The sequence below is a fragment of the Bactrocera neohumeralis genome, chromosome 5 (assembly GCF_024586455.1).
Source record: "Bactrocera neohumeralis isolate Rockhampton chromosome 5, APGP_CSIRO_Bneo_wtdbg2-racon-allhic-juicebox.fasta_v2, whole genome shotgun sequence".
NCBI lineage: Eukaryota > Metazoa > Arthropoda > Insecta > Diptera > Tephritidae > Bactrocera > Bactrocera neohumeralis.
Genome location: NC_065922.1, coordinates 17540769 through 18111138, shown reverse-complemented (window position 1 = coordinate 18111138; position 570370 = coordinate 17540769). Strand labels below are relative to the sequence as shown.

General features: G+C 37.0%; 17 protein-coding genes and 1 long non-coding RNA gene across 52 annotated transcripts; 11 read left to right on the top strand and 7 right to left on the bottom strand.

Moving 5' to 3' along the window:
• The first annotated feature begins 24801 nt into the window (after positions 1-24801).
• LOC126758284 (uncharacterized) lies at positions 24802-27205 on the top strand. Its single transcript, XM_050472502.1, has 2 exons — positions 24802-24822; positions 26703-27205. The coding sequence occupies exons 1-2, from the start codon at positions 24802-24804 to the stop codon at positions 27126-27128; spliced, it is 447 nt and encodes a 148-aa protein (XP_050328459.1). The 3' UTR covers positions 27129-27205.
• A 31744-nt stretch (positions 27206-58949) lies between these two features.
• On the bottom strand, positions 58950-61615 carry LOC126758146 (uncharacterized). Of its 19 annotated transcripts, none has more exons than XM_050472228.1 (5): positions 61510-61615; positions 60988-61446; positions 60499-60921; positions 60184-60372; positions 58950-60054 (listed from the first exon to the last, which is right to left on the bottom strand). In XM_050472228.1, the coding sequence occupies exons 1-5, from the start codon at positions 61562-61564 to the stop codon at positions 59129-59131; spliced, it is 2052 nt and encodes a 683-aa protein (XP_050328185.1). In that variant the 5' UTR covers positions 61565-61615; the 3' UTR covers positions 58950-59128. The 19 variants fall into 19 exon arrangements, with proteins under 19 accessions (XP_050328185.1, XP_050328181.1, XP_050328180.1 ...); XM_050472224.1 differs by having other exon boundaries at positions 58950-60312; positions 60439-60574; positions 60635-60921; XM_050472223.1 differs by having other exon boundaries at positions 58950-60372; positions 60499-60574; positions 60635-60921.
• A 12683-nt stretch (positions 61616-74298) lies between these two features.
• Positions 74299-77564, top strand: LOC126759219 (uncharacterized). The gene is made up of 3 exons (XM_050473924.1): positions 74299-74640; positions 76892-77102; positions 77168-77564. Exons 2-3 carry the CDS (start codon positions 76976-76978, stop codon positions 77491-77493), a joined length of 453 nt encoding a protein of 150 aa, XP_050329881.1. The 5' UTR covers positions 74299-74640; positions 76892-76975; the 3' UTR covers positions 77494-77564.
• A 58454-nt stretch (positions 77565-136018) lies between these two features.
• LOC126760408 (galactokinase-like) lies at positions 136019-208399 on the bottom strand. 5 transcript variants are annotated; one of them, XM_050476009.1, is made up of 9 exons: positions 208083-208219; positions 207655-207809; positions 199600-199990; positions 199052-199188; positions 193461-193649; positions 193164-193289; positions 177948-178135; positions 151011-151117; positions 136019-136457 (listed from the first exon to the last, which is right to left on the bottom strand). In XM_050476009.1, exons 3-9 carry the CDS (start codon positions 199765-199767, stop codon positions 136161-136163), a joined length of 1212 nt encoding a protein of 403 aa, XP_050331966.1. In that variant the 5' UTR covers positions 199768-199990; positions 207655-207809; positions 208083-208219; the 3' UTR covers positions 136019-136160. The 5 variants fall into 5 exon arrangements, with proteins under 5 accessions (XP_050331966.1, XP_050331967.1, XP_050331963.1 ...); XM_050476010.1 differs by lacking the exons at positions 207655-207809; positions 208083-208219 and adding an exon at positions 208243-208399; XM_050476006.1 differs by lacking the exon at positions 207655-207809.
• A 10186-nt stretch (positions 208400-218585) lies between these two features.
• On the bottom strand, positions 218586-460011 carry LOC126760409 (protein obstructor-E-like). Of its 3 annotated transcripts, XM_050476012.1 has the most exons (7): positions 459913-460011; positions 459690-459854; positions 442376-442879; positions 249221-249454; positions 243555-243743; positions 240372-240634; positions 218586-219885 (listed from the first exon to the last, which is right to left on the bottom strand). In XM_050476012.1, the coding sequence occupies exons 3-7, from the start codon at positions 442428-442430 to the stop codon at positions 219820-219822; spliced, it is 807 nt and encodes a 268-aa protein (XP_050331969.1). In that variant the 5' UTR covers positions 442431-442879; positions 459690-459854; positions 459913-460011; the 3' UTR covers positions 218586-219819. The 3 variants fall into 3 exon arrangements, with proteins under 3 accessions (XP_050331969.1, XP_050331970.1, XP_050331971.1); XM_050476013.1 differs by lacking the exons at positions 459690-459854; positions 459913-460011 and adding an exon at positions 445807-445848; XM_050476014.1 differs by lacking the exons at positions 459690-459854; positions 459913-460011 and adding an exon at positions 445807-445847 and having other exon boundaries at positions 442376-442802.
• On the bottom strand, positions 387199-388262 carry LOC126760410 (uncharacterized). Its single transcript, XM_050476015.1, has 3 exons — positions 388088-388262; positions 387847-388027; positions 387199-387791 (listed from the first exon to the last, which is right to left on the bottom strand). Coding segments are annotated over exons 1-3 (768 nt in total). The 5' UTR covers positions 388090-388262; the 3' UTR covers positions 387199-387206.
• Positions 459908-463118, bottom strand: LOC126760407 (splicing factor U2AF 50 kDa subunit). The gene is made up of 5 exons (XM_050476005.1): positions 462939-463118; positions 462243-462842; positions 462013-462098; positions 460782-460904; positions 459908-460714 (listed from the first exon to the last, which is right to left on the bottom strand). The coding sequence occupies exons 1-5, from the start codon at positions 462949-462951 to the stop codon at positions 460253-460255; spliced, it is 1284 nt and encodes a 427-aa protein (XP_050331962.1). The 5' UTR covers positions 462952-463118; the 3' UTR covers positions 459908-460252.
• Positions 463119-463624: 506 nt separating this feature from the next.
• On the top strand, positions 463625-466024 carry LOC126758510 (uncharacterized). The gene is made up of 8 exons (XM_050472797.1): positions 463625-464388; positions 464448-464556; positions 464623-464758; positions 464822-464966; positions 465023-465099; positions 465157-465272; positions 465325-465439; positions 465513-466024. The coding sequence occupies exons 1-8, from the start codon at positions 463751-463753 to the stop codon at positions 465725-465727; spliced, it is 1551 nt and encodes a 516-aa protein (XP_050328754.1). The 5' UTR covers positions 463625-463750; the 3' UTR covers positions 465728-466024.
• LOC126758511 (vesicle transport protein GOT1B) lies at positions 464820-467936 on the bottom strand. Of its 2 annotated transcripts, none has more exons than XR_007666857.1 (6): positions 467769-467934; positions 467560-467651; positions 467328-467506; positions 467185-467266; positions 466030-466177; positions 464820-465652 (listed from the first exon to the last, which is right to left on the bottom strand). XR_007666857.1 is itself a non-coding variant. In XM_050472798.1 (6 exons), exons 1-6 carry the CDS (start codon positions 467791-467793, stop codon positions 465635-465637), a joined length of 435 nt encoding a protein of 144 aa, XP_050328755.1. In that variant the 5' UTR covers positions 467794-467936; the 3' UTR covers positions 464820-465634. The 2 variants fall into 2 exon arrangements, 1 of the variants encoding a protein (XP_050328755.1); XM_050472798.1 differs by having other exon boundaries at positions 466139-466177; positions 467769-467936.
• On the top strand, positions 466315-467071 carry LOC126758512 (cytochrome b-c1 complex subunit 7). The gene is made up of 3 exons (XM_050472799.1): positions 466315-466450; positions 466613-466660; positions 466739-467071. The coding sequence occupies exons 1-3, from the start codon at positions 466411-466413 to the stop codon at positions 466984-466986; spliced, it is 336 nt and encodes a 111-aa protein (XP_050328756.1). The 5' UTR covers positions 466315-466410; the 3' UTR covers positions 466987-467071.
• A 291-nt stretch (positions 467937-468227) lies between the features above and the next one.
• Positions 468228-472034, top strand: LOC126758432 (RNA-binding protein cabeza). 2 transcript variants are annotated; one of them, XM_050472691.1, is made up of 7 exons: positions 468228-468383; positions 468448-468576; positions 468635-468719; positions 469706-469740; positions 470690-470832; positions 470908-471386; positions 471454-472034. In XM_050472691.1, the coding sequence occupies exons 1-7, from the start codon at positions 468377-468379 to the stop codon at positions 471812-471814; spliced, it is 1239 nt and encodes a 412-aa protein (XP_050328648.1). In that variant the 5' UTR covers positions 468228-468376; the 3' UTR covers positions 471815-472034. The 2 variants fall into 2 exon arrangements, with proteins under 2 accessions (XP_050328648.1, XP_050328649.1); XM_050472692.1 differs by lacking the exon at positions 469706-469740.
• A 9575-nt stretch (positions 472035-481609) lies between these two features.
• Positions 481610-482676, top strand: LOC126758763 (loricrin-like). The gene is made up of 2 exons (XM_050473142.1): positions 481610-481653; positions 481758-482676. The coding sequence occupies exons 1-2, from the start codon at positions 481648-481650 to the stop codon at positions 482277-482279; spliced, it is 528 nt and encodes a 175-aa protein (XP_050329099.1). The 5' UTR covers positions 481610-481647; the 3' UTR covers positions 482280-482676.
• A 2144-nt stretch (positions 482677-484820) lies between these two features.
• LOC126758039 (WW domain-containing adapter protein with coiled-coil homolog) lies at positions 484821-495814 on the top strand. 9 transcript variants are annotated; one of them, XR_007666812.1, is made up of 17 exons: positions 485311-485374; positions 486867-486900; positions 487528-488226; positions 488803-488902; positions 488968-489177; positions 490271-490693; positions 490753-490828; positions 490894-490979; positions 491060-491155; positions 491227-491714; positions 491797-492044; positions 492115-492539; positions 492628-492809; positions 492884-493011; positions 493097-493389; positions 493450-493585; positions 494298-494419. XR_007666812.1 is itself a non-coding variant. In XM_050472022.1 (15 exons), the coding sequence occupies exons 3-15, from the start codon at positions 488137-488139 to the stop codon at positions 494374-494376; spliced, it is 2631 nt and encodes an 876-aa protein (XP_050327979.1). In that variant the 5' UTR covers positions 485727-486086; positions 486867-486900; positions 487528-488136; the 3' UTR covers positions 494377-495814. The 9 variants fall into 9 exon arrangements, 4 of the variants coding, with proteins under 4 accessions (XP_050327981.1, XP_050327982.1, XP_050327979.1 ...); XR_007666811.1 differs by lacking the exon at positions 485311-485374 and adding an exon at positions 485725-486086; XR_007666813.1 differs by lacking the exon at positions 485311-485374 and adding an exon at positions 485726-486086 and having other exon boundaries at positions 492628-492797.
• Positions 495815-496754: 940 nt separating this feature from the next.
• Positions 496755-497519, top strand: LOC126758464 (uncharacterized). Its single transcript, XR_007666854.1, has 3 exons — positions 496755-496920; positions 497045-497205; positions 497405-497519. It is a non-coding gene; the product is annotated as an uncharacterized LOC126758464 (long non-coding RNA).
• Positions 497520-499196: 1677 nt separating this feature from the next.
• On the top strand, positions 499197-501583 carry LOC126758461 (uncharacterized). The gene is given in 4 exon segments (XM_050472729.1): positions 499197-499584; positions 499587-499635; positions 499689-499775; positions 499841-501583. Coding segments are annotated over 4 exon segments (2112 nt in total). The 5' UTR covers positions 499197-499280; the 3' UTR covers positions 501513-501583.
• Positions 501584-503374: 1791 nt separating this feature from the next.
• Positions 503375-515231, bottom strand: LOC126758460 (uncharacterized). The gene is made up of 6 exons (XM_050472728.1): positions 512567-515231; positions 509146-509524; positions 508533-509065; positions 503960-504318; positions 503699-503888; positions 503375-503539 (listed from the first exon to the last, which is right to left on the bottom strand). The coding sequence occupies exons 1-6, from the start codon at positions 515229-515231 to the stop codon at positions 503376-503378; spliced, it is 4290 nt and encodes a 1429-aa protein (XP_050328685.1). The 3' UTR covers position 503375.
• On the top strand, positions 506028-507311 carry LOC126758463 (uncharacterized). Its single transcript, XM_050472731.1, has 3 exons — positions 506028-506478; positions 506540-506626; positions 506922-507311. The coding sequence occupies exons 1-3, from the start codon at positions 506084-506086 to the stop codon at positions 507193-507195; spliced, it is 756 nt and encodes a 251-aa protein (XP_050328688.1). The 5' UTR covers positions 506028-506083; the 3' UTR covers positions 507196-507311.
• A 15942-nt stretch (positions 515232-531173) lies between the features above and the next one.
• On the top strand, positions 531174-557068 carry LOC126758462 (proton-coupled amino acid transporter 1). Its single transcript, XM_050472730.1, has 6 exons — positions 531174-531709; positions 550656-550816; positions 550885-551245; positions 551303-551754; positions 551822-551994; positions 556345-557068. The coding sequence occupies exons 1-6, from the start codon at positions 531692-531694 to the stop codon at positions 556593-556595; spliced, it is 1416 nt and encodes a 471-aa protein (XP_050328687.1). The 5' UTR covers positions 531174-531691; the 3' UTR covers positions 556596-557068.
• The last annotated feature ends 13302 nt before the right edge of the window (positions 557069-570370 follow it).

The window sequence follows — 570370 nt, the reverse complement described above, 5'->3', positions numbered from 1 at the left end:
TGATAAAAATTTAATATTATATAAATTGGCTTTATTTTTGAGGAATTTAAGTTATTGGGGGATATATTGATTGAAATATTTCTAAATTGTGGATTATTACTTTGACGGAGTAAACCATAGTTTACGTGAGAAATTAATCAAACGTAAAAGCTATTTGTGATTCATCCGTAATACTCTTCACAAAATACTGAAAAAGACATAGCTCGAATTTCAAAGTGAAGAATTATGCATTTGAAACTATTCCTAAAGCTTGAAGGACGTAGTCATGTGTAGTAGTTCACGCAAGTGAGGAAAGTTCTCTGAGCGGCATTCACTTGGAAGTAGCCAGAAACTATTCTTTTGCATATAGGTCAAGTAGCTTATGACTTTCGGTCTTAAACCAAGTATCCTCTTAGTAGCCAAAGAACATCCGTTTGAAGGCGAGCTAAAGTGAAAAAGCGAACCAACCCTCCCCAGCGTTATGCGTTAGGTTTGGAACTCGCCACGTAAAAAACATCCCCTTGAAAAGGAAACAGTATCTCGGATGAGAGACCCCTTTTGATGACGACCACAGCAAACGAATTAAGGATTACGATATAAGGGCATACGCTTAGAATAACCGGTCCCTTAATTGGGAAGGTGCCGTTGTCCAACTGATTGATGTCCTTGTTAGAGTAAAAGCTGACATCACCGCAGTTCAAGAAATGCGATGGAGGGGACATGGACTGAAGCGCCCATATAAAATAGAGACTCCGTAGCCGAGTCCGGGCATTCACCCCGGTGAATAAACGTCTAGCCACAATCCGTATCAAAGCGAAATTGCGCAACATACCGCTGAGGACGAGAAGGCCGATATGACAAATGATGTCTTCTATGGAGCAGACCTATGAAAGATACCCCCGCCCCGATGTCAAAATCGTACTTGTCGACTTTAACGCCAGAAGAATAAGGTATATGCCACAATAGACGGTGAATTCAGCCTCCATGATGAAACATCCTCAAATGAATTGAGGCTGATCGACTACGCCGGGCCCGAAATATGGTTATCTGTAGTACTAGACTCCAACATATGAAAATTCATCAAGCTGCCTGACTGTCTCCGGATTGAGAATCCACCAACCATTTCGAAAGTTCTAATTTCATTGCCACTGTTTATTTGGTTGAACCCTGGGCTGGCAGTGGAGATATTCGTCACCTAAGCGTCCGGAGATGACACGTTCCAGATGTGTCTGGGGCGATAATGCCGAACATGCCTCTGATTGATATTGTGTGTGTACACTGGAAACACTCCGTCTTTGCTACATACAACAGAACATATTACCCCACAATAGCGTTCATCTATCCTCGCCTTATCTTCTTAACAGTAATAACTATGGGATTAAAAACGACCACGTAAATGAAAGTTAATAGGAAACTACCTCGAAATTGAACAGTGTTTCTCATGGTTCATGGATCGACGGAATTTTCTTCCATAAAAAGTATTGAAAATACTTGTACCGCTCTGAAAACACTTTTATACCCAGCAACGGATGGTAAAAGAGTCGGCAGAAGCCAGTCGATTGGAAATATAGGTAGACCTGAGGTGCGAAGTGGAATAGCCAGCAACTGTGGAGGAATTTCTGCCAGAATCTTAGAGGTTCAATTATTTCAGAAAATAGTAATAGCCTAGGTAAAATTTAGTCCAGACAACAACGAAACTGAAGTCAGTCGTAGCTGTGCAACAAAGCTTATAGTATGCATCCGTGGCAGACACACTGAACAGGAATCTAATCAGCATGCCAACATGAGCAAAAAGAGTACAGAGTGGCAGTATGGACAGCTCCTGCCACTTGAGAAGGTTGAGAATTATCCGGCAAAACTGCCCATCCATTCTGCCACTCAGTACTCTTTTTCCGGATACGGATAAGTCTCAACCTTCTCAAGCGGCAGAAGCCACACGAGGGGCAATGCGGAAGATGGAGCTTACGAAGAATGAAAGAAGGATGTCTAAATCCAAGTCCAAGTCCAAAATTGTCTCCTTAATGACAAGCGTTTGCTTCTTATTATAGATGCTGAAATCGAAGCCACAAAAGATTTGACTTTGAAATATTCTTAAACATCCCCATATTTGAAAATCGTTTATTCGTCTACTAAATGACTAACTTTTCCATGTATGTATCTTCATCCAGGTCTTAATAAAAGAATTTCTTGTGTGTCTTGGTTTTGAGCCATTTACAATGGGCAATGGGGTACATATCTCATAACTCTCTTGTATCGAATCCAACATCCTCACTATGTTGCTGCCTCCATATGTAAAATTTTTGAGAGATAACAAAGTTACCGAGCAGAGGAATGGCGAAAGGGCGAAGAAGAAGGCCACAAAACTGAAACTGAATTTCCAACGAGTGATGATTTTTGAGATCGCATCTGTCGCAAAGTGTCTGCCAATAATACAGAAAAGAGCAATAAATAGACGATAAATAGTACACTTTGTACCGTATATAAACCGGATAATTTGAAGATGAAAAGATTCACTGTAATTGAGTGAATCCGTTACATTTTACAATAATAGCATGCGTTCATAATTTCGCTACAGTTTCCTTAAAGGAAATACAATATAATAGACCTATGTTGTGTAAGCAAACATTTATACAAAAGCAAAGTGGGCTACGCTCCGAAAATGTTGAACGCACATATGAGCAAGCGATTTGTAGCACGAGAGGGAAGGGCGGCTGTAGTGAGCACCCTCCATCGCAAGACAGCACGAGCAAATAATTTTTGGGGTCGCCTGCCTCGAGTAGTAAATATTTGCAATGCAACAAGAACAACAACTACAATAGCAGCAACGACAAACAGAGCAATGGCAATATAATGCCGCAATGACTTGATGCATTCTCGACACACGCATGAGTGAGCGGCTGAATGAGTGAGCCAGTGCCTGCGCATGGCTGAGTGAGTTTCGGAGTGCAGCGACATGGCAGTGCCCGCCGCCAGGCAATAGTAGGCGACCTTGTCCTTATGCCAAACTGCCATACAACTCCAGCTACATTTAGCATGTTGCACAACAGAGGGCATGGCAGAGTGGAGCACAGTGTGGCAGGGCACTGCATTGGTTGGTTCGTTGGCTGGCTGATGATGTTGCAGCTATGGAATTGAAAGCATCCAGAAGTGGTTTTACGCAAAGCTGAGGCACTGCAAATAAAAAATGCAACAGAGGAATGTTTAAAATTGTAGCAAATAAAGCAAAAAAAAAATTAAAACGAAAAAATAATAAAAAATAGAAACAAGAAAAATTGCATATGTGTGCAACAAATAGTGGTGTGCAACAACTCTTAAAAATTCAACGAATTTTGCGGTGCTTATCACGCATGCGATTGTGTGTGAGAGTGTGTGTGATTATGTGTGCCGTTATACCCTTTCTAGTGAGGCCTGCATGAGCGTCAGGGCCGTAGAGTCAAGTAACCCCCGCCACTTTTGGCAAGCACACAAATACCAAGGCTTTTATGAATATAAGAGTATGTGTGTGGACCAACTAAATATGTAAGTATGTGTGGCTTGCATAACCACACTTGTAGTTGGTAATGCCAGCGCGCGTTAGTGCAGCAGCGTTTGAGTATTTCATGCTCAAAGTAAGTTGAAGTGTTTGTTTCAGTTTTGCTCTCTGTGTTCCATTTTCTTTTTGTTTTTCCATTTTTCTGAATGAATTTGCAACTTGTATGCCAAAAAGGAAAATGCTTGCGAATGTAGGTAAATAACAATTTCATTGTTAGCGCGCATTTGCCTCTCCCTCTGCAGCTGCCTCAGCCTTCAAATGTGTCTGTGTATGTGTTTATGTAGCAGCTTTACTAGATTTGGCAAAATATTTGCTCAAAAGTCTGTATAGAAAATGGAATTGGAAGGAAATCAAAATATTTTCGGTATTTTTGCATAAAACATTAAGACGCGCCAGCAACCAGCGGTAACACATACACATGCAAAAATATTGGAGATCTTTCACTAGTAATCCTTTTGGATCCTTTTTTTTATAAATCCAACTTCATCATCAGTAGCTTCTAAGCTTTTGCCCCTTGCTGAGACCGTTGAAGATAAGCAATATTCATCTATTTTTACTAATTCGAAAATTTTTTTAATTTTACAGAAAAAAACAAGAAAAACCGTTAACTTCCTGATAGATAAAATAAATATCCATTCAATAACCTCATTCTGATCCTTCAGTTTGTATGTCAGATATATGCCATGGGGTCCGCTATGAAAAATTTTCTCGGATATTGTATCGGTGCTTTACATAATAATCTGTGCCAAATTTCGTGAAGATACTTTGTCAAAATTAAAAGTTTTTGTTATAAGGACTTCATTCTGATCATTCAGTTTGTATGGCAGCTATATGCTATAGTTATCCGATCGGAATAATTTCTTCGGAGATTTCACCGTTGTCTTAAATAATAACTCATACCTAATTTGGTAGAGATATCTCGTCGAAAGAAAAAGTTTTTCTTACAAGAAGTTGATTTCGATCGGTCAGTTTATATTGCAGCTATATGTTATAGTTGTGCGATATCAGCAGTTTTAGCAAATAAGCAGCTTCTTGGAAAAAAAATAACTTGTGCAAAATTTCAGATCGATATCTTGAAAACAGAGGGACTGGTTGGCGTATATAAAGAGAAAGACGGAGCCGGCTAATTTGACTGAGATGCCCACGCTAATCATTTATGTGCATACTTTGTAGGGTCCCTGACATTTCTTTCTGTTAGCATGTATGTTACAAACTGCATGCCAAACCTTGTTCAAAAGTATAACAAACAAAATTTTAATTCCGGTATATTAGATTATTATACGGATGTCCTTGAAAGTGGTTACTCACCATCAGTTAAAGCCAGGCCTTTGAAATACAAAAAACAAAACATACAATTTTTTTGCAAATCGCCTCGAATCAATCCTCACCTTACAATTTTAGCCAATTCTCCTGAAAGCCTTAAGATATGAGGTCATAACTTGGAACTCTATTTCTAAGTGTCATTGAATGGATGTCCCTTGGTTACTATTTTCGGTTAGGGCTCCTACAACTAGGCAAAAGCAAATATAGTTGAAGATTTGCAGCCCACTGGATTTCTTGCAGTCTATTAGGGTTCAATGCATGTCCTAAACTCACGCAAAATTCAGCCGCCCACTAGTATATCGAAGAAAATTTCAATCCAAGTTCCAAGTGTTATGATAATCCGCTTTAGCTAGGCAAGCATATCAAGTGCTGTCACGAAACATGTAGATATATGGTGACGACGTTCAAGGCTAGTATCACTCCTCTAGTAAAAGAACCTTCTGAAGGAGATTGCACTCCGAAGCAATAAGGTCTACTGTTACCATAACGCTGCTTGAAAAGCACTGCAGCGATCTGAAAGTTTCAAAGTTGAGTTTAAGTTAGTCTTAAACACTAATGGGTACTTCTCCAGCTGATATCCGGCCGCTCATGTTCCTACAGTCTCATCTATCGAGTGCCAATAGTAATTTTGTATACTTCCAATTTACACTTTCGCACATGCAGTTTTGCGCCCAGGTAGCTCGTTTCATCGAGTTTTAATGTTCTTTACCATGCTTCTGTCCAGTTCGCCGTATAAACAATGCATGGATTCTCCAATGCCTTTATAACCTGGCACAGAGTAGAAGTAAAGTTTCTTGCTTCTGGCAACACTTTCCACTGCTGCCCTGTTTTCAAAGACACTTCTGGCCGATATGCGATACGAGGTTACTGTCTTGATTACTGCTTGGCTGCTGTGTCCCATTTTCTCCGGGTTCAACCCTAGATCCGCTTTCGATGCTCAATGCTGGATTATATTGTCATGGTCATGATACTGCTAATACTGTTGAAACCTCCCCTTTATTAAGTTTGCCATGCCGTTCTCATATGCTACCACCTTAGGGGCTTTGCCGTCCAAGTTCCTTATCAGTTTGTTCAATGTTAATGTTCTTAGAAGCGAATATAGGATTCCACCTCACTCTCTATGCCTCTATATACTTCCTTGGTCATTCTAGCGTCGTTCCATTCTGCTCTTATTCGTCTAGAGGTCAAAGAGGCTTTTGATCCAGCGTTTTATAACATGCTTATAACCTGTTGGCTAGATAGTATTCAGAATAGATTCCGTAGAAATATTTTGAACACTCCAGAAATGCTCCAAGAGCATATTCCTTATATTCAAGAGTCCTGCTGTAACACAAGGAACCAAAAAACTAATTTTTATTATTAGATCAAATATTATTTAAAAAGATGCCTACTTGATTTCATTAACATATCTTGCCGATTCGTCGATGTTTTCAATATGAAGTCAAAGGAATGAGTTGTGATACACATTTGCTTTTCTGTGGACTTGAAAACATACATATGGTTCGACTTTGATTATTTTTAGTTGAGAAGTGGCAAACATTCTTTACAATATTTATGCTAAGTTTTATGCCAATATCATCGGAAATTTATTATTGTGTAATATGGAAAGTAGGCCTGGTCTTAGTACGATTTTGCCAATTTTTAAACTGGAAGATAGTTATTTCAAGATACGGTTTTTTGGTAGAGTATTTCGGAAGATATGAGATTTTACCGAAACGAGAGGTAAGTGGTGCCATGACTTACTCCAGTTTTGGTACTGAGTCACATGAACCCTAAACTATAACCTCTGTAAAATAAAATTTAGTGCTTCTGTCGTTTTTTCTATCGAAAATTATAGCAATTGCTTGAAACCAACGGCAGAGTACTGTTTGTGAATATATTAAAACGTCGAGAAGCTTCTAAGTTCTGTCATATGCATATATGTAGTATATTTAAAAACAGTTGCATAACCCGTTCATATGTAGTAGTGGAACTTCTTTCGCTTCCGGCAATGTTAAATGACATGACAGCCACCGGTTCCGCTTCAACGTCAGCGATTTCATTGTGGTACAACCCCTTTGCGGAAAAACAAAACTCTTCTCCCTTCCGTTCCTCCTTTCGTTGCTCAAAACACATGTGTACCGACTTCTATGCCATTATGTATCGTCACTGAAATCATTTCGTCGTTTTCGCCTAAGTATGACTTAAGTGCATTTGCACTCTATTCTACGCTATTCATGGCAATGAGAAGGAAATTGAGCACCTCGCACGCAGCCACTCATTCTTTGCAAGTTAATAACAAGTGCTAATGTATATTTGTGCACTTCCAATGCTCTATTGTGTGCGGTTTGGAATTCTTCGCAGAAATCTCATTTTCAAGCACAATAACGGTAATAATAATAATGCACTTTTATTGTTGTGTTACTCCACTTTTCCGTGGCATTGTCGGCAACGTCTTGCCGGCAAAGGGTTTCTCTGAAAGTTTGCTTAGCAATTATGTTCCATTTCTCATGAGAACGAAGTAGTTTCTCTCTTCAATTGAAAGTGTAAGATGCACGTTTTTCTGATTGGGTACATTATCGCATCCCTAAAACTTGCGTGGTCTCATGACCACCGTTATATGCTTTCATTATCATATTCTTCCGGCTGGGAATTCAGGCGATAGTAGTTCCAGTTGATTTCGTTGTTAAAAAATGGTTTGAGTATTGGCTAAGTCGTCATTGAAGGCTCGGTCTCTCCTTAGCGAAGACAAGTATTATTATCGTTACTTTAAAGTTCTTGTCTTGAAAGAAAAATATTCAGATCGAAACAAAACTCGTCCTTGCTTGCATAGAATCCTATTGGTTAAGGCCTCACCAGACAAAAAGTCGAAGTAGTTGACACTTTAGACTCTTAAAAACTTGTGAAATTTAATTTGAAGTCTTGTGCTGAAATACAGTAAGATTAGGTTCGGCCAGCCTGAATTGTGACACCCTTTATTATCTAGCTTTCCTGTGTAATACTGGTACACACTTCCTCTTAGGGTAATTGCAAGTAACAATTGAAATAGTTTTAGCCTGTCAGTGGTTGTCGTTTGTAAACAAAGTCATTACTCTGATTTTTATATGGAATTTCAATGCTTCGTTGGATTTCCATATTTGTGAAATTGTTTGCTTTTTATGCGCAGAGTGGATGTTCGAAAGCATGTGAAAACTGTCTTACTTAATACACATATAGTATACTATTCTGTATTTCAATATTTCAAGAGAGTAATATATATAGTACATTGAGAATGGAGTCATGTGTAGAAGTTCACGTTTGTGAGGAAAGCTCTCTGATCACCATTCATTTTGGAGTAGACAGAAACGATTATTTTACAAATGGCTCAAGCAGTGTCCCGTTCAAACTTCTAAAATTGCGGCGAAATTGACTTTATCTAAGAGCAAGTAGCTCGGAGGACCACTTACGGTTCACCCCAGGCCAGAAGGATCTCGTAGTCGCACAAGTTCTGGTTGTAGATCTCACTGGTGGTCCAAAGGTCGAATCCAATTACTCAATAGGACATCGGAAAACCGTCTCGTTTCCAATCGAATAAAGTTGAGACAACAAGCTCATCGAATTTGCAGTTTTTGGCGATTTCTTCGTAGTCTGATAACCATACAAATCTAATATGGAAAAAGCTTGATTTTATTGCTAACGAGCACACGCTCTCTTAGGCTAGTTATGAGTGCAGAGCTCTAGAGATCCAGCTGTGGAAAAGCTCACTATATATCTCTAAAGGCTTCAACCCGTTCACAAACCCCTCGCAGTTGTGTGAGCTGTAAAGAAACCGAGTCTAAGTATTGTAGAATTTCAGTGTGTTTCTGACCGGGGATCCTCAAATATCCAGCTGGCATTTACAAATCTTTGTTCTTGTGTCCCTTTACAAGGATCGTCTACTACCATTCTACGAGATCAATTTTTTTAAGCTCGAAAGTAAAATTCGAGTCGTTTCAGAACAATTATGCAAGTAATGAAAAAATCTCCAAAAATTCGAACTACGACTTGAGAAACACTACCAGCTTAAATAAGATCCACATAACTTGCTAATCAAATCAAAATAACAAAAATAAATAAGAAATAAACCCAACAAGAGGAACCCTTGCCCAAATAAATCCGCTGTAGATAGACAATACTCCCAACAATACATTTCCAAGGCAAATATTATAAATGCTTCATCAAAAGTAACATATTTATTCCTGGCTTACCAATCCCCAGTCTGCGCATATGTACCTTTATACGACAATATAATGTATGTACATGTCCCTCAACTGGAACACACATCTGCGCTCCATCACATACTATTGTATACGTACCGTTATGATAGACATTTGTCATAAATGATAATTTATCAAATCGCACACAGAACGCATCACTCAAAATACACACACCGAAAAATGCCAAAACTACAACAATAAAAGTGACACGCGAAATAAGTTGGTAGGGAAACTTCGACGTCGCGAAGAGTTTGACTGACACCAGATGTAGCCATCGTATTAGAAACTGTAGAAGAGTTAGAGGCAGACGGGATAGCAGACAACCGGAGAAGTAGCATGAAGGAAAAGTAAGAAAAAACAATTTTTCGTCAATCTGCTATTTGCGATAAGTTGCGCCAGCTACCCTAAAGAGGTGTCCCAGTAAGAAAGACAGCAATGGTTTTATTAAAAATGCGTGAAAAATGTTTTGACATTTTTATGATGGTGAATAATCTAAGAATGGATAACGACAGATCTTGCCCAAAGGGTTGCAGAGCCGCAGTTTACACCGAAGAAAACAGAAAAAATTTAAAAACTGTTGCCCAAAAAATCACACTTCTCTTTGAAACCCAAATACCACATTGTAACCCCAATCGACCTTCACAATTTTCACAAAAACCTTTAATTCTTTACTCTCCAACTTTCCTATTGGACCCATATTGCCTTTCACAATTTACGCGTCGCGTCCGCGTGCGCTCACAAAACATGATAAGCACTAAACTGTGGAGCGTGCAAATGTCAAAAATGTTGCCAATGGTGTTGACAATTTGATTGCAACGTGGTAACCCTGAACGCACGCAACACTGTGCTTTTGATGTCATCTATTAGTTATAGTGGTGTGCGTGCGTGTGTCTGTCTGCGCGGCGATGAGTTGATGATGTGCTCGTGTCAGTGAAATGTCATTTGCTTAGTCGCGTCACAAGGCGCGGTGAAAAACGTAGTGCTGCGGGCGAAATCAATTTTTCAGCATTAACTGACAGACGAAAGCTGCAGAAAAGCTCGCTGCTGCTGCCGCCTTTGCGCTGTATGCAGAATTTTTTGTATTGAGAATGAAATGTGGGAGATTATTTATTTACATAGAAAACGGGTTCTGTTCTGAGAGGAGGATTACAAGTAGGTATGGAAAATCGCTTCGGTCATCGTCCAGTATCAGCTTATTCTTTGAATAGAATAGAATGTAAATAAATTGAGGCTTGCAGCGCGATCTCAGGTCTATTGTGCTTTACCGTCTTTCACAGACTCATAAAAGGATAATCTAACTTTCAGGACTCTGCTGGACGCGCGGTCCAAGTTCTACATGCTTAATTAAATCATGAATATCATATGTCTAATCATATTTTTTGCCTAGTACCACTTTTGATGTCCCGAAGTTCTAATTTAGTTAAGAATATCCTTGTTTTATCGAGGCTAAGAAATTTTCTTATATAAAAGTTTCGCTTATAAAAAGATGCATATCAACGAAGAGCTCATTCTCTCACTCAGGCTTTGTTGATGATTTTTCATGACAAAAAATCGTTGGAATTTCTCTACTTCAGAAATCATTTGCCATAGCCAAAAACAGATAGTGATTCCACGTCTGGAATACAAGGTGGACGCATAAGAACTTATCATCAAGCTCCCGTAGTTTCCTTCCAATCCAATCCAATATGGCTGTATATGGCATGGCATTCTCCTGAAGAACAACAATTCTCGCCAATTGCTTCCTTCAGACGGTTCAATTTTTAAAGGTAAGGGTCCAAATATCTATCTTCTACAAGAGAGTACTACTACTGGCGTACTCCAATAACATCGATATCATTGGCATCAATAACCGCGCCGTTAGTTCTTCTTTCTCCAGAAAGGATACGGAAGCGAAGTGAACGAGGGCAAGACGAAATATCTGTCATCAAACAAACAGTCGTCGCACTCGGTACTAGGCTCCCACGTCACTGTTGCCAGTCATAACTTCGAAGTCGTGGATAATTTCGTCTACCTTGGGAAGAGCATTAACACCAACAACAACGTCAGCATCGAAATCCAACGCAGAATATCTCTTGCCAACAGGTGCTACTTCGGACAAAGTAGCCGATTGAGAAGTAAAGTCCTCTCCCGACGAAAAAAAAACCAAACTCTTGAAGTCACTCATTATTCCCGTCCTGTTATATAGTGCAGAGGCATGGACGATGACAACATCTGATGAGTCGACGTTGCGAGTTTTCGAGAGAAAAGTTCTGCGTACGACGACATAGATCAGCGAATTAAAAGACAGCGGTTTCGCTGACAAGGTCATGTCGTCCGAATGGATAAAAATACTCCAGGTCTAAGAGTATTCGATTCAGTACCCGCCGGGGGAAGCAGACGAAGACCCACACTTCAGCACTTCTCAGTTGCAATCCGTCATTCTGAAGAGAACCGGCTAAGCTTCTTATCCTTAAGACTTTTTGAAGTCAAGCCTTTTTAGAAACTAAGAGCGTTAAGAATCACATGACCCTTGTTTCGACTAATGATTCTTCATATGGTAAACAGCAGTGGCTATTTTCGTTTGAAGTGCTTTTGAGCGTACCATGCTGCTGATGGTAAATACTGATAGTGAGACACCACTTGTGATAAAATATTCCGAGATATTTCCTCTCGTGTAATTATGTACATGCAAATACTGATGCAACAGAATTTAAGCCATAATCCCTTATTCCCTAAATAACACAGTCCTCCCCATGCCACACATTTCCGATGAAAATTACGGCTATTTGTTGTTGTCATAACCAACAACAGCAACATGCAACCAACACACGGATGCGAATGGCTTCACTCGAACATAGCGTCACACATACCGACACAAATGTGAAATCATTTTTTTGCCAACACATTTCCATATTTTATTTGCGCACGTCAAAATTTTTATGTTCAATCCCACACCGCGCGCTTGTATCGGGAATATTTCCCATTCGCTTCGTTATTATTCGCAATTTCGTGCTGTTTCGTGACATTTCATGCCATTTACCGTTACGCCATGTTTGCCCATTTGCCCATCGCATTTGCCAATGGATTATTGTGCAATCTTTTGCGTTTTCATCAAACCTCGCGGGTGTCCTAACTGTTTTTTGGTTTCTCGTCGTTTTGTTTTTTTATCTTTGCATTTTGCTCGGCTGCCGATTTATACAATACAATCGGCGCTCATCAAACGCGGCGTAACAAAGCAACAGCAGCGCAAAGGAAAATGAAGTAAAAAGAGTAGCGAAATTTGTAGAAGCTTGTAAAAAATGTGGAAAATTTATTTCCAAATACCGGAGAATTATGATGGCCGCCGCCGCGTGAGCGTTCAATGGCAGCGACACGCACTTGACTGCGCCTGGCAGTACCCTGTGGAGCGCCATGTTCCGCTATGCTGTGCGGTGCGGTGCTAAGTGTATCTGTCCTCACTGGCTCTGGCACGTAATGACAATGCCAACAGTTGAACTGATTGAAGTGTCGTTTGTCATACACAGCGGGGGTGTGGTGGATGGCAGATAACTCAAACAATGATTGCAATGGAATTGGAATGACTTTACAACACAAAGGATGGAGTTTTATGTATTTCTATAGGCGGCTTAGAGTTGTAAACAAGTCTTACTTAGCTTAGAAACGGAACGATGAGGTTTACTCACAATTGTTGTGTGGCATATTTGTTACTCTTTCTCTCTCTCTCACTTTCTATTCCCTGCTACTATAAAGAAAATTTTAGCCTCGACTCATTTTCGCGGCCGTTATTGTTCTTCATGAGCAGCTTCTATACAAACAATACCATACACTAAGTTAAACCAAGTCTTACCATAAATCATAGTTTTTTTTTAGTGCTTCGATTGATTTAAGGAAGGTTAGTATTTAAATGATGATTGAACTTCTGTGAGCAAATCAAATCCTTCCTTTATTAAAACAGCCATAAAAAAGAAGTCTAAAAGTACTCCACAATCTACCGCTAAGTCGCACGATATGCACGAGGTCCAGAGAGGAATCCATCTTCATTATATGTACGAGATTTAATTTTACTATAATTTCCTTATTCTGTTTAACTAACACGTATAATAGTTTGAAAAGAATCTCCCGACTGATCCACGACTACCAATGACGAAAGCTGCTTAAGTGTTTTTGTTCGATCCCTTTTAGATATTGAAGAGATTTAACACATCAAGGTAGAGAAGATCTTCCACATATTCTTCGAGCAACAGTTGATAGGGGAATAGTTACTCTCAGAGCTAGAGAACTCATAGCTATTTGACCGATGTGTCTTAGAAATAGTATGCTGCTGTTTAGAAGCTTATTTTTTGGTCTTTCGAAGTCTTCCGGAAACAAGGATTTATGACCACTAGTGTCTCGGTCAATTTCCGAAATAGCTGAATAGCCGGAAGTCACACGGAGCTAAATCAGGCAAATATGGTGGTTACTTCACGACATTGGCTGAAAATTTGTCCAAAACCTCACACAGAATTAATTCAGTATGGGTTGGGTTAGGTTAGATGGCTGTTCAAAGAGCCCACGTGGATTGCAATATGTAGACCTTTGTGCAGCCACAGAAAAGAAGAACTACTGCGTTCGAACTTATAAATTAAACGCTTAGTAGCCAATCCAAATTTGCACAGGCGTTTAATTACCATTCCCGCCACAACCGTAAGATGTCTGAAGGTATGCGCTCCTCAAGTGTTTAAGGCTTGACCTCCCAAACGCGAGACAGTCAAGAATAACTTCTCTTCAGTCACGAAGGAAGTGTTTTCTGTAAATGCCGTCTTGTAAGATTTCCAGCCTTACACCATGGACGTCAATAGGGCAATGTCGTGTTAAAAGCCCCACAATTAGGGAGAGGCTAGCCTTACTGAGGGCTAAGATATCACTAGGAGCGATGTTCTTCAAACTTCACGAAGCCGAGCTATCTAGCAATAGAATACAAGACGTTACTGATACACCGACCCGCACCGGTTCTCTAGTATCATTTCTTGCTTGCTCATCAGCTTTACAATTACCTGCGATTGAGTGGATGATCACTTGTCTGAAGAAAGCTACACTCCGAAACAGTAAGTTTTCTGTTACTTTAAGGGATGCAACCTCGCTCTGGAAAACGATGCAATAGTTAGGTATTCTGAAGCTGTAGTTAAAAGCGAGCTCCTGATTGTAAATCCCTCCTTCAACCTTTCCATCAAGTTTTGACCCATCCGTAAAGAAGCTCACTGCCTCTTTCCTCCAACGGCTTCTTGCTACCGACAATTCCTTCGCGGGCAGAGAAGGAACCGCCACAGCTCGGTTTGGTGACTCCATGATCCAAGTGAACTGGTATGATGTCAAAGTGAACGAGGATTTCCGAGTGTTCAGACACGTGTTCTTTTAGAAACTCAGATTCTCAGTCTAATAGTAACTTTCGCAGCCATACACCTTCCGACGATATCTACGGGCAATATGTGCAAGCTATGCTATGGTTAGAGTGGTCCTTCCACAGACGTTAGTGCGATGCTGTTTTTCGCAAAAAATTTAGTGGTTATGGAACCAATTGTGCTTTCACTTTTCTTAGGCTCAAATAATCTTTCATTATGGTTTTTATCGATTTTTGCGATATTCCAACGACGCCAGTAAAATGACTGTTAGTCGTCGATCAATCCAATTCCTTTATTTTATTCACAGGTTGATGACCCTCTCGACTTTGAATCATATGCTCGCGACAAACAAATATCAACGAAGGCTTTTTCCAACATTCGTAACGGTCGGTACCAGAAATATGAATCCGCATACAAAATTTAATGGAACTTCTTTGTTCAATAATTCTCTCATCGTAAAAATCGCCGAGTGCTAAGTGATCAGAGTAACAAGCTGAATTGCTTTAGCCAGCCGCCTCTCCGTCTGTCTGCATATTCTTGCACTAATTCATCAGTTCTTGAGATATCGCTCCGAGATTTTGCACACATCTTTTTCGTACTAGAAAGCTGCTAATTTGTCAGAACCGCCGATTTCGGAACACTACACCAAATAGCTGTCATACAAACTGAATGATCAGAATCAAGTTGTTGTATGAGAAGCTTGTTTATTTTACTAAATAACGCTAGAAGTATTATCTTGAGCATTACTACAATATCTGAAGAAATTTTTCCTATCGGACCATTAGCTGTCACACAAACTGAATTTACACAAAACGTGATCCTGTGAAGGGTATTCTAGCTTTCTGAGGAGCAGAGGAAGACGAAGACATCCACTCTGTTGGAAAGACCAGGTGGAAAAGGACCTGACTATACTTGGAAACTCCTATTGACGCCTAACTGTGAATGTGTAGCGATGTCTATACCAATAAAGAAGAAGAAGAAGACACACAGTTCCTTACTACATAAGCCCACTATATAAAATCAACAAATCTCCCTCCCAAATATTTGCAATAATAATAATATTCCATCTATGTCACCCTGTATTTGATGTTCAATAATTTTACGATCAACTGACTCGACGGCCTGAAAGTATGCTATGAAAAGTCTACAAATATTTAATTGCCTACAGTCGCCGGTTGCGAAGTACGCACTTCACTTTAATGTCCGAATATAATTATTTTGCTCGACCGCTTTACAAATTTTCGCCCAGCGTAACCCGTACGCTTAACCTAAACCCCAGCGGTATTGATGCTGGATTTCGAATCGGGCAATAGAGTGCCGGCGAGTCACGTCTGTTACACTTTTGACTCTGCCAAAAGCCAAAAGTCCACACATTTTTATCTCTGCTCATCTAAGCAGTAATCAACGCACCGCAATAATAACTGTGCTGCAACAACAACAGCAACTTTAACAACGGTAATAATAAGCGTAATAATACGAGGGTAGCGCTACAGTTACGGATGGGGTGACGCGTGGGTAGTGGGCGACAGCGACACATTAACGAACGGAAATCTGTTTATTGCCAATGTAATGGCGCGTATTCTAATTCAATAATTACATTCCAGAGCAAACTTTATGCCAAACGAGCAACGTTCAAGCTGGGGAGGAGGCGCTTAGCAGCAGGGCGTGTAAATTAGTTGTCAGGCAGCGAGCCAGCAGCAGGACTAGCTGCTAACTTTCTTGTCTATCAAAGAGCATGAAAAAAGTTGCAGCAAACTTTGGTACTGAAAAATATTTACTATCAGCAGAAAATCATAGCGTAAAAGTTCGCCGGAAGTATTTACATAGCACAACACAACAGCAAAAATAGCAACAACAACAACAAGAAGTTGTAGCGAATAGCCAACATAGTAAACGTCATTTTGAGCGAGCGATAAACAGGAAGCCAGTCAGTCGGTGACTATGGCAAATAGGCTGAGGACGCGTGTGTGACGTAAGTGTGTGTGTGTATGAATCTATGTGGGTTTGTAGTGCGAGTGTAGTGGGAGGCAAAGCCAACAATTACCATAATAAAAGTTTTAAGCTTGAGAAATTTCACGGAAACGGAAGTAAATATCATAAATAAGATTGCTGTGACTCCCACAACGCCGTTGATGGCGGAAGCCAAAGTCCGCGTTAAAACCGAAGTGTGCTGGTCTTTTTGTGCTCAGGTGAAACTTCTGTCGTCGACATGGCAGCTAGCAAGCATGATATTCACACATACATTCTCAAAAGGTATATGTGTGTTTGACTTTCTTTGAACGAAACATTAAAAGGGCAACTTGTCGCCTATTAACGGAAGCCAATACAGGCAGGCGCGCGTGTATTAAGGCAGCAGCAAAAGTTTTATTGTTGATATGAAAGGCAGTGCTGAATTACTAACTGTAATTGTAATAACTCAGATGTGAAGATGACTGATTTTGGCTTGGTGTTGTTAACAAGGTTTATTTTTAGGAATATAAAAGCAAATGTCCAATTATGCTCTGAGCCCCCACTTTTCCACTAACATTTTCATGCCCTTCCATCCTAAGAGATTTATAGTATTTTATGTTATATTTTATATACTATAAAGATGAATTATGTGATTTCAGTTAGTTGCGATCTGTTATTAGACCCATAAACGTTCGGCAGTCCTTTGGAGACCGTGTTCTATTCTTTTATGCTCTTGCACATGATCTTGGCGAGCCAGCATATTCTTAAAGCATTTCATCTCACACGGATCCATTTCTCAGCCTTTCGGATATTTCATTATGTATTGTTAGCGACTTACGTATTCCTTGTACTGGTTCGGTAGCCTGACGAATGGCACTTTTGGCAATCTCATCAGCTATTTCGTTTTCAGGAACGTCTTTGTGGCCTTTTTTTATAGTAGGAGGAAGCCGGAGTGCGGAACATTAATCTACTATACCTAACATACTCCCATCTCATGTCTCTCCCACGCGACCACTAGACAAAGTATTACTTCATGGTAGAAGAAGACATTTAACAAATGTGGCTCCACAGACCTTTGCATGAAGTTTGCCACCCTTGCTGTCTCTGTGGCCTGTAATCCAATATATGTATATGCAGCCACATTCCGACTCCATATTGTGTTATTTGAATTCATTGAATTTCATCCCAAAAAAACAGAGCCACTTTGCGGCAAAGAATGAATCCAGCAAACTTTTTTACCTTTAATATGAACCGTATACCAGTGACAGTGTTCTGTATCGTCCAGAACGGAATGTTGTAAGGTCTTGGCGGCGGCAAAATCCAAGTTTTTAATCAGTCCTGAAATATGAGGCCGATGGTTGTCATCATGGAAAATTATTGGGTCTTGTCAAGTCGCAAATTCCGTGGTTTTTTCGGCAATCGTTCCCCATTCGTGGTTTCACCTACTTTAAAGAGTTCATAATTTGAACATAATTTTGCAGCAACAGTAAAAACTCATTGCAAAAATTGTTTTTTTTTTTCTTTGTATCGTTCAAGCATTTCTGACATGCAAAATCGTATTGCAATGACTCGTAACTTCAATTCATAAGACGTCCAAAAACAAAGAGGGGAAAAGAAAAAATATAAATACTATAAACACCCTTAAACTATAAAAACTGCTTCAATTCAATAATTTAATTTCACCCCAACCCCACTTCTCTAGCTTGCAATTTTAGTCAAATCAGGTCAGGTTACTAAAGGCTGTTCACCCTGTTTTGCCATCCATTGTATTAACCCTTTCGCTTGATTTCACTTCTGCATTTATCAGCCTTCGTGACTTGTTATTTGCCATTCATTTATCATGATTTTCATTTCTATTACTTTTTGTCATAAATAATTATTGTTTCTTCTAAGCATCCGAGTTCATTAACTCAATTGTTCAAAAGTAATGGCAACTTCACGTTTGCTCATTAAGAAATATTTTTCAGATGAAATTGAAAATCAATTGTTTAAACGGCGCACCGATTTAGAATGTCATTTTCATTCCTTATTGTGTTTCAAAGGAAATCATAAATTATATTTTCGAAAGTGCCGGTAATATTGACTTTAATACATTTTCTTAAACGCTCTCATGCTTTTTATATGTATCTCTCAATTGTTTTCCAGTATATTAATAAGCTGATACAGTAAATCAAGCTGGAAGTCTGAAAATACTTTAAGCGGTACCACTTAATTGTAACAAAGGAAGTAGGGAGAGCCAATCAAGAAGAAGAAGACGAACAGTAACACAGAATATATTAAAAACAAAACTGGCAGAGCTTTAGACAATAAACTAACCTTCCCGTTCGTTTGATTAACTCAATTTATTTAGCTGAAGTTTGAAAAACACTTTACCGAGAAAGTATTGTTCTACAAGATTACGGATTGATGCCTCGCTGTTCATAAGATGATAAAGACATATTTGCGTTGATATGAGTTTAAACTCGCAGACAGAAAACAATAGCTTTGTAAACTGTGGCCTTTATACTTCTTCTTCATTAATGGCGTAGACACTGTTTACGCGGTTATAGCCGAGTTAACAACAGAGCGCCGGTCGCTTTCGTCTTTTTGCAATGTGGCGCCAATTGGATATTCCAAACGAAGCCAGGTCCTTCTCCATCTAGTCTTTCCAAGGGAGGTCTCCCACTTCCTCTGCTTCCCCAGGAGAATACTGCGTCGAATACCCTCAGAGCTAGAGTGATTTCATCCATTCGGACGACATGACCTAGCTAGCGAAGCCGCTCTCTCTTAATTCGCTGAACTATGTCAATGCCGTCTCGTACAGATCATCGTTGCATCGACTGCGGTATTCGCCGTTGTCAATGCGCAAAGGACCATAAATCTTCCGCATAACCTTTCTCTGGAAAACTCATAACGCTGACTCCTCCGGCTCCGCACCATATAGCACTCCGGAAATGGAGTGGCTTATAGAATTTGTTCTATGTTCGTCGAGAGAGGATTTTACTTCACAATTGTCTACTCAGTCCGAAGTAGTATCTGTTGGCAAGTGTTGTTCTGCGTTGTATTTCGAGGCTGACGTTGTTGTGATGTTAATGCTGGTTCCAAGATGGACAAAATTATCTACGACTTCGTAGTTTTCACTGTCAATAGAGACATGGGTGCCTAGTCGCGAGTGCGACGACCGTTTGTTTGATGACAGGAGATATTTAGTCTTGCTCTCGGTCACTACCAGATCCATCAGCTTCGTTTCCTTATCCAGTCTGGAGAAACCAGAACTAACGACGCGGATATTGAGGCCAATGATGTCAGTATCATCGAAGTACGCCAGCAGCTGTACACTCTTATAGAATAATGTACCGTCTCTATTCAGTTCCAAAGCTCAAATAATTTTCTCCAGCAGTAGATTGAAGAAGTCGCACCATAAGGAGTCGCCTTATCTGAAACCTCGTTTGGTATCGAACGGTTCGGAGTGGTCCTTTTCGATCCTGATAAAGATTTTGGTATAGCTCAACGTCAGTTTACACAGCCGTATTAGTTTTGCAGGGATAGCAAATTCAAAAGATTGGACACATGGTGAATATCAGGTCAGTTGTTGATTTTTCAGACCTGAGGCTACACTGATAAAGTTCAATCAGTTCGTTGACGATTGGCTTTAATCTTTCACACAATACGCTCAATAGAACCTAATATGCCATGTTAAGGTCACAGTGGTTGACGCAGATTGTGCGGTTTCCCCTTCTGTGGATTGGACAAAGCACACTTAAATTCCAATCGTTGGGCATGCTTTCGTCCGACAATAGATGAAATTGTCTACGATATTCTACAAAGAAGCTGATGCATGCTCCTTATCAGTTCTTTGCCGCCGTATTGGAATAGCTCGGCCGGCAATCCATCGACCCCTGGCGCTTAGTTGTGTTTCAGGTGAATAATTGCTACTCGATTTTCTTCATGGTCGGGCAATGGAACATTCGCTTCATTGTCATAGATTGGGGAATCGGGTTCACCATCTCCTGCTGTTAAGCTTTCACTGCCATTCAGCAGGTTGGAGAAGTGTTTATGCTTTAAACTAAATAAAAAACAATAGAAATTCCTTAATAGTTACGGTTTTTTGAAAAGAAATCGTATCACTTTTATTGTAAATAACGACGGACAGATACCATATCAAAAATTTATCGTCTTGATATAGCAGCTACCAGTAAACGGCAAGCAGACTATTGCTAATTAAATACAAATGGCACTGAAAAGAAACTAAAGCATACATATATTTGCATAATTTAAGCGAAATAACTTTCGAGATTAGCCACATATGTATACACATATACTAATTGTATATTCAAAGAAAATGAGGATGAACGGTTAATTATTAAAGAGTTAGTGACCACTCATCATCATAAATTAGTAAAAGCGCGCGAATATCGATATAAAATAAAAATATGCAATTCAAACTCTATTCAACATTATTGTTTATATGTTTTGTTTCTTGTCACATAAAATCGACATCGGTCGTTAAATAAATCAATATAAAACAAATCTACTTTTGAAAGACATTAATGCAAAGCATTTATGCCATCTTTTTCACATAAAGCAATTATGTGAATAACATAAAAATCACACCATAGTTAAAAATTTATTCAAAACAACATACAAGTCTACCTATACATACACACATTCATACATACTTATGCGCTTAATTCAAAGCTTCGTATGATTAAGGTGTTATACACGTGCCCAGGGCTTTAAATGCCGCTGAGGCAGTAAACTTTGATTAATATGGTGTTTTTGTTTAATTATTTTAAATTTAATATAATCATAATTTTACTTGATTTGTTTTTGTTTGCTTTGAATTGTGTTTTTTCTTGATTGGTGTTGATGTTTTCGAAGGCAAATAAAATGTGCGCTTGATTTATAGTTAAGCTAATTAAGCATATGTATAGCATTTGCACGCCACTGTAGCTAAAGTCGTTTTTAGGTCAGTGACGTTATGCTATTATTTTCATTCATTATTATTATATTATCTGTTATGTTTTCATATAGCTATACTAAGTTCATAACAACTTTGGTTTCATGCTTCTCTACTTAATTGTCTCTAACCAAAATTTCCTAATTAATATAGCCTTATTGAGAATTATGGCGTGCCATTATGATGAAGATAAGCTAATTTGCTATTTTTTTTTCATAAAGAACTTAAATTAACGTTTTGGATTAGTATTATGTAGTACATTAGGGTTACTTAAAAAGCTGAATATCTCGAGAAGTATTAATGATAGCGATTTTGACCTCGGATCTTTTTTATATCAAATAAAATTTCCTACAAATTTGTCATGAACATTTTTTCTGTAGCTCTTGTCATTTGCGAGTTAAACACAAAAAAATGCGAATTTCATGGAAAAATCAGGTTTAGAGCCCCGTACTACCTCGCCGGTGTGAGTTACGACTTTGTTGCACTTGGCATTTTTTTAGAGTGAACAATTCTGAGAAATATGCGCGATGCCATAAAACACCTCTGATCTGTAGTAATTTAAAGGTAAAAAATCACGATTGTAGTGTATTTTCTATGGAAAATTTTTACATGCCTTGGTCCAGTTCTTAATGTTAATATTAAGGCTAAAATTTTCAGGGAATTTTTTTAGGGTATTTCCAAGGAAATTTCGTGATGGGATTGAAAAAAATTAATAGTTAAATAAAGCACCCTTATGTACATGTAATAGCATTAACAGACGGCAGCGTTAACTGCATTAATCCGGATTAATTCAGGAACATTGTACAAAATGGCCAATTTTAATCTATTGTGAATGAAAAACAAGCAACACTGACAGCTATTTTTCAAATTTTCAATAATAAAACAAGATGTTTTATGTTGTGATGCAGTTTTAACGTGTTGATATGTTTTTAAAATAAATAATGGTTTTGTAAAAATTGGTTGGCTTACAATCGCAATGTTTATCTTCGATCCATTTACATAAAAATGACAATCAGCTGTTTACGAGAGTTTCAAACTCGCATAGCTGCCGTCTGTCACCTACAAATTTGGATCTGATTAAGTGCGCAGTTCAAGCGGATTAACGCTGCCCTCTCTGTCAAGGCTATAAAGTAGTTTGTTGAGCATAATCTTTTCCCAAATCATCAATTATTTGACAATTTTTATGATTATTTAGATAATTTTCAAAATGTATTAAAAAGCAGTGTGACAACTTAATGGAGACGTAATAAGCAATTACAGCACAAAAATACCGGACAAAATATAATTAAATGTATCTCATTTTCTCTAATAATTCTACAACTGTCATATCGCAGATACCTAACTAAGCAATTAATAACATTTAATGCACTCAATTTACCATGCAATGAATCTAATTTGTTGACACCAATTAAGTAATTGCACAATTAGTGTGTAATTGAAAGTAAATTTTATACAACTTTATGAGAAGTGTGTTAAATAAGATTTGCGAGTTAAGCAACGAATTGTTATTCCACGATTTACATCGACCAACGACTTTATTTTATCCACATCGGCTTCAGGAAGCCTTTCACGACGTGGTGCAACGTTAAGATCGAATAGCCTGAATGACATTATACAAACCAGTTTTGATATTGGCGTTCGTTCAACACAACTTCTCCGCACACATTATATAAGTTGTGTCTTGCTTGAACTCTTATTTTTACTCTTGTTATTGTAAATATGTCAAAATTACTGTTCCTTCTTGCATCTTCAGTAGGTTACCAAACAAGAACTATACAAAAAAACTTAAGAAAATTTTCTTAAGTCCTACTATATCGGCTTATGTTCAAATATATAACGGTAAAGCATTTAAATGTAAAGTTGGCTGCAAAAAAAATTAATAAGGTGATCTGTTGTCTGTAAACGATCTCATAATAATTGTTTAAGTTAAAGGGAGTTTGTTTGATCACTGAACTCCGCTAACAACAGAAATTCAGTTACATTCCTGATATCTTCTTACGTAGTATCTATGCATTAGCTGACATTCTTCAGTAGTTTCATGTTCGATATGGCAGCTAAATACGAACTATACAACTTACCATTCACAATTTTCAAGAGTTATGCATATTGGTAATGTTTTCGACGGATGTTCTAACGAAAACGCTTCAATACAGCCAAATAGAACTCCCTTATTCACCATCTGACCCTCCGAAATAAATACATGATGCACCTAACCAGACGAGCAAGAACGCGTTTCATACCAAAATATCCACCAAAATCATTCGAACGGACCCGCGAGAGAAGTCAAGATCTCTAACCATCCCTCTAGCACTTGCCTGATGATTTTCAAACAACATATTCTTCACTTTTTTAATATATTCATCAGCTGAGGATGCCGAAGGCCGTCCAGAACGAGGCATGTCGTCAACAATCTCTCAGCCGTCTTTGGAGGCTTTATACCACTCGTAGACTTATGCTTTTGATAATACTAAATCACTATGAGCTTTTTCCAACATTCGAAACGATGTCACACACGAAATTCGGCTAGAAATACAAAATTTTAGACAAATTCTATTTTTTTTTTAATTTATCCATTGTAAAATTCGCAACGTACAAGCGTACTGAAGCGTAACGACTTAAACAACTCCTGTAAACAATTTGGTTGACAGATCTCACTCAAATTTGGCGTAGTAATTAAGGACAGTCCAAGCAACATACACTTTTTTTTTTAAATATCATTTACACAAGGAATTTAATTGCAAGAGAGAGCTATTAAGGAAGACCCGGTGCTCTGGAACAATTTTTGCATATTTTTTTCCAACAATTTCCTACGAATTTTGGCATTATGTATTACCATCATTTCACAAGAATAATTGAATGTAATGTTATAATTTGAAATTATGTTCCTGCAAACTTCTCAACGCTCATCATCCATTAAAAAATAACATAATATCAGATTAGCATCAATTTTTCTCCCATAATTATTGCTCGATTATTAACAAGTATGTACTCGAGCAGATGTGTTTAATATGAAAAAAAATCTACACACACCTTTTCCGGGATCTGGTTTTCTCTCTAAGGACTTGTGTAATAGCAAGGTGACAAATGGGCAGCCCAATATCTTCCTCTTGAGCTGCTATCTTATAGATTTAGTCCACCAAAACATCTGTGAAATCAAGTACAGTAAAAGCCCATATTTGGCATACTGACTCCTAAAAGCGTGACAAATTCAAAGATAAATTTTTATATATAAAAAATTCGGTGATAAAAAATTATATGATTTGCACAATATCTGAATTCCTAAAGTGCTTTACTGTACTTGTCTCCATCACACTTTGCAAGAAAATGTGAGTAATCAGCTTTTGAGTTCCATCAGCCCTAAATCGCTATTTAATCTTGATTTCCATTTACATAAGTGTTTAAACTCCAATGAAATGTGAAAAGGTTAGTAAAAACAACGTAAGAAAACAAAAACAATTAATCACCACCACACCGAGGAGAATGCAATTATACTAATAACAAACGAATATGAAAATTGCCTACGGCGAGGTGATGATTTGTCCATTGCTGGCGACGGCTGAGTCACTGCGTGCTCCACATACCTGTATTTGCAGACAAAACTTATTATTAGTACTAAATTCATTAACTATTTGTTAGTGTTTCATTCTCTTTGCTTGATTTTGTTGTTGTTTTTACGTTTGTTGTTAGACTAACCATTAATAGCTGAAGGCGACGGCACAGTCTCCACGCATAGTTCAAATGCCATAATATTATAATAGGCCTGACCTAACTCAACCAGACGAAATCTGCAAATACCAAGTGACTATCTGTGCAACAACAACAAGTGTGCGTTTTTCATATAAATTTACGTATTTTGAGGTGTAAGAGAGTGTATAATTTATTTTTTTTTTTAATTATTGTGTTGAATTAGCCTAAGGAAGGTCAGTGGCACGTGATTCAAGTCTAATTTGTAGACACCTCTCGAAGATTATTTGTTGATGTTTTGTTTTTTTTTTTTTAAATTCTGACTTTAATGCTTGTTTTGGATTCGCTTTCGGTGCATCACTATTTCTTTCATCCGCTGCAAAGATTTCAATGTCATTGTTAATTTGTTTAGTTTTAATATTTTTGGTTGTATAAAAGCTGAACGAATTCCATCTTAAGACATCAAATTCAATTCGATAATCACAGCAAACAGTTAAACAGAAAATAAGAAACATGGTTTGTGGCATAAATTTCTCTGAAGTGTGTTAATATTAAAAAAAAATAAATATTTCGGTTAAGCGACTTTAGAAAATTAATAAATTTATAGAAAAGTAAAAGAAAAAATCTTTTAAAAATATATAAATAAATTATTATTAGTAAAAGATATTCTCTTTTATTCATTGTGTAAAATTTTTAAAAACTAATTACAAAAGTGCTTCCAAAACTTACAGAAATTTAATAAAATTTATAAAATTTCGTGCTCAGTACAAATGCAAGAAATAATAATATATTAATTTTTTTTTTAATTAAAAAAAATATTACATATTTTCATTAATTTTTATTAAAATAAAAAAATTAACTCTGTCATAAAAAAAAAATTCTTAAATTTTTAAACAAATATTTTAAAAAGTAAAGAAATATACATAAATTAAAAGTAAATTAAATAAATTTAAATTTGTTTTCTTCTCGAAATAAAAAAAAAATCGTTAAAATTACAAAATAAGAAAAATACTTTAAAAAATATACAATTTTTTTTTTCTTGCATAAAAAAATAATTTGAAAAATATATTAAAAATTGCTTGTTATTTTTTTCTAATATAAAAAAAAAAATTTTTTGAAATCGTGAAAATATTTACATTTTTTTTTTGAAATTGTAAAACTATTTTTAAAAATATACAAAATTTTTTTTTTTAATTGTGAAATTATAAATACGAAAATATAATAATTTTTCCCATATTTAAAATTTTGTTTTTGTAATTTTTTTTTTTGATTTAACCCATTTTGTGGTTTTGAGAAAAACAGTTATATGAATATTTAATAATTTTATTTTTTAATTTATTTATTTTAAATTTACATTTATTCAGTTTTTTTTAATTTATATTTTTTTCTTGGTGCTTAAGAAATGGACATTAGATTATTCTTTTACTACAATTTTGAAATTTATTTTAAAAAATATACAAAACAGCTATTTATTTATTTTTGAGATTTTTTTTAAATAATTCTTTTTTGTAATTTTAAAATAAATAATAATGAACAATTTGGTTCATTGGAAAAAATTTTTTTTCCAAAAAATAATAATTAACACTAATTATAAATAATTTCTCTGAAAATAATAATAATTTTAGCATTCATCCGTTACTTACATAAACGTATATATTTAAATAATTTTTAGCTTTATTAAATCAATTTTTTTATTTTTTTTAAACACTTCTTTCATCTTCTAGAAACTCACCATCACCGTGTTGGCACTCATTGGTTGCGTCGCCGCTGACGTCTCACACTTATCCGGCTCGTACTTGCCGCCCGTACAGCCCCAACCTCAGTATCTACCACCTGCTCAAGAGTACTTGCCACCTTCTCAACCGCAACCACAATACTTGCCACCCGCAGCACCGGAGCCACAATATCTGCCTCCTCAACCACAATACTTGCCACCTGTGGCGCCTCAACCCCAGTACCTGCCGCCTGTTGCGCCACAACCTCAATACTTGCCGCCTGCTGAACCTCAACCACAATATCTGCCGCCTGCACCTCAGTACCTGCCTCCTGCCGCTCCAGCACCTGAGTACTTGCCGCCTGTTGATACACCTGTCGCAGAGGATGGTTACCGCTATAGAACCGTGAAGAAGTACCGTTTGAGAAGCCACTAAATTTGAGTGTTGTTGCATAGCAAGTGAAGGAGGCGTTGTTAAGGATTTTGTTACAGGGATTCATTATCGTTTCTAATTCTCTCATGGCATATAAACATATTGTTTTTGTTAATTATTTTCTAAACTCTGACGAATTTATACATTAAAGAAATTTGAGAAAATGAAAAGATATTTTAATTCAAAGATTCTTATTACCACACATTCATATATAAAGGACTTAAGAACGCTAAAGGAATTACGAATTTCTCTGAATTAATTATAGTATTTCGCATATTCACTTCACATTTCCTTTTGCATACTTTTAAGCTGAAATGTTAAGCCGTCTTACTAACGTAAGTATATAAGCCTCAGCATTAACTCCCACCTATGTGCTCACTTACATTACATATATAGCTAAGGTATACCCACTCTATTTTATAACCACTGCATTTCGACTAACAACCCAATAACCAGTCGTCTTGAGTGGATTTTGCTTATCTTAACTCTGCAGCGAAGTATACATTTATGCGCAAAGAAAAGCTTCGTCTAACCAGCGCCCTTAAAAGGCTAAGACCAGCTGGTAGCATAAATAACGCATGTCACAAAATATTAGCCATTATCCGGAAGCAACTATTCAAATGCTCGTAAGAAGCAAGCACAGAACAAAGCAAGACAGCCAAATGCAGCGAACAGAGAGAGGATAAGCGGCAGAAAACGAAAAAGTAGAAGAAGAAAAATGTCCGTTATTCAAACAAAAAAGAACAACGCCTTATAAATAAAGAAATCTTATAAATCGAACATATGTCCATATACTAAACATATGTAAGTAGATGTGTCGGAGGAATATCTGAATATGCAAAATAAGGAATACTTTTTTGGAAATGTCTCTATTGGCAACTGAAGAAGCATAGATAATCCTAGCAATGCGATTGCTAAGAAACGCTTTTACAAATATGTAAATACGTCTATGAATTAATATTCCTGTTGGTTTATTGATTACAAGCACTCGTCCCACAAGTAGAGCGAACATATTTGCGAGTAAGGTAGCGAAGTATTCGGTCGAGCTGTTCTTGCCTTTAATTCAGTTTCTTTGCTGATAAATTTTTACTCAAAAATAACAAATGCGATGGTTTTATTTTTAAGCACCCTTTTTCGGAAATGATTTTTATTTATTGAAAAAGATTTTTTTGAGAAAAGCTATTGTTTAAGCACTAAATATAAGGCTTGTCCCACAAATCAATTTGAAATCATCAGGTATTTCAAACGATACGAAGCGGACTCAAAAGTATCAAACATGTGTTGTCCTATGAGAATTGGACCTAAAATAATCTCTGTCCAATCGAGACTTCAGTTAATAATTATTTCAAAAATATATCGGAGATCCAAAACCATTGGCTGCTTGACTTTAAACACATTAGGTAGAATGGTGTCTGCATCTCGCACAAGGCTTACTCATTTTATCTAGGTTAGCTCAAGTTGAGATCAACCTTTTTTGCTAAAAACAATTCTAAAACAATCTTTATTTTTAAAATGACTCAACCTTAGACAAGGGTATTAATATTGTTAGGCCAAGTTTCGATAAATGTTTCCTGATAAAAACCATTCTAAAACCGATAGTATTCACCTTTTTTTAAATAACTCCACCTTAGACATGGGTATAAAAATGGAAAAGGATTTATTGTTACGTACTTGGTCTGGGTGTCATACGATGGTCAGTGGTTTTGTATAATTTGGTATATTGAACAAGAATGCAGTAACAATAACATGCATGAAACGCAAGAAGAGAAAGTAAAGAAACAGAATATTAACCCAGTATCTAATTATACTTTATCAAATATATTTTAGTAATTAATGGTCATAATTCAATGGGAGATATCTCTGATGGTTTCGAACATAAAATATTTGGGTGCGGCTATTAAGGCTTGCATCCACATTAAAATTAAATTTTCGACTAAGAGTGAACGAAGCAACATTTTTCCCGTTGTTTTGACATTTCTCTTCAGTAAGGTTTGCCATTTCATAATGGAAAAATAAGCGATCCAACAACGAGTCAAAATTATTAAAATATACTACCGGAGTTTTATACGGAGTCTGTGGCCTCAACTTTAAGAGCGCTACGTCCAATTTATTGTCGTCGTAATCGTCCTGTCAGATAACAATTGAGCGTCTTATTTAAAGGTCTCACTGATTCTCCAAAGAACAAAATATGTGCGGAACGAAAGGAATTAGTTGATTGAGGCAAGAAATCATCTATCTTTTGATATATAAAAGATTTATTTTTCATAGTTCAGCAGTTTGGCATTCCGATCCACTGTAGATTATATAGATAAAAATAAGATACTCCAATGACCATATGAGAGTAGGGTGACTGTTATTCTCCAAGTTGTATTTTTGTTTTTTCAAAATGAACCCAAAAATTCCATTTTACATGGGAAATAATATGATATATATATATATAGAAAATAAAGGGCTTGTTTTCGTTTGATCCTTACTTAAGAAACAAGTGAAGCTTCTATACTTCAGGCAGCCTCATGTAACAAGGAGACAGTTGCTCAGGGAGTCCACTGAGGGGAGTTCTACAACTATTGCAGTTCTTGGCGATGGGCATGTGGGCATGCTACTTGCAGAAAGTACACAGCGGTGGACTTGAGAGATATTCCTTTGTCCAGCATTATCTAGAATGCGGCTTAGATATCTAGGAGCTTTACAGTTCCAGGGACTAGGTGAAGAACCAAAACCAGATACCAAGTTGCTTTTAAGGTTCGATAAAGCGTTGACATCGGTACCTCCATCACTAAGAACCAGTAGGTATATTTATGGCGGAACAGCCGGCCAGTATAACTTAATATAATCTACTTTATGACGGAACTTGTGCAAATACTGTCCATTTAAAAAAATTCTACTGTCTCAATATTTGGCTGGAACAAGTCAGGGTTCAGCTGTCTATTTGAAGTTTACTATTGAACGACTCGTGTTTACGAGAACTTTTCGCGTGTTGATTAACCGTTAAAACTTTGGTAAAGCATACAACGTAAATCCCAAGAGATCCAGTGAGCACCCGCTACACTACGCTCGCTACAAAGAGTTTCTCTAATCGTAGGAGTACTAACCGGTCTTTATCAAGTTGATATCGGGCAGTTGAGGCTAAAAACTTTCTGCATATCAATTGTCGAAGTTGTTTAGAAGAACTCGAGGTAAAACAGTTTCTATACCTTCTTTTTGGCTGACCCGTTTTTCATGAATTTTTGGTCTTATAGATTAAGATAAACTAAAAATTGGTATATGTAGGTAACTAGTTACACAACTCCATACTTTTAACTGGTCTGAAACTGGTGTAAAACTGGTATATTACTAACCAAACCTCGCGATTTTAACCTCGAAGAGCTTCGAAAAGTAAAAATTTACCAGTATAGAGGAGAGTCACTTAACTAGTTCTTACTAGTTACAACTTAGTTAATAGCCAGTTCATTTCACAGCAAGATTCTGCTACAAATATACAAGAACAAAGTTGGGGCTAAGAGCATTTCGAGCAAATGAGCAACGAATATGCGAGTCAACTCAAGCATATTTCATTATTTATGTGCATTGAATGGAGCTGCTTGTAGCATTGACAATGAGTAACTATCGCCAACGAAATGTTAACGAGAGCGCCGCCACACGAGCGAATGCACGGGTGCGAGGCGGCAATATAGTGACCAATGATTAAGAGAGCGGAGGAGGGGAAATGGCTATCATTTGGACACAAAAGACGTATGACCACACAATGGATAGAAGAAAAAGGCAAAAACAAAAAAAAAAAAAACAACGCCAAGCTTAACTGTAGAATATACACAGGCGCATGCAAAACAACAAAAAGCCATGCGACAGCGGCAAAGGGTGAGCGCTTGCATTTGTGGTGGAGCCAGGGGAGATACATGTGAACATGTAATTTGTGCAAAGCATGGAAACCTCTCAAGAAATTATATATGCCTACGAGTGTGTATGTTTGTTATCCCCTAAAAAAAAAGTGAAAATGCAGGACTTAAAAGGATTATGCCCTTGCTGCCTGACAATACAAAAGCGCCCATATTTCACTTGGCGTATTTGAATAGCGGTAAGGCAAGTGGGGCCGAAGCACATACATAGACAGCATGTAGGTAATGATGTGAAAATCAATTTGCATAGCCACAAATGGCTTGACAGCCAGAATAGGCGTTAAGGAAATTCTATTTATTGCCGGCAGGTTTATTTACAGTATTTATTAAGGAGGGTTTTCTAAGGGGCGACGCTTCTAATGTATGGTATATAACCAAGCAAAATGATTAATATGCTTGCTCAAGGATAATTGCCTGTTATTATGTAAATCAAAATGCAGTAAAATTGTCGCTGCCGCTAGGAAACCTTGAGTCATTGTAATAAGTGGCTTTTGCTATCGCGCCCAAGGATATTAGAATGAATTCGGTGTAAAAATTAAAGAAAAAAGGTTGCATGTATGGAAGCAAGTGCATTTTATGTTATGCAATAATTTCAATTGGTAACTGCTAAAGCTCTTAGTCAGCGGTAAGTAGAAGTGGGCGTCTGTAATGACGGCGTTCTGTCACTGCTTTTGTTTAATATCGTATTTAATATAGTAATGGAGAAAGATACGCGTGAAAAGAAAGAAATAAGCTGATGATTAAATAGGCATCGACAAAGCCAAAGAAATTATTATCAAGATCTATACGCAGAACTTACAAGTCGACGGCATAAAACTCGAAAATGTTAAATCTTTTTTGTTACTTGCGTATTATTATGTCCGCAAACCAAGAGTTAAAGAAAGACGTTACCCAACGTGGTCTGCAGCTCCCCGATCATTACGCGGCGTACTAAAATAAAAATATTTAACTCCAATATTAGATGTATACTTCTCTGCTGTTACGAAGCCTGGAATCTTCGACATCCAAAAGCAGCAAGTAATCGCAAATCGATACTTTCGCAATATTTTTCGCAATTTCAGACGCGTCGTCTCTAACACTGGTTTATGGTCGCACACAAATAAGTGGTACTTGAGTGGTGCTTGATTGGCTAAAATTCCCAAAAAAAAATTTGGGCAAGCTCAGGTATGTTCTGAGACGAGATTCAGACAAAATAACCCGAAATGTTATCGATTGGAATTCACAAGGTAGCCGATAAAAGGTCCATGCGCTCTAACCTGTGGAAGGAATTTGTCAACAAAATATCTAAAGTTCAATAAAATTGGAGCCGAATCTGGAGGCGAACACAAGGTCGTAATTTCGTCTATCTTGTAACCAGCATTAACACCAACAACAACGTCAGCCTCTACATCCAACGCAGTATAACTCTGTTGCCAGATGTTACTTCAGACTGAGTAGCAATTGAAAAGTAAAGTCCTCTCTCGACGAACAAAGACCAAACTCTACAAGTCATTCATTATCCCCGTCCTGCTATATAGTGCAGATGTATGGACATTGACAACATCTGATGAGTCGGCGTTACAAGTAATAAATGGAGGAATGCAATTTTAGCCAAAAGGAAACAATATTTCTATAAAGCTCATAGTACTTGTATAAGAAGGCAAAACGATAGTGAAGAATGTTTTGTAAGAAGACATGCTATAGTGCTGTTTCTGTGGCTGATGACTTCTGTCTGGATAAAAACCCACGTCCGTTTCGGTTACGTAGATTAAGATGTCGGAATAGCTGGGATCTTATCGGCGCTATTTTAGCTCAAATATATCAACTAAACATAAGAATAATGCAATTCGATCCACATCTACAAACCCCTGCCCTGAAGAGTTAACCTTGAAGTAGTTCTCTGCTTTACTTTACATCTGTTTCTATTAGACTTTCAAAAGCTTTCAAATCAGGTCGCGGAAACCCTAAGCTTTCACCTAATTAATAAAACGAGGGCATTACCTAGGAGAGTAGTGCCTAGGCTTCCAATGGTACCGCCAACGTATTGGTGAAGCGAGTTTCCAGGTGATCCAGTCATTGAACTTGTTCGATTTCGCTGATACAGAAGAAGCTCAGAAAACGCCTCAGGTTTAATCCTGCATTGATCCATTGTGCCACACCAGATACCTAAAAGCTATCGAGTAAATTCCATTGACATTCTGCCGACATACTTGCTCATAGGAAGCCGACCAGAACTGATGGCCGCCATTTTCTGTGAGTCCAAAGATGCGATTGACTACTTAGAGAAGTAACCACGGGACTTTAACCTTTAGCCGATTTGACGTTGAGTTGCAAAAAATGAAGGCATTTCACTGAAAGTACGATTTCATGAAGTATTTTCTCCAGGTTTGTCCTCGTGTGACTCCTCTACAAATACAAACTTGAAAAAGTCACTCTATGGATAAATTTTGAGTCGATATAGGAAGGTCAAAGAGGTCAGCTATGAAGATCTCCAGAAAACGTATTTTTCAAACTACTTAAAGGAGTCGTAGCGTTGCTTGATCAGAAATCTTGATCTAAGAGAAGTTCTTGTTGAGAAAAAAGTCTAATTTTTTTAAGATTTCCTATTATGGTTTTATTAGCCACATATATTAAACCTCCATACCTCTAAGTTAACGAGTTACATGGGTCAATAGGTTTCAAAAAAAAAATTTTATAAGCTTATCAAATTCTGCAAAACCTCTAGAATATTGTCCTAAATTATCAAGTTGATCCGAGTAATAGTTTCGGAGATACAGTCTTGCAAACTTGTGCGCTTGAGGCTAGCTAGGCTAAGTGCGCCGTCATTGAACGTGTTTTTCTAGAAACTGTGCTTATAAAGTCAGTTGGCAAGATTTCTCGAGAACTACTCAATCTTCATGAAATTTTACACAAGCCTTTGAGATACAATTCTTAAAGACTTGGACGAAGCATTTTTTTCGATTGCGAGTACTTGAAAAAAATGTTGCGAAATTTTCATTTCTTGTAAAAATGTCTGCCAAAAATTCAATTTTCAGTTTTTTCAAAAATTTTTAATTAATAGTGTACGTTTGTAACAAAAAAAAATTCTAATAATATTTTATTGTGTATATGAGAAAATTTTGTTGAAAGAAGACTGTTTTTTACCCGATGAAACCCATGTAACCCTTAAGCAAAATAACGATAATGTCATATTGCTGATAATATAGCTCGGTGTAAGGAATGGCTAAGAATATTATGTTTCTATTATTCTACTATTTACCATATGGCACCATAAAACTACACCAAAAAAGCAATCAACAAATTTAGGGCCTAATCGTGACAATTATTTATAAACAAAAAAATATAATCTAAATAATAAATATAATTAACAACAAAAATCTATGCAAGCGCAGCACAAAAATCAGGAAGAAGAAAGAAACAACATTTCGAGAAAGCAATTACAATACCCGCACGCTTCCATTTCTGCTGATAAAAAAGCACTGCACGCGCCTTAAGCTATGCTACATGCGAGCACAAAGCAACTGCATATATAAGAGTATGTGTAAACAACTGCGCTAACTGCTTGCTGCGCTGGCTGCTGCTTTGAGCAGACAACGTGTACAATGTGTTCTGTGATATGACATGAATGATTTGCCTGCCAAGATGCATCATTTGTCAACGTGTCAAGCGGACTAAGGCACGCGGCGCCCAACCGCCCACCAAAGCACACACGAAGCAAATAACCGTTGCATACAAATATACAATACAATGCTCGTGAAAACTTGATGGCAAGAGTACAAGAAGTTTAGTGGCAGAGAAGACGCAACGTATCTTGTGTCTGTATTAATAATACGCCTGGTGTTGCAAATTTATTTTCATGCCCCATGCGCTGTGATATTTTATTTCGCTATTTTATTATTTATTATTACTTATTTTGTGTCTTGCACGCGCTCATATGTAACTATTAACATATTTCATATATATTTTCATTTATTTGTAGGTATTTGTGTGCCTTTTCCGCTTCCGTTTCGGTGTCTACTTCTCGGCGTTTATTCCAGCTTTTTGAGTCTAACTACTTTAGCTGCTTTTCAACTTTGCCAGTCACAAAGGACCCCAACTATCCCTGAAGTAATTCAATGTTAAAGTTTTCTACTTCGTTTTGTTGTTTCTTTTTTCTTTATTGTTGTTGTGTTTTGCATGCATGCCACTTATACACGCATGTGGCACGCGCATAATAGTATTAGTAGAAGCACAGACATGTGGCAGCAACGAACAATTGCATTGTCATATAAGTGTAGCAATGGAAAAATAACAACAACAAAAGAAAAAGAGGAAGAAAAAATAACAACAACAATAGCAAAAAGAGGAAGAAAAAACTACAACAAAGTACGACAACAAAAACATTGATAAGTAGCAGCACTGAATGCCTCACCAGCGCTTGGTCGGTGTAATGACAAGGCGAAGAAAAATATCAACAGTAAATTTTCTTCCTTTTTTCTTCATTTTCCTTTTTTTAATTTGTCGCCTGTGACACAAAACTATGACGGCACTTCAATTTCGCACACGCTCCGCAGCTGCGTTGCCTTATTTAGTTAGTTAATTTCGCTCGACATTTAGCTGGCTCATTCACTTCAACTGTTGCCAAAGTCAATGTGGCCAAACTTTTTCACACCAACTGTGCTGTGCGTGAGTGTGAGTGTAGGCATACATGTGCTGTGTGTGAGTAACTTTTCAACTGCTTCATTGTCAATATCAAGACACAAACACACATGCATACATACATGTGAGGAAGCACACATATACACACACAACTGGTTCACGTATAATATCGTACACACATCTACACTATTTTACCGCTATGTATGAACTAGTTTTGCAGACAGAAATGCCGCTTTGCTTCGTAAATCCTCATTTTATCAGCGCTCACTGTATTTTATATGAGAAATCTCTTTTTGGTGATACTTTATTTCAATATTTCGCTTCTTTTTTTGGTTTCTTAATTTTTTCTTTTAAAATTCTAGTTTCTTGCTCCTCTTTTCTGGTGTTTTTTCCTTTAAGTTTTTAATTTTTTCCTTTATTTTTCCTTAGTTTCGTTTTTTGTCTTCTGGTTTTCTGTTTTTTTTTCCTATTTAGTTCTCTGTTTTCTTGTTTAGCTTCTTTGTTTCCTTTTCTAGAGTCTTTCATTCTTTTTTTTAATTTCTTTCCTTTGTTTTTTATTTAATTTTACATTTTTTTTGCGTGTTTTTCTTCATTTTGGCTTGTTTATGGCCAGTCACTTTGGCTTGCGCTCAGTTCTTTGGGATTTCCCGTGGCGCTGTCATTTCCATTTTATGTTTACTTTCGTGGAAAACTATGCGGAAATGCGCAGATGATGGCATTAGTATACGCATATGCACTTTCGTTACATTTTTTTCCCGGAAAGTGTCCGCAAATAAAACCCTTTTGTAAAGCAAATTGTGCCAAGTTATTGAAAAATGTAGTTGTGGAGAATGATGAACTTGGGTTTACAGTAAAAAACAAATATGACAAAGACCTCAAAAAAAAGACCCCATCCAGTTTTCCCTTTCTTTTCACTGACTGCTTCTGGAGCTAAATTGTCAACAAAATATCAGAAGATAACTTCTAGCCAGTATAGCTCAGTATTGACATTCAAGAAATGATGTCACTGGTTTTTGATTAGCTAATAAACCTAACCAAGCCCATTCCAACGAAATGCGGGCTTATCTAACCTAAACAGACTCAAACTTTATTCCTTATCTTAATATGAGCAGTCCCAAGTTTTCTTTTTCATATTTATCTCGATTTCATGACTCCTGAAGAGGTGATGACTCGAAAGGACGATCTCTTCTGAAGATTTCCATCCGAATTTAATATTGGCGAAGTTTTTCGTTAAAGAGTCATGGACTTTTATTGAGTCGGGTTTTATATAAATAAATAGAGATATGACCACCATCTTACGTCTGTGGAGTTCTTACCCTCTTGTTATAGAGCGAACTGCTCGTTTTGCTAACTAACAATGGAATCCGCTGTCAAGGATATGCGGAGGACATTGTTATCCCGGCTAGAGGAAAATTTGAGGACACTCTCTGAGATATCGTACAAAGGGGATTAGGTCTATATAAGGAATGGTACAAAGGGGTCGGACTGAACATCAGCCCCTCGAAGACCACCATCGTACCGTTTACGAGAAGCAGGTCTCTGCCTGGCCTCAGGAACCTAACACTTGGGGTAGAGAACCTTAGTCTTACGCTGGATTCCACTCTATGGTGGAAGCAGCATGTTGATCTGACCATGGTCAAAAGTACTAAAGTAATCGGCTAGCAAGTAAATCCAGGGTCTGCAAGTCAAGGATTGTCAGGTGATTGTAAACCATGATCGTGCAACCGATTATCACATATGGGGCAGTGGCCTGGGCCTTGAAAGCACCGCAGAATTCGGGAGGACTTCAACTATCGAATCTACAACGACACGTCTGCATCTGCGTGTCGGGTGCCATCTGTATATGTCTAACGGTGGCACTTGAAGTCATGCTGGATCTCACATCGCTGCACTTAGTAATCGGTCAGGTTGCCAAATGACAGTAGAAGGGTTTGGCAGAGGTAGGGTAATCGCTTTCCAGCTTATGAAGGACTTAAGTAGTGAAATACCACTGCCTCTTTTACCATGGGACTGTATTACCGAAAATGTAAACATCATAAAGAAATTCAAGGTCATCCTCAGCAGTAAGGCTGAGTCGGAGGGAATTGGCGCAGGAATCACAGGAATCACAGGAGTCGCAGGAAACGTACCAAACTTCCCATACCTATGTGCAGTTTTCCAGGCATTTCCAAAGTAGAGGTATTTGCAATAAGTCGGTGCATAGAGAAAAACCTCCAACGCAATAATCGCAATGTCAGTAAAGCGGCACTTAAAGCAATCTCTGCCTAAGAGATCAAATCGCTACTGGTGTTGGGGTGTAGAGAACTGATGAATAGTCTAGCAAAACGTAACCAAGCGCAACTCAACTGGGTGCCTGGTCACAAAGATATAGTCGGGAATAAACTGGCTGATGAGCTCGCCCACTACGCAGCATCCACCAACATTGTAGGACCTAAACTATTTATTGCCGTTGGTCCTCATACTATAAAGGAGCCGGTCCGCAAGGACGAATGAGTGAGTAGGGAGGAGTATTGACAATAACAACAAAACATGCATCATACCAAGTTGCTTTTGGATGGTTACAACCTTAAAAGGTTTAAATATCAACCTCCCAAGGAACAAACTCAGGCTACTTGTAGCCTTCTCACAGTTAACTGTAAGCTCAAAGAGAACTTAATATAACATGCGCCAAGCTTCTTGTCTGAATTCCTGGTTCTGCGATATGAAGCCTGAAACTCTAGAACACTTAGGAGAGAACACAATAGGTCTTAGGTCGCGATGCAATCCTCATTTATTTATCTACTCTAATCTTACTGCTGACTACTACTATAAAAGTTGAAACTTTTGGAGCAATATGCCGACTGCACTGCTTCTATATCGAATATCAGTTACCAAGTAATCAAGTTTGTTTCCAAATCGTATGTGCCCAGTAACCTCCATCCGCTGTCGGCTCCTTAAGGAAACAAGCGCATTAAACCACTTCCTCTGCTGCAGAGCGCAACGTCAGAAGATTCTATCAACGTTTTGACTGCGCGTCGCTATTGTCTATTTTATGCTACTGTTTCGCTGTAGCATACTTTTCGGCTTTAAGCAGTCGTTTACATTGTTTGCATACAACAAAGGCAAAGCACACACGCACACATAAACACACTTACACAACCGAAAAATATAAATAAAGCAGAAGACAGGAAGAGAAGTTACATGTGAATGCGATTTGCTTTGAAGCGTGCAACATCAAAAATGCAAGCGAGTGCCAGCACTTTGAAGAATACGCAACCACTCCCCGCTGCGTGTGTGTGAGGGAACTAAGAAGCATGTGTGAATTTTATTTGAGTGGATTTTCAAGTAAAGAAATCACCTAATGCTTGAAAAGCAGTCAGTGGGTTTTGAAAATATGTTTGACTCGACATGAAGATGGATGGAATTATGGGATTCCAAAGGAGTAATATTATAGATTATATATTCGGGATGCTTAAGAAGTGTTTTGCAAGCACAATTGTGGCAATCTTTATGGCAGAGAAAAATTTTTAAAAAGTTTTAGTATTTAAACTTCTTATTATATTTTATTTTATTTTAATTTCAAACCCATTTCTACTCATTAATATAAATCAGCTCATATATATTAAATAAATATTACATTCCTATACTTTATTGCTATTTTTTCAATTTTTTTTCTTAACTGCTATCATAACATTTTTCATAAATATTTTATTTGCTGTGTGATAGTTATGCAACTTTTTTCCTTTCATTTAACTAACAACCCGCTAAATGAATTTATTTGTATTTCATAAATTAATGATATGGGCGCGCTTTAACTATTTATTTTATTGTGTGAATAAATTTCAAATATTTGCAATAAAATTAGTAAGAATTTATTCGACAAAAAATCGCTTAAAAAAATTGAAAATTTAAATTACTTTGTAGTTGCCACTATTTAGCAAAAAAAATAATAAACTTCGTTTAATTATCTTTCAAACCGAAAAAAACGAACTGAAATGCTCATAAAATAGTTTTATGTTCACTCATGTGCAATTAGAGAATGTGTGTGTATTTTATTTATGGCATTTAATTTTAGTATGCAAATGAGTTTATTTTGCAACATACTTTTGTACATATATTTTCGCACTTCTGTTGCTATTTGTGAGTGGATTGGAAGTATTTGTGTCATATAAGTGAGTTATGATTTATTTACATATATATACTCATAAGTATATCAATATATTTATATATGTATAAGTGTTTATATTGTTTTATGAACTTCTGTTTTTTCATTTTAATTAATTTCTTTAATAGCTTGTTAATGTTTTTTTGGATTAAAACATTGTTAATCCCTTTCCTGCTTAGTAAATTTCATTAGGTGATCTGATTTATTTGATTTTTATGATTTATTTCAACAATCAAAAGTAAACAATGCAAAAAAGAAAAAAAATGTTCTTTTATTGGACAAATTAGAGTAAATTCATAAGCCGACTAAGCAGAATGAGCTCGTTCATGAAACTCTAAATGCCGCAATTAACTGAGTAAAATTGTTTGCGAACCTTTATACCTACATATTTATACATATATAATATTAGACTACTACTACCAAAAATTAGTAAGAATTTGTTCATAACTTTAAAATTCAAAATTTATTCTTTAAAATTCATATCTTCTCCCTCAAAGTAATGCCATTTGACTACGATACACATGTGCCAACGTTTTTTCCGATCCTCAAAACAGTTGTTAAAGTCAACTTCCGGAATAGCCTTCAATGCGCATAGCGATTCACAGTTAATGCCTTCAATTGACTCAAAACAATTTCTCGCTGTCGTCTGAGTTTGCTGTATAGCCAGAAGTCACACGTAGCAAAATCAGGAGAACATGCTGGTTGTGGCACCATATTTGTTGAAAATTTGTCGAAAAACTCACGAAGAAGCAATGCAGTATCGTGGTACAAAAACAAGAGTTTTTCGCCGCCTGGATTTCGAACTCATTTAACAAATAGCTTCGACGTATGTCACTCAAATAGTATTCCTTGTTGACAGTTTATCGAGTTGGAAAGAATTTGGAGTGCACCACATCTCGATAATCGGAGAAAACTGTCAACACATACTTGATTTTGACCTCCCTTGACGTGATTTTTCAGCTTCGGCTCACCTTTGTCACGATATTCGGCTGATTGATCGTCTCTTTCCTGGTCATAAGCATAGATCCAAGACTCATCACCTCATAGTAATACGTTTTATGATATCCTGATAGTCGGAAAGCATTGTTTCACAGACGTTAATGCGACGCTCTTTTTCGAAAAAATTGAGTGATTTTGGAATCGATCGTGCTTTCACTGTTCTGAGGCCCAAATGATCTTTCAAAATGGATTTCACTGATCCTTCAGATATTTCAACGACTCGACGTGTTGATTATCAGTTGCTGTCGATGACCTTTCTGGACGAGGTTCGTGATCAACGCGTTCTCGGCCCTTTTAGAAAAATTTTATAAATCAAAAAACCTTGCTCGCGACAAACAATTATCACCGAAGGCCTTTTCCAATATTCTGAACATTTCGTTATCAGAATTAATTCCGCCCACAAAATTTAATGGAACTTCTTTCTTGAATAATTGCATTCATTAATTTCAAAAAATCCATTTTTTTGTCTTATTAAATAGTACAATATTGTTTATTCTTCCAAAATTGTTAATCGATCCCAGTAAAATTTTAAGATTTCGACCCTTCACCTTTCACATGTCAAGCTACGCCAGTGCAGCGCTTCGCACTTACTTAAACACATTTATCTTAAAACTCCGTTTTTTGAAATTAGTGGATATGATTTCTCGAGAAGTTATTTACCGATTTAGTTCGATAAGTGTACACAGCTTTAAAATAACATTAACTAGTTATTGAACGAAGGATTTTTTTCATTACAACTTATTTTTTTTAACCCAATAAATGGCAAGAATTTAACCAAAAAATGCGATTTTTCGTTCGAAGTCTTAGAGAAAATTAAAAACTATTTTTTTTCTTCGTTCAAACCTGAGGTTTATATATATACTAACAGAATATTTTTTATTTTAATATTTGGCCCATCTTCGAATCATTCCAGATTAAGGAAGACAAGATCCGCAATCTTAGTTAAGACCCTGGATGAAAAGAATATTAGAAGAAAATTATGGAATAGCGATATAGTAACATATATTTTATGAAGTGTGTTCAGAAAATAACGAGAATTTTTATACTCTTGGAACATGTTGCTGCAGAATATAATAGTTTTGTCCTCCTAACGGTTGTAAGTATTACTTAAAAGTACTCGAGATATATATAAAGTTATATACTCGTATATATAAATAATCAGGATGACGAGATAAGTGAAAATCCGAGGGACTGTCTGTCCGTCACTCGATGTTAAAAATGCGGTCATCTTCGCAACCTGACATAGCATAGTGAACAACCGGCGGAGAAGCGTCACATGCGTCTGTACTCGCACCGCTAATTTGGAACATAATATACGACAGGGTAGTGCGACTCAAAATACCCCAAAATGTTCACATCATTTGATTTAAACACATACATGTAAGATACCGTACGATACCTACTTCAACAATAAAGCACAAGACCGAAGCCTACCACCTGTTTGGTGTGTTGAAGTCCGCCACTTTATATGGCATTGGAGTATGAAAGAAATAAAATCCTATGGACGTGGCTTTCTTTTCATCTAAGCCATTTGGCATCTGAAGATGCTGGCCGTGTAATAGTGAGCTTACATCCACCAGATAATTCAACCAAAGATGTTACAAACACTGTAATGTATAATTTACCATCAAAGACCTCAGAATGAAATGCCCGAGCAAAGGCCTTAAAGAGTTGGCAACAACCATGAAAGCCAGTCGATCTTTAACACCAATCTATGGAATATGATAATAGATCAGATCAGACGAGGAGGTATTCGCCAAAAGTATGGAATTACACAGAGCCAGAGAACAATAGCTACTAAATGAAACAGATTACTAGGGCATGGACAAAACAGACCCATAGCAAAATGACTAAAAATATAGGACAAATATTGAACGAAGCTGGATCTTAAAACAACAGAAGTAGAGTTAACTAAATGGAACTTGTTGCTGAATGAATTTGAGCCAATACAATCATATGACCGTCGTTCAATGTGGCACGTAATACTTCAATGTGATAACGGTGGGTTGGTGCATGACGGTAGGAGGTGAAGTTTGGATGAAAATATTTTAAGACGGCTACGGGGTTCAGGCTTTCGATGCCTCCCCCTCGTAAAAAACAACTTACTATATACATATATATAGTTATAAAATTACATACTCAATATATATTTACACAAATACTTATATACTTACAGTTATATACTTGCATGCTTACAATCATACCTACATATCCACGCAAATCCAACTCACTAACATAATCAAATGCGCTACATGCAACATCTCACATCATGCATCATTCATCATTTGAATTTGTGGTCCAAAATGTCACACGATAAAATCACAAGCGCACACGCACATACACACACATGCCAACATGGTGCCGCATATATGCTTAAGTGCATGCTTGCATTAGTGCGAAATGTCACCGCTGCGTAAACGCACACGCATAAGTCTGGCGCCTCAAATGCTCGCCGCGCTCCACTGCTAAGCTGGTGCGGCTACCCGAAGTATCGACCCGGCGTGCGCCCGCAAAAGCTCATTTCCGCGCTCGTGCACTTTGAGGCCTTAATGCGTCGACGTGGCGCATCACCGCTGCCTTGGGCGACCGGGGTCTGACGTAAATCCAACTTAAGATATGCAAAGTACTTGATGTAATGCAAACAAACTTATGAGCATAAAGACAGATTTGTGATTGCAAGCGCATATTGATGTGTGTGAGTATGTGTGTGTATGTATACATGCAAATTTACGCAATTGCCGAGCAGTGGCATTCAATCTGTCTCGCACACAGTCATATATTCTATCTATATATACGGGTTTGCACGTATATCGATGTATGCGCTCAATAGTTTGGAGTAGATTCATTACGAATGCAGTTATTTGAATTGCTATTAGCGAAAGCTTTCGGGTAGTGGTTTATAAAGCACAATGAAGTCATACGAGCTTCGAAAATCGCAAATGACAGAAATTCATAAAGCTTGTTTTCTCTAAAATGTTTACTTGACCTCACAGTGTCCCTCCATTTTGGAGTATGTTCTTGAAGAAAGAGCTAGTGCATGAACTCCGCGCGTTATTGGCCCTTATTTACTTAGACTTGCGTCCAAAGTTGGATTTTTTCCAAGGTCAGCGGTTCCCATAACCCCCATATTTCGACTCCTATGAGTACCAGGAGTGACTGCACAAATTTATTATTTTCTATTTTAGCCCAACCTTCGGCAATAAAGTTAGAATTCTGTTTGGCAGTCTGCAACAAATATTCATGGGTACTGCGAGGTAACCTCTATTCCAGTTCATACCGTCTAATCAATCCAACGGGCTTGCTGATGCTTGGTATATAATTGAGCTCTGTTATCCATATTAACTCAATATTAAGTTTATCAATACTTCTCACTTTCCTATAAAGCTTGGATCATCTCTTTGTGCACAATATTAGGGTGGAGTTCTGTCCTGAATATGGATATGATGGTTCTTAAAGTTTGACGAGAAATTTGTCGTTATTCTAATAGCCTCTCAGAGTTCATCCATTATATCAGCAATATCCACACTAATTCCCATTAAGTCTCTATTTCTTACACCATTAATTTACCCTCATATTAAAATTTTTTGGATTACACACTTTTCTATATCGTTCGAGGAACTTCTCCTCCCATGTTTGCTATTCGCCGGTCAGCAGAGAGTTCTAAAATTTCTCTATCGTCTTCAAATGCTAGACATACTTTAGGAAAGGTTTTTCAACATAGAAATATTCTCAGTATACCTGCAGCACCCGGATGCCTAGCATTGCATATTACTGGTTGGGAACTCGGATCGAACGCAGACCTTACGAACTCACAATAACGGCTGATCAATTTCGGGGTACTTTACTTAAAAAAAAAAAACACAAGCACTTCAAACTTAATAGGGAGTGTTTACTATCATTCGAAAGAACATTTTTTGGCATTTATTTTTTGAAGATTAGCTCTTTCAAATGTTGGCCGCTGCTACGTCACAGATGGTCCACCCTTACGTCAAATATGTTTTGCTTTTGTCCGCATTGACAGTAGATTCCACATATCCCCACAGGGAAAGGTCTAACGGTGTGAAGTGTGAAAGTCGAGCGGCTCCGTTTCGTGCACAAGCTGTATTTTGTACGTTTTCAATTTAAGATCTCGACTTAAAATGCGCTAAGTCGTTCCATACGTTAGTCCGAGTTGATTTGAACTGCACCGAATCAGCTCTTCACGGTCTTCTTGTACACTTTCAGGTATGGCTGCTATATTTGCTTCACTGTGTGCTGAACCTGGTCTATTCGGTCCAATATTATCCAAAAATGAATGGATGGGTCTCAAGATGGATGGTAATGTTGCGAATAGTACGCTCAGTAGACCGATTATGTTGACCATAAGTTAATGTCCATGTTGACGTAGGTCTTTTCATGATGAAATGCCAAACAATGTCGACTACGTGCGATATGCAGTCGAACATTGCAACTGTCGTATCATCTTGTGCACCAAAAGTAGTCTGATTAACTGGAATGTACTAGAAATTCCGTCAGATCATAATTGGCTGAATCATGGACATTCCAACCGCAAAATTGAATGCAAGTCTCTCTAATGCTTTTTAAGACCGCTAAGCCGTAAAATACTCAATTCGAATGTAGATAAAGACCACGAGTAGGCTCATGCAACGAAATCAAGCTCCAATGAGCCGCAATTAGCGGCATGTCAGTGACGAGCAATATTTGTGTGTAATCGGTGTGATATGTTGATCGAGTGGCAGGTTATTATGTTTGTTGTTGCAGGCCGTTAAGATGATATTATTAGACAGATAACATCACTTGCGGTAGTTAGGCACTACAGCTACTAAAGCGCAATGCTGTCGACAGCGAGATAACAAGCTTGCGAGCTCTTACCTAACTGTTATCTTGCAGTTTAGTGCTACACAATTGCACATATGCATCGATTTGTATGTGTGTATGCTTGAATTTTGATTGAAAACGTTCTAATTTAAGTCATAGCATGATTAGCAATTTTCATTTAAAGTCTATTGCAAGATTTGCATGTAAACGGCCATTGATTATACGAGTAGTAATTAGCTGTCTGGTAAAGACCAAATCCGTAAGTGTGTGGACATGAGACAAGTCTTGGGTTTAAGGCTAAGGTAGCTAAAAGCAACAGTTTTAAAAATTTAAGCTTAAAAGTTTTCAAACAAAAGGCTTAAGATGGTTGTCACAAAAAATTTAAAGAAATTTGGAATGAATTCAATTATATAATTAGACATTGGCAAGAGTTTATTTAAAAAAAAGTTTGAAGCATTTTTAATAACAGTACACAATATCCGCCGGTGATTGGATTCTTGTTCTCGGAAGAGAAAAAGACGAGATAGACTCGTTCTTCGATTGGATGCTGTATAATTTTCTCTTTCAATGGCAACCCAAAAATGTCTACGGCAATTCTAAACGTGGTCGCAAGTTCGCGACTGAACTTGAAGACCAGGTATCTGGCCGTATAAAGTACTGGGCATGATGAAATTGCCTGACTTCAGACAGTGTTTGACGCTTTTTAAATGTAATACAAAGAAGTATCCGCTTCGTTCGGTGGACTTCTTTGTAACTTGGATCGCCGATAAATCTGTTTCGAAAAAGCGAAGGTCATTGCCCAGAAAGATGATTTACAACGCATTATGCGATTCACAAGATAGAAACTGCATTGACTACGTAGCGAGAAAGTTGGGTCCATTATGCCAAATAATTACAGAAAATTTACACATACTCGTATGCATAAAAAAAAGAGCACTTTCAATATGATAACGTGAAAGTCTCTGACGTCGACAGGGCGAAGTTAGTCTAAGTTGATAATGAACTATTTCTCCCTCCAGAGTATTCTACCGATTTTGGCCGTGGGAAAAAAGCACTCGTTGAACAGAAATTTGGGTAAAACCAGGAGATTACTGCCACGAAGACCACACTCTTAGATAGCTTTCGATTATTAAGAACACTGGACATCCTATCTGCTAATATGACCTGTTCTTCAAACCAAATAAAAAAATATTTTGCAAAAATAATGACAGATTAATAAAAACTACTTTCTGACTAAACATTATTAGCTTTAGGGTGATATTTTGGGAATATATGGTAGTATGATGCACAGAAGAGACGAGAATTTCGGACGCATAACTAAAATTCCAAAGTGAAGCCTTCAAAATGGGAATATAGCTTAGAATTATGAGCATGTGTTTTGCTAGGATAGACAATGAAGCTACTTTGGATAAGATTACTACTGTGAGCATAAAATAGTAAGACTTTTTAATTCAAATTTTGCGCGAAAACCCATTCGTCGAAATATTTTTTTTCTACGTTGGTTTGTGTTTCAGAATGTTGGACAAGGTCTTCGGTGATAATTGCTTGACGCGAGCAGGTGCTTTCGATTTGTAAAAATTTTTCAATAAGGGTCCAAAACGCGTTGACAACGAACCACGTCCAGGATGGCCATCAACATCTACTGATGATGAATACATCAATAGCATAAAGGAATTGATGCTTGAGAATCGATGATTAACAGTCAGAGATCTTACTGAAATCTTTAGAATATCGGAAGGATCAGTGAAAACCATCATTTGGACATAAGAAAAGTAAAAGCACGAGTGGTTAAAAATCATTAAATTTTTTCGAAAAGCAGGCTGTCATGAAATGTATTATTACTGACGAAGAGGCCTAAATCGGGTCGTAAGTACCCGGAAACAGATGATCAGTCGGCCATATAGTGGCAAAGGTGATGCGAAGCTGAAAAAATCACGCCATAGCAGGTCCAAAATCAAGGTTATGTTGACATTTTTCATCGATTACCGAAGTGTTGTACACTGCGAATACCTTTCGATTGAGCAAACTGTCAACAAGGAATACCATTTGAGTATTATGCGTCGCTTGCCTGAAGCTTTCGTAAAAAGAGGCCGACAACTCAGGTTTGTTTCGTCGAAAAAATACCTTTTTTCGTGAATTTTTTTAGAAAAAATTATTGCTGAAGATTTATTTTACTTATTATTATATGAAAGCACAACATTTGAAGAATACTTAAAATACTTTTTTATCTTTTATCGAAAAATAGCGAGGAATAACGGATTTATAGTCGATCTCTGCAGGCATTCTCGAAAAAAAAAGTTTTTGTGCGGTGGCTAGCCTAAATCATTTTGATCATCCGAAACCAAAAAATCAAAATGCTGTCTTTAGTTTAATAGTTTATCTTTCAATTGACGTCGAGAAATTTTTCAATTCTTCAGTTTTTGGTACCATTTTCAAGCCAAAATGACGATTTTAAACGAAAAAATAGAAATAGAATAGAAATAAATAGAAATTAAAATTTTTGGAAAAACTCGACGTCATTCGAGAAGATATATGTAATGTAGAATATTTGTAAAAATTTCAAAACGATCGATACAGTAGTTTTTTCTGTAGGCATAGTCACCGACTTTAAAAATGACATATTTGGGAAAATCGATTCAAAGTTTTGTACATAGCGCAGGTAGATTGGAGGTACACGTTATTCAATTTTAAGAGTTAGGTTTTTCTCCGAATTACCTAAAACTTTAACACAATATTCTCGAGATGTTGATGGTCTGATAAATAAAAAATTTTAAAAAATGGAAAAAAAAGTTGTCAATCCAGTACCCCCCCCCCCCCCCCTTAAAGGGGTACTCTCATGTGAACGCATACATTTTACCACTTTTTAGGAAAATTTTTTTATGCGACAACAAAATTCAATCATTTTAATTTTTTAATATATTTTTATTTGTATTTTGAAATGTACAAAAAAAAATTTTTTTTTTCGTTTTTTACATTTTTAATATATTTTTTTTTTAATCAAAGTAGTCCCCAACAAAAAAAAGTAGTTCACTGGTCATGGTGATAGCGGCTGTTCATGTTGTCTGAAATAAAAAAATCGAATGGATTATTATTCAGTAGTTCTACGGCTATCGTCCCTACCAAATATAATCAATTTCATTAAAAAAAAATGTCGAACTTCAAAAAAAAGTCACGAAAATCTTGTTTTTTTCGTTAAAAATCGTTTAAAAAAATATGAAAATATTTTCGAAAACAAACAATTCTGGTAGGGACGATAACTATAAATGAGTAGAAGAACACATGTAAATTTTAAAGCAATCGGTTGAACAATTTCTTAAGATCCTGACCGTTTCAGAAAATGATGATTCGAGAAAAATGCGTTTACATTTTCACTTGTCATGGCGCCTGGTAGACGGTCGCTTACGACACGTCGGCGACTATGAGCTGTAACTTATCAAATACTATGAATTTCGGTCTGAATTTTTCACAGCATGTTTTCAATAGGTTTTACAGTCAAACTATAAAAGAAAACAAATCGATTTTTCGAAGTGATTACATGAGAATACCCCTTTAAAATATATTTTCCAATGTGTCTGTAAAATTTTCTTTGCATTTGCATACGAGTACTACATACGTGCACACATATATGTATATTATAATTTGTCTCAAATTTTCATATCAATACAATTTATTTATTACATAACGACAAAATACTGTCCGCTCCACCTGAAGTTGAATCTCTGATATGCTACGTTTTTATGTATATATGTATGCACGTGTGTATGTATGTATTTGTACATATGTATATTTGGCATTGCTGTTAAGCCGCAACCGCATTACAATTCGCTATTCACATCACATTGCCAACAATGATTAATTTGCCGTTGAGCGTAATTGAAATTACGTACCACAAGCACACGGCCACAGGCAGTTAACACAGCTCGCATAAATACCACACTCGCTTATGAAAGTAATTGAATATTTTTGATTATATGCCCTATATGTATATGAATTACTAAATAAGAGGTTTTTCCATTCATCAAGCGTTAAGTTGAAAATCGCACCTTAGAAATCTGAGTATCAAACTTACACTGAAGTGAGATATATTCTCTTTTGAGATCAACTCCACAATTTTCGCTACGTAAAAATTCTAGTAGCGTCCGCTCATAAAATAAAAGTAACTTCTTGAGTATACAAAAATACATACCTGGCAGACTGACAGACCTTAACGAAATATGTAAGGCGGATACCGAGATCTATACCATTGACGCAGGTCAAGAATAGAAGAATATTGGCAACTGCGGGTAATTTCCGATAAATATTAGAATTTTTGCAAAAAGTGCTTGAAAAGTCGAAAACCAATTTATTATAGTTGAAGCAAGAAAGTGAGGGAGATGAGAAAAAGTTCTAAAAAGATCTACCTTTACCGACGTCAATAGTTGAAACCAACCCTAGCATTGAGAGAACTTACGCACATGGCAAGTAAAATCAATATATTTCAATATATATGTATTTTTATTTGTACATTTGTTTAACGGTAAATGATAGGCCAGCAAATCACTTGATTTATTAGTTGGCCTCTTTAGTTCAGTTTGATATGACTATCACAATATTTTGTTAATCAAATTTCTGAGTTGCTATTGTTGTTGCTATGCATTTTGCGGTTTTCATCGAAATGTGGTGAACTCTCCACTAAATTGCTATGAATTTAATTACTTGCTCACCTTTGGCATAATTGTTTGAATTACATTTCCAAATGCTTAGCAGAGCTTAAGTGTTTGTGTTTAAATTAATTAGTATGTAGGGATGTGTTATTATATAAAGCTCAATACATAAGTATAAATAAAAATGAAATAAATAACACTGGTCATCAATAAACTTCCACTGAAGTCCAACACCAGAGGGAAACATTAAATACTGTAATATCAACTGTTTGAATAAAATATAATAATATAATTGGGTAGTCGAAAAAAAACTTTTCGTATTTCTAATTAAACTTCAACTTATTTTTTTATATACTATATATGCTAATAAATAAATGAATAAATATGTACCATTTTGGTCGACCACTTTTTGCTATTTTTGCGCTAGAGACATTATCCATCAGTGTAAAACTTTTCTGGTTTCTCGGCGACAAGTAATTTTCACAGGCTTCTCTTGAAGCCAACTTTACTCCATTAAGAGAGTTCTGCATTGTCCGAAACAAATAGTAGTCCGGTGGTGCAAGGTCAGGGCTATATGCTGATGCTACAAAACTTTCGAACCAAGCTCTCCCAGTGTTTGCCGAGTCATCACAGATGTGTGTGGTCTTGCGTTCTCCTGATGAAAGACGAAGCCCTTTCTACTGCCCTTTCGATTGCTTGCTTCACCCTCATCAGTTGTTGACAGTAAAATTAATAATCAATCGTTCGACCCGGCTGGAGCAGCTCATAGTAGATGATTCCTTTCCAATCACACCAAACACTCAGCATAACCTTTCGAGGCGTCAATCCTGTCTTTGCGACCATTTGTTGAGCTTTACCACCCTTGGACCATGATTTTTTCACACATTATTGTCGTATTTGATCCACTTTTCGTCTCCTGTTACCATTTGCTTCAGAAATGGTTGGATTTCATTTCGTTTCAGCAAAGAATCGCAGATGTTAATTCGGTCCATTAAATTTTTCACAGTTCATGTGGTACCCAAACAACGAGTTCCTTTTTTTAGCCAGCATTTTTTAAATGAATCAAAACCGTTTGATGATGAATGTTAAGTTCCTTACCGATGTCATGGCTGCTTATGTGCCGGTCCACTTCAATCTTTTCCATAGTTTCATCGACTTTTTGAACGAGAGGTCGATCAGCGCAAGATGCATATTTCACATCGAAATTTCTAGAACGAATGCGAGCGAACCATTGTTGTGCTACACGAACTGATACAGCATCCTCTCCGTAAACTTCAGACATTTCATTGGTGGCTTTCGTGTTATTCTTCCTTTCTTTACACAAAATCTCAAAACATAGCGAATTTCTTCATTATTTTCACTCATTTTTGAATAGCTGTAACTTTTTTTCAACTTCCCCAAATTTAAGTTTTTTGGTTAAATGAAGCTTAAAATTCACCTTTTCAACATTATATGATATGATACAAAGTGATTGGTACCACTATATATCTCCATATACGACTGCAACGACATTTATTGACAAAAGACGAAAAGGCTTTTTCGACTATATATTAATATTTGAATCTAACATACTATATGTTCTTAATCAAAAACAAAAATGCATTTACGAATCTTGATATACTACTTTTTCCGCGTTATGTTTTGTGTTATTTTTCTGGCATTTTTTCATAGTCGTTTGTACTCAACAATTTCTTTCTCATCTCTTTCGGATCGAAGTAATCTCGAATAGACCTACCTTTAAGAAAATGACACAAATAAATTAATTGCTATTTTTATTATAATTCCAAAATCCTTATTTGTAATTCTCAAGAAGATTATGATCTTTACGTCCATTATATAGTCCTGGTAAAGCAAACAGCTTCGGCCTATATCGTCAACCAAATCAAATAAAGTTATTTCTTAGTAATTTCCGACGCGTTTGCTTTATATTCTGTTGACGTCTCTTAAACAAGCTTCAGAAGCTTGAAAGAGTAGAATAGTATGGACTTGCTTAAATGTATCTGTATCTACTACAATGTTAATTTTGAACACCGACCTGTTCGCGGACAACAAATTAGCCTGTTTTCATGTCAGTCGGGTTTACGTAACCGGAACGGACCCGGATTTTTCCTCGGCCAGAGACTGTTAGCTCGTCAGAATTCACTCAAATTACTTCAGGGAAGTTTTCTGCCGCTACAAGAGCAACTACAGAACGACGACAGGATTAGGTCCACTGAACCTTCCCGTCAAGTAAGGTCGATAGTTCCGTCAACATACTTCATCCTGGTCTATCAATGTGATTATGGCGTTTTTTTAAGGACAAGTCGATTCTGAGTAAGACTTTCTGGTCGCGTTTCATGGGCGTTTCTTTCACCTCGTGTGTTCGGAGTCATTTACCTGACTCGAAAAGTTTTTTATTTTCTAGAAGGCCCCACTATTTTGAGAACTTGATTTTCTTTCTCTAATTGCTGTTGATGCATTTTTTTCGATATCTGTGAGCGGGGTTGCGGCCTTCAGAATCCGTACAGCTTTCGCACCTAAGCTGTGGATGACTTACCCCTTACGTTGGTGCCATCCGAAGAATTCATCTTTAGGCTGTCGCCTTCGATTATATTGATTCTGTTAACTTTTATCTTTATCTTTCTTCCACTTCCTTAGGCTCTAATAAAAAGCTAATCAGGATTTTGCATTTTCCACCTTTCAAAGTTCGAGCGTGGATAAATATGGTGACATTTTATGTTAGGGTATCAAATTTAAAAATTTCAAACGGCCTGTTTGTTATAATCCACGTCTTTTAAAGCACTAGAGCTCAAATTATCTATAGATATGTATCGCCTTCTATATCAGTCGTATAATATTTAATTCTTGAACCAAAAATATAGCTCTTCATAATCTATATATGAAGAGCTTAGCTATAAATTTAGATTATTCACAAGGCTAACGTCTCAAACTCATAAAATCTGTTTTGATGATAAGTGACTTGGGATATTAACTCAGTATTGGTGATGCAGTTTTAAACCATATAATGCTTTCAGTTCTAAAACAGTCTCTTCATACTGTCATTTTTCGAGTGTCACAAAGCTCATGAACCGTTATTTCCGAGACAATTTTTCATTTCAACAATAAATTCAAAGAACTGCAATATTTCGAGTAATTCCAATTATTTATGTGCACTCCGTTGCAGTTCAATTCTTCATTGCTTTGACATTTTTAGGTAATAAAATAAAAAGTCCATATAAAAATCTAAATAAAAACCTAAATAAAATTCAAAATAAAACACAGAAAAGCCTAACACAACACCGCGATCTGGAACGGAGCAAAGCGGCCGAGCCGGTCACGATCCGCCACCGCAGGACATTTATTAGACAATGGAAACCGCATAGCAGTGGGCATAATAAAATACTGCTGAAAAGCGTTAGAAACTAAACAAAAATAAAAAAACAACAACAAAATATATACGGAAAACATGCAACATGCCGAAGTTCCCAAAAAAATTGCATTAAAATGCAAAACTTAGTGAAAAGTTTGGCTAAATAAACCAAAATGCGATACTTTGTGTTGCAACAAATGTTATACATGTGCCTATGTGTTGGTATGAGTGCACGTAACAATCGGAAATCGTTTTGACTCTATAACTTTTGTTTATAAACATTCGTTTTCCAAATTTTTACAGTTAGAAAAATAAAGCTCATATATGTGTGTATGGGGGTGTATATGTATGTGTAAGCGGAAGTGAGCTTGAGCTGTAAGTCGAAATGGAATTTTACAAGGCTGCGTTAGATATATAAAGCAACAGCAGAAGGCGATTCATTCATATATTGATATATGTACACATATATATGGTATATAAATGCCGTATATAAATGACCCTCATACGCCACGGAAGTTGTTTATTTTATAATGGTATTCCTCATATCAGCTATTTGGAAATACAGTTGATGGCGTTTTATATATAGTGAGAAAAATTCTCTGAGCGCCATTCACTTGGGAGTGGCCAGAAACGATTATTTTACATATGGCTCAAGCAGCTCACGATTTCCGGTCTTAGCCCAAGTATCCTCTGGTTAGCCAAAGAAAATTCGTTTGAAGGCGAGCTGAAGTGAGAACGCGAAACAACCCTCCACAGGGCTGTGCGCTGGGTTTGGGCCCCGCCACAACGAACAGACTCGGATGGGAGACCCCCCATTTGATGGCGACCACTGCAAAAGTATTAAGGATTACGATTTAAGGACATGCACATGGATTGTCCCTTCCCTTAATTGGGAAGGTGCCAATGCCCAGTGCGGAAGGTGCCAGTGCCTCTGTGCAGCAAAAAACGCACGTCAACAAACACAAGGACGATTCGACGTCGAGTAGCTACAATCACAACAGACAGGCGAACAGTTTTCTACTCGACTTGCACCTCTGCACTCCGAGAGCACTCGTCAGCAGCTGGGTATAAGGGAACTGTGGGACAACATTTCAAGCTCCTTGTGAACAGCTGCTACCGAAACCATTGGTTTTCGAAAAATGCAACAGAACAGCTGGTACGGTGAGAAGTGCCGCTTCGCAGCGGAAAGAAAACAGACTGCCTACCTCGCAACGTTCCGATCGACCGCAATACGTGCGGGATGGGATAGATTCCGAGAGTTGAGTTGAAGAAGGAAGCGAGAGAGAGGCCAAAATGCGTGAGTATGAAGAGCTTGACAAGATGGCCGACAGGGTAATGCTCGAAAATTCTACAAAAAGATGCAGGCTTCAACACCGGAACATACTCTTGTAGAACCCCGGAGGTGGTCAAGTGACGGATGCCCAGAGCATACTGCAATTATGGAGGCAATACTTTTCAGCTTGCGCAATGGTAGTGAACGACTAACAATAGGAGATGGGGAATCCGATTCCTCAATCGATGACGATGTTCCATTGCGCGACTATGAAGAAGTTCGTACAGCAATTACCCGTCTGCAGAACAACAAAGCGACGGGGGCCGATGGAAAGCCAGCCGAGCTATTCAAATATCAGCTTCTTTGTAGAATATAGTCGGACGAAAGCATGCCCAACGATTGGAACCCAAGTGTGTTCTGCTCAATCCACAAAAAGCGAGACCCTACAATCTGCGCCAACTGCAGTGAGATAGACCTCCCTTACATCGCATACGAGTATAAGGTTCTATCAATACTAAAAGCTCCGTCAGGATCGGGAATGACCTCTCCGAGTCGTTCGATAGCAAACGAGGTTTCAGACAAGGCTCGTGTGACTTTTTCGATTAAATACTGGAGAAAAAAATCGAGCTGCAAATCAGAATAGAGAAGGTACTACTTCTGACTAAGTAGGCAATTGAAAAGTAAAGTCCTCTCTTTCTACGAACGAAAACAAATCTATATAAGTCACTCATTATTCCCGTCCTGCTATACGATGATGAGGCGTGGACGAAGAAGAAGCTTTGAAACCTTAGATATTTACTTTCATATAACAGGGATGTTGGAATACAACAGTATTATATACAGTCAACGAGACAGGGTGGGGGATCAGACACAATTTCTTCCGAGCCTGGAGTTCTCAGGGCGGTCCTGTGTCTTGCAACAAATTTTTTCAAATTTTTTCTCCAAAAATTCAGTATATTCATTCCCGAGTCTTGGTCTTAACTCTACGGCCCTGACTTTATACACTACGAGCTTTTGGGTTGGATGAAAAAAAAAGAAAATTAAGAAGAAAGCATATAAGTTCAAGCGAAGTGTAGCTTGTTTCATTACCTTTTACTTAAAAATATAATTTTGTCTTCGGCACGTGCGTCTACTAACAAATTCCGCTCCTTTCAAATACTAGACTTTTATTTGCTCAGGTCAGCTCTACCCGCCGACCAATAGAGAAGAGCGATTTGGAAAACGACAGTTTTATGTAGCAAGCAGTGGAGGTTCCTTAAGCTTGCAACGACAGCAAATTTTATAAAAGCCAAACAACCGTTAAGCAAAGAACAATGAAAAGGGTATATTTAAAAAAGAGCAACAAAACCACACCTGAAAATAAAACAAAAATCCGTTGCACCGAGTGCAAATCAACAACGACAATAGCGGGGCATGTGTCGCTTGTGGCTCGTGTCCTTTGAAATATTGCTTTGGATTCCATTGAGGTTCCCCGTGCTTTCCCCGACTTTTTGTGGTGTTCCTTGTTGCACTTTGTTGTTGCTGTCTTTTAAGTGCTCTGCTTCTGGCTTTCTTGCGACTTTCGCTCCGCAACCGGCGTTCATGAGCGACGTGTTGACTGCATTTGCGTGCACTAATATATTTCCTTGCTACTAAATATTTCCTCGGACATGCGCTGACCACCCAACCATTACCAAACATGTGTGTGTGCGTGGTTTCCTAGCGTTTCAGCGTTTCAACAGCACATAGCGAAAGGCAGCGCAAGGCACACAGCAAATTGATGGCAGCACCACACCGCCATTTCGCTGCTCATGGCTTCCTCAAGTATTGGTGACATTTGATTTTATGCAATGCGATTTGGCGCATGCGACCTGTATGCATGTATGTGTGTGTGTGTTTGTTGCACATGTGACTTTTCACCTGCAATAATTCGCCGCTTGAGTAGTCACGATTGCGCTGTGTGTGCGCTGGACGACATTTCTGCGTTGCCACCGAATTTCTTGGCTCTCTTCTCTTGTTTATTTATTAAATTCATTGTTTCCTTTTTATCGTAAATTTTACTGTCAACGTTCGGTCAACAAATGCTGGTGGACTGCAGTCTTTTCAATTTGATTTATTATTGCAGTTATTGGTTAATTTGATATTCAGTTTGCCATGTCTCGACTTGTCTCAAAGAATTGTTGAGCAGGAAAAAAAAGACCTTGGATTTCCTTTGCTTGAGTCATCATGTTCCTTCTCTCTCCTTTTCTAAGGCTTCTTCACATATTCCTACAAAATTTTGTTCTATCACCTGGTAATAACGTAGAAAATATTTTCAGAACCGGAAAATCGCATTCCAATCTGCATAATCTAGAGAGTATAGCCGTTAGTTAATAATTTGTATAACTACTTTCCTTGCAATATTCGTCAAGGGATTCTGCGGAGTTGACGGTCCTTGGTATAGTTGTGCTCCTGTTATCTCTATTCGTCCATCTTGTGAACGATATTTCGATGAATATTTCAAAGTATTTGACTTTTGACTTGATAACTGACATTTCTTCCCATCTTCAACCCGAATTCATAATTTAGATCAGTTTCTATCAAAGCTATAGTATATTTTATAGTGATCCGATCCACTGGGAAAGTACATTAGATGCTATTATGTATGCGCCTCGATTACTTTTACATGGGCAACAGTGCATGCTAGCAAAAGTTCAAACGCTGAACCTAATTTTCGACGGTTTTCAAGCATAAATCGCCCGTTACTTCTACAATTTCCCGTTCAATATTCGTACGAAGCCCATTAATCGTCGCTGGTTTGTTGGCATAGACCATAGACTTGACGTAGCCCCACAGGAAATAGTCTAACGGCGTCAAATCGTTCGATCGAAGCGGCCAATTGATTGGACCATTTCGTGAGATAACACTCCAAACTGTGTGGCTTGTGCCGCCGTCTTTTTGGAACCACATATTGTCCAAGTCCATATCATCCAATTCGAGCCAAAAATATTCGGTTAACATTGAGCGATAGCGGTTCCCATGCACATTAACGTGCTGGTCTTGATCATCACGAAAGAAGTACGGCCCTGCATCAAGCCGTAATTTTTTTCGGATGCAATGGTGACTTATGTAGTACGCGTATCATCGCTGAAGATAATTTATCGATGAAAATCCGGTTCATTTTCAAGTTGTTGTTCAGCCCAATTCACGAACATACGAGGATTCTGGTCGTCAAGCTGCTTCAGTTCTTGCCTCAGTTTGATCCTGTAAGGATGTATGCCAAGATCTTTTCGAAAAATTAGTCACAACGACGTCACAGAGATGCCCAACGCTTTGTAATTTTTCAGTCTTTGTCTAATTTTTTTGTAATAATTTTTCGATGCTCGAGAGATTGACCATTGGACCTTAAATCTTTTTGTAAGTTTTCAGTAATTTTTAATAATTTCGACTCGTTGTTGGACCTTAAATCTTTTCATGATGAAATGACAAACCCTGCTGAAGAGAAATATTAAAAGAGCGGTAAAGAATATGGCGTCGATTGCTGTTCCTATTGGTCTACTTTTGTAGCGTTCCTATTGAAAAACCCGTTAAATAAGTTTTACAAACAAGGACTTGATATTGATCGGTCAGTTTATACACCAACTATATTCTGAACAGATTCTTGGGGAGAACTAACGGAGTAGTTTTCTTATACACAGATATAAGGACGTGTACAAACGGCTGATCATTTATCGATATACCAACGATTCCTTCTGGCTGTCAAACTTCGTCACAAACCGAATACATATAACCTATTCAGGAGAAAGAGGTAATTTGATATAAATATTATCAGAGAGATTTCCAATGCTTTCCTCCATGTAACACCTTAAATTACTACTGAAGCTATCTTCATGGATCGCAGTTTATACTTATATTTTATGGTTTTGATAAAAAAAAATCATTTATAATATTCGGTCATGTTTAAGTTAATTAATTTTCACTTGTGTAATGGTATTACAAAAAAAAAAATGTTTTCCTCTCATTGAAAACATCTTAATCACCTCACAAAATTACTATACACTGCAATAATTGCCATAACTCAATATTTCGTAATCAGCAATTTTGATATTTGCATACAGACAAACCGGTTTTAAAAGTCGTTAAAAATTACTTTATTGAAAATTATTTCATTTGTTTCGTTTACTTCTCAATCACAATACGAATTTATAATGCTATTTCTACTTATAATAGAACACAAAAAATCTCTGCTTTTCTAAAAAACTTATGTAGTACTTATATGCGAGTAAATGGGAAAGCTAAGTGTTGCTTATCGGCCATATCCTGTTTTGAAGGAACCTGACGATGCTGATGCCGACGCTGAAGCTGATGCTGACGACGATGCTGACGAATGAGCAGAACTACTTGCACCACCATAGCCTCCACTGCCGCCATAACCACCTGCACCACCACGACCACCAGCGCCATAGCCACCGGCACCTCCAGCACCACTGCCGCCAAAACCTCCGGCACCACTGCCGCCGGCGCCACCAGCACTACCGCCACCAAAACCGCCGGAGCCACCGAAACTGCCAGGTCCGGCAAAACCTCCACCTAGGCCAAGACCAAGACCGAGACCTAAACCAGGACCGCCGGCGCCATGACCATGTTGTCCGTGTTTTCTATGGCCGTGACCGCCACCTTGGCCGCCAGCACTACCACCAAAGCCGCCATCGAAACCGGCACCTCCGCCGGAGCCTGCAGATCCAAATCCACCAGCACCGCCTTTACCGCCGCCATAACCACCGGCTCCACCGGCACCAAATCCACTTCCAGCAGAGCCACCTGCTGATGCTGAACCTTGTCCTCCAGCTCCACCTTTTCCACCACCGAAACCTCCAGCACCACCAGCTCCTCCACCTAATCCACCTCCAAAGCCTCCGTCAAATCCGCCTCCAGCGCCGGCACCGGCAGGACCACCAGCTGAACCCTGTCCTCCGGCACCACCTTTACCGCCGCCATAACCACCACCGGTTCCTGCACCGCCAGAGCCACCACTAAGTCCGCCTCCGAAAGCTCCGGCGCCAGAGTTAGCCGAGCTACCGGCAGATGCTGATCCATGTCCGCCGGCGCTACCTTGACCGCCGCCAAAACCTCCAGATCCACCTCCGAAACCTCCATCAAAACCACCACCTGCGCCGGAACCGGCTGAGCCACCAGCGGATCCGCCAGCTGAACCATATCCACCGGCATTGCCTTTGCCGCCACCATAACCGCCAGCACTGCCTGAACCGCCAGCACCACCACCTAGTCCACTTCCAAAGCCTCCAGCACCGGCTGAACCACCAGCGGACCCACCAGCTGAACCATATCCTCCGGCACCACCTTTACCGCCGCCAAAACCACCAGCGCCGCCTGAACCGACACCGAGTCCACCGCCAAGGCCTCCATCAAATCCACCTCCGGCGCCAGCATTGGCAGAACCACCAGCTGAACCATGTCCTCCGGAACCACCTTTACCGCCGCCAAAACCACCAGCGCCTCCTTCATTGCCAGAGCCACCACCAAGTCCACCTCCAAATCCTCCGTCAAATCCGCCTCCAGCGCCGGAACCGGCTGAACCTTGTCCACCGGCACCACCTTTACCGCCGCCATAACCACCACCGGTTCCTGCACCGCCAGAGCCACCACCAAGTCCACCTCCAAAACCTCCAGCACCAGAGTTAGCCGAACCACCGGCCGATGCTGATCCATGTCCGCCGGCGCTACCTTGACCGCCGCCAAAACCTCCAGGTCGACCTCCGAAACCTCCATCAAAACCACCACCGGCGCCTGAACCGGCTGAGCCACCAGCGGATCCGCCAGCTGAACCATATCCACCGGCATTGCCTTTGCCGCCACCATAACCGCCAGCACTGCCTGAACCGCCAGCACCACCACCTAGTCCACTTCCAAAGCCTCCAGCACCGGCTGAACCACCAGCGGACCCACCAGCTGAACCATATCCTCCGGCACCACCTTTACCGCCGCCAAAACCACCAGCGCCGCCTGAACCGACACCGAGTCCACCGCCAAGGCCTCCATCAAATCCACCTCCGGCGCCAGCATTTGCTGAACCACCAGCTGAACCTTGTCCTCCAGCACCACCTTTACCGCCGCCAAAACCACCAGCGCCGCCTGAACCGCCACCGAGTCCACCGCCAAGGCCTCCATCAAATCCACCACCTGCGCCGCCGCCTGCGCCAGCACTGGCTGAACTACCAGCAGAGGCACCAGATGAACCGTATCCACCAGATGCGCCTTTACCGCCGCCATAACCACCAGCGCCGCCTGAACCGCCAGCACCTCCATCAAAGCCACCTCCAGCACCACCACTGCCACCCAGACCAGCGCCAAGGCCTAGACCCAGTCCAAGCCCGCTCGACGCAGAACCACCAGCACTTGCGCCACCGGCTCCACTTCCACCATAACCGCTGCCACCATAACCTGAACCGGAACCGGAACTGCTTGCCGCATTAGCGGATGCCGAACTCAAACTCGCGCCACCTCCTAAGCCAAGACCCAAAAGGCCACCTTTACCACCAATATCAAGACCAAGACCTAAACCTAGTCCACCGGACCCTCCACCGCTATGTGATACTCCATAGCCTGCAAAAGAAATGACAAACTTCGTGAACATACTCTAAACTAAACTCACTCCGTCATCCTTACCGTTGCTCAAGGCCAGTGAAACTGCTAACAAACTAAACACTGTAAACGCTCGCATGATCAGAACTCAAATGTTGCGCTCAATACCCGCAGATGCGCTTATATAGAACCCATTCTAGGCGCCAATTAAAATACCGCTGCTACAAAAGACAACGTTCAGCGAGCAGTGCAAAAACTTTAGTTTCATCACTGTCTACCCCCTTGCCCCGCTAAAGCGCAATGCGAATAAAAAGTCTTGATCGTGGATTAACCGATAATACACTCATAATAGCATTCAACTTACTTGTGCATGTACAAACCTATATTTATGTATATCAGTGTAAACAGCACGTTTGGGGGAAACCTCAATCCCCGTCAACCAGTCGATGTGCTCACTTTACATATTATTGAGGCATGAAATTCAGCTGTGCGAAATTGTTCTTCTCCCAATCAACGATTGCGCTTTCTTACTTTTTGTTTTCTTTCTTGATGCACTCTACATTCGGTTTTAATAGATAAGTTGTGAGATTTTTGATTTGTAGTTTTTGAGATGTGATAATTCTTTGAAAAATTTGGAGTTAATGTTATTGTTATATAATTTTAAAGCAATCCACAGAAGTTTCTTTTGCAGTATATTACAGGAAGTCATCATATTATGAATTTTCTCTATGGTTGATAATGTTGGATTATTAGAAACCGAGATGAGTGTAATTATTGACTACATAGATTTTTTCCGTCATGTCGTGAGAACTCTAGCTCTAGTCTATCTTTTACTTTGAAGACAAAGTCTTTGTTTCTGTTAGTTGATAGTTCAAGTCGAAATTGGTCCCTCGGTTCATAATTCTGTAAGACACTGCCTCAATCAGTATATTTCTAGTATTTCATTGGCTGTCGATCTCATTCGTGCTCAAGTTTCTTTTCTCATTGCGATCCTTTCAACGGACTTAATTAAATATTGGAAGAATATACGACTTTCCGTAGATATCACCTGATTGAAACCCAATCCTAAGTAATAAAAACAGTTCAAACAGATCTCCCAACTCCGCAGAAAAAGCTTATCAGTGATAAAAGAACAATTTTCTTCATAAAACAGAAACCTTCTTATATATTTATATGTATATAGTTGATATTCGTCTCAATCCAGCAGACGCAGAGCAAATGCTCAAATGTTTCTATAACCTTGTACATACTATGGTTTCCTCTTATTCTAAATGACCTCAGAGATAAATGTTCTGTGATGAGCCTTACAATGTAACTTAGTTACTATACATCTTTCCTAAAGGCCTAAAAGAGGGCTTTTGGTATATTAAGTTTGCTATGAATTTTGTAACACCCAGAAGGAAACGCCGGACACCCTTTAAAATGTAAATCATACATACTATATATAAATGACTATCAGCTTAATCGATGTAGTCACATCTTATTTATATACGCAAACTATTCCATCAGTTTTTGAAATATCATTCTGAAATGATCTGAAATAATCGCCATTTGCAAAAATCGCCGAGATCAGATCACTATAGCATCCAGCTGTCATACAAACTGAACAATCGCAATGAAGTGCTTGTATGGCCAACTTTTTCGTTTGGCAAGATATCTTCAAGATGTTTGACTGGGAATATTGTACAAAAAGCGGTGCAATCTCCGCTCAAATTGTTCAGATTGAGCCACTATATCATATAGCTGTCATACAAACTGAACGATAAAAGTACTTCCACGGAAATTCTGGAATGTCTGAAGCGTGAAGTCAACGTTTTTTTCTTTCTTTCGAATTTTTGTTTTGTTCCAAACCTTGTGTTATTCCAGGTTTTGAAATTTTTGTGTTAGCCGTGTTCCAAACCTTGTGTTATACCAGGTTTTGAAGGAACTAAGGTAAGCAGAAAAAAATTATCTTAACTCCTTAACAATCATCTCCTCAGTAATAAAAGTATAAATTTTATATAAAAAAAGCCGTCGTTCCTCTCTCTACACTTTGTAGAATCGAAGTAGTCATCCACTTTTTTGTAGCGCATGCGTCCCATAACCTATTCGTAATGACAGCGAGCGCTCGTAATTTGTATGCGAAACAGGTTTTCTCGATTTTTTATTCCATATGAAATTTAACGACACCGAACCAGATGCCACTTTCAACATCAACAAATTACGCTACGAAATTAACAAAATAAAAACAATTAAGAAGAAGTGGAAACAAAAATAGAAATTTTATAACCGGCAAAATGCACACATACATACAGATAACAATACTTCTACATATGATATTGAATTACAAGTCATAAAAAATACAAACAAATTCATTTATCTACAGAAACATAGCCAGAAATCTACAAATGTAGAATCGCGGGTGAAAATAATAATATCTCAAAAGGTTTGGTTCCTCCGACAGAAGCTGTTGGAAACCTGAGACCAAATTTTTTTATCAAAATTTCAAACTTATTTGTTTTAGTAATGAATATATATTTACTGCTGACATTGGACCTCGCCGATCAATCACGGTTTTTTTACTTTTGTGGGCCTGTGCTCTGTCAGTATTACTCTCTGAAGCATATACCTACATATATGTAGATTTATATGCTTTATTAGCGATCATATGTGAATGCAAAACATTCTCACCGCTTTATTGCGTGCCTAGAAAATATTGTTCAGCCGGTTTTACCAGCTCACCCTCTGCTATTGTTGCTGCTATCAGTGACGTAGTGACTTTTGATTAATCATCGTCATTGGTTTAGGTATACATAACTACTTATATGTAGGTATATCGTTTCACATACGTTTGTGACAATGAACGTGTTCGCCAAAAAAGAACTAAGATTTTGACAAATCACTTTATTATAAAAGCTTATTGAGACATCGATATGATTTGAATGCTTATTTGTAATTTCTAAATTAATGGATTTCCCAGGTATTCAACTTGTTTAATTTAAATCAAAATGAAGGCATTAAATTTTTGATTATTTTCACTGTTTTTTCTATGAATATTAAATATTTTTTATGGTAGACAGTCACGTTCTTAAAGCTATGTTTCGTGGTTTCAAGAGAATATTGTGAGTAAAATTTTTTTGAAATCATGGCTAATTTAAATAGAACTTGTGTTAGGATTTAATAAATTAATGGACATGAATTCCGAAATTTCTATAAAAAATCTATTGTTTGAAAAATTTAAGCAGGCTCATTTCATTTCCATAAATTTTGGTTAACTTTTTCATAATTTTTGTCTAGTAACTTAGAGCAAAGTTCCTATAATGTGGACTTCGTCGAGCCGCTGTCACGCCTAAATAACGATTTTATTCATACTTAGTATTATGTTAGGATAGGCCAATGAGGCACGCATATATGTATATTGAGTTCAGTTGCTAGGTCTATGAGGAATAGTCATCTTTATAGTGGCCTCACTATCGATACCTCCTCCAGTGTACCATACCATGGTAACCCCAGATGCTTACAGCGTAGTCGTGCCAATGCGGGACAAGTGCACAAGAGATGTTCCATTGTTTCTCTGGTGCATTGCTCTAAACGTTTCCTGCACTCTTCACGATCTGTCAACCCCATTATGCGGGCATGTGTGGCCACCAGACAGTGACCGGTTAGTATTCCGAACATGTTCCTACAGTCTATTCTATCAAGTGCCAATAGGAATTTTGTGTAATTTTATTCAAATTAATCTCAACTGTTTTGCTTATCTGACTTCAAGTTTGTGCTGGAAGTTATCAGAGTAAGCAACGGAGACGACTTGCAAATTTTCGAAAAGTGGGAGTGGTCGTGCTCTGTGTTTAAAGCACAAAACCTACGAACCAGTCAAACCACATCAACTAAATTCAGTGCGGATATTTAATTTAACTACAGAGCAAAATCGATCATCGATCTATAATTATGACTTTTATACTTATGGTTTTGGTACCGAGAGCTTTAAGCCAAACCATAGATCTCTCACACCGTTCCGTTGAATCAAAAAATATTTAAAGTAAAGCATTCCAAAGTTGGTTTCAATTAAGCTAAACCTTCCTTAGACTTTAAATGTACAACATACTATATATTAGCATATAAGTCGATAACAGGTCATTTCGAAAGTTCCCGGCCTACCACTGTAAATGACATTTTTTTTTGCAAAATTCTTTTTTTTTATTTAACGTGGTTTCCTTTGGAGTTGCTGCACTTATTAAGCGACATTCCAACTTTTCGATATAATTTGTGTACTGGGATTTTTCTTTTTCTTCGAAATAGACCGCAGTTTCGTCGATCACCTCTTCATTGGACGAAGCGGGCATTCTTTTGAAATCTGAGAACAGAAAATTGTCACGGGGCCAGATCTCAAGAATACGGTAGATGCAAAGGCAATTCGAGGTCCATTTGCCATGGATTTTTGCCATCGCTTTCACTTATTTATGACACGGTGCGGCTTGCTTTGTCATCAGCATATTGGTTTCATTAGGGAAATGGATTTGGACGATTTGGACGACTTGTTGATGACAAATCCTTGACAGTAGTCCAAATCTTACTCACACCGGTGGGGAGGTCACAGGATTTCAAGTATTCTTTTTATCCGCTTGTATTGGTTTACTTTTTTCCGGATCTCCAAATTGAGATCCATTATTCGAGCACCACAGGGATCGGCATGGCGTAAGGTGTCGCGCTACTTAGCTAAAAGCAGCTTTAGCTGGGAAATTAGGACGGAGTATCGCGATTCTTTCAGCAGAGATGGATTACAGAAATAAAGTCTATTTAAGCTATCGATAAGACGATATTGTATGGTGTTTTAAGCCAAAGCAGGTCTTAAAATGACTCCATGCGTTGCATGTATTACACCTGACCGAGGTGGAGTTTATGTGGAGCCTTTTGGCGACAAATTTAAAGTAAGACTTACCGATCTAAACGGGGTTAGATCTCCAAAATAACAGTCCTTGGTCGGATAAAATCTGGGTAAATTCTGGCGCGTAGAAGCGGCTGTTGTGGGAGTTCTCATTGTGATCCTTTCAGCTAATTTATAATAGTTATTGTCTATCTCTAGACATCCGGATGAAATTCAACTCAAAGCTTACCCTCTTGAGAACAGAACTGAATAACATACTTTTCTATTTAAAAGACTTTTCTCTGAAATCATACACAAAGATCTCTCGTACATACCTTACAGTTTATATATTTATATTTCGCTCTCTCTCTCTTTGGCTTTGATTATGACAAAAACATCGTATTAAACAGAGAAAGGTGGTTAAAATTCTCAACATAAAAAGTGACCGACCACCTATGAGTTTTTAAACCACAAATAATAGTAGGAAAACCAAAACCAAGTAAACAAATAAAATAAACGAATTTCAAATGATTAATTATTAAATTGGTTATCTATTTGATTTTCATAACCAGAAGAGAAAACATGAACGATGAATGATGACTTCCATTAAATAGCGTTCTTAATTCTTGGAACAGTTTTTGATTTTTTTTTATTTATTATAATTTTTTTATTGAAACAAGATTCTTTTGTTTTATCTCTTCATTAACCGAATCGCCATAAAATTGCAGACATAATTCACGCTTAAATGGACATTAGTAAACAAGCCGCACAAAATACAATATACGACATAGTAAATTTTTTATAGCTTATTGCTTGTTTTCTCCAATATACTTTTTATACGCTTTTAACAGCATCTATTCTTTGCTCTGCGCTACCGACTAGTGCTTCGATTGTTCGCACTAACTGGATGTGACGCTCGCACGCCAGCGAAACAATTTAGGCGAAACAACGGGCATAACTTTGGTAGAATTTTACTAAATTACTTTTCGTGTTTCATTGTTTATGACTTTTATTTTTATCTACTGGGGATTTTATTAAGTGAAAAAATATTTTTTTACCAAGATTATTGGGAATCCAACAGAAACGGATTTTAGGTTAGGATTGGTAGTAAAAAGTATTGAAAAGAAAGGGAACTTGATAATATACAGACTACCACAATGTATCATTAGAATCATCCCGAAAAATACTATTAAAGCTAGAGATATTAATAGACCCCATATAAAATACATATATTTGCGAATAGCTATTAACCAAAAAAAATATATTTAGATGTGATTATACTGCATTATGAACATCACTTAAATGTTAAATTTTTTTAAATTAAAACAAATCAAAATGAAGTACCATAGTGTCCTAACAAAGTAGACAACTCCAAAAATTTTTGAATGCATGCTTATTTCTTGCTGGGTATACTCTTGTGCAGACATCATATTTAATATTTCCATTTCTTGGAAGAAAAGTAGTAATAAAACAAGATAAACGTCAGAAGACTTTATGGTGATCCCCAAATGTAATTCAGGTTCTACTATTTAAAAACGTATTAATATCTATAGGTTTCATAATTACTTTTGCTACAAGCACTTTTTCACCTTATTCGTCAAAAATATATAACTTTTGCACTAATAAAAAATGACTTTTACTTTTCTTTTTTTTAGACATGTTGTTTTCAAGAAGAAAAAACGCTTTGATATATTGTTATGGCCAAGAATTTAACTTTATTACAAAGAAAAGGTTTTGCAATTACGATTTAAAAATGGTTTCGAACAAGTGACCGGCAGGGCTGGCTCCAACAATTTCAAGACGGATGGTACAACTTTCGTCTAGTTTTTGCAGCAAAATTTTCTTCCAAGGCGTCAATCGTCTCAAATTTATCTGCGTAGTCAAAAGACTTCACATAACTCCACAAAAAATAGTCCAAGATGTTAAATCGCACAGTCTTGGAGGCCACACCACAGACCCATCGCTCGAGATACTGAGCTCACCAAAATTGTTCTTCAATAAATTTATTGTTTCGTGGGCTGTATGGCATGTAATGGCATTTTATTGGAACCAAATGTCATCCACATCAGTATCTTCTAATTGAAAAAAACTATTAATCATGGCTTTATAGCATTCTTCATTGTCTGTAATATTATTGCCGGAATCATTTTTGAAGAACTATCGATCAATGATTCTTTCTACCCATAGAGCCCGCCAAACAATGACGCTTTGATGGCGTTTCAACAATGTTTGTGGATTATCAACACTCAGAGTGTGCCCGCCAAACAATGACGCTTTGATGGCGTTTCAACAATGTTTTGTGGATTATCAACACTCAAAATGTGACAGTTCACCCAAATGTGTGCACCATCCTATATCGCTGAGCACGAGCTGATTAAACTCTTTGTGATCCTTTCCTCTCTCGAAGCTCTGATATCTACGGAGGAGATATGAAATGATTAATTAATTTGGATCTACGTAACTGGACCGAATCTGGTTTTTTATTTCGTTACGAATTTTCAATTTAAAATATTACTTAAAAATAATGGATTATGTTTTATGTCACTAAACAATAGCAACAGATGAAGAGAAACATAATGAAGTCTACAAAAAGTCTATCAAATCCATCTATCTCATAGATGAATATGAGCATTGATCGGCAAGAAATCCACTTTGAAAAAAATAGCAAAGATTGGGGTTAAAGTGGGCAAAGAAAGCATAAAATCAAACGCAAAATTGTATTTCTTTGAAATGGGGAAAAAAATAAAAACAAAAAGAACTGTTTCAATATTAAGAAGTTCAGTCGGTCATTGGCATAGTTTTCTTCCAATTGGTAGTCTATTTTGAATTAATTATCATAAATTTTATTTGGAACAAGAGTTTTTAGCACTCAACAGATTAATAGCAAACAACAAATAAGCTACGGTAGGCGCTAAAATATTATTTCTTTTAATAAATTACCTTCGTTTAATTTTATTGCCTTTAAATTGTAATATTTTTCAATACGAGAAGATTACATAAACAAATTGATAGGTAATTAAAGAATATGGCGATACAAAAAATTATACAATATCTAGCCACACAAATAAAGTAGCAAAAATCGTGTTTGTGCAAATCGTTTTGAGTACGAAAACCAGTTTTCGTGTTCTCGGCGATAAATAATTGTTTTCGATCAAAAAAACAAAGAAGATTAAATTGCAAAAGTGTGAAAAAAAGAAAAGGTATTATAATGGAAACATCAGAATGCTTAAGGAGTAATAAGAGATATATTAAATTTCAAAATATTAAACATAAGTCTTTGTAGTCTTAACTTAAATAAATGAAAAAAGTTACATTAGTAGTTATAACTGAAGAACAACTGGATCGATTTTGATGAAACTTGCTTCACTAAATTCGTCCGCTCTTCAAAAAACAGAATAGCGTGATTAAAATATCCACAAAATGCCAACCGTTATCTTTATTCAATTTGTTACTTATGACGCTTCGAACCAATTTTGAACCGCACTTTTTTTGGAGTTAATAAAAAACACCATTAATTTCAAAAAATCATCAACGAAAGGTTGAACACGCATAACATTTATTAAAAAATAGTTATTATGTGAATTATAATTAATTGAAAATAAAAATCCTAACCAACCTTGTTTAATGTTTGTCAACACTTTCCCCCCTTAGTGATCCCTCCAATATTGTTTCAACCTTCTACAAGTACATGTTCATGACAAACCAAACCTTCTAAATAAGCACATATAATTTAAAATTCTGTTATGTAATCCCATCTGATGGTGGGTGTAATTGAAAAATTGACTAGTCATAAAACTGTATAATTTCAGTACGATACGCGAAATTATGAAACAATTGTATAATATAAGTGTTTAATTGCTTTTCTCATATGAAACAGTGGTGGATAAAGTAATATGACCGCTTACAAAAATCTTTATTATTAATATAAAAAAAGTTTGAGAGCTCTTATTTAATTTTTCCAATACAAGGTTGATATAACTTTTTAAAATCTCTTTTTTTCGCTATAGATTCAGGTTTTAGAAGCGAGTCTAGCATTCAGTATATTCTTTATACCAAAAGCTTAACTCTATCATGTTGAGTGGATCAATAAGGGATATTACGATGCTCTGATCCTGTGCGATGTAAACACGACTGTTTACTTTAACTTTTTCGATGTCATCGTCTTTAAGAGAGGTGTTTTTCGATGACTTCGCGACCCTCACTCAATATATTTTCAATGATTAGGATTTCTTTGGCAACACAAAATTTCTAGGAAACTCGTTCAATCAAACTTCATACGAAGATAAAAAAGGGTTGTTCCAATCTTGAAAATTTTTTATCGACTCGATTCGCATTCTTAGTTTTAACGCATGAAGTCGATGTTCTCGCAGTAAGTCAGCGAACTCAGAAACTATTTTCAATCCAAAGAAGGTTTATTTGGACTGCTTAGAATATCCGGAAGGAGTTTTGGAGTAAATTTTAAATTTACTTAGAGCTTTGTGATCCGCCTTTTCGTATCAAGTCCACTATGTGGTTTGTGTCTCAAATATATTCTGACAAAAAAGAACCCGGAAATTTACAATTTCCCGTATTGGGCGTAGTTTGCTCCATATTTTATATTTTGCTAAATTGTCAGGGCTTTCTTAATTTCTATGCCAAATATGATCGCGATCTGTCAAGTCGATATACCAAATATCGTGTGCGGAGTCGTTACGAATGTTGGAAAGAGCTTACTGTGATTCAGTTGAAGAAGCGATTGCTATGGTGTTCGAAACTCTTCAGACAATTGTTAGAGTGATGGCAAAAGAGCGAGTACGTTCGAATGATTTTGGTGAATACGTTGGATATGAAACGCGTTTTTGCTCAACTCGCCCCGATAAAGCTACTTTTTTTCAAAACGAATACTGTAAACAAGTCTCTTGGGATATGCTTGATCGAGGGAATTCCGATCCCACAAAAACGAGCCGAAACCATAAAAACACGAAAAGAAATCGGCATTTTAAAAACATGTCAAACGGAGCTAAATATTTCTACTGAATTTTTTTTCCAACTAATCTACTCCAAAATAAACTTATTTTTAACAACTTTGAAACTCATTTAGAAGTCGAATGTACATATGTATAGAATAGCTAGAATTAAACAAAAATTTGCTTTTACATTTTTGGTCTTTCATTTTTGATTAATTCTAGCTATTCTATTCTTCATTTATCGAGTTCTAATTTCCCAAAAATTGGCAATATTACCTTTAAAAGAAAAAAAAATTAAGTATTTCAAAATATCACGACTTTTTCTGCCACATAACTATAATATTAGGTTATTTTTCATACCTTAAATGACAAAAGCTTCATAATTCGTTGTTAGTGGCAATAATACCATACTTTCAGTTTTACCGCATATTAAATTACAAAACTTAACCCCAAAGGCGCAATTAAAAAATAATAAATATTTTTTGCATATAATTAAATTATGGAAACCAACGATTATCGCCGTAATTATTGTACTTAAGGTATGCATTGGAATTAAATTAGTATTGAATCGGAAATATTATTCAATTTCAAACGGGAATACCTGTGGCGAATTGCAAAGGCAAGTGAATTCACAGAATTCGGAGACAATATGGATAGGGAAGCTGACTTTTGATTAAGCAAGTAATTAATGTGAGATTTAAATTAGAATTAGTATTTGTTGAATATATTCGGCTAGACGGTTAAGTGAGCTGTAAATTGTTAAGTGACGCCATCGATCGAAAAATTATTATTTTCTATTTTCAAATAACAAAACTTGTGCTTCCCCAGTGATTTACAATGAAAATGGAAAATCCAAAAATTTCAAAAACAAAAATCAAAATATTTATATTCTAATGCAAAATACGCTAATTCGCCATAACAAGTATTCACAGATCAATTAGCATCCGGCAATAAGCCTCATAATCGTACTTAGTATAAGCACTATTTCCACTCATAAGAACATGAGCAGGCAAACAAATAATTGTACAAGTATAATATCAATATCCATATACATATATAAACATGTGTAGTTGCTGTATGTATAGCAAGCAATTCGTACAAATTGATAACCTCTTATAACACCAACAAATATAGTGTTATACTCGACTCGCATGTGCATTTACCTGGTTGGTAGCTTGCTTGGCAACGTGTGGGGTAATTAGCGTTGTGACGTCTCTGCGCTCTTCGAAGATTACCACACAGCGATACTTCAAAAAGCGTGCTTTGCATTTGCATTGCACTCGCCTCAATTAGCTAAATCAGATAAGACATCACTCTGATCACATAAACATAAACAAATGAATACAGTTCGCTGTTAGATTTGAATATTGAATATTCTACAGAAACTTTCGCGGAAATTTCACATGTTTAGTTGGAAAGGAAACGGAACTAAATAACTGAAAGTGGAAAAAATAATATTCCAAAGTCTTTATAGAACTGTTAGATCGCTTCGCGTGTTTCAAGGCAGGCTTTTTAATTTAGTAGCTCTGGTGCTCATTTTGGTAGCTTTAAGAAGATAAAATATTCAGAATACAGAATCAGATTTTTCTATTCGAAAATAATATATACGAGTTAGACGTCTTAAGGGAGTTATCCTCCCTTGTGGCAAACTCGACTTTTTGTTTGCATAAATCCAATCTAGAGCACTTATATAACATGCTGGTAAGGCAAATTTTTTAAATTGAGTGTAAATAACTTACAGAAGTGAGAAAGTAAGGCCTTCAGAGCGCGTGACCTACACATCACAGTTTTTAAACACATTATTCTCGAAACAAAATTTTTTAAACTGGCGTTTCTCAAAAATGGTTCTATAGATTGCTTTAAATATTTAATGGTAGATTTAAATATAAATGTGGCTATCGCCCAAACTACGATATTCAAATATTGAACCATAAAAAAGTGATCGAAAAAAACATGAAATGTTGAGTTTTAAGTTTTAAAACATACAAAAATATTTACTTCTCAGTTTCATGAAAGTAAAGTGATAAAATAAAGGGGTTTTAGTTAAAACCTTAACTTAGAACTTGGATGAAGAAAAAAAAACTAAAACTTGTATTTTTCGCAGACATTTTTACATAAAAATGAACATATCAGTGACATTTCGCGACATTTTTTTCTCAAATAGTTGTAATAGAAAAAAATCGTTCCTTCAAGTTTTTAAGAATTGTATCTCAAACTTCATGAAGATCGGCGCACAAGTTCTCAAGGCTGTAACCGAAACTATTGGCACAATATTCTAGAGGTGTGGTCAAATTTAATAAACCAATAAAAAAAATTAAATTTGTTGAAACCTGTTAACCCGTTAAACCATGCAACCCCTCAACGAAATATTTTTACTTGAAAAAAATTCGAAATTACAGCTAAAGACCTAATAGATGTAGAGTAAAAATTTTAAAGCCCCGTGTTTTTTTTCATTTCACTATAAAAAATGATTTACAAATTTTACTTAGTAGTAGCAAGACTATCGAAATAATCCGACAATTGAGAACCTTTTTGTGGAGAAAATGCTGTGTGATCGATATCTCAAAAGCTGAGGAACTAGTTCACGTACGCATAAAAACCAACGGATCGACAGACAGACGGAGATAGCTGAATCAGTCCAGTTGGTCACACTGATCATTTATACATAAATACACCTTATAGGGTATTCGATGTTTCCTTCTGGGTGTTACAAACTTAGTGGCAACCTTGAAATATCTTGTTCAAACTATAATTAAAAGTTTTTTTGCTCATTCAGACACATATCTTTATTTTGATCCTATGGAAAAGTAGATTCTATTTGGAACTAGTTCAGAGCTATTTTTATGCTACCAAAGGTTAGTTTTTATTTAGCATAGGCTGTCAGAACAAGTTTGAAACATTACGAGACCAGTTCTTAAGTAGACAGTGACAAGTTTAGGACTAATTTAGAATTATTTTGAGAGTGCAGAAAAATGAGCTGAAGTAATAATTATCCTCTCATACTCGAAACAGAAACTTTCGGTATTTTTGAAATTTGTATTTAAGGTATTAGAAAATCATTTAGGAACAACTGTTCTGGTAGATAAAAGATATGGATATTAATATAAAAAACCGTAAATATACCTTTAACTTTTCCTTCTCAACTTCAAATCGAAGCTCAGTGTAGTAAAGTACATAAAAAGTGGTTGAGGAAATAAATCATTCCATCGACAGGCGATCAAAAAAAACTTGAATATCTAGAAACAATTACTTTAAATTGCATATTAATTAAATGAAGTGTTAGTTTTCGCACATTTATGATCGACAAGACAATTGCGCTCATCACTGAGGGTCTTACTAAAGTGACGAATGTACTTGCTGTAGTCTTTGGCACTTGAGATGACAGCACTGCATTATTTATAGCTTTTAAATAACTTATAATTTATAGTAAGTACAAAAAGAGGCTTGGAAGTGGAATTACTATTATTACTACTTTTGTGGAAAAACCATAAAAGTAATGAACAAAACAAAAGTAAAATTTATTTGTTTGATATTCGGAGCACCCAATAGGAAAAACTCGGAATTGTTAGAAAAACTTCGAGTTCACAGTTTAGCCCCTCTCATAGTTAATAGTAGGATTAGTTAGCTTATACGTAAAGAAGCTTACTAGTCCTTTGTAGTCCTACATGAAGGTTAAGTTGAATTCGAACTGAATAATTCATCATATGAGACGTCAAGTTGTTTAAAAGAGACTTGAAAACTAATTTTGATACATCGTCTGGTCTTTTGAACTGCGAAGCTCCTAGATATCTAAGACAACTAGGCCCAACAAAAGTAGTGAAGAAGCGTTTCACTCATGTCTTTCTCTCTGCCCTTCATGCCTAAGCCATCGTTACTAACGCCTATCCGCCTCTAGTTATTAGTAACAAAAAGGAGAAAACTTAGAGAAGATGTATGTAGAGGGTTATTAATATTATATACTACTATGAGAAATAAATAGTTAGACTTTGTTCATGATTTTAAAATTCTTAATTTAACCTTCAAAATTATGTCGTCCTCCTCACAATAATCCCCTTGGTCCCAATATATTTATATGCCAACGTTTTTTACAGATCTCGAAACAGTTGTTGAAATCAATTTCCGGAATATAACGGCGTTGAATGACCGTAGCGATTCACGGTGATTCACGGTTAATGTCTTCAATTGACTCAAAGCGGTTTCCCTGAAGCACTCGTTTGAGTTTGCTGAAAGCCAAAAGTCAGACGGAGCTAAATCAGGCGAATACAGTGATAGCGGGAGGGTATTGGTTAAAAATTTGGCGAAAAACTCACGAAGAATCAAGCAGTATACGACGGGCATTATCGTGGTGCAAAAACAAGGAGTTGTCAGCCCATAATTCCCGTCTCTTTTTTCGAATAGCTTCGCGCAAACAACGCAATACACTCAAATAGTATTCATTGTTGACAGTTTGGCCGGTCGAAAGGACATCTGAGTGCCCTACACCTCGATAATCGAAGAAAATTCTCAACATAACATTGATTTTGGACCTGCTATAACGTGGTTTTACGGCTACATATGCCACAATATTCGGCCGACTGATCGTCTGTTTCTGGGTCGTAAGCATAGATCCAAGACTTTCAGTTCTTTACATCCTGGAAGGCGGAAAGCATTGTCTTTGAAGCTAATGCGACGCTGTTTATCAATAAACTTTAATGATTTTGGAACCAATCGTGTTTTCACTTTTCTTATGTCCAAATTAGCTTTCAAAATGGATTTGAAATATTTCAAAACTCTTCCTTCCCATACTCCAACGATTCCAGTAAGATCTTTGATTGTTAATTGTCGATTCTCAAGCAACCACTCCTATATTTTATTGACGTGCTGAACATTAGTTAATGTTGATGATCGTCCCGGACTTGGTTCGTCATCAACGCATTCTCAACCCTCTTTGAATAATTTTTAACAATCAAAAACACTTGCTCATGACAAAAAATTACCACCGAAGACCTTTTCCAACATTCTGAATGTTTCGGCAACAAAAATTTAATTCCGCACACAGAATTTAATGGCCCTACTTTGTTGAATAATTTCACTTATACCAAAAATGTCCGAATTCATTTTATGTACTTCAGAAAGACTAATGTATACTAAATACTAACTAGTATTTTGATGTGACATTTGGCACACATATCACCAACAGTCGTACTAATCTAGAAAAAATATATTTCGACGAATAGGTTTTTGCTCGAAGTTTATATTAATAGTGCTTTACTATTTTTTGCCCACAGTAGTAAAAAGCGTAAATTTTCTTCAGTGACCTAACAAGCTCCCAACGTAACTATTGATATATTTTCATCACACTATATATCGATACAAATAATCAAAAAACCAATCGATATATTTTGAAAGATTTGTTACTGATGGACTTCTACATTTTCGATATTATATCGATAGCGTTAGTTTCTGACCTGATATAGTTATTTAGAAATCGTTCACGAACCCAAGTGTTATACTCAGATACACTAACATTATTTCCATAAATGAAGTTACAATGATTATTCATCATTATGTTCGACTCATACCTACGCGAGAACCCTGTATAATATTAAAAGTAGATTTGTAATTATTTTTATTATTATTTGTATTTGCTCGCATTCCATCCGCTTTACCTCGTCTATGTCATTTTATGACACCGCAGCAAAATATCCATATTCGATTCGTTGCAAAATAATGGGGTATTAGTCACAGTGGTAGCAATAAATGGAATTCAAAATGATGCTGAATGACAGTTGCAGCACAGCGGTTGCATACAGACCGAGTCTTTGAAATGCTGCGTCAATCCGAACATTTGCAATGTCGCCGAAGGCAAGCGTTTGCCATTTTCAGCTTTATTGTCATCTTCTACATTGGTGAGTATCACTATCATTTAGCTCAAATGTTTAATTTACATAAACCGATTAAAATTACCTTTAAGATTTTTCTTGTGCCGACAACCCAAACAACAATGCTGAAGATACTGCAAATCCAGTCACTGCTGCCCTCCACAGGCTGATTATGGCTCCTTTGAAGCTTGTCACCATGATTCTTAAAGAACATGGACAAACGGATTTAGATAATTTAGAGAACTTGATTAACGCCGCAAATCAGAAAAGCCCTGAAATACCTGTAGTTTCCGACAATAATGGTGGCGCTGTGCAATCTGATGATGTCCAATCGGATAGTGTGCCATATCAATATATGCAAAGTCATCTTGCTACTAGAAGGATAGGTAATTTTTATCGATTTGGTGGCAGTGGTTGAGGTATTTCGAAGGAGATCTGAAATCATAGCACTATTCAAATAAATTTAACGCTTTAAATAAATTAATAATTATGCAATAAAGGAATTATGAAAATATAGGGTGTCCTTTTTGGAGGCATACAAATTCTTAGAAAAGTACCCAGCTGTCAAACAAACTGTCAAAGTTTACACATGTGTTTGACAATTATGTGGAGCAAAACTAATTATCCTGCGAAGGCTTACACTTACTTGTATTAGTCATGAGTAGGATGTCGGTACGATGGGAGCAACGCTTCACTACTTCAAAGAATGAGCGGAAGCGTGAATCCATTACATAGCTGCCGGCGATTCTCTTTAGGCGCAATTTGAAAGCGTTTCTTCCGTCGTCGATACATGAATCCTTGGAACACACCAGAGATCAAGAAACAGTTGAAATGGGGGACTTCACTTGAAGAACCTATCTTGATATAGGCAGAATTTTGAAGAATTTTGAAGAAAACGACGATTTCCTATTAGCTGGAAATGTAAAAATAACAGATCTTTGGAAATAATTTTGAGTGCGATCTCCATCGACTAACTGGAGGAAAAAAACTAATCACCGTGATCTATAATGTCAAGTTAGAGGGCCTACTAGGTGCCGAACTGCTGAAAAATTGGTCCCAATTGGTGAAAAGACTATTGTATACTTATAGTCTTCCAGTGTCTACTTGCAGGCCTGCGAAAATCGAATTCCTTAATCGGGTTAATGAAGTGGCAGCATTAGTGGATCAAGTGCTTCGTGTTAAGATGAGACTATGTTGAGCAAAAATCGCCTTATTTATCGGACCGCCCTAATTAGTAGTTAAGTGCGCGTATACAAGGTGGGCGAGGTTACATTGACGAGAGACTGCAGGTTCTACCCAAGCATCTGTGATGTGGGTGCGTCCTCTTGCCTTGTATGTGTCAATGGCAATGACAAAGCTATTATAAATCGCTTAAGTGCCTTGACTTGTCATCCTAATTTCCAGTTATTCACACTTACATAGACAAAAATGGATATATAACATAAATCCTTCAAGTTACAACAAAAGCAAGTAAACACTACGTTTGCATTACACAGCAGCATCTGCAGTGCCCACGAGCTGAAGGTCACTTTCTGCGTAAGACAACAACAAACTGTGCAGTAACTTAGAAGTGTGTGGGAAGAGATTTGACGCAGCATTCTTGTGACAACAGTCTTTGGATTGCATTGAATAATATATCAATTCATTTCAATAATATTCAACACAGTTTAACACACGCACAGTGTGTCGCCTACAAGCTATTCGCATTTCATGTCAACTTTACATATAAACAAATCTATATTTAAACACAGCTGCTGGAATACTGTCTTTGTGAATGTCTGTTATATTTGCGGTGTTTCTCCTCACACCACTGCCGCTCTCATGCTCACCCACTTACCACATCTGTCCCAAATATCATTGAATGCAAATTTTTCTAATGGAAATTTAATTTCCTAATGCGTATTTAAAGCGCCTGCTATTTTGATAATTGCTTGCTTGCGTCGAGGATGTCCTTAGTAGCAGATACAAGCTGCAAGATTATTTAAGCATTTGTACACTGTGTGCTAATATTTAATTCCAATATAATATGGCACACTCTAAAGTTCGGTTTGCGGCTGCTGGTTGAGAATATCTTAAATTGTTATTTAAAATTGAGCAACATCTGTTGCTGACTATCAGTGAAATTAGCTGTTGAAGTCTGGCTTTTTTTCGAGATTGCTTGTTGTCTTCCTCATTTTCTTTATCTTCTTCTAAGGCGTAATATATACATGACGCGGTTGTTGAAGCCACCAGTCACTAGAAAACTTTTTTAAGTTGTAGGGCACCCAATTCATTCGGATTTTACCAACATATTGCTAGTGGCGAAGCTCGATTACATCCTACATATAAATATCTTATACGGGGGTAAGGCCATGTGTAATTCATAAAAACAGCAAAAATGCGTCAATTTTTCTCGAAGAAAGTACCTTTATATTCCCACTCAATAAACTGTACAATTTTTTGGAATGATTGATGCAGAGATGGGTATGAAGATAGTCAGCATTTTTAATAGCCAATGATTTTTGATAATTCGAACCAACGCATTGTTAAACGTTTTGCAGCGATCCGAGCTCTGAGAAAAAATCATAGCGCTAATAACGGGTGATTAAAGTAGATGTAATATACTCAATTATTTTTTTCAGTATTGTTTACAAGTATTACATCATGGAAAAACCTCTGAACAGTGTTTACAAATCATTCAACGTTATTACGAAAATTCACGTTCTGTAAAGAATGGGTTTCGCACGCTTCGCTCAATTTGTGGTCAACATAATCGGTCTACTAAGCGCACTATTCGCACCACCATCACCCATCTTGAGATCCAACACTCTTTACCGGATTTTATTCGACGGAATAGATAACGTCCTGCACGCAGTGAAGATAATATAGCAACCTTAGCTAAGAGTGTACCATCGAAGACTGTGGAGAGTCGATTCGGCGCCGTTCGCAGCAGCTCGGACTGACTTATGGAACGACTTGGCGCATTTTACATCGAGATCTTAAATTAAAAGCATACAAAATGCAGTTTGTGCAAGAATTGAAGCCGCTTGACCTTCCCAAGCGACATCGCTTCGCTATATGGGCTCTTGAAAAGTTCCAAGAAAACCGACGTTTTCGAGCCAAATTTTGTTCAGCGATCTTTTCTGGGTCAATGAGTATGTAAACGAGCGAAATTGCCGCATTTGGGACGAAGAACAAGCTGAAGAGATCCAACAGCTGCCATTTCATCTAGAACAAACAACGGTTTTGGTGTAGTTTGTGAACCGGAGGAATTATCGACCCATATTACTTCAAAAATGATGCCGATGAAAACGTAACAGTCAATGGCGCCCGTTATCGCGACCAATCATTTAATGCTTGAAATTGAAGTTCGTGATCTCGGCGACATTTAGTTTCTATAAGACGGCGCCACTTCCTACTTATCGCATCAATCAATAGAATTATTGAGAGAACGCTTCGTTGAGAAGATTGTATCTCGTTTTTGGGCGTTCGACTATTTTCTTTAAGGATATGTGAAGTCTAAAATCTATCCGAACAGTCCCGCTTCGATTCGACACTTGTGCCAATGTTTTTTTCAATTTTCGGAATAGTCTTCAATGGGCGTAGCGATTCACGTTTAATGACTTCCACTGTCAGTATTATATACTGCGGTCTAGGGATCTAACATGAGTGCTAATAAATTTCAAACAAAGGCAATCTATAGAAAATTTTTGGTGATGAATATGTTGTACACCGCGCCTTTTCCTTGAACTTATTAATACGGAGATTACTTATCCTATAAAATAATATCGAAACGAGGAAGAGCTCGGTTGTAATACCTTAAAATTTCAAAACTTAATTTAAAGGCGTATTCTAGTCTCCAAAAAAAAACGATATTTTTATATTTTCAAAATTTAACTATTCATAAAAATGTCTAAAATATAATTTTTCAAAATTCAAATTATTTTCGAATATTTGGTATTTTGCTGACCTGGTATTCAAACTGGTTCGGTTTCACGCTGTTTTTTTCTAAACGATAGGCAGGATTTCTCAGGTTCTACCTTATTGATTTTCCTGAACTTTTCTTTTATAGACTCGGTTTTAGATTGCTTTCCAAATTGGAGGGTTGAAATCGTGTGTATGGTGAAGTGCATATTCTTTGAGATGCCCCATTTAATCAACTCATAATTTTTAAAATATTTAACTTTTTTTTTTCCTACATTATTGTAATGTTAATAAACTAATAAAAAAATAATATAAAATTCAATTTTTACCACACTTCAAAAATTACCTAAAATTCAAAATTAAAAAAATAAGAAAAGTTTTGAGGAGGCAACAAAAGTATAAACTCAAAGAATATAACTCATCACAGAGGTAAAAACTATTTTTTTCACTTTTATTCGATTAAGTTTATCAACCGAAAATTGGATTAAAAAATCTAAAATAAAAAAAAAAAATTAGTCAACGCTTTCGACGATCAAAAATTTCATTCTCACTTCATCGCAAGTAATTTCATTTGCTTGGCATTGCAACACTCTCTCTGTTGCCTGCAATCAAAAATATTATACCAACACAACAACCGTAAGTGTTTCTGTTTGTGCTTAAGTAAGTACGTGTGCATGTGAATATTGGATTTTGGTGGCAAAAGACAATAACGAGCATCGCTTTATTGGGAGCTCCCAAAAGCAGGTTGTTCCCTAAGTTTCGAGACATGACTGCAGCAAGAGATTTATTTGTGTAAGGATGTGCACTCAATTCAAAAGGAAGCAACTATACGGGTGCAAAAGGTAATAGTTATTTTATTTACAGGGTTGTTGGCACGTTCCACTATCTCTTCATATCTTACCATGAGCGGTCAAAAACTGATACAGTAATAATAGCAAGGTCGACTAATTTTGATTATTTAGGCGGGTTTTTAGTTCTTTTCTAAACTAATTTTTCACTGGGATTGTTGGCACGTTCCAGTACCTCTTCATCTTATAATTTATCTGCTTATTCGACAGTGCTCAGTTAAACAGTCTACAATTGCTGCGAAATAGAACTTGCTAATATTAAGTTATTCAATGAATCTCTTCTACTTCACTCTGAGCCAGAGGGATCTTGCGCAATGTTGTTTGTTCACCAGCGCTTACGAAAGGTCCATAGAACCAGTACTAAAATACACTCCAAGTGAGCTCCAACATATTTCCAGTTTAGTAGGCACTGTTTAGCAAGTTCATAGGCTTGTAAGTTCTAGTGAGGCCGAGCACCCAAACAAGTGTAATCACGAAGTAGCTTGAGAGATTCAATATTAAATAGGTAAGCATTGCGAATAATTATTCTCTCAGACATATCAAGAAAATTTAATCTGTCTACTCGGAAAGATTGAATGCGAAACTTGTTAAGTGAGCTGCCATGTCTCGTTTGAGCAATTTGACTGGTAACTGAAAAATGGCATACATGATGTTTAGCTTTAAGACCTGAATCGAAACAGGGTTTCCGCAAAGACTTTACATATCTCTAGAGGAGGAAGTCTGACGGTGTGATATCATATGATCTTGGTGCTCAATCGACCGGCTCAAAACGTAAATTATCTGCTCACAGAAGTGTTCTCTTAATAATTTCATTGTCAGAAAAGTAGCGGAGATCACGAGCTTCAATTTTAGTCATCAAATCGTCTTTTATCATGATACGATTACGGTCGCCATTGACCGTTACGTTTTCACCTGCATCATTTTTGAAGAAATATGGACCGATGGCTCCACCGGCTCACAAAAACCACACACCAACTCGTTTTTGAAACATGAAATGACATTTCTATAATTTTTTTGGGTTGCTCTTCATCCCAAATGCGGCAATTTTGCTAAAGCTACAAATAAGAGTCCTATTACGCTGAACCAAATTTTACTCGAAAATGTCGGATCTTCTTGGAATTTTTCAAGAGTCCATAGAGCGAGCCGATGTCTCTTGGGAACATCGAGCAACTCCAGTTCTTGAACAAGCTGAATTTTGTAATCCACTTGAATTTAGGATCTGTACGTAAAATGCTCCAAGTCGTTCTATAGGCCAGTTCGAGTTGCTGCGAACGGTGCCGAAACCACTCTCGACGGGTCTCAAGATGGGTGATTGAAAAAGGTACATCCACTTGAATTGAGCTTAGGTTAGGTTAAGTGGTCGATCCTAATAGGTATCTGACTTGGACAGCTTATAACGCAGGTTCGTTGTGGTACCTAGAACTGATATAAAATGTATCATAAAAGCCCTTATAAGTCAACAAAGCGGTTTCAGTCAATCACGAATTTTTGGAGGCGGCTATGCTTGTTTACGCTGAACACTAGAGTAGAAAGTGCTTAATGTCTCTACCTCAACTTGTTTCATACAACATATTGACAATTTGCCTCCTACTGGATTTTCAGCCTTACAGCAGAAATGATTATTGGACAATGTTCAATAAGAACTTTTACGATTGTCCCAAGATGAAATTTGTTAAGAGCAAGCCGATCTCCTACGATCTACTCTAGATTCGCAATCACACAGGAGCTGCACGCGAGGTCCATAGGTTCAGTGCGAACAAGCAAGATGACAACGAAGATCCAAATCGGATGTGAGTGGGGTACGGGAGCTTCTATTGATATATTTGATTGAAGAATTCATTGCAAACCCGACTGCGGAAGATACCTAGTAGAGTTCACAGTCCAAGAAATCCGCTAAAAATTCTCGCTTAGTTCTACATTGGACATATGGCTCATCTTCCAAAGTCAAAGTTTGAATAGAAGTGATGATAACATGTATATTTTTTATAAAAACTCTAAAATACACAAAGCATCACCCTGTTCCCAGGCGTGCGCCAACAGCAACTACAGCGTTTCAAATTCCTTGATTTTTTCTCTATTTGCCCCGATGCGACGTCACAGCAGCCGAAATGTTGTTTCGTTTTCGTCGTTATTTTTTCCCGTTTTGCGCCGGCTTTCATGTTTCCTTCATCGCAGAAAGATATATAATTTTCCTGTTGTAAGTTTCAGCATCCTCTTGCACTATTCGCCCTCTGGCCAAGTCGTTTCCCCAACAATACAGGCACACGAGCACGCACACCGACACGCCGTCGTGCTGCCACGCTTATCTTCCGTTGGACTTTGTTTTTATGGCGTGCTTGTTTTCGCTTCTCACCACTCCGATGTTGATGATGAGCGCTTTGTGTTGTTGTTGTTGTTGCTGCTGTTGTAGTTTATAGTTGATTTTTCCTGTGTCGAGCGAGTCGCCGGCATTTTTGCTCATTGACTGCTAGTGTCATTGCTGTGTACTGTTACGCATGCTTTTCAGCTGATTTGTGTTCAGTGAAAGGCGCGTGTGTGTCTTTGTGTGTATACACTTATGTACTTGTGTGTGTATGCATGCGTATGATGGAAGCCAGTAAGTCAACTGAACTGCCAGGCTGTCAATATGTGTATAGGTGTACGCGCCTCGTTGTTCTTGCAACTGCCTCATCAACAATGTGCTACCAGTTGTTCCTATTGTTGCTGCTGTTGTTGTTGGCTGTGCGAACTCTGAACAATATATTTATGTTTTATGTTTTTCACTTCCTTCTCATCCGGCAATGCATTCAATCTTACGTCAAGCGTTCCTGCTGCCTTCTGGCTACTCAAATTCGATGCTTCTTCTTCTCCCTCCCTCCTTCCTCGCTTCACAAGCTTCGCGCTGTTCATCACTGCTGCTGTCTTCCGTTTCAATTGCTTCAATATATGCTTCCTGAGGGAAGGTGTGTTGTGTTGCCGCTGTTGTGGTTGTTGTTTATGTGTTTGTTGTTGCTGCTGCTGCTGCAGCGAAAACAAAAGCACTCGCTCCATCTTTTCCATTGAACGTGTTGTTGATTCCTTGATAAGCGCGTTGCTTGCAATGCGAGTATTTCGCCACAAATTGGGGAGCGCGTAATTGTTTCAGCTCAGCATTGACATGCAGATTTTCCGCGTGATTGGTAGTCGGTGCCAAGGCCTTGAGGGTGCGCAAAACTTCTGTTATTGTTTGATTTTTCCGATATGCTTAGTAAAATGATGTGAGCATGAATTGTTTGCTTGCGCCACTAAAGGTTTAAGAGGAATTCATATGCAGAGCTTAAAATTGCATACGCACTAGTAAGAGGTTATTCAAGTCGAGCGTAATACAGACAAAAGCATGAGTGTATGTTATATCGAAATATGATTCTTATTGTGACTGACTTAATTTAGTTGCAAATTATGAGAAGACTGCAAAGAAAAAACTCCGGATATAGTATTAAGGGCCAAGCTACACTACCGTATGCTCTGTGTTGTCTTAAGTTTGAAGTTATCATTGAGAAGCCTTATTAGGAGACTACATTCACTTGCAAGCCGGAGAACTTATTTTTAAAAAATGTGCATTTGCAGAACGGAAAGTATTCTAATAATAACCAATTGATTTCGTAAGGGTTTAACTTCCATTGAACCCGTAGCGATTCCAACCAAACCTCCGAAAAAAGGTGTCTGGTATTAAGAAAACTGTTTCTACTTAAAATTATACAAAATTCAAATGATAAAAAAATATTACAACTATTAATGGATACCGGTAATGATTAAATACTAGTCTCAATTTTGATTTCCGACAAAATGGCCTTTTACCAAAAAAGTCGTTTTCGTAAAAGTTTACGTTTCAGAATGGTTTAAAATATCGAAATTATTCTCAAAAATCTTATTCTTCGATCACAGCATTAGCAATGAAGAAAAAATCTTACTCTTTAGATTACTATTTGACAAATACCTGTAGTTAAGAAAGTCGTGCGAAGATTTTAATCATCTTGGTATGACTCTATGGAAAATTATAGAATACGCTTCAGAAGACATTTTTTCGTTAATCCCTTATTCGAAGAGTTAACGAAAGCCACTTAAAATATCTTTTTTTTCAATAATATGCAAAATTTCTAAAATGCAAGTTGGACATGGCGTATGAGCAACTCATTTGAATATGTTTACCTACTCTAAATAATAACCATAAAAGCGACAGGAGACAAAATATGTATTTAAAAATGTACAATTTTTTAACTGCCTGATTGCCACCAAAAATTATATGTCGAATTTACTATCACAGCAAATAAATCCATTTATTAATAATGGGTTGTCAAAAAAGTCTTGCGGTATTTTTATTGAATTTTTTTTTTTTTTATTGAAATTGAAATGAATTTTTGATGACTGATGCCCAGCTCTTGACCGATGCTACGGCTGCTACTATGCCGGTCTCTTTTGACCAATTCAGCGATTTTATCGCAATTTTCGACGACAGGCCTTCCGGAGCGTGGCGCATCTTCGACCACCTCTGCCCCAGAACGAAAACTTTGAAACCATCGTTGTGCGGTGGAAATGGAAACTGTATCGGGTCTATAAACTGCACAAATTTTATTGGCGGCTTGAGAAGCATTTTTGCCTTTATCGTAGTAGTACTGTAAAACATGCCGTATTTTCTCTTTATTTTGCTCCATGTTTGCGACGTTATAACTCACGAACGACTTAAAAGAAACGACAATCAATCAAATACGTGTTAGCACGTGAAATGAGCTTTCCAAAAAGGTATAGCATGACCCGATGCGACGAATAAAACTAGAACTACGCGCTTTCAGCGCCAACCAGCGAAAATACCGCAAGACTTTTTCTGTTAGAAAAAGTCAAATTTTAGTAGAAATACACCTGATAATTTTATAGATCGCAAATGCCGTTATATCTACGACCGCATTAGCAATGGAAAAATACATTTCAAAATAATGTACTTAACTTTTTAAAAAGCAAACATCCAATCTTACTCTATATTGTAACGTATGCCAGATGCTCGTACGTAGATTGCCCTTTATATTTCGGGATTTGGCAACACTAGTGATAACATTTTTGAATGTATGAATACTCAGCACTTCTTGACATACGAGCACTATTTATGTTGTTTACAGTAACTTAAAATATTCTTCTAAACCAAAAAATGGACATAAATCGCGGGAATTTTCGCCAGATTAGTTTTTACAACTTTCGACGTAGATTAATTCATCAAGATTGATGTGTAGGTGAACTTAATTAAATTTCTGCTAAGAGAGGACCAATGTAAATCGATGGTAATATGAATTCAATAAAGATCATAGATCACTCCAAGACGAATTTCGGGAAGACTCAAAAATTAGTTGTTGTGCCGGAAAGTTATGCTGCTGTGCGCAAACTGATATTGCAAGAACGTCATGTGTCCTACAAGTATAGCGTGATTGAAATAACTATAGGCATTACTGGGACTGTGACTGGAAAGAAAATTTGTTCACTTTATATCCCACACAATTTGTCAATCGTTCAAACAAAGGATCGTTTCGCTTGTTTCAGAAAAATGAGGTGCTTCGACGTCTTTTACTTCTTGACATGTGGTGAAAGTGGATTTACGCGTATGTGCCCGAAAGTAAACAGCAGTCAACTATATGGGTGTATTAAGATAGATATGTGCGCACGAAATACTTCCAAGCAAATGGCTGCCTGTTCTTTTTCTGGCAATACTGGACATATCCCAACCACATACCACTGGAAGGAAGCAGAACAGTAAATTATGAGTGGTATACAACCATTTTTTTGCGAGTTTTCTTTCAAGAAATCAGGAAAAATAATCGCCGAAAACGCAACACTCATTACCGAGACAAGCTGGCTTCTCACACATCGACTGAAACAACTGCATTTTTACGCACTCAAAACATCGAGTTGATGAGTCATCATCCATATAGTGCTGACTAACACGGAATGACTTCTTTTTAAAAAATAATAAACTAAGAGTTCAACATTTTTCGACACCTGAATAGGCGGTTTATTTCTTCAAAATGCTTGTTATGAAGATACCTCAATCAGAGTGCCAAAAGTGCTTCGACAATTGATTCAAAAGCATACAAAAGTGTACAGATCTTAATGGAGAAGACTTTGAAAAACAATAAAGCGATTTTCGATTATTAAAATTTCTTTTTGTTCTCGAATCCTGAAACATAAAAACAACCTACATATAATTTAATATGAGTGTGAATAAATATAACACCATACAACTCACATAGAACCCACATAATTTCTGAAAACTATTTTTGTTATATATTTTGGCATTCTCAATACTATTTTTGTTGATTCATTTGTGCGAGTTTAATTTTTCATTGCTTATTTGCCTTTGCATAAGCATAGATGTGTAAGATGCCATATAAAAGCTCTAATTAGCGGAAGCTATAGACATGTGCGTTCGCAATTACTCATATTTTGGTGTAATTAAAAGCCGGAAATGGTGTGTGGCCATAAAAATTGAGTGCGAAATATTGCAAACAATAGTTGTTGTGCGTTGCAATGCATGTACAATGATTTGCGTTCATACAGGTATGCATATGTATATTTAGATAAATGTATACATATATATATAAAATGTATTCATGAAAATAATTTGGGTTTCATGACTTTATTCTACATCCATGTTTTGAGTAAAACAGAAAAGGAGTTAAGTTTAAATTAAGCGGCTTGTTAGTTATATGTGGTATAAGCACAGAGAAACACGCTCACTCAATTTTATTAAGTTAACTCACATATTGGCGGATATATGCGATATAAAGTCACCCGGAATGGGGGATAAGGGAAGTGATTCACCCTATTTGTAGCACACAGGCATACAACCATCAAGAAAGTATTCTCTCTGTATTATATTTGTATAACTATAGGCTCTGGATTCCACATATTCGGTACCTAGAGAACAGAACAGCTTTGATACCATTTATACAATTTTTGACCATCATATTTGATACTTTATTTGTACAAAGGAAAGGGAAAGAATGAAGTAGTAGACCGACAATATATCTATCTCGATTATGAGCCCTACGGCGACATGGATTAGCCCGTAAGTTAGCCCGTAAAAATCCAGCGAATGCGCTGATAAGACCATGTTGTTCGCATGGAAAATGGTACCCCAGCGAAAAGATCCTTCGCTTGTTCTCGAGAACCATTGATGGACAGCAAACTGCCTGCACTAGAGATGTACAGCTGACGAGACCTCGTAAAACTGGTGAAGTTTTGTGTTCTCGGCCCAGGCCAAATCTCGGCTGTAATGCCAAAAAAGAAGAAGAAGAAGTATACTGGACATTAACTTCAAAACTGTACATTTAATAAGAAAAACATTAGGACATTTCATCCTCTTACATTTCCTGCTGCAAGGAAGCAACATATGCATAACCACATATGTCTGTAATTATTTATTGAACTCTTTATCATGAGCAAAAAAAGTTCTGGAATACTTCTGACTATATTTTGGGGGATTTCGCTCTCTTTTCCATATCTCAAGCGCAAAATATCGATACATTTACTAAATAATGAAAGAGTAACATGGCGTATGAGTAACATTTTTAGGTATCATTACACTGCCCTTCACTCATTTTAGTGCCTAAGATTTTATACCTGATTTTGGATGTATTTTGTGAGTTGATACGAGAAAACAAATCACATTTTCCATATCAGCTCTTGTTCATAAGAAAGAATAAAAAAACATCTAGTAGCGGGAATGTGGTTCATCCTACCTACTGATACCGACTACTGATGCGCACAGAGCTGCACCAAACCAAAAAAAAATTTTTTGTAGGCCAGTGCTCTTACAGCGTACAGAAGAGCGCATGGGAATTACAAAAAAAAAAGCATAAAATACAATATATTTTTGTGTTCATAAATGAGAGTATTCAAAAGTGTTTTTAAAGATTAAAGGTTTTTGACAGGTTTCATAATGCGACTGTGGTCGATTTTCGTGCACTCAAGCAGACGAGTACGCATTGGACATCAATTTAATCAAAAAATTATTAACTTGTTGTACTCTAATATACGTAGAAAAGTATATACTTAGATGTACATAAATATATTGTTTTGCTTTTTAAAATACTAAACGTCCCAAAGTGAACTATATCGAATATCAAAAGAAAATAGTCATATCCTTTTGTAATAATCCCACAATACAAGAAATTTCACTAAATATTTTTCCTCAATTTCTGCAATTTAATGCCAGCAAAAGTTTTCAACTCAATACCTAATATAAAATATCACATGACGTACGAAGATTCATACATTTCTGCACATGATAGTTTATGACCTTAACTACATATAAATTTCTGTGTCAACGCAAGTTTTATTTCACATAATTTCATAACGCTATTGCTCCCTCCTGCCTCCACACACATCCTGCCATAGATGTGTGTATTTATGTCGACTATCTTCCGTCATGTCTGCAAACTTGTTTTACGCTCATCTTTCGCTTGCTGAAGATAAAATAAATTTAGCACAAGTCTTATCTGCCAGCTGAGCATTGTTGTTGTTGTTATTATGTTAAGTTTTTATTGTTGCTGTCTTTGTTGTTTTCGTTGCTGTTGGTGTTGGCATATTTGTGTGTCATAAGAAGTTCATCATTAAATGCTGGCATTGACATTTAATACACCACAGCCACCCACACCAGCTGCACCACCATTAACACCAACAACACAAGCAACACGAACAACATCACGAACACCACCACCATCCCCACCCACCAATAGCATCATTGCCTTGCCACCCGGCAATTTAGCCAGCCAGCACGCACAGTCGAGCATATTTCATCACCACTATCACCCGCTTCATCATTATTATTTCAGCCAGCGCATGTTGCGGCTATTCACCGACACAGGCAGCGGTGCAGTGGCTATCGTCAGCAGAAGTTAGCGTCAGTGCGGAAGACAGCGAGCAACTTGAATGCCAACAGTAACATTTGTTTTAGTTTCCGCCACAATGTTTTTGTTGTCCGCAGCTTTATTATTATCAATCTTTGTGGTGATAGCAGCAATCGAGGTTGACTTGGCTTCGAGGGATCGAGGCAGGGTTGGTGCGTCAACTTTTAGCTGTTTGCTTTAATAATGTTATGTCACAGTAACAGCGGTTATTTGCAGCGATTTTGCAAAAACATTTCATGGCAAGAGCTTAAATAGCAAATTTAGAATGGACTATACATACAAATTATAGAACCTTTGCGGGACTGCGGAGATCAAAAAGTTAAAATGATATTTATTCAACAAAAAAACTATGTTTTTGGAACTTTTGCGGTAAACGTTGGAATATAATTGAAATTAAAGAATATATTACTATTGAGAAATATGAGGAATATAAAGTAACGATTTCGGGAATTTCAGGGAGGCAGGGAGAAAAATCTCTGAACTATAAGACTCTCGAAAATCAGAGCTTCTTGCAGACGTTTTTTCAACAAGGCTCGTAGGAATGTGTCAACTAACGACTAGGCGTTGAATAAAACGGCACTTACAATATACAAGTTCGAGTTAAAGAAGGCAAAGAGGACCTCATGGAAAATTCTCGCAAAGAACCCCGTCTCCCCGGGTTTTCTTAAGGATGCAAATGGGAAGTGGGCCCTGAGCAGTGAGGATACACTTTGGATGCTCCTTGATCTTCACTTCCCTAGCAAGACGTGCTTTCCATAGATTTTTCTCAGAGTTCTGTAAGACGATTGTTTACAACTTTTGTCGACATTCTAGTTTAACGGCACTTGACCTGGGTGATCAATTCGTTCAAGCCTTTCAAATCCGGGACCGGATCGCATCATACCATCGCAGCTGCAACAGCCTGTTAAGGCGTCATGCAACAGATTGGCATCTATCTATGCGAACTGCAAAAAACTGAGTTACATTCCGAGGGCTTGGAGACAATTCAGAGTCACATTTATGCCGAAGGCTGGCCAAAGACTTCAGGCCTAACAGCCTCTCTTCCTTCTTACTAAAAACTGTGGACAGACTAATGGAATGGTACACAAGGGGGCGCACCGTGTGGGACCATTTATTAAGAGCGCAATATTTTTATTGTAAGGGCAAGTTATTAGATACTGCCCTGCATACTATCGTGACATGGCTTAAGGAATTTGCTTTTGGAGCCTGCCTTGTTATAAAAAGAGCTTTCAATAACGTCCTGCCGGAAGCAGTCGTAACTCACCTCATTTCAGTCTTCTCTACGACCTTACAAGGTGGAGTTCTCTTTCCTCTTCTATGAATCCTGCTTATAAATCTTTAGGAGCGTGGCTGCCGGATGATTGCCCATGCAGACGATGTAGCACTTATGGTCACAGGAAACTTCCTGAGTACAGTTTGTGACAGGGTATATCAGCTTCGTAACAAATTGGGTAGTCACAAACGGTTACGTCATGTATCCAAATAAAACCGAGATAGTTTTATTCACTAGAAGATATAAGATCTCAAATGAGGAGCATCCGTTTACAACTATCAGATACAGTAAAATATTATGGCTCATCCTCAAACTCGAGAACGTTCTACGGGGGGCGTTCAACAGTATTTATGTTCACCAGCATTTGTGGTGCACTAAGATCCACTCGAACCATGGCACTTAACGATATCTTGAACATCGCCGGAAAGTGTATAGCTGACAAATTTGCCATGCATCCGACACATCGAAGCATGTCCCTTTTGATTTTACTTATATCGTATGAGCATATATGAAAACGGTTACATAACCTAAATTTTAAGCACGAGCCCTCGTACAACAGTATCATCTAACTCACAATATACCTTTAGCACACGTCCAATGCCGGGAATTAATCAAGCAAATCGGATTTTCACAATTGAACGCTTTGCGAACGCTCCTATTAGGCTCAACAAACAGAACACCAAAAGCTAGCAGTTAGCCAAACGAGTATATTCTATGCCAAGAGTTATTTTCATTTCCCTCACTATTATACGAGCGATGTGTGTGCGTGTGTGTGTGTTGGAGCGCTTAATTATTAGCAGGCAATGTCAAGCCGAACTTTGCCAATGCAAACAGAAAGCGAAGCGCCAGTGTTCGATAACACGCTGCCATGGAGTGGGAGCCAGGCCGCAGAGTAGTTATTAGCCAAAGAGGCTTTGCGAACACTCGCCAGTGTGCTCGTCAAGCTAATCAATTGCCCTGGCGCTTCTGTCAATTCATGCCTTCATTTGTGTCACATCATTTCATCAATTGCGCGAGCAAATGCACACTTCTATGAACTAAGTGTATGTCTGCATACGCTGGTTTATGTGAGATATGCGTCTGATGTGCTGTCCGTCAAGCAGCCAAATGAGGATGTGCAATTAGAGATATGGTTATATATATATATATGTATGTTTATATGAGTGCATATACGATTATGTATGTAGCTAATAATATACAAGTTTTATACATACTATATGTATACATATATGTGATGATGGCTTCAACAAATTGATACTATGCCTCCACTATGAAGGACCAGATATTAAATTTACAAAAAAATTCGGAAATGGGCTTTTCAGTTATTTCAGTATGATACAAAAAAAAAAAATTTTTTTTTATATTAATTTTTTTTATTCTTACCGGCAACGCCTATCTTATCTATTCAATATTGAACCACTGACTCGCTACGAGCTCAAATCTCATAAACCTGTACAGTGTCCATTGCACCGTCTTATGGGAACCATTTAGCAATTAGATGATTGACATTGAAGTGGAGATTAAAAAATTGGAAATCGTTTATCAGTAATGTTCATTACTCGACAGTAAACTTTTTTGGATCACAATGGGCCTTCACGTCGGTTAACCAAACGCTGCTGTGAAGAATACGAGTTCTCAAAAAAATATAAAATTTTTTTCATTATTTTCTGTTACTAGTTGACTAATGCTTGACCAATATACCGAACAATAATGCCGAACATTTTCCGATTTCAGTCCTATAGAATGAGCAATCTACATTTTTTCTTCTTACTAAAAGCTTACAAGATGACTTTGAATTATGCATAAAAAATCACAAGCAGTGTGGAAATCTCGATTTCATAGCCCAGCAATTTATAGCCTTGCAAAGTAAACTTAACATAAAAGTGGCTAATTTCTGAAATAAACCCTTATCCGATTGTGATTTTTAAATTAATTAGAAGATCTATGAATGAGTTAGATAGAAGAAGAAATCCGGCTACAACATAAAATTGTAATCAAGGCCTTTTCAATGCTACCAAGTCTTGTTCTACAGACTTAGAAAGGTTTTACTATTTTGAATAGCGCAAATGACAAACTTCAGTCCAAATGAACGTACAATTTGTTTTTATGGGTTTTGGAAACTTAAGACTTGAAATAAACTAAGATTGTCTATACAAAAAAAAGCATGTTGGCTGCTCGATAGGATGGGTTCTTAAACTGATGTTTGATGCTATGTTTGGAATTCTTTATTCAGCAAAAAATATAATGCGTACAATCTTAATTGCTGTCAGTTTGTTGTCGCCCCTCTTCAGCAGTTTTCAAATAGAAGACAGTTAGTACTACCTTCAGTTATGAGCAAAGAAGAAAAGTAAAGTGTTTCTTCTAGAGAAACAGTTAGTAAAGATAAATTCATGTTGGAGAAAGTCCCTTCCAAATTTATTTTTTAGTAAACACTTAATTACAATTTCAATGGCCGCTAATTCTTCTAAGCTTATAATGTTATTATGCAGTATATTATTAGACAGTATAATATTCTTATATTACATTGTTGCCATAGAAAATAATCTATATCAAATTTCGTGAATATATCTTGGCAAATGTGAAAGTTTTCCATACAAGAACTTGATTCCGATCGTTCAGCTTGTATGGCAGCTATATGTTATAGTGGCCCGATATCGGCAGTTCCGACAAATGAGCAGCTTCTTGAAGAGAAAATGATGTTTACAAATTTTCAAAACGACATCTTTACGGCAACCTTAGTATTGTAGTCTTTATCATGAAATTTGACGTTTTTGATGGTATGAATACTCAGAACGTTTTGACAAACGATCACTATTTGTGTTGCTTACAGTAACTTAAAATATTCACTTCGGCCAAAAAAATGGAATAAAATCGCAAACATATCTGCGCGTTTATTTTTTTACATCTTTTGACGTGGACTAACTCAGCAACAGGGCATCGATAAACTTAATTAAATGTTTGGTGGTTATCAATGGTTTGTTCCGAAAACTATTGACACTGTGCACAAACTGACATTGCAAGTCCGTGACCTATCGTGAGAAGTGCGACAACTAAAGGCATTAAATGAACATTTTGTGATAAAAAAAATTATTCACGTTGTATCCTACACAATTTATTAATCGCTCAATAAAGGCTCGTGTCGATTGGTAGAGAGAAATGTTAATAAAATACGATAGCGGTGCTGCGAGACATGTCTATGCCATCGTGACAAGTGATGAATCGGGTTTACGCGTAGAAGCCCAAAGGTAAACAACAGTCGAAAGTATAGGTGCTTCAAGATGAGCCGAATCAAACAAAAGTTGTGCTCTGACGAAGCATTGCCTTACCAAACTAATGGTAGCCTGTTGGGTTTTCCAAAAAATTGCAAACCCAACAGCCGAAGACGGATCACTTCTCACCACGACAATGCGACTGAAACGACTGCATAAAAGTTGGCTTGAGAATACTTGGTTTTATGTAGTAATTAGTTAGATTTATTTAAAAAAGTCAATTTTTCGTAGCCTATCAGCCATGAAGTGAAAGCTAAACGTGCGGAAAATTTTACTTTGGATAAAATAGTTATAAAAATAAAATTTATGGAGTTCATTTTCTTATTTGTCGAGTTATATTCATATGTTATTTATGGATTTTAAAACTAAATCAATACTAAAAGTTTTAAATAAATGTGCCTTTAATAAGATCTTCACAATAACCAACAGTTTAGAAACCAAGCAGTTGTATCTGAGAACAAAGATATGCAAGAATGTGAGGGATGTTTTGGTTAAAATAGTTAAAACTCATTAGCGAAAGGAATGACAACTTACTTCCTATTACAATTCTGGAAACGGAACAAGTAGATTAGTTCCGTACTAGTGCCAATATCATAAGAATGTAGTTATCATTAGCAAACTGCTTACATATTCTGGAAGCATGATATAACGCTAGTGAACTCAAACCTAGTACTAACAGAGGCAAAAACATACACTAGCTGTTGAAGTCATCGAAGGACCCTGAACGCTGCGATGTTGCAACACTTGACTATCACGCTCTTCTACAGCGGCCAGATTTCATTTCCGTACGCACACCAGCTCAACACATAAACTCACATATATAAGTGATTATAATACACACACATAAACGCATATACGATATACATAAATATATATAAATGCTCCGTAGAAACATCAACACATGTTACTGCTCCTCCATCGCATTCTCCTCCAACATATACCCACACATAAAAGCATATAGAAGCAGCAATTGCAGCGATTGCTGCAGCACATAACGTATTGCGACCGCAGATAAGCGTATTAATGCTTTACAACAACGCCAACACCAATAACAGCAAGCAACCACACCCGCCCACACTCGCATTACGTAAAGCTTTGTCATTAACAACAGTGACGGCATTGTCAATAGAGATTGTCGATATTATTGCATAACAAATACATTGCAAGGGCGAAGTGATGTGACAGCGCGCAGCTAAACTCTGCATATTTGGTGGATGATCGGGCCAAAGGATATTTGAGTGGCGTTTGCGTGTTGCTGTGTCATAACTAATTGAACGTTTGTCGGCGGCAGTCGGTGGCCTCTGGCGATAAATCAAACGGAATGTGGGCAAATAAAGCGGCAGAGACATCGCTCAATCACATTATGCTATGTGGAGTGTGGAGCGGATATGGGATAAGATGTTGTGACAGGCAAGTTGAAGGTTGAAGTGCTGATGTGTATGTATATGTATATGCATGTGTTTGGAATTAGTGATGATCGTGGAATTTTTTGCGCTTTAAAATAGTCGGAGGACATAGGGAATGAGAATTGATAGGTAGTTCCGTTAAATAGCTAAACAAAATGTCTTAAAATTATAAAATGATTTTTTTTCATTTTTTACAACTATATTCGCTCTTTTTTTCAAAATTTTAAAGTTTCTTTAAGCATCAACAGTATTTTCTGTAGTATTGCCCTTCTGAAGCTTTAACATTTTCATAACGATCTGGCAATTTGTGGATTCCATGCCAAAAGAACTTTGAATGCTTTGCGGCCAAGAATATAGCAAGCCAATATTTTATAGCCTGTTTATGAATTGTATTCTAGTGTAAGCAATCTGCATTGCACGGAAAATTTTTTTTCAAATTTGGCCAGGTTTGCGCTATAGGGCGGGTTAAGCAAAACTTGGTTTTGTAGCTGTCCTGCAACATGAGACCAAGCGTTGTTATGGAAAAACTGCTGCTAGTCGCAAATTCCGGAAATTCCTCGATTCGGTTTGATAGCCTGTTGTCAGTAGCATTCTCTATTAATAGTTTCACCTGGTTTTAGAAGCCTTCTGATCTCACCAAATACAAAGCACTTCCTTGGTGTCATGCATATTAGGCTTTACCGTTTATTTACATACACCTAAGATTTTGTTGGGTTAAAGATTGTTGTAATGGATCCGTGTTTCACCAGCAATCATGACCCGTTGCAACAATTACTTCCTTTCGAAACAAATATTGAGATTCAACATATTTTAGCCTCCTTTCAACTATAAGTCTTTACAATAAGCATCACAAACGCCATAACTGTTCCTCTTTGTTCATATTCAGAATAAACCATATTGAAATAAGACATCAGTTAGATATTTCATACTCTTTATGTGAAATCCTGGTCAACTATTGCTCAGTCCTAACCTCTCAAATTGGATGTCTTTAGACAAATCAAGATATTCACCATGCAAATTTTGGAAAAGACCCGTAAAAGTCGTTTAAAATTTTCGACAGCACGAAAAGGAGCTGCCTTTATGCCGCGATGTCTGAATTTGGTATCCCCACAAAACTAATATGGGCTGTGTACACTGACGTTGAGCGACACCAAAAGCTCCGTCAGGATCGGGAAGGACCTCTCCGAGCCGTTTGATACCAAACGAGGTTTCAGACAAGGCGACTTCCTATCGTGCGACTTCTTCAATCTACTGCTGGAGAAAATTATTCGAGCTTTAGAACTGAATAGAGAAGGTACAGTATTCTATAAGAGTGTACAGCTTGCTGGCTTATGCCGATGATATTGATATCGTCGGACTCAACACCCGCGCCGTTAGTTCTGCTTTCTCCAGGCTGGACAAGGAAACACAGAAAATGGGTCTGGCAGTGAACGAGGGCAAAACGAAATATCTACTGTAAAAACAACCAGTCGTCGCACTCGCGACTTGGCTCTCACATCACTGTTGACAGTCATAACTTTGAAGTTGTTTCGTATATTTAGGAACCAGCATAAACACCACCAACAACGTCACCTTCGAGATCCAACGCAGAATAACTCTTGCCAACAGGTGCTACTTCGTACCGAGTAGGCGAATGAGAAGTAAAGTCTTCTCTTGACGAACATAGAACAAATGCTATAAGTCACTCATCATCCCCGTCCTGCTATATGGTGCAGAGGCATGTACGATGACAACATCTCATGAGACCATGTTAGAAGTATTCGGAAGAAGGATATGTGGCAGATTTATGGTCCTCTGCGCATTGGCAACGGCGAATACCACAGTCGATAGAACGATGAGCTATACGAGATATATGGCGACATTCACATAGTTCAGTTCTGGCGATTCTGTAATTAGTGCCAAACAGAGAAAAGGAAGAACGACTGACGCTCGGATATAACTGCGTAATCGATGTCTATACGAACAAAGAAGACGAAGATTCATAAAAGGATCCATATATTGACCGAGTGCCAAAATGTGGGCGCAGCGATTGAGTGTCTCCTTGAAATCTTGGAAAGCGTCTAAGAATTCGATTAACCATCTTTCCGTGGACTTGAGCGGATGTGGCAGTCAAAACGTTGAGATTGTTCGGATTTTCTAAAGTTTACTTTTATGGTTCAAATACATACCTTTCAAAAATGTTCATTTGTCTATCTATCAAAGCTAAGTAGTAAATATCAGGACCACTAGCAATTGATCACTCAAATCCACTAAATAAATGCATCGTTGGCATCAGCATTGTTGAGATTATTTAAGGCGAAAAGCTCTTTCTGAGTTAGAACCACTTGTCTTCACTTGTGATTTCAACAATATTGCAAATTAATCGTATTAAGTCTGGAAATTCCGAATCCATTTAATACCCAAACAAATAAAGTAAATATTAAACCTGATTCCTACAAATTAACCCACACTTGTTTTAAAAACATAGAGTCTTCATTTTTAAACCACAAGTACGCACTTAACTCCATGTGACTAATAACGGTTGATTGCAATAATGCTGATTATAATTATTTCTCCAAGCGATAGCTTTCATTTGAAGCTATGGGTATGTACATACATAACGGTATATTGCAACATAATCCGGCCGATGGGTATTAACACTAAGCAAGGGCTGTTGGCTTCAAGTGCGTTGAGTTAAGGTCGTACCTTGGTATTGGTAAATACTTACATAAGCATATACGCAAGAGTGCTTCATCAATAAACCTCATGCCGCATATACAAAATCAAAGTAGCGATAATTTAGTGGTTAACTAAGTAGGGAGTGGAGACTACGTGCCTGAAGGTCGTTTTATTGGCGTGTGTTCTAATGCTTAGTATCATACCTGCATGTGTGCTAAGGAAGCTACCAGCAAGACTACATGAACACTTCGTTTTTGAATAAAAATCCTTCAGTCATTGTTGAGGTATTATAATTTGCGCTGATTAGGGGTAGATAGCGTTGTATGCATATATAGACATGTGTTGTTATTACGTTAATAGACACTTTTAGACGGGGTGGTCCAAAAACAGAACAAGGAAATAGTAAATAACCTTCAAAACATAATTAAGTACTTTACTCAAGTGGTCCTCCAAGTCAATATATGAGAGATCATAATTTATATATATTGTAATCTATCCATAAGCAAAAACTTCTAAGAAAAGTCTAAAAATAATTTTACTTTTATTATTTTTTCATACTTTTCCTTTAATAATCAATTTTAGTCCCACCCATTACATACTCATATGCCAGTATGTACGCATATCGCACATAAATCTCCCACTGATAGACTCATTACCAAGTCGTGAGTAGACACTTGAAAGTGGCTTGGCTTGTAACAATATGGTTCATTACGCTGATGGATTACCATACACAAACACACTTGCAGATATACTTACCACACACAGACACATATGACACTGAAGTATCCACTTGCGTTGATTAAAACTCTGACTGCTGGAAATTCTTTGATTCGATCCACCATGCATTGCTTTCGAGGTCTTACATATGCGTGCGTGTGGATTATAATCAATGTTGCTGATGAGCTTGATAAATATTCATCATTAAAATTGTTAACCAAGGGCAACCAGCCAATCAGCCGCAGACAATAATGTGACTGAGTAGGCGTACGGCTTATTTTTGGAAGGTTACGTATACGCACCGGTACATGCACGTGTGTAGGCATTAAAGACACAGGCAGACAGTTTTAAATCAACTGTCATTGTGCGGGATTTGAAAATTAATTTCAAATGTCAAATTAAAACTGAACTTTATATATATATGTATATATATACATACTATATATAATTTTTTAATTTCATAATTATTTATTTTCATACCCTGAACAGGGTAAATTAAGTTGCCACGAAGTTTGTAACACCCAGAAGGAAGCGTCGGAGACCCTATAAAGTATATGTATATATAAATGATCAGTATGTTGAGCTGAGTCGATTTAGCCATGTCCGTTTGTCTGTCTTTCCGTCAGTCCGTCTGTCCGTATATATACGAACTAGTCCCTCAATTTTTAAGATATCGTTTTCAAATTTTGCAAACGTCATTTTCTCTTCAAGAAGCTGCTAATTTGTCGGAACTGCCGATATCGGACCACTATAACATATAGCTGCCATACAAGCCGAACGATCGGAATCAATGGCTTGTATAGAAAACTTTCGCATACGACGTGATATCTTCACGAAATTTGACATGGATTATTGTTGAAGGTAATAATATAATTTCCGAAAAAATTGTTCAGATCGGTTAACTATAGCATATAACTGCCATACAAACTGAACGATCGGAATCAAATGATTGCATGAGAAACTTCCTCATTTAACGATATATCTTTACGAAATTTGGTATGAGTTACTATTCATAGAAATAATGTAATCTCCGAGGAAATTGTTCAGATCGGCTCACTATAGCATATAACTGCCATACAAATCGAACTATCTGAATCAAGGGCTTGTATGGAAAACTTTCGCATTTGACGTGATATCTTCACGAAATTTGACATGGATTATTGCTGAAGGTAATAATTTAATCTCCGAAAAAATTGTTCAGATCAGATTACTTCTACACAAACTGGACACATAGTTACTAAAAGAAATGCACCTGTGAAGGGTATATTAGCTTCGGTGCAGTCGAAGTTAACGTTTTTTCCTGTTTTTATTAAAAATTGGTTTTCAACTCAACTACTTTCAAACAACTATGTAAACAAGCTGTTCTATGCAACTCAGATGACTGTACCTTGAATAATCTCAGAAATTAAATTGCCATGACTTCAAAGAATGGAGCGTATAGAGCTCAGGTTGTTCAGAATCCCACTAGTGGGATAAGAATGTGAACTGAAAAACTAAAACTAAAAATTGTCTTATGCAAGTGCAACTGTCTTCTCAATGCATGAAATTCTCTCTGTTGACAATCCCTACGCACACCTCATATCTGAATAAAAAACCTTGCATAAAAAGAATACGCCGAAAATACTCTGAGCTGCCTGAGATATTTAATTAAAATCTTATGTAAGCACAAGTTTTTCTCAAAGGAACTAATTCATTAATATCCCGAACACAAGCACCTTCCTATACTCGTTCGTTGTGCCACACTTCAATGAGTTTTTAATTACTTCGGCTAATAATGAGTTGCAAAGCTTAATTTTGTTTACTCTTACGCTACAAATATTTAAAAAAAAGTAATGAGAAAACATTTTTATATATCTTGCTATTATCAACAAGGCTGGCTTTAAAGCACCTCATACCTGAAACTTTCGTATAATTTAATATGTAAGTTTAAAAAAAATATTCTCCCTCACTTTTACTAAAATAATATAAATAGTTTTTTAATTATGTGCCACCGCACATTTTTTCTTCCATTTATATTGACTTTTATAAGCGCTGCTGAAAGCTGACGGCCCATACCGAAAACTTTCTTCACTTGCATCCATCATCCATTGGTCACCCACACCGCTTACGCTCTTCCTCTCCGCTGTGCACTCATTTGGCCATTTGCCGCCTCATACTTTGTAATTGCATTGCTTTCGTTTCGTTGGCCACACGACCTTAACTATGACTTGCCTTTGTAGGCTACCAAATTACTTTTTAATACACATCAAATTATGTTGCTGCTACTTTGTTAGTTTCATACTTAGTTCTTTTTGTTCTCCGCTTCTTCTCGAAGTTTTGCTTTGTTGCAGCGTTAGTCTTTGCCAGCCTGCATTTGACAGTTCATCTCAAAGTGTGTCGTTTTGATGTTTCAATAAAACAGGGGACCATGCCTTCACATTTGTGTGTGTTTTGGCGCCCGTGTTGATGACTGTGTGAGTAAAGGTGTCGATAAAAGTTCAAGTTTGTTGCTTTGAGATTTCTGCAACTTTTATTGACTGAAATTGCGAAAATGACCTGCCATTAGGACCAGTACCAGTAGTATAGTGAGTTGGCTGGAGCGGGCAGTTATTAGTTGTCAGGGCAGTTAAGTATTTAGCAACATAGTAAATTATGATTTGAAGAGAAAAGTATTTTTGAGGTTGTGTGCTTTTTGTAATTGACTTCAAATAGTGAAGGAGTGTTTCAGAATAAAAAATATTAGAGAAAGATTGAATGCATTTATTAAACAATTCATTAAATGCTAAGTTTATGTTTTAAGAAGCCACGTTCCATTCGTCAAGCATTAGAGTGGAATGTATCGAACATATCTTAATAGTTTTCCAACCAAAGAAGACGGTGATGGCAAGAAGATATAACAAGTTCGTAGCGTTAAAAGTTAGAAAGTGTTTGACAGAAAATAAGGTAATGAGGCTTCGCTTGCTATGGAAATTTTACAGTTCGTTTCACATATTTAACTAATTATAATGTTAGTGATGTTTGAAGTTTGAAGGAAACCTCAGCTGATAAAAAGTTCAACTGAAAAATAATCGGCTTTATGTAAGTTTTTAATTCATTAATAAACCTTACTGCTGGAATTTTACTTTAGTTGAAAATACTTAAATACTTTATACTTTTTGTATGCAAAAAATGTTGTATTTAATATAATATATTGAATACCTCTTACATTTCGAACTATCCAAAGCAAAAAAATAAAAAATAAATAAAAGTAAAAATAACAAAAAACTTCGCAACCCAAAATAATTTAAACGCCAACTTTTATCTACAATTCCTTTTATGCAACCAACAACTAATCATTGGTCCCCATCAAACTCCGCTGCCGCCGGCGGTCACATGTGCTGGCGCTCCAAGCCACTCACACTGATTTCATGATTGGCTTTTCAGTTGCTCTGCCAAACATTATACTTTTCATGAAATGTTCTCCAGTTTTAATTAGAGTCTAACAGCAGCTTGAGAATCCTTTTTACAATTACTTTCCGCTTACTCCTTCACCCAGCTCATCTGGTTTATCTGCCAATGTATTGATGCACTGGCTACTGATTAAATTCGTTGGCATTTTCGGTTTTTGTTCTATTCCATTGCTTTTCAAGCATTCGTTGTTGCTTTTGGTTTTGTTTCTTCTACTGGCTTGTGCCATTTTATTTATTCAGTAGCCAGTATTTTAAATAAATTTCTGTAATTACTATTTTAGAGTTATTTTCTGCTTCGTTTTTAGCTTAATGAATTGCTTTGCAATTTCTTTGATTAACATATTGGTTGGCTTTTCTTTTCCTCTCATTTCGGTCAACGTGGTGCAATTCCACTGTAAACGATTTTTTATACTCTCGCAACAAAGTTGCTAAGGAGAGTATTATAGTTTTGTTCACATAACGGTTGTTTGTAAGTCCTAAAACTAAAAGACTCAGATATAGGGTTATATATACCAAAGTGATCAGGGCGACGAGTAGAGTCGACATCCGGATGTCTGTCTGTCCGTGCAAGCTGTAACTTGAGTAAAAATTGAGATATCATGATGAAACTTGGTAAACGTATTCCTTGGCTCCATAAGAAGGTTAAGTTCGAAGATGGGCAAAATCGGCACACTGCCACGCCCACAAAATGGCGGAAACTGAAAACCTATAAAGTGTCATAACTAAGCCATAAATAAAGATATTAAAGTGAAATTTGGCACAAAGGATCGCATTAGGAAGGGGCATATTTGGACGCCATTTTTTGGAAAAGTGGGCGTGGCCCCGCCCCCTACTAAGTTTTTTGTACATATCTCAGAAACTGCTATAGCTATGTCAACCAAACTCTATAGAGTCGTTTCCTTCCGGCATTTCCATATACAGTTCAAAACTGGAAGAAATCGGATAATAACCACACCCACCTCCCATACAAAGGTTCTGTTGAAAATCACTAAAAGTGCGTTAACCAACTAACAAAAAACGTCAGAAACACTAAATTTTACGGAAGAAATTGCAGAAAGAAGCTGCACCCAGGCTTTTTTAAATATTGAAAATGGGCGTGGCCTCGCCCACTTATGGACCAAAAACCATATCTCAGGAACTACTAGACCGATTTCAATGAAATTCGGTATATAATATTTTCTTAACACCCTGATGACATGACGCTATTTTGAATTCCATCTGATGCCTTCTCTGTATAATAAATAGTACATTAGGAACCAATGATGATAGCGGAATAAAACTTTACAAAAATACGGTATTTGAAAAATATGTAAATGACGTATAATGAAATCTCGATTATCACTTTATCATGCGAGAGTATAAAATGTTCGGTGACACCCGAACTTAGCCCTTCCTTACTTGTTTTTGTTTTGTTTTGTAAATCACGTAGTATAATTAGTGATATATTGGATCTGTATAGTCTCTAGATTAGCTTACGAATTGCCGGCTCTATATTTAAGTTTGGTATTAATGCTACTGTGAACAATAAATAGTAAGACTTTTTAATATAAATTTCGCATGAAAACCCATTCGTCGAAATATTTATTTTCCATGTTGGTATGACTGTCAAAGATGGCTGTGTCAAATGTCACATCAAAAAATCATTCGTGTTTTGTATACGCTAGTTGTTCTCAAGTACATAAAGTGCGTTCGATGATTTTTATGATGACTGGAATTGTTCAACAAAGAAGTTCCATTAAATTTTGTGTGTGGAATCAAGTTCCTGGTGCCGTAACGCTCAGATTATTGGAAAAGACTTTTTGAAGGTAATTTTTTGTCCCGAGCAAGTATTTTTGATTGGTACAAATTATTCAAAGAGGGTCGAGAACGCATTGACGACGAACCACGTCCAGGACGGCCATCAACATCAACTGATGATCAACATTTCAATAAAATAAAAGACTTGGTGCTTTAGAATCGACGATTAACAGTCAGGCATCGTTAGAATATCAGAAGAATAAGTGAAAACCACGGTTTTGAGTCAATTGAGGACAATTCGCTGGTATGGGTGGTATTTTCAAGCCACGATGCATGTAACTTAACAATGCTGAATGACAATAAAACATTATATAGGAAACCGTATACCCTTGGTTTTACATGCCCACGTCTGTTGACGGAATTTTAATTCTTGGAGCAGACATAATCAATCATTTTTCGGTTCCAATTGGTATGATGTCCGAGGAAGCGCTTGAAGCCAGAAATAAAGATTATCGGAACATCCCTGAAAATAATACCAGAAAAAATTGCAGAAAAAATACAATGGAAGATATAATTAACGCTCTTTTTGTTTCTTCCGATCCCTTAATATCTTCATTGTCCAACGGCTCATCAATTTCTTATTCCAGAAATATTAGTTTCGATAAGGAAGTTAAAAGCTTGCTTATAATGCATCATTTTGGAGATGATATCTCTGAATCTGATACTGAAGAATCTGATTAATATTTCTTTTATAATATGGTTTCTCTTTGAGTTGACAATTTTTTTCTTATTTTATTTATGCATATATGGTGGAAAATTTTTATTGAATTAAAAACAAAATAAAATATTAAAAAAAAAAAATTAATAAAACAGAAATTAATTATTTTTCCAAAAATTGTTTGATTTTTTTCTGAATTGAGAAAAAAAAATTTTGAAGTTATCTTCTTTACTTTGGAAGCTATGAGTAAAATGCCGCTAGCGAGGCCAAATTGGCCACTGTGCGTTGGAGCGAATACAGCAGCTCGCTGTTCTCTTCATAATAAGATCATTAAGAATAACTAGCACGGCTTAACTAAAAGGGTTATCCAACCTATCGCCAATTGACATTGTAGTTGAAAGCTCTATAGCGAAATTAACTTCAAGATAAGCGGTTTTAAGTTTGATAAGCAGTGGTCGACTGAAAAATGATTGATAGAGTGGGCACTTGGATCTAAAGCGCGGAGCTAGATCTCAGTCTACCGGAGTAGTACACTATTTCCCTGGCTGAAGTCTTTGTGGTAAGAAAAGCTGCAAGGATAGCTAATAAACATAAAATACATTCATAGTCGATAGGCGAATGAAGAGGATATCCTTAGAAGGAGACAGGTAGAAGCTAAGGTGGCTGCGATTTCATAATTACTGACAGGCGGAACAGGGAGAGATAAAATTCATTAAGGCCATAAAGCATCTCCAAAGTCATGTGCAAGGGCACATAAGAACGTCTTTTATTCACACTGTCTCGGAAACACTGTGGGACGCTTGACAGGTTATTGGCCTAGTAACAGATCACAACTTACTGATATCACATGCGAGGCAGATGGACATGAGAAACGATGTGACATACAGAAAGTGCAGGAAAGTGAAGCAAATAGTAAAGTAGCCGTAGCTGAGAGTGTACACGAAGACCATGGAGAGTCAGTTCGGCGCCGTTCGCAGCAATTCAGACCGATGTATGGAACGACTTGGCGGATTTTACTTCGAGATATTAAATTGAAAGCGTACAAAATACAGCTTATATACAAGAACTGAAGACGATCGACCTTCCCAAGCGACATCGCTCTGCTGTATGAGCTCTTAAAATGTTCCAAGAAGATTCGCCGTTTTCGATTCAAATTTTGTTCAGCGGTGAGGTCCATTTCTGGCTGAATAGGTAGCAATGAGGAGATTCAAGAAATGCCATTTTATTTAGTGTGGTTTGGGGGCCGGTGAAATAATCGGTTCATATTTCTTCAAAAATGATGCGGGTGAGAGGGTAACCGTGCAGAGCGATCGTTATCGCGCCATGATAACCGACTAATTGATACCTGAAATTGAAGCTCTTGATCTCGGCGACATTTTGTTTAAAGTCTATGATAATCCCGCTTCGATTCAGGCCAGGAAGGAAAACAACATGCGTGTCATTCGCCAATTATCAGTCGAAATGCTCGAACGAGTCTTCGAAAATTGGGCTCAAAAGAAACGTAGCCGCGGCCAACATTTGAAAGAGATAATCTTCAAAAATTAAAAGGGAAAGAATGTTCTTTCGAAGCTTAATAAACATTCCTTATTAAATTTGAAGTTTCTATGTTTTTTTTTCTTTAAAGTAGGTAGCCTCGATATATTTCACCCTTTTGTGGTAAATATTCAATCTTGTATAGACCAGAAATTTTTATTAAATTGAAGAGCTTCATTAAGGAGTTAAGGGTAGTCAGAGGTACGAAAAAATGAGACTTTTCCGAATTTTTTTTTTTGCTATTAAATCGTATTGTTTTACAAAAATAGTAATATGGCATTATTATAGAATTTGCTGACTTGAAGTAACGAAAATTTTAAAACAAAAAAGATTTAATTTCCAAAGTTATAGTTGTTTGTGTTGACCCTGTTCCAAATAAAGGTACTTGCGGTGACAACTACAAGTCCTTGGACTACCCCTAACCCCTTAATAGTAGTTTCCCTTTAGTCTTTAATTATATAATTCTATATTTCTGATACCTAAAACACAGTGCCTTCCCAACTGTCGACCAGGATAAAAGAGCAAAGCGGTTGCTAATTGTAAGTTAAATTTTATTCTGCAACTTTTTACTTTATTCTTATAACTTCTTCTTGGCTTGTAATTAAAATCAGTTTCTGGATTGCAAATGCCACACAAATGAAAATAAAATTTCGAAATGGCAAAAAGTTCAAAAATAACAATTGTAAAAAAATATTTCGTTCAAAGCAAACAAATTTATGCGCTCTGCATACTTTTTCTTTCTTTTTTTGGTAAACTTTTTTGTTTTCTCTCAATTCCATATAAAATGCATACGTATAGTATATGCAGACTCACATCCGCTCCATTCTTACCAATGGCATTCTTAACGTTGTTATCTTAATTTTGTTTCACCGCTTTGAAAACACCACGTTCTGCTCATTATATTCATCACTGACCTTAATAACGGACGCCAGCTCGTAAAACTCAAATTCTAGCGTTCACTTCGACGACCGTCCAGCTCAGCGTGCCTCTTCGTGGCTGCAGTGCTTGATTGTGTGTGCCACTTGCCACCGCTGTTGGTGTTGATGCTGACGCTGATGTTGATTTTGGTCTTCAGCGCTGCTCAGCAACGCCGTCATCACAAATGCACAAGCGTTGCCATCGTGTGCGCCGTTATCTACGATATATCCGTTTCCTTTTCCGCTCGCTGTTTGCTCGTCTAGTCGCCCGTTTGCATGCGGTTAATGCTTGGCTTAGCTCCAAACCCGTCATAATGACATGCAATAAATTCCAAAAAATCTTGGACAACATTGTTAACAACAACAAAAATGACATAGACAGCGACTGCGATAGCAATTGCAACAACAACAGTGATATCAACTAAAAGACTAAAGTGGAATTTTGCTGCAATTATGGTGAGTTGGTTTTTTTCTCTCAGAAATTACGTTTTTGCTGAACTCACCTTAAAGTCTACGGTTGTATCGGCAGCTCATTCTGAGTCTGCTTGTTGTTTGGCCAGACAAATAACCAATCACCTCTGTATATCCTTAGCAGTACACTTTGTTGTCCTTGCAATCCTGGCAACAACCGACAGCCATTGACCCAGCGCTTGTCAACAGTTGTGCGACGACTCTTCACTTGGAGGCCAAACAACTGTGGTACTCCTTCACTCCACTCACGCCCTCACTGCGCAAATAAGTGAGTCCAAGTGCCTCTTCCTTGTCATTGTGGCAGCGAGACTGTGGCAAATTTCCTCAACCGCATTATTTACATATTTTCAGCATTGCAATGCATCTCCGTAATGGGTCGAACTTAGTCAGCCGCACTTACTCAGTTCCGCCTTTGTCCACTTGCAGCAACTAGAAATACCAAACATTGCATTATTCGCTGCTCTTCAACTGCCTTGGACTGTGTTAGCGATTTGCATTCTGCCTCTACACTGCTTCACCTGAGCACTTTGTGGAGAAGTTGTTGTTGTAGCTTCAGGTAGTTCGGTTTATCTTTTAAGGCTCACGAGTTGCTCGCTTTTAGCTTATTTATTTACATAATTATGCAACAACTTTTATTTGCAATCTTCGTCGGCGCAGCAGCGTAATGTTCGTAAGTGCTTCTTATCTCTCATTTCTATGAATACTCGCACTTAGAATACATTAGCTCGTTACGCGAAGGTTACTAAAGCGAAAAAGTTAATGTAAATTAGTAAATGGTTGCTCTTCTCTGAATTGTGGAATACTGTATATACTATAATATCTGATATCAATGATCATTTTAAAAGTGTCCCTAAAGCTTCGTCTAATGTCAACGAGCTTAGCTTTGAACGCTTTTACTGTTACTTTGCTTTACGCGCTTTCTCCTTCGAAGAAAGTTTCCCGATCACAACTGATACCATGTTCACCATGGTACATGCGTAACGAAAATATCCATAAAGACCTTGGTATCCCTATGGTAAAGAAAGAAGTAGAAGACAGCAGAATTAAATATATATCTAAACACCGAGATCACCCAAACCCTCTGGCTAATGCTTTGGTACATTCCTGCGATCAAACACGACTTAAAAAAAGAGATATGCCTGCGTACTAAGGAGCAACGTATCATCAAAACAGCTCAATCACTTGCTTGAGCCTGTCTAGTTTTTAATTAGATTTAAGATTTTATAACTTGTTGTTAAGCTTTAAGAAAAAGCAGATCCAATAAATAAAATAATTTTGAAACAACAAAAAAAACAACTGATACCATTTTACCTAATCAATTTTAAATTACTTATACTTGTAAGATTTCTGAGATGCTTAAAAGTTGTATCTTCGTTAACAGTTTCTTAACTACGTACAATATAAAGTATTCGAGGATCAAAGCTAGTCGGGGAATGCCATTCCGCACTATCAATAGCACCAAGCTACTTTACTCACATACTAGTTTTAGTTTCTGGTCAAAGCGGAATCACTGAGATCAGCAAACCCGATGAACTAACAAGACTATTGTACCTAATGATCTGAATCAAAATGAGTTGGATCTCCCTTCTACTCTTACTTTCTAGCGCTGAATCTACTGACCGAGCTTGACATTTATAGGCTTTGGTGAATGACCAGCTCTTGTTCGGGCTTGATAAGGATGCAAATTGTCAAAGTAATATTTAGGAAGCTGAGATATAAATATAAGGTATTTTGTTATCCATTCTCTTGTTCTTGCAAGACTTAGTGAAATATCTAGGCAGCTATACTTTCTGCGAGCCAAAGCCAAAACTAATGGTAGCCACCCCAAAAAATCTGCTCAAAGAGCTTTCTTTTTGATTAATATATCGGAGTTTTAGGTATCAAAACGGACCCGCGTTCTAAGATCTCAAAGGGAAATTCGATCTTTAAATCTATTGTAAAGTCTTCGAGATGTAGCCCTAGTAGAAATGGCCCAACGAGCTTTGGAGGTAACCTACCACAGGCTAAAACACATATTTTGGCAAAATTGTTTTTTTTTTCTTACTGATATACTGATCATAGCGATCCTCCAAATTTGCTTCAAAATAGGCTTCAGTTTCTGCGATCACCTCTTCATTTGACGAAAGTTTCTTCCCAGCGAGCATTCTTTGAGATCAGAGAACCGGAAATAGTCACTGGTAGCCAGACATGGAGAATATGGCTCGAAAATTCTACGAAAAGATGCGGCGACTAACAGAAGGTTTCAAGACCGGAGCATACTCTTATACAGCCCCCCGAGGTGATGTAGTGACTGATGACCAGATCATACTAAATTATGGAGGGAACACTTCTCCAGCCTGCTGAATGGCAGTGAAAGCATAACGCCAATGAAAGATTAAAGCCCAATGTCAACAATCTGATTGGATTTTATCAGTATGGCTTCAAGTTTGGTAAAACAATAAATTACCAGATATCCAGTAGGTACAATATTGCATAAGAGTGTACAGCTGCTGGCGTACGCCAACGACATCGATATCATTGAACTCAACAACCGTGCCGTATGTTCTGCTTTCTTCAGGTTGGCCAAAAAAACGAAGTAAATGGGTCTGTTAGTGAAAGAGGGAAGACGAAATATCTCCTGTCATCAAACAAACAGACCTCACACTGGCAACTTGGTTCCCACGTCACTGTTGACAGTCATAATTTCGAAGTCGCAGATAATTTCGTCTATTTTGGAACCAGTAGTAACAGAAACAACAATGGAATCCTACGCAGATTAACTCTTGACAACAGATGCTTTTTCGGACTGAGAAGTAAAGTCCTCTCTCGTTGAACAAAGACCAAATTATACAAGTCACTCATCATAAAAGTCCGGCTATATGGTGCAGAGGCATGGACGATGACAAAATCTGATTAGTCGAAGTTACGAGTTTTCAAGAGAAAAGTTCTGCTGAAGATTTGTAGTCCATTGCGCATTGGCCACGGCGAATATCGAAATCGATGGAACGGATTACTTTCTTTGCATCATCCTCCCATGAATGACAAGTGAAACATAGACTAAATTTGTAAACAAAAAAGATCTGTCTAATCACATTGTCCTCTTTAATCTTCTCCTCATGCACAGTTCTCTTAAGTGAAAAATCAACCCAGAAAAAAATACCAGTATCTATGAAACTAAGATTCTTAGCATGAGGTACGGGCGCTGGAAGCATAAGTCGAATAGGTATATAATAGGTCTTCCATATCGAGGCTTTCGAGATCTGACAGCTCTTCTGCCTACAGATCCTATTGAAGGTTTTATTAAAGTTCATGGTTATTTCTAGTAATCCTCTCTTCAAGCGGAACTGAATGAGACAGAGTAAAACTATTGAATAACGAATAAAAGAATCATTTACAGGGCCCTCAAAAAAGCTTTGTTTTGCTCTCAGAAAAACGGCATAGCTCTTTACACCAAGCCTCTAACTATAAGTATATAAAATGCAAGGAATCTGCAACTTAACTCAATAACGGTGATGCATTGTAAACTGATTCTGATGGCAGAGAGAATGCAGTGTCGGGTAATAATAAAAAAAATATGTAAAATATAAATAGGTCAAAGAAAACTGTGATATTATTGATTGATATATTGTGATTGACTGTAACAAGGGAGTCGAAGAGAAGGTAAAAAAAAAGATTGTTTGTGAGTGTTCAGCAACAGATATAGAGTTCTAGGATACCGTTCTATTATGAAGGCTGCAAAGGAAATGTTACAAAAATGAGAAGTTTCGCAGGATTTGGATTATCAAATAGGGATTTCTTACCCAATTGATTAAGTAAAATCATAGTATTGCCCACAAATTCCATTTCACACAATACTAAGGTTTGCAGCTGCCTAAACCAGACCACAGAGCTCTTTAACAACCATTTCGCCAACAAAAGCTTCCTTAATTAGTACTGCTCTTAAACCAGAATTATTAGCTTTATTTAGGATTATAACAAGCAATCATATTCCTAATTTTTATCATACTCATAATTCATATCATGATATTTTAAGCTTTCATTAACTCAACTCTCTCATCTCTCCAGCATGAATATCTACTGCAAGCCGTCTAGACCACAACTTATCCAAACACTTGTTCGTTGGACACCATAAACTCCATTCAATTGGAAAACAAATCACTTAACCAGCTGAGCCGACAACCGCCATTCAATTATCTTCAATTGCACTCGACCGAATTCAAAAGACATCCGGCTCCGAGCTAGTCGCCGCTCGGCTCATACACTAATAACTGTACACGGCCATTCAACGAGATATGCACAAAAGCTAAATGCTTGTCAAAAGCTCGGCACAAGAAAACACACTACAGCATGCAATAAAACCAAAAACAACAAACATAAATATGAGCAAAAAACAGAACAACAAAAACAAGAAGACCAACAACAACGAATTCATGAAGAAAAAAACACGAAACACGGAACATTTTCAGTGCATTGCACATACTTGGCCCAAAAGTGAGTGGTCACTTCAGAGTCATAAAACATTTTTCGCTAAACTGCAATTTAACAAGCCCGGACTGGCAGTACCAATAACAACAAACAATAATAGACAACAAAAGCAGAAGAGCCTTGCATTCCCAAAAAATATAATTTGTAGAATATGTTTAGAATGCCTACTCTGACAACTCATGGACATGGAGGGCACACAAATTCTCCAAGTTGGCACACAGCAACAAGCCAGCGCCCGGCATTGCATGCACTACAACAACAACAACTGCAGTGAAAACAAGACAACCAGAAAGGCAGAAATATTTGAAATTTTTATACAACTCTTTTAGTGCATTAGTTGGCCTTGTTGTTTTTGTTGTATGCACCTTTTTGCACATCACGGTCATGCAATAACAAACTTGCTGCTCCTGACCACTACAATTTACTGGGCAACAACAACAAAGTGGCCAATGACACAAGTGTTGCCGGAACGTTTACAACATTTGCTCCGCCGTAAAATAATTGCCAACTGCGGTGAGCGGACGACAACAATCGCTTAAACCGGCTAGCAAGCAGAGGAAGGCGCTTGAAAAAAACCAATGAAAAATTGTTTAAAAGAATTACGACATGGAAAATAGAATTTATAAAAATGCAAAAAGCTTGGCAAGAAGTGTTAAGGGATGGGCTCCAATCTGAAAGCGGCTGTTGAAAAAGATCTACATTACAACAACAACGCAAAGTTTTTGTATTTAGTGGTGGCAGCAGCCTATTTATGCTCTTAATGGAGTTTCCAACGAGCAAATTGCCCTCAATGCCAATGACCGCAATACCAACAACAACAATATGCAAATATAAATAACCACACACACCAGAATGACATTTACACTAATATTTCACCATTCACGTGGTTAAGTTGGTATGTAATGACAAAATTGGCTCGGAATACCTAATTTGAATTTAGAGTCTACATGTGCTATAATTACTAGTATTTTATTATTAAGGAAATATTGCGCTCCCTGTGAACTGTAGCAAGTTATTACGTCTGTTACCACCACGCAATGAAAAAATATTAGGTTGTCAAAAAAGTCTTGCGGTATTTTTATTGAATTTTCAATTGTTCATAAAATTGGTTACAATAATGCGATTCAAGTCAAATATGCGCCGTTTTGTGATGCCCCTCTCATAGAAGCTCGCTTCCCGATTGGCAAAAAACTCGGAGAGCCCATTTTCACTGGACTCTCTTGTGGCCAACTTCAGACTACCAAGCGCGTTCGCCATGGACAGAAACAGGTGGTAATCACTTGGTGCGAGATCCGGACTATACGGTGGTTGCGAAAGAACCTCCCATCCGAGCTCCCGGAGCTTCTGGCGCTTCACTAAAGATGTGTGTGGTCTGGCGTTGTCCTGATGGAAGACAATTCGGCCTCTGTTGATCAAAGATGGCCTCTTCTGCATGAGTGCTGCCTTCAAGCGGTCCAGTTGTTGGCAGTACAGGTCCGAATTGAGCGTTTGGCCATAGGGGAGCAGCTCATAGTGGATTATTCCCTGCCAATCCCACCAAACACACAGAAGAACCTTCCTGGCCGTCAATCCAGACTTGGCCACCGTCTGGGCCGCTTCACCGCTTTTCGACCACGACCGTTTGCTCCTTACGTTATCGTAAGTGACCCATTTTTCATCGCCAGTCACCATACGCTTCAAAAACGAGTCGATTTTGTTGCGATTCAGAAGCGATTCGCATGCGTCGATACGGCCAAAGATGTTTTTTTGCGTCAATTCGTGTGGCACCCATACATCGAGCTTCTTAGTGACTCCAAGCTTCTTCAAATGGTTTATAACGGTTTGATGACTCATGCAGCTCTTGACCGATGCTACGGCTGCTACTATGCCGATCTCTTTCGACCAATTCTGCGATTTTATCGCAATTTTCGACGACAGGCCTTCCGGAGCGTGGCGCATCTACGTGGACCACCTCTACACCAGAACGAAAACGTTGAAACCATCGTTGTGCGGTGGAAAAGGAAACTGTATCGGGTCCATAAAATGCACAAATTTTATTGGCGGCTTGAGATGCATTTTTGCCTTTATCGTAGTAGTACTGTAAAACATGCCGTATTTTCTCTTTATTTTGCTCCATGTTTGCGACGCTATAACTCACGAACGACTTAAAAGAAACGACAATCAATCAAACACGTGTTAGCGCGTGAAATGAGCTTTCAAAAAAGGTATAGCATGACCCGATGCGACGAATAAAACTAGAACTACGCGCCTTCAGCGCCAACTAGCGAAAATACCGCAAGACTTTTTTGACAAACCATTATATACGTTTGAATTAGAACGGTTTTTTTGAGACCGTTACAATCGTTATAATTCTTTATAAACTTTCAAAATAGGCTCCTTCTGCGTCGATGCAGCGCTGCTAGCTCAATTTCCAAGCATTAAAGGCGTCACGAAGGCATTCTACGGAATAGCCTTCAGAGCCGAGGTACATGCTGCTTGGATCCCCTCTGTCGTCTCAAACTGCTTGCTTTTCAGGACGGCTGCGGAAGCGTTGGGATGCCGGCTTTGGTTAGGTAGGCGCTCACAAGAAAGGCGGTGTGAGCCGGGGCATTATGGAGGTGCAACTTCCAATCGGCTACGATATCTTGTCGGACCCAATTGACCCTACGTTTGAGTCTCTTGAGGACTTCCACGTAAAAATTTGCCTTTGACAGTGTGTCCAGGAGGAACAAATTCATGGTGGACGATGCACTTGATATCAAAAACAACAATGAGCATGCACCATTGACAGAAATACGTCGCACGAAAATGTTTGTCCAGACTCTCCAGGTGCTCGGAGACAACTGACCAGCCGCTCGTTCATTAGCTAGGAACGCCTTCTACAGTCGCGGTGGAAGAAAATCAGTCTTATTACTTTTCGGACAAACCCTGTAGATCATAGACTTGACGTAGTCTAATGACGTCAAATCGCACAACCAATTGACTGAGCCATTTCGTGAGATAACATATTCTCCAAAGTAAATCGATTGTGACATTCGCTGCGTAACTTGTGGTGCCGTCCTGTTGGAACCACATATTATCCAAATCCATTTCATCCGATTCGGGCTAAAAATGTTTGGTTAACATTGAGCGGTAGCCATTCCCATGCACAGTCACGTGCCGGTCTTCATCATCACGGAAGAAGTACGACCCAATGACGCCGCCGGCCCATAAGCCGCTCCAAATCGTAATTTTTTACGTGCGGATTTCTGCCTGAGCAATAATGTATATTTTGCTTATCGACGAAGCCATTCAGCCAGAAAGAGCCTCATCGCTGAAGTTGATTTTCGATGAAAATCCGGATCATTTTCAGATTGTTGCTCTGCCTGATTCACGTACATACGACGATTCGGGGTCAGGCGACTTCAGCTCTCACGTCACAGAGATGTACAATGCTTGAGTACGACGTATGAGAGTCTGATTTGAGTCTTCCTCAAATTCTCGACACTACGGGCACTTCTTTGTCTCACAGTCAAGGAAAGATTTTGTAGTGTGCCTGTGGATTACAATTTTTCCACTAGATGCTGACAGGACGATTATGACCACCATAAATTGAACGTAGCGCTCTTAAAGTTCAGGCCACTGGCTCCGAATTTCGGAAGAAAATTAAAAATAGTTACTATTAATACACTACATGACGTACAACACCATTTTCGTTCTTTATGAAAAGAGTGATTTCATCTTACAAAACCTCGTTAAATTTCTGACACTGTTTGTGGTAGCTCTCATTGAAAAAATTTTCACCTAAGCGAACCGAGCAACCAAAGTCTCCGCAAATAAATTCCGATGCATAATTCCATAAGTATTCACAAGCAATTGTTTATCAAAAAAATATTTAAGTACTAAATGTCCCAACTGAGGGCTAAAAACAAGCACAAGTGCATACAAATTATATATGAAAGCTCGCACTGGCAAATACTTGCCTGTGGAAGTGTGTATGTGTGTACACGTCACTTGAGCAACACATTTGCTGGCTTAAACTCCCATTCAATAGCCAAAGTTGTGCAGCAGTTTAGTGTAATTGAAAGAGTTTATAGAAAAAATCGTCAACAACGACAACGACGAAGCGCTGCAAGTCGTGTACGGACGGACATTAAACATTTGGAAAATCTCTACAACTGATGCCACAATTCACTTTACGACTAAAAGGATTTACTGCCAACAGCACAAGCACCACAGCTAGAGAGGGGGGTGAAAGGGAAGCAGAAGAAAGCTTCTTACAGTTCAGTTTGCATTGACCACTGTCACCGCTGCATTTATGCAACAATCACACACACATTCGCTTTATTATATGTTTTATGTGCAACAAGCAGACACATGTATTTATGTATGTATTGTATAATGGTACAAATCCCGTTTTTCATGCTTGAAACAAACAAATTCCACTCACAATTTGTTGTGGCCAAAACACATAAAACAAAAGTTGCAACCTCTTTCATGTTGCAATGGTCAGTCAGCTGGTTGCTTGTGTGTGTGTGTGTGAGTGTGTGTGGGTATGGCAAAGCAACCGGTATTTGTTGACCAGCTTTGTAAGCCGCAGTCCACAGTCGGAGAACGCAACAAATTACAAGGAATCGTTATCGAAGACAAACCACAACGACCGACAAGTAGGCCGGCCGGCCAACACAGCCAAAGAAAGCGCATTTGACGTGGCGGAAAAAGGGAAAAATTACGAAATATTCACACACACACACACACATTCACTCCTAAACAAATATATTTCGAATTTGTGTGACGGCTGGGGCGGACGTTTTGACAACTGGCGAGAATGCTAAGTGCTTATGCAGAAGAAAGGCTGGACAAGCAGCTGGGCAGCAACAAACAGACGATTGGGCGGACAAACACATTGAATTGCAGTTAGATTGAATTTTAGAAAAATCAACGGAACATATAGAACAGAAATCCGGTACATTTGTATGCTCGTAGTTTGTTGTTATTGCTTTCACTTGTTTTTATTCAAGTCAATTCTGAATTCATTTTTTTTTTGCTATGCATAAAATATGGTTATTTCTTTGTATGTGAGGAGTGGTAATTGCATGCACAGTGGAATTTTCGGTTTCTAGAGACGACACCACGAATTGACAGCAGTTATAGGAGTTTCATGGAGTCTTAGCTTTCAAATTTCACTAAAAACACTTATTATTTGTATGAAAGCTTTTAAACTTCATAAATGTATCTTTACTTTGGAAATAACAGCTGCTGAAGATGAGGTCATTGTATTTTTTTACTTTCGTCGTATTTCATTAGAATTCGTATTGTTGTGTGACTAACAGAATGATAAATTTCATGGGACTTAAAGCATCTAAGAAGTATGATACTTACGCTTTTCACACTTTGAAAAAAAAGTAATCTAATATAGGATGGAGCCATGTGTAGAATTTTACGCAAATGAGAAAAGTCCTCTTAGCGCTATTCACTTGGCAGTGGCCAGAAACGATTCTTCTACATATGGCCCAAGCAGAGTTGAGCGATGGGCTTAAGGCCCTCCAAGTAAAAAACCTCCCTAAAGACAAGAACACAGCAGCCTATGGAGTACTTTGTGAAATATTAAAGCCCACTGTCAAAAAATTAATTATCAGTGTGACTACACGCCAGGAAAATCAATAACTTACCAGATATTCATCACACTCCACCTCTTCGTCGTTTTCAAAGCTGCTTTTGACATCAGGAAGAAAGTCTTTACACCGCTTTGTATGAATTTTGTATCTTCGCAAAACTAATACGTCTGGATAAACTGACCTTGAACAAAACCAAAAGATCCGTGAGGATCGGAAAGCAACACTCCGAGTCAATCGATATCAAACGAGGTTTCAGAAGAGGCGACTACTTATCGTGCGACTACTTCAATCTATTTCTGGAGATAATAATACGAGCTTCAAAGCTGAATAGAGAAGAAACAATCTTCATATCATTGCCCAAGTGGGACAAAGAAGTGAAATAATTGGACCTGCTAGTGAACGAGGGCAAGACTAAATATCTCCTGTCATCAAACAAAAAGTCGTCGCACTCGCGACTAGGCTCCCACGTCTCTGTTGACAGTCAAAACTTCGAAGTTGTAGATAATTTCGTCAATCTTGCATTAACACCAACAACAAAAAAAATCGAAAATCCAACGAAGAATATCTCTTGCCAACAGGTGCTACTTCGGATCAAGGAGGCAATTGAGAAGTAAAGCCCTCTCTCGACGAAGAAAGACCAAACTCTACAAGTCACTCATCATCCTTGTCCTGCTATACGATGCAGAGGCATTGACGATGAGTCGGCGTTACGAGTTTTCGAGAGAAAGGTTCTGCGAAAGATTTATGGTCCTTTGCGCATTGGCCACGGCGAATATCGCATTTGATGGAACGATGAGTTATATGGAATATACCACGACATTCACATAGTTCAGCGTATCAAAAGACTAACTAGGTCATGACGTCCGATTGGACGAAAACACTCCAATGAAGCAGAGGAAGATGAAGACCTCCACTCCATTGGAACGACCAGGTGAAGAAGAACCTGGCTTCGCTTGGAATCTCCAATTGGCGCCACATTGCAAAAAGAAGAATCGACTGGCGCGCTGTTGGTTACTCGGCTATAAAGAAGAAGAACGTTTGAAAGAGATAACATTCAAAATGTAAACGCCAAAGAATATTCTTTCGAGAGATAATAAACGTTCCCCATTTAATTTGAAGTTTCTGAGATTTTTCTTCAAAATGTCGGGTGTCTTTTACATTTTCCAGTCTTCATTAAAAATAAAGACAATGCTGATTTGTTTTTACGATTCCGAGGGTATTGTACACCGAGAGTTCGTTCCACCTGGCCAAACGATTAATGCTGTGTTTTACCTTGGTGTTACGAAGCGTCGTTTGTCACGCATTCGTCGTGCTCGACAACAATACCGAGAGGCAGGGTCCTGGCGCCTGTTGCACGATAATGCGCCGTGTCATCGGTCGACGTTCCACTGATGGCCTTAAACATGGTTTCGAAATTTTGCCGAACTAAACGCTTGAGAACTACTTTGAATATAACTTTTGAAAAATAATAATTTTTTGTTGTTTTTTTTACAGTCCTGTTCCTTTTACGACAGACCTTGTATAATAACCATATATCATCTAGTCAAATTTGACACGGACTTAAACAAAGAGTTTGCTTGCTTTTCCAATGGAATCACGGCTATGAAATCATTGAAAATCTACTTGAACACAAACACAAGTATTTGAGTGGCACAAAGCAATCAGTGAAAGTCGTCATCGGAAGTCTGGCTCATGTAAGTCCTTCTCTCATCTCTGACCATGGCGATAACGTCGCAAAAGTAAGAGAAACAGTGCTTGTAAATCATCATGTTGGCATTAGAAAGATATCAGAGGATCTCCACGTCTCTTGTAGAGCGGCTCAACAAATTTTGGTTAGAGTTTTAGGTATGAGTGGTGTCAGTGATAGACTTCTACCAAAAGACCTGAATGCTCTGTCACGTCCTAGTATGATTGTAACTACCTTTTCGGCCTACCACGATCTGTCAGATTTGGCACGCTGTGACTTTTTTCTGTTTATGACATTCCTCTTAAGTAAGTGAAGTAAATATTCAAGTAAAATGAAAAAGAAAGTTTCTTAATATATTCAAATACTAGATAATTACTTGCGATGATTTGTTAAAACTGTGATCGATCTACAACAATGAATAAATCAGCTCATTGCCAGGGTGTAGGACAAAACCCCTGAATAATTTCAGATCCTAACTGAAAGAAGATGAAAGCATTTTCACTTCATGATACAGTTCCTGAATTGATGTACCAATAATGGCTACAATCCCAGAGTGTCCCGCAAATATGAAATCACCCCTTCGAAACACTGCCTCTTTACCATACAAAATAATTTCAAATGTAAACCGAACATATAACCAAATATTCCTAATAAAATTGCATTTTATCGAAAAGTATGTAAGATAAGAATTGAAAACAACTAGTCAAATCACAGTAACAAAGCCAGCGGAAATACCAACAATAATAATAATACAAGCAAGTGCCAACAACATATCCAGATGTAAACCGAATTGTTGAACGAATGTTCGAACGAACTCAACGAGCTGACAATATCCTGAACAAGACAAACTAGAATTTATTGCAGACAAACAAAAAATGGTTGAGTAAAAATAAAATTCTCAATAGAAATACTACATATGAAACAGGCAGTGTTGAAGAGACTACACTTGTTGTTGTTCTATGTTATTGTACTAAACATTAATTACTCCGGGTTGCGCTTCAGCTGCTCACAGGCGATCGGCCACATTCGGCTGCATATGAATATATGAAATCGAGTGCTTCAAGTGCTGGTGTTGGAGTAGAAATGCAAAGCTGCAAATATGTGCAAGTATGTGCGTGTGTGTGTGTACCACTCACTTTGTTTGTGCAGCACTTGTTTACACACTTGTAATCCCATTGGTATTTATTTGCTCGACTTGGTTGCCCGGTTGGCTGGCAGCCTCAGCTCTTAAGTCATTTGATTGCTGAAATTTTTTGGAAAATTTATTTAATTAAAAGTTCAACTGCTCTTGGTAATATTGAGCAATAAAATGATACAAATAAATAAGTGCCGAGTGTATTTCGTAATGCTTGCATATATGAATTCCCTTGTGCAACACAAAATGCTTTCGTGGTTAGAAGTTAGAGTTCAAGTCTTTTTTGTACTGAAAACAATCTCTCTTTTTCCGCAGAACACAGAAAATAAAAGCACTTAATATATATATATATTACATGTATGTACAATTGAGTGGGTTTGGGAGGAAACTGAGTAACAAGAATTTAAGAATTAACAACTCAAAATCCTTAAGTTAGTTATATGGGGGCTAGATCAAGTTTTCTTCAAATTTTATCCATTTTGGGCACAAAGATACATTGTTATGAGCAAAAACCAGCACTTTCATTTTCATTAGGTTAACTCACATATCGGCCGAGATATGCGCTATGAAGTCAGCCGGAAGTTTGAAAATTTGTATTTTAGGTATATGGAGAGCTAAGTGCTAAATTGACCCGATTCAACCAATTTTTGATATTCAGACAGGGAAGGATGCCCTCCGAATTCCAAATTATCTGGCTTTGATTCATCCGAACTTAGCCCTTCCCTAAGTTAGGTTAGGTGAGAGGGCTGATCGAAGATCGCTTGTTGACTGGAATATGTAGTCCTTTGTGAAGTCATAGAAAAGAAGAATTCCTGTGTTCAGACTTATAGGTGAGCAAAGCGCTTAGTAGCCAACACAAATTTGCATAGGAGTTTAATTTCAACGTTGTCAGTTCGATGGGATGTCTGAAGGTAAGAGCTCCCAAGTGTTTCCAAACGGCGTCTGGTAAGATTATCAACCTTACAGCATCGACGCCAATAAGGCATTGGCCTGTTAAAACCCCCACAACTAGGGAGAGGCTAATCTTACGGAGGGAAAGAGATCTCTTGCGATCAAGCCAAAAGGCTTTTGCGACAGTGAATACACCAATGGTGGCACCATTCCACACTCAAAACAGCCTTATGACAAAGACACTCTATCTATTGGTGCGTCCTCGACCAACCCTGAACGCACTGTAAATGAGTTCAAGGATAGTATCGTCGCTCTGCTATCTGTATGAATGTTCACTTCTCGGAAAGAGGCTGAACTGTGGAGCAGCAGATCTACTGCTACCTTAATGACTGCAACCTTGGCTTAGAAGACAATGCAATAGTCAGGAAGTTTGAAACTGGAGTTGATAGAGAGCTCCTGACAGTAAGCCCCTCCACCAACCTTACTCCTTAGCTTTGACACATCTGTCCTTCCCACCCATAGCTCCCTCGTCAGTATATGGGCAGAGAATGTGCCGCCAGAGTTCGGTTTGGCGACTCCATGATCTAAGTGATCCGGTATGAAGTCAAAGTGTGTAAGTATTCAGAAACGCGTTCTTTTAAGAACCCAAATTCTTTGAGTCTAATAGCCACTTTCGCAGCCATACATCTTCCGACGGGCACTATGCTCAAAATGGCCATAGTTGGAGTGGACCTTAGTGCAGTAGTGGTCGTTAACGACCAGGATCCATAGAATAGGAGTGAGTACTTCACCGTAACGCGGAAGCTCCTACCCACGTAACTCTGACTTGTCTCCAGACCTCCGGGAGCCTTTTCACTAATTTCTTATAAAATTTTACTAATCTAATTTACTCATAATTGGATCCAACTTGTTACGAAACCTCATCAAACTGGAGTTGTGTATGATATACTAGTATCTGTGCTTCTTCACAAAATTTTGGGAGTAAATCACTGTATAACCAAATATTTATTATTTTTCGTTAATATTTAAAAAATTCTATTATTTTTTTATCAATACTAGTACATCCATATACTACCTTCATTTATGAGCGCCGCAGCATGTTCTTGCACTCTCGACAACCTCCACAAATTATGACCGTGTTTTAAAATTCAACAATTTGGCATTACATTTATTAATCCATATTTGTTTGTGCGCGGATGTTATACTCGTACGACAACCCAAACAAACATAAATAGCAACACCCACTCTTACATCAACGTTTCACCCATGCATTGACATAAACAACTTCCACCCAAAAAAGCATATTGTCCGTGTCTCTGCATCCTTTTCCTTTTTGGCCACCGTTTTATATTCGTTTCTTTTAGATTTTCCCCTTTCTGGTAACCTAGTACTGCAAATTGTTGACTATATTGTTATTAACATTGTTGTTTGTTGCTGTTGTTGTAGCTACTGCATTGTCAGTTCTAGGTTAATAACTCATCATAATCACTAAATTTATCATCGGAGTCAAGCAATGTTGTTTCAGCTGTTAACTTCGCAGAGCATTATTTGCAGCGGTAGCTTAAGAGGGTGGGTCGGAAAGTGCGGAGTTTCACTTAAAAGAAAAAATAACTTTGCAAAGACATCTTAAGTTTTTGATTGCACATTTACTCATTATTTTCGCAACGATATATAATATTTAAAATAAAAAAAAAATGTTTTGCAAGTTTATAATATTTTTTTCATTTTAAAAAATATAGAAAAAAAAAATTGATAAATACTGGAAATTTATTTAAAAAAAAATAACTTCAGTACATAAAGAATTTTATAAATTTTTTTGTAATATCTTTTCATTTTTCTTTTAAATACTGCAAATTTTTTAGTATAAATATGTAATATTTGAAAATACTTTTTCATTATTTTAACAATTTATTTATTTATTTTTTTTTTGTTTAAATGGAAACGAATTATTTTTTCGTTATTTAAAAAATTAAAAAATTATTTAAGAATTAATTTTTTTTTAATATAATAAATATTGGAAAAGCTTAGACTTTTTAATTTTATAAATGCTGGATATATATTTAAAAATTTAATAAATTTTTTGTTTGAATTCTGATAAAAACTCGAACATTTTTTTTATTTTTTCATTTATGTAAATATTGGAAAACTATTATTTTGTAATATACATAAAGATTGGAAATTTTTTTTCTATTAATAACTATTATTAATTTTTTAACAACTTTTTTTCTAAATTATTTTTTTTTTATATAAAAAACAAATTATAATTTTTTTTAATTCTAACAATTTAATTTTTTTAATTTTAATTATTTAGTTTTTTTATTTGGAAAAGAATTAAAAAAAATCTTTTATCATTTTTTTAAACACTGAAAAATTATTATTTTTTTATTTAATTCAATAAATATTTGAAAAGTTTCTTTTTTTAATTTAATAAATACTGGAAAAAAATTAAAAAATTGATTTTTTAAAAATTGATTTAATTTTTTTAAATTTTTTTTATTTAAGAACATTTGAAAAACTATTGGTTTTAATATACAAAATTATTGAAATTTCTTTAAATTAATTTTTCAATATAAAAAGAAAATTAAATATATTTGAATTTTTTTTTTAATTTTTAACATTTTTTTTTTAAATTGGAAACGAATTTGAAAAACTATATTTTTTGGTTTTCGATTACTGAAATTTTTTTTTAAAGTTACATTTTATTTAAATTCAAAAATATTGGAAGAGTTATGATTTTTTTAGTTTTGATAAATACTGGACAATAATTTTTTTTTTATTTTTTTTGAAAACTCGAATTTTTTTCATAATTTTTTAATAAGTAAATATTGAAAATTGGAAAAACTTTTAGTTTTTAACATACATACAGATTGAATTTTTTTAATTGAAAATTTGGAATTTAATTAATTTTTAAAATTTTTTTGAAAAGCTAAGGACTTTGAAACAAATTTTATTTTTAAGTTTTATAAAAATCAAATTTTTTAACAGGATATTTATATGTATATTACTAAATAGCTTAAAAAAAAAATTCCATAATTTTCATAAAAATTATATTTTTTAATTGTGTGAAATAACGGAAAAATATTGAGATACTATTTTTTAGTTTTAATAAATATTTTAATTTGATAAATATTGAAAAAGTTTCAAAAACAAAAAAATATTTTTCAGAAAAATAAACTTACATACAGTTAATCCACACTTTCCTCTTTCAAAACTAAGCACGGTTACATTTCATGTCTTCCCTACTAAATGTGATTTTTTTTGATTTTTTGCTTCGGTGTCTATGTAGCCTCCAATCGCCACTTCTGCCATTACCGCTCCTACATTGTTTGCCTTTGTTGTTATGTTAGTCTTTTCAACATTTCGTCGCATTTTCGTTAGTTCTAAGCTTATTGTCGTTGTTCTCTTTGCACTAATCCTCCAACTTTACTTTTTTGTGTCTCACACTGTTTGTTAAGTATTTTTTCTACTTTCACACATTTTTCATTGATTTGACGTTCCTTTTACTTGGCCACTCTAATGCGCTTTGGTGAAGTTTATTGTTGCTTTGGTCATGCGATATTTGGTATTTCTTTGTTTGCTTATTTTGCTTATTTCTTTTTTGTGATTTTTGCTGGCTTTTTGGTGTTTTTGTTTTCTTTTCACGTTTTTGCGTATTCCCTTGGGTTCTTCAAGTTCTCCGCAACATTTGGAAATACCATACATATATGCTCACATCGCCTGCATGTTGCTCATTGTTCCAGCTGTTCGCATTGTATTGTGGCTCTCGCTCTGCGTAATCTCCAGTGTAATCTAATGCGATTTTTCATCACATGCTCTACTCATAAATCAGCTTTCCTTTCATCACTTGCATTATTTGCACTTTATGTCACGTGAGTTGCTCACAGAAGCATGCTATAGAGGGTACAACTTTTTTGTTGTTATTATTATTTTTTTTTTTTTTTGCTGTAATAGAAATAGTGGTTTGTCATTGTATTAAGTTAGCATATGGTTTCAAGGGAGTTCACCAAATTTGCATAACATATATGTATTTGACAAATTATTTTGAAATCTATAGATAATGAAAGGGGAATTATTAGGAAACCTAGCTCTTCAAGGTGGTCTACAAATGATCAGTATTATCAATTTTGAACTTCTAAGCATTAAGGAGATTGTTTCTATATAAGAAGCGTATCTTTGCACCAATTTAGAGATATCTGCATCGTCTATATGTCTGAGTTGCAATAAGCTTCTGATTACATAACCCATGTTCAAAACTCTTCCAGTGTCGAATACAGAGTAAACTGAACCAGATGTTGTATGTTATATTGGTTGATTTCGCAAGTGAACATACTCTAAGCGTAGCTGGTTCCTTGAAGGATGAAAGGTCATCAGTTTGCTTCACCAAGACCAGGATCGAATTTGAATAGGTGATATCCTTGTGACTTGCTGTAAGATTCGTTCTTCATCAGCCTCAGTTTGGAACGAAGATGTCGGGTCGGGGTTTGGCCACACTTTATGTAAGGTTTTTCCAACGCCCAAATGTGTTTCACATTACATCTGGTGGGAGCGGTTGAAGGTATTTATAAAATGCGTCGATATATTTTGCTAGAAGGTCCATAAAACTCAACGTCAGTGGATTATACAAGACGTGGCAATGTGTACAGGCTCGCTTTGATGGATGCTTTTACCACTTAATTTTTTATCTTTCCATCATAGACGAGTCATCATTCCACACCTTTTAAGCAACGCTGATAAACTTTGAGTACTTAAATCGTACTGTGTATCACAGATTTTCAATTCGTTGGTATATATTGTTGACGCTCCATACCTTAACTGTAACCAATATTGCCAAAGAGAAAAGATCCCCATTTTAGATTGCAACGAGCTTAATGAATTCTTCGCCGATACTTTAAGCTTCTCTGGATAAAGAAGTGCGAATGATCTTATTACTAAACAGTAGAACTCCTATAAGAAAAATAGTATTTAGTCTATTGGTAGTCTGTCTTCTTTTTCTTCTTCTTTGGTACTACAACCGTGACACGGTCTGGACCGAGAATACAAAACTTTATCAGTTTCCTCCATCCCTTGCCAGGTCTCGCCAGTTACACATCCCAAGTTCAGATAGGTCCGTATACAATTGGTCCGTGACATCCAAGAGGTCAACGTTTGAAGAGGTAAAAATCCGAGGCTCTTGTGTTCCTTTCATTGGAATTACACTTTTACGTGGCGTGTTTGAAAGTCAGCGCTGGATATAGTCTTCCCACTAATAATTAATATAAGTTTCTGCTTATTTCCTACTTCTCTTACCTTATTATTTGTGAGAAATATAGTGGAAAACAGAGCTGGTACAAGTTGAACTGTTTACCCATCTCTAGCACCTGTTATTGCCCAAGGAGGGCCATTCATCGATTTAGCTATTTTTTCACTACATCTAGCTGTAATTTCCTCAATTCTCAACCACAGCTGGGAAGCTCACATTTATTTAGCGAGCCCCTTGATCCAAGCCAGACATACCTCCTAGTGGGCAGACGCTGAAACCTTGTTCGGACTTAAACCGATAAGCTCGGTGTAGCTCCATCAAGGCTTTCCTACTCTTAACCGTGATCCTGAGTTCCACACGGGTTGATTACCGAATTCCAAACAAAGTTACTCACGTTGCACGAGGTGCTCTCGTTGCCCGGGCTGCTCAACGCGGATGCAGGACTAGAAATTGAGTATGGTAGTAAACTAAAGCTTGATACCCAACGTAACTATTGCACTTCATTTAAAACCCAGTGCCAATATAACAATTTCCAGTTAAACACACTCTTCAGCCCAAATTTTCCTGAACTCCAGCCTGTTTTACCATTCAATATAACTGTAATTCCACTACTGCCTTGAACAAGTTTTCAATTCCGGCATTGAATTGTAATACCTTTTCACATAGTAGCATATAAATATATTTTCATATAGTTATATATATTTGTATTTTGCATCCATTGAAAAATATAAAATTTCGTCCGTTCGTCAACAATCAACAATGGAAATCACTGTCTGTTGCCACAAATGTACGCTTCAATTATCTGCATTATGCGAGTGTATGCGTGTAAGTGCATAAACGAACAAACGAATGAGAGATACAAACATACATGCAAGTACGAGCAACTCGCTAAGTTAGTCGTAGATACTGTTGGACCTCCATCACTTCATCACTGGTGGTGAGTTAGATGGCCCTGCTGGCCAATAGCTAAAACGCTGCAGGTTACACACTAGCTCCATGCAGACGTCTAGTACCAACATACTATGTATCTGCTAATGTATATACAATCAGCAAGTACATATTTATATCTGTATGCCGAGCATGTCAACATATTGCTCACATCGATATCGACAGCAAAACTCGTCCGCCCTGTTGATTTGTGGAGTTCCTAGCGATTGTTGCATGCCAGCGCTGTTGGCCTGCATATGTATGTAGGTATATATGGTCGCATGTATGTATGTTTGTACGTGTGTATGTGCATCTCCGAGTCGCAGCCATCATCTGAGCGTATTTGTATAGGAACAAAATAAATATTGACTATTTTATTTGTTATTTCAACAATTTTGTTGACACAACGACGCGCTGGACCGTAGAACAAATACATAACGTGCCACATTGTGAGTTAAAAACGAAGAAAAACCAAAGCTCACCGCTGACCAGTGTTGCCAGTGAATAGCAAATTGTATTAAAAGGTTTTCAGCTAATTTTTAAAACTTATTACTTAGGTAATTGAAAAGTGTATTTTTTAAGGGAGCGACAAAAGCACGCTCAACTCAGAAAAAAATTCTTTAAAAACACATTCGTAATATATCAGCTGTCAGAAACTCACTACTTGGTTTGTTGTGCGAGTATCCGCAGACTTTATTTGCAGTTGTTTGAAAGTAATTCTATCATTTAGCAACACCTACCGGAATTATACCTGTATTAGAAGTTATCAATCGGTTAGTATTTAAACAATCTAACGGTTAGTGCTACCCAAATTTCAGCCCATTGAAAGCTGGTCGGCTTACCGATGTGCACTTACGTTCTAGCACTGAACCTATGGAATCCAGTGAGCTTGGTAAGCGCTGGTCAACAACCAGAACTTGTGGGACTGCGACATCTTTTCAGCGCAGAGTGAACCAAAAGAGGTGATTTGGAGTATTGCTCTTAGCAAAATAAATCTCACCACAGAATTCCTATCAATATGGTCAATATGGCAACACTGCTCACCGCCGCCACATTCACCGCCATCGCCACTGTAAAAGCAATTCCCTTAGCAAGGACGCTATGGAAATGACAGCTGCCATATTTCTTTTTCAAATATTAAATTTACTACAGAGTATTTGAAATAATTTTTTGCGCCTCTACACACATAGCAGACATACAGATAAACGCAGTTATTTTTATGGTAAAAATAAAGAAATTCAATTTTGATATTTGCAATCAATTGTTTTGGTGCTCGGCTGCTTTATTTATTTAATACTTTCCGCGAAATTCCATAAACACTCCCTTGTGTGCGCGAAATGACGAACACAGGAATTTGATGCCACACATTTTTACACCGTTGATTACTTTTACACGAGTACAACAAATACTTACATACTTTGTGTATAGGTACGCCGGGTTATTGTGCATATTTTCGCACTCGCATGTCTCACTAATTACAGGAGTTAGGGTCACCGCTTATTTTTTGACGATTTTCATGTAGTTTGAGCGCTTTCCCATGATGATAAAGCATTCGGTGTGAAATTTAAGTTATTTGTCACTTTGAGAATGTGTACATAGAGAGGCAGAGAGAGGGAGACATATCATTGGAATGATAAGAATGCGACGATTAAAATCGGTGGGCTGTAGAAACAATTGCTGAGAGATATATATTTTGGAAATAGTAGTACTATGTGTGTAAGAAAAAAATTATTATAAGAAATATCAATATTTTAGAGAGAGAACAGTAGAATCACAAGAAAATTGGCACACTAGACGATATATGGAAGATTGCTTTTAACTGTCGAGAAAATTTTAGAAAATCGGAATATAAAATGAATATTGTAAGCTGTTACCGTCAACTCCTTACGCTAACCACGCCCACTTAATTTCGGTAATTACTTCATTTATTATATATTATTCCGGAAATAGGGCATAAGTTCACATTTGTCTCATTTTTTCAAATAGTCCAGAAGTTGTTGAACTTTTTATGCGAAGTTGAGACGTTGAACTTTTGAATGCCACTTAGTTGAGAGCCTTGATCAAGGTTGAGTTAAATTGGGTCAAAAATTAATAAAAATTATTAAAAAATTGCATGGGTCGTACACAATAGTTGTTTAATAAAAATTATTAAAAAATTGCAAAAGTTGGTTGATCCAAAAATGTGCTGTCCACCAGTTCTTGATCTTCTTACCAAGGCTCGTCAATTCCAGACACATATTCTTCAAGAACAATAAACAGTGGATCGACGAAACGTTTCGTTCACACTACAAATTTACTAAGGCAGTCAATATCAATCCCAGCTACTTCGCTCCAAAGGTGTGTCTACCGCAATATTTCAATTCCAATGTCACAAAAGCCGTAGAATGGAAGAGAAATTAACAAGACGATTCCAAATCGCCTTCCTTCATGCAGATTTAACAAAGAACGCCTATCAATATACGTGTGAGCTCAAACGCAGTAGAGCCGCTAAGCTACCGAAGTGAATGAACAATTATCGAAAGAGACTGCACTTAGAAGCAGTATATCTACCAGACGATATGATGGAAGACTAAACTCTAGAAGACAAATTCTTAACTTCAATTCATCCATGGAAAACCTCTCTACAGCTCTCCTCCAACGCCCCGTCCACAAATCTCTCGCAGGTGAGTGAGCTGAGAAGGAACAGCCAAGTGAAGATTCCACTAAGCAGTGATGTGATTTAAAGCATGCAATCAAAATATTGGAAAACTTCAGAATTTCAAAAGAACTGCATCGTCTACGCAAGCAACCAATGGACAGCCTGGTTCCTCAAGTTCCTTCGGAAGGGCATTCACCACTACGATCCAGAGCTAAGGAGAAACAAGTCTCCAGTTTACTTTTCGAAGCGATCAACTGTTCGTAAATGATAAATTGCACACGTTCAGTTGATATATCTAGAGTACCTGCGTTGTCGAACAACTTCACTTTAAGGTCATCCAAAATATTTTGTGTATTTTTTTTTTTGATGTTTTCGTGGGTAACAACCTCTTTTGGGCGTCCACCGTATGGAAACTCGTCATCAAGCCAAGTTTTCGCTTCAACTGTATTTTTTCACTTCAAAATGCTATATTTCATCAACATCCGAAATACTTTTTTAACCATTTTCTTCTCAACAACAAAAGTTCCTTCACTCAAAATGATATAAGTCTCAAAGTAATGATCTGACATCTGTCAAATTTATACACGCGTCTTTTGAAGGGCTAACGAAAAATCATGGACTTAGTTCTGCAAATAGTGACGTCATCTATGTGTCAGGCCGGGGATTTTTAATTCGACCAGTTATCCAACGTATGCTTTCTTGCCATTGAAGATATTTTTCTTATCAGTAAGGACCGATCAATTTGCTTTACTTAACTTCCTTTTTGGAAAATAAGTATCGCGACCGTTTTTATTCTGAAAAACCCCCAAAAATTTGTAGAGCAAGCGATTTATTGCTCAACGGTTATAGTCCAATACAGTAAACTTTTTTTTTTGTTACAAAAAATAAATAAACATAATGTATACATATATTTAGTTCAAGAAGTTTATAGTAATCGCATCGCCTTTTTCAGATTTTATAGTTTACCTTGCTTTATTTGACTTTAGTTTTAACAGCTCCGTTTCAAATTTCCTTCACAGTTTTCACTTACTATTTTATTTCACAGCATGGAAATTTGAACGCGCATCTTTTCTAGTTCATCCAGCTTTACTATTTGCAACTTTGTTACTCATTATTGTTTTAGCAAGTACTTTGCTCGCTGCCTTACTTTGATTTTCAGCAGCTTCTGCGTTACACTTTATAAAAAAAATTAACTTTTATTGCGCCGTAAATGAGATGCTTATGCTTTCTATTGTTTATAGAGATTATTCAGCTGTTTACAGTTATTGAGTTTTACTAAAGTGCATTCAAAGTTAACAGCAAAGAGATTTATTACGAGCAAATTACATCTCAAATTAATTTAAATGATGCGGATACAAGCTTCTAAACTAAAAGTTAAAATAAATAAATCAGGGGAAGTTGCTCAAGGAAATAGTACTTATTTACAAACCAAAAAAGAATAAAATAAAAAAATATATTAAAATATAAATTAATATTGAAATATATTCACTTCATTTTGTTAGTAAGACGTAAATAATATGGTCTAAAAATATAGACTTTAAGGCGTCAGTGGAGTAATAATTTGACCTGTTTTTTGACATTTTTTTTTAATAGAAATTTTTATTCAACAATAGAATTCTTTTCACCTATCTAAGGTATATCGTGGAGTGTATAAACAAATTTTTTCGGAATTTTTTGATGACATCTGTCAGAGAAATGGCTGGGTGAATGAGATGTGATTATTCACTGGCGGACACAATTTCTCATGTTTGTATCATCTGAAACACAAAAACCCAATTTATTTTTAAAAAGTATAATACGCGAATAGTTATCGTCCCTACTAGAATCATGAGAAAATATTGATAAAAAAAATTAATTAACGTTTTATTTTTTTTTTTAATTTTTCCCCATGTTTTTTTACATAAATTTTGTCATAACATTGTCAATAAATTATAAAAAATTATGAATCTAGTAGGTACGATAGCTAGGCGTTTTGTGAAAATTTTAAAATTAAGCAAATCGGTTGAGTAGTTCGACCGGAATCATGTCCGCCAGTTGAAAAAATTGTGTTTTGAGAAAAACGCGTTTAATGTTTGAGGTACTGAAAAAGCGTACACCCGGTCTGCACTCTGAGCGCTCCGAACGTCGAGCGGTATTATTATTTTTGGGTCTTTTTCGAAACCTTCCAATGGTAAAGTGCACAATGCAAAACAAACGACAAAAAATTTGAGAAAAGATTACTCTACTGACCCCTCAAATTGACTTTATCTGCTTTAAATTTGGTAAAAAGCACAGCATACTTTTAGGCGATGCTTTTTAGCTTTTGTCTAGTATTTATTGAATATTTGTTTTATGGTACTACTCATTGAAGTGGAATTTCAAATAATTGTTAGTTGAGCTACGATAATAACGATCAAAGCATTTAACTAGATATAGAAAGAAACTAATTATAATATACAAAAGTTCTAAGTATGTATAGGGGGTATTCCACACCACTTTTGAACCCGACTCCTTTAGATTTTGCTGAAAATTATCCATCCTTTTCTTCCCTTTGAAAAATATTTTTGAGAATTTTTTTTGTCCAACTTCAAAAAAAGTTATGAATTTTTCAAAAAACGGCTTTTTTTTTTTCAAATAGCCATAACTTTTGTAGAAACTGACTTTTGGGGACCTTTTTTTAAATTTTTGTTTTTGAATGAACTTTTCTAAAAAATACACGAAAAAAATTGAATTCAATTATATAAAATAATCGGTTTTTTTAAGTAAAATCATCATTTTTAGGAAGTTCGCCATTTATTGAAAGTTCACCATTTTTGTTTTTTTTTTTCCTCAAAAAAACTTCAATTAATTTGACAACTATCCCTGCAAATCCCGGAGTGGGCCGATTTTTTTTTTATATTTTTTTTATTTTTTTCATATTCGAAAATGTGACAATTTTTTTTTTTTTTTTCGAATACTAATGTTTTATATAGAGCCAAATATTTTACGTGTTTTTTTGTCATTTGATCGTTCATTACGGATTTTTTAGCTGATTTTTTATTTAACTATGATTAAGAATAATCAGGTTTATGACTTTAATTAATATAACAAATAATATTTGCCCACTATATAAACCAGATTTGCTGGACGCAAGCGAGGAAGAAAAATTTTTGGAAGACTGCTCCGGGCTGCTCATTACCTCATAGTTACTGCTCGTGAGACATCAAGTTACCATCTCCTTTATATTTATCGAAATACTTTAATGACATAACCTTAATTGTCTCTTATATTTTGGAATAAAACTCTATATTAATCGAAATCGCTTTATTGTTTTTCAAACTTTGAATTAATTGACGAGGCATTTTTGTCACTCTGTGAACGTTTTAAAGTGTTAAACGCTTGTGGAAATAAAGAGAAGTCATCGGTGTCAAGTCAGGACTTTGCGGTAGTTGAATCATCAATATCATTGTTTTGAGTACTCAAAAATGCAATTCTTTCAGTCGATGTGTGAGAGCACGATGTATAAGAAGTCGATACATCACCCCCAACGTGAAAATTTTTTTACGATCAATTGTTCATGTAATATTGAATACATATATGCTGGTCGCATTAATGCCTATAGTTGTCTGAAACTCACGATAGGTCACATGACAATAACAGTTAGCGCACGAAACCACTGGTTTTGGTCGACCTTCACAAAATACATCTTATATGATCCATGTCCTATATTAAAATCATTATACCATAGAGAAACCTTGATGTTGCTCATCCTTGATGGAAACACCACGCCAAAATTTTAATTAAGCTGATCGATGCATGTTGCTGAGATAATACGCGTTGAAAGTTGTAAAAAATGGTCAATTAAATTCCATTTTTTGGCCGAGATGCATATTTTAAGTTACTGTAAACCACACGAATAGCATGCTTAATCGTTCTGAGTATATATAACATTAAAAATCCCAATATTTATGATAAATTCGTGAGTTGGTAGATTGCAAGACTGGGGTTGCTAAGTTCCTAAATATAGAATGTAGCCAATGTAGCCTTCCTACAATTTTTTCATACTGTCAGTGCGTGGAAATTACTCCAATCGTCAAAATTTCGTACGCGCTCTTTGTTGATTAAAAAAAATCAGCTATTTTTAAACATGAAATGATTATGGTACTTACGGCTTATACTTGATGGATCCTGCTTTATACAAACATTTTTTTTATGCACCTACAAGCCAATTTCTTTTTACTGAAAGCATAAATATTTCACAGCCGTGAAAATAAATTAACCGAAATAGACTTAAATAAAAGATTAATGGATCATAGCGACAGCTAGCGGTCATCCAAGTTATTTGAAAAACGAAGCACTCTTTAGGAGCCAGTCTATTTCGAACTTTTTGCTGAAAAAACTTTTTGCTAATTGGACATTGGGCAATTAGTTCGAAAGTTATGTCTAATATTTTTACAAAGAAATTTATCAAATATTTTTAACAAACATTTACACTTTAAAAACTTTCAAGACAAGATCAGCCTTCAATGAACTTGTTTTTTAATCACGCACAAATGAAATACCTGCAAGACGACAACCCCACCCAACTTACAATTAAATACGATGTCCCCACACCAAACACTAAAGTAAAATCATTGCTATCTTTTTACAAGTATTTCATTTTATTAATCTTTTCATTTTTGCTGTTTACTTTTCTACTTTACGTATACGTTTCCTTTGCTTTGCGCATTTATTTACAGAGTTTTCTTGCAGTATTATTTCATCATCATAGCACGCCGCCTCATAGATCGACACGTCTCGCTCCACTGCTGGGCACACACATGTAGAATTCCAAGCGGTCAGCGGCGTCTTTATTGAATTCTTTAGTGAAATTTGTACGCATCGTCGCAATCACATTGTCGACCGCAGCGCGTTGCAGCAGCGTAACGGTGCAGCCGCCAAAGCCACCGCCAGTCATACGTGATCCCAAAACACCGGAACAATTAATGGCCGCATCGACCAGGGCGTCCAATTCACGGCAGGATACTTCGAAGTCGTCACGTAGTGATGTATGTGACGCTTTCATTAGTGCGCCCATCTGGTGGCCAACCGGGGGGGAAGGCAGCAGCCGAGTAATGGCGATCGAAATGAAACACAACAGCGGTATTTAATGGCATTGCGTTGGCAGCACGTAGCAGGCGTCCATGGCGTATACGTTACCGGCGTATATGAAAGAAAATAAAACATTGCGGAAATCCATAAGTAAATAGCAATTGGCACATGATTGTAAGAGTGTATGTGTGTGTGTGAGAGAGAGAGATAAAATGCATGTGAGTGCGCGTGAGTAAAAATTAAATTATTTGCTGTTGTACAGGGTGACTCAAGCGGTTTTATTGAAGGTGTCATAAAAAGAATTTTGAGATTGTTTGGAGTTCAAGCGTACAAACTGTATATATTATACAGTATATTAATTTTACTTGCTTTTTATTAATAATAGTATGATATGAAGAAATCTATTAACTAGTTTTTGTTTATACCTTACAAATATTATATTGTATAAGAGCACATTTTTCTCTACAAAAAAATTAAATCAAAAAATATTTCGAAGCATATTAATAACAAGAAATAGAGTTCGACTGCACCAAAGCTCTTATACCATTCACATATATATTTGTTTAGCATAAGTAAGTATAAATAGATGTTTATCTTGATTTTGTTCGGTCAGTTTGTGCCGCAGCCATATGTTATGGTGGTCCAATCTGAACAATTTCATCAGAGATCGCATCATTGCCTTAGATAATAATCCATGCCAAATTTCTTGAAGATATCTCGTTAACAGAAAAAGTTTGCCATACAAGCACTTAATGCCGATTGGTAAGTTTGTATGACAATAACAAGCTATAGTTGTCCGATCTGAATAATTTCTTCGCAGAATGTAGTGAAGATTTGGATAACGATCTTTGCTTGACGGACAGAAATATAAGCATAGCTATAACTACTCAACTCATATAGCTGACTAAATGTGAGATAGGTTATTACATTTTTAACACACAATTCATAAAACCACCCGAAGCTATAAAAAGCTACTAAGTAAGTGGCAATAACATAACCCTGAAGCAAGAGATTAAATGTGCAATTTACCGGTAAGTGCAGATACCAGTAGTAAATACTATATCAAGCAGTAAAAAAATGTATCAGAACAAAAAATAATATACAAGAAAAGAGGTAGGCCCTAACTTCGGTTGCAGCCAAATATTATAAACCTCCGCAATTTGAAAGAGCTAAAACTGTTTCATGTGCTTCCAAATTTCTACTTTAATTCAAATAAATATTCTTGTGAAAACTTCTTTCTCCAATTGGACGATATATATGTCAATTCAGTTCAAGTTTTAAGTATTTAAATATAATTAATATTTCGTCCAAGGACCTTTATTTGAAATGACTTCCTGTACGCGGTCGGGCATGCTCTCTACCAAATTTTCAATTATGTCCTTAGGAATACGACTCCATTCTGCTTCAACACGCTCCCAAAGGTTGCCCATGTTTGATGGAGCTGCTTCGTACTGCCCGAGCCGTCTTTTCACGACTGACCAAAGATTTTCAAACGGATTGAGGTCGGGACTTTGTGCAGGCCACTCCATCAATTTAAAATTTTGCTTTCCAATCAGTTCTTTAACAATTTTAGCAGTGTGCTTCGGATCCTCATCTCGTTGAAAAACAATTTCTGTTTCAGGATAAGCACATTTTTCAATAAAATTGGGAAGATTGGTTTGCAAAATTTGTAAGTATAGTAGTCCTCTTTCCGCATAATACCGTCTATTAAGTGCAAAGGGCCAACATGCCACCATGAGAAGCATCCTCAAACCATAATATTTTCACCACCATGTTTTACAGTTTGTTTTACATGGTGTCTCTGAATTCGTTCTCCGGGTCTACGCCAGCAGTATTGTTTTCCGTCAGACTGAAAACGATTAAATTTTGACTCGTCAAAATTTTTATAGGATGTTTGTTTTTTTTTTACACTTGAAATATATCCGATGTCTCGCAGCGCTCTTCTGGCAGTCCATTCGCTAACATTCTTGTTAATAGCCAAAGAAGCACCTTTTGGTGTTCGAAGCTTGTTCCTTCTCATCTCTCTCATATAATCATTATGAACTATTTGGAATAGTTTTAGGGATTGAAAATTACTCGTAGGTATCCAAAAGCGTTATAACCTGTAAAACATATTCCGGGAGTTTAAAAACTAACACCCAGGACATCAACCCGCATAGTTAAACACAGTTACAAGAACCTGGAGATAATTTTTAAAAAGTGTGGTTAGCTTTAAGATCAACACATACGAACGCGACTGGCAATACGTACCCTGTAGGAAAGTTAAGTGTTAACAAGCTAGCTGATAAGCACACACCTTAATAATTACATAGGTATTTGCCTTTTATGAGCAAAAAATAGTAAGACTTTGCTAATAATTATAAAATTCTTTATTTATTCTTCAAAATCTTTGTCGTCGCTCTCAAAGTTTTCCCCCTTGGCCTCAATACACCTGTGCCAACGTTTTTTCTAATCCTCGAAACAGTTGTTGAAGTCAATTTCCGGAATAGCCTTCAATCCTCGTAACTATTCACGTTTAATGTCTTTAATTGATTCAAAATTGTTTCCCACGAGCGGTTGGTAGAACTTGCTGAACAGCCAGAAGTCACACGGAGCTCAATCAGGTGAACCCGGTGCTTGCGGCACGATATTGGTTGAAAATTTGGTGAAAAATTCACGAAGAATTAATTCAGTATGCGACAATGCATTATCGCGGTGAATAGCTTCGCGCAAACGACGCATAGCACTTAAATACTATTCCTTGATGAGAGCGTGGATGGTCGGAAGGAATTCACAGTGCTTCACACTTTGATAATGGTAGAAAACTGTCAACATTACTTTGATTTTTGACTTGCTTCGACGTGTTTTTCGCTTCGGCTCACTTTTGCAAATATTCGGCCGATTGATTGATTATCCAAGACTCATCACCATTAATAATACATTTTATGACATTCTGGTAGTTAAAAAGCATTGTTATACAGACGTTAATGCGAAGCTGTTTTTTGAAAAAATTTAGTGACCAATTGTGCTTTCACTGATCCCTTACCATATTCCAACGATGCCAGTAAGATCTCTGACTGTTGATCGTCGATTCTGAAGCACACAATATTTTGGTTTTTCTGAAGTGTTGATCTTCAGTTGGTGGATGACCGTCCTGGGCGTGGTTCATCATCAACGCGTTCCCGACCCTCTTTTAATAATTTATACCACTCAAAATCAATTGCTAGCGACGAACAATTGTCACCGAAGGCCTTTTCCAACCCTTTATTTGAAGAAAAATATTTCGATGAATGGGTTTTCGCGCCATATTAAATTAAAAAGTCTCACTTTTGCCGACAGGTGCATTTCTTTTATTAACAATGTGTTCAGTTTATATGGAAGCTATATGCTATAGTAATCCGATCTGAACAATTTTTTCGGAGATTATATTATTACCTTAAGCAATAATCCATGTCAAATGAATGAAGATAACAATTCCGATCGTCGGTTTGTATAGCAGCTATATGCTACAGTAATCCGATGTGAACATTTTCCTAGGAGGTTACATTATTTCTATGAACAATAACTCATACCAAATTTCGTGAAGATATATCGTCAAATGAGAAAGTTTCCCATGCAAGCATTTGATTTTGAGCTTGCAATTTGTATGGCAGCTATATGCTATAGTTAACCGATCTGAAAAATTTTTTCGGAGATTACATTGCTGTCTCAGAAAATAATTTGTACCAAATTTCGTGAATATATCTTGTCAAATACAAAAGTTTTCCATACAAGAACTTGATTCCGATCGTTCAGTTTGTATGGCAGCTATTTGTTATAGTCGTCCGATATCGCCCGTTGCGACAAATGAGTAGCTTCTTGAAGAGAAATTGACGTTTGCAAAATTTCAAAACGATATCTTAAAAACTGAGGGACTAGTTCGTATATATACAGACAGACAGACGGACATGGCTAAACCGACTCAGCTCAACATACTGATCATTTATATATATACTTTATAGGATCTCCGACGCTTTCGTGACAAACTTAATATACCCTGTTCAGGGTATAAAAATAAATACAAAAAATTTTGAATGAAAATCCAACATTAAAAGGATAAGTTCGATATTTTTATAAATGAATATATAACCCAGTACTTTTTCTACAGGTTTATGTGTGCTGAAGATAATGTACATATGTATATAACGTGGTTAAACTCACACGTACTCCAACGGAAACGGAAATTAGCTTTTACTTATTATTACCAAGGCAACTACTGACAACTGTTGCAAAGAATGGCTGATGCACGCACACATATGCAGAAATATATAATATTTAGCCGAAGAATGTTGAATCAAGTATATTGTTTTGAGCTATGAAATTGCTTGAGAGTATATTTTATGTGGCTTCAATTGCTTAACTGAACACTGGCTAAAATGGTTTCAACTATCTTCTTCATCTATCTATTAAATATGAATTTAATAAAATTAGTCTTATTGGTAAGTAACAATATTTTTTATGTGGTTTATAAAAACTATTAAATATATAATTAAAAAGTCCAATTTTTCGAGATTAATTCCATAGGTAGATATGCGCACACCCACAAACACATATTAAAATAGTTTGCCAACTTTCATATGCGCTTTCGCATTCACTTTGAGCTGCCGCTTATTACACATGCCCTTTCCACGCATTCATGCCAATTTGGTGCACGCACTCAGCGTGACCCTTGGGGCATGCGACAGGCCAAACGGGTAATTAATCTTTCTTTTGTTCGCAGCAATTCCGTCGGCTCCGTTGCTCGGTCTATTTGCAGCACCTAGCGGCCTTCAGCTCCCCCTCCTTTACTCTCACACTCACTCACACTCTGCCCTTGGCGCACATACAGACATCACTCACTTTTTTTCTTGTGATCTTTCGTGTTTTCGCATTCCATTCGCTGGTTAACGGTACACGCACTTGTGTTAAGTGTTTTTCGCTCGTTGCCCAAAAGGCATTTAGCAGTGAGCGTGGCCAATGGCTGTCATTAATTACACCAGATTGGTAGATTAAAGTCAAAAACTAGATGGTTGCCTCTGATATTAGTGTTTAATTGTGTGCATTTATGTGTGTGTGTAGGTATTTTCTTTTTCTGTAGAGATATTTTAACTGCTCGATATGTTCTTTGTTTGCGCTTTACTTGGTTCGATACGTCGGTAAACGGATTCGCCTGAGTTCCAGAAATATGTCTGTTGTTTTCTTTTAAATCTTATCTGAAATTTTGGCTCAATTCACCCGAAAGTAAAGACTAAAAATTTGTTTTTGAAAATTAAATACTAATTTTGATTGAGAATATAAAAAAAAAACAAATATTCAAATCATTGACGACTGCTTTTTACACATTTTAACCACCTTTCTGGTGCCATGTCAATAGAAATGAATATGAAACAAACCAATAAGACACCCAATTTTCTATTCCTACAAAGTGCTACTCAGGCAATGCTCATTAAAACAAATGGTAATTACGTAGAAAGGGCCGAGTCTGGTAAGAAAACGGCGGGAGGCGTAGCAGCTTCCAGTCAAGTTTTTTGATTGTGTTTTGAAGCGATTTTGCTTTGCGTGCATTGCCGTGTAAGAAAATTACTTTGCCGTGTCCTCAGGCCGATTCTAGTCAATTTTCGATCAATGCATGATTCAAATTGATCATTTGTTGTCTTGCTGATTAGTATTAACAGTTTCATCAGGTTTTAGAAGCACAAGATATACAACACCCTTCTGATCCCACCAAATAATAAGCTCATTTTTCATCGCCAGTGTTAACTCGATACAAAACTGCTTTTCTTATGTGACTTTGAAGCAAACTTTCACAAATGTTTTTTCGGTTTATCATTTGTTCTACATTCAATATCCCATTTGACACCCATTTTCCACACTTTTTGATTTTTTTCCATAGCTTTCAAGCAATCTGAAATTTTGGTTTGTTGTGTAAAATTTAACATGACTGTCATTAGCTTTTAACTCAAAGTGTCATCTTCAACTAGTATTGCTTGCGGTTCGGCGTCTTTCAAACTTGTTTGGTGGTCTTCAACGTTCTTCATTTCTCACATCATTATCTCTGCATCATTGAAAACATATTTTGCATATTGTTTCTGATGGAGCCTGATCACCAAATGCCACGGCAAGCATTCGAGGCGACTCTGCAGGACTTTTCTCCACATGGAAACAAAATATTAATGCTTTTCGCAAATCATCATTTTTCGGTAAGAAATTTGACATTTTTAACAAAATGAAAAAATATCATGTTAATTGTTCAACGACTGCAATGATTTTGAATATTTTTGACAGATGCCATGCCAACCATACAATAAAATATTAAATCTCGTTCACTCGTTCACACGTCCACACGTTCAATTAATGCCGTGCTGAGTTTGGTCGGTTTAACCATGTCCGTCTGATTGTCTGTTCATAGTAAAAACCGTCTTTTTGATTCCTAGAAAATGGTAATCTGTCGGAGCCGCCGATAACGGACAATCACATCATATAGTCTGATTAATAAAAATCAAGTCCTTTTGTGGAAAACTTTTTCGCGAAATTTGGCACATAAAATAATTCAAAGCAGCGCTAACAATTGACGAAGAAATTGTTCAGATCAAGACCTTATAGCATATAGCATCAAAATACAGAATTTCTTTTTCATTGAGAATATATCTTCAAGTAATTTGGCATGGATTATTATTCACCAATACAATACAATGGATAGCATTTATATGCCATGCAAACTGCCCATTCAAAATCAATATATATTTTTTTTAACATTTTTATGCTATGAAAATGCCTCTGTGAAGGGTATTATAGCCTCGATGCAGCCGAGTTTCTTGTAATAAATTTCAATAAAAACTTTCCTTTCACCATTTTTAGAAGCTCGCAAATCATGAAGAAATTTATTTCAAAACAAACCTTGAAAAATAATGCCCAATCTTCGAGCTTTTCTGCATCGAAGGGAACAATAAAAGGGAAAATTCGGAAAGTCCACTGACGAAACAGCCAAACAACAAATTATGAAGTTTTCTCTGGTTAAAATAGCCACAGCACTTCCATAATACCATCCAAATTTTATTATGTGACCTTAAAATTAGTATGACTGCAATTTCGGCAGTGAATGAAAGCCCAAAAATCTCTTTAGCCACTTTGAAATGAAATAACTGGAATATACGCTTATTGGCCCCGCGTCTCACTTGCGTTACCACCCTACTTGACACCGTTTCCTTTCACAGGATATAACCATGGAAACAAAAGATTCGCACAAACCTTCCCTAACGAAGGCGCAAGCGAGTTATACGGACTAATTTAAGCTTATCAGGTTGCCATATGCTAATTTTTTTTCGTATTTATTTGGAAGCCTGCACATACATTTGTGCGGGCGCAAGTTTCCAACGACAAGTTGTTGAACCGTGAAATTGCAAAAATGCTGGAGTGCGATGGAATAAGAATTCTGCAGAACAGGGTGACAGAAATGAGCAAAATTTTTTGAAAATCAAATATTTATAAATTATATTATTTTGCATAAATTATAACATCAAATGAGGAAATTTGTTTGGAAGTAAAAAATTAGAATTGATCACCTCTTCCCTTCTGTAGGCGCTGAAGATCTCATATTAACAATGAAACATTACTAAAAGCTAGATTTTCCTTTAGCACCCCCTGTATTTTCTCCGTCTATACATTCACACGAAATAGGTAGCCTTGTATGAAGGTGTGGAGTAAATCAAATTCGCTGATTGCAGACTTGAATAGGCACTCAAATACACACGAATATAGTGTACCTAGCGCGCCATATGCTTTATCATATGTCTGAAAGACACCCCCCCTCTCCCCCCTTACTTCCTTGGAAAAATAGTTTACCATATTTGCATATCAAATTTTGTAAAACTCCAGCGCTGCAGCTCACGGCCGCCACTGCAGCGCATACCGTTGCCTTTGATAGAGCCTATTAGCGCCATATTAAATGCGAAAATTACAAAAGCGCATGGCTGCAATGCAATGCAAAAATACAAAAAAATAGTTGGAGGGCGTGAAAAAACAAGTTTTAAAGAAACTCAAGTGAGGCAGAGCGCCAAGCAGCTCATACCCCGTGCTGCAGTGCATTGCAGCATATTCGCACATGAGTGGGTATTCAGTGTGCCAGTCGGCATGTGGGCGCAACGTTTGCCCCAAAAAATTAAATGAAGCTCGCAGTGATGATGTGAGAGCAGCGCTGAAAGGGCTCTCCGGTTGCAGGTCTACCAATTAGTAATACAAGAATTAGCTGACGGAACAAAGGCGCTGGTTTGGATGTTGTAATTGAAGATGCGCCAATGCAAGTACTAAAGCATGGCATGCAGGTCATTAGAGTACTACAAGGGATTGGTATATGCGGAATTTCCGATGGAAACCAAATTCAAGGAGTTTCGTTAACTTTACTTATCCATGTTTTAAAATAATTAAGAATTAATTCAATTCAATTGTTGTCATTGGCTAATTAAGGGGTTAAAAATGGCCGGTATTACATTGCCCAATAAAGTTTAAAAATACTGGAGAGCTTTAAAAAATTAATATTTTGTGCAAAGTGGCAAAAAAAATTCCTTTTGAAAAAAATAAATAAAATGTTCCACTTAATCTTTATATATTTTATATATTATATAAAAATTACGAACCGATTTTATCAAAATTTAGCACACTGTGTCCAGTTTGAGGCAACTTAGAAGATAGAATAGACAAAACAATTCATAAATAAGAAATTTAGTGAAAGCCGTATTAAATGAACGCTCTATTAAGGGGACATCCCCATTAACATGTTGACCGGTCCCACAATTTGTTGATATTTATTAAGTACAATCTATTAAGCGGACAACTCTATTAACTGGGCATAAAGGCTGGTAACCAGACATTGAGAAAGCAGCCTTAAATTCGTTATTTTTCCAATGAAATTTTATTGTATGAACATATTCAAAAGTAAACCTCAAGTACAATCCCCTGAATTCTTATACCGACAAAAATGTTTTCGCTTTTATTCGTAAATGTTCACTGTAACAGTTTATTATAAGAACAATAGTATAAAATGTATACCACAGCAACGCGTGGCCGGATCCACTTGTTCTTGTATGTATATGTTTGAGCTTTTAGGTGTATCGTCTAATTTTCTTTACAAAATGGTGATTCAGCAGGAACAGGCAGCTACCTTGACGGTTTGACGACATTCATAACCCAATAGACCGGTTTTCCTTCGAAGCTAAATTTTCAAATTTTTATTTAAAAATAGAACTTTTTAAACCGAACTTTATATAATCTACCATTTTCACTAAAATGCTTTATATTTCAAAATCCAGTTCATAAAATAAAAAGTATTGAACACCTAGTCCATCTATGTAGTAGATATCAAAATATTTTTGAAAATCGTTATGAGAAATATAACTCTTAATTGATTTAAATTTATTTCATCAAACTTAAAGGCACAATATGAATAGGAATAGTTCACTGAACAAATTCTAGCCTGAACAAGTAAGGAAGAACTAAGATCGGGTACAACCGAACACTATATACTCTCGCAACTTGCAAGAATCAAAGCCAGGGGAATACCTTAAGGTGGAAATCGTCAACCAAAATATCAGAATCTAAGCGATTATATATACAGTCAAGCTTCTAACTTGAATCACCATAAATCACAAACAAACCTCAAGTTAGAGAGGTTTGAGTTATGAAAGAATATATGTATGAAATTTCACTTCTATTGGAAATTCAAGGCTTCGAGTTATGGAAGTTTAACTGTATATTCACAAATAATGGTTACACTATAAATTACTAATTTAAAAAGCTTTTTATGGGCATAATTTTCTTAAAAATACTTTCGAGCGAAAACCTAGAAGGAAAACTTTTGGAAGGCCACAAAAAACGAATACAGTCCTTGATCGTCGCTTTGTTACTATTTGAAAGAGACCCCATTCAAGTCGTCAGAGGTGATAGCAGCAGAAATTGGAAATGTAGTAAGTGCTCAAACAGTTCGCGGGCGTTTGCAAAAGGCCAAGCTACCAGGACGAATAGCCAGGAAAGTTCCATTAATGCGATCAAAAAATTTAGATATGAGGTTAAATTTTGCAAGAAGTCATTTCGATTGGTCAGGACCTAAGGAAGCAAAAACGTGGAGAAAGATCTTATGGAGCGACGAAATGAAAGTAAATTTTTTTGAAAACGATTTTGAGAGAAATGTGCGTCATCCAAAAGGAAAGGAATTTCATATTCGATTCACAAAAAAAAAAACTGTGAAGCATGAAAGTTGAAATTTCATGGTTTGGGAATGTTTTTCTTGGTTTGAAGTAGGTCCTATATACCGGACAATTAACAAAACGACAGCATTGGAGTACAAGAAAATAATTGAAAAAGTCATGATGCCCTACGCTGAAGAAAATTTACCATTACGTTGGATAAATCAGCAAGATAATGACCCAAAACATAACTACACTCTCGTTAAGAAATATTTTGAAGGCAATAATGTTTACGTGTTGAAATGGCAAAGCCAATCCCGGATTTAAATCCAATAGGGAACCTGTGGGGAGAACTAAAACAAAATTGGCGAATCAATCTTTCTCTAAAAAAGACCAGTTAGGGGAGTGCGTACAAAAACTTGGTATGAGATGCCTAAAGAAACATGTCAGTCCTTTATCAGTATTATGTTAAACGAATTAGTAAATTAAAGTTTGCGTTTGTGGTTTTGATGTGCTTTACCTGTAAACCTATTGTGTAACTATTATTTTTTGAGCAGGTGTTTATATATATGTAATAACAGTTATTACCGAAACCCATATATATTATATATTATACTCTGTAGCAAAATGTTGCAAAAGTATAAAAAAATTTAGGAGTAACCTAGTGCGATCCGCTAAAACAATAGATTTTTGCTAAAACTTTTTAAGAAAACTACTTTATGAAATGTAGGAATATTTTTAGTTATTTTAAGGATAGGAAGAGAGATTTTCAATGTGGCACAAAACAAGAAAAAAAATTAGTAATGCGTGATATTTGATCTATTGATTTTTATATTTCCAATTTTTTTTAAGCTTAAATTTAGAAGCTAGCAGACTTTGTAAAATGCCAGAAAATTTTAACTGCACCAAAGCTATAAAAATCTTCATAAAAAGTTCTTTTTTCTGATTTTGATCTGCCAGCTTGGATGTCATTTATAAGCTATAGCGGTGCAAGCCGAAAACTAAGTTCGGAAATTATGACAATGCCTAGGATAATAGTCTAAGCCAAATTTCTTGAAAATACCTTTTCAAATGAAACAATTTTCTGTACAAAGGTTTGAATTTTGTCGATCAGTTTGAACGGCAGCTATTTGTAACTTTGGTATGAAAAGGTATATACAAAATAAGCAAAAAAAAAATCGAAGTGATTGAATGATTTGCTTTCAAGTTACAATTTCAGTCAATTTTGAATTCAGTTTCTTTATATGGAAAACAAAACTCGTTTATATCGGGTGATTTTTTAAGAGCTTGATAACTTTTTAAAATTAATTAAAAAAAAACGCATAAAATTTGCAAAATCTCATCGGTTCTTTATTTGAAACGTTAGATTGGTTCATGACATTTACTTTTTGAAGATAATTTCATTTAAATGTTGACCGCGGCTGCGTCTTAGGTGGTCCATTCGGAAAGTCCAATTTTGGGCAACTTTTTCGAGCATTTCGGCCGGAATAGCCCGAATTTCTTCGGAAATGTTGTCTTCCAAAGCTGGAATAGTTGCTGGCTTATTTCTGTAGACTTTAGACTTGACGTAGCCCCACAAAAAATAGTCTAAAGGCGTTAAATCGCATGATCTTGGTGGCCAACTTACGGGTCCATTTCTTGAGATGAATTGTTCTCCGAAGTTTTCCCTCAAAATGGCCATAGAATCGCGAGCTGTGTGGCATGTAGCGCCATCTTGTTGAAACCACATGTCAACCAAGTTCATTTCTTCCATTTTTGGCAACAAAAAGTTTGTTAGCATCGAACGATAGCGATCGCCATTCACCGTAACGTTGCGTCCAACAGCATCTTTGAAAAAATACGGTCCAATGATTCCACCAGCGTACAAACCACACCAAACAGTGCATTTTGCGGGATGCATGGGCAGTTCTTGAACGGCTTCTGGTTGCTCTTCACCCCAAATGCGGCAATTTTGCTTATTTACGTAGCCATTCAACCAGAAATGAGCCTCATCGCTGAACAAAATTTGTCGATAAAAAAGCGGATTTTCTGCCAACTTTTCTAGGGCCCATTCACTGAAAATTCGACGTTGTGGCAGATCGGTCGGCTTCAGTTCTGGCACGAGCTGTATTTTATACGGTTTTACACCAAGATCTTTGCGTAAAATCTTCCATGTGGTCGAATAACACGACGAATCGACATTTCACGGTCTTCAGCCACACTCTCAGAAACAGACGCAATATTCTCTTCTGTACGCACTGTACGCATTCGTGTGGTTGGTTTAATGTCCAATAAAGTAAACTGAGTGCGAAACTTGGTCACAATCGCATTAATTGTTTGCTCACTTGGTCGATTATGTAGACCATAAATCGGACGTAAAGCGCGAAACACATTTCGAACCGAACACTGATTTTGGTAATAAAATTCAATGATTTGCAAGCGTTGCTCGTTAGTAAGTTTATTCATGATGAAATGTCAAAGCATACTGAGCATCTTTCTCTTTGACACCATGTCTGAAATCCCACGTTATCTGTCAAATACTAATGCATGAAAATCCTTCAAAAAAATCACCCGATAAATTATAGCCTACATTTTGGAGCCGCAAGAAATTATTTGATAAGTATAAATATGAAGCATCAATTCTCGTAGCAATTAATACATTTCTTCAGTGCAAATTTATTTACTTTTCATAACTGTCTTATATAAATAGCTGCCTCCAAAAATGGAATTTAACTTGTGAATCAAAAAAAGTGAACTTGCTCTACTCCTGTACGTGCAGATTTTTGAAATAATACAATGCCACTTTTATCAAAAGGCGCAATAACAAGGTGAAGACCTCTTAGCGAAAAGGTAAATGCCACTTTCTATGCACACACTGCTCATATTAGACCCAGATTTTTACTTACGGTATTTTGAGTTTCTGAAAATAAGTAAATTTCTTTTTTTTTCTACACCCAAAGTCTTTCTCTAACACTACTTTCGTTAGACTTTCGTTGCTTTGCCATTATACTTCATTTCAATTAATGGCCGTGTAGACCAAAAAATCAAGTTCCCGCACAAAGCACAGCACACACATACATAAAATCTGTGTATGTAGATTCTATGTAAGCATAAATTTTCACGCTGCTTCTGAAAAGAGCTTCGCCCTCAGCAGCTTGCAGTTCATGCGAGGTCAAACGTGTGTAATTTGAAGCTAATGAGCATTGCTCTTTTGTAAAACCACTTCTACTTAAACACACACACACTCACAGACATTATTTGCATGCGCCGCTCACACTGAATGTGCTGCAATTATTGCAGAACTTCAATCACATGCAAAGACACACACACACATAGCCACAGAAGATTAGTCTAAGCCGATAGTTACAGGCGTTGGGGTCACGAAATGCTGAAAATGCCAAATGCGCTGTCGGTTTGCTGTGGCTTTAATTGAAGTCAGAGACTCGGATTTTGTCGACTGTTTTTGCAAAGTGAAAATGAGTTGTGCTTTGTAAATTGGAGTGAAGGTGTGTGTTTGAACTACTTTGCCCATACATCTATCATTGTTGGAAAGTGCTAAGGTTTCTTTTATTAGAAATTTAAAACGAGAAATGAGCAAATGCTTCTTTTCATGCAGTTTCTAATTTTCGAAAGTAATTTGCTCAGAAAATAATTAGGCAGTAGCGTACTATTTAAGGTGTTTAGTGTGAACTTTTGCTGCAGATAAGGAATGAACTTTGATAGTGTGACCGCTACTGCGTATACGTAATTTCTATTATAACCAGCCAACTATAAAGACTTAGATTACGTATACGCAGCGAGGGTCACAACCGAATACATGAAGAAAAGTTTTTAAAATTTTATTATTTTTTTATATCGTGAGAAACTTTTTACCTATTTTTCTTCAACTCTTTTCATCAGGTTTTCAAATTCTATCGAAGTGACTAGTTTTTAGATCCGAACCTTCCAAAGAACTTTCACAATTATGGGAAAATTGAGACGAATCAACTGTAATGTAAATATTTCTTATGGTAAACAAAATCTTGGTGCCCATTTTTCCGCAAAAACCAAATATTGTTTATCTCTTGGAACAATTTTATGTTAAACAAAATCTTGGTGCCCATTTTTCCGCAAAAATCAAATATTGTTTATCTCTTGGAACAATTTTCTTATTTTTTAGCAATTTAATTATTGAAAATTTTCACAAAAATTAATAATTTCAAAAAAAATCCCAGAACATTTTAAATTACTAAATAAATTTTTGCATTAAAGCCACGCTTGCCGTAATGACAATTTTTCTTCGAGTATTTACATACATATCTTTGCACGTTTGTATATTTATTTATTTATTTATATGTGCACTCACACGCAAGCATTAATTAAAATGTATAATCGCATGCACTCACCTTTGTGAAGTCACGTGCATTTAAGGCTTCAGCCGCGTCTTGTGTTCGTTGCGTTTCCGTTATGACATGTCGGGCGCGACGCAATAAAAGCGGATCTGACTCTAACACTGTAATTAAATGAACGCAAGAAAAACACATCGTTAGTAAGAAATGTAAAGCGCAGCGCAAATGCATGTGAGGAATAAAATATGTGACTGTTGTTTGAGTATTAGGTTGGTGGTTATTAAATAAGCTTAAAATTAAGAAGAAAGTCTAAAATGTTGTGATTTTGTTTTGCAAATTAATCTAATATCAGATAAAAATTTATATTTCTTGTTTTAAAATATTTATTACGATCATCATCATCTGTACTTGAAAATAAATTGTCTTAATACTAAAATTTTCATTATTCATATTTCATTTTGGCATTAAGCCAAGGAAAAAATTAAATTTCTTATATGACTCATTTACTAGTTTTGAGATCCTAGTATTAATTTATGCTTTTCGATCCTTGAACTGAATCCACTCATTTAAGTCATAAAGTGAAGATTTGCGCAACACTAAAAACTTCCTCTCTAATTTGTTTGAGTTTTGGTAGAGAGTGTATGGGGAGTATCGGATTTCTTAATAAAATAATTAAAATAGTACATCTAAAAATATTTTATGTTACAACGAACTATAATCTAACATAAGGGGTTAAGATAAAATATATGAAAAATGCCCTTGTTTCGTTTACTTTTCGAACAAATTGTTGTCGTTGATATACATCGTGTGATATTTATTTTAGAAAATTATTAAAATGCAAAACGAAATTTTTATTTTTTTTTTATACGCTGCAACATGATGACAATGTCTGATGCGCCAAAGTTACGAGTTTTCGAGAGAAAGGTTCTGCGTGAGATTTATGGTTCTTTGCGCATTTGAGCTGTCCAAGTTATACGACGACATTGACATAGCTCAGCGAATTAAAAAGAAGCGGCTACGTTGGCTAGGTCATGTCGTCCGTATGGATGAAAACACTCCAGCTCTGAGAGTATTCGACGCAGTACTCGCCGGGGAAAGCAGAGGAAGACCTCCACTCCATTGGAGAGATCAAGTGAAGAAAGAACTAACTGGCTTGTCATGTGTTGTCGGAATCTAGAATTGGCGCAACGCCATTAAGGAACTAATTTGATGGTACAGAAACGACAATAGTTGTTTATCACTTAAAACTAATCGAGATTGATAAATGGTTATATATATATAAGTGATCGGTATCCCTAGAAAACATGAAATCCGGGTGACTGTCTGCCTGCCAGTTCGTCCGTCTGTGCAAGTTGTAATTAGAGTAATAATTGAGATATCTTGATGAAACCTAGTTCACATGCCAAAAAGCCTAAGGCGAAGTTCGTAAATTGGCGTAATCGGACCACTAGAAAATGTCATAACTAGGCACCAAATTATGTAAGACAGAAAACTGTAATTTGTCTCAGGTGATGGTAGTAGCAAGTGGCAGCTGTGGGGAAACAATTTTTAAAAAGTGGTTGTGGCCCCGCCCTCTAATAAGTTTAATGTACATATCTCCTGGACCACCAAGGCTACAGACAGACAGACAAACAAATTCGCTTAGAAAAATTCCTACAAAAAGTCTTACCGACAGCGCGGTGGGTGAAATCGGTGCTAAACGCTCGATATATCAATGGCTAAATACGCCACAGAGGTAAAATTTTACCTGCGATAGGGTATGAGAAGGATGTTAAAAAGTGATGATGGGCGTGGCACCGCCCACTTTCAAATAAGATCGCACTAATCAGTAACGATTTCAACCAAATTCGGTATGTAACATTCTCCTGACATTTTTATGTTACAGTGCCAAAATGGAAGAAATCAGACTACAACCACGCCTTCTTCCCATAGAACAAAATTTTAAAATCCATTTGTTTCCATCTTTTTCTTGTATATAAATCAAGAGGCTGTTAATATAACGAGATAAAACTTTTCACGAATAGTGACTTTAAAGTATGCCAGCCACCCTATTACAAGAAATCATCTAAATCGGGCCAAAACTAGTATTCAATCCCCTAGGTGCCGAATAATTTGATGCCAGTACTTATAGTTGACTTTTGACTGAAAATAACGGTGAATATGTAAAATGTATAATTGAAATGCGAAGAGAATTCTTTCCTGTTAGTTGCCTGTCTATTGGTTAAAATGAGTTGTATCGGGTCAATACTTTACTTAGCCCCCAAATACATTCCGGCCGACTATATATCGCATACATCAGTATATATTATGTGAGCTAACGTAATGAAAATGACGGAGCGTGTTGTACTCATAACAGTGTATCTTTGTGCGTATAATTGATAAAATTGGGCAAAAACTTGACCTACAAACATAAGACATCCGGATGACTGTACTCCATATGACTGATGATTGTATGGGAAGTGCCTAAAGGGATATTTAATTAGTATGTGAAATCAAGAAAAAGCGCCTTTAGTAACGAAGTTATCGTTTTTTCTTGTTCTTTAATCGATAAATCTCAATCCAGAATTTTCAGCTTCAAATATGGATTTAGGATAAAGTAATTCTAAAGTCATTAGAATTTTTTATCATCTCAACTGCACCTTAATGTACTAATATATTTATGCCTATCTTACAATTATTTACACATTTTATAAGCCCCTCCAACCCCAGTATAGAATTATAGAAACTATGAATGAGTAACAATTTTTAATGAGTTGCAACATTCGCGCAACACGCTCAATACCGCATATATGTGGCATTAAATTGAGAAGAAGAAAAGAAATACCAAAGAAACAAAAACTTGCAAAGAAATGCAAAAGTAATGTAAAAGTAATGAATGTAGTTATGAACGACTAGCCGCCGGCCGCCTGTCGCCTTCCGTTGGCGCAGAACTTTTTCTGCTTGCTACACATTGAATAGTTGCAGGTCGCATGTGTCAATGCAAAATTGAGTGCATATGGAATGTATGTTTAAAGAAGAGCACATACATATGCATATTAACACACGCATACACAACTGTATTTAGTATAGGTGTGCTACACACCAACACCAATGCCACAGCTGGCAATTGCGTGGCTTTGAAAGAGTCTGAAGTGGCTCCTAATCTGCCAGTAATTGCTACTTTTGGCTGTAGGCACAACAAAAACTACAACAACAACAGCACAAGCATGCCTACTTTCGTCCTTGTGGCGCTTGCAATGCGCTTAACGCCCCACCAGCTTGCAGCCTGTGTGTTGTGAGGCCCCAAAGCAGCAGGCAGGTGAAATGCAAAACTGATGTGGCGGCATAATTGCGTATTCACACCTAATGATTTCCGTGTGAAGGCGATGCTTTGTCACTCTTTCTTTGATTTTTCTTTACCTTGCTGGGCTTTGGAAAAGTTTTTCTCGCTCAAGTGCAACCGCAGCGCAGCAAAACTGCAGCTGAAGGCAAATTCATTGCACAAAGCAACGTAATGCAACTAATTAAAAGGGAGAATGAGCGCAGGCAGCCAAGAAGTCAGAGCTTAATTGTAAGCAAAAATTTTGCTAAAAAGCTTAAAAGCGGGCGATTGTGGCTTAATTTTCTTTATGAGTGAATCAGCTTTTGTTGCGCTTCGAAAAAAGAAGCGAAATTCGTGCACCGTTAAGCGTAATAAATCCGTAAACGAATTATCAGCGCTCATCGCAGAAATAACGGTACATAATGCTGCAATTCAAAAGGCGGAAAAGCAAAAAAAATATTTGCCGGGAAATAATAAAATTTTCAATTACAGCAGAGAAATACCAAAATGCGGCGATAATATCGCAATTACCAGCCGAGCGAGCCAACAGGCACAGGCGGGAATACTACTGAAGGCAAGTGATAACTAAAAAAAATGAGAAAAAATTCTGCAATAATAACCACAACTGAACACATTACACATACATACGCCAACATTGACATCCAACTCATAATCTGCTTGCAAAAATCTTCGAGACTCGAAAAGGCGATTATCAGCCGGCGGAAGTCATAAGCAAGCGTAACGAAATTCTTTCAAATTTTGTAACAAAAACACAAACAAACACAAGCTCACATGCAAACACTGAGCTATACAAATGCATCCTGCCCAGTGCCAGCCAAAATATAATTTTCCATGCGCAAACCTTAGTAAATGCAGGAAAAATGGCCTGATTGCATTCTGCTTCGAATTCAATTGAGTTTTCAATGTTTGCTTTTCGCAGATAATCTTTCGATTTAGTGCAACAGCAGCCTATCAGAGATAAGCGGAAATATGCCACTGGCAACTACATGGACGACAGCATTGTTATTGCCCAGACATTTGGCATTACATTGCCTGAAAGGCCCAGAGGCCAGCAAAGAGGCAAAGGGTGACACAGCGTTCGCTTGTATGTGTGGTTGTTATGAAATCGACAAGAAATATTTATGATGATACGTCTTTGAGCAGATATTGAGGGATTATCGCCAACAGCAAAGAAAAGAATTTTGGAAGAAATTGTACAAAAGCGAGTAAAATGACTTTGCGATATTTTTTGTGCATAAGAAAAATAAAATTTTTCGGTGCTGTAATTATAAAATTTAATTTTTGTACAGAAATTTCTAGCAAAACTTGTTTGTATATAAGACTGAATTTTTTTATATTCAAATTTTTGCAATGAAATCTGGCTTATAGTGCAATAATTGCTATATTTGAACGCAAGGAAACTCAGGTTGGATTTTTAAGAAGAGAATTTCAAAAACTTGCTTAAATAACCTTCATCTGAATTGAATTAATTGAAAAAGGATTACATTTTTCGACTCCGCAAAACTTCACGCCGAGCGTACTCATACAAACTCGGAAATATATTTTTTTTTGTTCTCAGAGCTCGGTCTGTTCATCAGGTTTGTTTACGAGCTTTTCAAAATTTTCTCTTGTCCACTCAAGCCAGCTCTTCGAAGCAGTTTTTTGTTAAGAAAATAATCGCAAAGACCATATTAGTTAATTTCCGTGTCTTTCGGATGGTTTTTGTATTATTTTGACTTAAAGCAATCTCAAATAAAGAAACCATATCCTTAAAGACTAATCTTTTCCGCTTATTCAATTGAATTAAGTATCCCGAACGGAATCTAATGGAATGTTATTATCTGTGTCACCCCGATTGCTGAACAAATTTTCAATGTTTCTAGACCAGTTTGTCGTCAATACTTGCCAGTGACATTTGGTGAGAAACCCACAAATAATCAAGGTAACTTATTCGTGAGTCAACACTGAACGCATGTTCCAAGTATTTCGCTGTAAGGTGGTAGTGGAATAAAAAATTAATAACACTATTTTTTCTAACTGCCTTGATGACATAAAAAATAACATACACAGCTCTAAAAACGTTAAGCTAATCGCATACACAGACGACCTTATGGTGGTAGCAGTAGCTAAACAACTTGATGATCTCCAAAATAAATGTAATAAATGCAAAAGTAGTCTGCGACAATGTTCTTCTTCCATGAGTCTGGAACTCGCGGAGCACAAAAAAAGAAGTATTGCTCATAAGCACCAGAAAAATTAAAGAAAAAGTTACTATCAATATAGGAGAGTGTGCGATAACCTTACAGCCACAGTTGAAGTATGTAGGGATAATATTGGACCCCAAACTGAAAATCAAGGAGCACTTGACCTGCAAATCAAATAAAACAAATAAGATTTACAATGCCTTATAAGGATTGATGGCAATTAGTGGCTGCGTACCGCTCCAGCCGTCGACTTCTAATCGCAAAAGCGGTGAGCTCAGTAATACTATATGCAGCTCTTAATAGATCTAGAATACTTAATAGAGGCACTAGAAATAAAAACGTATGCCAGACCAATAAATGCGGTGCATAGACTCACTACAAAAAGAGTAACAAGTGTTTTCCGAACTATATCCAGCGAAGCAGCTGAAGTCTTAGCTAGCAAGCCGCCCACAGACATCCAGGGGACGAATTCGTGAGATTATATGAGCTACCAGCACCAATTACAGAAATCAAAAAAAGAGCGGAGAGAAAGAAGAGCATAATTATATGGCAGCAATGCTGGCAAACTTCAACCACAGATGGTGAACCCACAGGCCTTATACGTGACATCCATAAGTGAGCAACTAGACAACATGGGAACCCGTATTTTCACCTGACCCAAATACTAGGCGGAAATGGGTGCTTCAGAAGCTATTTAAAATAATTTCAAAATGACGTCAGCCCGTATTTTTCGACGTGTACGGATTCCGTAGAAGATTTTGTTTTTCCATAGCCCGCAGTTTCTAAAAATAAAACTGGGTCGCAATGCACTACGTAGCCGTTTAACGCTGGAAAATTTGACTGCTGATAAGTGGAAAGCTGTTCGAAAACAATTTCCCTCATGACTACATTAAGCCAGTTACAGCAGAATAGGCGTTTCTTCCGCCGTGCTATAGAGGAGATGTAAAATGTATTTTCACTCTGACGAAGTAATACCTTATTTGGGCCACTCCTCTTTCGATGCTTCCCCTACTATAAAAAAAAGACTTAGAGCGTAATCCACAGAGATTTAAAGTGGTACAAAATACGGCTTCTTAGGGTTATTTCATTTATTTATAAGCCATAAATAAAATTAGCCATTCTTCACATGAACTGAAAATGAATATTTTTTTGAAATTATCGAAGAATATTAAGAGTATTTAATTACAATTAGTTCAAAGTTTTTCTTTCTTACAGCAAAGAGGAGTATTAGGCGAGAAAAGCTCCCTATCTCTTCACTTATAAATTTTAAGAATCTACTGATAATTCAGGAACAGTGAAGAAATACATCAAATCTCAAAGTATTTAATAGCCGCTATAAACATATCACGAACTGGAGACCACGAATTAATCTGCTCTATTGAAAGCTCGATAACTTCAATAGATTTTAAGCAGACTCTACTGCAATTTGGTTGAATACAACTTTCAAAATTAATAATTGCCATCTTAGTATAATATATTTACAAGACTTTCTTTGTTTGAAATTGTGCCATAACCACCTCTACCCTATTAGAAAGTTCTTCTGAACAACTGCCTACGGATTTCCGTCTCGATTCTTTCAGTAATCTTTAGCGCTGCCAAGTGAGGAATAATCTGTAGAATCAGAACTCACCTGTCGAAATTAATATAGAAAATTATGTAATCTATATTTATATTATAATCAATATCTTGTACTAAAATCAAGAATTTAAAAATTTACTTGAAAGGAAAGCAATTTGTAAAGTTACTCATACGTCATGGTGTCTACAATTAACAATATTATCATATTTTCTTATACAAAAAATATCAAAATTAAATTATTGAGTTAATACAAATTAAACTAATAATTGCATATACATATGTAGAAAATATGTAACATATATTCCTAATATGATATAATTAATGCAAGCCGCCATAAGCGAGTATATGTTACTCATACGCCCCATCTAACAAAGAAAATATATACTAGCAACATCTCATATATTAGAATACCCATGCAGGATATTGAAACATTTATTAAATCAGTTACACTATCATAGCAAATAAGAAAATCATTACATTTACAATGGAACAAAAGCAACCACTATTAACCGAATGATATGTTACTCATACGCCCCGCATGCAGCATAATAAGTTAAATTATTTCATTAATTTCGGATAAATACATTTTCACTTATATTAAGTGACTTCATTATATTTTAATTTTCCGCTGTGGTGACAAGAACAAACAACCACTTCCTTTGACCGGCATACACAGCAGAAAGGAACCCGACTCGCTTGACAACAGTAACATTATATCGCAGATCGCACTAAAAGTGCAGTAAAAAACAAACGCCGACGCGATTATGGGAGATTTTACTGCACGAAAATGGGTCGCAATGCAGTGTCAATAAAACTTTATTTTACTCACTCAAACTAACTTTTATTGTCAATTTCTGCTGCGCCTTTGTTTCAGCCATTAGAGAGCATGTACGAAGAAGCCCAGCTTTGGCAAGCGGCCAAAGTAATCAAAAACCAATGGCAGCGGATGAAAATAACTACAGACTGAGATATTATGCTGCCGGCGAATTACCGAAGATTAAGTATGGAACCAAATGAAAGCGTTACTGCCAGAATGCCACGCTTAACGATAGCGCAAAAATAATGAAGAAGACATAAAATGTGACACAGAATTTTGCTTGCGAGTTAGTTAAGTGCAAACTTATGAAATCTAGCGATTTTCGTTATTTTTAATTTTTTTTTATGAATTTATTATAGTTTTCATAAATTTGTATATACTTTCATATAACTCAAGCTCAGGTAACTGCAATGGCAGCGTGCATATCTCGTCAGGCACTTAATGAAAGAAATGTTGCCATTTTATGCTTCTCCATCGGTTATTGTGGCTTTATGCTTCAGCTCTCAAACACCGTGAACAAGCAGAAAAAATGGTTGAGCATCAATCAACGATGAATAAATTTTGCTCTCATCAAAGCCTCGCAAAAACAGCGAAGAAAATGCGGGAGAGGAGGGAAAATTGCAACGAAAAATGGAAGAAAATAGTAACTCAGGCAAAGAGGATCGAATTCTTTGACGTAGGAGTATATTGATACATAAATATGTATATGCAACTCAAAAGGTATAGTGGGAACCTTCTGCTGCATAGTGTCAGAACAAAGAAGTAGTTTGTCATACAAACTAGCATATTCTCCAAAATTTTAAAAATAATTGTTAAATGGAAAATCGGGATTGCGAAAAAAATTATTTATGTGAACTCGAGTAAAACATTTTTTAAAATTTGTTAAAAATATATAAATCTATTCCACAAAAAAAGAAAACTTAAGTGTAAGAGTTGCTGGTATTTCGGGATCCCGAAAAAAGTACCGAAAATGACAAAGCGTTAATTTTTATTATTTGGTTTATATATATACAAGGTGCATTCCAAAGTAAACAGGACTTAAAAAAAAAAGCAGAACAAATGGATTTTTCGGTAAAATCAATTTATTTCATTCAAAATAGTCGCCTGCTGCTTCAATACAGCATTTTGCACGGTCCAAAAGCATGTCGAACGAGTGTTTTAGCTCGTTGGCCGGTATTGCCGCCAACCTTGCTTGCCAGTGCAAGCCGTTTGAATGCTCTCTACGCCTGCATAACGCTTTCCTTTCATGGGGAAATGCATTTTTCCGAAAAGGAAGAAGTCGCACGGTGCCATATCAGGTGAATACGGTGAGTGGTTAATGGTTAAAATGTGATTTTTGGTCAAATAATCGCCCTTCGAATGTTGGATTCTGAGCAATTTTTGGTCGTCAATCAATTTGTTTGGAACAAACCGTGCACACACCTTTCGTAAGCCAAAATTATCCATCAAATCAAATCGATGTTTTGGAGATGTTCAATTCCATTTTCATGAATTTCAATGCTGATTTCGGCTAATTTTTGATGAATTCACGCACAGTTTCGATGGAATTTCCGTTTATCAAATATTTTGATTTTGAAAATGTTGAAACCACACGTGCACGCTGCTAAGGGTTAGGCAATCATCGCCATAAGCTTGTTTCATCAATTTAAACGCTTCGGTAAAAGTTTTAGCAATTTCAAAACAAAATTTAATGTTGGCTCTTTGTTCGAAGCTCATTTTCGCACCGATAATACGAACATACTGACACTTAAAACGCAATAACTTCACTTTCAATCAATGAAATGTTATGAAATTCTCACTGGACAATCGATAAAGATGGCAGATTCTAACGCACCAGTCGACATATAGAAGGCGCCACCAGGGAGCGCGAGATCCTGTTTACTTTGGAACGCAACTTGTATGTAATGTAGAATAAAAATTCGGTATTCCGAAAAAAATACCGAAAATGATAAAGCGTTAATTTTTATTATTATTTTTTTAATGTTTAATGAATTAAAAACTTTCGGGATCCCGAAAAAAATACCGAAAATGATATAGGGTTAATTTTTTTTAATTTTTACATACATAGTAATAATTTAAAAAAATTCGGGATTCCGAAGAAACACCCTAAATAGCAAAGAGTTATTTTTTATAATTTTGTTTAAATGTATAAAAAATTAAAAATAATTTCAATATCCCGAAAAAGTAAGTAAGTAAAAAAGTAAGTCAGTAAAAATCAAGATACCATAAAAGTACCACTAAGTAAAACGTTTCATTAAATTAATTTTTTATTTTATTTAAATGTACGATGACTGAAAAAATTCGGGATCCCGAAAAGTACCGAAAAAAGTTGAAAGTTTCATTTAATATAACTTTTTATTTTATTTTATGTTTGATTACTGAAAAAATTCGGGATCCCGAAAAATTTTAAAAGTTTAATTTAATTTAATTTTTTATTTTATTTAAAAGTTCGATGAATTAAAAAAAAATCATGATCAAGAAAAAGTGCCGAAAACGCTAAAGCATTGAATTTTATTATTTTATTTAAAGGTGTAATGAGTGAAACATAATTTCGGGATCCCGAAAAAATACCAAAAATTTTAAAACATTACTTTAACTATTTTACTTAAATTTTTAATAATTTTTATAATAAATTTATATTTTATTTTTTTACAAAATCTTGGTATCTAAAAAAAATACTTAAAATCAGTATACTTGCTAAAATCTTAATATTAGCAAAAAATAAAATATAATGGTTCGTACGTGAAAAGCTATGGGAGCGTATAAATTGCAACACGAAGTGCTCTAAAATTCGGTAATGTAAACTGAGGAAGCTCTAAAATGACACGCAAAAATTTGTCATGGCTTTAGTTTGAATTGTAGACTCGAGAATTTGCATTTCAGCTATTACCAGCAAAAGCTGGAAGTCAACGTTTGAATGTCATCATAACTCGCTTCATCAAATGTTACCTATATCTTCACCTATGCACAGCCTAAGTATCAGCGCCTGTGACACCTTTCTGATGAGTTAGAGCCAACGCTCGACATTTTCCAGGACATTGTCGTGCATCGCGTGTTACTCAGAGCCTTTGCTTCCCTACAACACCCAAACACCTTAGCACGCCTTTTCTCCCTCAAAATAAAAGCAACGCCTACGTCCCGAGCAGCGCCGCTGTCACTGACGCTCTATTTGCGATGAAGCCAATTTGTACGCTGAATTGACTGTTTGCCGCGCATTCATTCTCACCTCTCCCACAACCAACAGGAGGCGCTGGCACGCCTGGCCTGGATATGGTGTCTTCAACCAGCCTTGGCCAGCATTGCCAAATTACCTTGATGCCACGAGCCACAGGCAAATGACTCTTCACTTCCTGCGAAGGCAACGAAACTTCAAAAGCACAAAGACCCGCACTTATGCCTTCCTGTGCATGTGTGTGTGAGCGCAATTTCTGCAGGTATTTGCGGTTAACTGACAACGGCGCTGGCAGGCGACGTGAGAGGGGAAGCAAAAATTTATCGCCTCAATGAAGCGCCACGGCTGCCGGCCAGTTTTTCTCCATTTCCAGCACACTCGAATTACCTGAGCCGAGAGGCATGCCCGACAGGCATATTACCTTTGACAAGTTTGGCAATACTTTTTTCCGAGGAATGTTCAGTGTGCTTTACTTTCGCCCCTTTACTTCGTTTGTGTAAGCATTAATTTTTGCTTGTAAGTCGCCAGGTAGATATGAAGGAATCAGCGGCCTGTTTTTGTTGTTCTCCTTCATTCAATTCTTTGTATTTCACAAGCGAGATGCTGCAATGCGACGAATATTTAGCGGAAACATATTTTACTTTGCAAAAATAAACGAAATAAAATCTTCTAATCGCACCTTAAATTCCAAACATTGAGGCATTTGAAAACAAAGCTCGACAAAATTCTCATCAAATTTCGCTGACGTGTCATCAGCAATGACAATATTGCAGCTTGGAGGAAATCTTGTGAGAACTAGACGAAAGCACAGTGCACAGTGGCGCATTTCAGTTAATTTTCGAAAAAAAGTAAAAATAGCAGCTGTCGTGATCGAGTTAGAGCATTCAGACTATTCAGACTATTTTGGTAGAGAATGTATAAAAATATTCCAAGGAAACCCAACCTGCATAGTGGTTTGCTCATTATCCTTTTTTGTTGGAGAAGCAATCACATAAGTCATGTTAAGCTGCGCCAATTTTGGCAGAGCTCGCATTAATGCCCAAGTAGCTGCTACGCTCCTAAAAAAATTACTTCGATAAACCAAATACACAAAGGAAGACTCGTCTTATTTGGACACCATCAACTGATTTTATACTAAATACTCTCTCAGCTGTAGGATCCTCATCCATTCGGAAGCAGTCTCCTTTCAAGTTTTTTATGCGTATGCGTTAAGCGTAGACACGGCTTATGCGGTTACAGCAGCTCTTTGGCTGCAATTGGAGACTGCAACTGTAAGCAGGTCCTACCTCACTTGGTCTTTTCAACGAAGTGGAGGTCTTTTTCTTCCTCTGCTTCCCCCGTGGGGCACTGCGTCGAACACTGTTAAATTTTCTTGTCATTCATTCGAACGACATGACTTAGTCAGCTTAGCTGGTGTATCTTATTTCATGAACTATGTAATATCGTCGCATATCTCGGAATCATGAGCTGGCTGCGGTATTGGCCGTTGGCAAAATGACCATAAATCTTCCGCAGAATATTTCCCACGAAAACTCTTAAAGTCGATTCATCAGTTGTTGGCATCGTCCATGCCTCTGCACCATATAGCAGGACGGGCATGATGAGTGGCTTGTACAGTTTGGTATTTGTTCATCGAGAGAGGACTTTACTTCTCAATCGCCTACTCAGTCCGAAGTAGCACCATTTGGCAAGAGTTATTCTGCGTTATATTTCGAGACTGACAATTTTGTTAGTGACGACTTCGAAGTTGTGATTATCAACAATGACATGGGAGGCAAGTCGCGAGTACGACGACCTAACGAGCCTTGTCGGCCCCGGCGGCGACGAAGTCTCTCTCCCATCACGAATCCCACACCGCATTTGCGCTGCTATATATGACCACTGTAGTTTATGCCGCAAAGGACCTACTCGCCCCAGTCCTTTTTCCATTCATCGCCCTTCTTGGACGGCGGTGATGGCAGCTTTTACTCTTACGAGGACATCAACCAGCTGAGCAGCGACACCTTCCCAATTAAGCGACCGGAGATTCCAGGTGCATGCCCTTCAAGCGTAATTCTTAATGTGTCTTCCGCGGTCGTCATCAAAGTGGAGGTCTTTCGTCCGAGACTGTTGTTTACTTTTCATTGAGGACAGAATTTGATGGGTCCAAAACTCAGCGCACAACTCAGGGAAGGGATGGTGCTTCTTCTGACTTTAGCTCTCCTTCAAATGGTTGTTTTTTGGCTACCTAGAAGAGATTTCTTCTAAGACCGAAAGTCGTGACCTGCTTGAGTCATATGTAAAATATTTTGGCCACTCCCAAGTGAGTGGCGCTCAAAGAACTTTCCTCACTTGCATGAATACTTGACTCCATACCCATTATAAAGCTAATATCAACACACTTCCTAATCTCCGGCAATTCGGTTAACTAGGTACACTGAAATTATGTGTTACGTCCAAGTAACTCTATAAAATAATGAGGCTAAACACTTTTTACTATGTTCACTTTTATATTCTTACATCTGATAGCATAGATTTGGGGAAAGGTACTAAAGTCTTCCCAACCACAGCTTGTGGGTACCCAACGTTTAGAATAATTTAAAAAATAAAAATTTCATTTGAAATAAGTACACCTCCTCTCTTTTTGCTACCATAAACAATTCCAAAAGCCAAACAGGACCACTGATTCAATCTTTAAGGAATCAATGATTAAAATCGTCCTCTTACCATTATAAAAATAGCAGAGGCTCGTCTCATTTATGAACCCGATAACTATTTTCCACTATTAATTTGCCGTAAGAGCAGCACTCACTTGAATATTTCCTGCTCGATCTATTTCAAAACACTGTGTCCAGCATGCAGAGCCTACAAGAAGCACCGCAGCTTAACATCTATGTCAACATAAACCATGTAACACACGAACACACAGCAGCGACGACGGCATTCCTTCGATACGATGACATCGTCACATGTTTGGCATACTTGAACGAACTCGTAAAGATTTCGCTGTTTCTTGCCGAACCGAAGCCTTCGCTGATATTTCACACTTCAAGCCGGCTGAAATGCCTTGACGCTATTTTATTTGTCACCACAAACAGATGAATTTGCCGCACACAAACAGATACCTACATGGAAGCACATACACACAAAGAAGGTATTAAAGGAAAGCACAAAAGAACAGCACTTAAAAAATTCGATGTGGAGGATATCTAACAAATTTTTTTCGCATTACGTATACCTCCATGCAAGCTGACACTCCGAAAGCTGCTGGCGTTCTTCGCTCTGATTCCTTTGCCAGCTCTCCGCTAACCGCACAGCCATATCAGTTTACATGTAAAAACGTGTAATGGAAGAGCGAAAGAGGTGTGTAGGGGAAGATAGGCTAGGCTAGGTTAGGTGAGGCGCGCGTATCTTCTGCGCTAGCGACGAGTGCCCGATGACGGATGCTTGCTCCTTGATTGTTGATGGCTGATGGCATGCCATGTCATCATCATTTTAATTTCTGGCACTCGTAAAGCTGTTGGCCGTAATTGCCAAAGTGACAATGAGGGCATAACGGCAGCAAAATCATGGCACACAAACGCAAACATACACACATACATATATATGCATGTATAAATATATATTTATATACTAAAGGAAGCTAACAAACAAACGCACACATGCGCAAATATATGTGCCTTTATGTATGCATATATATGTATGTGTGTTAACGGACCTCCGTCCACTTCACCACAACCTCATGCCCTGCAAAAAGCTTGCTGAGCGTTTATTATTATTATTGTTGTTGTGGTCGTTGTCAGCGCTGAAGTGATGAAGTCAACAACGAAAAAATGTCATTTAGAAAAATTGCACTCGATGGTGGCTGTGGCATAGCCAGCGGCAAAAGTTATGATACCGATGCTGGCTGCTAAGAGAGAGAGCGAGAAGAGAAGCGGAGAATGTGGAATACTGGCAATCTGTGGCATAAGTGGCTAGCGATGAGTATGAGCACGGTGAATCTTGGGAATACAAAAATATGCGCAATCAAGCGTTGTGAGGTTGCACTTTTTACACTCGACTGCACTGCCAAAGGTGGCATGTGGCATGTTGTATGTGGCAAGCACAGAAGTATGGTGTATGTGTGCTCGTGCAACGCCGCCAGCCGCCGAGAGCGTTGTTAATATGGTTTGGGAGTGGCGCTTTAGCGATTTCCGCCTGGAGTGATGACGTCTGGCACATGTATGTATATGTGTATGTATACTACACTCACACAGCTATTTTTATATGCAAAAAAAGAGCTAAAATATTTTTTTATTTTTTTTTATTTTTGTTTTTTATTTCTCCCTCCCTCTCTCCTCTCTTATGCATATCACTTTCCGTTATTCCTGCATTTTTACCATTACTACGGGCATGCTGCCACCAATTTCTGGTTTCATGCATCATTTTGGCAATTCTGTATAACTGTAAATGCCCACAATTTTGATTGAGCGCTTCATTACTGCTATTTGCACGTCTCCCATTTCCTAAATTTTTTCCACAATTTTGCATTGAACTTTTCACATTTTCAAATTATTTTTTCACATTCTTTTGTTCTTGTTTTTGTAGCGCATATTGGCAGCAATCAATTGCGCGTTGTAAAAGTGTAATTTGGTAATTTGTAATAACCGATGATGCACACACCGGCTTTTCCAATATTTTTTATATTATCAGCGATTTGTTCGACACACAAATTTACAAATTGGCTTTTGCGCATTTTTCGTGGCAATATTGAAAAAAATCCCTCGTATTATTTTTAAGTAATTGCCAGCTTTCAAGTGGAGACTGTAATAAAAATTGATTGCCTCACAAATGAATGGACTTGTGCGAATTATAGTGTGGGTAATATTTAATAGAAAAAGGAGTAAGAAAAATGGAATAATAGTGAAATAATAATAAAAATGCAAAAAAATTAATTCCGTCATGAAAAACTGGGATCCAGTTGTCCCGAGCGCAACGTCGCGGGGGCGGCAAAACGATCTTCGCTGTTTTTTAATATTCAGAAAAATACTTCAACAAATTTTTTTACAAAATTTATTATAAAAGATAAAGAGTTGTACACTCACAACGTAATAATCTGAATAACAATGAAAAATATTAATTTTTACTCGAATACTCTTCAGTCTTTGAATTTGTCTTATATCTTTTAGCTTATATCTTTCTTAAAAATAGTAATAGAACTTAAAAATGCACTTTTCTTGCTTTGTCTAGCGACGTGTCACTCTCACAGTTACCCTATGCTTTGAATGTAACAAATACTTTTATTTCTCCAAATTTTCAAAAATGGTATTTAAAAACTCCAATTCGGGCAAAAATTACTGTAAATTGTGTCAAAAGTGTACAAGATATTGAGCGAAAATGGGTTTTTTCTACGGCTTTTAATAAGAGTCTTCTAAATTTGCTATCAATTTCCTCAAAAACCGTATTGTGAGAATTTTGTAACTTCAGAATTTGCGTGGCTTCTAGTTCCTAAATTTTATATACTTAATATCGAAGATATTTTGTAAAAATTCACTTTTGTTCGAACCACCTCATGAAACTTGTAGGTAGGTAGATAAAGGGGGGCGGGGACATCCTTGGCCCCGGGCGCCCGAAGTTGTAGCTACGCCACTGGCCTGCTTGATCATATCAAACGTCTCTGTCGCAGATTTACGCTTGACACAGAATTCAATCGCATACCTCTGCTCTAACGATCACCGCATTTTCGGCTTGCACCGCTCACAGAAACACGTCGCGCGAAAATGTTTGGTCTGACACCAAGTGCTCGGAGATAACTGACCGCTCCTTCGTTAGCTAGAAACGCCCTCTAACGAATACAATCGGTGAAGGCACGCTCCGAAGTAAAGTCGCGGCGAAAGAAAATCAGTCAGACAAACCCTGTATGATAGCTGTTTGATGAAGTAACTTTCGTTATTGTGAATAAATTGATGCAAATGAATTTCACGTATTGATAAAATATTGCTTTTTGAAAGGAAACCACTTTTAGCTGAAGTCTTAGTCTTTGCTTTATTACTAGATTCCAGACACTGCCCTAGGAAAATCAACCATCTAGGCTTAGTATGCTAAGCTTAGATATCCTGAAATGAGCACCGAAGACGATGAACGCAGTGGACACCTAACAGATGTTGTTAGCGACGAAAACATCAAAACAGTCCACAAAAGCGTTTTGGATGGCGGAAAAGTGAAGTTGTTCGAGATAGCAGATACTGAAATGTGTGCATCATATCATTAACAAATATTTATGTATGAGTAAGCTCCGTGCAAAGTGAGTACCACGCGAGTTTACTTTTGGCCAAAAACAAAGAGGAATTGTTGATTCGGAAAAGTGTTTGGATATGTTTTGCGTCGATATGTTACAATGGATAAAACATGGCTAAGCCATGTCACTTCGGCTTCTAATCGGCAATCTTCCGAGTGCACTGCTCCAATGCGGCGAAAAACACAACAGTCGGCTGTCAAGGTTATGGCGTCTATATTTGAGTATGCGCATGGAATAATTTTTAATGACTACATTCAAAATGGTAATAGCATTAGTGAACCGTTTAATGGACGAAATTGCTGAAAAATGGCCACATTGAATTAAAAAAAGGAGGTACTGAATCACCAAGAGAATGGAGCGTGTCAAAAGTTAGTGGAAACGTTTTCTCCAAACTTGGTCTCCAACAACTATTTGCTGTTCTCAGAATTCAAAACAATGCTCAGTAATTTTCGTCGAATGAAGAGATGATCGCCGAAACTGAGGTCTTTGAAGCATAAATCAAATCGCACTATAAGAACGGTTTTGAAAAATTTAAAGGTCGCTATAAACAATATTATGACCTTGAAGGGAGGTATGTTGAATAAAAGAAACGAACTTTGCCAAACAAAAGGTCTTTAACTTTGATAGGCTGGAGACTTTTCAATTGATCTGTTAAAAATAAATGATTGCGAATGGGGTAAATTAAAGTAGAAATCAAAGGTGTACTAAAATTTCGGTTTTCTAGGCCTCAAATTTTAATTTAGATCATAAATTTGACTCAAAATTATGAAAATCTTGAAATTCTGGCATTAAAACTTCACCTTTAACTGAAATATCATATCAAATTCATCATATAATTTCGTTTAATAATTGCCGAAGAAATTCCATTAAAACCAGCGAGGACTGGTACAGCAAGTCCCCATTTTACTTTTCATAAAATAACCTAAACTCTAAAGGCCTGAGTATTTCTGCAAGTTTTCTAACTATTTCCAATTCTCTCTATTTACGATATTCTTATACGAGGTCTGTTCAAAAAATAAGTAGTATTTAAATTTTTTTCAAAAAATACAAAAAACTATTATTTATTCATATTTCTATTTTGTTCACTTCAAAGTTGTTCCCCTCAGATATAATGCGCTTCTGCCAGCGATTTTTTCTAATCCTCGAAGATGTTCTGATATGCGTTTTTTAGTATGCCCTTAAGCGCTCTCAGTAATTTGTTTGGCTCTTTCATTGGCACGATTGGGCTTTGGTTTCGATGTCTTAACCATACACCCATGATTCTTCACCAGTTATGACCCTTTTTAGCAAATCTGGATTGCTATTGACGTCATTCAACGTTTGTTGAGCGATGTTCATGCGACGATTTCTTTGGTCGAAGTTCCACAATTTTGAAAATAATTTCGCTGCAACGTGCTTCATGCCGAAAACTTTCGAAAAATTGCATGACGTGCGCTAACCAATATGCCGACTTCTTCAGCAACTTCGACACTAGTGATCCTCCGTAACAATTTTTTTTTTCAAATTTTCATCGGTTTTTGATATGCTGGGATATCCAATGCGAGCGTCGTGAAATCTGACACTGTTAACACTTTAATTGTTCTTGAGCATTTAATTCCATCCCGCATAATCTCGGACCCGCAGCACAGAAAGACGTGAAAAATGAGAGGAGTTCTCTTAGTCTTAGTCTTGTAGAAGGTCCTAACGGAGGCCTTTTTTGCAAAATCGATTTTGCATAAACTTTTTTTTGTGACTATCGTTTTTCGAAGTGGTTTAAGCTGGTTCATACTGCTTAGACTCTCATCTCTTGCTAGAACAAGAATATCAGTTAACAACCCACTCTTCGCCACCAGCAACAATAAGCTTCAAAATTAAAAAATCACTTTTTTAATGTTGGATAAACAAATCACAGTCATTAATGAGACAAAAAATATTTCGTTCTGTAAGATCATGCAAAACACAAATGTCAAGCTTCGCAATTAATCCTGAACGTTTCATGTGCTTGTGGAGAAAAATTCCTTGGACAAATTTTTTCTTTCAGCAATATCTCAAGTTTGTTATTTGATGATTTGCATCAACCAACGACTTTATTTTATTCACATCAAGTTTCAAAATGCCTTCCAGAACGTGGTGCATCCTCAAGACTAAATTATTATTTCTCGAAAAAAAACGCGCTAAACTTTGTATGCCGCAAACAAGATGCCAAATTTTTTTTAGTATTGTCATAGCTGATATCTACTCTTCTAAGCATAAGTCGCGTCTAATGCACCATAAGAATTCGACGTAAATGACACTGAAATTAAAAGAAATCAAGCGGCAGTGATTTGTAAAATTTTGCATAAAACGCACTGACAACTTAGCACACACACACGCCCCACAAATGCGTGTATTTACATAATTATCTGTGTATATTGTCGCCGCAGTAAAAGTCAAGTACTCCACCATTGAAATGCCAGGCATTGAGGCATGCAAACGATGCAGCGCGAAAAAAACGAAGATTTACAAGCAATAATACACGAACACATAGATATATTTAAATTACTTGAATGTCTAATAATTTCATTACGAGCGCGCGGGATGAGACACGCCAACTTCAAGCGTCGCTATTGCCATCATCGGTGGTGATGGTGAGAAAGGAGGGTGCGCATTGTCACAGTTGGAATTACAAATTAAAAGAAACCGAGCAGAGTGAGCGAAGCAGAAGCGTCGGTGGCGGCTGCAAGGCCGGGTGCGGCTGAAAAGATGCCATCAACGCAGCCCTTCAGAAGGCCGCCCGCAGCCAATAGCAAGCAATATTAACCAGCTAAGTGCCTGTGTGTGCCTATGTGTGTGGCTGTGTGTGCTGAAGGGTGCTGAGGGGAGCCGCTACAATGGCTCAAGCGCGCGTGCAAAGCATTGTGTGCTTTCAGGCGCACTAACGTCAAAAGCAACAACAGCCACAGCAGCATCGGTAGCGGCAACGGGGGCCGGCAAATGTTGAGCAAGTATTTTGCGTAATTTTTACATTAAGTGCAATTCAAGCGAATGTTGCAATTGAATCGCTGTTGAATATGCAAATGAATTGAATGGAAATCCTCGCAGCGAGCCAACGAAGCAAGCAAGCATTTCTGATGTATTATGAGCATGCCACTGCTTGCTGGCGCACCGGAGGAGGCGGTGTGGTGGAAGAAAGCAAAAAAATGCTTGTTGAATAAAATCAAGCAACAACGCAAACAACCGTCTGAGTGACTTCCAGCAATGTGCGTAGAAAAAATGTCTATGAACGACAAGCAAACACAAGCGCACAAACGCACGCATATATGTATGTGTGTGTGTTTTCATATACATGTATGTACGTTGAGGCTTGTGCTCGTACCTTTGCATTTTAATGTCACACTTTAATTTAAATTAATAGCCAAACACAGTCTAGTTTAATGATGTTGAAGCAGCTGCAGCGACAACAACAACAACAACATCAGCAATAAAAATTATCATAGTCGCTCTTCATTTCGTAACATTTGCCTGCCGCTGGGCGCTGTGCGTTGTCGCGCTGAGGCGGTCATTCGCCCGAAGCAACATCCGAACAAAGTGAATAAATGGACTACTGTCAAACGGAATGCAAAGCGAAGAGTGAAGCAAAAAATTATGTGGAGAGTTTGTAGAAGGTTGCCAGCAATTTTAGAATATCTCTGATATTAATTCATATGTTTCGATATTTTTATACTCTCAAAAAGGTATTTTATATTTTCCACGAAGTTTGTAATGCCCAGAAACGACGATGACCTTTAAATATACATACATACATATATATAAATGATCAGCATGGCGAGGTGTCTATCTATCCGTCTGTACATACATGAACTAGACCCTCAGTTTTTGAGATGTCAATCTAGAATTTTGTTCATGTCCTTTTCTCTCCAAGAAGCTGCTCATTTGTTGGAAACGTCGACATCAAACCACTACAGCGTATAGCAACCTGAACGCAAACTGAACGATCAGAATTCATTTGACGAGATATCTTGATGAAATTTAGCATGGGTTATTTCCGAAGGCATTGGCGCAATGTCTGTAGAAATTGGATAGATTTTACTACCTTGAAAAACAAATTAATGATCGTTTGTATTTGTTAAAGGTATTATAGCTTCAGTGCAATCCAATCGAAGGTAAGCTCTTTTTCTTGTTATGTCGTAAAGCAAACCACCGGCACTTAGGACTTTTATTCAGTATTCAGAGCCTTGAAAAATTATGCTTCGATTTCTCACAATATTGAGGAGTTACATGGGTATACGGGTTACACTTCTAAAATATTGTCCTAAATTTTCAAGTTGATCCGAAGTATAGTTACGGAGATACAGTTTGGAGAACTTTAAAAGCATCGTCTTTAAACGCGTTTTTCTCGAAACTGTGTTTTTGAAGTCGGTCGGCAAGTTTTCTCGAGAATTTCTCAACCAAACTTCATGAAATTTTACACAGGTCTTTAAGATATACTTCTTTAAAACTTGGACGAAGAATTTTTTCGATTACAACTATTTGAAAACAAAAAAAAATGCGAAATTTTCACTGAAATTTTAATTTTTTTTGTAGAAATGTCTGCAAAAATCCAATTTTCAGTTTTTTTCCTTCGTCCAAGTTCTAAGTTAAGGTTTTAACTAAAACACGTATTGTTTTTACCTTAGATGATTCTGTAAGGAGTTATTCAGCCAACGTGGGCGCATCTTTTTTCCGAAGAGTCACCGGAAATGGCGTCGCAATGGCCGAGTTTAAAGTATTATTTTCCAAAAATTTCAGAATTTCTTTGTTAATAGTGTATGTTTGTAACAATAAAAAAAACTAATAAAATATTGAATTTTATATAAGAAAAAAATTATTCCTTGATAATTCTGATATTTTACTTACATATAATCATATATTTATCTCTCATAGGTTTAGATATTACAAACAACTGTTAGGTGAACAAAATAAATACCTATAATCTGCAGCAACACGTTGCAAGAGTATTAAGTTGACTATCTCTCAAAACTTAAAACATTTCTACATAACTAAATTGATGTAAGTGAAGGCTTCCCTGGATGCTTTCACTTTGTATGCTTAGAATAGTCCCTATTTCTCTTATTACGATGTTGCTCAGCCATATATTGGACATACTACATTTTTCAAACCGCCCAAATACTTATGATAGATTTTAAAAGAAGCGAATATTGACAATTTAAGCAATCCGTTCTCTTTTCAAATTCAGTTTTTGTCTTACGGATGATTAACACTCAAATCGGTTTAATAATAATGGACTCTACCAGAGGACTAGAGCAACAGTCTAATAATCCTACATTCTGGAGATCATAATAAAAAAAAGGATAAATTTAATGCCTATTTTCTATCAATATAACCATAGATTATTCATAATATATAATTGTAGGAATATAATGAAAAATTAGGTCTGAAAGGCCTCTGCAATCTTAGGTAAGATAGATCAGCATAAAGGAATATTCATGATAATGGAATGTCAGCCTATTAAGTATTAAAATCACATTGATGTGTTTAAATCTTAACGGTTCTATTATACCCAGCTTAAAATATCTGAATTCAGAAATCATAGAAATGAAAGCCACTGACATGTAATAATGACAGTGCAACACAATGTGCCAAACACGATTCTTTTTCTAAGTATTAGACTAAAGCAATTGTTTTCATAGTTTTTTTGAGTCAGAAGAAAAAAAGGCATTCACAGTTTTTCGAAATTAGCGCCCAACATCGAAATATTTGCCTTGGAAGTTCGATACTTTGGTTATTAAAATAAAATAGTCTGAGGTCTCTTATTTGGTAACTCCTCAATGTTATCTGGTGGATATAAAAAAAATCGAGTTGAGAAAGAGGAGGAAAGATATTTCCCAAATAAGAAACGAGAGGTATTCAATGTTTTTTGTTAACGTTACCGGTAAAAATTTATTGATTTATACTATGTGTTTTGTGTTTTCAATGTGGAGAAGATAAGCACTCCTCTTTCTTCTCAATACCATTTTTATGTACCAGTATATAGTATGGTTAGAACGATCGTGCTGTTCTCTCAGCTGCTTGACCCCTCCTATGACCCATTTAAAATATGAAACTAGTTCGAGTCTCCTACTAATGTTTCCCTCCTTCAAATATTTCTCAAAATAACTATCAAAAAATAATTAGAAGATTATACTACCATTATATCATTATTATATGAAACAAGTAAGGAAGGGCTAAGTTCGGGTGTCACCGAACATTTTATACTCTCGCACGATAAAGTGATAATCGAGATTTCATTATCAGTCATTTACATATTTTTCAAATACCGTATTTGTGTAAAGTTTTATTCCGCTATCATCATTGGTTCCTAATGCATGTATATATTATACAGAGAAGGCATCAGATGGAATTCAAAATAGCGTTATATTGGAAGAAGGCGGGGTTGTGAACCGATTTCACCCATATTTCGTACATGTCATCAAGGTGTTAAGACAATATTACATACCGAATTTCATTGAAATCGGTGGAGTAGTTCCTGAGATATGGTTTTTGGTGGGCGACGGCACGCCCATTTTAAATTTTTGAAAAAAGCCTGGATGCAGCTTCCTTCTGCCATTTCTTCCGTAAAATTTAGTGTTTCTGACGTTTTTTGTTGGTCGATTAACGCACTTTTAGTGATTTTCAACATAACCTTTGTATGGGAGGTGGGCGCGGTTATTATCCGATTTTTTCCATTTTTTAACTGTATATGGAAATGCCTGAAGAAAACGACTCTGTAGAGTTTGGGTGACATAGCTATAGTAGTTTTTGAGATATGTGCAAAAAACTTAGTAGGGGGCGGGGCCAAGCCCACTTTTCCAAAAAAATTACGTTCAAATATGCCCCTCCCTAATGCGATCCTTTGTGCCAAATTTCACTTTAATATCTTTATTTATGGATTAGTTATGACACTTTATAGGTTTTCGGTTCCGCCATTTTGTGGGCGTGGCAGTGGGCCGATTTTGCCCATCTTCGAACTTAACCTTCTTTTGGAGCCAAGAAAATGTACCAAGTTTCATCATGATATCTGAATTTTTACTCAAGTTACATCTTGCACGGACGGACGGACGGACAGACGGACGGACGGACAGACAGACATCCGGATTTCAACTCTACTCGTCACCCGGATCACTTTGGTATATACTATAACCCTATATCTGACTCTTTTAGTTTTAGGACTTACAAACAACCGTTATGTGTGTGAACTGTCATCCATACACTTGCATATGTATTGAGGCACACAACTGACCTGTCACAGCATGCACGCCTTCTATTTATATTATTTGTTGCATACACAAAGGCGCACACAAAACCAATTGCTATGCAAAGCCCGCGCCAGCTTCGTGTTGCATTAAGCGACAAATGAATGCAACAAATGGCCAGGCGACAAAGTGTTAAAACAAACGCTGCGGGATATGATCAAGCACACATACATAACTATAAACAAATATATTTATACACTATACATGTGTACGTATTTATGGTAGCACAAATATTTAAAATTGTTGAGCATGCCCAGCGCAAAATAGCTAAGAAGAGTAAAGAATAATATGTATAATCTATATATTATTTATTTTTCGTCCCCGATCAATATTTTTAAGTTATTACAGAAAATAATAATTTTGCTCTAAACACAAGCGAAGCACTCTAGAATCGCTTAACACTATTTCTTACGTTTATAACCTCAAAAGATAAGGGACTGAGTATTGTCTGGGCTGCCAGAAAATAAACATACAATTAAGATGATTTTGGGTTCATTAGAAGTTATAAATAACCGGTTCTATAATATATTATATAAATTCGACACATTCCAACTCAGTGGAAACCCATTAAGCCCACCTTAGTGGAGTTTGAATTTTCCTTCAGGGCACCTTCAATTAATGGAAATAAAAACTCACACATCTAAACACAAACAGCGTTAGTAATTTAATTGGACGTGTCTGCTGGGGAATGGGAATAGGCGAATGCATACAATATTTGTTGCATACTTTTGGCGGCTAAGCAAATATGTGGAAACAAACGACATGAATACGGGATAGAAGTAATTTTTGTATCTTATTTGCTGTTTCTATTTATTAAAAATATGTCAGCTTTAGAAATAGTTGAAAAGAACATGCTGGTGTCTGTTAGCAAATTAATTTTTGAATTGAATCCACACATATTGATCACATGGAGACTGCAAATATAATTTAAGTTTAGTTTGAGGAAATAATTTACTTTTTTTTTAATTTAAAAGAAAAATTATTTATATTAACATTACTCAAAAAAATTTTAATTTATATTTGTTTCAATATGAAAGATTTGATGGCGAAAATTCCGCAATTACGACGTAAGTACCAAATCCGATACGAAAAGTGGCTTGATTAGGCAACTCATTTATGATAACTGAAGTGTAATGCAATGCGATGCAAATTTCTAATTAAAATATGATATGTAGTCGTAAGCAATAGAAAACTCGATTTCGATTTTTATGAAAATACGTTGTTTTGCCTTTTAGGTGAAAATATACATACATATATATATATATATATTTTTTTTCGAAGATAACCTTTACGAAACCAGCCTGGTTCGATCTCTTTACTGTACGAAATATTTCTTAATCAGGTGGCAACTCTTTTCAACACATATTTTTGCATTGGTTCATAAATATCTTTGACGTGTGCTCACATCTTTATTCTAGTCTTCTACGTCATCTAATTTTATGAACTTTAATTTGCATACTGATGGCTTCTTTCTCAAAACAGGGTTTGTGGTTTTTCATTCTCATACAATTTTTTTAAATTTTCATAAATATAAAACAGAGACAAATATTTCTTAAATATCTTCCTCTCCCTCTTATGATATAATCTATTTAAATATTCGAAAAGATGGCAATACATACCTTTTTTCAAGAGAGCAATTTGAAATTTAGTTTGTTCAAAGAAAGTTTAAGCTCAGAATAGTTTAGAAGTCAAATTATGTTAGGTTAGGTTAGGTTAAAAAATCAATCCTGTGATGAAAGCCATTAAAGACAGCTTGGATAGCTTAAAACCTCAATCTTTTGTTCTACTTAAAACTCCGAATATCGATCGTCAACAGGTTGACAATGGAGATAAAAGTTCCCGAATGCTTTCACTGGCTTACAAATTTAATAAGTCTTATCTTATAAGACAAAATGAAGCTTTTTCAGAACAAGTGGATCTCCAGCGTAAAGTGGAACTATGCTAAGTTCAAGGCAGGCAAGAGGAAAACAGAAACCCAACTCGTTTCAGAGCGATTTCATTGGAACAAGCATGCACACTCGAAAAGTCAAAATACATATTTTTTTAGAAAGTTTTTTTGAGTTCCATATACTTTATCGGCTCTTCTTCTACAGAAAAGATGTGGGAATAATCTGTTTTTTTTTCTTATACGATATAAGTTATCATATTTTTTATTATACAATGATTTGTTATAAATATGATAAATTTGTATAAAAGCATTATAGCAAGTCTTTCCTTAATTTCTATTACATTCCCTATAACTCACCCCATTTACACTCCTTCACATCTGCCACCACCTCATAGCTTACCAAACCCAGTGCTCATCATTTAAATACCCTGCTTCACAATGCGAATTAAGCGTCTGCTTTACTTGCACCAACAATAATAACAACAACAGCAAAAGCAGTAGAAGTGCAATTGTAATAGCATTAATTACCTGACAAATTCTCCACTGTGGCATCTCTGTAGCTTGTCTTTTCCATTAGCTTGAGTGCCTGGCCGCATTGTTTGCGTCTTGTCGGATATTCACTCTTCGATAATTCGTGGCGCACACCTGAATTGCAAATTAAAACCACCAAGTCCTCAGAGCCGCCAAGAAATGGTATTTGGAATGTTTCCAGTGAGCTGCAAAGACAAGCAGAGTTTATAATAGAAGCAACGACAACAATTAGTGCCAAACTCATGCATATTCTTTTCAGCAAAGAGACACTAATGCAGAAGAGCAACCTAGGATACTAGCGAGCAAACAAAAAAATTATATCTGAAGAAAATAAATATTTAAGGTAGGAGGTGTATGAAAAACTTTTAAGTAAAGAGAGTTATTGCAAAGATTTTGTTGGTAGCATCATACTATATAAATTTGGAAAAACACATCCATAGTCTACTCTACAATCCCACATCTATCATCATATTATGGGAGACAACTTATAGATGCTCTCTCGAACAAAAAAATCCTTAAAAATAGCGAGAAATATTTTTTTTTGTAATTTCTTGCCCGGTAAGTCTAAAAATTTTCTTCTGAGAATAAAATTAGCAGTTGGTTTTACTAAAGAGATTGTATCCACTTGCGAATTTTAAAAAATATTTGTATATCCTGATCAGGGTATATTAAGTTGGACCACTATAACATATATAGCTGCCATATAAACTGAACGATCGGAATCAAATTCTTGTATGGAAAACTTTCACATTTGACAAGATATATTCACGAAATTTGGTATAGATTATTTTCTAAAGCAACAATGTAATCTCCAAAAAATTGTTGAAATTGTTAAACTCGTTTTTCTCGAAGCGGACTGATCGACTTGAAATTTCCTCACTAAGCTTTTAAATATATTTTTCAGGTAATGATCGAAGAAATTTGATTTGACTTAAGATAATCATTTCAATTTTTAAGCCCTCTCAAATGTAAATTTTTTCACGAAAAACGATTTTTAGCAAACCTCAAATTTTTGACTACTTGAAAGCGATAACAATTTTTTTTTAGCAAATCATTTTCTCCGATGAGACTCACTTTCATCTGAGTGGTGCGGTAAATAAAAAAAAAATGTAGATTCTGATGCAAAGCATATCCAAAGAGTATTCTGACAGTTGTGATTTTTGGTCTGGTGTAATCATCGCTCCGTACTTCTTTCGAACTGATGCTGGCGACCTCGTTACGGTCAATGGAGAGCTGTATAGATCGCTGATAACCAACTTTTTATGACAACAATTGGAAGATTTTGATCTCGACAACATTTGGTTCCAACCTGACAAGGCTATGTGCCACACAGCACGTGCAAAAACCAAAGTATTGCGAGAAAAGTTTGGGGATTCGCTTATTTTAAGAAATTGTGACATTGAATGGCCTCCAAGCAAATATGATTTAACAACATTTGACTACCCTTTATGTGGTTATTTGAAGTCAATTGTCTACGCCAAACTCTCTTCAAGCTTCAGAAGTCAATATTGAATGTGCTATCATAACATACGACGTGATTTCGTGGAAAAAGTAGTCGTGAATTTTGATCATCGAATACGTTCCTGCGAAAGCCCTCAAGACCATTTGAAACATTCATGTACAGTTCTACAGAATTTTCAAATAAAAAGAAAACGTATCTTTGAGACGAATTAAAAAAATTACGGCAGTTGGGGCATACTGAGGAAAGTGTGTTAAGAAAATAAGTCCCCATTTTTCTAAAATTCTTTTTGTTTTTCTTCAACAGGCTAAGTGTCGTACTGGTCTTGTTTGCAGTAGATCATTTATTAAATTGTAATGGGATGATCAATATTCAAAGAAGCATTTATCAGACTAGCCGGTATCCAAGTCCGGTAAATACCCTAGTATTCATAAAACCGTGTTCTTCGGTAACGTTGTTGAAATCAACAATACCATAGCATCAACCCCACATTTCACCCCCTAGGAACATCAAGAGATCATTCCTCAACTACGTCGACGACATCAGACAATACGTCACAACACCTTCACCGACTCCCTTCCAGTGAATGGCGTACTCGGAGTAAAACCAACACCCATTGCAAACGAAGAGCTCGAGTTGCCGCAAGAAATTAGAGTGACCCTTTCGCAGCTTCGTTCTGGAGAGGTAGCAGGTGAAACTCCTACTTCCTCCGCATGACACTAGTCACCTCTTTGCATGCCCCACCAACCCCACTCAGCTGACTCCCCTCTCTCTTTGGTCTTACCCCGTCAAAACGGCACTCTTCTTGGGCCTTCCGTTGGATGACGTAGACGACAACTTAGCTAATCTTTACCATCTTAACGGGGACTAGGTACCCGCTATAACAACAACAACATCGACCCCACATTTGTTTTAGGTCCGTTTTTTTACCTGAGATGAATGCTGTCGGCTCGGTTCCAGTTACATTCAACCGACTGTTGTGTGAAGTAGACTTTAGTGAAATCTATTTCGATCAAAAAGGTGCCTTCCTGTTAAGTGGCGCTTTTTCCAAGATTCCGATCGCTGTCAATATAGTTTCTTATTGGGTGAAAAATATCTGACAGAATCGATAGCAAATAACAAAGAAATGGTTTTACTTTTTTACTTCAGAAGAATTCTAAGAGAGGTGGGGACTTAAGATTCTAAAGAAGTAAAAGCTAAGCAACCAACCAGAGTTCACTTTCACATTTAAGTTTTATTGGCACTTACTTCATTACATGTTTTTAAATTTATTCCTAAATTTTCTTCTATAAATTCTTTTTTTTTTTAATTAAGTAATTTAATCAAAGCATTTTTTCTAAAGATGTGGTCATTGAAAAGAGTACTGTGCTTAGGCGGTTATTTATCAAACCAGCCAAGATTCTAAATAACAAATACATATATACTAACATATCTATCCATATACTTAGTTAGCACCTAGTAATTTCAGTCACTAACAGTTAATTAGTTAATATATACTTTCGCATATTCAGCACTACCAGCAACCCAATCCTGCTACCTACACATACATATACAAGTATATGTACGTCTTCATGCATGAATTCGCTCATGTGGTCGCTTGAGGCCACCACCTTTGCATAAATTAGCCAGTCATTGTGGCTACTTTTGTTCGGTTGAAGAAAGAAATCCGAGACCTAAAAACGACAACAAAAAAGCAAAAGCAATTAGGTTCGAGCAAAAAGCAAAAACAAAGTTCGGTAGGTGATGCAGATTGTTTTTGCCAGCATTTCAGCAAATAGTTTTGCAAAGCAATGACATATTCCCCCACTTAACACACACCAACACACACATCCTCACACGCTGCACCTGCATATGGTTGGCAAACACAGGCGAGTAAAAAGCTTATAACTGCACCGTTATAAATGGTTCCGCATATGTATATACACTATTTCCTTGTGACTACCTATGTTGGGTGCACGTTTGTAGGGTTTTCAATTACGACAACAAAATCTCTATTTTCAGCCAGATGTCGATGGCCATACATATATACAAGTATAACTGTACAATATATATCTACACAATTCCAGCTAAACTCGTACTTGGCCATTGTCCATGCAATGTGGCTTCCGTCTGCCGGATTTTAAGCATTGAAGCGCACAAAAACGACGACCACAAAAACCACTTGGGCCACTGTCAGCTTCAGGTAGTCGCCATAGAAGCAAAAAACAATGCATGTGAAATAAATAGGTGACAAAAAATTAGATAGCGGAAGTAGTGCTTTGCAATGGCAGTCAGCAGTTGCACAGAGGAAGGAGCCGGAAGTGTTGCAAGAGCTGCCCGTAAGGAATGAATTACATTGAAAAAGCTGTAAATGAAGTTAGTTAAGCGCATATGTTGGCTGAAATTCGAACGAAAATGGAAATGAAGGAGTGGAAATTAAGGTAGACGCTCTAAATGGTGAGCGGGTGTAGGAGAAAAGGAGTTGTGGAGGAGCTGTAATCACTTGTGCAGCTCACAAGTGTGGTGCGCTGAGACCGGCATCAGCTGTTGCGGCAACAAGCTGCGTATATTTTATTGAGAATGCGAAGCGTTTTGAGTGGAAAACTGTGTTACGCATATAATTCATGCACTGATATACTCGTACAAGTATATTTGGGAACGTGGAATGGAATGCTAAAAGGTATGAAATTGTTTGAAAAAAATGAGACTGACTGCCCAAGTCCTTATGTTAGTTTTCAAACGAAGCCTATCTCAACTTGAAAAAAAAGAATTGAAAGAAACTAAAAGAGAAAAGGCCTACAGAAATTAATAATCGCAGCTAGATAGGGAACATGTGCACACCTATTTTTATTTCCAGGGCTCGGGAAATATCTGGTTCATTATTATTACGCTTAGGCGAAATGATATTGTGATCTGAAAAACAAAGCCTCTTAATTTTATTAAGATATCACACATACTGACAAATATATAATATATATTTTTCACAGAATAGAACCCACTGTAAAGATAGAATCCACATATTCGGCATATGGTATGAAAGAAAGTAAAATAAAAGGTTTAAAGCAGATATTTCCTAAACTTCCCCATCTAAATATTCTTTCTGATCATATTTTAGCTTTCGGACAATTAGTTTAGTCGTGTTTAACTCGCATAATATAAAATGTCATAAAGGTACATGCAAATTTCGTACATTCATAAAAATTTACATACATATTCAATTTCATTTCCATTGTTGTTGGCAAATTTTAGTGAGAACTGTTTCAAGTACTTTAGTTGAATGAATGGAGTCGAGTGATTTTTGTTAAGCAAATATGAATTAAAATAACTCGAAAATTGTTTGGAATATGCAAATGTACAATGAACAGTTGCGAGAACTAAGTTGAGCTAACTGTAGTGAAGGTTTGGTAACTTTGCAGAGAGATAGTATGGTATATTTTATAGAGGAACATTTTACTGAGCTTCTGAACCTCTTTAGTACAGATTTAGTACAAAATAAAACTTTAAAAAATGTTACTTTCTTAACTTGGTAAAGTTGCTAAATATTCTCAACATATATCGAACATTTAATAAGGTCAACGAGATTTAAAAATAGCAAACAAGGTCTTAAATGATTTGGTGGGGACCAATTTAATTAATTTTGGCGTTCAACTAAATTTTATTTGGCAAAAGGTTTACAAGAATAAGGAAAATCACTTTAAGTATGTGCACCGATGTCAGCACCAAAACTAATAGTGTATCCAAAATTGTACATTCATTTAATTTTGCTACGATATCTTGTTTAGAAATATATTAAAAGCATAAGAACATACATTTTTGAAAATTCCTATATTACACTGGTAAACACTGTTTTTGTCACATGAACTTTGTTATGATTTTTATTAATGTTGGTGTACCCTCATTTAAAATATATAACAGTTTTATTTCTATCACATCCAGTTTTCTTGTGACAGCTACATATTCATTTCTGACCTCATTTACGTTTCTTTGTTTACATAACTGCATTTAGTCGACTGTGTAACTATTGTGTTTGCTAAATTACATTTTATTTACATTAGTTAGATCGTAAATATGCCACGAAAGTGTTTGAACAACCCGGACAATTTTTGTTATGTGTGTGGAGAATTAACTTTTACATCTCAGCGTCGAAATTTCACATCACTAATTGAACATTGCTATTTAGACTTCTTTGGTTTTTCTGTGAGGAATCAAGACAAATCCTGGAGTTCCTCATAAATGTTGTGTAACGTGTGTGAGGCTCATTTTAGGTCGGGCTAAACAAGAACCTAGACATTTGTCATTTGCTATACCAATGATTTGGACGGAATCAAAGGATCATGTAAGTGATTTTTATTTTTGTTTGCCTCAAACAAAAGGTATTACTAACAAATCCAAACACACTATCCAGTATCCAAACTTGTCTTCGGCCAAGAAACCCATCCTACACAGTGCCGAACTGCCTGTGCCGATGCCTCCAAATCGATCAAAAAGTGAGAATTCTAGTCCGAAAGATGGAGATGGATTTTTATTTCTAAAGGAGAGATTCCCTAAACTTAGCGAGGCGAAAATCAAAGAGGAAATATTTGTAGGCCCACAAATACGGCAATTGATGAAGGATAAGAGCTTTGAAGAAAAACTGAATGATCAGGGAAAACTCGCCTGGAAATGTTTTGTGAATGTTGTTTAAAGTTTTCTAGGTAACCATAAAGCGGAAAATTACAAAGATTTAATAAATGAACTTATGAAATCATTTAAAGCTTTGGGGTGTAACATGTCCTTGAAAATACATATGCTGAACTCTCATCTGGATTTCTTTCCGGCAAATTTGGATGCTCTGAGTGACGAACAAGGTGAGAGGTTCAATCAAGGCATTTCCTTAATGGAGAAGCGTTATCAAGGGAAATGGAGTCCAGGAATGCTAGCAGTCTATTGTTGGAGACTTAAAAGGGACCTACCGGAAGCCAAATGTTCAAGAAAATCATAAGTATCTATGTATTAGATATTAGGAAATAATTCTGTAAGTGTGGCTGAATTTTGTACTTTTTTACGAAAATATATGTTTTCATGTCACAAGAAAACATGATGTATACATTTTTTTTCATTGATATATTATTATTTGGTGGCCCTAGTATATTGAAAATTTGATATAAATTTTCATGTGACAAAAAAAATTACAAATTAGTTGACCAGTGTTATGTATTTAGAGAATTCTTCAACTGATTTGACGTATTTTATTATTATTTACTTTGACCTTCATACAGATATCTCACAGATTGAGCAATATTTTCGGTAAAATGTCATACTGTGGCGGAAATTGAAACCTGGACAAGTTGCCAGGTAGCAGTTATAGCGAAAATGCATCATGTTGGTGTAAGATTTGGTCGAAAAGATTTTTTTGTATAAATAAAAGAAATATATGCTGTTTCGTTAACTACTGATTTGTTGTTTGGGACTTACAGTTTAGAAAGTGAAAAAAATATAAAACATGGCAAACCTAAAAAAATTACTATCGTGGAAAAGAGCAATATTTTAACTTTGCGAAAGAAAACCTTAGCGTTTGGAGGATCAATGAAAGAGTTAGATTCAAGAAGTCTGCCGTCGGAGATTTTTTGAAAAATTTCTAAGCAGTGGGTCTCTGAGTAGACAACCAGGCTCAGAACCGGCGAATAGAATGCGTTAGTCTAAAGGATCGATTCAAAACTGCTAAAGACATCAGGGTAGTGACCATAAAAGCCCTTGGAACTGAAATCACTGCAAGAACTATACGAATCAAGCTCCGGGATGCTGGTTTGAACGCTCGACGACTTGCAAAAAGCCAATTTTGACTAAAAAAATGCGTCAAGAACGCCTCCGGTGACTCTGTTGAACGCTATAGCGAAAGTCCGTCCGAAGAACGATTAAGCAGGGAGGCAGCCGAATAGTTTGGTAATGCTTTTCTTACCTTAGACTTAGAAGACTGGCTCTAATAGATCGAACAGTAAACGCAATTACGTACCAGCAAATACTGGAGGAATATTTAACACCTTCAGCTGAAGAGCACTTTTCGTAAGAAAACGATATTTTCTTCCAGAATGATTCTGCGATATATCATTGTGTCAAAATGGTAAGTATCAATTTTTTCATGCCTCTAATTTACAAAAATTATTTCATTAACAATATTAATTGTACCTTTTTTATTTTTTTATGTAAAAGACATCCTCTCACAAAATGGAATTTTGACGTTAGAATGGCCAGGCAACAACCCTGAATTAAACCCCATCGAGAACCTTTGCTATATTGGAAAGACCAGGATGGTAAAGAAGAGACCCAGTACCTTAGCTGAGTTGGATAAAATTTTGGAAGATGAAATCGCAGCACTGCGCGTAAGGCCGCTATAGAAAGCAAAGGAGACTCAACAATATATTAGTTTTTAAATTTTTGGAGTATGTAATATACACTCTACCTGACGATTAAAAATTATTTTTGTAAAAAACTTAGCACTAAAATTATGTAAACATTTATTATTTTTTACTATACAAAAACAATTTTTTTTCTCTCTTTGTTTTAGACCGAAATTGCGGCCGCAATTGGATTTCAACAATTTATTTAACCATTATACACCCAATAAATACACATAAAAGAAATCATTTTGTATTTGTCATAAAAGTATTTATATAATATATAAAAAATCAGACTGGGATAATCAATTTTGGGATGGTTACACTGAGACGATCCTTTAACTTTATATAGGAATATAATAAGCACACACAATATTAAACTTCATAAGCTAAGACACTTGGCCGAAAACAATAAGAAAAACCATGACTTTTTAATTGTCCGTATTTCAATTTCCGCCACTGTATTTTGGCTCGGAGGTACACGTTTCTGGTACAATAAAGTTTGGAAAATTATGGGCCGGTATTCACCATTTTTGGGTAATAGTTGATATACCTTGAACGAACTAATTGTGCTAAGATTTATTCCGATGTCTTCATTGGTACTTGCTTTATACACTCTAAGATGTATAAGTTCAAATAACGACAGATTTGGTACAAAAAGTTACGTAGTCGGTGAGTTATGAGCTTTCATCTAATAATAATCGAAGGCACATCTATTGTTCAATTACATACCGATTCACGTTTACGCAAGTTAGTTTTAATGTTTCTTATATTTTTAAGGAAGTTTTCAGCAAGGGATTAACTAATATGTATAACCTCAGAAAATGCTTTAAACATTGGCATGCTTCTTTTTTTTCTATAATTCCATGAAAACATATTTAAAGGGGAAAAATTCTATAAGTACCATAACACTGTATAGATTCATATTTCTACCAGTAGGATTCAAACTTAATTGTTATTAGAAATCATTTTCACGAAGAAAAGAACGAAGTATGATAAAAATGGTTAGGCCTTATATATTAGATTGGTCTGGTAGGCTTATTTGTCTCTCATAGGCAATTTTTGCTCCATAGCGATGTAGTGCCGTTTTTCAGTTCATGAGAAAAAGTAAACCTTTATCCGCTGCGAAATTCAATAGGTTCTCCGGCCTACCTATCATCACCTCGTTTAGTGTCTCATATCGTAGGGCATTTAAATACTTAACGGGTTGCCTTGCTAAATGCACAAGATCTACTATACTTCATTGTTTCCCTGGTGTCTTGCTCTTGAAATTTTTGCAGTATTCACGTTCAGTCAGCCCCATTCTGCAGGCGTCTGCCACGACTAGACTGTGACCAGAGAATATTCTAATCTATAAAGGCTGAAAAGGAGGTTTCTATATTTCTGATGTATTGCTTGGTACATGACTTTTGCTGTTTTTCATCCCGGAAGATTATTTTAGTCACCTGTCCAGAACGTTGTGAAGTAATCTAGTTCCCTATCACGAGTTTTTTGTGACCTGGCACAGAGTAGAAGTGAATACGCTTGCTCCTGTTTACATTCGCGACTACTGTTCGGCTTCTCAAGGCACTTCTGATTGATATGTGAAACGGGGGTGTTGACTTGAGGTATTTAGATGCTAACTCTGGAGTTTTCTGCTGATGCAATAGAGGTAATCCCCTTGGCTTTCCCAATAGCAAATACCACTACTTGGAGTATATTGAAACATAGTGGAGTGGTCTGTCAACTTAGAAAACCGCTTGATACCTAATTCTGTACGGCATTTTATAGTTTATGGTTGAAAGAAATACAAATGAAACTAGTTTCTAGAAATCGAAATTTTTTAAACAATTATCACTATTGACTCAAAATATTTCCTTTAAAATGTTATCAACAAAATTAGAAACTCTTTAAATCCACTTCAAGCCCTGTCTTGCTAAAAAAAAAAAACAATTCACGGTGCTATCTCCAACAAATTCTACAAATAGTAGCTAAATATTCACATTATTATTGCCATAAAAATGGCCGCGTTTGGCAGCATAGAAATTTTTGTGCAGCTATGCAACATTTTTTATGCCACACTGTCTGCCAAGACAATGTTTGCGCTTTTTTATTGTCCTGCGCAAACAAATTTATTTACATAAATAAAATGCAAAAGTGAAACACACACACGTGCTGTACTAATAAACAAGCGCACACTAGTGCAGTGCAATGGCACGAATGTGCTGCGGCGGCCGGCATGGCGTATACGCGATATTATTATTACAACGTTATTTTTCTCGCGCAAACCGCCACATAAGCGCGCAACTTTTTCAATTTCACAGCCGCAGCAGCAGCTTGGCATTAGTAATGTGCAGAGTTGCATATGTGCCTGTGTGTATGTGTAGAAAGTGGGTGTGAGTGTGTGTTAAAGCGCTGCGGTTGCCAGCCAGCTGACGCTATTCCTCGTAAATTTGTTGCTGTCTGTCGCAAAAATTCCACAAAAAAATATTACTTTTATTACAATTATTATTTTTTGTTTTTTATCATAATTCGCTACACAAAGCAAATGTGTTGTTTCTATTGTTTTTGTGGGGTTGCTGCAGCGCGATCATTGCAAGAACGCCAAAGTAGTCAGTATGTTGCATTTTTTATGATTTTATTACTTGATTTGTATAATTTTGCATTTATTTTTTTATTTATTTACTTTTTTTGGTGCTACTCATTTTGCTTTGTGATGCATTATCAGCGCATTTTGGCCTTTATTAAGACCACAGATATGTTGTAATGTCCATATGAGCATGTTTGAGTGAGTCTTCGATGTGATTTTATGGCTGCCCTGTGTGAGCATCTCTATGACTACTCGACTGTGCTGAGCTGTGCCGCATTCGAAATTTATTAAATTATATAGAGCATATAGTATAATAAAAAGTTACTTGGCTGTAAAAGGTCACGTGTGGTGTGTTGAACTGGCAGTCGAGCAGTAAAGGTTCAGTTAATTTGAAAATTAAATACAAAAGCTGATTCAGTAGAAATTAATTAAATATGCAAAAAGCCTGAAATGAAAATAACAGCCAGCAATTGTTCGTGAGCTCAAACACCTTAATGTGAATAACGTTTTTGTTTATCTCACCATCACTCGTTACAATGATACTGATAGCATCGCAAAACGCCATGGAGGTGGTCATCAAAAGACTGCAACGTCTCGTGAGATGGTTCGGAAAGTGAAGAAGCGACTTAGGCGAAATCTACGACGAAGTGTCAATCAAATGGCTAAAGAACTGAAAATATCCGACCGCAGCATCCGACGCATATTGAAAAATGAGCTCAAGCTCAAGCCTTACAAGTTCCAAAAGGCCCATGATCTCACACCGAAGCAGCAACAAGTAAGGCTTGAGAGAGCGAAGCAGTTGCTTCGCTTGGCCGAAAGCGGTCAAATTCCGAACATTGTGTTTTCTGACGAAAAAACCACTTTAGCAATTCGTAAACTCTCAAAACGATAGAGTTTACTTGACAGACCGCTCATATGAGAATCTAAGTCACCACCATCTTCGCCATCAGGAGGCATCACCCGCCACAAATAATGGTTTGGGCCGCTGTCACCGCAGATGGGCGCTCTCCAATTATTTTCATCGAGCCTGACGTCAAAGTAAATGCGACATATTATCGGTAAAGTGTTCTGGAGGCTGCTTTGAAGCCGTGGGCAAACAAACATTTCGGTCGCAAACCATGGACGTTTCAACAAGACTCAGCACCGTCTCACAAAGCGCGAGTGAACCAAGTATGGCTGAAAAACAACGTTCCGAACTTCATTACGACCACACAATGGCTCTCGAATTCACCAAATGGATTATTCTCTCTGGGCCATTTTGGAGAGCAAAGTCCGAACAAAAAACTACACCAGTCTCGTGATGCTGAAGAGGGCCATTGTCCGTGAGTGGGCCAAAATAACGGCAAGTCACATTCGGGCAGCTTGCGATTCGTTTTTTGACCGTCTCAAGGCCATAGTTAAGGCAAAAGGTGATCATAACGAGCAAAAGTGAATTGGTCCTGAATTTATGAATATTTTCACACATTTTGTACTTTAAAATAAATAAAAATAATTTTCCAAACCGAATTTATAGCTTTTTTAATTGGTTACACCGAGTTCCGGACCCTGCAAAGGAATGAATTCACTCAAGTTTACCAAAGACTTGACGTTTCAGCTATCAACAAACCCTTATTATACTCTTATTAGCACGGTCACTTACTACAATCTTCACTTATTTTTGAATTTTCTTTAAAAGATCTTGAGCTAGTTCCCAACTGGTACGAAAATGTTAACCTTACAGCTAAAACCTAACCTCAAAATAAATTTCTAAAAGAGCATGCATAAGGTATTCTACTTCAAAACTGTATATTTTGCAATTTTCTTAGAATATGAGAGAACTAATTCCCAACTAGTTTCAAATGATACTCATAAAATCCAGAACTTGTCTCCAAATGTTACTGCAAGTGTCTGTACTTGTCTGACTATTTGAAGCTAAAAACAATTCTCTTACTATCCTATAAAAAACTTGTATGAGAAAGATCGAAAACAATATCCCACTATAATTACTAAAACGACATATAATCACATAAAACACTCAACATTAAAAATTTGTGTAATATATCTCAAGAACTGTGACATTTATTTCTTTATTCCGTTTTGTGTGCAGAGCGCGCCATCTATTAACTCGATATGTAAACATCCAATATATTTGAGAAAGCCCCAAAATAATATCGTTTTGCATTCAGTCATACAGTTTAGCAAACTTTTTATCCATTTCATAGAATTATTCGAACTTTGCTGTCGAACATTGTTAAGCATGGGATGGAGATAAATCGTCAGTGAGCATGATCCTTTCCGAAAACAAAATTATTTGGCTTCCACAAAGAAAGAAATTATTATTACCATATTGGCCATCCCGACCTTCTGATATGACTATCTCTCACTAGTACCGAAATTTCTTCTTTACCGTTCGGGAAGCTCATATAAGTATGTTATTGAAAGATGCGGACTTTGATTGTCGTTATATTCATGAATTAAAAACCTGTTAAAGGGAAGTACATATCTTAAATAGTTTCTGAGTGACGGAATTCTAAAGTGTAGCCGCTCAGTTCAATCAACATTTGTCAGCGGAATAAGTTACCTAACCAAGGTCCTCTACCTATCGCTAACCACTCTTCAAATATGCAAATACACAACGCTACTAGAGGTCATCAAATAATCTACGTTCCCTCCAGGGCTGAAGAAGTGAACCATGAACCATCAACGTTCATGGCCGACAATCAACCGTACTGTTTCGAGGACAAAATTCTACGATAAGAAAAATTAAACTGGGGTTTTACTGGGAGGTATCTTCTACCTCTAAAATTTAACTCCTATAATTTGAAACTCAACAGCCAGAGGAAATTTTCATCACCTCATACGCAAACGATTGCAGGATATTGAAGTGAAGCAATGAAATCGATGGCATGAGTTCGAAAATAAACAGCTTTTTACCGAACTTTCTGTTTTTTCTCCACAAGGAACATGAAACTCTCCCTCGTCAAATACACAGTAACCATATTTACTAACTGAACGTAGGAATACAGACTGGATCTTAATATCACAGTGCATGATGTTTAAATTCTGAATATCAACACTGCGCAAGCAAGTTGCAACAAAATCTTCAAGTACCTAACCCGCTGCTCGTGTGGAAAGGACAAAGAAATGTGTTTCATCAACTAAGCTGCAACGATGTGGTCGCATCTATATGTTGCGGAACTCAGACGAAGGCTCTTCAGACGTGGCCGAAAATTCGTACAATTACAGGATGCCTCTTGATGTCCCCGTCGAACACCTACATAGTGAGCCAACATACTTCCCTTATGCACTTCCCTCGAGGCAGTTTTTGCTGGGATGTTTTCACAGAAACCAAACGGAAAGCTCGAGTAACCCCGAGAATTTAGAGTGGCCATTCCGCTACTTCGTTCTGGATGCTGTAGCAAATTAAACTGTTACTTATCCCGAATCGACCAAATGCTTATATGTTCAGCGTGACTCTAACCACCTCTTTGCATTCCAACCGAACCCCATTCATCTAAAAACCTCTCCCTATGGTCCAACCTCGTCTTGCTTCCTGGGCGTACCATTAGATGATTCCGATGACAACCAACCTGAATCTTACCATTCAAGCGAGGATTAGGTAACCGCTACAAAATAAAAACAACAGCAAGACCTATTTTTCGACGCCGGATATCGAAATTAACTCAAAAAATATTAATTTGTTTCTTAATAAGTAGCAATTTATGCATAGAGTAGTTTTTATACGAGATGCAATATGGGAACCTTTTATTAAAACTTTCTCCAAGGGCTACCGCGAGATGACGGACCCTCTGCAGTCTATACAAATAGTGGTACTTTTTTCAATATCTTTTTAAGACGAACCAACGTTTTCGAGCCAAATTTTGTTCAGGGATAACTCCATTTTTGGCCCTATAAGTATGTAAACAAGCGAAATTGCAGCATTTGGGACGAAGAACAACTTGAATAGATTCAAGAGCTGCCATTTTATTCAGAAAAACAACGGTTTGGTGTAGTTTGTGGGCCTGTGGAATCATCGTTCCATATTTTTTTTTTCAAAGATGATGCCGGTGAGAACATAACCATCAATGGCTGCCGTTATCGTGTCATGATAATGGACTATTTCATGCCTGAAATTGGAGGTCGTGAATTAGGCGACACTTGGTTTTAACAAGACGGTGTCACTTCCCACATATCGCATCAATCAATTGATTTATTGAGAGAACACTTCAGTGAGCAGATAATTTCACTTTTTGGGTCGGTCGGTTGCCCACCAAGATCGTGTGATATCCCACCGTTAGACTTTTTCCTGGGGGATATGTAAAGTCCAAAGACTATGCGGACAATCCCGCTTCGATTCAAGCCTTGCAGCAAAACATCACGCATATCATTCCGTCATTGAAAATTGGACTCAATCGACCGACCATCTAAAACGTAACGCCGGCCAACATTTGAAAGAGATGATCTTCCAAAAATAAATACCAAAGAATGATCTCGCGAATGATAATAAGCATTTACCATTATGTTTGAAGTTTCTTTGTTTTAAAAAAAGTAGGGATCCTCGAAATGGATCACCTTATATATGTTATACTATATATATACAGAGCTGAAAAAAGCAGCTGAAGAGTTTGATAACAAAACATCACTTATAATATTTTCAACCTTTAGTCGATTTACTGGCAAAAAATTGACGAAATTTTAAAAGTTCGCCACCAGAATTTTGTCAGTACAAACATTATATGCAAGCTCCAATGAAACCAAAACATACAGAAATCCAGTCGGAATTTCAATTTAAGCAGCTCATAAACACTTTCTGCGCTTTTTTGTATTTTTCTACAAAAAATTATTCAACTCACCGACAATCAAGCAGCAGTGCATTATTCCTTTGGCCGGCGACGGAAATCATTTGGTCCATAATACCACAGGGCATACCAGCGAATTTGTGTTCAGCGGCTTGGCAAACTAAAGCGCGTTTCTGGTTGCTGTAATTTTTAAACGAAAAATTAAAATCAAAAGGAAATAAAAATTAAAATAAAGCAAAATAAAAAGAGCCAAGTTGTTGACTTGCCAACCAAGCCAAAAAAATAAAAAATATGTATTATATAATACATGCAAAAGTTGCACAAAGAATGCTTGATTGCTAATTTACTCACCTTGCAAGTTGCTTGTTGGCCAACTGCTCCATTAACGTCACAGTGGCCACCTCAACTGCTGCACTGGAAGACAAGCCGCCGCCCACCGGTACATTGGAGGCAAACACAGCATTGAAGCCGGGCAGCTGACCTTCCAGTTTCGATTCGATGGCAAAATGGTGAATCACACCTTTCACGTAGTTCGCCCATCTGCAAGGAGAAAGAGAGAGAGAAGGAGGTAATACAATTGTCGAAATTCTCAAAAGTGCATGCTGAAGCTAAAGTTCTCTGCTGCATGGATGGACAGGTGGACCACTGGTCGGCTATGTCAAAGCATATTTAAATTTCCGAGGTGAAATTTGCTTTTTGCCACTGACGAATTTACCGTTTTTAGATGGCTTGGCGAAATCTCAGCATTGATTACAAATACATATACAAACACAAACAAGCCACAAAGCGCATATTTACAAACACACACACACAATCATTCTCCCACACACACACACATTGCTGCATGTAAACCACTTTCAACTCGTTTTTGCATTTCCTTTGTGGCTTTACAGTTGAGTAGTTGAACTTTACAATTTGACCACATGTATTTGCACGCACGCACACACACACAAACCGGATTGCACTTGCTTAACTATGTTTGGTATATGCATGCATGTATGTGTGTGCGTGTGCATATGAATTTCTAACACCGCATTTCTCTGCCTTTTACTTTGGCTTGTTTATTTGTTTATTTGGTCGGCAAACGCTCTCCTTTCACTCACTTGACAGCACATATCAGGAGAACGGGCCAACCATCCGGCAAACGAGTTGACAGCCTGTCAGAAAGCACCATTCACCAACTTTTTGTGACGCACAAATTGTTGTTATGCGCTCTTTGCAATGTATGGCTGCATGCATGTGTGTGTGTTTGAGTTCATGCAAAGAAAACCGAACTATGTTAAATACTGGAGTGGAGTGGCCATTGGTGGCTTGGAGTTGTTATGCAAGCAACTGGCTGTAATCTCATTGCGATTTTGAGGATTCCTAAAGGACTTCTAATAAGTGCATATATGGCAGGGAAAACAATAACTATAGTGATTGTGACCAAAAGTGTATGCTTGTATGTAAACATCTTGGATATATTTTCTCCCTAAAGGCCTTGTAGTTTTTGCATAAAATATTTGCCGAAATAAACTCCTCAAATAAAGTTCTCTCCCGACGAACAAAGAAAAAACTTTACAATTCTGTCACCCTCATCATTTTCATACTTGTTGTTGTTGTTATTGTTGTAGCAGTTATATGGTGCGAAGGAGGTGCCGAGTACCACAATCGATGGAACGATGAGCTGTACGAGATAAACGGCCATACATGGCTGAGTCAGGTTGTCCGGATGGAAGCGAAAACTCCAGCCTTGCAGGTTTTCAATTCAGTACCCGCCGATGGAAGCAGAGGAAGACATCCGCACCGTTGGAGATATTTGGTGTAGAAGATCTGGCTGCACTTGGTATCTCGTATTGGCGCCAAATAGCGAAAATAAGGTACGAATGGCGAACTGTTAATAAATCGTCTAGAACCGCCTAAGAGGGGTCTACGCCAGTCACAAAAGAAGAAGAAATAAACTCCTGGAATAAACTACAAGCAATTCATCAAAGCCTTCAATCGGGCCTTTGACATACAACGCCTACAGAAAGTGCTTCTATACAACACTACTTAACATAACTATATACTGAAGATAATATATTATCAGACAATAAGTAGGTTAAATAAGCCTATCTCACAGCCCACTATATTTACTTAAACAAAGACTTGTTGAAAGAACATATTACGAACAACTATTCGTTGAATATGAAAATGGGTTAAATCAAATGATAACCACATCGACCCCATATAATAATGTTGAAAACTAGAAAATGGGCGACAACTTACAAAGCCAAGACGCCAGAAGCATCAACACCTTATATGGAAAAGGAGAGCATCATAGGTATCTGCCACAAAATTCGACGTTTGTCGTGGCAGCGCCCACCTTTAAGAGAGATCCCATACGTCAAGAACTATTCTACCAATTTCAACCAAATTCGGAACATAGCGTAGCATAGCATTATAGTGCCGTTGTTAGCTTAGAGTATGAAAATGGGCGAAATTAAAATACAACCACGCCCTTTTCTAATATAACAAATTTTTTAATTCTATCTAACCACTTCAGTTTCAGTACACTTGTACAATCCAAATACCTATGAACTTATCAGAAGACACCTTTGTGCGTATAGTCCCCTTAAGATATTATATCTAATATCCAAATCGGGCTTGACTATAACAAGCCCCCAGATACCGTTTAAGTGGACTTGACTACGTGTTGCTGATTTTTTACAAAAAATTATGATTAATCTGAAAGTATGAGAACTTCTTTTCGTGACAATAATGTGTCTTGGTGCCAAAAATTTATGAACTTGGGCCATAATAATTTTAGGCATTCAAGGTGCGTTCTAAAGTGAATCTAGCGAATCTTGCTATCTTTATCGATTATCCAGTGAGAATTTCATGACATTTCGTAGATTGAAAGTGAAGTTATTGCGTTTTAAGTGTTAGTATGTTTGTGTTACCGGTGCGAAAATGAGCTTCGAACTAAGAGCATTGAATTTTGTTTTAAAATTGGTAAAACTTTTACCGAAACGTTTCAATTGATGAAACAAGACATGAAATCATCATTGAAATTCATGAAAATGGAATTGAGCATCTCCAAAACATCGATTTATAGCATTTTGACCAAACGAAAGGCGTGTGCTCGGTTTATTCCAAACAAATTGACTGACGACCAAAAATTGCTCAGAATCCAAAACTCGAAGGACAGATTGTGACCGCTTATTTGACCAAATATCACATTTTAACCATTAACCACTCCTCGTATTCACTTGATATGGCACCGTGCCACTGCATTTGCCCATGAAAGAAAAGCGTTATGCAGACGTAGAGGCCATTCATACCACCGGCATTCGGCCATACCGGCCAACGAGCTAAAAACTCGTATGACATGCTTTTGCACCGTGCAAAATGCTGTATTGAAGCGGAAGAAGACTATTTTGAATAAAATAAGTTGATTTTGCCGAAAAAACCATTTGTTTTTGTTTTGTTTTTTAGGTCATGTTAACTTTGGAACTTACCTAGTATATCCAATATTTCCGCTCATCTTCCATCGCAATAAAATCATGTGGAATTGAGCGAAGCACGTGAACAATGCAGAACTATAAGATATTTTTCGTTCGTGAAAGAAAAGTTTATAAATATGTAGTAAGTGAAAACTCTTCGAAATATTTTTTTCTTATCTCTCTAATATCGGATATTAACATGATTCCTTAATGAATACATATATTTGAAAGGAGTAAAAATTTTTACTCGTATAATCTCATCTACTGAGATATGTTTGCCATAGGTTCCGAAAGTCTAAGCGACTGAAAAATGAAATCGTTAGTAGCTATTTAATAATAGCTCGATGGTAATACTTCGTAATATTCCCCTTAAATGCCTTGTAGCGTCCATTTAGTCCCAGTACCATCGCGGATTGGTCATGAGATGAATACATGATTCAGTCGAAATAAAATGTTATTCATTTTGAGGTTCCCTACTCTTTTAAGGAAAAACAAATATAATTGGGAATGTTTTTTATTATGCGAAAGAACATCCCTTGACATTTCTTTTTTGAAGATTATCTTATTCAAATGTTAGCCGCGGCTACGTCTCAGATGACCAATTCCTTGAGTCCAATTTTCAATGACTCGTTAGCGCATTTCGACTGGCATCTGGTTTCATTGCGTGATGTTTTGCTCCGAAACCTGAATCGAAGCGCGACTGTCTGCATAGACTCTAGACTTTACATATTCCACAGAAAAAAGTGTAATCTTGTGATATCACACGGTCTTGGTGCCTAATCGTCCGGCCTATATAGAACGTGAAATTATCTACTCGCGGAAGTGTTCTCTCAATAATTCTATTAACTTATGCGATGTGTGGGAAGTGGCGCCGTTTTGATAAAACCAAATGTTTACAAGCTTCAATTTCAGGCATCAAGTAGTCGGTTATAATGGCGCATTGACGGTTACGTTCTCACTGGCATCATTTTGAAGAAATATGTACTGATGATTCCTCCGGCCCACAAGGCATTCCAAAACGTTATTTTTTCTGGATAAAATGGCAGCTCTTGAACCTCTTCAGGTTCCGGTGAGCTAGAAATGGGCTTCATCGCTGGAAAACATTGGCTCGAAAACGTTAGATATTCTTGAAACTTTTCTGGAGCTCTTAGAGCGAAGTGATATCACATGGAAAGGTCGAGCGGCTGCAGTTATTGCACAAGCTGTATCTTGAACGAGTATGCTTTCAATTTAAGATCTCGATGTTAAACGCGCCAAGTCGCTCCATACGACAGTCCGAGTTGCCGGGTCTTAGCTCCGACTGCTATATTTTCTTCACAACGTGGTGAACGTGATCTATTCGTTCGAATATTATCCAATAATGAATGTTGTGTTTCGAAGTGAGTCATGGTGTGGCGAATAGTATGCTCAATAAGCCGATTAGGTTGATCATAAGTTAAGCGAAGCGCACGAAACATATACTTTACAGAACGTGAATTTCCGTAATAAAGTTGTAAGTCTTTACGTGATGTATAAGTTATGGTATGGATATATGATTATATCGAAATAACATTTATGTAATAATTTTCAAGAACACTGTGGCAATTATATACTTAGATATTTTACATTTTTGTGTATTACATACATATGCATATTTGATACTATATTTCGATTGTCTTGAGGTCTTGAAAAAGCGGTGGCAAAGTGGATTTAATCGGACGCGTATGAAACTGATTTGGAAAAATAAATAAAGAATTTGTGTCTTATTAAGCTAGCCTAAAGCCTTTCCCTCTAGTTCTCTCTGTATATGGTAATAATTTTTTTGCTTGATTTCAAGCTGAGTAGTATAGAAGTATAACTAACTGTCACCCTAATTTCCAATTTCAATATGTAGTAAAGTATCACATTTTCACATGACAGCAAGGAGAACACACAAAGAGCCACGGTGTCCGTATTCCCTTGTTGAAGCAAACACACACATTCTCACATGCCAAGGCTGCGGCTGTGGTGCATTTTCATTTCCATTTTCATTTTATCCTTATTGTTTTCTGCTTTCATTTGAGAAACACGCACACAGTGTGATATTGCTGTTGTTGTCGCAAAAGGTACACACACACGCGAACAACCACAATGACGATGACAGGTGACGGACGCCAACGGCAATTTGCAAAATTTCGGAAAGAAAAGTAACCCGATGCGTGGCTAAAGAGCGGCCTGTTGACAAACATACATACAAACATGTACATATGTATGCATATAAGTGTGGGAGCAATGCAATTGGGCAGAAGGGGTCCACCTAACAAGGAAGTACACAACAACAACGGACAGTAACTACGATAAGAGAGTTCAGGAAATGTTTGATGCCCGAGAGGGTACGCACATACACAAACAATTTACGTTACACTGTTATTCCACACTTAAATTAGAAGCCGATATTTGCGGAGTTTCCTCCAAAATTTGAAGCTTATCTACACTTCGGCTTACTAAGAAACTACTTACTTTGGCAATTCGGGTTTCAAATCCAATAATGAGAACTCCACTTGCTTTGGATCATCGCAGCCAGCACAGTGTGTAAAGACTGAGGCCTTATTGTCCGCACGGCGACCGCCAACGACCAGTGTCACCATGGGCAGCGCCTAGAGAAAGGCATAAAGAAAGAGTGGTATGAGTAAGGAGAGAAGTATATGCAAGCTTGTAAAGAAAAGCTCACAAAAAAACTATGCTAAGTAAGGTAGGAAAATGAGTAGCTTGCTAAAGCATAGACGAATTTGGGCAGCGACATGGCGAAAAACAAAGCAAAGATTTAATACGGTGATTAAAAAAGTTGCCTCTTTTGCTCCTTATTTCGTACAATGCTTTCTAATTAGTGATTTTTGTCGACGTTTCCACTACAATATCGGGTAGACTTTATGCTATATTTGTAGGTATATCATCTCACTTGCTTGCCTTTGTCTGTTGCGACCCAATTTCTCGCAGCGGTTTAATTAAGCGCTCAAAAATTCTATCAAAAACGAGTGTGTATATACATACATATGTGAGCAACTCACCATCGGCAGCACGAAGCCGTCATTGTAGTCAATATGTTCGCCAATCAAATTAACACGTCCGGGAGCACAGCAGGCCACTTCTGGATCGCCGCCAAAGAGATCATGATACGTCGATTTGGCCAATGCCAAAATTTCTTCGTACGTGGCTAACTTGGTGACTGCGGGCATTTTTATATTGTCTCAAGTTACACGAGCACTTGCTGTTGCTGTTGCTGGCTGCTACTCTGCGCGCTCGGGTCAATTGGCAACGAATGACGCCTGCTGATTGTGGGTAATTAGTGGCACGTGGTTGAATCTTTTTCTGTCTTCTTTTTTTATATTTTTGTTGAGTCTTAATATTCCGGGAAATGTTTTGCTATAAAATTACAGTGATTCTCGTGTTTTCTAATGACTGAAATGAAAATGTGAAATAACTATAGGGAAACTATTGTGAAATTAAATATTATTTAGTATTTCAATACATGTTTAATATAAGAAAGAATTAAATAAAAATAATTTTGAAACGTCAAATACGTAGTTTTTCAAAACTAAACTCAAATAGATTATAAGAATTATCCACAATATCATATGAGCACAATAATAATTTCAAGAGAAAATACAACTCTGGTTCTGCAATAATAACGCGTCCGCCATGAGCGGTGCTGCATGGCATCACTTCTGAGGATTGTCAGAAACTACATGTGTGCGCCGACCAAGAGCTACCACCACTTAATCCCGTGTCTTATACGACACCCTTGCCCATTGGGTGATTGTAGCTGGGAGATTAATTCGGCTGTATTCGACACCAACACCGCCCTGCAGGCGAAGTCATTTACGGCCGCTGAAAATTTGGCAAGCACCACCAAGGCTCCCCCCTACAAGCTCAGCTGCTCGGATTCAGGAAAGTCACATCGTGCAAACACCAAAGGTGCTCAAAGAAGGAGGAGGAAGAGGAGAAGGGAGGAAGAAGTAAACCCGGCGGGCACGACGATCCTCATAGGAAAGGCATGAGGGGTGCCAGCTTGAAGTGGTACGTGAGGCATCTCCGGGAGAAGAAAACTTCTGAGATAGTGGAGGTATTTGCGAGAAACAGGATCAGAGACAGGAAGGATCGCAAAGGCAAATCCGGGTCCACTCGGGCGGGAGGCAGCGCGGCTACCAGACGAGGAAGCGAAAAGGCAGCGATTTCGACAACCCAAACCCAAACCGCGAAGCGGAAGACGGGAAAATCGACTGAAACAATTTCATTTTTGAGCACTCAAATCATCACTTTGATAAGTCATCCTCCGTATAGTCCTGACTTGGCACCGAACGATTTCTTTTTATTATAAAACGGAAAAAATAAGAAGAGGTGATCGTTTCTCCACACCTGAAGAGGCAGTTGATGCATTCAAAAGGCATATTTTGGAGATACCACATTCTAAGTGCCAAAAGCAATTGGACAATTAGTTCAAACCTGGTTAGTTTTCCTGATTTCTTGAAAGAAAACTGTCATACAAATGGTTGCGTACCACCGAGATTTTATTGTTCTGCGTTGTTACAGTGGTATGGTCGCGATATGTCCAGTTTTTCCAAAAGAACAGGCAACCAATTAATATGAAGGGAAGTGCTTCGTCCGCGAACAACTTTTGTTGCATTCTGCTCATATTTCCACACTCATACAGTTTAATGATGTTTATTTTCAGGCTCATACGAGTAAATCCACAATTCAGCACCTGTCAAGACGTCATAGACGTGTTTCGAGGCATCTTTTTCATATTCTGTTAACATTTCTCTAGAGTCTAGACTAACGACACAAGCCTTTTTGAACGATTGACAAATTGTGTGGAATCCAATGGGAACAATTTTTTTACAGTCAAATGTTCACGCAATATTGAATGTGTTCTAGTCCCACTAATGCCCAAAGTTGTCTCAATCTCACGATAGGTCACATGACGTTCTTGCAATATCTTTTTGCGCACAAGAACTGATTTTAGACGACCTTCATGCAATTCGATTGGAGTGATCTACGACCTCGATTGAGTTCACCATACCATCGATAAATACTGGTACTTGATGAAACTTCACCGCCAAAACTTTATTTAAGTTCATCTATGCACTCTCGCTGAGTTAATCCATTTCGAAAGTTGTAAAAAATATTCGAAAGAAATGGTCATGATTTAATTCCATTTTTGGTCGAAGTGAATATTTAAGTTACTGTAAATCCAACAAGTAGCCCTCGTATGTCAAAACCTTCTGAGTATTTATGACCTAAAAATGCCAAATTTTACGATAAAATTGCTAGTTTTCGGATTGGAGCACTAATGTTGCCAAATTCAGAAATATAAAAGGCCGCCTACGTAAGGAGCAGCAAAAATCTCCGCGAGTAAACTCACGCAAAGTAATATCATGCGAATGTCCTCTCAGTAAGTTAAGCGGTCCACAAAATTAAATAAAGACAAAGTTATTTAAAAATGAGAGAGAAGTCGGAATGGCTTCGGATCAAAGATATTTAAAATTCTAAGTCTCAAATATTCTAACTGGAAACAGTAGCGAAGAAAATGGTCAATATAAAAACAATAACCGATTCCTTAAGACATTGGAGTATTGGAAGGAACCATTTCTCTTAAGATTTGGGAGAATAATATTACGTTAACTTGTAAGTGTTTAGTTCATACATTAGTTAAAGAATTTTTAGAATGAACTCACGAACCTCAAAATCTGTCGAATGAGATCAGCGTCACTGTAACTAAACTTAAACAATACTTCATATGTTTTATATTTTTTTTAATTACCATGCAAGACAAGCTACAAAAACTCATTTTCATTAATATTCAACTTCGCATGACGGATTGTTTTTTAAATAAACAAACAAAGTGCAAAAAGTAAAAACTGGAGAAAAAACTTGCGGAAGCAAATAAATCTTCTTTTATGGTAGTTTTTAACTTTACCGCATATTAAATTGAAAACCCAGCCACAAGCAATTGGATGAGCACAGAAAGCGGGCTCCTCCCGCCAGTGAACTCAACAAAGAGTGAATAAGCAACTTAGTGCATAAGCACTTGGGGTCATAAATTCACACACACATGCGCCCGATTGTACGTGTGTGTGTGTAAGTTGCTGTTTTCGATGCTCAAAGCGTACGTAAGACCCTTGCCCTGCAATCTTTGCCGCTTTTTTCCACATTCGATTTCACTTTATTTACACATGAGCGGAGATCAACGCACGCCGGGCCCAGCCAGCCGCCCGACCAGCAGCCGAAACTTTGCGCATAAAAATCTTAAAAGTGTTTCTGAAAACGCCATAAAAATTAAAATAAAAGTAACTAAACTTACTTAGTGCAAGGCGGACGTGTCGGAGCATAAAGAAGAGTGCCGCTCAAAACAATGAAGATGAAATCGCGAAGACAAAGGAAATTTTTATTTAATTACGCTCATATGAAGGAATTTTATGACTTTCTGCGGGGCTTCCTTTACGTGGGCGATCCCTAAGTGGTGTATGTAGTTCCGCTTTTATTTCGATGATTAAATTTATGGCAAATAAATGGTGAAAGGATATGGTGAATATGAAAGAAGAAGTTGTAAGCAGTAAAAATATTTTTTATGTTTCTAGTAAAAAAAATATGATGACTTAAAAATATTTGGATTTGTAGTATTTTAAAATATACGAATTTTTTTTTAATTTTTCGTATATAAACTATATCTATATTATATTGTATTATATATATCGCCAGCTAAAATGCAAAAATATATATCATCAAAAAAATTGAGTTTTTATTGCTCACGTTTCACATGATGTAACAAATATGCAGCATAAAATTTTCAGCCTCCGCTGTCAAATATAACCACTATATAACCATTTTTTTAACCGAAACTCAAATATTGTTTCAATGCGAGTGATTTATATTACATCGTTTTTCCTACGCTGTAAACTTGCTAAAAGTGATGTTAGCATAGTATACTTAGTAAAGAGCGAGATTATTGGTTGCGACATCTAGTACGATTTAGATAAAAATTTGCAGGCCAGTGAATTTTTATACCATTCGCAAGAAAATTTTGGTTTGAAGTGCTCCAATTCGCTCAGTTAAGACAAGTTAAGACTGTTCAATCTAGCCTTAACTTCAATTTGAATCTTTATATCGGGTGATTTTTTAAGAGCTTGATAACTTTTTTTTAAAAAAAAACGCATAAAATTTGCAAAATCTCATCGGTTCTTTGAAACGTTAGATTGGTTCATGACATTTACTTTTTGAAGATAATTTCATTTAAATGTTGACCGCGGCTGCGTCTTAGGTGGTCCATTCGGGCAACTTTTTCGAGCATTTCGGCCGGAATAGCCCGAATTTCTTCGGAAATGTTGTCTTCCAAAGCTGGAATAGTTTTGGCTTATTTCTGTAGACTTTAGACTTGACGTAGCCCCACAAAAAATAGTCTAAAGGCGTTAAATCGCATGATCTTGGTGGCCAACTGCCCATGCATAAAAATGCACTGTTTGGTGTGGTTTGTACGCTGGTGGAATCATTGGACCGTATTTTTCAAAGATGCTGTTGGACGCAACGTTACGGTGAATGGCGATCGCTATCGTTCGATGCTAACAAACTTTTTGTTGCCAAAAATGGAAGAACTGAACTTGGTTGACATGTGGTTTCAATAAGATGGCGCTACATGCCACACAGCTCGCGATTCTATGGCCATTTTGAGGGAAAACTTCGGAGAACAATTCATCTCAAGAAATGGACCCGTAAGTTGGCCACCAAGATCATGCGATTTAACGCCTTTAGACTATTTTTTGTGGGGCTACGTCAAGTCTAAAGTCTACAGAAATAAGCCAGCAACTATTCCAGCTTTGGAAGACAACATTTCCGAAGAAATTCGGGCTATTCCTGCCGAAATGCTCGAAAAAGTTGCCCAAAATTGGACTTTCCGAATGGACCACCTAAGACGCAGCCGCGGTCAACATTTAAATGAAATTATCTTCAAAAAGTAAATGTCATGAACCAATCTAACGTTTCAAATAAAGAACCGATGAGATTTTGCAAATTTTATGCGTTTTTTTTTAAAAAAGTTATCAAGCTCTTAAAAAATCACCCGATAGAACTAACTTTAATCTGCAATGACCTTTTGTGGACCTCTTTTTTCGCATTCCATCTACAGGTTCATACAGATATAACATCTATTTGCCACTACTATTTTCTGACATTCCTCTACAATAACTTATTTTGAAACAGATTATTCTAAATTGTAGACTAAATTCTTTAGAAAGTATTTTTTATCGCAGTAAGGTTCAAAGAGCTAGTAGCGTTCATTTTAAACTAAAACTATTAGTGGAGGGCTTCCCTTTCAGTGTACTGAGACGTTTTCTCCGTGGATAACGCCTGCCGACATTCGACTGGTCGTTAAACAAAACAAAAATAAGAACAGCATATTTTATTTATGAAACAATGATAAGATATTTAACGCGAAAAATCTACTGTAGGGACTACCTTAGTCAACAAACAGTGAGAGAGAGAGAGATAGAAATAAGAAAGAGAGATTAAACTAACAGAGAGAAGCGAGAAAATTGCATTGTGTAAAGTAAGTAAAGCGTAAGTGTCATAATTTCACCTCCAAATCTGACCGATATGGGACGAATGACTGCTTATCACAAAAACTTATCAATTTTTAAATTAAATTATCTTTTAACAACATAATTTTGTTGAGAATGAGTTGAAAATCATTTTACAGCGAGATATTTGTATAAGCTTTTCATGCTTTAAGATTTCCGTTGCGAGTTGTTTAAGTTTTAAAGGTTCAACGACAATTATTTACAATCACAATTTATACTATGTTGCGTTTAAAATACCTACATATATTTATATATAAATACATACATACATTCATATTGTAAAATCTTAAATTTTTACACTTGTTTCAAAAAATTGTTTTTGGAATACATACCAAAATGAGTTTACGCAATTACAATTCTCAACGCTATTTTTTCGGTTCTTTATAACTTTATAAGACCATATGAAACCCCCAAGCATACACCTTTATTATATAGTTAAAGCAACTAACTTAAACTAAAACGACCTGCTGACATAGGAAAGGTTCAATTTCAGTAGTGGAAAATGTAATACCTTTCGAAAACTTGGATAACGAATAAAATCGTAGAAGTACGACAAATTTGGCATACTAATCCAGTAATAGGTATATTGCCTGACACATAGATGGCGCTACTGGAATTATATTTGGCTGCTTAGTTAGCCCTAATCTTCAAAAGACAGGTGTATAAATCTGACTGCTACCGAATCAATAGTTTGTGAGCCACTTTTATAATTGTAAAAAAATGGGTAAAAAGGAATTTCGAGTGTTGAAAAAATATTGCTTTTTAAAGGGAAAAAGTACAGCTGAAGCAAAAAATTTGTCTTGATGGCGAGTTTCCGGACACTATCCCAGTAAAATCAACCATCAAGATTTGGTATACTGAGAATAGACGTGGTGAAATGAGCATCCAAAACGGTGAACGGAGAGGATGCCCAAAAGAGTTACCGACGAAGGCGTCAAAAGAGTACTCAAATAATTTTGGATGACCGTAAACGTGAAATTGATCGAAATAGCAGATATTCTACGGGTATCAACTAAACGTCTACATCATATCATTCACGAATATTTGGGTATTAGAAAGCTCTGCGCTCACTTTTGACCAAAAACAACGACGAGTTGATGATTCGGAACAGTGTTTGGAGATATTAAGGCGTAATAAACCCGATTTTTTGCATCGATATGTGACAATGGATAAAACATGGCTCTCTTTCACTCCGACGTTCAATCAATATTCAACCGAGTGGACTGCACAGGATCAACCCGCTCCAAAGCATGTAAAATGCAACAGTCGCCTGTCAAGGTTATGGCGTCGGTCTTTTGGGAGGCGCATGTAATAATTTATGGACTCTATCATGGAAAAGAAAGGACTAACAAGGGCGGTTATAACATAGCATTATTGTACCCTTTAAAGGATAAAACTTCTTCACCACAGTGCACCGTATCACAAGTCACTAAAAACGACGGCAAAAATCCATAAGTTGGGCTTCGAATTGCTTCAGCAATTAAAGTATTTTCCAGATCTGGTCCTCAGCAACTGTTTTCTGTTCTCAAGGCTCAAAAGAATGCTCGTTGGGAAGAAATTTGTATCAAATAAGGAGGTGATCGCCGAAACATGGGCCTATTTTGAAGCAAAGTTCTACTGTGACATTGGGACATTTCAGTGGCGAAATGAAAGTTATACAAAAATTAGTTTTACAACAGATTGCGCAGCCGCTGAGTATTTTCCACAACTAAGAAAATACTAAGTCTATTCTATAATTCCATGATTATCAGAAACTCCATTTATGGAATAACATTAATGGCTACGACATTAATAAGCTGAGAAGTTTGTCTTACCATAATAAGTGCATACACGAAGTTTTCTTTATTTGTGGAAATAGAAAAGGGTCACAGAAAGCCATGTCTAGCGTATATGAAAGCTGTAGCAGCGATACAGTATTGTTTTTGACCAAGACTTCACATACAAGCAACGAAATGTGAAGATAGGTGCATTAATTAAACTCGCCAAGCTCATAGAAACAAATCTAGCCTTAGCTACAGATAAGGTTAGCAATGAAAAGAACTGATAATTTTAACGTACTTCATGGGCTCAACATAACAAAAAATATTGTAAGAATTGGACTTTGCAAAAGCCCGACATTTTAGATTTCAAAATTCTCATTGTTTTCTAAACCATCCTCCTATTGTGAAGAAATTTTACAAATAGGGACTCCACCCAAGTTATAAAAACAAAGTTTTACAACAGATGTCGCTGAGTACTCTGTACTACCAACACTTCATTTGTGGAATAGCATTATTAGCTACGACACTAAATAACGGAGCAAACGGGCCTACAGCCGTTCATCGCAAAGCAACGAACACTAAGTTGAATAAGTTGAGTTTGTGACTAACAGCATGTGAATTGCGCGTTCATATCCCAGTTAAGGTTACCAAAAATACTAGTATTTTAAAACTTTGTCAGAGTAATCGGTTTTCGGAAGGCAATGCCAAAATATCAATATCAAACTGCCATTACCGAAAAGCTTGCCGAAAATATATCCGAACTTCGAAGCTACTTCGAAACTTGTTGGCGCCAGTAAGAGTTTGCCAAATATTAAACGATTCGGCAGCACCACATATAGATATGTAGATGTAAGCGTCAGTTTAGAATTGTTACCACAACGAATATTTCTAGCACAATAAAATAAAAAATAATATTATTATTTTTTTAATATTGAACGCAAATCGCTTATATCAATTGGCACAAAGCAATTAACTTCTCGTTGTTCTCATTATATTTTTGGCAACTAATTGCCGCATATACTATATACTAATGACACTATAATATTTAGCACATCACTTATAAAAGCAAGTTTAAATATTAAATTTTGCCTAAAATGTTTGCTTATCGCCACTCAAGTCGATTAAATAAATATTATATATTCATATTTTGCCAAAGCTCACTTCTTACGCCACAAATCGACGAAATTTTCACCGAAAGCCACACGAAAGCACACTTTTTATTGAAAAATTCGGACTTCGCTCACGCAGAGAATGGCGTCAACTGATTGAGGGACAGCACCTGCCCAGTGCCGGGTCCAAATTATTTACGAAATTCACTTACACATTTTACTTTACTTTCATACTCGCTTTGCGCACACTTTTAACACGCTCCCTGCTCGATTACACTCGTTCAACCTTTTCGAGGAATTATCTTGATTAGAACACTTGTTGCTCGCACTTTTTATTATTTGCTTTCTGCAATTATATTTAATTTAATATTTACACAAACATTCGTTGCCTCAGCTGTTTATCAGCGCTTGCAGCGATAAGCGACTAAATGGGCGCGAATATTCAACACAAAAGCAAAGAAAGCGAGAAAGCAGCGAGAAATGTCAATTCACTACAAAACAACGGTGGGAAAGTTGAGGTATGAAATGGTTTAAGTACTCACTGGGTAGTGCAATGAACTGATTGCACATTATTATCGCTATACACAACACATCTCTCAGTCATCAAACAACGTCTCTTACTCATGCTCAGCCGCGGCCCCCTTATGTGTATCGCTCAATGTGTACTCACTTGTCATTGCTAATTTTGCTTTCGTCCGCTTCGTTGTTTCGATTGTCTTCCTCCCATTCGTCATAAATATGCATTGCATTGATAATGCCAAATTCTCTCATACATATATAAATATATTTCATTACTTTCTCATTCATCAGTGCAATACAATGTGCTCACTGTACTCATTGCGAGCGTGAGTTGTCCGCTCTAAATGTCTAAATGCGTTTGTCGGTTCTCGAATGACACGCGAATGTCATTTTTTTTTTTTGCCAACAATTACTGATAAGAGTGTCTACAACAAAACACTAATTCTTTGTACTTGACAATCACTTATAAAGTTTAGTCAGAAATACCCACAATATTAGAGCTTCTGTTTGCTGTTGGTAAATACCCACTTTAATGTATAAATCAATATGGGAGCTGACACAATACTTTTATATTAAGCCTTTTTTGTCAATTTGATATTTTCGCACAGAATTTTTCCAACAAGAAGGAGTTCCTTCAAAAGGATTTTTTCGGCAATCCCCGAATCCTACTCTCTCTCTCTTACTCTGGTAAAATTAACCATCAAAAAATCATCTCTGAAAGAAAAAATCTGACTTTTTAAGTAAGGTTTATAGAAACCCAGAGGTTTAGCGCATTCCAGAGGTCTTTAGCGAATGTTTGGGGTCATTGAAATGTAGGTTTGTAGAGTCTTCAATATATACTCGAAGATGATAAATGTATAAACCAACATAAAAATATTTTTCGGTTCTGGGGCAGGTAGGTACGTTCGGTTTAGGTTAGGTTAAGTAAAATGGCTGATCAAAGATTCCACGTCGACTGTTATATGTAGTCCTTTGTGAAGCCTTAGAAAAGAAGAACTACTCTGTTCGAACTTATAAACGCAAACTTTCGCGAAGCCCAGCTGTCTAATAGTAAATGAGAAGAGAATACGGTAGCACCAACCCGCTCCCATTCTACCGATAGCGATTCTAGGGAGCCTTTTCTTGCTAGCTCATCAACTTTACAATTTCGTGCGATTCCACTATGGCCCGGCACCCATACCAGTGTTATCACAAAGACACTCGATGCTATTGATGGCGTGGTTAGGCACTCCTCGACCATCCCTGAACGCAGTGTAAATGAGTTCAAGGCTAGTATCGCCGCTCTGCGATCTGTGTGAATGATCACTTCTCTGAAGGAGGCTGCACTCCGGAGTAGTAGATCTACTATTACCTTAATAGCTGCAACCTCGGCTTGGAAGACACTGCAATAGCCAGGAAGACTGAGGCTGGAGTTGATGGACAGCTCCTGACAGTAAAGCCCTCCACCAAACTTCCCCCTCAAGCTTTGACCCATCCGTTAAGAAGCTTACTGCCCCTCTCCTCCAACGGCTTCTTCCCACCTATTGCTCCCTCGACGGTATATGGCCACAGAAGGAGCCGCCAGAGTTCGATTTGGCGACTCCATGATCTAAGTGAACCGGTATGAAGTCAAAGTGTGTGAGGATATCGGATTCAGATACGTATTCTTTTAAGAACCCATATTCTCTGAGTCTGATAGCCACTTTTGCAGCCATACACCTTCCAGCAATGTCTACTGGCAGTAATGGCGTTAAGTGCAATGATTGGAGTGCACCACACATGCTGATGAACGCGGCCCGTAGAACGCCCTCAACTTTCTTTGCAATTGTGGTCTTTCTATCTCTTTTTTATAATAATTGATTTGAAGGTGGGATGGTGGATGCACCTTTTTCATATTTTAATCAGACTTCATATCGACTGCAATGACCCGACTATCTCATAATCAGTCTACCATTTTCTATCGTGCTTTTGCAAGATTCAAAGCCACCGTCAGTATGTGGTCAGTCACGGGTTAAAACTATTTATATGTACACAACATGTATAAATATTATTATCACAAAACCCAACATTTATTGGCACTCGAGTACTTAGTTAAACATATGCATGTTCGACACTTCTGTACTCAATTTGTTCACATAAAATAAAATTTACAAGTACCGCAAATGGGTTTATCTCTTCTCAGCGCTCTCCCAGTTGTACGTAAGCAACGGCAACCATCGCATAGGTGTTTAGTGATAACCCCTAGTGGTCTGCTAATCATCTGACTTTGTTTACCGTCATGCCTTCTCATATACAGCGAAGTAATGCGGTAGGTAATATGAGAAATGCAATTGTGTGATAGAGGAGAAATAGGTCATATGTTTTAGTTGTTGGTTGATACTATATTTTAACTTTTAAAATTTGTGAACGGAAACTTTGGAAGTTATAAAAAAATTATGGTTTTCGACTAATCTAAGTTAAAAAACATTGAAGTATTTCTTCTGTATTTTTACTATTCTTAGAATATGTAACTACTCTGCCATACCTAACATAATTCTATTTATCTGTTACCTATTAATACTTCCTACCACCGACATATTTATCTCGAAGAGCAGAGTCATTTCTCAGCTTGTACAAAATCTGAAAATATTTAATAAACCTTCACAGCCCTGCTTACGCCTTTATTTGTATAGTGGAGCTTTCTTACAAATTTGGGGTGTTACTATTATCATTCCTTTCATGCTGGTGAGAACGTAACCGTCAATGGCGACCGTTATCGCGCCATAATAACCGACTATTTGATGCCTGAAATTTAGCTCGTGATCTCGGCGACATTTGGTTTCAACAAGACGGCGCCACTTCCCGCACATCGCATCAACCAATGGATTTATAAAGAAAACACTTCGATGAGACGATATTTTGACGTTTTGGTCCGGTCGATTAGCCACCAAGATCATCTGATACCACAAAATTAGACTTTTTCCTGTTGGAACTATATAAAGCCTAAAGTCTATCCTGCTTCGATTCAGGTCTTGGAGCAAAACATCACGCTTATCATTCACCAATTACCAATCGAAATGCTCGAAGCGAGTCAACGAAGACGAAACCACGTAGCCGCGGCAAACATTTGAAAAAGATAATCTTCAACAAATAAATGCTAAAGAATGCATTAAATTTAAAGTTTCTGTGTTTTTTCTTTGAAAAAGTATGGAACTTCGAAATGGATCACCCTTTAATAGAGACGAAACGAACTCTCAAATCATCGACGTAATCATAATCAAAGGCTTTCGATCATGACGTCACGCACCAAAGCATTTTTCTGTCAAACGGACTCCGAAAATGTAATGCCAAAGCTGTCGGAACTTCTATATTTTTAATTACTGCTTAATACTTAGTAAACCAGAAATGAAAACAGATGCCTACCATCAACTTTGCAGCACTAAAATTTATCGAACTTTTATAGTGGTAATTTGTACATAAACTTAAGTTCAAATTTCGCCATGGAATATCACTCTTAATCACAATTTACAAGACAGTTGCTACAATTAGAAGTAAAAGAAAATATTTATAAGTCTAATTCAATTAAAAAATTAAATGTGTTCCACCAAGAAATCGTCAATCGCGCTTAGTGACATTCCCTTTTGTAGAACATACAGTCGATGAGGCCGATTTTTTTACTTGTACAGTGTAGCAAACTGTGCTAAAAGTGTGGAAAAAACTCACAATTTTATATTAACTTAAGAGCCTACTTAATACTTGAAATAATTTTACTTAATCTTCTTTTGCAGTAGAGAAACGAGCTCTCCTTGCTTTGTGTAAGTTTTTTAAGTATTTCGACCGATCATCACTATGATTTTTGTCATGCATTTCTCAACTGTACGAGTATTGTTGGTATATACTTTGCTTTTTAGACAAAAAGTTAGCAGCAATAAAATTCGAGGACTTCGAAAGTGAGTGAATATAAACTCTTTTTGATATCCGATGCCCAAGAACGGCTTACCTTCAACCAAACCGATTCGATATGACAATTGAGGTTTCCTATACATATCCCACCGCGAAACGATCAGTTAGTAAATCTCAAAATTGTGCGATATTTTCATAGCAAAAAAGGTGGTATATTGCAAAAACTCTTATCAAAGACTCTTACCCAAACATGTTCAAACTAAATATTTAAGCAGTACATACATACATTTCTGTATTTATCAACGCACTCAAGACACTTAACTTTAGATTTAGGCAACATAAACATTGACTTGACACATAGATAACGTTAGTAGAATTAAATCAATAAGAGTTTTAGCCAGCCCTAACCTACAAATGGTGCGTGTATAAATTTGCCAGCTGTCGAATCGTTAGCTTGTGAATTATATCATTTTTATTGAAACAACTTTTGTTATTTTGACAAAAAAATCAACCATCACGGATTGGTATACTAAGTCTAGACGTGGTGAAATAAGCACCGAAGACGCCAAAAGAGACTGCCGATGCAAAAATCAAAAAAATTCGCAAAGTTGTTCGAGATAACTGGTTATATCTAAGAATATAAACTGAACGTGTTTATTATAAAAGTGTTATTCACGAATATTTAAATATGAGAAAGCTCTGTGCGAAGTGTTTGCCGCTCGAGCTCACTTTTGACCAAAAACAACGACGAATTGATGATACGAAGCAGTGTTTCGAAATATTGAAGCGAAATAAACGCGACGTTTTGCTTTTACATGTGACAAGGAATGAAACATGGCTGCACTACTTCACTTCGAAGTCCGATCGACAGTCATCCGAGTGGACTGCACACGTTGACCCCACTTCTAAGCATGGAAAAAACCAACAGTCGGTTTGTAAGGTTTCGGCGTCTGTATTTTTGGAATACGCATGGAATAATTTTCATTGACTACCTTGAAAAAAGAAGGACCATCAACAGCCAAAATCGAAGTCGTCAAAAATCAGCAGAATTTGAAGTAAAAAAGAGTGCTATCATCCCAAGACAATGCACCGTCTCTCGCAAAAACTCATGAATTCGAATTGTTTCCGCAATCGCCGGATCTGACCCCCAGCGACTATTTTCTGTTTTTAGATATCATGTTCTGTGTTAGAAACTTTCAGCGAAAGAAGTAGTGAGCGTAGAAGCCTATTTTGAAGCAAAGTGTAAATCGTACTTTAAAAATTGTATCAAAAAATTTGATGTTCGCTATAATAAGTGTATCACCCTTGTTTTGCTAAGGTGCCGGGAACTTTTCAATTGACCTGTTAAAACATATAATATTGTCTACAATGAAGATACCCAAAGCGATAATCGAATACGTTTATGACAATAAAATATTACCTTAAACATGTTTCGAGAATATGGTTATATTAGTTTTTACTTCACCAAAGTATCATCTCTACTCACCACACTGTGCAGCCTCGATCCATCCTCATTTCTCACAAACATTCACAGAGTGTATCAACTGATTGTAAAAGCTGCCTGATTGCAACAAGCATTCTGTTTTCTGTCCGAATCAATGACTCTGGCTCTAGTTGTAACTGCGCTGACAATAATGTTGTTAAAAGGAAAAAACAATTAGTTGTCAATTAATACAAATTATCAAGACTTGCCACATTGTTACACTTCATTGTGCAACAAAAATGCCAAAGCGCAATGAGGGCTGAGACAAAAAAATGCAGAAACAGCAAAATCAGTAGTCGCATTAAGCACATAATAAATACCAGTAGAAGGGCAGGAGTCGCTGAAAAGGGAACTGGCAGCGCTGACAGCAAATACTGACGACTCATGCATAGACACACCCACACACATACATACTTATATAAAAATGCGAGTTTATAAACACTCATGTTTCCTTGCACATCCTGGCGAGTTCCGGCAGACCACCGACATTTGCGGCCATTGTCATTCCCCTCGGCGGACTGTGCTATCCCGGTTCGTTCCTCGGCGCATTACTTCGCTTTGTTTATTTGAATTCTGTTATTTCTCTTAATTATTTTTTATTTAATTTTCTCGCCAACACGCAAAACGCAGAGAAGCGGAAAATCCACAGCAGCTTCCAAATGCAATAACAACAAAATACAACAACCCCGAACAATCGCATTCATCTGCTGGTGTGCGGTGGGCGCGGCATTGAAATACCAACGGAAATGGGCGCATATAAAGCGGTTCGAGCGTAAAAATAGAAATTAAATGACTTGCAGGACAACATGCACTCGCACTGATTTGTTTTTGTTTGCTTCTTTTTTCATGCCTCTGTTTGTTTTGGCTGTCTGCGTTTGCCTAGTATATTTATATGTGTATTGTTGTGTGAGTGTGCGTGGGCAGGAGCGCGTCTCGTCGGGCTGACCTTTGATAATTATTCTATGCGGTTGTGTTTAAGACAGCCAATACGAGGGTTGCTGTTTACACTTTATGATTACTTAAAGAAATATGGTAGACAAAAAATAGTCTAAAGGCGTCCAAATCGATAATCGATCTTGGTGTCTTTTCAACAAAATTAGTCCATTTCTTGAGATGAATTGTTCTCCGAAGTTTTCCCTCAAAATGGCCATAGAATCGCGAGCTGTGTGGCATGTAGCGCCATCTTGTTGAAACCACATGTCAACAAAGCTCAGTTCTTCCATTTTTGGCAACAAAAAGTTTGTTAGCATCGAACGATAGCGATCGCCATTCACCGTAACGTTGCGTCCAACAGCATCTTTGAAAAAATACGGTCCAATGATTCCACCAGCGTACAAACCACACCAAACAGTGCATTTTTCGGGATGCATGGGCAGTTGGCCACCAAGATCATGCGATTTAACGCCTTTAGACTATTTTTTGTGGGGCTACGTCAAGTCTAAAGTCTACAGAAATAAGCCAGCAACTATTCCAGCTTTGGAAGACAACATTTCCGAAGAAATTCGGGCTATTCCGGCCGATATGCTCGAAAAAGTTGCCCAAAATTGGACTTTCCGAATGGACCACCTAAGATTCAGCCGCGGTCAACATTTAAATGAAATTATCTTCAAAAAGTAAATGTCATGAACCAATCTAACGTTTCAAATAAAGAACTGATGAGATTTTGCAAATCTTATGCGTTTTTTTTTAAAAAAATTTATCAAGCTCTTAAAAAATCGCCCGATACGACCGACGACTAGTGATTATTTGTAGCTTTCTGCTCTGACAGTTTTGTGATTACTTCCAGTATTGTTCAAGATTCAGCTCAAGTTGGATATCAGCAACGGAAAGAAAATACGCATTTTTACTGTCACTCTTCGATAAAGCGAAAATGATAAGACGTTATAGCGGTTGAAACTGTTCAAATTTACTAATGTTTATGGTCCTGATACACCAAGCTTTAGAAGGCCAATTGTCGAGAAGATCGATATGCAATGGAAATCGTCGAGTTTCACAATGTAAACACTACATCTACCAGGCGCTAAAACCTCGAATGTGTCAACTTCACAACATATCGTTCGAGGTTAGAAAGATCTTTCATACAACAAGAGGCCTCCAAAGAGTTTTTTTTTTGTGGTTGGCCCACTTCTACCAGTATCATCAACTACCAGTCAATCTACCAGTCTATCAACTTTCTCACCTTTTTTGAACAATATCACTCCGTCAATGCCATATCATCATCATATACTCCCCCTCTCTACCATTTCAAAGTATTCCAATATTTCTTCAATGAGTCTATCTGTGTTCGATCAGACAGCATAGTTTCGGTGCGCTGAATTTTGCAGAACGATTTGACCTGAGGGCTTCTACACTTAGTCATACCAAGGATAATGCGTTAACTTTTGGAAAAAAACGCCGTTGAAAGTCCCTTTAATATTTAGGAAAATGTTTTGGTTCAGGTTTATAGAACCACTTAACCAAAACGGCAGCCCTCGTAAGAATTATTTACATATTTTGCGTGTTACTGTTTTGCTTGTTGATCCCTTGCCTTCCATCGCTGACACACATAAATTGCTTGTTGCTGTTGATGCTGTAGAACACGCTGGCATTATATTTGCATGTGAAGGGTCGGAAACTAATTTAATTTGTGAATGCAACGTTATTTGAGTAGTCGCATTTCATTCGGGATTTTAATTTGTGCTCGCATTCTTCTACGAATATTTTCAGCTCGCCACTTTTAAGTGCATGCACTCATACATATGTACATATGTATATATTAGCCTGGATTTGCTTTAAGAAAATTAGATTGCAATAGTAGTATTTTCTTCATGGAACTTAAAAGATTAACAACGATTGATTAAAGTAAGGACTTGAAGCTTACAAATCAATGCAACTATAATAACTTAGGGGCACACAGTGATTGATTTTTTTTAAGTAAAATAAGGGAAAGCTTTGAATGCTGTCATAGGTATACGGAGGGAATCCGAAATAGTTTGTGCATCGTTTCATGAGCAATGATGCAATATGGATCTATTGTTAGAGACCACAGGTCTAGCAATAGCCTAAACAGTGAGGTTCAACCGCTGAACTTTTTCCAAGGAAAACGCAGAGCTTCGTATTCGCCGGAAAGGGAACCGTTTTCTCGGTTTCCCAAAGTGTGATTTAAATTAAGAAAATTAAATTACTTAAGAAAAGCAGAACAGTCATAAAGCTCTGTTATACCGCATTATCAGGCTAATGGAATACACCGTATTGTAAAAAAAACCCGCAATATTTAATGAAGAGAAAAAATGCCCTTCCAATTTTACAGCGCATCTGCTCACAATTTCACGACCACGCCACGACCAAATTGACCAAATTATGATACGAACCACTGCAGCATCCACCGTATACTCCATATTTGGTCTTGAGTGATTAATTTTGTTTCAAGAGATCAAATATAAATTAAAGTCAATGGAAAGTTAATCTTCGCAATAGCAATAGCAAGGCAGACACTGGTAGAGGGATCGTTAGTCGGCCACAGACTCTGTTTGAAATTCGCGTCAAAGGCAAGCATCCTAAAGTATAACTGCTTCTCATGGCTCCAAGTAGAGGTACTTTTTTCAATAGCCTCTTTTTCAGATCACGTTAGAGTCATTTGAAGCTGTCATCTTATTTTTGTTCAGTATTGTTTGGCATTTTATCATGGAAAGAGTTACGTCTGAACAACTTTTACAACGTTCTGTAAAGAATGTGTTTCGTCCGCTTCCCTCAACTTATGGTAAATATAATCGGCCTCCTGAGCGTAATATTCGCTACATCATCATCCATCTTTAGACCCTGCATTCATTATTGGATAATATTCGACCGAATAGCCTACGTCCAGAACGAAGTGAAGAAAATATAGCAGCGTTACCTGAGAGTGTTCACGAAGAGCGTGGAGAGTTTATTCGGCACCATTCGCAGCAACTTGGACTGACGTATGGAACGACTTTCCGCATTTTAGGTCGATATCTTAAATTAAGAGAGTATGAGCTCCGGAAAAGTACCAAGAAGATCTGGCGTTTTCAGCAATTTGACCCATTTCAGCCTCAATGGGCATGCAAGCAAGCAAAATTTCCGCATTTGGGACGATGAGTAACCTAAAGAGTTTCTAGAGCTGCCATTTTATCATCACTCCAATTAATTAATGGATTTATTGAAAGAACACTTCGGTAAGCAAATAATTTTACGTTTTGAGCCGGCCGATTGACCACCAAGGTCGTGAGATACCACACCGTTAGACTTTTTCTTGTTTACATATTAAAATCCAAAGTCTATGCGGACAATCCCGCTTCGATTCAGGCCGATTACCAATGCAAATGGTCGAATGAGTCATCGAAAATTGGACTCAACGGATGGACCATCTGAGACGTAGCTTCGGCCAAGATTTGAAAGAGATAATCTATAAAAAATAAATGACAAAGAATGTTTTTTCTAATGATTATAAACATTCCCCATTAATTTTGAAGTTTCTGTGTTTTTTGTTTTAAAAAATAGGGAACCTCGAACTGGATCACTTTTACATCTGGTATCATTAAAGACTAAAACTGGTATTTTCGTGACACATATGACTATAATAGTCTTATCGAACCTAATATCCACAGGCATCCAGAAAATGTATTCTTCTGATGGGTTAAAGATACTGGATGTTTTTAATAGTTTTAAATTTCTTTTTCTATATTTTGAAACGAATTTTGACTTTTTTATAATATATTTATTGAAAACGCTTTATCATTTCATTAATTTACAAAAGCATACATTTTTAAAATTATTTATATAAGCTTATAATACAAAAACATTAGTTTCTTAAATTTCCATATATTTTTCAAACCATCCAATCCAATTTCATTAAAAACCATAAAAGTGAATACATAAATTTTATTTGTGACTTGCAGAATTCCACCATAAACGAGTAAGTAGGAGGCGGAGTAGCAAAACGGACTGCTTAAGTGTGTAGTTTGCCAAAGAGCGACATGAATTAAGCCAATTAGTATAAATACATTACCGTTAGGTTGAATTTTAACTTGGCAATTTTATTTGTGATACATATTTGTCAAACATTTTTATAATAACTAGCTTCGTTGTTGCTAAAAATGTGCACGGAACATCGCTTGAGACTAATGATGTTGCTCTCACCGCAGTTAATGTGGCTAAAAATCGGTTGGGAGCGGATAAGCTGAATTCAAATTGCCACAGGCTGCTGAGCAAGCTTTCAGCTTGGATGATAGCATTGTTGTTGCAGCGCTTGTATGACAAATATGACACTAATACCGTTAGCTTATAAGCTTATCCTTGCTGGCAACTTCGCAATTATTGTTATTTTAGCAGCCACTCGAATTTACACGCTCTGCTGAATATGTCTCGAGCACGCTGAGGTGTTCCAAACTAATTGTAGCGTCACTCGAGCATGCCATTTTGACTTTGCCGCACGACACCGTTAACCCAATATGACTGAACCGTGTCACAAAATTTAGTTAGCTGGAATTTTCACACCACTCGCATTACCAATGATAGCTAGCTTGGTAAGATGTTCACTTAAGCGCCGCTGCGTTACTGCGCCTCACACTTCCACTCTCTCTCTCTACTTATTCCTCTCTCCATCACGCTCTCTCTTTCCTTCCCTATCTATTACCGTCATTATGATTCCTGCATTTTTATATTTTCGTTTTATTATTTATTTCCTCTTCATTGTTATTGTTATTGTTGCACCAACGTCTTGTTACTGCATATTTGCTTTCGTTGCATTTTAATTTGAAACCACCGTTATGTTGTTCCTTATCTTCCACCACGTTGTCATAGCACCTCTCAACTCGGTGATCTCTTAACTCCTCATATTACCGCCGCTTATACACACTTCTCACCTCTCTCTCACCTCCAGCTCTCGAGCTCTTCGGCGCCACTCTCCTCTGCATTTTGATTGGAATTTCTAATTTCTAGCACGTTGAAAGTTCTTGCCTTGCAACGGCAATGGCGGCACACCTTCGTTGGCCAGCTGCTGGCGTCAAGTGTCCGTGCGGAAGCAGGTGTCCCAGAGCGTCAAATGAAAGCAAACATGTAAGAGACAACAAAAAAGAGCAGAAGAAAAATACAAATGAGCAAAAAGTGTTATAAATTGAGACAAGCATGTAATGTAATAAAGGTGCCACACAAAAGGTGGCGTCCGCGCAACAGCAACAACGCCAACAATGCTGTAATGAATGCGGGTAAAAGGATACAAATTAAAAAATATTTCGTTAGCCAAGCTGACCGAACACACAAAAAGTCGAACGCATGCGGAACAAAGTAATAAGGCTACAATAGCAAGAAAGTGTTTACAACAATTAAGGTTTAACAATGTTAGCGGAGATGACGGAGATGCCACAAAAAATAATAGGGACGCACAGAAATTAAACACACAAAATGAGAAATACCACACAATGGTACACTACAAGAGCGGTAAATGGAAAATAAACAAAAAAATTTAAAATGTTCGACAGACACATACACTACAGTAGATCCGTTTAGTTGAGGTCTAAATAGAACACATTGCTTTTTAATAGATATTTCAATTTCAGAGCCTAAGAAAAATTGGAAAACATTCTGTTCCAAAAAACTTCACATAAAAAATGTCACCAGAGGGGATTCCCTCAATCAAATATCGCGAAAAATAAATGAGACAATTCAGTCCAGTATATGTTCAGAAAAAAGACTCTGTTTTCATATGAAGAGATTACTTGAAGACTTATAAGAGTTAAGCAGCTATAAAATGGAAGGACTTAATCCAGAAAAAATCCACAAAAGGTCAATTTAAAAGTTCCCAGTCTGACTCATAGATGGCGCTACTAGAACTAAATCAATTTAATTTTTAATTAACCAAAACCTTCAAAGGCGCATATATGAATTGGACGGCTGTCGGATTATTATTTTGTAAATTATATAATTTTAAATCTAGCAACTTTTATTACTACATATGAAAAAAAAAAATAAAAAGGAATTTCGTGTGAAATATTGCTTTTTGAAGGGAAAGAACTTGGCTTGATGACGAGTCTCCGTGCACTGCCGCAGGAAAATCAATCAACAAAAGGCCGATCGTCAATCATCCGAGCACACGAAGACCTCACTTCTAAGCATGGAAAAACCCAACAAACGGCTACCAACCTTATGGCGTCTCTATTTTAGGATGCGCATGAATTTTTTTTTTTTTTGAAAGCCTTGAAAAAAGAAGAAATTAATCGCTGAAAAATGGCTTAGATCTGGCACTTCAGGGGCTATTTACTGTTCTCAGCCCTGAAAATAGCAGAAAGAAAATTAAGGCTTTGCACTGAGACCTATGGTCTATTGCGCCCTCTCCTATATCTCCTATGGTCACACAGATCCAGCATTCTGAACAATCCCAGGAGCCAACTGCTGAGCGCGACTGTCCAGATGATGGAACCTAGAGCCTTAAGTCTGCTTCTGCAAATTGTTGGGCAGCCCAGAATAAGGTGTTCTGGGGTTTCCTTTTCCATGTCGAAGGCCCGGAAAGAGGCTATGTCCATTTTGGACAAGTGCTTGCTGAGCCTGCAATGCTTGTATAGAGCGCGACAAGGAGGAGGAATTTATCTCGGGGAAGCTTGATCATCTGCTTAAACCTTGCAATATTGTAATATCCCTAAAGTGGCATATTTATGCTACCTGCTACACAGGCTGTACCGCAGAGCGGGCTAGTTCGTCGGTCAGCTTATTGTACCCCTTTATGCCGCGGCTCCCAGATTAAGTGAAGTGTACCCGGTTGCACTCTGATAGGCAGTTCAGCCTTCCTATACACTCGCTAAGTATAGCGATACGCTAGTTGCGATAGTGCGGCGGAGATTGAGTTCGGCGCACTGACTTAGAGCAAATACTTATAATTGAAAGATGCTCGGAAAACGTCCCATTGAAATGGGTAGTTTGGTATGCGGTCCTGCAATGCCAACTCCAGTGCGTTCCGGTGTTTTTGAGCCGTCAGTGTACCACTGGATATGTGCTGCTCAGTAGTATGTCGAGCGTGGAATCGTTCCACTTCGCTTTACTTCAAAGAGTAACCCGGAATTTCTCTGTAAAGTTAACTCTTTTCGTCATGCCGTCCCTTGGAGGAAAAGCCAGTGGTGTGTCTTCCTCTAGGGCCTTCAATTGTTCTTCCCTTTGCCGAAACCCTCTGCTGCCATTAGCATATGTTTCGCTATCTGTTTGATCACTAGATACAGCGGTGTGAGCCACAGTATGACTACAATATCTCAAATATCAAATCGTAATACAAAATTATATCAGAAAGTTGGAGGGTCGCTATAATCAGTGTATCACACTAAATAAAAAAAATGAGTTTTGCCAGAAAAAGTGTTTTTATTATGGTAAGCCGGGGACTTTTCAATTGACATGTTTACTTCTTGGCCGAAAATATATCTCTACAACGTTTTCTCGACTATTTTGGGAACCCTTAGACACTTGTTTCTTAATATTTTAAAACAGATATCGTTTACTTACGTTAGATGTCGCTACTATAATCTTAAGTTATATTGTATTTAGTTTACGGGAAGTTCTAGAGTTCTACAAGGAAAGCGTGGGTTCGCGTCTCGGCTAACTGCCATGATAGCAGTCTATCAAAGAATGAGGCGATTCAAATGAACTAGAATATTTTTTATTATGTACTCGGTCACAGCAGCAGATAGTTTATTTGAGAACGGTCTCGAAGAGCTAGCCCATTTTCCGAAAAATATATTTCTTAATAATACCGTATGACGTTCTGAGCACACTCGTACATCGGCGTCTTTATCAGTCGCGTCTCAAATATAAACTGTTCAAGAATTTTTTGGTTCACGAAGACTGATTTAATTTTTAAAATATTAGAACAGAACGAAAAACGAATTATCCGGAGAAAAACGAACAAGTTGGTGAACTATAGAAACCTTGCCAACAATATGGTGAAAAGATATCAGAATCACACTAAAATTTTCCTAAGAACTTACTATAATATTATGTGCGCTCGCAACACATATGTACATATTTTTTTAGAAGAAATTGGATTATCTCAAATATATAATATATACATACACATATGTGTAAGTACATAACTGTAAGCTCGAGCATTACTGAGAGAGCTAGTTTTAAGCAACCAATATGTCAGCGCTCATACTATAAAACTAGCAACACTTCCAAAGACGCCATAAAAAAGCAACCAAAGCACAGCAATTTTTAATCAACCGTTTCTTGCAGTGTACTAAAAAGCGTCATAAAAAACATCGCAGCTTCACGGAAAAGAATGCTTTGTGGTCGGACAAAAAAGGAAAGCAGAATCTAATAAACACAACCTCTGCCACAGTCAAATCAAGCCGCATTCACTCATTTTTTCCGCTTATTCTCTTCCTGCTGTCCTTCCTGCCTTTGTTTTGGTCTTAAAGTGCCGAAAATGGTGACCATCATTCGTTTTAATTGTTTAATTAAAACATGTTCGTTCGGGTTTTTTCCACTTCCTTGCTCATATTCTTTCGTTCACTTGTTTTCTGCTTTTTCTTCATTACCGTTATTTCCTGCGCAGCTCTTTATTACCGTTATTTTGTTGTAAGTTGCATATTATGCTGTTTTCGTTAATTAATTGGTGTTAATTAATGTAATTTGTATGTTAATTAGTATTCATGGCGTAAGCAAAGACATCGAGGCAGCTGCTAAAAATGCTAATTGTGGACCTTTTGGATAGCAATCATTGTGGAAGTTAGCTAAACCGGTTTATAAAATTAACTGAATGTGGTTTTATGCGTTCGACGCTGTCAAAATGTTTACAAGTCAAAGACCCTTAAAGGTTCAACAATGCTAAGCATGAATTATTTTGTAAAAACAGAAATTGTTTAAGTAAATCCCGTCATTCCTTACTCCTGCAGGATATATTTTTCTGAAAGGCACGCGGAACCGTTCGTATTATCAGCTTTTAAGATTTGTGATCCAATATCCTTAAACTGCTATACTGAAGACAACAGCGACTAGATCTCGAGGCAATCCCTTGGTAAGTTGGCTTTTAGGCACGGAGCTATGTAAGGCTTTTGAGCATATACCAAGTATGGTGTGAATTGTCCAAGTAATAGCTTGGTTAATTAGTACAAGAGAGGCGCAAGAGCGCCAGATCCCTGGCGGCAGCACTCAAGCCATCATTAGACCCATTTTGCTAACTAGTGTTAGCCAACTAAGTCTTATCCAGCAACTGGTTGGATTTGAGAAAATTTGCCTGATTACTCCAACTAACCAATTTCTTTTATGTTGAAACATTGGGAACCATAGACGGTAGCCGGTTTCTATACCCTGAACACTACGCATTCACGTATTCATGCTCTGAATTCTACAAAATCCACTTTACCAACTTTCTGAAGTTGGGATTTTAAAGGTAGGTTAGAGTAGAGTTAGATGTAGGCAATGTTACTTAGTTTCCTCTTGCCTAAAGTTCTACCTTTTCAAGTTGAAGTGAAGTGAAGTTCTAGTTATTACTTTTAGTCTTTATCAATAAAATGTTGTTTGAAAAAGTCATCGAAAATGAATTCCAGTCGAAAGTTTCAGATCTCTCTCGATAATTTAAACACTGAAAAATATCATAAAATATTCCTTTTCGAAATCATGATTCCTACCTCCGACATAATGATAGATAGTATTTAAATTTTTTACACTGACCATCTTTTAAAAACAATAAAACACTACTTTAAATTTAATTTTATATTTTGTTCAGTGCTCATGCAGTCGCAAGGTAATTTTGACCCGACACATATATAGCAAGATGTCCAGCTTGCATCTTAACTTCAGCAAAGTTAATTTTTCCTTAATTATCGCTAATGTGGTTAGGTTAAAAATCTTAATTTTAAAAGAGGTTTGGAAGAAGGAGAGGTAGAATCTTTTCAGCACATCTTTCTAAACGACCCTACTTTTATGAGGTTAAAGCCGAAATACCATGATTTTCATATCATTAGCTTTTCAGGCAAACCAACCGAAATCAAAATAAATTAACATGTGAATTCATAGAAGGTTTTGGGTAATTTGTAGGGGAGTTTAGTGTCACAAAAGGACTTGGCTACAATATTCCAAACCTTCAAGCCGTACTATAATATCTAACCAATAAATATCGTTACTCCAGGAACCTGAAAATATTTGTAACGAGCGTTTCTTAAGACTTTTGGTTTTCAATTAAAAAAATATTTTTTTTGTATATTTTGTAGAGCTGATACTTGATTTAGACTTAGTTTGGTTTGCCATTTCATAATAAAGAGACTTATTTGGGAAATCATGCAAATGAAACGGATCACATGATTCATTGCGCGCTGAGTCCAATATTCGGTCGATATAATCGCACATCACAGTTGATAAATCGAGCATCATGGAGTTCAATTCTGATTGAATTGGTACGTTAATAATATGTGATAATAATCCACAAGTCATTGTGCGAAAGCCGTTACTAACTAAAAAAGTCTCTGCTGGATGCGCTATATGAGCAGATGACATTATTAGTCCATTCTTCTTCAAAAATGAAGTCGAACATAATGCCACAGTCAACGGGAACGCTAAATGGCCATGATTAAAATCTTTTTCGTGCCTAAATTTGAGATTAATTGATTTTATTATGTTGTTGATGCGGACGACATTCGGTTCCAACAAAACGGCGCTGCATCTCATACAGCCAATGAAACAATCAATTTAAGAAGAAGAAACTTTTGGTGAGCACATAATCTCCCAGACTTCAAGATCGTGCACGGCACAGGGCTGGACAATTTTTGTAAAGTCGCTTGTCTACGCAGATAAATTCAAAACGATTAACTCCTTGGAAGAGAATATTGGTAAAATTTTTGCTGACATACGCGGCAATTTCTGGAAAAAGTGATTGAAAATTGGACTTCTAGCATGGAATTTATTCGAGACAGTCGCAACTGGGTGGTCAATTATCCAAAATTATTTTTAAAACAAAATGACAAATCCTTGACTTATAATAAAGCTAAATTTTTGGCTATAAAATTTAATAACATACTTTCAGTATAATTTCTTCTTGAAACCACATGTCTGAAAGAACACCCATTATATTTCTTTTAAATTTTATAAAGCTAAATTTAGGTTAGGTTAGGTTAGTTTGACAATTGATAGGCCACGCATAGAGCAGCCTTCGTACTTTGCGATACCAGATAGAGTTCAGTCGCTAGGTTAAAGAGGAGTAGTCATCCTTTAAGATGCTTGTACTTGACGCGTAATTTAACAGGCTCTGCCGCCTCACCATCGATACCTCCGTGGCGACCCCAGATGCTACTAGCGTAGTCTTACCAATACAGGACAAGTGCACAAAGATGCTCCATTGTTTCCTTGGCCAGTCCTATTCTGCGGCCGTGTGTTGCCTCCAAACAGTGATCAGTTAAATTCCGATCAAATTTCTACAGTATCTTCTATCGAGCGTCAATAGGAAAGCTAGCTTTAAAGTACAGACGATTTTTTTGAAATATTTGATACATTTTGCGAGGAACCTTATACTAAGTTTGCTATCTGATAATGCTAAGCTAAGAACTCCTTCCTTATTACTTCCGAGTCCACGACAACATTGACGACTATTGTTGAGGAAACACCGTTGTTATCAATGAGAAGCAAGCTAAATCAATAATCGTCCTTCAACTGTTTCATACTTAAAAACCAAAAATCCACCAACAAAAAATGTGCTTCCCATCAGCTGATTACTTGCTCGTTAACCACAAAAACGCATTTGTTATACAAATTTCACTTTGAAATATGCAAATTGACGTTCACACTCAAACATGAGTCCGCAATAAAATTTTCGTTGGTTGCATGAATTTGAAGAAATATTTGTATTAAAAATGCAGCACAGCATGAATTGTGTCAAAATGTCAATAAAATATTAGACAAGTACTCAACATTTTCGCCAAATTCTGCCAACAGTCAACACTAAGCGAATTTACACTAAGCAACACACTTGCAACATAGCATAGCATGGCATAGCAGAGCAATGCACAGCACAGCTGATGCCAAATTGCGCTCGAATGCCGTTGCAAATATTGAATGTGGCAGAATGAGAATGGAAACGTGTTGCATGGCATCCAGTGCACAATGCAAAACAAATTACAATAAAATCCCAAGCACACACACATACACACAAATGCAGTTGCACATACACGCATGCAAAAAAATAATACGGAAAGTGTTGAAATGCAAAGTGATATGTTCGAGCAGCGCCGGCATGACAGGTCGGTGGTTTTAGGGAGATACTCAGTGTCCCTGGCGGCGTGCTTAGATACTTGTAGTAGATGAATAAATAGATGAATAAAATAAATAAGTAAAATGCACGTAAGCACTTATGTGAGTGTATGACGTGCGTATGTGTGTGTGGCACCCACCTTTGTTGCATTGCCGAGTGTAACAGGTGACTTAATGCAGGCAAATAACTCGATAACAACTGACACTGAGTGCTGGCAGTGCTGAGCACTATTCTATTTTATTTCCAAATATTTGCTTTTGCCAAAATCGGTGTCGACAAATGTACACACTTACACATGCGCACAAGAAAATGTCAACAAAAAGTACTTTTTTCTCAAAAAAAACTGTCAAAAAAATTTCACTTTTTTCCTTACAACTTGTCAACACCACAAACTGATTTCCAACACAATGCAAGTGCTATAAAATAACGTTTTATTTGTGGAATTTCGTAGCTTTTTCAAATATTAATTTCCGTTAGCAATAACAATAAATAAATTTCATTTTTCACTTCATCCTTTACTCTCGCTCTTGTATCCATGTGAAAATTCCCTGGCCAAAACAAATTGCATTTCACTTACAAAATTCCACACGATTTTGATTTCAATTTCCCTCAATTTATTTTTTATTGAACTTACATATGTAATTTAAATACCCAGCAGCAGGAGGTTTTTGGTTTCTTTTCAAAATATTTACAGTACAAGGTGTCACGGAGTGATTTTTTTAGTTTCGTGAAGTGATTATATGGACTGGCAATGCGGAAGCCTTTTCTGCTTAAACTTTTCTGAAAACTTGGAGACGATCACGTTCATCTCGGAGGCTGGCAGGGATAGGCCCAAAAATTTTAAGCCCAGCAGCCTCTCCCCCTTCTTACTAAAAAGTTATTGTAAAGGCAAGTCATACTATAGTGTTGGAAAGATTGATAGACTAGTACATAAGGAGGCGTATTTCGAGGGACCATTTATCAGGACAAGTCAGTTAAGTCAGTCGATACTGCCCTGCATATTATCGTGTCATGACTTGCGGAAACCATTACGGTTAAGGAATTGGCTGCTGAAACCTCCCTTGATATAGAGGAAGCTTCCAATAACGTCCAATCGGAAGCAGTCGTAACTGCTTTAGACAATCTTGGGGTTGAATCAAATCTCAAACATCTTATTTTCAGTCTTCTGTGCGACAGAGTGATTGAAACGGAATGGGGAAACTTACGTGCTTCACGAAATATAAGTAGGAGAAAGCCACAAGGTGGAGTACTCTCTTCTCTTCTATGGATCATGGCCGTTAACTGAACTGCTTAAGCAAATTGAAGATCGTGGCTGCCGAGTGATTGGCTATGCAGGCGATGTAGCGTTTATGGTCAAAAGAAGGGGCCTGAGTACCGTTTACGAATTGACAATTGGGTAGTCGTAAAAGGTCTCGCTATCAACACAAATAAAACTGAGATGATTTTATTTACTAGAAGATATAAGATCCCGGTGATACCGCTGCCGCAAATGGGAGACATCCGTCTGCAACCGGCGGATACAGTAAAATATCTAGGGCTCATCCTGGATAGGAAGCTTTCATGGAAGCCGAATATCGAAGAGAGAGCAAAAAAAGCATCGAATGCATTGTACTGCTATAGAGGAGCCATGGACAAAAGGAGGGGTATCTCACCGGAAATGGTTCTCTGGCTCTACGAGACCACAAGCAAGCCCATTCTGTTTTATGGAATCTTTATGTGGTGGAGGGATCTCGAAAAGACCACACTTACAAAGACACTTGAGAGCGTTCAACGGGCGGCATTCATCAGCATGTGCGATGCACTAAGGACCACTCCAACCATGGCACTTAACGCCATCTTGAGTAGACATCATCGGATGGAGTATGGCTGCGAAAGTTGCTATCAGACTTTCAGAGTCTAGGTTCCTAAAAAACCGCGTGTATGAACACTCGAAAATCCTCACACACTTTGACTTCAGACTGGCTCACTTGGATCATGGAATCGCAAAAAACCATACACTGCCGACTTTCCCTACCCAAACCAGCGAAAGCGTGGGAAGAAGTATGAACACTTCTTTACGAAAAGCTTGGGAGGAAGGTTGTTGGAGGGGTTTTCTGTCACACACTTTGACTTCCGACTACACCCAGATAGCTCACTTGGATATGCATGGAATCGCGAAACCATAATCTGCTCTTTGCTCTCACTCCTCTCCCTACCCATATACCGGCTGAGGAAGCTAAACAACTCAGGTGGGAAGAAGTTTAATTAAAATTCCCTCACTTCCTTTCCATTCTGCCGTTTTCCAAACATCTTCTCTCTCTTCAAGTTGGAGGAAAGACATTTCAGTTGGACCCGGCAAACACAACTATTGAAAATTCTTCAGTCTCCGGATGTGAAGCCTAAAGCAAAGCACTCGTCTGCCTCTACCTGCTATGCAACCACATAATAGACTGTATAGAGGTTTCATTGTCAATCCCACATTTAGTTAAAACATCCCATTGATATCAAAAATTTTCTTTAATAGGGTAAGTCAACAATATGTAAAACACCCTAAAATCACAAAACTGTCACTTTTTCATTTCTTTACGTTCAACTATTTTAAGCCAAGTACCCAAAGACGGCACTAAAATGTTTCAATTTTTTTCGGCACTTCCGCTATCTAAAATGACTATTTCGCACTTGCTTTTCTCCAGCGACATTCATTTCACTCGCTTCCGTCTACGGCGAGCAGCTTCTTTCTAGTCTTGCATTGTAGAAGATTGAACTAGAATCGGCGATAAGCGTTGCTTTGAGGCGGAAATTGAAAATTTTCTCTTTTGAGAAATTTTTCCGCTTTCTGTCGCCGCTCGCTGTCAACGAACAAAGAGAATGCCGGCTATTTAGTTGTTGTTATTATTTGTACTGCATTTCTATGGAGTTCTTTGCAACATTCAAATGCTGGCAGATCAGCGTGCCGAATAACTGTGAGCCAGGATGGCAGAGAAATGCGGCCGCAACAAGAAAAAGTGTTCTATTGAGAGGTGTTAGGCAGAGTTCACACTCAGCAAATGTTTGAGCTCCAATTTTTAAGCCTAATAGTATAATAAGGAATATTGCTAATCACCTGGATAGATATTTTGCGACTGGAATGTCTTCTCTAATTACCGCTATCGGAGGAACAATGTCATATGAGAAATTAAATGTCCATTAAGGGTTGTCTTCCATTATTTAGTGGGTAAAAACTCAATTTTTTTCCACCACAAGATGATTTACTTCTTAATAGAAATATCAGTCGGTTGTTTAATACTTGTAGTAACATCTAGAAATTGGCCTTAATAACTCTAGAAACAACAACTAAAACCGTCACAAAGCTTATCACTAATTTCTTATTTACAGAAATCTTTTTTTTTTGACCCACATTCACTTTTAATGGCGTATTAATAGCTTTCTCGAATCATTATAAAAATGGTTGGAAGCTTTATATAAGCTCGAAGCTTGAAGCTTTTAAAGAGCTTTCCTTCAATTCTCTTTTTGATTCACTTTCAATTGACGTATTTAAAGCTTTTCCGAACAAATTTCTTAGAAACTGCCTATAAGCTCGAATCTTTGAGCTTTTAAAGAACTTTTCATTGCAGAAAGATTCAAAGTGTACCACTAATATTTAAAATGCCTGTTGAGAGCCGAACACGATATGAAAATAAGAATATTTTCTAAAACGTAAGATATTGTTTTCCAGAACCGTTATAAAACCGTTTTCGAAGCTTTCTGTGTCGTATTAATAACTTCCCCAAGCCATAAAAAAAAAGTTTTCTAAAAACATTTACTTCAACGTTAGATATGACTATCCCGAAGCGTTATAAAAACCGTCCCCGAAGCTTTCGAAGTAGCACTAGAATCTACAAAACAAAAAAACTCTAAGCTTTTTGTAAACTTCTCATTCCTTAAAAAAGTTCTTGCCTTATGTTAGATATTACTTTCCCGAACAATTTTAATAACCGTCCCCGAAGCTTTCTATAGCAGACTAAAATTTGGTAGTCACAGAACAAACTATTACAATTTTTCCCAACAAGTGCGCATCAGCAATTTACTCTGTTCACTTTCTTAGGAGCCATATTAGCTAAAGAAGTCTCAACACAAGACTCTTCTAACTGAAAAACTAGCAAAAAAGTTGGCACACAAAGCGTTCGGTAGGCATTTTGGCCCCGCCTATGGCATACAAGAATTGCCACATCCTGCCGCTGTCAAACTGATAAGCTGCATGGCCCACTACAGGCATACATATTCACCCCTTTTTATACCCACCACACACACGAACATGCACAACGATTATTGCAGTGAAAACGGATGCTGCTGCCAGCACCCAAAGGCATTCAATTTTATTGAATATAAAATATTTGTAAATATCATTGCATTTCTGGAAATCAGTGCAGCAATGCAATGCTCGATACAATTATGCGCACACACACACTCACACACATCTATAATATATATGTAAGCGTTTTTATTTTGCAATATTTTCTGCAACAAATTCCACATCTCTGGCGTATTGAAGTGCTCATCTCATTCATTCCGGCATTGATTCGTTCAATGCGCGCCAAATCAGCGGCAAATGTGAAGAAATTCCATGCTGACATATTTTCCCCGACATTTCAATTGAGGGCATTGAGGGGGAGGTGAGCGCAATCTCGATCGCTATGTTGTAAGTTCAGTAAGTACCTCTGGCATATCCCAAACCACTTAGCAAAATAAAAGATGAATAAGTACATGCTTCTCCACAAGCACATACACACATAAACATTTAGAAGTAAGTATGGGCGTGTGTGTGTACTTGCAATGTCGCTTTAGCTTCGTATTTCTTTGAAAAGTAATCGCTACAAGTTTTTACGCTTGTCTGCTTTGACAGCAGGAAAATTCATTACATTGAGTATATGCGATTTTAGTTCGATGTTGGCAAACCCAGGTGGATCGCCTGCCATGACTTTTTTGTTTTTTTTCTGTGTATTGGAGATTTTTCTACTTTTAATTACTTTTTACTATCGCATGAAGCTATAGTTCAAGGTTATCTGCAAGTTTTCGCACAGAAATGATTTTCTTTTATGCCACATATACTCTTAAGAAGCTGGAATGGAGTACCACACTTATTAAATGGAGCTTTAACTATGAAAGCTCTTCAGCAAAGAAAATACAGCAAATGAAATAGAGCTTTAGTGAAGAAAGGATGAAAGCTCCAGAGGAATGAAAATAACTAGAGTAAAGTAAGTAAAGTTTTAATAATGAAAGCTTTACAGCAACGAAAATAAAGTGAAGGAAATACGTCTTTTATATTGAAAGCTCTTCAGCAATAAAAATAAAACAAATGAAATAAAATTTTAATAATGAAAGCTCTTTAGCAATAAAAAAAGATAAAATGAAATGGAGTTTTAAATATGAAAGCTCTACAGCAATGTAATTAGAATAAAGGAAATAAAGTTGTAATAATGAAAGCTTTTCAGCAAAGAAAATAGAGTGAAGAAAATATAGCTATAGCCTTTCAGCAATAAAAATTGAGCAAATGAAATAGAACTTTAATAATGAAAGCTCTTCAGCAAAGAAAATAGAGCTTTAGTAATGAAAGCTCGTCAGAAATGAAAATAGAGCAATAGAAGTAAAGTTTTAATAATGAAAGCTCTACAGCAATAAAAAATAAAGTAAAGGAAATGGAACTAAAATAATGAAAGCTCTTTCTAAATGTAAATAGAGTAGAGGAAATAAAGTTTTAACAATATAAGCTCTTCAACGAAAGAAATAAAGTTGTAATAATAAAAGCTTTTCAGCAAAGAAAATAGAATGAAGCAAATATAGTTTCAATATTGAAAGCTCTTTAGCAATAAAAAACAAACAAATCAAATAAATTTTTAATAATGAAAGCTCGTCAGCAATAAAAATAGAGCAAATCAAATAGAGCTTTAATAATGATAGCTCTTCTTCGAGCAAGATGGTCGGATACCTAAATACTAAGAAGATTCTAGGAAAAGAGTAGAGTTTTAGTAATGAAAGCTCTTTAGAAAAGCGTTTAGATATATTGAAATATAAATCTAAAAAATTATCCTATGTTAAAATTACTTGGTAAACATTTTCAATCAAAACGAATTTAAATTCTCCTGACTGAAATTTCAAGTAAATATTCCAATGTTTGCCGCTTTGGTTGAAATGTAGAGAGACATTTTTACCTACCATACAAACAAATGCCAGGAAGGTAGACTTGAACTCTGTTAGAAAAGTTAAAAAAATTAAGCTGAGACAATATCGTAAGATTTTGATATTTTTAAGCCCAACCAATAAGTTATCAGTTTCTCAACAACTTTCCTCTATCACTTAGCGGAACAAAGTCACAGAGAGCCAAATGTGTGAAATAAAATGGTCGAAAGATGTATCTGGCTGAGATAAATATTTTTTAAGACCTCTATCCAAAATACGGACGGATTTGTTATTTTCTTAGTGAAATCGGTAGAGAATGTCTAACGAGAGCAAGAGCCGAACTCATAATACGAGCTTGTGCTGCCAAAAATTGGAGCGTCTAAAGGAAGCACTAGACCTTGGTGTTCCATGAGAACAGCGTCAGACCACACACATTGCTAGGGACTTGTCAAAAGCTCCAGAAACTTGGTCGTTAGGTCGTTATGGCACCATTTTATAGTCCGGGCCTAGCATCAAGTGATTACTAACAGATTCTATCTCTTTCGAATGATTTTGCTGGAAAAAAGTTCGCCTCAAGAGAAGCTTATAAATATCGACAGTGGCTGTAAGACTCGTGTGAGGCGAATTCTAGCTTTCAAATGCAAAATAATTGACTTCACTCATTCTATCCACATAAGTGGAAAGAGAATTAAAAATCTCGCTTGTTTTTCTTAATAAGTCTCCTTTTTTCTAAACAAATAATGAAGACGTCTAGATTGATCGAGTAACGGAAACAAGACCAAATACCTGGAGATATTTATATTTTATATTCCTCCATGGATGTACCTACACTTCAAACATTTCTGAAAAACCCACTTAACTATTCGGCTCCACAACAGCCTATAGAAACAGTGCAAAGCCGGAGCAAGAAAAAAAGTGGAAACGCAAGAAATCAAACAAGAGCTCAATAGCAACAATATTTGACATTGCGTAGCAGTAAAGCCGCAAGGATACAAATATGAATGACAACGCAACATGAGAAGGTATACATACCCTTTATACACCCAAAAGTATACGTGGGTGTAAGCTATCTAAGCTAGAGTACGCAGACTGCTAACGACTTAACAGAGCACTAATGATGAACGCATGTGGAGATAATCTTCGATATGGCAGATAAATGATGAAAGCGCAAAATAAACGAGAGATATTCAAGAAGAAGCATTGAAAGGAGTTGCAAATAATTTCAGCTGCAAATAGAGCATTAGCAGATTTGTACGTCTATATTTCTCAAATGCTGTTTTTTTCTCCGCTCTACAACATCAAAGGTTGAAATGAATGGTTCGGAAGGACCCCAGTTGCGTACAACAAGTAATGGCTTGATATCCAATTCAGACGACAACAGTGCTGCTTTGCGGTTATTATTTGCCACCAGAGCAACGCAAGAACGCCTCAGATAACGTCATGCAACGCCAACTGTGTGATGCCAACGAGACGCAATGCTGAAGGAAGTGCGAGTTAGAGGGAGATTAAGCAGGCGTCTCACTGTGAAATTATGGCTTTTCTAGCCCGCTGCGATAATATCGCGGAGTTGCTGCTGCTAGAGTCATCAACATCAGCATTATACAATCAGTGGTACATATACACATATAAACATAAACACATATACACACACATACATTCATACAGTCACATGTTGTCTTCTAAGCCATGCTGCACCTATACTTCCGCTTGCCATTTGTACAATTGGAATCGTATTACCCGAGCAGCCAACTCAAACTCCAGCATGCTGCGTCTCTAAGACGCTTTGTCGCGCAACTGCTTCTTTGAAATTTCCGAAGCGTGCAGTCGCTTCTACGTTTCAACTAAATTGAATTTTTCTTCATCTTCATATTGAACGCAACGGCTGACGGCAACGCAAGAGCGACAGCTGCTGGCAATAAAAAGGCAACTGCACGCCAGCCACAACAGTCAGCCAGCCAGCTCCGGCGATGTCTTGATCGTCATGCTCAAAGCAGCCGTCGCCGCCAACATCTTCATCACAGCAATGTCTTTATCTGCGCCAAAGTCATGTGAGACGCCGCAATCAATGGCAACCGTAACCCGTAACGATGCGAGCTGCAAGGATGATGTGCAACGCGCAATGAGTGGAAAATTTCACTGACGCGTGGCACAACTTTATTTATAAGCTAGCACGCCGCTTAAACGCTTTGTGCTGTAGGCGTGTCGGAGTTTGAAGCTTAGCTCATGTTTATGCATTAATATTCCAAACAGAATGGGTTTAACGTGGACTGGGAAAGGTTAGTAGATATATTTATGTCTGAGGTAAGTAGTAGAGATTTTGTCCGTGGGTGGATCCGGGAGGTAACAGATGCATTGTCTAAGAGTTTTATTGATACGCTGCGCTCAGTTATTCTCCATAATTATTGCAAAGAGACAAAACGATTTCAAAAACTTTTGTACTCATATTTTCCTAACCAGAAAATCAACTTTTCAGTTTGGCCTTTGATTTTTAATCATTCCCTTTATTCAAACATGGAAATTCTCTCAATTAGAAATCCCTTCTAAATGGACGAACTCTTCAATACAAGTTGTGAGTCAGTGGTAGTGTACTTCATTCAGCAATGGCTGCTATTAAGGCTGCAGTAGACGTACTGCTTCGAAGTGCAGCCTCTTTCAAGGAAGTGAGCATGCGCTCAAACTTACTCAAGAAGTGTCTATTCTCACTATAAATAGTCCCTACTTCATTATCAGTGGCATTTGGGTGCTAGTTACATATAGTGAAACACCAGAAACTGCAAAGCTGATAAGCTCGCAAGAGGCAGCTTCTCGTCTTACTTACATCGAAATGCGAACAAGCTGGATCCCTGTTGTCCCCCTGCGGTTTAGCACGGCTCATAATGATCTCGCAAGATCTTAAAAGGCGTTGGTCTATGATCACTTCCTGTGCGACGGCGAGAGCCTCCCGGTCTAGAGTAAAGCGCAAGAGATGCACAACACAACAAGGTTCATCTTGAGTTCGAAACATCTCGGCAATGCCACTGTTTATCGGTATTTTGTCTAGCCACTGTTCTATTGGGGTTCATCTCATACCCTCAGAGCTGGACTATTTTCATTCATTCGGACGATACAACCTAGCCAGGGTAACCGCTGTTATTCGTCATTCGTAGAACTATGTCAATGTCGTCGACATATCGTATAGCTCATCGTTCAATTGCCTGTGGGGTTCGCCGTTACCAATGCACAAAGGACTACAAATGTTCCGCAAAACCTTTCTCTCGAAAACTCGTAACGCCGACTCATCGGATGTTGTCATCGTCCATGCCTCTGTACCATCTCGCAGGTCAAAGCTGATAAATGACTTGCAGAATTTGGTCCAAATTGTCTAGCAGCACCGATTGGCAGGAAATATTTTGTCTTACCCTCATTCACTACCAGACCCATTTGCTTCGCTTCATTGTCCACGCTAGGAAAAACAGAACTAACGGCGCGGTTGTTGAGGCCAACAACAAGAACAATTCTAGCTTTACAAAGTAGTGTCTTAAAATGTCCAAGTATGATATCACTTCCTGAAGTCCGCCATAACAGCTAACCTAACCGCATTCCCTACAAGCGCCTATATCCAGATCCAGGTATTACTTGAGAACTAAAGTTTCTTTGAACGATCCGAACGAAATAGTAAGAAAAATAAATAATAAATATAGAAATTCTCCTAAAACTATGCCTCGAAACTGTCTGAACCACTTCATTAGCGCTTAAATAGCTACCAGTTATGAAGACAGACTTAACTAACCTACACTGCCTACAGGGATCAATGCTGCAGATACTTCCTAATGCACACTTCATTCACGTTCACTCCTTCATCACACTCATTTCTCCGAACACCTTGAACTCCACCTCATCCTTGGAGCTGTCGTCGTCAGCATTTGACATGATTAAACGTCGATTAAAACGACAGCGCACGAAAGCGTAGGCACAAATGCAGTAACATACCACACACACACATCCACACACATTTGGAAGGAAGCCTTCACACACCCACACACACACCCTTAGCCATATTAACACCACGGCAATACCAATTGTTGCACCGCATGTAAGCCAGAGCGTCTAAACATTTCAACCTTTCAGCGTTCACTTATGCCGCCGTCGTCGCTGCCAGGAAATATGCTGTGCGCCACAATGCAGGCTGCTCGCATGCATGAATCACGTTGCATGTTGCACGCTGAATGCCCCCAGTCATTCTTAAGTCGCTTGTCATCAATAACAAATGTTGCAATGTCGATATTAGCAGTAATCGCTGTCGCAACCAGTGAAGCGTTGAAGTGCAGCAGCTGTTGCTCCTGCTCCTGCTGCAGTTACTATTGTTGTTGTTGTTATCGTCAAGCGACTGGCAACCTGCTGCGCCGGCATTGGCAAGCGCTCGACTGACTTCGCTAGTGAACAACGTGCTTTTATGCTCGAGTTCAGGTGAGTGTGTGGTAGTCCTCTTACGTGTTGTTGGCGCATTTCATGGTCGGGTATTTGAGTTGTGAAAGTAATTTTGAGTTTGTTTTTAGAGTATTTAATTGAAATGACTGTAATTGCGGGCAAACATGCGACACAAGTGTATATATATTATATTAGAGGTGCGGTCGGAAGATTTATATAATATCGGTCTGCTGCTTTTCATCAAATTTTACGTAACAGGAAGAGTAAATTTGATTAGCAACTCGGCATCAGGGAACTGTGGGACGGCACTTCTAGCTTTTTACCATTGGATTTCGTAAAGGTCGAGAGAACACCTAGTACAATGAGGACTGTCGGGTTGCAGTGAAGAGAAAGCAGACAGCCTACCCCGCGATTGACCATAATACGAGCGGAATGGGATACATAGATACCGAAAGTTGCAGAGGGAAGCGAGACGCATATGAAGGCTAAAAAAGAAAAAGGCCGAAATGCGTGAGTGTGAAGAGTTTGAGAAGCTGGCCGACAGGAGTAATGCTCGAAAATTCTACGAAAATAGTATATGAGGCGACTAACAGAAGGTTTCAATGACGGTACATACTCCACTAGAGCTCCCAGAGTTAAACTGGTGACTGTTACCAGAGCATGCAGAAATTATGGAGAGAACACTTCTCAAACCTGCTAAGTGGCAATGAATGCTTAACATCAGGAGATGGTGAACCCGATTCCCCAATCAATGACGATATAGCGGACGTTTCATTTCCCGACCATGAAGAAGTTCGAATAGCAATTAACCGCCTGAAGAACAACAAAGCGGCGGGGCCGATGGATTACCGGCAGAGCTATTCGAACACGGCAGCGAAGAACTGACAAAATGCATGCATCAGCTTATTTACAGGATATGGTCGGACGAAAGCATGCCTGACGATTGGAATTTAAGTGGGTTCTGCGAGATCCACAATAAGGGGGATCCCACAATCTGCGCCAATTACCGTGAGATAAGCCTCCTTAATATCGCATATAAGATCTTACCGAGCATAGTGTCACTGAAGCCCACTGTCAACAAACTGATTTGGCCTTATCAGTATGGTTTTAGACCTAGAAAATCAACAACCGACCAGATATTCACCATGCGCCAAATTTTGGAAAAGACCCGTGAAAGGAGAATCGACACACACCACCTCTTCGTCGATTTCAAAGCTGCTTTTGACAGCATGAAAAGGAGCCTTTATACCGCAACATCTGAGCTTGGTATCCCCCATAGCTAATACGGCTGTGTAAACTGATGTTAAGTAACACCAAAAGCCCTGTTAGGATCGGGAATGACATCTTTGAGCCGTTCGATATCAAACGAGGTTTCAAGCAAGGAGACTCTGATATCGTATGACTTCTTCAATCCATTTGCGAGAGAAAATAATACGAGCTGTGGGGCTGAATAGAGAAAAGATTATAAGAGTGTACAGCTGCTGGCGTACGCTCGACCTCGGTATTACCGAAAATGAATTAGAATATATGCCCAAGTCCTATACCGGACTTCATTTTTGATTTTCAATGATTACCTTTTTAAACATAGCCTTGGTGGTTAAAGAGGGGGGAGAATATCTGAAGACGCACTTAGGACTTTAGGAGACCATTGAGACACCACCTGGATTGAAATCCTCTCACTCGATTATGTCCTCTCTCGACCACTCTGTGCCTCTAATGTTGTTCAACAATACAAAAAACACTTCTAAGACATCGCCAAAAAACCGGCCATAGCCATAGAGCTTTTCATTCTCATAGAAAATGTTCTATACTCTCTTTTTTCTTCTACCTCTTGGCGGCTTCTAACATATAATACAATAATCGTTGTATGGTATCCCTAGCTAGTTGGCAATTGGATCTACATAACCGAAACGTACCCGAAACTTTAACCGACCGAAGGCTGTGACATCGCAGGAGTAGTCCTAATTATTCTTGATAAGTTTTCTGACATCACAACAACAACTAGATTTCCTATAAACACAGTAACCCCCAAAATACTCAAAATAGGATATTTTTGGGTCAAACTATTGCCATTCATACTTATATGATGTTCCCCTATGTTCCGTCAGTGCTACCACCACTTAAAACGGATCCATTAAAACTTCAGACACACACCCACTAATATATGCATGAATAGATTGACAAACACGGTCATTAATTTGTCCATCAGCGAAAATCACGCGTGTGCAACCACAACTAGCATAACTCGGCAAATGTTTGCACGTACACACACAGGCACATGCACACGTGCATGGAGGTAAACACTTGATTTTGCTTTCAAATAAGCCATGACCAATATTGAACTGTCAGCTGGCGATGACAATGATGTCAGACTCTTCTCTGAACTGGCCGAAGTCAACCAGCCGGTGCAATTAATCATCGGTTGCACCCAAAATATGCTAATGCATTGCCATGAAATTTGCTGTAAACAGCAGCAGTACACACCAAACGGCAAACACACGTACAACAACAACAAACACTGTTTACCCTTTCATATACGGCCGACCGCTGCGGGGGGAGCGAGGGCAAAAAGTAGTGCAACAGTGTGGTCAAACTTTTACCGGTGAACTAACATCTACTTTAAGCATATATTTACACACATACGTGTAATGTGTGTGTCTGTGTGTGTGTGTGTGTGGTTAGTATGTTAGCAAACATAAATCACAGCTAAAGCTTACCTTTCGCTCCTGTTCGTCCTTGGACAGCTGACCGCCGCCGACATTGTTGTTCTCTCCCTCGCCGTCGAGTGGCGTTGGCGTTGTTGGTATATCGCACTCCTCCGTCGGGGGTACGACGCAGCGCAGCGAATGCCGATCGAATACCAACATAGCGGGACAGCGTTGCAAGCGTGGATAACCGCCCTGGCATTGCCAATAACGGTTGCACGATTTACCCAGTGGGACATTACCGACATTACCGTTGGCATCGTCATTGCAGAGAGCTATAAGAGAGGGTACAAACAAATAGAGGTAAACAAAAACAAATATTAGACAACAAGTACAACATGTTAGTGGTAATAAATAGAAATTGTGGTAAAGACGCGGCTTAGGGCGGCAATCGAACATTAATTACTCTGTCAAAAATTAAGAGGTCGGAAATTAATATATCAAGTTTAATGGGGGACATAGATCAAATTCTTAATATTAAAATCAAATTATTGCGAGTGGCCAGAAACGATTACTTTACATATGGCTAAAGTATCTTACGACTTCCTGTCTTAAATCAAATATCCTCTGGGTAGCCAAAAAACATCCGTTTGAAGTCGTGCTAAAGTGAGAAGGCGAATCATCCCTACCGAGTTTTTGCGCTGGGTTTGGGACTAGCCGGGGTCTTCGGCCTCGGAAAAAAGGACATTTTGGTCACGATCACAACAAACGTATTAAGGATAATTATTTAAAGACATGCACCTGGAATGTCCGGTCCCTTAATTGATTGATTTCCTCGTAAGAGTAAAATAATTTGAGCTGTAGAGCTGAATAGAGAAGGCACAATCTTCTACAAGAGTGTACAGCTTCTGGCGTACGCCGATGACATCGATATCATTGCCCATAATAACCGCGCCGGTAGTTACAAGCGAAACGAATGAGTCTGGTAGTGAATGAGGGATATGCGAAATATATCCTTTCATCAAACAAATAGTCATAAGATTCGCGACCTGGCTCCTACGTAACTGCAAAGACGTAGATAATTTCGTCTATCTCGGAACCAGCACCAACAATAACGACAGCCTCGAAATCCAACGCAAAATAACTCGTGCCACTTCCTACTTCGGACTGAGTAGGCTAGTCCTCTCTTGACAAACAAAGACCAAATTCTCAATGTCACTCATAATCCCCGTCCTGCTATACGGTGCAGAGGCATGGCCGATGACAACATCTGATGAGTCAGCGTTACAAATTTTCAAGAGAAATGTTTTGCGGAAGATTTATGGTCCTTTGCGAATTCGCAACGGCGAATATCGCAGTCGATAGAATGGTGAGCAGTACGAGATAAATTACGACATTGACATAGTTCTGCGAATTAAGAGACAGCGGCTACGCTGGCTAGGTCATGTCGTCCGAATGGATGAAAACACTCTAGCTCTGAGAATATTCAACGGTGTACCCATCAAGCCAACTAAGAAGAAGAGAAAGGATCCACATCTATTTGAAAGACCATATAAATGATACTTAATATTCAATCCAAACCAATTTTAAGTGGTAGTTAGGTTAGATTAGGTTAAGTTGTCGGTTCTGTGACACATGCCTATAAAGATGAGATGTCTCACTTGACAGCTTAGTACGCCGGTCAATTGTGATACCTAAAACTAACTACTTGTAAACTTATTAAGGCCAAGTAGTTCAGTAGATCTCCTGAGTTCTACTCTAGATAAGGAGGATTTCGCAGTCGCAAAGAATATGGTCATTCCATAACAGCTGCCTTAATGGGGTTCATATATGCAGCGCTAGAAAGCAAGAGAACATTTGAAACTCAACTTGTTCCCAGTCTGAGGTAATTGGTACAAAGTTGTTCCTTGTTGCTTCATATTCAGTATATCAAGTTGTAGAGTATATATCGAGCGATTTTTCAATGAACATTTGTGTTCTATATTAGGATAGATCCTGCAGTTTCAAGAGCTGGTCGCTGACAAACGCTTGTTATGCTCGCGCTAAGGTCGATAGGTCCAGCTAGAACGCAAGAGGAAACGAAAGCCTCAAATCGTTTTAAATCCGACATGTTTTCCTCCTGTATAGATCTTCATTTTCAGTAAATGGGGTTGTAGAGTATGTATCGAACTGTCAACATCGTTTTTGCAAGAATATAACCTGAAACCAGTGGAACCTATTGTGCTAAGTTTTGTTTCCATACCTTCACTTAAGTTTGGGGTGTTTGTAGGTCAGTGGGTGGGTGGGTGTATGTAGTTAGTAGGTGTGGTTCTGATCCAGATTTTCTCATTCCCAAGCTCTACTAAGAGGACTTGTGGAGCTTTGTACATAGTTTTTTTTTTTTGAAATTGGTGTGAAATTAAAATTCGTCCAAGAGTAGTTATATCGGGTCCTTAGTTCCATTTTACGTTGCTGATATTTTTCCAAATCAATACCAGAACTGAGAATAGTTCTCAAAATATCTTTATATGGAAAGTAGGCGTGGTTTTAACGTACTACTCATAAATAGTTTTAAAATGACGGCAGAATTAAAAAAAAAATCTTTGTAAGATAAGGGGTTTCCAAGGACTTTAAGCCTCTGATAGTGGGATGACGTTAATTTTTTCAGTATTTTAAATTTAAAAACGTTCTTTTTTGTTTTTGGCTTAGTCTGATCTGATCAAGAGTTTGCCCAGAAAAACGCAGAGACCACGGTTATTATAGGCTTGCATATAACCTATATCTTCTATTAATATCTTCTTCCTTACATAAGCTACGAGGCATCTTTTGCTCCTATCCAATTAAATAGGGTTTTGGCCATGGAGTATTACATAAATCGTCCTACAAAAATCCACATCAAGGCACACAAATGAAACACCAAAAATACCAAGCTCAATGGTTGCTACTCTGCGAACCATTAAGTTATCGACTTCTTGTTGTTATAGTTGCCTAACTTTAACAAGAAACGTACGAAGCGTTGAAAGTGCATTTCAACTCAATTCAACGCGCCTATTGCATCACAACAACAACAACAATAGCAACAACACAAACTTCAGCTAATTGCAGAAACTTAACAAGCTTTTGAAGGCACGAGCCATAAAGCCCACCGGAACGCCAGCAAATCTCACCTAGCAAACACATGTAAGTGCTAGTCTACTGCCATACTACCAGTGGGTCTTCACTTCACATCAATACGCATAGGTACATACAAATATATAGATATATGGGCGCACTTACGATGCTTCTGACAACCATCTACATTTTCCGGCCAATCGCAGCTGTGGGCATTCTCATTGTACAGCAGACCGCCGATGCAAAGCTGCTCCGTGGCAGTGCCATTCCAGCAGGTCCAATAACGTGTGCAGGAGGTCTCATGCCCGAAGATGCCGTACAACCAGTCGCAATGTTCCGTCGATAGGGGACCATCTGAAAGCACAAAGCAAAAGAGTTGAATTAAAAAAATTGAAAGTTATCAATGTAAATGTGGATGTGTGTGTGTGTTCGCTTGTAAGCAATAAAGTGCGAGTAGGTCGTGACGTTTATGAAACCAGGACACAAGCCGAGCATAAAGCCAAACAAGACGTGCTGTATTGAATGTTACGGCGCAAAGCAGCGCCAACACTTTCCTGCTCACCAGCTCACCAGCTTGCTAGACTGACAGCGTGTCACCGAATAGGCTTGTTTCGGCTCTCGTTAATGAATTGGCAGCCGGTAATGCGAGGCTCTAAGCCGCTGCCAGCACAGTCGGAGACGCAGCCATACAATCCGTTTAAATTGTTGCTTGCTACACTCCAAACCCACTCCGCTTCCCTTCCTTACGAATTTTCACATAGCAAAGTTAGATTTAATACTCGGTGTCTTGGTGAGGTGTTCGACACTCATAAATTGGCTTCTGTTGTTCTACTCGGTATTTTCAGTATTTTCGGCCTGCTTACGCTGGTTGCTGTTTTTGTTGCACACACATGCTTTGCCACACGCTTTGTGGCATAAACTCTTTGTGTTGCCATGAGAAAAAGTCTGCCCGTAAGTGTTTCTGTGCGCTTGGCCGGATTAGCCGAAAAGTGCTGGCGTATTTGCATGCTTATATGCAGATCTTGGCGCAAAAGTACGCTTGAACTCGGTAAACAAATTGAAAGTTGAGCACGCAAATCGGTGTGGTAAGCTGATTGTTTTTAGCTGCTAAGGCGATGCTCCACTCTACTTTGTAATATATGGTTTTGAGGTAAGGAAGGGGTATAAGGTTCTTAGGTTAGAACGTTGCTTGATTTCCTGAAGTTAAATTTAATGAATTGTGAATAGAATGACAACATAAATTTTGTCTGACAGAACTTTCAATATTTTTTAACTATCTGGTTTATAAAGGAAAAGGATAAATAATTTCTTGGTAAATTTCCTAAGCGATATGCAAGTGAGAACCTGTCACACTGGTAATGCGATAAAATGATCAAACCACGTTTGTTTTCTGCAAAAATAACTGACTATAAACAATTAGTCCAACAAATTTTAATAAGTCTTCATTGAACCGTAATAGTCCTAACTATTTTTGAGATGAATTGTTCTCCGAAGTTTTCCCTCAAAATGGCCATAGAGAGGTTTCTTATTCTTTTCTTCAAAAATTTTTAATAAATTTCAAGTACATCAAACTTCAACCCAGACTGGAACATGCTGCAAAAGGTAATGAGATCCAGTAGCCGATCCCGGAGGGGTGTCAAACCTTCCAAAATCGGAGATCTCAATTCAAATTCAGAACAATTTACGAAGTAACATCAATATTAAAAATATAGTAGTAAAAACTCCCCAAAAAGAAGTTCTGGCGCCACCTATGGTGAGATCGCAGAAAACTACTCTCACATCAAACACTGACGCATTACAGTTCACTATCATGAAATGGAAAAATGAGGTTTGGGCATCGTTTTTTTTCCAACAAATTTGGTTAGATTTTCGGGTCTACAGTATACAGTCTTCATACATGTTCTAAAGACCTGATTTTTCACTAAAAGAACGGTAATTTCAGAGCAAAGAAAAGTTATTTCCAGAGAAATGTATAACTGTAACTCCTGTAACTCATTTTCCTTTCTCTGAAACTTAAATATTGTTTTCCAAAAATCGGCAAATGAACTACCGATTCATCTCATGTGATCACTCCCTCAAGGTATTTGACTGTAATTGAGTCGGGTTAGATCTAGTAATATTGAACAATATAAAAGATTACTTCTTAAAGGCCTGACTGGAGTTCCACAAAACAACGCTTGCTAGCGAGCCACGTGCTTGAGGATTCGTATCATCGTTTTGAAGAGTGGTATCATAGAATTGTCGATAATATTTTGATAAACTTCAAAAGCAACGAAAATGGGGTGAAAACCTTCTGTAAATTCCTACTCACCACCCTTTCAAAAACATTTTTTTATGAATTGTAGTCACTGAATTGGTTTGACGATGCCTTTCTACGCTATAGATATCATAAATTCTTAAGAAGAGCTCTGAAATGAACGAAAACGGATCGTCACTAGCTACAAATAAGTGAATTTCAACAAACAAAGCTCCTTCTGGGAAGATGAAAAAAATCAGGCAATTACAGGCATTGCTTGTTCTAACCAGAAACTAACTAAGGCAGCTTGTAGTATTGAATACTTGCTATCATAGCTGATAGTGTATGCTTCAAAAGGCAGGAATCTGATCGACAGAATACTATCGGTTCTGCGAACCAGCAACCATGACACTGCAGCATGCAAAAGAAGGGAATTTGGTCAACGGAATATTACCAATTCGGTGACACTGCAGCCGAGACACCGGTACATCTAAAATATGTGAATATGGTCGAAGGAATAGGAAGGTCGGTTCTGAGACCACATAACCGAAACTCCAGAAAATTCGGAAGGGATAGCCAAGACATCGGCGAAATGTATTTGCAAAGAAATTATCCATAATCCATACTTTATTAGCGTTGTCCGGTTGCGCTTGGATAAAATGATTTAAGAGTGGGGAGAGCACAATGGACCAAAGATTGCTGTACATACTTCAACTTTAGTATATCTTCTAACTAAATGAAGTGGATGATTTTCAAATTCTTCTTTTTCTTTCCTTTAGAGTATTTTCCCATTGTATACTGAAAAGGTTCAGCTCCACTTCGTATGAAACTATTAACGCCACATCGATTAATTTAGTTATTATAGGGTGACCCAAGTAGATACACTTTTTTCAATAGTCCGTTTTTGATAGATCGGCATGTGTTGTGTCAAACTGTCATATTATTTTTGTTCAGTATTGTTTGGCATTTCATCATGGAAAGACTCAGCCTGAACAACGATTACAAATTGATCAACTTTACTACGAAAATTCACGTCAACATGGTCAGTAGGCCGACTATGCGTACTATTCGCAACACCATCACCCATCTTGACAGCCAGCATTCATTATTGGATAATATTCGACAGCCGTAGCTAAGAGTATACACGAAAAACGGTGAGAGTCGATTCAGCGCCGTTCGCAGCAACTCGGACTGACGTATGGAACGACTTGGCGAATTTTACGTCGAGATCTTAAAATGAAAGCGTACAAACTACAGCTTACGCAAGAACTGAAGCCGCTTGACCTTCCCAAGCGACATAGCTTCGCTCTATGGGCTCTTGAAAAATTCCAAGAAAATTCGACGTTTTCGATCCAAATTTTGTTGAGCATTGACTCCCATTTCTGCATCAATTGGTATGCATACAAGCAAAATTGCTACATTTAAGACGAAAAGCAACATGATGAGATTCAATAGCTGCTATTTAATCCAGCAGAAATAACGGTTTGATGTAGCTTGTGGTCCGGTGGAATCAACGGCCGATATTTTTTCAAAATGAAGCCAGCGAGAACGTAACCGTCAATGGCGATCGTTACCGACTATTTAATGGCTGAAGTTGAAGCTCATGATCTCGGCGCCATTTGGTTTCAACAAAACGGCACCACTTCCCATACATCGCATCAGTCAATGAATTTATTAAGAGAACAGTCTTAAGTTTATTCGGACAATCCCGCTTCCATTTAGGCCTTGAAGCAAAACATCACACGTGTCATTCGCTAGTTACCAGTCGAAATGCTCAAATGAGTCATCGGAAATTGGACTCAACGAATGAACCATCTGAGACATAGCCGCGGCGAACATGTGAAAGAAATAATCATCGAACAATAAATGCCAAAGCATGTTCTTTCGATTGATAATAAACATTACCCATTAAAATTGAAATTTATTATTTTTTCTTAAAAAAAAAAGTAGGGAACCTTGAATTCAATCAACCTTTATGAAGCTTTTCCAAATTTACCTACTAATAAGGCAAGAAGATCGATCTGCTTATGTCAAATTTTGTTTGACTTGTATTCGAACCTACACTAGATATTGGATTCTTTTCACAAATTTTCGCTATTTGATAGGAATATAGACTTTTAAGATAGCGGGACAAAAGTTAGTTGAGTTCTCCCTAATTTTGGTTTTATCTGAAGAGCAAACCTTTTTTATGTGTCTTGAAAGATCCTGGTTGAATAAAAGGCTGCGCTCCATAGATAGAGGAAAGTTCACTGAGGCACCTATCTCTTTCAGCTCCAAATAAAATAAATTTGTTTTTAGAATACAGTTGTTACTCTTACCCCGATCTAATTCATTCACAACTATCAACTATAACGACCATAACCCAACCACAAATCTTCACTAAATTCGCACCAAAAACTAACCAGAAACTGAACTCCAGCGCGAACACCTTCTATGCCACATTTCAATTATCCGATGTATCCGTGTGTGCATTACCAGTGTTCGGTTGTACAAATAATAACTGTAATAGCGGTTCGTGTTTGCATAAATGTACCGTTGGCATAGACAACAAAAAGAAACAAAGGACCAGCCGGCGGCACAGTAACAGGAGAGCTTAACTTGCGTGTTTGCCGAAGCTTTGTTGTCACACACACACACACGAACACGGCCATGCACACGCGCCGCCGCAATTAGTCCAACTACACCACAATAAAATTCTAATATGCAAACTAAAACTGTACGAAATTGTCGCTGCGGTTTGGCGAGTAAAAACTTTTCGTGCCACATACAACATTGTGGCAATGTGAGCGCGTGGACGCCACAAAGCGTGCCACAACGGTGCACAAATACGCACACGTCTCTCAGCGCCACTCAGCGTAAGTCGCCACTAAATGGCGCGCACAAGCGCACATACACATGTTGCAACCGACGCGCGTATGTGCAACAACAGTGAAGCCATTAAAGTGGAATCCACACCGGAAAAACGCACACAGCCGCACGGCGACCGCAAGCGATAGCTGCCACATAACAAACACACACACACACATAAACGCACGTGCGCTTGTTTGCATGTATGTGTGTGTATGTGTGTGTACATCGATATTGGCACGCATCGATTGCATTGCCTTGTCACATTTGGCCAATTGTGGTAAGTTGCATGTTGCAACACAGCACATAACGTGCAACGACAATGCAGCAAAAACTTTTAATAAGCAGCATAGTCGCCGGTGCAACGCTACACAGCCCGTGTGTGTTTGCATGTGTGTGTTTGTGGCATAAAGGCAAACAGCATGCCACACAATGGCACTCAAATGACGCGTGTTGCAAGTGAATGCAATGGCTCCATATGTTGCACGACTTTTTCCAGCTCAACTTGTTTGCATCGACGCCAGCGCTTGTGTGCGTGTGTGTGTGGCAACCGCAACAGCGTCAACAGTAAACATAAAATTTCAACGAACCACACCGAACGTCGCACGCCCAGGCACGAAGCCCCCATTTAGGCGGCATAAAGCTGCATGCACCTTAAATTCAATTTACCCCGAACACCTGACCCACACCCCAACCCCTTCCCTGCCCTTCCCTTCCCTTCCCGGCACACAGTGCACACTGTACTCACTCGCTAATTGCTTGCCCTCGCAATAGTTGGCGCGCCACGGATAATCACAGCCTTCTGTAACGCCACGGTGCTTCCCGGCAAAGACCAGTCCATTGGGGCAATCGTAAAGCTCGGGCTGATTGCTGACACACTCCCAATAACGGTCACAATAGACTTCATCGCCAACCACACGTCCTTTCACCTTGCACGGATCCTCTTGGTTGCCCTTCAGCTGTTGCCCGGCCGCGCCGCTCGCTGCAAAATAGAGAACAAAACAAAGAAGATGAGAGCTGTTAAGATAATTGTTACTGTTGCGAGTGTGTGAGAGAGAGATATATGTATATATAGAGAGTGAGAGAAAATATAGAGAGTTGCTGGTATTGTGTGCATCCAAATTGTTGGTCACATTGTTTGGTGTGCAGCAAGTTGCCACTGATTTTTATTTACTTTTTTTTTTGTATATATATTTATGCTAGTATGTGTGAGTATGTGTACGAATGTGAGCATATTGTCAAATATTCACAGTTAGCTGGCTATGTACATATGTATGTGTGCACCTCAGGTGCTGTTTTAGTTTCGTGGTCTCAGTCAATATTCTGCTTGCATATTTGTGGACATTTGTGGACATTTCTCTTGTTTGCATTTTTCGCTGGCCGCCAATTTCACGAAATTTGTTGTCTTTGCATTGCGCAAATGGCAACACGGAAATGTATTGTTGACTACAGGTAGCTGGTTAGCTAATTGGGTCACAAATTTCGCGAATATTTTATTTGAAGTATTTACGCTTTTCTGCTGTGCTAGAAGGGAATATGCATTAGAGCGGTTTGATTTTTTTTTGTATAAAAACGCGTAAGCAGGAAATGTCCTGCGGATCATTCTGAGCAACTTTGCTCAAAACAATATGGATTTAAAACCGGTTTCGAGTCTGTGATTTTTCGGAATAATAAGAATTTCTTCATCAGTTTTTGAAATATCCCAATGAAATTTAATACATAGGGGTATTTTGACATTCTATTGATCATTTGTCAAAATCGCTCAAAACGGATATCACAATCTCACATAAAACCGAATACTCAATTATTTTTCCTTCTAGTTGCCTGTCTTTAATTAAAACGCTAAGAGCGCGTAAATTTGCGAAATTGTCGTTCAGTAACTATGAGAGTTACACGTCGCTAGACAAAGTTAGAAAAGTGCATTTCTAAGTTCTGTCACTATTTTTAAGAAAGATATAAACCAAAAGATATAAGATCAATTCAAAGACTGAGGAGTATTCGAGTAAAAATTAATATTTTCATTGTTATTCGGATTATTACATTGTGAGCGTATATAATAAATTTTGTAAAAAAATTTGTGGAAGTATTTTTCTTAAAAAACAGTGAAGATCGTTTTGCCGCCCCCAAGACGTTGCGCCCGGGGCGAAGATAGTTGTTCAGTAGAGCAAATAATGCAGAAATTGCTCATTATCAAACCGAATGAACCGCAAAATTTCCTCGAACCGAGATTTCGGGATCGAGATGACAAACTGCTTCTTTACTCCACAATACATCAATGTCTTCATCATTAGACTTATAAACACCAGCCAAAAATAAGAGCCCAATGAATGCTCTCAATTCAACAATTGTCACTTTAATCCACATTCTCTTCTTTCCGTTATGGTTTTGTTCATTACACTTTTGAATCGATTTTTCAGCTTTCGCGTTAGTAACAATTAGAACTTTTTCGAACATCGATGGCGTGAAAATCAAATCAAATACACTTGACTCGATGAGTCCTTTGGTAACACGAGATGCGCCAACAGCAGTGCCACGAAACATATTATGAGAACTCAATCGAATTGCTTGATTAGACAGATTGGAAAGCCAGGTAATGTTTCTTGGACGCTGTTCATCTGCCTCCTCCTCCTCGAAATCCATCACTTCCTCGTAATCTGCTTCAAACAATACGCTTCTATCTGCTCCTCGCATCGAATATCGTCTTTTTCAAGTATCATTTCGTTTTCAGCATTTGATTCTTCGAGATTTATACCAGGTGGTACGTAATCATCAGTAGAATCATCAAAGTCTAGGCCCTCTTCTGCTTCTTCATCAACCTCACTCAATAGATTCTCAATATGGTTTTGAAGCTCTTCGTACTCTAGCCTGTGTTTACAATTTTCTTTTATATCATCCATATCATGAGAAAATTAGGTCAAAGAAATAGATATGTCGACCACATCAATCTCAATACTTATTCAAGATGATCTTCAAATGAAAACCTACCCTCATTCAATTGGACATATTAGGTTCAACAGATGCAAGGGGCATCTTCAGTGGCAGGCGGTCAACAGCTATGAAATTTTCACCGTTGAAAAAGTTTTTAATAAGCAAAATCACAAAATCTAAGTAAAAAATTCGAGAGCTACTGTAATGGTTTCGTGGATAGCCTCCTGTAAATGCGTTGCACCTCTTCAGCTGTAAAAGTGTACCAGCTGAATATTTTAGAAATCATGGTAAACCAGTAAACTAAGTGTACTCGCTTCGGTGAAAAACATTGAATCTTCCAGCAAAATTCTGCTCCAGCATCCAAGACTGAAACCACCCCGCAGTGACTAAAAATAAATTTTCCTGATTTCATAGCTGCAGATGATTGGCCGTATGGAAATCCAGATTTGAATCCATTGGACTACCTACTTAACATTAATGAATAATATTATAAGAGTATCATACAGCCAAAAGGTTCGACCATCGTCATCATGTATGCAACTACTTCTTCTTAATCAAGCGCTCAAATCGCGAACGATTCGAAAAAAAAAAATAAAAATGCTTCTCAAGAAAAATATCGATAATACCTAAACGGATAAACAGTTGTCGAATATTATTGCGATATAGAATTACGAGTATCATCGTATACCGAAAAGCTCGTTCCAATAATCGAGTTCTAAAAAGAATTGCTTTCTCATGCCTCTACTAGCAATATTAAGAATCTTAATTATTCAACTCTGGAATTTCATCTATGAAGCTATCTAGGAAGCTATGACTAGGTTAGGAATTTCGAAAAAAGTTCTTGGAGACCAGAGGCCTTCACTAATTGTAATTAATTATGTTGTTTTGGAATAAAATTCCTTAATTATGGTTGATCCTCACTATGTCAAATTCAAAGACAAGCGGAGGGCTACCTATACAATTTATTATCACGAGACCCAATAAAATACATATATATAAATGATCAGCATGATGAATTGCATCGTCAATTTAACGACGTAGTCCCTCAGTTTTTGAGTTATCAATCTGGAATTTTGCGCACGTTCTTTTTTTCTAAGAAGCTGCTCACTTGTCGGAAACGCCAACATAAAACCAGTACAGCATATAGCTGCAATACAAACTGAACGATCAAAACCAAGTCCACATACGGGAGACTTTTCATTTGAGACATCTACATGGAATTTGATATGTTTTACTGTCCTAAATAACAGTTGAACCTCCGAATAAATAGTTCAGATCGAACCATATTAGCACATATCTGACATAAAAACTGAACGATCGAATCAAGTCCTTCTAAGGAACCCTTTGTATTTGCAAAGGGTATTAAAACTTGGGTGAAACCAAACGGTTAACGATTTTTTTTCATTGAAATTGTTGTCATTTTAATAATTTGTTTTGCTATCAAAGTTATTGTTAAAGAAATTTTACTATTGTCAATTTCGTGTCATTGAATTTGACACCATGAAAATCGCGTATTATTTAGTTTGCAAGTAGCAAATTTGAAAGAAATATTTCTAACAATCAAGAATGTATAAATATCATTTCAGAGATATTTCGACTTTAGCGTCATCTCTATGACATATTTTTAGTTCGTAATCAAACTCATATATTAACTAAATCTTGTGACAAATATGAGATTTAGAAACGTGTTTAACTTCTAGGTTAATATTTGGTCTAAAGAATCGGAAAGCGAAGAAGCGACTTGAGCGAAATCCACGACGAAGTGCCAATCAAATGGCTAAAGAACTGAAAATATCCGACCACAGCATCCAACGCATATTGAAAAATGAGCTCAAGGTCAAGCCTTACAAGTTCCAAACGGCCAATGATCTCACACCGAAGCAGCAACAAGTAAGACTTGAGAGAGCGAAGCAGTTGCTACGCTTGGCCGAAAGTGTTCAAATTCCGAACATTGTGTTTTCTGATGAAAAAAATTTTCCAGTTGAGCAATTCCTAAACTATCAAAACGATAGGGTTTACTTGACCGACCATTCATACGAGAATCTAAGTCATCGATTGGCCGCCAGGAGGCAGCACCCCCCACAAATAATGGTTTGGGCCGCTGTCACCGCAGATGGGCGCTCTCCAATTGTTTTCATCGAGCCTGGCGTCAAAGTAAATGCGACATATTATAGGGAAAGTGTTTTTGAGGCTGCTTTGAAGCCGTGGGCAAACAAACATTTTGGTCGCAAACTATGGACGTTTCAACAAGACTCAGCAACGACTCACAAAGCGCGAGTAAACCAAAAGTGGTTGAAAAACAACGTTCCGAACTTCATTACGACCACACAATGGCTCCCGAATTCACCAGATGCGAATCCAATGGATTATTCTCTCTGAGCCATTTTGGAGAGCAAGGTCCGAAGTAAAAAATACACCAGTCTCGAGATGCTGAAGAAAGCCATTGTCCGTGAGTGGGCCACAATACCGGCAAGTCACATTCGGGCAGCTTGCGTTTCGTTTTTTGACCTTTTTTGACTCAAGGCCATAGTTAGGGCAAAACGTGGTCATATCGCGCAAAAGTGAATTGGTCCTGAATTTATGATTATTTTTACACATTTTGTACTTCACAATAAATAAAAATAATTTTCCAAACTGAATTTATGCCTTTTTTAATCGGTTACACTTCGTGTGCCGGACCCTGTAATATTCTGTGTATATTCATACAGCGAACCTTTAATTATGCGAAGTATTTAATTGTTTCACCACTTAATAATACTATGACCGTTAATTTGTAACCTATAAATTATTTTTAGTTTCTAATGTGTATATAATTTTTATTACTCACATATCATAAAAAGCTCTTCAACGTAAAAAAAAACTCGCTAATAAATGTCGCATGTGTCTGGCGTTATTAACAAGCGTGTAGGTTCTAATCACAAAATGCTAAATTACACAGTAGAACATAAATTTTCACACGCCCACATTGTTGGCTAACAATTTCCACATTAAAGTAATTACCTTTGCCTCACCTGAAATGTGTGAGAGACAACGAGGCCGCATTAATATAGCAAAGTGGGCACTGGCGAGCCAATATAATGCCTCAAATTTATATCCATATAAATATATATGTTTATAAATATATATGTGTAACACAGATACATATATGCTTCTAAGTGTGTGTGTATGTGGACGCGTTCGTGCCACACGCAAACCGCCGTAGCGTAATCGAGCTGGTCACTCTTTACAGCCAGACAGTTGATTGGAATGGTGGCGAAATGACATTGAATAAAGGTAGTAAACCAGCCGTAGTAGTAGTTGTTGTTGTTTTTGCTGCTTTGGTGAAGTAAAACTTAAATGTCAGCAATAAAAGTTTTATCACCAGAGTTCTTTAAATATTTACGGCCCTGGCAGGAACACTAAACAAAGCGGAGAAAAATTCATTGCTGACCATGTGTGAGTGTCTGTACTATATGTGTTTGTAGTTGTTTGTAGTTTGTGTGCATGTAGTAAGTGATCATATATGTTTCTATATATGATTATAAGTAAGTCGTATTCGCCACTGTGGGTGCAATAAAAGCAAAACGATGTCAAAGGCGGCTTTTGATAAACTTTTATTAGCTTAAGATTGGCTTGTGAGCCAAACAACTAACTACCAGTGTTTATGCTTTGATAGTGTTGTGATCTAGACGTGGTCATAATCATGATTATCCCGGGACACACGGGTGATTCACGTGATTTATAATATTTATTGTTGTTGGTACATTTTGTTTGGTTGCTGGCAATAAAACTTTAGTAAAGAGCAGCAAGTGTCCTAATGCGCAAGGAAAGTCTCCAAAGCGGCTTAGAGGAGTCGGAATAATACGGTAAATAAATAAATTAAAAAACTGTTGGTGGTAAGCGGGTGGTTATAGGTGTAGTGGAAGGGAGTAAGTGGAAGTGAGTAAGTGTAAGGTAAAGAAACTTTCAAGCAATAGGTGGCAGTTTCGGTTACACAATAGATTATATTATAAACTTGTTCCTTTGGAAATGTAAATTTTTTGAAATAAGTGGTTTGAAAGAATATGATAAAACATATTATTTATATAAGAAATGATATCTTTCTCCAAGACACGTTATTTTCTAAAATGTAATATTAAAAACTTTTCTCTACACTGCGTATACGTAACTTTTGAAAACGTTTGCTCCTGGTATTTGATAGTTACGTATACGCAGTGTAGAGACTTTCAAGTAGAGTATTTATATAAATTCAAATACCCATAGAGAAAATAGTCTATAAACACAGGAAACTAGAACATTTTTGTACTCATATTCGTATCAGGACACCTCAAACACTCCAAGGACCTCTTAGGACAATTGCAAATTTTTCCTTCAGAACTGTTGAGTGGTGCTATTTTGTAAGTTTTGATAAGGATTACCTTTATTATCATGAACTAAGTCTTATTTTCAGAACATTAACCGACCTTTACCTCAAAGCATGTAGCAGCTAATTGGTTATATAAACCCAAAACATTAACTAGAAATTAACTACTTTCTTATTATTCACAATTCCTCCATCTAACGATACCAAACTATTTTCGTGCAAGATTCCTAATGTAATTTTTTTGATTGTGAAGCAGATAACTGGTTACTCATACCCGAAACATTAACCAAAAAGTACCCAATTTATTCAAAATTCCTCCATCTAACGATAGCAGACTTTTTTCAGCAAATATCAATAAATTTTGTACCCATGAATTGGTTACACATACCCAAAACATTAACCAGAAATTAACCACCTTCTTATTAGTCACTTCCTTCATCTAACCATAGCAAACAATTTTCGAGCAAGATGTCATACAATTTTTTTAAGCATGAGGCAAATAATTGGTTACACATACCCAAAACATTAACCAGAAATTAACTACTTTCTTATTATTCACAAGCCTTCCATCTAATGGTGGCAAGCAATTTTGGAGCAAGATTTCATTCAATTTTTTCAAGCATGAAACAAATAACTGGTTACACATACCTAAAACAATAACCAGAAAGTACCTAATTTATTAAAAATACCATTTTCATTCAATTTTTTCTTGAATACATATACTTGTGATTAAGACCTGTGCTGCAAATTGCGAGAGGAGTATACGACTCCCAAAAAGTTTTCCGAAAATTCGTTATTTTTTAGCTTTTTACAGGTTAGTGATAATTTTAATAAACATTTCTTATCTTTAACTTAAAAAAAAAAAACAATTTCCTAAGACAGCAGCATTTGCATTATCGAACAACCCTCTCTAAAAGTTTAACCAAAACTTTCATGTTCTCCAGTAGCAATGCATTCCTACAGGGTCATTTTACCTCCTCTATAAACCTTTATTCGCATTGCGAGACCTCAAACGAATACGCATGGGCACGCACACACACATACGAAAAATTAGTTTGTTCAATTTAGCGGAAGTGCGTAAATTCATTTCCGCTTAACGCTTAAATGGCGCAACTAGCCGCCACAAGCGGTCAATGGCAACCGCTATTACAAATCACACACACACACACGTGTTTACAAAGGTCAAACGAAAGGTAAACATATGTGAGTGTGTTTGTATAGTTAGGCATATGGGCTTATAATAGTAAATCGCTAAATCCAGCGGCGTAAAACTTTTGTGGACCAAACAGTGATTAGGAAAGGTGGATTTCAAGTCTTAGTGTGGGCTCTATATATGTAAGGTAGTGTGTGTGTAATGCACACAAACTTGTTTAATTCAGGGTACTGTTTCCGGGTGTGAGCGCTCAAGTGGGTCACTTAAAGTAAAAGGAAATATTATAGCTTGTAGCTCAATTGGGGTTGTGACAATATTTGGACCAAATGCTTATGTATGTGTGAGCGTAATTATAATAAGGGTGCAGCACGCTCTCAATAAAGTGAGCTTAAACTCTGCCAACAACAATATGACTATAAACACAACTAAGCTAACCACACTTTTCAAAAGTCTTTCTTTGCATTCAGCAACTCATCAGCGGACAAATACTTCTATTCAAGCACTTGTTGGGAAAAAAGGAAACAAATCATGACAAAGTTGATAAAAAATGCGTAAGTATATAAAAACTTGTTCATAAAAACAACAATACAACAAAGAATGTGAGAGCGCATGAGATGCAAAAATGAAGTTAAAACGAAGAAAGCGAATACAAAAGTCTGTGGTAGCAAAAAAATGAGGCATTTCCGCCTGACACGTCTTGTCATCAATCAAGATCAGTCGCTGAATTTCCGTTATGTCATCGCGGCACTCAACACGCATAGGCTGGGCACTCTTAAATGCTGAGTTATGCAGCTGTCAGCCAGAGAAATAATGCAAACGTGCAACTTGCCGTGCTCTTTTCACCTTCAGGCAGCAATTGGATTAATATTGATGCCGAAATGTGGACACAATTAATTGCGACTTCATGGCATTTGAGCTTATGGTCATTTAGCTTGAATAAGTGGAGAAAATTTTCAGGAGTGGAGATAGATTCTTTTATTTTTTAAAACAAACATTTCTTTATTGCATAAATATTACATTAAAAGACGAATTTCTAATTTAAAGATTTTAAAATTTAGTAATGAAGATAAAAGCAAATAGATACCTATGATACATATGTACTTCTTGTATTCCTTTTTAGTTCTAAAATGGCTTTCAATTTTCTTCTTTATTAAAAATATTTCAACGAAAGGAAGATTTGCGTTTTAAAGTACCTTTTAAGACAACATTATCATAAGTAATGGAAAAATATGTATTTCTCCAAATAGGTAGGAAACTTTGGTATAATGCGCCTAAATGTAGGCAACAAATTCTTATATTTTTTAATATCGCCTACTGTTAAGAGTATTTAATCAAAGTTGCACACCCATTTGGGCAAAAAAAATCAACTTTCACCTAGTAAGACAATTGAGCAATTCACAACCTGTCGTAAAGCATCGTAAAATCGTAAAATTATAAAAAACAAGTGTAAAAATTTATAATTTTACGATTTTACGATGCTTTACGACAGGTTGTGAATTGAACAAATCAAAACCGAGGTATAAACTTACAAATTTTTTCAAAGTGATCAAGAATATAATCCAAATATATAATAAGAGGTAAATTGCATTGAAAATGTATAATCTTTTTTTTTATTTACTCTATTTTTTTAATATTTCGAAAGCAAAACTTAAATTGATTTGGAAAATACCAAAAAAAGATTAATAAATTTGATTATTTTTCTAAGAACTTCAACTTCATAAATAAATGCAAAAAATGTTTCAGAAGGAAGAAATGTTTATATTTTTGGTATAGTCATTGTCTCTTGATTCAAAATGAATAAAATCGGATAAGTTTTAATAAAATGCGTTAAAAAATATATAAAAGTGAACATTTTTTTAAGATAAAAATTAAAAAACAAAGTTTAAGAGTCACAGAATTTGGTTACTGCAATAAGGGGTGTTTTTTAAGACGTTTGGTTCTCAATGAGGCAATACTGTTGGGTTAAGCGAGGAGTTATGAGTATAATAGAAATGAAACTATAAGACAAAGACACTTTCAAGCAATGGTTGGATTTTTCGGTTAACAAATAGGGTATGTTATGAACGCTCCCTATTGGATCCTAATTTTCACAAGAAAATTTTGGTTGAATGAAAAAGCTACCTTTTAGTTGAATGGGCATGTTAATAAACAAAATTGTCGCATTTCGAATGATGATAATCCAAAAGCCATTAAATCCTCAAAAAGTCACTGTTTGATGGGCTTTATGGGCAGTGGGAGTCACTGGTGCATACTTTCTTTTTTCAAAATTACTATCATATTACAAACAATCGGCAACGCTATAGGGCTATGATTAATGACTGTTTTATGCCTGACTTGGATAATGGTGATGTGGATGACAACTGGTTGCAACCAAAGAAACAATCAATTTATTGAAGGAAACTTTTGGCGAGCACATATTCTCTCGTCGTGGCGTGCCGTTCAAATCCGTCTGATTTAACATTGAAAAAATATTTAGAGGTTATGTAAAGTAGCTTGTTTACGCCGATAAACTCGAGATGAATTAGAATGGAGAATATTAGCGCAAACGATGCAAAAGAGTATTTCTTGTAGCCAGTTGGCCGATAGGAAGGAATCGGGAGTACACCACAACTCAATAATCAAAGATAACTCAAAATAACCTTGATTTTTGACCTGCTTTGAAGTGGTTTTTTCGCTTCGGCTCATCTTTGCCATGATATGCAGCCGAATGATCGTTTTTTTCCAGGTCGTAAGCATAGATCCAAGACTCATCGCCAGTAATAATATGTTTCATAAGATCCTTGAAAAATTTAGTGATTTTAAAACCAATCCTGCATTCACTTTTCTAAGACCCAAATGATTTCTCAAAATGCCTTTCACTGATCCTTTCTAAATACCAATGAAGCCATTAAGATCTCTGACTGTTAATTTTCAATTCACAAGCACCAATTCTTATATTTTATTGACAAGTTGATCATCAACTGATGTTGATGGCTGTCCTGGACGTGGTCTGTGATCAATACGTTCTCGACCTTCTTTGAGTAATGAGTTGTACCAATCCGAAACACTTGCTCGCGACAAAAAAATATCAACTAAGACCTTTTCCAATATTCTGAACGTTGCGGCACCAGAATGGAACTTCTTTGTTGAATTATTTCACTCATCGCAAAAATCGCCGAATCCAATTTATGCACTTCAGAAAGACAAGCGTATACTAAGGACTAATGATTATTTTGATGTGACATTTGGCGCAGATGTAACTGATAGTCATAGCAACCAAGAAAAAAAAAATATATCGACGAATGAGTTTTCGCGCGAAATTTAAATTTAAAAGTCTTACTATTTTCTGCCCACAGTATCAGTATGCTTTAGAAACTGATAAAACCAACCGGATAGTATTGAGACAAGACTATGAACGGTATTTCAGTAATTTTCCAGTAGAAAAAATTTCTTCCTACCATTCAATATCAAACCGAGCTTTCCACCTCTATCACAAGATAACACAGAAAAAATGTGATTTCACGACTCTTCACCTACACACATACAAATACACAGCACCAAAATCGCTAAATTTGATTCAATTTCATTTTCATCTTAATTTTTTCTGCCTCATCACACGCCAACACCACTGCCATCACCGTCACCATCACCACCACCACAAAAGCCAACCCAAACACAAAGTAAATAAAAATGTAATGACACTTTTATTTGTATACAAGACGCAGAAAGCAAATCTAAATTAACGAAGACACATTTTTCTTAATGTCGGTCGCAGTGACAGCAGCCAAATGACATTTCACCAAGAGCGATGTGACGTTTTGAGCGGCTAAAGGGACATCGGGCATCAATATACGCTTATGAAGAACGAAAAAAAAATATACACATATATATATGTATATACGTATGTGTGTGTGCATTAGTGCATGTTGAGATTCGAAAAGAATCTGGTTGTCATTTGCTAACTGTCACTGTGATTACTGTTATGCGTCTGACAAAGGCGCTGTGTTCGCCTTAATTTGCACCACCTCATTATTTTGCTGTGCGGCGCATTTGTAAATGAACACACACTTACATACAGACACACACGCTTACAAACATACTGCCATATCAATAGAGATAGCCACAAACACTCATTCAGAGTACAGTGTTTACTTTTGTTGTTGTTTGATGTGATTCGACGACATCATTGACAGGAAGTTGTCAAAGTCTCTCAGACACACATAAATAAAATCGTATTTTATCTTGTAAGTTTGTATTAGAGTAATATTTTATATATTTATGCTGGTTTCTGCGTCCATGCGAGGAATTATTCTTATTACTTTTGTTCACTTTGTTTCGACAGTTCTATTTGACAAATTTCGCAGAACATTTTTCAACATTTCCACAATCACTTTATTTGTTTATCTTTGTTTTTTTTTCTATTTTTTTCTTAAGTATTTGATTAATCCTCCTTCAGTAGTCTATTCTTCGGGGATTTTCTTTAACTTTTGCTTCAAAATCTCTACAAAACATGGAAAAACGTTAACTTCGGCTGCTCCGAAACTATAATACCCACTATCAATTCTTACAACGTAAGAGAGTATGAAAAGATCTTCATTTTGTTTCAGCTTGATCCAGATTGAATGACAGCTATATGCTAAAATAGTCCGATCTGAACAGTTTCTTCGGAGAATGTATTGTGTACGAGACTTGTCAAATGAAATATTTTCCATACAAGTGCATTGTTTTGATCGGCTATGGTGTCTGATAACGGGTTTTTCAATAAGAGCGTTACAAAGGCGGTTGGGATATCACCGAAGTTCTTTATTCCTTTGAAAGTACATTCGGACTTGACTTGTTTTGCATGGCCACCACGGTCACGCTTGCAGAAGTCCAGACGCTGAACACAATTTTCGGCGATTTTCAAGCATAAGTCGGATGATAAATTCACGTTCGATGTTCCTACGAAGTTCATCAATCATCGCTTGCTCATTGGCATAAACCATAGACTAGACGTACCTCCACAGGAAATAGTATAAAGGCATCAAATCGCACCACCGAACCTATTCTCTTCTAGTTGACCGAGGCGGCTAATTGATTGGGTCATTTCGTGAGAAAACACGTTCGCCAAAATTGGTTATCGATTGTGACATTCGCTGTGTGGCTTGCGGCGCCATCCTGTTGGAACCATATATTGTCCAAGTCCATATTTTCCAATTCGGGCCAAAACTATTCAGCTATCATTGCGCGGTAGCGATTCCCATTCACAGTAACGTGCCGGATCATCACGGAAGAAGTACAGCCGATTGATTTTTCTTATGTTTCTACCTACGGCGTTTTTCTTTGATGGTGTAGTGGGGACACACACCAAAAAGATGAAGGGCAAAAACCGGCTTCGAATCTGTCGTCTTAGTAGCGGCCTCTTCTCAAGTCAGCTTGTCTATCTCCAATATCTTTGTGTAATATTGCCGATGCAAGTGAATCAAAAAGCTTGCTGTTAAACTTTTCCACTTGCTCCAAAAATAGTAACAAGATAACTTACGATGTGATGGCCTGTAGTGCTAGTTGAATATCGCTAAAGTTGGCAGTTTGTTCTATTCTGTTCGATGCTCGAACAGCGATGGTCCGGTTCAAGGACAGTCGAAACGAACCCGGATTTTTATTCGGTTAAGGACTGTCAACTCGACACCATGCCTCCAAATTACTTCATGAATGTTTACTGCCGCTACAACAGCAACAACTGAGTACGTGCTTTACTATTCCTGCATCAATTCATTCCCCTTTTTTTACGTCAACGGAGTATCACTGTATATACTCTATATCAACAGATATGTTCAGACAACGCAATCATACTCGCTATCCTGAACTTTTAGGAATTTTCTCATATAAGAATGTTCGCATAAAACTCTTTGCATCTGTTATTATCTTTCCTTTGCGGCATTTTTCTGAATCATGCTCATGACGCAGGGTACACTTTGTGGATTATCTAGTAAGAATATGAAATAAAGTGAGATCCGCAATCACCTCCGTCGCAGCAATCGCTGCAGATGGATTAGTGCGCGTAGACGGTATACTCAAGCTACCGGCGAGACCAAAGACTCTAACAAACATCACTAACCCGTATTAGTGTTTTTGACGTATAGCTGAAGGGTTCATCTGCCAGAGTAATGTACACTGTCAATTTGTTATGTATTGTCTTCGCTTTGTTTCAGAAATGTTTTAAAGAGTATACTTTATCGCGAACACAAGTCTTGAAGTGACACAAATCATTCAGTGATGGTCGTGAATTCATCGAAAACTTGCCGCATATGAGTCGACCATCCATCTCGGTTAATCACGATAACAGCAAAAGAAACAGGGTTTGAAGATCTTCGCTTTGGCATCAGAGAGATATCAGGAGATAAGAGATCTTACGGAACGACTCAAAACATTTTGATTAATATTTTGGATAATGTTTTGGTTAGTGTTTTGGTAAATATTTTGAATAATGTTCAGGTTAACGCTTTGAATATGAGGCATGTCAAAGCTAGATTTGTAACAAAAGATCTGAATTTTTTGAAAAGACTACCTGGGTTAATATTTTGGATAATGTTTCGGTTAATATTTTGGTAAGTATTCTGAACTATGTTTAGGCTAACATTTTGGGTATGTGGCATGTCAATGCTACAAGTATAATCGTAACAAAAGACCTGAATCTTTTGGAAAGCCCACGTCGAGTAAAGATCGCAAAAGGGATGCTTGAAAACATAGGTTCTACATGAGATGATCCAAAAAAACCCAAGCCGAGAGCTTAAAGAAATATGTGAAAAATTGGATTAAGCATTGGCATGCTTGGATTGGCTCAAAATGAGCTTAGTTTGAAGACGACAATAAAGTTTTGTATTAAAACACGGGAAATTGTAGTTTTTTTTGTGGCAATCCGGGTCAAAGATGATCAGATGGTAGACCCTATATCAACCCTGGATATTTGATTATAGTTCTACTAGATTTTCTTAGATTTCATTCAGACAATTATAACTTAATTCTTGCAAGAAATACCACACACATCCCACACATAAAATGCTTTTAGGTATTAGCACACAGCGCTGAGTAAAAGATACTAGCACATCTCCTGGCAATAAATCAGGGGTCAGAAAGTTTTCAACAAACTGAAACTAAAACATAAATTTCGTGACTTTCATAGGAGTGTATTAAATATTAAAGCCACAAAGAGATTAAAATCAAGCTGACAAATGGAAACAATCACTTTACGATGAAGTTGAGAAGGCAGAATTTTATATCGCGCTGACAAAAACAATGAAATGGACATATCACCACGAAATCAACCACAAACAGAAATGTCGCACACAACAGGAAAATACTTACACAAAGACATACTTACATACATATAACTACACACATGCGTATATAAATACATACATACACACATACATTCTTACTTACATACAACCAAAAATTCATACACTCATACACATATACATACATTCATTCATACATTCATATATACACATTTATATGAGCACTTAAACCTGCCGGCTAACACGCAATGGCGGCGAAAACTGTCACTTCAACAAATGTCACACAGTCAAACGCACACACACACACACGCAGACACATTGTGCCCGAGTTTATTGATATAAATGCGAGTTGACACGTTGAGGGCAGGCAACTGGTAGTCGGTGGCGCAACTGATTGACTGTGTGAACAGGTGGGTGAGGCTTGAATACACGTATATGACATATATTTTTTTTATTTTTTTACATTGTATATGTGTTTGTATGTATGTAGTGGGCGTACGCAAGCATATTGAGTTTAATTCGATTTATTTTTAATCGAAATTTTATTTACACTTGATTTCGTTGCGATTTTTGAATTGGATTTTTATTGTGCGACATTCAAGGTGAATTCAAGGTGAAAATCAGAAAACAATTTTTGTCAAAAAACAAGAAAAATCCCTCAAAAACTGAGGCACTGATTTGCATGTATACTGACAAACAGACAGATGGCTAAATCGACTCATCTCGTCATGCTGGTCAGTTTTATAGCTTCTGGACATCGTTTCCCTCTGAGCGTCACAACATCTTCGTGTCGAACTTAATTTACTCGGTTCAGGGTATACAAATACCCAGATATTATGTTAAGCCACTAATTTCTTGCATTTAATAGACGAATTTTTCAAATTCAAATTTTAAAATTGCTGCGTTGAAAGCTTAGCTTATGACCTTGCAACATGCAACCAACGAAATGCCGTGACAACAGCAGCTGTGGATGGCATGTTGCACTGGCGCATGACATCAAGGTCGCCACATGACGTGAGTGCACTAGAATGTGAAAAGCCAACAAAAAATTAGAAAAATAAAAATATTATAACAACAAAGGAAAAAATTCGAAAAAAATATTACAACAACAAAAACAATTTTTTTTAATGTGGCAATAACAAAGACAAAAATTTGTCAAAAAATATTACAACAACAAAAGCACAATATCTTTAAAAAATTATACAACAACAAAAGCAACAAAATGTAAAAATAATACAACAGCAAATGCAAAAATTTAGAAAATACAACAACAAAAGTAAAAAATCTTTTAAAAAATATTATAACAACAAATGCAACAAATCATAAAAAAACAATACAACATCAAATGCAAAAGTTAGAAAATACAACAACAAATGCTAAATAAAATACAAAAATTACAACAACAAATACCTTAAAAACTAAATTCATCATACTAAACACATGACAACATACAATACAAACCACAAAATCAAAGTGCTTTAAGAAATATTACAACAACAAATGCAAAAAATTGTTTAAAAAATATTACAACAACACATGCACAAATATTACAACAATATATATAAAAAAAACAATACAATAACAAATGCAAATTAAAACAAAGAAAATACAACAACAACTGCAAAATAAAACAAAAAATTACAACAACAAATGCTTAAAAACTATATTCATCAAGCTAAACCCACAACCCAACACCTGCTAGAGTTAGCGATGTCGCCAACAACAACCACAATAACAACAGTGTGTAGACAAAACGCCGTTGGCGGTCTCAATACGCACATGGCACACTAACACACACGCACGCTCAGCAGGGGGCTTGCCACTAGGAGCGTGAAAGTTTCTGCTTTTTTCCTTATGCTTCTGCACAGCGGGCAGCCAACGAGATAAGCTGAGCGCGTTGTTGTTGAAAGCTGCACTTACAACAATAAAGGGGCGGTGGAAAAAGTTATAGTGCGCAAAGGCCAAGGCAAGAGGATGGGAGGGTATGCAAGTGGCACACAATTTACTTTTGTTTCTCATATCCAGACAACTCAACACATCGTCAGCTGCCACTGCTTGTTGCATAATTTTATTCGTTTGGCGTACTTTTGCTACAACTCAACGCTGTACTCTGGTAACCATGGCGTATACGTGATTAATGGTTTTGCGCTGTTGTCATGGGCGCTCGCATTTTATGTTAATTTCGATTATTTGCACTAGCATATTTCTATTACTATGTGGCGGACTTTAGTAAGTTATTGCATACATTTTTCTTTAGGTAAAGCTTAATAATAAATACTTATGAACCGGTGCTCTATAGTATGTATCTTGTAGAAGTGTTGAGAAGCAAAAATTTCTGGGTGTAAAAGGAAATTTTTTTTAATCGCGTTCATCTGGTAGCTAGAGTGTCTATTAGGGTAGCAATAGCACATTAATTAGACTATGCTAACGCATTGTCTCTCCGGTTGAGAAATTAATATCTTAATTAAGAAAACCTTAATTGTTGTCTATATTAATTGGTTAGGCCAGACTAGGATTTTTACTGTTGAAGCCCTCTTGTATAAGTAATTCTCAAAGTTGGCTTAGATGCCGCCATTTTGTATCAAAATGGTCTCAAAGAAAGAAATTCGGCTTCCTTCTTCTTAATTTCCAAAATAAATTTTCAAAGTTAGGCACCTTTTCAGTGGACGATACTGGACTAAAAAAAATAAAAATTCATATTATTTTCAAAATACAGTTGAACTTCCCTAAACCGAATCACCATAATCCACAAACAAACTTCGAGTTAGAGATACCTCGAGTTGTGGAAGAAAACTTGTATGAAATTTGACTTCTATTGCCAATTCAAGGGTTCGAGTTATGGAGAACCTCGAGTTATAGAGAACCTCAAGCTATAAAAGTTCGAGTTATGGAAGTTTAACCTTACCAAACCTCTGGGTATGTGACCTTGCTTAGCTAAGACATAGATTGCGAATATGCCTAAATGTAGGCAATTTCCAAATTTTATTTGTTTAGAGAATTAGAAGACTTTAAGTTATGGGAAAAAATTTTATGAAATTTTACTTATTTTGCCAATTCAAGAGTTCGAGTTATGGAGAACTTTGAGTTATAGAAGTTCGAGTTATGGAAATTCAACTGTACTAACACATCGTACCTTTAGGTATGTGACCTCGCTTAGCCAAGACATATACTGAGAATATGCCTAAATGTAGGCAACATTTAAATGTTATATCTTTTTTCGCAACAAAAGTTTATGGTTACCTATATTAGGGCATATAGTGTAGATATCCAGCCACAAAAATAAAAATTCAGGAAATATTAAATAAAAGCTAGATTTAAATTGTTCTTTAAAATACTTTTAAATATCACAAATAGTCATAGATACATATATATTTTCTTTTTGAAAATTATAAATAAATACTGAAATGACTATGAGTTGCCATAACGAAAACAAAAACCAAAATAAAGTTTTGGATTGTTGATATTAATCTCCCGAACTATTTTTTTTAAATAAAATGGTTTAAAGACCAAGTTCAAAAAAAGATTTGGCATCTTAATGCAAAATATATTTTTTTTTCTTCTCGGTTCATTCTACATACAAATTTTTCCCTCAAAAGCAATCAAACAGAAAGCATATAATTCTATAAATCTATTTTTTCCTATATCATCATTTGTCCCTCCCAATCACACTCGGAAAAAATTGCCATTCACCAACTCTCCTTCATTCCTCCAGTCATCCAACTTTTCGTGTCATCATCTCTGTCTTCGGCTTCGCCGTTAAGTTGTTGCCGTTACTTTTACTTTAAGCCAATTTAAGCAATGATGCTGAAAAGTGACTTACACGCCAATGTCGCTCGCTCGCGGGATTTGTCGGTCACCTTGTCAACGTTCAGCACCAATTGGCTCGCAAAAGCATCGATAGCATTGCCATTTATATTGTTTGCGCACAATGTGCCTTTTAGTCGGGCCCTATCGGCTGTCCACTGTCGACAGTCGGCTGCCGGCTCTTTGGTTGTTTTACTTTTGACTGCAGTTACTGCGCAACTCTTTTCACTGCCACACAGGCAGTTTCTACATATAAGAAATATATTCTCACGGCGCTTTTCTTTTAGAGTTAGTTTTCTTTTTTCTTGTTCGTCGATGAATTTTTGTTTTTCCATTGTGATGGATCGTCTTCTGACCGAGTTTTCACTTATTTGTATGTCTGTAATGTGACTCAGGCTTGCGCCTTCCCGTTTTTTGCTCTTTAATTGTAACCTCTGGTATTTTAAATGTCTTATTATTCTTGTTATTGTTATGGCTTTAGCATCAATCACCAGCAGCATTTATGTTTACTTTGTTTTTGTGGGGAAATTTCCTTCCATTCATTGAGCTTTTTACGACCCACATAAGTCTTCTTTTAACATATCTGCCATCCTTGCTGTCCTGCTATTCTCTCACATGCTTTTACTTGCATTTTCCTTTCTCAAACTGCACTTCCTCACCTTTCCTCGTCTGCTTGCAATCATATTAATAGCATTGGTCATGCTGATGCAGCCGATTTGTCCTTCACCCACACACGCACACACACACATGGATACAACACATACTTGTACATATGTATATGTGTCGGCTTTTTGTGTGCGTCCTCATTGGCAACCAAATGCAGTTAAGATTCAATTAATGTGCAATTTTCATTGGCTTACAGTCAGGGCTTCTTGCCGACAATGCAGTCTCCTTGGAGATGCCATACACGTATCTCAGTAAAATCTTTTTGTTGTTATCGTTTTTTGTTGTTGTTGTTGCGGTTGTCTGTGTAGCATTTATAATTCAATGAATGCTTACAAACCGTTTCATTTGGATTTATTCTCCCTTTCTTGCGCCATTTAACCAAGCAATTAACCTTTGTCAAGAATACACACATACAATATGTACATATATCTACTTTGATATATACATTTGAGTGTATATGTGCTTAATGTAATCTGACGGAAAAGCTGGGAAATTCAAGCGAAAAGAGCAGCGTTCATCCAAGGAGAATGGAACCATGTGTAGAAGTTCACGCAAGTGAGGAGAGTCTCTGAGCGTCATTCACTTGGGAGTGGCCAGAAACGAATATTTTACATGCGGCTCAAGCAGCTCACGACTACCGGTCTTAGACCAGATATCAAAAAACATCCATTTGAAGGTGACCTAAAGTAAGAACGCGAAACATCCCTCTCTAATGTTGTTCGCTAGGTTTGAGACCCGCCACTAAAAAAAAACACCCAATGAGAAGAAAAAAAACCTTGGATAAGAGACCCCCATTTGATGAAGACCACTGCAAACGCATTAAGGATTACGATTTAAGGGCACCCACCTGGAATTTCTGGTCTCTTAATTGGGAAGATATCGCAGAGAAGTGCGATGGAGTGGACAAGGACTGTGACGAGTAGGGCCTTAAAGCATTCACTACAGTGACCATATAAAGGGGCGCAAATTCGGTGTGGGACTCATGATGGGATAGAGACTCCGTCGCCGAGTCCTGGCATTCACCCCGGCGGATGAACGTCTAGCCATACATCCGCATCAAAACGAAGTTCTTTAACATATCGCCGGTTTGCGCCCACGCCCCACGGAAGAGAAGGACGATATGAACAAAGATGCCTTTCACGATGTCAAAATCGGGTGACTCTTACATCAGGGTGGGCAAAAAAGCTATATTTGGCACAACAGTTAGTAAATTCAGCCTCCATGAGGAAACATCCCCAAATAGGTTCAGGTTGATCGACTTCGCCGGGACGCAAAATATGGTTATCTGTAGTACTAGATCCCAGCATAGCAAAATTCACCAAGCTACGAAGCTGTCTCCGGATCGAAAAGCCATCAACCAGATCGATCATGTTGTGATGACGGGAGACACGTCTCCAATGTTTTAGACGTGCGTACGCTTCGAAGTCCTAACATTGTCTCGAACCACTATCTTGTTGCAGCGAAAATATGCACCCGCCTCTATGTAGCGAAAAACGTAGGTCAACACAGACAAGGAAGGTTCGAAGTCGAGAATGTGCAATCACAAAAGACAGCCGAATGATTTGCTGCTCGACTTTCACTCCTGCTCTCTGAGAGCACTCGTCAATAACGTCAATAACTCGCTATAAGGGAACTGTGGAACGGCATTTCCAGCTCCTTACGTACAGCTGCAACCGACACCATTGGTTTTCGGAAAAAGTAAACGAACAGCTGGTACGATGAGGAGTACCGTGTCTCAGCGAAGAGAAAGAAGACTGCCTACTTCGTGCGGAATGGGAGAGAGAGTAGAAGAGGGAAGCGAGACGCATTTGTAAACAAAAGAAGATAGATGCCAAGATGCGTGAGTACGAAGATCTTGATGAACTGGACGACAGGCATAATTCTCGAAAAAGTAGTGTCTTTAGTATCGAGCTAGCGTCTTAATTCTTTCTTCTATGCTCAAACGCATCGAATTTCTTTATATTTGGTAAAACATCTTTCTGTGGAAGATATTTTTACACTTACTTACTATATATTGTATGTAGGTTCGCAAGGCAAATAGAAAATATATTTGATTTGCTACTTTAAATCTAGCATTTCTATCTGTTCAATATGCCAGTTTTATTCTGAATTCATAATTTATTTCAACATCGTTTAAATCTAATCAAAGCATAAATTTCAATTACAATTTGCAATACGTTCAAGCTTAATAGTTGCTGAGATTGTTCCAGTTTGTCATTTATGCAAATTAGAGGTTCAATTACAGTAACTTTTTTCCAACTTTGCGGTTGGCTATAAATAAATTTATTGCACGAAAAAAAAAACTATAAAATATGTTAATAAATTGGCTGAGTTTTGCAACTGAATAAAATTTGTGTCAAATTTTGGGTAACTATTTTGCATACTTTTCAAACTAGATGACCTTAGGGGTATATGATATTTGGGTATATATTTTATTCATTTGTAGAGCATTTTGTTTGCATATGTAGTGTCATATATAAGCATATATAAAGGGTGTTTTCTAGAGTTATACAAGTTTTTATTTTATAAAATATAATTTACAATTTTTATACCATAAAAATGTAAACGAAAATAGTTGTATATAACAAAAAAAAAATATCATGATACAAAATTCATATATGTCATGAGAGAAAATCTTAACTGCAAAATTTTTAATAAAAAATTAGTTTATATGTAAATATTTGCATTTTCAAAAAACTAGCATGTAATAAAAAATTGCCCCTAAATTACTCTCAAGCTATAAAAAAATGAAACATTGCTGTGACTGACATATTTCAAACATAAATTTATTAAATATGAGCATCTGCACAACAAACTACAAAATCACACAAGTAAACTGCCACTCACCGCCACACGCACAAATGTACATATAAACATATTTTAATAAATACTTTTTATCGCCATATTTTTTATCACAATATTTATTTATTATTATTTCTGATCACATTTTTTCCGCGCTACTATTTGCTGTTTTAACTACTAAATTTTGGAATTTGCAAGTAAATAATGAAATAGAAAAAATATATGCAAAAATTTACAGTTAGATAAATTGAGTGCTTTCCAAAGCAAACAGCCGCCAACCAGCTGTGTTTACTGCGCGTTGGCAAATAAGTTTTTGTTGTTCGAATGCATTAAAAGATATACGTATTGTTACTTTTTTTGGGTAAACAAGCCGGCATTTGTTTAGAAATATTTGTATTTTATATTAAACCGCTTTATGTAAAATTTTAATCTAAAATATGCATTTTTTGCTGTTATTTGCTTTGAGTAAATGAAATGAGCAATCAACCGAAATGTATGGCGACAAAAAATATGTAATTATTGGAGAGAAAAGGAAAAGCGCGCGGGAAAGAGGAAAAAAAATATTTTTGGAAAATGTTTGCAAAATTTTTGGAGTTGAGCAGCTTAAGTGCTGCACAGCGGGAGATTTCTAATTTGATAAATATGTGTCTGTCAACGGCAGTGCTAACTGAAAGTGGTATGTTGTTGTTGTTTTTCGTGATTGGATAAACCATATTAACCGTTGTAAGAGTGGTGTGGTCAAAGGAACTAGCGATAAAGTATCTCATAGCTGGTATAAACCGCAAGATAAACTAGTCAGCCGACTGTATTCTACTCTCTGCAGGAATCTGGTGTATCTTGAGAGTTGATTTTCTTAGACATGACTACGCTTAGATAAGGCTCTTTACCAATTCAGACCGTAGACAAATAAATTTTAATTTGTATTATAAAGCGACAGAAGCGATCTTGTTGAAAAAATATCAATTTTTTTGCCTAATTGAATTTGAGTAAGGATTTTTAAGTGTTTTTCCCAACTATTTTGTTGTCTCACTACAGAGATATTACAGAACTAATACAAGATCTATAGAGTTGATACAAGTAGTGGTACTGTTTTATAGTATATGAGCTGTTGCGAAGAGCTGCGAATATAACAAGACAGCCATTATAAGAGTAGGGAATATGAAAGCCAGTTGATAACAAGCAGAGCCTCTTTGCATGCAAAGGCATATATTTGGTAGCACGTGTTTAATTCCAGAAAGTAAAGATGATCTTTTACTATCTACTCCAGCAACCAGACCGCAATCTCAGGAGGGATACTCGAGTTTCTAGAGGCAGTTAGAGATCTTTGTATTTAAAGGATGCTATTTTGATACCGCAAATCACTTAAAGAGAGGAAATTGAAGTTGTGTTGCGAATTGTTGGTCGTCTCGCAATAAATTACTTTAAACTAGTAATTATAAAAACTAGAACAGCATGACCGATATATTTATGTATGTTCCGAGAGATGTCGCATGTCGAAAATTGTTACAAAAGTAATTGTTATCTTCTAGAGTAGTACCTCAGCAACCAGACCGCAATCCCACGAGGTTTACACGAGTTTCTAGAGGCAGTTTGAGCTCTTTGTATGAAATGGATGGTACTTTTACACTGCAAACATCATAATGGGAAGAGAATTGAGTTGAGTTGGGAATTGTGGTTCCTTTCTCAACAAGTTACGTTAAACTAGTAACTACTAACAACCAGAACAGCATGACCGACATATTGATGTATGTTCCGAGAGATGTCGCATGTCGAAAGACACCAATGAAATTTATAAATGCTTCACAGACAAATATTTCTCCCTGAAGCGATTGGTCTAAGCAGTCCAAAAGGAGTTCGTTATGTTTTTCTTCAAATAAGATACAGATATCATAAAACTAAGTTGTTCGAGAGTCGAGTTGCTCAGAAGTCTGTAAATATGTAAAATACAAAAGTAATTGTTATCCGCTAAAGTATTACCGCATTTAAATCCCTAAAGCCAAATATTAACAGACATAAATGCAGAGTTTACTTTCCCTTACTTATGTACTTTACACTTGCATTCCATGGCAACAATTTCATCTGAGAAGTTTTCATTTTAACTTTAACCCAAAATCCAATTACCTTTCCATTTGCTAAATCAGCAACAGAGGTATAATCAACAAAAATATGGGAGATGAGCTGAGAAAAATTGCGCAAAAATGAATTCATATTTCCAAGCCAAAAACACACACACATGTAGCGCAAATATTAGGCGAATAACGTGATAAGACTAAGGCGATGCTCGGTTGTGTATATGCATTAGGGATTCGAAGAAATATGAGCGGTTTTTTTGTATTTTTTGGTAGGTTAGCTAAGCAACTGCTCTAGCTTGTCGGCATAAATAATAGCAAGCGAAAGCAACCGATAAATTCCGACTGGAACTTTAAGCTTTTGAGTTGAATTTTTCAAAAAATCTTTTTTTTTTAATTTTTTGTATCAAAAAATTTAATACATAGTTTCTTTAGAAATCCATCCTCATCATCGATCCGAGTTATTATAAAAATGTTCAAACTTCTATACACAATAATAATATATAATAATATTTTTCAATATTTTTTTCATCCCGAATCCCGTATGAAGCTTAACCACCCTAATGCACTTCGATACACACACACATAAATACCGTTGAAACTCCGCTGTTTGCTTAGCTAATAAAAATCACAGAAGAAGTGCAATGCCAGCAACAGATTATCACATATCCGCCGGCATATCCGGCACTCGAACAACAGCAGATACATAACTTAATATATAGTATACACGGATACATAGATATATCTACTCGTGTGTTTATTCTTCTACCGTTTGCTTACACATCTTGTTGTGATTTTTTGATTTTTCACTTTTCCACCGGAGGAAAGCATTTTTCCTGAGAAAACGTAAGCTCACGGAAATAATGCACTAGGGCGCACTCAAGACGGAAGTTTTTGGCATAAAGGCACACAAAGCCCTATAGATGTTTTTTTGTATTGGTAAGCATGCAAGCACAGTGATTGCAAATGCCTAACATTGGGAAAAATTTATTATTATAGTTTTTCCCAAGAAAGCAAATGAACTGTAGCAGTTTTGCAGTTTTAAATATGGCAACTATGTGTGCGGGGTTTCAAAGCAGTTCTAAGTTGCTAGGATTTTGATTTGTCTTGCTGAACAGGTAGAGAAAGATATTTTTAACAAATAGATACTTTTTTAGAAATACTTAGTTCAATAAAATGTAATATGATGTTAATTATTTCATGTTGAGGTTATGTCCCAGAGATTTATGGTGATGTTTTAAATGAAAAATTATATTTATTTAGAGTAAAATTGTTTCATTGATATGCATTTTGGTACGCTGAAAGCAATATAACTAAGTTCAATGGAGATGTACATAAATTCAAGTAAAAATTTAATTTAAATTTTGATCAAACTTGACCCGGACCCTTGGCCCACCTGAACCGCGCAAACCGAATTGATAAATATATAGATTCAATGAAGATATAGATTCAAGTAAAAATGTAAATTTTAAGTGTGATCAAATTTGACCCGGACTAGTCCACTTGAACCGCACAAACCGAGTTGATAAATATATAGATTCAATGAAGATATAGATTCAAATAAAAATGTAAATTTTAAGTGTGATCAAATTTGACCCGGACTGGTCCACCTGAACCGCCGGTATAAAAAAATTCAATGAAGATATTGATTCAATAAATTTTAAGTGTGATCAAATTTAACCCGGACTGGTCCACCTGAACCGCGCAAACCGAATTGATATAAAAATTTGTCTAGTTGTCACAAACCGGTATAAAAATCTGGAATTTCCTCTGTTACTATTCGGAAGTTTTTGCTCTACGAAACCGTAGTCAAAGCAATGTTAAACTATGTTGCGTTCGTCTGTTGGATGACGCTCGAGAACAATATACTGACTAAGAAGCTTGAACGTGTCCGGCTTGAACGTGACGGAGCTCATCAGATGCTGCGATGCACTGCGCACTAGGCTACAATATCATTCTACTCACAACATCCCTGGATATTGCCGACAGATGCACTACTGCGAAGGTCGCTATAAGGTTCACTGAATCAAGTTGAAGTTCTCTCTTTTTCCAATTGTATGTCCCTTACTGTTCCGAAGTTCAGCTCCTATCAGGAAGTTGAGCATTCACTCACGTAGCAGAGCAGCAATACTCGCGTTATGCTCGCAAACTGTGAGCTAAGAGTTAATCACAAAGTATCCAACTTGACTAGATATAGGGAGCGAGTTGGATCCCTGTTGTCATGTTTCGTTCTAGCACTGGGCGTATGAATCTCGCGTGCGCTTAGCGGGCTTTGGTTGAAGATAAGCTTCTGTGAGACTTTGAGATTTTGCTAACCTAGAGTAGAGATAGGAAGTCAACTGAACCAAATCGTCTGAAATCTACTCTACAAGCCCATATACCGAATATGCAGATCAACACAGAAGGGATCTTTGTCCCAATTAAATCGCTTTGGGAACGAGTTGTGTCTAGATCATACGAGAGCTTAACAGGCCTTGGCCAACGGCCCGCTCCTTTGCAACTGCGAGGTCAACTGGTCTGTAGTAGAGTTCAGGAGATTTACTGAATTACTTGCCCTAAACAAAAATCATCTTGCCGCAATCGTAAGGGTTCTTACTGAGTATTATTTAATAGCCTTTCTTACACTGAAGTTAAAAATCTTGTCCGACGCAAATTGTTAAAGTTGATGGATTAAGGTGAGGTGGAAATATCCAAACACTTTCTCTTCTGTTTTAAGTATTATAAAAAAAATTAAAAATTACATAAAATAATTAAAATTAGAATATGAATAATTATTCTAATAAAAATGAATATATGCAACAGTTTGCTGCAAATTTCAATTTCAATTGCTTGTAAGACATATGTTTGGTATCATGGGTTAAGTTCCAGAAAGCAAAGTTGATCTTCTACTATCTAATACAGCAACTAAAACGCAATCGCACGAGGGTTTCTCAAGTTTCTAGAGGCTGTGTGAGATCTTTGTGTGTAATGGATGTTATTTTGACACTGCAAATATCATAATGGGAAGTTGAAATGCGAATTGTTGAACGTCTCTCAGTAAATTACGTTAAACTAATAACTATTAAAAACTAGAACAGTTTGATGCAAATTTCAATTTCAATTTAAGTTGAGACATTCCTAACGCAGCCAAGAAGCTACTTTCATGTCAGCAATTACTCGCTAACTTACAGCTGACATAAAATCCATTTTTAGCAACAAATGACATTATACTTCACATAACAATATTCACATATGATATAAGCATTTACATGGACAGCCGCATTTCGCCAACCAAACGAAGCCATGATGGCATAATATTTAATCTTACAGACATAAATACACCAACAAACATAAAAAGTATCATACAACAGTGTTATTAAAATATTTACGATTATGCACATGCATACATAACAATATAGCACACACACGCACACGGCGTTGCCACATGTTGACTATAACAGTTGTTATTGTTATTGCCATAGCCAAGAGGATTACGCTGGTGGCTTTAATGCACCTTTGCTGCATTGCTGTCGTATCTCTAATTTGCTTTTTCACACATTTCTTTACTGCACACATACATATGTATATATGAATGTACATATGTATGTAAAAAAAAACTGTTAGCCATATACATATGCATGTATGTGTGTTTGTTGCTGTGTAAATGTGTTTAACAACAACTCCACTTTACGCCCACAATGCGCTTTTTTATGACACCAAATGCTTCCTGTTACAGATGCGCCACACGCACACACACACATATGCGCACAGATTTTCCTATAAGCAGTCACTTACAGGCTTACAATTTTTGGTTTTCTTGTTTTTTTTTGTGCTTGGGGATGTGTGCAAAAATATAAAATATTATTGTTCGCGACAAAATCAGAGAAACAGACATCTTACTCAGGGATAAGACCAAAAGCATGTGAATATATGATGATTGGAAGCAACAAGCGTACATGGCAACCCAATACAGGGTTGCTACTTGAAGAAAAAACTTTTTAGGTGGTTACAACGGAAACAAAAATTCTCTTAATAAGACTGTAGCAGAAGCCAGTAGCGTTTAATTAATCTTTACTCTCTTATAATATATATACAAAATGCTATATTATATTCCAAAAAATCTTAAAAACTTCGTATTAGTTATCTCAAAAGCACTCCAAATAATGTAAAGTGGTCATCACAATTATAAAATAACTCCGATGAACGAATGAATTTTATATTTTTTACATCTTGGTGAATTCATGATATAATGAAAGAATGAGTTCCTTCTCATGTTAGAGAGCTCACCGAAACATATACAATAAACGAAAAATTTGCATGACCCAAATAAGTTCGAGATCAAAAAGACATAGGTATTTCCTCCGGCAGTTATAAGTTTTTAGAATCAGTAAAGGTAAACCTACCAAGTTTACTAGGTTATGGTACCTAAATACTCGTATATATTCAATTATAAGTCTCTTACAAATCGACAAAGCGCTTTGAATCTGTCTGATATTTGTTGAGACTCCATACAGATCTAAGTAATATGACATACTCCACATTGGCAAAACACAGACACCGGAGAATTCTTAGCATTTGCAGCAGTATTAACGCTTTTTTCACGAAGGTAGCTCTTTCACAGATATTACCTTGCTACCTAAACTGACTGCTTGATCCGAATGGTTTGTCTAATGAAAAGGAGCGTTAACTCGGTTTTAAATATTGCTCTCTGTTTCATTTCATTATTGATTTTCATTATTTCTAAACCAAAATCATTTGAAAAATCTATAGTCTATATTGAGTGTCAGGTACATGCTATAGGGGGCCCGATTTGATCAATTTATTTAGATATTATAGCCTTGCTTTGGACAATAAGTGATACCAAATTCCTTGAAGATATCCTAAGAAAGTTTTCCACACAAAAAGGTGATTATTATCGCTCAGTTTGTACGTCAGCTATATCGTATAGTGATCCAAACTCGCCGGTTTCAACAAATAAACAGCTTCTTGGGAAAAGCAGGACGACTGCAAGATGGCAAGTTGACATTTTAAAAACTCAGCGATTAGTTTGCGTATATGCAGAAGGAGTGATACTCCGACGTACATGATATAATGAGACAAATCTAAACCAAAATCTTCAAATCATGAAATCTGCCAGATGAACATAAAGTTTTTAAGGACTCAAGTTCAACCTTAAGACATTAGGATTAGAACTATTTAAAAGCTTGTAGCATATTCTTCTCTCCCAAAAGTTTTGCATTTATTCTGCTCAATGCTCGGGATGTTCAAAGCGGAGTAGAAGTCAAGATGCTCGATATCTTAGGTGAGCATCCTTAGCAAACACATTATTATTATTGACTAGACTTTTTTGTGAATACGACGTCAAAATTTTCAACAATTCAGCGAATGGAGCTTCAAAAATGAGCCGAAACTGACAAAAGCCAAAATTCACTGAAGACACTGAAAGCAATTCCAACCGAGGCTTATTAGGGGTGATCCAAGTAATGGTAGAGAGTCGATTCGGCGCCGTTTGGAGCAACTAAGACTGTCGTATGACTGACGTCCACTTAGTGTATTTACGTTGAGATCTTAAATTGAAAGCGTACCAAATATAGCTTGTGCAAGAACTGAAGCTGCTCGACTTTTCCATGTGACAACGCTTCGCTCTATGGGCTCTGGAACAGTTCAAAGAAGATCCGATGTTTTCGAGCCACATTTTGTTCAGCGATGAGGTCCATTTCTGGCTCAATGGGTATGTATAAACAAGCAAAATCGCCGCATTTGGGACGAAGAGGAACCTGAAGAGATTCAAGAGCTGCCTTATCTAGAAAAAACAACACTTTGGTGTGGTTTGTGGGCTGGTGGAATCATCCGGTGAAAAGAAATCGCGTCATGATAACCGATTATTTGGTGATTGAAATTGAAGCTTGTGATCGGCGACATTTGGTTTCAACAAACCGGCGCCACTTTCCACACATCGCATCAATCAATGAACTTATTGACAGAGCCCTTCGGTGAGCAGCTAATTTCATGTTCAGGATCGTGTAATATCACACCGTTAGACTTTTAACTGTGGGAATATGCGCGAAGGAGTCATTTTTTAAGAAAATTTATTTTAAATAAAAAACATTTTATAATCAATATACAATAATTTTTTGTTGACTCATTGGGTACAATTTGCGGGTGGCATCAAGAGACTCTCTCAGGCTGTTTTCGCACTCCTTAATATTACTTGTATTTGTTTTTGTTTTCGTTTGCCCACAGCGTCACATAATTTTTAATGCAACATTCGTGTTGTACGAGCTTCTGCAGATTAACTTTACTACTTTATTGCTGCTGCCAGCGACACCACCGCGGCCGCCGTGCCGCTGCCGCAGCCATTGTCGCTATGACAATTTTCCGCAGCTAAAAAAGCGCTTTCGCCCGCGCCACACCACGCTTTGTTGTTTTTGCATTTCTTTTTTAACACCAGATTTCTTTAGAGTTTTATACGCTTGAGCAAATAAAGCAAAATAAGCGCCGAGAGGGAGACACAGACAAAGAGAGAGAGTGGGAAAATTGTTGGCATTAAATTTGTGCAAGCGACTTTTGTGTGCGCAACGGAAGTTTACTAGCTGCAAGGCGAAAGCGTACTTATTGCTCAGTGCGCACACGTATGCGGCAACACGAGAAATCCGTTTGTGACCACTAGACGCGGTGTATGACCGTAGAGGAGTGCGGTGGGTACATAGAGAGTGGCGGTGGAGAGACACAAAGCCAATTCGCACATTTGCGCGACGAAAGCAAATGCTGAGAAGCGGCGGCAGTGGAGGAGAAAATAAGTTGAGAGCACGAGCTTACAGTCAGGATATTGAAAGCCACTTAATTCGTTCATTCTCGATTGTTTTCTTTTTGTTTTCTTTTTTTTTGTATATTTTTTCAGTTTTTTTAAGCGCATGTGTATGTCTAACCAATAACTGCATTAGTCTCACTGCCAATGCCAAAGCTTAAGAATTGGCTTAACGCCTTCACCAGACAGCTTTAGAAAGCAGAGAGGCGAGCAGGTGGTTAGACTATTATACTTGCCACACTGTGGCATTAGTCTGCTAGCTGTACAACTAACTATTTTCTCTTCGTATTTTTTTAACGCTTTTCGCTTTTCTAGATTTATTTTTTCATTAATTTTTTTTCTCTTACAACCGCTTTATTGTCACCAGTCACCCGTCACACGTCATTACTCAGCAACTCACGCAAAGTGCCCTGATCACTTGTCCACCCCACATAACTGGTCAGCATGCATCTCGTTGTGTTGCTTCGAGTGTTCACTTTACTTATTTGCTTTGCTCGGTCCACTCCGTCTGTCGGATATCGTTTTCGCCTCGAGCATTATTTTCATTCATTTGGCTACTCCCACTTACTCGTATGGACACTCGATGCTCTCAAATGCAGCAGCAGATAATTTGCTACACGCACACAGCGACACTTACCCACACAAATAAGAAAATAGAATAAATTCTATTGCCGAGCAGTAATAAATCAATATATTGCAATTGCATGTTTCTCAATGTTTTCACTTCCAACTTCTGCAATGTTTGCATTTGATTGAAAGCTTGTAATTTTCTGTTGAAATTTCCCCAAAGCAAATTGCTATGTTAACCTATCAGTTTGCATCGGTTATCATAGCTCTAAGTTAATAACTATGGATTTCATTTTACTCTGGCAAATATGATATTTATGGAGTTGTTGTTGTTGTTGCTACAGTTATCGAATTTCATTGCATGGAATCTTTTATTGATCTTTTATTTTTATTATTTGTTTATATTTTTTTCGAAGCGTTCGACACAAAGTGCCTAGCATGATTGCTGAATGATTGCAGCAAATCGATGTGGTAACCTGCAGCAAACACACATGCTGAGTGGTAGTGGACACTTAAGAAAATGTTATCCAAAAAATGTAAATATCGTCACCTAAAATACAAAATAACTTAATATCACTTTTCCCATGTTTACAGGCGATTTAAGATCTTACAGAAACCCATAATTTTGAAACAAAATTTGAGTTTTGATTATAAAATGGTTAAATTATTAGTTATAAAATGGTTATATATTGGTTATAAAATGGTTAAATTATTAGTTATAAAATTGTTAAGTTTATTGGTTATAAAACTGTTATATATTGGTTATAAAATGGTTATATTTTGGTTATATCTGATAGCGATATGTAATATTATGTAATGAATCGTAAGCAATTAAAAACTAAATTTCGACTTTTTTGCTGATACGTTGTTTTGCATTTTACGTGAGGATATATTTTATTTACGTTTGCTGATAACTAAATTATTCAGCTTAAAAGCAACAAAATTACCATCTCTTTTGTAATTGCAGTGAAACTGTAAGAGAGACTTTACTGCCTAAAGCAAAAGGCAACAAAATCATGACCTAAAAGCGTCCATTCACTATCAGAAACTATTATTTATTCTTTTCAACCAATAAAACAAGAAAATGATATTTTACCTCACTGTGTAGACATTTTTTATACCCCGGAAATCCATAATGCTCTTCAGGTTAGGTTAGGTTAATCTGGTAAGCTAATAACCCACGCATAGACCACTTTTGATCCTTTGCGATATCAGATGAACTTCAGTTGCTAGGTCCATGAAGAACCATGGACTCGAATTTCAACAGGTTCTGTGGTCTCACCATCGATACCAAACTCAATGTATTATGCCGTGGGAACCTCAAATGCATACAGCGTAGTCTTTCAATACGATACAAGTGCATAAGAGATGCTACATTATTTCCCTCGTGCCTTTCTCTAGACATTTCCTGCAGTCTTCTCGATTTGTCAGCCCAATTCTGCTGGCATGTGTCACTACCAAACAGTAACCAGTTAGTTATCCACGCATCTTCCTACAGTCTCTTCTATCGAGTGCCTATAGGTATTTTGTGTACTTCCGATCTACCGTTTTGTACATGACTTTTGCAGTTTTGCACCAAGCTAGCTCGTTCCATCGGGTTTTGATTTACCATGCTTCTGTCAAGGTCGTCGTATAGGCAATGCATGGGTTTCCCAATGTTGATCACGTTTCCGGATGCTAGCCGTACACCATTTTTGGCAATCTCGTCCACTATTTCATTGCCATCGATGCCTGTGTGGCCTGCCACTCAGTAGAAGTGAAGTTGCTTGCTTCCAGCAACACTTTCCACTGTTGCCCTGCTTCCCTAGACACTTCTGGCCGATACGCAATACGAGTTTACTGCCTTTATTGCTGCTTGACTGTCTACGTAGATGTTGTCTGCAGGAACATTAGAGGCCAACTCCGCAGCTTTCGCAATAACAAAGACCTCAGCTTGAAATATACTGCAGTGGTCCGGAAACTTAAAAGGCTGCCTTACGTCTAACCCTGCCCGACTCAACCCATTTTCGAGCCATCCGATAGATGTTTTGCGCGTTGCTAGCATACCTTTACGCCAGTCATTTTTTTCTATGATTACTTTGAACCTTCCATCCCAGTTTAAAGGTGATATCATGTAGTTGTTGTTTGCTCAAGCGCCATTAACCACCGAGCTATGCCCGAAGGTTCTATATGTAAATTATCCTGCAACCAGTAGTCGTCCCGTCGATTTTGCTGCGCAGTTTTCAGCGAAGAGTTCTATAGATGGCAGGTTTAGTACCAGTTCAATAACCGCTGTTGAAGTTGTTCTTAAAATCCCCTACACAGCGAGCCTCTGAACCCCTTCCATTGGCTTCCGGTAGGTGGATTTCCCCCAAGCTATACTACTGCACCGTAGAGCAAAATAACAATAGTAGCTGTGTAGCACCAGTACATGAGAAAGGGAGAGAGCCCCCAGGTTGTGCCGAGCAACTGCCTGCACGCATATGAAGCATTGCTGGCTTTTCTCAGTCTTTCTTCCACGTTGTGCTTCCATAGCAGTTTGCTGTCCAAGCCTTTGAGAGAGATTTGTGTCTGATTTATCGAAGGGAACCGGCATAGAGAAATTTTTTTGATCTCCTGTAAATGCAAATAAATCTACTTTCTCCGGGTTCAAGCCCAGACCCGCTTGCAATGCCCAATTCTGGACTGTATTGAGAGTGGTGGTCATAATAGTGCTAATGGTATGTAGGCACCTACCCGTTATTAAGTTGGCAATATCGAGCGCATATGCCACTATCTTAGGGACTTTGCCGTCTCAGTTTCTTAGCAGTCTTTAATATCGCTGTCTACCAATAAGTGCTAGAAACACCATGTTGAATGATCCCTGACTTGCCGTGGTGTCCGCTCTAGCTTAACTAAAACACTTCGAATCTATAATATGTTTTAATAACAGATTATCTTCAAAGCAAAGGCACTCCATTGCAGCCGTTAACTCAATATGAAATGTCGATGTATTTCTAGTGAAACGACTGCCAAACTTGGAAAGTGCACTCTAATCCACAATTAGCTGCACGAAGAGGAGAGCTACAAGCGGCGCTTGGTGCATAGGCTGGTAGAATAAGCCGCTCATATGATACCCTGAAAAGCCTCAGAACTGCGATTCTGCCCAAACACTATACAAGTGAAGCCGAAGAAGCCGAACTGCTGACCACCCTGCAGAAGGCTTTTATTGGTGAGGCGCCCAGAAGCTGGAAGAATTAATCGCGAGTGTTTTCTTTAGGTCAGGTCTGCTGCTAATAGACAGTAGGGACGAGAAATCAGCTTCCTGGATGACAGAGTCTGCTTCAAAGCTTGAGAAATGGACAAAACCGACAATTTAACCTTAAAACTTTAGGGGTTTTGCGCTGTTTATCTATTTTGACTACAAATACTAACCTATGAAAGCGATATGATCTCTGTATGTGAAATCTAACATTTTTTTAAGAAATGTCATATTCCAAATTATTACTTTTTATAAATTTGCGATTGTTTCTCTGATATTAAAAAATATTCTTTATACAATATACATACAATCTGATTAAAATGCCAAGTAAATACTTATTTTCCATTGCCTCTCTTGAAAATCTCAGCAATCAATTGCTGCTAAGTAATTTCGTCAACAACAAGAAAATTCAATGAAAATTCATAAATTTCGAACAACATTGAGGGCATGCCGTTTATGGCACAACACACAACCACACATTCTCACAACTTGTGCAAGTCAAGTACGCGCGTGTGTGTGTATAAAGGGCATAAATGACTCTTTGCTTTGCTGTTTATATTTTCTACTAGCTACGTGTTCTTGTTGTTGTACGAAAATATTTGCAATTGTTTGCATTTTCATGATGTTCACCATTAAGTATGCACGCTTGTATTGTTGTTGATTTTGTTGTAAGCACTTGTGCCGCGAAATCGGCGCTGTTAGTCGCGTGCAAACAATTTCAAGCATCATTAACATATTTTCCAGCAAATATTTGTAGGCATTTGCTATATGTGAGAGAGTTGGCGAATATTTATATTTGTTTGAGCGCACGCATAAGTCGAAATTACATACACACATGCTTATATGTACGTATTTGTTTGCATTTTTGAGTGCTAAAATGCTAGGAAATAGTCGAGGGTGCTACTTAAGGTTAATAGCGGACTGACTTACTGAAGTTGACAATTGTAAGCTGACAAATAGACTAGGAGCAATACCTATACCGATTACAATACCAATACCAGTACCAATACCATTACCAATACCAGTACCAATACAGATAGCAGTACTAATACCAATACCAATACCAGCACTAACACCAATACCACTACCAACACCAATACCAGTATCAGTCACAATACCAATACCAATATCAATGTCAATACCAATACCAGTACCAGTAACAGTACCACTGCCAGTACCAGTACCAATACCAATACCATTACCAATATCAATACCAGCAACAAACCAATACCAGTATAAATAACAATACCAATATCAATACCAATACAATACTAATACCAATATCAGTACCAATAACAATACCAATACGAATATCAATACCATTACCATACCAATACCAGTATCAATGCCAATACTAATACCAATACCAACACCAACACCAATATCAATAATAATACCAATGCCGATACCATCACCCATACCAATACCAATATCAGTGCCAATATCAATACCAGTACCAGTACCAATACCAATACCATTACCAATATCAATACCAGCAACAAACCAATACCAGTATAAATAACAACAAATACCAATAACAAACCAATACCAATAACAAACCAATACCAATACCAATACCAATGCCAATATTAATACCAATACTGGGTTAGTTTTTGAATGTAATAAGTAAATATCAAATACGCTTGCTTTCAGCTTAACTAGAAGAAAGATTAGACACCCCACCTTAAACTCTTAGCAATTCCTCCAATGAAATTCACTTTCAATATGCACTCAAAATATTTTCGGAATATTTCAACAATGAGCAACACATTGAGTAACAACAAAAAGCCACTCAAGTATTTCATATTGAATTTTACTAGACAAGGGTTATAGTTAAGTATTAATAATGTGTCACCTGCTGGGCGTGATAAATGCATACAGTAAAATTATTGCCTAGCAACTAGGCGCCAAATAATAAGCATATTTCTTCCACATCCGCTTAAACTACACTCACACATTCACATCCATATGTGCACATATTGACAGCAAATAAATAAATAGCGCACATTTTTTGTTGGCAACCAAAAAGATTAGAAATTTCGCTTGGAACTATGTATGAAGTAATATTCGGCGCGCACAAAAGTATGCAATGAAAATGTGAACATAACAGCAGCTGCTTGAAGAGCGCGAACAAATGCGATACAACTGTCATCATTGACAGCTAACAAAGCGCAAGTACATATGTGAAGAGTTAAGCAGGAGAGAGGTTTTTGGGTACATATACATACACACACTGTATTGTAATATATTGATAATAGCTACATGTGAAAATAGTTTTTAAATAATTTGAATATTTTCAGAAGCGCGTTACAACAAAAAGTGAAATATATTTATTTACTAACACACATATAACTACTTGTATATGCATACATACATACATATACATTCAGAGTGTAAGCACATGCATTTTTCAACTTTTGTATTTCTATTATAAATTAAAAACTAACGACGTAGGACCAATTAGTGAACTGTTCAAATATAGGGTAATTCAGTGGAAATAAATGTAAATTATCTCCACAAAATTTTAGGGTAATAGATTCAACTAATAACGACGGATTTTCGCGATTAATAAATCAATAGTTCGGGATCCCGAAATTTTCGGGATTCATGAATAATTATTAAAAGCAAAGTTAATTTGTTCAAATAAACTTAAAATCTCCAAATTATACTCATTTACATTTTTCGGGATTCCTTAATCATATGTTCGGGATCCGGAATTTTTTTGGGTTAATAAAAAATTATTGAAATCGAAACTGACTTGTTCAATTAAAGTGAAATTCTTCGAAATCAAAATCTGAGGATCCCGAAAAATTTGAGATTTATGAAAAATTATTCCATGGAAAAATAGTTTGTTCAAATAAATATTAATTATTCGAAATTTTTTCACGTAAACTTTTCGGGATATCTAAATCATATGTTTGGGGTCCCGAAATTTTTTCGCGATTTGTAGAAAATTATGCAAATAATAATTGGTTTATTCAGTTAAACCAAAATTCTTCGAAATTTTACTCACTTACACTTTTCGGGTTTTCTAAATCATATTTTCGGGATCCCGAATTTTATCGAGATTTATAAAAACATATTCAGAAAAAATTTGCTTATTCAAAAAAATTTACATTTCGCAAAAAAAGAATATACCCATTGTGCTATATGCCTGGATCTCCATTACTACTATCATTTCTATGACTCACACGCGGAAAATTTCCTCGAACCAGTAACACTTTGGCGCATTTGAATAAATCCTTTCAACCAATTGCTGTCAATTTAATTTTTTGCATACAAATGTACATAAAAGTCAATCATCTTTGCTATTTTTTTATCGTATTTGATGTGACAATTGTTGACTTTACCGCTGTCGAGATAGTCAATATTCACTGCTTTGTTGATTTATTTCAATAATATTGACAGCTTTCTGATGGGCACGTACGAAGAACGAAGTTGTAGGGCGAACACGCATATGCGGAACGAGTATAATGTAAGTAATACATATGTATTTGAGTAGTATATGTTTATATGGCACATATGCACATATGAACATCTACGCATATTGTTAGGTACTTACATATATTCAGACTATACCAATAACATGACAACATGAGTAAAAATAATGAAACTATGTATGTTATATGGACGCGACTCTATTTTACCGCTTAGGTATATGTAGCTTCTTGTTAAGGATTTTATATTTAGTGTCTTAACTGAAGCCAAGGGAAAAATTAAGAAATTAATGGGTGGTATTGGTATTAGTTTTAATATTGGTATAGGTATTTGTATAGGTATAGGTATAGGTATTGGTATTGGAATTGTTATTATTATTAGTATTAATATTGGTATTAGTATAGTTATGGGTATAAAGATTTGTATTGATATTAGTATTAGTATTAATATTAGTATTGGTATTGGTATTGGTATAGGTATTAGGTATTGGTATTGGTATTGCTATTGCTATTGCTATTGCTATTGGTATTGGTATTGGTATTGGTATTAGTATTGGTATTGGTATTGATATTGGTATTGGTATTGGTATTGGTATTGGTATTGGTATTGATATTGGTATTGGTATATTGATATTAGTATTGGTATTGGTATTGGTATTAATATTGATATTGATATTAGTATTGGTATTGGTATTGGTATTGGTATTGGTATTGGTATTGGTATTGATATTGATATTGGTATTGGTATTGGTATTGGTATTGATATTGGTATTGGTATTGGTATTAGTATTGGTATTGGTATTGGTATTGGTATTGGTATTGGTATTGGTATTGGTATTGGTATTGGTATTGGGTATTGGTATTGGTATTAGTATTGGTATTGGTATTGGTATTGGTATTGATATTAATATTGGTATTGGTATTAGTATTGGTATTGGGACTGATACATGTATTGGTATTATTATTAGAATTGGATTGAGCATGGAATTGGTATTGGTATTGATAATGGTAATGGTATTTTTAAATTTTGTGGTTCAAAAACATCGAAACTGTTAAAAAAGCGCTTTGCCGAGCTCACAGTTAAATTCCAATATAATGTGGGCAGGCACATAAAGCAGCAAAAAGCTTGAAGAAAAAGTGTGAGAAGCTTCTATTTGAACATTATATAAGAGGAACATATGGTATATAGTTGGTTTATTCCAATTATTTTCAGAAAACGTTTTTGGGCACTTTTTACCAAATATTAATATTTTTTATTTGTGCCATTTAATAATTGTTGGCATAAAATATTTTTCACAACCCACTAAACTCTCAAATTTTTACCTACAAAATATTCCCAACAACACAAACTGGAATCACGTGTCAAGTGATAAAGGTAAACCTCGACAATAAATAATTTCATGGCACGAGAGTTTGTCACTATTGCCGGTTTTAATTTAAATATCTATGTATATATATATTTACAGTTATCAAATAACAAAGACTGTGCCACAAACAACAATTAACAATAAAATAAGTAAAAGCCTAGAAAAATTCTATTAAATGCTTTTGAATAAAAAATCTGGGAAAACAATTGCCTAATGTTCGGCAAAATAACGGAAAAGCGGAAAAATCCACCGTTATTTGGTTTTTGGCAATAACGCCGGATAATGGAAAATAGAAAATGGTTTGAAAATGAAAAATCGCGTGCTCAGCTGTCACTCCGCTCCACTCAAATAGCGAAACGGCTCGACATAGATGAGTGAGCAGCGGCAATAAACAAACGAAGATATGCAAAACTCGAAATATTGAAGTATATGCAAGAGCGAACTGCATACAAGCACATGCCATATATGATTGTGTGTGTGTGTGTGATTGTGTCACGCGGTGTCTACAAATTATAGTTCGTGCGTAGTTTTGTTAATACGCGCGCGAGCGTGTGCGGCGCCTGGTCCACTATGTGACACTTGAAGCGTGTGACAGCCATGCAACATGACACTTTCGAAATGACTACGCACACAAGCACAAGCGCATATTAGTAGTCAAAGGTGGAGCGAGAGGCGATTGTATTAGAGGTTATAAGCCGCTTTATTTTCAAAATATTTTAAGTAAGAAATTTGTTTCCTTATAAAAAACGAAGTCGGATTTTTTACTTAAATCCAGATGATGCGAAAGGTAGTAGAAAGGACTCAATCTAAGATCATTTCGAATTTACAAACTCATTTACCATCTTTCCCTACTATTTTCAACGCAAATAAATGTCATTACAATCGCGAAGTACGTAGTTTTGACCTGAAGCTTGCACTCCTAAAAATATGCAATACCAATAAATGTTACTAAAATACGTGTAGTCTACATTTAGGCTCATTTTTATTTATTAAGCATATCTTCTACGATGAATGGTCTTTCTATGTATATAATATTAAAATATTTTCCTTAAAGAAAATTTAAAACTTGGTACTGAAATGTTATTATTTACCAAAAACTCAAGAAATTTTTATTCAAAATTATGATAATAATATTTTTTACTTTATATCGACTTTTCAGACAGTGGCAACCCACCCAATATTTTTGCTAGTTTTAATAAACATGAAATATTTTAATTTGCTATTTTAATACATAAATAAGTTACCAGATATACAATTTCAGACAGATGGCAACCCTCCAAATACTTTTCCTTAATTTAATAAACGTAAAATATTTTTATATTTCATTTATTTTAGTACATACAAATTTGTATTCAATGTGAAGGTAATAATAATTATTTTTGTTTACTTTAAATCGACTTTTAAAACAAGTGGCAACCCTCCTAATATTTTTTCTAATTTTAAAAAACTAGAAATAGTTTTAGTTGCTAGTTTAGTACATACAATTTTTTTATGCAATGTAAAGGTAATAATAATTGCTTTACTTTAAATCGACTTATCAGACTGGTGGCAACACTTCCAATATTTTTTTCTGATTTTAAAACACATAAAATATTTTAATATGCTTTTTTAATACATAAATAAGTTACCATATATACAATTTCAGATAGGTGGCAACGCTCCTACTATTTTTTCTAGTTTTAATAAACTTGAAATATTTTCATTTGCTATTTTAGTACAAACAAATTTTTATTAAATTATCGGGTAATAATATTTTTTTACTTTATATAGACTTTTCAGGCAGGTGGCAACCCCCTTAAAAATTTTCTAATTTTAATAACCTTTAAATATTTTCATTTGCTATTTTAATACATAAGTAAGTTACCAGTCAGACAATTTCAGACAGGTGGCAACCCTCGTACTATTTATTCTAATTTTAATAAACATGAAACATTTTCATTTGCTATTTTAATACATACAAATTTTGATTTAATGTAAAGGTAAAAATATTTTTTTACTTCATGTTAACTTTTCTGACAGGTGGCAACCTTCTTACTATTTTTTCTAATATTAATTAACATTAAATATTTACATTTGCTTTTAATTGCATAAATAAATTACATACCTTTTGTTCAAAATTATATTTTCTAACAAGCTGGCAACTCTCACACAGAATATTTAGAAAAATGGATATCCTTTCAACTTGTTTCAATTAGCAGCCTCATTGTAGTAGTTACTTTAACCAAATTAAATGCAATTTATTAATAGATGGCAACCCTTTTTATTTCAAACAATTTCTGTAAAATCTCTTATACCACAATTGGTTAACTTAGCATCGCAAATTACCTAATTTGCACTTACTTAGAATTAAAGTCATATTCTAGAAGCTTTTTCAAATAAAAAAATATTTATTAAAAGCTGGCAACACTTTAGTAACTTATAGACATACATATTGGTAGCGAATATTTCTAGCATACGTCTCTCTAGTGAGCGTGAAGGTTTCTTACGTATGATTTAATAAAAAAATAGTACCCTTCACCACACCCTTGGGAACGCTGTCCATAAAAATTTACATTAAAAATCTACTTTAAAAAATCACTTTTAAAAAACAACTACAATTTAAAAATTTTCTTTAAGCATTTGAAACAAGGCCGCGTACCCCTCCGTAAGCCTCTGCAACCGTAAATGCATTCAAATTTACATGTGTGAGTGCCTAACAAACAATTTCAGACTGACCGCTACAGCTTGGCGCCTTCCACACGACTACTACATGCACTACGGACTAAATTTAATGGACCACCTAACACGCACGCAAACACAACCACACTCACACATGCATAAGTGTGATATGCCTCAGCGCAATGCAATTTACTCACACACAACAAGAAGATAGCGAAGGCTGTAGGTTTAGATACGTAGCATACAAGTAGGCGCTAGAACACATACAAACTTCTACGGATGGAATTCAATCGCTTAAAAATTTAATTTGTGGCAGTTCGCTCTAATAGTTAATTTAAAATTTTCATTTCGAGATTTTCATACTTCCGAGGCAAAATAAAATACCTGAGTTACACATAAAGAGCACACTTCGCACTCTCGATAGTTGCTCTACTCGCTTGTGTACCAAAACCTGTACATATTTATATTTAATAAAGCATATTCACCACTGTTTATTACACACTTTACCGGCACCCTGTAAGTGTTGCACTAAATCTTCACAATCCTCCTTTTCTCATATCTCCTCTTCCACTTTCTCCCACTCTTCACAATTTTTCCGCTGCCTGATTGTTCATTTTCCGCGCTCCAACAAGAAAATTGAAAAGTAGCACTTTTCGATCTAATCAAAGCGTGATTTGTAGAGCATATGCACCCACACAACTACACACACCCAAGCGAAGGCATAATGGCATGCTGGCAGCGCAGGAACAATGCTTCATACCCACACTGTACTGAATTATATATGTGCATGCATATGTGTTGTTGTAAATGTGTTCTATTTGTAGATCACTTTGGTGCAACAGCTGCTTGTTCACACATTTTTAACGTCTTTTGTGCGCCAGCGACGTCGTTGCATAAAGATGAGCGCTCTATTTCAATTGGCGTCAGCTAACAGTGGAGCAAAACGACTCTTAGAGTAATTAAAAAATACTCTCCATTTTACCAATCTTGCATTATAATTATTTAACATGATATAGAACACAAAGTATCAACTTAAACTAAGAGTGTGCCAAACATAAAAATATTAAACTCGAGTTTATTACATTTGAGTTTAACATTCACTACTTCTCGCAAACTTGATTAATTATTATTATTATTATTATTAACATAGTAAACCAGAAAACAACCAAACTTAAACTCCGACTTTAATAAACATGGAAAATACCTTTAACTCGAGTTTATTGAATAATTTTGAGTTTAAAATTTAACACTTAAATTTTAAGTCGGAGTTTATTAAAAACGAAAATTTTAAACTCGAGTTTATTGACTATTTCTGAGTTCAGTATTTAACATTTCAACTTAACCTCGGAGTTTAATAAACATGAAAAACAACTTAAACTCAAGTTTGTTGAATGCTTTGTGTTTAATATTCAACACTTAAATTTAAAATCGGAATTTGACAAACAGGAAAATATCAAACTCGAGTTTATTGAGTGTGATTGAGTTTGATATTAAACTGAATGCGCATTAGGAGTTTACCAAACAAGAAAGTTGCCTTTAGCATCTCTTAAACACAACTTTTTGTTGAATTTAGGGTTTATGCTTTAACACAAATTTAATACCAAAAGTTAGTTATTAAAAACAAATCATATATATAAAAAATATTAATTAAACTCGGAGTTAAGTTAATACAAAAATTTCAAACTCGAGTTAATTGACTATTTTTGAGTTTAACATTGAACATATCAACTTAAACTCGATTTTCTACAAACATGTAAACATCAAACTCGAGTATACTGAGTGTTTTTGAGTTTAACATTTAATACGTTTCAAAACTTTGAAGTTTAACAAACAAATTGCCTTTAGTAAGTCTTAACACTATTTTTTACTGATCGCAGAGCTTAACTTTTATTTTGAAAGCAAAACCAATTCAAAAAGCTTGTTGTTATACCAAACATCGTATATAAAGCATCCTTGGAGTTTAGTAAGCATAAAAATATTAAACTCGAGTATCTCAAATACCAATTTGTTTAGTTGTAAATATAAGTTTTACTTTGAGAAACAAATGTTTTCAAAAAATCGATTTTCACAATCAAGCATCTTATATAAAATAACATAAAAATACTAAACTCGGAGTTTATTAAACCTGAAAATATTAAGCATGAGTTTAAGGTATAAAATGAAATACTTTCTTATATTTTCGACAGCATCACACATATCTCTTTGAGTTGAAGTCGAGAATACAAATATTTTGAAGTTAAACCACTTTTTGCAAAGATAGAGTTCAACATCGAATATTATTATCTTGAACTTGTTTTAAAAACAACTTTTGGGTGATTTGTGATGATCTTTTTGTGGTAAACATTTATAATATATTCCGAGTTTAATAAACACCAATATTATAAAGTCGGGTTTCTGGAATAATCACAGAGTTTAAGGTCGCAAAAACAAATTTTTTAGTATTAAACCCCTTTGTAGAAACAGAGTTTAAAGAAAAAACTTCTCGAACTTGTTTTAAACTCCATTTTTTAATTTTTTGTGATAAATCACATAATAATAAAAAAAAATCAATAAACTTGAGTTTAGTAAACACCACTTCATAAACTCGAGTTTAACAAACGCACTCTCTGAATTTAAGATCATGAAGACAAATGTTTTAGTAATAAAAACCTTCGCAGAAACGGAGTTAAAAAAAAATTTAATTTGTCAAACTCCACCTAAGACTTGCTTTAAACTCCACTTTTTGATTTTCTGCGGTTTTTTTTTAACAGAAGAGAGTATACAGAAGAGAGTATACGCCACATAAAAAATAAAAATAATAAAAATCAATAAACTCGAGTTTAGTAAACACCACTTCATTAACTCGAGTTTAACAAACTCAATTTCTGAGCTTAAGGGCGTAAAGACACGTGTTTCGACAAAAAACTTGTATTTGAAGAGAGACTTTGTTGGTGGACCCCCTAGTTTCAGTTAGTGATAAAAAATCCCCATTTTTTACACCCTCAAATTGCATTTCCAACAACTATGCCCGCTACTAAGCCCACTGTATCTTAGTTCCCGCACAAACGGCCGATAACACTTGCCACGTCACGGAAATGTTCCCATTGCAAGCGTCAGCCATTTTTTGATTGCAGAAAACGGAGCGCAGAATGTCGAGTGTCCTTTTGCATACGCGAGCACAAGCACCTTCAAATTGCACACACACAGACACACTCATACAACACATGCATACATTGTGAATTCAAGTGCGGGCGCGCAACTAGAAACAGCAACAGCTTGCAACAAATGCGCGCTGCCAACACAATACAGCCACCAATACATCGAGACACTACGACGCGAGCACTTACGATGGCAATTTTCTTTATTTCTGCAAACCGTAGCATTTAACGATTACAATGGCAAGTGACACAGCGCGCCGCGCCGCACAAAAAACGCACAACAATGCTTAGTATTTGCAACACCAAGGAGCGCGCCACCATTTGTTGCATGTGGAATGGACAGCAGGCAGCGTCGCAGCTGCTGCAGCAATTGTGGCATGCAAAAACGGGCCAGGAGAAGTGCAAAAAATCATTGATGTCACACTTGCAACACGCTGTGGCAACAGTTGGCGAATGTCAATTGTTGCAACCGTTGCACAAACGCACAAAAACTTACTCCGGTGTCAGTTAATATGGAAAACAATATGAGAAATATGGCGCAAATGCTTGCCACAAAAGCGATGAGGGGGCAGCTTGCCGGCGGAGGGGCGGCACAGTGCGGAAAGTGTCAATGCAATCGCGATTATTGTTGTAATTTCCAGTTGCACTTAAATAGTATGTGCGCAGGCAGCGCTCTTGTGTTGCGTAGCCCTCTTGCTGGCAGCTACAAGGTAATATTAACAACAAAAGCAACAACAACAATGCACAAAGTTATTGGCTATTGTGCTGAGTGATAAGTCGTCGCCTGTCACTGAAGACGCAGGCGACAAAGGCGCGGGAAGCACTGTCGCTGTCACTTACGCAGCGGAAATTAACAGTTGTCAGTGGTAGTTGTTGTTGCACCGGTCGTTTTCATTAACTCTGCTCGCATCTAGTGTGTTTGATATTCAATTGCGCTCGCTCATAACTTGTAATTAGCAACGGAACACATAAGCATTGCCTTTGAGTGCCGTAAATTGGAGCAGCACAAACGGTGAATCTCGCAGCTCTTATTGCTGCATGGCGCCTGAGGGTCTCATATTCATATTAAGGTGCGCTTTTCGATGTGCTTACACTTCTGTGTAGCTTTCAGTCGTTAATTGCTTTCTTTTCGTCTTCAAAGCACAAATTTGAAGAATTTTGAATGCGTACGCCATGTCGTATGAGTGACTATTGGTTATTTAGGTCAGCGTTGGCGTATGAGTAACATGTTGGAAAATTAAAATTTTAATAATGCAAAATAACGTGACATCATTTTTCATAGGTTTACAGGCGAAAGAAAGACGATATATAGAAAGCCCTCATATTGCAGCAAAATGTGAGTTTTGCTTATAAAATGGTTACACATTGGTTATATCTGACAGCGGAAGCTTAAAATTTTATGCTATATATATGTATTATGATGTAGTGAATCGCAAGCAATAAAAAACTCAATTTCGATTTTTTTGATGATACGCTGTTTTGCATTTTAGGTGACGATATGCGAGTAAATTATTCACTTCACATAATCGTTGTCATGGATTACATTTAACATTTCTTTAAAAAGTTTCATGTTAAAGAATATCAAAAATACTCTTGCTTATTTTGCTCCATGATAAACATAAATCAACACGTAAGGAAGGGCTAAGTTCGGGTGTCACCGAACATTTTATACTCTCGCATGATAAAGTGATAATCGAGATTTCATTATCCGTCATTTACATATTTTTTTATTTTGCTGTAAAATTAAATAGATTAGTAGTTCCTGAGATATGGTTTTTGGTCCATAAGTGGACGACGCCACCCCCATTTTCAATTTAAAAAAAAGCCTGGGTGCAGCTTCCTTCTGCCACTTCTTCCGTAAAATTTAGTGTTTCTGACGTTTTTTGTTAGTCGGTTAACGCACTTTTAGTGATTTTCAACATAACCTTTGTATGGGAGGTGGGCGTGGTTATTATCCGATTTCTTCCATTTTTGAACTGTATATGGAAATGCCTGAAGGAAAGGACTCTATAGAGTTTGGTTGACATAGCTATAGTAGTTTCCGAGATATGTACACAAAATTTAGTAGGGGGCGGGGCCACGCCCACTTTTCCAAAAAAAATTACGTCCGAATATGCCCCTCCTTAATGCGATCCTTTGTGCCAAATTTCACTTTAATATCTTTATTTATGGCTTAGTTATGACACTTTATAGGTTTTCGGTTTCCGCCATTTTGTGGGCGTGGCAGTAGCCGATTTTGCCAATCTTTGAACTTAACCTTCTTATGGAGCCAAGAAATACGTGTACCAAGTTTTATCATGATATCTCAATTTTTACTCAAGTTACAGCTTGCACGGACGGACAGACGGACAGACGGACGGACAGACGGACGGACGGACAGACAGACATCCGGATTTCAACTCTACTCGTCACCCTGATCACTTTGGTATATATAACCCTATATCTGACTCTTTTAGTTGTAGGACTTACAAACAACCGTTATGTGAACAAAACTATAGTACTCTCCTTAGCAACTTTGTTGGGAGAGTATAAAAAGGCAAGGTGATTCATGTAATTAATAAATTTTACAAAATTTAAATTAATATTATAGTTTTTTTCTCTTTTTAAACTCGATTGTAAAGAGTAGGTATTTCCATAAATTTCGGAAAAAAATCGTATTTTAAATGACTGCTTCGATTGTTTCTGAATTGGCAGCGATTGGTGTTTGTTTTCCACAAATTGTAATCGGTTTGGTTTTATGGGGTTCTAATCACATATGAATTTTAGAAAAGTGATCTTTTGTTTTGCATATACAAATATTGATTTACATATATTTGAAAATATTTTCTTTAATTTCGAAACTGATTCAGCAAATCCCAAAATTTTAATCGCGTTTTTCTCGGATCGTAGCTTTCAGAGTCGGAGAGGAAATTTTCACAGAAACAATATAAATTTCGACATAAAATTATTATAATAATAAATAAATAAAATTTTTTAAGTTAGTGGTCATGGAATAAAACATGTAATAAAAATTTTTTTAGCCACCAGTGTACATTTTTTTTTATCAAAAATATACTTTCTTGAAATGCAGAAATTTTGTCGAAAATCAAGAAATGTACAAGTCCAGCACTAATTTTCTGAATCACTTTATTGTAATAGAAATACTTTTTAAGATTTTCGGTTATGGTTTAAATTTTAAAGTATTTTTTGTTTTGCTTTTTGGTATAAGAATTTTGTGATATAAGAAAATATTGTGCAGCCTCATTCGAAGGTCTTCCAAGAAATTGGTTACGGGATCAAGCGAAACCAACTCTCCTTTTGGACATAAAAGAGTTCTCAGTTGTTGTTTAGAAGAAAAAAGGCTTTTATTACCCGAACCATAGAAAGTCAAGTAATTGGTTCTACTTCTTAAACCAAAAAAGCCTACGGAAGTATCTTCATCATATCGACCTCTGTGCATGCTTGACACAATTTGAAAAGTGTACGAAAGCATAGTAAGAAAGCGCTTAGAGTTAGCAATCCAGAAAGCTGGCGTATTATCAAGAAAACAAAGGATCCATCATTGACGCACTACACACTTGCTGTTAATACTCCAAAATCCGCAGTATGTGCCAAGCGATGGAAAGACGAAGCAAATTAATATAATATAATAATAATAATAATAATAATGCGAGCTGAATGGGAAGAATGCCCTCAACTCAGCCAAGTGGGCAAACATAATCAAGGCTCTGTATAACATAGGCACTCCTCAATATCAGGTGGAAATTATTAGTTATTTTGAAAACAGGAGGTTATTATTCGATACTGATGAATGCACCAAGAACTACTCTATTTCGAATGGAGCACGGCACGGTTCGGTTCTGAGTTCACTTCTAATGATGGGGTGCTAAGGAGACACCAACCGAAACCCGTTAAATAATTGCATACGCAGACGAACTTATTGTGGTAGCAGTGGCTAAACACCACCGGAGCAAATGCAATGAGTGCATAAAAGGTATGCGTCAATGATTCTCCTCAATGAGATTAAAACTGGTTGAGCAAAAGACAGAAGTCTTGCACATAAGTACTAGAAAAGTGAAAAAAGTATATATCCCACCATAGGGGAGTGTGAGATTCATTAACAGCCACAACTAAGGTGTCTGGGAGTAATAATAGACCCAAGGCTCAAATTTAAGAGGTCAGTAGGGTTTTTTTTTTACAATTTTTTTTTTTGCATTTTCTGTTCCTTATACCCTTAGAATTAATGTAGAAACCCACCTTACAATTGGAAGGTTTCGAAAAAAGCCCAAAAATAATAATACCGCTCGACGTTCGGAGCGCTCGGAGTGCACACCTCAAACTTTAAACGCGTTTTTCCCAAAGCACACTTTTTTAAACTGTGGTGGGCATGATCCCGGTCGAACTTGATTTGCTTAATTTTTTTTTTTTGCAAAACGCCTTTTCGTCCCATTATCAACAAAGTTGCTAAGGAGAGAGGTTTTTTCACATAACGGTTGTTTGTAAGTCCTAAAACTAAAAGAGTCAGATATAGGGTTATATATACCAAAGTGATCAGGGTGACGAGTAGAGTTGAAATCCGGATGTCTGTCTGTCCGTCCGTCCGTCCGTGCAAGCTGTAACTTGAGTAACTCATGATGAAACTTGGTACACGTATTTCTTCAATTAGGTTTTTCACTGTCACGCCCACAAAATGGCAAAAACCGAAAACCTATAAAGTGTCATAACGAAGCCATAAATAAATATATTAAAGTGAAATATCAAATTCGGTATATAATATTTTCTTAACCCTGATGACATGTACGAAATATGGGTGAAATCGGTTCACAACCACGCCTTCTTCCAATATAACGCTATTTTGAATTCCATCTGATGCCTTCTCTGTATAATGTATACATTAGGAGCCAATGATGATAGCGGAATAAAACTTTACACAAATACGGTATTTGAAAAATATGTAAATGACGGATAATGAAATCTCGATTATCACTTTATCATGCGAGAGTATAAAATGTTCGGTGACACCCGAACTTAACTTGTTTTTTATAATTTATTGACAATGTTTAACAAAATTTATGTAAAAAAACATGGGGAAAAATTAAAAAAAAAACGTTAATTACTTTTTTATTTATCAACATTTTTTCATGATTCTTGTAGGGACGATAACCATTCACGTACTTTTTAAAAATAAATTGGGTTTTTGTGTTTCAGATGATACAAACATGAGAAATCGCCATCCGCCAGTGAAAAAACGCATTTCATTCACCCAGCCATTTCTCCGACAGCTGTCATCAAAAAATTCCGAAAAAATTTGTTTATACACTCCACGATATATGTGCATTATGATATGTGAAAAAAAGTCTATTGTAAAATGAAAATTTCTATGAAAAAAATGACAAAAAAACAGGCCAGATTACACTACTGACCCCTTAAGGATCACCTACAAGTACAATATACTGCAGATAAAGCAACTAAAATCCTAAACCTTACTGCTTCTCATTTCTATACTCACATAGATGCCAGGAACAAAATAAATTATCATTTGTAAGTGATGTGCTTACCTGTAAGAATAAAAGAAAAAATATATTAATACTAGAATATTATCTAAACGGATATTAATTTAAGCTATATATAATAAGTTCATTTCTTTCACCTAAGCAATCTAGTTGCGTAGACTTTACAAACTTTACGACCGTATAAACGTGATTGTACCGTATTTTAAAAATCCATGAAATTTATTTCAAAAAGCCTCTTTAAATTGAAAGTGGATAATAAATTCAACTCATTTTAAGGTTACTACAAAAATATTTGATTCAATTTATTATTTAACAGTGGCTGTAAGTTCAAGGTGTTTGAAAAGCTGCTTCAAGGTGTTTAAAAAGCTGCTTACAGATTTTGGAGCTGCAAACTTTTTGGCATAAGTTTTGATTTTCCGATTTTTTTCTGAGTACAAAATAGGGAGTTTTAGAAAACCTTCATAAAAATATTTAAAATTGAAACATACAATAGCATTTGAAAGATATACTATTTTCCATCACAAATGCTCAAAACTATTGCTTAGTACTGTTGTAGCCAGCAATGGAAGATTTCATATATTTCCTTTTTTAATTACATATTTTAAATTTTTTGCGGCTAAGTAGCTTAGTGCAAAGCCTATTACTATACCATACGAATACATAGCCACAACACATACATAACTACATAAATACATGCCACTAGCCCGCATCTGCCACATTTCAATGGAACTTTAATCCAATCAGCAATGAAAACACTTGCTGTGGCTTATGCAAAAAGGATCAAGCAGTCAATTTGCGAATATTGAATTAATTGACTACCAATTATTACTTCGTCCATGTCAGTTAAATCGGAGAAATTGAAAAAGTTCAAGGAAGTTCGTTAAGACATTCTTAGAACGTAGTAAATAGAGCACAAAAGCGAAAACCATAGAAAGTCATTGCAGGCTTCGCTGCACAAGTGAGGGACTTAATAAATTTTATTGAAGCAACGCAAGGATATGCACAATGCTCAACAAACAATGGCGGTTTTTCTATTAAAAAGCAAGGCTGCTGGTTGTCCATATGTATATACATACGTATAATATATAGAAAGGAATTTGTGTAGTTTTGTACAATTATCCTGCTCGGTCATTATTGCCAGCAGAATTTGTGTGTAAATAAATTAAGAAAATTCTCAACTGTGTTACACCGCAGAGTAAAGCAAAAAGAATCAGTGCAACCGCAATCTTACTTGAGATAATGACAATCAGTGGTGGCACATACACACACATACAAGTATACACTCACACATATACAAAAGTGCGTCATGCGGCAATGGCAATTATTTTAATGCTTCAGTGTGGACTTTCAATACTTTCAATGCAAATAATTGCAGCCACGAAGCCGAGCAGGAGTTAGTAAATACATAAAGAAAGAGAGTGATAAGGGAAGAGCGAAAAAGTTAGAGTTGGAAAGCTGAAGAATGAATTAAAAGTAGCATAATGACAAAACTCAAGCGAATGCCAAATGCTTCTTTCAGTGAAGAAAAGCTACTGAAGCAGACATGGCGTGCAAAAAATTAGTTAAATAATTGAAAGCTTTGTGTGCACGAATTTGATAAAAGCAAGCGAATTTGAATAAGCTGACAATTTTGATTCCGTAGTTATGAAAAAGAAATTATTGAAAACAAGAAAAAACGTTAACTTCGGTTGCACCGAAGCTAAATACCCTTCACAGGTGCATTTCTGTTAGTAACTATGTGTTCAGTTTGTGTGGAAGCTATATGCTATAGTCAACCGTTCTTATCAATTTCTTCGGAGATTACATTTTTGCTTTAGGAAATAATATATACCAAATTTCGTGAATATATCTTGTCAAATGTGAAAGTTGTCCATACAAGAACTTGATTTCGATCGTTCAGTTTGTATGGCAGCTATATGTTATAGTGGTCCGATATCATCAGTTCGACAAATGAGCAGCTTCTTGAAGAGAAAATGACGTTTGCAAAATTTCAAAACGATATCTTAAAAACATAGGGACTAGTGCGTATATATACAGACAGACAGACGGACGGACATGGCTAAATTGACTCAGCTCAACATACTGATCATTTATATATATACTTTATAGGGTCTCCGACGATTCCTTCTGGGTGTTACAATCTTCGTGACAAACTTAATATACCCTGTTCAGGGTATAAAAATGTGAGAAAATACGTATTTTCTTTCACCACATCAAAGTCGAATCAAAGTCATTCCCAGATCACACAAAAATATACTAGTTATACTACTATGAGCAAAAAATTTATTCACATAATCTTAAAATTCTTCATTTATTCCTCAATACCTAACTCGTCCCTCTCACAGTAATCCCTCAAGGCCCTAATACATTTGTGCCAACGTTTTTCCGATTTGGAAATAGCCTTCAATGCGCGTAGCTATTCACAGTTAATGTCCTTTATTGACCCAAAATGGTCTGAAGGAATCTGGAGTGCATCCCATCTCGATAATCGCAAAGAAATTGTTTTTTCGGTTTGGGCTCCACTTTGCCACGATATTCACCGATTTATCGTCTGTTTCTGGGTCGTAAGCATTGATCCAAGACTTATTGCCAATAATAACACGTTTCATGACAAACTGGTAGTCGAGAAACATTGTTTCACAGACCTTAACGCGACGCTGTTTTTGAAAAAATTTATCATTTTGAAATCAATCGAGCTTTCACCTTTCTTAGGCCAAAAAATTGTTTCAAACTGGTTTTCACTGATCCTTCCGATATTCCAACGATGTCAGTAAGATTTCTGATTGTTTATCGTCGATTTTGAAGCATAAATTCATTTATTTTATTGAGTTGTTCATCATGAGTTGATGTTGATGGCCGTCCTGGACGTGGTTCATTGTCAAGGCGTTCTCGACTCTGTTTGATTAATTTTTACCAATAAAAAACACTTGCCTACGACAAACAATTATCACTGAAGGCCTTTTCCAATATTCTGAACGATTTCGACACCAAAAATTTGATTCCTTGTTGAATAATTTCATTGATCGTAAAAAATGCCGAATACACTTTATTTATTTCAGAAAGACAAACGTATACTAAACACTGATTAGTATTTTGATGTGACATTTGACACAGATATAACTGACAGACATACCATTCTAGAAAAAAAATTTGAACGAAGGGGTTTTCGTGCGAAATTTAAATTTAAAAGTCTTACTATTTTTTGCCGACAGTAGAATACTCCTTTTACTATAAGAACTTATGGTGGGCATAGGAAAGAAAACGGTAATAGAAATCTCGAAAATCTAATTTATCTGGACGTTTAAAGTCATATGTACATTACTAAAATATAAACAATAAGGTCTAAAGTAAAAAAAATCATCATTTTTGCATTAAATTGACGGCATTACTGAGATTGATAAATCCGATTAGGGCAAATATCCACCATTCCAAAAACTAAGATTTCGCAATATTCTCCTGAGGCGAAACTTTTCTCAAATACAAAAACATATTATATAGATCAATGTCTCCTGAAACCAAATTGGTTTTCAGACAAGCCAGGTAGCTCTCCTTTTAGGTGACGTTCCAAACATATGCAGGTCAGCCTCTCCAATAATTTAACCATCGTATCCATCATACAAAGTTTGTTTGTTTGGTTTCTAAAAGAAAGCCAGGCGCTGCTTTTTTCATACCCTTGAGAAAACGCCTTCATTTAGCCACCGAGAAAAAACTTGAGCGAAGGCTTTCTTGTTGTGCTTAACTGCGATCTTAAGTGACTTGTTCGGGATGCCATCAAATCCAGGCGCCTTTGCATTGCCGAATCTTTTTACCACTTCTATTAACTCCTCCTTGTCGATTGACAACGTTTTCTTCACTAATATCATCATATTCTGCTCGATTGCTGCTCTTGCGATGGGAAAAGCGTTTTTCCCACCTTTTCTGGTAGGGTAGCGTAGGTTTATGCCTGGTTTCTGCCTCCCTTGACCTTTTTTTTATATACATATATATTTTATAGGCATCGCCTCATGAATTTTCATCCATCTCCTCGCATAGTTTTTTGAAGCTTAAGGTCTTACTCTTTATACCCTGAAGAGGATTTTGAAATTTTGCAAACGTCATTTTCCCTTCAAGAAGCTGCTCATTTGTCGGAACTGCCGATAAAACTATAACATATAGCTGCCATACATACTGAACGATCGGAATCAAGTTTTTGTATGGAAAACTTTCACATTTGACATGGTATCTTCACGAAATTTGGCATGGACTACTGTTTAAGGTAAATATATAATCTTCGAAAAAATTGTTTAGATCGGATTGCAATAGCATATGGCTTCCATACAAACTGAACATATAGTTACTAAAAGAAATGCATCTGTGAAGGGTATATTAGCTTCGGTGCAGCCGAAGTTAACGTTTTTTCTTGTTTTTTCTTCAAATCCTCTCCTCAAGATATCTTCACTTTATGGACATTAATTGGTAAAAGTTGCACGCAACAAAACAACTGACAACCATTGGACATTGAGGGCGGAGACCCGCAGCTCTAACAACCACAATGAATAAACAGACCAACTCGACCCGAACCACTAACGACGATACCGCAAGCGCTCAACAAGCTTAGCAATTGTAAGCTGGCAGAAAAACAAAACCACAATAACAACAAAAACGAAACAACAATAACAACAAAAAACGAAAATAACAAAAATAATACAAAAAACAACAAGAACAAAAACTACAACTTCAATGACTGCTACATCTTTGATTTATAATGCTCATAGTTGCCACACTTTGCAATTTCATACACACTTTTTATTTACGCAGTTGCAGCTTAGTTGCCATGTGGCAAGTGTTTTTGTTGTGTTTATTAGTTTTTTAGTTTTCTTCCATTTTCTGTTTTTTTTTTACTCCTTTCTCTTTTGTTGGCTTGTGGTGTTTGATTTTCTTGCAATTTTTGTTGTTGCTTCATTAAAATTTTCAATTAGTAGTGGAAACCACTTAATGTTGCACGTTGCCGTTTACGGCTTTCGCAACAACAACAGCAAACATACGCAACGCATTTTGCAGCTAAATGTATATTTTTTAGTTTTTGTTGTTATTGTTGTCGCTTTTGGCTACTTGGCATTCAGCAGTTATGTTGACAAATTGCCGACTTTCATGTTCCCTCACGAATCGAAAGTAAAACAGGCAAATGAATTGTTAACGGCTGCAACATGCAAATAAATCGCGTTGGGGCAACTGCTATCAGCGTGCAACATTCGCTTAAGTTTTGCTTCAATTTGCATAATTTGCCCGCCGTATTGTTGTTCTAATTGTTGTTGTTCGGTAGCGAAAACTTCTATAGTGAAAATGGCGACACGGCGTATACGCAACATTTGCCTAACGCGACAGCGTCTGTGCAAACAAGCTTGTCTTCACCGCTGTACAACGCCTTCTGCCGCACAAAAACAAATAAATAAATAAATGCGCCAGCTTTTATGTGCCATCGTCTGTCCAGTTTCGCTTTGAATTTGTCAACGCTGGCATCGCTGCGTTCACTTTGCTTCTAATTAGCATTTTTACTCGTCGCACGCCGCCAACTGCGCAGCTCTTGCGCCACTACTACTACTCTCTATTTGCTATTTGCTATAGCTTTGATAAATAATAAATATTTATAAGACTTTCTAACGGCACTATTGTTGTTGTTGTCAAACTATGTTTTTGTTATTTTTGTTTGCTTTCTGCTGCCTTGGTTTGATTGAAATTTTAGTCTTGACTTTGAATTTCGCATTTGCTGAGATATTTAAGTAGCCGCTAATTAGCGTCAGTTAATGGCAAATTAGTCTCTCGCAAGTAAATAGATTTCGGTAAATACGCAAAATAATTGAAAATCCTCAGCGACCGCTTTGATGCGCAAATTTTTGCATATCTTAAGCCTTATAGATATTCAACTTGTGCTTTTTGTGGTTGTAAAAGCTTTAAATAATTGCGATTATTTGTCAGCATCAAATTTGGAAGTTTTGATTACATTAAGTTTGATTCTAAGTGATGGAAGTATGATTCATAAATATATATATGGCAACAATATTTGGCAGTAAAGCATTTTATTAGCAGCATTTTCAAACAAAATATTTAAATATAAAATCAAAGGTGTTACTTTAATAAAAATTACAGCTAAAATCTTAGAAACCCAAAATAAAACTTATATTAGATGAAGCTTTGGTTGAAAAATATCATACTTTTAAAAGATAGGGAAATAAATTGTGCTGATTCAAGCCTGTACGTTGGGAGCAACACCACAATGACTGTGGCCATCAAATTCAAGAACATTTTCCTTGCCATAGCTGTCATAGTTCCTGTCTCCAACTAAGAGAGATTTTACTCAACTAACTAACTTCACATTTCCAATAGGTTTAACTAAAGACATTGTACAAAACAAGCTGACCATATGATAGCTCTTGACAGTAATCTCATCTAGATAATTGTCCTTACAAACTAAAATCCTGAAAATTTGCAAAAGACTTCTCTACAACCAAAACGGTCACTGGCACTCACGATCATTCTCATACCCTCGATAACTGTAAGCTAAAAGCAATACCTCCTTTTAAAGGCAAAATTATCGACTATTTCTGCAGTAAACGCAATTCCAAATTTTTTTAAAATAAGCCTGTCTTCATAAAATCTCTTTCAGATAAAAACAAAAAGAATCCTACAGACGAAGTTAAGTTATGATCCATTGCAGATCTCATGTTGGAGATCATCCCCGCATTTGGACCTCTTGTATTAACATAATACCTTAAGAACAACAACAAATATATTGAAGAGTTTTATTTCACCCACTAATTTGCTAGAATGGCTGAAAGTATGAGTTTAAGATTTTTTAGCTTTGATATCGCATAGCAGATATGTTCTTGAATGAAATGTAGAGATTATTCTACATCATTCTTTCTAGCAAACAACTCCGATAAGGGGCATCTGGTAAAAATTATTGTTTTTCAAAATATTCTCTATTAAGTTCTATACATTGCATGTGACATTGAGATGACTGGTGATTATTTTCAGCAGAGTAGAAAAGTAAAATCATCATTCAGTAGACAAAAACTATACCGCATAGGTATTTTCTGAATGAAATAAATAATTATAAATAGGGATAGTTTTATTTGGCTCTACACAACTTTTCCTTCATAATTTCGAGATAGCTACAGGGTTATATACATATGTATGCAATTTTCATAGATTTTTAATACATCCCATCTATAAAAATTCTATATAACCCTACTTAAAAAGCCGAATATCTCGAGAAGTATTAATGATAGCGATTTTGACCTCGAACCTTTTTTATAGCAAATAAAATTTCCTACAAATTTGTCATGAACATTTTTTCTATAGCTCCTGTCATTTACGAGATATATATAAAAAAATGCGAAATTCTTGGAAAAATCGGGTTTAGAGCCCCGTACTACCTCGCCGGTGTGACACTAGGCACTTTTGTAGAGTGAATAATTCTGAGAAATATGCGTCTAAAGTCAAAGCGATGCCATACAACACCTTTGATCTGTAGGAATTTAAAGATAAAAACTCACGATTGTAGTGTATTTTCTATGGAAAATTTTTACAGACAGTTCTTAATGTTAATATTAAGGGCTAAAATTTTCAGGTAATTTTTTTTTATGTACTATTCCAAGAAAATTTCGTGACGGGAATGAAAAAAATTAATATTTAAAAAAACACCCTAATTTACATATATATAAATGATCAGGATGACGAGACGAGTTGAAATCTGGATAACTGCCTGTCCGCCCGTGCGTCCGTGCAAGCTGTAACTAGAGTGAAAATTGGGATATCTTGATGAAGCTTGGTATGCGCGTTCCTTGGGATAAAAATAAGAGTTCGTTGATGGACGTAATCGGACTGCTGCCACGACCACAAAACGACATTAACCGAAAACTTATAAAGTGTCATAGCTAAACATAAAACTAAGATATAAAACTCACAGGGAATCCTTGTAGCATGGGACAGCTGTGGGCAAAAAAAATTGAGAAAGGAGACGTTGCCGCCCGCTAACAAGCTTAATGTACATATCCCTTAAACTAATTAAGCCACAACAAGCAAATAATATAACTACAAAAATAATAATAATTTTCGACAAAATTTATTACGTGGCATTCTTCTTACATTCTTATATCATATTGTGAAAATTGACAACATTGGACATCAACCACGCCTACTTCCCATATAACACAACATTAAATTCCACTTGATTATTTCACTTTCCAGTACACAAGTCAAGAAGTAATTAATATAACGGAGGAAATGTTGCACTAATAATTCCTTTAAAGTATGCCACCTTATGATCAAAAATTTTCCATATCTAACAAAAACTGTTCAAGCCCATAGGTACCGAATATGTGGAGCCCTGTACCATTTGACTGAGAATATCGGTCAATGTGTGGGATATATAACCGAAAATCAGGGCGCATATTTTCCTCACACTAGTAACTTTGTGTATGAAAAATTGATTGTATCGGATCAATACTTCCCTGAGTCCCCATATCCCTAATATAAAGATTTTGGAACCTCCGGGTGACTTTAAACTGCATATATCGGCCAATATTTGAGTTATCTCAATGAAAATTACAGAGCGCCTTTTATTCATAACAGTGTATCTTTGTGCCTAAAATAGATAAAATTGGGAGGAAACTTGACTTAGCCCCCATATAACTATTACCAGGATTTTCGAACATGCTAACGGCTGACTTTATTCCATATGATTGGCGATTGTATGTGAGGTAACTTTATGAAACTCAGTGAACTTTTTTTTATAATCTGGCACGCATTTTCGTGGTATTGTATGGGTTGCACTCGAACTTGGCCCTTCCTTACTTGTTTTTTATATACTTTTGAAACTTAATGCAATTTTTTTCATTTCTTCACTAATTTAAATTAAACTCCCATATTCCCACTTCTCTTCTCTCATTCTAGAAAAATCGTCTCTCCCTCATTTTTGTGTTGCTGTGAAACCGCAAGAGTTGAATTTGTCGCTAATGCGCTTAAGAGGTCACACTAATATGTGGCAAGGAGTATGCATGTAAACACATATGAAAGTAAATCGACACAAAGAACAAAACCGCAAAATGCGCTACGAAAAAAGGAATTAATTTCTGCAACTAATATGGGGAAAGTTAAGTAAAGCACACACACATAAGCGAAGACAGAAACCACAAAAGTGACCTCAAAACGACGAGCTGCTATGAAACCGTTAAAAACTGCTGACGTCAGCAGCTAAAAGAGTTGGCGAAAAAATCTACACGAAATTAGGTGCGAGAAATGCACAAAAACCGCAAACTTAAATGCTGAAAAATGGGGCTAAAGACATCCACATACAATTACATACAAGACCGCAAAACAATGCATGCAACGCAGGAAAAGGAAATGAGGCAAACGACAGGATAACGGTATGGCAGCGCGGCCTCATATGTAAATTGCGAATTACTTAAAGCGAGCCGCTCATTAAGCGTTTAAATGCTGAAATTTCGGCAGCTTTGCGGTCGGCTAAGCTAACGGAGCGCTACAAATATTGTGCAACACTGAAGAAGTGCGCGAAAGAAAACAGCAAAAACTGTCGAAAACAACATGAAATGCGCTGTGCAAGCAAAGAATTATTACGAAAAGTGTGAAAAAGGAAATAACGGTAATGCGGTGCGCAGAAAAAGTGATTAAATATGGCTAACTGCAACAGTTCAAAAACTGCTATATGAGAAGGCACACATACACACACACACATACATATCTGGAGAGCTGCCGGATAAGCATGAGAGACTCGCGCTTAATCACAACATATTCTTCGGCAACAAACACACACACTCACATAATTTTGCGAATTTTTTTGTCACGTGCCGCGCACACATATAGACACACGCATAACGCTGGCACTGTTAGCTGCCGTGGCATTGTCATTTGTTATTTTCTGCAGTTGCTTGCACAGCAGGCAGCGGCTGGCGGCGAACGGCACTAATACCACAATATTTTCGCCATGAGTGCGCTTAAGCATATGCAAACATTAGTTGCCACACACATACACATACAAAGGCACTCTAACCCACATTTGTGTGCATGTAAATGCCAAGTATTTGCGCGTTAAGGCGAGTTCATAGCCCGCTTTTCGGCGTTCAAGCATGGTGTTGCGCGCTTATGAGCTCACATGGCTGCGCGAGTGTTTTTATGTATGTGTGCATGCAATTAAGCGCAACTTGTGTGGCAACTACATGTGGCATACACACATACAAACATGTAACGGTAAATAGCTGCTGGCATCATTGAGCCAACTCATTTTACCCAACAAACACACACATATGAGACACACACACACACACATATGAGGCACACACACACACACATAAGGTACTTACACAGTTAGAAGGCACTCACGCACACAGCAGCGGCTTACAATACGCCCCTCAGCACTCTTCTGGCCGCCACTTGGCGCTCTTTCAAGTTAAACGCCTTTTCAAGTAGTTTCGCGCAAATCTATGTATAGCGGTTTGTTTTAGCCTTGCCATGCTTCCGTGGTAAGTGTTGTTGTACTCACTTACTCTTGCCACAAGAACACATGATGTAGCCTGCCACTTGGTTAATTTCGCATGGAAATTTTCGTCTGAACGCGTAACTAATCCAATATTAGCGCGTCTAATGTCACTTGCAATAGCGTCCGTCCAGCTGCCGTTGCGGTTCGCTGCCTGGCAAGCTGACGTCGCTCGGCTTTCAGTTCGCGTTTTGATGGACGAGTGGGAGATTGGAGGAACTTTGATGCAATTTTTTCTTGCATATTTTTGGGGGAAAAAAAAGTTCAAGGTATTTCAAGCAAAAATTAAAAAAAAATTAGAAAGAAATTAAAAAAAAAATTTAATTAAAAAAAAACTTTAAAAATATATATTTATTTTTTTATCGTGTAAAATAGTTAAAGTTTTTTAAAGCACAAATTCAAAAAAATAGGTATTTAAGCTTATGAATTTTATCGCAATTGCGTTGGCTCTATAACTGTAGTCACGCCGTTTTATTTCAAAATTCGAAAGTTTATTTAAAAAATCTTGCTTCAATAATATTACTTAAAGTATTAGCCATCGGAAATTATAACATTTTTTCATCTTTCTGCTGATTTGTGAATTCCATCGCAAAAGAACGACACGGTCCTACCGCTCACTCAATGCTCAATGAATCACTCATATTTTTGATGCCCACTTTTGATGTAAATCGTTTTCCTTAGGACATTCTGCAACAATCAAAACAAACAGAATGGGAAAGGTCTGCTCTGTAAGGCTGGTGAGGCAAATCTTTCCAACCGCTGTTTATCAAAATGTTTTTTGCACATGAATTCCAGAGCTATCATGATGGAAAATTATTGCCTGCTTTTTCAGCTTGCAGTGGCCAGTGTAGAATGCGACAAGTAATCTGAATTTGTCCCTAAGGAGGATAATTACATATTGAAATCATGCTGAGGTTGTAACCCCTCATTTGAACCTGGCATGTCGCATGGCTTGGAGTTGTTGCCAATATTTTTGTCGCTGCCTACTCCTTCCTACCACGACAAAGTATTCAAAGATTGCTTTAAGTTCCGCTTGGCTGTCGTTAAGTGTGGTTATACGTTCGTTGCGATAGTTGCATTGGAGGTTTATCTCTATACACCGACTTATGGCAAAGAATTTTGCCTGAAAAATGCTCGGAAAAATTCCCATAGGTTGGACTTTCAAACATCAAGTTCTTAAACATCGCTAATGATGATGTGACAGAATCCGTCTCATCGATCGACGCTTGTGACCGATTATTTGTCCAAAAATCACATTTTAACCATTAACCACTCGCCGTATTCACTTGATATGGCACCGTGCGACTTCTTCCTTTTCGGAAAAATGCATTTGCCCATGAAAGGAAAGTGTTATGCAGACGTAGAGGCCATTCAAAAGGCTTGCACTGGCATACTGGCGGCCATACCGGCCAACGAGCTAAAACTCGTTCTCGTTCGACATGCTTTTGGACCAAAACTTTGCAAAAAGCTGTTTTGGAGCAGAAGGAGACTATTTTGAATAAAGCAAATTAATTTCGCCGAAAAACCCAGTTTTTCTGTTTTTTTTTAAGTCTGTTTACTTTGGAATGCTCCTTGTAATAAGAGGTAAAATGAGCTTACGGATTTGATATATCTTTCTGCTCTTCTCAACGTAGAACTAGTGCTTTCTGCTGCATTAACTAAAACTATAACAATTTTTACAGCTTAAGCTAAGATATCATATAATCCTAAAAATTAGGTTATTATAGTAAATAAGTATCTCCTTTATTTAATATCATCGCAATGCTGCCAAAATTTGCATAGCCAAATTATAATCATTAGATTTTTAATTGCATGGAAGTACTTAGATATAATATGTATATACAAATACATACCATAGAAAAAATATAATAGATACATACATATGAACTTAAGCACATTTGCCTTCGTGTGTGGTATATAGCAGCATAGGAGGATATAACAAATTTAATTAAACACTTAGTGGGTAACCACATTGTCGATCTAAAGTGAAGTGCGAAAAATGTGCAAGTGAATGCCAAATTGCATTTGGCTACCAAAAGCTCTTAAAAGATATGAATAAATTAAAAGGGGCTACAGAAAGTGGAATGAGTTTAATGGGCAATTAGCGCAATACATATAAAAAAGAATAATTAGAAAAGTGATTAGAACTGACAGAAAAAAGTCTTTCATTTTGGATCCTCGCAAAATGATCAACTTAGGGAAGTATGTGTCGATGAATGGAAGACAATAGAAGGGATCAAAGTTTTTAGTATCTTATGTTCAAGTAACATAGCTTCATTATATGTTTTGTGGCTTGGAAAATAGTCTTGGAAAAGCTAAATGGATAATGAAGAGTAGAGAGTAAAAAGAGAGTTTTATGATGTCAATACAGTACATTATACAATATATCTGGATTAGACCCATTATCCAACGGGTTGTCAAAAAAGTCTTGCGGTATTTTTATTGAATTTTTTTTTATTTTTTATTGAAATTGAAATGAATTTTTGATGACTCATGCCTAGCTCTTGACCGATGCTACGGCTGCTACTATGCCGGTCTCTTTCGACCAATTCAGCGATTTTATCGCAATTTTCGACAACAGGCCTTCCGGAGCGTGGCGCATCTTCGACCACCTCTACACCAGAACGAAAACGTTGAAACCATCGTTGTGCGGTGGAAATGGAAACTGTATCGGGTCCATAAACAGCACAAATTTTATTGGCGGCTTGAGATGCACTTTTGCCTTTATCGTAGTAGTACTGTAAAATATGCCGTATTTTCTCTTTATTTTGCTCCATGTTTGCGACGCTATAACTCACGAACGACTTAAAACAAACGACAATTAATCAAACACGTGCGAAATGAGCTTTCCAAAAAGGTATAGCATGACCCGATGCGACGAATAAAACTAGAACTACGCGCTTTCAACGCCAACTAGCGAAAATACCGCAAGACTTTTTTTGACAACCTAATATATTTACTCTTCACTTACTCACAAGCACACTACTAACCGAAAACACTTAAAGAGAATTTTTGTGGAGATCTCTGCTGTCATAATTGAAATCTCTCAATCTCTCTTTATACATATAACACAGAAATCACTCAACCAATTTTCGTATTCGCGAGAGGAAAGTTCTGGAGGAGGCTTTTTGGTTCTTTGCGCATTGGCAACAGCAAATACCGCAGTCGATGGAACGATGAGCTGTACGAAATATACGACGACATTGACATAGTTCAACGAATTAAGAGACAGCGGCTACGCTGGCTATGTCATGTCGTCCAAATGGATGGAAACACTCCAGCTCTGAGAGTATGCGACGCAGTAGTACCATTTTACTATTAGCGGAGCGCTTCTAGTTCTTTCCTCAGACGGCGCAGTTGTCGACAGTAAAATTAATTAATTAAAAATTTAGGCGTAACGGAGCAGCACATAGTAGATTTTTTACAGCCAATCCCACCAAAAGTATAGCCAAAACTTCTTGATCGGCAATCCTGACTTTATCACAGGGATTCTTCAATAAACCCATTGCTTAAAGTTGTCGTAAGTGCTCCGCTTTTCACGTAACTATCGACTTATCCATTACCGGAACATAATCGACAAAATCATGAGCCTCAAAAAGCTCAGTAAATTGGCCTCGCTTCGGATATCGGCATGTCTTGGGAAGCAAGCCAGCAGTGGCTAATCTACTGAGTACCAGATCACAAAGACATTGATACATGAATGCACTGTCTATCGACGTTCTGGACAAGAGCATAGCAAGGAAAGTTAAAGCTCGATAGAATGATCTACCGGGGTGCAAAACTGTAAAAGTCATGTACAAAACTCTTGATAAAAGCTACAGCTGAAACATGATTAGTATAGCCTGGTGGCGACACGAGCCTGCAGAAGGCGCCCGACAGATCGAGAAGACTGCAGAAAATGTCAAAAACAAGGCGCCCACTTGTCTCACAACAGCAAAGCAATGCAGGCAAAGCAATGCAGGCAAAGCATTTGCGGGCCCCACGGTATGAGACGCTGGAAGATGTATCGATGGAGAGACCACAGAACTTATTGAAATTCGTTGGCATCCTGAGGGATGACTACTTCCCAAAAACTACGTAATGGTACTTCACTGAGGAGCAAAACTAGTCTATTTATGACACATTTGCCTACCAGACTAACCCAACCCTACCTATGATATGAGGAAACAGAGTTAATATATGTGACTTGGTCTACGGAAAGGGGGCTTAGGTGTCAAAAAAAAGAAGCACAATTAATGAGATAACGAGAAACTGACGATTATTTTTAACAGCTTTTCCCAGAAAACTAGTTTTCGCACGTTGGCTCCCTTTTCGTAGACCAGGTCACATATATTTTTTCATCAACAATCTCAAAAATTTCGCCACGTACTGAATTCAATACCTCATACTCAAGTGATTTCCATAAAAATCCAAATAAATATTCTCTTTAGACAACATCTTAATAAAAGTTGTATGTATTATCAAAACAACACCAAGTCTGCCTGCGCTCACCTTGCCAGATGCACAAGATCTTCGGCACACAATTACACCTTTCGAACCGTTAAGCTGAGTGGGTAAAAGCAAAATATTATAACTTCAAGCTTGTTTAGTAGCAAGGAGGCACACACTCACAACTATATATATTTCTACTTATGAATACTTTTAACAAGTTGCATCTATGCCTGTAAGTGTATGAGTATTTGTGTTTCTGTGCACAGGATGTGGCAGTTGAGGTAAAGTGCAGAGACACACAGAAGAGTTCGAGTACTTGACTGGATAATGAAAGTGGGAAATACTCACTTACTAAACGCATACTGCCACTATGCAAGCACACACACACACACAAACGCACTTGAAGTATGTATGAATGTGTGTTAGGATTCACTTGCTTGCCACATACCGCATGCCACACACCGCACATCACACGCTACACTTGACGCCGCATGCAGCCAAAACTGATACTTTCTAGAGCACAGTGGCACCTACCTTACCACGAAACCATACACAGGTATACACATACACATGCGCTGGTGTATGTGTGGTGGTAGCAGCTTCTTAGAGCATAACGGTAATGGTGGGAAAAGAAAATGCGAAGGAAAACTAAAAGTAAGCGCAGTTCAATGGTTCGGAAAAGGCAACAAATGAGCGAACGTGGCGAAGGGGAGTCGGCGAGAGAGCCAAACGAAGCCGAGAAACGTAGAAGTGTTCAGCGCGTGTCTACGTATGTGTGGTGGTGTGAATGCGACAGTAGTTTTCCTAAGGAAATGAAGTGCTCTTACAAAGTGCCAGCAGCGTTTGCCGAGGCATATGGGTAGCCACCAACAAAGCAACAAAAATAACAAACAAGCACCTGTACGGCTTGAGTGACAGGTGGCAGGCAGGCACTTGCATATGTATGTGTGTGCTTAGGTATTCATAAATGTGCGACAAACGAGCAAGTAACAAGTGAATTGCCCCATGCAACAAATGTGTTGCAAGTTTACGATTACATACAAGCACAACAACTACAACAATTACAGTGGTGTAAATGCCATCAAAGTTGGTTGTGGCTGCTTGAAATGGAAGGCACCGCATAGTGGCAGTTCAATGGGCGCCTGAGAGCCTGAAAGTAGTCAAAGATTTCATTGCATACTTAAAAAGCACATACATACACACGCACATGTACGAGTATGTGTGTGTGTTAAGCTGTATTTTCGCATTTTTGCCATTTTCTTAGTGTTGCACGTAGTGGCGCTGATTGTGTGTGCAAAGGTGTGCGTAAGCGCGCATATAATTTAATCAAAGCACAATTTCGTGTTGCATTTAGCGTTCAATGCCACAAAATAAAATAAATGGGTGCTGCTCAGTAACACACACATTTACTCTGTTGCGAAATTGTGTTGTTAACAATAAAAGTAGCATTTTTAAACTAGTTGCAAACTACTTACTTAATGACTGGTTAGGAACTAGACCGCAGCTTTTGCAAAATGATAGTGCAAGAATTTTTCTCCGAATGCCTTATTCAATATTCATCTCTTAGCTCACTTTCTTCGATTGTTCAGTTGACCAATACGGCAGCTATTTGCTATAGTTGTCAAATTTGAACAATTTCTTCGGAGATTGTATTGTCGCCTTGGGCAGCATCTTATCAAATAAAAACGTTTTCTTTACAATAACTTTGATTTGATGGATCAGTTTAAATGACAGCTCAAACTGAAGAACTAGTTCCCATATATTCAGACTGACTGGGTTAGATCAACTGAGATCGCCACTGTTATCATTTATAAAGGGTGAACCATTTTGAAGTTCCCTACATTTTTAAAGAAAAACACAGAAACTTCATTCCAATGTTGGCCACGGCTACGTCTCAGATGATCCTTTGAGTCCAATTTTAGATAACTCGGTCGTGCATTTCGACTGATAACTGGCGATCGAAACGCGTGATGTTTTGCACCGAGGCCCGAATCGAAGCGGTATTGTCCGCTTAGAACGTAGACTTGACATATCCCCAGAGCAAAAAGTCTAACGGTGTTATATCACACGATCTTGGTGACCAATCGACTGACCCAAAACGTGAAAGTATCTGCTCAGCGAAGTGTTCTCTCAAAAAATCCAAATCCAAATCCAAATCTTGTTGAAACCAAATGTCGCCGAGATCACGAGCTTCAATTTCAGGTAACAAATAGTCGGTTATCATGGTGCAATAACGGTTGCCATTGACGATTACATTCTCACCGGCATCTTTTTTGAAGAAATCTCATACCAACGGCTCAAAAAGAATATAAAACTTTTGTTTTTTCTGGATAAAATGGCAGCTCTTGAATCTTTTAAGTTGCTCAAACCCCTTAAAACGAAGCGATTTTGCTTGGGAAAGGCGATTGGCTTCGGTTCCTACACAAGCTATATTTTGCATGTTTTCAATTTAAGAACACAACATAAAATGCGCCAGGTACATACCTTGTTCGGAGTTGCTGCGAACGAATCGACTCTCCACGGTATTCGTGTACACTCTCAGCTACGGCTGTTGGGTCTCAAGATGGGTGATAGTGTTGGGAATAGTTGGCTCAATAGGCCGATTATATTGACCATACCTCTTAGTTCGGATTCTGATTCAAAAACCCATCTACCTTGTATTGTTCTTGTTTCCTACTTACATGAAAGATTTAAGACGTCACCAAGTATGGAATGCTTGAACCATTTTTTTGAGCTAAAGAACGATTTTCAGCAGAAATGCCAGGCATTTTCAGTAATAATTGGCAATGTGGAATGTACACCATAACCACCTTGGTAGGGTTCAAGACCCATTTAAAACTTCTGCCGTGCTTTGAGTCCGGCACCCGGTTGCAATGCAACTCCAAATTGAGTGATCAAAACAATCTGCCCACATTCGAGTATTAAACCACAACTACCACTATGCTTCCCGTGTATTCAGTCTACATGAGCAGGTTGGAGTGAACTCCATGGGTACTAGAATTTAGTCTCCGGTCAGACCTCGTAGCCGAAACTACTACCAGTTGAACTTCCATACTGCTCTGGACTGGTGATCAAGGGTTGGACCCCATACTTTCACACAAGAATCTAAACTTAAGTTTCAGGCAAAAGTGGAGATCCCACCGCTGACATCTAGCCTTCCATGAGTATAGCGAATCCCCATTCCCTCAAAGTTCTTGATATTCAGGAACATTGGACATTCTGAAATGACATGTACCCAATCTCAATGCATGCTTCACACACACATTGAGGCCTCTACAATAAGTTTCTCATATGTAAAAATGAATTCAGAGGTCTATGCTCAGTAAACAGGAAGCCCAAGCTCAGACAGAATTTGAAGTCTGGGTTTCCTTCTAAAAACCCAAGATCCCGAATGTACTTATAAGTCACCCGATCTATACAGCTATTATCTCAAGGGTTTAGCCACTTACTACTCCTTTATTTAGAAGCTTGTTGCTCCCTAGATATCCCTCGCTCTCCACGTGGTTCTCAGAAATGCAGTCATTCTACAGCAATGACACACTCAATCCCCTCCTTAACATGAATGCAACAGCCCGCTGTAATGACAATCAGATGAAAAGGGGGCACTCCTAACAACACCTGCATTGCATCCATTGAAACGGTAGGACAAACAGGCAAGCATCATAGAACGCTGTATCGAGAAGAATTTTTGGCGCCACAAGACTGTCGCTGCTCCTAACCATACAGCGGCTCCATAAACAACATAGGCCACAAACAAGCCACGACCAATCATATTGGAAGTCGCTCCTTAACATTCAAATGCTTGTGTCACATACCTCATGTATAACCAAACTATTAAGGGTACCGGCGACAGTCTGCCTTTAAGAAGCATTGTCACCGTCTTGTCCATCGATATGTCCACACACACACAACTACGACCCAATTGTGGACAATTTCTATAATAATAATTAATCAACTGACCGTTATATTTCAGTCCGTGAACAACTTTCAACTAAAAGAAGAATATCATCCACATATGTAGAACCCTTACAGAGTGTTTCCAGCTGCCTCAGCGGGAGTCCATCATGAAGTTCCTTATATATGGACCACAGATAAATACCTGCGGGCAGCCCCGAGCCACTCCGAGTGCTACACTCCCATTCATTCCAAGGATTGAGGCCTTTTTTCCGAAAGTAGGTCAGCCAGAGAATAATTTTTAATAACTCCACAAGTCCCTCATTGTTCCCGTTTTGTTATATAGTGATGAAATTGTCCATGTTTGGACATGAAGTTATTAGATGAGTCAGCCTTAGGAAAGTTCGAGAAAAGATTTTGTGGAAAATTTATAGGACTCTGCGCATTGGCATAATATTGGCCATTTGATATAATTTTATAATTTTATTTGAAATAAATGTTCTAGAACGCTATCAATTAATGAGCATTAAGACGTTTCAAGAAAGACTTTAAGAATTTGAAAATGTTATCATTGTGTTTCCTTCGTCACCTTCATTAAAAAAATTATTTGTGCTATTCATTCAAATTTAGCGCAGTTCTTCGATTCTAAACGAAGTTGTTTGTTCCTCTACTATATACCCCTGGTTTCATAAAATATCCTCCAGTCCACAAAAAATATATATTAACAATGCTCTGGGCTTATTCATAAAAAAAGTAATTTTTTTTAAGTTTCTTACAAAAATAGTTATTCTTGGTATATAATACCTACAGTACTTCAATAAAAACTAAATTAATAACTCCACTCAAACCCATTCAACAAGCCCTCCTTTTCTATGTATGTAGAAGTTTCAGTTTTCCCCTAATGCAAGCGCTTACTTTACAACAAATATGCCAGCGCATATTAAGAAGCACTATAACAAGCAACTCATCTTCAATATATTCAACTTGCAAACACTTCAAATTAACAGTTATTCTCTTCAACTTTAATGGCAAAGGAGTAACAAAACTAGCATGAAGGCATCCTCGACAAATAAACAAGTGCAGCAGCAGCAGCAATGCATTCTCCAGCAACTAACAAACCAACTAATGGAGCTGGCAACAACAACAACATACACACACATACATACATAGAACATAGTTAACGGTATGGCAGCACATCAACACCACGGCAGACTGTGTGACATTCAAAGGCACTCGGCGAAATGAAGTACTTACGAGTAAATGTTGTAGTTGCCTGTAACGGAGCTTGTCACCTTAAGTGTATGACTCTGTGAATTTCTAAGTGAATAGGTGGCAACGCTGACAAACAAGCACACATACACGCGCACACACACACACCTGCCAGTGGCGCTATGCTTGCTGGCATGCTTTTACTGTCTCTCAAAGCAAAGCAAGCAGTTGCAGTTATAAGCGTGCATGTGTATGTATATGTGTGTCTGTGTATGTGCGTGCTATGGTGTGAATGCAGTGAGGCCATACAGGTTGTCACACGATCTTACTTAGTTCCATGGCCTCAAGTAACTTTTCTTACACGCACACATACGAGCAGCAGACTGCTTTTAATTGTTGTAATTATTTAATTGTTAGTGTTGTTTTTGTTGTTGTTGTTGTTTTGACTAGTTCATACGGAGTGTCGTCTGGATATATGCCGTTAGCAAGTGTGGTGCCAAGTCGCAAGCACACACATACATTCACACACTCATACTTATCCTCGCATTTTCTTGTATGTGTGCTTGCCTGCAGTGGCGTCAGCAGCTTGCGCTTCTAATTGCTTCTGGCTGTCACACGGATAACTTACCTGCAAAGACATAAGGAAATTATGTGAATTAATTAATTAAGCTACAATTACAGCAAGAACAACAAGTAAACTTAGCTATACACACAGACATATATACAAATACATTTAGATATAGGGAACAAGTATGTGCGGGCACTACAAATGAAGATAAAGAGTTCGGTTACAAAGTAAAAATGGAGATTATTGAAATAAATTCGTATAACGGCATGTTTTATATAACGGTAGATCGTTTTAATTGCTGTGCGACACAAAGTTGGCTTGGCATGCATTGAAATTGAATTAAAAAGAGATTTTGGTTAATTAGTAGTTGTGGCATCTTCAAAACACTAGAATCCCCACAGTCTACTTTTATTCATTGGTTGAGCATTGTATGGAGTTGTCCACATCATTTTATGGTCAGAAGTTTTACAAGTCACTATACTACTAAATTTTTGTTGTAGCATAATAACTAGAAGGATATAAACTAACGAACTTCCTATAAATGGTGAGTAAGGTAGAGCCTTTGAAATTATGGTTCTGTTATATAGAAGGATGACGCCATGTGTAGAAGTTCAAGCAAGTGAGGAAAGTTCTCTGAGCGTCATTCATTTGAGAGTGGCCCAGCTCCTGACTTCCGGTCTTGACCCAAGTAGCCTCTCTGGGTAGCCAAAAAACATCTGTTTTGAAGGCAAGCTAAAGTGAGAAGGCGAAACATCTCCCTGCAGAGTTGTACGCTGGAAAACGTAGAAAACCCCACCAATCAAAAGGAAGCAACAGCCTCAGAAAATAGAATAATCGTTAACTCTAAAAATATGAAATTTTTGCTAAGAAAATGGTGCTCATATCTGTACATTATACTTGGACCACTTCATACTGGGCTCTCTATATTTAGACTTATATTGATTTCAAAACAAAACCGCTTTATCGTTTCTATTTGTTATTACTGCCTTCTACTTCTAGAAAGTCTACTAATTTTTTAATGATTCGTACAAAACTTCATCAATCCTGTTAACTTGGACCACTGCGCCAAACACTTCTTTTAGACTTTTTTTCGCGCATATACCTCCAAGAATATGTGGATGGATCGGAATAGCTGGAGAAGAGGCGCAGTGAGCTCTTTCACGAATAGATCGAACTTCATGGGAAAGGTTGGGAGAGTCTTTTGTCGGGTGCTCTCAATCAACTATTTTTTAGGCTACCAAATCACTGTACTATCTTTCAAGCAGAAATGATAGCTATTAAGGCAACAGCAGATATACTTTAACGAAGTACGCCTTTTTATATGAAGGCATCCATATACATGGATCGCAGAACTACTAAACAGGCCTTGAGCTGGCTAACAGTGAGCTCAAAGCTAGTCATCACTAAGTGTAGCATCAAGCTACTTATAAATTGAACTTGTCTGGTTGCCTAGCCACAACGGAACCGTCGGACACTGTATAGCCGATGAGCTCGAAAGAAAGGCCACCGTTAAACAAATGGAAGAATGGAAACGAGTAGATGTTTTCCTATTTTCGTGCTCTTAGGCGCTGGATATATGGACTTCCCGTAAGCTCAGTAAGCTTTGATCAGCAACCGGCATTTGTGGCGTTGCGAAGGCTTCTAGCCCAAAAGGTCGATGAAACTACTAGCTCTTAGCAAGGTTCGCATGGCCGCAAAGACACAGTTCCATTGACACACAAGCGGTGAGGCTAAAGATTTTTCAGAACGCAATTTTTCAGAGCTGCAGGGGGAAATATGAGGTGGAAACATTTAGGCACTTTCTTCTTCACTGTCCAGCTGCACAGACTAAGGTTGAAGTATCTTGGTTGTCATATTTTCTACGAACTCGGCGAATTGGCTGAAGTTTATATTAGCTCTCAGCGCTTTGTAGATATTCGACGTTCTTTTTGACTCCTACTTAAGGGGGTACTCTGGTCTAGGATTTTGAAAAAATCGATATTTTTTTTGCATATTTTGAAAGTTGAGACTTTCAAAAATATGACCTTGGAAGCATTTTTCAAAATTCGACTTATTTTCGGAGATGCAGCCCATTATGTGACGTGGCGTCCGTGTTCACTAGAATTGTCTCCAAAACTTTAAACGCGTTTTTCTCGAAACTACTTTTTTTGAGGTGGTTGACATGATATCTCAAGTTGTACTTAACCGATTCCTTTGAAATTTGGTATATATCTTCCTTATACAATGCTCTATCGTGTTTGCCTTGGATTTCCAAAAATTTTGATTTGAAGTATTTTTAAAAAATTCGAAAAGGTCGAAAAAATCGGGTCAAAAAATTTTTTTTCAAGTCGACGCCATTTTGTTATTATTTTTTTTTTTTTTTTTTTGAAAATGGTCAACCTGATAACGACATCCTTACTAATGAAGAATCTTCTTGTTTTTTGTGTTTTAGATCTCTACAAGGGTTGAAATCACGTCAACCAGGACGCACCGTTTTGTTTGAAGCCCCCACTCCACCGGCCCGTATCTCGACGAGTTTTGGTTTTTTTCTTGCAATTTTTTTTTATATTATATTATTAAAATGTCAATAAGAAACATATAAAAAAATGGATAGTACAAATGTTTTTCATTTTGTTTTTGATCTTAGTTTAAAAAATGCCTAAAATTCATGCGTCTAGACCAGAATACCCCCTTAAGAGTTCTGGGCATCACAATGATGAGACCTGTACAGCATGAATTAATTTGTCTGAAAATTTATATACAAACAATAATTGGTGTGCGTCTTTGATAAAATGTTAGTAAATTGCCTAATTGTAGGCCACACTTTTCACTTATTGAGTGTGTATGCCAACAGCAAAAAGAAGTTACTTAGAAATTAATATTTTTGAGATATGTAACATTGAATGTTAAAAAAATAAAAAAAAACACCGCAGAATCCATCAATAGCTGTCAAAAAAGCAATAAAATAAATTTCAAACACCACAATTTTTCAAAGAAGAGGGCAACGAGGACTTCACATGCATAATTTTCTAATTTTCAGCACGTATAACAATTTCGAAATATTCAAAATTTTTGAGCACCTTATTTTTTTGATAATCTAGATTTCATTTAAAGATTAGAAATGGACCAAAACTCCCAAAAATATTCAAAATAAGATAGAGATTTTGTCTTAAAACAATTTTTTTTTCGTCTTAGCTTCTTTCATATCGAAAACTAGGAGTGTGACATCAAAATTGTTTCATTGGAGCAGAGGGCCATCCCAAAAAGTGATTATAAAAAGTGTTTCGAGAACTGGAAAAATTATTGGCATAGGTGTATTACATCTGCTGGGAATTACTTTGAAGGCAACAAAATGAATATTGATGAATAATTAAATATTTTGCGTTTTAAGTATTTACGATTTCCGGTTACCTGTTTTATCACAATGTACTATATGTATACCAGATAGCCAAAAAACATTATTATATCTCAACTGGGCCAACTTTATTTATTTCACTCCCTCCATTTTAAACGTAAATTTAAAATATTTTGTCTTAATAACTTCCAGTCTAAAATTAATGAACCATCGTATCAGCTTTGGTCTAACTGTGCGCAACCTTAACAGCTCTAAGATAACCCAATTTCATTTACCATGATGTTACAAGTGTCTGACAAAGGTAAAAAAGTGTTCACACACCGCAAGAAAGGCTTTACACAATCCCTTATTTTGATACTTCATTTTGTTATAATATCAATTCATTTACTTCAGTCAATATTTCCAGCACATTTTGAGCAATTCAACTATTCCATTTAAACACACCTGCATAACCCGAGTACTTATAATTGGTTTCCACAGAAAAATCTTGACATGGATACACATGCACATCTCCATATCACACACATCCACATTAATTTACTATTTTCTATCGAAGTCGTAAATTTTAAGCATTTCACACACACTAACACAACCGTAAAAACTAAAACATCTCATTTAATAACAATCTAGTCCTTATAACTTCAATACCCGAATCATTAAACGAAGGTATCGCAATCAACCGAAGTTTACGCATAGAGTTCATGCAAAGGGGAAACTCGCTTGTCGTTCGAAAATAAGCAATATTTAAGTGATCTATATCTAAATGGGGTGTTTACGGTGTGCCGAAATTCCACACTAACACACGCATTCTCATACAAATGTAGCGTTAATGTGCGGCAAAAGGACACTCAGTGAGCAGCCAAACTTTGCTGTTTAATGACTATCTATCCGTTTTTGGAAAATCTAATGAAAAGCTCAATTTTAATTGCAATTTCCAAAGAAATTAATACGATAATGAAAAGGTTATATGAAGCTTTGCCAAGTGCGATTGTAAGCCGACAGCCGACAGCCGACAGCTGAATGCCGCAAAGTTTTCATATAAATATCATTGCTAAGGTCTTGGTAAAGGTATAACGGAAGATTAATATGAGAGCGTAGACAAAAAACAACAACTATTAAGCGAAAAGGGATTGTAACAGAAAAGGTAACGAACATATTTTAGAAACACATCGTTGCTTAATTATGTTGGAAATATTTGTGTATATAAGTAAACCTATATGTTCATATGAATTCATATATAATATGTATAATGGAATAGAAATGATTAGTTAACACTCCCTATATTTATTGGCTGTGTCAGGGTTATACACCATACACCATATATAAAGTGGAATCCTCCTTATCCCTAATGTGTTTTATTGAAAGCTTTTTCCGACTGTCATACCATTAAAATTGTTTCCAAACCCCTTTTCTCTTAAAAATTTTGCTTAAGATAAAAGACTAGAGAAATTTTAAATGTAATCAAGCGTCTTACTTCTTTATGTAAACTTATCTAACGGTAACCCACAACTGTGGGACGGCATTTCAAACTCCTTATGTACATATATACCGAAACCATTGGTTTTCGGAAAGTGCAAAAGAACAGCTGGTACGACGAAGAGTGCCGTGTCGCAGCGGAGAGAAAACAGTTCCTACCTCGCAACGTTACGATCGACCACTACACGTGCGGGATGGGATAGATACCGAGAGTTGAAGAGGGAAGCGAGACGCATTTGCAGACAGAAGAAGAAAGAGGCCGAAATGCGTGAGTACGAAGAGCTTTAAGCTGGCCGACAGGGGTAATGCTCGAAAATTCTACGAAAAAATGCGGCGGCTTACAGAAGGTTTCAAGACCGGAGCATACTCTTGTAGGACCCCCAAAGGTGATCTAGTCACTGATGCCCAGAGCATAGTTAAATTATGGAGGGAACACTTCTTAGCCTGCTGAATGGCAGTCGCACAACACCAGGAGAAGGAGAACCCGATTCCCCAATCGATGACGATGGAGCAGACGTTCCATTACCCGACCATGAAGAAGTTCGACTAGCAATTGCCCGCCTCAAGAACAACAAAGCGGCAGGGGCCGAAGGACTACCGGCCGAGCTATTCAAACACGGCGGCGAAGAACTAATAGGGAGCATGCATCAGCTTCTTTGTAAAATATGGTCGGACGAGAGCATGCCCAACGATTGGAATTTAAGTGTGCTATGCCAATCCATAAAAAAGGAGACCCCACAATCTGCGCCAACTACCGTGGGATTAGCCTCCTCAACATCGCATATAAGGTTCTATCGAGCGTATTGTGTGAAAGATTAAAGCCCACCGTCAACAAACTGATTGGACCTTATCAGTGTGGCTTCAGACTTGGAAAATCAACAACCGACCAGATATTCACCATGCGCCAAATCTTGGAAAAGACCCGAGAATCGACACACACCACCTCTTCTTCGATTTCAAAGCTGCCTTTGATAGCACGAAAAAAAGCTGCCTTTATGCAGCGATGTCTGAATTTGGTATCCCGGCAAAACTAATACGGCTGTGTAAACTGACGTTGAACAACACGAAAAGCTCCGTCAGGATCGGGAAGGACCTCTCCGAGCCGTTCGATACCAAACGAGGTTTCAGACAAGGCGACTCCCTATCGTGTGACTTCTTCAACCTGCTCCTGGAGAAAATAGTTCGGGCTGCAGAACTAAACAGAGAAGGTACCATCTTCTATAAGAGTGTGCAGCTGTTGGCGTATGCCGACGATATTGATATCATCGGCCTCAACACCCGCGCCATTAGTTCTGCTTTCTCTAGGCTGGACAAGGAAGCACAGAAAATGGGTCTGGTAGTGAACGAGGGCAAAACGAAATATCTCCTGTCATCAAACAAACAGTCGTCGCACTCGCGACTTGGCTCTCACGTCACTGTTGACAGTCATAACTTTGAAGTTGTAGGTAATTTCGTCTATTTAGGAACCAGCATTAACACCACTAATAATGTCAGCCTGGAAATCCAACGCAGGATTGCTCTTGCCAACAGGTGCTACTTCGGACTGAGTAGGCAATTGAAAAGTAAAGTCCTCTCTCGACGAACAAAAACTAAACTCTATAAGTCCCTCATAATTCCCGTCCTGCTATATGGTGCAGAGGCTTGGGCGATGACAGCAACCGATGAGTCGACGTTACGAGTTTTCGAGAGAAAAATTCTGCGAAAGATTTATGGTCCTTTGCGCAGTGGCCACGGCGAATATCGCATCCGATGGAACGATGAGCTGTACGAGATATATGACGACATTGACATAGTTCAGCGAATTAAAAGACAGCGGCTACGCTGGCTAGGTCATGTTGTCCGGATGGATGAAAACACTCAGCTCTGAAAGTATTCGAAGCAGTACCCGCCGGGGGAAGCAGAGGAAGAGGAAGACCTCCACTCCGTTGGAAGGACCAAGTGGAGAAGGACCTGGCTTCGCTTGGAATATCCAATTGGCGCCACGCAGCGAAAAGAAGAAACGACTGGCGCGCTGTTGTTAACTCGGCTATAATCGCGTAAGCGGTGTCTACGCCAATTAAGAAGAAGAAGAATTTAATGACCAACCCGATTACACATAATCACTGAAGCTACACTCCCTATTTTTACTAAAACATATATTAATCTCTTATTTCAGTAGATCCAGAGTCTTAGCTAAGTCAAAAACCATCCAAAGCAGATTTTACAATAGCCCAAAAGTTTTATCTAGGTCACAAACCACAGCTTGCTTATATCTGTTCAACTGTGAACTAAAAAATAAAAAAATTGTCGTGTTTTACGTCGATATTAATGATGATAGTCTCGAGACGAAAGCGGGATGAAAGCTTAAGATCTTAAAAAACGGAAACTTAAACTGAAACAATTAAATCAAGTTAAAGTTAGTTTCCAAAGATGGAAAGGAGACGGGTACTTGCAGCGCTAATTTTTGGACTCGATAACCCACCACAATGCACTCCACTGGGCAAATTAAAAACTTTAGAGCAGGGATGCTCATGTCTTGGTTCCGTTTGGCTCCCAACAACATTGCAGTTACTCCGTTTGTCTCGCAATAATATCACCGCTTTTCCAAGAACGCCGGCGCCGGTTCCAAGAACTAAATTGTTGTAATTTTTATTGATATTGTTTTCGTGTGGCTCTGGAATGAAATTTTGTTATTACCTACAACAACTCGTTTCCGTAACTTCAAGGAAGGCATAGGACAAATGGAATGACATATACATTTCCTCTGCAATCAGAGGAAATATGTATAAATATATATGATCGTTGGGTATTTAAATCTCTGATAGCCTTTAGAACTGCCAAAGAAATAAACTGACCGACAACAATAAGATGATCGAAATTAATGCTTTCGCCGACTTCTGGTATAAGTGAAGCCACAAATATTCCTACTTAGACAGCTAAAAGCACCAGCGCAGCTAAGAACTCCTAAATATGGAGCAAATATAAGTTCGCATATCGAGAAACCATCTGCCTGCCACAAATTTGGTGAGGCGTGTCGCCAATTCGCTTGGTTCACGGATGAATGATTTTCAACTTCAGATGTATGGTATCAAACTGTCGCGTACGATGTGTGCAACTAACATTGACATAACACAGAGATCCCGGCTAAAAATCCTTATAGCAATAACAGATTTCACTCGGTGTTGGATTGTATATCTTTACATGATGAAATAGCAAACCTTATTGAAGAGAAATGTCAAAAGAGCGTGGGAAAAATATGGCGTCGTTTGCTGTCTCTATCGTTATTTGTAGCGTCCGTATTGAAAAACCCTATATTTCCCGACGTCCGCTTCTGGGTGTTACAAACTTCGTGCCCAGTTTTGGGTAAAAAAAGAAAGGCTGATATATTTGCATAACGTCTTCAATATTGCTGTAATTTCATACCAGTAAGTTAAGCAAAACTTTAACTTTATTATTCGGGTATATAAAAAATCGCTTTTAAGACATATGCCTGTTGTATATGCTAATGGCAATCCAAAACTCCACTTAGCCCAACTTAACTTACGAAGGCAATTGCATACAATTTTGATTTACAACACTTCGGTTTATAGAAATTTTATGCTATTGGGGTTGTTGTTGCAATTATTAGGGCGCAATTCGGTTATTTTTTGTAGGAATTTTTTAACTTTCAATTTTGTTGTTGTAAAATTTATATTTTCTGTTTAGCTGTTGTTAAATTTTTACTGTGCAATATTTTTTATTTTTTTGTTTTTGTTTTTGTTTTTGTTATTTTGTTGTCGTTGTTCAACATTTGTTTTGTTATTAAATTTGCGTGCGTGTGGTTGCACTTGCCGAGTGTTAATTTTCGTGTTTCCTGCTGCTGTTCTGCTTTACTCCAGGGAATACCGCAAGAATCATACATCAGGCAAGCGAAACAGGATTATATACAGTTGACTCTATGTATGTAGGTGTCTATGTGGGTTTGTGTGTATTTTTTGTTGCAGTGAAAAACAAAAAGGAAGAAAAAAGCATAAAATGCCTGATAACAAACTTAGAGAAATATAAAATAAAATGTAAACGCAACGCAGTGAGAAGGAGAGAATTTTCATTTTTATCCTGCGGCGACTTGTCCCAACAGTTTGTAGACAGTTGTTGTTTGAACGGTTGCCGCCTCGACTGTTGTTCCGATCGGCGGTTGGGGCCAGCAGCTGTTGGCCAGTTTGCTGCATTGTAGTCCCCAGAGAGATGGCCAACCGCGTTGCTGAGTTTGCTTCCTGCCGCCGGTTTGTTCGGTTGCTTTGCGGCTGCTAAGCGTGTGAATTTAGATTGTAAACTTTTGTCCGGTCCGGTGCGTACTCACTACCTCGAACGTACGGAGAGCATGAGTGCGGGTGGGTGTGAGTTTAGGGATCGCAAATAAATTGCGTTAAGTGCAACACATTAGTTTGCATGGATTTTTGAAATGAAAATTATTTACTCGCCTTTTACCTCAGGCCTCAAGCGTCGAGCGTCACCGCTTGTCCGCTCACCTAGTGCCTCTCTTCATGCATTTCACACTCCTTGCGAGCCAGTGTGGTTCTTGCAGACCATTTCAAGGTACTGTTGGGTTTGTCCTTTTTGTATTTTTTGTTTTTGTTGCAAGTAAAAATGTTGCTGTGTATTAAAGTAGTTGAGCAATGTGCCGTTGTTCATAATTTTTTGCCTCTCAATACTTTGTTTGTACGAGTGTGTGTGCGTATATCCATATATATATAATTTACTTGAATCTTCTTGCGGTTATCTGCGTGTGTGCGCCCAAATATCCCTGCATTGTTTTCCATTTGGGAAAATACAGTAAATTTCGTGCAAATTAGTGAAAGGTAGCCAAGCAGAAAAGCAACAACACACAAGTCCACACAGTCGAGCGAATTGCTGAATAAATCTTTAGACAAAAAATTTCAAAATTTCATTATGTTCTATGCAAATTTGTACAAATTTAAGTTTAAATTGATATTAATGAGTTCTATTTTCTGTTGGTTGGTCCATTTTGGTTTTTGTGCTTGTTCTTACACTAAAACTGTTTGAAAACTCTTGGGTCTGTTGGCTATTTACGCATTATATGGCGCATGCAAGTACTAGGCTTGTGGCATTTTTTGTCGAAAATCTTGTTTGTCACGTTTTTATGGCATGTGGGCTAATTAATATTAATTTCATTAGTTAGTTTAGAGGACCAAACAAAAAAGGTCAACGTTTTTTCTATCTAATCTAAAAAAATGGGAAAAGTTTTGTATATGTAGTTTTTTAATTGTGAAAATATGACAAATGTAATGCTATAATTAAGGATTATGTAATACAATTATTATAGGTGACATGTGACTAATGTATGTTAAAATATGATTTGAAGGAAAACCTATTTAAGGTGTGCGCTTCTCCACCCTTTCATTTCATTGAATATGCCAGACCGTTTTTGTTTTATTAAAAAAAAAAATTGTTGCGCTATTGAAAAACCCGTTATATATAAAAATGATCAGCAAGATAAGCTGAGTCGATTTAGCCCTGTTTGCCGCTCTGTCAGTCTATGTGTCTATATATACACGTATGTAGTCCCTCGTGATTTGAGATATCAAAAAATCAAAAACAAAAATTTTACACACGTTCTCTTCTCCCCAAGAAGCTGCTTATTTGTGAGAACCGTCGATATCGGGCCACTATATGTTAAAGCTGTCATACAAACTGAACGATCAAAATCAAGTTGTTGTACAGAAAACTTTTTATCTAACAATATACCTATATCTTCATGAAAAGATATTTTCAAGGCAACACTGCCATCTCTGTACATATTGTACAGTAATATCGAAGCAATTATGCGAATAACTAAATATTTATTACATTTTCATTTATTTTTTTAACTAACCTCACAAATTTCTTCACTTTTTTCATACTCCACGAACAGACAAATGAAAAGTACGTAAGCCTTTATCAAAAGTTGAGTTAGGTTAGAGTAAACACTAAGTCCAGTTGACCATTTACGATCCCACTGATCGGAATGAACATAACGGCAGTTAAGCAGGACAAAGAAGAAATTGCAATTATTTTCTCAGAAAATGTCCAATATTTGCTTATTGAATTCCTCGCATGAAACCGATTGCCTCCAACTGAATTCACAAGTAATTAGTCAGCTGCTAAGGCAATATGGTAGACTGTATTTCTACTGCTCGTGATGGCTGCTGAATGTATTATAGGTGTTACAATTTGTACGAAACCACCCTTTGTTAAGTTGCAAAACTCTAAATATTTAGGCTCAATTAGCGCTGGATACTCCATTTTGATGCGCAATCGTTGTTCTTTCATAAACTTGCTATCTCGTTTCATTTTTGCGCTCAACCACTTTGTGCTTTCGATGAAACTACTTTTGTCCGCTGTGCATTTTGTGAACACCCATTCAAGGTTTGGTGCCTGTTCCAAATATGCTGTGTCCAACTTGTGCTAGAATTGCACATGTACAGAGAAAGTGGCCCCCTTATAGTTGCTGTAAGCCTGAAAATATTATTCTTGGACCCATGTAGTAAATCCTTGATTCTACTCTTATCATATTTGGGCAATATTTGCTTCGTTATCAGGCAGCTGGTTATTGATTTCCATCTGCACTGTGCTATCTGTTCATAATAAGTATAAATCTCTCTTTTGACCGTTCCCTGCGGACATGGTATTAACTCCACTTCGGACTGCTCCTCATTCATATAATAATTTTCATAGAAAGCCGCCGTACTTTTGCATAAAATAATAGGCTTTTAATATGATTGTACCATGACTAGGAGCACACAGAACAGGATTAACAGTCGATATAGACTTAGCAATGCTCTAAAAATCTTACCCACGTACCTAGAAATTTTCAATTTTCTCCCAATCGAACCCTAATGAATCTAATAACTGAAATCTACCGAGTTCTATGACAACTAATTTCCAAATACGCCGAACTTAACTGTTAACTGAGTTGGTCCAGACGTCTGCAGTCAACAAAGATTAAATACATGGATCTCCTCTCGTCAGCTCTGCTACCGCAAAAAGTTGATGTGCTTGTTAAATTTGATCTCAAGTGTTCCAAATTTTTAAACATTTTCCTCACTAATCCATCATGATCACTTTAAATATCTAAATAATTAACTCCTTTGTTACGACAATTTTGGTTGTGTTCAGTTGACTTGAGACGTATTTCCCTATAACTATTATCTTCACTTATAAATGAAGCATTTTGTATTGCTAGGAGAATGTCTATCAAGCTCTAATTTAATAAAACACCAGCAAATCACACCATTTACCTGCCCACATGGCGGAAAGGGACCTCATATAGACGATGAGGTATGAATATCAATCTCTCAATATTATTTATATTCCATTCCGCACACGACCGCTACATAGGTAACCAACTGGGCAAGTGGCCGCGCGTCTCTTTATTTCATGACATTTACTTTTCCAGCCAGATTACGCCTCATCGCTATTAAAATCGCCCTCTCACACACGACTTTCCCTATAATTTTTTTTATTTTATTTATTTCTAATAAAAAATATATATTATGAATTTTAACAGAAAAAAAATTATTTTTCATATTGCTTTGTAGTAAATAAAATATAACAAAGTATATCTGTATGAACGAGAGCAACAAACACTTTAGAAATTAATAAAAAATAACAAAGTCAAAAAACAATAAAATTGTATTCATATTTCTTGCAATTGAAACATCTACTCTAGAAAGCAAAAATTGCAACCTCACTTAACTAGAAGGAAAACAGCTCACATATACACACGCAAAAATATACTTGTACATGTGTCAACAGCACTGACATCGCCACAGCAACATGGTACAAGCTCTAGGCAACACAAGAACAATGCAAAGGCAAGTAAACAAAAGCATGCAACAACTTAAGCTTCACATACCGGAGGTGTGCTCCAGCATTTTGTCTTTCAACGTTTGCCCACAATGAACTCATAAGTCCAGTATTCTTGCAGTTTTCATACACTTTCACACACACTGACATAATACAGTCCATGTAGTCTATTTTTTTCGACCACTACCTGTTCAGTGGTCTCCTTTGTTCAATCATTCATCGTGTAAATTCTTCTTCTCCTCGTTGCTTCTCTTCTGTTCCTCATTGCTTCTCTTCAGAGCAATTGATTGATGACCGACCATGGTCAAGTGCAAACGTAATTAAAATATTTCACTAACAAATTTATTAGTCTTCATTGTAGCTGTGTAGCTTCTTCTGGTAATATACGTATGTGTGTATTAAATATATGTATGTAAATGTGCTGGCTGCTTCTTGTATTATTTTTTCGAGTTTTGTTATTTGAATTGAGTTTTTATATGCAATTTCAATCTTTCATATTTTTTTGTCTTTGATTCATAGAAATACTCGTAAATGGAACACATTATTTGTAAATAAATAGAAATATATTTTGATTCTTTCCCCGAGCTGCACAATTTTATTTACAAGCATATAATTCCTTCATGGTTAATTATTTGTTTGTAAATTATATAATAGGATTATAAATTAGCTATGAAGATATTTATTTGCCTCAAAATTCTTATTCTATTCTATTTACGCAAATTTATTAAGGTGATCGTTATTTTTAAAATAAATTTTTGTGTTTTACTGAAGCTTCAGATTTTGCTCTAAAAAAGTATACAACTTAAAAATGCTTTATTTTCTAGTTAAGGCTATTTAGGAAAGGTTTAGCTTTAAATACATTTCACTTTTTTTATACTACATACTTGTATATTTAACATAGGAAATTTTAGTTCTTTTACAATATATATATTTTTTTTTTTTGTTTTACAAAAATGGTGTTATCATTATTTTCTATAAAAAAAGTCATACGGTATGAGAGTTATGCATCAAATGTACTGCTTTCATACAGTACACCATGTCGTATGAGTAACACAGAATGTGTAAAACACTTGTATGAATGCTCAGTGCATTTGATGTATGACTTTAACTGCGTATAACCTTTAAAGAACTGTTTTTATGAAAGAATCAAATAGATCTTTATTTCGAATCGGAAAATTTGATATTGGAACATCATCTTTTCACAGTCTAGATTTACTTGCCTAAAGCAAAATATCAAAAAATCCCATGGGAAATACATTGTATGCTTTAAGCATGATTTAAAACAAAAATAAAGAGCTTGTTTATGTTGCGTCTTAATTTTTAGGACAATAACTGAATTTATTGATGAATAAGGAATGTACCGCGACCTTAGGTCTAATGCGAACTCTGCTAAATCACTCATCTAGCATTGATTTAAAACAAAAATTTGGTGAAGATACATTGTCAAATGCGAAAGTTTTCCATACAAGATCGTTCTGATTCCGAATGTTATAAAAGGTTTTCAAATAAGTTCTTCGGTTTGTATTTGTAAAATATTTTCGAGTTTGGCAGCTATATATTATAAAAACAAGTGGTCCGATACCACGTCGGCAGTTCCGACAAATGAACAGCTCTCTTTCTTCATTGGACATGAGAAAATGAAATGCGTTTACAATATTTATAGTGGTCCGATAAACAAATGATTCTTGAAGAGAAAATGACGTTTACAATATTTCAAAACGATATCCTAAAAACTGAGGGACTAGAACGTATATATAGAGACAGACGGACTGACAGACAGACGATCATTTCCGTATATTATTTGTGTATATTCTTTATAGGGCCTACGACACTTCCATCTGGGAGTTACAAACTTCGTGACAAACTTAATATACCCTGTTCAGTTTATAATAATGAAGCTTAGAAATATTGAATGATATCTACTGAGGAAGCAATAGAAGAGGTGACTCTTTTGGATATGCCAAACTTTGGAGAGCGGCAAATAAAACAACCAGATATTATGAATCAATAGACAGGTATGTTCATATCTCTCTTTATTTTCAAGAGATTATATGCTTTTTCAGCAATCCGCATTAGTTTTTGATTTGAATTCAATTATGTGACTGGATAAGTAGTTGCTTTCATATATGAACAATTTTTTACAGGAGAACACAGCTTAAATATAGCAGGGAGAAGGCATTAGAAGGATCTAATAACAATATACTGAATAGAATATGACAAGCCTTAAATAAATACCCGATACTTAGACTAACGCTTGTTCATAAATCTAAATATGTTGCAAGAATTGTAAGCCATATCGTTAGAAATATTTCAATCACCAAACTGGCAATACTTTTGCTTATGTATTTAATGTCAACAAGTCTAGAAACACTAAGACTTTCAGGGTTTAACTTGGCAATGGCTAATAACCCAATCTGATAACAATTCAGCCGAATCGATAAAAAAGGTTTCTTGGATTGATACAACTTTTGTTTATTTTCTTGTGAAGTTTGATCTCCACAAGTCCTACGGAAGCTTAGTTTGGGGATTTTTATATCAATAAAAAACTAAAACAAGTTAAAAAGGCAATTTTGTGTTTTCAATGGCATCACGGCCACGGAAGATATGCAAATGTTAGAGAAGTTTTTCTGCGAGTCTACTTTATCATGAATTTGAGAGACACAAAGCATCCAAAATTGCCTCGGAGTCCGCCATTCTCATGTGTTAATGACGATAACATCGGAAAAGTGAAAGGTGCAGTGCTTGAAAATCGTCATGTTGGCTTCAGAGCGACAACAGAGAAACTTAGCATCTCTTATGGATCGACTCAATACTTTTTTGTTAATGTTTTGAGAATGAAGCGTGTCAATACTAGATTCGTATCACAGGACCTGAAGCTTTTGCGAAAACGACGTCAAGCAGAGGTCGCAAAGGAGTTGCTAGAGAGCGTAACTGCGAGCCATACATTCATCAACATGAACATGGCAACATTACAGACGGCGAGACGTGGCTTATGAATATGACACCGAAACTGTCCAACAATCTGACGAATGGCGCTGCAAAAATGAGTCGAAACCAGAAAAACCAAAAATCCCTGAAGGCACAGAAGTCCATACTTGCTGAGACTTATAAAAAATGTTTGGAAAATTGGATTAAACCTAGTTTTTATTGGCTCTGGAGCCTACTTTGAAAGCGGTAATAAAGATTTATTCCAGTCCGGTTCCTATTTGATCAGGTGGTATTTTGTCACAACTTTCTACTAACAAAAAAATATAATAACGCCATTCGGCTTAGATTAAAAACCCACCTGTCGAGTTTTGATAAGTTAGCATCAGCTTTTGTCAGTTGGTAAAATTAAATATGTAGAAAAATCAATCGCGCTAGTTTAAGAGGCGAATATGCCAAGCGAAGAGTGTTATATCTATATATCTATGAATATATAGTAAATCCAAAGCAAGAAAAAAATCAAGTGTTTTTCCAAGAAACTATTTACCCAAAACTAGTCTAGAAAATTAACTCTTCTTAGGTAAGAGTTATGTTTTCTATTTTCTAAAGTGTTTTGGATCCTCAAGTACGATATTTTTGACACTATAAGTTCATTTTGAATACTCTTTGGATTTCATCACAAAGGAAACTTATTTTAAATGTGATTTATGTAGAGAAAGCTGCTTGATAGAAAAAACGATTTAGATTCAAAGCTTATATTAAAAAATCTCAAAGCCCAAACATTCAATTTCCAATTGGAATCAGGGACAGCTATGGCAAGCCTTCCACAGAAAAGAAAATCCGTGTTATTGATAAATACTCTACTTATCGCCAACGAAAATTGATTTCCCATGCAATTCGCAAGCAGCATTATTTTAATTAATTGCATTATGTGCTGTATTTATTTTCGAAGAAGACAAAACTAATGCAAACACACACATAAAAACCGTCGTTATTATCCATAAAGCTTAAATACGCATTTCAATTAATTTAATGGCAAATGGCAAAGAAATGCGAAAAATGCCGCATTACTCTTACAGCTAAGCTCGGCTGAGTGAGCTGAATTGCTATTCAATAATTCGTAATTATCTACAATGCCCAAGAGTGATCAGAAGCCATTGAATTGATTAATTGCCAACACAAACATAAAACATGAAACATAAAAACACACATACAAACAGACAGGCAAGCCGTTATAAGAATTGATATGAATATTTCAAATATTTAACAAATAATGCACTCACACTGCCGTTATCATGATTTAAAATACACCAGAGAGAAAAAATCTAGCAGCGCGTGCAATGAGTTTGTTTTATTACAGGCGAATATTTCTATATATAGCCATATATGTGTGTGTGCGTGGGGAAAAAGGGACAAATGCGAAAAAGCTGCATGTAACGATTACGATAATTTGCAATTAAGTTAAAACACCTGCAAATGAAATCATAAAATCCGACAAAATGAATTGAAAATGTGCGCTACACGAATTTTTAAAAGCGCTCAAGCACACACACACACACATATACACATACACACATTTGCGGGCAATCGCAAGCATTTGAAAAGGTTCGAATGAGGGAATACCAGCAACTAAACGCAAGGCAAATACCCAAGACGCTGGCACAAGCCGCACGCTGTGCCATCATATACACACACACAGCCATGCATATTTGTATTGGTGTGTGTCAAGTACTACATGTGAGTATTTGTAAGCATTTGTGTGTGTGTAGCGGTTGACAAGTGGAGCGTGAGAGCGGCGCAGCAGCCAGGCAGGCATGCCTTTGGGACTGCTTATGCTTGTATGTATACTGCTATGTGTGCGTAGCGGTGTATGTGTGCTGCCACCATCATGCCACTGAGTACATTTATCAAACGAATCACCACACTCAAATGGAAATTTATTCGAAAATGAACGTGAACACCATAAAACAAATGCAGCGGGCGCCCACGCACACATGTACATATATGAGTGTATTAGGGTGGGACAAAAACCCTCAAATTTTGAGATATCGTTCTAAAATGTTTTCCTCTCCAAGAAGGTGCTCTTGTGTCGGAACCAAGGATATCAGATAACTTTAGCATATAGCTGCCATACAAACTGACTGATCGGAATCAAGTTCTTGTATGGAGAACTTTTTTATTTGACAACATATCTTCTCCAAATTTGGTATGGATTATTTTCCAAAACATTGATACAATCCTCAAAGATATTGTTCAAATCGGACGTCTAGAACATATGTATAACTGCCGTACAAGCTGATCCGCCGTAATCCGCTTCTTGTATGGAAAACTTTTTTATTTGACGGAATATCTCAACGAAATTTAGCATAGAATATTACTCAAGGCAACTCTATAATCTCCTAAGAAATTACTCAGTTCGGATCACTATAGCTTATAGCTGCCATACAAACTGACTGATCAAAATCAAGTCCTTGTATATAAAACTTTTTTATTTCACAAGATATCTTTACGAAATTTAGCACAGATGTTTGCTAAAGACAACTCTACAATCTCCTCAGAAATTGCTCAGATCGGATCACTATAGCGTATAGCTGCCTTAGAAACTGAACAAGCAAAATCAAGTTTTATAAAATATTTTGCACTAATGAAGGGTATTATAGCTTCGGTGCAACCGAGGTTAAATTTTGTGAAAACATACTCAAAAATTATAAAAGAAATTAAAAAAAAAATTAGCTCTATAAAAATAAAATTAAAATTAAAATAAAAATTAATTTAAAATTAAAATTAAAATTAAAATCAAAATTAATTTTAAAATTAAAATTAAAATTAAAATTAAAATTAAAATTAAAATTAAAATTAAAATTAAAATCAAAATTAAAATTAAAAATAATACCGAAATTAAAATTAAAATTAAAAATAAAATCAAAAATAAAATCAAAATTAAAATTAAAAATAATACCGAAATTAAAATTAAAAATCTAATTAAAATTAAGATTAAAGTTAAAATAAAAATTAAAATTAAAAATAATACGGAAATTAAAATAAAAAATCAAATTAAAATTAAGATTAAAATTAAAATTAAAACTAAAATTAAAATTGAAATTAAAAATAAAATTAAAAATAATACCGAAATTAAAATTAAAAATCTAATTAAAATTAAGATTAAAGTTAAAATAAAAATTAAAATTAAGATTAATATTAAAATAAAAATTATAATTAAAATTAAAAATGAAATTAAAATTAAAGTTAAAATTAAGATTAACTGCACTGTATAAATTAAAATTAAAAGTAAAATTTAAAAATATATTAAAATTAAAATTAAATAATATTTTTTTTGGCCCACCCTAATATACATAAATATATATAAAGTTAGTATTCTCTTCATGTACCTGTGTGTTTGTCACTTTTACATTCCCATTTTAATCTCTGACATTTGTGATTGTTGCGCAGCTAAGCCAGCGGTAAACATATGGCGTACACGTAAAACGGTAAATGAGGGTACCGTTGCTCCAGATAAAGCGTGCCACATTAACGCACCTGTACATATGTATGTCATACCACACACACCACCACACCACAAGCACTTACACTTATAGCTTCATTGGAGCTTGCTGGAGGTCTGGTGTGTCTACTGTTTCCCAAGCAACAACAATGTCACCATAAAGTGCACACTTTACCCGCATTACCTTTCGCACTTTTATCGCTTTGACTCAATGAGCGCTGCCGACTCACACGTACACGTATGTGTGTGTGTGTGGAGGGTAAGCAAATTTATTGGATTTTAAAATCGCTCCCCTGAGCTTTACTGGAAATCAACGCTTCCCGGCGGAGCAACCGCCCAGTTGTCTTCTAAACGCTCGTATAACTGTGTTGTATTACAGTTAAAACCGAAGCTTTGCCTTAAAGCCGAAGTGTAATGGTATGGCAGCGTCTCCAGCACCAAAGTCGGGTGACATCAATTCATTCATTTTCACTTTAATCTATTGAACGACAGTGAAAGAAGTGCCATTGAGGTGGCTACACTACAAAACACGCACAAACACACACAATCTCACTAACGATATTTCATACACACACACATGTAAGTATTTACTTGCAATATCCCTTTTGTGTCCACACACACACACACATGCAACTTTGCTGTCGATGATGATGATGACATGTCGGTGAGTTACCTCGGTAAGCTACTTGATAAAAGCTATCAATGTTGAGCATGACGTTGCCATTTAACTTAAATTACTTGTCAGGCTAAGCAAAAGGAATTGGCTGCACTGCATATGTATATATGTGTGTGTGTGTGTGTGGCATAGTGATAGTCTAATAAATTTATGCAGTTACAAAGCCGACAACCCTATTGGAAGTGTTAGCTGCAGTGGCGCTGACTAGGCGAATGCCTGTAAGGGCTTATCAAAGTAGCAACAGCAAGACAATTTGTCATACTTTTTGACATGACACAGACTTTGGCAAACAATTTTTGTACGCAAGCGATGGAAATTGGAAGAAATTATGATTAAATATGGAAAGTGTTAGATCTAATCTAAAGTAAGACTTGGCTATAACAGTGTCTACGCCAGTAAAGAAGAAGAAGGTAGACCTAATATGTGAGCTCCTTAACTCTCTCCGTGAGGTACAGAAATATGTTGTTTAAAGCAAACAAGTTCTGCTCTAATATCAAATCTGTGAAACCCAACAATACCGAAAACTGACAAATCTTGAAGCTGTTATCGCTGCAAACATTTCCTGAACCAATTGTTCTAAGCTATCAATACACAAAATATATATTTTCAGCGTAAAAAGCATAAAAATCAACCGTTGATGATTTCATCTACTCATAAACCTATTTTTTAACAGAAAACACCCAAACGCCTAACTAAAGATTTTATGGAACGATAAAACTGAATTTTAAAAAATCGTTTGTAACACTCTTCTTTTCATTCGTCGAACTTTTTGATGTGAGTTGTTGTTGTATCAGCATAAAACTTTTCCAAACAGTTTTTTGGAATGTTACTGAGATGACTGACTTGGTGCTGTTATGAATTTGGGGCACGTTCTGATTATATAAGTCATAATGGCGTGAAATCGAAGCTGTTCATGAATCAAACAGTGTGACTTATAGAGAAAAGTCGAGTTTGCATACATCTACTCAAAAATCTTTTTTTTTTAGAATACACCCAAAGATTCCAAAACATTTTTTGGAACAATAAAACTGAACTTCAAAGAATCGTTTATAACACATTCTTCTTTCTTCTCTTTTCATTCGTCGAGCTTCTTGGTGCATGTTGTTATTGTATCAGCATAAAACTTTCCCAAACAGTTTCTAAGAATGCTACTGACGTGACTGCCCTTGTACTGTTATGTATGCAGGTCACGTTCCGATTACATAAGTCGTAATGGCGAAAATTATAGAAAGAAGTCGAGTTGGTTGAGCTAATAAAGCTAAAAAACTATTGACATTTAAATTTAAGTCAATCTTAACACCGTACTGATTTCCGGAGTCAAACGATGTCAATAGCCGCTTTTTTAAGTAGAAAGAAGGACTGATCCGTTCTCGACCCCACATCAAACAAGTTTTTTCTGAAGTTTTTCATCTCAGAGAGGTAAAAGCAATGGTATCTTTCAACAAAATTCACTCGTTTTAGGCGGTAGTTTCGTGTACTCCTTATTCTTCGATTATTAATATAGTGGACTCAACAAATTTTTATGGAGAAAGCTCGACCAACACTACAGGGGGCATATATTGGGAAAAATTATATATAATTTTTAAGAGTATGCTACAAATTTAATGGCTTATACTTGCAGTACAGAATGTTGCAAAAATACTGGACTGGTGGGGTCAAAAATATCTCTTGGAATCTTTCAATGGGATACGAAGGAATACTGGGATGTTGAGGACAAAAATATCTTTTAGAATCTTGCAATATGATACGAGGAAATGCTGGGATGTGGAGGACAAAAATTGTATCTTCGAATCTTTCAATGGGATACGAGGAAATACTGGGGACTTTGGACCTTTTTAGAAGAAGAATCTAATCCAACATCTACTTAATATTGCAAATTTCTATATAGATGATAGCATCTAGGGTTGTAGCGGATGGCATTTCAAAGCGATAACAAAATTTTTGGGACTTAAATCAGTCAATATAGTCGAAAATCGTCAAAGGCATATTTTTGGACTATTTTTCCGAACTGCCAACTGGTTACAATCAGATCTGTGCCTACAAATCTTTTTATGCATATAAATGTGTGAGTGAAAGAGTTTAACCCAAGCTCATGGCCCTCATAATTCATTCAATTTGCCGCTCATTTGCATCGAATGACTGGCTGAGTTCAAGTCTAAACACATTAGATAAAACTGTATAGTAGAAATAAAACCAACACAAATACATGCATACATACATTTATATACATAATATTGTATGCAACAATGTTGTGCAACATCATCAGCATAGCCATATTTGCATGCGTGTAAGTGCGCACGAAGCACACTTAAAAGTGATTTTGAATTTTGCCTAAATTATTGCCTTTGTACCACGGGCCCTTATGTATTCGGTTACAACGCACTTTTTGTTGTCCGCTTTGTTGTACACTTGTCACGCCCGGCAATACATCAATCACCACAAGCAGAATTTTCATTATCATGCTTAGCCGGCATGCCTTTGGTGCCCACATGCAGTTATGCAAGCACACACACATGCACACACAAACACTTACATGCTCATACGAACACAAATTTATATGCTCACACACATACACGTATAAGTATGTGTGGATTTTGCGCCTTTACATGGGCATACATTATCTTTCCGTCGCTCTTTATTTCAATCATTTTTGTATGAAATGTCCAAGCGCACAGTATTTTAAACTTTTGTCTGTGTGTGTGGATGAAGTAGAGTGGCCAAAGCAAATCATAAATAATGCCGAGAATTAAGTGCATTTTAGAAAATGGATTTTCTAGCATAAAATTCTTTGTATTTGATTGGCAAAAATACTGCGAAATGCGGACAATGTTCCATAAGAGGTCGGGTGGAGAGAATATGTGGGCGTTGGTGGAGAGGAAAACAAACATTTCAGTTGCAGTTGAGTAGCCATTTTTCGATTTTTTTGCCTTTCAAATAATCGGTTCATACTTATGACTTTATTGCAGACTTAGGTAATACGCTACCAGCGGAGGCTGGATCCATGAATAGAAATTCACGCAAGTGAGCGCCATTCACTTGGAAGTGGCCAGGAACGATTATTTTTCAAATGGCACAAGTAGCTCACGACTTAGACCAAGTATCCTCTGATGGGAAGGCGAAGCATCTTTCCCCAGAACACCCGGCGTAACATACGTAACAAAACACTCCCAATGAAAATAACAAAACAGCCTCGGATGAGAGACTTCCTCTTTCGTTGACGACCACTGCAACCGTAGTAAGGTGGAAAGTTCGGTACCTCAATAGAACGGTGCCGCTTCCAAGCTGGTTGATGTCCTCATAAGAGTGAAGGCTGACATCACCGTCGTCCAAGAAGTGCGATGGACGGGACAAAAATAGAGACGAGTAGGGTATTGTGGCATTTACTACAGTGGTCATATAAAGGAGCTCAAAATTGCTGTGGGATTAGTGAAACTCCGTCTGCGAATCCTGGCATTCACCCCGCTGGATGAACGTCGCCACAATACGCATCAAAACGAAATTCTTCAACATATCGCTGATTTGCGTCCACGCCCCAACGGGAGAGAAAGACGATGTGACCAAATACAACTTATATGAGCGCTTGGAGCACACCTATCAGAGCTGCCCCCACCACGATGTCAAACTCGCGCTTGGCGACTTCAACGCCAAGGTGGAAAAGGAAGGTATCTTTGGCGCAACAGTCGGTAAATTCAGCCTTTACGAGGAAGCATCCCCAAATGGGTTGAGGCTGATCGATCCGGGGCCCGGAATATGGTTATCAGTAGAACTAGTACTGAAAAACTCATCAAGCTATCTGGCTGCCACCGGATCGAAGAACCACCAACCAGATCGATCATGTTGTGATAGATGGAAGACACGTCTCCAATGCTTTCGACGTGCGTACGCTCGAAGGTCCTAACATTAATTCGGATCACTATCTTGTTGCACCCAAGATACGTACCCCCCTCTGTGAAGCAAAAAACGCACGTCAACAAACACAAGGAAGGTTCGACGTCGAGAAGCTGCAATCACAACAGACAGCGAACGATTTTCTACTCGACTTGCATTCTTGCTCTTTGAGAGCACTCACCAGCAACTTGGTATAAGGGAACTATGGGACGGCATTTCAAGCTTCTTACCAGCTGCAAACGCAATCATTAGTTTTCGGAAAAGGCAAAAGAACAGCTAGTACGATGAGGAGTGCCGTGTCGCAGCGGAGAGAAAACAAACTGCCTACCTTACAACGTTACAATCGACCACAACACGTGTGGGATGGGATAGATACCGAGAGTTGAAGAGGGAAGCGAGACGCATTTGCAGACAGAAAAAAAGAGAGGCCGAAATGTGTGAGTATGAAGAGCTTGACAAGCTGGCCGACAAAGGTAATGCTCGAAAACTCTACGAAAAGATGCGGCGACTAACAGAAGGTTTCAAGACCGGAGCATACTCTTGTAAAACCCCCAGAGGTGATCTGGTAACCGATGCCCAGAGCATACTAAAATTATGGAGGGAACACTTTTCCAGTCTGCTGAGTGACAGTGAAAGTACAGCGCCAGGAGAAAGCGAACCCAATTCCCCCAATCGATGACGCTGAAGCAGACATTCCATTGGCCGACCATGAAGAATTTCGAATAGCAATTACCCGTCTGAAGAAAGCCAAAGCGGATGGAGCCGATGGATTGCCGGCCAAGCTATCCAAACACGGCGAAGAAGTGATAAGGAGCATGCATCAGCTTCGGATGAAAGCATGTCCAACGATTGGAATTTAAGTGTGCTCTGCCGAATCCACAAAAAGGGAGACCCCACAATCTGTGTCCAACTACTTTGGGATAAGCCTGCTCAACATCGTGTTCTATCGAGCGTATTGTGTGAGAGATTTAAGCCCACTGTCAACAAACTGATTGGACCGTATCAGTGTGGCTTAAAGGATATTCACCATTGACAGCACGAAACGGAGTTGCCTTTATGTCGCGATGTTGAATTTGGTATCCCCGCAAAACTAATATGGATGTGTAAACTAACGTTGAGCAACACCAAAGGCTCTGTCAGAATCGGGAAGGACCTCTCCGAGCCGTTCGATTACAAACGAGGTTTCAGACAAGGCGACTCTATTTCATGTGACTTTTTTAACCTTCTTTTGGAGAAAATAATTCGAGCCCCAGAACTTAACAGTGAAGGTACCACCTTCTATAAGAGTGTACAGCTTCTGGCGTACCCCGGCGATATTGATATCATTGGCCTGAAGAATCGCGCCGTTAGTTCTGCTTTCTCCAGAATGGATAAGGAAGGGTAGCAAATGGGTCTAGTGGTGAGTGAGGGCAAGACGAAACATCTCCTGACATCAAACAAACAGTAGGCTTTCATGGCACTGTTGATAGTCATAACATCGAAGTCGTAGATAATTTCGTCTATCTTGGACCTTCAAACACCACCAACAACGTCAGCCTGGAAAACCAACGCAGGATAACTCTTGCCAACAGGTGCTACTTCGGATTAAGTAGGCAATTGAGAAGTAAAGTCCTCTCTCGACGTACAAACTCGAAGAAAACTCTATAAATCACTCATCATCTCCGTCCTGCTATATGGTGCAGAGGCATGGACGATGACAACATAATAGTTAGTGAATGTGGTCATGTTTACTTTTTCAAATTTTTCAGGCTATGCTAGTCCCGCTCTAACATAAACAATACTTTGTAAGAGTGTAAGTAAGAATTTAGATCACAAATACATTATGGCCTGTGCAGCGAGTTTAAAAAGAATGGAAATTGGCTTAACCCAGATTGTTTTCATTAAAAAAAAAAACTATTTAGAAAGCAACCGGTACTATTTCAATAGAGCAAATCTATATCTGTACCGAATAAATGATTTATTGGCGCCCTCCATTACAGCACTAGCTAATTTTCTTCCCTAACTTCAAATCTAACAACAAAACATCTGCTAAAAGAAATATTACCGCCGACAGCGATAAAAGTCGCCAGCAATTTCAACAGCGGAAGGAGGCATTGCAACACAATTCAACAGCAATTTGCAATGCAATCAACAAATAAATTGGAGCAACAAAAGCGACAAATGAAAAGAGAAACGAAAACTGCATGCAACACAAAGCCAACTAACTTCATATAGTACATACATATATACATATATGCATATGTGTGTGTGTGTAGCAAGCAAATGTGGTCGCTAACGTCGATCAGCAAAGCACAAGTAAGGACAACGAGGACTTGCCGCGCTGACACGACTCGCCTTGCGGCATGTGGCAGGGCCGGGCACAACACTTGACAGCGTGAGGCATGCAAGCGTTTTAGAACTTAAACAGCCACTTGAAATGCGGCACATAAACATAACAATAAGCCTTGATATGTGTAGGTGATTTGTATAGACAACAACAACAACAAAATGCATGGATATTTGTGTTGTTGTGCGCTTGGAGTTATAAGAGGCTAATTTGCGCGGCAATCAACTGCGAATGCATGAATAAATTCATGTGTATGTGTGTGTGTGTATGTAAATGACGTTCTTGGCATACGAAAATAAATATAACAAATTGCTGTGCGACTGCTTGCCATGCAGATTGCATTAGAATGTAGTCCGACCGTTTTTCAAATGCGCGAAGCACAAAACCGAAATAGTCGCTTGAAGGTGGCTGAGAGGTGAGAGGAAATAGGAATCGCTTGCTCGTTATCTCACTAGCGCTACAACAACAAATACCCATATGACATAAGTCCTGCCTTCATATACATATATATTTTATATTGCAATTCACACACACCCACTCACATGTGCACTCCCGTTGCCGCGACCTTACTGCAAGCATTGCTGGCTGGCGCTGGCTAAGTGGCCACAAAATTGCATGCGAACCCGCAATTACCCAGTTTCGGTAACACTTCAGCACCGTCAGCCAGCCAGCCAGCCAATTCAACTGCCGTTCTTCAATTGTTTGGCCCACGTGCTCCAGCCGAGCTTACTTCGCGCGCAGAACTTGGCTTTAAATGTTTTGATTGCGGCATAATTGTTGCTTCGCTGGCAACTAACTAAGCGCACAGACATGTATGCTGTTGGTATATGGTTGTAGTACTAACAACAACAACAACAATAAGGATAAAAGCAAGTAATTTACACTCACACGTACACGTTAAGCTATGCCAGCTCATGTTGTTTGAAGTTGAATATTCACATTGTAGAGCATACATTTAGGCGCAGAGCATATGTAAAGAATTCTATTGTTCAAACAATTACAATACAGTGGTGTGTTCTCAACAATATAGCTTGCAAAAATAAGAAAAAGCAAAAATTTCAGTAACATATTTTATTTACTCTACCTCACTCAAATCAGATCACCGAGCGTATGAACTCGAAAACGATATTATGAAATTTTAGTGGAGTATCCTAGCACATTAAGCATTAATATTCATATTTTTTTTCAACCAATACAGTTGTTAAACAGTGAACTGTTATCAGTCTGGGCAATAAGATATCTTTATAATATATTTAATCCGTATTAAAAAATTAAAAAGGTTTCTGTACTGTAGAGAAGTATATATCGTCACCTAAAATGCAAAACAACGTATCATCAAAGGACTTACTACATCATATTACATATACGTAGCATACAATTTTCAGCTTCCGCTGTCAGATATAACCAATATATAACCATTTTTAACCAATATAACCATTTTCTAACCAATACATAACCATTTTTTAACCAATATATACCATTTTATAACCAATATATAACCATTTTATAACCATTTTATGACCATTTATAAATAATATATAACCGTTTTATAACCAATATATAACCACTTTATAACCAAAGCAACAAAAAAATTTTGTTCAAATATGAGTGGTTTCTATTATATCGTTTTCCTTTGCCTGTAAACTTATAAAAAGTGGTGTTACGTTATTTTAAATTTTATGTGGCGATATGCGTGAATACAAATTATACGCACTCTCTTATTTCAGAAATTAGAAATGAAGCTCCACTAAAAATTCAAAAGACCAATGAAAAATGCATTGCCAGTACATAAAAAAAATTCTTTTCTCAAAAAATTGTTCTATATTGACCATCCTTATTTCCGGGACTTTCTGAAGCAAGCATTTCTTGACTCACTATTATATCACACAGTCACACATCAATTCTTTCATTCTTAGCCTACTGGCTGCTTTCTATCTCGACTGACAGCTTAGAGTGAGGAAAGTACTGACGGGTGCTTCCATTGAGAACATTATTTTTTCGGATTTGATCTTTTTAACAGCTGACACACTTATTTTCTGTTTGGTTTACCATTTTGCAATGAACAGACCTACTTCTGAACAACGGTTTGCAAATCGTGCAAATTTATTACTAAAACAATGTCTCGGTTCGTTTCATGCATCATGCGCTTCGTTCAATATTCGGTCGACATACTCGCCCAACAGAATCGGTACTATGAGCAACGATGCATCACTTTCGCACCACGTTTATTCCAGTGGATAATGCGCATCCTCAGAGCCACTGTACAGTGCGCACCGAAGTCACTATAGCTGCTGTGGAGCAGAGTATGGAAGAAGACCCGAATGAGTCCATCCGCCATCGGGCACTACAATCGGAGCTGTGCCTGTCTACTTTATGGAAGGGTTTACGGAAGGACCTTGATTTGCGGGTTTACAAAATCCAATTCATGCAAAAGACCATCAAGAGCGTCCCACGTTCAGTAAAAGGGCCCAAACCGAAATGGTTGCTAATCTCATTTTTCAAAAGATCTATTTGTTCAGCGATGAAACTCACTTTTAGTTGGATGGGTACGTTAATAAACCATTTTGTCGCGTTAACAGTGATGATAACCCTGAAGCCATTGTTGAGACACCATCACCCATTCCTACGGCGGTTGAATCTACATAACCGGAAAGGATACCGGTTTTTATCCAACCAAGCAGTGTCAATGTGACAGAATTCTGCATCTACAACAACAACAACAACCATTACAACCTCAAATAGTCACTGCTTGAAGTGCTCTATGGACAGAGAAAATCTCTGGTCCACATTTCTTCAAAAATACTACCGTCTATGTATTATTGTCAATGGGGAATGCTATAGAAACATGATTAATGACTCTTTCGTGCCTGAATTGGAGAATGTTGATGTAACTCCAACCAGACGCCGCTACATGACATACAGCCAACAAACTATAAATGTATTGAAGGAAACTTTTAGAGAGCGCATAATCTTGCGTCGTGGAGTTATGACGCGGCCTCCAAGATTATGCAAATTAACATCGCTGGCTTGGAGGATAATTTTCGGCGCGCTATTGCTGACGTACGGTGCCATTTACTGTATAATAGGGCCACAATTAGGTCTTCCAGCTGAAATTCATTCCGCCCAGCTGTGCCGGTAACTTTTTCGAAATCATTTTTAGACTACAATAAACTCTTATATCTATATCTTATATCGGGTGATTTTTTAAGAGCTTGATAACTTTTTTTTAAAAAAAAACGCATAAAATTTGCAAAATCTCATCGGTTCTTTATTTGAAACGTTAGATTGGTTCATGACATTTACTTTTTGAAGATAATTTCATTTAAATGTTGACTCATGTGGTTTCAACAAGATGGCGCTACATGCCATCACAGCTCGCGATTCTATGGCCATTTTGAGGGAAAACTTCGATGGTAGAACAATTCATCTCAAGAAATGGACCCGTAAGTTGGCCACCAAGATCATGCGATTTAACGCCTTTAGACTATTTTTTGTGGGGCTACGTCAAGTCTAAAGTCTACAGAAATAAGCCAGCAACTTTCCAGCTTTGGAAATCAACATTTCCGAAGAAATTCGGGCTATTCCGGCCGAAATGCTCGAAAAAGTTGCCCAAAATTGGACTTTCCGAAACTGGACCACCTAAGACGCAGCCGCGGTCAACATTTAAATGAAATTATCTTCAAAAAGTTAATGTCATGATTATTTACCAATCTAACGTTTCAAATAAAGAACCGATTTCCCCGGCGGGTACTGCGTCGAATACTTTCAGAGCTGGAGTGGTTTCATCCATCCGGACAACATGACCTAGAGATTTTCGCATACTGCAAATTTTATGCGTTTTTTTTTAAAAAAAAGTTATCAAGCTCTTAAAAAATCACCCGATATATACTGTAGCAGGATCAATTATAAAAACAGATGAACTACACTCATTTTAAAAATGAGACTTTCTTTCCCAAGAAAGAATACTGCACAAATATCAGTTGTACTATTTAAGCCAAAAACTTTGAGCTTGCAAAACACTGTACTACACTTGCATGCCATAACAATAATCATGTAAAACAAATTGACGGCGTAACTTCCGCTATGAGCCAGGCATTCTTCAAATAAAGTTTCCGCTTTCCCACACACATACATATACCTGCTTAAAATACAACAAAAAGCAGTTAAAAAAGGCGTATAAATGCTTGGCAAATAATTTACTACATTTAAAGGCGCCAACTACGTCTAAGTACAGCCAACAGGAGTGCAATAAAATAAGGGCTAACAACTACAAAAATACTAGTATATGTGTGTCTACCGTTATGTGGCCTTACAAACGTTATACGCCAGACAAGCGAAGTGCAATCATTACTTTACAACAACATGTCGGCAATTGGCTTGAAAAGAGCAAATGAAAGCGCTGCTTGAATGCGAATGTGTGTTAAGCAAGTGCTTACAATTTGCATTCACTCACACTGAGCAAGTAGCTGTGTATAACGGTAAATACGTATTTGCTGATTGTGAATTGCGCGGTCGTTGCAAGTGAAGTTGCTGCTGACTTGTTTCAGACTTTTTCACTTCAAAGCTTATATTATATATATATACAAGTATATATATATCTGTATATGTGTCAATGTGTGTGTACATGTGTAAGAAATTAATTAAAGCAAAAAAGCGCAAAAAGCACAAAAGGCAAAAGTACTTGCTATCGCCAATTTGCACTTGCCCCGCAAACATGCTAAAGTTTCTTTTATATGTGCACCGGTGCGTATGCGCAATTTTAATTATGAAAATGCGCTGCTGTTATTTCTTTGCTTTACGTGCCACGCGCTGCTTGCACACACACATACACTTGCAAATGCAGTCGCAGTTATTTTCTTATGCACTCATTTGCATTTGTTGCGCTTTCTTTACCGTTATGCATAAGGCTCATGCACACGCTTAAGCAAATACTTATGCTGCGTTTCATTACATTTTCGCCGCTTTTGTGCGTGATTGCCGGCTATAGTTTTGCACAATCTTTTATTTCTCGTTCGTTACTTCACGTTTTCCACTTGTTACCGTTATGTTAATGATAGTCAGCGCTATCATTTCGTTTTGCCGCGTCGCCAACACGCTCAACGCGCCCACTCTTGCGCTCTGCTCATCGCCTCCGCTTGCATCGCAATGCCTGCCACATTTTGTGGCACAAATAAAGTATGGAAAAAAAAACAGTTAAAATACAATATCATCATAAGTTGCGCGGCGTAAATGGTTGGCAGTCGACATTTGCCGCAACTGTTGCTGTCATACTTATTTTAAGTGTATGCGTGTGTCCATTTGCTCTTCGCTTGCCATCGCTTCCACATACACTTATATGAGAGCATTGATTGCGCTTTTCATTTGTTGCTTGTTGAGTAAACACGCATGCTTGCTTACTTATGTTTGTGTGTGAGTTAACTGCTTGTGCTTCAGTCAATAATATTACATTTTATTTGCTTGATTTTTATTGAAAATTAATTGCTGCTCAGTTAAAATTAAGAAGGCGCGTATTTACTTTCAGTCATTGGCATACATACATATATACAAATGTATATGCATATGTGTGTATGTGTAAATTTACAGTTATATATGTGCATGCATATAGCAAAGTAATCTTAAAATATTTCCGTTACAGTTTGAGCATTGAAAGTGAGAAGCTGCTCTGCCACCAAATATGCCGTGGCGTATACGCAACTTTTTTTTCTTTTTGTGCGCATCTTGCCTTTCATGCGGTTCATTTGCTTCGACTTACCGATTAATTAGTGTTTATATCTATATATTCATGTATGTGTTCCATATTACAATTCGCTATTATTCAAATTACACGCACAAGTTCGAGGGAAGTAAATGATAGTGAAAACTATTTTAATGAAGCTTACGAGCCATTTGATTACAAATGTTTTCAGTAGATCCCACAAAAGTGTGAGGCATACTTTACACTTTCGCATGACTTTACACATAATTAATAAACAGATTAAATTAAAAATATGTGATAAAATAAACAATCAGAAAAGCATCTCTTTCAATTCTCAGATGGTTTATTTTTGGTGAAATATTGCGCTGATAGCTAAACTAAAAGCTCTCTCTGTCTTCAAGGATGTATAAATATATATGATTTTTTAAGAAATAACAACTGTGAACAGCACATAATATCTTCGAATTTTTAATATTTTTCCTTTGATGCAGTTTAACGATCAACAAGAATATATGTAATTTAAGATGGTTTCCTAATCTAGACAAAGAAATAATAGCTTTTTTCGGCGTTACATAAAACAAAAATAATAATAATATGTTACCGTTAATTTTTTTTCACCTATTTACTCGTATATACAAATTAAATTCAATATAAAATGTAATCATTTTTTATATCATTTATAAGAATGTTCTTCAACAAATCAGTTATGACTTAAATGGCTATGATATTATCATTAAAATACTCCTTTCATATTGGTTTTCAGTTTTGAAGATGGAAACAAGTAAGGAAGAGTTAAGATTATAAACGAACATTCCATACTCTTACAACTGGCAAGGATTAAAGCCAGGGAAACACCTTCAGTCTCAAAAGGCCCGTTAGTTACATGGGATCTAGTGCGGGGTTTCAGCCGATTTTATTCATTACAAACACAAAGAGCCACTGTTTAAAGAACGAGACGCTCTCTCAATTTTATTGAGATAGCTCCATATTCACATATTGTCCGATAGGTGCGGTAGTTCGAAAATCTTTATATTAGGTAAATGGAGGCTAAGGGCAGTATCGACCCGATTTAGACTATTTTTGGTACACAGAAATAATATTATCAGGAAAGCACTCTCTCCAATTTCTTCATCAATTATATATCTTACACGTTGACCGATATTTTCGGTTAAAAGTCAACTATAGGTACTGGGATCCACATATTCACTACCCAGGGACTTGTACAGTTTTTGTTGGATTTGGACAATTTTTGGTCATAAGGTATACCCTAAAGGCATTATTCGTACAAACTTGTATCCCACTAAATTAATTGCTTCTCGAGTACACAGGGAAGTGAAAAAATCCAATGGAATTTAAAATTATGTTACATGGAAAGCAGGCAGGGTTTTAGTCCGATTTCACTCATCTTCACACTATGGTATAGGAATGTCAGTGGAATATCATATTCCGAACTTGGTTAAATACGTTGGGGCTAGTCTCGAGATATGGATTTTCAACTGAAAACGGGCGGAGCTTGCTTCTGTTTCGTCCGCACTAACCTCTACAGAGTTGGTCTACAATCAATGTTGGGCCCAAATTCTCGCTGCAAGCTTATTTACTTTTTCAGTCAAAGAGTGGAATTCTTAAATTACAGTCGAAGTCAACAATATCTGAGACGTTATAATGCCACGAGAAAGAAACAAGTTCTCCTCAAGAATAAAATACATCACTTTCAAAGGGTGGAACATTTCAAATTTTATCAATATCAGAAACCTTTATTTTATCTCTTTAAATATAGACGCACACTCAACCCAAAGCACATAGTATTCGACAATATATCATATTTTTGAGGATTGTGCATAATAAAGTACAGAACATCATACATCTGTCTTTCGAATAACCGTTTCGTCGGTTACCTCAAACCACTTATATATGTATGTAAATTTAAAAACAAATAAATTACTAAAAGCTTAATTTTCTTTCTCTAAACAAAGTTGAGCTGTACGAGATATGGGACGACATTGACATAGTTCAGCGAATTAAAAGACAGCGGCTACTCTGGCTAGGTCATGTTGTCCGGATGGATGAAAACACTCCAGCTCTGAAAGTATTCGACGCTGTACCCGCCGGGGGAAGCAGAGGAAGAGGAAGACCTCCACTCCGTTGGAAGGACCAAGTGGAGAAGGACCTGGCTACGCTTGGAATATCCAATTGGCGCCAAGTAGCGAAAAGAAGAAACGACTGGCGCGCTGTTGTTAACTCGGCAATAATCGCGTAAGCGGTGTCTACGCCAATTAAGAAGAAGAAGAAACAAAGTTTACTGCTCTGAACAAAATATCATTATTAGTCAGCTGATTTTACGGTTACAAATGTTTAAGTTTTAACAAAATTCAGAAAATATGGTGGTCGTAGAACCTTACATACTACTACAGTGCAGTATGTAAAATTGAGAGACTATTTTTACTCTTAAAAAGCAAGGCAAAAATTTCTCAAAAGCCACTTACTCCTGAGATCTCACCTTCAGAAGCAGGGTAAAGTGACATCGGCAGAGTGAGGAGCATGTGCGGAGAATTATGAGACGTTAGAACAACGCCTTAGCAAATCTCGAGCCTTCAGTCGATAGAAATTTAAAAATATGATTAGTTGGAGAGTTCGGATTTTCACTAAATCATCTAAATTGTGAAATAGAACATAGTTGTGTTTTGATATGAGAGATCAAAGTCATTTCGCAATTTCTTTACAAGAAAGGCGCACACTTATTTGCTTGCTCGGCCAAAACTAATACTGTAACACTGGCCCAATCTCCATATTCGCCAGACATGGTTCCATTTTTTTCAAGAAACGAAAATTCTCATAGTCATTGTCCATCAAACTCAATACAGCCATACCACACACCATGTTTTGGAATACTTAAACTAATGCTCGAAAGCCAATTACAAAATTTTAACCACTAGGGGTTCAAATGTCTCCTAAAACCGCATAATGTATCGTTTGGACCAGAATCCATTATGTCAATTACAACTAAATTCATCCTTTTCTTCTGCTTCACTGGCGTAGACACCGCTTATGCGGTTATAGTCGAGTTAACAACAGCGCTCTAGTCGTTTCTTCTTTTCGCTATTTGGCGCCAATTCGAGATACCAAGTGCAGCAAAGTCCTTCACCACCTAGTCTTTCCAACGGAGTGGAGGTCTTCCTCTTCCTCTGCTTCCAGCGGCCAATGCGCAAAGAACCATAAATCTTCCGCACAACTTTTCTTTCGAACAATCTTAAGGCCGACTCATCAGATAAGGTCATTGTACATACCTTCGCGCCATATAGCAGGATGGAATAATGAGAACTTCACTTTTCAATTGCATACTCAGTCCGAAGTAGCACCTATGGCAAAAACGATGCTGCGTTGAATTTCAAGACTGAACTAAACACATCTTCCTTTAGGGTAAATGAGCATCCTGGTTTCATAATACTTACATGCTTTAAAATTTATACCCAATTTCATTCAATTGCAACTTAACTTTATACAATTCTTCTTCTTCTTAAAGCGAACGCTTGTACTTCCTGACAACATTTGGTTATAATTTCATTGAATGCCTCACACCGCTTCCAATGCCGCGAGACGAAAGCCAAAGCCAAAGCGTTTAAACAAAGGTTTTCGCACTTTTCCGCAGACAAACACGCAATACATACATATTTACTATATTTGCAGGTGCTCATTAAAATGTTTAATTTGTAAAAGTCATAATTGCGCCGAGCAGGAGGAGCAGGTAGCCCGACGTGAGGCAGCGCGCATTTTTGCCAATTTGTGTTTATTTACACACGAAGCAAACAACAACAAAGCCTAACAATGGCAATAACAACGCCGATGAAGAACAATGGTGAAATGATAAAACAAAGGAAAAGGCCAAATAACAATAAAAGCAACAACAACATCATTAAACAAAGACATGCTAAGTCGTGAAGGCAAGCAGCCAAAGGGAGGCTGGTTGTGGCAATGAATTGTGTTTTGCATCTGCCACAAGGTAGAGCGCGGGTGGGTGGATTTTGTTGGGACAGATATGGGTGTATGTGTGTATGTGTATTTATGTATGTGTACACTTAACTGCTTCTAAAGGCATTTTGGCTTTTAAAATTAGTTTTCCACAGAAAGGCGAAACAAACTTACCAACATAACGGTGAACATAATGCGAGATAACTGTTTGTGTGTGTAAGTGTGTGAATAGAAATTCATAAAGACAAAACTGAAAGCTTAAAATAACAATAACAACAATATGAATGATTATAGTGTTGTTATTAATAGCGCAGATCTTCTTCAAAGCTTCACATAAGCGGAGACAATAAAGAAAGTATAGGCAAAGTAGACAATAAACACACACACACGCATTCTTTTTCGTATATTGTGAGGCGCTTCGCTAGGCAAGCGGCCAAAATAAGTAGCTTAAGGCCATTAATTAAAATTGTAGCAACAATAAAAGGTGGAACTAAAATTAACAACAATAACAACATTATAACAATAACAAACATTACTCTGGGTATTAAAAAGGCCTGAAAAACAAACAACTGCCAACAACAACAACGAAAGCTTACTGCAAAAGGTAAATGGCCACAAAGTGTCACAGAAAGCAACAAAATCGAAGCTGCTATTGTTAGTGTAAATGTTTGTGTAATGAAATAATTTTTTACGGAATGAGAGAAAGTATACATATTTGTGCTTAAGTAGAAAAGTTGAAATTACATAAAAAGTTCCGAACAAAATATCAAACGTGGATAGTGCTACATTTAAGACCATATAGTCAGATTTCTATCTTGGAACCAGCATTAACACCAACAACAACTTCAGCTTCGAAATCCAACTCAGAATAACTAAACAGGTGTTATTTTGCACTGAGTAGGATGAGTCGACTGAGAAGTAAAGTGCTCTCTCGACGAACAAAGACCAAATTTTACAAGTCACTCATCATTGCCGTCCTGCTATATGGTGCAGCGGCTTGGACGATGACAGCAACTGATGAGTCGACGTTACGAATTTTCGAGAGAAAGGTTTTGAGGAAGATTTATGGTCCGTTGCGATATATAGCGATATATACGACGAGAATAAAGAAGAAGAAGAAGAATAAGACAAATTTATACTAGGTAAGGTCAGGTTACGCTAATGCTAATGGCAGCGAAGGGTTTTGGCGAAGGGAAGTTAATGTCGTCTCAACAAATGAAAGCCCTAAGGGAAAACTCTCTCACGCTCGACATACTGCTGAGGGGCAGCACTATTCAGTGATACACTGACGGCTCGGAAACACCGGAAGGCATTGGAGCAGGCATTTCATTAAGGGGGATCTCAGCGTATGAGATTAAATCGCATTTAGTGGAAAAGTGTATAGAAAGGCTGAACCCCCTATCAGTGTGCAGCCGGGTGCACTTAATCTGGGTGTCGGGGCATAAAGGATAGCCGGCAATAAGCTGGCCGACGAACTAGCCCACTCTGCGGCAGCGTCCTAGATGATAGGGCCAGAACCATGCCTTGCATTAGGGGCCCACACTTATAAGGAACTGCTACGCACCGAAGAGAGAGTGGAGAGAGAATAGCAGGAATGCGCTATACCAAGCTGCTTCTTCCGCCTTGTTGTCGCGCTCTATACAGGGCACTGCAGGCTCAGGAAGCACTTATCCAACATGAGCATAATAACTTGCGCAAACTGCAGGTTCAGAAACCCCAGAACACCTGATTCTGGATTGCCCAGCAATTTAAAGAAGTAGGTTCAAGGTCCTAGGCTCCATCTGCGAGGACAGGGATCACATCATCGAAGGATTCCTGTTAAGCACGGATCAAAAAATCTCTCGCACATTGACAAAGCTCTTTGATCGTATCACAAATTAAAGAAACAGTATATTCTAAGCGAAAGCATCCATGCAGGATTCCGACACACAAGACTTTAATAATTAGTATCCGACAAGATTTTAGGCCATACCAGATGTGTGCCCATTGGACAAGTCCAGTCAAAACTCGTACAATTGCGGAGTTTAGTTGTAATGACACCTTTTTAAGCGCATATAGTTCAATGGATTAAGTTTCGAGCTAAGACGAGGTTCGCACATCCAATGCTAGAACATAAAAAGACATCGGGACACAAGAATTTATCGAAAAGGTTCACCTGAGCTTCGATCTAAAAAAGTCACTGCGACGGTCAGGCACCACATTTTGCAGTAAACTGATATTCTAGCCAAATCTTATTTAAAAATCCTAACTTGCTCAGGGATCCTAACTTGCTGACATTTATAATGAGATTAGACACTCCATGACTAGATTTCACCGAAAGGCACCGATCTAAACACCAGAATTGCTGGTTTGTTATCATCCTCTCTGAAAGAGGCTTTGCTTTGACTCTCTTCTGGTTAAGAGATACAGCAATGATCTGGTATTCTCAAACTAGAGTTGATTGTGAGTTCCCGAAACAAATATTTATCAAAAATGTTTACCTGAGCTTCGATTTTAAATGTTCATTGCGACGGCATAGACCTCGGAACATCCATGTGTAGGTATTCTTCATGTTCCCAGCTTCCCTGAGTTTAATGGCAACCTTCCCAGCAATCTACCACCGACTATACCCACGTCCATAACGCACCATAGCTGCCAATAGTAGTCGCTATTTGAACCTGTATATCATCCTGTGGAAAGATTGAAGCGGAGAACTTCCCAATTCCGGATTTTATATCTCCTAGTATATAAACTTAGTTTTCCTGGGGACGAGAAATTATTTACATGAAACGGAATGTCGGTAAAAGTGGTTTGCGGTTTCGAGGACTTCGGCACCGACTCATAACCGAAAGCGCCAACATATCAAGCATTAATGGGGTATTCCACTCCTTCCATTGTGCAAATGTCTATCATAAATTTCAATCTCTTAGTTTAAATTGTAAATCCCACTAAGCTCATTGAAGCCTTTCTTTGTAAGCTGCTTCTTTTTTACTTTACTCAAACTAAGTTCTTTAACAAATCGCCAAAGTTGCCGAAGTTTCAGACAATTATTTGCATATCTATGTTTAGTTGTAATGGCTTTTATGAAGACTAGTTGGTCTCGTTAGGTCACACCCACACGCACACCCTCTCACATATCCATGTGTTCTTACAGACAATGCGCCCATATGAGCGTTCCGAAGCGTATGTGTTGCGCAAAAACTTTTACTAATTCTCAATAATAACTTCATCTAACGCAGTCGGCTGTTGCTGGTCGCCCTTTCTTTGGCATTGCGTTACCACACTACGAAACTGCACATTTATCAACCGTTATTCTTCATTTATATCCATAACTTCCACTCACCCTCATACCCACCCACCAATCGCTCGCACGAAGTATTGTGGTGAGTTGGTCGCGTGGCGCAAGTTAGCGTTTATTTGTTAGCCGCCAAACTTTCGGCCGCAGAAAAGTTTTATTATTATTTCATAGGCAAAAGACAGTCGGAACTGCTTAAGGGCGTGGTTTTTGCATAAATGGGTTTTTGCATACAGAAATAAATATTACTTAAGATACAGAATTTGATTATAGTTCAAATGTTAGTATGCATGCTTTTATGTAAGAAAGCTATTTTTATACCCTGATATAGTATACCTTATAGATAGGTTACCTTTTATATTACGAGATTTGACAACCCTAGGTTTGTAATCTGGAAACTCACTATTTTATCGAAAAGTTTGACAGTTTTGACGGGAGGAATACTCAGCACGTTTGGACAAAGGAGTGCTATTTTTGTTTTTACAGTAACTTAAAATTTTCTTCTCGACCAAAAAAAATGGAATTACACCTCGAACATTTTCGCGCGAATATTATTTAGAACTTTCGGTGTGGATTAACTTATCAGGAGTGCATAGATGAACTAAATTCCATTTTTGACGACGATCAAGGACCAGCATTTATCGATGGTATGGTGAAATCAATCGAGGTTGTATATCAGTCCAAGACGAATTTTGGAGAGATCGTCCAAAATCAGTTCTTGTTCCGGAAACCATTGATATTTTGCGCAAACTGATATTGCAAGATCGTCATGTGACCTATCGTGAGATTCAAGATTGCAAAAACATTTGGCTGTATAAAAAGAGTTGTTCATGTTGGACTCCACACAATTTGACGATCGCCCAGCAAAACAAAGATCGCGTCGTTTGGTCGGGAAATACGATAGCGGTGCTTCGAAACACCTCTCTGAAATCATGATAGATGAGGTACCGTGGGTTTATGCGTATGAACCCGAAAATAAACTGCAGTCGACTGTATGGATGTTTAAGATGAGCCGAATCCAACAAAAGTTGTTTGCGCACGAAAAACTTACAAGCAAATGATTGCCTTTTTTTCGGAACAACGCGGCATTCTCAACCATGCCACTAGTTCAACGCAAAACAGTAAATTCTGAGTGGTACACAACCATTTTTTTGCCAGTGGTCTTTCAAGAAATCAGGAAAATCTACCACCGCAGACCATCACTCTTCTCACCAACAATGCTATCTCTCACACATCGACTGAAACAACTGCATTTTTGAGCACTCAAAACATCGACTTGATGAGTCATCCTCCGTATAGTTCGGACTTGGCACGGAATGACTTCTTTTTGTCCGGTTCATAAAAAATAAACTAAGAGGTCAACGTATTCCGGCACTTGAAGGGGCGGTTGATGAGTTCATAGGCATGTTTTAGAGATATCCCAATCAGAGCGGCAAAATTGCTTCGACAATTAGTTCAAACGAATGCAAAAGTGTACAGTTCTTAATGAAACAATAAATTTTAAGAAACAATTGAGCGATGTCTGTGCTTAAATTTTATTTTTGTTCTCGAATCCCGAAACCAGGCAAACCACTTTTGAAGTTTGCCACGAAGTTTGCAAAACCCAAAAGAAAACATCAGAGAGCCTAGAAATTACATATATAAATGACCCACATGACCAGCTGGATTTAGTCAGGGCAGCCTGCGAACAAGTTCCTCAATTCTTGAGATTTCGACCTGAAATTTTGCACACGTCACGAAATTTGACGTAGATTATTATCTGAGGCCTCGCTAAAAACTCCGAATATAGAGCGGACTACTATAGCATACAGCTGCCATATAAATTAGCTAATCAAAATCAAGAAAAAGGTGTATAACCTTTGTAGGCTAACTCATTATTAATTGGCACTCGATAGCTTATCGTTCAACTTTTCGGAGCTTTCTTCGTTCTGAAACCCATACTTTTACAAACTCAACACACTTACTACAAGTATATTTCACCACATTTTGCAGTAAACTGATATTCTAGCCAAATCTTATTTAAAAATACGTTCATGGCTCCAGTGGTGTTATTTTTGAGTGTTCTCCGTTCCAAACCTTTGCTCACTTTTTAGGGAATTTATATTTCTTAATAGTTTTTTCAACAAAGTAACATCATAGACATGGCAACCCTGTAAGTAAAGTAGAGTTTGGTGAAATCTGTTGCAGAAACAAAATAGCAAACCTCCAAACCCCACCAGATTTCTCGAAATAGGAAACACAAATAAGAGAAGGGTGTATAAGTGTGTGAATAAGAAGGGTGTCAGCTGACGGTTATATATATAAGGATGAACTCCGGTCAGAGATCTTCAGTTCAGGTGGCTTTTTGTAGTCGAATCTCCAGAATTAAATATACCAGATCTGCTATATATTCAATTTCTTCTTCTTAATTGGCGTTGACACCGCTTACGCGATTATAGCCGATATTCAATTTACGACTACAAAATAACGGTAGTGTAACCAATATCCAAGTATGTCAAATCTAAGCAATTGGGAAAACCTTCGTCATTTCTTAGGCATTCCAACATGAGTCGGGTCAGGAAAAAACGGTAGCCGGAAAAAATAGTATTTTAATCACGCCATGAGAACTTCAACACAGCAGGAGATCTTAAAATTGTTTTAAAATATTTTTATCACTACAATAGCAATAATTACAACAACAAATAATCTTAGTGTCCATATGAAAGTATTATAGAGTTCTTTTTTAAACAAACTAGAAGCCTCGTGAGAAGGTTTTAATCTTGCACTAGCACATAAGCTTCCTCTCGATGCAAACATAAATGAATATCCACAGAGCTTAACGACCTTTATAACCTCATTAAAACGAACAATAAAGTATATTGAACAGCAAATTCCTCAACATTTTTGTTGTTTATCACACATATGCGCAGCTACAAGTATGTTTAACTCAGACTGAGTACAATAAAGATACGCCTCCAACTTTCAACTTCTTCCTACTTTATTGCTGCCACAATTGTCAAGCTGATATTGCGTACGTCTGCAACTCATTGGAAGAAACTTGCAACTTCTAACTTTTCATATACTTTACTGCGCTCACTACTTATTCAATCTCGCCAATACGCCTTAAACATCGTTTTTTTTTCTTCTGCTAAGCGCCTGTGATTTATTAACTATTTGATTTAGTAGCAAATTTCCAGCAGCTACCACAAAACGGCAGCTTCCTGCCACACACCGGGGGCACAAGGGGTGCGACTCCCTGCATGCGACGCTTCGCTGGCTTTTCGCGGTCGCTTTGCATTTGAAGTCTTCAGCAAACTTTTGGAGCACATATGTAAGGAGATCTATTATGTATACATATTTAAATATGTGCGCATGTGCATGTGTGTGGCTGTGAGTTAAGTTTCAAATGAGGGTCCAACGCCTGACATATGAGTATTAGCAATTCATTAGAATGTTTCTATTGTCGTTCCCTTTTCTATTTATACACACACTTTCTTCTTGTGGCATACTTGTATGTAACTGTTGTTCACTCGCTCGTGATAATGACATATTTCGGCTAACTGCCCTGAAAAGTCGGCGAGAGTAGATAAAAGTCGCAAAACTTTAGACGCACATCAGCTTACACTATCTACCGCATATATGCGACACTAATCGCGGCAGTTGCGTCCTTTTGGAATTCGGTCGCTCGCTCGCTCATGCATATGCTCCCAGCTTGGCGCTTGTATGGTATCTTTGGACATAATTTACTTTTCGTGTGTGTGTTGGCCTTCATCGGTGTTAATGATGCAGAAATTCGAGCTTATTTATTGTCTGCGAAGTTGCGTCAAAGCAAAGGTTTGTGCGCGGCGGCTTTTTAGGGTCTAACTTATATTTGGAAAATAGTTTGGTGTGCGTGGAAATAATAGCTGAAATATGAGTACTCTCATTAAAATTTTTGGAACTTTGCACATATTAATTACCCGAATGCGTGTCATTAAGATAAATATATATTTTTGGTGTCGAATAAAAATTGCAAATTATGAAGAAAGGCACTTGACAAGCTGATAAAAGAAGCATATGCAGATAATACTATAAATTATAATTTTCATTATATAAATTTTGCTCTCAAAAAAAAAGACATTAATTAGGTATATTGGGCTGAGCAAGTAAGGCAGCTTTAGTTATGGGGACAATTAAAAATATTTAATTAGAGTTCATTTACATTTCAAATTAGACTCGGGAGGGTATGAAGAGAGAGAAGCAAACTTTTGGGTACATCGGAAATTACCCATTAGAGACGGAAGGTTAATAGATGAGGATTGCAAAGCCACCTAAGGATTATTGTGCCCTATCCTATGTCACAACGATCCCCATAGCTCAGCATATTGATAAGTTCCAATATACTGCTAGGCGCTAATGAGACGATGGGATCCCAATTTGCACACATGGATCCCAGGGCCTTTATCCTGCGTCTACAGATTGCTATGCAGTCAATTAACAGGTGCTCTTGCTACCTGTGACAGAACCGACATTTTGCACAAGAAGCTCCATATTCCGTAAGTGCTTATTGAGCTTACAGTGGCCAGTGTAAAGAACGACAAGTAGCCAGAGATTGCTCCGAGGGAGGTTGATTTCATATTTAAACCTGTTGTGCTTGTAATCACCCATTAGCAACCTGGCCTGGCGCATACCTTGAAGTTATTGCCAACACCTCTCCTTGTCTTCTCTTTCTTCCTTGCGGAGTAGCTCCTTCATGGTATGAGGACCCCACGCGATGAAAGGTTTAGGTTGTACCATGTTAGTGGATGCTGCAGAGCGGGCAAACTTATCAGCCAGTTCATTCGCGACTATACATTTGATGCAATTGCCTCCGACGTTTTCGAGCCGTCGGTGTACCACTTTATTGTATTATCCCTAAGCAGTAGCACGACAGTGGAATCAATTCATTCAGCATTGCTGTTAAAGGTAACCTATGTGAAGTTTACCGTTTTGGTAATGCTGTCGGTTGGGAGAAAAGCCAATGGTATTGCATCACTTAAGTTCTTCATACGCTTGGATGAGATTACCTTGCCTCTGAAGCAGTATGTGCTTGGCTACCTGACCGATTACTAGGCGAAGTGGTGTGCATGATGCATGACTGCAAATGCTGCCGTCGGGCATGGGCACTTGGCACCCTACTTAGAGCCCTACCGAAGTCTGCGATGCTTTTGATGCCCAAGCCAACCACCTGAGAATCCTTGGCTTATAGACCCAGGATTCACCAGCTAATCGATTGCACACATTTAGATGCTTAGTAGCTTTGACCATGGTCAGGCAAACATGCTGCCTCCTCTATGCTGATGATCCAGACACAGACAATCAATCCGCCGAATATCGTGGTGAAAATGAGCCGAAACAGAAAAATACATGTCAAAGCAGGTCAATAATCAAGGTTATGTTCACAGTTTTCTTCGATTATCGAGGTTTGGTGCACACCGAACTCCTTTCGATCGCCCAAAATTTCAACAAGGACTACTATTTGAGCGTTATGCGTCGTTTGCGGGAAGCTATTCGTAAAAAGAGGGCTGAACATTCTTCAGTTTTGCACCACAATAATGCACCGTCGCATACTGCATTAATTCTGCGTGGGGTTTTCGCCAAATTTTCAACAAATATCGTGCCGCAACCACCGTTTTCGCCTGATTTAGCTCCGCGTTACTTCTGGCTATTCTGCAAACTTAAACGACCGCTCCGGGTAGACAGTTCGTTTAGTTTCTCTTAGCTCTATTGATTCATAAGTTCCTGAAACTTCATTATATATTGTAGTCATCGTATAGCGTCAGTTTCTCGATTAAGTGTTCATGTTTTTCACTACCATATTTTCTTTATGTTCTGTAATTCCATAGAGATCATTCTTAGAGGAGTTTGGTCTGAACTTGCGATATTCCAAAGATGACTTATTTTATGGTAAAAATGGAGTTTTTCGTTTTTCAGCAGCTAAAACACTCTCATATATCATCCTCTCCATTTTTCCTCAAATGATTTGTAATTTTAGTTATACGGAGACAGTTATGCAATCTCATGTATCATGATGTGCCATGTTATGCTGGAACCTATTAACTTTAGTGATCGAATTTCCTAACCAAAGACCAAATTTGCTTTTCGTGACAATGTCGAGATGTTGGCAAGAGCCAAGTCAAATATTTGTTTTATATAGTATATCTTAAACGATAATAATTCAAAAATTTGAAGAAAAAATCACAGGAGAACCTGTAATCAATGGCCTTGGCCTGAAGAACACTTAATTAAAATGAAAAATAATTTTTGAAATAATTGAAAAATTCTCTCTGGAATATATTTGTAAAAGGTGGAGGTAGGCTCAGAAGGAAGTCAAATATTTCAAGGATAATTCACGAGCTTGTACTAAAACAACAAAATGAAAATTTAGAATTCTTAAAGATTGTTTTACAACCGCATAGACGGTAATTTTTCGATAGACTTTCAATAACAGTAATAGCAAAAACATCAATACCAAATCTACGTATATAAGTATATATGTATATATAAAGTTATTGTTTTCAGCGACATGTTGGACATTCGGGAAATACAATGAAATTCAAGTATTTACACTAACACATTCTCACATACACTTTTGTGTATTTTATTTATGTTTTTGCCTGTGTTTTTGTGAGTCAATATTTGTATGTGTATGAGTACGGGTACGGGTTTCCAAAGTACACACACACATAGCTAAGTGCATATGTAACGGCATGTTGCATGTGTGCGCGCATTGTGTATGCAACTTAATAGTCCAGTTCGCTTAACGCTTTTCAATTTTAATTGCAATCACGTTCCACGCTTTGTTTAATATTACAAAGGAGACAATGAACAAATACAAATGCAAACACAAACACAGGCGAATGAAAGCGGACAAACTGGCAGTCGGTTGGGCAAGTCAGAAAATCCAAAAAACAACAACAACAGCAAAAAACAGAAACAACAACAACAGCGACAATAAAGTGAAAGAACAACAAAACAAAAACAACAACAAAACTGCAACAAAAAAGGTAAACGAACATGACCAAATACAGCAAATAAGCAGAAACAGAAACAGAAACGAAACAAAAGCAGAAAAAATGAAACGACCAAATGACAGCCTGAAAGCTATGGAGACAACCACGAATTCTTCTTGCATTCGCAACGAAGCAGCAAAGAAAAAACAGTCAACAAATTGCAAGCGAAAAAAGTTGCAAAACCAAAGCCGAAAATTGAAGAAAAGAACCAAAGCAAACAAACAAGCCAGCAAATAAACAAACGAGCAAACGAATTGAGGAAAGGATAAGCGCACAGGCGACTGGACAAGCGGATGCGGCACGTGAAAAGCGCCAAAAATACATGCTGCAAAACATAAACTAAAAAAAATTAAAAAAAAAAAATTAAAAAAAAAATTAAAAAAAAAATTAAAAAACAAATTTAAAAAAAAATTTTTTTTTAAATTAAAAAAAAAATTAAAAAAAAATTTTAAAATAATTAAAAAAAAAATTTAAATTAAATTTTAAATTTAAAAAAAATTAAAAAAAATTTTAATATAAAAAAAAACAAACAAAAAAGAACTTAAATAAAAAAGTATAAAAAAAAATCATAAATAAAAGTGACATAAAAACATTGCTAAAAAGTGCAGCGTTTTGCAGCAATTTGCTGTTCATTTTCCCGTTTTTTTTTAAATCCAGCACAGTTGGTTTCTTTATACATATATAGGTATGTGTATGTGTACTCACTTGTGTGCGTGTGCGTTTCGACACCATTATTGTCTCCAAATGTCAATGGGTCTTTCAATATCAGCAAATTTGCTGCTGACGCCAGTGTCTTGCCTTAGACACCATTTAAGCCAGGCAGCAGCAGCTTCTATGTTTCTTTCAATTCTTGCTCGCTTTGCATTTCGTTTTGCTGCCTTTGTCTGCATTTCTGCTGGTTTTCTTTGCATGTAGCAGTTCATGCTTTCATTGAGTAAGTACTGTTAGTCAATCAGTCGAGTAAGTCAATTGTTTTGCATTTTTTTAAAGACTTTAAGCAATTTGGAACATTTTCTAGAGCAAAATGCTTACTCGATGTGAGAGAGAAGCTCCCAAAGTACGGTGGGAAAATTAACCAATACTCGCTGCTTAAACAGTCGAAATGTCAAAAAACAAGCAAGAAAGTTGTAGTATAGTACAAAAAGAGGTCTCACATCAAGCTTACCACCCTACACAGTTCCACTATACGTACTGCAATACTTTGATTTCTTAGTTATTAAGATATGCCAGATGTGCTGGATATTTCAGAGGAAGGTAGTCAATGGTGCTGACAATGGAATATGACCCAGTCCTATCGGAGAGAGGCAGTTCAGAGGACGGTTGGTCAATTGGCCAATCCGTCCTTAGTATTAAACGGCAGTTTGAGAAGGTGCTGGGCAAGCACAACGCCAGCGCTGAACTAGCGCTTCTGAAGAATGAGATTTGGCTACCGCGCCGTTAACCCAAATTAAACTGAGATGGTTTTATAGGAAATACAAGATTCCGAAGGCACCACTGCCGCGGAAGGAAAACACAAGTAGGGAGAAGCTTACTGAGTGCAAACAGCTCATTGGATCTCTTATGATCGAGCTTGGGCCAAAAGGATGTTGCGACAGCGCATGAGCTGATGGTAGCCTAACACTGGCCAAGTTCCCACAAAGTCCAGCTTTCTATTAGTAGAACACACGACAGGAATTCCCTTCGACCCGTTCCCATTCTACTGATAGTGGCTAGGGTACCTTTCCTTACCACCAGCTCATCATCTTTATAGTTACGTGCGATTCCTCCGTGGTCTGGCTTCTATAATTGTCTTATCACAAAGTGATTTGATATCATTGATAATGAGGTTAGGCATTCCTTAATCAGCCCTGCACCCAGTGAGCTCAAGGCTAGTATCGCAGACGTTATAATGAAGGCAGCAACCTCGGCTTGAAAAACACTGCAATACTAATGAAGTCTGAAACTGAAGTTGATAAAGAGGTCCTGACGACGCTCCCCTCCACAAGCCTTTTTCTTTTTTTCTAGGGCCTTCCACCATTTAAAAACCCCATAAGACGTGATGAGCTTGATTATGGACCACTTTCGCTGAAAGATCCTGCATTTGGCCAATGGCTCCTCTGCAGCAGTATAAGAAAATCAATGCCTTCGTTGCTCTCTCATCGATACGAGTATTAAGAATCCATTAAAGCTTCCTATCTGGGACGAGCTGCGTCCAATCTGTAAGGTTTGTAATTTTATCGAACATCAGCTGCAGAGATTCTATGAAATAAGAAGAGATGAAAAATTTCAACATGTCTTTTTCGATTGTCCCGTGTTTGCGAGATCGAGGTTTAAATACTTTGGAGTTCATACTTTCAGAAAGTCAACTCTACTGGTGGGCATAGAAATTAGACGCCTGGCCAAATTTCTATTGGCCACATTGCTTACTTATGAGATCAAACACAGGGATTGCATTTTTATGATTTCATAAAGAATAGTAGTCCAAGTGCGTTCTCTGGATTAGCCATCTTCTTTAACTATTATCGTACTGTGTTCTCGTAAAATTCACTTATTTTCCAGAAACGTAGCAATCATCGGGAGTTCTTGACATGTGATAAATGGTAACTATTCTAAGGCCTTTATATCACTTTTCTGAACAGTTAATTCATATGACATACAATAGATTGGATTTGATAGTTAGTTACAGCGGCAGGAATTAGAAAAGATTCCCTCATTAATATCTACATACTTTGAGAACTCTCCCTTCTTATTAGAAAATATTAAGCCGATGTCTTCGGTTGTATGGTGGAGAGCACAAAACACAGAACTAAGATAAACAGATGAGGATTGCTCCACGGTCTTAGGTCTATTGTGTCTTAAACACTGAACTAAACCACTTAACTTCAGGAGAGGAAAAATAAATGTTGACTGAGTAAAAGGTTTCTGGCATTCTTCTCAACATCAAACTTTCGACAAATTCGAACCAAGCCTATACCGTCATTTTCAAACTGGCGTGTTAAACGTCAAAAATCTTCGTGATCGTAAAAGCTGGACAAAGGATCACATAATAACGCAGCGCTAGATTTGAACCATAATTGAATTTTTGACTTCACGCCGGGCTTGAAGTTGGCTGCTCCACTCTTCACATAGAATTCAAAAAAGAGGTTGAGAATCAAAAATATTAAAAAAAAACTGTTCTCCTTTCGAAGTTGTTTCCAGAGAACGATAAAATGTAAAGTTCATAGAGACTTTTTGAGCTGCAAAAGAAGAGCTCAACTTAATCCGATTTCTAGAAGAAAGTAACTTGAAAATCTAACACTATCGATTTTATAGATAGTAATCCCCTCAATCGAGAACCGTTTTTTTCTTTCTTAGTGAAAGCAACTCTCAAACTCAAAATAAAATATGAGTACATATTTACAATTGTCTCTTCAAAGACGATAATGTCACTGTTCTTTTCTTCTTCATCTCCCATTCACATTCTTCTTTGACCCTAGACTAAATACGATGTGAAAAAAACTTCAAGAAACAATAGCAATAACAAATCGTAGTCACATTGGGCTCTGCACTAAACGCTACAAAGTCGCCAGACAAATAACCAAAATAGGAAAATACAAAGAAAAGAAATTAGAAATGTTTGAACAAAGCGGAGAATGGTGAGGCGTGTTGCCAGTTTGTGGTGTTGAAATTTTAATTTCGATTTGTTTGCTGTCAGCGATGTTGCTTACTTTGAACTTTGACCAGATAGAAAAGACAAACGAAACCATGCCAAATCGGGAAGTCACGTTTAGAACAAGGGAGATAAAAGAGTCAAAACATGCGCTCATTTATTTGGTGGCAGCTGCTGCAGCAAGGAATGCAATTTCGTGCAACTGACCACAGAAGTAGCAAGTGGCAGATACAAATTGATGCAAAGCAGCGTGACAAAAGACACTATATGCTGACGAAAAAGAGTCTTTTGTTGTATATAAAAATTTATTTCTCAAATTATTACTTCGTTTGGCAAAAAGTTTAAACAGTTTAAAGTGGTATTTGCATAAGTTCTTTTGAGAGAAGCTTTGAAAGACTAGTAGAGATAGAAAGGGTGAGTGAGAAAGTCGATTGAGTGAATCACTCCTTATTTATCGGGAATGTGTCTTGGCTTAAGCAATGTTTGACACCTTTGGAATGAAGAGAAAGAAGCTGAAGGAAATTTGATGAACAAAGAGTACCCATTTGGATTGAAGATTTCATGAACTCTCGAATCACTAAACTGTGTTGTAACATTAAGTGAATTGAGCCCATAGATTCCTATAAATAATGCTTAATATACATTTCATTTACGGCACAGTTTTGAATTCTATAAGTGCCTGTAGACCCCTCTTATAATTTGAAAACAGTTTCTTTAATCAGGACTTCAAACATATTGAAAGGGAACTGCAGAAAATACTACAAAGGAGAGATATAGAGACAGGGAGAGGGTAGAGACGAAACTCCATTAAATGTTACCCTTTCTATAATGCAGGTCTGTGCCTTGGCTTAGTCAAAGTTTCATACCTTTTTTGATTTGAAACTCGTTCACTTAACCTAAGTCTGGAATTATCGGAATTATTACTCAAACTTACAAGAAATTTAGTAAGCATATATATGGAGCCTTTAAAGTTTAGAAAACACTCCAACAAGATACTTAAGCTCAAGCGAACATTTCAAATAAAGTTTCAAGCAAATCATTAATTAAGCTACCACAAAGACTCCTCAATACAAGCCAACTGTATACTCTGTATCTCCACTAATTTACTTGAAATCAGCGCATACCACAGCAAATAACAACTTGCCAGCGAATGACCCCAATTATTCACTACATAAACCGAACAACACAAATTCCCGAGCAACTTTGAAGAAAACTGTTTCATGTTTCTTAAACTTGCCATCATTAAACTTCATAATCCGATACATTTACTACGGTTTGTCGTTAAAATTCCTAGCTGCTACGCTGGCCGTCCACAGCGCTCCATTGTATAAGCGACAGCCATTTACTGTCTGTGCTTTTCACTCACTCGAAACTTGGCCGCAAAGAGACTCCTTGCTCCACCGATTGCTTAAATTCTCGGAAATGGTAATGACAGTTTTGTTGAAGTTGCACTTGTCGCTACTACGCTACTCGCCACTCGTTGCGCTGCATTGCAAAACTCACTGTGCGCCGTCAGTCGCCCGCCGTAGTTTGTTTGGCGCATAGTTGCCAACTCTTTTAATTGATTTGAATTGCTACAAAAAGTTATTTACGTGCAATGTTTTGTCGTTTGTTTATCCATTTCGGTGCGGCACTTAGCAGTCTTGTTGTTGCGCTTTCCACCGCTTTTATTTTCACTGACACATTTTGCTTAATTGTTATTGTCTTTACGTGCACTTTTAATGCCATTTATTCTCGGTACTTTCGTCTTCTGTTGTCCTCGACTTCATTGCAATTTTGGTATTTGGTGAGCGGTGCTGCCTTTGTAGCTGTCCCAGTTCCATGTAGCGTATGAGAAGTTTGTTCTAGCGTCCTTTACTGTCTCGTTTTTGTTGTGCACTTCATTATTTTAACAGTTATTTGGTGAATGTCATTGCTTTAGAGTTATGCATGCTCAATTGGCTGCATTCTTCAGTTCGGTTAAAGTGCGGTCCCAGAGTCAAGCCACTATTGCTCAAGGTTTTTAAGAAAAGGTTTAAAATGGGATGTCCAGCTTTTTAAAAAGATAATCCTAAATCGAATAGACCACGTCCAGCATGCAGTGAAGAAAAAATGGCAGCCGTAGCTGAGAGTGTAGACGAAAACAGTGGAGAGTCGATTCGCAGCAACTCGGAGTGACGTATGGAATAACTTGGCGCATTTTACGTCGAGATCTTAAAATAACAGCATATAAAATACAGCTTGTGCAATATCTGAAGCCGCTCGACCTTCCCAAGTAACATCGCTTCGCTCTATGGGCTCTTGAAAAGTTCCAAGAAGATCCGACGTTTTCGAGCCAAATTTTGTTGAACGATGAGGCCCATTTCTGGCTCAATCGGTATGTAAACAATCAAAATTGTAGTATTTGGGACGAACAGCAACCTGAAAAGATCCAAGAATGGTAATTTCATCCAGAAAAAACAACGGTTTGGTGGGGTTTTTGTGAAGGTGGAATCATCGGACCATATTTCTTCGAAAATGATGCCGATGAGAACGTAACCGTCAATACGGTCGCCATGATAACCGACTATTTTTATGCCAGGAATTGAAGCTCGTGATCTTGGTGACATGTGGTTTCAACAAGACGGCGCCACTTTCCATACATCCCATCAATCAATGGATTTATTGAGAGATCACTTCGATGACCAGATAATTTCACGTTTTAGGCCGGTCGACTAACCACCAAGATCGTATGATGTCACAGCGTTAGATTCTTTCCTGTGGGGATATGTAAAGTTTAACGTCTATACGGACAATCTCGCTTCGATTCAGCCTTTGGAACGAGTCAACGAAAATTAAACTCAACAGATGGACCATCTGAGACAAAGTAGCTGTGGCCGACATTTGAAAAAGATAATTTTCAAAAAATAAATGCCAAAGAATGTTCTTTCAAAATATGATATATACATTCCTCATTAAATTTGAAGTTTCTGTGTTTTTTCTTTACAAAAGTAGGGACCCCAGAAATGGATCACGCTTTATTAGACACAAACCCAATGCTTTACGTCAAACCATGAGATATAAAAACAAATGTAAAGCTTCTATTCTGAGAACGAGTTTTTGAGACCAAGAAAGCTAGGCTAAATACCATATTCGTCTAGCATATATTTTCTAATTGAAATGAAGTGAAATCATCTGAAAAATGAAAGGCATCACAAGATTAAAAAATGCTCTCAGATATCAAGAGAAAGAATCACAGACAAATTCGGTATAGAGAATACCACAAGGATGGTCTCCACAAAAACCCAACCATAGTCTCAAGTGAATTGAATCCATGGACTCCGATAATACTATACTATTATAACGAAGATCTTGGTAAGGAAAATTGTTTCTCATACGGCTTTATCTTGATTTCGATCGGTCACTTTGAGAATCACTTAAATGCTACTGAGGTCCGATCTAATCAATATATTCAGGTATTATAGCCTTGTCTTGGGCAATAAGTTAAACCGAATTTCTTGAAGATATCCTATCAAATGAAACAGTTCTCCACACAAGAAAGTGCTTATTTTCGGTCAGTTTGTACGGCAGCTATATCCTATAATGAAACGAGCTCACCAATTCCAACAAATAAACAGCATCTTGGGAAAAGTAGGACGTCTTCAAGGATACAAGTTGACTATTAAAGGTCAGATATAAAAACTCGTATATACAGGTGTACTGATGCTCCAACGTTCATGACATATTGAGACAAATCTAAACCCAAATCTTCAAACTATTTAAAAACTTATAGCATTTTCTTTTTTCACAAAAATTTTGTATTTTTTCAACTCTAAGCTTATGATGTCAAATTTATATGAACCTTTCTCAACAGCTCTATTAAATAGATAATTGAGAGTAATGAATTAAAATAAATTAAGCACATGATGAGTGAGAGAAAGGAAGAGAAATAAAGAGAGAGAGAGAGATTTGACTGAATATTGTGCTCTCTATTTAGCTGGTTTGTGTCTTAACTTAAGCAATGTTTCACACCATGAAAAATGAAAGAAAATTGTTACTCAAATACGGTAATTCCTGAGCATACTATCAATACCAATAGAATAGACGTCTTAGGATTGGAATATGGAGAGAAAGAGAGAGAGAGAGATTCGACTGAATATGGTGCTCTCTATTTAACTGGTTTGTGTCTTAACTTAAGCAATGTTTCACACCATGACAAATGAAAGAAAATTGTTGCGAAATTGACAGAAAAATGTTAATTCCTGGACATACTATAATTACCCCAAGAATGAATGTTTTAGGATTAGAATCTGGAGAGAAAAATAAAGAGATAAAGAAAAAATCGCCTAAATACTGTGCTCTCTACACAGCGGGTATGTGTCTTAGCTTAGCAATGTTTCACACCATGAAGAATGAAAGAAAAATGTTGCGAAATTTACTCAAATATGGTAATTCCCGGACATACTATCATTACCCCAAGAATGAAGGAGGATTAGAATCTGGAGAGAGAAAAATAAAAAGAGAGAAAAAAAATCGCCTGAATACTGTGCACTCTACACAGCGGGTATATGTCTTAGCTTAAGCAATGTTTCACACCAATAAGAGCGAAAGAAAAATGTTGCGAAATTGACACAAATATGGTAATTCCTGGACATACTATCAACACCCTTAGAATAGACATTTGAGGATTAAAATGTTCCAGTAATATACTTCCAAAATATGTATATTTTTACTTTTTTTATATTACTCGTATATTTCTATTTTGTCTAGTATAATAAATGAATACCATTTGCGCCGAAAGAATTGTTACTTGCTCCCAATAGAATCGTAAAATGACAAAAACAAAAACATAAACAAAACAGAAAAATGCAAAGCAGCAATCAGCTGCGATTCTATTGTCATTTGTTTACGTCTGCCATGACAGAGCTGCCACATCACCAACAGCACCACCAACATACGAGCGCACGAAAATATGCAACAATTCTCTTAATGAAATTTACAAAACTGCGCCGCGCACACTTTTGCAATGCAAAGTACAAAAATGTGAACATAAGAGTGAACAAAGCAGCCAGCAGCGTCATTTATTGCGCACCGCACAGCCAACACCCGCCAACGTGGCCCGCTTAACTACTTAAGCATGGATATGGCATACGTAAGTGTGAGGGGCACTTCAATGACGCTGCCACTTTTGGCGACTCTTTGCATATCATTTGCAATTGCATCCGCAAAAGTTGGCGCTTCTGGTTTCCCAGCACACACACACACATATTCATATTTACTTATATACGAGTGTATGTGTAATTTTATGTGTGTATGTGTGTGTGTGGGAAGTTCCTCATGCCCTACACCCTGCAAGGACTCCGCGCTGCTGGCATTCGTGCCGACCAATTTGTTGTAATGCACTTGAGACACGCGACGTGCGCATCGGATGACACTTTCTGCAACCCCGCGCCCACATCAACCTCTCCCGCCTCATATCTTGTCTGCTAGCGACGGCGTTGAGTGCCTCCATTTGCGCTGCGTCATGCCACAAAGCGTTGCCAACAGTCGTTTGTGCCACCAACAACAAATCCTCTCCGCTCGTCTTCAGCGCTCAACTTTTGTACACGTTTGTGCATGTATGTGTGCGTGTAAGTGTTTGTTTGTGCATTCGACTTGACTATTGGAGTATTATTTCGCTTGCGTTTTTGTTTTTGCTTTATTTGCGTCCTAACTATTTTCTCTATTTTAATGTTTATTGTTATTGCTCCGCTTTCTGTTTTGCATATCATACTTTTTTATTGTTTTTGTTTCTTTTTTGTTTTTTGTTTTTGTTCGACAAAAGTTAGTTTCGTTGTTTTTGCCCGCCTGACTTTCAATTGTTGATGCGGCTCTCAACGCACTACTTATGCAGCTAGTAATAATAAGTGGCGCCATCAGCAGTACTTGTTGCCCCAAGCAGCCTCCTTACTCCTCTTCTACGTTTCTAAGTATATATGTACATATTTACTTATATATATGTGTATGTGCGGCTACTGCAATTCAGCTTTAGTTGTTGTCCACTTCCGTTCGTTTAGTCTCGCCTGTGACTTGTTGTGGAAGTAGCTCCTTTTATGCATACGCACGCACACACATGCACCCATTAATGTGCGCTCGTATTTCTGGCAGGAAACTTTATGTTAATTAAAATAAATGTTAGCCTTAGTAGCACATTTGCTTCGCCAGGGACTTTTACAGTTCATTGAACCGCCGCCAACATTATATTTGAGAAGCGCATATGCAAATACAAATAACGAGTTTTTAAGTTAATTAATGAACTAGCTAGCTAATGAAATCGGAGAATAATCACGCTCACTCTCCATATGACGGTATTGTTAAAAACTATTAAAGAGACGATAAACAAATAAGTAAATATGTCAGAGACATAAAATTTTATACTCGAAATGGTATGAGAAGGCTTAAAGGAACCGGGGAAATTACACGATGGGCGTAACACCGCCCAATTTTAGGTGAAATCATATATGTATCTCGGGACCTGCTCGACGGATTTCAGCTAAATTTGAAGCATGACATTATTATTTCTATGTCACAGTGGTCACACTGAAATGGGCGAACTTGGACTAAAACCACGCCTACTTTCAATATAGCACAGTTTTAAATTATTTTTGATTACTGCATTCTCCGGTATACAAATCAAGAAGAATTAATATAATTAAGATTGGGCAGTCGAAAAAGTCTTTTCGTATTTCTAATCAAATTTCAACTTATTTTCTTTTATATTTATAATGAATTTTAATGAACAAAATATATAACATTTTTGCCATTTTTCCGCTAGAGACATTATTCCATTAGTGTAAAACTTTTCTGGTTTCTCAGCGAAAAACTGCGACAAGTAATATTCACAAACTTCACTTGTAGCCAACTTAATTCTATTAAGGCAGTTCTGCATTGACCAAAACAAAAAGTAGTCCGATGGTGCAAGGTCAGTGCTATATGGTGGATGCATCAAAACTTTCCAGCCAAGCTTTCGCAGTTTTTGCCGAGTCATCAAAGATGTGAGAGGTCGAACGTTGTCATGGTGGAAGTCGAAGCGCTTTCTGTTAATCACTTCTAATCGTCCTTTTCGATTGCTTGCTTCAATCTCATCAGTTGTTGACAGTAAAATGTAGAATCAATCGGTCGACCAGGCTGGAGCAGTTCATAGTGTATGATTCCTTTCCAATCACACCAAACACTCAGCATAACCTTTCCAGGCGTCAATCTCGGCTTTGCGACCATTTGTTGAGCGTCACCCCGCTTGAACCATGATCGTTTTCGCACATTATTGTCGTATTTGATCCAGTTTTCGTCTACTGTTACTATTCGCTTCAGAAATGGTTCGATTTCATTTCGTTTCTGCGAAGAATTGCCGATGTTAATTCGGTCCATTAAATTTTTCACGGACAATTCATGTGGTAAACATCAAGCTTCTTTTTGTAGCCAGCCTTTGTGAAATAGCTCAAAACCGTTTGATGGTGAATGTTCCTTAGCGATGTCAAGGTCGCCTATGGGACGGTCCTGGTCAATCTTTTCCATAGTTTCATCAACTTTTTCAACGATAGGTCGACCAGAGTGAGGTGCATCTTTCACATCGAAATTTCCAGAAGGGAAGCGAGCGAACCATTGCTGTGCTACACGAACTGATACAGCATCGTCTCCGTATTCTTCAGAACTTTCATTGATGGCTTACGTGGCATTCTTCTCTTTTTTATACAAAATATAGCGAATTTCTTCATTATTTTCACTGTAACTTTTTTTCAACTTCCCTGAATTTAATTTTTGTTGGTTAAATGGCGCACATTTATTGTCAAAATACGAAAATTTTTTGTATTTTATTTAATTTTGTTTAATTTAATTTGATTTTATTTTATTTTATTTCATTTTATTTTATTTTATTTTATTTTATTTTATTTTATTTTATTTTATTTTATTTTATTTTATTTTATTTTATTTTATTTTATTTTATTTTATTTTATTTTATTTTATTTTATTTTATTTTATTTTATTTTATTTTATTTTATTTTATTTTATTTTATTTTATTTTATTTGATTTGATTTGATTTAATTTAATTTAATTTAATTTAATTTAATTTAATTTAATTTAATTTAATTTTATTTTATTTTATTTAATTTAATTTAATTTAATTTAATTTAATTTAATTTAATTTAATTTAATTTAATTTAATTTAATTTAATTTAATTTAATTTAATTTAATTTAATTTAATTTAATTTAATTTAATTTGATTTAATTTAATTTATTTTATATTATTTTATTTACTTAAAACTTAATTATTTTCTATAATGTAGTCAAAATCAGAAATATCGGGGCGAGATGAAATTCCTTAAATTCGTACAGGACCATCAAAATTACGTGTAAGAGCCTCGAAGGAAAACTCCCATGCTCACACGATTATTAACCTAATGATAAGTCACAACCAGCTGGCATCACATGGCATAAGTACATAACGACATGCAGAAAGCGCATGGGAGACGCTGAAACACCTTCTTCCCAGAAGCTTCGCAGTTCAAGGGACTAGATGAAGTACCAAATTTATATATCAAGTAGCTCTTAGAATTCGCAGAAAGCGTTGACTCCTGTGTGACAGCTACTTCAGCTCAAATTAAGCTGTCTCTCCATCTAGCATTACTAAGCACGAGCAGGTCTATGTATGGCGTGGCGTGATTGCTGATCACCATAATCTGACTAAAGTCTAAAAGGTACAAACATCTTTTGCACTTTCTCAGCATATACAAGTATGTAACGAGTGGAAATTAACGAATTCCTTTAACTTTCCATCCGCATAACGCAACTCCTGTGTTCAAACACGCGACATTGACTCATTTATCATTTAGGGCTCATACTTTTATTGGCTATTTAAACTATTATAACCGCTAACAAACCTAAATGGTGCTGAATGAATGGCGAGCAACGACAAGAGAGTGGAGAGGGAGTGAGAGAGCTTAAAAAATAATAATGGCTGGCGGCATAATGGCATTTCCTCAACGACGATTGCTCAATGTCCAGACAAGACGGTATATCGCAAACGGATCTTCACACATATAACTGTGAAATTGCAACCCTGTAGAAACAAGAAGTTAAAGGACGCTTAGAATATAGTTGTTGTCTTGCCATTGTTTGGAGCTCTACTATCATTTCACAGATAAAACTAGGCGGAAACAAATGAAAAAATCGCTTATTGCTAACTTTATAACTGTTCATATATATATTTACAGTTACTATAGTTTTCCAACTTACATTCATCATCCGCTTATTGTCGCCTTTTGTTGGCGCTCAGCATATACACTTCAAAGGGGGACTTTTGCTGCTGACTAGGGTGGAGAACAGACATTTGTAGGCACTCACGGACAACGTAGACAATGGCAGCACTGCGATGCGCATCTGCTCACGCGAAATTCAACACTTTGTTAGCCATATCGTGTTAACTTGTTTACAGCAAATGCACAAAATGTCAGACAGTCAATATTTTTTCAGCACACACACACACACACACACCCACCCAACAGTTTTTATTTGTCATTTACCATGCTCTGCTGCACCCCCTAACGATTCACTATTACTGCTGCATGCCACACACACATGCCGAAGTTTAGTGGAGGCGAAGGAGTGTGAGCCGCGTCGAGTCCTTTGTTATGCGCGCACACAAAAGAAGACGCTTAAACTGTCATCATTGATTTTTAATGCACTTGTTTACGCTTTTAAAATTCCTTTCCCTGCAACAAAAGCTTTACACAGTTAGACGGACAGACAGTCAATACAATACTTATAAGCACGCGGCACTCCCTTCGGCGTGCTTTTACTGCCATCTGCTTATTATTTCGAGCGAAGAAAGTGCGCTGCTTTCGCGTTTAGTGAGTGTGTGTGTATGTGTTGCGCGCAATTTGTTATCTCCAATCACTTAAGTGTAGACGTCACACGCCCCAAATAAAGGTGACTACAGCAATGCTTTTTCTCGTTAAACGTTCTATTTTGATTCTATTTCATTTTAGTTTCGTAATTGTTAGGTATTTTCAAGCTTGTTATTGTTGTTGTCTGTTGTTTGTTATTGCATTTTACTGCTGATTTATTTAGCACTGTTTTGTACGAAAGCAGAATGTGCTCATATTGCACTTAAGCCGCTTAGTCGGGGCGTATACGTAACATGCATGCTCTGCCCACTAACCAAATGGCGATTACTCATACGCCGTGGGGGCTAATAGTGTGGATAGTACAGTAGGAGCTGGTTAATCATACGCCGCGTAGGGTGTGTTAAATTTTTAAGCACCAGATTGCTTACAGCTTAAATCATTAACGGAAAGTGGTGAGCGTGATGGCAGTTGCATTGAGCTAAGCACTTTTTGCGATACCTAAAATGCTAATACGAGCATTTTGCTTAAGCTTAGTCCAGTATTCAATATATAATTCATGAAAATTTATCAAGAAAAATTTCTACTCACATAATGAAAAGGGTTTATAGTTGCAAAAGACGGCACGATTGCAGCATATCACTTATATATACGTACTATTGTGGTTATTGTAGGAGTTCATGATATTATTATTAGCACTTACCTGAAAGTAGAAAGAAAAACAATATTTTTTTAATCAAATTTAGTAATTAGTATATAGTAATATATGTATAATATTTTGTTTTAGTAAAAAAAAAATATCAATACAGGGTTATTTCAAAGTTTTCTTTCATTGCCACCTTTATCATATTGTTCCAAGGGTGGCAATTGCTTTTGATAACTGAAATGCCACTTACTTATGTGAAGCTGATCCTGTCGAAAATAATATTTGCTTATAAAATTCCTCAAATAGCTTTTGTTTTTTGAAAATATTGTTTTTGTGACATTTTTCAATAAATTTAATTTATTCATAAATTCTAAACAGATGGCAACTCTTCAAAATTGTTTTTAATATTTCATAAGCGCTATTAATCTAACATATACATTAATTAAAAAGGGTAATATTTTTATTTAATTTAACCGTTTTGTGGAAAAAAGTTAACACGTGGCAACGCTTCTACAAAGTATGTCTATCAAATCAGTGATCCTGCTAAAAGTATTTGAGTTTATTTAAAAAATGTCTCGAGTATATTTTCTTTCAAGCAATATTGACATTAAAACACAAATTCAATTTCTTCTACAATTTTTAAGAGATGGCAACTCTTCAAACAAAATTTTAAAATTTCATAAGTACTGTAAGTTTGATATTTAAACTACCATTTTTGTTTAATTTAACGCGTTTTATTAGAAAAAATTAACAGGTGGCAACTCCACGAAATATCTGTTTGTTTAAAAAATTACTTAAATATCTTTTAATTCAAGCAAATTTGTAAAATTAACAAATTAGATCAAATTAAATTGCTTCATAAATTTAATTTGATCTAAATATTTGAACAGTTGGCAACTCTTCAAACAAAATTTTAAAATTTCTTAAGCACTGTTAGTTTAACATTTATAGCACCATTTTTCTTTATTTAAACCCGTTTTATTAGAAACAAATAACAGGTGGCAACTTTCTTTTAAATCGACTAGTCTGACACTATTTTTAATAGTTTGCATTTATATTTAATTGTATGCAAAATAAAGCATATGGCAACTTTTACAAAAAATTCAATCAAGCGTAAAATGTTAAAATCTTTCTAGTAGAAAGATAGATACATACATACATGCATAGGTACATATTTTCCATATTTATTTCTATTAAAAATTATCTATGTAGTTTTAAATTTTTTAAATAAGTGGCATCTTTTTCTCAAAATTTTTTTTAATATCCAATGGTAAACATTTTAAACTACTAATTTGAGACCCAAGTGGTAATAATGTACTTGTGTTATCAATACTTCTTTTCATTATTGTAAAATTTTCAAACAGATGGCATCATCTCTCTCCCAAAATATACTTAAAATCATTACCAAACTTCTTAAGCGTTACGTAAATTTTGTAAAATTTCATTTATTTTATAGGTTCAGTTCAAAAAATTTTTAATTAGCTGGCAACCCTTCCAAATATTTTTTCCAATTTAAAAATTATAATCGAAAACCCTTTTATTTGTACACTTCTACTATACTTGTCCGTTTTATTAATTAAATAAAAGAAATATATATATTAGAAAAGGTGGCAACACTCCTTAAAAAAATTTTTTAAGCGTTACGAAATTTTTTTAATGTTTCATTTATTTTATAAATTCAGTGAAAAAAAATTTAATTAGCTGGCAACCCTTCTAAAAAAATTTTCCAAGTTAAAAATTTACATCGTGAAATCTTTTATTTAGATACTTCTATACTACTTAAACGTTTGTTTTAATAAATTAAAAACAAAATTATAACAGGTGGCAACACTTCTCAAAAAAAAATTTTTTTTCTCAAATATAAATATTTTCAATTCTTAGTTCGATATTCGCTTAGCAAAGTTAGAGCAACACTAAAAAATAAGCCGAAAGGTAAAGAAACTGCTTTGTACAATCACGTGACCGCAACTGAACTCTGTTTAACATTTCGTGAAAACTAAGCCACATACATACATTCTTCTTCTTCTTCTTAATTGGCGTAGACACCGCTTACGCGATTATAGCCGAGTTAACAACAGCGCGCCAGTCGTTTCACATACATACATACATATACAATATTTATTATTTGTGCCGTTAATATATGTATATGTATGTATATAGAGACTGGAAACAACTAACTCTTTTTGTATAAACAAATTTTTTTTTAATTATTTTATTTCTTTAATAAACTTTTCAAACTTCACAACTACAAGAAAATTACCAAAAATTTGCATTTTATGTAATCGAAAATGGAAATCTAAAATGCAAATTGCAAAATGCGAAACTTGCTGTCATGCGCCTAAAACTGTGCTACAGTCACAAAAGTCATAGCAACTGCACTAGCAAGCAACTTACTACATACATATATGTTTGTATGTATGTGTGTCTATGCACTAGTATTTGTGTTCATTGAAAAGTTCAATTTTTGACAACACAAAAGTTTTCTGCGATTGCATCTGAGCGAAGACAAAGATTCCACTGCACGACAGTTTGACGCGTGGCGCAACGCACAGCAATTACTTCAGCTGCAATTGCCAAACTTGTTACACACACACACACACACACCGACACACGAGTTTTTGAAAACTTCAACTGCAACTACATAGTTTTATCATTATTTTAATATGCAACATTTGAGTGTTGCACCAAGCAGGCGTCCAAAATATAGCAGCTCTATCCCTAACTCTCTCTCACTTGCGCTCGCTCTCCGCTACGCTCTTGCCTGTGGTCTGACAGGAAGACACGTCCTTTTTAACTGTTGTGCATATTAGAGTTTAGAGACAAAAGTTTGTCCTTTTGACTTAAATGAGGTCAAAGTGCAAATAATAAACCAACACTAAACTGACTGCCACTCTTGGACTCTTGGTGTGTGTGTGTGTGTGTGCAACAAAATCTACAGTTTGTTAGTAAACGAGATATTTGTGTTTTTGCCTCAGGTACTCAGCTAGCGCAAAATTACAGGTTTAGCTTCACTCTTTCGCTCATTTTTACCTTTTAATTCGAATCTACTTATACTGGTGCCAGCTGACAGCCTCTCTCCCGCTCAAACGCTCTAACGCCAGTTCTAACTGTCAGTTTGACCATGACACTTCTCACTTTTGCATCTTCTATCTTGATGTGTGTGGGTAAGTGCTCTTCGCACTGCTGTCTACTTAAAGTTCCAGGCCAAATTATGAACTTATCACAGACGTGAATGGGTTTCACCTACGACTTTAGAGCGGCAGCCGAACTGTAACCGACACGGCGGTGTGTTGGCAAAGTGTGGTCAGTTGCAAACTGCTGGAGTTGGTTACAGGAAGTTCCAAAGCTAATATCATTTGTAGTGACTGCCACAAAGTAATTGCGAGTGGTTGTTGGTGCTTTAGCTGTATTTTTATTAGGAAGTCACTGTGAGGACTTTGAAAAGCCACTTAATTGGCAAAGTTTTTTGAAGCGTTTTTACTGTGTAAATAGCACTAGTATTGCATTGGAAGAATATTAAAAAAATCGAATAAAATGTAGTGATCCAGTATTAGTCTTAAGATGTTTTAGAAATAGTGTCAAAGAAAAGCAGATCGGATGTTTTGGGTTTTACTACTGTTTTTTCTCTTTTAAACATTCCGGTAAGTAATTTTTAAGAACATTTATTTATATCAATGAAATAATCCAAACAATCACTTAGGTCATATTTCCAATGTTTAAAAAATTAATCAGGAATACCTTATAGTTTCATAACAAGAGGGCCTATTGTAAAATTAGAAAACTTTCTCAAGAACTCATAGCATCTGCCGCCAACGAAATGATGATAATGAAAACAAGTAAGGAAGGGCTAAGTTCGGGTGTCACCGAACATTTTATACTCTCGCATGATAAAGTGATAATCGAGATTTCATTATACGTCATTTACATATTTTTCAAATACCGTATTTTTGTAAAGTTTTATTCCGCTATCATCATTGGTTCCTAATGTATATATTATACAGAGAAGGCATCAGATGGAATTCAAAATAGCGTTATATTGGAAGAAGGCGTGTTTGTGAACCGATTTCACCCATATTTCGTACATGTCAGCAGTTATGACACTTTATAGGTTTTCTGGAATCCGAGTGAAAGTATTATTTTTTTAATTAAATTTTTAGAATTTGAAAATAAACCTCAATCCGAGTGAATTTGGATTTGGTGTTCTGAGATCCGAACTTTTTGTTCATTTTAGAACTCGTTTTTGATTCACCGCAAAAATGAACTTAACAGCTGATAGCTGTCAATTTACCCAAAATAAATAACAATCTTTTAAGAAAAATGAGTGCATTAGCAATATTGGCGGTTATTTTACGTGAAAATGAAAGGAATACAGAAGAAGTTTACAGTAGGAGGATACTACGGGACCATTGCAACCCATTGGATGTGCCTGAACAAGTGTAAGTATGTAGTTACTATTTGTAAAGTGCTTTGTTAATAAAAAATTTAATAGTTTCGTGTCGAACTATCGCGTCAACAAGGATGCGTTTCTTGAATTGTTGAACGTTGTTGCTCCACATATAAAGGGCTCATCAATTCCTGCGCAACTACAACTGGCAGCCACACTGAGGTTTTTGGCGGAAGGTGGCTTCCAAAAGGCAGTGGGAAAGGATGTTTGCATAGCAATGGGTCGGAGCACAGTTGCAAAAGTCGTAAAACGTGTGTTGAACATTTTGGAAAAATATATTTGCCCAAGGTGGATCAACTTAATTATGACAACAGAAGAGCAGAATCAATCAAAAATACATTTCCATCAAAAATTTGGTATTCCCGGTGTTATTGGTTGCATCGATGGTACCCACATACGGATTACAAAGCCGCATAAATTTTACAACAGAAAGGGATGTCAATGTTGAACATTTTTATTTCTATGGAATGTAATATATTTTCCTAGCCTCAAGAAAGGAGTGTAACGATCAACGGTTAATTAGAAAAATGCTTCCACAAAAAAATATTTTGTTAATTAGGTTTTGTAGGAAATTGAATGCTCTAAAATATGGTCTCTAATGATTTTTTCGTAAACCCAACCGTTTAAAAGATATTAACGGTTGAAATTTGACTATTTTTGGAAAAATTCTTTTTTTCTTATTAATTTTATAACTCAATGAAAAAAAATTATTATGAATGATGATACACATAGTTTTGTAGGAAATTTACTGCTCTATAAAAATGGTCTACTACGATATTTCGATTAAGTTAAGCGTTTACGAGATATTCATCGTCAAACATCAATGCATATTAGGGTGAATCAAAAAAAAATTATTTTTTTTTCGTTTGGTACCCTGAAAAATGGGTTCCTAAACAACTCTAAGAAAACCTCTCCAAAAATCTATTCATAATAATTTTTTTTCATTGAGTTATAAAATTAATAAGAAAAAAAGAATTTTTCCAAAAATAGTCAAATTTCAACCGTTAATATCTTTTAAACGGTTAGGTTTACGAAAAAATCTTGATAGCTTTTTGTGAAGAGCAATAAATTTCCTACAAACCCACAAAAACAAATATTTTTTCAAGTAGTTGGCAGTTGGAAAAATAGAAAACCGTTAGGCGGAGGACCTTCCCGTTACAATAAAAACTCATATTTGGAGAGGCTTTCTTAGAGGTGTTATTATTTCTATGTACGCACCCTATTGTACATATTTATTATTTAATTATTTCTTATATTTTGGTTATTTTTTTTTATAGATATGTGATTATAATATGGCAATAAAGGCAGTTGATGCTCGCCGACCTGGCTCGAGTCATGATGCCCTTATTTGGAGTGTAAGTAGTGCTCGTTCATATTTTCAATCCTGCTACGAAAATGGCATACGTGGCTCTTGGCTTTTGGGTGATGCTGGGTATGCTCTTCAACCTTATTTGTTCACTCCATTCAGAGATCCCGAAATTGGGACACCTCACTACATATTTAATCAAAGGCATTCTTCGGCACGCAATGTTGTAGAGAGAACAATTGGCGTTTTAAAAAGCCGGTTTAGGTGCTTAGCTCGGTGTCTTCAATACCAGCCACAAAAGGTGGCGCAAATAACGAATGTTTGCTGCGCTTTGCATAATGTTTGCAAACATTACAAAGTGCAAGAATTAGTTGTTGCAGATCTTGTTCCCGAAGAAAATGAACTTGCGAGTTTTGAAATAGTAAACGATGCCATACATGACAGTGAAGCTGCAATCATTAGAGAAGAAATCGCGAATCGCCTTCACTCACAAAGTTAAAAAAACATAAATAAAAACAATAAATGTACAGGCATATAAATTTATGCGTTAAAATAAGCGTTTATTTATTCCAAAAATTCAAAAACTAAAATAAAATGAATTCAAAGCAAACAAAAACTTGTTTATGTACATATCTATACTCGTATATTCTTTCTACGGCTGTTTGTTACAGTAATTTTGTTCCGCAAACACTTTAAACTCGGCAATTTCAATTTCTTTCAGCTTTAGCTCATTGTCTTCTTGCCGTAACTTTTCCATCTGGTAATGATGACGCATACTTTCAATGTTTCCTTCTTTTAAGGTCACAGTAAGTTCTTTAACAGCCTCGCAAAGTGTAAATAAATTTGTGTTTTTGTTTTTGGTTTCCTCCAAAATTTCTTTCAACCCATCCACTACAGCTTTCATGGCGTTTGTCTGTTCGCTGATGTTTGTCATGCAGTCAGCTACAGCGGGTTCCCGCCTGCGAGACCGCCCCGCAGCGGCGACATTGCTAGTGGAGTGAAGAGGCTCTTCATCATCGGGAGTGTCAGAAGCTGAGTCTTTCCTCTCTGATGGAACACCAAAGCTCTGCGTATTAGGCACGCCTTCTACCACTGTATATATGCCGCATAATTGGGCAATCGCGTCTTCTGTCGGAGTAAGGACATGCTTATTGAACGGTCCTCCCCCGGTTGCTCTGGCCTCGGAAGTATTATGCGCCACTTTCTTTCTGATAAAGGCCTTCCAGTCCATCCAAACCTGTAAAAATATTTACAATTTAAATTACTTTGATAAGTTTTATTTGTTTGTTAACCTTTTTCCAGCCAGATACATCTTTTTGGGGGGGACCATTTTTATTTAAATCTGCCACTAAATCTCTCCATAGCGCGTCTACTTTTATTTTGTCGCCTTTGACAAATCCTCGGGCGATATTGCTGTGCTTCTCCATAAATTGAAGAAGGATTGCTTCTTGGGTTGCATTCTTGTGTTTGCCCCTTTAAAAGTTGTTAAAGTACGTGTTAAAACTACAATATTTTTAATTTTTAATTACTTACATTTCTTTTATACACCAAATCCGCAAATTGAAACTGATGTGAATGCTAACCGAATTTTTTCTTGTGAATTCGTTTTCCAGAACATGCGTATTCACTCGGAATTCATTTTAGAAAAAGTGTGGAATTGAAATTGTGAAAGTGAAACACAGAACACCAAATGCCGGATTGAAAACGAATTTTGTTTGATATTCACTCGGAAGTATAGATCATCTTTCCGCAAATCGTGTTAATAGTATTGAAAGCATATCAGGGCCATCTAAATTAAGGGGCTATACCAGTCTGACACTTTTTTGGTTTTTCGATAGTTTATATTTTCAAAAATTTCCTATGAAATCGGCAAGGTATCGTGAATAGTTTTTGAATGGCAGCGTTCTGAAGAGCGAACGCTCGCAGGGATATATATAGGTCGTTAGTTGAAGCTTTAAACGCGTTTTTCACGAAACGACATTTTTCAAAACCGCTGAAATCATAACTCAACGAGAAATTGACCGATCGACTTTATACTGAAACTGAGTATTCTTGAATATATTATATATATATTATATTATTTACCTAAAAAACCGACGCTTTATTTCAGAACTACGCCATTTTGGTAATTTTTAATATTTTTCAAAAATCATACGTCATTGTATACGAAAAACCTTTATCTTTAGTAACCTTTTTGAATTTTTTTGTTTCAGCTGTTCATTCGTCCAGAATCATGTCAGCAGTTAAGGAACTTTTTTTGGCACCTCCGAACACAACACATAACTTCGTTATTTTCCAATAATTTTTGCAAAACAAAGATCTTAAAATATAGCTGAAAATATACCTTATATATCCAAACATTTTCGAAACATTCGGTAGAGTACTTTCTTTTAAAAAAAATGCACGAAAATCGCATCATTTTTCATGAGTAAGACTGGTATAGCCACTTAAAACGTTTTTCAACAGTAAAGGCAACTGAACGCCAATCATTAAGTTGATTGTTAGATTGAATATACAACGTCATGTATTCTTTCGCGAATCGAAGCCGTGTTTCCTTGCGTAGTTCATTCAGAGTGGGTTTTTCTTGATTTTTAAACGCTTTGGTCTGTATTTCTGATTGTACGCTGAACAGTTGAAAGGCTTACTTTTACTCCGGCTAATTCCTTAATCTTAGCTGCAGACTTAGTCGAATTTGAAGTAATTCTAAGAATTTTGCGTACTGATTGTTGAGATAGTGCTTCTCCGTATGCCTCTGGATCCTTTAAATATCTATCAATGGTTCTGAAGCTGCGTTTTATCTGTTTGGCAATGTTTCGATTGTATAGTCCTTGGGAGTGAAAAAAGTTTACTTTTTCACGTTCCAATAAGCTCAGAATAGCAGCTTTTGCCATTTTTACTTTAAATATAGCTCGAAAACAATATATTTGTTTATTTTTAGTACTTTCTCAATTGAAAAAACTTCACTTCTTTACGGAAGACAAAGAAATGTAAAGTGCGTCTATTTCAATGATCAAACAAAAACGCACGTGATTGTCATAGACGTTTCTGGAATCTTCGAATGTACAGTTATTTTTTCGCAAATATACCAACTATGAGGAAATATTTTTCGGACAAGATTCGAACTTTGATAAGAAAAGCATGCCACCATATGACCAAAAATTGCCCAAGTCAAAGCAAAACTGTCCAAAGCCAGTGCTTAGTTGACTTTTTACCGCAAATATCGGTCTATGTGTGATTGAAACTCACAGAGATCGGACCAATATTTCCTTAGCTCCAATATATTTAATATAAAGATTTTCGAAATTCCGGGTAGCTTTGTATCGCATATACTGGTATCGGTCAATATGTGAGCCATCTTAATAAAATTGAGGAGCATGTTTTTCTTATAACGGTGCGTAGTTGTGCTTGCAATGCATAAGATCCGCTGAAAACTGAAGGTACTTCGCTGATTTTAATCCTTGCAAGTTGCAAGAGTATGGAATATTCTGTTATATCATTATGATATATATATACTTAACTTCTAATTATATGAGATATGTATAATTCTCATATAATTAGAAGTTATGTATATTTAAATAGGCATTATATTTTTTGGTGAAGTTTCTCTTGATATAAAAGACAAATCTTCTTAACCAAAAAAAAAAAGAATTTATAAAACAAAATCTTCGTTTAACTTCTAACTATTAATTATAATAATTCACAGAATCGTTTTCTTTTCTATGAGCTGAGCGCATAATTTTATTTTCTGCATACAAAATCCTCAAGTACTCTCAAATATCTTCATAGTGATGAGTGCATACTTTCTTCAACTCAAGATAAAGATAATATAATTTTTCTATAGAAAACAAAATACAAGGCATTATATTATTTTTTTATAAAAGAAATAGTTTGAAAAGCCTCTCTGAAAGCTTACTACTTATAAGAAATAAAAAATATAAATAGTAGTGATTAGTTTCAAAAGAAAACTTTGAAAGAAAGCCTGTTGACCTAATAACGCCACTCGACTTATTAAAAAACGCGAATAGCAAAAATTTCCCAAACTAATTTCACTCAAATACTTCACTTCACAAAGTAAGTCCATAAGTATTTGTTAAGTACTTGGAATATGTGAAAATTTGTTTAATGCAAACAAAATTGGAAGACAAAAAATACTTTTTGGGAACAAAAAATACTTTCAAGCCACTCAAAAGCTTTTAGGAATTAGTTTTTCAAAATAAAAACTTTTCACATTTTAAGCAACTAAGTGTGTGCGAAAAAAACACTCGTAACTAAAACAAAAAAAAAATAGTTTTATTTCTGCTATTTGCTTATAGGCCAGACATTCTAATGCAGAAGTGCACTCAAACCGAATGCTTTCACGGAGATACTTTTTCACTCGAAATTAAATAAATAACTGTGTTTTTTTTACTTTCCAAAGTATGTGCGCTAATTGACTGAAACTGTGATTTTCCAACAAAAAAACTAGAAATTGAATGAAAAGTGTGTCAACACAACTTGATGAGTGTCAATTAAATAACTGAGTTGCGCTAATTTCGATTGCGAATGGGGGGAGAGAGCAGTAAGTGCAAAAAGTAAATCAGCACAAGCACGCTAATACCCCTATGAATGGCACGAATGAGGGTATATGTAAATACCTTGCATTTTTGAGCGCGTAAAAGTTGATAGAAATATTCACAAATAAAAAAATATTTAATTTCAGATATAAGCACTTATGAGTGTGTGTGTGTTTAACCGCAGTGACACCAATAACGAGCGACCACCGCACAAATAGAGGCTTACTTACAACTGCCCTGTAGAAATTGCATACTTCCATCGGCTATTGAGTTCTAAGCAACAATTATAAAATCTAATTCATGTGGAAGAGAATTTAGTACGTGATTTACCAGCAGAAAACTACTCTCTGCTACCTTTTTTGGGGTTCGATACTAGAGAAGGGGGCTGATCAAAGATCGCACTTGGACTATTATATTTAGTCCTGTGTGAGGCCATAAAAAAGAAGAGCTCCTGTGTTCGAACTTATAAATTAGCAAAAAGCTTACTAGCCAATACAAATTTGCACAAGCGTTTTATTTCCATTCCCGCCAGTTCTGTGGGTTGTCTGATGGTATGCGCTCGCAAGTGTTTAAGTTTTGACCTCCCAAACGCGGTACAGTCAAGAAGGAAGTATTGAGTTGTCTCCACCCCATCTTTTTTCATACAGTTTCTGCAGATGGCGTGTGGTAAGATTCTCAGCCTTACTACGTGGACGCCAATAGGACAGAAGCTAGCCTTGCTGAAGGCAAAGAGATCACTAGATCTATTGCGATCGATCTTGGGCCAAAAGACTTTTGCGACAGCGCATGTACTGATGGTGGTCCAGTGCTAACCAAGCTCCCGCAAAGCCCAGCTATCTATTAGTAGAACACAAAAGAATACAGAACCACCGACTCGCTCCCATTCTACTCATAGCGGTTCTAGGGTGCCTTTTCTTGCTAGCTCAACAGCTTTGCAGTTTCCTGCGATTCCGCTGTGGCCTGGCACCCATACCAGTATTATCACAAAGGCACTCGCTGCTACTGTTCGTTCAATGGCTGCAATCTCGGCCTGGAAGACACTGCAATAGTCAAGAAGTCTGAAACTGGGGTTGATAGAGAGCTCCTGACAGTAAACCTCTCCACCAACTTCCCTCCCATGTTGGTGTTGTTGTGGCGACAGAATTCTGCCGAGTTGACAGTCCTTGGCCGGATAAAAAATCCGGGTCCGCTCCTGTTCCGTAGACCCGACTGTCCCTCTCCTCCAACGGCTTCTTCCCACACACAACTCTCTCGCCGGTATATGGGTAGAGAAGGAGCCGCCAGAGTTCGGTTTGGTGACTCCATGATCCAAGTGATCCGGTATGAAGTCAAAGTATGTGAGGATTTCCGAGTGTTCAGACACGTGTTCTTTCTTCGACTAGACTCTCTGAGTCTGATGGCGACTTTCGCAGCCACACACCTTCTGGCTATGTCCACGGGCAATATGTGCCAGATGGCGTTAAGTGCCATGGTTGGAGTGGACCTTACTGCACCAAACATGCTGATGAGCGCAGCCCGTTGAACGCTCTCGTGTTTCTTTTCTAGAGCCAAGTTCTGATTTTCCTACAGGGTACTTATAACTTTTTATTCCACAAACAGTTCCGTGCGCGTATCTACTTGTCAAGCGACAGTTTCACGCGCCGCAAAATTGTTTTTGTTTTCGAGTGTTTGAAGGACACTGTGAGTGAGTGCTTGAAAGGGGCTGGGGCGTGCCGGTGGTGGACTCTCCGCAAAAGGTGTTGGCTGACGACGGTGTTCATGCGAAATTTCTTGATGATTAACACTTTACGCTTTGTTGCCTGCAACATGTGCTCCGTTGCTGGAAAACAACAATTTCGCGCGCGCTCACACACATACACACACAAGAGTACATACACCAGACGCTGTGTAGATAAGTGCATGCTCACCAAAAGTTTTCAGCGCACGCAAACCCACACATATGCAACTACATGTTTAAATATACCTACATATGCATGTAAGTATGTGTGTGTTGTTGTTGCAATAAATGTAAGCGCAAATTAATATTCATGTTGGCAAACGGTTAGCACGAAGCTGTTGCTCTGCGCTGCGGATCGCGCGCTGCCAAGCCGCTTTTGTCAGACTGTCGTAAAATGTTGCCGCATAACGGTACATTTATGCAACATTTAAAATGAATGCAAAATGCGTGTAAACAGGCAACAACAACAAATGTGTCGACACATAAATGCGCGGCACACACAAGCACACTCTTTATATCTGCTACAGATAACGTGTATAACTGTAAAGCCGTAAAGTTCTCTGAGTGTGCAACCACATATATTCATACATACATATGTATATAAAAAAAAAAACATATGTATATGTGAGCTCATGTTTTTATACATATTGCATGTGTAGATAATTCTTAATACATTTTATCATAAAACTTAAGTAAGTAGGTAAGTATCTGCTAACTTCCACTCATTCACACTTTATGCGAGAGCATGCATTTTTATTGCCCAATACCCCGTCCGTTAGTCCTCAACCGCTTATCCAAAAATCGCCCATTTGCAACGCAAAAAAAATTTTGAAAACAGTAGAAGGCCCTCGTACGCATGGAATACTAGTACTTCTCCATCACAACACCAGGATATGGAGAACCCGACTCCCCAGTTGATGACGATGGAGCAGACGCTTCATTGCCAGACCATGAAGAAGTTCGAATAGATATTAACCCTTTTTGTATATATTTGTAAGGCAGTGGGTAAAACCACACCTTTCTAACAGTCCTAACATATTTTTCATTGGCTCTTTACCAACTTGTTAAAGTTTGGGAGATAGACTTAAATATAAATTTTGAACTCAAGAAAAATTCTTTGAAATTTCTGTGAAGCGAAAAATAACTCAACTACAAAAACACAATTTTTCGGAAACCAAAAAACTGATGCAACAGTCAAAATCATCCAAACTTCTTTATTTTGTTTTCAAATTTGCTAACCTTCCTGCAAAGTAAAATAAAAGTACGTCACCAACTAAAAAGTACACCAAAATGTAAAGCAATAAACCGGTATAAAAAAAGCGAAACGTGACTTACCCATTTCAAAACTTAAAGGTAGGTATTGATGAGATGCGAAGGCAGCGGTGGAAGGTGAGTAAGTCATGTAACAAGTTGTGCGAATTGTGTAATTTCTGTGATTGAGTTCACCTTGAGCCAAGCGCGCGAAGATGTGAAGCGAAACACGTCTGCGAATTTACACACACAGACATACAGACAAACATATTTATAGTCAATGAAGGCGCGGGAAAAATCTCACATAATTGTCTGCAAATTAATCGAGAACTTGAATTCAATGAGTCATTGTCAGATCTCGAACTCGACGCGTGTGAATGACATTATTCACAGAAGCGTTTTTATGTGAAGAAGTTTTTATGTGCTTATGTTTATCTCACATTCTTTACGCCAGTGCTGAGTATTAGCAAAGAATAAAGTATCGATTATTTTAATTGATATCGATAATGTGTGATATATTCATGAAATAATATGTGGGTGAAAGTGAAATATTAGATTTCTTCGTATATCTTAATGCGCCTAAGTGTAGACAACTTTTTTGTTTGCTAGGATACCGTATGGAATGACTTGTCGCATTTTACGTCAAGAACTGAAGCCGCTCGACCTTCCCAAGCGACATTGTTTCGCTCTCTGGGCTCTTGAAAAATTCCAAAAGGATCGAGCCAAATTTTGTTCAGCGATGAGACCCATTCCTGGCTCACTTCTGGCTGAATGGGTATGTAAGAAAGCAAATTTGCCCCATTTGGAACAAAGAGCAAGCTGAAGAGATCCAAGAACTGTCATTCATCCGGAAAAAATAACGATTTGGTGCAGTTTGCTGGCCGTTGGAATCATCGGTCCATATTTCTTCAAAAATAATGCCAAAGAAGACGTAACCGTCAATGGTGACAGTTATCGCGCCATGATAACCGACTATTTTATGCATGAAATTGAAGCTCGTGAAATCGGCAACATTTGGTTGCAACAAGGAGTCGTCACTTCCCACACATCGCATCTATCAGTGGATATATTGAGAAAACACCTCGATAAGTAGGTAATTTCACGTTTTGGGCCGGTTAATTGACCGCCAAGATAGTGTAATAACACACAGTTAGACTCTTTAATGTGAGGATAAGTAACGTCTAAAGACTATGGAGCAAAGCATCACGATAGTATTCGCCAATTACCAGTCGAAATGCTTCAACGGATGGACCATCCGCGACGTAGCCGCGGCCAACATATCAAGGAAGTAATCTTCAAAAAAAATAATCTTCTCAATTCACATTTTTTGCTTAAAGCATATTTCCCTATACTTTAATTAAAACTCGAACTTCTTTTGCATGCTCTTAACAGTAAATTAAGAGAAGCTTAAGCTTCGAGAACACTACTTCGAAGAAACTAGACATTCCAACTGAAAGAAAAAGGTATATTGTATGGTAACTATACCAAATATCGAAAAAAAGATCCAAACTTCCGATAAATAATATTATCGATTATTACTGAAGTCGATAGATTAATCGATTATTGTTATAATAAATCAGCGTCTTGTAGTCGATAATTAATCGATTGATCGATAACTATTAACTGACATTGATCGATAAATATTAACTGTATTTAAACTTCGCGAAAAATATTCTATACGATCATAAACAAATGCATCTCCACGCCTGTTAGCACGATTCCCACGCTTCGCTAAACAAATCTGACATTATGCGATTGTCAGAGGCCAACAGCCATTACATGTTGCAGCTCACACGCATATACATATGTACGTATGCATACATACATACCTATATATATATAGTGCTATAAAGTAGCATAAAAAACAAGAAACACTTTGCATGCCACACCAGGAAATCAGTTGAGTGTACGGCCAAATCAGCAACAACAAAAAGCAGTCAAACAGCGCCTCAGCTGCCGAGCACATACTTATCATATATACATACATGTGTATATGTAGGCGGGTGCATATTTGAGCTTGCTGATTTCATCGCTGCTTACCGTATGCTGTTTGTGCACGTAACCGCAATGTGGCATGCGCACAATACCACAACATTATAATGTGCCACACCGCTGCTAACACACCCAAGCGCTGCCAACATTTACATATTTACACACAAATCCGTCCTTGTGGCATACTTTTGTTGTTGTTGTTGTATGCCTTTTAATTATTTCATTTTATTTACTTTTATTTTATTGTTAAGTAAAGTTGTTATTTTTTTTAATGAATTTGTAACATTTGCAACATACAGGTGCATGCCACGTCATGCCTGATGAATCGTGGCTTCCGACACATGTAACATTTTCACCCTCGCTTTTTCAGTTTTGTTTGGTTTTGTTGCATACATTTTTTGCAGGAAATGCCTTTCTTCAGGAAATTAATCTAAAACCGGGGGGCGACTAGACAAATTAATGAAATGCAAAGAAATTCTTAGATCCGCGCCGGACAACAAATTTATTGCTATGACTCACACGGATAGTTAGTCACAGTGCATGGATTTTCTCAAGAGTATTTATTATTATGTTGAGTAAATTCAATATTTCAAGTGAATAATTTAAGTACAACAGCTCAAGTTACACAGCCGCTTGCATATTTTTGACAAAACCCATCATCAATGATTGAGATAAAAAAATCGGTACTCAGTCGGAAGCCAAATCAGCGAGTGAATGTTAGATGGAGTCTTGGAGTTTAATTTAAATTTCGCGCGAAAACCCATTAGTCGAAATATGTTTTTGCTAGGTTTATATAACTGCCAGTGACGTCTGTGCCAAATGCCACATCAAAGAGGGTCGAGTAGGGTTGAGAGCGCGTTGACCTTCGAACTAATTCCAGAATGGCCATCAACATCAACTGACGATCAACACGTCAATAAAATGAAAGAATTTGTGCTTGAAAATCGACGATTTACAGTCAGCTTCCAACTGGCTTCGTTGGAATATCTGAAGGATCAGTGAAAGCCATTTGGAAAGATTATTTGTGCCTAAGAAAAGTAAAAGCACGATTGATTTCAAAATTACTCAAAATTACTGTGAAGCAATGCGCTCCGACTATCAGGTTATCATGAGACGTATTAGTACTGGCTATGAGTCTTGGATCTATAATTACGATCCGCAAATAAATGATCAATCAGCCGAGTATCGTGGTAAAGGTGAGCCAAATTAAGGTTATGTTAACAGTTTTCATCGATTCGATTCGACCGGCCAAACTGTCAACAAGGCATACTAACGGGTTTTTCAATAAGAGCGCTACAAAAGTTCTTTTAAATAAAACAAAAACGGTTTGGGATATTTTTTGCATAATCACCACGGGAACTCTTGCAAAAATCCAGACGCTGAACTCAATTTTCCACGGTTTTCAACCATATATCGGCCGATATTGCTGTAATTTCATGTTCGTTGTTCGTACGAAGTTCATCAATCGTCGCTGGCTTGTTGGCAAAGGCCATAGACTTGACGTAGCCTCACAGGAAATAGTCTAAAGGCGTCAAATCGCACGACCGAGGCCGAAAATTGACTAGGCGATTTCGTGAGATAACACGTTGACCAAACTTTTCAATAAATCGATTGTGACATTCGCTGTGTGGCTTGTGGCGCCGTTCTGTTGGAACCACATATTGTCTAAGTCCACATCAAATACGATTCGGGCCAAAAATATTCGGTTATCTTTGAACGGTAGCGATTCTCATCCACAGTAACATGCCGGTTTTGATCATCACACCAGAAGTACGGCCCAATGACGTCGCCGGCCCATAAACCGCACCAAACCGTAATTTTTTCGGATTGCAAAGTTGACTCGTGGAGCAAGTACGAATGTACTTTCACTGGAAAAGAATTTCATTGATATACCAAACCGTTTTATTTAAAAAAAAATTTTGTAGTGCTCTTATTGAAAACCCAGGTCCAAGTCACGAGCCAAATTTTAATAATTTCGACTCGTTGATGGATCGTATATCTTTCCATGATGAAATGGCAAGCCTTACTGAAGAGAAATGTCAAAAGAGCGGAAAAAAATATGGCGTCGTTTGCTGTCCTTATCAGTCTATTTTTATAACATCCCCAATTGAAAAACCCCATATTTGAGTGTTATGCGTCGTTCGCGCGAAGCTATTCGCAAAAAGTGATCGGAATTATGGGCCGACAACTCTTGGTCGCATACTGCATTAATTCTTTGTGAGTTTTCGCCATATTTTTCACCAGTATCGTGCCGCAACTACCGTAATGGCCTGATTTAGCTCCGTGTGACTTCTGGCTATTCAGCAAACTCAAACTAAGGACCCTACATTACTGGTACCAAGACGTAGGTTTATGAATATGCGATCGATACTGCACGAACATCTAGCGAATGGCGCTCCAAAAATGAAATTAAAACGAGTTGAGGATTATAATCAATGTGTGGACAATAGCACTAGCATTAATTTAATAATGATTGAAAATGAAGTGTTTCTTTGTCGGCACAAGTCAATTTTGAGAAGTTGGTCTCTATGTCTGTATAGGGTATATGCGAACTAGTCCCTCAGTTTTTGAGATACACGTACTTTTCTCCTCCAGAAGCAGCGCCATTATCGGACTATAGCATATAGCTGCCTGAACGATGAAAAATAAGTTTTTGTGCGGATAACTTCATATCACCGATCAATCACTTTTGTTGACCCTAATAATTATCTGCAGTGTTAGTTTGTGCAATTTGTTTGATATTATAATGTGATCTCTATGTATGCCGTGAATATATAATCAATTTCCATGCCTCATGAAATATCGCCAATTAAGCGAAGCTACAAAAGCATACCAATTTAATGAAGAGCAACCCAAAAATATGCCAATTAAATTCTGCTTTTCTTAAATCTTTTAACCGATTCTCATTTTCATTAAGGCTAACAACGAGTTATATGCTTTCCACCACAAAGGCATTTCGGATTAATGCAATTATAATTTAAAATGTGAAAACCATAAACAAGAATTTTCATAAGCCGTACCAACACACATACCAACGCATATTTTTATTACGATTGAGAGCAGCAGCAGTTCCAAAGACACACACACACACACAGGAATCATTTGTTAACATTTTATAAATTAAAGCCTGAGTAAATTCCAATTCAACCAGTTGCATTCATTGTACATAGTACATAATGTATTTATGTATTGTATATATGCGTGTATGTACATATGCATACTTATTGAAGAAATCGTATAACTGTAAAGAATGTGCCTTCTCTAGGTCATATTGATGGCTTAACTGCATTTACAAGTATCATTATATAATAACGCTTTATAAATGTTTATACATACACATACATACATATGTACATACGTGCATACAAATAAATAAGTAATATTAACTGCAAAGGCCACAGCGTTACCCAGTGCCTCACAAGCTTGTGTACTCATCCATTAACTCACATGCAAGTGTGTGCGTTTCTGCATGAGCGCGCGTGTGACCTTCAAAATCACAGCCTCCTCGAAGAGGCTGAACCGCAACCAAATCACTTAAGCCGACACCAGCATACGGAACGCACTTAACGGTAGGTGTGTATCGCAAAGCAAGCTCTTAATGATGGAACATGTTGTCGGGCGAGCGTAAAGCACACAGGCAAATCACGAAGCACGCCCTTTTGTGGCTGAGTGGTTTTTGCATGAGGTTGTTTTTTATTTATTTACATTATTTGTTTTGTATTAATTATACCTTTGGTTAGTATGCTATGTGATGCTTCAACATTGAGATGTTGGTTACTTATGTTGGAGTCTGGTCAGGGCAGCTTAAATTTTAATGAAATATAATTATACATAGAGCCGCACTCTATACTTTGTTTTTTTATAGTTATATTTCACATTTTAAAATATTCTATGGCAACCTTGTTCCAACTTTCGCCACACTTAGAATTAAGCTTTTGTAAACCTTTTTGCTGTCAAACTGATACTTTTTAACATCTTTTTGCTGCCTTATAATGAATCCATTTAAATTTTGTCAATTAAATGGAATATTATTTGTATCTAAATGAAAAAAATGCAGGATGGAGTCATGAGTAGAAGTTCACGCAAGTAAGGAAAATTCTCTTAGTGCCATCCCTTAAAAGTGACTAGATTATTTTACATATGGCTCAAGCAGCTCATGACCTAGAGACCAAGTATCCTCAGCCAAAGAACACCCGATTGAAGATGAGATAAAGTGAAAAGGCGAATCATCCTTTAACAGGGTTGTGCGCTGGGTTTGGGAAAGATCTCTTTGGCACAACAGTCAGTAAAGTCAGCTTCCATGAGGAAACATCCCCAAATGGGTTGAGGCTGATCGACTTCGCCGGAGCCCGAAATAAGGTTTTCTGTAGTACTAGATCCCAGCATAGGAAAATTTTCAAGCTGGCTCCGAATCGAAAAGCCACCAACCAGATCGATCATGTTGTGATAGACGGAAGACACATTTACAGTGTTTTAGATATACAAACGTACAAGGTCGTAACATCGACTCGGACCACTATCTTGTTGCAGCCAAAATACGCTCCCGCCGCTGTGCAGCAAAAAACGCACGCCAGTAAACGCAAAGAAAGTTCGACGTTGAAAAAATGCAATCACAATAGACAGCCGAACGATTTTCTACTCGACTTGCACTCCTGCATATAATGACTTACTGAGAGTAGTGTGTGAAAGATTAAAGCGCACCGTAAACAAACCGATTGGACCTTATCAGTGTGGCTTTAGACCTGGAAAATCAACAACCAATCAGATATTCACCTTTTCGTAGATTTCAAAACTGCTTTTGACAGCACGGATAGAAGCTGCGTTTATGCCGCTATGTCTGAATTTGGTATCCCCGCAAAACTAATATGGTTGGGTAAACTGACGTTGAGCAAAACAAAAAGTTCCGTCAGGTTCGGGAAGGACCTCTCCGAGCCGTTCGATACCAAACGAGGTCTCAGACTCCCTATCGTGCGATTTCTTCAACCTGCTGCTGGAGAAAATAATTCAAAATGCAGAACTTAATCGAGGAGGTGCAATCTTTTATAAGAGTGTGCAGCTGCTGGCGTATGCCGATGATATTGATATCATCGGCCTCAACACCCGCGCCGTTAGTTCTGCTTTCTCCAGGCTGGACAAGGAAGCACAGAAAATGGGTCTGGCAGTGAACGAGGGCAAGACGGAATAGCTCCTGCCATCAAACAAGCAGTCGTCGCACTCACAACTAGGCTCCCACTGTTGACAGTCATAACTTTGAAGTCGTAGATAATTTCGTCTATCTTGGAACCAGCGTAAACATCACCAACAATATCAGACTAGAAATCCAACGCAGGATTGCTCTTGCCAACAGGCGCTACTTCGGACTGAGTAGGCAATTGAGAACTATAGTCCTCTCTCGACGAACAAAAACCAAACACTATAATTATCTCATTATTCCCGTCCTGCTATACGGTGCAGAGGCTTGGACGATGACAACAGCTGATGAGTCGATGTTGCGAGTTTTCGAGAGAAAGGTTCTGCGAAAGAACAATGAGCTGTATGAGATATACGACGACATTGACATAATTCATTAAAAGATCATAGGTCATGTTGTGCGAACGGACGAAAACACGCCAGCTCTGAAAGTATTCAACGCAGTACCCGCAGGGGGAACCAGAGAAATAGAAGATCTCCACGCTGCTGGAAAGACCAGTTGGAGAAAGAGTTGGCTACATTTGGAATCTCCAACTGGCGGCAAACAGCGAAAAAGAAGAAGACGGGGAGCGCTGTTCTTAACTATTATATTTCAGAAATACCGGCTCTAATTTGTCTTAGATATTTCAGTGCTTTTTTGAGGAACGAAAGGCGTTCTGCTTCACTGGAACTTTTAATTTTTCCATCAAATATTTTTAGCTTAATAAACACGCACCTTTAGTAGGCCTTGGCGCTCTTCTGCGCAGCCATTCTACGTGCCGCAAGGTGTCTGCAAATTATTTGCGTGCAACGCCAACGGAAGTCATTAAAAGCTTTCAAGGTGTTGAAAATTTAATTTAATTGATTTAACCGTGAATAACCCAAAATTACCGATGGTAAAGCGAAATTTCGCAAAATTATAATTTCTTTGCAAAACAACAAAACATTTTGCAAAGCAAATAAGACAAAAACAACTTCCGGTCATTCACTGCTTGGCACTAGCACAACAAAAACAAAAAGAAAAACGCACAACGATTTCCATGCTTAACAGTTACCAGGCAGTGCAGTGCAGACACGCAAGCGTGAAAAAGGTGTATAACACATGATTGCTGTTGTTGTTGCCTTGGTGGCTGCCGCTGTCTGTCATTAATTTCATATTTAAGCGCCACAAGCGGCATGTGTGAGTGTGTGCGTGTGTGCGGGCATTTACCACTACTTAAAGCACATTGTTCATGACTAATTTTGACCATAGTGTCGGCAGCTACAACACTAATAACAACAAAGACAACAATTACAACAGCAGCAACCACATTATGTATTAAACTCCGTTTGTGGCGCTTGTCTGCGCGCCACTGCAGCGTCTCGCACACTTAATAGCACATATAAGCACGCTTACATATGCAAAGTGTTGCCATATTTTCATTAATACGTTATCGTGCCTTTTCTCATAATTTTTGGCCAGTTAATGCTCCACTGAACTGTGCATTTTTAATGAGCTTAAAGCATTTACAGAAAAGCTGTGCGCGTAAAGTGCTTATAAACCAACCGACTACCAGCCACACTTACACGCACACACACACATGCACGGGCATTTAACTGCATACTTATGAATATTTATGTTCGTATAGTTTGTATGTGTGTGTGTGGATTAAACGTGCAACAGCCAAAAATAAATTAATTATAAAGGAAGTTACAAGGTTGCCGCCGAAAGTGGCAGGTAAGCATGCATGCAAATGTGACAGTGTGTGTGTGCATATGTATGTATGTATTTTAAATTCTCCTGGCATGTTGAGTTCATATATCGTGCATACTATGTATATATTAATATTTAAATATGTTTGGCGCAAATTGAAATTTATGCATGTGGCGGGTAAAAGATCGCCATTGAAGGGTTTGTATTGGTAAACTTGTGAGTATGTGCGTGTATATGTGTGTATGTTTGGTTATATAATGATTCTTTAATTAGAGGTATTTGCTCATATAATAAATGTTAGTTTAGGATTAAGCAAAATACTGCATTGTTACTAAGCACTCCAATAAGGCGAACATACTACTTAATATTCGGTTCAAATAATGAGTTGTCAAAAAAGTCTTGCGGTATTTTTATTGAATTTTTTTTTATTGAAATTGAAATGAATTTTTGATGACTCATGCCCAGCTCTTGACCGATGCTATGGCTGCTACTATGCCGGTCTCTTTCAACCAATTCAGCGATTTTATCGCAATTTTGACGACAGGCCTTCCGGAGCGTGGCGCATCTTCGACCACCTCTACACCAGAACGAAAACGTTAAAACCATCGTTGTGCGGTGGAAATGGAAACTGTATCGGGTCCATAAACTGCACAAATTTTATTGGCGGCTTGAGATGCATTTTTGCCTTTATCGCAGTAGTACTGTAAAATATGCCGTATTTTCTCTTTATTTTGCTTCATGTTTGCGACGCTACAACTCACGAACGACTTAAAAGAAACAACAATCAATCAAATACGTGTTAGCGCGTTAAATGAGCTTTCCAAAAAGGTATAGCATGACCCGATGCGACGAATAAAACTAGAACTACGCGCTTTCAGCGCCAACTAGCGAAAATACCGCAAGACTTTTTGACAACCAATATTTACCGATACTGGATCCTTACCCGAAACTAATATTTGATAGCAAACCTTGGTATAAATATTGGTATTATTCTCTCTCTTATCTGATATTAATTTTAACGTTCCCGCTCGCTCTACCAGGCAGTTTAGACCCTTACTTTTAAAATTCTCTAGAAAAAATTTTGAGTTAAACGAACCATTCCGCCGTATATGTCATGATTTCAATTCTCATTCCAGCATATATGGTGTAACAGACTCACTCTTTACCATTAAAAAAATTATTTTATCTACTCTTAACAAGTAACATTTAAAAATAATAAACTTACTTTAATCTAATTCGTAATTTTGGCTGTTGAAATTTTTGTTTCTGTAGCTGAGCATCTTAAAACTCTCTTGCCTTTTATGACTCGGCTAATTCCGCTCGTCCGCGGATTACGCCCCTCGCGTCGGTTCGGCGGGAGGAGTGTAATCGTTGGGTATTATATCATATAATTCGCCTGAGAAAAAGTAGGTTAGGTTAGTCTGGTAGACCAACGAGTCACGCATAGACCAGTTTTGGTACTTTGCTATACTAGATGGAACTAAATTACTAGGTCCTTGAGGAATAGTCATCTTTTAGAATGCCAGCGCTTGACACGAATTTTAACAGACTCTGTGACCTCACTATCGATACCTACTCCATTGTATCATAACGTGGGGACCACAGATGCTTACAGCGTAGTCTTGCCAATGCCAGAAAAGTAAACAAGAGATACTCCGTTGTTTGACTGAGGCCTTGATCTAGACATTTCTTGCAGTTGAAGTCTTCTCGATCTGTCAGCACCATCTAACGGGCGTGTGTCGCCACCAGACAATTACCAGTTAGTATACCGATCCTATTCCTACAGTCTCTTTTATCGAGCTCCAATAGGAATTTTGTGTACTTCTGATATACCGTTTTCCACATGACTTTTGCAGTTTTGCACTCAAGTAGCTCGTTCCATCGGGTTTTGATTTTCTTTACCATGCTTCTGTCCAGACCTTCGTATAGACAATGCATGGTTTTCTCAATGTTGATCACGTTTTCGGGAATTAACCGTAAACTATTCTTGCCAATCTCATCTACTATTTTATTGCATCCGATGTCTTTGTGGTCTGGCATACAGTAGAAGTGAAGTTGCTTACCTCTGGCAACACTTTCCACTGCTCCCCTGTTTCACTAGACACTTCTGGCCGTTAAGCGGTACGAGGCAACTGCCTTGATTGTTGCTTGGCTTGGAATACGTAGATCTTGACTCTGAAATTGCCTTCAGGTGTATTAGAGGCAAAGACCTCAGCTTGAACTATACTGCAGTGGTTCGGTGACTTAAAAGACTGTCGGACGGTATAACCCCGCACCAACTCCAGCGACCATTTTCGACCCATCCGTATAAATGTTTAGAGTGTTGCGCGTAGCTAACATGCTTACGCCAACCATATTTTTCTATGTTTACTTTGAACCTTCTTTCCCAGTTAAAAGAGGAATCATGTAGTCGCTGTTTGCCTAACCGCCATTACAAACCGAGCTATGCCCGAAGGTTCTATCTGTAAATTCTCCTACAGCCAGTAGTCGTTCCGCCGATTTTGCTGCGCAGTTTTCAGCGATATAAGTGGCAGGTTTAGTACCAGTTCAAGAGCCGCCGTTGGAGTTGTTCTTAAAGCTCCCGTTGCGCACAGTGCAGCGGGCCTCTGAATCCTTTCCATTGGCTTCCGGTAGGTGAATTTTCGTACGCCAGTACACCATACTACTGTACCGTAGAGCATAATTGGTCTTACAATAGCTGTGAAGTATTATCCCTCTAAAGCAATGTCTGCCGTTCCCACGACAGTTGGGTCTACGTAATCAACACGGAACCTGAGTTTTATAAGGTCAAGGACTCTCAAATCGGTAGAATTCTGCCGCTACAACAACAAAACCAACAGAGAGAGAGAGACCCAACTGTGAGAATAGAAACGTACTTCAACAAAGGTTGTTGCAAGCTGGAAGTATTACCCCTCTAAAGCAAGCTAGCGACTAAGATACTATGAATTTCAAGCTGATAACTCTACTCTGGAGCTAACTGGAGAACTAGGGGAAATAGGGACCACATAAGTGACTAATTCATCGCGTGCGCAACTTGAGCGCATAGTTCTCTAGCAACTTTCGACCAACGCTTAGGTTAGGTTAAATGTCATATTTCATAGCATTGCGCATCGCCACACTTAAACTGTTATATACATCCCTTCATGATGCCAAAACTCTTCCTTTTATATCAATTATTAGCTAAAACGGCCTGGCAAATCTGCTAAAGCATTTTATTTCTATTTTCGATATTTCATCATATTAGACATCGGTCTAAAGTTATGACATCCGAGTTGTTTTGTCTTGATCTGGCAAAAGCGGGGCATTCGAGAAAGAAGTATTGAGGTGATTCTATCTCATATTCTACCAAGTAGTTGATGCTGGCAACCGTTAAGATATTCAATCTTTTTTCACGAATTCGGATCGAAAAGAACTCCTACAATCACCGAAAGACGGACCTTGCTAAAAGCGAAGTTTCAGATGATTTTTATAGAGTCTTCCACTAAAAGTCTAACCAATCCATCCTAGCTTATAAGCCGCTTGGCGATCTGCTAGAATATTAATGAACTTGCGGGTTAGAGCAGAAGCCCACTTGATGTTTCCGAGCCATATTTTTTAGAACACATCAAAAAATAAGTCAAAAACTTTAAGAAAACTAAATTTGCTGTTGATCCGGGCTAAAGTACGGTATTGACCTGAACTAAATCGGAAAAATACATGAACTATTCGTAGTAACTAACTAAATGCATACTAAATCAGAGCATAAGAGTTAACCGTAGTGATAGTAGAACTGGATCCAAAAAACATTATTCAGTTCAAAACAATATTTGGAAGAACTTTTGAAGACTGGCGCTGTTTATAAGTCTCATAAATAACCACGAATTATTAGATCTAAGCATTACTACTATAAAGGACCTGGATTCGAACATTTTACGCACTATCAAAAGGTTTTATCTACCGCGCGTATTTCTAGTATTCACCATTAAAATGACGATTCCTTATGATTTCGGTTTAAACCTGGAATTCCACTTCATTTCTCGAATATCACCAAGGCACGTCACGCAAACGAAAAAATAAGCTGAGTCAAACATCTCGTAGAGGTATTATATAATACTTAACCCTCTCACCAAGTTACAATAGCGGTGTGAAGGACCTCTTTTGTTGATTTATAACAAATGATTTGGCGATGCCTTAAGAATGTGTGAGATATTACCAGGCAAATATTATTACCTCAACTAAGAAATAGTCCGCCTTAATGGATTCTGAAGGCGCAGTTAAGACACTCGTTTAGTTGTCAAGGCAAAATTATGACGTTTGTTCAAAAGTATCGCGAATTTTATATTTTTTAAGAAAGTGTTTATTTATTCAGGAATATATATTTTTTCCCTTCAAAATCATCAACTCCAGATATACAAGTATTGCACTTCTACCCGAGTTCCATCGATGCAGTTTTTTACCCCTCAGTTCTAACGTTGTGTCGTCCTTTCATGGCCCTCTTCAGTTTTGGGAACAAAAAAGTCACAGGTGGGCAGGTCTGCTTTGACCAAATATTCGCAGGTAAAGATGCGTGAGCAGGGACATTATCAAGGTGCAAAACCCCATTTTTGTTCTTCAAAAAATCCGAACGTTTCTGGCCGATCGCTTAGCGAATCGAAGAAACTGTTAGCAAAACCCTCACATTCGATCTAAGTTGGCGCGCTTTTTCAGGTCTTCTCATGCGGTACCTTCCATTGGGATGATTAAGCTCTGATTTCCACGTCAAGTTATGAACCTCTGGAGCAGATCTGAGCAATGTCAACGCGACGCTCTTTTTATTCGTCAAAATTTAACTAATCATTCAAAATTTCCGACCTTGTCAGCTTAAGCAAGGGATATGAGTATCAGCATAACGCAATCGTAGCACCTCGTATGCATTATCTAACGGATAACGAACTGAACTGCATTATTTCAACAAAACAAAAGCAAATTAAAGGACCAAAGCAATGCAGTTGAATCGATCATCTCTCGCTTCAAATCTCAATTCACCATTGTTAACTACAAAAGATATTATTTCTAAACTGCTTTTAATAAAATTAAGGGATTACAACAAAAAGCCATACAAGTGTGATAGCAATGCGAAAAGCTTGCAACAAATAACTTCATGTCCGACTACAGCAATGCGCAAAATTTTGTGGTTAACTTCGAAGGCAAACGAAATTCGAGAGCATAAACTTGGCAGATAAGACGAAATGGGAATATGCCATACACACTTACTTACGCGCGTGAGTGTGTGTGTTTGCATACTTATAAGTAAAATGCAAACAAAAGTGCATTGGAAATCATAAATAAATAAACGCATATACTTATGTACATACATGCATACATACAGCAAAGCAAAGGCTGAAAAGCGCTAGCGCAAGCACAAACTTTGCTTTGATGCTAGTACTAACACTACTACGACAGACATGTATGCATATTTATCTAAATATATGAATATATGCATATATGTAGTGTAATCATAGCAAAGCATTCCTTCAGTGCAGCAAATGTACATATATGTATGTGTGTTGGTGTGGACTTTGTGGTGAGCAATGTCCTTGCGCTATTGCTGGCTGCTGCTGCTGGCAAAGAACTTTTGGTGCGATAGCGATTGCGTAGTTAATTTGGGCTTGTTTAATTTATAAAGTTTAAAGTGCACAACAAAGTGGCAACTGTGGCAGTTGTGATGTAGCCACAGGTAGCCAGCGTTAGGGTGCTTTGAATTGGCCTTAAGAAATACTGGAAATTTTATACCAACTCGACCTAAAATATATATAACACTCTCTGAGGCATTAAATGCTTGAAAACGCTGAAATTTTCTTTATAGTTTACGAGATTGATTTTCCAAAAAATTTTACAGAAAGCCGTTAGATACGATATTGCGACTCAAGCCGTCGATGTAGACAGAAATCCATTAAGTAAAAAACATAAGCTGTCTTCGATTCGCCAGCACTCTGCTTGCTTCGGCTCTCTTGAAAAAAAAAATTACATGTGAAAGCAACAACAAAGCTATCGGGATGTATTCGTGCAAAAGAGTAAGCGAATACCTCATTAAAGTGCTATAGTAGCTATCTTCAGTTCCACCAATCTTAGTTCTGCCTCCGTTGGTAAAAATTCCTCTGCAAGCGGGTGTCGACTGGGCAACGGATGCCGCTGCTTACAATATCATGATTTCAAGCTGACTCCTGTCAGAGTATTAAATTGCAGGCAGGCGGCTCCCAACGACACGAAGACGGACATATTTTCCCAATCATTACCTACTGATTGACTGCTTTATATGCATCCTCAGAAGTATGTGAATGGGTAATACAACGGCCATTGCTAATGAGGTATCTGGCGGTGGGTATAAAACGTTTGGGATGAGACCCCCGAATCATAAAACTCCACATGGAAGTCCCAAAAGGAACGTAGCGGACTGGGATTTCAGTCCAAACGTCGGTGGGAGTCGAGGCTATTTCCACCGGTGGGCACAGTGATTCTATGAGCTGTGTCGCCAACAGCCACATCTCCATTGCAATGGAAGCAGGTTGCGGTCGTTTTAGTACTACTGCCAAACCAGCTCTACAGCGCACACGTGCCACATGTCTATGAAGACTGGGACCAAGAAAGCGTCTTGGAACCAGTATTAACACCAACAACATTGTCAGCGTTGAAATCCAACGCAGAATAACTCTTGCCAACAGTGCTATTTCGGACTGAGTAGGCAATTGAAAAGTAAGGTCCTCTCTCGACGAACAAAAACCAAATTCTACAGGTCACTCATCATCCCCATCCTACTATTTGATGCGGAACCATGGACAATGACATCATGTGATGAGTCGGAAGATTTATGGTCTTTGCGCATTGGCAACGGCGAATACCGCAGTCGATGGAAAGATGAGTTATACGAGATATACGACGACATTGAAATATTTCATCGAATCAAGAGGCAGCGACTACTCTGGCTAAGTCATGTCTGTCGAATGGATGAAAACTCTTCAGCTCTGAGAGTATTCAATGCAGTACCCACCAATGGAACACCTCCACTCCGCTGGAAAAATCAGGTGGAGAAGGACCTGGCTTCGCTTGGAATGTCCAATTGACGGCAAACAGCGAAAAGGAAGAACGACTGGCGCCCTCATCTTCTCAAACAAATGATAAGCATTTCGGTGTACTTTGTAAATGACGCTTTTGACCCAGAAATACTCGATTTCACTTTAACTGCCAATAAAAGTGTTAAACGATCCATCCTAACCTAGCAACTTGCTATTACCGCCTGTAAAAGAAGAATATATTTGCTACCATCATTCCAGCAAACTGTTGTTGGGAACGTTTTGAAGTGATAGCGTTGCAGTAACGGCATTTTGTGTGAGACATTACAAAATCAACAAAACAGACGATGAACAACAGACAGTAGTCGCCACACGAAGCTGATGTAGAGCAATTGCTAGAGGTAGGGACTTTACTATATGACTAACGGCGCGACGAGCTAACTATTTCAATTGCATATGCTTAGGAGATATATACATATGTATGTACAATGCACGTATACATATGTATGTATATGGGACATGTGAGTTGATTTATATTTACTTTAGCGCTGGTGACAAAATATTTCCGTTTGCTTAATTAAATCTCAACGCAGTAGAACGTCTAAATATATAACATTGTACATACTATACATTCGTACCATACATATTTATGTATGTAAATATGTGCGAAATGTGTAACAAATATACTCACATATTCATAAGCGTATCATCGTAGCTATTTATAGTTTTGTAACTTATTTAAAGGGTGATTCGCTAGGATTCAACTAACTAACTGGTTTACCGGTTAGTTTTGGATAGAGCTGCAGAGTGGATTAAGAATCAGATCAAGCTGTTATATGAAGTTGCATAAACTCTTTGACTATCCAGCGTCTAAATCGTTGGAATCCATCCCTTGGGTCTGTATTAAGACGGTCGTGACAAATTCTGAACATAAATTAGGGTATATTTATGTAAAACTATTAACTTTTACATGCCCAAACTTCATTGCGATATAAAGAATTCAAGACATATCATCACTGTTTCTCAGATCTTACCACCAATTAGTTTCCCTGAGCCCTATTGGATATTGTTTTTCTAAATAGACTGTAAAGGATTCCCCATATCAGAAAGGTAAGAAAACTCATATTCGTATCAAAGATATTACATGAATTGAATCCGTATGTTTTGTAGTCAGACATACATATACTTCTAAAGACACGTCTCTGTATTCGTAACTGTAGGACAATTGGTTCGTGATGATTCTAAAGCCATATGTTTTAGTCTTCTGAAGAAACTTGAGAAAAGCAATATCATGTATTTTTTGGTAAAGAAAAATGTTAATACCAAAACAGTCCAATCGAGACTTATAAGTGGCATCCCAAATTCCATACAGGTCCTATGAGCAACCAGGTCGATAAAACCAGTGGCTCTGCAAAAGACTTATTACGAGAGGATGCATTAAAAATTCCACAAAATGAGTTTGACTGACTCCAAAATGAGATTGATCGAGATGATACTCCAAAGATTTTTTTAGGACAATAAAAGCTCACTAAACACCGGTTTAAGACACCACAAATGGAAAAGATAAATAAATTGAAATAATTGAGCCCGTTAATCCATCAATGTGGATGAAATTGGTCTCTAGATCTGTTACCCAGCGAGTGTTTTTTGACCACAGACTTCATATCAATGGATATTGAAAAGAATCTTTCGAAGCTGGGGCCTATTTTGAACAGAAAGACCCAAAATGGTATCGAAAAAGTGGAAGGCCACTACATTTGAAGTTTCGACCTCGTTGGCATTTTTAAATAGTAAAATCAAATCGATACAACAACAAAAAAGAGAAGATAAAAACATCTTAAAAGCTCCAGCACATTCATACTGATCATCAAGCTTGATAATGATCATCGTTTGATGTGTCTACGTGAAGCAGTCTCTTATCATGAACCAGAAAATGCATGAACTTTTCATAATGATAAGACATTTTGGCACGATTGTTACCACCCTTTGGCTAATCACGAAAAGAGAGTAAAAGTTCAGCCACCGTATTCGCCAGATTTAGCTCCCTGTGCCTTTTTCTCTTTTAGAAACTGAAAATCCGCTTCGAGAAGCGCTCTATAAGTCCATTGAAGACAGGTACTGAAGACCATCCAAGTCGAGGATTCTAACAAAAGTATGAAAAATTGGATTAAGCGTTGACATGCTTTATTGGCTGAGGAGCAAATTTTAAAAGCCATAATAAAGATTTACATTCGATTTTTTCGTGAATTTTTTTTGGTGAATCCGTGTCAAATTTGATCACATTGTAATCATTTGATTATTTTTCAGCAGAAAGCTCAGCCTAGAACAAAATATTTACAGATTAGTATGGGCGTCCACTCGTTGGTGGATTCTCATCTTCCTCTACCCCTTCTTCTGTTTACACGGTTATAGCCAAATTTACAACAGCCCTCCATGGATTCTTTCTCTTCGCTGTTCGGAGGATGGCGTCATGTATAGAAGTTCATGCAAGTGAAGAAAGTTCTCTGAGCGCCATTCACTTGGGAGTGGCCAGGAACTATTATTTTACGTATGGCTCAAGAAGCTCACGACTTCCGGTCTTAGATCAAGTATCCTCTGGGTAGAACATCCTTTTGAAGGCGAGCTAAAGTAAGAAGGCGAACCATCCCTCCACAGAATTGTGCATTGGGTTTGGAACCCGCAACGTAAAAATCGCCCCCATTGAAAAGGAAACAACAACCCGAGCTAAATCCAAATCTCAACGCTATCACTTCAGAAAAATCCATTCGAGAACATTTCTGACACAAAAAAGCTTCTAAGAATATACCTTAAGCGTTCGGAGAGACCGTAAAATTATTGGAATTCTACGTTTAACAAAAAGTCTCTCACAAAGAGAGCAAAATCTTATGCCAAGCCTCAGGAATAATGAATTGTGGAGAATAATGAGTTAAAGAAAATATAATTTGACGAGTTAACAGAGCAGACTCCGCACAGTACACCCTATATGTTGAAGCAGATAGTATGTCTTTAAGTGCTCATATGACCAGAACTCCAAAATATTCTCTATTCTCACTTTACCAGCAATATAGATTAGCACAAGGGAGTCACAGGGCTGCAGAGCATGTGACCTAATATATGTACATATATCAAGAAGAAGACAATTTATATAAATATTTTGTTACACACATGCATATATACACTATAATATATATATTTATATACATGTATGTTATTTTGCTGCACATTTTTACCAAGCGTTGACAAGTTTATAGCTAAGTGAAGTGCGAGCCCGAACAATAAATAAACCGAGCGTGTCTACGAGTACAGTGGCGGACAGTGGACTTGAGTAAGGATACGGGCGCACAAACAGCAGCTTATATACGGAAATAAATATTTGTGCATTGAAGAGAAGAGAGTATGCACACACACACACATGCATATTTACACACCTAAATAATTTGGTGTGTTGTTTGCGCTTGGTCAGCTGGTTGATTGTTGTCTTGGCCATGCAACGAAGCATTCAAGCAGCTAAAGTCAGCTCAGATAGCACAAAGCCGCAAACGAGCTTAAATACACAAAAGCACTAGCACGCACATACGTGATATTTATATATGTATATACATATGTATGTGTGTACAGTGGCAGCGGCAGTGCGACTTATTTGCAGTTTGTTGCAGGCAAAAAATGAGCTTTCAATTTAAATTCTGCTGGTCAGCTGGACAATCAACACTATCAGTTGCATAGCTCGTCACTTGTCCGCAGTGCTTTGAAGAAATTGTTGCCAACAACAACAAGCAAGCAAAGAAGTGGCAAGGTGTTTGCTTGTGCTTGTGTCTGTGTTTGTGTGTGTGCGTGCAAACACTGGCAATGATATTGTTTTACAAAATAAATTGCATAAATAGATTGTCTAAATTTCGAAATTTATTCTAACAAGCATATACATGCAGACACCGTTACGTGCAGCACTCAATTCATTAAAGCTATTACGGCGTGAAGTGAAAATAAGCGATGGCGCAGGCATTACACATTCTGTGGCATTAAATAACCAAAAGGAAAGTATGCACATGTATGTGTGCATGTATAGTATACATATGTGTGTGTGGCGCAGTTATGGCGTGCATAAACAATGTAGAATGCCATTTATTTGCCAAAGTGTTGAGCGTTTTAGTGCTTAAAATTAATTTTCTTGCTATTTAGCTAAGCTCAACGAACATTCGCACAACCACCAACACAACCACGAACACACACACACATGTACATACATACATAGGTAGCTAGTTCTTATAGGTATTTAAAAACACACACACAACCAAGTGCCAAGTGCTTAAACACACCCACAACTGCTTCAGTAAATAAAGTGCGTTTGTCAATAAGTTGCTCTGTTGATTTCGCTTAATTCGAAAACTTACACTAAACTCACTTAATTAATCCGTTTACAGTTCACAGCACTCTGTTATTCATTGTTGTCAACTTGCAGTTAAAATATTCATTGTGTTTAAACATTTACCTTCCACCAGTTGTTGCATATTTTCACCGTTCGCCTGCTTTACACTCGCATTTGCTGCTTATTGATTAGTTTGCCGTGAGCTTATGCTCTGCAAATGTCGAATAACGGCACTTAAGTTGTTTAACAATTACAGTTATGCATTAATTATAAGTATAAATATGCAAATTACGTGGCGCTGCGTTCCATTGCTGGCCGCATTTCGTTGCTCGGCATTTAATTGCCAGCTGCGCTCAGGTGGAAAATTCTTGCTATGACAATAAATATTACATGGGTACGGAGAAATATTTTTAGTAAATTTATTGAGCGCGGAAATTGAAGTCAATTGGTACTTTTGGGTTAGGAATGCTTATTTGGAAATTTTAGAAAATAATAACTACAATGGAACTAGTCAGAAAACCTATTATTTCGGGCTGAAAATGTACTAGTCTGAAAATTAACAAATTTGCAACAAGGAATGCAATGACTTGAAAACAGAAAACCCGTAAACTTGGGCTGCACAGAAGCTAACGGGTGACCCAAGCAGAAGTACTTTTTTCAATGGCCTTTTTCTGTCAGATCATGCGGAAGTCGTGTCAAGCTATCATGTTATTTTTCTTCAGTGTTTCTGTGGAGTCTTAAAAAGATCCAAGAAGATCCGACGTTTTCGAGCCACATTTTGTTCAACGATGAGGCCCATTTCTGGCTCAATGGTCTATGCGGACATTCCAGCTTCGATTTGGTCCTTGAAGCAAAACATCACGCGTGTCATTCGCCACTTACCAGTCGAAATGCTCGAACGAGTCATCGAAAATTGGACTTAACGGATGGACCAACTGAGACGTTACCAACGTTTGAAAGAGCTAATCTAAACATAAATGAGAAATAATGTTCTTTCGTATAATAAGAAACATTCCTCACTAAATTTGAAGTTTCTGTGTATTTTCTTTACAAAATAGTAGTAGAATCACTTCCTCCAAATTTTTTTGTTTTTTTACTAATAAATGGAAATGGATCACCCTTTATAATACCTTTCATATGATAATTCCTTATGGCGTAAAAGGTATAAAAAGATCTTTATCTTGTTTATGACTGGTCAATTTGAAGACAGCTATATGGTATATAGTGTTACCTTGGACAATACTCTGTGCCAAATTTCGTATTCTCACATAACAAAAAGGCCCCCATACAACGACTATTTTCTTATCAGTCAGCTTGTATGACAGTAATATCGTATAGTGGTTGGTGTCGGCGGTTGCTGTGAATGAAATGTTTCTTGGAGAGAAAAGAGCGTGTACAAAATTTCAAACTGATATCTCAGGGACTAGTTTGCGTATGTACAGACATACAAACAGACTTGGCTAAATCAATACAACTCGTCTCGCAGATTATTTATACATTTTTACTTGAAGGGCCTGGAGTCTTTTGCCAAAAATCCTTCAGATTTCGAGTTTTGACATTCTCTTTTTGTGACCTCGACCCATCATGTGTCAAGTTCTGAAATTCTTGCCGAACTCATCGCTTTATTGGCATATCCTAGAAAAAGTAATTAGGCAGATACGCATGTCACTTATATAATTTATAAATAGTTCTTGTTAGACTACTTATAATTCTACACAATAGGTTGAATTGCTGAAACAGAATGAAGAGATATTGCACGCCCTATTTTATTTGTTTGGGTAGAAGAAGAAATGAGGAAATGACAATCATTTTTATACTCATGCAACATGTTGCTAAAGCGTGCTATAGTTTTGTAAGCGAGATTCTAATAGGTTATATATTAGGTTGTCAAAAAAGTCTTGCGGTATTTTCGCTAGTTGGCGCTGAAAGCTATACCTTTTTGGAAAGCTCATTTCACGCGGTAACACGTGTTTGATTGATTGTCGTTTCTTTTAAGTCGTTCGTGAGTTATAGCGTCGCAAACATGGAGCAAAATAAAGAAAAAATACGGCATATCTTACAGTACTACTACGATAAAGGCAAAAATGCATCTCAAGCCGCCAATAAAATTTGTGCAGTTTATGGGCCCTATACAGTTTCCATTTCCACCGCACAACGATGGTTTCAACGTTTTCGTTCTGGTGTAGAGGTGGTCGAAGATGCGCCACGCTCCGGAAGGCCTGTCGTCGAAAATTGCGATAAAATCGCTGAATTGGTCGAAAGAGATCGGCATAGTAGCAGTCGTAGCATCGGTCAAGAGCTGGGCATTAGTCATCAAAAATTCATTTCATTTTCAATAAAAAAAAAATTCAATAAAAAATACCGCAAGACTTTTTTGACAACCCATTATATAAATGATCAGGATGACGAAACGAGTTAAAAGCCGAGTGCCTCTCTGTCAATCTGTCCACATGTCAGCGCAAGCTGGAACTTGTGTAAAAATTTAGATACTTGATGATACTTGGTATGCGCGTTCGTTAGTAAAACAAAAAAATACGAGTTCGTAGCTGGGCGTAATCGGACCACTACCACACCCTCAAAACGCCATTAGCCGAAATCCTATAAAGTGCCATAACTTAGCAATAAATTAAGATATAAAAGTTTAACTTGGCACAGGAAATCACAGTAATAAGCGGCACTAATGGGCGAACAACTGAGAACTCACTGAAGCTCACTCCCCACGGTACTGTTAAAAATTAGTAAAAGCGCAATCAATCAATAAATAAATACGCCAGAGACATTAAATTTTACCCCCAAAGGTGGTATGAGAGAACGATTGGACCATAGGCGTAACGCCGTCCACTTTTACGTTAAATCACATACCTCGGGACTTGCCCGACCGATTTCGACTTAATTTAGTTCGTGACATTCTCCCCACATTCCTAAGTCACAGTGAGAAAATGTTCTAAATCGGCCCACAGCCGGATAATCAGAGTATGAAATGTTCGGTCATACCTTAATATTTATTTACTTTGTTGATACTTAGAGTACTTAGACATCCCATGAAATTATTTTACTGATTATACCAGCCTTTCATATTTATACTAGTTGTACATATGTTCTTTTCACCAATCTCCTGGTTTTGAAGAATTGTATTTATCTGACATCAAGACATATCAAAAATCGTAGTTTTATTAAGAAACATATTTCAATGTTCTATATGCCTCGGTAAATCTTTACAAAACTATTTTTTGGACAGGAAAAGCTGTAAATCGAGTTGAAATATAATTTGAAAAATTATTTTCATATTTCTAGGATTCATAAGTTGTTCCTTATCTTTCTAATTAATTATGATTAAAAATCTAATTAATTGATGTGATTAAAAATTAAGTTATAAGCGTGGTCGAATTGATTATTAACCGATTTTTTCGAACAGCGCTGAATTAGTTCCATATCCATAGCCTTATTTGAACGGTTCCTAAACTTGTGAAACCGTACAAAACGGGACTATTTTATTATCACTATAATTTTGTTCAGGCTTCCTGAACCTACAAATGAAACGAAAACGAAAATAAACTGCATTCTTCCATTTTAAATCAACTTAAAGCAAACGAAAAATTAATTCCATAGTACTCGTATACAAGTATGCGCTAGTAAATTTGTAAGCAGCATATATATACTATACATACATATATAGTATATAAAACCTCGAAGCTCGCGACACTGCTGTATTTCAGCTTAAAGACTCCCAAGTGAGCGCAGTCAATTATTTAGTCAAGTTGAGCTTCGTGTACACAATACTATCTGCAGAGACTGGACGATAATTCACCCTTGGCGAATATTTCCTGTCAATTGAAAGTTAATCATATTAAGCGAAAATTGCACACTATGCGACACTGGGGAATCCCAGTGAGAACATTGATGAATACAAAGAGGAAGGAGAAAAGATGAAAAAATGCAGTGAGTGAGGTTTAAGTGTTATGAGCGAGGTGCTTCCATTTGGCAGAGATTTTATTGTTTCAATTTTTTTACCATTAAAAAATAACAACAATACTGTTAGAATAAACAACGGTTGTACAAAATTCGAGCACGTCAGTTTATAATCCAACTACTAGAAGGCTTAAGAACCTCCTAAAACAAAACTGGTATATTGTTGTTTAGGTTATTTGGAACCAAGAGGACTTTCCTTACATCAATATATCAAACCTGAGATCTCTTTCAAATAGAATGTGACTTAGTTATCAACGAAATATGGAACGATCTATGGCAAAACAAGAAAAAAATATCTCGTAAAATTATCTCGAACTTATTATAACCTCCAAAAACTTGTTGAACTTTGTTTTTGGAGTTTAAAGACGAGCAATTATTTTTTTTTTCTCTTGAGCATAATAAGGATCGAAGAAAATGTTCAGACATAACATTGATTTCTCTTAAACTGCACTGCATGTCAAAACTCTATCCTCACTGTGACAATTTTCCTACAGGGTCTACTAAGTAGCTATATATGTATGTACATATTTGTCCACAGATATTACTCCCTTGGGTTCTTGCAACCAACAACACTTGTGACACTGACGACACATGCTGGTATATAAGTCATTAATGAGCACCGCAGTTGCAACAGCAGACGGACACAGCGACCACCTTAAATAGCAATAGCTGTGCAACAAAAACAAAGACAACTCCGAGAGGAACTATCAGCATGCAACAACAGCGAAAAATATATGTATGTACATACATAGGTGTATAGTATATGGTATAATCAACAAGCAACTGAGTGAAATCAATGAATTACTGCCAACATGCCACCGCATTGCAACAACGATAAACCATTAATTGCAACAATTCATTATGTTGAAAGCAACTGATGGACACAGGGAATGAGCATATTTGTACGGGTACAGTGTTGCCAGATATCTTTTTTTGCTGGAATAAGAAATACTTTATACTACTTTGAGATTTTCAAAAAGCATAAGAAACAAAACATTTTAGATAAATTTTTTAAAATTTTGATATTTTTTTATTTTTTTTTTTGCTTTGTTTCAACTTAAAAAAAAATTGTTTTGAAAAAAATTAATACAAACATTCAGATTGCTGGGATTTCTTACGCAATCAGTAAAAAAAATATTCTAACATCAAAAAATCTAATCTGGCAACAACGCATGCAACAAAAAGTTCAACAGGCGCAGCAAATTGGAAAATTTAAGACAAAAATTCAAGATACTTTTTTGATTTCCTACGGAATCTGCAAAAAAAAATTAGAAAAAAATAATAATCTGGCAACACTGAAAATTTTTTGCATTTTTTAAAATAGAAAAATATTTTTTTATTTAATGCAAACCTTCAGATATTTCAGATTTCTTATCCAATTAGCAAAAAAAATTATCTAGTATAAAAAATAAATATAATCTGGCAACATCGCAAGTAACCCATAACACAACAATTGAAGCAAATTGCCAATTTTAAAATAAAAATTTTAGATATTTTGTTTAATTTTCCACGCAATCAACAAAAAAATTATGTATAACCAAAAAAATGTAATCTGGCAACACTGCCTGCGACAGAAAACTCAGCAGTCGAGGCAAATTGCAAAACGGTAAAAGAAATTACTACAAGGAAGTGTAAATTTTAACACTCTGCAACAATTGCCTTATTAATTTATACTCGAAAGCACACACACACATACACATATATGTATATACATATGTATGAATGCACTTATTTGCAATGTACAGTAAATGAGCGTTTTATTGCAAGAAATTCTGCAACTCCCAGACGAATAAAATTTACACGCAGCAAAATCGTCGTGCAACACTAAAGATTAAATGCCAACAACAATTATTGTTCAGGGTTAACGGTTTATACATATACTATATACTATATATACACATATACATATACATACATGTGTTGTGTTCGTGTTTATAGCATCAGAATGCCATTCTTTTAGAATTGCTATCAAATGTCTGACTTGTTGACAGCTTGGTGATTCGCTGGAAGGTGAGCAGTGAAATTCAATTGTCGCTAATAAAAGAACAAAATGAACTATAAAATCAATTCTATAATGGTCGAGTCGCAGACACACAATCGCATAGCCGTTGGCAATGTTTCGCGATTAAAGTTGATTGAAAGCTAAATGGAGCGTTGACCTGGCGAATCGATTAGCCCTGACGGGTTTGCTGGCTGCACTACAATCGATGACAAGTGATAAAGTCAAATTAAGAACATAATGAAATAAGATACTAAACAAATGATTTAGTAAAAAATTACAAGTGTTTTAGAGGGATTATTTCTATCCTCTCCCCCCGTCAAAAGTTATACTTTATATCCATTATGACATTCCGCGAAGAAAACTCTTGGGGTTGCAAGTACAAAATTATATAGTTCCTTCCCGAAAATTCTACTCTGGATCTGCCCCTGGCCACATCTTAGCTCGCTACATTTTAAAAGTTCTACGCTTTTGTTAAGAAATTTACATGTGAATGCAACAACAAATGTATGCAGTTGAATTTAATACAACGGAGAACTCAATAAATTGGTATAATTGATTATACCAGTTTTTAGTTTTATACCAATTGTTCGTTTTATACCAGTACTTTAGTTTAAACCCAGTTGTGTGTTCCATTTACCATTTTCTTTGTTTCTATGTTTCTATAGAATTCTATAGAGTTGACATTAAGATATTGTAAAAACTTTTCTACTCAATAAATTTTAGCTTTTATTTTTTTTTTTCCAAAAAATGTGCATGTAAAACTGCAAAACTTACAGTTGAATTTAATGCAACTGAGTACTGAGGCATTCCATTAAATTTGTATAATTGATTATACCAGTTTTTTTAGTTTTATACCAGTTGTTCGTTTTATTCTCAAAAACAATAAACTTTTATACCAGTACTTTAGTTTTATACCACTTGTGTGTTCTATTTGTCACTCTCCTTGTTTTGGTGAATTGAATAGGGTTGACATTAAGACATGAAAACAACTTTTCTACTAACTAAATTTTATCTTTTCTTTAATACAACAAAATACTAAGACATCCTACTATATTGATATAACTGAATATACCAGTATTTTAATTTTATACCAGTTGTGTCTTCTATTCACCACTCTCTTTGTTTTGGCGAATTCTATACCAGAAACAGCGTATTAATCTTATCTTTCAAAGAATAACTTGTTTCTTTTACAACCTGAATGGTTTTCAAAATTAATTAATTTTTGAAAGAGAATTGGCGTAAATCACTGGACAGTTAAAACCGATAGAACAAGGTATATACAACTTAAAGGATTTATAAGTACAGCTGAGCAAAACTGTCTCTATGGACTAATATTCTATGTTCGACCAGTTCACAATGTAATATGTTCAACAAATAACAATATACCAATAGACTTGTGCTTAGCCTTCAAACTCCCTACGAACCGGCGAATAAACCCTCCTAAAGCAATGACGCCTAAAAGTACAATTGAAGGAGGAAGCTCAAGGGAAATTACGTACAATGAATTGAAGAAGTGGAAAGGAATTGAACAGCACATATTTTTGTAAGTTTCCATCGGATCCATTGGATAACCTATTTTCCTAAACTAAGAGAATGCGCTCAAACTGCAGTTCCGGTTCCCATAATTCATACACCTGATCCATTATTTTCAATATGTTATTCCTCATATTTATATGGTGCCGAAGAGTTGACAATGACAACAGCTGATAAAGTGGGGTCTCGACACCAGGATGCTGGGTTTATGGAATAAGATTGGCAGACGAAGTCTGTAGCAGCCAGAAGCAAACTTTGGAGACCTCATAAAGTGTATGCTTATATATATGATAAGTGTGACAAGCTGAGTCGTTAAGCCTTGTCCATCACCTATCCTTCCGTCAGCAAGTGTGTATATACTCGAACTAGTTCCTCAGTTTTGAAGACATCGATCTAAACCTTTACTCAACTCCTTTTATTACTAAGAAGCTTTTTATTTGCAGGAATCGCCGATATCGGACCACTATATTTTATAGCTGCCATAGAAACTGAGGGATCAGACTAAGTCCTTGTGTGGAAAACTGTTTTATATGACAAGTTATCTGCATTAAATTTGGCTTGGATTATTATACCCTGAACAGGGTATATTAAGTTTGTCACGAAGTTTGTAACATCCAGAAGGAAGCGTCGGAGAACCTATAAAGTGTATATATAAATCTGTCCGTCCGTCTGTCTGTACATATACGAACTAGTCCCTCAGTTTTAAGATATCGTTTAGAAATTTTGCAAACGTCATTTTCTCTTCAAGAAGCTGCTCATTTGTCGGAACTGATGATATCGGACCACTATAACATATAGCTGCCATACAAACTGAACGATCGGAATCAAGTTCTTGTATGGAAAACTTTCACATTTGACAAGATATATTCACGAAATTTAGTATATATTATTTTCTAAGGCAACAATGTAATCTCCGAAGAAATTGTTCAGATCGGTTGATTTGTCCATACAAACCGAATCGTAATCAAGGGCTTGATGATCTGCATTTGACAAGATCTATTCACTAAATTTTGTACAGATTATTTTCTAAGGCAACAATGTAATCTCCGAAGAAATTGTTCAAATCAGTTGACTATAGCATATAACTGCCATACAAACCAAATGATCGTAATCAAGGGCTTGTATGGAAAACTTTTGCATTTGACAAGATATATTCACGAAATTTGGTATAGATTATTTTCTAAGGCAACAATGTAATCTCCGAAGAAATTGTTCAGATCGGTTGACTATAGCATATAGCTGCCATACAAACCGAACGATCGGAATCAAGGGCTTGTATGGAAAACTTTTGCATTTGACAAGATATATTCACGAAATTTGACATGAATTACTTTTTTAGAGAAATAATAGTATTCTCCAAGCAAAGGGTTCAGATCGGACCACTATAGCATATAGCTGCTATACACTCTTTTAAGCTGTACAAATGCACCTCTGAAGGGTATTACTCGTATAACCCCAGTGCAACCAGAGTCAACTTTTTTTATTTGTTCGTTTTTGTTTTGGCTGTAAACTCAGAATAAATCGTCATAATAACCGAACCATATCTCACCACTTCAAATATATTCCAATTAAGCATCGTCTCAATTTTTTAATTTTCCTTTCCAAACTCGAGTATTTCCATGCAACAGCTCTTAGTTAGCACTAATGCATATTTCTTTGCACAGTCCATTCGAGATGCTGCTCGTGCTTCTTGTGCTGCCGCCTGTTGACTTTTCAACCGAACTCACTCAACGTAATCAATTTGGCTGTTGTTGCCAGCGTTGCATTACAGCTACGATTGACAACTTGATTTTTTGCATTTTGCAGCAAATTTCTTGCACTTCAATTGATTTTCGTTGTTTGTCGAATGTTTCTGCAAGTTGCCAGCAAGCGGCATTACAAAAGGCGACGCACAACAATAGCAACAATAGTAAACTTGTTGCGCCACTTGAGAAATTGAATTTTCGCTTTTTATTTTGTTTTTTCGTTTTTCATTTTTTTATTTTTCGTTTTTAATTTTTTTTTGTTTGTTTTTTCTCGTTTTTGCTTTGGGCACTTCTTTCTACGCTGGTGATTTCGAATTCTGCTTCTACAGCTTTTTATTAAGCGAAAATCATTTCTTACACGCTTTTTCGGTGCTTTCTTTTCAATTTTGTTTGTTGTTTCGATGTTTTTTGTAATTATTGTTGGGTGCTAGCGGCCACAAGCCAAAAAAAATTCAACCCATCACCAACACATCACCAGCACCACCGCCGCCACCACTGCCACCAGCACACAATCAATAATCGAATTTGCTTTCTTCTTTCCTGCTGTTTTCTTGTTGTTGCTCCGCTATCGTATTGTGTTAGTTGCAACAATAACAATGAGCGCAATCAAGCGGCAATCGAATGAAAGAAAAACGCCATCACAGCCATCATCATCAAGCATTGAACCACTATTGCAATTAAATTTTAATTGTCTGCCATTTGAAGTTTTTACAATGGCAGCCACTCGAATTCTGTGGTTTGTTTGTTGCGATCAAACGCTTGCCACACGCCGCTCTCCGCATGCGCCTTCAGCGTTGTAAAGCTGCCTGCTGCCCTCTGGGTGCGGTTGGCTTAGAAAGTCAAGTGCCATTTGTGGTTTGTTCATCAAACGCTTCAAACTGTGGCATTTACACGCACACTCTCACACATACACACACACTCACATGTGTATATGTACAACAACACTATATATTTTATTTACACCTTTATGCCGCTTTCCCACAATTTTTGTTTTTGTTGTAATTCATTGGCTGTAATAAATTAACCGCAGCATTTAATTGATATGTGCTGGTATGTATTTATTTACGACCACTGTCTGTCTGTAATGGCATACAGCCGAATGGCCGCGTAATTCAATTTGTTAAAATTAATTGCTCCTGACATTTAATTGATACAACATAACACTAACACTAGAAATCGTTTTTGCTCCACAACAATGGTTAAATGGTTTTAGCGGTTAAAAAGTCTTTTTTTAGATATTATTTATTGTAATTTATTTTCGAAGTAATATGTGTGTCTAATTCGGTTAGAAAAAGTTTAAAATGTTTTCGGTTCACATACATATAATAAAACCGTGGCGGGATCCTGCTACGTACTCGTGTACTCATTATGGTGTGCATGGTATCAGCATCTAACGAATATAGTCCAGGGTCCGGCACTCGAGGTGTAACCAATTTAAAAAGCCATAAATTCGGTTTGGAAAATTATTTTTATTTATTTTAAAGAGCAAAATGTGTGAAAATAATCATAAATTCAGGCCCAATTCACTTTTGCTCGATATGACCACCTTTTGCCTTAACTATGGCCTTGAAACGGTCAAAAAAACGAATCGCAAGCTGCCCGAATGTGACTTGCCGGTATTTTGGCTCACTCACGGACAATGGCTTTCTTCAACATCTCGAGACTGGTGTATTTTTTACTTCGGGCCTTGCTCTCCAAAATGGCCCAGAGAGAATAATCCATTGGATTCGCATCTGGTGAGTTCGAGAGCCATTGTGTGGTCGTAATGAAGTTGGGAACGTTGTTTTTCAGCCATTCTTGGTTCACTCGCGCTTTGTGAGACTGTGCTTAGTCTTGTTGAAACGTCCATGGCTTGCGACCGAAATGTTTGTCTGCCCACGGCTTCAAAGCAGCCTCCAGAACACTTTCCCGATAATATGTCGCATTTTCTTTGACGCCAGGCTCGATGAAAACAATTGGAGAGCGCCCATCTGCGGTGATAGCGGCCCAAACCATTATTTGTGGCGAGTGCTGCCTCCTGGTGGCCAACCAATGACTTAGATTCTCGTATGAACGGTCGGTCAAGTAAACCCAATCGTTTTGAGAGTTTACGAATTGCTCAATCTGAAAATTTTTTTCATCAGTCTTACTTGTTGCTGATTCGGTGTGAGATCGTGGGCCTTTTGGAACTTGTAAGGCTTGACCTTGAGCTCATTTTTCAATATGCGTCGGATGCTGCGGATACTTCGAACTGTCATTCAGCAAATTTATAAACAGCTGATTCCAGTGCGACAGCTGCGGGAACGGTCTGAAGTTGGTTACACTTCGAGTGTCGGACCCTGTAGGGCAACTCGAAGTGGCAATGTCTAACCTAGATTGCCTCTTATTTTTACGGTTTAGAGAACAAAAACAAATAGTAATCACCGACAATCACTTTGATGTTTTTCAAAATATTCTTCATTGAGATCTATACACTTTTGCAAGCGTTGGAACCAATTCTCGAAGCACTTTTGCCACTCTGATTGAAGGATCTCCAAAACATGCGTTCTGAATGCATCAACCGCCTCTACAGGTGTTGGAAAAACGTTGAGCACTTAGTTTATTTTTTCGTACGGAAATAAAACGAAGTCATTCGGAGCCAAGTCAGGATTATACGGTAGATGACTCATCAAATCGATGCTTTGAGTGCTGAAAAATGCAGTTGTTTCAGTCGTTGTGTGAGAGCTCGCATTATGGTGGTGATTTCCTGATTTCTTGAAAGACAATTGGCAAACAAATGGTTGTACTTGTATACCACTCAGTATTTACTGTTCTGCGTTGTTCCATTGGTATGGTTGGAACATGCCCAGTTTTTCCAAAAGAAAACAGGCAGTGCGAACAACTTTTGTTGGATTCGGCTCATCTTGAAACACCCAAACAGTCGACTGCTGTTTACTTTCGGGCTCATACGCGTATATTTATATACGATTGAATAGACGTGTTTCGAAGCACCGCTATCGTATTTATTTAACACTTCTCTCGACCAATAGACACGAGCTATTTTGAGCGATCGACAAACTGTGTGGAATCCAACGTGAAACAAGTTTTTTTGCAATCATATTTTCATGCAATATTGAAAGTAGGCTGGTCCCACTAATGCCTATAGTTGTTTGAATAGCCCAATAGGTCACATGACTATCTTGCAACATCAGTTTGCGCGAAGCATCAATAGTTATCTGAAAAAGAACTGATTTTGGATGACCTTCATGTAATTCGTCTTGGAGTGATCTTCGACCTTTATAGTGAAATAAGTTCATCGATGTACTGTTGCTGAGTTAATCCACGTCGAAAGTTATGAAAAATAAACACGATTTTTCGATATGATGAGTGATCAGAGTCGGTGGGAAAAACTTCTCCGAAAAGAGTGGATCAATCGATTTGACGTTTTCACACAACCTTCTTAGATATATTTTTCAATAAATAATCAGAGAAATATTATTTTTGATAACAATTAACATTTTTAAGCCATTCTGAATATAGCCGGGTTTCGGTGGAGTTAATCCCTGACATACTCTACAAGCAGACAAACGTTGCATGAATGGAATATGGACCGAACATGCCCAATATTCAAATTCAAAACAAATGACATAATAACTCCCTCTCTCTCTCTGTAAACAGCTCTCTTTCTAAGTGGCAGATATTTCAGCAGACTAGAAACAAGATATAATGACTATTATAGAAGCTGTCAGTATTTTGAAAAAGCCACTCTCTTTACCTACCTACCTAAGCCCTGAGCTCTGAGGTGTACATTTTGTCACAAAAAATTAAATTTTTTGGGCCATTATGTCAAAATTCTAAATTTCCTCGTTCATTACCTGTATTGATAGTAATTTTTTGGTTTTCGGATTTGAGACAATTTTAAGCAGAAAAATCTTCCTCACCGCCAGACACCTTTTTTCGGAGATCCTCCTGGAGATTAGCTGCAATATCAAGGAAATCTCCAGGAGCTTGATTTTGGATCAATCAGGGCGGGTCCACAATTTGGAACCATTCGGTACTAACTTGCAAATTTAATACTCTTTATTGTTAAACGTATTAAATGCATTGACTTGGCTTATGTCTCCATTTTGCACTTAACCAAATGGTTCATATGGGACAGATCAAGAGTCACTAAACAGTTTTTAAAATCATATTGAGACAAAAATATCAGTATTACTTAGCCACAAATTTCAGATCCACATCTACTAACTCCTATATTTCATCATTAGCCGTTTGGAACTTCTAAAAGTCAAATCCGCAGAAACGACGGCTTCCAAATGCTGTCAAAACCAAACTACGAGCTAAGTTCGACTTATGTTTTATCATTTTAATTTTATGTATACAGGCTGTGTTCAACTTTCAAAAATCTGAGGAATTCACATGCAGAAGTCAGAAAAGGCCAAAATCTGGAGATCTGCCTGGCCTGTCCGTGTCTCCCCTTTTTGACAACAGACGTACGTGGAAACGTCATGTTGGATCCAGTAGCCATTAAGGCCACTTTTAATTTTTGAGTGAGCCATTTTTCCTTTCTTAAGACACTTGCGCAACGTTGGGGCAAATAAACACCCTTTAGTGAATTTTCAATGAATTTTTTTGCCAATTATTGGTAATTTTCTTATTAATTTTCTTCAACAACTATATATGTATGCAACATAATGTGCCAATTATATCTATACGCAGGGATTCATGGTTAAAAGTCAAATGTTATAAGCCAACCAAGGGACAACACACCCTGTATATATTTTCTAACATCTAAAACTCATACAATACTAACACAAACCTATACGAAACCGCTTTCTGACTAGTTTAAAACTACTTCGGAACTAGTTTATTAATGTTGTGCCACTTCAAAACACTCGGAAAAGATTATATGAACTGGAAAATATATTTACTTAACCACATACAAACATATTGCAGCCACTCAAATAACTAATAATACATGCGATATGAACGCACTCAAACTAAATGAAAATATTAACTAATTTTAAATGAAATTTTGTAATTTCCAAACCGCATTCGCCGAAGCCATAACTACTTATTACAACTGCGAATGCAAGTGGAGAGGAAGAGAGCAGATAAGCGAGAAAAAAACGCGCAAAAATGTGCAAATGTGCAACTAACTAACTCTGCATGAGTTCAAGTGTATGAAAATACGCACACAAGCACACGCAAGTAGATATATGCATAAGCACATGCATGTATAGATACACATACACATGTATAATATAATACAGCATGTTGGTTGTGACCAAAAAGGAAGACGGAAGCTGTTACGTGCAACAAAATGTTGCTGCTGCGGTTTGTGCCACACAAAGTGGACACACGCGAAAAAAATGGCGCACTTGGTTGAATAGTTATTCGGTGGCCTGCTGCACAGACACACAACTGCTGGATGCAGGAGTACAGCAAAAAGCGCCAACAAACACACACTCACACACACACACGCATACAGTGGCAAGCAGAAAACAAGTGCGGCATGTAATGCGATTTTTTACTTTGCGCACCAGTTGGTCGCCGGCACATGCCTGAGACCATTTTTTCCGACCATTTTTTTCACCTAGACTCTCGGCGCTTTTCTGTAAATTTTCGCTTGCCGCTTTTAGCAAATTCGTAGCGCACTAAATTTTCCACCATATTTTCAGTTTTCCCCATTTTTTTACATTTTTTTGGTGTACAGTGCTTTTGCGGTTTTCATTTAAACTTTTGCCGCGCATTTGTAATGCTGCGCTGACCAGCGCCAACAACCACAGCCATTACCATAAGCGCAGTTATCTCTCTATTGACGCCTGCCACCTCAATGCTCGGCGCTCCAGCATGCCATAGTGTTGCACGTGTACATGTAAGTGTGTATGTGTGTGTGTGTTTTGCAAATTAGTGTAATATCAAAATAGGTTTACCACTTCCTCGCGCACTAAACTCAGCTGAACTGTGTCGAACTGTGATGCGGTGAATTCGCTCACTCGATTGGACTACACACACTGCACTGCCGTTGTCCTGGACACACACAAAACAAGCACACACATACATGCACAGGAATTTCACGCGTCCAACGTTGGCGAAGGGCACAAGCAAATAGTACACACTTGAAAAGCTCTTTAACTACTAAGCCGCTGCCACGCCAGCTTCTGCCACATATGCAGCGATATCTGTTTGTATGTGTGTGTGTGTGTGTGTGTGTGTGTGTGTGCTTAGTCAGCTGTTGTAATGCCAGCGACTACTTCATTCTCATATTTAGCGTGTAAAGTCGAGGATGAGCTCATGTAGCCAGCGTCAGCCTCTGACCCCCTCTCGACTTATGCTATGCGGCCCGTTGCTGTTGCTATCGTCTGCTACTACTTTTGGTGGTTAACTTTCTCATTTTATTGATGTTGCAAGTAACATGCGGTGCAACAGCAGCAGCAGCACCGGCACCAGATCTCTACAGTGGCAGCACCAGCAGCTGGAGCGTGCATGACCGCAGCAAAGTTGGAAATGAACTGGTCGACAGTCGGGATCAGCGGCAATGGCAATAGTTGTTGTTGTTGCATTGTTGTTAAATAGAGTATGTGAAAATACATGAAAAAATGCATACATATGTACATATATACAAATTTTTAAATGTCTTTATATGTGTTTATTTATAAACGAGTATGTTATAATTTTACATTCCGGTTTTTCCTTTCTGTGTTTTCGTTCATTTAAAGTGTGCAATTTCAGAGCAAATGTCTAACATGATTATCATAATTACGACATTTGTATTTTTCGCAAAATTCTAATCTTTGCCAATATGTAAAATAAGGTTCTGAATTCATATGAAACAAGAAAAACCGTTAACTTCCGCTGCACCGAAGCTAATATACCAGATGCATTTCTTTTAGTAACTAAGTGTTCAGTTTGTATGGAAGCTATATGCTATAATAATCCGATCTGAAAAATTTTTTCGGAGATTACATTGTTGCCTTAGAAAATAATCTTTACCAAATTTGGTGAAATATATTGTCAAATGTGAAAGTTTTCCATACAAGAACTTGATTCCGATCGTTCAATTTGTGTGACAACTATATGTTCTGACCAATTTCTTCGGAGATTACATTGTTGCCTTAGAGAATAATCTATACCAAATTTGATGAAGATACATTGTCAAATGTGAAAGTTTTCCATACAAGAGCTTGATTCCGATCGTTTAGTTTGTATGGAAGCTATATGCTATAGTTAACCGATCTGAACAATTTCTTCGGAGATTACATTGTTGCTTTAGAAAATAATCTATACCAAATTTCGTGAAGATATATTGTCAAATGTGAAAGTTTTCCATACAAGAACTTGATTCCGATCGTTCAGTTTATATGACAGCTATATGTTATAGTGGTCCGATATCGGCCGTTCCGACAAATGAGCAGCTTCTTGAACAGAAAATGACGTTTGCAAAATTTCAAAAGGATATCTTAAAAACTGAGGGACTAGTTTGTATATATACAGACGGACGGACATGGCTAAATCGACTCAGCTCGACATACTGATCATTTATATATATACTTTATAGGGTCTCCGACGCTTCTTTCTGGGTGTTACAAACATCGTGACAAACTTAATATACCCTGTTCAGGGTATATATATATAAGAAATCTGCTGAACTAAGATCTTCATTTATCATTAAATATATCACAAAATATCTAAAAAAATATATATTCTCTCATATTCTTTATTTAATTTTTGAACTTGGAAGCGCTAGCCAGAAAAACGGAAGTAAAGAAATTTGTAGTTGAATCGATGAGCTTTAACTTCTCTGTCGAAAAATACTAGGTGTATTATCTGATCAAATTTAATCTGGACTGCAATCGATCGGTCGTTATAATCGATCACAACACGTGCGGAATAGAATAGATACCGAGAGTTGAAAAGGAAAGCATTTGAAGACAAAAAAAGAGAGGAGCCGAAATGCGTGAGTACGTAGGGATTGACAAGCTGGCCGACAGGACTAATCCTCGAAAATTCTACGAAAAGATGCGGCGACTTACAGAAGATTTCAAAATCAGAGCATACTCTTGTAAAACCCCCAGAGGTGATATAATGACTGATGCCCAGAGCATATTGAAATTATGGAGGGAACCGGCTGAATAGCAGTTAAAGCAGAACACCAGGAGATGGTGAACCCGATTCCCCCAATCGATGATGATGGAGCGGACTTTCCATTGCCCGACCATGAAGAATTTCGAATAGCATTTACCCGTCTAAAGAACGACAAAACAGCGGGGGCCGATGAACTCCCGGCCGAGCTATTCAAATGCGGTGGCGAAGAACTGATGAGGAGCATGCATCAGCTTCTTTGCAGAATATGTTCAGACGAAAGCATGTCCGACGATTGGAATTTAAATGTGCTCTGTTCAATCCACAAAAAGGGATATCCCACAATCTGCGCCAATTATCGTGGCATAAGCCTCCTCAACATCGCATATAAGGTTCTATCGAGCGTATTGTGTGAAAGACTAAAGCCCAACAAACTGAGTGGACCTTATCAGTATGACTTCAATCCTGGAAAATCAATAACTGACCAGAACAGTACCAATTGCTCCTTTAGGATCGGAAAGGATCTCTCCGACCCGTTCGATACCAAATAAGTTTTCCGACAAGGCGACTCTCTATCGTACGACTTCTTCAAACTACTCCTAGAGAAAATAGTTCGAGCTGCAGATCTGAATACAGAAGGTACAATCAGTACAATTGCTGACGTACGCCGATGGCATCGAAATTCAACGCAGAATAACTCTTACCAACAAGTGCTACTTCGGACTAAGTAGGCGCTTGAGAAGTAAAGTCCTCTCTCGACGAACAAAGACCAAATTCTATAAGTCACTCATCATACCCGTCCTGCTATATGGTGCAGAGGCATGGACGATGTCAACATCTGATGAGTCAGCGTTACGAGTTTTCGAGAGAAAGAAAGGCGAATACCGCAGTCGTTGGAACCATGGGCTGTACGAGATATACAAGTACGACGACGTTGACGTAGAACTAACTACGCTGGCTAGGTCATATCGATTTAAAAACTACATTTTCACTTATATTAGGAAATATCTATTATTGTCTTCAAAACAGGTTAGGTTAAATACAAGCATGCCAACTTTCCATGTTTGGGGAATCGGATTTTTCAGTTCGAAAAACAGGTGGCTGCCGTATACGGTGGCTGAGCGATGGCTCTCGTTTCATATTTGGTCAAAATGTCAGTCCCAAAACTTGATAGAATGTGACCGCGCATTATAAGAAAAATTCATGAATTTTCTACCCACAAATTCGGTCATTTAAGACGAATTGTTTCACATAGACACCTCAAAGAGATCAGGTTATGTTCCTTAATAACTGCTAGACCATGTGGAACTACTAATTTTGGAACGAATTTACCATGGTTTTCTCAGTTTCGCTAGATTTTTGGACAGTTTCGACATCATATTTATAAACACACACGTTTGATGAATGTAGGGTCCTAACTTGGTTGTCAAGCATATCTTTTGAGACCACTACTCGATGTTGTTTTTGCGAAAGATTCAGGTCTTTTGAAACAAGTCTGATATTGAAACATTTCATACCTGAAACATTAGCCAAAAGGTGTTCATTCTCCTTCGCCGATTTTCTTTAACCTTTAATGAGGATGTCGTCGTCATTAACAGAGGTGGATGGGTGACTCGTAAAAAGCAAAAATCCGTTGACTTCACGCCCTTCACTGAATGTTTTGTGCTACTCAAATGCATGTGTTCGTGATAAAATGGACTCTCCAAAACATTTCTACAACATTTTCAATGATTCCGAAGCCGTGATTCCTTTGAAAACACAACATTTCAAGCAAACTCTTTGTTCAATTTTGTTCCTTGCTGAAACTTGGCAGACAAACCTTAAGAAAAAATATTTTTGTCGATTCTATTTGAGCGAGCATTTTAAATGGACCAAGCCGGGTCAAATTTTACAATATACATAGCCCCGACTTCAGCCTTGTTTCAAGATTGGTCGGTGGTCGGTAGCTTATGCAAAATTTTGGTTTGGTTTGGTTTGGTACCAATTACATTGAAAAGTCAAAGTTATCTCTTCCACTTTCCAGGTTAGTCTACGGAATCGAAATATAGGCTTTTGAAGTTCGAATAGTTAACAAATAATTTTTAACTAGTATTAAATAAAATTATTGACGGATACTGAAAAACATGGGAATTTTCATAATCAACGATCGATACTCTTCGCCCAGCACTGGTTCTTCTTAACACATCATTTATTATGTGTCAACCAATGATATCAGTCTGAAAAATTATTATTCGTTCGTTGAGGATACTGAAAAATTGTTAGGCTTTAAAGAAGAACCGATGACTTTTTAACACTATTTAACTTATTTATGTTAGTTACTCTCCCCATCAACATCTTAATGATGAATGATGAAGGTAACTTGTTGGTTTATTGCAAAGTAAATTTGGTTAATTCATTGAAGTCTCACTGTCACTATTTCCATAATACCAAAGCAAGATCATTGAAACTTTCGCCACTCTTAAAACACTATCTAATAACTTCATAGATAGTTGTGGACATTATTATACATATCTCAGCGGATAAATACAAGGTGTGTTCCAAAGTAAACAGGACTTTTAGAATCTAGCGCCCCTGGTGGCGCCATCTAAAGGTCGACTGGTACGTTAGAATATGCTATCTTTATTGATTGTCCAGTGAGAATGAGAATTTCATGACATTTCATTGAAATTCCATCGAAACTGTGTGTGAATTCATCAAAAATCAGCCGAAATCATCATTGAAATTCATGGAAATAGAATTGAACATCTCCAAAACATCGATTTATCGCATTTTGATCGAACATTTGGGCTTACGAATGGTGTGTGTCCGGTTTGTTCCGCACAAATTGACTGACAACCAAAAATTGCTCAGAATCCAACATTCGATCGACTTGATTTTTCGATCGATTATTTGACCAAAAATCACATTTTAACCATTAACCACTCACCGTATTCACCTGATATGGCGCCGTGCGACTTCTTCCTTTTCGGAAAAATGCGTTTGTCCATGAAAGGAAAGCGTTTTGCAGACGTAGAGGCCATTCAAAAGTCTTGCACCGGCATACTGGCGGCCACACCGGCCGACGAGCTAAAACACTCGTTCGACATGCTTTTGGACCGTGCAAAAAGCTGTATTGAAGCAAAAGGAGGCTATTTTGAATAAAGCAAATTGATTTTGCAGAGTAAACCATTTGATCTGTTTTTTTTTTAAGTCCTGTTTACTTTGGAACGCACCTTGTACATACTAGGCTCTAGCAGAGGCATTACATTCTTTACTTCGTCTCTATTTCCGATGATACTTTACATATATATATTTATACATATGTATAAATTATCAAGCATTAAATTTGTAGGCTATTTTCAAACTTAATAAGGTTATGTTCACACCCACCGCACTCCTCATGTATTTCTACTCATATCAAATGCACATTACCGACCGCATCGTGTTGCAACAAGAATAAAAGCATTTCATGTAATTGAAACCGCAAACTGACATCTGAGTGAAATGTACGAGGCGGCGGTTTGCTGTTCAACGTGAAAAAATATGGCAACGCCACAACACGTCGCATTTTATTGCCAAAGTTCGGCGCAGTTCATTGTGCTCAAGTAAGCGCTGCGACTGCTCTGCTTTGCGGCACAAACACATATTTTGGCTGCACTTTGTAAAAAATTTTGTTATTGTTGTTGCAAAACAAACAAATAAACATTTCAAAATTGGCTTAGTGAGTATGCGCTCGTATCTAGCCACGTATATGCTTAACATAACATAATATGTTTAACATAAATACATAAGGTTGTTGGTCAGCAAAAGCCAGGGCTTTCAACTCGCGGCTTTAAAATTTTAAGTTTCCACATTTATTTGAAGAAGAAAATTTCAAGAAATTAATGTTTCACTTTTATAAACTTTCACTCTACCATTAACTGCTAATGACTTAAATATTTGTCACAAAAATTCCCGGAGGTCAGCCATGCGCACCGCTAAATTTCTATAAAGAAAGCCGATAACATCTCAAATGTCTTAAAGATAACAATTATTTTCTCGAAGAATTCAATTACAAAGATGATTGCAAGAATAGGCAACAAAAACAATAAAGGGAAAATTTCCAACCCGCAAAAGGGTCAAAGGTGACATCTGTAAGTGGCTATGGGGACATTTAATGGGGTAAACCTATAAATCGTCAAACAGTTTAATCGCCTCAGCAATCAAAGCACATCTACCTTAACAAAAAAATAACTACCAAGCGATTAATGTTGCGCACAAGGGTATTGTACAACAACAAATTGGAAATAGAAATACTTTATGTAGAAATATTTTTATTTCCCACCGCGCGCCGTTTTGATGACTCTTTCCCAGTTTGTGACGATGGGTGGCTGGAGTTCATTCGGCGTATGGAGTTGGCGAACGGAAATGAAATCTATTAAACAACAAGCGAAATGCCAGCGAATAGGCAGACTATCGCTACAGTCGCGCAATTTATCTACATAATGCCAAATGAGAGCGATTTAAAAATACTTGAAGGTAGTAAATAGGCACACTGGCATAGTAGAGCTGGAATATACCCACCAGAAAAGAGGGTGTGGTGTGTGATTTGAAGTAATTTCATCGACTTTTTAAATAAGATTTTTCTGATCTGAAGTACCCATAGGTAGAGATCCAAATCTTAGGAAATGTTCAAGTCTTCAAGGACAAGGACCTAATAGCAAAAATCGTGGATGAAGCCAGTACCTATGGGAAGTCACTGTTAAAATCAGTCGAAACTTAAACCGAAACCACAAATGATAATCGCGTAATGACAGACTGCCAATTGAAAATGTACGAGATATCCGAGACAGTTGTCGGAGCTATACGTGCCGAATTTGCTCATTTCAGAAACGAACGAACTCAACCGTAAGCCACATACAACAGGTTTGGATGCTGTTTAAGCATAAACCGAAGGAGTATCTGTGCCGTTTTGTGACCGTCTACGAAACATCAATCCACTGGTATGCATCAGAGGCCAAGAAACAATGGAAACAGTTAACTTCAACCGATGAAGTGGATGTCTATCATGAAGACTACGAGAAGGGCTCACATATCCCTAGTCGCCAAGGCTAATTTAATCAATTTAGTTTAGTAAAGTGCTACTCCTCGTACTCTAAAACTTGACGCCTTGAGACCTCTTTTTATTCCTAAACTTGAAATTTACGAGGAGAGAAATTTTGGGCTAAATTAATTATAGGCACATCCGGAACACTTTCCCTCGAAAGATGCACATAATATTAATCATGTTGCTGGCTTTGTTGTTAAAAGTCTTAAAAAGAACTTTTATCACTATAACTCTTGTCAACGGGTGCTACTTCGGATCGGTAAGCAATTGAGAAGCAAATTCCTCTCTCAACGTACAAAAATTACGCTCTATAAGATTCTTATCATTCTCGTACTCTTATACGTCGCAGAAACATAGATGACGAACCGAGAAGAGCAATCACAGGCTTCGAGAAAGTTATTCTCCGTAAGCTCTTCGGAGATCGTGAACAATGAGTACCGAAGAAGATGGAACCACGAACTGTATGTGCTCTACGGCGACTTTAGGTATAGTTAGGCGTATAAAAATCCAAAGAATGACGTGTCGCATGGAAGGAAAGGGATGCTCCAGCGAAAAGCTTCTTCGATGCGAGACCCATGGGTGGACTACAGAAGCAAGGACGCCCACGCACCCAAGGAAAGGACCGAGTGCATAGAGACCTGCCTGCATTTAGGATGTACAACTCGCAAAGCATAGAGACAATTGGCAAAGTTCTGTGTTATCGGTCCAGACCGACCTACGGTTGTAGCGCCAAATAATAAGCAGAATACTTTTTCCCAAACTTGTGGTCTTGCAGCCTCAGCGACTCCCAAAAAGATAATATTACACTCAAAGGAAAAGGACTTCAAACTAGTCATGTGTTCACTTTAACCACTTCACCAACCAACAACTTCTCTCCCGGTATAAACGCAACAACGCAAGTAAATGAGTGAAAGCAAATTGAAATCGTAAGCGAGGAAAAAGTATAAAAAATATAATGTCACCAAAATCCATTAAAAAGGGATACGCCAGCAAATGCGCCAACAGAAGGCCAAACAGCGAGCCAGTCGCGCTGACCGACCGATGGATTGTCAGTGAGTTGTGTGCGTGGCTATGGGTCGATTGGTTTGCTGGTCACCGCTGCAGAAAAACGAAAGTAGAAAATTCAATAAAAATTCAGATAACTCAATGTGCGAAACACATCACCCGCCTGCACGGCGCTTAACCCCAAGCAGGGCACGAGAAAAAGCGTCGACGAGCAAAATTTTGCAATGAGAAAAAAATTAGTGAAAGATAAAGAAAAGTTTAAGTGAATTTCAATGTAATTTTTGTGTGGCAACTTTACTATGTAAGTATGTGTGTGAGAAACACATTATGGACAGTGCGAGCGCGAGTGGTAAGCCAAAGAAAACTAGAAGAAGGAGCAACAAAATGCTGCACTCAATTTGCGCTGGTATTTTACAACAGAGTAATACAAAGTCTTGAATGGAAGTCGCTTGTACTTCGCAGCGGTTCAAATACAAATAGTCGTAATAGATCAAAGTGTGACGGGACTGGAATGTATCAATTAGGATTTATTAAGCTGAAAAAGCATGGAATTCGCGCACAGATACTTTGTTGCGGCTGCCGCGTCCCCCCTCCGCCACTGACGAATTCATTCATCACGTCAGGCGTGTGGGCGCAATGCAAGAAGGCAAGCATTACGAACGTTGGAGGCGAAGTCTTTTTTATTGTAAGCCACAGCTCTCTGCGGTCAGCTGTCGCGGCATATTGCAGACAATTTGAAAATAATTGTTTTTGCGGTTTTGTGCAAATCGTTTTACACTCTAACGCCAACATTTGTCTTCCACTTACAACGCCCCAGCAGCCCCCCTCTAGCTCATTCGTACAAAGTGTTTCTGCCGTGGCGCCTTAGACGCCTTAGACGCCTTGATGCCTTCTCAAGTTGCGCGCTTAAAATATTTAACGCCTACGCACCCACACACACTCACTCAGCCATTGCATGTAGTGGCGCTTGTAAATAGAACTTTTTAATTCCTCTTCGGCATCCAACTTATTTGATTTCTTTTCTCTTTCGGTTTTTCGCTGATTAACTTTTTCCACTTAGCTGCTTTCGAAATTTTATTTTATATTCTTTGCGTTTTTTCCTAGCCACTTACACTGCCGCTTTACACCGGACATAGCTCCATATGCCTATTTCCGGCGCGATAAGCAGTTGGGTAGTATCTCGCACTAAATAAGTTAAAAATTTTGCATTTCCATGCGATAACTAAGAAAGCGGATTAACTTTCAATTACATTTTGCCACGTTCTCTGTGGAGAAAAAGCGTGGCTGTTTTGGAAAATAAAGTATTAAATTTTTTTTTGTTTTCGGAAGGAAATTATTTTCTGCGGCTTATTTCTGAAAACAAATCTCTTAAAATGGAAAAGATTCAGGAAAGTGATTTTATTGCTGGCTCGATAATCCCTTTTCATATTATTAAGAATTTTTTACCTCAAAGTAAGGTGGGCGTTAGATAATCCCACGCTAAGCTTCACGAAAACTATCTTCCATTAAATTTTAACAATTATATCGGCTTTATAAATATATATTGGTACAATATTTGCAAAATTCGAACTATTTCCAGAAATTAGTAGACGAACTGGTACTTAACTAGTTCCTAAATACTCCGACTTATAATATATGAGCAGCGTAATCAACAAGTATTTAGTAGGTGAACAACAGCCCACGCTTTAAATTCATTCTTTTATCTTTCTCTTTTCTCTTTTTCTCTCTATTTTTTTATCACTAAAATCCGTTTAACCCTTCAACAACACCACACGAATGCTTGAGTTGAAGTTTGTTTGCACCTTGCTTTGAAGCTCGAAAACACACACGCTGCCATAAAAAGAATAAACTTCTTCAACCCAACGATTAAGTCGTGGCTCACATTGAATATAAATAATTCTCAAACTTTTGAACTTGTGGAACACCAAACGCCAGCTATTTATCGGTTACTCTTTGTCGATTATATCCCGCATTAGCAATACTACGCTATAAACATATGGAGTCCCCACGGTATGATACACTGGTTGAGGTATCGATAGTGAGGCCACAGAGTCTTTTAAAATGCGCGTTAAGCGCAGGCATCTTAAAGGAAGATCAATTTTCATAGATCTAGTAACTGACCTCCATCTGGTATCGCAAAGGACCAAAACTAGACTAGACGTGGATCATTGACCTACCAGATTAACCTAACCTAACCTTTGTCGACTACAGTTAAGATATGCACTTGAAGACTTGTTTCTTGTATGTTTCCAATGGGATCGCGGCTACGAAGGCATTGAAAAAGTTGCCAAAATATTGTGGCGTGTCTACTTTGTCATGACCACATGTATTTGAGTGGCACAAAGCATTTAGTGGAGGTCGTGAAGTCATCGAAAATTTGCCTTTTGCGAGTCGTCTATCTCTGCTAATGACAATAATATAAAAAAGTCAATACATCATCATAACATTCACGAACATTTGGGTATGAGAAAGCTCTGTGCAAAGTGGTCCATCATTTCACTGCCAAGTCCAGTCGACAGCGATTCGAGTGAACTGCACCCATGGAACCCGCTCCAAATTGTGAAAAAATGCATCAGTCGGGCGGCAAAGCTATGGCGTCTGTATTTTGGAATGCGCATGGAGAAATTTTTATTGACTACCTTGAAAAGGGTATTACATAGCATTATTGGTCCATTTAAAGGACGAAATCGCGGAAAAACGTCCGCATTTGAAGAAAAAAAGTGTTGTTTCAACTACATTATCAACGTGGTACAAGTCAATGAAAACTATGGCAAAAATCCATGAATTGGGCTTCGAATTGCTTCGGCATCCACTGTATTCTTCAGATCTGGACCCGCAGCGACTACTTGCTGTCCTCAGAATTCATAAGAACGCTCGCTAGGAAGAAATTTTCGTCGAATGACTAGGTAATCGCCGAAACTGAGGCCTATTTTGAAGCAAATGACAAATCATACTACAAAAATGTTATCGAAAAGTAGGAGGGGCAACAGGAGCAGCTTCTTGGACAGAAAAGGACATACGCAATATTTCAGATCGATGTCGCAAAAACTGAGAGAGACTAGTTCGCATGTATACAGAAAGACATGGACTAAATTGACTCAACTCGCTTCTGGTCTTTATGGGTTAAAAGGAGAAATGAGCCCTATTTTGAAGCAAAGAAAAAAATCGTACTACAAAATTGGTATCGAAAACTTGGAGTGTCGCTATAACCAGTGCATAACCCTTGAAGGGAATTATTTTGAAAACAAAAAACAAATTTTGCCAAAAAAATGGATTTTACTGCCGATTACTTTAACCTGTTAAACTTCTCAAGTTTTAGCAAAAACGACGTCGAGTAAAGATCCCAAAATGAGCCTCAGTTTCGTTAAAACCCAAATTCGCTTAAGGTACTGACGACCGAGGCTTATAACAATTGAATGGAAAGTTTGATTAAGCGTTGCCATGATTTTAAATGCTCAGAAGCCTATTTTGCAAGCGACAATAATATTTGGTATTAAAATACGTAAAGATCTATTAAGTCCGGGTCAAATTTGATCAGATAGTTTTCAATGTTGCTTTATGAATAGATCTCATTACAAATCTATAAGTCCATGTTTTTGTGATTGAAATGTGTAAAATGATAAAAACTTAATAAACCATCAGAATGAATGCTAAAGGTCATTTTTTAGAAGAGATAAGGTATCTTAAGCGTGTACCTAGATTAATGTTGATGTTAAGCAAGTAGCAAAAGAATACCCTATAAAAAAAATCCTGAAGTTATCTAACAACCTCAAGATTATTTTTGATATTAGCGAAATTTAGAGACTTTTGAGTTAGTGTTTTGAAATGTTCGTTGATTTTTGATGTTGATCAGTTCTAACCCTCCACACAGAGCTTAAAAAGATGTCCGAGTCTGTGTTATTGCTTCACATGTACATTCTCAGCTAAACGAGTGGTTTTTGGTCGCTCACTTTTCATTATCTTTTAGTTAATGAATATTGTTGTATAACCGAATAAACGACTTTCCATTTCTATTTCCCATTTTCTAGAATAAGATCCACGGAATCATGCTTACTAAGCTTAGAAAATTGTAATCTTTAAAACTTTTACAACTTTTTGGTGGAAACAAAACGCAATACAAAACACTTTTAATTGATGAAAACATGTGATTTCCTTCAATTCACCCAAATGACCCACAAAAACCTTTTTCAACTCCTATGCGCTTCACATTAGTGCGAAAGTGCGGCAATACAAAAGACTTAAGTGACCCTTAAGCTAAGCAGCTTCGCACCCAACTTTATAAATAGTAGATGTAAGCAAGCAAAGACACTCATCACAGTTGAGTTGAGTTGAGTTGGAACCCAATTTCTGGTCAAAAACGCCGCCGGCCAATTACTATGCACAAAGCCGTTACATAAAACTCCATTAAGCGGCCAATTAACAATTCAATCACGTTCGTTTCATATAAAATTTCATTAATGTGGAATTCATGTTTATTTTGTGTATTTTAAGCGAAACAATGACAACAACAACAATGTAAAAGCAGTATTAGTGTCAGCGCTTGGATTTCAATTGCAATTCTCTACATACTTTTAGCGGTTTATTTATTTATTTTCTATTTCTCGTACGAAAAAAAGTTCGTTCACCTCGCGCGAGTCTTAAAGAAGTGGCCAAAAATGAAGATTGAAAATTAAAAGTCTGTAGCATTACTTACCCAGTACAAACAGCATGGCAATGGCCAGTGTTAACATCTGATGTTGCGGCAACATGTTGCTAGTGTTGGTTGCTAGTTGACTGCTGGTTGTGTTCGCTCTCTAAGCTGGAAACTCTCTTCGTATTTTGTAGCACTGCTTTTATTTTTTTTTATTTTTTGTTGTTTTTGTTTTTTATATTTATATCCTTGACTGCGTTGCTGTTGCGAATTGTGATTTGCGAATTTCTCAACACTTTTAGGAAAATTTGCGCGTGTTCCGGTTGCTAATATTTTATTGGTTTATTGTATTGCTTATTCAACAACAATTTTATTTTTGCCACTTATGTACTTATTTGTGTAACTTGTATGTGTATGATTTATATTTCCGCTCGTAATTTCAATGAACTTTCACAATTTCTTTTATTTTATGGTATCTTGCCAACTTTTCCTTAATGAGATTATTTATATATTTTTTTTAATTCCCCAAAGAAATGCTCGTATATAATTGCCTTAGCTTAAGTTTCTCTGTTCGCCAGTGACATTTTGTGCCAGTAAATGTGTGATTTGATGGCGCGCAGACGCAAAGAGAAAAATGGAGAAATTACGAAATAAGATAAAAAAATGGAAAAGTGTTAAATAATACCTCTATAAATAAGTAAATCATACTAAATGGTTTTATGCCAGCTTTTGAAAAAGATATACAGTCTTAAAAAGTGAAATTGGTCGCTTCGTTTCTATACCCTGAACAGGGTAATATAAATTAACAGTGTGACACGCTCAATCGATTTAAACATAACCGTCTTTTTGTCGAACAATATATATTCGAATGAATCCCTCAGTTTTTGGGATATCGATCGGAAATTTTGGCACGCCTTTTTCTCCCCAAGAAGTTGATCAATTTTCATAACCGCCAATATCGTACCACTATTGGATACAGCTGCCTTGAGAAGAAAAGATCAAGTTCTTTTATGGAAAAACTATTTTATTTAAAAAGATATATTCGTGAAATTTAGCATGGATTATTGTCCAAGTCAGGGCTGCAACGTTCAACGAAATTATGCAGATCGGACAACTATGGCATTTAGCTGTCATTCAAACTGATCGGTAAGAATCAAAATACAGATTTTCTTATAGTATACCCTTTTATGCAATAAGAAATGCACCTGTGGAAGGTATTATCGCTTCGGTGTAGATGAAATTAACGACTTTTCTTATCTTAAAGCAATTGGAACTTCTAAAAGATGTCATCACATCATAAACCGACCATTTCCAACCATTTTCTCACCGAAATAAAAAAGACACTTTCTTAATGCAGGATACGATACGAAACCAATATCTATACAAGGGAAAGAATAAATGAATCAGAGAGAAAAATGAACCTCTCAAAATAGGTTAGACTAGGGTTAGGTAAATATGCTGTTGTTCGTGAGTTCACGAGTATCTATATGCGAGAAGGGATAAATGAATCAGTGAGAAAAAATAATTTCTCACGATAGATTAGGTTCTTCCTTTATATATGTAAGTTAGGTTACAGTTAGGTAAATACGCTGATACTCGTGAGGTCACGAATCCCACTTGGACTGCTAGAGCCTCTTGTTCGTTATTATGCCCACAACTTCAAAGTTAAAATCAAGAAGACCGTCATATAAAAGCTAAAAAGCTTAAAGCCAGACACACATTTACTGAACTGACTAATAGCTACTTCAGGCAATTCGCCGAAATTCGTAGGAACTATGGCAACCAAGATTATACAACGATAGTCTGGCGAAGGCTGGCAGTTAAGGAGTAAGTGTGTAGATGTTTCCACCTCGACTTCCTCCCTGCAACTTTAACAGGTTGCCAAGTCTTTAGCATCACCGCGCGAGTGCCAATGGGACAGTATCCAGTTAGGACACATATCATTGCGGCCTTGTGAACCTTGCTAAGAGCTAGTAGTTCCATGAAGCTTTTACGATACGCTCTGGGTCTGAAGGCTTTCGCAACCCCACAAGTGCAACGTGTACTGAGCTCTCTCGAGGTCCATAGATCCAGCGTCCGAGCGTACGACGACAAAGAAACAGCTGCTCGTTCTCATTCTAATTGGATTTGAGTAATGATGAACTTTCTAGCGAACTCATCGGCTTTACAGTAATTGACAATTTGGATTAAGAAAACACTTCAGAGATAAAATTCGACTCGACGTACGATAATACGTATGACTACGTAAATTCCTTATATTAATTTATCAAAGGTTGATCTCTGAGAGCATCTGTCGGAAGGTATGAGAGTAATACAATCGCATAAAACGAGGTGGTTAAAACCATTCAATATGCTAAGATGACCGATATTGGCATTCGGACAATCAAGAAAGGAGTTGTAAAGACGGACCCTACTATTTATCTGGCATTAAATCGTCAACTCAACAGCATTCCTCAAAATTATTTTGGGAGTCAGTTTCTTCCGCTATTTCTGATTTTGAATTGCACATTAATCAATATTGTTTTTATTGTATCTAAAACTATAGAATATCCCTTCTACGAAGGTTTTTTTGACGACAGCGGCTGCACTGGCTAGGTCATGTCGTCTGAATGGATGAAAACACTCCAGCTCTGAGAATATTCCACACAGTATTCGGGAGAAGCAGACAAAGAAACCTTCACTACGTTGGAAAGACCAGGTGGAGTAGGACCTGGCTTCGCTTGGAAACTCCAATTGGCGCCACATTGCGAAAAGAAGAAACAACTGGCGCGCTGTTGTAAACTCTGCTGTAATCGCGTAAGGGGTGCCTATAAAGAAAAAGAAATGTTCTCCTTTGCTCAAACTCCTACAAGGACTGAGGTAGACGCCATTGATGGTCCAATAATGTGATAGACAAATATTTTTATATGTATTCGACAAAATTAAGGATTCAAGAGGAAATCGCGTCCTTCGGTCTAAAGAAGAAACGCGAATCTTGCAGAAAACAAGATGAACCATAATAATTATGAAAATGCAAATCCAAGGAAACCAGAAAGCACTACTTCTGATAACAAACACAAAAATAGGAGAGGCTAAGGAAAAATGTAGACAACAATGGGTCCTTCATAATTCTCCACCACTACATTAAAAAAACGAATAAAACAATAAATGACACAAAGCATTGGCAAGCTTCAATGCACTCCGAATAACTAAATATATATATTATTTATGTATGGCTAGAAATACACTTAAAATGGGTGTGTAAACGGCACGTCTGCGCACTTTGGCAGCAAACTATTTTTGGCACTTGTTCACCCAAACGAAATGAATAATTTTTTTAGCATTATTACAGTTAGCAAGTGGCGCTTAAAGGCACAAACGCGTCGCAGAACCAAGCCTTTAAAATGTATCTCTAAAACACGTTTATATATTTACTGTTATTATATATAGTATATTTATTTAAGTCTCTTTGACGCACTGCACTTAATTCTGTGACGATAAATAGTTAGACAAACCTCCACAACGATCGCTGCGAACCGCACTGCTCTGAAACTCGTCTGTAACTGAAGGTAAAAGTCGGACTCCCAGCTTAATGAAGCGCCCGCCGTTCAGAGCTTAGCGGCTCCAGCTCCAAAAAGTCATTGTAATACACATGAATACATAAATGGGAAATAAGCGTAGAAGAGGGGGAGGCAGGAGAGCAAGAAAAGACAGTAACGAAATAAATGTTCGATGCTGCCGACGATCCGACGATCCGGCTACTGTAGTGGTTGTGACTGCAGCGTCACAGCGGCTTACAGCACATTTGTGGTAAGCGCCTTTGGGCCGCTGGCAACACCACCAGCAGCTTGGCGGCGGTACACGCTACAACTTAAGCTTGCCGGGCTGCGCGGTTGTTGGCGGCGGGCAAAGCATGTTCGTGGCGTGGACGCATACATCTTTTTGGTTTTGTTGTTGTGTTTTTATTTTCATTGCTCGCCAAGCGAACAACTGACTTCGTTATGCCAACTTATTCAACTTATTATTGTACTTATTGCTGCACTCGAGCGTGAGTTTTTCTCATCATCAATCTTTTTGTTTTGACTGTTGTTTATTTATTTTTATTTTTATTTTTTTTTGTGTTTGGTCGGTTTTTTCTCTCAAGTGTTTCAATTATAATTTTCTTTAACATTGAGTTATGTAGACAATACCGTTAGTTACGCTGTTGAATTTGCGGTTGCCGTGCGTTAAGATGACTTTGTTTAATTTTTCAAATACCCACTTATTAACTGTGTGCCGATCATATTTGGAGATTATTATGTATTTATATGAAAGGGTGGACCTAGTAAATAATTGAGGAAGTGACGATTTCTTCTTTTTCAAGTTTTTTGTTTTTCATTTCTCCATTGACAATATTCATTATTATATTTTAAAGTGACTAAACAATATTTTATCATCTTCTCGGATTATACCGTTTACAAATGTTTATTTCTCCATAACTTTTATATGTAGTAGGTGTGTGACTTTCCGAAGTGCAATGCGCCTAATTGTAGGCAACGATTTGACTTTCTTATTTAATATGAGCTTAAGAACAGATACCAGCCGATCAAATTTTACCCGGACTGGTGTTTTCAAACTTCATGCTCAAACTTTATCGATAAAAATTTTATTTATCCCTCCCCATATTTTTATGACGTTTTGACCTCCATATGTCAAAAAACGAGTGTATTCGCCGGGGCGTTTGTTTATCGTCGCGTATAAGATTCCAGCATAGAAAAATTCATCAAGCTGCCTGGCTGTCTCTGGATCGAAGAGCCACCAACCAGTTCGATCATGTTGTAGTAGACGGAAGACACCTCTCTTGTATTTGCAATGGAATCTCGATCACGAATTGCAGAAGTGGCACAAAGCAATCACTAAAGGTCTGGAAAGCCACCCCCTACCTTCGAGACGTATCCGTTTTATAAGGTGACGTTATTAGAATGACTAAATCCATAGGTAGAGGTGAAACAGTTACAGATGCCTAGAGCATACCAAAATTATCGAGAAAGCACTTCTCCAACAATTTCTGAATGGCACCGATGATATTGATATCATTAACTCAACAACCGTTAGTTCTGTTTTCGCCAGACTGGATAAGGAAACTGGTTCTCCAATCGAAACGATTGACAAGACGGAATTCTCATTGCCACGAACAAACAGTTGTCGCATTCGCAATTACCAGTCTGAAGAACAACAAATCGGCGGGGGCCGATAGATTGCCGGCCGAGCTATTCAAATACGGCGGCGAAGAACTGATGAGGAGCATCCAAATCTAGAAAAAGACCCGTGAAAAAAAGATCGAAACACACCCCTCTTCGTCGATTTCAAAGCTGGTTTTGACAGCACGAAAAGAGTTGCCTCTAGGTCTGCATTTGGTATCCCCGCAAAACAAATACAGCTTTGGAAACTGGCTTTGAGCAATACTAAAAGCTCCGCAGGATCGGGAAGGACCTTTCCGAGTCGTTCGATATCAAATTAGGTTTCAGACAAGCCGACTCCCTTTCGTGCGACTTCTTCAATCTACTCCTGGAGAAAATAATTCGAGCTTCAGATCTGAATAGACAATATTCTATACAGTCTGCTGGCGTACGAACATTGACCAAACTGATCGAAAGGTCATCATCCCCGTCCTGCTATATTTCAGAAGCATGAATACAAACAGCCCATGGTCGGCGTTCGAGAAAGGTTCGCGAAAGACTCTGGTCCTTTCCGCAGTCAACGGAACGATAAGCTGTCATAATAACTATCATTGACATAGTTCTCAAATTAAAAGACAGCGGCTACGCTGGCGAGATCATTCCCTGTCCAAAAGGTTTAAAACACTCCAGATCTGAGAATATTCGACACAGACAAAGTAGACAAAATCAACTCATAAGTTCTATATTACCACGAAGGAAGTACTATATCACCCGAAAATTATGATATTTAACCAAAAACTCCACAAAACTTTGCATAAAGGTTTACAAAACTTCAGTAGCCCATACTAGTACAAACTATTGTCCACTGCCGACCTCACAATTAGTATTACCCTAATGAGCACATATTTATCTAAAGACTTGACTAAAACGTTAAAGCACGATGGCCCCCTGCGCATGGCAGCCAGCTCTCCCGCATTCCTACTTATTGACAACTGTTTGCTGGTTATTGCCTGGTTGCCACCAGTGACCGGGTTGAGCTTCAATCGCCGCAACACAACTTGTTCAAGTACCTGGTGTGCATGCGCACTTGCATTCACACTGGATTGCACTACTCGCATAACTATTAACCAGCACAACGATACGTATTGGCTCAAGTATGAGTTCGAATACCGGTTTCAGCGTTTTCTTACTCACTTTCGCTTTTCATTTGCATTCTTTAAATAGCAATGAAGTGTTTTCTTTCTTTTTTTGTTTGTTTTGCAATTCACTTTTGCTTTACATTGTCATGTGCAAGTAATGTCGGTTTGAATGTAATTACCGATTACATGGAACAAAGGAAGGTTGGAGTAGGTAGACAACAGCTGATTTTAGTACAAAAGAAAAAGAGAGAAAAACTTCAGTTCGATGAAGGAGAATGTTCTAATTGAATGAAAGCTATTAAAAAGTGAAAGCTCATGCATAAAATTTTGAACTTTTGAACTTTGAACAGCTGATTTTTAGCAGTGGAGCTCTGAAGAATAACGACCGATGCACAATCCCAAATACTTTCTTGCGGATCATACCTCTTCGGTCAATATTAAAACTCTGAATGTATTTCGGACATTAAAAACTTTCTTATACAATCCATCAGTTACTAGAAGAGGCTTACAACTTAACGGATCAGTTTTCTATGCATACTACATATAATACAAGTAGTTGCAAAATCTCGGTTACATACCTAGACATTATTGAGTATGTTCCTTTAAGAAAAGACGAAAATTTCACCATCCTCGTATAGAAGTTTTTACTTCACTTCGTTATCTGTTACGTCAATTGGGATATTACCTGGACGGCCAAAATGAGATCTTTACGCTCTTGAAATACCGAGAGAGAAAGATGAAAGAGTTGTAAAGAATGACCCATTTCAAAGTTCCCTACTTAAAAAAACTCAGATACTCACCGAAGTATTCTCTCAATAAATCCATTGATTGATGTGATGTGGGGAAAGTGGTGCCGTCTTGTTGAAACAAAATGTCGTCGAGATCACGAGTGACTAGAAGCTCTGGGATTTGTTAACGAAGGACTTACTCACTTTTCGCAGCGGCAATTGTCGGCAAGCTCAAAAAGATCATCCGAAAGACCAAAATGATCTCCATTTAACCGAACCCAACCAACGAAGTGTCGCGGTTGGAATACCATTATCGATACGAAACTCTTGTAATACGAAACGATGAGCCGGAATAATGCGGAAGCATAAACCGAAGAAATGACCAAACTGAATCGAGAATCCGAATGATCGGGAATGAAGGCAATAGTCCATTCGAATTCCATTCATTGAACTCAAACCCAGCTTACGAAGGCTGAAGAAACATGTGCTTGAAGGTCTGACTTGAAACTTCATAATCGACGTATCAGTTATTATTAAAGCTAAAGGAAATTATAATCTGAACCGAGTTTTGGTGGTCTGCAGAAACATGAGATTCTTCTTTACTGGAGTAAACTTCGCTTACGTAATTATAGTCGAGTTAACAACAGCGCGTCAGTCGTTTCTTATTTTCGCAATGCGGCGCCAATTGGAGATTCCAAGCGAAGCCAGGTCCTTCTTTACCTGGTATTTCCAAAGCAGTGGAGGTCTTCCTCTTCTTCTGCTTGCCCCGGCGGATACTGCGTCGAATACTTTCAGAGCGGAGTGTTTTCGTCCATTCGAACGACATGACCTAACCAGCGTAGCCACAGGCTTTTAATTAGCTGAACTATGTCAATGTCGTCGTATATCTCATACAGCTCATCGTTCCATCGACAGCGGTACTCGCCGTTGCGAACCCGCAAAGAACCATAAATCTTCCGCAAAACTTTTCTCTCAAACACTCCTAATTCTGACTCATCACATGATGTGATTGTCCATGACTTCAGAAAAGATAGCAGAGCGGGAATGATCAGGGACTTGTAGAGTTTGGCCTTTGTTTGTCGGGAGAAGACTTTACTTTTCAATTGCTTACTCAGTCCAAAGTAGCATCTGTTGGCAAGAGTTGAATATCGAGGCTGACGTAGTTATTGGTGTTAATGCTGCTTCCAAGATAGACGAAATTATCTACGACTTCGAAGTTATGACAACTTCAACAGTGACATGGGAGCCTAGTCGTGAGTACGACGACTGTTTGTTTGATGACTGGAGATATTTCGTCTTGTCCTCGTTCCTTGCCAGACCCATTTGCTCCGCTTCCATATCCACTCTGGAGAAAGCAGAACCAACGGCGCGGTTGTTGTGGCCAATTAGTTATATCAACATTATCGGCGTACGCTAACAGCTGTACACTGTTATAGAAGATGGTATCTTCTCTATTTAGCTCTGTAGCTCATATTATTTTCTCCAGGAGTAGATTGAAGAAGTCACACGAAAGAGAGTCGCCTTGTCTGAAACCTCATTTGGTATCGAACGGCTCGGAGAGGTCCTTCCCGACGGAGCTCTTGGTACTGCCTAACGTCAGTTTACACATCCGTATTAGGTTTGCGAGGATACCAAATTCAGACATCGCGAGATCGAGATCGAAGGACTAATAGACAAAATTGCTAAGTCATTCAAATATACACAGGAGGAAGGATTATAAAGACTCAACGGATATCTCATCTTAGTGGAAATGAGATGGCACTGAACTAGCTGAAACCCGCACAGAACTACAAGTATTTTTTCACTAAGTTCCAGTTTAAACGAACTGAGAGCTCTCGTAAGGCTTAGAAGGTTCACATGTCGTTCAGTAAATAAATATTTATATATATATGTACATACATACACGAACTTAGCGCCGACTTTTATTTCACTTATGCACCGAATTCGAGCTTGTCGTAAATATCGCAAGCTTTTTTATTTTTTCCAGCACCAAAGTGGCTGTGCCGGTTTTAAACTCGTAAATTCATGCGCTTACCAAGTGAGTTTGCATGTGAGTGTGTGTGTATGCGATTGTTATGACCAACTATTGCCGCCGATTGCATCGCTGATGACCAGCAGCGTTTAACGACGATTTGCGAATTCGATGATTGCTTTTCGCTCCGTTAGCTGCACTTCAACCCAGTTTGAATTAATCGCAGCGCAGCGCAGCGCAATGCAACGCAACGCAACGCTAAATCCACTATCCGGCAAGCAAATCAATTCATTGCAATATTTTCGTAGCATTGCGGCGTTGTTGCTGCTGCTGTGGCTGTTGGCAATGTTGCCTGGCGACTCATCAATGCTGCAATGGATGATGATGGCATCGGAGCCACATGCGAGAATACGCAAGTGCAGCACGTATATGCGTCCATACATATATATGTATATAGATAGTAGTTGTATGTATAAATATATACATATATATTACATTTATATACACACATTGCTCCACAAATGCACACATGTCCACACATCCGATTATGTGCCCACCAAATATTTCGCATGTACGTCTGTCTGCTCTTGCAATTGCTTCGATTTGTTTCCATGTTCGTTTATTGAAAAGCGTACTCAATCGCTTTGTTGTTGTTGTTATATTAATATGTAAACCATTGTTGTTGATTGCAGCCCAAACTCTTCGTGATGATCACTTCCATCTTTTGTGGCTCTGGATTATTCGCCGCTGCTATCGCACTGTTTGGCAGCGGGACTAGAGTGGCCACTCCAGTACCCCCACTCGGCTCTGACTTGTCATCTCGCGGCTGCTGTGCGATTTATTGCTCCCCTTCGGCGCCATTTATCGGTATTCAATTGCAGCGTCAGCTTAGCATTCTGCACTCGGCGCACAGCTGCCAATTGCCTGGTGGCTATTTCGATTTTCATTAGCGGAAAATTTGCTTTGATAGCCAAAATGTTGAAGGTTATTTTTGTTTATTATTTACATAATATTTTTTGAGGCCCGAAACTCTTTTTATACCCTGCACAGAGTATTCAAAGTTTGCCACGAAATTTGTAATACCCGAAAGGAAACCGCGGAGACCCTACAAAGACCCGTAGCGAGCTGAGTCGATTTAGCCATGTCCGCCGGTCTTTCTGTATAAACGCGAGTCAGTCTCTCAGTTTTTGATACATCCATCTGAAATATTGTTCACGTCTTTTTCTGCCCAAAAAGCTGAATATAGTTCCTTGCAAGGGTGATAATACTGGTTATGGTGTCCTTCAACTTTTCGATATCCTTTTGTAGTACGATTTGGCCTTGCTTCAAAATTAGCATCGGTTTCGGCGATTACCTCATCTTTCGACGAAAATTTCTTCCCAGCAAGGATTCTTTTAAGATCTGAGAAGAGGAAATAGTCGCTGGGGGTCGGATCTGAAGAAAACGGTGGATCCAGAAAGAATTTCCAAATTCCAGATCCAATACTATCCATAATCTTGCCATCCGTTTGTTTCGTTTTTCTACGCATTGAAACGGGTTCATCGTGTGCAGTCCACTCGGATGACTGTCGATTGAACTTCGGAGTGAAACGATGGAACCATGTTACATCCATTGTCACATATCGATGCAAAAGCTCGAGTTTATTACGCTTCAACATCTCCAAACACAGCCGTAAATCATCAACTCGTCTTTGTTTTTGGTCAAAAATGAGCTTGTGCGGCACCCAGTTTGCTCAGAGCTTTCTCATGCCCAAATATTCGTAAATGGTACGATGTAGACGTTCAGTTTTTATCTTGAGAGTGTCTGTTATCTCGAACAACTTCACTTCATAGTCATTCAAATTTAGGTTGCTCACTTTGTTGATGTTTTCATCGGTAAAAACCTATTTTGGACTTCCACTGCCTTCAGCGTCTTCGGGGCTCACTTCTCCACTTCTAGACTTACCATATCAACCCTTGAAGGTTAATTTCCTGGGGCAGTGTCCGCAAATTCGTCATGACGCCAAGTATTGGCCTCAACGTGAAGGGTATTTTAATGCGATGCAGCCAAAGTTACCGCTTTTTCTGTTTTATTATTTTATTTTGACGTTTTGTAATTCTTTGAAAGGAAAACCGGTTTAAAATCAGCACCAATCGAGATTCAAAATATACTTGTATGTGTGTATGTGCGCCATCAATGGGCTTCAAAATCAAACGTTGATTCATAAAATATTTGGTTATGCATTGCTTGGCTTTGACAAGCTGTGGGAGAACTATTGCTCCACATTACTCGTGTTCTTTCAATGTCTTGTAGTGATTGCAATCGTCTTAGTTTTATGGCATTGAAATGGATGAGAAAACTGTTTGAATAATTCAAAGTTCCATTAGGGTTAAGAATAATGACATAGATTCAGTTTTAACCGAGCACAGGTTCGATGTTGTATAGGATCAAAGACCACAGCTGACCAATTGTCATTGGTGACTTAGATAAATGGTTAAATTCTCGAATTACTTGTGCAGTATATATTCTTTCAGTCGAAGTTCACTGTTCTAAGGAAGGGAAGCGAGTTTCTTTTGTGTAAAAAGGTGACTTGAAGACCTCTGTAAGCAATTCAAGCTGAATATGGGTTCTGAGTCGAACTCATTTTAGACAGACCGCCAATTCAAAGTGTGCGAAATTGACAGTAGGTTTAAAAAGCCACGTGAACCATATCCTGTATAAATTTTTCCCTTCTGGAAATTTTGATGTGAAAGATGCACATCGCTCTGGTCGACCCATCGTTGAAAAGATCGATGAAATTATAGAAAATATTGACCAGGACCGTCACAAAAATGACATCGCTAAGGAACTTAACATTCATCATCAAACAGTTTTTAACCATTTAAAAAAGGCTGGCTACAAAAAAAAGCTCGTTGTTCGGGTACCACATGAATTGTCTGTGAAAAATTTAATGGACCGAATTAACATCTGCGATTCTTTGCTGAAACGAAATGAAATCGAATCGATGGTAACAGGAGACGAAAAGTGGATCAAATACGACAATAATGTGCGAAAAAGATCATGGTCCAAGCGTGGTGAAGCTCAACAAATGGTCGTAAAGCCAGGATTGACGTCTCGAAAGGTTATGCTGAGTGTTTGGTGGGATTGGAAAGGAATCATCCACTATGAGCTGCCTCAGCCTGGTCAAACGATTGATTCTACATTTTACTGTCAACAACTGATGAGATTGAAGCAAGCAATCGAAAAAAACGGCCAGAACTGATCAACAGAAAGGGTTTCGTCTTCCATCAGGACAACGCTAGACCACACACATCTTTGATGACTCGGCAAAAACTGGAAGAGCTTGGCTGGGAAGCTTTGATGCATACACCATATAGCCCAGACCTTGCACCATCGGACTACCATTTGTTTCGGTCAATGCAGAACTGCCTTAATAGAATTAAGTTGGCTTCAAGAGAAGTCTGTGAAAATTACTTGTCGCAGTTTTTCGCCGAGAAACCAGAAAAGTTTTAAACTGATGGAATAATGTCTCTAGCGGAAAAATGACAAAAAGTGGTCAACCAAAATGGTACACATTTGGTTCATTACAGTTCATTAAATACGAAGAGACTTTTTCGACTACCCAATAATTAAGCGACGAAATGGAACTTAAACTGAAATATGTAGGAAATTGAAATTAACACTACTTTTGACTTTGAGAAACCATATAATTTAATACTTGTAATGAAAAGCCAAGAGTAAATTCTGTTTTGAAAATATTATTGGTCGAGTAAATCCTTAATATTCATCCTTCCTTTGGGCACACCGGATATATCTATTAAACGCACTCTGAAAGAAATAAGGAAAAAAGCTGTCATAACCTCTATTTCGATCGTTCTTGCATAGGCCACACGTTCGTTTTCCATTTAGCTACGGAATAAAATGAGTAATTTTAAAACTGACTGCGTTTGCTCAATGAAAATTGCGGAATAAATGCCGGAGTGGTGTGCAGGCGCGGTCGTACAAATGTAAATGCCAACAATTGTGGTGACAATGTTGCGAAAATGTTGCACAATTACCATACACATCCCCATCATACTCATGCACATGCTCATTCATATGTATGGGGCAACATAAATGCCACACACGAATGGACAACAACAATGCATAATAAATACAAGCAGCGAAATTCACAACCGGCTGCCTGTTGGACTCCGGTGGAAGTGTGTAATAAATGCAAATGTTGCAAATGAACAAAATTTGCGCTTCTGCATCCAAATGTTTAGAGATACCCATATGCTTATATAAAGGGTGGTTCGTTAAACTGTGATATCTGGGCCTTGGAAGAATGTGCTTGTATGAGAGTGATCTTTAGCCTAGTTAAATGGCGCTACTGTCGCAAGAGAAATTTACTATTCTACTCTACATTCTCGTTGCTACTAACGAAATTTCAACCTAATAGAACTCGTGTGTGTGGAAGCGGGGATGTCTGCAAACGTCAGAGAAACAAAAAAACATTATCGATAGTGCTTCTATTTTTGGTTTTGGAAGGTTTTTTGGAAGGGATCTCAAAGAAAGCTTACATGCTTAATTGAGGAACTGCTTCCGTGACGAAATTCAGATTACGAATTTTACGAATTCTATTGTGGTCGCAGGTCCGTTTTTAATATGCTACGCCCAGGTGCCTTGCAAACGGCTACCACGACGTAAACGGTCGTATTCGACGCTGTTTAAGGCCAAATGGAAGTACTTACTAGACCGCCGACGAATCGAACCCTCGACGAAAAGTTGAAACCGTGGAATTCACGAACGAACATGCTCCAAAAAGGTGAAGGCTGACTTATCGGCCGGAAGAGTGATGCCCATCTCTTTTCTAGGATTTAGAAGGAGCAGATCCCTCACACGTTTAGGTACTTGTAGAAGAATAAAGATTTGGTTTTGTTGAATTATATAAAAACCGAACCATTTGACGAAGATGAGGAGGTTATCGGAGTCTACTTTGCAGACCTTCATAAAAAGCACTGTTTATATGGAGTAAGTAAGGAATTGGAGCAACACTGGGACACACCAAAGTTCAATGTCTATCGAAGAGAACGAAGATCGATTTCATGAAATTCCGTCGATTCCATCAAATTCCGGGGAGTCAGTCAACAGCATGTTCTAACGATCACTAGTGATGGTAACGCATTTCCCCGACTCATTTCGAAAGAGATAAGGCTCGATAATGTCCACATACCACAATCCCCACCAAACAATTAATTTTTGGAGATGCCATTGCGGCTCCTCCATTTCCCTGCCGATTATGACAGTAGTTTCTGCTTTCTCCAGTCTGGATAAGGAAGCGGAGTTATGGGTCTAGTTGTGAACGGGGACAGGACGAAATATCTCCTGTAATCAAACTAATAGTCATCGCATTCGCGACTTTGCTCACTTGTCACAGTGGACAACCATAACTTTGAAGTCGTAGATAATTTCGTCTAGCTTGGAACCAGCATTAACACCAAAAACAATATCAGCAATTAAAAAGCAAGTCCCTCATCATTCCCTTCCTGCTATATGGTGCGGAAGCATGGACAATGACAGTAACTGATGAGTCGGCCTGAGGAGTGTTCGAAAGAAAGGTTTTGCGGAAGATTTATGGTTTTCTGCGCATTGGCAACAGCGAATACCGCAGTCGATGGAACAATGAGCTGTACGAGATATATGACATTGACATAGTTCAGCGAATCAAGAGACAGCGGCTGCGCTGGCTATGTCATGTTGTCCGGATGGAAGAGAACACTCCAGTTTTGAGAGTTTTCGATTCAGTACCCGCCATTAAACCAAAAATGGGCATCATCTGAGAGAACCCTATTTTGCGCGAAAAGGTCTTACAGTAGCCACGAGAGAACGTTAATTTGCTTAATATTTTTGTGTAACGTGACATGATGAAAGGGAAACCTCACCGAACACACTGACAAAATTTGACACAAATCCCTAAAGAAACATGGCCTCAGCGAGCTGTCAAAATTACTTCATCCCCATTGGTAAACGTGTACTAATAATATCTCTAAAACTTTTTTTTGAACAAACGACCATAAGAAAAACCCTGTACAATGCACTAAATAGTATTACAAGTAGAGCCATTTTATTTGCTTGCAGACTTAAGCAAAGGTCTATCATATCAGAATTGTTTTATTATATTCATTGCTCATTCAGTTGCTGCTCATGCTCGTTTCAGTTTTGAGAAATTGAGTGAACTAGTGCGTAGCCAACGAGCTTTAACGACGAGCATCTTATCTGCACTGTGATCAACTCATTATAAATGTATATTTACAGTTTTAGTTTTAGTTTGGGCTTTTCCTTTTTCTTTTTTGGTTTTCCAGCAGCAGTCACACCTTTGTTTTAATCAGTTAAAAGTTAGCGACAACCACAATGCATTCAAATAAATGAAATTATTAAGCAAATTACTGCTCAGTTGCCCAATTTATGGGAACAATAAAGCACACGGGTTACACGGGCCGTATACGCAACATCCGCTGGCGTGATACACTACGAACAATGGGCAATTTGCGCTGGCCATGGACAAGTAGCTAGTGAGTTTATTTAGCGATTTAATGAACTGAAGTTGTTAGTTACACATTAGTAACTTATTTGCCACAATTCTTAGGATCTCAGCTCTATCTTCTTCCACAGTTTGTATAATTCAGGAAAGCTTTGGGGTCTGCGGAATGGTGGTTTGACAAATGAGAGATTAAAAGATTTTTTAAAATTAAGACACGGCCGAAATTTGGATGTTGTTGTGTTGTTTAAAATTGATAATTAGTAAGGAGAAAGATTCCTCAGGAACAAGCTTTCATATTTTTGTTATTATTATCTTTGAATTTACATACAGTTGAAGGGTGACTAATTAGACGATGTCATCAAAGAGCAGAGAATGGTTGAAAATGTTGTAGAAGTATTTTGGAAATTGGTTTTTTAGTGAGGCTTTGGGTAAATCCTGTTGTTGTTGTTGTAGCGGTTATCTAGTCCTAATTTGAGTGATAAGGTTCAAGTTGGTTGTCATCGAACGGTGAGACCAGAAAACGTGCTGTTTCGACAGAGACGTACCATAGGGAGAGGAGTGTTGGATGAATTGAAATCAATGGATATGCAAAGAGGTAGTTACAGTTATACGGGGACACATTGCCCGCAAGACAAATACTTGACATGCCTGGGTCGATAAAACCAGTTTAACCTGCTGCAGTAGCCAGAACGAAATCTCGGCACAGCTCGAGCTCTTCTTTTGCTATGGTTGGTGTTTAAACTCCAAGTACGTCATTTACTATGATGAAGTTGATGAAGGTGTTAATGGCTCCACTGTAAATGGCGGTAAGTGAGTGTCCGTAGTCTGGGTAAGTTTGCTGCGTCCGCAGTCTGGGAATATTCCTAGGGGCCGTTTCAAACAGACGACTGCAGGGTCAGACGCTGCTTGGAGCGCAGTGCATTGTGTTCCTCAACTGGAAGCATGCAGACCTCATTATATAGATGTTCGACAGGGGGCCTCAAGAGACAAAACTTTGTTGTATGCTGCCAACAAGGTTTCTTTGTGCATTACCCAGGCACTGCCGGCTAGCGATTTCAAGATTTTGGTGTGGCTCACAAATCTATAAGAGTATTCTAATCGAGAGGGGTGTCAGATGTGTAAGGTTAGCTGGGCATACAAAGAGGTGGGTAGTGTCATGCGGGGACTCGTTGCACGCTGCAAATATATTTGATATGTCGGGATGGATTTTGGACAAGTAGGAGTTTAAGCTGCTACAGTAACCAGAACGAATCTGTCCAAGGATCACACTCGATTCTCGCGGCAACTCGAGCCGGTGAACGTATTTATGGCTCCACTGTGAATAGCGTATTGTCTTATGTCGTCGACGTAGTTGAGGAAAGACCTCTTGATGCTCCTAAGAGGCGGTTTCACTTCAAGCAGGCGACTGCAGAGAAGATTTCTACGAAATCACCCGAGCAAAAACTGCCTGGAGACGAGTTCAAGATGCTCCTTAACTGGGAGCAAGTGTGCCTCACTGTGCAGATGTTCGATAGGAGACATCAAGTGGCATCGCGTTATAGTCCGAAGCCATGTTGCCAACAACGTTTCTTTGGATTTTCACCAAGCGCTTCCGGCTAGCAAATTGAAGATTTTGTTGCGGCTCTGTACTTTGACAATAATCGCAAACGTGTGGAAGAGCTGTCTAATGTCGCACCTAAAATCTTAGGGTTATTGACAGTCGGAATTGGATTCAATGGGGAAGAGTATTAGGTTCCGTGCAGCGAGGATGAGTTAAGGTAGAAGAGATAGCCGCTTAACTAGATCCCGGTTAGGACCCTCTTTGGTAACGATTTCCTTTAAAGGGATCAATCCGATTTTCAACAAATACCGTTCTACTATCTTAACAATAAGTTAAATAAATACTTGAAAAAAATTACCTTAAGCGTTAATCCCCCTAACGGCATTTTCAATCCAAAAAATATTGAGCAAACTAAGTGCTCAGATCGCTCTATCCGAAAATATGATTAATACTTGATAAAATCCAATACCGCTTATCTTATTCTATTCTTATACTGACGTTTTCAATTAAAAATATTTGTAGTCTGCAAGTAATTGCACAGATAAGTACACTAATGAAAAAATATGAAAGAGTATATTTACCAAAAGTTTCATCTTTATTAATTAACGCCATTCCGAATACCAATACTTATAGTTTTCGAAACAAATCGCGAAAACAAAATTCAATTATTATAAACGTATATGCTGCTTGCTATTTAACCTGTGATTTCCTTCGAAAATACATTAAAATGGATGTGAGCCAACACTTTTCGGGCTATTGGCTGAAGTACGGTGATGCTTTGCTTACGATATAAATTAAATTCAGTTATTCTCTCACAATTATGAAGACTATATATATTTGCAAATGTGTGTAAATGATTGACATACATTTGGGTTTTAAAGAATTTGAAGGGATGCGTACGTGCCATTTACCGCTTGCGACTTAAAATTCACGTCGATGATATTTATCCGGATCAAAGTAGGATGTGACCACAACACGATCGCTGAACTTACGACCGGTCAACGCTTGCTGTGCCTTCTGACAATCCATAACGGAATTGAACTCGACAAACACTTTACCACAACCGGGCACATCAACACCCTCAATGGGTCGGGGTATTTCCACACTACGCACAACACCATACTTATTGCATTCCTCTTTGATATCCTCCAAAATATCTTCGTACTCCTCCTCATCGCGCAACTCATCCGGTGTGACCATATTCAACAAGCACAACACTTCAGTGGGTGGACCCGAGGTGCCGACCATCGACAAGCCGGGCACTTGTATCATGACCGGCGCAGCGGTGGTGGCGCTATTCTGTGCATTCTTCGCACCAACACTGGCGCGTTGTACTATCAACTTTTTATCGCCCAGCTGCATGCCATTCAGCCCGGCTATGGCCTGCAAGGCAATAACAAGAAATTAAATTTCGAATTTTTAATGAATATTTTCTAAGTTTCCTGTTTACCTGATCGGTTATGCTGTGATCGACGTACTCAGAGAACGCATAGCCTTTGCTCAAACCGGTGGCGGCATCCTTTACCAGATTGAAAGCGCGCAATTGTCCAAACGAGAGTAGCAGCTCTTTTACCTAGTGGGGTTTAGAAAGCATTTGCGATTAATTTTTGGCTATAAATGCGGTTGAGTTATTAGCAAAATGATAATAAAAAAAATATTCTAAATTGTATTGACAGCTTCGAACTTTGCATTGTTTTAATCGTCATAAAAGAGCTAATTGCAATTCCACAGCGATTATAAGTCACCCTTTAATGGGAGTGCATGTCCTTCCACCACCACCACCTAAAACAAAATAACATTGGGATTGGCTAAACGAAATTGTCGACATTGATTTGTAGTTTACTTAGTATTTTGTTATTCTGAAAAGTTCCTGTAGAGATTTTTGCAAATGGAATTTTTGTTGTCAATTTTTATAAACTTGCCTTTTACACCGACATTTGCATGCGTATTGCAATTTCACTGCATCGACACGCACTCACTTAAGTTTCTCACACCGCATATATTGTACTCGCAACTTAATGCACACGCAAGAAAAGATGTGTGTTTTGTTTTGTTATGTAGGTGGGTGCAGTGGGCATGGTCGATGCAACTGCAATAAAATCGAAAGCGAAAGCGAACCTTCTACGAGTTCTTTCTTGTTGCTGTGGTGTATGATGCAACCTAAGCTACAAATGACCAAACAATCAAAAACACAATTAATACAAGTTCTGACAACAAATCTAGGTAGATATGTATATACATATAAACAACAACAAAAAAAATTGTTTTAAATTTAGCTCAAAATATGTTTACGAACAGATCAATCTAGCTGAAAGTTAATTTAAGTGCGTTGTCGAGACTGGAGCTGAAAATGAAGCTGTAAGAAGAGCTGAAAAGTGAAATTTGGTGCTGAAAATTCAAAACCGTTGCAGAAGTTCTGCGCTGAAATTTAAGCTGAAAGAGGAATTCAAATGATAACTAAATTGCCACGCATATGCAGCGCTGCTTGACTGCAACCGCATTTGGTATACTGGATACGCCTATAATGCTACAGGGGAAAAATTTAAATAAATTTTGGAAATTCTCTTTCTTTAGAACTCATGTATGCCCGTAGCCGCACTGCCTCATAAACTGTGGCAAAAAAACTTTACAATTACATTATTCTGGATATATCAACAAAGTGCAGCAATCAGCCAAATTACCTGCTCTTCATTCAAATAGTTAGGCAAGCCACCAATGAAAATCTTGTGCGGCGAATCTGGCACCACGGTCGAAATGACACCATTAGCTGAAAATAAAAAAAAATTATATATTTTTACAAATTATTCTGTTTAAGGAAGTGTTTCTTTCTAAGAAACGTTTCCTTTTTAGAATGCAGAAAATTTTCTTTCTTAGAAAAAAAGTTTCTTTTTTACAAAAATGTACAACTTACCCACTGGCGCCGTTATTGGCGGCGCATCAGCTACTCCGGGCATGGGCTGATAATCATGCGGACGTCGTATCTTCAAACTCTGACCCTTAAAGTTGATGCCATCAAATGCCATTGCCTGTGTGGTCTCATCAGTCGAACGGAATTCCAAGAAAGCAAAATTCTTATCCAAATTTATCTGGCATGCTAAAACTGGACTGCCAGCCGCTTGTGCCAGACCCGTCAAGTGCATTTGTTGATTGAAGAATTCCATCATTTCGTCTTCGGTAACACCGAATGGTATATTGCCTACGTAGAGACGACGTGCCTGTCGCGTTATGGTTGAACCCACAACTGGCACGGCCGCTTGCGGTATTTCGGGTACAGCATTTGCCGGTATTTGACCGGCTGCTTGCATTGCTTTGTACTGCATGGGTGTAATGTGTTCAAAACCTGGTGGTGGTACATCCCAATATAATGAAGGTTTTCTGCGGCGCGAACGTGTGTGCCGATCACGGCCACCAGCACCACCCTCGCGCTTACGATCGCGAGAACGTGAACGACGATATTCGCGTTCTCGTTCGCGGTCTCTTGAACGCGATCTATGGCGGCGCCTATCACGGTCTGCAAAAAAAAAAAATATACATACATACATATATTCATACATGTAGCTTTAAGTATACACGTTATTCGTTGCTAAAAAACTCCACAATTACTCACCTTCTGAACCCATTTTATGGCTACTAGTAATTACACAATAATATTAATGATGGATGTTTCCAAAATATTTAATAAATAGTATATATTTTTAAGCACAATGATTGAAAAACTACAACTTTTTTTTATGGAAGTGTGCACAAGCCGAATTCGTTGGCGAAGATTTTTCTGACAGACGCTACGCACAAATGTCAAAAGTGAAGAGAGAGACAAACATATTATCAGACGTCAAATATTGTACAACCTGGTTGCCATCATTCTTACTAATGAGCTTGAATTATGATTTGCTTTCGTCGGTATTAGGCAAGAATTCTTGCTTGCTTCTATGTAAAAAATTTAACTGATGAACTTAATACGTAATATTTAAATGTTTTCCCTGTTAGTAATTCAAAAATTGTTTAAGCAAAGTATATCTATATAATAGTCAAGGCTAATTCGACGTAATTAGATTTTTTAATACAGCAGAATTTTTCTGTAAACATAATTTAATACTTTATTTAAATAAAGACGAAACCCAATCGCCAGGAAGCTTTATTATGTTATAATATTTGCGTAAAAACTTTGAAATTGCCCAGAAAGTAAAAGGAAAACAAAATTTCAACTTCAGTATTTGTTATTTTAATATATGGTTTCAGGTAGTTTTCGATGTTATCAAACATATAACAGTTACATACCGAATCATTACAACAAAAATGCATTGCCTAAAATGTAAAACTGCCCTAATACAAAATAAAAACTAAAACCAGAAGTGCGGCAACACCAAGCAAACAGCTGTAGTTATTATTTTGTTTACAATCTTCCAATTGTGATGAACTATGAGCGTAAAAATTTTCCTGCCCGCTTTTCTATTTCACACGAAAAAAGACTGTGATATATATGGAGAAATACAAATCAATGAAAATAATGCAATTTCCTATTATATTATTGCGCATCAAGATTATCAGAGTGCAAGTCAAAGCAATTTGCGGCACTTGGGACACATAGTTCGTGCCGGACTAACATCAGCCTTACAACATCGTGATGTTGCGTTGACCTTTGCCTACGACGGTGACACGCCAAACATTTATTTGCTTAAACTGAGCATAAAACCGTCTAATACTACACAAGTGAATGTCTTCCTATATGATGTGCCAAAAATGTTGCAGTTGTACGAATATAGCGTCAATTGTGAGACGAATAAAAGCGACACGATTGCCGAGAGAAATGGCGAGGAAGAGACCGACCAATGTAATGATGTTGTATTGTTGTGCCGTCTGTTAAATGAAAATCACAAGCAAAATAAAGTGCATAAAGTCACGATATTCAGTATTCTACAAAAGTTACTACTTTTACTGCCTAATTTAATAACATATTTATTAATTATATTGCTGGAGTGTAAGCCAGTTAAAACGCTTATGCAAAAAACATCAATTTACACACACTTTTTGGAGTGGCGTAGATTGGACGCAACTGGGTAAGTTCGTTGAAATTGAATTTTTATTAAACAATATCTAAAATGTATTTTCATTTTAGAAAACGGAAACTGAACATAACAGTGGATAAAATTCTCGGTGTTAGTGTAATGATTTTCTTACTCTTTTACGTTTCCCAATCCGGCGATTACCTGCTAGCAACATCACACGTGAGTAGTAGCGCGCACAATGGTTATATAAGGCAATGTTTTTTGCTTGAAAATTACATATTTTAGTGGGTCATACAAAAGCTGCGCTTGCTGCTGCGTTCACTGAAAGGCAGCCCAATTGGCCTAAAGCTAAATGAACATCTTAACAATTTTTTACTCGATTGTTTTAATTATCACATTGATTTGTGGGCAAAGTTTTTAGGTAATTACGTGCATACATTCTATAAATTATATATGTATTATAATTGTACGTTTCTCCATCCAGATCTTATCGAACCAATCGTGCGTCAACTCTTTGTGCCAATTGCCATGCTTGGTTTCATAGGAATCTCTTTTCAATTAGCGTCTTTGCCGATGTTGATGTCCATTATCGGCTTGCATGCGCATTGCTTCTATATTTACACAGCAGTGTAAGTTGCCCATTGTATATGGAAATTTCAATAACAAATAATTTGTGTTTAATTAGATTGTACAAAGTGGAGATTAGAGGTATTCAAGTACTTTGGAAGGTAATGCTGGGCAAACGTTACAATGTACTTAAAAGTAAATATAGTTTAATAATTCACACATCTAATTTAGCTAAATAAGCATGACTTGCAGATCGCGTGGAGTCACATAATTATGTTAACCGACAGTTGTATCTTGCCACTATATTCTTTACTTCGCTACTCTTTTTGTTTCCAACGGTATTGGTTTATTACGTGGTTTTCACAACGGTAAAACAATTTTAAAAGATTTTTATTCAAATTATTAATTATTTTCTTGTAGTTGCGCCTTTGTATCTACATGGTGAATTTGGTTGTCGAAGTATTGCGGCGTAAAATTTTAGAATTTCCTCTGCTAAGTCTGCTAAAATGGACTATTGGTAAATTTTGCGATATGGGTATGTAAACATGAAACTTTTAACAACTATAATTTGTTATTAATTTCTTTTATTGATGTTTTTTTTTTTTTAGAAAGTATACACATCGCTCATATGCCGCACTCGCCGTCACCTTTGTTGCAACCACAGAATATGCAAATTAGTATGTCCGTTTTCAAATTGAGCATACAAAAATCGCCATTAAGTCGGGTATTTTCATGTGAAAGTGGAATCCTGCAAGAATTTAAATCGGATGAGAAGATGTCAATTAAAAATGCATTTACGCGCATGCTTAAAGGAACATTTTAACACTGTTAGTAAATTCTCTTATGAGATAATATTGATATTAAATCACGTTATGTTATAAACCAAAATGTTTTTATATTGTTCAAAAATTAATGATTTTTTAATACAAATCAGTTATATTTTATGCATATAATGCGTATTCTACTGGAAATTTAGATATATACAATGCATACAAAATAAGAAACAAGGATCCGTATTATAAGTTGTATTAAAGTAGTAACTTCTTAAAAAGAAAAAGATTTTCAAGAAATCTTATTAACTAAATACACGCATCAATCATTGTTCTAACATATAGTTAAACTTACTGGTATTTTTATACAAAATAGCTAGCTCTTTACATTTAAGCCATCGGAGAAATAAACTAGTATATTAAAATTATCCTTAGTTGAAAATCTGTTTGGAGTTCTACTATACCGTCGTTCGATTACCATCACCACCAAGTTTTTGTACAAGCTGCAATATATAAAAGAAAAAAATCAAATTGTTAAAAATTTTCATTATATTTACAGTAAAATTACGACCCTGCAAAATCTATTACTTATTTGTTAGCTATACATCTGTCAACTGTCACACATTGCGATTGAGCGAGTGAAACAGCGATAGTGCACCAACAATTCTATTTTACTTCATATTTCTATCAGCTCGTCTGTGGAAGATTTTTGTACAAATCTCTAAATTCGTGCGAAATGTCGGGATATATTGCCAGGAAAGGTCCCTTAGTCTTTTGTAAGTACATTTGTGTGGCATATACAAACAATTATTGTATGACTTAAGAATTAAATGATTGAACGTTAAAAAATATATCAGGAATGTTTTCCCATTTGGTTACGTAAATAGAAAATGTATTACTATTTTCCAAATAAATAACCATGTATCCTCTATTTTTAGCAAATTTGGGCAAATGGGCCTATAACTTGTCTGGTTTCAATCAATATGGTGAGTTATTGCTAATAATTTTTGTAATTATTGTTGTTCAATAACTAACCTTCAATTCACACAATGACATACCCGTAGGCCTGCACCGTGATGATTGCCTGTATGAGAATGAAGACGTGAAAGAAGCTGTACGTCGTCTCCCCCGTAAATTGTACGATGAACGCAACTACCGTATCATGCGTGCTTTGCAATTGTCCATGACGAAAACACTTTTACCAAAAGAACAATGGACTAAATATGAAGAGGATGTCAAATACTTGGAACCTTATTTGAAGGAAGTTATTAAGGAGCGTGAAGAGCGCGAAGAGTGGAATAAGGACCACTAAACGCGTGATTTAATCTTAATATACAAAATTCGATTTAATTAGACATGTGTGAAATAACGAGAATAAATTAATTAAACAATTGAAATCGTGAATCTTAAATATTTTTGCGAGAAAGGACACCCATAGTACAGATAGGCAGAGAAAAGGCAAAAAGGTAATTTTCAAGAATTTCTGTTTCTTGACTAAAAATTAACTTACCTTTTGGATAAATGGAGCATTCAGAACAGAACCTAACACAGGCACTCGTCCCAAGAAATTGATTGCCACTGGGAAGAATCCGCTGTAATAAATATAAAAAACATTTTTGTAAATTATAATAAAGTATGAAACATATACTTTACCTGAATAACACAAAGAATCCATACAGTTCAATAACCATACCAATCATAGGAAAACCAAGTAGTACTACAAAAATTCCGCCAAAAAAGGCTGTAGTTCCTTTAACTTTATGCCTTTGAAAGAAAAACCGGAATGTACGCTGGACCCCAATTACGCAGGCAAGACCGCTTAGGAAAAGTAACTGAAAGTTAATTGTTAATACATAATACAATACACCTGTTATAGTTATATTACATTGCCGATTGCTAATAATCCTTTATCAAAAAGAAATAGCACACCCAAAAATAGAAAGGAGACACCAAAACCAGCCAGGCCTATGCCGATTTCTATAAAAAAACATTCATATTTAGCCAACAATAGTAATTTTAAAAGACTAACAAAAACACGAAGGGCTGAAGCCAAAAACGATTAACGCGGATCAGTTCATGATATTATAGACTTACTTTGTAAATCGGTTACTTCAATCATGATACTTCTTGTGCACAATTTATATATAATATATTTTTAACAATCTAAAGTAACAATAATTAGTGTATTGAGTTATTATTTACTAGAATTATTTGATCTCTTCCACGTAAACCGATTTTTCTTTTTGGTTGTTCGAACAGCTGATTTTTGCTTTGCATGACATTTCGTTTTGAAAATCAAACATTTTTAAAAGTGTTAGGAAACTCAAAAAATGTTAAGTCATATTTGGAATAAATAAAATCATGAATTCAAAATAATTCGGTTTTAAGTGATATAAAAATATTGTAAAACAATTTTAAATGAAATACAATTTGTTTTATTATTATAATTAACCTAATATTCATGTATTTGTTATATTAAGCAATAATTTTGTTGAAATAACATGATTTACAAAGATACGGCAGCTCAGGTGTTGACAGCCATATTTGCCAAAAATACAACTCTGCGTGCGGCAAAACGCCATTTTTCAATCAATGCAGAAAAATTTTTCTCAGTGGCGTGGCTTTAACTTATGCTGTTTTAAATAGTGAAATTCAGTCATATTTTAGCGTTAAACTGTGTCAATAGATTCTTAAAAACAAACATGGATAGTGAGTATACATTTAAAGTAATATCTTGGATAGATTTTCAATGTTTATGCTAATTATAACACAGGAGGAGGTTATGGCGGTGCTAGTGGTGGAGGAGGTTACAATAATTTTTCTGTACCACCGCCGAATTTCCAGCAGCAAATGCAACCAAAAAGTGGCGGCTACAGCGATCAATCTTCCTACAACAAAGGAGGTATTTATAAAATTAAGTTTGCACTGAAAGTTTTTCTGTAACTTCTGTTGATTTGTAGGTTATGATTCAGGTAGCCGTGGCGGAGGTGGTGGAGGCGGCGGCGGTTGGCAAGACCGTGGAAGCGGCGGAGGCGGCGGTTATGGGTATGTATCTATTATCCTTTACATTTTCGTACGAAACAACTTCACAAGCTAAGGCCCATTCATTAGCTTACCTCAAGCTAATAACGAAAAGAGCGTGTTCAAATCCTAAAAAAACAAATTCTGTTGACAAAGCTATCAAATCCAAAGTGTTTAGGGTATCTGTGCTGTTTTAGAATGTATGTATAATTGAAAATCAAAATTTGTATAAGTTGAGAAATTTGGGATTCTTGCTTCTCTACTGTAGCTGCAAAATATTGAACTTCATGTTTACCTGTATCTTAATTTAAAACATGTGATTTTGAGAGGTATAAAAAATTTGTGGTACGATTTTATTCACGAAGGTGCAAATGTTGAAATCTGTTTGTTACTTTTTTTTTTTTATTTGATCCATGTTGATTCCACAAGTATTTCAATTTATCTAATTTAAGCGAGGTATTTTTACACGTAATATTTTGGTGAGTTTCTATCATACTGTTTATTTGGTGGAGAAGCAATCAATTCCAACATTGTCATTTTTTGAAACTTGTTTTTATTGTTGCATTGTTTATGAAACTTTTTTAAAAGTAATTTAAAGGCATAAAGGTGTAATACTGTCGACGACATTGTGAAAAATTCAACAGAAATAACCCCATGAGAATTAACATGATCTGGTTACTAAATCGTTTTAAGTGGTTCATTTTGTTGGCGTAATATGAATAGTACACAATATGAAATACGTACCTAAGAGCCTGGTGTATAATTGCTTAGTTGGGTAAGGTTAATTTCGAAATATTTAAACTTTGTAATGTTCAAATCATCGCAATCTCGTGGATCAACAAAGTTTAATTACGCATATGGGAATTTAATGGTTGGTTATTGAGGAAAACACATTTACAGACAGCTTGAAAATGGTACTTGCTTGTGTATGCGATCTAACATGATTTTTAAAAATTCTCAACTGCAAATCACGAATGCACATTTAAATGAGTCTTGATATCCTATTTTAGAAATGGAGGCGGCAGCAAGGACGGCTACAATAAAGGTAAAATAAAAGCAAGCCAAATTGCAAATAATTGAGTAAAGTATAAATCAATTCATTTACTACTTACAATTCTTAACTCTGCGATTTACGTATAAATTATTGTATGACTAGTGTTTTCATAGTGTATTTAATTGAGAGTGCCAACTATTAGAGAGTATATACATATATATAAAACTTCATTTGGGGTAAACTGCAAAGTATGCAGTTGTGGAGTAATAATACTACAATGCATTCTTTTTTTAAATCAGAGTATTCTGACTTTGTGTCAAAACAACATGTGAGTGCATCAAGTGAATGGTACATATACATAAGTATAATGCCGCATACGGTGAAACAGTTGATCAATATAAATTTGATCTTGGTATACAAAAACATTAAGGTGGTATCTGCTTTGGGTTGTTTGAAACTGTAGAAGGTTTACAAAGTAGCGAAAATAAACGTGAAACTGCTGTAAATATTTTTTAAAGCTATAAATTTTAAGAAACGCAAAGGTTTATAAATTTGGTTTCATGAACAGCATATATACTGTTGACAAAATATGTATCTCGTGTGTGTAACTTGCAAAAGTTGCTAATTTTTTTTTTTTAAGAAATAAAAGAGGTGTTACAATATTGGAGTACATAAATACATTGCAAATGTATTTGGTATTGGTGTTATACAAACAACCATGGTTAAATTCTTCAGCATCTTCATTATTGCTCCTGATAAAATTTATCAAAGGTGTACTTGAAAATATAACTGACTACACTACTCTTCGTCTATGTTTCAAATGTGTTCTATTAGAAGGTCATACACTTGCTATTATTATCTATTCATATTCACATTATCGTACTTCGAATTAGCGTTTTAAAGTAGTTTCTTAAAACCAATTTAGTGCCCAAACCATATCTCATAGTTTAAATATGTTTATTAAGACGAAATGATGCTAATATTAGTTATGTTATTTTAGGCGGATATGGTGGAGGCGGCGGCGGCGGCGGTGGTGCTGGCGAAATGGTTACTCAAGAAGACACCATCTTTGTCTCTGGCATGGATCCCGCGACCGATGAAATGGCGATTGAAACGCATTTCGGCGCAATAGGCATAATTAAGGTAAGTTCGCATAACGCTTCCATAAGCCATTACGCAACTTTTAATGTTTTCAAATTGATATTTATCCACCTGCAGAAAGATAAACGTACTATGAAACCTAAAATTTGGTTATACAAACACAAAGATACCGGCGTTTCAAAAGGTGAAGCTACTGTAACCTACGATGATACGAATGCCGCACAATCAGCCATTGCTTGGTTTGATGGCCGAGATTTCAATGGCTGTACGATTAAAGTTTCGTTGGCACAACGTCAAAATAACTGGAAAGGTCGCGGAGGCGGTAGTGGTGGCGGCGGCGGTGGTTTCGGTGGCCGTGGCGGTCCCGGTGGTGGCGGTGGACGTGGTGGAGGTGGTAGATTTGATCGCGGCGGCGGCGGATCGGGTGGTGATTACGATTCCGGTCGCGGAGGTGGTGGAGATCGTGGTGGCCGTGGTAGAATGGGAGGTGGCGGTGGAGGTGGAGGTGGTGGTGGTAACGTACCACAACGCGAAGGTGATTGGAAATGTAGCAGTTGTAATAATACCAACTTTGCTTGGCGCAACGAGTGCAATAGGTATGTAGCCACCAAATTGCTATTGTTTGATTGAGCGTAGATACCATAAAAGAAATTCTATTTGCAGGTGTAAAGAACCTAAAAGTGATGGTGATAATGAAGGCGGCAGTGGTGGTGGTGGCGGCTATGGCGGAGGTGGCTATGGCGGCGGCAGCGGTGGTGGTGGTTACGGCGGTGACCGCGGTAGTGGTGGTGGCGGTTATGGCAACAGCGATCGTGGTGGCGGCGGTGGTGGTTATGGCAACAGAGATCGCGGAAATGGCGGTGGTGGCGGCGGCGGCGGTGGTGGTGGTTTCAACCGCTTTGGAGGTGGTGGCGGCCGAGGAGGCGGCGGCGGCGGTGGCCGCGGAATGGGTGGTGGTGGTCGCCGCGATGGAGGCGGTGGTCCGGTTAGAAATGACGGAGGCAATCGGCCCAGACCTTATTAACCGTTGTGCGATTTTAAGTTATATATATGTATTTAACTTTAAAAAAATTTTTTAAGTAAAGCAGATTTATTGTATTAAGAACGTAATTATTACTGCTATCTAAATATCAACAGTTTGCAACAGAAGTAGATATGAAGAAACAAAAATAACGACATGTATATTACAATGTATCTTTTTTCAAAATAAAAAACTTAATTTTAATTTAATGACCAAATAAAAATTAATTGCTTTTTAATGGACCACACCTCTAAATTGTAAAATGAACACCGAGGACTGTGTGTTAAGTTTCCTCTGTGGCAGTAAGAAGGCTGCAACGATTGAAATGGAGACACGACAGCTAGATTTTTTATCCGACCAAGGACTGTCAGCTCGGCAGGATTCTGCCGCTACTACAACAACAACATTTGAAAGCCGCAAGTTAGCAGTGCTAGGTCTAATAAAAATCCGGGTGCAATCCACTTAAGTTACAAATTATTATACTCTATATTCAAACAGTTTTCTACTAAACTATTAACAACATTTCAATGCAAAACCGGCCTACTGGAAGTAAAAATGCAAATTGAATGGATTATTAATGTCTTCAAATTATTTTCTTCTCCGAAATAACATATGTTTGTTTGAGTGCGTAAAACTGGTTTGAATCGATATAAAATTTTTTAATAATACATTTCATTTGCATTTAAATACGAAATAACAGCTTGCAGTCTATTGAAAAACAAGTTTTTTTTTTATAAAAAGCTTTATCAATTTGTAGTCATGCATATACATACACATGTATATTAAATTAAGTTTACTGCCTTACAAGTATTTAGTAACAACCTTAAACAAAGGGCTTAACCAAAGAGGCTTCAAATATTTGCATAAATTACACATTAAATTGCGCCAGCGAAATACCAAATCAACAGAAACGAAATCAAAACAAATGTTTGTCTATTTCCTTTTTGTTACACTGTTTGTTTTCGTTTTGCATGGTTATGGTTTTAACTGTCGGCTTCAAATTCGAAGCAAAAAAAATGAAATAACGAAAAAAGCAATAATAATAATAATAGTAATTATGTGTATGAGGATGATAAATCACTCAAATCAGCGCCAACTTAATTTCGTGAGTGCGCCCGTGGGTGAACCGGTTATTAGAAGCGGTGATCTGCAGTTCATAGACAGCTGCTCGAATTGTAAATCGCTTCAACTGCAGCACACAGCTGAGCTTCTTCCTCATTATTCAATGTTCGAATGTGATCAAATGGGTCGGGCAATATGTGCAAATGTATTTCCTCAAATTTACCTCTGTGAATAGTAATTTTTGCCATTATCCCGATTGATTAAGCTATATTTTATTTATCTTTTAACCAGGCGAGTTTTATGGCTTGCCATCAAATCAGCTTTATTTTGCATGCCTAAAGCGATTGGCGTGACGAGGTGAATAAATTTGCTGTGAAATCAATTTGGACTGCAGCTATTTATGACTGTTGGGCATTTGTAAAGAAAAATATATACATACATACATAATTGTGTGCAAGTTACATGCAGTGCTTATCAAAATTGATGAAACGCATCTAGGACAGTTTTAAAATTACTTATACGTAATGTGGACCAACCCTCAAGCTTGACTGGAATATTGATACCCAAAATGGATTAAACTAACTGTGAATGTACATATGTATGTATGTTCATATATAAATGCTTTAATCGTAATTTATAACCTACGGTGGTCCAGTTAAAGGTGCCGCATATTTTTTGTAAGATATTTTTTAGATAGTCAAGGTCTAAAGCTCTAAACCTTTTTTTTTTTATAAAAAGTATGTATTAGGTACATACTAGTATTATGATAAATTTGTTGTTGTAATATAAAAAACGTTTCATATGTTACCTTACATACTTTGGATGCTGTTGACATCCGTGCTCATTCATAGCCGTCAATAACTAATTTCCGGTTGTGCTGTAATACAGGAAACAATTGAAGACAAGGTTATATTTTGGGCTTGAAATTGTCCTTAGAATAAATACATACATATATATGTAGTTCCATAAATACTCGAAACAGTTTTTTGGAGCTAGGCTCAACTTTCTGTGCAGTGGAAATTTTTAAAGATACCTGAATGACTTTAAAAAGTTATGTACTAATATTCAAAACAAAATTTGTATGCGTAAATCTGGCTCATGGTCTGTAATGATGACTTAACATTTTTTTGCATCAGTTAGGTCAAATGATTTTTAATGCAAAATTTCACGTCAGCCTAGGCCCTTCTCAAATCTAAGCTTAGCCGCTGATTTTATGCAGTTTTATACCCACGCAAGAAGCTGCGTAGAGTACAGTATATAATTTTTTCATCTGAATATTATTTTTAAAACTATCCAAATAATAAGGTTCACTCCTTAGGAAATGACGGCATAGAAGTCAAATTGTTTGGAAGAACGTAACAAACGTAAATAGTTATTTTTTTTATCAGTCCGGGTCATTTTTGATCAGATGGTACATATCACACATTACGCAAATTATAACACCTTAGGTGTAATTTAGGCCTGCATTTTCAGTCAAAACATTGAAACCGATTACAAAAACATTTTCCGTAATGTCTATTCTTGAAAATGTTTAATTGGGTCCAGTTTTGAAACAGGTTGGTTTTATTTATGATGAAAATTTCTTATGATTTTGAATAATTCTTACTAAAAGTTGATCTATTTCGACTAATTTTTTAATGAAAAAAAATACAGAAACTCTTCTTTGGCACTTATTTTTTGAAGATTATTTCTTTCAAATGTTGGGCGCAGTCATACGGTGTGATATCACACGATCTTGGTGGCCAATCGACCGGCCCAAAACGTGAAATTATCTGCTCGCCGAAGGGTTCTCTCGATATATCCATTGATTGATGCGATGTGTGGAAAGTGGCGCCGTTTTGTTGAAACCAAATGCTGCTGAGATCTCGAGCTTCAATTTCCGGCAACAAATAGTCGGTTATAGCGATAACGGTCGTCATTGACGGTTACGTTCTCAGCGGCATCATTTTTGAAGAAATATGGACAAATGATTCCTCCGGCCCACAAACCACACCAAACCGTTATTTTTTCTGGATGAAATGGCAGCTCTTGAATTTCTTTAGGTTGCTCTTTGTTCCAAATGTGGCAATTTTGCTTGTTTACTTACCTATTGGGCCAGAAATGGGTTTCATAGCTAAACAAAATTTGACTCGAAAACGTCGTAGCTTCTTGGAACTTTTCAAGAGCCTATAGAGCAAAGTGATGGCGCTTGAGAAGGTCGAGCGCCAAGTCGTTCCATACGTAAGTACGCACGCCGAATCGACCCTGCAGGGTCTTCGTGTACACTCTCAGCTACGCCTGCTATATTTTCTTCACTGCGTGCTGGACGTGGTCTATTCGGTCGAATATTATCCCATCATGGGTCTCAAGATGGGTGGATATGTTGACCATAAATTGAGCGAAGCACATTCTTTACAGAACGTGAATTTTCGTAATAAAGTTGAACGATTTGTAAACGTTGTTCAGGCGCAAAAGTCTTTCCACGATGACATGCCAAACAATACTGAACAAAAATAACATGACATCTTGCCACGATTCACGTGTGATCTGTCAAAAAAAGGCTATTGATAAAAGTACCTCTACTTGGATAACTCGTTATAATTCTCTTGTAGTCTCTCATGCAAACAGATATATTGAAAATTTTATGGTTTTACCGGGTTTTAAAAATTAGCAAAAACTCGCAGATTTGAATTCTACTTTACGCTCCGAGTTTAATATTTCGACCAACCGGGAAATGAATAGAAAAATTTCACCAAACAAAACGATGTGGGCTAAGTTTTGAGAATCTTACAAGAACTTCTTCTGCAGTACCCTCAATGTTATGAAGCGTATGCGTGTGCAACTACAGGCCCATCAATCTATCTTAAAGCTTGTTCATCCTCAGCCACGTTTTCAAGCGGCGGAGTGTCGAAAAAGAGCGTTCAGAGCTCACATTCAACACAGGAATATGTAGAAAATGCGAAGAAAACTATGTATGAATAAATGGATCGCAGCTCTTGAACGTTTCCAATGCAGTAGTCGGTAATTTGTTGTCTTTTGACTTTCTCCTGTACCCCCAATGACAAGTTTACCTTTGAGCTTCAATTCAATCCAATCATCCAATACTTTTCTAGAAAAGTGCTTCTTTAAATCCCCCTATTTCCCCTCTCTGAATCCGCCAATGCATATATTGTACTTGATGGAATACTGTTTTTAAACATGCCAAGCTGATGAAATTTTCAGTACTACCCGAATTTAGCACCGCCTTACATGCAGCTTTTATTCAACCATGACATTAGGTTTTTGGCGCCTCTTTAATTAACACCAATTAAATACATTCAATGAGTTGTATCAAAAATCTCTGCAAATTTGTACACACACGTCTAATTACTTACGTAATCAATTATAGCAATGGATTACTGAATCGACATCAATACACGCAGGCATTTATTTGTTTTACTTGGCTATGAAGACACTTCAACACTGTGCTTCATTAAATGATAAGAGTTGTAGATATGCATATAAATAAATACTCAAAGTTGCTTTTGCAAAATTTTTTATTTCGTCGAAAGTAGCCCAAAGAGTGATCCTACTCTTTGTAGCGAAAACACTTTCACATTTTAGCGTTTACTCTATTACGACAGGTTATGACGTCTTACTATTTAGACTCAAAGCATCGTTGGCAACAGAGAATTACTCGAAGCAGGTTTGACTAGGACAACGACTTGACCAGGTGTTGGCGGTGAGTGGATCAGGTGTGCGAATGTTTGTGTGTGTGTGTGTGTGTGTGGATGTTGAGCACAATAGAAAAAAGGTATCTATTACTACATTTCGTAACCAAACTCGAAATGCGGATGCAACGTAAGTCCTTCTATGACATGGCGTAACGCGCACGTATCGTCTCTCCTTAGACAGTGTGCTACCAGTGTGTGGAAAAGTGTAAAAGGCTTTCGTGGCAGAGTGAATGCACAGCTTGTGGTCATAAAAGCGTCTTCGTACTATAAATAACGCACCAGTCGTCTGAAAGCCTTTCACGAGGCGGTTGCTTAAGTATTTCTAGGTTATCCACATACACAGAGAGCTTGAACTAGAATTTTTTTAATGAATAACTGCATAATAATCTAATCTAGGCTAAATTATGCCACAATTTTTGAGTTGCCTGCTTAGGTTATACTTCTATTGAGGTATCAGGAATATGTAAACCTAACTTTGATCGTTGTAGGAATCTTTTCAGTGGAGTTTTCATGCTCGAAATATGCTCGCAGCTTTGTGAACGCCGAACGTTTCAGTTATAAATTTAAATATGAACGCGCTGCACGAGTTTTGCACGAACCCAACATCCGTTGCATGGCAGTCACGCACTAAATGAATTTGCTGATCCCACTTAAGACTAGACAACAACAACTTTGTTTGGCCGCCTTCACTTGGGCTGTTATTATTTTTCAACTCAACTAGTAGAAGAGGCAGCCGGTACTCTTCTGGCCCTGGCGGCGTCTGACTTAATTACAACAAACATTTCATTCCTGACCTACAAAATGTTATTAATACCGGTTGTGTGCGGCTCGGTTGCGCCATCGATATTAATTAAGTAATCAAATGCCTATAGATGCTAACTGAGTCTAAATTATATTAAATTTTCACTTTTATTTTTAATTTTTATTTTATTTTATATTTGTATTATATCTTGCTCAACTAATGGTTGTTAACAACAATTTGTTGTTTTTGTTAAAAATCGTATAATATTAGGAGATGCGCGAGTAGTATTGAAAATTAAAGCCTAGTATCGGCGCTAATTACTCGAAGCATAAAAAAATAGGAAAAAGGTGAAATAAAATGAGAAAAGCGAAACACAAAAATAAAAACAAAAGACTGATATTGCTTCCTAATTCATAAATTTCATACATCAGCGAAATTATAAACATTTTTAAGGGGGGCTTGAGAGTAAACTCTTATTGTGTGAAGCAAGTCCATACATACATACATTTATAGAAAGACGCTGAGAGTTTCAATAACCCAGTGAAGCAGCTGATTGTTACTAAAAATTTAAATCTAAAAATTTCGAATTTTTTACCTTGGAAACTGTCCACGAAGTTTGACTCAGAAGGAAACGTTGCAGATCACATAAAATAGATAGATCACATATGTATGTGAAAGATCAGCGTGAAGAGCTGTGTCGATTTAGCCATGTCCGTCCGTTGTCTATGTATGTATACGTGAACTTCTTCTACTTTATTGGCATAGACACCGCTTACGCTGTTATAGCCGAGTTGATAACATTGCGCCAGTCGTTCTTCCTTTTTCGCTGTTTTGCATCAATTGGAGATTCCAAGTGTAGCCAGGTTCTTCTCTAATGAAGTGGAAGTTTCCTTTTCCTCTACTTCCCTCCGCGGGTACTGTGTCGAATACCCTCAGAACTTAGAATTATCTACGACTTCGAAGTTATGACTGTCAACAGTGACGTGAGAGACGCGTCGCGAGTGCGACGACTGTTTGTTTGATGACAGGAGATATTTCGTCTTGCCCTCGTTCACTACCAGACCCATTTGCTTTGCTTCCTTATCCAGTCTGAAGCCTCTTTTGATATCGAACGGCTCGGAAAGGTCCTTCCCGAACCTGACAGAGTTTTTGGTATTGCTCAACGTCAGCTTACACAGCCATATTAGTTTTGGGGGATTTCGACATCAAAGGGGGGCAGGGGGGTTGTTTCTCTCAACCAAAACTATTTTCTTCCTTTCATTAGGGGTCGTTTCTGGTCATTCTCAAGTGAATGGCGCTCAGGGAGCTTTCCTTACTTGCGTGAACTTCTAGACATGACTCCATCCGTCGACGTGAACTAGTCCCTCAATTTTTTGAGATCTCGCTCTAAAATTTAACATCGTCCTTTTCTTCAAAGATCTGCTTATTTGTCGTAACCGCAAAATTGGACCTATAGCTGCCATAAAAACGATGAAAATTAAGTTCTTGAACTTGAACTTTTTATTTGTGAAGGTTATTTTAGATTCGGTGGAACCGGTGTTAACGTTGTTTCTTAATTTCGTCAAATTTTTAAGTGTCTTAAGGTAAAAATACATTTTTTAATGAAAAGAAATTGGGGTTGTTATTGTACCGTCAACAAATAGTGCGTTGAATTTTTTGTGTGGAAGAACCCCTACATGTATGTTAAGTTTTGAAGCTGATCACTGTTACACATATCACTGGATAAAACAGTAGAAAAACGGCGCCTTAGTCTCGCCAACTTCTAGTTATGGACCCAGAGTTCATCTTGCTTTTTAAGTTAAATTAAGCCGGAACTAAGCCGCACGACAATGTTCACACAAATTCCACTTGATCTGTAAAAACACGGGTAATTTGTATTGTAAATATTTGCAGGTACGAATATCAACCAAGAGACCTTCCCGTATCGACGGAACGGTTTGGGTTAAATCCAGATAGGCGTCGTGGCTGAATCACAGGGATTCCACTTGAAGTATAGAAACGCGCCATCTTTGTCTTTGTCTTTTTAAAATGTGTTCGTATAAAACAAGAGATTCAGACGACTCCAATTGATTAAGGATCGAGAGATCTTCATGTACCGACGAAGCCCTCGGCGTTTTTGTCGCGTTAAATAACAATTTCAGTCAATTCGTCCGATTCTTCGAAGGCTTGACAATCAAGATGTTCTAACTTTTGTCTAGAGAAAGTTCTTGGCTATACGGTGTGGTTTTACTTTAATTATGAGCTCCTGCAAGGAGAAAGTTCGATTAAAGAAACTTCAATGAAATTTTTTTACTCACGAGGTTATGTATTTGGGAAATATGAAAAGCAGCTTGTATGTCCATTCCATGCACCATGCGTTGATGTATTGGTTAGTGCATCGTCTTAAGTTGTTTTTGTTTTAAAAAAACGGGTATTTGTTAATCATACTATCAGGCATTCGGTGAGGCCAGACACCAAAAGTTTGTTGAGGGTGAACGCGAATCACGACAGAAAGCGAAATTATTGTACACGCATACAAATGTATGTACAACGATGTACATAAATGCAAGCAGTTTGTTTGAGTATGTTACAACGGTACTAAAATAATAACATTAAATGCAAGTTTGTTGTATTTTACAGCTAACGGCGATGACGCTTGTAAAAATGCCCACAAGCATCAGGGAAGTGTTGCAGTCGAATAGATGTTCATATGTATGAAAAGTATACTCTATACTAATGTATAGTATGTATGTGTGTATGTAGATATATGACTTGGAGGCTGCTCATCGGTGCACACCGCTTAGCACCTATAAACTATGGTAGCTAGATGGTGTCAAGAGGCACTATGTAAGCATTTGTAGGTATATGCATATGTATGTATTCATGTATGTTTGTATGGGTTAGTGCACAAAAATTGTATGTTGGCTAGTAAATTGCTTAGACGCCTAGCATTTTGTATATTAATTAATGTAACTTTTTGTTGTTGTTAAAAATGTGTATACCCCGAACAGGGTAAATTAAATTTGTAACAGCCAGAAGGAAATGTCGGAGGACCTATAGAATGTATACATATGTATATAAACTATTAGTGTGATAAGCTGAGTCGAATTCACCTTGCCCATCTGCCTTTCGTTCTTTCGGTATATGTACATATATGCGCACTAGTCCCTCAGTTTTGGAGATATCGTTCTGAAATATTGCGTATGTTTTTTTCTCCAAAAGAAGCTGCTCATATGTCGGAACTGCCGATAACGGACCCCTATAGCATAATGCTGCCATACAAACTGACGGATCAAAATCAAGTTCTTGTATGAAAAACTTTTTTAGTTGACAAGATATCTTCACGAAATTTGGGATAGGTAATTCCCCAAAGTAACTGAACAATCTCAGAAGAAATTGTTCCGATCGGATCACTATAGCATATAGCTGCCATACAAACTGACCGATCAAAATCAAGTTCTTGCATGGAAAACTTTTTAGTTGACAAAATATCTTTACCAAATTCGGCACGGATTATTTTCCAAGGCAACCCTACAACCTGCGAACAAATTGTTCAGATCGGACAACTACAACGAGTAGCTGCCATACAAACTGACAATCAAATTCAGTACACAGATCCTTTCATACCATTCTATGCTATAGAAAATGTACCTGTGAAGGGTGTTTTAGCTTTTTTTCTAATTTTCTTTTTTATTTGCTTGCACATTGCATAATTCGTTAATGACAGCGACAATAGCAAAAACAATAAAAGTGCAATTAATAAATGCTTTGTTTAGCTGCCAAATCGGATGGGAATTGTACGCAGAATCATTAAAATCCTAATGAAAGTGAAATTAAGAAGGAAAAAGGCGCTGAAATGTTAAAAATACATACCATATAATTACTAGCGGCTATGTATGTATGTATGTATGTTTGCATTTCAAAAGCATAAACAAATCTCATGCATGAATAGTGTTTTGTAGACGTGAGGCGACGTCGTTACAACGCCCAACAGCAACAATATTAGCATTAGCTTAACATCATCATAATTATTATCAACCGCAGCTGCGCTTTACTGACCAACAGCCGCAGTAGCCGGTTTTTTTGTGTTTAGTCATCTTAAAATTCAGTTATTATATTTACCAACTTCTTCTACTCGCTTAGCATGCAAATCAACGGAAGTTTGTGCCCTACTGCTACCATACTGCTAAGCGCATCTTTACAGCTGTTGTTGTTGCATGTCGCATGTCGCACGCTCGACGTTGCTGCGCGGCCAACTTTACGTGGTTTTCGCATATAAAGCCGTTCGTTGCAACGGTTAGAGCATCAGTTGTTGATTGACTCTCTCGACTTACATATCTCTTAAACATAGAGACAACAACATGAAGGTGTGTACCGTTAACAGGATTAATTGGATTACAACATATAGCAGTGTCAAGCTGCATTCCTTCAAAACGGATAACTAACAATAAATCTCTCTAATTTTCCTTAGGTATTTGTGTGTTTATTGGCAGTTTGTGCCATTGCGAATGCAGGCATTATTGGCGGCGGCGGCGGCGGCGGTGGTTGGTCCAGCGGCGGAGGCGGTGGTGGCGGCTGGTCCAGCGGCGGCGGCGGCGGTGGCGGCGGCAGTGTCAAGATTGTGAAGATCATTGATGCTGGTTCCGGCGGCCATGGTGGCGGCGGCGGCGGTGGTGGTTGGTCAAGTGGTGGAGGCGGCGGTGGCGGCTGGTCTGGTGGTGGTGGCGGCGGCGGTGCCGATGTCAAGATCATCAAAGTCATCTCACATGGTGGTGGTGGCGGCGGCGGCGGCGGCGGTTGGTCTAGCGGTGGTGGTGGTGGCGGTTGGTCCAGCGGCGGCGGCGGTGGCGGCTGGTCTAGCGGTGGTGGTGGCGGCGGCGGCTCCGTCAAGATCATTAAGGTCATCTCGGAAGGAGGTAGCGGCGGCGGCGGCGGCGGCGGTTGGTCCAGCGGTGGCGGCGGTGGTTGGTCTAGCGGTGGTGGTGGTTGGTAAATTGCCAATCAACACAAACAAAAAGCTAACCTCCTTGTGATATGCATCAAGCCAATAGTGTTCAAATTCATCGTAAACGTTACAACAAAATTTTGCAATTCTCGTTGCAACACATGCCCTGCCATAAACATACCTAATCATCCACCATCTGGCAGCAACCTAAAAATCATCAAAGCGCAACTTTGCAGACCGTTTTGGAAATCTTCAACGCTGAATTGTATTGCCAAGAGTCACCGTCTACCAGTATGTCTTTTTAAAATACTCATAAGTGACTTGATGAATCTACCGACCTCTTACTACATATTTACATCTGTACACACAACTTTTGTACATAAATCCACTATTTTTTTTAGCAAAAAATAAAATAAACAAAAAATTACAATATAGTTAAAAAATACTCGTTTTTGCACATTATTTTTCGGCTAGATAAATAAGCATTATTGCGAGCCTTAAACATTGAACTTTGAGCTTTTACCTTTTTTCCAAATTTTGTGTGCTAACTAGCCAGATTATTTACAAAATTAACAACAATAACATTAAAGCGCGATATGTAGCTTCGCTGCTCCCACATTAGTCGGGTCTACGTGACCGGAACTAAATTGAATTTTTATACGGCCAAGGATAGCCACTTCAAAAAAATCAAACAGCCATAATGGCAGACATTTTAATATTGTTAGTACTTTCAAAAATCATATTTTTGTCAAATCCCGTAAATTTTATGCTTCATTCGAATTTGATGCAATCGGATAATAAATAATTTGTGCAAAGCATATGTTTGTTTACTGTGGTTTTTGTCCTCTTTATGTCTGTTATGAAACGGTGATAAGCCGCAAAAAGTTGCTATGTTGACTTGTCAACAAAGCACAGTTATGAATGATTTAGCGTAATTCATATGTAATGAAAATAATTAAAGCGTTTTTCAGCGAAAATTCACCGGAAACTAAACCGAAATTACTTCCTCAAAAATTTAGCAGCGTAAGTTTTTCACATCAACACAGCTGTTAAATTTTTACAATGAAATTTCAACAATCTCTTCTGCAATTTGGCACTACTCACCGGCACTCTCAAGGAAAACAAACGTTCATTCATACATTTTACGCATTTGCATTGAATATGATTTTGAATATGCGCTGGATTTATGGAATCTCTAGTTTATGATATCGTCCGCTTGACGTTTATAACAACAAAGCAACGAAAATGTATAGGTACATACATATGTATGTATGTATATGCATTCGATTTATAAGCATTGTAAAGATGCGGGGCAGTCGCTATTGTTTGCATTTGGAGTTAATTTCATCATTGCCTTATCGTTTTTGCCACTCAATTAATTTAAAGTTGCTTTGTGGGTGCGTTACACGCTTCAGAGAAAAGTTATTATGGTTTTAATTGTGTTGGTGCATCAAATATAATGTTTTCATTAATTGTCTAATAAAAGAGTTGCACAATTTAAAAGTTTTGTGTATATTTAAAATAATCTTTCAACACATTCGTCTACATATTTTGTACATGCTTACGTACATATACCTACATACATACATTGATATGAATATAGAAAAAACAATTAACGCATAGGCATCACATGTGTTAATAATTTTGCTTCAATTCCAATTTATGTTACCTTGACTTCATTTCATGGCTTTGAGTAGTTCAATTGCGTTGTCTAAGTAGTTTAATGAGTGTTTTTACATAAAAACTGCACTACTTCTTACACTTAACGACATTCTCATAATAAAAAATTTATATAAAACATATGAATTCCACTTTTTCCGAATCAGTTGAGTTCTGCTTAAACTCAAAATATTGGGAACTGCTTTAATATCCGCTTAAGATATTGGGATGATTGTTTCCGGATATTACTATTTGAAAGGTTTGGTTTTATATTTTGACACACACATATATTTTTTGGAGACATGTTCACGGTAAGAATAACTTCTTCTTCTTCAAGAACAAATTCTATTAATTCAAATGTTTAAATGAAATTCCCCACCAATTTAAAAACATCGTAAATAGTCCTTATACTATATATCAAAACTGTCATTTGGGTACAAAGTTATAAGCAACTTTTACATTATATATATGTATACAATTGTTTAAGAGTACAATTATCATTAAACTGGAATAATGTGATTATTTTTTGATATTTAGGTAACACTTTTTAGACGCCAGTGTAGGGATAATCAGACTGTTTTACTAAAACACTGTCCTTTGAAGAAAAATTCTAACCTAATCTAAAATCCGTATTCATTGTTATGCCAGATTTTGCATATTAAAAATTACAACAAGTACAATTAATTCCATTATAAATAATAATATTGCTAACAATTGTAAAAAACTTTTTGTCCAACACTAATATCTATGCCTAAGCAACCCTGAACTGCGAAAAATGGCGGTCTGCTCTCCGATTTCACCACACCTTATCACACAAGCGTACTCGCTCTGCCTTAAGACAAAATTGTGGTTGTTAAAAGGCGACAACATGCTCTTCTACGAACAAGGTGCAAAGCATACCAATGAATAACACATACAAGAGCAATGAGAAAAAATCAAGTGTCATATCAATAGGAAAAGCAAGCAGCGCATAAAAAGAAAATTTCAGCTCCAATTGTAATACAAATTTCTTGCCCAACAATTAATTAAAAGTATTAGAATTGAAAGAAATTTATAAGTGTTAATTGGAGCTACATACTTAGCTAAAAAAAACCATTATTATATATAAGCGCTTCTCATGAATATAACTCGAGGGTAAGCACGTTCCAGCAGAGCCGTATTGAAAAAGTTTCGCTTTTTGCCGACGACGAAGTTCGAGTCGTCGACGGCCCTCCCAGAAAAAAAGTAATCTCAGTAAAAGGAGGAACTCTCAAAGCCAAAGGGTTGGTTTTCAATTGAAATTGCCAAGATAACTTGGTTAAAATTTTAGTTGGAACTAACCAAAATAGCGGCATATCGTTAACCAACGGAGTATTGGGAGAATCTAAAAAAAATTTGTAGACGTTTATTGCGGCGGCACAACGAAGACGAAGAGGAAAAAAATTGGGCGAAAACTTTGCATTGATGGTAATGCATGCTAGAAAACCGCAACGTGTGAACGATGGGTAAATTTATTATTTTATATTGCATGCATTTTACAGATAGCTTAGTAGCGAAAATCAAAAATTTAATAACTTTGCACCAGCGGTCAACTGAATACACATCGTATTTATAAGTACGATAACTCGATAATACACAACAATCTCTTAAAATGATTTGGTATCAGTGAGAAATTTTTTGCTGGCATTTTCATTTGTCCGTCATTCCCCTGCCATTCGTATGGCTTTGATTTCATTGTGTGCTTTGAGTTAATTTTTCCTTCCACCTTGTTTGATTATCTGCTATTTGTCTGGTTCACCAATTCGGAATTTGTCTTATGTTCGTGCTTTCGTTCTTTTCCAATTTCTTTGATGGAATATCATAAGGAGAAGAGGAAAAAAATGTCTGAATATTAAAATCGACTAAGAACTATTTGAAGTTTTCACAAATTTCTGCTTTGGAAAATTACAGAAAAATTGTTGTAAAGTTTTTGAAAAGATTTTGATACATTTTAATTCGAATTTGAGTGAAAAATATCGGGATGAAATGAGGAACTAATTATTAACATCTGACTCCGGGAATTTCTAATTGTACATAGTTGAAGAGTAGATATATCTATATGTATCTGTTCTGCCATTGCTGCTGCTACTTCTAGTGCTGCTGCACCTCTCCAATATAAACGCCGTCGTCTTTACCAGTGCTTAGTATTAGCCTTTGCTACATATTCCCTCATATGCGGTAATTATTTTCAACGATTTTCATTTTCTCCTTTATTTTTCTTACAAAAGAATAGTGTGGAATAGTTGCACATACATATGTATATTCTATACGTTAATTAACTTTTATGGATTACAAGATATATTCAAAAATGCAACAAAAACACCAGTTGAATTATAATAATGTCAAGGAATATGTTTTGTGAAATCCATAAATTGGCCACAGTGAAAATCTGACAAGCAAGTTGTGCACCATGCAACAGCAGATGTTGAATTTTGTCTTATAAATTTGATTATTTAATACATTTAAGGAATATATTCCAAGCATTGATTTAACGAGTACTAGAGAAAAAGTTGTATTCGGTGGCACCGAAGCTATAATTCTCTTTACAAATATTGTCCATCAGAATTGTTTGGCAGCTATATGCTGTATTGGTCCGATCTGCACAATTTATATGGAGATTGTACCCATGCCTTAAGCAATAACATGTAAAGTATCTTGGCAAATAGCAAGTTTTCGATACAAGGATTTGATTTGATCGTTCAGTTTGTATAACAGCTATATGCTATAGTGGTCCGATATGCATTATAAAAATATGCATTCTACGAAAGTAGGTGAACGTGTGGTATCAAAACAAGTCTACTTCCCGACAAGGGCTTGCTCTTAGGAGGCGTCTCTGAAACTATTTGAGGAATGACAATTATTAATTTTTCCAACTTGTTTACCCTCCTCTAACTAAGTGTTTTTTACTTACTAACTTACATGCTTAATTGAAATTAATATATATTTATATTCTTTCAGCTACTTTGAGAAGCATCAGTCTCATTCGTATCAGGTGAGTGTTTAAACAAATTGCAATTATTTTAAGAGTATTAATGACAAACATACTGCATATCCATCTTTATGTTGCCCCGACTATATTAATGGATGCGATTATATAAAGTTTTATATTCTAGAATTTGAAGTAACTAGTATATTAGAAAAAATATTGTTTTTATGCTGTTTTGCAAATTTCTTTTTACTGTGCTTGTGTCTTAGAACTACATATTTTAGTAAATATTTTTGTGAATTTAAAACTTAACTTTTCGTTAAAAAGTGTTTAGTTATAATTTTTGATAAAGAGTATTTATTTGTAACCAATTGACGCCGGAAATATGTTATTTCTAAGAATCATTGTCATACAGTTAATTAATTTTGGTTTACAACTCTTTTTGTGTCAAAATTTAAATGGTAGAACATACTGACTTGTGTTCCTTGCTTTAATTTTTTTAAAATAACCAACTTCTTTGCTTAACATTATAATAACTATACCATGATATATAAAACCTTTTGTGTTTCGTTGCTCATTGTATGTGCGCATATTTTCAACAATTTTTTTTTTAATAATTTCTTCTCTAACTGCAAACATTTACAAACTGCATCGGTCTTCTCGTTAACTGTCGTGTACACCACAACCAAGCAGCAAATCATCTCAGCATACAATATGAAAGTCCTCCTTCGTTGTAATCACTAACAAAAACACTAAGCACATACAATTAATAATCAAGGATAAACAGTAAAAAAGGAAAATAATATTAAAAAAATACAACTTGTTGTATTTTTTCGCGTCTAAAACGCCAAAAATGTCTAGAAAAAGAAATGCAACCAATTGTAAGTCTGTATCATCTACGAATCCTACAACATAACAAACCGACAAATAACCTCTCTCACAATTGTGTGTTCCATTAACTCAAGGCAACTCATTTCGCTTCGCGTTAGTCAAGTAATAAAACACAAAAAATTGAAAACTAACAAAGGAAAAAATACACCATTATTTAAATATATGTAAATCGTTAACATCATTTTAAAGTGCAAAGTTGAAAATTGTTTTTAGACAGAAAAAAATGGAAACTTCGACGCATCTTAATTGTTGCATCATCGCTTAGAAAATTACAAATTGAAAATAAAAAAAGATTAAAAAAAACGTTTTAAGTGTATATAAATCACTATCATCTTAGTGTCAGCTCTGCGAGACGCTTCCAACGATTCCTGAAGCGTTCTGTTAGTACTCACTCGTGAGATTCCACAGTTTATGACTACCACAAATAGTATCACAATAGATTTACCATTGGCACCCGGCTGTAACAAAAATGCTGCTGTCGGTCTGTGTCGCGTAGATGATGTAAGTAGAAGTGCGCCGGTCGTGGGCGTGCGCTGCGCATGCGCTTATCCACTTGAAAAACGTATGCACAGTAGCGTCACATGGCACCAACAATTACTGTAGATAACTTAAATACACTCGTTTCACACAAAACCAAAAAAAAAAAAATCATTAAAAGCGAAATTTGTGTACACACTTGGCGACACGACACGGACCGACAGGTCAGATGATGCAGAGTATTTCGACAAAGATATTTTGAATGTTATTAAGTAAAAAAACAGCTTATTCATGTCCTGTCGCTAAGTGTAATCTGTGGGCTGATGCCGTTTTTTTTTCTTTTCAACCTGTAAGGTGTTTAATTAATGGAATTTCAAAATTTTAAATTGTATTTTTATTGTACACAACATTATTTCTTTTATTGGCTTATACATTTTATATGCATTGGCATTTCTGCAAATGTGGCAACTAATTTTCTTGATGTTGTGTGTGTATTTCTTTTCCCATGAATACATAGTAGATCAGCACCTCATTTAGTTCTTACAATACTTTGTCCATTTATTGTTTAATGATTTCAAAAATTTTACTCTTCCTTTACAGAGTTCCAAGTACAGTTCAAAGCGCGATTATGAACGCGATCGCTCATCAAACTATCGCGATCGCGATCTGTCGCCAGCTGGCGGTGGTCCATTGAATAATGGTGAGTGCCAAAAAAATTCGTCTTTTAAAATAGTAAATAATGTTTTTTTTACATTTCGTTTACAGTTTCGCAAAGATTATCGCAAACTGCTATGAATAATGGTAACAGCGCATCGTATCGCTCACAATCACCTGAAGTAGATTCACCATCGTCAAGAGGGCACGGTTCGCACGATATACGCGATCGTGATCATCGTGGTAGCGATCGTTTCAGTTATATGCAAAAAATGAGGGATCGTGATCGCGATGTCTATAAAAAGGATAAATATTCTACAGGTGAGTTTAAAGTCACGTTTACCAGAGTTACAATCAAAGTGGTTATGATAATGAAAGCTTTCACGGGAACTTACAGTAAAAGTGTGCCTCTCTCTCCTCTTCGTTTATATTTTTCGAATTGTACTTCAATGAAAGCAATGAAATTGAGTCTTCGTGATTTAGGAGAGGGCAAAATAGATCTACAGTCGTGATGCATTCCTCGTTTATTAATCAATCAATCAATGAATCAATGAAACAAATTATTTAATTCGTTCCTACTAGGTTTGTTACAGTGTTTTGTTAACCAAGGCAGAATTTTACCTTGTTTTCAGTTAACCTTCACTTTACACTATTCTTTGTCCAATTGGATTGAGAAATAACCGATATTCGTGTTTCCTCACTTCTCATAAACTAACCTCTTCAGACAACTGAGAAATCTAATTGGAAACAATTAGAATGTGTAGGTGATAATTTTTAGATAGTCAACCCAGATATACCCAGAAAAGAGTGCTTTATAAACACAATCAGGCAAAGGCATTTAATAAAAGAGCTCGAGTCTAAATATACTATCGAGTCTAGATAAAATGGCATTTTCATAATGTAGTGAGGTAAACTATCCATAGTCTCCGTTTGATATTATCTTTTCTATTGCTTTCCAAAATCGCCTTAACCCCTCCGTTCCCGGTCAAAATCTTCAAGCTTAACAGCATTCACCATAATTATTTGGGGTATGTTTTAAACAATAACAATAAGATCTTGAAAAATTGTTTTTAAATGTCACTGTCAAAAGAAAGATCAGCTGATAATGGGTATAAAATGATATAACCTATAAGGCAATGCTTGTGATACCCAAAAAGAGAATATTTTCGAAGAAAATGTATTAAATATATGTGAAAAATATGCAGACAAACTGAAGTAATTAAATTGTAAAATTTTCCAGTACGAATTTTTATTCTTCCATAAAATACTAAGTCAGAAATATTCGCGAAACAAAATGAATCTTCATAAACCTTTATTATAGTTGTACAATATTAAGAGAGACACATGCTTCCAAACTATTCGTCTAAAAAGTATTATTTATTAAAATCTTCATACTTTTTCTCTTAATTTGCAGATAAACGCGATAGACGGGGCGGTGGCAGTGGTGGTGGTAACGATCGTGATTCAGAATCGCATCGCACCAATCATGATAGGTTGGATCGCCGCGGCGGTGGCAGCGGTAGTGGAAGTGGAGCAAAGCTTTGTTCTTCCAGTAGCGGCGACAAGCGTTCCGGCTCGACAGATCGTGACCGAGACCGCGATCGTGATCGTGGCGATTTGAGAGATAGTAAACGTGAGCGTGGCTCCGAACGAGATCGTGATAGAGAACGTGACCGCGATAGAGATCGTGATAGAGATCGCAGTGATCGTGGTGGAGGTGGCGGCGATCGTGAACGCGATCGAGGAGGTGGTGGAGGCAGTGGTGGCGGTGAACGCAGCGATCGGGGCGAACGTGTGGCAAGATGTGGCGATTGGAGTGAACATGTCAGTTCATCTGGTGAGTTTTAATGGAGGCTGAGTATTTATTGAAATCTAATTTATTTATTTGGATTACAGGAAAAATGTATTATTACAACTGCAAAACTGAAATCTCACAATGGGAGAAACCAAAGGAATGGATTGAACGAGAACGGTATGAGTTTTGTGACTTCAATGCACAAAATAAATATTTTAGTTTCCTAATTACTATGTTTATAGAACACTGGCACGCGATCAACATAGGGAAAAAGATTACCGGGACAAAGACCGCGACAGAGATCGTGAGGATCGTTTTTGTAGATCAGGTGAGTGTAATTCCATCATTATTTGTCAATCGTGGCATGAAAAAAAGTATACAAATATATAATGATTTTGGTTTCTGCAGCTTACGCGAAACATTCCAGTTCTCGAGGAAACTCACGGCTGAGGTGGAATTATGAAAACGATGGCGGACCGCCAAGTCATCGAAGGCGTTTGGATGGTGATTTTCGCTATTTTCTGCTTAATTTTCATAATATTTTACTTTTAACTGTATTTATTTTTCAACGCAAGGTCGCATCGCTGAAAATCCCGATATGGACATAAGTCCCGGTGACTCCACGCCAACATCGGAGGCTAGCTATCCGCTGACCGGCGCGCCCACAGTTCATGGTATGGTGAATGTGCAACACAATGACCTATCAATTCCAACATCAACCGTTGGCCTGCCGAATGCATTACCGCGTTTAGCTTCGCATCCTAACGCCAGCACTGTTATGTCATCCTCCTCCTCCGCGTCCGCTTCTGCTGCAGCGGCCAATGCAGCAGCCGCTTCAATGCATTTTTCCGCGTCATCCGCGTCAGCGCATGGTTCGGGCGTTGTTGTAGGCGGAGCAACAATGTTGCCCGCCACTGGACTCGCCTCTGTGCCATCGAGTACAGGTGTACCAGTGATGGTTGCTGGTGTGCTGCAGACACAAAATAATAGTAATCATCGAAAAATGGATCCAGTGACAATGTTGCAACAGCAAGCGCATTTAGCGTCAACAACGTCGCCAAATGTGAGTTGAAGTTTGCATATACCTTTTTAGTCCATTAAAATGTAATATTTATTTGTAATATAAATCCCTATTAATCGGACAGGTGGATCATCATTTGAACTCGAATGCACCGGGACCGCCGAAATTGGGTACAAAGGAGCAACAGGAAATGATGATGAGCTCGCAACAGAAGGCGTTATTAATGCGACAGCAGCAACAGCAGGCGGCGTTACATCATCATCACCAACTTTCACAACATGGTGGCAACGAGGCGGTACATATGATGTCCAATACCGGCACTTCCATGGATGTTACCAATCATGCGGCCTCATCAGCGGTGATAGTTCTAAGGTAAATCGTTTGTTTATTGTTTAAACATCTTTCAATATTCATTATAATTTTTCTATATTCCATTATGCAGAGATAATTCGGTGAACTCGCCACACTACAATTTAGCCCATACACATGGCATGTCGCCAATGGGCTACAATACAAAGAGTCCTATCACGGGTGTTGGCGGCAGCGGTGGTGTTGTTCCTGTTACCGGTCACAGTAACAATGTGGGCGGTGGTGGCATAAATATGAGCTCCGGCATAAATGCTGGCTCATATGCCGCCTGTAACACACCGTACGGTTTAAAGACTGTCGAGGGTAGCAGTGGCGGTGTCATGAACTCGATTGGCAACAGCAACAATAGCATTCACTGTCCCTCATCTAGTTTAGCGAATGTCAGCGGAAACGCTGGCGGTAGTGGAGTTATTGGTATTCTGCCTGGCGAAGGACCACCGACGCCAACGCAAGAAATGGACCTTAATGTAGCGGCAATGGAACAGCAACAACGTAAACGTATGTATTTACATAAATAATGTATTTAATAATTTCAATGATTTTAATATACAAACTCCAACATAACCTTAAAATTTTTTGCCAACAGTGGAAAACACTTCATCCGCCTCGTTGAGCACACTACAAAGTTGTGTAGCGTCGTCTGTGCAAGCCGGTCGTTCACAGGGTCCAGAGATTTCACCGAAATTAGCAAAGTATTTTCGTGCTGATTTAATAACACATGTCACCAATTGGCCAGCTGATATCTTGGAGAAACAGGTAATGCAAGAGGTGCAGTAGTTTTACAAATTACACGCACATTACATTGCATTCACGCAAATTTTTCCTCTCCTACTATTTTACAGGCGCAAAAGTGTTCCGAAGAAACGCATTTGTATGGGGATTTACAGTGTACGAAAGTGTCGGCCGAGTTAAAATGTGCTAGAAGCTTAGTTAGAATAACTGAAATCACAGCAACACTACAAGAACAAAAGTAAGTTGGAAAATTCCCACACTTAACTATTATTTATTTTTATGTAGTGCGTTGTTTTATAAAATTGGGCACGACGGCGTAACAGCTCTGTGTTGTGGTTGATATGTAAACAGGCTTATTGGAAAAAATCTTACCAAAAGAAAGCAGGTCGTACTGGCTGTACATTATTGTTTGATGAGACAAACTGGTGCCATGCAGTTCCCTTATGTCCGCTATTGGCAGAACAATTTATAACGGTTTGACGTTTTAGGCACAATAACGTTTATAGGGATTAATTTTGCAGGCCAGAAAGCACTATTGAATCTTATATGTGAGGATTTAGTGGCAGTTTGCAAAGCGTGTAGCAGTCTTGCTCTCTGCTTGCTGCAATTTTCAACAGTGAGTAGTACCTATGTCGAGTTACTAATATCCCCAAAGATTATTTCGTATATAATTAAGGTTTCTGCATATTTCGCTATGATGAAGTCTGTGAAATAAGTCCACTGCACAGTCATAAGGGGCTAGCTGTTATAGAAGACGTACCTGTGCTGCCACAGTTTAAATCATAATAAGCAGAAAAACTTATTTTAAGACGGTATGGAGAGGATAGGTTAAAGTGCTAAAAGAGAAATGGAAATGCTGTTAAACTAAGATTATTTGAAAAAAGTTGCGCTCGAGTTGCTTTATATAGTATAATGTCTCTGTTACTCTTACTCTTTACTTCTATATATTTAAAACTTTTGTCAACATACTTATATGTATATATTAGGGTGTCCGTTATTTCCAAAGTTGTTTTGTTTTTATTGCAAACGACCACTTGAGTTTTAATTTTTGCTCTTAAGAAGGATATAACGTAAACAAGATTTTATTTTAAATTTAAGCATTTTGATCATTTTTATATAGTTTTTATCTCCCAAGCAAGTAAATCTACAACTTTAACATAATGATATTCTAATACAAAATTTTTATTTAATTAATTTTAATTTTTTCTATAAACATTTTCCTTTAAAAGTTATACGCTGTTAAAGATTTACATCAAATGTACTGTATTCATTCAGTACACCATGTCGTATAAGCAACACAATGTATAAGTCAATTGCATGAATTAACTTCGGGAAATTATTGACACCCGAATGTATATATAAATGGCAATATATGTCTCCCCAAAAGCAATATTGCTAGCTTTGCAGAGACTGTGTGACATTTAGCGTAATATTTGATATTAATACTTAGCTGAACTGTTTTTTTTTACCGATTTCCGCTTTTATTTTTTATTCTATCAATTATGTATCTATCTTCTATTACAGAATTATGTATCTTCGCCAACAAATTCGTCGAATAGAAGAATCAAAATCACAAAACTCATTTATGTCTGATGATCTTTAGCCAATATCAAATTTGTATTAAAAAGAGGAATTAATGCTAAAAATTCACACATAACCACATTCATAAGCGAAAATTCTCACCAAAAAAACGCCTACACGCCCCATTCAAAAAATATAAATAAAGAAAACACATAACAATAGCAATTGGCAACACTACACTAATATTTACAACTAGTAATCGAATGATAGTGAGTGTAGACGGCAGGTAACCAGCGTTCAAAGTAGTAGCAGCAGCAGCAACAACAGTAACAGCTGACAATGTGAGAATCAAGCGTGCGGTTAACAAAATTTGAAACAGCTTAGTATAAATAAAAAGGAATACAATTAAAATACAAACAAGATAAAATGAAAATCATAAAAACACATAAATAAAGCAAGTAATACAACAGGAAAAATCTACACAAAAAGTAATGAATAATTATAGTAATATTATGACTAGTAATTATAACTATTAATTTAATGATAAATAAAAAAATAGCTATAACAAAATGAGTGTGCAAGCCCATTTAAATCAAACCTACCACACAGTTCGCTAAGGATATAGGAGACAAAGATCGAATTGTATTTCAACGTGCTAATTAAGCGCTGGAAACCCATTGTAGCTTTCAGCTGCAAGTCGTGGCGTTGGCTTTGTATGAATTTCATTGCGTAAGGAATTTCATAATAAGTGCCACACGCATAGGGGCATATTTGAGCAACGGTGGTGGCTCGGGTGACCACCATAAAGGCGTTGGTTAGCGGCGTATAAATTTGAAAATTCAGCAGGTCTTAGCTTGTATATCAACAAAAAATCATTATAACATCAAGAAATGCCTTTTATACTTCATTAGCATACAGTTGTTTTTTGTTTGCAGTTTACAGCTAAACAGTTTTGCTATCTTCTAATTTATTATAAATAATAATTTCAAGTTAAATACTAGTTTAATATAATATATATTCTGTTATAATGAATTTTTTTTTGTAAACATATGCAATATATATAATTCACACACATGCACACACAATACTACATACAATAAAATACAGCAAACAGTTAACGTTGCAGGAGTAGAAGAAAGCCCCGAAGCAATTATTACTTTTTTTTAATTTACGATAATATTTTAGTTCTTTTTACTTTATTAACATTTAATGAATATTATAGATTTTACGTGATTGTGTAGATATATGTAAGCATATGCTATATTCAATATACTTATATTAATTGATAAAATTATATATATATATAACAAAAACAAAAAGAAACTGCAAAAAATAATCAAAATTAAATGTATTTTATTTTATTTGTGTTTTATTTGATTCACTTAAAGTTATTATTTTTTTAAGCAGTGCCTCTTATTATTTGTACAGTGAAACTATAATGGCGAAAATACTTTTTTAAAGCAACAACAAAATGTAAACCTGCAAAGGCATAACAATAAAGAACTGTCTTTATTTAATAATGGAAGTTCTATTACTTATATAATGGAGTTGCGGTCTGTATGCAACCTTTTTATTATATAAAGCGCATGGTTTACGTGTGAAAAGGTGCTGGCGTTGTGGAATACCAATATAGAGAGATTAGTGTTGTTTTTGTAGTGGCAGGAAATTAATCATGCATATTTTTGAGGAATGCTGACGATTTAAGCGTCCATGACCGGGTAAATATACGCTTTTGGTTACGTTAATCAGACTGCGCGTGGATAAAATGGTTGGTCTAACGATACGACACACACACCTACATATGTGCATATTCTTGTATAATTTATCAGCTCAGTTTACTTGGCATTACCTTATCTAACGACGATCGCCTGATAATTCTGACAGTGTGGCACAAAAGTAAACATTTTGAACAGGAACAGTTTTACAGTACCAAGGTGATCACTGGTTATTAATATCAATAAATTCCGCAACAGCTGGTTACCGGAACTGACCCGGTCTTATCTGGCCAAGGGATGTTATTTTTGTAATTAAGCCCATTTTCGTTCGGTAAGTAATAAGTAGTAATCCAAAACTGCACATACATATGTACATACATAAGTGGCGGCAACAGTGGGGAAGTACAGCCAATGGCAAGTATCGGGTTGAATTTGACACATTCTTACACAATACACTTGCACTCTCACTTAGACTCTATTTTAGTGCTTTTATATAATCACACTTTAGTCCCTGTTTTAAAAATAATACTAAAATTCAATTTGTTTTTAAATTCTCAAGAACTATCCAACCATATTTATTTATTTTCTTGACAGATAAAGCAGTTTTGTCAACAATTTGGTTTGTGTCTTGGCTTAAACAACAAATTGTGGTAATTACACATACAATTTCCGCTAGTTTGACAGCTCGCCATTTTGATTGCAGTTTACCGTTTGAGAAATAAAAATTCGCATTGCAATTCGTTGCTCCGCATCAAAATTGTGAATATATAATAATTTGTGTAATTTTATTGACTTTATTGCGTGCAAGTGCTTCCTCTACGTCGTCATCATGCAATTTAATTGTTAAATTTTGTGGAGACAACTGTTTAGTAGCTTCATTGAAGTATAAGTATACGTGCAGTTATTTGTTGGTGTGTCTTTTCAAACAAGCTCTTACATGTTAAGATTTTATTATATATGTTTTATAAGTGCTATATTTTAATGCAATAGCATGAGTTTCAAAATAAGGGAGTGATATTTCTTTGTATTCTGCAGGGAAGCTGAAATAAATTTGGATTAGTGAAGTGAAAAGCAAATGAGCAATAGTGAATATAGAAATATGCACAGCTGTTCTGTGTTTATGTACTTTGACAAGATTTTGATTTCGCTTGTAAATAATTTTCTTAACCCTGAAATTTAAAATTGCAGAGTTAAAAGTAAATATCCTTATTGCTAAATTATTAAAAATGTTCCGTAACGGAAATTAGGGTAATTAATAGAAGAGTGAAGAACTAAAAGCGTTGTTATCAATAATTTTTTAATTTACAAAAATTGAGCAAAAATTTTAAATGTTTTTAAAATTAATATTAATATCTGAAGCTTTAAATTTTTTAATTTAATATGTGCACTATTCAGTTGTATAGCATGCAAATTTTCCTCCGACATTGCAAAATGTTTTGCAAAGAGTGAAAATGCAATAGTAATGATAGTAAACAAATAAAATAAATATCTAATATCAAATGAAAATATGTGTATATGTATATATTTTTTTAATTTCGTAATATTAAATTAATGTGATGAAAATAAATATTCACATAAAACAAACATATTTTTTTAGTAAAAAATTTATTGGAGTGCTGCAGAAAAGTGGATAAATGCACACATGTTAAAGTGATGCTATTAAAAATAGTGGTATACCTAATTTGTAATGTAATGGAAAATATTGATTCATATATGAATTTGTGTCTTAATACTTTGACTTTACTTCTGGCCATCCGGCGAATTATATTTTCGCGATTTTCTCGGCAATATATTTTGGAATTCTATCATTAATAAATGGCAAAGTAAGTAATACATTAATTATCTTTATTTATGTAACTCTTATTTATTCGACAAATTTAACCATTAACAAGAAAAAACGTTAACTTTGGCTGCACCGAAGCTATAATATTCTTTACAAGTACATTTTTTTAGCAGAAAAGAATATAAAAAGATCTTTATTTTGGAACTGATCGGAATATTTTAAGGGCTCAGTAGGGTAATCTGGCCTGTTTTTTGACATTTTTTTTCTTAGAGATTTTTACTCTAAAATAGAACTTTTTTCACATATCAAGGGATATGTCGTGGAGTGTATGAACGGAATTTTTTATGACATCTGTCGGAGAAATGGCTGGGTGAATGAGATGCGTTTTTTTTAGTGGCGGACACGATTTCTCATGTTTGGATCATATGAAACACAAAAACCCAATTTATCCTTAAAAAATACGCGAATGGTTATCGTCCCTACAAGAACGTTTTTTTTTTTTATTTTTTCCGCATGTTTTTTACATAAATTTTGTCATAACATTGTCAATAAATTATAAAAAATATAGGGACGATAGCCAGGCGTTTTGTGAACATTCGAAAATCGGTTGAGTAGTTCGCCCCGGAATCATGTCCGCCAGCTTAAGAAAGTGTGTTTTGAGAAAAACACGTTTAAAGTCTGAGGTGTGCACTCCGAGCGCTCCAAACGTCAAGCGGTATTATTATTTTTGGGCCTTTTTCAAAACCTTCCAATGGTAAAGTGGGTTTCTACATTAATTCTAAGGGTATAAGGGAGCAGAAAGTGCAAAAAAAAATGAAAAAATATTACTCTACTGACCCTTTCATAAGATATTCTCTAATAGTGCGATTTGAACCATTTGTTCGGAGATTTAAGCGATGCTTTTAACAAAATTGCATGCCGTTCCTACGACTGTCGGGTCTGAGTAATCGAAACGGACCCGGATTTTTGTCCGACCAAGGACTGTCAACTCGGCACCATGCCTCGAAATTGCTTCAGGAATGTTTTCTGAAAATATGACAACAACAAAGATCCATGCCATATATATATATATATCCTTTTTATCCTTGAAATCCTGCACGGTATACTAAATCCTTCCCAAATTTTTTGTCAAATCAAAAGTTTTACAAATGTTTTGGTCCTGAAGGATAAGTTCATGTATATACAGACATGTCTAAATCGACTCTGCTCGTCACGCTGATCATTTATATACATATTTACAAATTTTATGGGTCTCTGAAATTTTCTTTTGAATGTTACAACTATTGTGGCAAACTTAATATATCCTCTTCAGGGTATAGTAATATTTAATTAAATGTTCTGCATTATATTAGTTATCAAATTAACAAAAAAAAATACGTACATGTCTTTGATTTCAGTGTCAACGAAAAATTTATATTGTTTTGAAATTTTGAAAAATGCACACATCTAAAATTCTTTGTTGATCGCAAAAAAACAGAAAAAGCTGCAATGACTTGCACAGAAATTTTACGTGAACTTCAGTGTAAAACTCCGCCTTGTCCCTGCCAGAAGTGCGCCAAGCTACGTGGTGAGAGCGGAAATGGAAACGTCAATGCTGAAAGTAATTTTCGAGATACGCCGCCAGAGCGGCCAATACCAAAATATCAGTTTCAGTGTAAATGCCTTTGTGATACGGATACGGAAATGCCCTATAAACGGAAATGTCCACCCACTCCGCCGAAGCCCAAGCAAACTGTTAAAACCAATGAAAAGTGTGTAGAAGATGATTGTAATACGGGGAAAGGTTGTTGCAATACGGACGCAACTTTTTGTCCTTTATGATAAGCATAATTGGCTTCATAGCGTAAGTGCAGACCTATACACGCTTAAGCAGCGTCTACAATTGACCCTTTACAGGTTTTTAATAATAGCCGCCATCGTGTTCTGGCTTTTAGTGTTGAAATGTACAATTATCCTGTCCATCAAAGTATATAAATCGAAGAGGTATGCATTAGCTGTGGGTATTTTTTTGACATGATTTTGATAACTTTTTTCCATCACAAGTGTAGAACTACGCAAGTGACTGTAGTGAGCATAATTGGTTTATTGTTTCTGCTTATATTTTGTACGGCTGCGTTGACATGTTTTCAAAGATATTCGGCTAGACGTTCGACGAGCAAACTTGCAGCACAACCTGTCACTAAAATAAAATCCGAACCCTCTGGCAGTTGGTATACATTTAAAAGGAGTCAACGGCAAGCAATTGCGCCGCCACTCAAAGTGAGTAAGACCCGTTATCCTTGGACACTTTATTCTGCTACTCCGGGCACAGCAAAAGAAGTCACTTCCACAGTCAGCAAAGTTGAAACACGTTCTTCGTGGATACCTTTTGGTAGAGGACGTCTGGTAACAACGAAGGAAATTAAAACGGAATCTAGCGAACCACGTTCGTCGTGGATAAAAACACATATTTGGCGAGAGACAACAACGAAAGATATTGTTACCCCTGTTAAGAAGCCTGAGGCATCTTCTTCCTGGTTACCATCATTTAGATGGAGTTCGGCTCCATCGAAACAAATTGAACAACAAACTAAAACAACAGAGACACGTACCACGTGGATTCCTTCTCGATGGTGGGGTTCGTCTCCGCCAAAAGAAATTGATTATCAACTGAAGAAATCTGAAACGCCCACTTCTTGGCTGTCTACATTTAGTTGGAGCACAAAACAAGTGGAAGTAACCCCTAAAGAGATAGAGAGGCGTTCCTCGTGGCGGCCTTCTAGTTGGTGGGGTCCATCTACACCAAAAGAAATTGATTATCAACTGAGGAAATCAGAAACGCCTACTCCTTGGCTGTCTACATTTAGATGGCGTACAAAACAACCTGAACAAGCACATAAAAAGATTGAAAAGCGTTTCTCCTGGCGGCCTTCTAGTTGGTGGGGTCAGTCTCCGCCAAAAGAAATTGATTATCAACTGAAGAAATCTGAAACTCCCACTACTTGGATGTCTACATTTAGATGGACTTCAACTTCATCGAAACAAGTTGAGCTTCCACCAAAAAAGACAGAGGCACGGTCATCTTGGATTCCATTTCAGTGGGGTCAGACTGTACCCAAAGTGGTTGAACGAAACGAAACGTCTGTGACGCGTTACACTTGGTTACCTTCCCTCAAGTGGAGGCAGTCACCAGTCAAAATTGAGACTACAACTACAAAGACGGAAGCCCGCTCTTCATGGTTACCTACCTTTAATCTGCGCTCTAGATGGGCAACTTACTTTACTAAATCAACTACAACAAAAGAAATTCAAACTCCACCACAAGCAAGTAAAGTACGTTTCTCCTGGATGCCTTTTCATTGGTGGAGTAACAAGTCAGCAAAAGATATGGAAATTGAATTGACGCAAAAAGAGCAGGAGTCACGTTCATCTTGGATACCCTACTTTAATTGGAGACGGACGAAGACAACCAAAACGACAACAACAAATAAGGACTCGAAAAAGACTACTTCGACTTCTTACTGGTGGCCAAGTTTTAGTTGGGGTCAATCAGCTACCACAGCAGCAAGTAACAGACTGTCCGGTGGAATGCAACAACAGCAGCTTACTGTCACCATAACCGACGATGATGCACGCCAAATATATAAACGGTCCAAGTTGTACGCGATACCAACAGAAATGAAACAACCGCCGACTTTGATCATCTATTTACGAGATTTTATTCAAAGAAGTACGGACTGAAGATTCAACATAAAAGCGGCTAGTTCAAGAGTTAAGTTGAAAACAATGTGTGCAACCACAAAAATTATTGAGTAACCATTATAAATTTTTGTATTGTGAAATATAATTAATAGAAATATTATTTTGATAAAAAATGGTCTTAATAATTATGATTGAGGTTAGGAGTAGTTTAGATACTTATAAGGGGTTTTTTAAATAGGGATCTACAAAAGTAGACCACCATATTTTTTCCCGATCTTTTGACATTTCTCTTCCGTAAGGTTTGCCATTTCACAATGGAAAGATATACGATCCATTAATGAGTCGAAATTATTAAAATTTACTGCCGAAATTCGGAGTCAGTGTGGTCGTCATAACCGTCCTGTCAGGTCAACAATTGCGCGTCTAGTGGAAAATTTTGAATCCACAGGCATAGTCCAAATGTACCCGTGCCAGTGATACAAAGAAGTGCCTGTAGTGTGGAGAATGTTGCTGCCGCTAGCGCATCAATAGAGGAAGACCCAAATCAGTCTTTCACACGTCGTTCTCAAGCGTTGGGCATCTCTGTGACGTCGTATGTTCGTGAATTGGGTTAAGCGACAACTTGGAAATGATCCGGATTTTCATCTTCAGCAGTTAGGCTCATTTCTGGCTAAATGGCTTACTCAGTTAGCAAAATATGCGTTATTGGTCAGGCAGCAATCAACACGTACTCCATGAGTCATCATTGCGTTTTATGGGCCAGCGGCGTCATTGGACCGTATTTCTTCCGTGATGACCAAGACCGTCACTTTACTGGGAATGGGAATCGATACCGCTCAACAACCGATTATTTTTGGCCCGAATTGGATGATATGGGATTGGGCAATGGTTCCAACAGAACGGCGCCGCAAGAGAATTTACCATTCGATTTATTGAAAACCAAGTTTGGTGAACGTGTAACCTCACGAAAAGGCCTAGTCGATTGACCGCCTAGGTCGAGTTATTTGACGCCGTTAGACTATTTCCTGTGGGGCTACGTCAAATCTATGGTTTAGGTCAACAAGCCAGCAAAGATTGATGAACTTCGTACGAATATCGAACGTGAAATTGTAGCAGTAACAGCCGATTTATGCTTGAAAACCATCGAAATTTGGGTTCAGCAACTGAATAATGACGAAATCGAATCACCTGAGCACTTCCACTATTCCAAGAATGGGAGGCTACGTTTATAACACTTTGGATGTTACTTCATTAGTCATATTGGCGAACTACAAAGTTTCGAAATCAATCGTCTTAGCTTTTGTACATGTTTTAGTAAGGTTTTAGAATTTGGAATATGAAGAACGCTGTAGGTTTTTGGCCTGTATTCAGCCACAAGACCTAATCTAATTTTACTCTGCGTAATAGAAAACCATCAATGCTTTATTAAAAAAAAAAACGCCGAATGAAACTCTGATGTTTTAAAGGGTTATGGGTTTATGGTTTACTTGGGTGTTAGTAACGATGGAAAACTGAAGCCTGGGATCCGCATTGTAGAAAGTAAATGTAAATCCTGACGGTGCATGTATGGCTCTACGGTACAACCCAGTCAGGTGGTTCGCGAACAGTTTCAATAACATATTTTGAGTTTTCGAGACATTTTTAAGATCAGTTAGATTCACAAGTAAATCCATACAGTTTCTCTACTTCATTTTTATTGCATTGTTGTTGAAGGATTGTTGTTCCTATAATGTATTCTGAGAGAAATCCCAAATCCTTAAATATAAAACGACCAATATTTCGTCTTACTAAAGTTGCATACTTTCTTAAATTACTATTCAATAAATACTCATAAATATTTACAAATTAAACAAATATACACAGTTACAATCTATATAGTTAGTCTATGAATCAGGGCCACCATCAAATGTAATCGATCATCGCTGTAATTATTTCGAAGGCATCACGTGCGGTTGGCTCTATGGAAGCGCTGGGCAACAGATAACCATGCACACCATTATCAGCTAATTGTATCGTGAAGCTAAAGGGTATACCAACTTCATAAGCCGCGAATGCGTCAGAGCAACCTGTTTGAAAAGAGTAAAAGTCAGAGCTAGTTGAATGAAGTAATGCAAAAACTCTTCCGGCTGACACAAATATTTATACATATATATGTATATGTAAATACACAATATATATGTATAACATGTCATACGCTCTTAATAAACATGTGTAACTCTGCTCACCTGAGCGATTTTCCACCAGATCACTTGTCGAGTCAATCTTGTAGCGTGACTTGCTGCCTTGCTTACGCAATCCATCCGTTCCCACCATGGCCACATCGAGAAAGTCATCGATGCGTTCGGCGTTAAATGAAGTATTCGCTTTCATTGGATATGAAATAATCTGACCATAGGCTTGTAGTGAAATGTACATCTAAAGCAAAGTAAAGGCGCAGGCAAATGAAGAAGCATACACCAATAATATGGCAACATTTTCATGCCCACCTTAATTTGTTTACGATAATCTATTAGGAATTCTGATAGCGCTTTTGATTCGGGTTCGGAAAACGGTCCTGGTCCAGCGTAAACTTCATTACATGCAGATTTCGAGCTACCTCGCTTACCCCACTGGTAGTGCCAATTGCGATCCAGGTCCACACCATAGCAAACGCGTGTTGCTATCTTCTTTTGTTGCAGCCAAGTCATTGCTGAGTCGATAATACCGTTACGACGTGAGATATGACGGGAACGAGTTTTACGCCAGAAGCGATCATATTTATGACTATAAACGTAACCATCAGGATTGAGTATAGGTATAAAGTACCAGGTCGTATTTTTGATGTACTCATTATCAACGGTTGTCTCTGTAAATTTATAGGAAGTGTGTTATAATCTCTTAGAACTATTACATAAAATAAATAGAAGTAACTCGTTCCCATATGTCAAGGGGTCCTGAGGGGGAGGTGGGTGACTGATTAGAATGCCTGTCATGATGCCTATTCGACCTCCTATGGACCGTAGGGGTCCTTTGTTGGCCACTCGGGTGTAGGCAGTGCGCGAATTCGAGGCAGATTACACAGGTGTAGAAGCTAAGGTTGCAGTAGTGCGTTGGCAGCATGGGGCTTCATAACTCGCGGTCTACTCTCGGTGTGTCTTAACCCTGAGTAGGTTTAACACCTAACCGAGGTGGAGTTTAGATGGAGCCGTTTAGCACAGATTTAGCAAGAAAATTCCTTCGGGCCCAGGTTGGACTCAATGCCAGTACGAGTCAGAAGGATATGGAGCAACCATGCTGCAAGGCGTTGCACCGGTGATGACAAACTTAATCTAAAATTTACCGATCCAGGCGGGGTTAGATCTCCGAAAGTGCAGTCCTTGGCCGGATAAAATCCGAGTGAATTCCGATAACGTAGAACAGGCTGTTGTGGGAATTGTCCCCGTTGTTTCGAGACCCCGCCTGACTCTAACCACCTCTTTGTATGCCCAGCTAACCCTATACATTTGATACCCCTCTCCCTATGGTCCAACATCGTCGAAACAGCTCATTTCCTGGGCCTATCGTTGGATGACCTCGATGACAACTTATTTGAACCTTAGCATCCTAAGGCGGACTAGATACAACAACTACAGAGTCGGATATTTTTGAATACGAAGAGCTTAAGTTTTTGACAAACAAGAATTGACTAAAACTTATACTAAAACTCGAATGCTTTTAAGACCATAAAATAAGGAAAACGAAATCTGCAGTTTGACGTCCAAAGGGTTAAGTTATATTGAAAATTATTCTTCGAAATGGGTTCGAAACATTGAAATACCCAGAGAATGAACCCGCAATTGAAGACAAGGCGATATACATATATACTATACTCTGGAAGGTATCAAAATGGCACATCAAGTGTTAATTGAGCCCGATAGGGCTGCACTCCTAACTACCTATACTCTGGAAGATGCCTTTTGACCCGGAATATACACTTTTGGTTAGATACAAGCTACAACACTGCATATTTTAGAAAAATGTGTCGTCAACCACCATCCAGTTCTTATCCGTTCTCAACATCACCTGGATCAACAACAGTCAGAATAGAGATTTAATTCTTAGAGCAGTTTCTTATACGAGGTTTCAGAGAGGACAAGCCTCTAACGTCCAATGTCTTTAAACCAATGTTGGAGAAAATATCACAACAAAACAGAGTCTTCAGCTCTGAAGGTATTATATGCGGTATCAGCCCGAGGGAGTAAAAGCAGAGGAAGACGTCAAAAGAAAAGTTGAAAAGGAAGGTACCGCTTTCGGAAGCGAAGAAAAAATGCCATGATTTTTTGGATTCGTCCAAAACTGTTTAAGTGATCATTGAGCCAATTGAGTAGAAGACTTAATTTTTGATGTCTGAGTAAAGTCATAGGCTGATATTTTCATACCAAGTTATGGCTTTTCTATCAGCAATACCCTCTATGGTTGTTTTACTCAACTTACAACCCTATTGTGTTTTACATATTCCTATCGCACCCTTTTCAATATTTTATATCGTTGTAATGTGAAGCAAGCCCCCTCTGATCTCTACGTCAGAATATTTTTCATACAAATTCATCTTGGAATTCGCCTAAAATGCAATAAAACCAAAATTAACAGTAATGTTTACCGGAAGCTCTACAATGACTTATGCAAATCGACGGGAACTGAAATGTAAATTTCAAGCGTGTCCATGTGAGAAGTGTGCGTCTTTTCGTGAGGAGCGTTTGGCTAGCGGTTGTTACAATGAGCTATCCGATACACCGCCTGAACGGCCCTCACTCAAATATGCACAAGAGGCTGACAGCAAGTCCGCCTGCAAACCGTACAATATTGGACCGGAGTATAAACGGAAATATCGGCCGATACGACAGCAGCGGAAACAGGACACTCAGAACACCGACGAAGTCAAGAAATGTTGTAGCTCGAAAGCAGATGCTTGTGATAGTGGCAAAGGTTGTTGCAACACAAATGGCAACTTTATGTCTTACTTGATCAATGTAATTAGTTTCATAGCGTATGTTAATCAAAATATTGGATTTAGACTATCAAGCTAATCTTTTTTTCATTCTTGGCAGCTTTACAATTATAGCCCTTCTACTGTTTTGGCTTAAAATGTGCGAATGGACATTTGCTTTGTGCAAGAAAACTTATCATTCAAATAGGTCTGTATGAACCCTTGAACCCTGTGTTGAAATAGTTTAACTTGACTTAAGTTGAGGAGTAAATCTTGATTTCTGGTCGAATTCGGAACTGATCATTTGTTTAATTTTTCCACAATTTAAAACTACCGCTTTCTGAACATCAGTTAACATTAAATACAACATCAAGTCTTTAAGAAGTTGTTGATAGTAATGTCAATGTCTGCTTTGGCTTAAGTCGACTTATGTTCTTCTGACATTTTGCATCTATCGTTATATCCTGTCGTTAACTTTTGTTTAATTTTTTCCCAAATTTAAGGAAAACGCAACTCATAGTTATTAGTATAACAAGTATTATACTTCTAACTATGTTTTTCACCTATTTGATGACTGGTAACCCGCATGAAAAACATATGGCCTCATGCAAGGGATCGCATTGTGCTACTGAAACTAAGGAGTTTACCGTGACTATAACTGATGACAAGGCACATGAAATCTACAAACAATCTAAATTATATGCAATACCACTCGAAATGAAACAGCCACCCACATTGCTTCTCTATTTACGTAGTCTTATTCTAAAAGATGAATGAATTCAAAACAAAAATTAAACGAATATTAAATTATTGTACAATATGAAACAAGTATTTACTGTTGAATTTGAGCTTTGTGAAAAGAAAATACTTTGTACAGTGGTTTGAAATCCAACTTATCCAACGTTATAGGTATACTCGTATCTGGTACCTGGTCATTATGTGGCTTAATAAATATGTAAGCCTGATAAATTTCAAGGGATTTGGAATATAATGTCCCAGCTCTCAAAACCTTTTTCTAGCCTGTCGACAATTGAAATTTCGGAATTCGCAAATAGAAGTTTTCGATATTAAAATTTAAGCTTCTGATTCTACCTCTAGATTCGCTCCGCAGCGCAATCTCTTTCAGAGCGATGGCTATTTTCTCTGATATTAGAGCTCATATTAGCCTCGATCTCGCCGACCGTACGCTCGAGATTACTAAAGGGGTATATGGATCTTTTATCTCTAAAATCGAGTTGCTTCATGGAAATTGTAAGGCTGATGAGCTTGGTAGGTCAGGTACTTCAGTCTCACTAGCTGCAGAATGGCAACGAGTAGGAGCTCCACAGGCTTATTGAGATTCATTACTGTATGGTTGGAACTCAGGCGAATTCGGCTAGTCAGATACTAGCAACTGTGCAATCGTAAGGTCGCTCCAGCCTAGGATAAATCGAAATAGGTCTGGTGAGCTCTTTACCCTGGCCAAAGCTCACGTTTGAGTAGGAGTTCTAACTGGATACTTCACTGGGATTCATACGTTAAGATTGAAATTTTTTCGGTATGCCAGTTGCAAAAGCTGTTTAGAATACCTACTTCTTGAATGTCCCGCCTTCTCCAGAACAAGTCTAAAATACCTCCGATCTCTGAAGGTACCTATTTAGTTTCAAGATACTTTACCGAGAGTTGATATCCAACTATAGAAGTTTTTATCTCGCTTCACAAAGGACTTAGTAGTCTAAGTGTGATCCCCGCCAACTTAACTTAACTTGTTTAAGAAACAAATATGTAGCAGTATCAATACATTATTGAAGAATCTTCCAGAGCGTTGTTAAATAGAGGATACAGTCAAATTGAGCCAAACAAGCGATTGAGATCCAGTGGAATCTCAAATATTGAGTCAGCATAGATATTTAAGCAGATAATATGAGATATACATGCCTAATAGCTATTTCGAAAACATATAAACTCATCATCTTCTTCTTCTTTACTGGCGTAGACACCGATTACGCGGTTATAGCCGTGTTAACAATAGCGCGCCATCATCTTCAATGCAGTGTAATTTTAATTTAATCGACCTACATATTTCCTAATTTGAATACCTGCAACCTTAAATTAATTTTACATTATGAACTCACTGTTACTTTTAATCAGTCGCAATAGTTCACTGATCATCCAGAGCGACGTGGCCGGTCCGATCCATTCTAGGCCGTGTGTGCCCGACTCAATGAACACTGAGTTCGCCTCTTTCGGTTGTTTCTTATTTTTCAACTTTTTGTGTGCCACTTCCGATTGACTAGCTACACTATCGGCATGTTCTTTCGACTCGATCTTGACTATGACCAACGGTCGTCCCTCATATGAGCGCCCAATATGAATTAACTCGACTAGTTGTGGGTGGCGCATGCGTAACATTTCCAAATGTGTGATAATATCATCATATTCATAGTATTTGTGCCATGACATGGTCATTGCTTGCTGTTTCTGTTGATTCTTGTTGTTTTTAAACGGGCGCATAGCGGCATTGAAGTGAAACTGTTCTTGCGCCTGCTCGTAAACGATCGCTTTGCCGACATCGTAAATGAGTACTTCATGCGCGATCGATTCGAAACTGAGGCTTGCCTCAAATTCCATCAATTGTTTCGGTGGCACCAGAACGTCTGTTAGACCGCTGTTCGCGGAGTGTGTGTATGGTGGTGTATATAAACGTTAGTTTCGAATGAAAAAATAATCAAGACTTTATGTACTCACCGCAAGCTGGGACCCTTCAACCACTGCAGCTTTATGCCATCCTCACTTTTCTTGTACTCTTCCAGAGCTTGCACTTGTGTATCGTCCAAAGGCTTTAAACGCCATATTTGATATCGCTCATAATTGATTTTGCGCGGCACATCTGGATTAACGGTGGTTTGGGTGATTGCATTCATAATCGGATTTTGTGTGACGGCCGTGGCGGTGGAATTTATGATGTGATGTGCCAAAATGCCAATCCAATTTTGTGGATTTTTCAGCGGATCGACGATCGTCAAAATCGGCACTTGTGCGTCGGGTGTGCGCACTGTGGTCGTCGTTGTGGTAGTCTTCTTACGTCGACGCTTCGGTCTCGAATCAAACCAACCGAAGAACCATTCTGAAACGAAAGAGAAACTCGTGTCAAGCGAGGCGAGATGTATGTGTGTGTTGTATGTAGCAAGAAAGCGTAGCATTGACGCAGATTTAATGGCAGCAGTTAAGATAATTATATATGGTATATGGGAAGATACATACACATAAGTACAAACTAGTGCTGGTTAGAGAAAGAATTTGAGTGTAATTTGTGGTTCTCGTTTTGTTTTCGTTACAATTTTTGTGTTTTTCTTTATATTAACCGGTGCGTTTTGGGCGGGTTGGTTGAACTGATTAATTGCCGTAAAAGTGAGTTGCGATCTTGTGTAACCTCCGCGTTGTGATTAGTGAAGAACATTTAGTTCTGCTTCAGTGGAAAGTAAGTTTTTTGTTAGGTATTATGGTTTTAAGAAAGAGTATATTTTGAATTTTATTCATATTTATGAAAAAAAAAAGAATATTTACTTGTCTTCAAGTATGGCTGAGCTGCCTTGATGATATTATGTGATCAATTATTTAGTAATATTAGTATAAAATGGCTACCAAAGCTCAAAACTTTATAAAAAGCACATGACAGAGGTGTTGCGAAGTGACGTAAGGGGGTTCTTAAATGGATGCATGTTTTCAAATAGGGATCACATCGCTTCACTAGCACCCAGCAGCATAATGGACTTCATCAATATGCTGGGGCTAGGTGAGTCTTTGTGATTTAGGAGCGGGTACAATAGACCTAAGGTTGTAGTTCAATCCTCGTCTATATATATAAGGCGGCTCCAAGCTATACGAGTAGCCTTACCTTCTTTTTGTGGTATATAGTAAGTTGCCAGATATATAAAGGGATAAATAAAGAATTCAGCTACGTTAAGGCTGACTCCGAGAAGATTTATTTGAGAAACCTTTTCTGTCAATTATTTTTGACACATTCCACGGTACGATCGCCATTTGGAGTAATTGTTTCTGTAATTTTTAGACCTAAGTTGGTCGTTTGATAAGAAGTTGGCTTGCAACCCAAACATAAGCGGGATGATCTTTTATGCTGCAGTGAGGCTGGTAGCAAGTTAATACAGTAAGTTACAGTTGGAAAGACTGTAGAATTATACTCAAAGGATTTGCCTTAAAGACCGATTGAGTCACAATCAAACTAAGGTCTGCCATGCGGTAGTCTTGAACGATATTCAAAAATCAAAACTCTAAAGAAATTCCGGTTCTTCGGAGATGAGCTTAAAATCTTTTACAAAAAATTTGCTCAATTTAGAAAAAGGATAATGAAATAGCTCTGGCAACACAAGGTTGCTCTCAGCTCTCAGTCATAGGCAGATCTATAATAAGACGTCTATTATGACCAGAAATATAGTTTAAAAAGAGACGTTTATATTGAGTAGAGTGAATTTACAACCATATTGAAGTATTTTGAAGTAAAATGTTTCGACGAAGAATTTTGTTGAAGAGAAAGGCCTAATTTTTAGCATATTTTAAACCAAACTTGCTTAGTTCATGGTAAATAGAATTCGTACTTTTACCAGTGCTCATAAGATATGTTATATTAAGCTACTTTAGGTTGGCTTCTAAGGTTGATTCCCAAGTGAAATCACCTTCAATTGGGCTGTTTAAGGCGGTCCTTTTTGGATTTAGAAAATTTACTGTGCTAAGATAATTTCATTTCATGTTAAGTACATTATACTTCCTCTTCTTCTAATCAACTTCCATCCGAACGGCCAGTGTCCAATTAGAACACCTACTACCAGAATTTCCCTGTGAGCGTAGAGCTCACCGGACCTTTTAAGACTCAGCTCGGTTCAGAAGCATCTAGCGATTATGCAAAGGCTAGCAGAGGACCAGGCGTTTTCCCTTGACGGCCAACTATCCAGTAGTAAACCACGAACAGACAGCGGTTCTCGTACTTGTTGCAATTCTACAGTTAGTTAGCCCTAAGAGCCGATCCTTGCATGCTCATCAGCCTTGTAATTCGCTCGCTAGCAAGGCCACCAAACTAATTTAATCATGAGCTAATTCGATGCCACAAAGTCCTCTCTTGACGAACAAAAACCAAATTCTTTAAGTCAGAAGCATGGAAGATGACAACATCTGATGAACCTTTTCGAGAGAAAGGTTCTGCGAAAGATTTGCATATTGGCCACGGCGAATATCGCGTTCGATGGAACGATGAGCTGTATAAAATACACGACGACATTGACATAGTTCAGCGAATTAAAAGAACTAGACGAGAACTCTCTATCTCTGAAATTATTCGACGCAGTACTCGCCGGGGGAAGCAGGAGAAAAGGAAACCCTCCACTCCGTTGGAAGACCAAGTGGAGAAGGACCTGACTTTGCTTGAATTTCCAATTGGCGCCAAGCAGCGAAAAGGAAGAACGACTGGCGCGCTGTTGTAAACACGGCTATAACCGGGTAAGCGGTGTCTACGCCAATAAAGAAGTAGAATTCGCTAACACTGATAATAAGACTACGCGTTGTATTACTAGTCTCGAGTATACGGTAAACGATCGCAATTAGTATCATCACCCTAATGTCGGCGTGGAAAGTCACTTCTGTGAATTCTTCTCTCCACTAGCGACACCTTCCCACACAACCTTCCTTAGAGCAGAGAAAGTACACCTCCTTAATTGTGGAGATCTTATTTTCGCCGGAATTAAAAATTTCTGATTTTTGCACTGTAACTACATCATTTAATAAACTACCTCATCAACCTTAACAAGTTACCACATATGCAAATACAGTGTCAAAATGTGCACATTGAGTTTATTACCGGAAGTTAGGAAATTTTTTAGTTATTATCGACTTAACGAGCGAGTTCTTTTAGCGAAATAAAAACGAAACAAAAAGAAAATATACAAGTAACTTTGCCAGTCATCTGATGGACTTGCCAACTGGCTCCACCGATACACAGAAAGTGTTATTATCTCTCACAATTAAACTGTCAACCACCCCAGAGAGCAGAGTAATCAAAACACACTTTGACCACCGCAATTATGTTTCATTTGTTTGACATAAATGCTCATTAAAAAAAAACAAACACTCGCAAACTCATTCAACAATTTACACTTACTGTCATCATTTTCACTTGTCTCCTCAGACGTTGGTTTGCTGCCGAAATTGAACCACGATTCAAACCAACTCGGTGGCTCGGTAGGTGTCGGTGGCGGCGGTACTGGTGTTGTGCTACCAATATTCTTTTTATGTCGGCTAAAGCTAAACCATGAACTTAACCAACTAGTCAATGAGTTCGTCTCCTCCTCTTCCTCCTCGTCACTCTCAATCCGCTGTATACCATTGTGATAAGTGGTATAAGTCGGATACAAGTATTGTTCCTCTTCAGACTCCTTACTGCCGAAATTATCGGCCACACCATTCATAAATATTTGCACTGGATAGAAGATCATACGAAAAAATCCGCCAATACCACCACCAACGCCAGCCTCGTCTTCATCCTCGTAATCCTCATAGGATGTTGAGGCGTCACTGTAAGATGGACGTCTGCGTATGCGTTTCTTGGTAGCGGACTTAGTATAGGTGCTTGGCTTCGTTGTAGTGGTTATGGGCGAACTGTATATAACAGTTTCCTCCGAACCCATTGCACCAAAGTCGGCGCCGGGTTCCGCTGAACTGCCATCGTCAATCACAATAGAGTTTTTGTTCACATCTGTTGTTTGTTCTGCTGTTTCTTCCGTGTACTCTTCGGTTTGTTCCAAACTGGCTGAATTGCTGTTTTCTTTATGTGGCTTATGATTGCCTCGTTTTCGTTTCTTATTAGTTTGCTTGTAATCGTAAAAAGATTCTTCATCTTCCTCATAGGAGTCATCTTCTTCATCGTCCTCGTCATCACCGTCGGTGCGATGCGAGGTTTTTTCGCCGTCATTATCATCATCGTCGTCCTCATCATCTTCGTCGCTGTCAAAGTCGAAGAGATCGAATTCGCCTCTTTTTTCCACTTTATCCTTGTTCTTCTTTCTTCTATGTTTTACTTTCTTCTTGCGCGCGTTACTATGTGTAGTGGTAGACAGCGTTAACGTTGGTAACTCCGTTGTATTGTTGTGGCTGAGTGTTTGATTTGAAATCTTCGTTGTTTGCTTTGTCTTTAGCTTAGTTGAGTTGCCTCTACGCGCAGGTTGTTTTGACAGCTCCCAATTGGTGCGATTGAATGCGCTATTGCTTAGTTTTTGTATTTCGGTATGATTGCCCACTTTCGCACGACGCTGCTTAATTCTGGGTCGTCTTCTTACTGCTGTCTTTTTTGGTTTATTTATAGTTTTGACGTTGTTACTCTCTTTAGTCGGGGTCAAAGCAGGCTGACCTATGAGTTGTTGATCTGTCATTTTCATACTTCGCGGTTCATTTATATAGGCGCGTATATTTGTAACGGAACGTTTGTGTAATCGATGCTCCTGCGATGTAAGACTCTTGCTAAAAATACCGTTTGTAAAGTTCGGCTTCTCCAGCTGCGTGGCGACTTGTTGTTTCTCGGTGCTTGTTTGGGGTTTTGCTGTTGAAGCGCGCACGCCTTTGATGATTTGCGGCAACTCACTCTGTTTGAGACCTGTTAGGTGCGTATTAGGCTTACGGCCCGGTCTATTCGGTTTCTTCTTATTCTTACGCTTCAGTTTAGTCTTATGTTTGCGCGTTGGTAAGTGCACTTGATCACTGATCGTCAACTCGGTTTGCACCATAACCGGTGGTGGTTTGTGTAGGTGGGTAGGTAATTTGGAGATTGGTATTTTGGTTGTGGGCGTGCTTAGAGGTCTTTGCAGGCGTATAATTTGTGGGCGCATTGTGCTATTCGAACCAGCTGAGATCGCCGAAGTGATGGTTGTGGGCACGCGATCGACCGAAATTTTGTCTAACGGAGCTGGAGCAGGAGCTTGACAATTACTTTCGTAATATTTGCGTTGGAGATACAAGTCGCGTTCGTATTGCTCTTTAGAGATATAAATCGGTATGCTGTTGTTGGAGGAGGACGGTAATGTGTTGACGGTGTCTGGCATGTGTCCCACCTCTGTAATCGCATATATGATGCCGGTGGTGGGATTGGTAAAAAATAATGGAAACTGTTGGGCGCTGTGGTTCTTATTCAGATTTTCGAAGCTTTGATTCGAGTTCTGTTGCGTTTGTTTTTGCGTTTCACTGGACGATGCGATTTCGATGACACTACCCAAACTCTGCTTGACTGGCGGCATTTTAAGGCTGTGCGCCGGAAGTTGAGGCTGCGTTGTGGATGAAGCATGCGCGTTGTATTGTGTTGCGCTCGTGAACGCGGGCACACTCGGCAAATCAAATGTATTTATTTCACCTGAGCCCGCTTGATCATCGAACATATTGAAATCAAAAGTCGAGCCCACAGTCTGACCGTTCAGCGCATGCGCCGCCGCCGCGACGCTTGGTGACTCATGCCAATGCTTTAGCGGACGCCCGACACGCTGCACATGTCCTGGCCACGATGCGCCATGTTTCGTCGCGACACTCAAACGTTCTTCATCGCGATTATACTTCGGCACGAAATTGCCGTTCACATTGCGATAGGGCGGCTTCGCGGTCCACGCGCGTCGGTGTTCGTTGGCGAGCAAATCACGCGTCCAGGTGCGTTTCGTGTCGCGCACAAAATTATCGAATTCCTCGGCACTCGGATGATAGCCGAAATCGTAGGCGCGTAAGCCGGATATGCTGGCAAGGAGCAGCTTGAGCATGAGTAACTTTGTGACCACGAAGAAGCACAACATTTTTTCACAGTTTTCAACCTCTCACTAGCTTTTGCTTAGATATAAACTAATAATAATTTTTTTTTTTTCAATTTTATTTATCACTGCTTTCACTAATACTTTATTTTGCATGTAGCAAGGATAATCACTTTGGCCACCAACTCTCATGCAACATCGTTTCACACGCCAATTTCAGCGTTGAAAGACAATTTCATTTGCACTTAAGCTCTTTTAATTTGTTCAAATAGTCGCTTACTTTTCAACTGGACCACCTTTCGCTTCGCCGTGCCACATGCGAATAACGCAAGCGCGCCGCGCCAAAGTGAAATTCAGCCGCAGCTACAGTCACTTGCCACCACACGCACACATATGCGCACGGTATATGTACATATGTGTGCAAAAAAGCAACACACTCACTTCCATGTGTGTTTAAATGCGTATTTAACCGGGTGAACTGCGGAAGGTTCACTTCCCGCAACACACACACACGTAAATACACACGGGTGTATGCTCCAACTACTTCACCCAGAAGTATAATGACAGTTGGCGATGGCACACGCCAATTTGAATTTTCCAACGTCTCACTGTGTCACTTGAAACATGAAAGCACCAGCGACATTCTGCCACCGTCGCCATTGTCGTCGCCGTCAATATGAATCGAACCATTACAAATTGTTGATCTAATCATAGTGCTGAACTCACAAATACTTTTCAACGTTTTCGTAGTTCTATTTACCGTTGCGTGTACACTACTTGAAAGTGATACTTTCTTATGCCGAATGCAAAGGTCTTTTCACCTCGTTTGTTTTTTGTACGAAATCCGTATGTCATTCTACAGTTTTTTTTTGTAGAAATCAAAAGTTAAACCCCAGAAAGTCTAAATAAAAAATATAGAAGCTTTGCATAGTCAATTCTTATATTGAGATGGCTCGAAAAATAGCGCATATCAAACACTTTTCATTTCGATTCAGTTTTTAAGCGTTCACCGAGTAACCCGATCACCAGCGAATGCTATTTTAAGACTAAACTGTTATGCGTTTTTGAGTCGAATCCATGTAATTATGTTTTCATATTTTGTTATTTTCATATTTGCAAGTCCAAACTCAATTACGACAAGAGTCTTATTCCATTAAATTTGATTTAAAAATATTTTAAAAACATTTTTGTGGAAAATCCAATTTTCTAATGAATTCTCTCAACTTTAGAGTCTAGGTTAGGTTGGCTTAGGTTTTATGGCTGATTGTTTAGGTGAAGTAGGGTATTGTGTCTCTTTCGACAAATCGCCTTGATCCCGTCACATATCTGTTGTGGTGTTTTGTTTGCCGAGGTTTGTGGAGACTCCCATGACCTCAACAATTGGGTTTGGTTGTTGAAAAGGTAGGCGCAAGAGCGTTATCATTAGACCCATTGTGCTCCCCTGTGGTAACCAATTAAGCCTTATACAGCAAATCAGTGGATTCCATAAAATGTTGAAAACGATCAGCAAGATTGTTCTACAAGTCCCCAGAAGAGAAAACAAAAAGTAGACGAAAATATTACAGCCAAATATGAACAAATCTGAAATTTGGTTCAAAATGAACGCAATACAAAAAATAGGGTATTCTTGGACTCTAGGAAAAGTTTTGATGCTGCCTATAAACAACTAATAATAATTAGTTGCATCAAACCGGGTTTTTCTAAAAAGCTAACCGCTGTTCGACAGTAAATTGGAGAATCATAAATATGGTTGACATTTTAAGGATTTTGACAGGTTCAAAATACCCGATTCCTAGCTATGCTATGCGTGGCATCTATTCTGGTTTTTACAAAAACCCAACAGCTGATAGAAGGTAACCGGGGGGATCTTAAGTAGAATTGGATAGGCAACTCGGTCCAGGATAGACATATACCTTGGGACCAAAAGCATTGTAATTAAAGAATTTTCGAATGTTGGAAAAGGCTTACGGTGATTTTAAAACCTAAACCTATGGGAGTACAAAGCCTTCAAAGACGGTGGAGAGATCGTTAAAGATATGTCTCGTTCTGGACGACCTTCGACCTCTTCAATTAATAAAGTTTTTGCTTGCGAATTGCCAGGAAAGTGTTAGAGAGATGGCAAGAGATCCCGACATCTCTCGCAAGTCCGTTCGCAAAATGTTTGTGGGTATTTTCGGTATGAAACGTGTTCGTGCTCGACTCGTTCCGATAAAGCTGAATATTTTTCAAAGAGGGTACCGTAAACAGGCCTCTTTGGACATGCTTGAACGTGCGAACCCACATGGACAACTTATAATGATGAGACATGGCTTTATAAGTTTGACATGCAAACAATCATTGGAGTGGAGGGAAAGTGATGCTCATTCCTTTTTTCCATATTCGTAGCTTGGTGCATCATAAATTTGTTCCGGAGGAACAGACGGTCAATAAGGAGTTTTACTTGGTCGTATTGAGGCGTTTGCGTGAGAACATCCGTCGAAAACGTCCGGAATTGTGGGGAAGCACAATTCATGGATTTTACACGATAATAATGCATCATCGCATCGAGTCACGATTGTGACCGAATTTAAAGCCAAAAACGCAATGAATATCATCGATTAACCACCGTATTTACGAGATTTGGGTCCTTGTGATTATTTCTTGTTCCCCAAACTGAAATTGCCGCTCCGGGGAACCCGTTTTCAGTCGATCGCAGAGATAAAACAAAATTTGCTGAAGGAGCTGAAGGCCATTCCAAAAAGTGCTTATGAGAAGTGTTTCGAGGACTATGATATATTTTCGGAACCATTACACGTTAAAATAGAAAATATATTTTTTGAAGTGGATCTTCCATCACTTTTTTAAAAACGATGGAATGTAATGTGCTCAAAAAATCACCCTACTTTTCACTTTCAACACTAATTGTATTTTTATGTTCACATATCACAATGGCTGCACTTAGTGGCCACTCTTAGCTTGCACAAAAAGTTTTCGCAGTAAATTATTATTCATTTGCATTTGAATGTTCACCATTACTGCCACTTTCGTTGCCACAAAATCAATAACTCTGGTGTACTCTCATTCATTTTGTGGTTTCGTGGGTGGACTTCACGAGTATTCAATTAACCGTTAAGCATTTCAAGCGTCACAACCGATTAATTTCTCACTGAGCAAGAGTGTGTAATTTGCTGTTTTTTTGTTTAGTAAGTTTGTTTAAACAATAGCGTGGCCACAATAAGCATATGCATTTAATTTTTCTAACGAGAGCGTAACGCATGCGCAGACCTCTAACGCGCAACTGGCCACTTGCAAACTTCACCATTTTACGCGAGCGCAGTAAGGCGCCTCGTGGCACTTCGTTTATACTGGTGACTTAAGCTTATAACGTTTGTAGTTGTTAATAGATGCGCCTAGAAGAAACTGGAATTTAATGACATTGATAATACCTTTTGTTTCGGCTTAATGCTGCTATCTAATGGACTATTCAGAAGTATTTAGTTAGTTATGTTACGGTAGTAATTGAAGTCTAAGGATGAGTCTCAACGAGGAAATGATTCTAAAGTAGAATAAATTCGAAATGTGAAAAAGGCTTAGACTAGATTGGAACTCAACATTTTTGAATTTGCGGCAAGAAAAAAGTTTCGCACAAAATCTAGCATACTTATATCTCGCAAATATGAATAAATCATGCTGCTCCCAGATGCAACCCTGAAAAGTCATGAAATATTATCCATAATTACAATCTGTTCTGATTTGACTCGGACTTTTTAATTTGCACACAAGCCAATTTGTTACAATTTTTTTTCTATTATGAACTCAAAATCGGACGAGTTTACTTGAAATCTTCTATTTCTAATGAAAATACTTATACAGAATCATTGAAAATATTGCAAAAATGATTTGAGGAGTCTACTTTTTGACGAATACAAGCACAAAGTTTTCTGTGAAGTTGTGAAAAATGTGTCGCATGCGATTTGTTCATTAATCTCTTTAAATGAAGATCGTTGTGTTGCTGTGAGATAACAGAGGATTCAATTCAATTTAATGGGGTATCATTGATCGAGTCATCCGATCTGGTGAATCTGTTGAAACTGTCCAAAAATCTTGCAAATCACATTCAAAAAATGAGCCGGAGCCGAAAAAACAAAAATTTGCTGAAGGAAGCCCCACAGGAAATAGTCTAACGGTGTCTAATCGTACGATCGAGGCAGCTAATTGACTGGGCCATTTCGTGAGTTAACACGTTCACCAAACTTGGTTTTCAATAAATCGATTGTGACATTCGCTGTGTGGCTTGTGGCCCCGTCCTGTTGGAACCACATATTGTCCAGGCACATATCATCCAATTTGGGTCAAAAATATTCGGTTATCATTGAACGGTAGCGATTCCCATTCACAGTAACGTACCGGATCATCACCGAAGAAGTACGGCCCAATGACGCCGCTGGTCCATAAACCGCACCAAACCATAATTGTTTCGGGATGCAATGGTGACTCATGAAGTACGTGTGGATTGCTGCCTGACCTATAACACATATTTTGCTTATTGGCGAAACCATTCAGCCAGAAATTAGCCTCATCTCTGAAGATGATTTTTCGTTGAAAACCCGGATCATTTTCAAGTTGTTGCTCAGCTCAATTCAGGAACATACGACGATTCTGGTGGTCAAGCGGCTTCATGTATTGATGACAGCAATATTCTCGACACTGCTGGCACTTTTTTCTCTCACTGGCACGGGAACACTTTGTATGGTGCCTTCTCTAGATGCTCAATTGTTGATCTGACAGGACGATTACGATTACTTATCGAAGTAACTCCTTAACTCGACATGAGTTTATGGGTTTGAAAAATTAAATTCTTGTTTGTCTTACGTGCATTAAATTCTACAATACTTCTAGAATATTGTCCTTAATTTTCAAGTTGATCCGAGTAATAGTTTCGGTGATACAGCCTTGAGAACTTTTGCGCTAGAGGCTAGCTAGGCTAAACGCATTTTTCTAGAAACTGTGTCGGTTGGCAAGATTTCTCGAGAACTGCTCAACCGATCTCCATGAAATTTTGCACAGGTCTTCGAGATACAATTCTTAAAGGATTGGATTTTTTTCGATTACAACTATTTAAAAAAATGTCGCGAAATTTTGACTGAAATTTTCATTTTTTTAAAAAATGTCCAAAAATCAAATTTTCAGTTTTTTTCCTTCGTCCAAGTTCTAAGTTAAGGTTTTAACTAAAACACATATTTCTTTTTTCACTTTAGGCTATCCTGTAAGGAATTATCTTGCCATGGCGTCGCAATGGCCGAGCTTAAAATATTTTTTTTTCTAAAAATTTCAGAATTTCTTCGTTAATAGTGTATGTTTGTAACATTAAAAAATTTATAATAAAGTATCTCATTGTTATAAGATAAAAAATTTATTAAAAAAGGCTGTTTTTTTATGCGAGGAAAATCATGTAGCCCCTTAAATTATGAGCCTATAATTAAATCTGTTTGAATCCATGAAAAATTTCCAGAAAAATAAAACATGCAATAAAAAGCTAATTTTGAAAAGTAAAAATCTATTTAGGATTCTTTAAAATATTCGACTATAAAAATTATAATTTCATAATTTGATGTGTTTTTCGAAAAATTTCCTAGAGGGCACATAGGAGGAGACAGGATTGCACCTTGGCCATTTTCTTGCAAATTACTCTTTTGCATGCAACATAACTAGATGTACGCATGGATCTGGTTATGTTCGTATTCGTATACATATATGTTTATGTGTGTAAATTATGAGCAAAGCAATGCCATCATGCCATCAATTATGTCTGACATTTTTCTGAATAATATATATATATTTATTTGTAATACTTTTTTATAATAATATTTTTATTCCATTGCATTTGCATTGACGAGAATGATGCTTAGCCATCTACAAACAAGTAAATAGTCAAACTTAAAGAAACTCAGGATTAACTTGCTGAAGTAGCCATATATACAAGTGTACATGCATACATACAGACATACATATATACATACTTGTAGGATTGTAATATTTCTCCGATTTTTACTGACATGCGTGAGAGTTTTAACCTACATTTATGGAAGTTACTCTTTCCAGTTGTGAAGCTATCTGTTTATTGTATCCAAATAATAATAGTAAAATGCAATTAAGCTGCAATTTAGTTTTAAAAATTTTAAAAGCATGAAAAATCCAATGCAGTGACGTCAAAATATTTTTCATCGTTACCACTGTAAAGGGTGATCCATTTCATTGCTACTTACTTTTATAAAGAAAAAACACAGAAACTTCAAATTTAATGGGGAATGTTTATTATCATTCGAAAGAGCATTCTTTGGCATTTATTTTTTGAAGATTATCTCCTTCTAATGTTGGCCGCGGCTACGTTTCAGATAGTCCATCCGTTGAGTCCAATTTTCGATGACTCGTTCGAGCATTTCGACCGATAACTGGCGAATGGCACGCGTGATGTTTTGCTTCAAGTCCTGAATCGAAGCGGGATTGGAAGTTTACACATTAGACTTTATATATCCTCACAGGAAAAAGCGGTGTGGTATCATTTGATCTTGGTGGCCGATCGACCGGCCCAAAACTAGAAATTATCTGCTCACTGAAGTGTTCTCTCAATAAATCCATTGATTGATGTGATATGCGGAAAGTGGCGCCGTCTTGTTGCCGTCTTGCTGAAACCAAATGTCGCCGAGATCACGAGCTTCAATTTCAGGCATCAAATAGTCGGTTATCATGGCGTGATAACGGTCGCCATTAAAAGTTAGGTTCTCATCGGCATTATTTTGAAAAAATATGGACCGATGATTCCACCGACTCACAAACCACACCAAACCATCGATTTTTGTGGATAAAATGACAGCTCTTGGATATCTTCAGGTTACTCTTCCTTCCAAATGCAGCAATTTTGCTTATTTACATACCTATTGAGCCAGAAATGGCTCATCGCTGAATAAAATTTGGCTCGAAAAAGTCGGATCTTTTTGGAACTATTCAAAATCCATAGAGCGAAGCGATGTCGGCTTCAGTTCTTGAACAAGCTGTATTTTTTACGCTTTCATTTTAAGATTTCGACGTTAATCGCCAAGTCGAGCTAGTCTAAGTTGCTGCGAACGGCGCCGAATAGACTCTCCACGGTCTTCGTGTACATTCTCAGTTACGGCTGCTATATTTTCTTCACTGCGTGTTGGACCTCTACTTGGATCACCCGTTATAAGTATGCTTGTAGTTTGGTATTAATTTTACTTTGTCAATCCAATCTAAGTATTAGAACAGGAGACCAATTTACACTTATCCACTAATTATTATTTATATTTAGTAGTAAAATTAGAAATTAGATGATGGTTACAAAAGATGGCTGTTTAAGTGTTTGAAAGATGGAATCTGAATTTTTCCGATTTGTTAAACCTTGGAAAGTGGCGATATGCTTAGATTGGATACTCATTAGAAGCTACTTTCGATTTATTACCATTTAATAGAGCAAATCGAACAAACAACTGGTATAATTAGACTGGTATAATGTAATAGAGTTGGCAAGTTGTTGTACTATTTTAATATACACTCCTATCTTTTTTTGAACAGAAATTATTTTAATTATATTTAGACAAGAATTTCGACCTGCTCACCAACAGATAATTTTTAAAGTCATATTGACCAATTTTGACCCACTGTCACTTCTAACTCACATGCGCAATTAGAAAATTAACATCTTAGCCAGGAATATGCTCAAGCATTCCACACAACGCGTAATGAAATCTCAACCGTGGTTATTACCCCGCAGTGGTGATTGCTCCGCTGTTGAGCATTTAAGACAATCACCGATTTTAATGCTCCAAGAAGTTAAGCTAACTACTTCTATGCGGTTAAAAAATAATAATAATACAAATAATAGAGAATGATGGTTGTAAAAAGTGTGTCCGTCACAGCGTGTTTTTCGCGTTCGTTGATTATTGTAATCTATAAACCGGTTGAATAGGACTTTGACATGCAATCGCAGTTACAATATACATAAGTATACATACTGACAAATGGATCTGTGCCTAAGTATGTGTGGTCGAGTATCTCATGCATTTACGCGCTGAGCGACAGGAATTATGAATGAAACTGAAAGTTTTAAGCCGGGCTTTCTAGTTGTCAAGTTGCTTTGCGTGTGTAACGATTTGTTTACGTTTGAAATATATATACATATATACATATACTTGTATGTATAGTAAAAGCACGAGGTGTTTAATATTCGTGCGAAAAATTATACGAAAATATTTTTATATATAAAAATATTATTAAATTTGGTAAAAGCTTAAATTACTACCACTAAATACCACACTCTTTCCCATTAAATACCTAAGGCGGTCATTTTATGATATATGGAGGAAAAGCCTACCAGAAATTTTAATTGGCGATAAAGTTAGGAAAATTTGTGTGGTTAGACCTATAATTTTTCACACTAGAGGAGCACAAAGCTAGTAATAAATAATAATAATTAAAAACTTATAAAATGTCTTAAACTCACATTAAATATCACTTTTATATAATGGTTATGGTGATAAAACTCTTTTCGGCTTAAACATTTTTATTGATGAATAATTTGAGAGTTAATTATCGTAAACGTAAAAAAAATCCAAGTTTATATAAACTAAAAATGTTAAATTTGAATAGATGACAGATCGTTAGTGAGATGAAGATGTAAACGAAGGAAAATACAGTTTGTGCATGAACTGAAGTCGCTCGACCTTCGCAAGCGACATCGCTGGGCTCATAGAGCGATTTCTGGCTCAATGGGTATACATATAAACAGGCGAAATTGCCGTGTTTGAGAAGAAGAACAACCATTTCATCCGGAAAAAACAAGGGTTTGGTGTGGTTTTTGGGCCGATGGAATCACCGATCCATCGCCATTATAACCGACTATTTGATACCTGAAATTGAAGCTCATGATCTCGTCGACATTAGATTTCAACAAGTGGTCGCCACTTCCAACACATCGCATCAATCAATGGAATTATTGATAGAACACTTTTTTCCTGTGGGGATATGTAAAGTCTAAAGTCTAAAGTCATTCGCCAGAGTCATTGAAAATTGGACTCAACGGATGGACCATCTGAGACGTAGCTACGGCTCACATTTGAAAGAGATAATCTTTAAAAGATAAATGCTAAAGAATATCCTCTCGAATGATAATAAACATTCCCCATTAAATTTGAAGATTCTGTGTTCTTTCTTTAAAAAAATAGGGAACCTCGAAATGAACCACCCTTTATATACATATAATCAGTTTGAAAATAAATGAAATCGGATCATAACCCCGCTCACTCCCCATATAACGGTATTGTTAAAAATTGCTAAAAGCGGGATAAATCAATAACCAAAAGCACCGAATATATTTATGTCAAATATAGCAGCCAGTGCATGAGTTATACAAGGTGCTTTCCAAAGTAAACAGGACTTTTTAAATCTGGCGCGCTCTGGTGGCGACATCTATATGTCGACTGGGGCGTTAGAATCTGCTATCTTTATCGATTGTCGAAATTGGTGAAACTTTTACTAAAACGTTTCAATTGATGAAACAAGCTTATGGCGATGATTGCCTATCCCGTAGCAGAGTGCACGAGTGGTTTCAACGTTTTCAAAGTGGTGGTGAGGACATAAATGACGATCAACATGTGGGCCAATCAAAATCCGTGATCACGGGAAATTCCATCGAAACTGTGCGTGAATTCATCAAAAATCAGCCGAAATTATCATTGAAATCCATGGAAATGGAATTGAACATCTCCAAAACATCGATTTATCGCATTTTGACCGAACATTTGGGCTTACGAAAGGTGTGTGCACGGTTTGTTCCGCACAAATTGACTGACGACCAAAAATTGCTCAGAATCCAACATTCGAAGGACATCTTGTGACCGATTATTTGACCAAAAATCACATTTTAACCATTAACCACTCACCGTATTCACCTGATATGGCACCGTGCGACTTCTTCCTTTTCGGAAAAATGCATTTGCCCATGAAAGGAAAGCGTTATGCAGACGTAGAGACCATTCAAAAGGCTTGCACCGGCATACTGGCGGCCATACCGGCCAACGAGCTAAAACACTCGTTCGACATGCTTTTGGACCGTGCAAAAAGCTGTATTGAAGCAGAAGGAGGCTATTTTGAATAAAATAAATTGATTTTGCCGAAAAAACCATTTGTTCTGTTTTTTTTTTAAGTCCTGTTTACTTTGGAACGCACCTTGTATATGTATATATAATTGCTTGGATTCTGAACCTCTCGTTGACGTTTTTGCACTTTAAGGTATTTCGCTGGCTTTGATTCTTGGAAGTTGCAAGAGTATGAAATGCTCGGTTGCACTCCAACATAAGCCTTCCTTACTTGTTATCATTATTTTTATACTATACATATAAATATGTATCTATAATACAAATGTACGCGATAAAGAGCCACTTGGTTTTAACAAATGTTGCAATAGTAATAGTTTTTTTGCACTTATGTAGTGCTTTGTTATTCTATTGATAAATAATTACAAAGCAGATTTTTGTCCTTTCCATATGTTTTATTTCCACTTTTAATGTGAAGATGTTTTAATTAAAATAATCAGTAGCAATTACAGAGTAAATGATAAACACATTCTTATATATACTTACATGTACATAGTATGTGACTAACATGTGCTTATGATGCTTTAAGAGAATTCTACTTATAATGAATTCACATGAAACTTTATTACAAATAATCGAGACTGGTTGAATGAGTCTGAAAATGAGGAAAATAGTGATTAGGTATAGATAAATAAACTTTTACGCATAGTAAATTCAAATGTTTTTTATTTAATGTGAAGTACAATCGATATAATTAAGTTCTGAATATAATACCAATCAAATGGCCTGCACGAGTTCTTTTGCAGGAACGAATTCGATGAACCCAATTTTTGAGTACTTTTTCCACTAAATCAAGTCGTCATAAAAAGCATGTTCAATATTGACTTCTAAAGCTTGAAGAGAGACTGGTTTATTGCTAAAGACCAATGACTTCAAATAACCCCACAAGAAGTAGTCGAATGGTGTTAAATCATTACTTCTTGGAGGCCATTCAAAATCACAATTTCTTGAAATAAAGGAATCTCCAACTTTTCCCGCAATAACTCGGTTGTTGCACGGGCTATGTGGCACGTAGTCCCGTCTTATTGGAATACCAGATGTTGTCAAGATCAACTTCTTCCAATTGCGGCCATGAAAAGTTGGTTATGATCGATCTATACCTCTCTCCATTGACAATAACGTGTCACAAGCTTCATTTCGAAAGAAGTACGGACCGATGATTCCACCAGACCAAAAACCACACCAAACTATCAATCTACAGTTTTGTTTATTTACCGCACCACTCAAATCAAGGTGAGTCTTAGCGCAGAAGTTGATTTTTTTTTTTAAATCGTTATCATTTTCCAAAATCAGCAAATTCACGACGTTTACGGTGGCCAATGGCTGCAGTTCTTGAGTAAGACCAATTTTATACGGATGTAAGCCCAAATCCTTTCTCAAAATCCGTCAGGTTGTGGTTTGAGACAGTCCCAATTCATGAGTACGTCTTGGAATTGACAGTTGCGGTCTTCAGCAACACTTATCTGAACGGTCTCTATAGTCCCTATTGAAAAGCCCGGTATATGTATACACATAAACGCCTGTATGTGTTTGTACGAATATATAAAATGCCATTATTTGACCGAAATTCGTAAGAGAAAATTTTGGCAAAGAGTTTTTTGAGAAATATTTTTTATTATTTAGTAAGGACAACCTACAATTAAGAAAGTAGAAAACAACGAGTTATTTCTATAGTTACCTTATCTTCCAAAATTCAGTTGCGCATGACAAATTAATTGCTACAGATTTCAAAACACTAATTATTTTGTACATATCTATGTAAACCTTGAGTACACATACATTGTTTTAGGCAAATGTGACGCACATATTTATTATTGTATGTATGTAAGTATTCGTTTGTATAAAGATTTTCGTATGAAAATGTATTTGCTACATCCGCAGTTATCTTTTTCAACAATCGGTATAAATATGTACAACAAACAGATGTATGTGAAAGTATAATTGTCGAAAAATAATCATTTTGCGGCTTTGTTAGACAATGAAAGTTTTCAGAATCGTTGAAGCTGAGAAAGTATAAGTAACAATATAAAAAAGTGTATCTATTTTTTTACTAAATAGTTAAGAGCGCCATATTCACAACATATAATAACATATTCTTTTTAACAGGTAACGAGCTTGTGATTTAAACCAGATTGTTACCATACATGCAATTTAATAGTAAATGGCCGAACCTGAATTATTCGTTCACATATTATTATAAAAATAATAATGGAAAATATATATAATAAAATATAGGTTAGTTTAGCTTATACTGGCTGGCTGGCTGGCACGCCATACATAGACGTACTAGTTCTTAGTAATGCCAGATAGAGGTTCAGTTTAGTTTGATGTGAAGTATTCGTTATACCGGAAGTCAACACTTTTTGTGTACTTTAAGAGCCACTTGATTTTCAAGTTTGCTACTTCGTCTAGTTCCTTGAACTCCGAAGCTTCTAGATACTTAAGACGAGTTCTAGATAGTGCGGGACACAGGCATAGGAGGTATTTCTGCGCCTCTCTCATGTCAAATTCTCTGCACTTTCTGCATGTACCGTCATTACTTATACCCATCTGGATCGCATGTGATGTCAGTAGGTTGTGACCAGTCAAGAGGCCAACAGCCGCTCGAGACCGCTTGAGTAAAAAACATGCGAATTTTCCTAAAGGGCTTTTGCACATAATCTTGGCAATACAAGACATTCCATTTCACCCTTATCCGCCTGTTAGCCTTTTCTGTAATTTTATTCCGCACTTCTCATACTTGTTCGGTAGTCAAACGGATGATACTTTGGGCAATCTCATCAGCTGTTTCGTTTCCCGGAATTCCTTTGTGTTCTAGAACCGTGTATATATGCAGCCGCTTTCCGGCAGTCGCTACATGTACTGGCTCTCTGCTTTAAGAACAAGCTCTGACGTAATGCGATAATGGGATTATTGCCTTAATTGCCGCCTTGCTATGGACGTATATGTATATTTCTCATCTTTATGTTGTTTCCTGCATTGTTAGCTAATTTTCCCAACTACAAAAGCTTCAGATTGGAAGATACTCTAATATTTCGGAAGCTGAAGATCCAGTTCCGAGCAATAGATTCCGGCTTCCACTTTATTAGCCATTTTTGATCCGTCTGTAAAGATGTTGTAAGTGCCACTGGTGTGTCGCATGCTGCTACTCTATCCACCCTTCTTTAGTGTGACCTGGAAACTTCTCTTCGAAATAAAACGTGAGTTTATGTGGTCTAATTTGTCCACCTGTCCAGTGCTTATTGAGCTATGCTTGAGGGTCCTTGTGGAGAATTCACTTAATGCGGCCAATCTTGCAGCTTATTTTGCCGCAGAGCTTTCCACTGCAATGTCGATTGGTGGTAGTAATCTTTCTATATCAGTCGTTGAGGTGGTTCTTAGCGCTTCCGTTATGCAGAGAATGGCGAATCGCTATATTCGCTCCATCGGTTTCCCGTATGAGATTTGGTTCATAGCGGTCCACCACACCAGAGTAAAGTAAAATTGGCGATGGTCAACACTGTGTCACATCAACGAAGTGCTAATCGAAGATTTTTTCTAAAACATTCAAATATCCAACAAGATTTTCCAGTAAGAGCAGAATATAATGTGTAACTGAAAATAAAATTGAATATTAGGTTAGTGCTAAAGCCGTTGAATATAAAAGGGGATCCGTTTTGAAGTTCCCAATTTTTTTAAGAAAAAACACAGAAACTTCAAATTTAAATTTTGACATTGACGTTCTCACCGGCATCATTTTTGAAGACATATGGACCGATGATTCCACCAGCCTACAAACCACACCAAACCGTTGTTATTTCTGGATAAAATGGCTGCACGTGAATCTCTTCAGGTTGCTCTTCATCCCAAATGCGGAAATTTTGCTGCTTACATACCCATTTGGCCAGAAATGGGCTTCATCGCTGAACAAAATTTGGCTCGAAAACGTTGGAAATTTTCAAGAACCCATAGACCGAAGGGATGGCATTTGGGTAAGATCGAGCGATTTCAGTTATTGCACAAGCTGTATTTAATACGCTTTCAATTTAAGATTTCGACGTAAAATGCGCCAGGTCGTTCTATACGTAAGTCCGAGTTGCTGCGGACTGCGCCGAATCTCTCTCTGTCTTCGTGTACGCCCTCAGTTACGGCTGATATATTTTCTTCACTTTATACTAGACGTGGTCTATTCGATCGAATATTATCCAATAATGAATGATGGGTCTCAAGATGGGTGATGGGGTTGCGAATAGTACGCCCAGTAGGCCGATTATAAGTGCGCGAAACACATTCTTTGCAGAACATGAATTTTCGTAATAAAGTTGAATGATTTGTAAACGTTTTTTAGGCGTGATCTGTCTATCGAAATAAGTACTTGGTACTACTTGGATCATTCGTTATTAATACCTCTATCATATAACCTAAACAATTATTTGAAAACTTCGAATCAAGTTTATTCTATTTCACAAAAATCTTTGACTAACCTCTTCAATTAAATTGCAGTAGCAAATGTGTTGCAAGGTCATTAAAATGCAACACCTTTCTTATTTCATTCAATAATGGAAAATTTTGTTATTTGCTTTCATAATTCAGTTTACCATACATTTGCACGTGCATTTATTGTTAACAAAATGCAAAAATGACGTACAATTATTCATACAAATGTGCACACTTAGAAATGTTTGTCACTTAGAGTGTATGACAGCTTACTTATCTACTAGCATAGACGAGCACCGGTAAGACGAATTGATTAATAAACTGTTGTTAGAGTAAATATTTGAACAATGCATTGTCAGACAATTGTAGACCAAAGTAAAGACCAGGTAGGAAATGTTTGCCCCAAATTTCTGTAGTATTACCTGTCTTTCCTTCGCAAAAATTGGAGAGTGGCGAATAGAACAAACAACTGGTATACTTAAATCAAATTAATCGAATGGAGAAGGGAATGCCTGGTAGTTTAAAATTGTTGCCATGGCGTAGCTGTAATAAGCAAATTGTCACCAAATAGAGTAAGGAGTACTTCTTTCATTCGCTAGAATTCGAAATGTGACGAATAAATCAAACAACTGGTATAAATTAAATAGACTGGCATAATAGAATATAGTAGAAAATATCTGGTAGGTCAAAATATTGCTAGTTGTAATAAGAAAATTGTCTTCAAATAGATTTTTAGCTATCTTCGACTGGAGTACATTTTAAGAGTGGCGAATAGGACAAACAACTAGTATAAATATATTCGATTATACCGAATAGAAAAAGATACATAAACATGTATATATTCTAATATTTTTGAGAGAGAAATTGAGAATTGAAGACGAATTTACCCAGCATTCATACTTTCAATATAGATTTATATATGATATTACTAAAAGTTATACAATTTCTGTAGTAAATCTCCAAGAGATACAATTTTTACAAAAAAAAGTTAACTTACATACAAAGTTAATAATCCGGTGAGTCAACAAACCAATTAGTTCAACCAACAACAACATGTGGTTGACGCTGGTTAACTCTACCGGCTTTAATGATTCTCACCGCTCAGCTGTTTAACCGCTGCACAGTCGGAAACAACGCGAGCCACACAACCGACGCCGACATTTGCGAATGCGGCTTGATCATGGCACCAGAGTATGGCACTGGCAGTGGCAGTGCTTGCTAACACTCACGGCAGCTCACGGCTAGCAGCTAGAAAGTGGCCTTAGCGCGCCGAACGGCTTCACAGTGGCTGCGAAGTCAACAACGCAGTCAACGTCAGCGTCACTTTAGCGTTTGTAAGTGCGCTGTTTTACGCTCGGCGCGTAGAATTGCCGAGGGAACCAACCTGCAATTGCTGGCGGCAAAAGTAAATGTATCTTTTAGTCTTCAAGATATCGTAGCGCGATAAAGACGCATTGAAAACATAACGGCGTGACTTACAGCAACAATAAAATATATAATAATAAATGCGTTGGAATACGACAAAAGTTTTCTAATAGCAATTAAATTACATATAAAAAAATAATATTTTTTATTTAATTAAAAACATATTTGAAACAGTTTGCAATAAAGTGTAGATGTAATTAAATACAAAAACAAACAACAAACAAAAATTACTTTGAGGTTTTTTTTTTGCAAATTTTGCGTTTTTTGTTTGGATAAATTTTATATTGCCGGCTTAAAAAACAGTTGTGTGTAAAATTTTTGAAAAGAACGTGCAAAAAAATAAATGCGAAACAGCAAGCAAAACAAAATAGAAAAAATAAACAAGTGTCAGTTAAAATATTATGCGTCGCAAATAAGTAAAAAACATAAAAAAATACAGAAAACTGGTTTGTGAAAATAAAACCAAATTATTTTGCAACAAAAGGGAAATAAAACAACGTGTACACCAGCAATATGATCGTCGAAAATGAGGTGTGTGTGGGTTTACATAATGGCAAAAGTAGTTTTAAATTTTTTATACAACAGTTAATGATTTTTAATGTGAATTTATTTATAGAAATATGTTAAAATAGTTTAAATTGACTTAAGTCGGGTTAAGTTAAGGTTTATATATTTTTTGGTTTCTAGTAAAATTTCTCTGGTCACTTTGCTTATTACAATTTGAATCTTGCGGTTTCTATAGTATAAAGTTAAACAATTACCTCAAGCCTGAGGTTTGTTTCAGAAAAACTGGTTTTGTCAAAACACAAAAAATTATACTCTTTAAGCTCCATTCAGTTAAGTTTCAATTAAGCGGTTACATGGGTTTCCTCGGTTAAAAAAGCCTTTTTCAACAATTTTTTTCTCATATAAAAATGAAATATTTTATTCGAATTTTTTTATTGTTACAAACATACACTATTAACAAAGAAATTCTGAAATTTTTGGAAAAAATATTTTAAATTCGGCCATTCCGACGGATCATCTAAAGTGAGAAAATACGTGTTTTAGTTAAAACCTTAACTTCGAACGTGGACGAAGGAAAAAAACTGAAAATTGGATTTTTGGCAGACATTTTTACAAAAATGAAAATTTCAGTGAAAATTTCGGAACATTTTTTTTTTAAATAGTTGTAATCGAAAATAAATCCTTCGTTCAAGTCTTTAAGAATCGTATCTCAAAGATCTGTGTAAAATTTCATGAAGATCGGTTAAGTAGTTCTCGAGATATCATGCCAACCGACTTCAAAACCCAGTTTCGAGAAAAACGCGTTTAAAGACGGCGCACTTAGCCTAGCTGGCCTCGAGCGTACAAGTTCTCAAGGCTCTATCTCCGAAACTATTACTCGGATCAACTTGAAAATTTAGGACAATATTTTAGAGGTGTTGTAGAATTTAATAAGACTATAAAAATTTAGATTTTACGAAACCCGTAATATCATGTAACCCTTTAAGCAGTTATATCCACTTGTGAATTTGAAAATAACGATTTTTGTGTTTGAATATACATATGTACTTATGTATATAAAAAGTACATATCTACATTTCTATACATATGTATACATATATATATGTAGTATGTATATTTGAAATTATACTCTGACAATTTGAAGTTGATCCGGCAAATAGTTGCGGAGCGTTTTTGGTATGAAACACGTTTCTCCCGAATTGCTGAAATGTAATTCGTTTCGCAAAAAATCCTTTGTTTTTTGGGAAGATGACATTTTGTCAAAAATCAAAATCTTTACTAGTGCTTCGCTCATTAACTATATTATTATTCGTCTATTTTTTTATTTGATATAATTTTAAGCAGAAAACTCTTCCTCCGCGGCCAGACAACATTTTTCGAAGTCCTTCTATAGATCGACTTTGGCAACAAATTTTTGAAAGTGAATCGCGGATTATTAAAGAACAGTAGATTCTATAAATATGCCTTATTTTTATTTATTTCTTATATAAAATATCTCTGAAAAAATCATTAAAACTCCTTAAATGTTTAGAAAATATTCTACCTACCTTCCTTTACATTTACAATTTATTAAAAAAAATCATATTTATATTACTTTTAAGAAATTAATATCATCACATCTACATTAACATTATTTCAACCATTCGAAAAGCGAAAAATAGAAATTTCTCTAAATTTAATTAAATTAGAATGAGAAAGTGTGTCATTTCGAAATCACAATTTTACAACACAATTGCTTCAAACATTGAAATTAATAAATGCCTACATAAATATTTAAATGTTTTTGCATACACCTGCAAACATATATAAATACATATGCACATATGTACATACATACATATGTCATATTTACATATACATACATATGCAGTGATTTGTATGTCCAATAAGCCACAGCGTTCATTCAGCGCCATTGAAGAAGCCACGCACAAATGTGCAACACTTGCGCAAACCAAATTAAAGGCAACAAACAAATATATTTACAAACATACATACATATATAAGAGGCGATGCACTTGTACGTACATATGTGTGTGCATGCATTTCTTTGCATGTGCCCAAACACGGCTGCTTAAGTGATGAATGGAAAATTTCCACAAATGCAGACAAACTACATACATACATCTGGCTATGAATGTATGTACAAACTTACATACATATATGTTTACATAGTATAGATATGTATTTATGCTTCGCTAAAGAGAGCACAAGAATTAAAAGTGAATAAAAGACCAATAAGACAGCGTCGAAGAAGCGTGTGGCGCTGAGTACGCACAAATATCGGCCCGGTCGACTGACTGTCTAACCGTGCGTCTGTTTATATTTGCGATAGAGGTAACGTTAAGCGTGGTATGAGATCACGGGATTTTCGGGATTTCCTCTTTGAGTGTACTTCTGGCAGTACGGGATTGTCGGAGAATAATGGTGTTTCTCGAATAGATTTCAGAATACGAAAATATATAGCGACACTGCCTTTAACTAACTGGTGCCTTGATATGAAGGAGTATAATAGTGGTTCATATCTATACATATTAATTGCCTGGTTAGAGTTCAACTGTCAGTTAAGTTCTGGTTAAAAAATAGTTCTTTACCGAAAGAAGGAGTCTTGATTAGAAATTCCAAGTACAACTTCTAATTTCCCTGCTCAATTCGAAAACCAATGGACGACCACTTATTTACCGTAAAAAAGTACAGAAAAAGGGATGTAACGGTATTTTGACAGTCATTTACCGCTTCACTTCCACATTGTCCATAGTTAGTTACAAGCAATACGAACTTTTTAAATAATATTTATTAAAATCCCGAAATTTTGGTATTTCGGGATTGTCAAATATAGCTGCTGCTATCCTCCCTACTATACCACTTAATAATGTGAGACAGATAACCTGTGCGAAATTTTTATTTAAATCCCGAAATTTGGGTGTTTCGGGATTGTCAAACATAACTACTACAATACCCCTTTTATATCAATTCATAATGTAGAAGTGATAAATCGTTAATTTTTTTTTATTAAAATCCCGAAACTTGGATATTTCGGGACTGTCAGTCATAGCTTGTGCCCCCTACTATACCACTTATACCACTTAATAATGTATGTAGCACCGATAAGCTGTCAGAAATTTTGGTTTGCCATAAATAATAAAAATTTCACAGACAACCGAAGTTTCAGCCTTGATTCGGCAATATTACAATAAACGTTTTCGTAATCAATTAAAACTGCGAATTCACTTCCGGCTTGTTTGTAAAACTCAGTCTCAGTCTACGCTAGACATTCCAGTTTATTTGAATATTAAACAGCTGTGTGTAATACAGCGGTCTTAAGCGGAAAATTACGAAAGCTATAAATCTATAATTGCCATTACAACTAAAAACCAGTCACGTTACATACATATGTATGTATGTACATACATATACATATATTTTTTTTTCAAATACATAAGAAGGCGTCTTTAATTACAGGGTATTTTTCCAAAGAGTTCAACACTTATTTACATTTCTCTTCAACTTTTCGTGAATTCTTTTCGCATTGTTTTACATTTTCGTTTAGAATAACATTTGAAGAATTAGATATGCTGTAGAACTGTTCAAATAAACAATAATCCCGTTGCTAGCTGTCTTTTGGCATTTAAAAATCACGTGATCAGCATAAATATGTGACGTTAATTGTGTCTCCTTGTATAACATTTAAATATCATATAACTAAATTTCGCTCTTTTTTATGGTGCTGTGCTCATGTGCGAATAGAACGCTCGTTGAGTATGCAGACGCTTATTGTTCGCAAATAAGAATTATAACATCTTTACAGTTGTATATTCATAGCTTCATTTGTACAAACATGGTAATAATCGTTAATTTAGCGACATAAGCGGTTAATTGTCATTCGTCACAATAACAATCTTCAGACACAATTACCATAAATCACAGATAAGGTTGACAAACGTGTGAAATTTTTGAGTTGTCACACACTCTGTCATTCTCGTTTTTATTTCTGTAAGATAAATTTTTTAATTGCACAACAGATAACAGAATAGTTTCATAATTTCCTATGATTTGCTGTTGTAGTGAAGCTTCTTTCCACTTATTATACTTCAATTAAGCAAATTTGTGACACTATTGAAATCGACGAGCTTTGACAATAAAGTCTACTTAATAAGTCTCGGTTTGCTATTCTTGCGCCTTGGCTTTTTTCATGTGAAAGCAACAATAAAGTTATGGAGTTAACTTTCGCAAAAGCGTCCTCTCATACCTCTTTAAAGAGGGTGCTACCAATTTCTTTAAACATCAGTTTAGTTTGTTCGATTCGCTACTCTCCAACGTTTGGCGAATCGAAGAGAACTATTATTAATTTGTTAAACGAGTATGATAAATTAAAGGTTATTTGGTAATAGTGTTCATCTGGTGTTCATCTATAGATATGTGGTGATAGATGTTAATAAATATACATATGTTGTGGTCATGCAAATTTGAAAATTCGAACCGATTACACTGTCTCTGATATCTGGTAAATTACCAATGTATGAACTACTATCGGCAAAAAATAATAAGACTTTTATATTTAAATTTCGCGCATTAGGGCTTAAGTGATAATTGTTTGTCCCGAACAAGTGTTTTTGATTGATACAAATTATTCAAAGAGGGTCGAGAAAACGTTAACGATGAACCACCTCCAAGACGGTCATCAACATCATCTGATGATTTACACGTCAATGAAATAAAAGAATTGGTGCTTGAGAATCGACGATTAACAGTCAGAGATTTTACTGGCATCGTTGGAATATCGAAAGGAACAGTGAAAACCATTTTGAAAGATCATTTGGGCCTAAGGAATGTGAAAGCACGATTGGTCTCAAAATCACTAAATTTTTCGAAAAACGGCTTCGAGTTAACGTCTGTGAAACAATGTTTTCCGACTACCAGAATGTCATGAAACGTATTAGAACTGGCGATGAGTCTTGGATCTATACGACCAGGAAACAGAGTATCAGTCGGTCGAATATTGTGGCGAAGGTCAGCCGAAGCCGAAAAAACACGTAAAAGCAGGTCAAATCAAGGTTATGTTGACAGTTTTCTTCGATTATCGAGGTATGCTGCTCTCCGAATTCCTTCCGACCAGCCAGACTGTCAACAAGGAATACTATTTGAGTGTTAAGCGTCGTTTGCGCGAAGCTTTGCGTAAAAAGAGGCCGGAATTATGGGCCGACAACTCTTGGTTTTTGCATTGTTATTTCATGAGTTTTTTGGTAAATTTTCAACCAACATCGTGCCGCAACCAGCGTATTCGCCTGATTTAGCTTCGTGTGACTTCTGGCTATTTAGTCAACTCAACCGAACGCTCCCGGGAGCTACGCGCATTGAAGGCTCTTCCGAAAATTAAGTGTTTCATAGTAGTATACCTAATAATTTCAATACTACAGGAACTCTTTAAACTAATTGTTTTCCGCTGATCCGTTTTGAAATCTCAATCCAAAGATGTGGACGTATTTGAAAAGAGAAGATTTATCGAGTAAACACCGGTTGCCAGGAAAAATCTTTTAAATAATATTTTATAGCAGATTATCACAACTTAGAAACATAACCTTAAAAATACCTGAAACTTTATATGTTATGGCAAACTATGAAACATTCTACTAAGAACTTTAAATACAAATTTGTTCTTTTTTTCTGCTCTTTTTTTTACTATATTCAACATTTTAGCATGTACGAGGAGCGTTAAGAAAGCTGTACCAATTTTAGTTTTTATCGAAACCTTATTATGGTTCTCATCATCATTAGTTTATTTAGTTTACATCTTTTCTTCCAAACCTCATATACTTTGAAAAATTGCTTTTTTTGGGACCATCAAAACTATTTTTTGTATATCCATAATTGATTGTTCATTATAGCCTTTTGTCAAATAACAATAACATCAATCAATAACTGATGGGTGAGTTCGAACGAGTTAACATCTTTTCTCAAATCGATTTATTCTCGGCTCAAAACTATTTAGCCATTTTGATTTTTAAAGACGATTCGACCAGCAGACATCGGCTTAAGCCATCGGTGATATTTCAATTGCCATCGGGGAATACAATTGCATCCATTCTTATATAAAATTGGATACAAATTCTTTCATCTATTTTTTCAACGAAGGAAATTGACGATCCTTCAAAATACATTAAACCTTAGCTGATTTTTTAGCCCTTTAGATTCGAAAAGTCGCCTAACTTTTTGAACACACCTCGTACGTGTGTAAATAAATACTCTGTCGCCTCAATTGTGTCCTTGCCATGTTTCTACTATCGCATTCCGTTAGCCATTTACTATGTAGATATATACATATGTATGTACTATAAGTTTTGTATAAAAGTTGAGCCCTTAGTATAATTCTCTCTGCAATTGAATGCATGCTTATTGTATTGTCATAATTTGTAAGGGTAAAGTAAACAATTTTAAATTAATTTTTATTAATCTCTGCCATGTTATTTGTGCAATCATTTATCGAGCAATGGCATGACATTTAAGCCATTTAATTGCAATACATAATATAATTGCGTTTAAGAATTAAGATCATTGACTCTTTGCTTGGCATACGAAGTGGCACAAATATGTCTATGTGTATGTAAGCATTATAAATATGTAAATACACCTTAGAGCGGGTCGATTCGTTACTGTAAAAACGCGTATTAAGAGGATGTAGAGCACCTACCTATTAAATTTCATCGAGACATATTTTTATAATCCCTATAATCTCTAAAAAACTCAACCTTAAAGTCGCTGGTTTGAAGCCGGTTTTAGACCCGTGATCTCATAGGCATAGTTGTTCAGAATGTGCCGTAGATCATTTCCCACATACGCGCTATTTTTGTTCTCTTTTGGCTCCCTGTAAATCGATCCACTCTAATATGCATAGATACATTTATAAATACTAGAAAATGCACCGGCGCCGTGAAAAATAAGCGAAAATGAAATACTTTGTGAAAATGCTTTTTTTTTATTATTTTTTTTGAAAAATTGCCAAATTTTCTTTTATACATATACTTAAATAAACAAAAAATAATACATCAAATAATACAAAGAATTAACAGAAAATATCTAACAATAATAAAAACAAATATATAGGTGAAGATGTAAAAATATAAATTTATATCAACAAGTTGCATCCGGAAAATCAAAATCGAAAAAAAAACCAGAAACTAGTCCAATGTTAACGTATAACCTATAAATAGAGACATACATAATCACACAATAAATTATTCATGCTCTTTCTTTTAGTTTCCTTTATGAAAATAAAAAAAATATTCCCAGCATTCCATATGTTATGAACTACACTATTCAACATAGCACAGAGTTTAGAATGATCCCAATAGTTTAGCTATCGTAACTACTTCAGAACTAAAATAATAAGGAGGTATACAATTTAGTACCATATCACCTGTCCTATACTCGTATGTATACCTGTCTAAAATGTAAAATTCGCATTGTAGGTATAGTTCCTTCGAGGAACCTTCATAGAACATCAACATATTACATAAGTCGAGAAGCAGTCCCGCTCGCTAAGGAGAAAATGTGGAACTATTGGGATTTTTTTGTTTCTAAAACCTCATATTACATTAGGGCCATCATATTTCGATTTTAACAAACGCAGAATTCTCAAAAACAATTTCCAGAATTATTGGGGACAATCGAGGAACTTAAATCATCATTATTTTGCAAAAACTTATCTGAAAAGAAAACTTCTTTTCACGGAAAGGCGAAGTAAATTTTAAAATTTCGTTATGGTTTACCACAGAAGACTTTACTTTCCAATGATAAAATGTATTAAAATTGTAGTTTTTATATACCTTAAGGGGTAATCTCGAGTCCTGTCAAATATTTCGAAGTTTCTATTATCCAAAGCCCTTCGAATTTGGAACTCTTGCATAAGAGCCATTACTCTAAGTGGGTTTTACGAACCCATATGATGTATTGTCTCTATGTGTCATCCACTCTAGCGGTGGTTTAGTGGATGGATGAAACCGGTGCTATGGGCCTGCTTACGGAGGATTTCGGACGCTCTGGAGATTATCCTTGACATCCAGCCAATACATACACGAGTGAAATATGGAGTCAAACTCGGCCTCATCACGGGCATGGTATGGTATAGTATCATACTCTGTAAATAAATGATGCTCTGTTAATGATTGGCAATGCGGCCGATAAAGAGACCCATGAGAAAGTAAGCGCAACGTTTTCATTCTCCAACAGGGAATAATGGACGAATGATTCTGTAATCGATAGTTTCGACGGCGAAATCTACATAACCACCGATGGATCAAAGGGTGAAATAGGAACAGAAGCGGGGTTCTTCTGCAGTAATCCATACACACGCTTTAAACTAAATGCCTAAAATTCAGTATTTCAGGCCGAAATTGTGGGCATAACAGAACGTGCTAAGTGGGCTTCTGCTCTAACCGTCAAGTTCATAAAGATCTACAGTTACATTTAAGCTCTCACCTTCAGAAAATAGAAAAAGTGGAGCCTGTGAAATGCAGAGCATCGCGCTGCGGATAATAAGACTTTGAAACAATATCCATGCGAATGTCCAGCCTTCAGCCGTATGAGACGGAACATATTCCACGGCTCCCAATGCTTCAACTCAAGAGACATTTGGCAGCTGGGGTGAGAAAGAGTCAGGTACTCAAGTTTAGTATTTTAAAAATTTCAATAACTTAAGGTTTTATTATAAATGCAGCTTGCCACCCTGCACTGAATTTTTCTAAATTTCGCTAGAGATCAATTTTGTGGGAATTCATTATTTAAAATTTTTAAAAATAAAGTTTTTAGTTTAATTTTTCCCTCAATGTGTAGACTAGTGTAATTTCTAACAACAAAACACCCACCCACACACTATAAAAACATTTACTCATATCTGCGCCCGCAGTTGGACCTAAATATGTTCTATTTTTCATTTCGTTTGTCTTCACTCAGCTGTTGGCCAATACCTATTTACATATACACATATATACAATACATATGTATGTACATATATATACACTTAGTAGTAAACACCAACAGCCCACATTGTATTTGTTTTGCCATTGATAATTTCCCACACGGTTAAATAGTTCGTCAAGGCTAAGCGGCTCGCCGCAGACAATGATGGTCAATGGGGCTTGGCAAATATGAAATCAGCAAATCCGTCCCCGATTTTGTAAGTTCCTACAATTAAAATTGAAATAATTTTTGGCTTAGAGTCTCGTTTTGTATTCTTTTTCCTCATTTTTTTTTCCTTTTTTTGGGAGAATATGTAATTTACTCTACACGTTTTAAAAGGCGCTAAAAGGGTGAATGACTATTTAGGTGAATGAATGCAATTAGATTGTATCTAAACATGCCGTGACCTTGTGCTCGAGTGAGAAATGCTATTTTAGTCTTACTCGTGCTGCAACTTTTTTACATGATGTGAGACTTTTTACAATTACTTGGTAAATAACAGTATAAAAGATTCGTTTAGCTGGTACTTAGAACACTGGCTAACACCTGAAAACGTGATCGACATTGGGAAACCAATGATCTGAACCGAAGCATGGTAAAGAAAATCAAAACCCGATGGAACGAGCTACAGGGGTGCAAAAGTCATTTGCAGAACGGTAGATCGGAAATACGTAATATTCTTATTGGCACTCCATAGAAGAGACTGTAGGAATATGATCCGAATACTAACTGGTCACTGTCTGGTGGTGACAGGGAAACAATGGAACATCTTATGTGCACTTGTCCCGCTTTGGCAAGACTACACGGTAAGCATCTGGGGTCCCCAAGGTATGATTTACTAGAAGAGGTATCGATAGTGAGACCACAGAGCCTCTTAAAATTCGCGTCAAGCGCAGGCATCCTAAAGAGTGACTACTCCTCACGGACCTAGTAACTGAACTCCAACTGGTATCGCAAAGGACCAAAACTAGTCTATGCGTGGCTCTTTGGCCTACCAGATTAACCTAACCTTACCTATATATGTATACTGAATAAATATATATGTACATATGTAAATGCAACTAAAAAAGAGATTTTGGGCAAGACGGTCACTTTTTCATTCCCATCTTCCGTTTAAGTGCTTTCACTATTTTTTTAATGTCACCCAAGTCTCTTTAACTTCTTTGTTTAAAACATACAATTTTACATAGTAATTTCATTGAATCCAAAATCGACTCATAGTGGGAAATAATTTTTAATTTCTTAATAGGTGAAATATGTTCCATAATAGAATGATCCGATCTAGTTCAAATATGCATTGGGACAGGGGATTTTCACCAACTTCTCTTAAGTCGAATTTTCCACCATCAGAATCATTTGCTATACAAAGGAACAGGTGGTAATCCCTTGCTTTCAGGTCCGTACTGTACGGGTGAATGCATAATAAGGAACCTCTCAACCAAGCTCCCGGCGACTCACTATCGATATGTGCGGCCTAGTGCTTTATCCTGTTAGAACACAATTCTTCTCTTATTAGCCAAAGCTGGCCTCTTCTGTGTGATTACTTCCTTCAAATGGTGCAACTGTCGGCTGTGTTGTGACAAAAATATGAGTTTGGCGGTAGGGGAGTAGCACTAGTAGCTGATTCTCAACTCATCCCACCAAACACAAAGCAAAACCTTCCTAACCGCCAATTCCGTCTTGGTCACTGTACACCGGCTTCTCGGCTGGTATTTAGTACGAAACCTATCTCTCTATCAATATTGTTATGTCAATCAAGAAGTCGTCGTTCTGAAACATTGATGGCGCTACTAGAATTAAATCCATATGATGTTTAGTTAGTCCTAAACTTCAAAAGGCGCTTGTAAAAATTTGACAGCTGTCGGATAGTTTGTGAATTATCAGCCCTATTCTGAAAAAACCTCATAACTTTAAGTTGAAGAGATTTCTTGTGAAATTTTGTGATTGGCAATTCTTGCTCAAACCTCATAAGAAAAAAAGCTTAAAAAAGTCCCACGTGGGTAAAAACTTTTAGCTGTTAAACCTGTTTTAAGAAAAATAAGCAAACAACCTTCAATAATGTTTTCTCTTGTGACTTAGACGTTATCTACTGGGCGAGACAGATTTTTGGCAATTGTGCCATTAAAGGGCTTCCTGGGATTAGTACTGTAAATATCCTAACAATACATCATTAAAAACTTCAATGTTTCCATAGATTCGAGTTATCAGTCAATACATTTATTCCATAAATTTCCAAGAAGAGGCGTTTGGAAAGAGCTGGTTCAAAGAGTTTTATGACGTCATTTGCGGGTTTTCTTGTGACGTGGATAATTTTCGATGCATTATGATACGCTGAGCTGTCAGAATTAAATTGCCATTTGTTTTCAGCATTTTGTCTTTAGACAGTCATGCAGCGGATGGACCTAAACTATGAAAAAATTAACGTCAAAAACTTGTTTTTGTCTTTAATGTTTATTACAAATTTCATAAAATTGTAAAGAAAAATTCAATTTAAATCAACTATAAGCAAGGCTTAACGGATTTATTAATTTAGTGAAGTTTTCAAAACTAAATAAACAACATAAAAACGCTCGCGTTAATTCTATTCATTTAAAAAATGAAGCAACTTTTGATTTGAAAAAATGGATAAAAAGAATAGGAAGTGAGGTTGGTGACTTTTGTGCTAAAAATTTTAAATGAAAGCAATTGTGGAAAAATGGATAAAAACAAATTTTGCTAAAAATATCAACTAAATGTATACCTCATTCACGAATAGTTGGATATGAGAAAACTCTGTGCAAAGTGGGTGCCCCGCAAGCTCACTTTTGATCAAAAAACGACGAGTTGATGATTCGGAGCAGCGCTTGGAGATGTTCAAGAGTAAAAAACCCGAATTTTTTCCGTCGACATGTGACAGTAAATGTAAAATGGCTCCATAATTTCACTCCGAAGCCCAATCGACAGTCATCCGAGTGGACTGGACGCGATAAACGACTGTGTTTTATTGCCGGACACTTTGCTCTTGACCTGTTAATCTAACGATCGCACTCATACAACGCGAGACACAGATTACCAAAGCCATCTATTGGAAAAATAGTGGATTTCATTTTAGTGGACGTTACAGGTATATGACTAATTAAAGTTTCTGAACATTTTAAGACTAAAAAACTCTTCCAAATTAATTTTTTATTGATAAAAAAAATCTGTAGACGATTTCGTACTGCACTTCCTGTTCTTAAATGATTGACTGATAAAATCTCGAAATATTTTTGAAATACGTTTTAGACTTCGTACGTATGGCACTCATTTTGCCAATAAATTCGTAGTTGGCAACTTTGTAACAAATTATCTTCTGTGCACAAGTATATATTAATATTTTCTGAAGTGCTTTTGAAGTACCTACCCAGACTTTCACTTAAAATATTATATTCTATAAATATCGCAAAAATATTAAAATAACAGCAATTATAACCAGATAAAATCGAAATAGACGAAAACTTTGTAGCGATTAAATACATAACAAGAAAAAACGTTAACTTCGGCTGCACCGAAGCTAATATACCCTTCACAGGTGCATTTCTTTTAGTAACTATGTGTTCAGTTTGTATGGAAGCTATATGCTATAGTTAACCGATCTGAACAATTTCTTCGGAGATTACATTGTTGCCTTAGAAAATAATCTGCACCAAATTTGGTGAAGATATATTGTCAAATGTGAAAGTTTTCCATACAAGAACTTGATTCCGATCGTTCAGTTTATATGGCAGCTATATGTTATAGTGGTCCGATATCGGCCGTTCTGACAAATGAGCAGCTTCTTGAAGAGAAAATGGCGTTTGCAAAATTTCAAAACGATATTTCAAAAACTCATGGACTAGTTCGTATATATACAGACGGAAAGGACGGACGGACGAAGACAGACAGACGGAATGTTAAATCGACTCAGCTCAAGAACTGATTCCGATTTATATATAATATATGTTATAGTGGCTTCTTTCAGATATAAAAATAGACTACATACATATGTATATGAAAGTATCAAATTTCAGAATGCAGAATATGTCTCATATTTTGATCCAGTTATATTATGAAATACAGGTCTTATTTCGAAATATTTTTAAAATCTGGTCAACTTAAGTATAAATATATACTATATGTGTTATGAATTCATATAGATTGAAAATCACACGTCATACGTTTTTAAGTACACACTCATGACTCTCTACTTATCTAATGTAAAAGCATAAGTATTAACTTTAGTAGTTACTTTGATATGTTAAATGTGCTAAGTCACATGTGTTTTTAAGAGTCACATGCATCGATGCATTACATTTAAGAACTTAAACCTATCTATATATTTTTATAATACATGACTAATACTGTTAATTTGATGTGATAGATAGGAAAATAAATTGAGTAAATACAACGTAACAAGTTAATATACAAATCTTGATAAACACATTAGTATAAATTGGTTTATTTAGAATGAACATGTGTAGAATTGATAAGATAATTTATCATTTATTTACTGTTACAACACTAAATTTTTTGTCTAGACGAGTAGCACTCGAATGTTATCGCATAAATTTTGTCGGCAATATATACTAATTACATTGATTGCATACTTTTAGGTGGTTTAATTTTAGTGATCTTGTACTTCAAACAAAAATAGCTTCATTTTCTTCCGGGTGATTAGTGTGATATCCTGAACAAGTTGGATTAAGTTTGCTTTTACAAAAATAGCTTTAGTTTCTTCTGACATTTTGTGAACAGGTTATATTAAGTTTGAAATACCCAAAATTTGTCAGTGTGTATGTTTGTTGCATTATCACGACTAAACGTCTGAAGCGATTTTAAAAAAATTTGGTATGGAGTTAGTGCTAGTTAACTGGATTAACATATAGGCTACGTTACTGCGATGAAAATGAATTCGCGGATAAAGTAGTGGGAACTTTATACACAACTTTTTCAAATAAAACTTGGTACTTAAATGATGCCAATTCGTACGTAAACTCTTCGACCCATTTGAAAAGTAAAGTAGACATGACTCAAGGGACAATAAGCAAGTAGAAACGAAGCGGCGTGGAGAGCGCTGGGTTTACCCTCACAAACGACGTGCGCGTACATTTTATAGCGGCAAACCTGTAAGACAGAGTTGCAAAACCGCCTATTAGCAACCTTACCGCATTTTTCCGAATGTGCCTTAAGGACGAGTTTGCGCGGACTTTGTTCTATGTAGAAGTGCTAAGGCATTACATATGGAATCCGTCACGAAAAGAATGGAAAAGTTGAGTGCAGGACGCATCCGTGGACGGTTGGTCTGTTGTAAGATCTCAGATGCCCTGGGTAGTATTAATATCGTACACAATGTAATCAAGATAAGTTGTTGTCGACCTCATCCAACGGTAGGTTGGAAACGCGCTGTTTCGTCGGTGTCAGACCGAAAAGAGAAGGGTGTCAGATGAGTAGGTTGTTGAGGTGCCCAGTGTTCATTGCACGCTGGACTTATATTAGATATATCGGGGTCTATTCTGGATAAATAGGCGTTTAACCTGCTACAGTATCCAGAACGAAGCTGCGCAAGGGTCACTCTCGTTTTTCGCAGAAACTCGAGCTCTCTGTCTGCAATGAGTGGTGGTTTGACTCTACCTGCGCGCTCCCCAACCCCTGGTAATTGTGGCACAAGTATAAAAACGCTTTGTCAGAAGACATTGCTCGCCGATAGCAAGGGATAACACTAGACAACGATGGCATAATTTTTAAAGAAGCGCTGAAATTTATTGTGGATAAAATTTTTGCCTGCTCCACAAAGAACAGAAGAGCTGTCCACTGATTTGGTCAGAGGGCTGGGGTATGATACTATACTATTTTCAATTTAATAACAAAACACATAGCTAGCGGACAAAGGAGTATTTTTTTCTTGGACGCATCTCGATGTAGCGGCAAAACTTTCTTGGTACACTTGCTGCTAGCACAGACAAAGTGGTTGCGCTGGCTGTTGCATCCTCCGGAATAGCCACAACCTTGCTAAGTGATGGCAGAACCGCACACTCAGTATTCAAGCTCCCGTTGAACCTTGCCAGTGCAAAAACGCCCGTTTACAACATCAACAGAAATAATAGTATCGGTGTTCTATTGCAATTGTGCAAATTTATCGAGTAGAACGAATACTCAATGCACGAACAAGCGATTGAAGCACTGGAACGCAGCTTGCCAAATATTCGGAGTAATCGAATTGTGATGGATGGAGACGTTGCCGATTTTCTAGCGGAGTACTGCGAGAGACGAGATGAATGCATGGCTTCGCCGTTGTTTACTTCAAATATTAAAATATAGTATGCATCTCTATAGTGTTGTTGTTATCGGTTGATCTCTTCATTATCCATATGAGTTCCAGCCTTAGTTCTAAAAAATATCTGTTTTTATGTGGGACTTTTTTAGTCATACGGGAGGTACATGGCTTTACATCGATCATTACGGATGCTTATCTAGTATGGACTGACTAATGGAGCGGAACTTAAACTTATCAGTAATCGAAAATGTTTTTATGGGTATTTTTCCCTCAATATAATTTTACCAAAGCTTTGTTTTTTGAATGACTATTGGAATAATTTTTTTTTTGTATTTGTATACTTTTATATGTTCACACCCTTAGGTTATTAAAATTTCTACAATGCCTTTGTATACCAGCTCATAAATATTTAGTGCTAAATACTTGTATAAAAAACAATTGTTATAAACAATTTTATGACAAATAAAAAAACACGCATTTCTCACATTAATCACGAACTTGGTGAGTTGCCCAAAAATTTTCTCAAGAGCGTCAATCGACTTATAAGACGCCACAACTTTATCTACGCCAACATTGTACTTGCCAAAATTCATTTCTTTTGTTTTAGCTTTAATACTTTAAGTAAATTTCCGTGTTATTAAAAATAGATGAGTAAATATGCCAAAGCTCAAAACTTTCCATTACGCCTTTATACTTTGAAGCGCCACCGAGCAAAAACAAAAACCAAAAATCCACAAAATAAATTGTGCAATTCATTGTCGCCATATAGTCGGTATTTATATGTTTCTATATATATTTAATTATTTTTTAACTGATACGTATGTATATATCATATGAGAGTCAAGTTATAAGTACTTTGCACCGCTTGTCGCTGCTTGCTTCAATTAAAACTAATCAAAATATACTTGCACACAATAGTTAATAGAAAAAGTGAAAAGGCCTTTGATTGTCAGCGGTGTCGCATGTTCTCCAACTCTCGTCAAGCATTTAACATTTTTGAACTAACGTCATAAGTTGTCAAAGAAAAATGAGCCGACGTATGCTCATCAACACGATCAAGATGATTTGTGAATTTACATTGCATAATTCTTCGAAGTTACCTCTCTCCTCTCCAAGCGCAACCACCATACAGGTGCTGTATTTGTTGACGTTCTCTCGCGAGATCTTATAGTTAAACCTACCGGTTCTGCTCGTCTCGTGTATATACGAGTATGCCCCCTAACTTACCGGCATGTGGTCACGTTTTCGGTTGTTGATGTTTCCAATTATTCAGCAAATATTTGCCGCTTCCATTCAATTCTAATTTACTTCTCATTTATTGTGATTTCTAATACATATATACATTGTTATTTACATATGTTTCTCTATACGTTTTCCTGCATTTATCTATTTGGTGATAATTGCTTTGATAGGCATGCAAATAGTTATTGTTTTCTCACTCTCCATTAAATATAGCAATTACTATTCGAAATTGTCTAAAATGTTGGGAAAAAAATTTACGATTATTTTAATAGCTTAAAATACATTTGTTATGTTAATAGCTACTTTAATTGTAGTGAAACTATATATAGAGTGATTGTAGTCTATATACATACCTACACGTATGTACTTGTATATAGTAAAACCAAATATGCATTTGGATGCAAAATTTCTAATACAAAAGACTATTCAACCGAACACGTCAATAGAGAAAAACTGGAGGCTCGGGAAGTATATAAGATGCGGGCCCCTGGACCATCAATTGTCTGATATTACATATTACAGGCGTATATATATTATAAATTGTTGAAGAGCAGCGGGCTCCTCTCAGAACTCTGGGCTCGGGAGAAATATTCCCCGATCTCCCTCTCTCTCTCTCTCTTTCATTGGAACCTAACGTTTAAAATTTTTCAGAAATACTCCGGTTGAGATTTTCTATTATAATATGTACTAATTATTTTTTAATTATTTATTTTAAAAGTGTGGTTAACAAATTTATTTGTCACACGGAGCTAAATCAGTCGACTACGTTGGTAAATGCAGTATACGACGGTGCATTATCGTTTTGTAAAAACCAAGATTTGTCACTCCATAATTCCGGCCCCTTTTTATTCTTTGTTTTCAGTTTGGCCGGTCAGAAAGAATACCGAGCTCACCACATCCAATAATCGAAGAAAACTGTCAACATAACCCAGATTTTTGACCTGTTTTTGGCGTGGTTTTTTCGGTTTCGACCCACCTTTGCCCCGATATTTGGCCGATTGCTCGTCTGTTTCCGGGAAGTAAGCATAGGTCCAAGACTCATAGCCAATAATAATACGTTTCATGGCATCTTGCTAGACGGAAAACATTGTTTCACAGACGTAAGCGTGAAGCTGTTTTTCGAAAAAATTTAGTGATTTTGATTTAGGCCAAATGATCTATCAAAATGGTTTTCACTGATCCTTCCGATATTCCAACGACACTGGTAAGATCTATGACTGTTAATCGTCGATTCTCAAGAACCAATTCCTTTATTTTATTGACGTGATGATCATCAGTCGATATTGAGGGCCGTTCTGGTCGTGGTTCGTCGCCAACGCGTTCCCGAACCTCTTTGAATGATTTGTAGCAATCAAAAATATTTGCTCGTGACAAACAATTATCACCGAAGGCCTTTTCCAACGTTCTAAATGTTTCGGCACCAAAAATTTGATTCCGCACACAAAATTTAATGGAACTTTTGTTGAATAATTTCATTATTCCAACGACGCCAGAAAGAATTCTGCCTGTTAAAAATGATTTTTTATGACAGAAACACGTTCGGAGTATTGCCATTGATCCAAGAACTTGTGTCTTTCTTTATTTAGCCCTACATTATCACAGCTATGTCGCCGGTTTTTGGAGTCTCCATTTTTATCTCCCCCTCTATTTTTATTTTATTGCCAGCATTCTATTTACAGTCGATCTTGCTATCTTAGTATTTTCTGCTAAAAGAAAAATCCTAGAACTTAAACGAAATTCAATTTGATGAATTTGAACATGACAATTCATTTAAGTACTAACTTATGCTCATCGTTAAGGTATTGCATTAATGGGGTTGGCTGTAGTCATAGTTATGGAAAAATTAGAATTATTTTTTTTTTAATTAACGAAATAGCTACCTAAAAAACATCTTTGCCTGATTCTCGAGGAACATTTAAATGTTTATGAAGTATCGTAATAAAAAAATTCTTCCATCAGGCACTAGTTTTTCAGGGTTTTTTAAAAGCTATGTAAACTTAATAGAAATCTACTGAGAAGTTTTCATGCCAGTTCAACCAGTTCACATGCAAAAACGCATTTGAACTTTTGCAGTTACTACTAGCTACCTCTTCTTGAACGTTTCAGAGTGCCCGCCGGAGAACCCCTTGCTAATTATCGAATAACCCGAAAAATTTCGGATTTATTTAAAATGTTCAGATAGTATCTCTAATTATATTTTACTTTAAGAAAATGCTAAAAAAAATATTTTAATTTGAAAATTCTTACTATTCCTGACCCCTTAGTATGTTATAATTATTTATATTTCGGTTTCTAAAAACTAACAAGCTCGTTCATAGAATATTTGAAAAAAAAAATAATGAAAACATAAAAATATTATTCTCATGACATAGTTTTGTATTTCAAAAAGCCATAAGCATGTAAATCATTGAGGAGTTGATTCAAAATAAAATATAGTTAAACAGTAGTTTTCCTAGTAAAACATAACCTCTAATTTTTTTTTATATTTCACATTTTTATTTTTAGAACCAAACATACACTCAGGTGCCTTTGGAGAATAAACCCACTGAAGCTAATGCTAACAAAGCCATAGACGATGCAGTGCAGCAAAGGAGTGATGTGGAGAAGATGGCACAGGTTAAGCTGAAGAAAGAAGGCGAAAATGCGCCTGAGCACCCGCCAACAAAGTAAATGCACATACACATACAACTAACTCGTGAATCAAAATTAATAACAAATTCCTCTCTGCTTATAGCTATATCACGACGCTAATACACATCTTCAAAGGCAACATTGGACCCGGTCTCTTCGCTATGGGTGATGCCTTTAAAAATGGCGGCATAATTGTGGGACCCATACTACTCGTAGTTATCGGCGTAATTTCGGTGCATTGTCAACATGTGCTCGTCAATTGCTCCGAAAAGATGCGCGCTCTAACTAACGGTGTAGTGTGTGCCGACTATGCCGAAACGGTAGAGCAGTGCTTCGCAAACGGACCTGTCAAACTGCGTACCTGGTCGAAAATGATGAAAACCATTGTGAATATTTTTATATGTGTCACACAATTGGGTTTTTGTTGTATTTACATCGTGTTCATCAGCACAAATATGAAGCAGGTAGTTTTTGAGAACAGAAGAGTGAAAATCAAATCTCTAACTGCCTGAATTTTTTAGATCTTCGATGCCTACGAAGTCGATATCGATGTACACCTTGTAATGGTAATCATGTTTGTGCCCATCTTGCTAACCTCGCTCATAACGAACCTCAAATGGTTGATGCCTGTGTCGCTGATCGCCTCCATTTGCATGGTTGTGGGTTTGGCCATAACCATATTTTATGCCCTGAAGGATGGTGTGCCCAGCGCGGCGGAGCGCAAACTTTACACTGACGGTCCCCACTTGGCGCTGTTTTTCGGCACAGCGATCTTCGCCTTTGAGGGCATAACTTTGGTGCTGCCCCTGCGGAATGCCATGCGTAAACCCTCGGACTTTGCTCGCACCATGGGTGTTCTGAACACGGGTATGACCTTGGTGACCTTCATGTTCTTGTTTGCCGGTATCTTGGGTTACCTCAAGTGGGGCGAGGAAGTGGGCGGCAGTTTGACTTTGAACCTGGGCGATACTATGTGAGTTATATTTATTGAATTATGAAGGTGCATACTTAACAGTTATTTATTTATGTTTTTTCTGCAGTTTGGCGCAATGCGTAAAGGTCATGGTTTCAATTGGTGTGATGCTGGGTTATCCCCTACAATTCTTTATTGCCATACAAATTATGCTGCCAAATGCTATACAAATTTTCCATTTACAAAGTCGTCCATTTACCGGAGAGCTGCTTTTCCGCACGATTATGGTGGTGCTGACCTGTGAGTATATTTTAAATAGATTTATAGGGTTGCCTTATTAAATTTATTTCATAATATGTCAAGATATCTTACATAATTACATTTATGGTTAGTAGGTAACCAGGATATCGAAAATCATTAGGTATCATCATTTAGAGAGTTAGACATTTGATCATCATTAGTTTATGGAGGCTAAGGACAGTACTGAACTGATTTTATCCACCTTTATTACCAGAAAATCTACAGCTCGCTTATTTTACTTATTTTTTCTCGGATTTTGAGCGATATTTTCAGTATGAAGTCTGCTTTATCTACGCAGGTTCTCATATTCTGTATTTGTTAGGTTAATCTGGTAAGCCAATATACCAGTTTTGGTCCTTTGCGATACCAGATGTAGTTCAGTTGCTAGGACCAAGAGGAGTAGTGATGCCTTAGGATGCCTGCGTTTGACGCGATTTTTAACAGACTCTGTGGCCTTACTATCGATACCTCCTCCAGTGTATCATATCGTGGGGCCCCCAGATGCTTACAACGTGGGCTTACCAATGCGGGAGAAGTGCACAAAGGTTCCTTGCTCTAGACATTTCCTACAGTTTTCTCGATCTGCCAGCCCCATTCTGCGAGCGTGTGTTGCCACCAGACAGTGACCAATTAGTATTCCCATTATGTTCCTACAGTCTCTTCTATCGCGTGCCAATAGGAATTTTAAAGGTATAGTCCGCAGGTATAAATATGTGAACCATATTTTAGTGAGTGAATATCGATGACCGAAACTAATTGTAGTCAGAAGGTGCAAAGACAGGTGAGGCAAAACTTTCCAGTTGCTGTTTCCAAATAGTTTTAACCAGTCTTACAACAGTGACCAATCCTTGTTGTGATCCGAAATTATTGCACCGAATGTTTTTCGACAATCGTTCGCTTCAATTTGATGAGTTCTTGTCAGTACCTCTTTCATAGTTTCGCGCGGTCTTAAAAGTTCATACTACAACACACCCTTCTTATTCGAACAAATACAGAAGATTAACTTGACGTCAAGAATATTCGTTTAGCCCTTTAGGCTTGTCGCAATGGATCTATTTTTCATCACAAGTAACAAAATCCACTTATTTTTATCGCTTTCAACCGGCATTTCTGACATGCAAAATCGTCTTTGAACGCCTCTTGGCTTCAATTCATATGAAAACCAATTTCCTCTCTTATACCTTTTGAAATTGCTTTTTGAGTGATTCTTAAAGGCTCTGTGAGCTATTTTTGGGTTTGAAAAAAATCTGCATCCAATAATCTTTCCATTTCCTCATCATGAAACATTTTTGCCCTCCAGTATGTTCTTCGTCTTCCAGCCAAAAGCACCAATTTCAAATCTTGCGACCTATTTTTGGCTACAAAAAAAATAGAATAATCACTTCCCGTCAATTTTGCGTTATTTGACTAAACAATTATTATTTTTACGCTTCGAGGCATGAAATATGTATACCTAAAAAGACGCATAAGGACATTAGTTGTCCAATGATTGTTCGGAATACAAAATTTCGTGGCAAACCGCATGAATATACTACTTATTGATCAGCTACATATATATTTCAAAGCGGTCTAATCTGCTTCTGTACATTGTACACTAATTGTACAATAAGAATGTGAATAGAATGTTTAAAATCAAAATTTGGATGAGGAAGTTATTTCACTTAAGATTTCTTAGATTAAAAATAATTGGTGGCATGGCGACAGTCCGAATTGGCCAATATGTAGTACCGATCTCCTCAGAGTACCAAGAAACACATGTTTCATCAAGACATTATAGTTCTTGCTCAATTAAACCTGCGCAGTGAAACGGATATACAGATGAGACAGACATCCAGTAATCAATTCTTTCGGTCATTTTCATAATTTTAATATTTATGAGCTTATATCTATCTAGATTGATTTAAAGTCTTTCAAACAACAATTAAGCGAAGAAAATTATTCTTAATAAAAAACGTGTGATGATTTTCATAATCATTATTCACATGAGAATGACAAGATTCCCAGAAATAAATCATTAACTATTTGTAAGTCTGTGCTACGACAGACTTAATGATCTGACAGCTGGATATTTTCAAATTTCTCATTTCTCTTCAGCTTGTCGTCACATTTATGAATATTAATTATATTATTCTTAATGATGTCAGTGAAAAATAATATTAATCGACTGAGGTGTATATGTAACAAGAAAAAACGTTAACTTCATCTACACCGAAGCTATAATACTCTTCACAGCTGCAAATTTTTCTTAGAATAACTTGATTTTGATCCGTCAGTTTATATGGCAGCTAAACTTATCGTCCCCTCAATATAACAATAGCGTATAATTTTTTTGGGGTTTTGAGAAAATCGAGTTTAAAGTTTTTGTCAAATCAGATGTCTATTAAAACCTCAATATCGCGGTAAATAAAAATTCTTCATAGTGGATTTGTCGATGAGTACATTATACCGTTTCTTGTCTTTAAATTTACTAAGTTTCTTTATTCTACGCATCCTTTAAGACCATAATTATGTTATTCAAAGCGCAAGTCGTCCATATAGGCCATTTATTTTTTAAGGAATTCGTATGATGTATCTGATACACTATTTTATTTTGTATGGTATACGCTGTTTTATTCAATAATTTTACGGTATTTTTATTAAAATATTTGATCTCAAAAATATCAATTTGTAACATTATAAAACAGTAATTAATTCATAGTTTTGTTAATTCAGTGGCATTTATTCATTACTTTCCAATTTGGGTTATTATAAACCAAAAATTATGACAAATGAAGGTATACATTGCGTAAATCAAAAATAACTAGAAATTCGTCTTCATTCTCTTCCTCTGCTACATCTGGCTCATCTAAACAATTTCGCTTGTTTCCACCTCGTAAATTAAAAAAAATGACTGCGAGCCACGAGGAATTACACTCTTTTTGCACAAATTTTAAAGATCATGCAGCTTTCGATTACAAATTGGCAGCTCTTTATTGTATTTGCCAGTAAACGAAAAGTTGAACACCTCTTTTTGAGGTATCTCTATGACCGGCAATCCCACATCGAAATCAAACTCATCAGTCTTTGGAGCAATTTCCACAACGACTGGTGGTTTCGTGTCACAGCCTGTTGATATTTACCTTACTTACTTCACTTACATTATATAAAAGACAATACTCACTCAGATGTTTAAAATACATATTTTTAATGAACAAACTTTCTCTGCGAAATGAATTTTCAAGCTGAAATTTCAAATGACTACAATATTTCCTTGGCATTCATGTAGTCAAAACAACGTAAAAATCGAATAGGCTACTACTCTTGTAAATTTCTGATAAAACTTTCGAATTTGTATTGAAAGTAAAACAGCTTATGTGGAGTATAGAATGCGCATACACTATTATTCTTTTAACAACTTTGCAGAAGCAATTTCAAGCAAAACAGCGCATATGAGCATATACACTTATTGAAGGAAATTTTTGAACATGAAATTATACACCATTATTTCCAATGACATTTTGACCCACTTTGTGGAAGTAGAATTTGACGAAATTTTGACCAGACATAGAATCAATGATGGAGATTCTAAATATGCAATAAAAAAATAATGGCGTATGGGCACATACGCTATTGTTATATTGGGGGGACGATATACTATTATGAGCCGATGTGAACAATTTCTTCTGAGATTGTTCTGTTTCATTGGAGAATTATTCCATCCAAATTTTTAGCGCGTCCATATAGGAACTTGATTTTGGTAATTCAGTTGATATGACAGCTATATGCTTTAGTGGTGCAATATCAGCGGTTTCGAGCAACTTCTTGGAGAGAAAATTTGCTCAATTTCAGATCAATATATCGAAAACTGAGTGACTAGTTCAGGTATATAAAAGTAGACAGACAGGCATAGCTAAATTGACTCAGATCTTCAAGCTGATCATTTATACATATAATTTATATGGTCTCAGACGTTTCTGGGCAAACTTGGTGACAAACTTAATACACTCTGTTCAGGTCGATCTTCTTTCCTCATTTGTAGAAACTACAATCTTTTTAACCCCAATCAACGATTTAAAGAAGTATTAGACATTTCAAAAAACAATTATATGAAGATTTGCCACTGGCTACTGATATGAAAAGTGTTGACGTGACAGTTTACATTCAAGTTTTATAGCATAGTTTTAGGCGCCGTGGCATAAACTTTTCCAAGAAGTCTGACTCATCTCTCAATCATAAGTACAAGTATCACTTTACCCTATATCATTTCATTAAAAAAGATAATAAAAGATTGCTTAAGAACAATTAAGCAGGGAATACTGTGTCTGATTATAACATAGAAAATATATATAATTATTTGAATTTATCTTCCAGTATGCATTGCTGAACTGGTGCCCGCTTTGGGTCTCTTCATGTCACTCATCGGTGCGCTGTGCTCCACTGCCTTGGCCCTGGTATTCCCACCGATGATTGAGCTACTGATTAAACGCGACGATAATAAAGGACCCGGCGTTTGGTTGTTCACCAAAAATATTGTCATACTCATATTGGCCTTGATGGGCTTCTCGACTGGCACTTACGAGAGTTTATCGCAAATCGTGACACATTTCAATGAAGCGCAATAACATTTACGGAGAACTCTGAGAAAGTGTTACTCGAATAGGTCTGCGTACATATACTATATAAGTTTACAGTATACACACATACATGCATACCTACACACGTGGGTGTGTGTGTGTTTAGTTGTAGCTACAATAAGTTTGTGAATTTATTAGACTAGATTTAGCGTATTTAGAAAGTGATTAGAATGTCTATGTGCCAATGTGATTTTTAGTGTTACACGATACTTCAGATATCAACTATAATCATTACTTTTTTGAATGTATATCATTTATATTTATAGTGTTGATTTCACAAAATATTAAATAAAAGCAGTAGGTATTCCTGTCAATAAATAAAGTGAGATCGTGGAAATATGGCGATCACATGACTAGTTTTGTATACCAACAAATGTCAAATTTTGGAACCACCAGTTTTTTATATGTAAGTTAAAAATAAAGCTTTAAATATATATTAATAAAAAATATTTTTCATTAAACTTATCTGTTTATATACATACTTATGCCTTATTGCATATGAAATGTAAGAAGATTTTGAAACGTATATCTATTTTTAAAATATTGATTTCGATGCCAAACTTCGTGAAGATATTTTGTCAAATAAAAATTTTTCCGTACAAGGACATTTATTTGATCGTTCAGTTTGTAAGGCAGCTTCCTGGGAAGAAAAGGACGCATGACAAAGCAATATTTCAACACTTGGAAGGTATTAGGTTGCGTATATACAGACGGACATGGCTAAATCGACTCAGCTCATCACACTGATCATATATATAAGTACATATACAAGCTTTTGTCCGGAAAGTAATAAGACTGAGTTGATTAAAAAAAATTTATTGAATTAAACGTTACAATTCTTTAAAAACTTTCAAAATAGGCTCCTTCTGCGTCGATACAGCGCTGCCAGCGCGATTTACAAGCATCGAAGGCGTCAGGAAAGATATTCTCCGGAATAATCTAGAGAACCCAGGTGCATACTGCTAGGATCCCCTCTTTTATCTCAAAATTCTTGCCTTTCATTGGCCTTTTCAGGCAAGGAAACAAAAAAAGTCCGGCGGGCCAACTCTGGGCTGTGGGGCGGCTGCGGAAGCATTGGGATGCTGGCTTTAGTTAGGCCGTGTGAGCCGGGGCGTTGTCGTGGCGCAACTACCAATCGGCTGCGATGTCTTGTCGGACCCGATTGACCCTTTGTTTGAGCCTCTTGAGGACTTCCACGTATAACTTGGCGTTGACGGTTTGTCCAGGAAGAACAAATTCATGGTGGACCATGTCTTTGATGTCAAAAAAGACAATGAGCATGGATTTGCTCATTCTTCCTTTTTTGGGCGAGGAGACGCAGTCGTCTGCTACTCGGAAGATTGCCCCTTTTTCTCGGGATCATACTCAAAGATCCATGATTCGTCACCGGTGATTACGTTAAACAAAAATTGGGGGTCACTTTCACACATCATCAAATTTTCGTTGCGCACTTCCACCTCTGCTCTAACGAACGCTGCATTTTCGGCTTGCACCACTCACAGAAATACGTCGCGCGAAAATGTTTGTCCTGACTCTCCAGATGCTTTGGAGACAACTGACCAGCCATTTGTTCCTTAGCTATGAACGCCCTCTGCCAAATCCAGTCGGTACGCGCCGAAGTACAGTCGCGGGGGAAGAAAGTCAGTCCTATTATTCCGAACAAACCCGATTATTTCCGAACAAACCCTGTATATCTCATTCCATTCAAAATTTACTTTCAACAATTTTTGTTTGTTAATATACATTTTTCATAAAAAACTTTTCAATAAAAAAACTGAAATTGAATAAAAAAATATTAGTTTAGAAAAATTTCCCTTTTTTTCATAAAAAGTGTCTAAAATATTCAACGTATACTTAATAGGTCCACTGAAAAGTCCCCTGCCGTAAAACAATTTGTTTCGACAAAATTCGAATTTTTTTATTCAACATAGTTCCTTTCAAGGGTGATACACTGATGATAGCGACCCTCCAACTTTTCGATACCATGTACGATTTCTCAACCTGTGGCTTTTCAATTAAACTGTTAGAAAAATCGTAAAAATTAGATCGACTGGCTATTTTTTAAAAGGAAATACTGTTTCTCAATAAAAAAAAATAATGGATGTGAGTTTTGGAAAGAATGACCCATAAAAGTACTTGGCCTTGATTGATGGCAGCTTTATCCTGTATTGTTCTGATATAAGCGGTTGCGATCACTGAGCAGTTTCTTGGGGACAAGTTATCTTATGTGCCGTTATGTGCGTTCATGCTTACAAATATCGTATTCTCTTTTATCTTTTATAAATTTAGTGATTGCATTTTGGTGGCGATTTGTTTCCCACATTAGCTCCACCTTAACACATGGTTTTTATTATAATCTGCCCTTCATTTGAGAGTTCCGTTCCAAGACGCAATTTACTCGTAAGCTTAAATTTTTTTTGTATTTCAAAAACTAGCCGTGAACTTATTATACTTATTTCTTAAGTTGTTTTCAATTTCAATAGCTGTCAATTTTGCTGAAATTTTGCTGAAACAACCTTTAACCTGTGGCGTTTGTCTGGCTAATGGTGCTTTATCTTAAGTGAGTGACTGAGCGAAAAAATAACAAACTCAAAAACAAAAAAAAAACTATTATCAGCTATTATTTTTTATTGTACTATGTTATAACGTCAATGAGGTAGCCGCTTAGTGTTTTGTATTGAAGTCAACTCACTAACTTTATAGCTACTTTCAATTGTCAAATTCTTGACAAGATAGCAAGGAATGAATGGCAGTTAATATATTTATATATAAATATATATATATATATGTACATATATATATATATGTATATATTCAACAAAGGTCGGGTCTACCTAACAGGAACGGACCCAGATTTTTTATCCGGTCTGCCAACTCAGAGTTCAGCCGCTACAATAAGCTAGATACTATAGGAATTCGACTTGAAAAAATTCTTCAGAGATAACCACACAGATCATTTTTGTATATATGTATTTTTTTTTATTGAAACGTAATAAATGATGGTTTTACATTTCATTGAAATTGCAACTAGTGATAAATTTAAACTAACAAGCAATATTTTTCTCAATGTATGAAGTAAAACAATAAAATTTTTTTTGGGCTTCCGAAGTTTGCTTCTGGGTGTTTCGTTTCAGTAAATTAAAAATATTGGAATCGATTATGGTGAAGAATAAACTTCTACAACATTTAATTGGATAAATTTACAGATCACTATAGTAAACCACATTTTTTTTTTGGTTAAAATAATTTTTTTTTATTCAACATAGTTCGCTTCAAGGATAAAATACTTATTATTGCGACACTCCAACTTTATGGTACCAATTTTGTAGTATGATTTGTTCTTTTCTTCTCAGTTTTCGGCGAACACCTTTGCATTCGATAAAAATTTCTTTCTAGCGAGCATTCTTTTGAGATCTGAGTACAGGAAATAGACGCTGAAGAATTCATGGATTTTTGCCAATGTTTTTACTGACTTGAAGCAGACCTTTTACTCTTCAAATTCAGCCGTTTTTCGTCCTTCGAACGGTGTAATAATGCTATGTAATACACATTGTTGTTGTTTCCACCTTTTTAAAGGCATTCACTAAAAGTTATTCCATGCACATCCCAAAATACAGACGCCATAATCTTGCCGGCCGACTGTTGCATTTTTCCACGCTTTGGACCTGGTTCATCGTGTGCAGTCCACTCGGATGACTTCGGAGTGAAATGATGTATCATTCATTGTCACACATCGACACAAAAACTGGAGTTTATTACGCTTGAACATATTCAAACACTGCTCCGAATCATCAACTCATCGTTGTTTTTGGTTAAAAATGAGCTCGCGCGGCTCCCACTTTGAACAGAGCTTTCTCATGCCCAAATATTCATGAATGATATGATGTTCACGTTCAGTTGTTATCTTTAGAGTACTTGCCATTTCCAACAACTTCACTATAAAGTCATTCAAAATTATTTTGTGAACTTTTTTGATATTTTCGTCGGTAACAGCCCCTTTTGGTTCTCCACAGCGTTCATCGTCTTCGGTGCTCATTTCACCATGTCTTGTTCTGTTTCATTGGAGAATCATCCCATCTAAATTTTTTAGCACGTCCATATAGGAACTATAGGAACCAGCCCTTTATGGTTGATTTTCCTGGGCCAGTGTTGGAAAACTTGTCATCAAGCAAAGTTTGAGCTTTAAAGATATTTTTTCTCGTCAAAAACGTTACCAACATGTGAAGTTCCTTTTTAACCACTTCATTCAATTTGATATAATTCATAAACTAATGATCCGACAGCTACTAAGGTTTTTTTTGAAGATTAGGGCTAAATAATAATGTGAATTTAGTTCTAATAGCGCTATCTATGTGTCAAGAGAAGGCCGGGCTCCTGCTTATAATTTGATAGACGTAGGCCAGTCTGAGTAAACCCACTCTATGATATACCTTAGGTTACGGCTTAAAGAATAAAATATGGCGCTATCTTACAAGGGGAGGGAACATTTGGTTGCAATAGCAGCATCTTTCTAAAACCATTTTAAGATAGACTAAATAAGTATCAGAAAGATCCTAGTTTCTTATTACGACTATGGGTAACATTTTAAGGTTAAAAATTTCAGAGTATGCTTTCTAAAATTCTGGTTCCTTATTGTTGAAAGATTATATTTCCAGCTAAACGATGTTTACGAGAACGGAAAGGCACCATCACCGAATCGACGGCATCCAATCTTTCCACATCTACTACAATATCTAAGTTGCTCAAAGGAGAGTATGGGCATCTCATCAGTTATACTTATAATTCAACGGAAAAGAAGACGCTCAAGCTTTTTGTCTCCTATGCTGCTGTTGGTGTTGTAGAAAACTCTTATTAATTTTAAAAGTAATGAATAATAATTACATTACAAATGAGACGACTCGGGAACGGAAACGTATCACAACCGACCAATACCGCAAAAACATAACGATGATATTTACGTTAGTGGACAATTTAAAAATAGATGAACTAATTAACATTTGTTTAAATACCATAATTATTTAACGGTTTTGTAGCTCTTATTTATTAATTGACGCAAAGTATTATGAGCAAAAATTATATTTAATTTGATGTAGTTGTAACCTGATCGGACATACTCGTGAAAAGCAATTTCCCAGAAATATAATTTAAATATGTATGTACAATTGTGTCAACACGAAAAGTATTCTTATAAAATCCCCGCGATTACTAATAATGCAACAGAAGCTTTATAATCAAATGACGTCTGGGTAGTGCTGCCACGTTCTCCATAACCGCATTTGACTAGTGAGCGTGCGGTAAGTTCTGCGCTGACAGAATCAACTCAACTTCAATTTGACAGATATACAGTATTACCTGGATATGAACACTATACGGAAATCACGCTGTTTTCAATAGTTAAATGTTAGTTTACATAACAATTTTAGAAAATTGTTGCCACTACGTAACCTCTACGGTTCGATGATTTTTTCGCACTAGTTCAATTGTTTTTATTTGCAGCGATTTCCTCTCGGTGGACAATATATTCCTTCAATTTAAAATATTCGAAAAAAATCCAACAACTGTTCGGAGTCGGCTTAAAATTTTTGTCGAAAATAGCCAAGACACACACCACAAATGGGAGTAGAAGTTCGCTGAAGCGTAAATCAATGTCGACGGTTCTGACAAATGAGCAGCTTTTTAGAGAGAAAAGGACGTTTGCGAAATTTCAGGTCAGGTTCGACAGTCTTACCCCACGGCGCTCAAGAGCACAGCGTATCAAATCAATGTGGCTCACAACAAATGCCTAGCATTTTCAGTACCAATTGGCACTGTGGAATGGACACACTAACCATCTTGGTAGGGTTCGAGGCGCATCTAAAACCTCTGCCGTACTTTGTGTCCGGCACCCACCCAGTTACAATGCAATTCCACATTCAACTAACAAAGCGTCAGTTTTTCCGGTCTTCGGGTTTTAACCACAACCATCACGATACTCCCCGAGAGGTCAGTCCGCAAGAGCAGGTTGGAGCAAACTCCAAGGGCTACTGCTCCCCGTGGTAGCAGAATCAAGTCTCCGGTAAGACTACTACCAATTGAGCTTCCATACTGCTCTGGACAGAGAAACACAACTCGTCATGCTTATCATCTATATAAATTTATATTGTGTACATCTCGGACATTTCCTTTCGGGTATTACGACTTCGTAGCAAATTTAATAACCTATTGAGAGTATACCAAAATATTAACTATTTGGTACAACGAACTTTTGAAAGGAAAATGCTGTACTGGGTACATATGTATGCTTACCACTATTTAATTTATTTATTTGTTATGCTTTTAAGCGGCATTCTAAATGGCAAACTTGTTTACTCACAATTTAATTTGCGTAAATTTACTACTTGAACGATATTGCAGCAATAATCCAGGAAAAATTTCTAGCAATTCAACGACTTAAAAGTAATTAAAACAAATGGCAGCCGAAGCACGCTTCTGTAAGTGGAAAATTTTCAAGTGTTAAAATATACATGAATGTACTTCCATTGCCCCACCCGCTGGGACATTTTGCCACGTACATATATTTACCCACTTTGAGCGACATTTCTAAAGTGGCCATGTCAACTTTAAAATACTTTTATTTAACAGGGCGTACTTATTTTGACAGATAATATATTTTACATTACTTGCAAAACTAACACCTGGTATTAATGCGACTCACGTGGAAAGCAACAACACCAATTTAGCAGTTAATATGGCAATGAAACGTGAGTCGGTAAAACAATGTCCGAAGAAAAAGTATTGCAAATAAATGAGGTCCAAATTAGTTTAGTAAAACTATAGTTACCGCACATTATTTCCAAGTCTTTATCATGCCTAAGCGAAACAATAATAGAAGAACTATCGGAAGGGAAAATAATGACATTTTAACAAACTTTTGCAGACAGCTGACAAAAAATATGTTTCCGTATTTTGTACTAGTAACTGGGATGCTATGGCACAAATGAAACGAACTATCAAACTTTTGAAATTGAAAATGAAATCCTTCTCTTTATACCCTGAAAACTTAAAACTTTGTACCTTAAAACTTATCAAAGTTAGGTATCGCCACAAAGTTTATAAAAACTAAAAGGAAACGTCGGAGACTCTATCAAAAATTTATTGAATTTTTTTTTTATTGAAATTTAAATGAATTTTTGATGACTCATGTCCAGCTCTTGACCGATGCTACGGCTGCTACTATGCCGGTCTCCTTCGACCAATTCAGCGATTTTATCGCAATTTTCGACGACAGGCCTTCCGGAGCGTAGCGCATCTTCGACCACCTCTACACCAGAACGAAAACTTTGAAACCATCGTTGTGCGGTGGAAATGGAAACTGTATCGGGTCCATAAACTGCACAAATTTTATTGGCGGCTTGAGATACATTTTGCCTTTATCGTAGTAGTAAAGTAAAATATGCCGTTTTTTCTCTTTATTTTGCTCCATGTTTGCGACGCTATAACTCACGAACGACTTAAAAGAAACGACAATCAATCAAACACGTGTTAGCGCGTGAAATGGGCTTTCCAAAAAGGTATAGCATGACCCGATGCGACGAATAAAACTAGAACTACGCGCTTTCAGCGCCAACTAGCGAAAATGCCGCAAGACTTTTTTGACAACCTATTATTATATCATACAAATGGTAGGTGATCAGCGTGACAAGCTGAGCCCATTTAACCATTTCGGTCTGTCTGTATATATTTACTCTAACACACGCACACGTCCTTTTCTCTCAAAGGACCCAACCGCCGATATCGGCTTTAACAAGTATGTAGTTGCCATACAAACGGAACGGTCAAAGTGAAGTTCTTGTAAGGTATAATTTTTATTTGACAAGATATCTTCACGAAATTCGACATGGATCATTATCCAAGTATGATAAAACAACAATCTTCGAAAATAATTTTAAACGTATTTTAAACGTAAACGGTATTTCACCTTCGTTGTAACCGAAGTTAAATTTTGTTTTGTTTTTTCCTTTTTTTCGTTCATGAAGCCATTTTTAATTTGAAATTTAAGATGGCACAAAGAGCCGGTGTCAAAATTGGACAATGGGCGTGGCACCGCCCACATTTAGGTGAAATCTCAAATACCGGAACCTGCTCGTCCGATTTCAAACAAATTTGGTTGGTAGTATTTATTTGACATTCTTATGTTGCAGCGCGAAAATGGGTGAAATCGGACTATGACCACTCTCACTTCTCGCATATGCAATTTTAAATACCACCTGTCCTTTCATTTTAAATAACACAGATTAAGCAGCAAGGAATGTGTCGGTATCAAACTTATTACGATCCTGATTTGCCACCTCAAGCCATGACACGATAGCAGCAGGGCAGTATCCACTGATTTTACAATAAGCATATTGCGCGCCTGATAGATAGTCAGGAGGAGAAGAGAGGCTGATGGGTCTAAAGTCCTTGGCTGTAACGTGGGGGCCCCTACCACCCTTCAGGAGGAACGTACGACTGACTCGTCTCCAGGTCCCCGGGATGCAACCCAGTCTTATGCAGTTCGCTTAGATATGTGCCAACCAGCCGCATGACACCTTAAAAGCCTGCTCCAGCTGTGCCGGTGTGATTCCATCTGGTCATGGGAACTTGAAAGGTTGAACAAATTGATCGTGCGGGTCAAATGCCGTTCATCAAAAGGTCGACGAAGGTAGTCCTAGAGACATCCCTGCAAAGGACGTATTGCTCAGGAAGTGAATATTAAGGAGCATCCGAAGTGTATCTTCATTGCTTGGGGCTAATTTCTCATTTGCGTCCTTAAGATAACCCGGAGAGACAGGGTTCTTAACGAGAACATACCTAAAACTAGAGGACTCTCCACTTTTTCGCAGAAACTTTTCCATGAGGTCCTGTTTGCGTTTCTTAACGCAGTCTTGTGCATATGTATATTGCAAGTCCCGTTTTATACAACGTCAGGCGTCAGTTGTCCCACCCTACGAGCCTTGTTGAATAAAAGTCTGCAGGATTCCATGATTTCCGAAAGTTTTATAGTCCACTAGAGAGGTTTCCCTCTATTCTTCGGGGTTTCCAGTGGACAGGAGCCCTCCACTGTAGTTTTACATGCGAAGCTGAAGACTTCGACCCACCCGTACACCGTGTCAATGGTGACTAATGAGTCTAAGAGAGTTTCCCTTATTACAAATGAACAGGTTTTCGCTAACAATGGAATCAAAAAGCGACTCACCTCTATTACTCGAGCTGCCCTAGATTGAATGTTATGAGTTGCCGTCGGAATCAATGATTAAAAGAACCAGAAATCTCCTTCGTCGCACACCAGATTTGCCGTCATTAGCTTTGCTGAAATTGGGTAAAAAAAACCGTTTATTCATTTCGGAACATCATACATAATCTGGTTCTATCTGCAACGTTGGTCACTAGCAGCTTATTACTATTCGTCCTCAATCAGCCACGGTTCCTGGATCAGGACGACATCGGCTTCGTCTTGCTTCAGAAGAAACAGTGAATTTGGGGAGGCCGCCTTCGCCTTTGCATCTTGGTTACACCCGAACATAGCCCTTCCTTACTTGTTGTATAATAATAATAGAACCCTATATATAATAAATTATATATTAGGCGTAACTTTTAATTAATTTGTACATTTTCTTGAAGTATAACCCACAGAAACAGCTGGCAACACCGACACAAATTAAGTCAACGACATCTGCTCTATTCATTCAGTGGAAACTTTTTGTCCCTGATAATAGACATATAATTTTTTTATTGGAAATGTAAATACAGACATTTCCGTTATTAACATAATCAACAATAACAATAATAATCATGTAAAAGTTTCCACGCTTAAGGAAAATAGAACTTTTTTATTATGGTGGGAAAGTTTGCATAATTAGAAATAAACTAAAACTTACAGCAATATTGTTAGCAAATACTCTTCGTATTAAATAAAACAACAAAAAACATTTATGGAAGTGTATAAACTTCAATTGTTTTAGTAGATAGGTAGATGTGCATGTGTAGATTTAGCTAACTAATTATGAAATCTCGTCAAAAATGACGTATGAAAAAAGCAAATCTTGCAAAATTGTAGAGCAATAATCAATTTCATAGAACACTTCAATCTTTCTGTAGAGATTTTGAGGTTTCGATTACTCAGAGTCAGCTGGGTTTGGGAAAACGCAGCCGCATCACAGATATACCATTTTTTTGATGAATTACAGGCTTCACTCTGAAGAAATTCATCTTGTGTATGAATACTTACATCCATATATATTTACATATATGGAATATTTACATATTTGGAAATATGTATGTATTATATATGGATGTTTCATATCAAATGTTTCGCATACGCCATGTACACCCCATTCCCCAGCACTTACATACATATGTAGGAGGCAAACTATAGCAAAATCAATACACTTTATGTACTTTGACCTCGAATTTGAATTGAAGTGGAATATTTAATTAATTAATGAGTGCGAATGTGATTCCTCTTCCTGTTACGTAACAATAAATGTGCATAAAAACATAAATAAATGCCTAGTAGGGTGGTCGCAAAATGTTATAATGAATTTTAAAAGCATAAATTTCAATTCAATTAATTTAATTTTTAAGATTTAAATATTTAATATTTAAATTTATATTTAATTTAAAAAGTTTCGAGATTTAATTTTTAATTTAAAATTTAATTTTTAATAAAAAATTTTAATTTTTTTAAATAAAAATATTTTTTTTATATCAGATGACAAGGGGGAACCTTAAAAAAGAGGATTTCTGCATCTTCAAAAAAAATATATATAAAGAATTAAAAAATTGTATAGATATATTTATTAGAGTAGGTCAGTTTTTGTACTATGAAATCGCGTATTTTTTAGATAAAAAATATTTTTATTTGTTACTATATTAGTTGAAAACCATCGAATCTTGTGTCTATTTTTGCATATTCAAAAAGAAAGAATCTGCGGAAAATTTTCTATGGATCATATTGAATAATTTTGGCATAAGAGGCTATGGAACTAAAACAAGTTTTGATCCAGTGCTTTTTAAGTCTAAATTTAAGAAAATCTGTCTTACAGTTGTTCGATATTGCCAATTCCGAGCAATGATCAATAGAAAAGCACCCACCTATTAAATATCATTAGAATAACTCAAAAATTGACGAATGAATGCTTATAATCCCAATCCTTCACCTTAAAAGTCGCTGGCTCAAAACCGATTTTAGACCCATATTCTCTTAAGCAAAGTTGCGCAGAATGATCCGTGGAATATTTCCCGCATACGCGATTTTTTCGCTTATTTGGCTCTCTACAAATCGATCCGCTTTAATATTTATAGATATTTTCCGAATTTACGGACAAATTTTGGAGAAAAAAATTAAATATTTTTCGAGTTACAATTTATTTTATTGAAATTTTGGTCATTTTAGGTACGAAAAAAATCGATTTTTATTTAGATCAAAAGCTGGTAGGTAATTGTATGGAGGACTATGCACCATATATGCAGAACATGCAGACATAAAACCAGTGACTGAATTGTTTGTCTCTGAATAAAAATATTAGATCATTCATTCATTTGGTTCATTTAAAAGCCTGTAACAAAAAAAATATTTGAAATATGCTTTCAAAATATTACTATGACATTTTTGGAATAAAAAACAAAAAAAAAATATTTTTTTTTTTAATTTCTCACTAGCCGTACGCCTTTGTAATTAATAAAAACTAATAATAAAATATTTAACTATTTTATTTAAAATATTTCTCTTTTGATTTTAAATAAATTTAAAAAAAATTAAAATTTATCAAAATAACTTTTTTTTAATTTTAAATTAAAAAAATTTAATAAAATTAATCGAAATATTTTTTTAAAATAATTTATATCTAAAATAATTTTTTCATTCATGGATATATTATATGTCTAAGTCCCACAAACAGCACTTCCCTAACGCATATGATTTATACTAGTTTTAATTACTCGTTTACTCGCTTTAACGTACGCGCAACGAAACTTAATGACGCTCTTGATTCATTCAATAATGTTCGTTGTTTTTTCATTTCTAAACATAAACAAGCGTAATTGGAATGCAAAGCGCGTAGAGGCGAAATTGTGAATTAAAGGTACAAATTTAAAGTTGTGTACGCGCGTGCGTATGAGCAACAAAAATAAACTCATTGCGACGTGCCAATATTTCTGTATAAATGTATGCTGTGTATGCATTAAGAATACATATGTGCAGCTATGGAAGTGGATATTGGTATTGTAGATATTTCACGCCTTACTAATTATTATAAAAATAATTTGAAAATAACAAAAACAAATATGCACACATTTCTAAAATTTATTAATATTTTGTTCGTCAGTCTTTGTTCTCCCTCCATAAGTAAGCTTTTAATTCCGCGCAGCATACTCTACTTATCAAATAGAATATATTTAGAGATACAGAAATGAATGGCTTGCCTATAATTCGTGAATATTTTGTATTGTTATTTAGCTAGTGGTGGATGTGTTTGTCATGCGTCTTTTAATAGCTCACTTAAAATATTCTTCTACTGTAGTAAAGGCAATTAGAGTTTTATACAATATTTCGACTAGAAATGAACTTGCTTCCACTTGCTGTTCAAATAACACTTAATATCTCTCATATCGTTGATGTTTCATACAGCTTTCGTAAAAGTAAAGTGCTTCGAATTTTTTCCATTATAACATACCAGACTATTACGCCGGAGGGATGGATGTTTTCGGTTTCTTAGGCGCAAGCTCCTGGTTATTTTCGCACTGAAGAAGGCTAATCTATCAATGCTTGAAGAGTGACTGACTACTTATCAAAGTAGAGAGAAGTTTTGAAGTTAACTTTGAATTTGAATCTGTCTTTTTCCACAAGTATTACTTACTTTAATCTGTTTGCGAGTTGAAGTAATGTGATAGCACTTAAATGTTCGAAAACGTAGAAAGAATTCCACATTATTCACATTAAAAAAAATTGTGAAAAAATCAGCTTGTCTTGAAAAATCAATTTTCATTTAAAAACAATTTACATTGTGAATTTTTTTGTTTTTAAATTCCCAAAAATTACACTTTTTTACATTTTTTTCATTAAATGTATGCCTTAATGCAATATTGATAAAAAAATGCTGTATATTCATAAAATTTATAATTTTACTTTCACGTTTTGGTTTTTCAGAAAAAATATCAGAAAAGTTGAGAGCAGAGAATTTGCGAATCGAAGAGACATTGACTACTTAACTTTTTTAATAAAAATTAATCAAAATAATTTGTATTTAAAATTAAGAAATTAAAACTAAAATTAATTAATAATGTTATCAAATTATCAAAAAACATTTTGAAAAAAATTTAAATAATTAAAAAAATTAATTTTAATTAAAAAATTAATTTAAGTAAATTTAAATTCTTAATTTTAAATAAAAATTATTTTGAATATTTTTTATAAAAAAAGATTAATTTCAAATAAAAATTAATTTAGACATTTTTTAATTAAAATTATAAAAAAAATTAATTATAATTTTTAAATTTCATTAAAAGTCTATAATTTTTATTGAACAATTAAAATTAAATTAATAAAAATTATTTTGACCAATTTTTTTAAAAAATATTAATTTCAAATAAAAAATAATCAAAATAATTTTATTTTAAATGTAAAAAAATTAATTTGAATTTTTAAATTTTTATTTAAAATCTATAATTTTTATATAAAATTAATAAAAAATAAATGTGATTTTAATATTTTAATTTAAAATTAAAAATAAATTAATATTAATTTT

Coding starts and splice junctions, on each gene's coding strand:
- LOC126758284 (XM_050472502.1), top strand. CDS start 24,802: ATGAAAATTGCCTACGGCGAG. Junction 24,823..26,702: donor TGAAAATTGCCTACGGCGAG/GTGATGATTTGT, acceptor TTCATCTTCTAG/AAACTCACCATCACCGTGTT.
- LOC126758146 (XM_050472221.1), bottom strand. CDS start 61,564: ATGCGAGCGTTTACAGTGTTTAGTTTGTTAGCAGTTTCACTGGCCTTG. Junction 60,922..60,987: donor AGGCCTTGGCGGTGGACTCG/GTGGCGGTTCAG, acceptor GACAAGGTTCAG/CTGGTGGTTCAGCAAATGCT. Junction 60,313..60,438: donor TGGTTATGGCGGCGGTAAAG/GTGGTGCCGGTG, acceptor GCGGCGGTAAAG/GTGGTTCCGGAGGACATGGT.
- LOC126759219 (XM_050473924.1), top strand. CDS start 76,976: ATGACAGTTGCAGCACAGCGGTTGCATACAGACCGAGTCTTTGAAATG. Junction 77,103..77,167: donor TATTGTCATCTTCTACATTG/GTGAGTATCACT, acceptor ATTACCTTTAAG/ATTTTTCTTGTGCCGACAAC.
- LOC126760408 (XM_050476010.1), bottom strand. CDS start 199,767: ATGCCCGCAGTCACCAAGTTAGCCACGTACGAAGAAATTTTGGCATTG. Junction 199,189..199,599: donor ACGGCTTCGTGCTGCCGATG/GTGAGTTGCTCA, acceptor GCCTTTCTCTAG/GCGCTGCCCATGGTGACACT. Junction 136,458..151,010: donor ATGCACGTGACTTCACAAAG/GTGAGTGCATGC, acceptor GTTGGCCACCAG/ATGGGCGCACTAATGAAAGC.
- LOC126760410 (XM_050476015.1), bottom strand. Junction 387,792..387,846: donor ATGTATCTGGCTGGAAAAAG/GTTAACAAACAA, acceptor ATATTTTTACAG/GTTTGGATGGACTGGAAGGC.
- LOC126760409 (XM_050476012.1), bottom strand. CDS start 442,430: ATGTTGCCGCAACATCAGATGTTAACACTGGCCATTGCCATGCTGTTT. Junction 249,455..442,375: donor TGCCATGCTGTTTGTACTGG/GTAAGTAATGCT, acceptor TCTATTTTGCAG/CGAGCGGCGCGGCCGGGCAA. Junction 240,635..243,554: donor AGATGGTTGTCAGAAGCATC/GTAAGTGCGCCC, acceptor CCTCTCTTATAG/CTCTCTGCAATGACGATGCC.
- LOC126760407 (XM_050476005.1), bottom strand. Junction 460,905..462,012: donor ACTATTTGAATGAAGAGCAG/GTAATTTGGCTG, acceptor AAACCCCACTAG/GTAAAAGAGCTGCTACTCTC. Junction 460,715..460,781: donor ATCACAGCATAACCGATCAG/GTAAACAGGAAA, acceptor ATTGCCTTGCAG/GCCATAGCCGGGCTGAATGG.
- LOC126758510 (XM_050472797.1), top strand. CDS start 463,751: ATGAGCGTAAAAATTTTCCTGCCCGCTTTTCTATTTCACACGAAAAAA. Junction 464,557..464,622: donor ACCTGCTAGCAACATCACAC/GTGAGTAGTAGC, acceptor TACATATTTTAG/TGGGTCATACAAAAGCTGCG. Junction 465,440..465,512: donor TGGTAAATTTTGCGATATGG/GTATGTAAACAT, acceptor TTTTTTTTTTAG/AAAGTATACACATCGCTCAT.
- LOC126758512 (XM_050472799.1), top strand. CDS start 466,411: ATGTCGGGATATATTGCCAGGAAAGGTCCCTTAGTCTTTT. Junction 466,451..466,612: donor GAAAGGTCCCTTAGTCTTTT/GTAAGTACATTT, acceptor CTCTATTTTTAG/CAAATTTGGGCAAATGGGCC. Junction 466,661..466,738: donor GTCTGGTTTCAATCAATATG/GTGAGTTATTGC, acceptor ACATACCCGTAG/GCCTGCACCGTGATGATTGC.
- LOC126758511 (XM_050472798.1), bottom strand. CDS start 467,793: ATGATTGAAGTAACCGATTTACAAA. Junction 467,652..467,768: donor TGAAGTAACCGATTTACAAA/GTAAGTCTATAA, acceptor GTTTTTTTATAG/AAATCGGCATAGGCCTGGCT. Junction 466,178..467,184: donor ATGCTCCATTTATCCAAAAG/GTAAGTTAATTT, acceptor TATATATTGCAG/CTTGTACAAAAACTTGGTGG.
- LOC126758432 (XM_050472691.1), top strand. Junction 468,720..469,705: donor GGCGGAGGCGGCGGTTATGG/GTATGTATCTAT, acceptor ATCCTATTTTAG/AAATGGAGGCGGCAGCAAGG. Junction 471,387..471,453: donor TGGCGCAACGAGTGCAATAG/GTATGTAGCCAC, acceptor TTCTATTTGCAG/GTGTAAAGAACCTAAAAGTG.
- LOC126758039 (XM_050472022.1), top strand. CDS start 488,137: ATGACTACCACAAATAGTATCACAATAGATTTACCATTGGCACCCGGC. Junction 490,829..490,893: donor GAATGGATTGAACGAGAACG/GTATGAGTTTTG, acceptor CTATGTTTATAG/AACACTGGCACGCGATCAAC. Junction 491,715..491,796: donor CGTCAACAACGTCGCCAAAT/GTGAGTTGAAGT, acceptor TTAATCGGACAG/GTGGATCATCATTTGAACTC.
- LOC126758463 (XM_050472731.1), top strand. CDS start 506,084: ATGTTTACCGGAAGCTCTACAATGACTTATGCAAATCGACGGGAACTG. Junction 506,479..506,539: donor AATGTAATTAGTTTCATAGC/GTATGTTAATCA, acceptor CATTCTTGGCAG/CTTTACAATTATAGCCCTTC. Junction 506,627..506,921: donor AAAACTTATCATTCAAATAG/GTCTGTATGAAC, acceptor CCCAAATTTAAG/GAAAACGCAACTCATAGTTA.
- LOC126758460 (XM_050472728.1), bottom strand. CDS start 515,231: ATGTTGTGCTTCTTCGTGGTCACAAAGTTACTCATGCTCAAGCTGCTC. Junction 509,066..509,145: donor TTGAAGGGTCCCAGCTTGCG/GTGAGTACATAA, acceptor CTCCGCGAACAG/CGGTCTAACAGACGTTCTGG. Junction 503,540..503,698: donor TCTGGTGGAAAATCGCTCAG/GTGAGCAGAGTT, acceptor CTTTTCAAACAG/GTTGCTCTGACGCATTCGCG.
- LOC126758462 (XM_050472730.1), top strand. Junction 550,817..550,884: donor CCTGAGCACCCGCCAACAAA/GTAAATGCACAT, acceptor CTCTGCTTATAG/CTATATCACGACGCTAATAC. Junction 551,995..556,344: donor GATTATGGTGGTGCTGACCT/GTGAGTATATTT, acceptor TTTATCTTCCAG/TATGCATTGCTGAACTGGTG.